A 576716-nucleotide genomic window follows, 5' to 3' on the forward strand; every position below is an offset into this window, starting at 1 on the left:
GGTGAGCCTGGAGGCTGGAGCTACAGAAGTTAACTTGTAACCTGGGGCCTCAGGGGACAGCTGAGAGGTTGGATCTTTTGAGGCTGGTCTGATGCCATGGAAGTTTGAGAACCTGGTTATTTCAGATCTAGCCTCAAGTCTGGGGCCTTGGAAGCTAGCTTAATGCTGGGGCATGATGGGAGCTTGGTTCCATGGGAACTAATCTGGAATCTAGGTCCGCAGGGGCCACCTTGGTACTGGAGTGCACCAGGTTCCCAGGGTTGCCTGGTACTGAGATAGGTCAAAAGATTGGGTCTGTGGTAGTCAGCTTGTTGCTGGACTCAGCTAGGAGCCTGGATTCAAGGGTTTCCACCTGGAGTCTACTGCCATAAGAGTACCTAATGGCCATGGGAGCCGACTGGAAATAGGTTGAACCAAAAACCTGGGTTCTTGAGAGCCTTCCTTGAGCCTGGTGCCATGGGAACTGTCCAGGGCTGTGAGAGCCAGCAAGCATCAGGGTGGGTCCAGAGCCAGGGGCTGTGGGAATCCGCTGAGAGACTGATCCCACAGGAGTTGCCTGGTGCCATGAGAGCCACCTGGAACTGTAGGAGATGTCTGGGACTGCCAGAGTCAGCAGGTACCAAACTAAGCTGAGAGGCTGCATTCATAGAGCCTACCAGGAGCATGGTGCTGCAGTAGCCAGGTAGGGCCATGGAACTGCTTAGAGCTGCTGAAGCCAGAGGGTGCTGAGGTGAGCTAGGAACCTTGTTTAACAGGAACCCACAGGGAGCTACCTAGGATTGCAGGAGTTAACCAAGTGTTGTGGCAGATGGGCTCTATCATCCATGGTGAAGCTGGGTGCTCACTTCCCTCTCCTCCCATAGAGAAGGTGTCTCTCTGCACTGGATTGCCTGGGCTTGGGGGAGGGGTTAAGGGGAACAGTGAATCTATATTTCTTACTCTCTTCTATGTATCTTTTATTTTCTTATTTCTGTGCCTCACCCAGGTACTGTAACCTGTCGAGTCTTTTAAAGGTATTGTTATGCATGGATAGTTGTTCAAATTGATGTTTCTTGGAAGGGGGCAAAAAGAGCTAGAAATTCCTATGTCGCCATTTTGCTCTAATGTGCAAGTTTAAAATATTAGCCAGGTTTTGCTAAAATGATGCTGCTATCCTGGTTGCCCCTCCCCAGGAGTATCCATTTTCTTATTATTTGAATGGGCTTCCTCAATAAGGAGGTAAATTCATGGAGCAAAATTAAGGCTTTTATACTACTGGTGAGCACTTCCTGTTGGGAACCAGTTAACCTTCCTCTACTAGTACTGGTGATAAATACACCACAGTACCAGCTAAGGCAAGGCACTAAAAGTGTACAGTCTGTCATAGGAGGCTTAGATAAAGAAGGAGTACTGATTCCCACCATCTCACCTTTCAATTCCCCTATATGGCCTGTGCTAAAAGTCACCAATAATAAGTGAAACCTAACTACAGACTATAGCGACTTCAGCAATGCTGTTCCCTTTGTTAGAGCACCTTTATCAGAGATTGTTGCCTTAATGGATGCCATTAAAAACAACAACAAATTTTTATTAAATCCAGGACATCTATGGCCTCTTGAATTTGGACTTATAAACTTAGCTAGCATGTGCTCTTCTGTAAAATGTGTAGATGGCTCAACCACACATTGTCTTCACCTTTGAGCATCAATAATACCCCTTTACCCATTTGCTTTTTAGATACTTCAATAGCCCTCCAATTGCACATGGGCTTTGTGGACAGACAAAGACAGCTGCCCTGCAATTTCACCAGAAACTAGGTTTTGGAATTATGTCAGTGACCTCCTCCTCATTAGACCTGACCAAGAATATTTCAAAGGCTATCACTAATGTGTTGGAGAGCCCTGAGATGGTATCTTAAGAATATGTAGATTATATAAAGCTGTTCAAAATGTTGATATAGGAAGATTTTGAACTCACTGTCTCCCATGTACATACCAAATCTATGGATACACATGGAACAATTTCTTGTGAGAAAGAGCTGAAAAGTAGCTGAGTGGCTCCTTCACATGAGCAAATGAGAAAAGGGCCACATTGAGATGGGTAGGGGAGGCTGGGTGTTTTCTTGCCATAAACCCCATCCCCAGTGTAGCAATCCCCAATTAGGAGGGCATTCACAAATCCTAAGGATCTCCGAAGAATGAAGGGTTTGTATCCCACAATAGACACCCCAAATGTTAAGACCTGCACCTGGAGGACAAGCACCCAAAACATTTGACTTTGAAAACCAATGAGGTTCCTGTCCATGAGACCCAGAGAGTTGTAGGGAACTGGAAAACAGCTCTTAAAAAACTTGCATGTAGACTAACTTACCCCAGGCCCCAAAACGGAAGCAACCTTTTGAAAAGATCCCTGACTTTATGTGAAGATATTTATTCGCTAGTATTAAATCATCACCTGGAAGGGCAGGGACCTTTAGGGATACTCTCTGAGGATGGAGGTGATGACAGACACAATTTTTGTGCCCTCCCTCTGCCTTCCAACACCTTTCTTTGACTCTAGATTTTTCCACCCTGGGTGGGTGAAATCTTCACACTCTCCTTCTGCCATGCTTCACGGTGCCAGTATCTCCCGGAGGAAAGGTTTTACACACATCTGCTGCTTTGGTTTTTAATGACTGGTGCTCTGGTTTTTGTGACTGCTACCCAAGGGACACCCCTTTAATGCCTGGCTCGATGGTCAGGGAGACTTGTGTTCCTGTGTCCCACAGTACTGTAAGAATTGAAGAGACAGTTCTTGTCAGGTTACCACCCCCAGGGTACTACACAGACAACAGACTGAAACACACCCCACAGTTTTTCTGTTACAGGGGCCTATTTGCTTGTCCTGATGTTTTGGCCTGAGGGGCAGGCTTCAGAATTAGCACAAATCTAGAGGCCTACAGGTATGCTCTTGGGGAATGTAAGTTAGAGGACACTATCTCTGCACTATACATATGCCTAGCTATAACTCATTGGTATCTCCCAGAAAGGAGCTTATACACTCATCTGCAGCCACAGATGACACGTCCCGATCACCTGGTCTGGTGGTCAGCAGGACTTGTGCTTGTGGTCCCAGAGGACTATATATATTTTCATACTTTAAAAGTTGCTTCATGAGAGTCTAGCTTCCATAAAGCCTGAAACTAAGTTCTGGCAGAAATCCCTCCCTTTGGGACTCTGACAGTCTTGGAACACCCTCAACAACTGAGATATATTAAAAACAAAATAGGCTACTTGGACAATCACCAAGGTTTGAAAGACAACAAATAGCTGGGCAAGGTTGAATGATATATGTTATATCCTATACAAGCCCACCCTTCCAAGACTGGGAGAGGTAGCTTTTTTATCTAACACATAGAAACAAACACAGAGAGTCAAGAAAAATGAGAAAACCTAGGGATATGTCCCCCCAAAAGAACATGATAAAACCTCAGAAAAAAACTTAATGCCATAGAGGAAAGTAATTATCTGATAAAGAGTTTAAAGTAATGGTCATAAAAATGTTAATCGAACTTGAGAGAAGAATGGATGAACACAGGGAGAACTTCAAGAACGAGAAAGAAAATAAAAGAAAGTACCAAATAGAAGTCACAGAGCTGGAGAATATAGTAACTGAACTGAAAAATATACAATACAGAGAAGACCGTCAAGATGGTGAAGAGTAAGAAGTGGGGATCACCTTCCTCCCCACAAATACATCAGAAATACATCTTCATGTGGAACAACTCCTACAGAACACCTACTGAACGCTGGCAGAAGACCTCAGACTTCCCAAAAGGCAAGAAACTCCCCACGTACCTGGGTAGGGCAAAAGAAAAAAGAAAAAACAGACAAAAGAATAGGGACAGGACCTGCACCAGTGAGAGGGAGCTGTGAAGGAGGAAAGATTTCCACACACTAGGAAGTCCCTTTGCAGTCGGATACTGTGGGTGGCGGAGGGGAGAAGCTTCAGTGTGGGTTGCGGGCTGAGGCTCGGGCTTCAGAGTTCAGACCCCAAGGAGAGGACCAGGGTTGGCTTCATGAACACAGCCTGAAGGGGGCTAGTGCACCACAGCTAGCTGGGAGGGAGTCCGGGAAAAAGTCTGGAACTGCCAAAGAAGCAAGAGAACATTGTTTCGGGGTGCGAGAGGAGACGTGATTCAGAGAAACGCCTAAAGGAGCTCCAGAGACGGTTGTGAGCCTCAGATATCAGTGCAGACACCAGAGGCGTCCATGAAACACTAAGGCTGCTGTTGCACACACCATGAAGCCTGTTTACAAGCAAAGGTCACTATCCACACCTCCACGTCTGGGACCCTGTGCAGCCCACCACTGCCAGGGTCCCGTGGTCCAGGGACACCTTCTGCAGGAGAACACAGGGCATGCCACAGGCTGGTGCAACGTCATGCCAGCCTCTGCTGCCACAGGCTCCCCCCGCATTCCGTACCCCACCCTCCCCCAGCGTGAGCGAGAAAGAGCCACCTATTCAGCTGCTACATTAACCTCGTCATGTCTGAGTGAAGAACAGATGCCCTCAGGCAAACTACATGCAGAGGAGTGACAAATCCAAAGCTGAACTCCAGGAACTGTGCGAACAAAGAAGAGAAAGGGAAATTTCTCCCAGCAGCCTCAGAAGCAGCAGATTATATCTCCACAATCAACTTGGTGTACCCTGCATCTGTGGAATACCTGAATAGGCAATGAATCATCCCAAAGTTGAGGTGGTGGACTTTGGGAGCAACCATATATTGTTTTTTTTCCTTTTTCTCTTTTTGTGAGTGTGTATGTGTACGTTCCTTTGTGTGATTTTGTCTGTAGAGCTTTGCTTTTACCATTTGTCCTAGGGTTCTTTCTGTCCTTTTTTTTTAGCATTTTTTTCTTTTTTTTTTTTTAACTATAGATATTGGCACCTGTTATCATTCCTGGATTTGTTTTTTGGTTTGGTTGCTCCCTTTTTCCTTTCTTTCTGTTTCATTTTTTTTCTTTTTTTATTACTTTTTAATTTTTTACTTTTTAATATTTTTTTATTTTAATAACTTTATTTTATTTAATTAATTAATTAATGTATTTATTTTCTCACTGTTCTTCTGAGCTGTGTGGCTGACAGTGTCTTGGTGCTCCAGCCAGTTTTCAGACCTGTGCTTCTGATGTGGGAGAACTGATATCATTATATTGGTCCACCAGAGACCTCCCAGCTCCACATAATATCAAACAGCAAAAGCTCTCCCAGAGATCTCCATCTCAACGCTAAGACCCAGCTCCACCCAATGATGAGCAAGTTACAGTGCTGGACACCCTATGCCAAACAACTAGCAAGACAGAAACACAATGGCACCCGTTAGCAGAGATGCTGCCTAAAATCATAAAAAGTTCACAGACACCCCAAAACACACCACCAGATGTGCTCTTGCCCAAAAGAAAGAAAAGATCCAGCCTCATCCACCAGAACAGAGACACCAGTCCCCTCCATCAGGAAACCTATACAACCCACTGAACTAATCTTATCTACTGGGGTCAGACAACAGAAACAACAGGAACTACGAACCTTCAGCCTGTGAAAAGGAGACCCCAAACACAGTAAGTTAAGCAAAAAGAGAAGATGGAGAAACGCACAGCACATGAAGAGCGAGATAAAAACCCACCAGGCCAAACAAATGAAGTGGAAATAGGCAGTCTACCTGAAAAAGAATTCAGAGTAATGATAGTAAAGACGATCCAAATCTTGGAAATAGAATAGAGAAAATACAAGAAACGTTTAACAAGGACCTAGAAGAACTAAAGTCAAACAAAGATTGATGAACAACACAAAAAATGAAATTACAAATTCTCTAGAAGGAATCAAAAGCAGAAAAACTGAGGCAGAAGAACGGATAAATGACCTGGAAGATAAAATAGTGGAAATAACTACTGCAGTGCAGAATAAAGAAAAAAGAATGAAAAGAACTGAGGACAGCCTCAGAGAGCTCTGGGACAATATTAAACACACCAACATTCGAATTATAGGGGTCCCAGAAGAAGAAGAGAAAAAGAAAGGGAATGAGAAAATATTTGAAGGGATTATAGTTGGAAACTTCCCTAATATGGGAAAGGAAATAGTTAATCAACTCCAGCAAGCACAGAGAGTCCAATACAAAATAAATCCAAGGAGAAAACGGCAAGACACATATTAATCAAACTATGAAAAATTAAATAAAAGAAAAATATTAAAAGCAGCAAGGGGAAAGCAACAAATAATATACAAGGGAATCCCCATAAGGTTAAGTGCTTATCTTTCAGCAGAAAATCTGCAAGCCAGAAGGAAGTGGCAGGACATATTTAAAGTGATGAAAGGGAAAAACCTACAACTAAGATTACTCTACCGAGCAAGGATCTCATTCAGATTCAATGGAGAAATTAAAATATTTACAGACAAGCAAAAGCTAAGAGAATTCAACACCACCAAAACAGCTTTACAACAAATGTTAAAGGGACTTCTTTAGGAAAGAAGCACAATGGAAGGAAAGACCTAAAATATCAAACCCAAAACAATTAAGAAAATGGTATTAGGAACATACACATCGATAATTACCTTAAATATAAATGGATTAAATGCTCCAACACAAAGACATAGACTGGCTGAATGGATACAAGAACAAGACCCATATATATGCTGTCTACAAGACCCACTTCATACCTAGTGACACATACAGTCTGAAAGTGAAGAGATGGAAAAAGATATTCCAGGCAAATGGAAATCAAAAGAAAGCTGGAGTAGCAAATCTAATATCAGAAAAAATATACTTCAAAATAAAGACTATTACAAGAGACAAAGAAGGACACTACATAATGATCAAGGGATCAATCCAAGAAGAAGATATAACAATTGAAAATATTTATGCACCCACCATAGGAGCACCTCAATACATAAGGCAAATGCTAACAACCATACAAGGGGAAATCGACCACAACACAAAAATAGTAGGGAATTTTAACACTCCAATTTCACCAATGGACAGATCATCCAAAATGAAAATAAATAAGGAAACACAAGTTTTAAATGATTCATTAAGCAAGATGGACTGACTTGATATTTATGGGACATTCCATCCCAAAACAACAGACTACACTTTCTTCTCACGTGCTCATGGAACATTCTCCAGGATAGATCATATCTTGGGTCACAAATCAAGCGTTGGTAAATTTAAGAAAATTGAAATCGTATCAAGTGTCTTTTCTGACCACAACGCTATCAGACTACATATCAATTACAGGAAAACATCTGTAAAAAATACAAACACATGAAGGCTAAACAATACACTAGTAAATAACAAAGAGGAAATCAAAAACTACCTAGAAACAAATGACAATGATAACATGATGACCCAAAACCCATGGGATGCAGCAATAGTAGTTATAAGGGGGAAGTTTATAGCAATACAATCCTACGTCAAGAAACAAGAAACATCTCAAATAAACAACCTAATCTTACACCTAAAGCAATTACAGAAAGAAAAACAAAAAAACCCCAAAGTTAGCAGAAGGAAAGAAATCATAAAGATCAGATCAGAAATAAATGAAAAAGATATGAAGGACACAATAGCAAAGATCAATAAAACTTGAAGCTGGTTCTTTGAGAAGATAAACAAAATAGATAAACCATTAGCCAGACTCATCAAGAAAAAAAGGGAGAGAAGACTCAAATCAATAGAATTAGAAATGAAAAAGAAGAACTAACAACTGACACTGCAAAAATACAAAGGATCATGAGAGATTACTGCAAGCAACTATATACCAATAAAATGGACAACCTCGAAGAAATGGACAAATTCTTAGAAAAGGAAACCTTCCAAGACTGAACCAGGAAGAAATAGAAAATATAAACAGAGCAATCACAGGCACTGACATTGAGACTGTGATTAAAAATTGTCCAACAAACAAAAGCCCAGGACCAGATGACTTCACAGGTGAATTCTATCAAGCATTTAGAGAAGAGATAACACCTATCTTTCTCAAGCTCTTCCAAAATATAGCAGAGGGAGGAGCACTCCCAAACTCATTCTACAAGGCCACCATCACCCTGATACCAAAACCAAACAAAAATGTCACAAAGAAAGAAAACTACAGGCCAATACCACTGATGAACATAGATGTAAAAAATCCTCAAAAAATACTAGCAAACAGAATCCAACAGCACATTAAAAGGATCATACACCATGATCAAGTGAGGTTTATCCCATGAATGCAAGGACTCTTCGATATACACAAATCAATCAATGTGATACACCATATTAACAAATTGAAGAATAAAAGCAATATGATCATCTCAATAGATGCAGAAAAACTTTCAACAAAATTCAACACCCATTTACAATAAACACCATCCAGAAAGTAGGTGTAGAGAGAACTTACCTAAAAATAATAAAGGCCATATATGACAAACCCACAGCCAGCATCGTTCTCAATGGTGAAAAACTGAAACCATTTCCACTAATACCAGGAACAAGACAAGGTTGCCCACTCTCACCACTATTATTCAACATAGTTTTGGAAGTTTTGCCACAACAAACAGAGAAGAAAAAGAAATAAAAGGAATCCAGATCAGAAAAGAAGAAGTAAAGCTGTCACTGTTTGCAGATGACATGATACTATACATAGAGAATCCCAAAGACTCTACCAGATAACTACTAGAGCTAATCAATGAATTTGGTAAAGTAGCAGGATACAAAATTAATGCACAGAAATCTCTTGCATTCCTATACACTAATGATGAAAAATCTGGAAGAGAAATTAAGGCACAACTCCCATTTACCATTGCAACAAAAAGAATAAAATACCTAGGAATAAACCCACCTAAAGAGACAAAAGACTTGTATGCAGAAAACTACAAGACACTGATGAAAGAAATTGAAGATGATACAAACAGATGGAGAGATATACTCTATTCTTAGATAGGAAGAATGAACATTGTGAAAAATGATTTTACTACCGAAAGCAATCTACAGGTTCAATGCAATCCTTATCAAACTACCAATGACATTTTTCAGAGAACTAGAACAAAAAAGTTCACAATTTGTATGGAAACACAAAATACCCTAAATAGACAAAGCAATCTTGAGAAAGAAAAACGGAGCTGCAGGAATCAGACTCCCTGACTTCAAACTATACTACAAAGCTACAGTAATCAAGAGAGTATGGTACTGGCACACAAACAGAAATATAGATGGAAGAGGATAGAAAGCCCAGAGATAAACCCATGCACAAATGGTCAACTTATTTTTGATAAAGGAGGCAAGAATATACAACGGAGAAAAGACAGCCTGTTCACTAAGTGGGCTGGGAAAACTGGACAGCTACATGGAAAAGAATGAAATTATAACACTCTCTAACAGCATACACAAAAACAAACTCAAAATGGATTAAAGACCTCAATGTAAGGCCAGGCAATATAAAACTCTTAGAGGAAAACATAGGCAGAACACTCTATGACATAAATCACAGCAAGATCTTTTTTGACTCACCTCCTAGAGAACTTGAAATAAAGACAAAAAAAAAACCCTAAAACAAATGGGATGTAATGAAACTTAAAAGCTTTTGCACAGCAAAGGAAACCATAAAAAATATGAAATGACAGTACTCAGAATGGGAGAAAATATTTGCAAATGAAGCAACTGACAAAAGATTAATCTCCAAAATTTACAAGCAGCTCTTGCAGGTCAATATCAAAAAAACAAACAACCCAATCCAAAAATGGGCAGAAGAGCTATATAGACATTTCTCCAAAGAAGATATGCAGATTGCCAACAAACACATGATAGGATGCTCAACATCACTAATCATTAGGGAAATTCAAATCAAAACTACAATGAGGTATCACCTCACACCAGTCAGAATGGCCAGCATCAAAAAATCTAGAAACAATGCATGCTGGAGAGGGTGTGGAGAAAAGGGAACTCTCATACACTGTTGGTGGTAATGTAAATTGATACAGCAACTATAGAGAACAGTATGGAGGTTTCTTCAAAAACTAAAAATAGAACTACCATACGACCCAGCAATCCCACTCCTGTTCATATACCCTGAGAAAACCATAATTCTAAAAGAGTCAGGTACCACAAAGTTCATTGCAGCTCTATTTACAATAGCCAGGACATGGGAGTGATCTAAGTGTCCATCAAAAGATGAATGGATAAAGAAGATGTAGCACATATATACAATGGAATACTATTCAGCCATAAAAAGAAATGAAATTGAGTTATTTGTAGTGAGGTGGATGGTCCTAGAGTCTGTCATACAGAGTGAAGTAAGTCATAAAGAGAAGAAAAAAATACCATATGGTAACACATATATATGGAATATATATCTGAAGAACCTAGGGGGCAGAACAGGAATAAAGACTCAGACGTAGATAATGGACTTGAGGACACAGGGATGGGAAGGGTAGCTGGGGTGAATTGAGAGAGTGGCATGGACATATATATACTACCAAATGTAAAGTAGATAGCTAATGGGAAGCAGCTGCATCGCACAGGGAGATTAGCTTGGTGCTTTGTGACCACCTAGAGGGGTGGGATTAGGAAGATGGGAAGGAGATGCAAGAAGGAGGATATATGTATATGTATAGCTGATTCACTTTGTTATAAAGCAGAAAGTAACACACCATTGTAAAGCAACTGTACTGCAATAAAGATGTTAAAAAAATGCAAGATGCATTCAACAGGAGACTAGATAAAGCAACCAAATGATCAGTGAGCTCAAAGACAAAGCATTGGATGCACCAAATTAGAGAAGAAAAATATTTAAAAAAGAATTAAAAAAATGAATACAGTTTAAGGGACTTATGGGGCAACATCAAGTGGATAAGCATTTACGTTATTGGAGTCACAGAAAAAGAAGAGATAAAGAAAGGGGCAAAAACTTATTTGAATAAATGATGGCTGAAAATGGCCTTAACTTGGGGAAAAAAAGCAGATCAAGATATAGGAAGCTCAGATTCCTCCATGCCTTCTTAGTGGTGTGCTGTTTCCTTTTGCTGTGACTCAAGGCTAAGGCCAGCTGTTCCGTTCTCTGTCCCCAGCCCAAACAAAGAGGTTGCCACCTCTTCCACAACTGCAATCTTCGCCTCCTTCTCCTTTCTTTGAATGAATCACACTTTTTGCTAAAGTGTGATGTGTGAAAATGTAGGAGGAAATGAGCTTGAGAAACTCAGAATCTTCAGTTCAGACTCAGCTACTGAAGATGGCAGAGTAGAAGACCTTGAGCTCATGTCCTCCCATGAGAACACCAAAATCAAAAGTAACTGCTGAACAACCATCAATAAAAAAAAAGACAGGAAACTGACAAAAAAAAGATATTCTACAATCAAAACAAAATGGTAAGAGGGGTACACTTGTGATATAATCAAATCCCATACCCCCTGGGTGGGCAATCAACAAACTGGAAAATAAATATATTACAGAGATTCTCCCACAGGAATGAAAGTTCTGAGCCCCACATCAGTCTCCCCAGCCTGGGGGTCTGGCATCGAGGGGAGGAGCCCCCAAGAATTTGGCTTTCAAGGGCAGCAGGGCAGCAGCTCCCATAGAAACCTGAGACAGACCTACCTCCTGGTCTTGTAGAGTCTCCTGGGGAGGCGGGAGTGTGCCTATGGCTCTCCCTGGGGATGTGGAGACTGGAGGTGGATATTTTGAGGAGTTTTCAGCTATTTGAACTCTCGAGGAGGCAGACATCTTGCTTGGGTCACCAGCATGAAGACCTGGCCCCACCCAGCAGCCTGTAGGCTCCAGTACTGGGACAGTTCAGGACAAACAACAAACAGGGTGGGAAAATAAACCAGCTCATCAGCAGAAAGGTTGCCTAAAGTGTTGCTGAGCAAACAGCCACATCTAGACACACCGCTTGACACTGTCCTGCCCACCAGAGAGCCAAGACACAGCTCCACCCACCAGTGGGCCAACACTGACCCCTCCCACCAGGAAGCTTGCACAAGCTGCTAGAGCAACCTCACCCACTAGTGGATAGAAAACAGAAGCAAGAGGAACTACAATTCTGCAGCCTGCACAACCACAAAGACAGAAAGTTACACAAAATGAGAAAGAAGAGGAATATGTTCAGGATGAAGGGACAAAATAAAACCCTAGAAGAAAAAATAAGTGAAGTAGAGATAGGCAATCTATCAGAGAAAGACTTCAGATTAAAGATCATAAAGATGATCCAAGGTCTTGGAAAAAGAACGGATGCACAGAGAGAGAAGTTAAAAGAAATGTTTAACAAAGAGTTAGAAAATATAAAGGACAACAAAACAGAGTTGAAGAATATAATAACTGAAATGAAAAGTACACTAGAAGGAATCAATAGCAGAATAAATGAGGCAGAAGAATGGATAAGTGAACTGGAAGACAGAATGGGGGAAACCATTGCCATGGTAAAGAATGAAGAAAAAAGAATGAAAAGAAATGAGAACAATTTAAGAGACCTCTGGAACAATGTCAAACTCTCCAAAATTCACATTATAAAGCTCCCAGGAGAAGAGAGAGACAAAGTGCCTGAGAAAATATTTGAAGAGATAATAGCTGAAAACTTCCTTAACATGGGAAAGGAAACAGTCACCCAAGTTCAGAAAGCTAAGAGAGTCCCAGGCAAGATTAACCCAAGGAGTAAAATGCCAAGACACGTAGTAATCAAACTGACAAAAATTAAAGACAAAGAGAAAATATTAAAAGCAGCAAGGAAAAAGCAATAAATAATATACAATGGAATCCTCATAAGGTTATCAGCTGATTTTTCAGCAGTAACTCTGCAGGCCAGAAGGGACTGGCACAATATATTTAAAGTGATAAAAGAAAAAAAACTACAACCAAGAATTCTCTACCCAGCAAGGCTCTAAATCTGATTTGACAGAGATATCAAGGACTTTACAGACAAGCAAAAGCTAAAAGAGTTCAGCACCACCAAATCAGTTTTGCAACAAATGTTAAAGGAACTTCTCTAAGCAGAAAAGAAAAGGCCACAATTAGAAATAAGAAAAGAAGTTTATGAAATGGGAAATCTCACTGATAAAGGCAAACATACAGTCAAGGGAGGAAATCATGCACACAAAAATATGACATCAAAACCAGTAATATAACAGGAGGAGAGCACACATGCAGGATATTTGAAATGCATTTCAAATTAAGAGATCAGCAACTTAAAACAATCATGTATTTATATAGACTGCTATATCAAAACCTCATGGTAACTTCACACCAAAGATCTATAATAGATATCCATCCAAAAAAGAAAAAGGAACTAAACCCCACACTAAAACTACTTATCAAATCAGAAGAGAATAGAACAAAAGAGAAAGGGACAAAAGACCTACAAAAACAAATCCAAAACAATTAACAAAATGGCAATAAGAACACACACATATTGATAATTACCTTAAATGAAAATGGATTAAATGTTCCAACCAAAAGATGTAGACTAACAGAATGGATACAAAAACAAGACCCATTTATATGCTGTTTACAAGAGACCAACGTCAGATCTACAGACACATGCAAAATGAAAATGATGGGATGGAAAAGAGGTATTTCATGCAAATGGAAATCAAAAGAAGGCTGGAGTGGCAACACTCATATCAGACAAAACAGACTTTAAAATAGAGACTGTTACAAGAGACAACAAAGGACACTACCTAATGATCAAAGGATCAATCCAAGAAGAAGACATAGCAATTATAAATATATATGGATTCAACACAGGAGTACCTCAATATATAAGGCAAATGTTAACATATAAAGGAGAAATTGACAGAAACAAAATAATAGTAGGGGAATTCAACACCTCACTTATATAAATGAACAGATAGAGCACCCAGAGAGAAAATTAAGAAAGATACAGGCCTTAAAAAACATGTTAGACCAGATGTACTTAATTAATACCTACAGAGTTTACATCAGAAAGCAGCAGAATACACATTCTATTAAAGTGCACATGGAACATTCTTCAGGGTAGATCACATGCTGAGCTGAAAAACAAGCCTCGGTAAATTTAAGAAAATTGAATCGTATCAAGCATCTTTTTTTGAGCAAAACAATATGCGATTAGAAATAAATTACAGTGAAAAAGAAAACTGTAAAAAACACAAACACATGGAGGCTAAACAATATGTTAATAAACAACACTGAAGAAATCAATGAGGAAATTAAAGATCAAGGTAAAACCACATAAGACCAAAAAGAAGAAGAAATAGGCATTTCCTTGAAAACGAATTCAGATTAATGATAGTAAAAATGATCCAAAAACTCAGAAATAGAATGGAGGTACGGATCGAGAAAATACAAGAAATGTTTAACACACATAGAAGAACTAGAGAACAAAGAAACAGTGATGAACAACACAATAACTGAAATTAAAAATACACTAGAAGGAATCAACAGCACAATAACTGAGGCAGAAGAACGGATAAGTGAGCTAGAAGACAGAATGGTGGAAACAACTGCTGCAGAGTAGAATAAAGACAGAAAAGGAAAAGAAATAAGGACAATCTCAGACACATCTGGGAAAACATTAAACGCAACAACATTCGAATTATAGGGGTCCCAGAAGAAGAAGAGCAAAAGAAAGAGACTGAGAATATATTTGAATAGATTATAGTTGAAAAGTTCCTAACATAGGAAAGGATACAAGAAAGGTAGAAAATCATCCACACACAAAGCTAAAGGAGGTTAAAAACAAAAGTAGTAAAATCATTTGTATCCACAATAAGCAGTTAAGGGATACACAAAACAATTATATGTAAAATATAATATCAAAAACAGTAATCATGAAGGGAGGAGAGTACAAAAGCGGGGTATCTCAAATGCATTTCATATTAAGAGATCAGGAACTTAAAACAAGCACATATAAGTATAGTCGGCTATACAAAAATATCATGGTAACTACAAAACAAAAATCTATAATAGATATATACACAAAAAAGAAAAAAAAATCCAAACATACTACTAAAGATAGTCATCACATCACAAGAGAAGAGAATGAAAGAAGAAAGAGAAAAAAAGACCTACAAAAACAAATTCAGAACAATTTTTTAAATGGCAATAAGAACATAGATATTGATAATTACCTTAAATGTAAATGGAAGAAAATGCTCCAACCAAAAGACACAAAGTGGCTGAATGGATAAAGAAACAGGACCCATACATATACTGCCTACAAGAGATTCATTTCAGACCTAGAGACAAATACAGACTGAAAATGAGGGGATAGAAAAAGGTGTTCCATGCAAATGGAAATTAAAAGAAAGCCAGTGTTGCAGTACTTATATTAGACCGAATTGACTTTAAAATAAAGACTGTCACAAGAGACAAAGTAAGACACTATGTAATGATCAAAGGAGTGATCCAAGAAGATATAAAAATTATAAATATATATGCACCCAACATAGGAACACCTCAATACATAAGGCAATGTTTACAGACAAAAGGAGGAATTCATAGTAACATAATAATACTGGGGGACTTTAACACCATGCTTACATCAATGGACAGATCACCCAGGCAGAAAATCAATAAGGAAACACAGGCCTCAAATGACACATTAGACTACATGTACTCAATTGATATTGGTAGAGCATCTGAAAGCAGCAGAATACACATTCTTTTCAAGTGCACATGGAACATTCTCCAGGATAGATCACATGCTGGGCCAAAAAGCAAGCCTCGGAAAATTTAAGAAAATTGAAATTATACCAAGCATCTCTTCTGACCACAACATTATGACATTAGAAATCAACCACAAGAAAAACGACTGCAAAAACCACAAACACATGGAGGCTGAACAACCTAAACAAAACAGTAGCAAACTGACTCCAACAATACACTAAAAGAATCATACACCATGATCAAGTTTGATTTATCCCAGGGATACAAAGATTTTTCAATATCCACAAATCAATCAATGTGATACACCACATTAAAAATTGAACAATAAAAGCCATATGATTATCTCAATGGATGCAGAAAAAGATTTTGATGAAATTCAACATCCATAATAAAGGCCATATATGATAAATCCACAGATTACATCATACTCAATGGTAAAAAGCTGAAAGCATTTCCGTAGAAATCAGGAACAAGATAAGGATGCCCACTTTCACCACTTTTATTCAACATAGTTTTGGAAGACCAAGACAAAGAAATCAGAGAAATAAAAGGAATCCAAATTGGAAAAGAAGAAGTACAACTGTTCACCGTTCATGTATGATATGATGCTACACATAGAAAATCCTATAAGGCACTAGCAGAAAACTACTAGAGCTAATCAATGAATTTGGTAAGATTGCTGGATACAAAATTAATACACAGAAATCTGTTGCATTCCTATATACTAACAACAAAGTAGCAGAAAGAGAAATTGAGGAAACAATCTCATTTACCATCACATCAAAAAGAATAAAATATCTAAGAATAAACCAACCTAAGGAGAAAAAACTTGTACTACACAAGCCATAAGATGCTGATGAAAGAAACTGAAGACAAAACAAACAAATGGGGTCTTCTGTGTTTCCATACAAATTGTAAAATGTTTTGTTCTAATTCTGTGAAAAATACAATTGGTAATTTGATAGGGATTGCACTGAATCTGTAGATTGCCTTGGGTAGGAACCACACTACCTGGCTTCAGACTATAATACAAAGCTACAGTCATTAAAACAGTATGGTACTGGAACAAAAACAGAGATATAGATCAATGGAACAGGATAGAAAGCCCAGAAATAAACCGACACACTTATGGTCAATTAATCTATGACAAAGGAGGTAAGAATATACAATGGAGAAAAGAGAGTCTCTTCAATGAGTGATGCTGGGAAAACTAGACAGCTACATGTAACATAATGAAATTAGAACATCTTCAATACCGTACACAAAAATAAACTCAAAATGGATCAAAGACATAAATATAAGCCTGCATACTATAAAACTCCTAGAGGAAAACATAGGCAGAACACTCTTTTACATAAATTGAAGCAATTTTATTTTTATGGCTGTGTTGGGTCTTCATTTCTGTGCGAGGGTTTTCTCTAGTTGCGGCAAGTGGGGCCCACTCTTCATCACGGTGTGCAGGCCTCTCATTATCACGGCCTCTCTTGTTGTGGAGCACAGGCTCCAGAGGCGCAGACTCAGTAATTGTGGCTCACGGGCCTAGTTGCTCCGTGACATGTGGGATCTTCCCAGACCAGGGCTCGAATCCGTGTCCCCTGCATTGGCAGGCAGATTCTCAACCACTGCACCACCAGGGAAGCCCTCAAAGCAATTTTTAAATGTATCTTTTTTTTGATCCATCTGGTAACAGAAATAAAACAAAAATAAACAAATGGAACCTAACTAAACTTAAAAGGTTTTGCACAGCAAAGGAAACCATCAACAAAACGAAAAGATGGACTGGGAAAAAATATTTGCAAAAGATGCTACAGACAAGGGATTAATTTCAAAAATATACAAACAGCTCATACAGCTTAATATCAAATAAGCAAACAACTCATTCCAGAAAATGGGTAGAAGAACTAAATAGACGTTTCTCCAAAGAAGACATACAGATGGCAAAAAAGCACATAAAGAAATGCTCAACATCACTATAAGTTTCTTTTTTGTTGTGTTTTTGTCTGCTTTTGGTATCAGGGTAATTTTGGCCTCATAGAATAAATTTAGTAGTGTTCTGTCTTCTGCAATTTTTTGGAATAATTTGAGAAGGATAGGTATTAGCTCTTCTTTGTATGTTTGGTAAAATTCCCCTGTGAAAGCATCCAGTCCTGGACTTTTGTTTGCTGGGTATTTTTCTTTTTTACTACAAATTCAATTTCACTACTAGGGATCGCTCTTTTCAGATTGTCTGTTTCTACCTGATTTAGTCTTGGATGGTTGTATGTTTCTAGAAATTTGTCTATTTCTTCTAGGTTTTCCAAATTATTGACATGAAACTTTGTAGTATTCTCTTAAGATTTCTTGTATTTTGTGATATCAGTAGATTTTTCCCCTCTGTCATTTTTTAAATTGAGGTTCTCTCTCTTTTCTCTTGATGATCCTGTATAAAGTTTTATCAATTTTGTTTATCTTTCAAAAAACCCAGCTCTTGGTAATATTGATGTTTTTCTTTTTAACTATTTATTTGCTCTATATTTTACTTATTTCCTCTCTGATCTTTATTATTAACTTCTTTATGCTGACTTTGGGCTTTGCTTGTTCTTCTTTTCCTAATTCCATTAGATGGTAGATTAGGTTGGTTATTTGAAATTTTTCTTGTTTGTTGAGGAAGGCCTATATCTCTATAAACATCCCTCTTAGAACTGCTTTTGCTGCATTGCATAGAATTTGTAAGACTGTGTTTTCATTGCTGTTTGTCTCGAGGTATTTTTTGATTTCTTCATTGACTCATTTTGTTTTTTAGTAGCTTGTTGTTTATTTTTTAATTTTTAATTAAACAACACTATAATGCTGAGAAATGCTAAACTTCATCTGAACCTTCATCAAGGCATAATCTTTTTGCTGGTAGAGGGTCTTGCCTCCATACTGATGGCTGCTAACTGATCAGGGTGGTGGTTGCTGAAGTCTGGCATGGCTTTGGTAATCTCTTAAAATAAGACAACAATGAAGTTTGCCTCATTGATTGACTCTTTCTTTCATGAATGATTTCTCTGTACTATGCAATGCTGTTTGATAGGAGTTTATCCACAGAAGAACTTCCAAAATTGTAGTCAATCCTCTCAAACCCTGCCAATGTCTTATCAACTAAGTTAATGTCATATTCTAAATCTTTTATTGTCATTTCAACAATCGTCACAGCATCTTCACCAAAAGTAGATTTCATCTCAAGAAACCACGTTCCTTGATCATTCGTTAGAAACAACTCCTCATCTGTTCAAGTTTTATGATGACATTGCAGCAATTCAGTCACATCTTCTGGCTCCACTTCTAATGCTAGTCCTCTTTGTATTTACACCACATCTGCGGTCACTTCCTCCCCTGAAGTCCTGAATCCCTCAAAGTCATCCATGAGGGTTGGAATCAACTCCTTCTAAACTACTGTTAATGTTGATATTTTGACCCTTTCTCCTGAATCACAAATATTCTTAATGGCATCTAGAATGATAAATCCTTTCCAAAAGTTTTCAGTTTACTTTGCCCAGGTCCATCAGAGTAATCATTATCCATGGCAGCTATAACCTTACAAAATGTATTCCTTAATGAATAAGACTTGAAAGTCTAAAGTACTTCTTGACCCATGGGCTGAAGAATGGATGTTGTGTTAGTAGCCATAAGAACAACATGGAGACTTCCCTGGTGGTCCAGTGCTTAAGAATATGCCTTCTAATGCAGGGGATGTGGGTTTGAGCCCTGGTCGGGGGACTAAGATCCCACATGCCACAGGGTAACTAAGCCCACGCACTGCAAATACAAAGCCTGTGTACCACAACTAGAGAACCCATATGCCGCAACTACAGAGCCCACATGCTCTGGAGCCTGCGTGCCATAACTAGAGAGAAGCCCATGCACACCAATGCAGAGCCTGCACACCAGAAAGAAAGATCCCACGTGTGACAACTAAGACCCAATGCAGTCAAAAACAAACAAATAAATATATAAATAAAATTTAAAAACCAATATGAATTCCATTGTACATCTCTATCAGACCTCTTGGGCAAGTAGGTGCATTGTCAATGAGCAGCAATATTTTATTTTATTTTTTTTAACATCTTTATTGGAGTATAATTGCTTTACAATGGTGTGTTAGTTTCTGCTTTATAACAAAGTGAATCAGTTATACATATACATATGTTCCCATATCTCTTCCCTCTTGCATCTCCCTCCCTCCAACCCTACCTATCCCACCCCTCTAGGTTGTCACAAAGCACCGAACTGATCTCCCTGTGCTATGCGGTTGCTTCCCACTGGATATCTATTTTACGTTTGATAGTGTATATATGTCCATGCCACTCTCTCACTTTGTCACATCTTACCATTCCCCCTCCCCATATCCTCAAGTCCATTCTCTAGTAGGACTGTGTCTTTATTCCTGACTTGCCACTAGGTTCTTCATGACTTTTTTCCCTTAGATTCCATATATATGTGTTAGCATACTGTATTTGTTTTTCTTTTTCTGACTTACTTCACTCTGTATGACAGACTCTAGGTCCATCCACCTCACTACAAATAACTCAATTTCGTTTCTTTTTATGGCTGAGTAATATGCCATTTCATATATGTGCCACATCTTCTTTATCCATTCATCTGATGATGGACACTTAGGTTGCTTCCAAGTCCTGGCTATTGTATATAGACCTGCATTGAACATTTTGGTACATGACACTTTTTGAATTATGATTTTCTCAGGGTATATGCCCAGGAGTGGGATTGCTGGGTCGTATGGTAGTTCTATGTTTAGTTTTTTAAGGAACCTCCATACTGTTCTCCATAGTGGCTGTATCAATTTACATTCCCACCAACAGTGCAAGAGGGTTCCCTGTTCTCCACACCCTCTCCAGCATTTACTGTTTCTAGATTTTTTGATGATGGCCATTCTGACCGGTGTGAGATGATATCTCATTGTAGTTTTGATTTGCATTTCTCTAATGATTAATGATGTTGAGCATTCTTTCATGTGTTTGTTGGCAATCTGTATAACTTCTTGGGAGAAATGTCTATTTAGGTCTTCTGCCCATTTTTGGATTGGGTTTTTTTTTTTTTTTTTTTTGTTATTGAGCTACTTGAGCTGCTTGTAAATTTTGGAGATTAATCCTTCGTCAGTTGCTTCACTTGCAAAATATTTTCTCCCATTCTGAGGGTTGTCTTATGGTCTTGTTTATGGTTTCCTTTGCTGTGCAAAAGATTTTAAGTTTCATTAGGTCCCATTTGTTTACTTTTGTTTTTATTTCCATTTCTCTAGGAGCTGGGTCAAAAGGATCTTGCTGTAATTTATGTCATAGAGTGTTCTGCCTATGTTTTCCTCTAAGAGTTTGATAGTGTCTGGCCTTACACTTAGGTCTTTAATCCATTTTGAGTTTATTTTTGTGTATGGTGTTAGGGAGTGTTCTAATTTCATACTTTTACATGTACCTGTCCATTTCTCCCAGCACCACTTATTGAAGAGGCTGTCTTTTCTCCACTGTAGATGCTTGCCTCCTTTATCAAAGATAAGGTGACCATATGTGCGTGGGATTATCTCTGGGCTTTCTATCCTGTTCCATTGAGCTATATTTCTGTTTTTGTGCCATTACCATGCTGTCTTGATTACTGTAGCTTTGTAATATAGTCTGAAGTCAGGGAGCCTGGTTCCTCCAGCTCCATTTTTCGTCCCCAAGATTGCTTTGGCTATTCGGGGTCTTTTGTGTTTCCATACAAATTGTGAAATTTTTTGTTCTAATTCTGTGAAAAATGCCAGTGGGAGTTTGATAGGGATTGCATTGAATCTGTAGATTGCTTTGCGTAGTAGAGTCATTTTGACAATGTTGATTCTTCCAATTCAAGAACATGGTATATCTCTCCATCTATTTCTATCATCTTTAATTTCTTTCATCAGTGTCTTATAATTTTCTGCATAAAGGTCTTTTGTCTCCTTAGGTAGGTTTATTCCTAGATATTTTATTCTTTTTGTTGCAATGGTAAATGGGAGTGTTTTCTTAATTTCACTTTCAGATTTTTCAGGATTAGTTTATAGGAATGCAAGAGATTTCTGTGTATTAATTTTGTATCCTGCTACTTTACCAAATTCATTGATGAGCTCTAGTTGTTTCCTGGTAGCATCTTTAGGATTCTCTATGTATAGTATCATGTCATCTGCAAACAGTGACAGATTTACTTCTTCTTTTCTGATTTATATTCCATTTATTTCTTTTTCTTTTCTGACTTTTGTGGCTAACACTTCCAAAACTATGTTGAATAATAGTGGTGAGAGTGGGCAACCTTGTCTTGCTCCTGATCTTAGTGGAAGTGGTTTCAGTTTTACACCATTGAGGACAATGTTGGCTCTGGGGTTGTCATATATGGCCTTTATTATGTTGAGGAAAGTTCCCTCTATGCCTACTTTCTGCAGGGCTTTTATCATAAATCGGTCTTGAATTTTGTTGAAAGCTTTCTCTGCATCTATTGAGATAATCGTATGGTTTTTCTACATCTATTTGTTAATATGGTGTATCACGTTGATTGATTTGCGTATATTGAAGAATCCTTGCATTCCTGGAATAAACCCCACTTGATCATGGTGTATGATCCTTTTAATGTGCTGTTGGATTCTGTTTGCTAGTGTTTTGTTGAGGATGTTTGCACCTATGTTCATCAAAGGTATTGGCTTGTAGTTTTCTTTCTTTGTGACATCTTTTTCTGGTTTTGGTATCAGGGTGATGGTGGCCTCATAGAATGATTTGGGTAGTGTTCCTCCATCCGCAATATTTTGGAAGAGTTTGAGAAGGATGGGTTTTAGCTCTTCTCTAAATGTTTGATAGAATTCGCCTGTGAAGCTATCTGGTGCTGGGCTTTTGTTTGTTGGAAGATTTTTAATCACAGTTTCAATTTCAGTGCTTGTGATTGGTTTGTTCATATTTTCTATTTCTTCCTGGTTCAGTCTCGACAGGTTGTGCATTTCTAAGATTTGTCCATTTATTCCAGGTTGTCCATTTTATTGGTATAGTTTTGCTTGTAGTAATCTCTCATGATCATTTGTATTTCTGCAGTGTCAGTTGTTACCTCTCCTTTTTCATTTCTAGTTCTATTGATGGGAGTCTTCTCCCTTTTTTTCTTCATCAGTCTGTCTAATGGTTTATCAATCTTGTTTTCTTCTCAAAGAACCAGCTTTTAGTTTTATTGACCTTTGCTATTGTTTCCTTCATTTCTTTTTCATTTATATCTGATCTGACCTTTATGAATTCTTTCCTTCAGCTAACTTTGGGTTTTTTTTGTTCTTCTGTCTCTAATTGCATTAGGTGCCAGTTTAGGTTGTTTATTTGAGATGTTTCCTCTTTCTTGAGGTAGGCTTGTATTTCTATAATCTTCCCTTTTAGAACTGCTATTGCTGTATCCCATAGGTTTTAGGGTCATTGTGTCTCCATTGTCATTTGTTTCTAGGTATTTTTTGATTTCCCCTTTGATTTCTTCAGTGATCACTTGGTTATTAAGTAGTGTATTGTTTAGCATCCGTGTTTTTGCATTTTTCACAGATCTTTTCCTGTAATTGATATCTAGTCTCATAGTGTCGTGGTCAGAAAAGATACTTGATATGATTTCAATTTTCTTAAATTTACCAAGGCTTGATTTGTGACCCAAGATATGATCTATCCTGGAGAATGTTCCATGAGTACTTGAGAAAAATATGTATTCTGTTCTTTTTGTGTGGAATGTCCTATAAATATCAATTAAGTACATCTTGTTTAATGTATCGTTTAGAGCTTGTGTTTCCTTACTTATTTTCGTTTTGCATGATCTGTCCATTGGTGAAAGTAGGGTGCTAAAGTCCCCTACTATGATTGTGTTACTGTCAATTTCCCCTTTTATGGCTGTTAGTGTTTGCCTTATGTATTGAGGTGCTCTTATGTTGGGTGCATAAATATTTACAATTGTTATATCGTCTTGGACCGATCCCTTGATCATTATATAGTGTCTTTCTTTGTCTCTTGTATTAGTCATTATTTTAAACTCTATTTTGTTTGATATGAGAATTGCTACTCCTGCTTTCTTTTGATTTCCATTTGCATAGAATATCTTTTTCCTTCCCCTCACTTTCAGTCTGTATGTGTCCCTATGTCTGGAGTAAGTCTCTTGTAGACAGCATATATATTGGTCTTGTTTTTTTATCCATTCGTCCAGTCTGTGTCTTTTATTGGGAGCATTTAATCCATTTACATTTAAGGTAATTATCGATATGTATGTTCCTATTCCCATTTTCTTAAATGTTTTGTGTTCATTATTGCTGGTGGTTTCCTTCTCTTGTGTTTCTTGCCTAGAGAAATTCCTTTAGGATTTGTTGTAAAGCTGGTTTGGTGGTGCTCAACTCTCTCAGCTTTTGCTTGTCTGTAAAGGTTTTAATTTCTCCATCAAATCTGAATGAGATCCTTGCTAGGTAGAGTAATCTTGCTTCTAGGTTTTTCTCCTTCATCACTTTAAATATGTCCTGCCACTCCCTTCTGGCTTGCAGACTTTCTGCTGAAAGATCAGCTGTTAACCTTATGGGGATTCCCTTGTGTGTTATTTATTGTTTTTCCCTTGCTGCTTTTAATATGTTTTCTTTATATTTAATTTTTGATAGTTTGATTAATATGGGTCTTGATGTGTTTCTCCTTGGATTTATCCTGTATGGGACTCTCTGTGCATGGACTTGATTAACTATTTTCTTTCCCATATTAGGGAAGTTTTCAACTATAATCTCTTCAAATATTTTCTCAGTCTCTTTCTTTTTCTCTTCTTCTTCTGGAATCTCCATAATTCGAATGTTGGTGCGTTTAATGTTGTACAAGAGGTCTCTGAGACTGTCCTCAGTTCCTTTCATTCTTTTTTCTTCATTCTGCTATGCAGTAGTTATTTCCACTATTTTATCTTCCAGGTCACTTATCCATTTTTCTGCCTCAGTTATTCTGCTATTGATCCCTTCTAGAGTATTTATAATTTCATTTATTGTGTTTTTCATCATTGCTTGGTTCCTCTTTAGTTCTTGTACATCCTTGTTAAATGTTTCTTGCATTTTTTCTCTTCTATTTCCAAGATTTTGGATCATCTTTACTATCATTATTCTGAATTCTTTTTCCAGTAGACTGCCTATTTCCTCTTCATTTGTTAGGTCTGGTGTGTTTTTACCTTGCTCCTTTATCTGCTGTGTGTTTTTCTGTCTTCTCATTTTGCTTATCTTACTCTGTTTAGGTCTCCTTTTTGCAGGCTGCAGGTTCGTAGTTCCCGTTGTTTTTGGTGTCTGTCCCCAGTGGCTAAGGTTTGTTCAGTGGGTTGGCTAGGCTTCCTGGTGGAGGGAACTAGTGCCTGTGTTCTGGTGGATGAGGCTGGATCTTGTTTTTCTGGTGGGCACGTCTACATCTGGTAGTGTGTTTTGGGGTGTCTGTGGCCTTATTATGATTTTAGGCAGCCTCTCTGCTAATGGATGGGGCTGTGTTCCTGTCTTGCTTGTTGTTTGGCATAGGGTGTCCAGCCCTGTAACTTGCTGGTAGTTGAGTGAAGCTGGGTCTTGGTGTTGAGATGGAGATCTCTGGGAGATTTTCTCCGTTTGGTATTATGTGGAACTGGGAGGTGTCTTGTGGACCTGTGTCCTGAAGTTGGCTCTCCCACCTCAGAGGCACAGTCATGATGAGTGGCTGGAGCACCAAGAGCCTTTCATCCACACGGCTCAGATTAAAAGGGAGAAAAAATAGAAAGAAAGAACGAAAGAAAGAAAGAAAGAAAGGAAGTAGATAAAATAAAATAAAATAAAATAACGATAAAATAATGTAAAGTTATTAAAATAAAAAAATAATTATTAAGGAAAAATATTTTTAAGTAAAAAAAAAAAACAAAAAACCCCAAAAAACGAACGTACAGAACCGTAGGAGAAATGGTGAAAGCAAAGCTATACAGACAAAATCTCACACAGAAGCATACACATACACACTCACAAAAAGAGGAAAAGGGGAAAAATAATATATCTTGTTCCCATAGTCCACCTCCTCAATTTGGGATGATTCGTTGTCTATTCAGGTATCCCACAGATGCAGGTATATCAAGTTGTTTGTGTAACTTTAATCCACTGCTTCTGAGGCTGCTGGGAGAAATTTCCCTTTCTCTTCTTTGTTCGCACAGCTTCCGGGGTTCAGCTTTGTATTTGGATCCGCCTCTGTGTGTAGGTCGCCTGAGGGCGTCTGTTCTTCGCTCTCACAGGATGGGGTTAAAGGAGCAGCTTCTTCGGGGGCTCTGGCTCACTCAGTCCGGAGGGAGGGAGGGGTACGGATGCGGGGCGAGCCTGCGGCAGCAGAGGCTGGCATTATGTTTCACCAGCCCGAGACGTGCCGTGCTTTCTCCAGGGGAAGTTGTCCCTGGATCATAGGACTCTGGCAGTGGCAGGCTGCACAGGTTCCCAGGAGGAGCAGTGTGTATAGTGACCTGTGCTTGCACACAGGCTTCTTGGTGGTGGCAGCAGCAGCCTTAGCATCTCATACCCGTCTCTGGGGTCTGCGTTGATAACCGCGGCTCACACCCATCTCTGGAGCTCGTTTAGGTCACGCTCTGAATCCCCTCTCCTCGTGCACCAGGAAACAAAGAGGCAAGAAAAAGTCTCTTGCCTGTTCAGCAGCTCCAGGCCTTTTCCCAGACTCCCTCCCGGCTAGCTGTGGTGCACTAACCCCTTCAGGCTGTGTTCACGCTGCCAACCCCAGTCCTCTCCCTGAAATCCACCGAAGCCCGAGCCTCAGCTCCCAGCCCCCGCCTACCCCGGTGGGTGAGCAGCCAAGCGTCTCGGGCTGGTGAGTTCTGGTCAGCACCGATCCTCTGTGTGGGAATCTCTCCACTTTGTCCTCCACACCACTGTTGCTGCACTCTCCTCCATGGCTCCGAAGTTTCCCCCCTCTACCACCCACAGTCTCTGCCCACGAAGGGGCTTCCTAGTGTAGCAGCAATATTTTAAAAGGAATCTTTTCGTCTGAGCAGTAGGTCTCAACAGTAGGCTTAAAATATTCAGGAAACCATGTTGTAAACAGATCTGCTATCATTCAGGCTTTGTTGTTCAATTTACAGAGCACAGGCAGAGTAAATTTGGCATAATTCTTAATGGTTCTGGCATTTTCAGAATGGTAAATGAACATAGTCTTCAACTTCAAGTCACCAGTTTCCTTAGCCCCTAACAAAAGAGTCAGACTGCTTTTGAAGATTTGAAGCCAAGCATGGACTGGATCCTCTCTAGCTATAAAAATCCTAGATGGCATCTTCTTCCAATATAAAGCTGTCTTTTCAGTATACTGAAAATCTGTTGTTTAGTGTAACCATTTTCATTCATTATCTTATCTAGCTCTTCTGGATTACTTGCTGTAGCTTCTACATCAGCCCTTGCTGCTTAACATTGCACTTTAATGTTACTGAGATGGCTTCTTGCCCTTTTTTTAATGTTTCTTTTTGAAATTTTTTTAATTTTATATTGGAGTATAGTTGATTTACCATATTGTGTTAGTTTCAGGTGTACAGCAAAGTGATTCACTTATACGTATATCCATTCTTTTTCAGATTTTTTTCCATATAGGTTATTACAGGCTATTGAGTAGAGTTCTCCGTGCTATACAGTACATCCTTGTTGATTATCTATTATATATATAGTAGTGTGTATATGTTAATCCCAACCTCTTAACTTATCCCTCCCCCATTTTTTGACTTTGGTAACCATAAGCTTGTTTTCTAAGTCCGTTTATGTTTTGTAAATAAGTTCATTTGTATCATTTTCTTAGATTCCACAGATAAGCAATATCATATATTTGTCTTTCTCTGTCTGATTTATTTTACTTAGTATGATAATCTCTACATCCATCCATGTTGCTGCAAATGGCATTATTTCATTGTTTTTTATGGCTAATATTCCATTGTGTATATGTAGCACATCTTCATTATCCATTCATCTGGCAATTGACATTTAGGTTGCTTCCATATCTTGGCTATTGTAAATAGAGCTGCCATGAATACTGTAGTGCATCTGTCTTTTCGAAATATGTTTTCCTCCAGATATATGCCTAGGAGTGGGATTGCTGGAACATACGGTAGTTCTACTTTTAGTTTTTTAAGGAACCTCCCTACTGTTCTCCATAGTGGTTGCACATTGTGACTGTACATTCCCACCAACAGTGTGGGAGGGTTCCCTTTTCTCCACACCCTCTTCAGAATTTATTGTTTGTAAACTTTTTGATGATGGCCATTCTGACCGGTGTGAGGTGATACCTCACTGTAGTTTTGATTTGCATTTCTCTAATAATTAGTGAAGTTGAGTACCTTTTCATGTTCTTTTTCACCATCTGCATGTCTTCTTTAGAAAAAGTCTATTTAGAACTTTCACCCATTTTTTGATTGGGTTGATTGCTTCTATGATACTGAGCTGCATGAGATGTTTGTACATTTTGGAGATTAATCCATTGTTAGTCACTTCGTTTGCAAATATTTTCTCCCATTCTGTGTGTTGCCTTTTCGTTTTGTTTATGGTTTCTTTGCTGTGCAAAAGCTTTTGAGTTTCATTAGGTCTCGTTTGTTTATCTTTGTTTTATTCAGTGAGTTCAAAAAGATATTGCTGGGATTTATGTCAAAGAGTGTTCTGCGTATATTCTCCTCTAAGAGTTTTAAATTATGTGGTGCGACATTTAGGTTTTTAATCCATTTTGAGCTTATTTTTGTGTATGTTGTTAAAGAATGTTCTAATTTCATTCTTTTACATGTAGCTATCCAGTTATCCCAGCACCATTTATTGAAGAGACTGTCTTTTCTCCAGTGTATATTCTTGCCTCCTTTGTTGTGCATTAGTTGACCATAGTTACATGGGTTTACTTCTGGGCTTTCTATCCTGTTCCATTGATCTATAAGTCTGTCATTGTGCCAGAGCCATACTGTTTTGATGACTGTAGCTTTGTAGTATAGTCTGAAGTCAGGGAGCCTGATTTCTCCAGCTCCATTTTTCTACCTCAAGTTTGCTTTGGCTATTCAGGGTCATGTGTGTTTCCATACAAATTTTAAGATTGTTTTGTTCTAGTTCTGTGAAAAATGCCATAGGTAATTTGTTAGAAATTTCATTGTATCTGTAGATTGACTTGTGTAGTATAGTCATTTTGATAATATTGATTCTTCCAATCCAAGATCATGTTGTATCTTTCCATCTGTTTGTGTCATCTTCGATTTCTTTCATCAGCATCTTATCATTTACAGAGTACAGGTCTTTTGTCTCCTTAGGTAGGTTTATTCCTAGGTATTTTATTCTTTTGGATGTGATGGTAATAGAGATTGTTTCCTTAATTTCTCTTTCCGATCTTTCATGTTAGTGTATAGAAATGCAACAGTTTTCAGTATATTAATTTTGTATCCAGCAACTTTACTAAATTTATTGATGAGCTCTCATAGTTTTCTGGTGGCTTATCTCGGATTTTCTATGTATAGCATCATGGCAGTGACAGTTTTACTTCTTATCCAATTTGGATTCTTTTATTTCTTTTCCTTCTCTTATTGCTATGGATAGGACTTCCAAAACTATGTTGAATAAAAGTGGTGATAGTGGAGATCGTCATCTGCTCCTGATCTTAGAGGAAATGCTTTCAGCTCTTCACTGTTGAGTATGATATTAGCTGTGGGTTTGTCATATATTGTCTTTATTATGTGGTGGTGAGTTCCCTCTATACCCACTTTCTGGAAAGTTTTTAACACAAATTGGTGTTGAATTTTGTCAAAAGTTTTTCTGCATCTATTTAGATGATAATATGGTTTTAATTCTTCAATTTGATAGTGTGGTGTATCACACAGACTGACTTGCAGATATGGAAAAAAATCCGTGTATCCTGGGATAAATCCCACTTCATCATGTTGTATGATACTTTTAATGTATTGTTGGACTTGTTTGCTAATATTTTGTTGAGGATTTTTGCATATATGTTCATCAGTAATATTGGCCTGTGATTTTCTTTTTTTGTGGTATCTTTGCCTGGCTTTTGTATCAGGATGATGGTGGCCTCATAAAATAAGTTTTGGAGTGTTCCTTCCTCTGCAATTTTTTGAAATAGTTTCAGAAAGTTAGGTATTAACTCTTCTGTAAATGTTTGATAGAATGCTCCTGTGGAGACATCTGGTCCTGGGCTTTTGTTTGTTGGGAGTTTTTTAATCACAGTTTCAATTTCAGTACTTGTGATTTTTCTGTTCATATTTTCTATTTCTTCCTGATTAAATTGTGGATGATTGTATCTTTTTAAGGATTTGTCCATTTCTTAATTTTATTGGCATATAAGTTGCCTGTAGTAGTCTCTCATGGTCCTTTAAATTTCTGTGGTGTTAGTTATAACTTCTCCTTGTTCATTTCTAATTTTATCGATTTGAGTCCTCTCCCTATTTTTCTTAATGACTCTGCCTAAAGGTTTATCAGTTTTGTTTATCTTTGCAAAGAACCAACTTTTAGTTTCATTGATCTTTTTTATTGTTTTCATCTCTATTTCATTTATTTCTGCTCTGATCTTTATGATTTCTTTACTTCTACCAACTTTGGGTTTTGTTTGTTCTTTCTCTAGTTGCTTTAGGTGAAAAGTTATGTTGTTTATTTGAGATTTTTCTTGTTTCCTGAGCTAAGCTTGTATGACTATAAACCTCCCTCTTAGAACTGCTTTATGCTGCATCCCATAGGTTTTGGATCTTAGTGTTTATTTTCATTTGTCTCTAAGTATTTTTTGATTTCCTCTTTAATTTCTTCAGTGTACCCTTGGTTGTTTAGTAGCATATTGTTTAGCCCCACGTGTTTGTGTTTTTTACAATTTTTTTCTTGTAGTTGATTTCTAATCTCATAGCATTCTGGTTAGAAAAGATGCTTTATATGATTTCAATTTTCTTAAATTTACTGAGGCTCACTTTGTGGTCCAGCACGTGATCTATCTTGGAGAATATTCCATATGCATTTTAAAAGAATGTGTTTTCTGCTGCTTTTGCATAAAAAGCTCTATAAATATCAATTAAGTCCATCTGGTATAATGTGTCATTTAAGGCCTGTTTTTCCTTGTTGAATTTCTCTCTGCGTGATTTGTCCATTGATGTAAGTGGGATGATAAAGTCCCCTGCTGAGGTACTGCTGTGTTGTGTGCACATATATTTACAGTTCTTATATCTTCTTCTTGGATTGATCCCTCAACCATTATGTAGTGTCCTTCTTTTTTCTCTTTTTCAGCTGTCTTTAAAGTCTATTTTGTCTGATATGTGTATTGCTACTCCAGCTTCCCTTTGGTTTTTATTTGCATGGAATAATGTTTTCCATCCTCTCACTTTCAGTCTGTATGTGTCTCTAGATCTGAAGTTTATCTCTTGTAGATAACATATATATGGCTCTTGTTTTTGTATCCATTCAGCCAGCCTATGTCTTTTGGTCAGAGCATTTAATCCTTTTACATTTAAGGCAATTATCGATATGTTTGTTCTTATTGCCATTTTCTTAATTGTTTTGGATTTGTTTTTGTAGGTCTTTTTTCTTCCTTTCCTTTTTTTGTTCTCTTCTCCTGTGACTTGATGACTATCTTTAGTGTTGTGTTTGGATTCCTTTTTCTCTTTTGTGTGTATATCTGTTATAGAATTTTCATTTACAGTTACCATGAGGTTTTAGTATAGCAGTCCATATGTATACATGATTGTTTTACATTGCTGACCGCTTAATTTCAAATGCGTTTCAAATATCCTGCATTTGTACGCTCTTCCTCTCACGATTACTGGTTTTGCTATTATATATGTGTATGGATGAGTTCCTACCTTTACTGTATGTTTACCTTTACTGGTGAGCTTTCTCATTTCGTAATTTCAAAAACCAGAAGAGCTAAATAGACATTTCTCCATAAAAAGACATACAGATGGCCAAAGTACACATGAAAAAATCCTCAACATCACTAATTATTAGAGAAATACAAATCAAAACTGCAATGAGGTATCATCTCATGCTGGTCAGTATGGCCATCATCAAAAAGTCTACAAATAATAAATGCTGGAGAGGGTGTGGAGAAAAAGGAACCCTCCTACACTGTTGGTGGCAATGTAAATTGGTACAGCCTCTATGGAGAACAGGATGGAGGTTCCTTTATAAAGCTAAAAGTAGAGGTATCATATGATCTTACATTTCCACTCTTGGGCATATATCTGAAGAAAACCATAATTTGAAAAGATACCTAAACCTCAATGTTCATGGCAGCACTATTTACAATAGCCAAGACATGGAAACAAGTTAAATGTCCATCGACAGATGAATGGATTATGAAGACGTGGTACATATATATAATAGAATATTAGCTATAAAAAAATGAAATAATGCCATTTGCAGCTACATGGATGAACCTGGAGATTATCATACTAAGTGAAGTAAGCCAGTCAGAAAAAGTTAAATATCATATGATATTGCTCATATGTGGAATCTAAAAACAATAAAAAATAAAAAGATACAAATGAACTTATTTCCAAACATAAAGAGACTAAAAGACATAGAAAACAAACTCATGGTTACCAGAGGGGAAGGGGGAGTGGGAGGATAAATTAGGGATTTGGATTTGGGATTAACATATACACACTACTATATATAAAATAGATAACAGGCAAGGACCTAATGTATAGCACAGGGAACTTTACTCATTGTTTTTTAATAACCTATAAGGGGAAAGAATCTTAAAAAGGAATATATATACACACACACGTATATATGTATGTATAACTGAATCACTGTGCTATACACCTGAAACTAATACGGTATTTTAAATCAACTATTCTTCAACTGAAAAAAAAGAAAAAAAGGAAAAATCTCTCCTAAAGATTTTAAAACATTGTCAAAAGCAACAAAGAAGTCATTATATAATGATAAAGGGGTCAATTCATCAGGAAGATAGAACAATTGTGAGTACTTATGCACCAAACATCAGAGCACATAAATACATAACAACAAAAAATACTAACAGAACTAAAATGATAAATCAACAGAAAAAAAAAAGAGTTGGTGACTTTAATAGCCCATTCCTAACAGAGAATCAAAACTGAAATAGGAGATTTGGACAACACTCTATTCACCAAATGAACCTAACAGAAATATACGAACATTCCATCCAAGAACAGTAGAATACACATTCTTCTCAAGTATACATGGAACATTTACTACAATAACGCATAAGTTAAGAAAGAAAACAAGTCAGAAAATTCAAGAAGATTGAAATCAAAACATAGTTTAGAAAAAATTTGTTATATCTCTATATACTAGCAATAAATAATTGGAAAATAAAATTTTAATAACCACTTATAATAGTATAAAAAGAAAGATGACTGGAAATAAAGCTAGTGAAAATTGTTTTTGACCTGTGCACCACACAGATAAATGAAAGACCCAAATAAAGGAAAAGATACACTAAATTCATTATTATTAAGATGTCCATTCTCCCCAAATTCATATATAGACACATTATCTAAATATTGTTTTATCTATTCTCCACATATTAATCTATAGATACAACACTATCTATATCAAAATTGCATTATCGGAGGAGAGGAAAAGATGGCGGAAGAGTAAGACACGGAGATCACCTTCCTCCCCACAGATACATCAGAAATACATCTACACGTGCAACTGCTCCTATAGAACACCCACTGAACGCTGGCAGAAGACGTCAGACCTCCCAAAAGGCAAGAAACTCCCCACGTACCTGTGTAGGGCAAAAGAAAAAAGAAACAATAGAGACAAAAGAATAGGGATGGGACCTGCACCAGTGGGAGGGAGCTGTGAAGGAGGAAAGGTTTCCACACACTAGGAAGCCCCTCCGGGGGCAGAGACTGCAGGTGGCGGAGAGGGGAAGCTTCAGAGCCGTGGAGGAGAGCACAGCAACAGGGGTGCGGAGGGCAAATCAGAGAGATTCCTGCACAGAAGAGCAGTGCTGGCCAGCACTCACCAGCCCGAGAGGCTTGTCTGCTCACCCACCGGAGCGGGCAGGGGCTGGGAGCTGAGGCTCGGGCTTCCGAGGTCGTATCCAAGGGAGAGGACTGGGGTTGGCAGCATGAACACAGCCTGAAGGGGTTAGCGCACCACAGCTAGCCGGGAGGGAGTCCGGGAAAACGTTTGGAGCTGCAAAACAGGCAAGAGACATTTTTGTGCTGTTTCCTGGTGCGCTAGGAGAGGGGATTCAGAGCACCGCCTAAAGAAGCTCCAGAGACGGGTGCAAGCCACGGTTATTACTGTGGACCCCAGAGACGGGCATGAAACACTGAGGCTGCTGTGGCCACCACCAAGAAGCCTGTGTGCAAGCACAGGTCACTATCCATACCACCCCTCCAGGGAGCCTGTGGAGCCAACCACTGCCAGGGTGCAGTGATCCAGAGACAATTTTCCCGGGAGGATGCACAGCGTGCCTCAGGTTGGTGCAACGTCACACCAGGCTCTGCTGCAGGCTCTCCCAGCATCCGTACCCCTCCATCCCCCCGGCCTGAGTGAGCCAGAGCCCCCAAAGCAGCTGCTCCTTTAACCCCGTCTTGTGTGAGCGAAGAACAGACACCCTCAGGTGACCTACACGCAGAGGCGGGTCCAAATCCAAAGCTGAACCCCGGGAGCTGTGTGAACAAAGAAGAGAAAGGGAAATTTCTCCCAGCAGCCTCAGAAGCAGTGGATTAAAGGTCCACAAACAACTTGATGTACCTGCATCTGTGGAATAACTGAATAGACAATGAATCATCCCAAATTGAGGAGGTGGACTTTGGGAGCAAAATATACTATTTTTTTCCCTTTTCCTCTTTTTGTGAGTGTGTATGTGTATGCTTCTGTGTGAGATTATGCCTGTATAGCTTTGCTTACAACATTTGTCCTAGTGTTGTGCCTGTCCGTTTTTCTTTGTTTTCTTTTTTTTACTTAAAATTTTTTTTCTTTTTTCTTAATAATTATTTTTATTTTAATAACTTCATTTTATTTTATCTTACTTTATTTTTTTTATCCTCTTTCTTTTTTTCTTTCTATTTTTTCTCCCTTTTATTCTGAGCCATGTGGATGAAAGACTCTTGGCGCTCCATCAAGGCATCACGGCTGTGCCTCTGAGGTGCGAGAGCCAACTTCAGGACACAGGTCCACAAGAGACCTCCCAGCTCCACATAATATCAAAGGACGAAAATCTCCCAGAGATCTCCATCTCAACACCAAGGCCCAGCTTCACTCAACGACCAGCAAGCTATAGTGCTGGACACCGTATGCCAAACAACTAGCGAGACAGGAACACAGACCCATCCATTAGCAGAGAGGCTGCTTAAAATCATAATAAGGCCACAAACACGACAAAACACACCACCAGTAGTGGACCTGCCCACCAGAAAAACAAGATCCAGCCTCATCCACCAGAACACAGGCACTAGTTTCCTCCACCAGGAAGCCTACACAACCCACTGAACAAACCTTAGCCACTGGGGACAGATACCAAAAACAACAGGAATTACGAACCAATACCCTGCAAAAAGGAGACCCCAAACACGGTAAGATAAGCAAAATGAGAAGACAGAAAAACACACAGCAGATGAAGGAGAAAGGTAAAAACACACCAGATCTAACAAATGAAGAGGAAATAGGCAGTCTACCTGAAAAAGAGCTCAGAATAATGATAGTAAAGATGATCCAAAATCTTGAAAATAGAATAGACAAAATGCAAGAAACATTTAACAAGGACCTAGAAGAACTAAAGAGGAACCAAGCAACAATGAAAAACACAATAAATGAAATTAAAAATACTCTAGATGGGATCAATAGCAGAAAAACTGAGGCAGAAGAACGGAGAAGTGACCTGGAAGATAAAATACTGGAAATAACTACTGCAGAGCAGAATAAAGAAAAAAGAATGAAAAGAACTGAGGACAGTCCCAGAGACCTCTGGGACAACATTAGATGCACCAACATTCGAATTATAGGGGTCCCAGAAGAAGAAGAGAAAAAGAAAGAGACTGAGAAAACATTTGAAAAGATTATAGTTGAAAACTTCCCTAATATGGGAAAGGAAATAGTTAATCAAGTCCTGGAAGCACAGAGAGTCTCATACAGGATAAATCCAAGGAGAAATACGCCAAGACATATATTAATCAAACTATCAAAAATTAAATATAAAGAAAACACACTAAAAGCAGCAAGGGAAAAACAACAAATAACACACAAGGGAATCCCTATAAGGTTAACAGCTGATCTTTCAGCAGAAACTCTGCAAGCCAGAAGGGAGTGGCAGGACATATTTAAAGTGATGAAGGAGAAAAACCTACAACCAAAATTACTCTACCCAGCAAGGATCTCATTCAGATTTGATGGAGAAATTAAAACCTTTACAGACAAGCAAAAACTGAGAGAGTTCAGCATCACCAAACCAGCTTTACAACAAATGCTAAAGGAACTTCTCTAGGCAAGAAACACAAGAGAAGGAAAACACTTTACAATAACAAACCCAAAACATTTAAGAAAATGGGAATAGGAACATACATATCGATAATTACCTTAAATATAAATGGATTAAATGCTCCCACCAAAAGACACAGACTGGCTGAATGGATACAAAAACAAGACCCATATATATGCTGTCTACAAGAGACCCACTTCAGACCTAGGGACACATACAGACTGAAAATGAGGGGATGGAAAAAGATATTCCATGCAAATGGAAATCAAAGGAAAGCTGGAGTAACAATTCTCACATCAGACAAAATGGACGTTAAAATAAAGACTTTTACAAGAGACACAGAAGGACACTATATAATGATCAAGGGATTGATTAATGAAGAATATATAACAATTGTAAATATTTATGCATCCAACATAGGAGCACCTCAGTACATAAGGCAAATACTAACAGCCATAAAAGGGGAAGTCGACACTAACACAATCATAGTAGGGGACTTTAACACCCCACTTTCACCAATGGACAGATCATCAAAAATGAAAATAAATAAGGAAACGCAAGCTTTAAATGATACATTAAACAAGATGGACTTAATTGATATTTATAGGACATTCCACCCAAACACAACAGAATACACATTTTTCTCAAGTGCTCCTGGAACATTCTCCAGGATAGATCGTATCTTGGGTCACAAATCAAACCTTGGTTAATTTAAGAAAATTGAAATCGTATCAAGTACCTTTTCCGATCACAATGCTATGAGACTAGATATCAATTAGAGGAAAAGATCTGTAAAAAATAAAAACACATGGAGACTACACAATACACTACTTAATAATGAAGTGATCACTGAAGAAATCAAAGGGGAAATCAAAAAATACCTAGAAACAAATACCAATGCAGACACAATGACCCAAAACCTATGTGATGCAGCAAAAGCACTTATAAGAGGGAAGTTTATAGCAATACAAGCGTACCTCAAGAAACAGGAAACGTCTCGAATAAACAACCTAACCTTGCACATAAAGCAATTGAATAAAGAAGAACAAAAATGCCCAAAGTTAGCAGAAGGAAAGAAATCATAAAGGTCACATCTGTAATAAATGAAAAAGAAATGAAGGAGACAATAGCAAATATCAATAAAACTAAAATGTTGTTCTTTGAGAAGATAAACAAAATTCATAAACCATTAGCCAGACTCATCAAGAAAAAAAGGGAGAAGACACAAATCAGTAGAATTAGAAATGAAAAAGGAGAAGTAACACCTGACACTGCAGAAATACAATCGATCATGAAGATTACTACAAACAACTCTATGCCAATAAAATGGACAACCTGGAAGAAATGGACAAATTCTTAGAAATGCACAACATGCCGAGACTGAACCAGGAAGAAATAGAAAATATGAACAGACCAATCACAAGCACTGAAATTGAAACTGTGATTAAAAACCTTCCAATAAACAAAATCCCTGGACCAGATGGCTTCACAGGCTAATTCCATCAATCATTTAGAGAAGAGCTATCACCTATCCTTATCAAACTCTTACAAAATACTGCAGAGAGAGGAACACTCCCCAACTCATTCTATGAGGCCACCATCACCCTGATACCAAAACCAGACAAAGATGTCACAAAGAAAGGAAACTACAGGCCAATATCACTGATGAACATAGATGCAAAAATCCTCAACAAAATAGTAGCAAACAGAATCCAACAGCACATTAAAATGATCATACACCATGATCAAGTGAGGTTTATTCCAGGAATGCAAGGATTCTTCAATATACACAAACCAATCAACGTGATACACCATATTAAGAAATTGAAGGAGAAAAACCGTATGATCATCGCAATAGATGCAGAGAAAGTTTTTGACAAAATTCAACACCCATTTATGATAAAAGCTCTGCAGAAAGTAGGCATAGAGGGAACTTTCCTCAATATAATAAAGGCCATATATGACAAACCCACAGCCGACATCGTTCTCCATGGTGAAAAACTGAATCCATTTCCACTAATATCAGGAACAAGACAAGGTTGCCCACTCTTACCAATATTATTCAACATAGTTTTGGAAGTTTTAGCCACAGCAATCAGAGAAGAAAAAGAAATAAAAGAAATTCAAAATGGAAAAGAAGAGGTAAAGCTGTCACTGTTTGCAGATGACATGATACTATACATAGAGAATCCTAAAGATGCTACCAGAAAACTACTAGAGCTAATCAATGAATTTGGTAAAGTAGCAGGATACAAAATTAATGCACAGAAATCTCTTGCATTTCTATACACTAATAATGAAAAATCTGAAAGTGAAATTAAGAAAACACTCCCATTTACCCTTGCAACAAAAAGAATAAAATATCTACGAATAAACCTACCTAAGGAGAAAAATGACCTGTATGCAGAAAATTATAAGACACTGATGAAAGAAAATAAAGATGATACAAATAGATGGAGAGATATACCATGTTCTTGGATTGGAAGAATCAACATTGTGAAAATGACTCTACTACCCAAAGCAATCTACAGATTCAATGCAATCCCTATCAAACTACCACTGGCCTGTTTCACAGAACTAGAACAAAAAATTTCACAATTTGTATGGAAACACAAAAGGCCCCGAATAGCCAAAGCAATCTTGAGATCGAAAGATGGAGCTGGAGGGATCAGGCTCCCTAACTTCAGACTATACTACAAAGCTACAGCAATCAAGACAGTATGGTACTGGCACAAAAACAGAAACATAGATCAATGGAACAGGGTAGAAAGCCCAGAGGTAAACCCACACACATATGGTCACCTTATCTTTGATAAAGGAGGCAAGCATCTACAGTGGAGAAAAGACAGCCTCTTCAATAAGTGGTGCTGGGAAAACTGGACAGGTACATGTAAAAGTATGAAATTAGAACACTCCCTGACACCATACACAAAAATAAACTCAAAATGGATTAAAGACCTAAATGTAAGGCCAGACACTATCAAACTCTTAGAGGAAAACATTGGCAGAACACTGTATGACATAAATCACAGCAAGATATTTTTTGAGCCAGCTCCTAGAGAAATGGAAATATAAACAAAAATAAACAAATGGGACCTAATGAAACTTAAAAGCTTTTGCACAGCAGAGGAAACCATAAACAAGACCAAAAGACAACCCTCAGAATGGGAGAAAATATTTGCAAATGAAGCAAGTGACATAGGATTAATCTCCAAGATTTACAAGCAGCTCATGCAGCTCAATAACAAAAAAACGAACAACCCAATCCAAAAATGGACAGAAGACCTATATAGACATTTCTCCAAAGAAGACATACAGATTGCCAACAAACACATGAAAGAATGCTCGACATCATTAATCATTAGAGAAATGCAAATCAAAACTATAATGAGATATCATCTCACACCGTTCAGAATGGCCATCATGAAAAGATGTACAAACAATAAATGCTGGAGAGGGTGTGGAGAAAAGGGAACACTCCTGCACTGTTGGTGGGAATGTAAATTGATACAGCCATTATGGAGAACAGTATGGAGGTTCCTTAAAAAACTAAACATAGAACTACCATACGACCCAGCAATCCCACTCCTGGGGATATACCCTGAGAAAATCATAATTCAAAAAGAGTCATGTACCAAAATGTTCATTGCAGCTCTATTTACAATAGCCAGGACATGGAAGCAACCTAAATGTCCATCATCGGATGAATGGATAAAGAAGATGGGGCACATATATACAATGGAATATTACTCAGCCATAAAAAGTAACGAAATGGAATTATTTGTAGTGAGTTGGATGGCGTTAGAGTTTGTCATACGGAGTGAAATAAGTAAGAAAGAGAAAAACAGATACAGTATGCTAACACATATATATGGAATCTAAGGGGAAAAAAAAGGTCATGAAGAACCTAGTGGCAAGACGGGAATAGAGACACAGACCTACTAGAGAATGGACTTGAGGATATGGGGAGGGGGAAGGGTAAGATGTGACGAAGCGAGAGAGTGGCATGGACATATATACACTACCAAACGTAAAATAGATAGCTAGTTGGAAGCAACCTCATAGCACAGGGAGATCAGCTCTCTGCTCTGTGACCACCTAGAAGGTTGGGATATTGAGGGTGGGAGGGAGGGAGATGCAAGAGGGAAGAGATATGGGAACATATGTATATGTATAACTGATTCACTTTGTTATAAAGCAGAAACTAACACACCATTGTAAAGCAATTATTCCCCAATAAAGATGTTTTTTAAAAAATTGCATTATCCTCTTTTGAAGAAATTCATAAGAATTTATTTGAACATGTTAACTATACTGAATAAAAATAATCTTGAGGAAGATAGTTGGAATGTTTACACTACCTGATTTCATGACTTACTATAAAGTTACAGTAATCAAGGTGGTTAGGTGATGACCTAAAAATAGAAATAAATTAACAGGAAGAGAAAAATATTCAAAAATTGACCTGTACATTAATGGTCAATTGATATTTGACCAAGGCTTCATGTGAATTCATTAATGATTAGGAAAGCCTAACAAATATTGATCAAATTATAGAACATTTATATTAAAAATAAACCTTAACCCCAACCTCTCACCATAAATAAAAAGTAACTCAAAATGGATCATATAATTTTACATAACATGTAAAATTATAAAATGTCTAGAAAAAAACATAATTATTTTTGACTGTGAGATATGTAAAGATATCTTCAGTAAGGCATAAAAACACTAACCACGAAAGAAAAAAAAATATTAAATTGCACTTCACTAAAATTTAAAATTTGTAAAAGCTATCACTTAAAAAATGAATCAGGAAGCCACTGACTGGGAAAATATATAAGATACATAAAGGATTCCTACCAATAAATGATAAAAAGATAACCCAATAAAAAGGGCTAAAACAGATACTTCACAAAAGAATATATATAGATGACCAGTAAGCCCATAAAAAGTTACTCAATATCTTTACTTGTCAGGAAAATACAAATTAAAACCACAATACGACATAATTTCACCCATACTAGAATGTTCACAAAGGAAATCAGATAACATTAAATGTTAGACAAGGATTTGGAGCAATTTGAAATCTCATAAATTACTGTTTGATTGTACAATGGTACAACTATTTTGGAAAACTGACAGTTTTTTAAAAATAAATATACATTACAGCCCAATAAATCCACTCATGTGTTTATCCAAGAGAGATAAAACTACATGTCCACAAAAAAGAGGTATACAGCACCCTTATTTGCAATAGCCCAAATCAAAAACAACCCAAATATTCAGCAATAAGTGTATAAATAAAGTGTGGTGTATTTCTACAATGGAATACTAATGAGCAATAAAAAGCTACACATTGATTTTACATGTAACCACATGGATGAACCTCAAAGCATTTCTCTCTGTCTCTCCTCTTCCCTCCCTCTACCTCTCTTTCTCTCCCTCCATACCTTGTTCATTATGTTTCTCTAGAGAACTCTAATAGACATTTTGGTACTGAAAGTGTTTCTAGATGAACAGAATCTTAAGGATTTCAGGAACTAGTTCTGGGATTTCTGGAATAGGCTCTCTAATATAACTGTATTTAAAGATGTTAATGACTCTACTTCTAGTAGTAAAGAGAGTACTGATAGTCCATGGCATGATATGACAATGGAGATACACAAAATATCACATTAGATACTCCTAATCACATATTAATAAAAGGCAATGTTCTTGGTGACCATGTATATATGACACCTTCAAATACTTTTGTCAAAATAATGCATATGATAGGATTGGCTGGTTGCTAGTAATTGCACCTTACAAAGTGGGGAAAGTAAAGGATGACCTCCGAGATATGAATTCCCAGCTCAAGCACCATACAAATTATATGAAAATTTCTATTTGTGCACTAAATCAAAGCCCTTATCTCCTGTAATGATAGAGCTGAGTTTGCTGCAAACCAAACCTGGAATCTCCTCCTGCAAGTGCCTGAATTACAAAACAAATTGAATTCCCACCCTCTCAGCCTGTCTGCTATTAAAGGGAGGGTATTGATTTGGTATGAATCGTATCCTGAAAATCGAAGTGGAGATATATGGGAAGATCCTGGTAAAGCTGGGGACACTGAACCCCTAAATTCTGATGAGGCTTGTTTGTCAGTAGAAGCAGCTGCTCCACTCCCATCTGAGGAGATTAACTCTGCTTTGCCTGAGAAAAATGTAGTGGCTTTTCTTAAGCAATGCAAAACATTGTTGATTATCCTAAGGACCCACTCATCCATACTTTTGCTTCTAGTCTTATACCTAGACTCAAGTCCAAGCAGGCCATTAAGAAAGAGTGACCCATGTAGAGGTACACTACACTCCAAAAGAGCTACATGATTTTTCCAAATTGTATAGAAATAAACCCAGAGAATATGCATGGGAATGGCTATGAAGGCTGTGGGAAAAAGCTGGAAGGAACATAAAGTTGGATCAGATCGAATTTATGATATGAACACACTAAACAGAAATTCTCTCTGTCGATTCGTTTGCAAATATTTTCTCCTATTCTGAGGGCTGTCTTTTCGCCTTGTTTACAGTTTCCTTTGCTGTGCAAAAGCGTTTACATTTCATTAGGTCCCATTTGTTTATTTTTGTTTTTATTTCCATTACTCTAGGAGGTGGGTCAAAAAAGATCTTGCTGTGATTTATGTCAAAGAGTGTTCTTCCTATGTTTTCCTCTGAGTTTTATAGTGTCTGGCTTTATATTTAGGTCTTTATTCCATTTTGAGTTTATTTTTGTGTATGGTATTAGGGAGTGCTCTAATTTCATTCTTTTACATGTAGCTGTCCAGTTTTCCCAGCACCACTTATTGAAGAGGCTGTTTTTTCTCCATTGTATATGCTTACCTCCTTTATCAAAAATAAGGTGACCATATGTGCGTAGGTTTATCTCTGGACTTTCTATCCTGTTCCATTGATCTATATTTCTGTTTTTGTGCCCATACCATACTGTCTTGATTACTGTAGCTTTGTAGTATAGTCTGAAGTCAGGGAGTCCGATTCCTCCAGCTGTGTTTTTTTTTTTCCCCCAGATTGCTATGAGGACCTGCAGTATAGCACAGGGAAATCTACTTAACTTCACTATACAGTAGAAACTAACACAACATTGTAAAACAACTATACCCCAATAATAAAAAAAGAAATTCTGGATTTAATATTGCCACTCTGGGGGTCAAAAGGGCTCTAAGAGATTGTTTGGCTATTTGGCTGAAACATGGACCAAAAGATGGCCTACACTAAATGAAGTTGAAATGCCATCTCTCCCTTGATATACCATAGAGGAAAAGATCCAAAGACTTAGTGAGATTTACCACTTAAGACCTGGTAAACCATACGAGGAGATTTCAGAGAACAACCTTTCACCACAATTGTGAAAAATAAATTTGGGAGGGGAACTCCAGCATCCTTGAAGAGCTGTGTGATCACCTTTCTCTGTAGATCAGAATTTACATGAAGAACTGCTGCCATTGAACTGGGAAACATAAATGTGGACCCATAACCTAGTGAATGAAAGGGAGGTCAGGTACCCTGGAGGAAGGATCCCGCTACACTGCCAAAATTTTATACTGCTAGTCTTTCTCACAGCTTTCCCCAAAGGGGCCCATAGTCTTTTACTGGGTTGTAAATTAGGGGAAAATTAAATAATGATAATTTGGGGGATTACTAGACACAAGGTCTGAACTGACACTAATTCCAGGAGACCCAAAATATCACTATGGTCCGTCAGAGTAGGGTCTTCTGGGGGTCAGGTAATCAGTGGAATTTTAGCTCAATTTAATCTCAGTGTGTTGAGTGGGTCTCTAAAACCATCATATTATTATTTCCCCAGTTCTGGAATGCTTAATTGCAAAAGAGCTACTCAAAAACTGGTAGAATCTGCACATTGATTCTCTGACCTGTGGAGAGAGGGCTGTTATGGCAGGTAAGTCAAGTGGAAGCCATGAGAAGTGCCTCTATCTAGGAAAATAGTAATACAAAAGCAATACCACATTCCTGGAGAGATTTCAGAGATTGATTTCACCAACAAGGACTTGAAGGATTCCCACCTCACACCCATTCAACTCATCTATCTGTTTTCTGCAGAAAATAGATGGATTTTGGAGAATGACAGAACATTATCATCAACTTAAGCAGGTGATGACTCCAAACACAGCTGCTATACCACATGTGATTTCATTTTTTAAGCAAATTAACATATTCCCTGGTTCTTGATAGGCAGCTATTGATCTGATAAATACTTTTTCTCCATATCTATTAGTAAAGGCCACCAGAAGCAGCTTGCTTTCAGCTGGCAAGGCCAGCAATACATCTTCACTATCCTGCCTCATGCAAAGTCAATTCTCTAGCCCTTTGTCATAATTTAGTTTTCAGGGAATTTGATTGCCTTTCCCTTCCACAAGACATCACACTAGTCCATTATTATAATGACCTAATGCTCATTGGATTTAGTGAGCAGTAAGTAGCAACTACTCCAGACTTACTGGAAAGACATTTACACATCAGATGGTGAGAAATAAATGTAAGTTCAAGAGTCTCCATTTCATTGAAATTTATAGCTGTTATTGTCATGATATCTCTCATAAGGTGAAGGATAAGTTGTTTCATCTGTCCCTCCTAAACCAAAGAGGTACAATGTCTAGTGGGCCTTTTTGGATGTGGGGGTAACATATTTCTCATATGGGTGTAATATTTCACCGCATTTACCAAGTGACTTAGCTTTCAGTGGGGCCCAGAACAAAAAAAGATTCTGCAGAAGTTCCAGGCTGCTCTTCAAGCTGCGTTGCTACTTGGGCCATATGATCCAGCAGATTCAATTTTGCTTGAAGTGACAGTGGCAGAAAAGGAAGCTGTTTGGAGCCTTTGGCTGGCCCCTATAGGTGAATCATAATTTACGACCTTAGGACTTGGGAGCAAAGAGCCGCCATCCTCTTGATATAACTACTCTCCTTTCGAGAAACAGCTTTTGCCTTGTTACTGGTCCTTAGTAGAGACTGAATGCTTAAACATGGGCCACCAAATTACCATGATACCTGAGCTGACCATGATGAACTGGGTGTTGTCTGGTCCATCAATCCATAAAGTTGGGAGTGCACAGCAGCACTCTGTCATCAAATGGAATTGCTATATACAGATTGTGTTGGAGCAGTCCCCAAGGCACAAATAAGTTACATCAAGAAGTTGCCTAAATGCTTATAGTGCCCATTCCTGTTACACCACCTTCTCAATCCAAGCCAGCATATACAGCCTCCTGGAGAGTTCCTTGCAACCAGTTGATAAAGGAAGACAAAAATTGGACCTGGCTTACAGATTGTTCTGTGCGATATGTAGGCATCACCCAAAAGTGTACAGCTGTAGCACTGCAGCCCTTTTCTGGGACATGCCTGAAGGACAGTGGTTAAGGGTGATCTTCCCCATGGGCAGAAGTTTGAATAGGACCCCTGAATGTTCATTTTGCTTGGAAGGAAAAGTGACCATATGTAAAATCACATATGAATTCATGTGTTGTTGCCAATGGGTTGTTGCCTGGGGCTTGGACAGGAAACAATTGGGAAATTAATGTTAAAGAGGTAAGGGAAGAGATTTGTGGATATATTTCCCTGAATAGGTAAAAAAACATAAAGGTATTTGTGTCTCATGTGAATGCTCACCAAAGGATGACCTAGGCAGAAGAAGATTTTAATAAGTGGATAGAATTTGTTTTGTAAATATTAGTCAGCCTCTTTCCACAGCTACACCTGTCATTGCTCAATGGGCTCAATGGCCATGGTGGCAGGGATGGCATGGGTTCAGTAATATGTACTTCCACTTACCAAGGTTGACCTCATTATAGTCACTGCTGAGTTTCCAATCTGTTAGCAGTAGAGAACAACACTGAATCCCAGATATAGCAACATTTTCTAGGGTGATCAGCCAAGTACTGATGGCAGGTTGACTACATTGGAGCACTTCAATCATGGAAGGGGAAAACTGTTTTTCTTAATGGAATAGACACTTAATCTTGATATACATTTGCCTTCCCTGCACAGAATTTGTCTGCCAAAACCACCATCCATGGACTAACTTACAGAATGACTTATCACCATCATGTTATTGTACATAGGATTTCTTCTGATCAAGAAACTCATTTCACAGCAAATGAAGTGCAGCTATGGCCCATGTTTATGGAAATCACTGGTCTTACCATGTTCCCAAATGCAGTGAACTGAATTGTGTGCCCTCAAAATTCATATGTTGAATCTCTAATGCCCAATGTGGCTGTATCTGGAGATACGGTCCTTAGGAGGTAGTTTAGGTTAATGAGGTCATAAGAGTAGGGCAGTGATCCAATAGGATTGTGGCCTTATAAGAAATGTGTGTGTGTGTGTGTGTGAGAGAGAGAGAGAGAGAGAGAGAGATCTGCCATGTGAGAACAAAGTGAGAAAACAGCTGTCTATAAGCCAGAAAGAGAGACATCAGCAGAACTTAACCATGCTGGCACTGAGATTTGCAGCCTCCATAACTGAAGAAATATATTTCTATTGTTCAAGCCACCCAATCTTTGGTATTTTGTTATGCAAGCCCAAGCTGACAAATACGCCCACCATCCTGATACAGCTGGCTTGATAAAATGGTGAAATTGCATTTTGATGACTCAGTTACAGTGCAAGCCAGGGAACAAAACATTGTAAGGCTAGGGTAGGGTTTCCAGGAGTCTGTATATGCTCTGTGTCAGTGTCCAGTATATGATGCTGTTTCTCCCATAGTCAGAATTCATCAGTCTAGTAATCAAAGGGTGGAAAAGGGAGTGACACCACTCATTAACACCCTTAGTGATCTACCAGCACAATTTTTGTTTCCTGTTCCCCAACCTTGTTCTCTGCTGGCTTAAAGGTCTTAATTTCAAAGGTCACCTCACCAGGTAAAGAACCACAATCAGCTGCAGTGCTAGCTGAAGGCAAAGGGAATACAGAATGAGTAGTGGAAGAAGGTAATTATAAATACCAGCTATGCAATCAGAGAAGAAAAAGAAATAAAAGGAACCCAAATCGGAAAAGAAGAAGCAAAGCTGACACTGTTTGCAGATGACATGATACTATACATAGAGAATCCTAAAGACTCTACCAGGAAACGACCAGAACTAATCAACGAATTTGGTAAAGTAGGAGGATACAAAATAAATGCACAGAAATCTCTTGCATTCCTATACACTAATGATGAAAAACATGAAAGAGAAAATAAAGAAACACACCCATTTACCATTGCAAAATAAAATAAAATAAAATAAAATACCTAGGAATAAACCTACCCAGGAGACAAAAGACCTGTATGCAGAAAACTATAAGACACTGATGGAAGAAATTAAAGATGATACAAACAGATGGAGAGATATACCATGTTCTTGGATTGGAAGAATCAATATTGTGAAAATGACTCTACTACCCAAAGCAATCTACAGATTCAATGCAATCCCTATCAAACTACCACTGGCATGTTTCACAGAACTAGAACAAAAAATTTCACAATTTGTATGGAAACACGAAAGACCCCGAACAGACAAGACAACCTTGAGAAAGAAAAATGAAGCTACAGGAGTGAAGCTACCTTACTTCCGACTATACTACAAAGCTACTGTAATCAAGACAGTATGGTACTGGCACAAAAACAGAAATATAGATCAATGGAACAGGATAGAAAGCCCATAGTAAACCCACGCACATATGGTCACCTTTATTTTGATAAAGGAGGCAAGAATATACAATGGAGAAAAGACATCTTCTTCAATAAGTGGTGCTGGGAAAACTGGACAGCTACATGTAAAAGAATGAAATTAGAACACTCCCTAACACCATACACAAAAATAAAATCAAAATGGATTAAAGACCTAAACATAAGGCCAAACACTATAAAACTCTTAGAGGAAAACATAGGCAGAACACTCTATGACATAAATCACAGCAAGATCCATTTGACCCACCTGCTAGAGAAATGGAAATAAAAACAAAAATAAACAAATGGGACCTAATGAAACGTAAAAGCTTTTGCACAGCAAAGGAAACCATAAACAAGATGAAAAGACAACCCACAGAATGGGAGAAAATATTTGCAAATGAAGCAACTGACAAAGGATTAATCTCCAAAATTTACAACATCTCATGAAGCTCAATATCAAACAAACAAACAACCCAATACAAAAATGGTCAGAAGACCTAAACAGACATTTCTCCAAGGAAGATATACAGATTGGCAACAAACACATGAAAGAATGCTCAACATCACTAATCATTTGAGAAATACAAATCAAAAGTACAGTGAGGTATCACCTCACACCGGTCAGAATAGCCATCATCAAAAAATCTATAAACCATAAATGCTGGAGAGGGTGTGGAGAAAAGGGAACCCTCTTGCAATGTGGGTGGGAATGTAAATTGATACAGCCACTATGGAGAACAGTCTGGAGGTTCCTTAAAAAACTAAAATTGGAACTACCATATGACCCAGCAATCCCACTACTGGGCATATTCCCTGAGAAAACCATAATTCAAAAAGAGTCATGTACCACAATGTTCATTGCAGCTCTATTTACAATAGCTAGGACATGGAAGCAACCTAAGTGTCCATCTACAGATGAATGGATAAAGAAGATGTACATACTTACAATGGAATATTACTCAGCCATAAAAAGAAACAAAATTGAGTTATTTGTAGTGAGGTGGATGAACCTAGAGTTTGTCATACATTGTGAGGTAAGTCAGAAAGAGAAAAACAAATACCATATGCTAACACATATATACGGAATCTAAAAAAAGGAAAAAAGTTATGAAGAACCTAGGGGCAGGACAGGAATAAAGATGCAGATATCTTGAGGACATGGGGAGGGAGAAGGGTAAGATGGGATGAAGTGAGAGAGTGGCATGGACTTATATACTACCAAATGTAAAATAGATTGCTAGTGGGAAGCAGCCGCATAGCACAGGGAGATCAGCTTATTGTTCTTTGACCACCTAGGGGGGTGGGATAGGGAGGTTTGGAGGGAGATGCAAGGGGGAGGAGATATGGGGATATATGTATATGTATAACTGATTCACTTTGTTATAAAGCAGAAACTAACACACCATTGTAAAGCAATTATACTCCAATAAAGATGTTAAAAATATATATAAATATAAATACCAGCTATGACTATGTCACCTGTTACAAAAATGAGGACCGTAATAAACATGAAGATTTCTTCCTTTCTTTTTATAAATATGCATGTATGTGTAATTAAGCAAATATCTAGTTTTTCTTCTCTTTCTTATCCCTTATTATGTAACATAAGATGTATTGAATTTACATCATAGTATTTAAGTACTGTTAATTTTTCATCATACTATTCAACTTTGAAGATATCCAAGAGATGAGTGAATATCACCCATGGACTTTACATCCTCTTCTGGTGAATTAGTTAGTATGTTTTCAGTTGTATATATTATGTTACGTGAAAGCATGACCTTGAGATTGTCTTTATTTGAAGATTAAGTATGATTTAAGGAGACGTATATGAGTGCCAAGTTGTCAAGAGTTTGACTTGTAATGGTTAAGCTAAGTGAAATAAGCAGGACACAGAAAGACAAATACTGCATGATCTCACTTATATCTGGAATCTAAAATAGTCCAACTCATAAAAGCAGAGTAAAATGGTGGTTGTCAGGGGCTGAAGAGTAGGGGAACTGGAGAAATGTTGGTCAGAGGGTTAAAATATTCAGTAATGCAGGATGAATAAGTTCTGGAGATCTAATTTGTAGCATAGTGACTATAGTTAATAATACAGTATAGTATTTTGTTAAAAGGGTTGACTTTAAGTGTTCTCACCACACAAAAAAATGGTAAAAAATGTGAGGTGATAGATATGTTACTTAGCTTGATTGTGGTAGTCATTTCACAATGTATGCATATATCAAAACATAATGCTATGTACCTTAAATATATATAATTTTTATTTGTCAATTTTTACCCCAATAAAGCCAGAAAAACTGTTAGGTAGAATTCACCATGGGAAAAAAAAACTAATAAGTTTTAATTTTATATGTCAGCTTGGCTAGACCATATATTTAGACAAGCACCATGTTTTGCTGAAAGCCTGCTTTTGGTTTTAAGGTTCGTTGGATTCGCTGGCAAAATAACCACACACAAATAAACAACTTCAATCAAATCTTTAACAGAAGGTGATTTAACTGAATTTCAATATACAATCATTAAAAGGAAAGGAATAAGAATATTAACAGAGTACATAAATTTCAGTATACAATCATTAAAGGGAAAGGAATAAGAATATTAACAGAGTATATAACAGAGCATACATCACCGAATTGGGCCAACACCTATTTCCAGATCCAAGCATCAGCTGGGAAGTCCCTTGAACATCAATCTGGAGTCCCAATTGGGAAGGCCCCGGGCGGAGCGTCCACCCCACGGGTGAGACTTCAGAGTGCCGCCCAAAGGAGTCCTGCTTTTAATGCCAAGTCACAAGCTGATAGTCATCAGCTTGCAAGCAAATATGCAGCTCTGACTATTATCGCAAATTCTCTGATACTTTTTAGTTGTCTCAGAATGTTCGCTGATCCCCGGGAACTGACCAGATTACCAAGGCCCAGGAAGCTTCGTGACTTACTCCCTTCTTTATCTGTTGGTTCCCAAGACTTGCTAGCACCGTTTCTGCTGACCTGCACGTAGTCTAGCAGTTCAGCATGTTAAGCAAGTTCAGCAGTTCAGGGTCTTTGTTTAGTCAAAGGCCTATTGTTGCCTCTGAAGCTTTAACAAGACTATTTTACTAGCTTCCCCAACACACCTGTCTAAATGTCGCTCTAAAGGTATATTTTAGATAATATTAACATTTAAATGTATTAACATACGTTCGAGTAAAGTATAGTATCCTCCATAATGCAGACTGGATTCATCTAATCAGCTGAAAGCCCCAAGTGAAAAACAAGACTGAGAGTCCCCAAGGAAGAGAAAATTCTGCCTCCTGATTGCTTCAAACTCTCGCTGCAACATCAGCCCTTCCCTGAGTCTCCAGCCTGCTTGTGTGTTCTGCAAATTTCAGATCTGGCAGCCCCCACAACTGCAATGGGCAAGCCAGTTCCTTAAAATAAATATAAAATACGTTTCTCTGGAGAACACTGGAGGAGCCACTTTGGAAGACTGCTTTGCAGTCAGCAGTTTCTAACAAAGCTAAGCATATTGTGCTCCTTAGTTGTTACCCGACTGAATAGAAAATTTATGTCCACACAAAAAACTACAAAAGAAAGCTTTGTTCACATATGCCAATAACTGAAAGCAACCAAGATGCCCTTCACTAGGTGAATGGATAAACAAATGGAGCGTATCTCGACAATACAATATTATTCAGCAATCAAAAAATAAAAACCTGAGCTATCAAGGCATGAAAAGACATGGAGGAATCTTAAATGCATATTTCTAAGTGGAATAAGTCAGTCTGAAAAGGGTACATTCTGCATGGTTCTAACTACGTCACATTCTTAAAAAGGCAAAACTATAATGACAACAAAAACTCAGTGGTTTCCACAGGAAGTGTAAAGAGGGTAGGAAAGAATAGGTGAAGGGCAGAGGATTTTTAGAGTTGTGAAACTATTCTGTATGATACTGTAATGGTGGATACATAACAAATGCACCACTCATGCAAGATATTACTAATAGAGGAATCTGTGTGCAGGGAAAACAGGGTAAATGTGAACACCCTGTACTATCTGCTCAATTTTATGTAAATCTATAACTTTTCTACAAATAAGACTATTAATAAAAAAATTTGCCAACAAATTTTTGACAAATTTTTTCCTATAAAATGGGTAAAAATAATACCTGCCTCTTGGTGTCGCTATGAAATAAAGAAATTATTCAAGAACTGAGACATAAAATATCCTCAACAAAGTTAGATGCCCTAATGTCTTCCTTTTCCTACTGAATGTAGGAAGAGTTAAATACCAACATGTTAGCAGCTATTGAGTATCTGCCTATAAAATCAAAACAGTTCTGTTTTTTTATTGAACCTGGAAGTGGCTAAACTTCAAATTGCTTCATAAGGTTATGAACCTTAGGGAAATATTTAAGTATACTATGACACTTCAAAACTCTAGACGACTATACCCTTGTTTACTCTGGCAGAAGATTAATATCATTTTTTCAACTTCCATAAGAAAAATTACCAATTTGATTTTAGTTGATATGAAATATGGCCACCCCATCCCCAAACATGATCTTTTCTGGCAAAATCTTGGGAAAGCTGAAGGTGACACACATCCTTATTGCCATCACCCTTAACCAAGTGTAATAATGTCTTTCTCCATTGACCTCCTCCCTACTCAGATACACACAACATTCACTCTCACCTTCCTCAATATGTCAAAAAAAGATACATGGAAAAGGAATAAACTAATGCATCAAATGAAGGTTTACTTCATAAGACAACATGCCTGTTAGTGTTTCAGAAACCTCTTTGTGACTGTGATGTAGATTTCTGATGTGCCTGGGGACATTAAAAAATAGGATAGTGGGCTTCCCTGGTGGCGCAGTGGTTAAGAATCAGCCTGCCAATGCAGGGGACACGGGTTCGAGCCCTGGTTTGGGAAGATCCCACATGCCGCGGAGCAGCTGGGCCCGTGGACCACAATTACTGAGCCTGCGCGTCTGGAGTCTGTGCTCCGCAACAAGAGAGGCCGCGATAGTGAGAGGCCCGCGCACCGCGATGAAGAGTGGCCCCCACTTGCCGCAACTAGAGAAAGCCCTCGCACAGAAATGAAGACCCAACACAGCCATAAATAAATAATTTTAAATATGGAATAGTAATTGTAATCCCAGTAACACCATGATTATACAGGTTTATGGGGCACAATTACCAACAAGTCCAAGCTATAAATCTAGGTTTCTCCTTTATTCAAAGCTCATTTTAGAACTCTTAGTAAGGTTTTGTAATTTTTCTCAGGTAGGTCTTATATCTTTAGAGTCCCTAGTTATTTTGTGGATTTTTCTGTTTCTTTTAGGCTTTGTTTCCCACATTATACTTTCTAACTGGTTATTATTGATATATATGTCAGCTATGATTTTCCTCACATTCATCTTAAAATTTACTTTTGTTGAACTCATTTATGCTAAAACATTTTTAATAATAACTCTCAAGTATGCCAAGAATAAACTCGTATCTTAATTTACAAATAATTGTAAGTTTGTCTTTTCTTTCACAGAGTTATGCCTTTTATTTCTACTTTCTCTTTCAGGTACACTTTATAAATAAAGTATACATGCTTATACTAGTCTTAATTTTACTGAGAATTCCACTAGATTTTATGTACAATTAAAAAAACCACATTATGACAACCATAGTTTTTAAGATTCTTTTTTCTTTAATCAAGGACAGATATTTGAGTTTTATAAAATGTCTTTTGGGTAAATATTGAGGTTATAAATCTCTCTTATTGGCCAAATGATAAGATATGTCACAATATTATAGATCCTTGTCTTCCCTACACCCATCTTTACAAGTGCCCATTCTAAATTTTGCACATATGAACTGAAACTCTTGAATGGCTTTACATTTTTTTTTTTAAATTTAATATCATTATTGGAGTATAATTGCTTTACAATGTTGTGTTAGCTTCTGTTGTATAACAAAGTGACTCAACTATATGTATACATATATCCTCATATCCCCACCCTCTTGTGTCTCCCTCCCACCCTCCCTTTCCCACCCCCATAGGTGGTCAGAAAGCACCGAGCTGATCTCCCTGTGTTATGTGGCTGCTTCATATTAGCTATCTATTTTACATTTAATAGTGTATAAACTTCAATGCTACACTCTCACTTCGTCCCAGCTACACTTACCCCTCCCCGTGTCCTCAAGTCCATTCACTACGTCTGCGTCTTTATTCCTGTCCGTCACTAGGATCATCAAAAACTTTTTTTTTTTAGATTACATATATATGTGTTAGCATATGGTATTTGTTTTTCTCTTTCTGACTTACCTCACTCTGTATGACAGACTCTAGGTCAATCCACCTCACTGCAAATAACTCAATTTCGTTTCTTTATGGCTGAGAACTATTCCATGGTATATATCAACCACATCGTCCTTAACCATTCGTCTCCCAATGGACACATAGGTTGCTTCCATGTCCTGGCTATTGTAAATAGAGCTGCAATGAATATTGTGGTACATGACTCTTTTTGAATTATATTTTTCTCAGGGCATATGCCCAGTAGTGGGATTGCTGGGTCATACAGCAGTTCTATTTTTAGTTTTTTAAGGAACCTCCATACTGTTCTCCATAGTGGCTGTATCAATTTACATTCCCACCAACAGTGCAAGAGGGTTACCTTTTCTCCACACCCTCTCCAGCATTTACAGTTTGTAGATTTTTTGATGGCCATTCTCACCGGTGTGAGGTGATACCTCACTGTAGTTTTGATTTCCATTCCTCTAATTGTTAGTGATGTTGAGCATCCTTTCATTTGTTTGTTGGCAATCTGTATATCTTCTTTGGAGAAATGTCTATTTAGGTTTTCTGCCCATTTTTCGATTGCGTTGTTTGTTTTTTTGATATTGAGATGCATGAGCTGCTTGTAAATTTTGGAGATTAATCCTTTGTCAGTTGCTTCATTTGCAAATATTTTCTCCCATTCTGAGGGTTGTCTTTTCATCTTGTTTATGGTTTCCTTTGCTGTGCAAAAGCTTTGAAGTTTCATTGGGCCCCATTTGTTTATTTTTGTTTTTATTTCCATTTCTCTAGGATGTGGGACAAAAAGGATCTTACTGTGATTTAAGTCAAGAGTGTTCTGCCTATGTTTTCCTCTAAGAGTTTTATAGTGTCTGGCATTACGTTTAGGTCTTTAATTCATTTTGAGTTTATTTTGTGTATGGTGATAGGAAGTGATCTAATTTCATGCTTTTACATGTAGCTGTCCAGTTATCCCAGCACCACTAATTGAAGAGGCTGTCATTTCTCCATTCTCCATTCTTGAATCCTTTATCAAAGATAAGGTGACCATAAGTGCGTGGGTTTATCTCTGGGCTTTCTATACTACTCCATTGATCTATATTTCTCTTTTTGTGCCAGTACCATACTCTCTTGATTACTGTAGCTTTGTAGTATAGTCTCAAGTCAGAGAACCTGATTCCTCCAGCTCCGTTTTTCTTTCTCAAGATTGCTTTGGCTATTCGGGGTCTTTTGTGTTTCCATACAAATTGTGAAATTTTTTTTCTAGTTTTGTGAAAAATGCCAGTGGTAGTTTGATAGGGATTGCATTGAATCTGTAGATTGCTTTGGGTAGTAGAGTCGTTTTCACAATGATGCTTCTTCCAATCCAAGAACATTGTATATATCTCCATCTGCATGTATCAGGTTTAATTTCTTTCATCAGTGTCATAGTTTTCTGCATACAGGTCTTTTGTCTCCTTAGGTAGGTTTATTCCCAGGTATTTTATTCTTTTGTTGCAATGGTAAATGGGAGTGTTTCCTTAAGTTCTCTTTCAGCTTTTTCATTTTTAGTGTATAGGAATGCAAGAGATTTCTGCAGATTAATTTTGTATCCTCCTACTTTACCAAATTCGTTGATTAGCTCTAGCAGTTTTCTGGTGGCATCTTTAGGATTCTCTATGTATAGCATCATGTCATCTGTGAAAAGTGACCGTTTTACTTCTTTTCTGATTTTGATACTTTTATTTCTTTTTCTCCTCTGATTCCTGTGGCTAAAACTTCCAAAACTACGTTGAATAATAGTCGTGAGAGTGGGCAACCTTGTCATGCTCTTGATCTTAGAGAAAATGGTTTCAGTTTTTCACCATTGAGAACGATGTTGGCTATGGATTAGTCATATATGGCCTTTATTATGTGGAGGTAAGTTCCCTCTATGTGTACGTTCTGGAGAGTTCTTATCAACAATGGGTGTTGAATTTTGTCGAAACCTTTTTCTGCATCTATTGAGATTATTATATGGTTTTTATCCTTCAGTTTTTTGATATGGTGTATCACATTGATTGATTTGTGTATATTGATAATCCTTGCATTCCTGGAATAAACCCCACTTGATCATGGTGTATGATCCGTTTAATGTGCTGTTGGATTCTGTTTGCTAGTATTTTGCTGAGGATTTTTGCATCTATGTTCATCAGTCATATTGGCTGGTAGTTTTCTTTTTTTGTGACATCTTTGCCTGATTTTAGTATCAGGGTGATGGTGGCCTCGTACAGTGAGTTTGGGAGTGCTCCTCCCTGTGCTATACTTTGGAAGAGTTTGAGAAGGATAGGTGTTAGCTCTTCTCTAAATGTTTGATAGCATTCGCCTGGGAAGCCATCTGGTCCTGGGCTTTTGTTTGTTGGAAGATTTTTAATCACATTTTAAATTTCAGTGCTTGTGATTGGTCGGATTATATTTTCTATTTCTTCCTGGTTTAATCTCAGAATGTTGTGTTTTCCTAAGAATTTGTCCATTTATTCCAGGTTGTCCATTTTATTGGCATATAATTGCCTGCAGTAATCTCTCATGATCCTTTGTATTTCTGAGTGTCAGTTATTACTTCTTCTTTTTCATTTCTAATTATATTGATTTGAGTCTTCTCCCTTTTTTTCTTGATGAGTTTGGCTAATGGTTTATCAATTTTGTTTATCTTCTCAAAAAACCAGCTTTTAGTTTTATGGATATTTGCTATCGTTTCCTTCATTTTTTTTCATTTATTTCTTATATGAACTTTATGATTTCTTTCCTTCTGCTAATTTTGGGATTTTTTGTTCTTCTTTCTCTAACTGCTTTAGGTGTAAGTTTAGGTTGTTTGTTTGAGATGCTTCTTGTTTCCTGAGGTAGGATTGTATTGCTATGAACTTCCCTGTAAAAACTGCTTTTGCTGCATCCCATAGGTTTTGGGTCGTCGTTTTTTCATGTCCCTTGTTTCTAAGCATTTTTTGATTTCCCTTTGATTTATTCTGTGATCTCTTGGTTATTTAGTAGCGTGGTGTTTAGTCTCAATGTGTTTGCATCTTTTACAGTTTTTTTTTCCTTTAACAGATATCTAGTCTCATAGTGCTGTGGTTGGAAAAGATACTTGATACAATTTCAGTTTTCTTAAATTTACCAAGGCTTGATTTGCGACCCAAGATATGATCTATCCTGGAGAATGTTCCATGAGCACATGAGAAGAAAGTGTATTCTGTTGCTTTTGGATGGAATGCCCCATAAATATCAATTAAGTCCATTGGCTTTAATATGTCATTTAAAGCTTGTGTTTCCTTATTTATTTTCATCTTTGATTATCAGTCCATTGATGAGATTGGGGTTTTATACTCCCCTACTATCATTGTGTTACTGTCGATTTCCCCATTTATGGCTATTAGCATTTGCCTTATGTATTGAAGTGTTATTATGTTGGGTGCATAAATATTTATAATTGTTATATCTTCTTCTTGGATTGATCCCTTGATCATTATGCACTGTCCTTCTCTGTCTCTTCTAATAGTGCTTATTTTAAGGTCCATTTTTTAAAACATCTTTATTAGAGTATAATTGCTTTACAATGGTGTGTTAGTTTCTGCTTTATAACAAAGTGAATCAGTCATACATATATATATGTCCCCATAGCTCTCCTCTCTTCCATCTCCCTCCCTCCCACCCTCCTTATCCCAGCCCTCTAGGTGGTCTCAAAGCACCGAGCTGATCTCCCTGTGCTATGCGGCTGCTTCCCACTAGCTATCTATTTTATGTTTGGTAGTGTATATATGTCCATGCCACTCTCTCATTTTGTCCCATCTTACCCTTCCCCCTCCCCGTATCCTCAAGTCCATTCTCTAGTAGGTCTGCGTCTTTATTCCTGTCTTGCCCCAAGGTTCTTCTTACCATTTTTTTTTTCTTTTTTCTGTTTTTTTAGTTTCCATATATATGTGTTAGCATACGGTATTTTTTTTTTCTCTTTCTGACTTACTTCACTCTGTATGACAGTCTTTAGGGATATCATCTCACACGGGTCAGAATGGCCATCATCAAAAAATCTACAAGCAATAAATGCTGGAGAGGGTGTGGAGGAAAGGGAACCCTCTTGCACTGTTAGTGGGAATGTAAATTGATACAACCACTATGGAGAACAGTCTGGAGGTTCCTTAAAAAACTAAAAATAGAACTACCTTATGACCCAGCAATCCCATTAATGAGCATACACCCTGAGAAAACCATAATTCAAAAAGAGTCATGTACGAAAATGTTCTTTGCAGCTCTATTTACAATAGCCAGGACATGGAAGCAACCAAAGTGTCCATCAACAGATGAATGGATAAAGAAGATGTGGCACATATATACACTGGAATATTACTCAGCCATTTTATGCTCATATGAAAATTGTTACTCCTGATTTCTTTAGATTTCTATTTGCATGGAATATCTTTTTCCATCCCCTCACTTTCAGTCTGTATGTGCCCCTAGGTCTGAAGTGCATCTCCTTCAGACAACATATATATGGGTCTTCTTTTTGTATCCATTCATCCAGTCTCTGCCTTTTGGTTTTAGTATTTAATCCATTTTCATTTAAGGTAATTGCCAATATGCATGTTCCTATTACCATTTTCTTAATCACTTTGAGTTTGTTATTGTAGGTTTTTTCCTTCTCTTAAGTTTCCTGCCTAGAGAAGTTCCTTTAGCATGTGTTGTAAAGCTGGTTTGGTGGTGCTGAATTCTTTTAACTTCTGCTTGTCTGTAAAGATTTTAATTTCTCCATCAAATCTGAATGAGATCCTGCTGGGTAGAGTAGTCTTGGTTGTAGTTTTTTCCCTTTCATCACTTTAAATATGTCCTGCAAATCCCTTCTCCTTGCAGAGTTTCTGCTGAAAGATCAGCTCTTAACCTTATGGGGATTCCCATGTATGTTATTTGTTGCTTTTCCCTTGCTGCTTTTAATATTTTTCTTTGTATTTAATTTTTGATAGTTTGATTAATATGTGTCTTGGCATGTTTCTCCTTGGATTTATCCTGTATAGGACTCTCTGCACTTTCTGGACTTGATTGACTATTTCCTTTCCCATGTAAGCGAAGTTTTCAAGTATAATGACTTTAAATATTTTCTCAGTCCTTTTCTTTTTCTCTTCTTCTTCTGTGACCCTTATCATTCGAATATTGGTGAGTTTAATGTTGTCCCAGATGTCTCTGAAACTGTCCTCAATTCTTTTCATTCTTTTTTCTTTATTCTGCTCTGCAGCCTTTATTTCCATTACTTTATCTCTAGGTCACTTATCCATTCTTCTGCCTCAGTTATTCTGCTATTGATTCCTTCTAGGAATTTTTCATTTCATTTATTGTGTTGTTCGTCACTGTTTGTTTGCTCTTTACTTCTTCTAGATCCTTGTTAAACGTTTCTTGTATTTTCTCCGTTCTATCCAAGATTTTGGATCATCTTTACTATCATTACTCTGTATTTTTCTTCAGGTAGACTACCTATTTCCTCTTCATTTGTTTGGTCTGGTGAGTTTTTATCTTTCTCCTTCGTCTACTCTATATTTCTCTGTGTTCTCATTTTGCATTACATACTTTTTTGGGGATCTCTTTTTCACTGGCTGCAGGCTTGTAGTTCCCATCGTTTTTGATGTCTTCCCCCAGTGGGTAAGGTTGGTTCAGTCAGTTGTGTAGGCTTCCTAGTGGAGGGGATTGGTGCCTGTGTTCTTGTGGGTGGGGTCTGTATCTTGTGTTTCTGGTGGGCAGCATTGCATCCGGTGTTGTGATTTTGGGTGTCCGTGAACTTAGTATGATTTTAGGCAGCCTCTCTGCTAATGGGTGTGGTTGTGTTCCTGTCTTGTTAGTTGTTTGGCATGAGGCCTCTAGCACTGAGCTTGCTGGCCGTTTGGTGGAGCTGGGTCTTAGTGTTGAGACGGAGATCTCTGGGAGAGCTCTCACTGATTGATATTACATGAGGCCGGGAGATCTCTGGTGGTCCAATGTCATGAACTCGGCTCTCCCACATCAGAGGCTCAGGCCTGACACCAGACCGTGGCACCAAGACCCTGTCAGCCACAAGGCTCAGAAGAAAAGGGAGAAGAAAGAAAGAAAAATAAAGAATAATAAAGAAATTAATAAATAAGTAAAATTATTAAAATAAAAAATTTTAAATAAGAAAATTAAAAACTAATAATAATAAAAAAAGAAAAGAGCAACCAAACCAATAAACAAATCCACCAATGATAACAAGCACTAAAAACTATACTAAGATAAACGTAAAAATCAGAAACAAGTCAGTCGCAGACAGAAAACCCCACATCTGCAGTTGCTCCCAAAGTCCACTGCCTCAATTTTGGGATGATTCACTCTCTATTCAGGTATTCCACAGTTGCAGAGTACATCAAGTTGATTGTGGGGATTTAATCTGCTGCTTCTGAGTCTGCATGGAGAAATTTCCATTTCTCTTCTTTGTTCACACAGCTCCTGGGGTTCAGCTTTGGTTTTGCCCCCACCTCTGCATGTAGGTCACCCTCAGGCATCTTTTCTCCACCCGTACAGAAGGGGATTAAAGCAGCGGTTGTTTAGGGGGCTCTGGCTCACTCATGCTGGGGGGAGGGAAGGGTATGGTAGTTATAATTGGAATGTGGGGTGAGCCTGAGGTGGCAGAGTTCAGCATGTTGTTACAACAGCCTGAGGCACACCATGTGTTCTCCCGGGGAAGTTGTCCCTGGATCATGGGACCCTGGCAGTGATGGGTTGCACAGGCTTCCAGGAAGGGGCTTTGGATAGTGACCTGTGTTTGCACACAGGATTCTTGGTGGCTGCAGCAGCAGCGTTAGTGTTTCATGCCTGTCTCTGGTGTCCAAGCTGATAGCCGCAGCTCGCACTGTCTCTGGAACTCGTTTATTCAATGCTCTGCCTTCTGTGGGCAGACAGGGAAGGAATCCCTTCTCCTCGTGCACCCTGAAACAATGGTCTCTTGCCTCTTAGGCCAGTCCACACATTTTCCCGGACTCTCTCCTGACTAGCTGTGGTGCACTAGCCCCTTCAGGCTGTTTCACACAGCCAACCCCAGTCCTCTCCCTGGGTTCTGACCTCTGAAGCCTGAGCCTCAACTCTCTGTCCACAACTGACCCGCTGGGTGAGCAGACAAGCCTCTCAGGCTGGTGAGCACTGTTTGGTACTGATCCCCTGTTTGGGAATCTCTCCACTTTGCCCTCTGCACCCCTGTTGCTGAGCTCTCCTCTGTGGCTCTGAAGCTTCTCCCACCCCCTCACCCCTTCTCTCCTCCAGTGAAGGGGCTTCCGAGTGTGTGGCAACTTTTCCTCCTTCACAGCTGCCTACCAGAGGTGCAGGTCCCGTCCCTATTCTTTTGTCTCTGTCTTTTGTTGTACCCAAGGTATGTGGGGATTTTCTTGCCTTTTGGGAAGTCTGAGGTCTTCTGCCAGCATTCAGTATGTGTTCTGTAGGAGTTGCTCCACGTGTAGATATATTTTTGATGTTTTTGTGGTGAGGAAGGTGATCTTCACGTCTTACTCCTCTGCCATCTTGAAGTTCTCCTGGGGTTTTACATTTTATTCAGTCTGTCTCTTATAAAGTATATGACTACTTTCAATTGTTATTTAAACTGTTTCATGGTGACTGTGCCTGCTAGCTAATGCTGACCAGCCATTAGTTCTTAATTATTTTCACACCTGACACTCCAGGGAAAGTCCCAGTAATTCAAAGTGAGACTCTTGATTAGTATCAACAGTGGAAAAATCACTTAAGACAATGGACCACTCATACAGTACATACAAATTTCAGGCCAGCAAAGACTGTTTTGATATGGTCAAAGGAAGGATTCTGCCTACTAAGTAGGCTGGAGAATTCAGTAAAGAAGATAAAGAAGCTATATAGTAAGTTATTAAACTGTTTGCTTAATTTACTGAAAGGTGGTAGGAGGTGTCATTCTGCAGTGAGAGAATGGGGCTGACACAGGAGTCAATGTGATTAATTACTTCCACGCACGCACTTCTTCTCCTTTCTCCTGCTCCTGGCTTCATGACTTTACAACGATCTCCCCTGAATCATGCTCCCTCCAAAATTAACCAGTTTGCTTTGTTACTGGCATTATATGACTATTCGAGTCTTTTCAATCCAAGTAATCACTGAATATTAGCTTTTTGATAGCTTTTTTCTTTCATTACTTGTAATGTTTAACATTTTTCATGTTGTCATTATTCATGTATATATCTTCTTTCATATTTTACTGTTCTCCTTTTCTTATGACACTTTTGATGTTTCTCTTGTCATAAGTTATAGCCTATAAAAATGATAAAGGTTTAATAACCCTTTATCATTTTTATGGCCAATATTTCCGGTAATTTCTTCCATTACAATAGTATTAATGGAAAATTGTGAAGCTATCTTAATACATATAAAAAGGTAATATATAAAAAGTTTATTTATGGGTTTATAACTTATCATGCAGATCTTATTTTTCTTTTATTTTTCCACAAGAAACTATAAAAAAAAAGAAATTTAAAAAATCCCTTGATTCAACTGGAGAGAAGCTTCAAGGTGATGGAAGAGTAAGACGCAGACATCAACTTCCTCGCCACAAATACATCAGAAATACATCTACATGAGGAACAGCACCTACAGAACACCTACTGAACGCTGGCAGAAGACCTCAGACCTCCCAAAAGGCAAGAAACTCCCCACATACCTGAGTAGGGCAAAAGAAAAAAGAAAAAAACAGAGACAAAAGAATAAGGATGGGACCTGCACCACTGGGAGAGGGCTGTGAAGGAGGAAAGGTTTCCACACACTAGGAAGCCCCTTCATGGGCAGAGACAGAGGGTGGTAGATGGGGGAAGCATCAGAGCCACAGAGGAGAGCGCAGCAACAGGGGTGTGGAGGGCAAAGTGGAGAGATTCCCGCACAGAGGATCGGTGCTGACCAACACTCACCAGCCCCAGAGGCTTGTCTGCTCACCCACTGGGACGGGTGGGGGCTGGGAGCTGAGGGTCGGGCTTCATTCGGATCCCAGGGAAAGGACTGGGGTTGGCTGCGTGAACACAGCCTGAAAGGGGCTAGTGTGCCACAGCTAGATGGGAGGGAGTCCGGGAAAAGGTCTGGAGCTGCTGAAGAGGTAAGAGACTTTTCTTGGCTCTTTGTTTCCTGGTGCGTGAGGAGGGGGGATTAAGAGTGCCACTTAAAGGAGCTCCAGAGATGGGCGCGAGCTGCGGCTATCAGTGCGGATCCCAGAGACGGACATGGGATGCTAAGGCTGCTGCTGCCGCCACCAAGAAGCCTGTGTGCAAGCACAGGTCAGTATCCACACCTTCCCTCCCAGGAGCCTGTGCAGGCTGCCACTGCCAGGGTCCTGTGATCCAGGAACAACTTCCCAGGGAGAACACACAGAGCACCTCAGGCTGTGGCAACGTCACGTTGGCCACTGCTGCCGCAGGCATGCCCCGTATCCATACCCCTCCCTCCCCGTGGCCTGAGTGAGCCAGAGCCCGCAAATCAGCTGCTCCTTTAACCTGTCCTCTCTGAGCAAAGAAAAGACGCCCTCAGGCGACCTACACCCAGAGGAGGGTCCAAATCCAAAGCTGAACCCCGGGAGATGTGCGATCAAAGAAGAGAAAGGGAAATTTCTCCCAGCAGCCTCAGGAGCAGCGGATAAAATCTCCACAATCAACTTGATGTACCCTGCATCTGTGGAATGCCTGAATAGACAATGAATCATCCAAAATTGAGGAGGTGGACTTTGGTAACAATGATATATATATATATTTTTTTCCCTCTTTCTCTTTTTGTGAGTGTGTATGTTTATGCTTCTTTGTGTGATTTTGTCTGTATGACTTTGCTTTTACCATTTGTCTTAGGGTTCCGTCTGTACGTTTTTGTTTTTTGTTTTCTTAACTTAAAAATTGTTTTTTCTTAATAATTATTTTTTATTTTAATAATTTTTTTATTTTATTTCACTTTACATTATTTTATCTTCTTCTTTCTTTCTTTCTGTTTTTTCTCCTTTTCATTCTGAGCCATGTGGAGGACAGGCTCTTGGTGCTCCACCAAGGCATCAGGGCTGTGCCACTGAGGTGGGAGAGCCAAGTTCAGGGCACTGGTCCACAGGAAACCTCCCAGCTCCACATAATGTCAAATGGCAAAAATCTCCCAGACATCTCCATCTCAACGCCAAGACCCAGCTTCACTCAACGGTCAGCAAGCTACAGTGCTGGACACCGTATGCCAAAGAACTAGCAAGACAGGAACACAACTCCATCCATTAGCAGAGAGGCTCCCTAAAATCATAATAAGGCCACAGACACCCCAAGACGCACTGCCAGACGTGGATTTGCCCACCAGAAAGACAAGATCCAACCTCCTCCCGCAGAAAACAGATGCTAGTCCGCTCCACCAGGAAGCCTACACAACCCACTGAACCAAACTTAGCCACTGGGGACAGACACCAAAAACAACAGGAACTACAAACCTGCAGCCTGCGAAAAGGAGACCCCAAACACAGTAAAGCAAAATGAGAAGACAAAGAAACACGCCACAGATGAAGGAGCAAGGCGAAAACCCACCAGACCTAAAAAATCAACAGGAAATAGGCAGTCTACCTGAAAAAGAATTCAGAATAATGATAGTAAAGATGATCTAAAACCTTGGAAATAGAATAGAGAAAATACAAGAAACGTTTAACAAGGACCTGGAAGAACTAACGAGCAAACCAACAGAGATGAAGAACACAATAACTGAAATTAAAAATTCTCTAGAAGGGATCAATAGCAGAATAACTGAGGCAGAAAAATGGATAAGTGACCTGGAAGATAAAATAGTGGAAATAACTACTGCATAGCAGAATAAAGGAAAAAGAATAACAAGAACTGAAGACAGTCTCAGAGACCTCTGGGAAGACATTAAATGCATCAACATTCGAAGTATAGGGGTCCCAGAAGAAGAAGAGAAAAAGAAAGGGACTGAGAAAATATTTGAAGACATTATAGTTGAAAACTTCCCTAATATGGGAAAGGAAATAGTTAATCAAGTCCAGGAAGCACAGAGAGTCCCATACAGGATAAATCCAAGGAGAAACACGCCAAGACATATATTAATCAAACTATCAAAAATTAAATACAAAGAAAACATATTAAAAGCAGCAAAGGAAAAACAACAAATAACACACAAGGGAATCCCCATAAGGTTAACAGCTGATCTTACAGCAGAAAGTCTGCAAGCCAGAAAGGACTGGCAGGACATATTTAAAGTGATGAAGGAGAAAAACCTACAACCAAGATTACTCTACCCAGCAAGGATCTCATTCAGATCCGATGTAAAAATTAAAACATTTACAGACAAGCAAAAGCTAAGAGAATTCAGCACCACCAAACCAGCTTTACAACAAATGCTAAAGGAACTTCTCTAGGCAGGAAACACAAGAGATGGAAAAGCCCTACAATAACAAACCCAAAACAATTAAGAAAATGGTAATAGGAACATACATATCGATAATTACCTTCAATGTAAATGGATTAAATGCTCCGACCAAAAGACATAGAGTGGCTGAATGGATACAAAAACAAGACCCGTATATATGCTGTCTACAAGTGACCCACTTCAGACCTAAGGACACATACAGACTGAAAGTGAAGGGATGGAAAATGGCATTCCATACAAATGGAAATCAAAAGAAAGCTGCAATAGCAATACTCATATCAGACAAAATATACACTAAAATAAAGACTACTACAAGAGACAAGAAAGACACTACATAATGATCAAGGGATCAATCCAAGAAGAAGATATAACAATTGTAAATATTTATGCACCCAACATAAGAGCACCTCAATACATAAGGCAAATACTAACAGCCATAAAAGGGGAAATCGACAGTAACACAATCATAGTAGGGGACTTTAACACCCCACTTTCACCAATGTACAGATCATCCAAAATGAAAATAAATAAGGAAACCCAAGCTTTAAATGATACAATAAACAAGATGGACTTAATTGATAATTATAGGACATTCCATCCAAAAACAAGAGAATACACATTCTTCTCAAGTGCTCATGGAACATTCTCCAGGATAGATCATATCTTGGGTCACAAATCAAGCCTTGATAAATTTAAGAAAATTGAAATTGTACCAAGTACCTTTTCTGACCACAATGCTATGAGACTAGATAACAATTACAGGAAAAAAATCTGTAAAAAATACAAACACATGGAGGCTAAGCAATACACTACTTAATAACCAAGAGATCACTGAAGAAATCAAAGAGGAAATCAAAAAATAACTAGAAACAAATGACAATAAAAACACGATGACCCCAAACCCACGGAATGCAGCAAAAGCAGTTCTAAGAGGGAAGTTTATATCAATACAATCCTACCTTAAGAAACAAGAAACATCTCAAATAAACAACCTAACCTTAAACCTAAAGCAATTAGAGAGAGAAAAACAAAAAAATCCAAAGTTAGCAGAAGGAAAGAAATCATAGAGATCAGATCAGAAATAAATGCAAAAGAAATGAAGGAAACAATAGCAAAGATCAATAAAACTGAAAGCTGGTTCTTTGAGACGATAAACAAAACTGATAAACCATTAGCCAGACTCATCAAAAAAAAAAGGGAGAAAACTCAAATCAATAGAATTAGAAATGAAAAAGGAGAAGTTACAACTGACACTGCAGAAATACAAAGGATCATGAGAGATTACTACAAGCAACTCTATGCCAATAAAGTATGAATTTAAAACACTCCCTAACACCATACACAAAAATAAACTCAAAATGGATTAAAGACCTAAATGAAAGGCCAGACACTATCAAACTCTTAGAGGAAAACATAGACAGAACACTCTATGACATAAATCACAGTAAGATCCTTTTTGACCCACCTCCTACAGAAATGGAAATAAAAACAAAAATAAACAAATGGGACCTAATGAAACTTAAAAGCTTTTGCACAGCAAAGGAAACCATAAACAAGACCAAAAGACAACCCTCAGAATGGGAGAAAATATTTGCAAATGAAGCAACTGACAAAGGATTAATATCCAAAATTTACCAGCAGCTTATGCAGCTCAATATCAAAAGAACAAACAGCTCAATCCAAAAATGGGCTGAAGACCTAAATAGACATTTCCCCAAAGAAGATATACAGATTGCCAACAAACACATGAAACAATGCTCAACATCATTAATCATTGGGGAAATTCAAATCAAAACTACAATGAGATATCATCTCACACCGGTCAGAATGGCCATCATCAAAAATCTACAAACAATAAATGCTGGAGAGGGTGCGGAGAAAACGGAACCCTCTTTCACTGTTGGTGGGAATGTATATTGATACAGCCCCTATGGAGAACAGTATGGAGGTTCCTTGAAAAACTAAAAATAGAACTACCATACGACCCAGCAATCCTACTACTGGCCATGTACCCTGAGAAAAACATAATTCAAAAAGAGTCATGTACCGAAATATTCATTGCAGCTCTATTTACAATAGTCAGGACATGGAAACAACCTAAGTGTCCATCAACAGATGAATGGATAGAGAAGATGTGGCACATACATACAATGGGATATTATTCAGCCATAAAAAGAAATGAAATGGAGTTATTTGTAGTGAGGTGGATGGATGTAGAGTCTGTCATACAGAGTGAAGTAAGTCAGAAAGAGAAAATCAAATACTCTATGCTATCACATATATATGGAATCTAAGGGGAAAAAAGTGATGAAGAACCTAGGGGCAAGAGGGGAATAAAGAGACAGACCTACTAGAGAATGGACTTGAGGCTATGGGGAGGGGGAAGTTTAAGCTGGGACAAAGTGAGAGAGTGGCCTTGACATATACACACTACCAAACGTAAAATAGATAGCTAGTGAGAAGCAGCCGCATAGCATGGGGAGACCAGCTCGGTGCTTTGTGACCACCTACAGTAGTGGGATAGGGAGAGTGGGAGGGAGGGAGATGCAAGAGGGAAGAGATTTGGGAACATATGTATATGTATAACTGATTCACTTTGTGAATCAGAGCAGAAACTAACACACCATTGTAAGGCAACTATACTCCAATAAAGGTTAAAAAAAACCTACAAAAAGATCCTTTGAGTCTTTATTTGAATTACATTTTAATCTGCAGATTTAAAATAAGGTATACATTTATAACATGGTCCTCAAATCCCATAACACAGTGACATCTTCACATAGTAAAGCCATCTTTTATTGTACTCAAGTTTGTAACTGTCTCCATCTAAGTTTCTCATGTATGTTTCAGCTAATTCATAGGTATTTTAAAATCATTTTTTACTAGTCGTTTCTGGTATATTGAGATGATTCTAAATTAGGGATTATAGGACTTTCCTTAAGACATTTTGTCAATTCTTACTGTCAGAGCTTTTACATGAATTCTCATGTGGTCTGAGTAATACAATTATATTTTTTTCCAAATAATAATCTGTGTTATTTTTAAATGGTGCCACGTGCTGTTTTACTGTAGTTTTTTTAAAGGTATTTTTAGAATTTGACAGAACTCTTCCTCTTATTACTCTTCTTTCTCAAATGAGCTTTTCCTTTTAAAAGGCAATTTTTAAAATTTATTTCATCTGATTACAAAAGCACTTAAAAATAAAAAGCAGATTAGAATTATTATATGCATAATATGATCTCCATCATGTAAAATTTACATCTACACATATGGATAGAAGAATGACTGGACAGAAATATGCCAAAATATTAGTAGCAGTTATCTCTGAGCAATTTCATTCTTTGCTTTATCTTACTTTACTTTCAAAAATCTTCCTTTTTATTATTAAAAAACAATTAAAATATCTAACATGACTACGAAAAATCACACCAAAAATTACTTAGTACAACTACTCTGATCACCTAAATTCTGTATGTTCACACATAAATATCTGGCAAGCAATGAAGGAATGGGGTTAGAATGGTATCTCTTTGACTAAAAATGAATTGCATTAAAGATATTCTTTTTATAATTACCTTCTTCTGAGCCAGAATGAGATATTGGTCCACTTTTGACATTAAATATGAGCCTCCATTATGTTCCATCTAGTAAAATTTCAAATCCCTTAAATGTACCTTTCCATTGAGTTTTAACCTGTGGAGGATTAAAAAGAAAATAATGTCGACAAATTATATAAGCTTATTGGTTCAGTCTTAACAACTGAGTTTCAGATCTAATGGAATTTTGGTTTTCCCTAGAACCGTGTTCCAGAAACAGTGCTAACCTTTAGAATTCAGATTTGCATTTAAGAATATTATTCTGGCTACAAGAGAGACAACAGTTTTAAATGGGTCAAGATTGGAAATGAAGCGACGAGTCAGAAGGTTGTGGTAGTAGTCCAGGTGAGAAATTATTATAGCCTGAACTAGAATTGTAACCATAGTGATAAAGATAAATAAAAATATATGAGAAATATCTAGGAGGTAGTCTTCATTGGACTTGGTGGTTGTTTAGATGTAAGGAGTAATAGAGAAGGGAAATCAGGCTTTAGTGATTGGATTGATCATAGTCCAGTCACTGAAATTGGGGAAGAATAGAGATATCAAATCAGGTTACTTGGGCTAGGAAAAAGAATGAAATCAGTTTTAGACATACTGAGTTCCAGGTCCCTGAGATGCCCAGTATGCCAGTGAATATAGCTTAGGTGAGAAAAGTAAGCTGGAGATACAGATTTGTGTATCCTCTGTGTATGAGAGGCAATTTATATAGCAGGTGTAAATGGAGTCATCCTGGGAGGGTGGGTAGAGAGAAAAGAGGAAAGAATGCAGAACCCTCTAAAGTACCAATATTTAAGGGATAAGCAGGAAGAGAAAAGCCACCCAGGGAGATGAAAAGGGACAGCTATAGTTACAGGAGTTATATCAAAAGAGTGTAAATCACAAAAACCAAGGGTACATATTGTTTCAAGAAGGAGGGAGTAGTCAAGTGTCACCAGTTACAAAGAGGTCATATAAGATAAGTATTGAAATGTAGTAATTAATTTTGGCAAAAAAGAGAGAAAGTTCAGAGACCTTGGCAAGAATAATTTCAGTGATGGAAACCGGTATGTAGTGGGTTGAGAAATGAGAAGGTGGTGTGAACATTTAAATTCATGATCATAAATAACTGATATTTGGCAATGAGCACAAAAAGAGACACAGTGTAGTAGCTGTAGGTGAATATGGAATGTGTATTTGAGAAAAGAAAAACTGTATCTTTTTAAGATGGGACACACTTAGGCATGTTCAATAACAAATGGGGAGCACTGTATAAATATGTGTGTGTGTATATATAGATATACTGAGTGTGTGTGTAAGTGTGTATATACATATGTATATGAGAGAAGAGGTTTGTGTATAGTGTATGTGTGACTTATAGGCATAGGTAAATTTATATACCAAAGCAAAAAAGGAAAGACATTTTCTCCACTCTAAGAGGCTAAAAAGAGGAATTGATGGCTGGGGACTTAGAAAACTTTGATAGTAAGAAACTGCTGTTCCACACAGATTGCATTTTCTTGGTGAGTTAGAACATGGCGTCATTTTCTGAGGGAAAACGGGAAATGAAGAGATCACAGGTGTGATGGAAATGGAAACACTTTGATATCATTGCTGTGGATAATGTGATAAAGAGCTATCTAAGGAAACAGATTTCCAAGCAGCGTCATTGGCCTAGGTGAGATTAGGAAACATGTTGGTGGTGACAGATAGATGGCAGAAGAACAAGAAAGGCTCAATTTAAAGTGAGCTAAGTTTTATACTCAAATTGCCAAATGAACAACAACAAAAAATCCACTGTTTTCATCCCAAAGTAAAGACTCTCTTTGCATAATATTTTTACACAGTAAAATATTATTACAAACTATCTTTCTAATTTGTGAAACATGATAATCACATATGCAAAAGCTATCTCATAAAATATCTAATAATTCTTTGGTTGTTGACTGCAAGTTTACCACTATGTCTCTGATAAACAAAGGGAAAAATGAAGGTCTGGACAGGAGAGAGAGGAAATAAAGAGGCAAACATACTTTTTCATCCCAGGTCATGCCATAACCCTCAGCATAGCGGCACATTGGGCCAGTGAACATAAACATCTCCTGGGCTCCCCTGGCCATGGGAAACTGACCCTTGTTGGAGACCACACCTGAAAGTTTAAACACATAGGTCAGCTGTCCAAAATAAGACATGATCCCTGAATGTTGTTTTTCATCATGTTTAATCTGTCTTAAGCCTGGAGGCTAGAAGCTCCAGTACAATATTGAATAGAAGCAGCAAAGGCAAACACCTTTTCTTTGTTCCTGATCTTAGGAGAAAAGTTTGCAGTTTTCACCAATAAGCATGATTCTATCTGTATGTGTTTCATACATGTCCTCATTATTTAATATAAAAAATATTTAATAGTGTTTACTATGTGTCAGATAGTCTTCTAGGAGCTTTACAAACATTAACTCATTTAATTCTCATAACAACCTTATGAAATAGGTAGTCTTAGTTATACCTATTTTTGATGAGACAACAGAGGCAGAGAGACATTAAGTATCTTGCCTAAGATCAAATAACTACAAAGTGGCAGACTAGCTCTCCAGACTATGCTCTTAATCACTAAACCAGTGACTCAAATTTTTTGGCTTCAGGATCATTTTATGCTCTTCAGAATTATTCAAGACTCCAAAGAACCTTTGTTTATGCAAGTTAAATATATAGATATTTCACATATTAGAAATTGAAACTAAGACGCTAAAATATTTATACTAAATTATTTATAATGTGTTTAAAAATACTAGTAAGTCCACTATATGTTAACACAATAACATATTTAAATAAAAATAACTATATTTTCAGGGCTTCCCTTGTGGAACAGTGGTTAAGAATCCACCTGCCAATGCAGGGGACGTGGGTTCGAGCCCTGGTCCAGGAAGATCCCACATGCCGCGGAGCAACTAAGCCCGTGAGCCACAACTACTGAGCCTGCACTCTACAGCCTGTGCTCCACAACAAAAGAAGCCACCGTGATGAGAAGCCCGCAGACCCCAAAGAAGAGTAGCACCCGCTTGCTGCAACTAGAGAAAGCCCGCACGCACCAACAAAAACCCAACACAGCCAAACATGAATAAGTAAATAAATATTTTTTTTAAAGTTTCTCTTTAAAAAAACCCTATATTTTCTAAAACAAAAATGCATTATATTTAGTGAGGAGAAGCTCATTCTTTTACATTTTTGCAATTCTCTTTAGTATTTGGTTTAAGAGAAAAACAAATGGACTCTTATATCTGCTTCTGCATTCTGCATTGCAATATGTAATTTTGTGTGAAATATACAAAAAAAATCAACTTCAAACAGATAATTAGTTGAAAAAAGCAGAAATATTTTAAGAACATTTATAGATAATTTTTCATATTCTTTGTTGATCAAATCAAGACAAATGCTGGCTTCTGATAGGATATTTACAATGGTGAATCTAAAATTTTTATCACTGAATTTCCATACTCTGTTACACTACAATTCATTGATCTGTCTCCTATTCTGAGTCAATCTTTTTCCCATTCATGATTTTGTAACACCATGCATTGGTCATCTGAAAAACATTGGTTCACTAAAATATATATTATGCACTATAAATATTCATTGTACATTACAAAACTTCATTTATATCACTATTGATCTCTAAGTAAAGTCCTTAAGTACTGTGAGGCTACCAAGCTCATTGTGGTAGATGTAAGTTTTCAAAATTCTAATTTTTGCTTGTATGAGACAAATTCATAGTAAGAGATAGGCAAGTTAATTTATTATATATCTGAGATTTTAAACTATTTAGGAAAATGTCTTATTATTAAGGAAAATGAAATGATGAAAAGGGTCATGAATATGTTAAATAATAAATGCAGACTAAATTGATTGGAGATGCAAATTATAGCCTACTTCACACATTTTATCTTGCTTTTTCTTACTTATCCTTGGGGTGACATTAATTTTTGGTGTCCACAGAGTTGGTGTTAAAACTAGAAAAGATTAAGAAATATCACATAGAACATCAGCAACAGGGTGTCATAAGTCATTTTTCTTCTCTCTCCCTTTTTAAAACAACTAATTGGACATCCATAACCAAAAAATTACTTCTACATATTACACCAGGGGACACAGAAGGTTTGTAGCCACCTGTGCATATGACAATAAACAAATGAGACCTCAGTAAGAACTGTGGCTCAAAGAGAATCAAAGAACCCATACCACACTCCATTCGTCATGATGAGGGAAAAAATATGGACAATGCAAAGTTGAGTAGTAGCAACAGGAAAGACAGAATTTGGACAAGTCCGGTCTGGCTGAGGGTAGATTCCAGCATGTAATCAACACAAGATAGACACAAAGTTGGAGACAGAGAAGAGGGAGGAAATCACCAGGCAATCCCCCTCCCAAGCCAACACTGCAAGGGATTGGGCTTTTGGTTGCAGCATCAATGACCTCTCTAGCAGAGGAAGTAAAATGAAGCAACCTCTCCTGCAAAGGAGGTTAAAAGCAAGTGGTGAGTGACTGCCCAGCTCTCACAATTATGCAGGTTGCAATTGGAGAAACCTATTTCTCTCCAGTAGCATCTAGATTTCTGAGGAAGAAGCTCCATGACTGGGGGGATGAAGGGGAAAAAGAAGGAAGCAGATAAGAATATTAAAAGACATTAAAGAAGCATGGTTCTTAAAGGAGTGGCCAAGATGGCAGAATAGGAAGACTGAACTCAGCTCCTCCCATTAACACACCAAAATTACAACTATTTAAAGAGAAACTATTGATAAAAACATCTGAACACTAGCAGAAAACATCTTCTACAACTAAAAATATAAAGAAAGAACCATAATAAGAGGGGTAGGAGGGGCAGAGACACAGTATAGTCAAGACACATGTTCCCAGTTAGGCGACCCACAAAGGGGAGGATAATCACAATTATAGAGGTTCTCCCCAATGAGCAAGGGGTCTGAGAGCCACATTGTGATTCCCAGCCTAGGGGGGCTGCACTGTGAAGGCTAGCCCTCTAGAATGTTTTCCTTTGAGGCCATTGGGGATTACTCTCAGGAGAGCCAGAGGGCTGTAGGAAATAAAAGCTCCATTCTTAAAAAGTGCACACAGAATCTCACAGACTCTGAACTCAAGACAGAAACAATAATTTGAAAGGAACTTGGGTAAGACTTGGTGCTGGCAAGAGCCATTTTGGAATCCTCCCTCAAGCTTATTAGCACCAGGACACACCCCTGACCATGAGCCAATCTGCCCCAGTCCTGGGACACCCCTGACTAAGCAGCTAACCAGGGGTGCCAGCCATGAGCAAGCCAGCTGCCATAGGACCCCTTGGGGTCTCCAGTCACCCCTGGACCCAGATATGTCCACCAGAGGGCCCAGGACATAGCCAAACATCAGTGGGTCAGCATTATCCCTGGGACAACTGGGGACCCACAGTCAGTCACTGGGACCCAGCCCTGCACATAATTGGGCTGACATCAGATCCAGGAAACCTAAGCGCCACAGCCAGAGTCCCCTGAATCCAGCTCCACCCACCAATGGGGAGGCAACAGCACCAGTACCCTGGATAAAGGCCCACACAGCAGCAGGCCAACACTAGTTCTGGGACACCATAGACTCAACAGTCAGTCATGTCAAGAACTGGGCCCATAGATCAGCAGACAGAAACAAGCCCCAGGACAATTTGTGCCATGGCCCTACCCACCAGCAAGTCGACATATGTTCAGGAAGCCCAGCCCCACCACCAGCCTCCCTGGAACATGGCTCTGTCCCCCAGTGGACCAGTACTAGTCATGGGACACAACAGGGGTTTGCAGCCAGCCACCTTGTGACTTTTCTTCATCCACCAGTGGGCTGGCATTAGGAATAGGATACCACAGACCATGCAGCCAGCTGTGTCAGGACCTGGCCCAGCACACCAGCAGACTCAGCACTTGGCAGGACCTGGCAACCAACCAGACCAAAAGCCAGCCATGTCTACCAGCATGCAATAGAAGTCAGCCTATCACAACAGAAGAGACCATGTAGCCCACATATAGGGCACTCCTAGAGCATATAACTCTAGTCACCAGAGGGGAGTGCACTTCTGGGCTCCATAGGATATCTCCTACATAAAGACACTTCTCCAAGATCAGGAAATATGACCAACCTAACAAATATATGGAAATAAAAACAGAGAATTAGGCAAAATGAGGGAACAGAGGAATATGCTCCAAAAGAAGAAACAACATAAAACCCCAGGAGAGGTAAACTAAGTGAAGTGGAGATAAGCAACCTACCCCAACAAATACTTCAAGGTAACAATAATAAAGATGTTCAAAGAACTCAGAAGAATGGATAAACAGAGTAAGAAAATAGAAGGTGCTAAAAAGCAAGTAGAAAATATAAAGAAGAACCAAATAGATCTGAAGAATACAATAAATGAAAAATTTTAAAAAACACTAGAAGGGATGCAGCTACCAACAGGTAGAGCACTCTCAGACCCAGGAGCACACACCGTGAGGTAAGTTGGTACTATCCCGGATCCCCATGCTCCTTGTTAGTTCACTGGGGCAACAGCAGCGTTTCTAGAAAAATGGGTGATGAACTGAAGAGCAGCCCCAGGTATGGGCGCACGGTCCTAGGACACTCGCTTCCTGAACACCAAGAGGGATGCAACCAAAGGATGTTGAACAGGGTGCCACCCATGCATCAGGGAGGTGATGTGAGATGGCAACCTGGAGCACAGCAGCAAGATCTGAACAGTGATGGCACTTATTTCAGTTACAAGTTACTCAGTAGACAGTAGGTTGACTGAATTGTACCCATTCCCATCATGATGTACACCACTAAGGCTCCACACTAGAGTGTGGCTTGACTGCAGTTCTCTCTGAGAAGCGCTTGCAGTTAAGAGTTTACCAGGCAGGAGATTGGTGACAAGATCACAGAGTAGGACTTGAGCACAACTCCTCTCATGAAAACATCAAAATCACTACCAACTGCCGAACAACTATTAATCAAAAAAGATGTGGTGCCTACCAAAAAAGATATTTTACATCCAAAGACAAAGAAGAAACTACAATGAGATGGTAGGAGGGGTGCTTTCTCAATATAATCAAATCCCATATCCAGGGGTGGGAGACCCATAAACTGGAAAATAATTATATCACAGAGGTTTTCCCACAGGTGTGAGAGGCCTGAGCTCCATGTCAGGCTCCCCAGCCTGAGGGTCTGGCATTGGGAGAAGGAGCCTCAGAGCATTAGGCTTTGAAGACCAATGGGGTTTGAGTGTAGGAGCATAACAGGACTGGGGGAAACAGAGACTACAATCTTAGAGGGCATGCACAAGGTTTCATGTGCACTGAGACCCACCACAGAGCAGTGACTCCATAGGACCCTGTGCAAGACCTATCTGTGGGTCTTAAAGGGTTTCCCAGGGAAGCAGGGATTGGCTGTGGCTCACTACAGAGGCAAGACACTGGTGGTGGAGCCCCTAAGGCAGTGGTCCCCAACCATTTTGGCACCAGGGACTGGTTTCGTGGAAAACAATTTTTCCACGGACAGGGAGGGGGTGATGTGAGTGATGGCGGGGGATGCTTCAGGTGGTAATGTAAGCAATGGGGGAGGATGGTTCAGGCAATAATGAGAGTGATGGAGAGTAGCAGATGAAGCTTTGCTCACTCGCCCACCACTCACCACCTGCTGTGCAGTCCAGTTCCTAGCAAGCCATGGAACACTACCAGTCCATGGCCCAGAGATTGGGGACCCCTGCCCTAGGGAATATTCCTCAGTGTGAGTTCTCCCAGAGGTCTTCATTTTGGCACCAAGGCCTGGCTCCAACCAACGGCCTGCAGGCTCTACTGCTGGGAAATCTCACGCCAAAAAACCAAGAGGGTAGGTACACAGCCCAACCCATCAAAAGATGGGCTGCCTAAAGGCATCCAGAGCACACAGCTACCTCTAGACATGCCACTAGACAAGGCCCTGCCCACCAGAGGGACAAAATCCAGCTCCACATAACAGTGGGCAAGCACCTGTCCCTCCCACCAGGGAACCTGCACAAGCCCCTGGACCAACCTCACCCACCAGGGGGCAGACACCAGAAGCAAGAGGAATTATAATCCTTCAACCTGCAGAATGGGGCACAAAAACACAGAAAATTACACAAAATGAAACAGCAGAGAAATATATTCCATAGAAAGGAACAAGATAAAACCCCAGAAGAACAACTAAGTGAAGTTGAGATAGGCAATCTGCCTGAAAAAGATTTCAGAATAATGACAGAAAAGATGATCCAAGATATCAGAAAAAGCATGGAGACACAGAAAAGGAAAATAAAAGAAATGTTTAACAAAGAGCTAGAAAATTTAAAGAACAAAAAAACAGAGATGAATAATACAACTGAAATGAAAAACACACTAGAAGGAACCAAGAGAAGAATAAATGAGGCAGAAGAACTAATAACTGAGCTGAAAGACAGACTGGTAAAAATCACTGCTACAGAACAAAACAAAGAAAAAAAATGAAACGAAATGAGGACAGCCTCAGAGACATCTGGGACAATATTAAACACAGCAACATTTGCATTACAGGTGTCCAGAAGGAGAAGAGAGAGAGGAAGGGCCTGAGAAAATATTTGAAGGTATAATAACTGAAAACTTCCATAACATGTGGAAGGAAACACTCACTCAAGTCCAGGAAGCCCAGAGAGTCATATACAGGGTAAACCCAAGGAGGAACACGCTGAGACAAATAGCAATCAAATTGACAAAAATTAAAGACAAAAAGAAAATATTAAAAGAAACAAGAGGAAAGCAACAAATAATATAAAAGGGAATCCTGATAAGGTCATCAGCTGATTTTTCAGCAGAAACACTGCAGGCCAGAAGGGAGTGGCATGATATATAAAAAGTGATGAAAGGGGAAAACCTACAACCAAGAATACCCAACAAGGTGTTAGATTCGATGGAGCAATAAAAAGCTTTACAGGGGGCTTCCCTGGTGGCGCAGTGGTTGAGAATCTGCCTGCCAATGCAGGGGACACGGGTTCGAGCCCTGGTCTGGGAAGATCCCACATGCCACGGAGCAACTGGGCCCGTGAGCCACAATTACTGAGCCTGCGCGTCTGGAGCCTGTGCTCCGCAACAAGAGAGGCCATAATGGTGAGAGGCTCGCGCACCGCGATGAAGAGTGGTCCCCACTTGCCGCAACTGGAGAAAGCCCTCGCACAGAAACGAAGACTCAACACAGTCATAAATAAATAAATAAATAAATAAAAGAACGTGAATTTCTTTAATAAATAAATAAATAAATACGGGAACAAGAAAAAAAAAAAAAAAAAAAAAAAGCTTTACAGACAAGCAAAAGATAAGAGAGTTCAGCACCACCAAACCAGCTTTACAACAAATGCTAAAGGAACTTTTCTAGGTAGAAAAGCAAAGGCCACAACTAGAAACAAGAAAATTAAGACTGAGAAAGCCCACCAGTAAAGGCAAACATACAGTAAAGGTAGAAAAATCATCCACACATGTATGATATCCAAACAAGAACCTGTGAGAAGAGGAGAGTTCAAATACAGGTCATTGGAAATTCATTAGGAATGAAGAGACCAGCAACTTAAAACAATCTTGTATACATATATAGACAGCTATATCAAAACCTCATGGGAAATGCAAACCAAAAAACTACAATAGATATACACACAAAAAAGAAAAAGCATTCCAAACACAAAAGTAAAGATAGATATCAAACCAAAAAAGAATAGAACCAAATAGGAGAAGTAAAACGACATACAAACCCCCAAAATTAACAAAATGGCAATAAGGACATACATATCGATAATTACCTTAAATGTAAATGGATTAAATGCTACAACCAAAAGCAAAGACTGGCTGAATGGATATAAAACCAGAATATATGCTGTCTACCGGAGACGCACTTCAGATCCAGGGAAACATACAGAGTGAAAGTGAGGGGATGGAAAAAGATATTCCATACAAATGGAAATCAAAAGAAAGCTGAAGTAACAATACTCATATCAGACAAAACAGACTTTAAAATAAAGACTGTTAAAAGATACAAAGACGGACACAACATAATGGTCAAGGGATTGCTCCAAGAAGAAGATATAACAATTGTAAATATATATGCACCCAACATAGGAGCACCTCAATATATAAGGCAAAGGCTAACAGCCAAAAAAAAGAGAAATCAACAAACACAACAATAGTGGGTGATTTTAACACCCCACTTATATCAATGGACAAATCATCTCAACAGGAAATCAATAAGGAAACACAGGCCTTTAAAGATACTTTAGATCAGAGGGAGTTAATTAATATCTATAGGACATTCCATCCGAAATTAGCAGAATACACATTCTTCTCAAGTGTAAATGGACTATTCTCCAGGATAGATCACACACTGGTCCACAAAGCAAGCTTTGGTAAATTGAAGAAAATTGAAATCATATCACACATCTTTTCCAACCAGAAAGTTATGAAATGAGAAATCTACTAAAAGAAAAAAACTGTAAAAAACACAGACACGTGGAGGCTAAACAATATGCTACTAAACAACCAATGGATCACTGAAGAAATCAAAGAGGAAATCAAAAAACCTAGAGACAAATGACAATGAAAGCATGATGATCCAAAACATATGGGATGCAGCAAAAGCAGTTTTCAGTGGGAAATTTATAGCAATACAATCTTACCTCAGGAACCAAGAAAAATAAAAAATCCACAAACTAACCTTACACGTAAGGCAACTAAAGAAGAACAACAACAAAGACAACAACAACAACAAAAAACCAAAGTTAGTAGAAGGAAAGAAATCATAAAGATCAGAGCAGAAATAAATGAAATTGTGATGAAGAAATCAATAGAAAAGATTAATGAAACTAAAAACTGGTTGTTTGAGAAGATAAATAAAATTGATAATCCGTTTGCCAAACTCATCAGCAAAAGAAGGGAGAGGGCTGGAGTCAATAAAATTAAAAATGAAAAAGGAGAAGTTACAACTGACACAACAGGAATACCAACCATCATAAGAGACTACTACAAGCCACTATATGCCAAGAAAATGGACAGCCTGGAAGAAATGGACAAATTCTTAGAAAAGTACAATAAAACAAGACTGAAACAGGAAGAAATAGAAAATATGAACATACCAATCACAAATAATGAAATTGAAACTGTGATTGCAAATCTTCCAACAAACAAAAGTCCAGGACCAGATGGCTACACAGGTGAATCCTATCAAACATTTAGAGAAGAGCTATCCTTCTTAAACATTTCTGAAAAATTGCAGAGGGAGGAACACTCCCAACCTCATTCTATGAGGCCACAATTACTCTGATACCAAAACAAAGATAACACACACACACACACAATTACAGGCCAATATCACTGATGAACACAGACACAAAAATCCTCAACAAAATAATAGCAAACAGAATCCAACAGCACATTACAAGGATCATACACCATGATCAAGTGGGATTTATCCCAGGGATGCAAGGATACTTCAATATATGCAAAACAATCAATGTGATACACCATATTAACAAATTAAGGAATATAAACCATATGATCATCTCAATAGATGCAGAATAAGCTTCTGACAAAATTCAACACCATTTATGATAAAAAAGAAAAACTCCAGAAATGGGCATGGAGGGAACCTATGTCAACATAACAAATGCCATATACTATAAACCCACAGCAAACATCATTCTCAATTGTGAAAAACTGAAAGCATTTCCTCTAAGATCAAGAACAAGACAAGGATGTCCACTCTCACCACTATTATTCAACATAGTATTGAAAGTCCTAGCCATGGCAATCAGAGAAGAAAAAGAAATAAAAGGAATACAGATTGGAAAAGAAGAACTGAAACTGATTGCAGATGACATGATACTATGCATAGAAAATCCTAATGGTGCCACCAGAAAACTACCAGAATTAATCAATGAATTTGGTAAGGTTGCAGGATACAAAATTAATGCATAGAAATCTCTTGCATTTCTATGCACTAACAAAAAAAGATCAGAAAGAGAAATTAAGGAAACAGTTCCATTTACCATCACAACAAAATGAATAAAATACCTAAGAATGAACATACCTAAGAAGGCAAAAAACCTGTACTCAGACAACTATAAAACACTGATGAAAGAAATCAAAGATGACACAAACAGATGGAGAGATATACCATGCTCCTTGACTGGAAGAATCAATATTGTGAAAATGACTATACTACCCAAAGCAATCTACAGGTTAACTGCAATCACTTTCAAATTACTGGTGGCCTTTTTCACAGAATTAGAACAAAAAATTTTACAATTTATGTAGACACAAAAGACACCGAATAGCCAAAACAATCTTGTGAAAAAAAAATGGACCTGGAGGAATCAGGCTCCCCAACTACAGACTATACTACAAAACTACAGTAATCAAGACACTATGGTACTGGCAAAAAACAGAAATATAGATCAATGGTACAGGGTAGAAAGCCCAGAGATAAACTTACGCACCTATGGCCACCTAATCTATGACAAATGATGCAAGAATATACAATGGAGAAAACACAGTTTCTTCGATAAATGGTGCTGGGAAAAATGGACAGCTACATGTAAAAGAATGAAACTAGAACACTTCCTAACACCATACACAAAAATAACCTCAAAATGGATTAAAGACCTAACTGTAAGACTGGACACTATAAAACTCATAGAGGAAAACATAGGAAGAACACTCTTTGACATAAATCACAGCAAGATTTTTTATGACCCACCTCCTGGAGTAATGAAAATAAAAACAAAAATAAGCAAATGAGACCTAATTAAACTTAAAAGCTTTTGCACTGCAAAGGAAACCATAAGCAAGACGAAAAGACAACCCTCAGAATGGGAGAAAATATTTGCAAATGAACCAACGGACAAAGTATTACTTTCCAAAATATACAAACAGCTCCTGCAGCTCAATATCAAAAAAAGAAGAAAAAATCCAAAAATGGGCAAAAGACCCAAATAGACATTTCTCCAAAGAAGACACACAGATGGTCAACAAACACATGAAAAGATGATCAACATTGCTAATCATTAGAGAAACGCAAATCAAAACCACAATGAGAGGAGGAGAAGATGGCGGAAGAGTAAGATGCGGAGATCACCTTCCTTCCCACAGATACATTACAAATACATCTACACGTGGAACTGCTCCTACAGAACACCCACTGAACACTGGCAGAAAACGTCAGACCTCCCAAAAGCAAGAAACTCCCCACGTACTTTGGTAGGGCAAAAGAAAAAAGAAATAACAGAGACAAAAGAATAGGGATGGGACCTGCACCAGTGGGAGGGAGCTGTGAAGGAGGAAAGGTTTCCACACACTAGGAAGCCCCTTCATGTGCAGAGACAGAGGGTGGTAGATGGGGGAAGCTTCGGAGCCACGGAGGAGAACACAGCCACAGGGGTGCGGAGGGCAAAGCAGAGAGGCTCCCGCAAAGAGGCTCGGCCGAGCAGCACTCACCAGCCCGAGAGGCTTGCCTGCTCACCCGCCGGGGTGGGCGGGGGCTGGGAGCTGAGGCTCAGGCTTCAGTCGGCTCGCAGGGAGAGGACTGGGGTTGGCGGCATGAACACAGCCTGAAGGGGTTAGCACACCACAGCTAGCCGGGAGGGAGTCTGGGGAAAACTCTGCAGCTGCCAAAGAGGCAAGAGACTTTTTCTTCCCTCTTTGTTTCCTGGTGCGCGAGGAGAGGGGATTCAGAGCGCCGCCTAAACGAGCTCCAGAGACGGGCGCAAGCCGCGGCTATCAGCGCGGACACCACAGCAACAGGGGCGCAGAGGGAAAAGAAGAGAGATTCCAGCACAGAGGATTGGCGCCGAGCAGCACTCAACAGCATGAGAGGCTTGTCTGCTCACCCGCCGGGGTGGGCGGGGGCTGGGAGCTGACGCTCAGGCTTCAGTCAGATCGCAGGGAGAGGACTGGGGTTGGCAGCATGAACACAGCCTGAAGGGGTTAGCGCACCACAGCTGGCTGGGAGGGAGTCCGGGAAAAAGTTTGCAGCTACCTAAGAGGCAAGAGACTTTTTTTTGCCTCTTTGTTTCGTGGCGCGCAAGGAGAGGGGATTCAGAGCGCCGCCAAAACGAACTACAGAGACGGGCGCAAGCCACGGCAATCAGCGCGGGCCCCAGAGACGGGCATGAGATGCTAAGGCTGCTGCTGCCGCCACCAAAAAGCCTGTGTGCGAGCACAGGTCACTCTCCACACCGCCCCTCCCGGGAGCCGGTGTAGCCTGCCATGGCCAGGCTCCTGTGATCCGGGGACAACTTCCCCGGGAGAACGCACGGTGCGCCTCAGGCTGCTGCAACATCACGCCGGCCTCTGCCACCGCAGGCTGGCCCCGCATCTGTACCTCTCCCTCCCCCCGGCCTCAGTGAGCCAGAGCCCCCGAAGCAGCTGCTCCTTTAACCCTGTTCTGTCTGGGCAGGGAACAACGGCTCTCAGGCGACCTAAATGCAGAGGCGGGTCCAAATCCAAAGCTGAACCCCGGGAGCTGTGCGAACAAAGAAGAGAAAGGGAAATCTCTCCCAGCAGCCTCAGAAGCAGTGGATTAAAACTCCACAAACAACTTGATGCGCCTGCATCTGTTGAATACCTGAATAGACAACGAATCATCCCAAATTCAGGAGGTGGACTTTGGGAGCAGGATATATTAATTTTTCCCCTTTGCCTTTTTTTGTGAGTGTATATGTATATGCTTCTGGGTGAGATTTTGTCAGTATAGCTTTGCTTTATAATAGCTTTATTTTACTTCACTATATTTTATCCTCTTTTTTTCTTTCTTTCTATCTATTTTTTTCTCCCTTTTACTCTGAGCTGTGTGGATGAAAGGCTCTTGGTGCTCCAGCCAGGCATCAGGGCTGTGCCTCTGAGGTGGAAGAGCCAACTTCAGGACACTGGTCCACAAGAGACCTCCCAGCTCCACATAATACCAAACGGCGAAAATCTCTCAGAGATCTACATCTCAACATCAAGACCCAGCTTCACTCAATGACCAGAAAGCTACCGTGCTGGACACCCTATGCCAAACAACTAGCAAGACAGGAACACAGCCCCATCCATTAGCAGAGAGGCTGCCTAAAACCATAATAAAGCCAAAGACACCACAAAGTACAACCCCAGACGTGGACCTGCCCACCAGCAAAACAAGATCCAGCCTCATCCACCAGAACACAGGCACTAGTCCCCTCCACCAGGAAGCCTACACAACCCACTGAACCAACCTTAGCCACTGGGAACAGATACCAAAAACAACAGGAACTAAGAACCTGCAGCCTGCAAAAAGGAGACCCCAAACACAGTAAGGTAAGCAAAATGAGAAGACAGAAAAACACACAGCAGATGAAGGAGCAGGGTCAAAACACACCAGACCTAACAAATGAAGAGGAAATAGGTAGTCTACATGAAAAAGAGTTCAGAATAATGATAGTAAGGATGATCCAAAATCTTGGAAATAGAATAGACAAAATGCAAGAAACATTTAACAAGGACATAGAAGAACTAAAGAAAAATCAAGCAACGATGAAAAACACAAAAAATGAAATTAAAAATACTCTAGATGGGATCAATAGCAGAATAACTGAGGCAGAAGAACGGATAAGTGACCTGGAAAATAAAATGGTGGAAATAACTACTGCAGAGCAAGGTAAAGAAAAAAGAATGAAAAGAACTGAGGACAGTCTCAGAGACCTCTGGGACAACATTAAACACACCAACATTCGAATTATAGGGGTCCCAGAAGAAGAAGAGAAAAAGAAAGGGACTGAGAAAATATTTGAAGAGATTATAGTTGAAAACTTCCCTAATATGGGAAAGGAAATAGTTAATCAAATCCTGGAAGCACAGAGAGTCCCATACAGGATAAATCCAAGGAGAAACACGCCAAGACACATATTAATCAAACTGTCAAAAATTAAATATAAAGAAAACATATTAAAAGCAGAAAGGGAAAAACAACAAATAACACACAAGGGAATCCCCATAAGGTTAACATCTGATCTTTCAGCAGAAACTCTGCAAGCCAGAAGGGAGTGGCAGGATATACTTAAAGTGATGAAGGAGAAAAACCTACAACCAAGATTAATCTACCCAGCAAGGATCTCATTCAGATTTGATGGAGAAATTAAAACCTTTACAGACAAGCAAAAGCTGAGAGAGTTCAGCACCACCAAACCAGCTTTACAACAAATGCTAAAGGAACTTCTCTAGGCAAAAACACAAGAGAAGGAAAACACCTACAATGACAAACCGAAAACATTTAAGAAAATGGGAATAGGAACATACATATCGATAATTACCTTCAATGTAAATGGATTAAATGCTCCCACCGAAAGACACAAGCTGGCTGAATGGATACAAAAACAAGACCCATATATATGCTGTCTACAAGAGACCCACTTCAGACCTCGAGAGACATACAGACTGAAAGTGATGTGATGGAAAAAGATATTCCATGTAAATGGAAATCAAAAGAAAGCTGGAGTAGCAATTCTCATATCAGACAAAATAGACTGTAAAATAAAGACTATTACAAGAGACAAAGAAGGACACTATATAATGATCAAGGGATCGATCCAAGAGGAAGGTATAACAATTGTAAATATTTATGCACCCAACATAGGAGCACCTCAATACATAAGGCAAATACTAACAGCCATAAAAGGGGAAATCGACAGCAACACAATCATAGTAGGGGACTTTAACACCCCACTTTCACCAATGGACATATCATCCAAAATGAAAATAAAAAAGGAAACACAAGCGTTAAAAGATACATTAAACAAGATGAACTTAATTGATATTTATAGGACATTCCACCCAAACACAACAGAATACACATTTTTCTCAAGTGCTCATGGAACATTCTCCAGGATAGATCATATCTTGGGTCACAAGTCAAACCTTGGTTAATTTAAGAAAATTGAAATCGTATCAAGTATCTTTTCCGACCACAACACTATGAGACTAGATATCAATTACAGGAAAAGATCTGTAAAAAATACAAACACATGGAGGCTACACAATACACTGTTTAATAAGGAAGTGATCACTGAAGAAATCAAAGGGGAAATCAAAAAATACCTAGAAACAAATGGCAATGGAGACACGACGACCCAAAACCTATGGGACGCAGCAAAAGCAGTGCTAAGAGGGAAGTTTATAGCAATACAAGCCTACCTCAAGAAACAGGAAACATCTCGTATAAACAACCTAACGTTCCACCTGAAGCAATTAGAGAAAGAAGAACAAAAAAACCCCAAAGCTAGCATAAGGAAAGAAATCATAAAGATCAGATCAGAAATAAATGAAAAAGAAATGAAGGAAACAATAGCAAAGATCAATGAAACTAAAAGCTGGTTCTTTGAGAAGATAAACAAAATTGATAAACCATTAGCCAGACTCATCAATAGAAAAAGGGAGAAGACTCAAATCAATAGAATTAGAAATGAAAAAGGAGAAGTAACCACTGACACTGCAGAAATACAAACAATCATGAGAGATTACTACTAGAAACTCTATGCTAATAAAATGGACAACCTGGAAGAAATGGACAGATTCTTAGAAATGCACAAACTGCCGAGACTGAACCAGGAAGAAATAGAAAATATGAACAGACCAATCACAAGCACTGAAATTGAAACTGTGATTAAAAACCTTCCAACAAACAAAAGCCCAGGACCAGATGGCTTCACAGGTGAATTCTATCAAACATTTAGAGAAGAGCTAACACCTATCCTTCTCAAACTCTTCCAAAATATTGCAGAGAGAGGAACACTCCCAAACTCATTCTAGAAGGCCACCATCACCCTGATACCAAAACCAGACAAAGATGTCACAAAGAAAGAAAACTACAGGCCAATATCACTGATGAACATAGATGCAAAAATCCTCAACAAAATACTAGCAAACAGAATCCAACAGCACATTAAAAGGATCATACACGATGATCAAGTGGGGTTTATCCCAGGAATGCAAGGATTCTTCGATATGCGCAAAACAATCAACGTGATACACCATATTAACAAACTGAAGGAGAAAAACTATATGATCATCTCAATAGATGCAGAGAAAGCTTTCGACAAAATTCAACACCTATTTATGATAAAAACCCTGCAGAAAGTACACATAGTGGGAACTTTCCTCAACATAGTAAAGGCCATATATTTCAAACCCACAGCCAACATTTTCCTCAATGGTGAAAAACTGAAACCATTTCCCCTAAGATCAGGAACAAGACAAGGTTGCCCACTCTCACCACTATTATTCAACATAGTTTTGGTAGTGTTAGCCACAGCAATCAGAGAAGAAAAAGAAATAAAAGGAATCCAAATCGGAAAAGAAGAAGTAAAGCTGTCACTGTTTGCAGATGACATGATATTATACATAGAGAATCCTAAAGATGCTACCAGAAAACTACTAGAGCTAATCAATGAATTTGGTAAAGTAGCAGGATACAAAATTAATGCACAGAAATCTCTTGCATTTCTATACACTGATGACGAAAAATCTGAAAGTGAAATTAAGAAAACACTCCCGTTTACCATTTCAACAAAAAGAATAAAGTATCTAGGAATAAACCTACCTAAGGAGACAAAAGACCTGTATGCAGAAAATTATAAGACACTGATGAAAGAAATTAAAGATGATACAAATAGATGGAGAGATATACCATGTTCTTGGATTGGAAGAATCAACATTGTGAAAATGACTCTACTACCCATAGCAATCTACAGATTCAATGCAATCCCTACCAAACTACCACTGGCATTTTTCACAGAACTAGAACAAAAAAATTCACAATTTGTATGGAAACACAAAAGACCCCGAATAGCCAAAGCAATCTTGAGAATGAAAAATGGAGCTGGAGGAATCAGGCTCCCTGACTTCAGACTATATTACAAAGCTACAGTAATCAACACAGTTTGGTACTGGCACAAAAACTGAAATATAGATCAAAGGAACAGGATAGAAAGCCCAGAGATAAACCCACGCATATATGTTCACCTTATCTTTGATAAAGGAGGCAAGCATATACAGTGGAGAAAAGACAGCCTCTTCAATAAATGGTGCTTGGAAAATTGGACAGCTACATGTAAAAGTATGAAATTAGAACACTCCCTGACACCATGCACAAAAATAAACTCAAAATGGATTAAAGACCTAAGTGTAAGGCCAGACACTATCAAACTCTTAGAGGAAAACATAGGCAGAACACTCTATGACTTAAATCACAGCAAGATTCTTTTTGACCCAGCTCCTAGAGAAATGGAAATAAGAACACAAATAAACAAATGGGACCTAATGAAACTTAAAAGCTTTTGCACAGCAAAGGAAACCATAAACAAGACCAAAAGACAACCCTCAGAATGGGAGAAAATATTTGCAAATGAAGCAACTGACAAAGGATTAATCTCCAAGATTTACAAGCAGCTCATGCAGCTCAATAACAAAAAAACGAACAACCCAATCCAAAAATGGGCAGAAGACCTAAATAGACATTTCTCCAAAGAAGGTATACAGATTGCCAACAGACACATGAAAGAATGCTCAACATCATTAATCATTTGAGAAATGCAAATCAAAACTACAATGAGATATCATCTCACACCGGTCAGAATGGCCATCATCAAAAAATCTGGAAACAATAAATGCTGGAGAGGGTGTGGAGGAAAGGGAACCCTCTTGCACTGCTGGTGGGAATGTAAATTGATACAGCCACTATGGAGAACAGTATGGAGGTTCCTTAAAAAACTACAAATAGAACTACCATATGACCCAACAATCCCACTACTTGGCATATACCCTGAGAAAACCATAGTTCAAAAAGAGTCATGTACCAAAATGTTCATTGCATCTCTATTTACAATAGCCAGGACATGGAAGCAACCTACGTGTCCATCATCGGATGAATGGATAACGAAGAGGTGGCACATATATACAATGGAATATTACTCAGCCATAAAAAGAAATGAAATGGAGGTATTTGTAATGAGGTGGATGGAGTTAGAGTCTGTCATACAGAGTGAAGTAAGTCAGAAAGAGAAAAACAAATACAGTATGCTAACACATATATATGGAATCTAAGGGGAAAAAGAAGGCCATGAAGAACCTAGTGGCAAGACAGGAATAAAGACACAGACCTACTAGAGAATGGACTTGAGGATATGGGGAGGGGGAGGGGTGAGATGTGACAGGGTGAGAGAGTGTCATGGGAATATATACACTACCAAATGTAAAATAGATAGCTAGTGGGAAGCAGCCGCATAGCACAGGGAGATCAACTTGGTGCTTTGTGACCACCTAGAGGGGTGGGGTGGGGAGGGTGGGAGGGAGGGTGATGCAAGAGGGAAGAGAAATGGGAACATATGTATATGTATAACTGATTCACTTTTTTGTAAAGCAGAAACTAACACACCATTGTAAAGCAATTATACTTCAATAAAGATGTTTAAAAAAAAATAAAGAAACATCACAGAGAGCAGGGGCGGGGCTGGGTCTCAAGGGACAACCTCCTTCGGGTCAGAATCTTGGTAGACAGACCGCCATCTTCCCCTAGGATGGATCCAGAACCTTGGGACCCAAACACTCTGAGTGCTTCAGGAGAAGAAGGCCCTCCCGGGGGCAGGGCACACGGACGCCTCTCGACTACCCCGCGGGGCCCACACACAGCCAGCTCCTCGCACGTGAATGGCAGGAAGGTCACGTCCCCGTTCAGGTTCTTGTTGAAGTCGATGCACAGGAGACTCAGCTTCTTTTTTTTTATTTTTTAAAAATTTTTTAAAAATTAAAAAATTAATTTATTAATTAAAAAAAAAACCCACAATGAGGTATCACCTCCCACTGGTCAAAGTGGCCATCATCAAAAAACCTACAAAACAATAAATGCTGGAGAGGGTTTGGAGAAACGGGTACCCTCTTGCACTGTTGATGGCAATGTAAATTGATAGAGCCACTGTGGAGAACAGTATGGAGGTTCCTTATAAACCTAAAAATAGAACTACCATATGACCCAGCAATCCCACTCCTGGGCATATACCCTGAGAAAACCATAATTTAAAAAGACACATGTACCCCAATGTTCATTGCAGCACTATTTACGAAAGCCTGGACATGGAAACCACATAAATGTTCTTTGACACATGAATGGGTAAAGAAGGTGTGGTACCTATATATAATGGAATATTACTCAGCCATGAAAAGAAATGTAATTGGGTCATTTGTAGAGATGTGGATGGACCTAGAGTCTGTCATACAGAGTGAAGTATGTCAGAAGGAGAAAACAAATATCCTATATTAATGCATATATGTGGAATCTAGCAAAATGGTACAGATGAACATATTTACAGGGTAGGGATAGAAATGCAGATGTAGAGAATGAATGTGTGGACATGAGGTGGGAAGGGAGAGTGGGATGAAGTGGGAGATTAGGTTTGACATAAATATACTACCATGTGTAATATAGATAACTATTGGGAACCTGCTGCACAGCACAGGGAACTCAGCTTGCTGCTCTGTGATGACTTAGATGGGTGGGATGAGGGTGTGGGGGCGGTCCAAGAGGAGGGGGACATATGTATACTTATATCTGATGCACTTCACTGTACAGCAGAAACTAACACAACATTGTAAAGCAATTATACTCCAAAAAAATAAAATAAAAATAGAAATACAACATATCAAATCCTAGGATATGTTGCCAAAGCAGTTCTGAGAGGAATGTTTATAGCAATCAAAGCATATATTACAAATAAAGAATGATCTCAAATAATCAACTTAACTTTAAACCTCAAGGGAAAAAAAAGAAATTAACTCAAAGTTAGCAGAGAGAAGGAAATATTAAATATAAAAGCATAAATAAATGAAATAGAGACCATAAAAACAACAGAATTAATCAACAAAGTTAAGAGCTGGTTTTGAAAGGGATAAACAAAGGACAAAAATTTAGGTAGACTAAGAAAAAGAGAATTCAAATAAAATTTAAATGAAAGAATAGAGTTTAAAACTGATACCACAGAACCATATAGCATCATACAAGACTACTATTAACAATTATATGCCAGCAGATTAGATAGAAGAAATGGGATAAATTCCTGGAGACACACAACCTACCAAGACTCAATCAGGATAAGATAAGAAATCTATGCAGATGAATAATGAGTAGAGACTGAATTCATAATGAAAATCCCCCCAACACAGAAAAGCCATAGGACAACACAGCTTCATTGGCTAATTCTACAAAACATGTAATGTAGAATTAATGCAAATCCTTCTCAAACTCTTGCAAAAAATTGAAGAGGAGGAAATACTTCTAAACTCTTTGTACGAGGTCAGCATTACCTTGTCACCAAAGCCAAATAAGGATACTACAAAAAAAGAAAACTAGTGACCAATATTCCTTGTGAATATAGATGCAAAATAAGCAAACCAAATTCAAGTATTATGTTGAAATTGAAAGTATTATACACAATGACCAAGTGGAATTTATCCCTTGGATACAGGGATAATTCAACATAAACAAATCAATAAATGTAATACATGCCATTAATAAAATGAAAGATAAAAATCACATGACCATTGAAACAGATGCAGAAAAATCATTTGACAAAGAACATCAATTCGTGATTAAAAAAAAAAGTCAACAGATTGGATAGAAGGAACATCCCTCAACCTAATAAAGGACAAATATGACAAACATAGTTAACATTATACTTAATGGTGAAAAAGTTGAAGCTTTTCCTCTAGGATAAGGTCAAAACAAGGATGCTCACTCTCACCACTCTTATTCAATGTAGTAGTGGAAGTGATAGCTAAAGCAATTAATTACAGAAGGCAAAAAATAAAAGGCTTCAAAATCAAAAAAGAAGAAACAAGATTGTCACTACTTGCAGATGATAGGATTTTATATATAGAAAATCCCAAAGATTAAATGAAAAAATCTGTTAGAACTTCTCAACACTTTCAGTAAAATTGCAGGATATAAAATCAACATACAAAAACCTGTTGCATTTCTCTGCATGAATAATGAACTTTCTGAAAGGAACAATAAAATACTTTCCCATTCACAATAGCATCAAGCAATAAAATACCTCAGAACAAATTTAACCATGGAAGTAAAAGATCTGCCCAACAAAAACTAAGATTTTGTTGAAAGAAATAGATGACAATCAAACGGAAAGACATCCCATGTGCATGGATTGAAAGAATAAATACTGTTAAAATGTTCATACAAAGCCAAGCCATCTATAAATTCAGTACAATTCATATGCAAATTCCCTTAGCATTCTTGACAGAAATAGAAAAAACAATAGTAATATTTGTATGGGACCTCAAAAGGACCTGAATAGACAACATAATCCTGAGAAGAAATAACAAAGCAAAAGACATCACAATTCCTGATTTCAAACTACACTGTAAAGTTGTAATAATAAAAACAGTATGGTACTGGCATAAAGAGAGACATATAGACCAATGATGGAATTGACAACCCATAATTAAACCCCTGCATATATGGTCAACAAATATTTGACAAAGGCCCAAGAACACCCAATAGGGAAAGGATAGTCTCTTCAACAAATGGTATTGGGAAAACTGTTTAAAAACATCAGAAAAGTGAAATTGGAAACTTCTCTTACACCAACAACATAAGTTAACTTGCAGTGAATCAAAGACTTAAACATAAGACAAATATCATAAAATTCCTAGAAGAAAAAGTGGGGAAGAAGCTCCTTGACGTTGGTTTTGCAATGATTTTTGGACTATGACACCAAAAGCACAAAAAACAAAAGCAAAAATCAATAACCAGGACTATATCAAACGTAACAGTTTCTGCACTGGAAAATAAAGAATTACTAAAAGGAAAGGGACCCTACAGATGGGAGAAATTTTTGTAAACCATATATTGGATAAGGGGCTAATATCCAAAATATATAAAGAACTCATACAACTCAGTAACAAAAACCAAACAATTTAAAATGGGCAGAAGAACTAAATCAACATTTTTTCCAAAGAAGATATCCAAATGGCCAACAGGTCTATTAAAACATGCTCAACATCACTAATCATCAGGAAAATGCAAATCAAAGCCACAATATAATATCACCTCACACCTGTTAGGATGGCTGTCATCAGGAAGATGGGAGATAACAATTGTTGGCCAGGGTGTGGAAATAGGTGAACCCTTGTTCACTGTTGGTGGGAGTATAAATTGTCTCAGATACATGGAAAAGAGTATGGAGTTTCCTCAAAAAATTAAAAATAGTTCTACCTATGATCCAGCAATTCCATTTCTGGATATATAACCCTAAGGAAATAGAAACAGGTTATCAAATAGATATATTCACTCTCATGTTTACTGTAGCATTATTCACAATAGCCAAAATATGGAAACTAGAACCCATCAATGATGAATGGATAAAGAAGATATGATGATATAGCTATAGATATAGCTATAGTTATAGATACACACACTCGGATATTATTCAGCCGTGAGAAAGAAAGACACCCTGTCATTTGCAACAATACGTTCAGACCTTGAGGACATTATGCTAAGTGAGATAAATCAGAGAAAAACAAATACTATATGGCATCACTCATATGTAGAATCAATCTCAAAAAGCCAGACTCATAGAAATAGAGAATAAATTGGTGGTTACCAGGGGATTGGGTGGGTGATAGGACAGATGTTGCTTAATGGTACAAACTTACAAGTAGTAAGTCCTAGATATCTGATAGAAAGTGTAGTGAATATAGACAACAATATTGTGTTATAATCATCAAATTTGCTAAGAGACTTAGAACTTAATTATTCCAACATCTAAAAAGAAACGGTAACTTGTAATGTGATAGAGGTGCTAATTCTTGCTACAATGGCAATCATATCATAGTATATAAATGTGTCAAATTATCATGTTGTACACCTTAAATTTACGCAATGTTATATATCAAATATATTTCAATTAAAAAAAGAAATGATTCCTCTCACCTGCAAAATTTCAACAAAATGCATGAACTTAATCTAATCATAAAGAAAATCTAGACAAATCCAAACTAGGAACATTCTACAAAAGAAATGGCTGGTATTCTTCAAAAATGTTAATATCATGAAAGACAGAGAAGGAATGAGAAACTGCCTCAAATTAAAGAACACAAAAGAGATTTAGAATTATTTCAATATGTGATCATAGATAGGATCATTGATGAGGAAAAAGATATCTATGAAGGATATTATTGCAACAATTAATGAAATTAGAATATTGACTGTCAATTAGATAATAGTATCATTTTAATGTTAAATTTACAGAATTTTACAACTATAATGTGCTTATGTAAAAATGAGTTCTTGTTCTTAAGAAACAGACTGCTGAATTATTTAGGAGTAAACAAGAGAGAGTGAGAGAGAAGGAAGGAGGGAGAAAAAGGCAAAGAGAGAGAGAGAAAGAGTGGAAGAGAGGGGATAGGGGAGGAAAATGCAAGGCCATGAAAAGGGAACAGAGAAATTAAACAAATGTGGAAAAATATCAACAATTGATTAATCTAGATAATGGATATATTAGAATTATTGGTGTTATTCTTTCAATTTTTGTATTAGTTTGAAATTATTTCCACATTAAGAAGATTTTTCACCTTTTCTGAAGTATACTTCACAAGTAAAATTGTATATATTTAAATCATCCAACATAATGATTCAATATATGAATATATTGTGAAATATTTACTACATCAAGATAATTAGTGTATACATTGCCTTTTTTGTAAGAATTCTTATGATCTACTCTCTAAGCAAATTTCAAGTAAACAATATATTATTATTAACTAAAGTCACCATAATGTAAGTTACATTCTCAGTACTTATTCAACTTGTAGACTTTGACAATTTTCCCCCACCCCCACCTCCTGGCAACCAACATTCCACTCTCTGTTTCTAGGAGTTTGGCTTTCTCTGTCTGGTTTACTTAACTTAGCCTAATGCCCTCAAGGTTCATCTATGTTGTCACGAATGGCAAGACTGCCTTCTTTTTAATGTATGAACAATATTCCATTATGTCTGTGTGTGTATATATCATACATTATTTATCCATTAAACTATCCACAGACATTTAGGTTATTTCCTATCTTGGCTATTGTGAATAATGCTGCAATGAACATGGGAATGCAGATATCTCTTCAAGATACTGATTTTGTTTCATTCAGATATACCCAGATGTGGAAATACTGGATCATATCATAGTTCTACCTTTAAATTTTAAGGAAGCACCATACTATTTTCCATAATGGTTGTACCAATTTGCATTCCCTCCAATACTGTACAAGGGTTCCATTTTCTCCAAATCCTTCCCAACACTTCTTATCACTCTGTTATCAATAATAGCCATCCTAACACGTGTGAGGTGATTTCTCATTATGGCATTAATTTTCATTTCCCTGATGATTAGTGATGTTGAAAACTTTTTCATGAACCTGTTGGTCATTTATATGTCTTCTTTGGAAAAATGTCTATTCAGGTCATTTGACCATTTAAAAAATTGGATTATTTGTTTTTTGCTATTAAGTTGTATGAATTCCTTATATATTTTAGATATTAACCCTTTATCAGGTATACAGTTTACAAATATTTCCAGCCATCCTCTAGATTGATCCTTATTATTTTTTTTTATTTTTTTCCTTTGCTGTGCAGCAGCTTTTTAGTTTGAAGTAGTCCCACTTTATTTTTGCTCTTATTGCCTGTGTTTTGGTATTGTATTTATAAAATAATTGCCAAGACCAATGTGAAGGAGCTTTTGGTCTTTAATCCACTTCAAGTTAAATTTTATGAGTTGTGTCAGACAGGGATCCCGTTTCACTCTTTTACTTGTGGATATACAGTTTTCCCAACACAATTTAATGAAAAAAACTAACCTTTCCCTATTGTGTGTTTTTGACACCCTTCTCAGAGATTAGTTGCATGGGTTCATTTCTGGGCTTTTGATTCTGTTCCATTGGTCCATGAACCTGTTTTATACCAGTATCATACTGTTTTGATTACAATAGTTTGTAATATAGTTTGAAGTCAGGAAGTGTCATGTCTCAGCTTTTTTTTTTAGTCTCAAAAGTACTTTAGCTATACAGTGCCTTTTCTGGTTTCATACAAAATTTAGGATTGTTTCTTCTATTTCTGTGAAAAGATGTCATTGGAATCTAGACAGTGATTCCATTGAATCTGTAGGTCACTTTGGGTAGTATGATCATTATAACAATATTAATTCTTCTAATCCAAGTACATGAGATAAACTCTCATTAATTTGTGTCTTTTTTAGTTTGGTTCAATGTCACAGTTTTCAGTTTACATCTCATTCACCTCCCTGGTTACATTTAATCCTAATTATTTTATTATTTTTGATGCAATTGAAAATGTGATTGCTTTCTCAAGCTCTCTTTCAGATAGTTTGTTGATAATATACAGAAACACAACTGATTTTTTTAATACTGATGTTGTACCTGTAACTTAATTGAATTTATTTATTAGTTCTTACAGCAATTTTGTTGAATTTTTATCATCTTCTACATATAAGACCATGATATCTGCAAACTAAGACAATTTTACCTCTTCTCTTCTGATTTGGATGCTATTTACTTCTTTGTCATGTCTAATTGCTCTACATAGGTTTTCAGTACTATATTGAGTAGAAGTCTTGAGATTAGGCATCATTTTCTTGGTGCTGATCTAAGAGGAAAGCCTTTAGCTTTAACCAGTTAAATATAATATTATGATACATGGCCTTTAGTCTGTTGAGGAACATTTCTTCTACATTTAGTTTCTTGAGAGTTTTTTATCATACAAGGATGTGGAATTTTCTCAATTTTTTCTGCATTTATTAAAATGATAATATGATTTTTATTTTCATTCTGTTAATGTGGTATATCCTGTTTATTGTTTTGCATAAAACAATGTTACATTGAACAATCCTTGTATCCCAGGGATAAATCCCTTTTTATCATGGTGCATGATCCACTTAAAGTACTATTGAGTTGTATTTGATAGTATTTTGTTGAGGATTTTTGTATCTATATTCGTAAGAGATATTGGTCTGTAATTTTATTTTCTTGTATTTTCTTTGTCTGGCTTTTTTTAAAAATCAGGTTAACACTGTCCTCATAAAATGTGTTTATTAAGTGTTCCCTCCTCTTCAATTTTTTGGAAGAATTTGAGAAATATTGGTGTTATTTGTCTTTAAATATTGGATAGAAATAACCAGGGAAGTTATCTATCCCTCAACACTTCTGTGTTGGGGAATTTTATGATTATTGATTGAATTTCTCTACTAGTTCTAGGTCTATTCACATTTTCTATTTCTTCATGATTCAAGATTGTATGTTTATAGGAATTTTTCATTTCTTCTCGGTTATGCAATTCGTTGGCATATAATTGTTCATACTAGTCTCTTATGACCCTTTGCATTTCTGTGTTATCAGTTATAATGTCTTCTCATTCATTTCTGAATTTATTTGATTTTCTCTTTTCTTTTAGTCTAGCTAAGGATTTTTATTTTTTAAAACACCTAGGGGGCTTCCCTGGTGGCGCAGTGGTTGAGAATCTGCCTGCCAGTGCAGGGGACACGGGTTCAAACCCTGGTCTGGGAAGATCCCACATACCGCGGAGCAACTAGGCCCGTGAGCCACAATTACTGAGCCTGTGCATCTGGAGCCTGTGCTCTGCAACAACAGACACCGCAATAATGAGAGGCCCACGCACCACGATGAAGAGTGGCCCCCACTTGCCACAACTAGAGAAAGCCCTCGCACAAAAACGAAGACCCAACACAGCCATAAATAAATAAATAAATAAGTAAATAAACCCAAAGTTTAAAAAAAAACCTAGAAATCTTTTTTAATGTGTTATCTTTATAAAAAAAACCTGACTTTTGCTATCCTTGATCTTATCTGTTATTTTTGAGTCTTTATTTCATTTATTGATGCTCTGATATTTGCTATTTTCTTCCTTTTGCTAACTTTGGGCTTAGTTTATTGTTCTTGTTCTACTTCCATGAGGCTTAAAGTTAGGTTGTTCATTTGAGATCCTTCTTTTTTCTTAGCAGGCATTTATTACTATAAACTTGCCTCAACAATGACTTTTTGTGTTTCCCATAAGTTTTGATATGTTCCAATTTCATTTGTCACAATATATTTTTTCTGGTTTTCCTTTTGATTATTTAAAGACTCATTGGTTGCTTAGGAGTGTATTGTTTAATATTCACATATTTGTAAATTCTCCAGCTTTCCTCCACTATTGGTTTCTAGTTTCATACCATTATTAGTAAAAGGTACTTTATATTATTTCAATATCTTTAAGTTTCCCAAGACTTGTTTTGTGACCTAACAATTTATCTCTCCTGGAGAATGTTCACTGTGCAGTTGAGAAAAATGTGTATTCTGCTATTGCTTGCTTGTTCTGTATATGTCTGTTAGGTACACTTGGTGTAGCATTAGTTCAATCCTTTATTAATTTTCTGATTGGATGACCTACCCATTTGTGAAATTGTGGTATTAAAGCCCCTACTATTAGTGCTTGCTGACTATTTCATCTTTCAGATCGGTTAATATTTGATTCATATATTTAAGTGATGTGATGGTGGGGCATGTATTTTAATAACTATTATATCCTCTTAATAAAATGACTTCTTTATCGTTATAAAATGACCTTCTTTGTCTTTTGTTACACTTGTTGAAATAAAGTATTTTTGTCTAAGTATAAATAATCCTGCACTTTTGGTTTTTATTTACACAGAACATTTTTTCCATCCCTTCACTTACAATCTTTTTGCCTCCTTAAGGCTGAAGTGAGTTTCTTGTAGGCAACATATGGTTGAGTTTTGTATTTTTATTCATTCAGCCACTCTGTATATTTTTTCCACTCTGTATATATTTTCCAGAAATGTTCTTAAACACTTCTTTATATACATTACAGAATTTTCATCACATCTACCCCCTGAAAATAACTCTTTTCTTAACATAGAAAGCAAGGCATTTTTACAAGCATATTTTTACATGTGTTGTTAAACAGTGCTCTACATGTGTTACACTCTATGTCTGTTGATTGGAGAATTTAATCCATTTACATTTAAAGTAATTATTGATAGGTAAAGACTTACTATTTCTAATCTGTTAATTGTTTTCTAGCTGTTTTTTACTTTCCTTTTTCTTTTTCTTCTCTCTTCCTTTGTGAGTTAGTGATCTGCCACAGTGGTAAGCTTAGATTTCTTTCTTTTACCGACCTACAATTGGCTTTCGCTTTGTGGTTACCATAAGGCTTACATAAAACATCTTATAAGTCTATTTTAATCTGATAACAATTAACTTTGATGGCATTAAAAAACTCTATCCTTTCCCCTCCCAACATTTTACATTTTTGATGTCATGATTTATATATTTTTATATGTGTATCCATTGTACAATAAAATATCCAAATTATTGTAGCTATAATTATGTTTAAAATATTTGTCTTTTAACCTTTGTACTACAGGTAAGTGATTTAAACACCACATTACTGTATTAAAGAATTCTGATTTTAATTACGCTTACATTTACCAGTGAGTTTTATATTTTCATGTTACCAATCAGGATCCTTTCATTTGAGCTTCAAGAACTCTCTTTAGCATTCTTGTAAGGCAGGTCTAGTGGTCCTGACTTCCCTCCGTTTTTGTCTGGAAAAGACTTTATCTCTCCTTCATTTCTGAAGGACAGTTTTTCAGGGTAAAGTAGTTGGCAAGAGATTGACAGTTTTTTTTATTCTTTCAGCACTTTGTATTTATCATTCCACTTTCTCATGACCTGTAAAGTTTCTGCTGAAAAATCTGATGATAACCCCATGGAAGTTCCCCTGTTGAGATGAGGTTTGTTTTTGTTTGTTTGTTTGTTCTCTTGCTGCTTTCAAAATTCTCTCTTTGTTTGTTTTCTACTTTTGACAATTTTTAAGTAAAGTGTCTCAGTAGAAGTCCTCTTTGGGTTGTATCTCTGTAGAAAACTATGAGCTTCATGTACCTGGATGTCCATATCTCTCCCCAGATTTGTGAATTTTTCAACCATTACATCTTTAAATAATCTTTCTGTCCCTTTCTCTCACATTCTTTTCCTTGCAGTACTTCTATAATAAGAATATTGTTTACTTAATGGAGTCTCATAATTCATGCAGGCTTTCTTCATTCTTCTTTTTTTCCTCTGACTGTATAATTTCAAATGACACATCTGCAAGTTCACTCCTTCTTTCTTTTGTTTGATTGAGTCTGCTGTTGATGTCATCTATTGCATTTTTCATTTCATTCAATGTATCTTTCAGATCTAGAATTTCGTTTTGGTTTTTCTGTATGATTTCCATCTCTCTGTTGCAACTCTTATTTTGTTCACGTACTGTTTCCCCAATTTTGTTAAATTGCCTACATGTGTTCCCTTGTAGTACAATTATTTTGAATTATTTGTCAGGCAATCCATAGAACTTCATTTCTTTGGGGTCTATTTACTGAAAAATTATTTGTTCTTTGATGGTGTCATATTTCCTTGAATTTTCATGTTCCTTGAAGTCTTATGGTACTGTCTTTGCATTTTCAAAAGCAATCACCTCCTCCACTCCTTACTGACTAGCTTCAAGAGATAGATACCTTCACCTGCCAGTCTAGCTTGGGATTCTGAGACTTTCTCAGACGTTTTCTACAATGTGCCAACTGTACACATCTTATTTCTTCTTGGGGGGAATTCTTAAAACTATATGTTTTCTCTCAATCCCACAAAGCCAGGCTGGGTGTTGACAACCTCCCATTTGTCTTCTTTAGTGCAGCACCCTGAAATGTTCAAGTTTATGAGACTTTTTCCAATCCTGCAGTCAGGCCTGCTTTCAGCATTTGCTTGCTAACCATTTCCAATGTCTCACGATCACTTTATGTAGAAGTGTGCACTGAGAGCTGGCCATATGGGTGTGGGAGGAGCATGGATGAAGTGTGAAGAACGTTGGGTGTTCCCATGGGCCAGTTGGGAGAGAACTGCATGTGAGGCATCCTCAGTAGCTTAAGGTCAGGCTTCCTGATGGATTCTGTGTATGGTTTGGTAGAAAGAACTTAGAAGCAGTTAATAGCAATCCTTTGATGTTCCAAGCCCTGGTTACTATGTTCCCAGTCTCATCCAGTCCTTCCACCTTGCTGATTACGTTGATAATCTGGGTGAGGCAAGAAAGAAAGAATCTGGGTGGGCCTTTTACTTTTTTATTTTTTGCCCCAGGCTGATGACTTTATTTATTTATTTATTTTTGCTGTGTTGGGTATTCGTTTCTGTGTGAGGGCTTTCTCTAGTTGCAGTGAGTGGGGGCCACTCTTCATCACAGTGCACGGGCCTCTCACTGTTGTGGCCTCTCTTGTTGTGGAGCACAGGCTCCAGACGCACAGGCTCAGTAGGTGTGGTGCATGGGTTTAGTTGCTCCACGGCATGTGGGATCTTCCCAGACCAGGGCTCGAATTCGTGTCCCCTGCATTGGCAGGCAGATTCTCAACCACTGCGCCACCAGGGAAGCCCCTGGGTGGGCCTTTTAGACAGCAACCCACATGACTGAAGAAGTCATGCACTGCTTCACATGCTCTCAATTCCTCGTTGGAGAAATCACAGGCTGCAGGAACCTATCTTGTCATTGACCCTTGCTGTGTTAGAGGAAGGGTGATGGGGGCAAAGTGAAACTGTTCATCTTACCTCTTTAATGTGTCCAAGAATATTTTGCTCCAAAGGTGCATTGGAACTTATCTGCTGGACTCCCTGACTCCCACAAAGGTACTCTCATGTCTCTGTGACTGCCAAAATTGAAGTCCTATGGGAAGATGAGAGTAGAAAACTCCTACTTTGCCATCTTGATGATGTCACTCTCACATACGAAGTTCAAATTTATTTAAAAAGTGGATTCAAGGTCACACAGACAAGAAAATGGAGAGCCAGAATTAAATTATAAGTCCATGTGACTCCAAGTCTTTTTTCTTTAAATTCTACTATGCTCCCTCTCACTTATCAGAGAAGAAAAGATTACAGGTTTAGGATAATCCTCCAACTTCCTTATTTACTCTACTTTTAAAATCAACTTTAATGTGTTTGTACTTTGTGACCATGTTGAACTGGTCGAATAATTCTAGCATTTTCACTGTTACAAAACAAACTTTACATTCCTTTGATAAATTCCACTAGGTCAAAATATATAATCCTATTTAGATATTCCTGGCTTCATTTAAAAAAATATTTTGTTGAAGATTTTTACACCTACATTCATGAGGGATATTGGTTTACAGATTTCTTTTTTTGTTCCCTCCTTCTTAATTTTCTAGAAGAGTTTTTAAAAAAATTTGTATTATGTCATCATTAAAAATGTGATAGAATTTGCTAGTGAAGTCATCTAGGCCTGGGTTTTTCTTTGTGGGGGGATTTTTAAGTACTGATTCAATCTTTTTACTTGCTATATGTCTATTCACTTTTTCCTTTTTTCTTGAGTCACTTTTGTCTTTTTCTGTCTCTCTAGGAATCTTTCCACTTCACTTACATTATATAATTTGTTTACATGAACTTCCTCATATTATTAATTTATAATCTCTTTAATATGATTAAAAACTGTACTTGTGCCACATTTTCCATTCTTGATTTTATTGATTTTTGTTTTATGTAGATAAAAATTTGAAAATTTCATTAATATTTTCAAACAAACTTTTGGTTTCATTGATTTTATCTATTGTTTTAGTGTTTTCTATTTCACTGATTTCCACTTTAATCTTTATTGTCTCCTTGCCTTCTACTTGGTTTAAGTTTAGTTTGCCCACATTTTCCAAGTTTGCTAAGGTGTAAACTTAGATTATTGATTCTAAATCTTTTCTTCAATTATACTCATCTGAAGATATAAATTTCCTTCTAAGTACTTCTTTAGCTGCATCCCATAAGTTTTGTTATATTGTTCTTTTGTTTCCCTTCACTTCAAAAGTTCCCTTTTGAATTTTTTTCATTGACTCATCAGTTATTTAGAAGTATGTTGTTTAATTTCCAAACATTTTGGATTTTCATTTACTTTTGAGGTTAACCAGAAGTTATTAAATAAGAATTGCATTATAGAGAGAACACAGGTTTTTATCAGAGTTACAGCTTGGCTTTTGTCTAGCTACATTGGGTTCATGAGTCTCAATTTATTTATGTGAAAAATGAGATAAGACTATTCTTACAGTTCTTATAGTCTGCTTTGAGGATTAACGGACACTGAGCATAGCCCCTCATATGCTATACAGATGATGGTCGTTATTATCTCTCATTCCAATGGAATTTGCAGAACAATTTCCCTCATTTCAAAACTGATGAAGAAGTTTAGTTTTCCACTTTGATGGAAATCAAATCTCCTTTTCAGTTTATAAGTCCAGAAAATATATGGCATTTGTGAGTCCAAACCATGTGTCTAAGGAAAGAAAATAAAAAGAACAATACCTTTTAGCTGCAAAGTTTCCTTGACTGTCAAAGGAACCCCAAGGAAAGGCCATTTCTTTTCCAGGATGGCTTCATCTTCCTGCTTCTCTTCAAGCTTTTTATCTACAGCATGACCTCCTTCTTAGCTGCCTCAAACCTAGAAAGAAATGAAACAGAGTTACATAAAGCACAAAAAGTAGCCATCTACTCAACTTTACTAAAATAAAATGGATTGACATGTTGAAATTAATGTCAAGAACTTTATAAAGCTGACCCTTTGAGCCAGTGATTCTCCTTTTAGGAATGCATCAAAAGTACAATAATCCAACATACTAAAAAAAATACACACAGAAAGATAGTCAGTACATCATTATTTATACTGGAAAAAGTGTGAAAGCAACCTGACTGCTGCCAAATAAATTATTATAGATATCTATTATGGATAACTGTGTAGTCAATAATAATGGTGTTCCTTAAAAGTTTGTACTGCCCTTTGGAAATTCTTAGGATATAAAATGATTTAATTTAAATGAAAACAGAAGGTTACAATGTTATATTTCTAGTTTAATTCCAACCTGAAAAATTCACATTTCATGCATTACACATGACATTGTACATGCACTGTAAACAAAACAAATGTTAACAGTGAATAACCAAGTCTTATGGTGCTAAGATTATGGGTAAATTTTTTTGTCTTTTGCAAATATCCTATGACAAGCATAAATTACAGCAATTCTCAGAAACATACAATTAAATCAAAACACCTAAAATAACAGTTTGAGTGTATGTGGTAATACAATCACTAAATTATGTGATGCCAATGGAATTTCTCAGTATCTCAAGCATTAATTCTTCAAAAGAGGAATTTTAAATCCTGTAAATAAGCAGTCATGTAAGTTAAAAAGTAACTTTGTTAAAGAACCTTTGGGCTGGAGAGAAGAGAAGATGGCGGAAGAGTAAGACTCAGAGATCACCTTCCTCCCCACAGATACAACAGAAATACATCTACACGTGGAAATGCTCCTATAGAACACCCACTGAATGCTGGCAGAAGACGTCAGACTTCCCAAAAGGCAAGAAGCTACCTACGTACCTGGGTAGGGCAAAAGAAAAATGAAACAACAGAGACAAAAGAATAGGGACGGGACCTGCACCAGTGGGAGGGAGCTGTGAAGGAGGAAAGGTTTCCACACACTAGGAAGCCCCTTCGTGGGCAGAGACTGCGAGTGGCAGAGGGGGGAAGCTTCGAAGCCAAGGAGGAGAGCACAGCAACAGGGGTGCGGAGGGCAAAGCGGAGAGATTCCCGCACAGAGGATCGGTGCTCACCAGAACTCACCAGCCCGAGAGGCTTGTCTGCTCACCTGTCAGAGAGGGCAGGGGCTGGGAGCTGAGGCTCCTGCTTCAGTCGGATTGCAGGGAGAGGACTGGGGTTGGTGGCATGAACACAGCCTGAAGGGGTTAGTGCACCACAGCTAGACAGGAGGGAGTTCGGGAAAAGGTCTGGAGCTGCTGAAAAGGCAAGAGACTGTTTCTTGCCTCTTAGTTTCCTGGTGCGTGAGGAGAGGGAATTCAGAGCGCCGCCTAAACGAGCCCCAGAAATGGGCGTGAGCCGCGGCTATCAGCGTGGACCCGAGAGAAGGGAATGAAACGCTAAGGCTGCTGCTGCCACCACCAAGAAGCCTGTGTTGCGAGCACAGGTCACTATCCACACTGCCCTTCCTAGGAGCCTGTGCATCCTGCCACTGCCAGGGTCCCGTCATCCAGAGACAACTTCCCCGGGAGAACGCATGGTGCGCCTCAGGCTGCTGCAACGGCATGCCGGCCTCTGCCACCGCAGGCTCGCCCTGCATCTGTAACCCTCCCTCTCCCCGGGCTGAGTGAGCCAGAACCCCTGAAGCAGTTGCTCCTTTAAGCCCGACTTGTCTGAGTGAAGAACAGACACCCTCAGGTGACCTACACACAGAGGCGGGTCCAAATCCAAAGCTGAAACCCGGGAGCTGTGCGAAAAAAGAAGGGAAAGGGAAGTCTCTCCCAGCAGCTTCAGAAGCAGCGGAGTAAAGCTACACAAACAACTTGATGTACCTGCATCTGTGGGATACCTGAATAGACAAAGAATCATCCCAAATTGAGGAGGTGGACTTTCGGAGAAAGATATATTATTTTTCCCCTTTTCCTCGTATTGTGAGTGTGTATGTGTATGCTTCTGTGTGAAATTTTGTCTGTATAGCTGTGCTTTCACCATTTGTCCTAGGGTTCTGTCCGTCTGGTTTTTTGGGGGTTTGTTTGTTATACTTTAAAAATTTTCTTTATTTTTTCTTAATAATTATTTTTTTGATTTTAATAACGTTATTTTATTTTATCTTACTTTATTTTATTATATCCTCTTTCTTTTTTTTTTTCTTCTATTTTTTCTACCTTTTATTATGAGCCGTGTGGATGAAAGGCTCTTGGTGCTCCATCCAGGCATCATGGCTGTGCCACTGAGGTGGGTGAGCCAACTTCAGGACACTGGTCCACAAAAGACTTCCCAGGTCCACGTAATACCAAAAGACGAAAATCTCCCAGAGATCTCCAACTCAACACCAAGATCCAGCTTCACTCAACGACCAACAAGCTATAGTGCTGGACACTCTATGCCAAACAACTAGCAAGACAGGAACACAGCCCCATCCATTAACAGAGTGGCTGCTTAAAATTACAGTAAGGCCACAGACACCCCAGAACACACCACCAGACGTGGATCAGCCCACCAGAAAGACAAGGTCCAACCTCATGCACCAGAACATAGGCACTAGTCCCCTCCACCAGAAAACCTACACAACCCACTGAACCAACCTTAGTCACTGGGGACAGATACCAAAAACAACAGGAACTATGAACCTGCAGCCTGCAAAAAGGAGACCCCAAACACAGTAAGATAAGCAAAATGAGAAGACAGAAAAACACACAGCAGATGAAGGAGAAAGGTAAAAACGTAACAGACCTAACAAATGACGAGGAAATAGGCAGTCTACCTGAAAAAGAATTCAGAATAATGATAGTAAAGATGATCCAAAATCTTACAAACAGAATAGACGAAATGCAAGAAACATTTAACAAGGACTTAGAAGAACTAAAGAGGAACCAAGCAATAATGAAAAACAGAATAAATGAAATTAAAAATACTCTAGAAGGGATCAATAGCAGAATAACTGAGGCAGAAGAACGGATAAGTGACCTGGAAGATAAAATAGTGGAAAAAAATACTGCAGAGCAGAATAAAGAAAAAAGAATGAAAAGAACTGAGAACAGTCTCAGAGACCTCTCAGACAACATTAAACTCACCAACATTCGAATTATAGGGTCCCAGAAGAAGAAGAGAAAAAAAAAGGGGCTGAGAAAATATTTGAAGAGATTATAGTTGAAAACTTCCTTAATATGGGAAAGGAAATAGTTAATTAAGTCCTGGTAGCACAGAGAGTCCCATACGGGATAAATCCAAGGAGAAACACGCCAAGACACATATTAATCAAACTGTCAAAAATTAAATATAAAGAAAACATAATAAAAGCAGAAAGGGAAAAACAACAAATAACACACAAGGGAATCCCCATAAGGTTAACAGCTGATCTTTCAGCAGAAACTCTGCAAGCCAGAAGGGAGTGGCAGGATATACTTAAAGTGATGAAGGAGAAAAACCTACAAAAAAGATTACTCTACCCAGCAAGGATCTCATTCAGATTTCATGGAGAAATTAAAACCTTTACAGACAAGCAAAACCTGAGAGAGTTCAGCACCACCAAACCAGCTTTACAACAAATGCTAAAGGAACTTCTCTAGGCAAGAAACACAAGAGAAGGAAAACACTTTACAATAACAAACCCAAAATATTTAAGAAAATGGGAATAGGAACATACATATCAATAATTATCTTAAAAGTAAATGGATTAAATGCTCGCACCAAAAGACACAGGCTGGCTGAATGGATACAAAAACAAGCCCCATATATATGCTGTCTACAAGAGACCTACTTCAGACCTAGGGACACATACAGACTGAAAGTGAGGGGATGGAAAAAGATATTCCATGCAAATGGACATCAGAGGAAAGCTGGAGTAGCAATTCTCATACCAGACAAAATAGACTTTAAAATGAAGACTATTATAAGAGACAAAGAGGACACTATATAAAGATCAAAGGATCGATTCAAGAAGATATAACATTTGTAAATATTTATGCACCCAACATAAGAGCACCTCAATACATAAGGCAAATACTAACAGCCATAAAAGGGGGAAATCGACAGTAACACAATCATAATAGGGGAATTTAACACCCCACTTTCACCAATAGACAGATAATCCAAAAGTAAAATAAATAAGGAAACACAAGCTTTAAATGATACATTAAACAAAATGGACTTAATTGATATTTATAGGACATTCCACCCAAACACAACAGAATACACATTTTTCTCAAGTACTCAATGAATATTCTCCAGGATCGATCATATCTTGGGTCACAAATCAAGCCTTGGTAAATTTAAGAAAATCGAAATCGTATCAAGTATCTTTTCCAACCACAACACTATGAGACTAGTTATCAATTACAGGAAAAGATCTGTAAAAAATACTAACATATGGAGGCTACACAATACACTACTTAATAACGAAGTGATCACTGAAGAAATCAAAGGGGAAATCAAAAAATAGCTGGAAACAAATGGCAATGGAGACACGATGACCCAAAACCTATGGGCTGTAGCAAAAGCAGTTCTAAGAGGAAAGTTTATAGCAATACAAGCCTACCTCAAGAAACAGGAAACATCTAGAATAAACAACCTAATTTGGCACCAATATCAATTAGAGAAAGAAGAACAAAAAACCCCAAAGTTAGCAGAAGGAAAGAAATCATAAAGATCAGATCAGAAATAAATGAAAAAGAAATGAAGGAAACAATAGCAAAGATCAACAAAACTAAAAGCTGGTTCTTTGAGAAAATAAACAAAATTGAAAAACCATTAGCCAGTATCATCAAGAAAAAAAGGGAGAAGATTCAAATCAATAGAATTAGAAGTGAAAAAGGAGAAGTGACCACTGACACTGCAGAAATACAAACGATCATGAGAGATTACTACAAGCAACATTATGCCAATAAAATGGACAACCTGGAAGAAATGGACAAATTCTTAGAAATGCACAACCTGCCGAGACTGAACCAGAAAGAAAAAGAAAATATGAACAGACCAATCACAAACACTGAAATTGAAACTGTGATTAAAAATCTTCCAACAAACAAAAGAACCAGGACTAGATGGCTTCACAGGCGAATTCTATCAATCATTTAGGGAAGAGCTATCCCCAATCCTTCTCAATCTATTACAAAATATAACAGAGTGGGAAAACTCCCCAACCCATTCTATGAGGCCACCATCACCGTGATACCAAAACCAGATAAAGATGACACAAAGAAAGAAAACTACAGGCCAATATCTCTGATGAACATAGATGCAAAAATCCTCAACAAAATACTAGCAAACAGAATCCAACAGCACATTAAAAGGATCATACACCATGATCAAGTGGGGTTTATTCCAGGAATGCAAGGATTCTCCAATATATACAAATCAATCAACGTGATACACCATATTAACAAATTGAAGGAGAAAAACTATATGATCATCTCAATAGATGCAGAGAAAGCTTTCAATAAAGTTCAACACCGATTTATGATAAAAACCCTGCAGAAAGTATGCATAGAGGGAAATTTCCTCAACATAATAAAGGTTATATATGACAAACCCACAGCCAACATCGTCCTCAATTGTGAAAAACTGAACCCATTTCCACTAAGACCAGGAGCAAGACAAGGTTGCCCACTCTCACTACTATTATTGAACATAGTTTTGGAAGTTTTAGCCACAGCGATCAGAGAAGAAAAAGAAATAAAAGTAATCCAAATCGGAAAAAAAGAAGTAAAGCTGTCACTGTTTGCAGATGACATGATACTATACATAGAGAATCCTAAGGATGCTACCAGGAAACTACTAGAGCTAATCAATGAATTTGGTAAAGTAGTAGGATATAAAATTAATGCACAGAAATCTCTAGCATTCCTATACCCTAATGATGAATATCTGAAAGTGAAATTAAGAAAACACTCCCATTTATCATTGCAACAAAAAGAAAAAAATATCTAGGAATAAACCTACCTAAGGAGAAAAAAGACCTGTATGCAGAAAATTATAAGACACTGATGAAAGAAATTAAAGATGATACAAATAGATGGAGTGATATACCATGTTATTAGATTGGAAGAATCAACATTGTGAAAATGACTCTACTACCCAAAGCAATCTACAGATTCAATGCAATCCCTATCAAACTACCTCTGGCATTTTTCACAGAACTAGAACAAAAAATTTCACAATTTGTATGGAAACACAAAAGACCCCGAATAGCCAAAGCAATCTTGAGAAAGAAAAATGGAGCTGGAAGAATCAGGCTCCCTGACTTCAGACTATACTACAAAGCTACAGTAATCAAGACAGTATGGTACTGGCACAAAACAGAAACATAGATGAATGGAACAGGATAGAAAGTCCAGAGTTAAACCCACGCCCATATGGTCAACTTCTCTTTGATAAAGGTGGCAAGCATATACAGTGGAGAAAAGACAGCCTCTTCAATAAGTGGTGCTGGGAAAACTGGACAGGTACTTGTAAAAGTATGAAATTAGAACACTCCCTGACACCATGCACAAAAATAAACTCAAAATGGATTAAAGACGTAAATGCAAGGCCAGACACTATCAAACTCTTAGAGGAAAACATAGGCAGAACACTCTATGACATAAATCACAACAAGATCCTTTTTGACCCACCTCCTAGAGAAATGGAAATAAAAACAAAAATAAACAAATGGGACCTAATGAAACTTAAAAACTTTTGCACAGCAAAGGAAACCATAAACAAGACCAAAAGACAACCCTCAGAAGGGGAGAAATATTTGCAAATGAAGCAACTGACAAAGGATTAATCACCAAGATTTACAAGCAGCTCATGCAGCTCAATAAGAAAAAAACAAACAACCCAATCCAAAAATGGGCAGAAGACCTAAAAAGACATTTCTCCAGAGAAGATATACAGATTGCCAACAAACACATGAAAGAATACTCAACATCAATAATCATTAGAGAAATGCAAATCAAAACTACAATGAGATATCATCTCACACTGGTCAGAATGGCCATCATCAAGAAATCTATAAATAATAAATGCTGGAGAGGGTGTGGAGAAAAGGGAACCCTCTTGCACTGTTGGTGGGAATGTAAATTGATACAGCCACTATGGAGAACAGTATGGAGGTTTCTTAAAAAACTACAAATAGAACTACCATACGACCCAGCAATCCCACTACTGGGCATATACCGTATGAAAACGATAAATTAAAAAAAGTCATGTACCAAAATGTTCATTGCAGCTCTATTTACAATAGACAAGACATGGAAGCAACCTAAATGTCCATCATCGGATGAATGGATAAAGATGATGTGGCACATATATACAACGGAATATTACTCAGCCATAAAAAGTAACGACATGGAGTTATTTGTATTGAGGTGGATGGAGTTAGGGTCTGTCATACAGAGTGAAGTAAGTCAGAAAGAGAAAAACAAAAAGAGTATGCTAACACATATATCTGGAATCTACGGGAAAAAAAAGGTCATGAAGAACCTAGTGGCAAGACGGGAATAGAGACACAGACCTACTAGCGAATGGACTTGAAGATATGGGGAGGGGGAATGGTAAGATGTGACAAAGTAAGAGAGTGGCATGGACATATATACACTACCAAACGTAAAATAGATAGCTAGTGGGAATCAACCCCATAGCACAGGGAGATCAGCTCTGTGCTTTGTAACCACCTAGAGGGGTGGGATAGGGAGGGTGGGAGGAAGGGAGATGCAAGAAGGAAGAAATGTGGGAACATTATAAGTATAACTGATTCACTTTGTTATAAAGCAGAAACTCACACACCATTGTAAAGCAATTTTACTCCAATAAAGATGTTAAAATAGGGGCTTCCCTGGTGGCGCAGTGGTTGAGGGTCTGCCTGCCAATGCAGGGGACATGGCTTCGAGGCCTGGTCTGGGAGGATCCCACATGCCGCGGAGCACTAGGCCCATGAGCCACAATTACTGAGCCTGTGCGTCTGGAGTCTGTGCTCCGCAACAAGAGAGGCCATGATAATGAGAGGCCCGTGCACTGTGATGATGAGTGGCCCCCACTTGCCACAACTAGAGAAAGCCCTCGCACAGAAACAAAGACCCAACACAGCCATAAATAAATAAATAAATAAATAAAAATTAAAAAGGAAAAAAAAAGATGTTAAAAAAAAAGTACCTTTGGGATGAATGGAAGTATTAATGTTGTTTATTAATTACTTCAAAAAATATTCAAAGTATTCAAACAATAATAAGTCTATGCCTTCAAGTCGAAGAAAAATTCTAGAGCTCTTATTTAGTACTTCTGTGATCTATGCAAGTTCTTTCATCTCACTGAGTTTCCATTCCCTAAATTGAAAAATTGGGATATCTAATTAGCAGTGTGGTTATGAGGATGCAGGGAGAAAATTGGTGCAAAGTACTGTTAGGAGTCCCTAAAGAAGATTTATCAGTGCCAGATGTGTTAGACAATATGCCAGAATAGGAAGAAACATAAATTCTAGAGTGTGCTAGGATAATAAATGATAATGATGATTTTGATGATGATAGTTAACAATCATTGATATGTGCCCAGCAGTACTCTAAACACTGTATAATCACTCAATCTTAGCAATCATGTGAAATAGGTATCATTATTATGCAGAATTTACACATGAGAAAGCAGGCTCTAAGACATTCAGAATTGTGCTCAAGATCACACAGATAATAAATGACAGAACCATGACTTTGTACTAATTTTATTTGGTTCTGAAGCCTAAGAACACAGACTCTAGAGTTAAGCTGTCCAACATAGTAGATGTAAGCCATACATTTCTACTGAACATTTGAAAAGTGACTAGTAAAATATGTTGAAATTAGGGCTTCCCTGGTGGTGCAGTGGTTGGGAGTCTGCCTGCCAATGCAGGGGACGCGGGTTCGAGCCCTGGTCTGGGAGGATCCCACATGCTGCGGAGCAACTGGGCCCGTGAGCAACAACTGCTGAGCCTGCGCGTCTGGAGCCTGTGCTCCACAACGAGAGAGGCCGCGATAGTGAGAGGCCCGCACACCGCGATGAAGAGTGGCCCCCGCTCGCCGCAACTGGAGGAAGCCCTCGCACAGAGACGAAGACCCAACGCAGCCAAAAATAAAATAAAATAAATAAATATGTTGAAATTATAATATTTTTAACACAGTTAAATAATATATACTATTAAAATTAATTTTACCCATTCCTTTTTATTTTTTAAATGTGGCTATTAGAATATTCAAAATTACATGTGTGGCTCACATTTATTTATATTATACAGTGCTAATCTACAGATAGAATACATAGATTTGTATCCTAGCTCCACTATTTACTGTGTCTCTTTAGTCATGTTACCTAAACTTTCTGTATTTCAGTTTCCTTATATGAATAACAAAACTAATAATATTTACCTCACAAGATTGTTTATATGAGTTAAACACTAATAGCAGTATCTGGAACATGGCAAGCATTGAAATGTTAACTATTACAGGTATTATTAATGTTTCTTATTAGAGAGAAAAAGAACCCCAAACAGAAGGTATAAAAAGATGATACAATGAGGAGAAAAGGCCCATTTTAGTGAAATTCTATTGAGATATTTGTCTAGCTTTTGTTTACTGAGAATTACTAACTCACCAACATGGGTAAGAAGACAGCTAGGAACAAAGGAGGACAGATTTTATCTGCATCAACCATGCAGGAGATGCCAAGGTGGTCCCCAATGGCCTGCTTTCTGGAATACTCCAGCAGTCTTTTCCACTGAGGACCTCAACAACCCCCACAATAGCCATGGACTCCATGAAGGTTTCACAAAGGAAACCCTGTAGTGTTTGTCACCACAGACCCCAACAGACTGCTCAGCAGGGGACACCAGGAGCTTTTGCCACTGAGGTAACTGACACTCATCACCATCCTGAACCCACCAGAGAGGGAAGCACTTCTGTATCTTCTGCAAAAGACAGCTGTTGTTGTACTGCTCTGGAATCAGGACTGCTAATTCTCCAACCCCACACATCTCAGACCGCATAGCAATGGCTGCTCCATATACACTCACACTTCAGACACCAACTCTACAACCACCCCATACACATCTGTGATCCAGACTTCAGCTCTGTCGCCACTCTTCATGTGCCTGCCTTCCAAATCGCAGTTCCACAGCTTGATCTATGAGCACCTATGTCTCAGGCATAGGAGCCACCACTCCACTGCTCCAGGCTAGCCAGAGACTTGGACCACAGAGACACTGTCTATCCACATGTGCCCACACTCTTAGGTTTCATGACTGGTCTGCATGCGTCCATGTGTCAGGCACCAAAGTTACTGCCACTGTGTGGTGCCATTGCCACAGAACCCTGAGTCACTATCCCTCCATGAGCACCCATGCTTGAGTACCTGACACTGTGGTGGCTCCATGTGTGCTCATACATCAGATACAGAGCCACTATGACTGCAGACAAGCCAGTGTCCAAGACACTATAGCTGCTGTCACTCTGAAAGCACCCACAATTCAGCCAATGGCTTCATGGCTGCTCCACAAGCACTTGTACATCAGACACCAGTGGCACCACCACTGGGAGAAAGCCTGAGAGCCAGAACCATTTCTAAGACATATCCCTCAGCTAGAACAAAAAGAGAAAAAGAAATCAAGATGTCCACAGCAGCCCTCACCACCACTGCAGACACTTACTGCCTTGGCCACTGAGGATCCCTGCAATCTTCACTGACAATAACCTCAGCTAAGCAGAGCCACACAAAGACTATGCTACTGGGAATTCCCAAGAGCCAAAAACACCTCACTGCACACAGCTGGATCTCTCAAACTCACCCACAGGTGAAGGTCTTAACCCACCAAAAGCAGTCCATAAAGTCGGGAACAGGTGACCACACTATCAAATGTGCACATATCAATACAAGGAACACTAAAAATCAAAGAAACATAACACCTCCAAATGAACACAATAATTTTCCAGAAGCTGATGACATAGAAATGAAGACCTAAGAATTGCCTGAAAAATAAATTGAATAAATATTTTAAGGAAGGTCAGTGAGCTAAAAGACAACACAAACAGTAAAGTCAGGAAAACAGTATATGCACAAAATGAGAGATTCAAAGAGAGATAAAAATCATAAAAAGAACCAAACAGAAATTGTTAATATAAAGAATACAATAAATGAAATGAAAAATGAAATGAAATAGAGAGCATCAACAGGACACTCAATCATCAGATGAAAGAATTTGTGAACTTGAAGATGGGTCATTTGAAATTATATAGTTAATGAAGAAAAATAATGAAAAAGAGTGAAGAAAACTTACATGAATTAAGGGACACCATCAAATAAAATAATATTCCTATTATAAGATTCTCAAAAGGAGAAGAGAGAGAGAAAAAAGCAGAAAATTATTTAAAGAATAATGGCTGAAAACTTCCCAAATCAGGGAAGAGATATGGATATCAAGGTACATGAAACTCATAGATTCCCTTACAAATTGAATGCAAAGACAACTTCATAGATACACATTATAATAAAACTGAAAAATCAAAGACAATTAAAAATTTTGGAGGCAGCTGAAGAAAAAAATCTCATCTCATACACCAGAACTCCCATAAGGCTCTCAGTGCCTTTTCAGCAAAAACCTTAAAGGTCAAGAAAGAGTGGGATGATAAATACAGAGTCCTAAAATTAAAAAAAGAAACAAAAACACTGCCAAGGAAGAATACTTTACCCAAAAGAAAAGCTGTCCATCAAAAATGGAGAGTTAGGGCCGGGAAAAAGATGGCAGAAGAGTAAGACGGGGAGATTACCTTCCTCCCCACAGATACATCAGAAATACATCTACACGTGCAACTGCTCCTATAGCATACCTACTGAACGCTGGCAGAAGACCTCAGACCTCCAAAAGGCAAGAAACTCCCCATGTACCTGGGTAGGGCAAAAGAAAAAAGAAAAAACACAGACGAAAGAATAGGGATGGGACCTGCACCAGTGGGAGGGAGCTGTGAAGGAGGAAAGGTTTACACACATTAGGAAGCCCCTTAGCGGGCAGAGATTGTGGGTGGTGGAGGGGGGAGCTTTAGAGCCGTGGAGGAGAGTGCAGCCACAGGGGTGCGGAGGGCAAATTGGAGAGATTCCCGTACAGAGGATCAGTGCCGACCAGCACTCACCAGCCTGAGACGCTTGTCTGCTCACCCGCCGGGGTGGGTGGGGGCTGGGAGCTGAGGCTCAGGCTTCAGTCGGATTGAAGGGAGAGGACTGGGTTTGGCTGCGTGAACAAAACCTGAAGGGGTCTAGTATGCCAAAGCTAGCTGGGAGGAGTCCGGGAAAAAGTCTGGACCTGCCGAAGAGGCAAGAGACTTTTTCTTCCCTCTTTGTTTCCTGGTGCATGAGGAGAGGGGATTAAGAGCACTGCTTAAAGGAGCTCAAGAGACGGGCGCGAGCCAGGGCTATCAGCGCGGACCCCAGAGACGGGCATGAGTTGCTAAGGCTGCTGCTGTAGCCAACAAGAAGCCTGTGTGCGAGCACAGGTCACTCTCCACACCTCCCTTCCAGGGAGCCAGTGCAGCCCGCCACTGCCAGAGTCCCGTGATCCAGGGACAACTTCCCCTGGAGAACGCACGGAACGCCTCAGGCTGGTGCATCATCACACTGGCCTCTGCCGCCGCAGGCTCACCCCGCATCCGTACCCCTCCCTCCCCATGGCCTGAGTGAGCCAGAGCGCCCAAAGCAGCTGCTCCTTTAAACCCGTCCTGTCTGGGCGAAGAACAGACGCCCTCAGGCAACCTACACGCAGAGGCAGGGCCAAATCCCAACCTGAACCCTGGGAGCTGTGCGAACAAAGAAGAGAAAGGGAAATCTCTCCCAGCAGCATCAGAAGCAGCGAAATAAAGCTCCACAATCAATTTGATGTACCCTGCATCTGTGGAATACCTGAATAGACAACGAATCATCCCAAATTGAGGAGGTGAACATTGGGAGCAAGAAATATTATTTTTTTTCCCCTTTTCCTCTTTTTCTGAGTGTGTATGTGTATGCTTCTGTGTGAGATTTTGTCTGAATAGCTTTAATTTCACCATTTGTCCTAGGATTCTATCCGTCCATTCTTTTTTTCTTTTCTCTTATTTTTTCTTTAACTTTTCAAAATTCTTTTCATAAATTTTTTTTATTTTAATAACTTTATTTTATTGTATCTTAATATTATTTTATTTATTTTATCCTCTTTCTTTCCTTCTTTCTATTTTTTCTCCCTTTTATTCTGAGCCATGTGGATGAAAGGCTCGTGGTGCTACAGACAACAGTCAGTGCTGTGCCTCTGAGGTGGGAGAGCCAACTTCAGGACACTGGTCCACAAGAGACCTCCCAGCTCCACGTAATATCAAATGGCGAAAATCTCACAGAGATCTCCATCTCAACACCAAGGCCCACCTTCACTCAACCACCAGCAAGCTACATTGCTGGGCACCCTATGCCAAACAACTAGCAAGACAGGAACACAGCCCCATCCATTAGCAGAGAGGCTGCATAAAATCATAATAAGTTCACAGACACCTCAAAACACACCACCAGATGTGGACCAGCCCTCCAGAAAGACAAGATCCAGCCTCATCCACCAGAACACAGGCACTAGTCCCCTCCACAAGGAAGCCTACACAACCCACTGAACCAACCTTAGCCACTGGGGACAGACACCAAAAATAACGGGAATTACGAACCTGCAGCCTGTGAAAAGGAGACCCAAACAGAGTAAGATAAGCAAAATGAGAAGACAGAAAAACACACAGCAGATGAAGGAGAAAGGTAAAAACACACCAGACCTAACAAATGAAGAGGAAGTAGGCAGTCTACCTGAAAAAGAATTCAGAATAATGATAGTAAAGATGATCCAAAATCTTGCAAATAGAATAGAGAAAATGCAAAAAACATTTAACCAGTACTTAGAAAAACTAAAGAGGAAACAAGCAATGATGAACAGCACAATAAATGAAATTAAACATACTCTAGACGGGATCAATAGCAGAATAAATGAGGCAGAAGAACGGATAAGTGACCTGGAAGATAAAATAATGGAAATAACTACTGCAGAGCAGAATAAAGAAAAAAGAATGAAAAGAATTGAGGACAGTCTCAGAGACCTCTCACACAACATTAAACGCACCAACATTTGAATTATAGGGGTTCCAGAAGAAGAAGAGAAAAAGAAAGGGACTGAGAAAATATTTGAAGAGATTATAGTTGAAAACTTCCCTAATGTGGGAAAGGAAATAGTTAATCAAGTCCTGGAAACACAGAGAGTCCCATACAGGATAAATCCAAGGAGAAACATGCCAAGACATATATTAATCAAACTATCAAAAATTAAATACAAAGACAGCATATTAAATGCAGCAAGGGAAAAACAACAAATAACACACAAAGGAATCCCAATAAGGTTAACAGCTGACCTTTCAGCAGAAATTCTGCAAGCCCGAAGGGAGTAGCAGGATATACTTAAAGTGATGAAGGAGAAAAACCTACAACCAAGATTAATCTACCCAGCAAGGATCTCATTCCGATCTGATGGAGAAATTAAAACTTTGACAAGCAAAAGCTGAGAGAGTTCAGCACCACCAAACCAGCTTTACAACAAATGCTAAAAGAACTTCTATAGGCAAGAAACACAAGAGAAGGAAAAGACCTACAATAACAAACCAAAACAATTAAGAAAATGGAAATCAGAACATACATTTTGATAATTACCTTAAAAATAAATGGATTAAATCCTCCCAACAAAAGACACAGACTGTATGAATGGATACAAAAACAAGAGCAGTATATATGCTGTCTACAAGAGAACGACTTCAGACCTAGGGACACATACAGACTGAAAGTGAGGGGATGGAAAAAGATATTCCATGCAAATGGAAATCAAAAGAAAGCTGGAGCAGCAATTCTCCTATCAAACAAAATAGACTTTAAAATAAAGATTCTTACAAGAGACAAAGAAGGACACTACATATGATCAAGGGATCAAAACAAGAAGATATAATAATTGTAAATATTTGTGCACCCAACATAGGAGCACCTCAATACATAAGGCAAATACTAACAGCCATAAAAGGGGAAATCGACAGTAACACAATCATAATAGGGAATTTTAACACCCCACTTTCACAAATGGACAGATCATCCAAACTGAAAATAAATAAGGAAACACAAGTTTTAAATGATACATTAAACAAGATGGACTTAATTGATATTTATGGCACATTCCATGCAAAAACAGCAGAATACACTTTTTTCTCAAGTGCTCCTGGCACATTCTCCAGGATAGATCATATCTTGGGTCACAAATCAAACCTTGGTAAATTTAAGAAAATTGAAATCGTATCAAGTATCTTTTCTGGCCACAACGCTATGAGACTAGATATAAATTATAGGAAAAGGTCTGTAAAACATACAAACACATGGAGGCTAAACAACGCACTACTTAATAACCAAGAGATCACTTAAGAAATCAAAGAGGAAATCAACAAATACCTAGAAACAAAAGACAATGAAAACACGACAACCCAAAACCTATGGGATGCAGCAAAAGCAGTTCTAAGAGGGAAATTTATAGCAATACAAGCCTACCTCAAGAAAGAGGAAACATCTCAAATAAACAACCTAAATTGGAACCTAATGCAATTAGAGAATGAAGAACAGAAAAACCCCAAAGTTAGCAGAAGAAAGGAAATCATAAAAATCAGATCAGAAATAAATGAAAAAGAAATGAAGGAAACGATAGCAAAGATCAATAAAACTAAAAGCAGGTTCTTTGAGAAGATAAAGAAAATTTATAAACCATTAGCCTGAGTCATCAAGAAAAAAAGGGAGAAGACTCAAATCAGTAGAATTAGAAATGAAAAAGGAGTAGTAACAACTGACACTGCAGAAATACAAAGGATCATGAGAGATTACTACAAGCAACTCCATGCCAATAAAATGGACAACCTGGAAGAAATGGACAAATTCTTAGAAATGCACAACCTGCCAAGAATGAACCAGGAAGAAATAGAAAATATGAACAGACCAATCACAAACACTGAAATTGAAACTGTGATTAAAAATCCTCCATCAAACAAAAGCCCAGGATCAGGTGGCTTCACAGGCGAATTGTATCAAACATTTAGAAAAGAGCTAACACCTATCCTTATCAAACTCTTCCAAAATATAGCAGAGTGAGGAACACTCCCAAACTCATTCTATGAGTACTCCATCACCCTGATACCAAAACCAGACAAAGACATCACAATGAAAGAAAACTACAGGCCAATATCACTGATGAACATAGATGCAAAAATCCTCAACAAAATACTAGGAAACAGAATCCAACAGCACATTAAAAGGATCATACAGCATGATCAAGTGGGGTTTATCCCAGGAATGCAAGGATTCTTCAATATACAAAAATCAATCAATGTGATACACCATATTAACAAATTGAAGGAGAAAAACCCTATCATTATCTCAATAGATGCAGGGAAGGCTTCCAACAAAATTAAACACCCATTTATGATAAAGACCCTGCAGAAAGTAGGCATAGAGGGAACTTCCCCCAAAATAATAAAGGCCGTAAATGACAAACACAAAGCCTACATCATCCTCAATGGTGAAAAACTGACACAATTTCCACTAAGATCAGGAACAAGACAAGGTTGCCCACTCTCACCACTATTATTCAACATAGTTTTGGAAGTGTTAGCCACAGCAATCAGAGAAGAAAAAGAAATAAAAGGAATCCAAATCAGAAAAGAAGAAGTAAAGCTGTCACTGTTTGCAGATGACATAATAGTATACATAGAGGATTCTAAAGATGCTACCAAAAAACTACTAGAGCTAATCAATGAATTTGATAAAGTAGCAGGGTACAAAATTAATGCACAGAAATCTCTTGCATTTCTATACACTAATGATGAAAAATCTGAAAGTGAAATTAAGAAAGCACTCCCATTTACCACTGCAACAAAAAGAATAAAATATCTAGGAATAAACCTACCTAAGGAGACAAAAGACCTGTATGCAGAAAATTATAAGACACTGATGAAAGAAATTAAAGATGATACAAATAGATGGAGAGATATACCATGTTCTTAGATTGGAAGAATCAACATTGTGAAAATGACTCTACCACCCAAAGCAATCTACAGACTCAATGCAATCCCTATCAAACTACCACTGGCATTTTTCACAGAACTAGAACAAAAAATTTCACAATTTGTATGGAAACACAAAACACCCCGAATAGCCAAAGCAATCTAGAGAACGAAGTATGGAGTTGGAAGAATTATTCTCCCTGACTTCAGACTATACTACAAAGCTACTGTAATCAAGACAGTATGGTACTGGAACAAAAACAGAAATATAGATCAATGGAACAGGATCAAAAGCCCAGAGATAAACCCACGCCCATATGGTCATCTTCTCTTTGATAAAGGAGGCAAGAATATACAGTGGAGAAAATAGAGCCTCTTCAATAAGTGGTGCTGGGAAAACTGGACAGGTACTTGTAAAAGTATGAAATTAGAACACTCCCTAACACTGTACGCAAAAATAAAATCAAAATGGATTAAAGACCTAAATGTAAGGCCAGACAGTATCAAACTCTTAGAGGAAATCATAGGCAGAACACTCTATGACATAAATCACAGCAAGATCCTTTTTGACCCGGCTCCTAGAGAAATGGAAATAAAAACACAAATAAACAAATGGGACCTAATGAAACTTAAAAGCTTTTGCACAGCAAAGGAAACCATAAACAAGACCAAAAGACAACCCTCAGAATGGGAGAAAATATTTGCAAATGAAGCAACTGACAAAGGATTAATCTCCAAAATTTACAAGCAGCTCATGCAGCTCAATAAGAAAAAAACAAACAACCCAATCCAAAAATGGGCAGAAAACCTAAATAGACATGTCTGCAAAGAAGATAAACAGAGTGCTAACAAACACATTAAAGAATGCTCAATATCATTAATCATTAGAGAAATGCAAATCAACACTACAATGAGATATTATCTCACACCGGTCAGAATGGCCATCGTCAAAAAATCTACAAACAATAAAAGCTGTATTGGGTGTGGAGAAAAGAGAACCCTCTTGCTCTTTTGGTGGGAATGTAAAGTGATACAGCCATTATGGAGAACAGTATGGAGGTTCCTTAAAAAACTAAAAATAGAACTACCATACGACCCAGCCATCCCACTACTGGGCATATACCCTGAGAAAACCATAAGTCAAAAAGAGTCATGTACCAAAATGTTCATTGCAGCTCTATTTGCAATAGCCAGGACATGGAAGCAACCTAAGTGTCCTTCTACAGATGAATGGATAAAGAAGATGTGGCACATATATACAATGGAATATTACTCAGTCATCAAAAGATACGAAATGGAGTTATTTGTAGTGAGGTGGATGGACCTAGATTCTGTCATACAGAGTGAAGTAAGTCAGAAAGAGAAAAACTGAATACTGAATGCTAACACATATATATGGAATCAAAAAACAAAAAAGGTCATGAAGAACCTAGGGGTAAGATGGGAATAAAGACACAGACCTACTAGAGAATGGACTTGAGGATATGGGGAGGCAGAAGGTTAAGCTGTGACAAAGTGAGAGAGTGGCATGGACATATATACACTACCAAACGTAAAATAGATGGCTAGTGGGAAGCAGCCGCATAGCACAGGGAGATCAGCTCGGTGGTTTGTGACCACCTAGAGGGGTAGGATAGGGAGGGTGGGAGGGAGGGAGACGCAAGAGGGAAGAGATATGGGAACATATGTATATTTATAACTGATTCACTTTGTTATAAAGCAGAAACTAACACACCATTGTGAAGCAATTATACTCCAATAAAGATGTTAAAAAAATAGCTAACATTGAGTGATTGATTTAAGGTTGTATGCTAGGTGCTTTATGTATATTTTTTCATTTTATTTCCAATATTCTTAATTTCAAGTACAATAGAAACATTATAATTAGCAATTTGCGGGTGTTTTAAGAGAGGCAGGACAAAACAATGATGTTACACCTAGCATGAATAAACTTCATAAAATTATTTCTGAACGTCTCTCCTAGAGCCATACTTGTCTTATCTCTCTCCAAATCTTCAATTTTTATAAAATTAATTTTTACTGGAGTATAGTTGCTTTACAATGTTGTGTTAGTTTCTACTGTACAGCAAAATGAATCAGCTATACATATACATATATCCCCTCTTTTTTGGATTTCCTTCTCATTTAGGTCACTACAGTGCATTAAGTAGAGTTCCCTGTGCGATAGAGTATGTTCTCATTTGCTGTCTATTAATATGTAGTATCAATATTGTATATGGGTCAATCCCAATATCCGAATTCCTCCCACACCCCCTTTCCCCCTTGGTATCCATACATTTGTTCTCTGTGTCTGTGTCTCTATTTCTGCTTTCCAGATAGGATCACCTATACCATTTTTCTAGATTCAATATATATGTTAATATACGATGTTTGTTTTTCTCTTTCCGACTTCCTTCACTCTGTATGACACTCTGTAGCTCCATCCATGTCTCTACAAAGGACCCAATTTCATTCCTTTTAATGTCTGAGTAATATTCCATTGTATATATGTACCACATCTTCTTTGTCCATTCATCTTTCGATGGGCATTTAGGTTGCTTCCATTTCCTGGCTATTGTAAATAGTGCTGCAATGAACATTGGGGTGCGTGTGACTATTTCAATTATGGTTTTCTCAGGGTATATGCCCAGTAATGGGATTGCTGGGTCATATGGTAGTTCTATTTTTAGGTTTTTAAGGAACCTCCATACTTTTCTCCATAGTGGCTGTATCAATTTATATTCCCACTAACAGTGTTGGAGGGTTCCCTTTTCTCCACACCCTCTCCAGCATTTATTGTTTGTAGATTTTCTGATGATGACCAGTCTGACAGCTGTGAGGTGATACCTCATTGTAGTTTTGATTTTCATTTCTCTAATAATTAGTGATATTGAGCATCTTTTCATGTGTTTGTTGTCCATCTGTATATCTTCTTTGGAGAAATGTCTATTTAGGTTTTCTGTCCATTTTTTGATTGGGTTTGTTTCTTTGATATTGTGCTGATTGAGCTGCTTGTATATTTTGGAGATTAATCCTTGGTCTGTTGCTTCTTTTGCAAATATTTTCTCCCATTTTGAGGGTTGTCTTTTTGTCTTGTTTATGGTTCCCTTTGCTGTGCAAAGGCTTTTAAGTTTCATTAGGTCCCATTTGTTTATTTTTGTTTTTATTTTCATTACTCTAAGAGGTGGGTCAAAAAAGATTTTCCTACAATTTATGTCAAAGGGTACTCTGCCTATGTTTTCCACTAAGAGTTTTACAGTGTCTGAGCTTACATTTAGGTCTTTAATCCATTTTGATTTTATTTTTGCGTACAGTGTTAGGGAGTGTTCTAAATTCATTCTTTTACATGTAGCTGTCCAGTTTTCCCAGCACCACTTATTGAAGAGGCTGTCTTTTTTGCACTGTATATTTTAGCCTACTTTGTCATAGATTAGGTGATCATTGGTGGGTGGGTTTATCTCTGGGTTTTCTATCCTGTTCCATTGATGTATATTTCTGTTTTTGTGGCAGTATTATACTGTCTTTATTACTGTAGATTTGTAGTATAGTCTGAAATAGGGAGCTTGATTCCTCAAGTTCCGTTTTTCTTTCTTAAGATTGCTTTGGCATTTCAGGGTCTTTTATGTTTTCATACAAATTGTAAATTCTTTTGTTCTAGATCTGTGAAAAATGCTATTGGTAATTTGATAGGTATTTCACCGAACCTGTAGATTGTTTTCAGTAGTACAGTGATTTTGACAATATTGATTCTTCCAATCCAAGAACATAACATATCTCTCCATCTGTTTGTGTCGTCTTTGACTTCTTTCATCAGTATCTTCCAGTTTTGTGCTTACAGGTCTTTAGCCTCCGTAGGTAGGTATACTCCTAAGTATTTTCGTTTTTTTTGTTGCAGTGGTGAATGTGATTTTATCCTTAATTTCTCTTTCTGATATTTCATTGATAGTGTATAGGAATACAAGTGATTTCTGTGCACTAATTTTGTATCCTGAAACTTTCCCAGATTCATTGATGAGCTCTAGTAGCTTTCTGGTGGGCTCTTTAGGATTTTCTCTGTATAGTATCATGTCGTCTTCCAAAAGTGACAGTTTTGCTTCTTCTTTTCCAATTTGTATTCCTTTTATTTCTTTTTCTTCTCTGATTGCTGTGGTTAGGACTTCCAAAACTATGCTGAATAAAAGTGGTGAGAGTGGACACCTTTGTCTTCTTCCTGATCTTAGAGGAAATGCTTTCAGTTTTTCACCACTGAGAATAAATTTTGCTGTTGGTGTGTCATATATGGCCTTTATTATGTTGAGGTAGTTTCCCTCTATGTCCACTTTATGGAGAGGTTTTTTTAAGAAATCATAAATTGGTGTTCAATTTTGTCAAAAGCTTTCTCTGCATCTATTGAGATGATCAAATGGTTTTAATTCCTTAATTGGTTAATATGGTGTATCACATTGATTGGTTTGCATATAGTGAAGAATCCTTGCATTCCTGGGGTAAACCACACTTGATCATGGTGTATGATCCTTTTTATATGCTGTTGGATTCTGTTTGCTAGTATTTTGTTCAGGAGTTTTGCATCTATGTTCATTAGTGATATTGGCCTGTAGTTTTCTTGCTTTGTGACATCTTTGTCTGGTTTTGGTATCAGGGTGATGGTGGCCTCAGAGAATGAATTTGGGAGTGTTCCTCCCTCTGCAATTTTTTGGAAGAGTTTGAGAAGGATAGGTTTAGCTGTTCTCCAAATATTTGAGAGCATTTACCTGTGAAGCCATCTGGTCCCGGACTTCTGTTTGTTGGAAGATTTTTAATCACAGTTTCAATTTCAGTGCTTGTGATTGGTCTGTTCATATTTTCTATTTATTCCTGGTTCAGTCTTGGAAGAAGTAGAAAATAGTTTTCTAATAATTTGTCTATTTCTTCCAGGTTGTCCATTTTATTGGCACATAGTTGCTAGTAGTAGTCTCTTATGATCCTTTTTATTTCTTCGGTGTCTGTTGTAACTTCTCCTTTTTCATTTCTAATTTTATTGCTTTGTGTCCTCTCCCTTTTTTTCTTGATGTGTCTGGCTAAAGTTTTATCAATTTTGTTTATCTTCTCAAAGAACCAGCTTTTTAAAACATCTTTTTTGGAGTATAATTACTTTACAATTGTGTGTTAGTTTCTGCTGTGTAACAAAGTGAATCGGCTATAGATACACATGTATCTCCATATAGTTTTATTGATTTTGCTATTGTTTACTTTGTTTCTATTTTGTTCATTTCTGCTCGATCTTTATGAGTTCTTTCCTTCTACTAAATTTGGGTTTTGTTTGTCTTCTTTCTCTAGTTGCTTTAGGTGTAAGGTGAGGTTGTTGATTTGAGATTTTTCTTGTTTCTTGAGGTAGGATCATATTGCTATAAAGTTCCCTATTAGAACTGCTTTTCCTGCATTCCATAGGTTTTGGGTCATTGTGTTTTCATTGTCATTTGTTTCTAGATATTTTTTTATTTCCTCTTTTATTTCTTCAGTGATCTCTTGCTTATTTAGCAGCATATTTTTTAAGCTCCATGTGTTTGTACTTTTTACAGTTTTTGTGTTCTGTATTTGATTTCTAACCTCAGAGGGTTATGTTTGGACTTGAGGATATGCGGAGGGGGAAGGGTAAGATGTGACAAAGTGAGAGAGTGGCATGGACATATATACACTACCAAACGTAAAATAGATAGCTAGTTGGAAGCAAACACATAGCACAGGGAGATCAGCTCTGTGCTTTGTGACCACCTAGTCGGGTGGGATAGGGAGGGTGGGAGGGAGGGAGATGCAAGATGGAAGAGATATGGGAACATATGTATATGTATAACTGATTCACTTTGTTATAAAGCAAAAACTAACACACCATTGTAAAGCAATTATACTCTAATAAAGATGTTAATAAAAAAGAAAGAAATGGACATACCCAAAGGATAGAGTGAAATTCTTCAGCAAAAATTAATTGGAGAAAATGACAAAAAAAAAAAAAGGAAAAGGTGTTTGATTTGATTTCAATTTTCTTAAATTTCCCGAGGTTTGATTTGTGACCCAAGATGTGATCTATCTTGGAAAATATTCCGTGTGCACTTGAGAAGAAAGTGTATTGTCACTTTCTGATGGAATGTCCTATAAATATCAATTAAGGCTCTTTGGTCTATTTTGTCATTTAAAGCTTGTGCTTCCTTATTTATTTTCTGTCTGGATGATCTGTCCATTGGTGTAAGTGGGGTGTTAATGTCCCCCTCATTTATTGTGTTAATGTCTATTTCCCCTTTTATGACCGTTAACATTGTCCTTATGTATTGAGGTGCTTTTATGTTGGGTGCATAAATATTTACAATTGTTATATCTTCTTCTTGGATAATTCCCTTAATCATTATGTAGTGTCCTTCCTTGTCTCTTGTAATAGTCTTTATTTTAAAGTCTATCTTTTCTGATATTAGTATTGATACTCCAGCTTTCTTTTGATCCCCATTTGCATGGAATATCTTTTTCCATCCCCTCAGTTTCAGTCTGTATGTGGCCCTAGGTCTGAAGTGGGTCTCTTGTAGACAGCATATATATGGGTCTCATATTTGCATCCATTCAGCCAGTCTGTGTCTTTTGGTTAGAGCATTTCATCCATTTACTTTTAAGGTAATTATTGATATGTATGTTCCTATCACCACCTTCTTAATTGTTTTAGGTTTATTTATGTAAGTCTTTTTCTTCTCTTGTGTTTCCCACTTAGAGAAATTCCTTTAGCATTTGTTTTAAAGCTGGTTTTGTGGTGATGAATTCTCTTAGTTTTGCTTGTCTGTAAATCTTTTGATTTCTCCATCAAATCTGAATGAGATTCTCGCTGGGTAAAGTAATCTTCATTGTAGCTTTTTCCCTTCTGTCACTTTAAACATATCCTGCCACTCTTTTCTGGCCTGAAGAGCTTCTGGTGAAAAATCAACTGATAACCTTATGGAGATTCCCTTGTATGTTATTATTTGATTTACCCTTGCTGCTTTTAATATTTTTTCTTTGTATTTAATTTTTGATAGTCTGATTAATATATGTCTCAGCATGTATTTTTTGAGTTTATCCTGTGTGAGACTCTCTGTGCTTCCTGTACTTTATTGTCTATTTCCCTTCCCATATTAGGGAAGTTTTCAACTACAATTTCTTCAAATATTTTCTCAGGCCCTACCCCTGTCTCTTCTTCTTCTGGGACCACTATAATTCAAATGTTGGTGTGTTTGATGTTGTCCCAATTGTCTCTGAGACTATCCTTATTCCTTTTCATTGTTTTTTCTTTACTCTGGTCCTTGGCAGTTATTTCCCCCATTCTATCCTCCAGCTCACTTATCCGTTCTTTTGCCTCAGTTATTCTGCTATTGATTCCTTCTAGTGTATTTTTCGCTTAGTTATTGTTTTTCATCACTGATTGTTTTTTAGTTCTTCTAGGTCCTTGTTAAATATTTCTTGTATCTTCTCGATATGTGCCTCCATTCTATTTGAAAGATCTTGGATCATCTTTACTATCATTACTCTGAATTCTTTATCAGGTAGATTGCCTATTTCCTCTTCATTTATTTGATCTTTTTGGATTTTACGATGCTCTTTTTTTTTCTTTTTTTTTTTTAAAGATTTATTTATTTTATTGATTGACTGATTGCTATGTTGGGTCCTCGTTTCTGTGCTAGGGCTTTCTCTAGTTGCAGCAAGCGGGGGCCACTCTTCATCGCGGTGCACGGGCCTCTCACTATCGCGGCCTCTCTTGTTGCGGAGCACAGGCTCCAGACGCGCAGGCTCAGTAGCTGCGGCTCACGGGCCTAGTTGCTCCGCGGCATGTGGGATCTTCCCAGACCAGGGCTCGAACCCGTGTCCCCTGCATTAGCAGGCAGACTCTCAACCACTGTGCCACCAGGGAAGCCCATACGATGCTCTTTTGTCTGCAACATATTTCTCTGTCATTTCATTTTGTCTAACCTACTGTGTGTATTGTCTCCTTTCTACAGGCTGCAAGGTCGTAGTTCCTCTTGCTTCTGTTGTCTGCCCCCTAGTGAGTTAGGTTGGTCCTAGGGCTTGTGTATGCTACCTCGTGGGAAGGACTGGTGCCTGCGACCTGGTGGGTAGAACTGAGTCTTTTTCCTCTGAAGGGCAAGGCTGCATCATGTGTTCCGTTTTAGGGTGTGTTTGAGCTTAGTACGACTTTAGGCAGCCTGTCTGCTGATGAGTGGGGCTGTGTTCCTGTCTTGCTGGTTGTTTGGCATGAGGTTTCCAGCACTGGAGCCTACAGGCAGCTTTGTGGGGCTGGGTCTTTGTGTTGATATAGATACCTCCAAGAGCATGCACACATACCAATTAGTATTCCCTAGGCCCAGAAATTCTCTGGCAGTCCATCATCCTGGACTCAGTGCTCCCACCCCAGAGGCCCAGGCCTGACTCCTGACCAGGGAACCAAGAGCCCACAAGCTGCACAATTCGGCCAGAGAAAAAAGAAAGGAAAGAAAAGAAAACAAACAAAACCCAAGGCAAATAGCAAAAACAACAGCAAACAAACAGCAGCAACAACAACACAACACACACACACATAGAAAAAAGAAAAAAAGAGAAAACAAGACAAAACAAAACAAGAGAACAAACAAACAAAATAATTCAAAAATGAGAACAGCCAATAGGGACTAAACTAACAAAAACAAAAATGAAAAATAAAACAAAAACAGAAAACAAACAAACAACAGAAAGTGAACAAAGCATAAAATATGCACATAAAAACAATCAAAAAAGAAAAATAAATAAATAAAATAAACAAGAACAAAAAACAAGAAAAAAAACACAAAACAACAAAAAATAAAGTAAAAATAAAAATATATATATATATATAAAGGAAAAGTAAATGAGAAAAAGTAATAAAAGCAACAACATCAACAACTGAACAAAATGAAACAAACCAAAAAAGAATAATAGTAATAAATATTTTTCTGGGGCCTCCTCTGTCAGTGTCCTTGCCCACACAGTGAGCCAGAGTCAATCCGCCCCTCCCCAGGAGGCCTTCCAATACCTCTAGGTAAGTCTCTGGACCTGCTGCAGGCACTGTAAGACCAGCTCAGGCACTGACCTGGCCCAACTCCCACATGTACTTACACCCAAAGTCCACTGCTGCAAAGGCTAGACTGCTCTCAATTGTGGGAACACTCATTGTCTATTCAGGTATTCCAGAGATGCAGGATTTACCAAGCAAATCTCAGGGATTTTATCCATGGCTTGGGCAGCTGCATGGAAAGATTTCCATTCCTCTTCCTTAGTCGCACCACCTGTGGTGCTCAGCTTTGGTTTTGACCCCACCACTGTGTGTGCACCACCCCCTCAGGCTTCTGTTCCTTGTCTAGGTGAGAGTGAGGGAAAGCAGCAACTGCATGGGGCATGCTTACTCACTCAAGCTAGGAGAAGTACGGAGGCCACAATTGGGGTGTGTGTAAGTTGCCTGTGGTGGTGGAACCAGCAGGCACTTGTAACAGACTGTGGTGCACTTGCTTTGGTGGGAATGCCTCCCAGTGCCTGTGGAGGCAGGAGCTGTCATGGGGGGTCAGGTGGCAGCCCTGCCTCCACCATGTACCTCTCAACAATGGGGCCTCATTTCTAGGCAGACCACACTTCCTCTAGGAATATTCCTTGCTGGACATGCCCTCACTCCCTTCCCCTCTGCTGTATCCGTGCAGTCAACAGCACTCCTCTCCCCAGATACATTCTCCCAACCCCATGCTTTAGCACTCAGCCCCTGCCACCATCAGTGGACTCTCGTCGCAGGTAGGGGTGCCCAGTGCTGATACCCAAGGAGGCTTTGGGATGAGTGGCACACAGGACCCCGGAACCCATGGAAAGAGGAGACCCCCGCCTGAGGGGTGGGCAGGCCTGCTCAAATGAGAGCCCCTCCCAGTGCCCACAGAGGTCCAAGAAGGCAGTGGGCAGGGAAAGGGGCTGTAATGGCAGCTCCACCTTTTGTGCACCACTCAACAATGACACCTTGCTTCTATGGTGTCCCAAGCTTTCTCTGCAGACTTTCCTGGTTGTGGAGCTCCTTATTCCTTTCCCTTCAGGCTGTCTTTTCACAGCCAACAGCTGTCCCCTCCATAGGTCCATGCTCTAAGCCCCACTTTCCAGCACCCAGTCCCTTCCACGACAGTAGACTCACGACTCAGGATGGAATGCACAGAGCTGTGGTGTAGAGCATGTGTGCAGTCCTGCCTTCCACAGACCATCTGCTGAATTCTCCTTAGATCCCTGAAAGGTCCTTTGCTGTCCCAGCTGATTTCCCCACCATGAGAGAGTTTTTCAGAGTGTGGGGACCTCCCCTCACCTTCAGCTTCCCGCCAGGGTTGCTGGTCCCTTTTTTGATTCCTCTTTTCTTTTTCTCTCCTTTCTTTCATCCTACCCAGTTGTGTGGGGATTTTTCTTGTCCTTTTAGGTGTCTGAAGTCTTCCACTAATGTCCAGCAGTTGTTCTATGAGAATTGTTCCATTTGTAGATGTATTCTTGATGTACTTTTTAAGAGTGATGAATTCCACCTCCTCCTCCTATTTTGCCATCTTCCTTTGCCCCCCAAATCTTCAATTTCTGATGGCCCAATCCCTCCTATCTACCCACCAGCAACCTCTCCACTCTATTTGTAAGTCCAAACCATCATTTTCAACAAAGGACAATAATTTAATTCTGTCAAAACTTTATTAATATCCTCACACACATAAACAAGCCCTGCAACAAAACACCTCCCTCCTTATGACTCATACTACTTAAATGGTAATAGAGAAATAAAAATAATGGAATTTCCCTCTATTTCTCAAATGTTTAAAGACATATTCTGTCAACAACTTAACCCTAAACTACAGTTCAAATAAAAAACCCAGTGCAAAATCTGGGGAAATATCTCTGGTATGAGGAGCTGCTGAAAGTGTTGGAAGATGGGACCAGTGGAATGCTGGTCCATAGAAAAAGGAAAGGGACAAGGGAGAATTCCTGGAACATAAGGACTTTATGTACTTCGGTTTTGGGCATTGGATGTCTGTATATTTGGATCATGGCTCTGTCACATACCAGCTGTGTGACCGGAGGAAAATAATTTAATTTCTCTGGGTCACACTATTCACATCTATAACACTGGAATCATTAATTTTTGTAAAAGCAGTTGAAATGATTAAATAAGAAAACATGTATAAAATAACTAGTAGGATAAAAATTCATTTGATGTGCTGCTTGCATTTCATAAATGTGTTTTAAATGTTTATAATTTCACAATACTGGCTATTTTTCATTTTATTTATATATATAAATTAATAAACAGAAACATCAATCAAATAGAGTAGGAAGACTACAATGAGGAGCTGTCATGCCCTGCAACTATAGCAGAGCCCATCAGGGAGAAGAAAGACTCCTCTTCTTCCTGGTAAAGACTCAGCCAAAGAAAAGCCATGAACTCTTTGTTCACTATAGCCTTCCCAAATTCCTTTTCCTCTCTTTAAAAGCCTTGTCCTGTGAGGGGCTTGCACTTGGCTCACCATGGTTGCAGACCTTGAATTGCAAATCTCTCCTGGTCCCAAATAAATCCATCTTTGCTGGAGAAATATCTGGCTGTCTGGTTTTATTTTAGGTCAATATAGAGCAACCATGTATGTCAAGTGATTACAGTTTTCAATTTTTTGTAGCAATATAAATTTTCATTCAAAAATGATTAAGTTAATACAAGTGATTCAATTGTATTAAGTATGTTATTCAACAACAACAGAGTTCCTGTGCAAACAAGACAAAAATCCTAAAGATGGTATATGAATGACTGAGACCCAGAAAACGCCACACTATGTCATGATATGATAGGAACTGTTCTAGTCACTGTGTAGGATGTCATAGAAAATAAATCCACGTTTTGTGCCTTTAATACCTCATAGCTCTCAAAAAGGGTTGACTTGGCAACTAAGATGTAAAAGTCACATATATAATACCTTTTCAAAATACCATCTACTATACTAAATACACATTGGAAAGTGTAGGGTGAAGGGAGGGTTCTCTTATTAGATTCACTATCAAAGACTCATTAATTCAGTAAGCTATCAATGATGAAGGCTTTTTCTGGATGTTAGATATGTAAAATCCAATGAAATTTATTCTTTGCCATCAAACATGTTACAGTCAATAGGAGACTGGAGGAAGCAGACATATAAATAGAAAAGCTCAACAAAGGGTAGGAAGTGCTGAATCATCTCACACTGGTCAGAATGGCCATCGTCAAAAAATCTACAAACAATAAATGCTGCAGAGGATGTGGAGAAAAGGGAACACTCTTGCACTGTTGGTGGGAATGTAAATTGATACAGCCACTATGGAGAACAGTATGGAGGATCCTTAAAAAACTAAAAATAGAACTACCATATGACCCAGCAATCCCACTACTGGGAATATACACTGAGAAAACCATAATTCAAAAAGAGTCATGTACCAAAATGTTCATTGCCGCTCTATTTACAATAGCCAGGACATGGAAGCAACCTAAGTGTCCATCATCAGATGAATGCATAAAGAAGATGTGGCACATATATACAATGGAATATTACTCAGCCATAAAAAGAAACGAAATTGAGTTATTTGTAGTGAGGTGGATGGAGTTAAAGTCTGTCATACAGAGTGAAGTAAGTCAGAAAGAGAAAAACAAATAGAGTATGCTAACACCTATATATGGAATCTAAGGGGGAAAAAAAAGGTCATGAAGAACCTAGTGGCAAGACGGGAATAAAGACACAGACCTACTAGAGAATGGACTTGAAGATATGGGGAGGAGGAAGGGTAAGCTGTGACAAAGTGAGAGAGTGGCATAGACATATATACACTACCAAATGTAAAATAAATAGCTAGTGGGAAGCAGCTGCATAGCACAGGGAGATCAGCTCGGTGCTTTGTGACCACCTAGAGGGGTGGGATAGGGAGGGTGTGAGGGAGGGAGATGCAAGAGGGAAGAGATATGGGTACATATGTATATGTATAACTGATTCACTTTGTTATAAAGCAGAAACTAACACACCATTGTAAAGCAATTATACTCCAATAAAGATGTTAAAAAAAAAAAGAAGTCAGGGCAGGTCCCAGTGGGAAATCAAAGGAAGGAATCGGAAGAAAATGAGTCCCGGAAATACACCAAGATGGCATGGCAATAGCAATAAATGAAAACCATGAGAGAGTAAAAATGTTCACCTGTACTTGATAATTCCATTGATCATTGGGTTCTCATCCTTGATTCTGTTGATAAAAATCTGAACAACATCTATGCATTTCACCTGAAAAATACAATAATTTAGTTAGTGGGCGTTTATTTACTGAACAATTCATCCATTCAACAAGTATTTAATGAAAGTCTGGTATGTGCATCAATCACTTTGCATTTGGGACATCTTCAGTGAATTAGCCAGTGCAGTCCACTGTGAGGGGGTAAAAGATGTCTACTTTGAAGCTAAGAAATCAGAAGTACACCAGTACTAGAAGGCTCTGAATAATGAGTAGAGATAAAAAGCATAAACTCCCCTCTATGTTGATGACATATTTAAGATCATTTAAAAATCAAAACGGAGTAACTATGTTTCCAGCAGCCAAAATGGAGCAAGATAGGCATTGTAGATGTCATTTCAGACATTCCTGCATCACTGAGAACTTGAGCTTTCTGAACTGTATCAAACTCAAGGACACCACCAGCCACCAGCCATTTTCAAAACAGCATCAGCTAGCAGCTGCTAGCTGCAATCATGTAGTTTCAAAATTCCCACCCCCGTTTCACAACTATGTAATCATTATTGTTTCAAAAGCTCAACCAACACTTGCTTAACAAGCACCCTTACTTCTTGTGAGTTCCAACTGTCGTTCTTGACAAACAATTTATATAATTAAATGTGACCTTGCAGTTTTTGACTTTATAAGCTTCCTCCATTTTGTAGTATGGCAGAACACTATTCAAGTGCTTTCTTGGATTTGTGCTTCCCCAGCTGCAGTCTTAACAAAGCCCAAATAAAAGCGCTTTGTTTTTGCTTCAGCCAGGTCTCCAGTCTAGGAATTCTTGGTTAACAAAGTAAATAGAAATTGGAGTTCATAGATATTATATATATATATATATATATATATATATATATATATATATATATACACTCAACTAGTGAGTATTTTTTCTATTAAATAAACAGTAATAGACATCATGCTATAGTAATACCCTGAACCTCAACATTATATATCACCCTTGCAAACCCAGGAGTTGAGTAGCAGAAACATAAAAGCACATTAAAACACAATTTCTAGATGAAATAAAGGATGCTAAGTTAAATTTGAATTTCAGATAACTAGTGAATAATTTTTAGTATAAGTATGCCCTAAATATGGCATGGGGATAATTATACTAAAAATCATGTGTTGCTTTCCTGAAACTGAAAGTTAACTGTGTGTCCTATATTTTTAATTGCTAAATCTGACAAACCTAAGCCAAGGGTTAAGAATGTGAGTAGGGGAGAGATTGGTTCAAGATGGTGGAGTAGAAGGATGTGCACTCACACCCTCTTGTGAGAGCACCAGAATCACAACTAACTGCTGAACAATCATGGACAGGAAGACACTGGAAATCAACCAAAAAGATACCCCACATCCAAAGACAAAGGAGAAGCCAAAATGAGATGGTAGGAGGGGCGCAATCACAATAACATCAATTCCCATAACTGCGGGGTGGGTGACTCACAAACTGGAGAACACTTATACCACAGAAGTCCACCCACAGGAGTGAAGGTTCTGAGCCCCACGTCAGGCTTCCCAACCTGGGGGTCCGGAAATGGGAGGAGGAATTCCTAGAGAATCAGACTTTGAAACCTAGTGGGATTTTATTGCAGACTTCAACAGGACAGGGGGAAAGAGAGACTCCACTCTTGGAGGGCACACACAAAGTAATGTGCACATCAGGACCCAGGGAAAGGGGCAGTGACCCCATAGGAGACTGAACCAGACCTACCTGTTAGTGTTGGAGGGTCTCCTGCAGAGGCGAGGGGTGGCTGTGGCTCACCGTGAGTACAAGAACACTGGCAGCAGAAGTTCTGGGAAGTACTCCTTGGCGTGAGGCCTCCCAGAGTCCACCATTAGCCCCACCAAAGAGCCAAGTAAGCTGCAGTGTTGGGTCACCTCAGGCCAAACAATCAACAGGGAGGGAATCCAGCACCACCCATCAGCAGACAAGTGGATTAAAGTTTTACTGAGCTCTGCCCACCACAGAAAACCCCAGCTCTACCCACCACCAGTCCCTCCAATCAGGAAACTTGCAGAAGCCTCTCAGATAGCCTCATCCACCAGAGGGCAGACAGCAAAAGCAAGAAGAACTACAATCCTGCAGCCTGTAGAACAAAAACCACATTCACAGAAAGATAGAGAAGATGAAAAGGCACATGGCTATGTACCAGATGATGGAAGAAGATAAAACCCCAGAAAAACAACTAAATGAAGTGGAGATAGGGAACTGTCTGGAAAAAAAAATTCAGAATAATGATAGTGAAGATGATCTAGGACCTCGGAAAAAGAATGGAGGCAAAGATCAAGAAGATGCAAGAGGGGCTTCCCTGGTGGCGCAGTGGTTGAGAATCTGCCTGCTAATGCAGGGGACGCGGGTTTGAGCCCTGGTCTGGGAAGATCCCACATGCCGCGGAGCAACTAGGCCCGTGAGCCACAATTACTGAGCCTGCGTGTCTGGAGCCTGTGCTCTGCAACAAGAGAGGCCGCGACGGTGAGAGGCCCGCGCACCGCGATGAAGAGTGGCCCCCGCTTGCCACAACTAGAGAAAGCCCTTGCACAGAGACGAAGACCCAACACAGCCAAAAATAAATAAATAAATAAAAGATTATTTAAAAACAAAAAAAAAGAAGATGCAAGAAATGTTTAACAAAGACCTAGAAGAATTAAAGAACAAACACCTAGAAGAATTAAAGAACAAACAGGGATGAACATTACAATAACTGAAATAAAAAATACACTAGAAGGGGGACTTCCCTGGTGGCACAGTGGTTAAGAATCCATCGGGCAATGCAGGGAACATGGGTTCGAGCCCTGGTCCGGGAAGATCCCACATGCTGTGGAGCAACTAAGCCCGTGACCCACAACTACTGAGCCTGCGCTCTAGAGCACGTGAGCCACAACTACTTAGCCTGAGTGCCACAACTACTGAAGCACATGTGCTTAGAGCCCATGCTCTGCAACAAGAGAAGCGAACAGAGTGAGAAGACATGCACCACAACAAAGAGTAGCCCACACTCGATGCAACCAGAGAAAACCCACAAGCAGCAACGAAGACACAACACAGCCAAAAATTTAAAAAGTAATTAATTAATTTAAAAAAATACACTAGAAGGAATCCATAGCAGAAAACCTGAGGCAGAAGAACGGATAAGTGACCTGGAAGACAGAATGGTGGAATTCACTGTTGCAGAAAAGAATAAAGAAAAAAAGAATGAAAAGAAGTGAAGACTGCTTAAGGAACTTCTGGGACAACATTAAAGGCAACAACATTTGCATTATAGCGGTCCCAGAAGGAGAAGAGAAAGAGAAAGGACCCGAGAAAATATTTGAAGAGATTATAGTCGAAAACTTCCCTAACATGGGAAAGGAAATAGCCACCCAAGTCCAGCAGGTGCAGAGAGTCCCAGGCAAGATAAACCCAAGGAGAAACACGCTGAGACACATAGTAATCAAATTGAAAAAAATTAAAGACAAAGAAAAATTATTGAAAGCAACAAGAGAAAAATGACAAATAACATACAAGAGAACTCCCATAAGGTTAACAGCTGATTTCTCAGCAGAAACTCTGCAAGCCAGAAGGGAATGACATGATATACTTAAAGTGATGAAAGGGAAGAACCTACAACCAAGATTACTCTACCAACAAGGATCTCATTCAAATTCGACAGAGAAATCAAAAGCTTTACAGACAAGCAAAAGCTAAGAGAATTCAGCACCACCAAACCAGCTCTACAAAACAAATGCTAAAGGAATATCTCTAAGTGGGAAACACAAGAGAAGAAAAGAACCTACAAAAACAAACCTATAACAATTCAGAAAATGGTAATAGGAACATAGAAATTGCTAATTACCTTAAACGTGCATGGATTAAATGCTCCAACCAAAAGACACAGGCTCACTGAATGGAAACAAAAAACAGACCCATATATATGCTGTCTACAAGAGACCCACTTCAGACCTAGTGACACATACAGACTGAAAGTAAGGACATGGAAAAAGATATTACATGCAAATGGAAATCAAAAGAGGGCTGGAGTAGCAATACTCATATCAGATAAAATAGAATTTAAAATAAAGAATATTACAAGAGACAAGGAAGGACACTACATAATGATCAAGGGATCAATCCAAGAAGAAGGTATAACAATTATAAATATATATGCACCCAACACAGGGGCACCTCAAAACATAAGGCAACGTCTAACACTTAAAAAACAGGAAATCGACAGTAACACAATAATAGTGGTGGACTTTAACACCTCACTTACACCAAAGGACAGATCATCCAAAAAGAAAATAAATAAGGAAACACAAGCTTTAAATGACACAATAGACCACATAGATTTAATTGATATTTAGAGGACATTCCATCCAAAAACAGCAGATTACACTTTCTTCTCAAGTGCATATGGAATATTCTCCAGGATAGATCCCATCTTGGGTCACAAATCAAGCCTCAGTAAATTTAACAAAACTGAAATCATATCAAGCAACTTTTCTGACCACAACACTATGAGATTAGAAATCAATTACAGGGGGAAAAACGTAAAAAACACAAACACATGGAAGCTAAACAATAGGTTAGTAAATAACCAAGAGATCGTTGAAGAAATCAAAGAGGAAATCAAAAAATACCCAGAGACAAATTACAGCAAAAACACGACGATCGAAAACTTATGGAATACAGCAAAAGCAGTTCTAAGAGGGAAGTTTATAGCAATACAAGCCCAACTCAAGTAACAAGAAAAATCTCAATTAATCAATCTAACCTTACACCTATAGGAACTAGAGAAAGAAGAACAAAAACCCCCAAAATTTGTAGAAGGAAAAAAAAATCGTAAAGATCAGAGCAGCAGTAAATGAAATAGAAACAAAATAATAGCAAAGATCAATAAAATTAAAAGCTGGTTCTTTGAGAAGATAAACTAACTTGTTAATCCATTAGCCAGACTCATCAAGAAAAAGACAGAGAGGATTCAAATCAGTAAAATTAGAAATAAAAAAGTAGAAGTTAAAACAGACACACAGAAATACAAAGGATTCTAAGAGACTTCTACAAGCAACTCATGCCAATAAAATGGACAAATTCTTCGAAAAGCAAAACCTTCTGAAACTGAACCAGGAAGAAATACAAAATATAAACAGACAAACAACAAGCACTGAAATTGAGACTGTGATTAAAAATCTTCCAACAAACAGAAGTCCAGAAACAGATGGCTCCACAAGTGAATTCTATCAAACATTTGGAGAAGAGCTAACACCTATCCTCATCAAACTCTCCAAAATATAGAAGAGAGAGGAACACTCCCAAACGCATTCTATGAGGCCACAATCACCCTGACACCAAAACCAGAAAAAGATGTCACAAAGAAAGAAAACTATAGGCCAATATCACTGATGAACATCGATGCAAAAATCCTCAACAAAATACTAGCAAACAGAATCCAACAGCACATTAAAAGGATCATACACCATGATCAAGTGGGGTTTATCCCAGGAATGCAAGGATTCTTCAATATATGAAAATCAATCAATGTGATACACCATATTAACAAACTGAAGGAGAAAAACCATACTATCATCTCAATAGATGCAGAAAAATCTTTCAACCAAATTCAACACCCATTTATGATAAAAACCCTGCAGAAAGTAGGCACAGAGGGAACTTACCTCAACATAATACAGGCCATATATGAAAAACCCAGAGACAACATCGTTCTCAATGGTGAAAAACTGAAACCATTTCCTCTATGATCAGGAACAGGACAAGTTTGTCCACTCTCACCACTATTATTCAACATAGTTTTGGAAGATTTAGCCACAGCACTCAGAGAAGAAAAAGAAATCCAAATCGGAAAAGAAGTAGTAAAAGTGTCACTCTTTGCAGATGACATGATACTATACATAGAGAATCCTAAAGATGCTACCAGAAAACTACTAGAGATAATCAATGAATTTGGCAAAGTAGCAGGATTCAAAATTAATGCACAGAAATCTCTTGCATTCCTATACATTAATGATGAAAAATCTGAAAGAGAAATTGAGGAAACACTCCCATTTACCACTGCAACAAGAAGAATAAAATACCTAGGAATAAACCTACCTAAGGAGACAAAAGACCCGTATGTAGAAAACTATAGGATGCTAATGAAAGAAACTAAAGATGATACAAACAGATGGAGAGATGTACCATGTTCTTGGATTGGAAAAATCAACATTGGGAAAATGGCTATACTACCCAAAGCAATCTACAGATTCAATGCAATCCCTATCAAACTACCAATGGCATTTTTCACAGAACTAGAACAAAAAATTGCACAATTTGTATGGAAACACAAAAGACCCCGAAGAGCCAAAGCAATCTTGAGAAAAATAATGGAGCTGGAGTAATCAGGCTCCCTGACTTCAGACGATACTACAAAGCTACAGTAATCAAGACAGTATGGTACTGGCACTGAAACAGAAATATAGATCAATGGAACAGGATAGAAAGCCCAGAGATAAACCCACGAACATATAGTCACCTTATCTTTGATAAAGGAGGCAACAATATACAATGGAGAAAAGACAGCCTCTCCAGTTAGTGGTGCTGGGAAAACTAGACAGGTACATGTGAAAGAATGAAATTAGGTCACTCCCTAACGACATACACCAAAATAAACTAAAAATGGATTAAAGACCTAAATGTAAAGCCAGAGAGTATAAAACTCTTAGAGGAAAACATAGGCAGAATAGTGCATGACGTTAATCACATTAAGATCCTTTTCGACCCACCTCCCAGAGAAATGGAAATAAAAACAAAAATAAACAAATGGGACCTAATGAGACAAAAGCTTTTGCACAGCAAAGGAAACAATAAACAAGATGAAAAGACAACCCTCAGAATGGGAGAAAATATTTGCAAACAAAGCAACTAACAAAGGATTTATCTCCAAATATACAAGCAGCTCATGGAGCTCAATATCAAAAAAACAAATAACCCAAACCAAAAATGGGTAGAAGACCTAAATAGCCATTTCTCCAAAGAAGATATACAGATTGCCAACAAACACATGAAAGGATGCTCAACGTCGCTAATTATTAGAGAAATGAAAATGAAAACTACAATGAGGTATCAGCTCACACCAGTCAGAATGGCCATCATCAAAAAATCTACAAACACTAAATGCTGGAGAGAGTGTGGATGAAAGGGAATCCTCTTGCACTGCTGGTGGGAATGTAAATTGATACAGCCACTATGGAGAACAGTATGGAAGTTCCTCAGAAAACTAAAACTAAAACAACCATATGACCCAGCAATCCCACAACTGGGCATATACCCTGAGAAAACCATAATTCAAAAAGAGTCATGTACCAAAATGTTCATTGCAGCTCTATTTACAATAGCCAGGACATGGAAGCAACCTAAATGTCCATTGACAGATGAATGGATAAAGAAGATGTGGCACATATATACAATGGAATATTACTCAGCCATAAAAAGAAATGAAATTGAGTTATTTTTGGTGAGTTGGATGGACCTAGAGTCTATCATACAGAGTGAAGTAATTCAGAAAGAGACAAACAAATACCATATGCTAATACTTATATATGGAATCTAAAATAAAAATGGTTCTGAAGAACCTAGGGGCAGGACAGGAATAAAGTTTCAGACGTAGATAATGGGATTGAGAATATGCGGAGGGGGAAGTGTAAGCTGGGACGAAGTGAGTGAGTGGCATGGACATATATGCACTACCAAATGTAAAATAGCTAGTGAGAAGCAGTTAGATAGCACAGGGAGATCAGCTCTGTGCTTTGTGTCCACCCAGAGGGGTGGGTAGGGAGTGTGGGAGGGAGATGCAAGAGGGAGGAAATATGGGAATATATGTATATCATATATACATATCTGCTGTTATGCAGCAGAAGCTAACACAACATTGTAAAGCAATTATACTCCAACAAAGATGTTTAAAAAAATACATTAAAAAATGTTATGGGGCTTCCCTGGTGGTGCAGTGGTTGAGAATCTGCCTGCGAATGCAGGGGACACGGTTTCAAGCCCTGGTCTGGGAAGATCCCACATGCTGCGGAGCAACTAGGCCCCTGAGCCACAACTACTGAGCCTGCGCGTCTGGAACCTGTGCTCCGCAACAAGGGAGGCCACGATAGTGAGAGGCCCACGCACCGCGAGGAAGAGTGGCCTCCGCTTGCTGCAACTAGAGAAAGCCCTTGCACAGAAACGAAGACCCAACACAGCCAAATATAAATAAATAAATAAATAAAAATAAAGGAATTCCTTTAAAAAAATGTTATGGAATGTTTCCGAGATTGCATAGCTACATAGCAGGAGAGCCAGAATTTCCAAACTCACGCAGTATGGTTCTGGACTCCATCCTAGTCACTATGCTACACAGTCTACTCTGTGCCAGGTGCTTGATACGGCATAATCTGTAATTTTCATGGCAACCCTTTTCCATGTTCACATAGCTATAGAGAGGTAGACCAAAATTTGAAGCCTACTGTCTTCTACTATATCTCACTGTCTCACCAACTGTTAGCAAAAGCAGGCATGGAGGATAGAGGGTTGGAATGGGATATAGGAACACACCACGACACGTCACTGAAAGTTTACCAGGGGTGTGAATAAACATTCTAGATTTTCGTAATAAAGCAATGAGTTAAAGCAATTGAGAGAACCAAGGGATAAGACAAGAGGGTAATCAAGAAAGAATACTAGACTATAGTCCAGTACCTCTAGGGAACTAGCTATTCATATGATACAGAAATGGATACTCCTGCCTAAACAAGTGTAGAGAAAACAACTGTTTGAGATGCTTAAATCTTTGGATTAAGAATTTCCACCTGTTTCTGTGTATGTGTGCAAATCCTTTTACCTGTTTCCTCATGTGTAAAATGAGGATATTACCTAGATAACTGCATCAGTGAGACAGAATATGTTTAAGTACCCAACACCATATTTGACATGTACTATGATCTGCCATGCTATTATTATCCTAATGCAGGTAGTACATTTTTTTAATTAAAAAGTTCCTTAGAAAAGAAGCATCAGGTAGACCTAGGACTGAAAGAAATTGATAAAGAGAGAGAGGGTGAGAGGGAGATTCCATGACTAAAAATCAGTTTGTAAACCGCACCTGATTTAGTCCCACACAATTATTACTCACAGACAGGACAAATGGACAGGAAGGACTACGAAGGGTGCCAAAATAGTCCAACTGATGCCCACAGCAAATGCTCTGGGTAAACGCATACTACAACTCCCAGAAGTCTCTTTTTTCCTCAGTGAATGCCTTTCCTAGGTCTCCCTAGTAGAGGGTAGAAAGGAAATTGATTTCCACCAAGCCCAAACTCATTACCACAACAACAACCACCACTAAACTTCCTGGAGTTGTCCATTAAAAGACTTGTCCCTCCACCCTCTTTTGAATCAGCCAGCGTTGCACTCTCACCTTCCTTTGTTGGATCAGCTTGGCCATCTGCATCCCCAAAAGCAGGAGTAATGGATCAGTCACAGGCCTTGGGGTGCTTGAGTGAAACTTGGGGCTGCCAAAGGCTCGAGCTTCTTGGCCTACAAGGCCAAGAAGAAAGCCGACCACCTGCAGGAGCAGCAACTGGATTCTGACTGTGAACAGTGGTGCTATAGCAGCCTAGATTTCACAAGGTCCTAGTGCTTGAGGGATGCATGCACCCCAGGCAAAAGGCGAAGAAAATACTAAGCAAGGAAGTGTTTAGAAATCGTTTCATTTACAAGTTCAGTATCTACCCACGATTCCACAGGATCATGTATGTCATCACCAGCTGGTCTCTGGGCCAGAGATGGAGGCAGAGTTGTCTTCCCAGCAACTGCTTATGTGCAATGCAATCCTTTGTTAGTGCTGGTGTAACCTAATGTAGAAAATGAGATATAACACTGACTTTGAAGTTCCCAACCCTGCCACTAGATGGCCGTGGCCAGTTTACACTTTTTCCCGTACTCAGCTTGCTCATATGAAAAATTGGAGTAACTACTCCTACAAGAGATTTGGGTTTTCTTTATTCTTCTTTCTCCAGTTGTTTTAAGTGTAGGGTTAGATTGTTTATTTGAGATTTTTCTTGTTTCTTGAGGTGAGATTGAATTGCTATAAACTTTCCTCTTAGAACTGCTTTTGCTGTGTCCCATAGGTTTTGGGTCATCATGTTTTCATTGTCATGTGTTTCTATTTTTTTTTATTTCTTCCTTGATTTCTTCAGTGATGTCTTGGTTACTTAGTAGCACACTGTTTAGCCTCCATGTATTTGTGCTTTTTATAGTTTTTTTTTTCCTGTAATTGATTTCCAATCTCATAACGTTGTGGTCAGAAAAGATGCTAGATATGATTTCAATTTTCTTACATTTTCCTAGGCTTGATTTCTGACCCAAGATGTGATCTATCCTGGAGAATGTTCCATGTGCACTTGAGAAGAAAGTGTATTCTTCCACTTTCAGGTGGAATGTTCTATAAATATCAATTAAATCTATCTGGTCTATAGTGTCATTTAAAGCTTATGTTTCCTTATTTATTTTCTGTTTGGATGATCTGACCATTGGTGTAAGTGGGGTGTTAAAGTCCCCTACTATTACTATGTTACTGTCAATTTATCCTTTCATGGTTGTTAGCATTTGCCTTATGTATTTAGGTGCTCCTCTGTTGGGTGCATAAACATTTATAATTGTTGTATCTTCTTCTTGGATTGATCCCTTGATCATTATGTAGTGTCCCTCCTTATCTCTTGTAAAAAACAAAAAAGAAAAAAGAAAGAAACATTGGAGTAACTACTCCTACATCAAAAAGTTACGGTAAACACTAGATAATCACACACTTAGCACAATTCATGGCAAATAGTGTATTATAAGTGATAGTTGTTATAATTTATTTCAATGGTACCTGTGAAAATAGTGTTGTAAATATACCTTTGTGTGTACTCAGTATGTTCAACAAACAACTAAATAACAAGCATATATCAATACATATTATCTATATCCATATGATTTAACCCTTATAAGATCACAAACAGATAGTATTGATGAATGTCAAATCTTTAGCCCAGATCTCTCTCCTAAACTCCAAATACTTGAATCCATTGCCTATTTGACATCTCTATGTGAATGTTTCAGTTTCCTTCAAAGTCCAAAACTCATCTTCCCAAACCTGCTGCTCCTCCAGGTTCATGAATGACATTTTCATCCACCCAGTCAGTCATGCCAAAAATATGGAGATCATCCCAGATTCTTCCTTCTCTGTCATCCTCATGAATAGTCACCAAATCCAGTAAATACCTTTCCCTTCAGACACATCCTTAGCTCAGGTCTCACTGACATTTTCATGAACTCCTACAAATAACTAACTGATCACCCTGCCTTCCTTTAGAGTTTTCTTTCTAATATACAAATCTGACCATATTACTTCCCTGCCAGTGACTCTGCTGCGAATTCTCATTTTCTTCAGGTTCAAGCCCCATCTACTTTGTCTGGTATTCAACGATCTAATAATGGGGATCTGAAAATCTCTGTACGTCATCCCTAGCCCACTGCATCACTTACATGTTATACTCCTACCAAACTCAACTATTGGAAGAGTCTCTCTCCCCTCCATACCTTTGCATATGTTTTCACAACTCCCTTTCCATCTGGCTCAGGACAAGTACCACCTCCTTCAGGAAGTCTTCCCTGAACTCCCAAATATGTTTGGTGCTGCTCTTTTGTAATCCCACACTCCACAGATTAACAATATCAGAGCATTTATATCACTCTCTTTACATGTTAGGTTTTTATGTCTCTTCCCTATCTAGATGTGAACTCCGTGAAGAACAGGGTCATTCTAATTCATCTTTGTATTGTCAGAGCCCAACACAGGGCTTGGCATGCAGTCAGTACCATTTTGTAGGCTGAAGGTGTGAGTTTATGAAGAATGATTGCTGAAGATAGAATTTTAGCTTGGCATTTAAGACTTGGGGTAGGTGAAATGTAAAAGTCATTCCAGGCACTTTTTCACCTACATAACTCAGGTGGATTCTGAAGGTGTCATCATAGCACTTCTAGCCTAGTTGAAAGTACCCAGTGGAATGCAGGTTAATCATGATAGGCATATCTTATGGGTCCAGTGAACTCAGCTAATAGAGTAGATCATCATAATCTAGGCTCCTTTACAGTTTTGAGCAAAATCTGTAGCTGAGTGAACCTTATTTATCAGAGACAGTCTTTGCCAAAGTATTTCGTTTTCTCACCTTTAATATGTTATCTAGATTGTAAATGACCATTACGTGAGTCTGTGGTATAGAGAATGCTCACTGATGGAGAACAGATCATGCATATCTGGATTCAAAGCCTAGACCTACCACTCATTATGTTTGTGACATTTTACAAATCACTTAATGTCTTTGAGTGTGTTTTGCCATCTGTGAAGTAAGATTAACAGCTACCTTATGGTGTAATGAAGATTAAATCAGATATGAATGTAAAGCTTCTGAATAGTGCCTTCCCAGTGCATTATAGCTTTTTATATTTGTTTGTACTAGGCAAAGAAACAAACACAGTCTAAGTTTAAGGGAAAGAGATGGGATAAGTTAACTTTTGTTCCAGAGGTGAAAAATGAGAAATACTGTGTGTATGCTGGAGGAGAGGGTAATTTCCCTATTAAAATCAGGGGAGATTGCAGGGGGTTGGAGTCAAGATAGAGGGGTGGGAGGATGCAGAGTTCGTGTCTCCCCACAACTAGGGTGCCTACCAGACACTGGTGGGGGACATCGACACCCAAGGAGTTGGGATGAGCCCCTGAGTGAGTGGGTAGGACGTGAGAGGGAGCAAGGGGCTGGGAGGAGAAGTGGAGGCTGGACAGGCTTGGCGCCCCTGAGGGGTGGCTGGGAGAAGGGAGGTATCCCCATGCCTGGAGGGACCCTTGGGGGCTTGGAGGATCAGGGGAAGTGCGGCTAACATTTCCCCTGCCCAATCGGGCCTCAGGAAGCCCGCTGGGGACCCAGGCCAGGTCCTCCGCCTTCCAGGGTCCCCTCTGGTCACATTGGTCCTAGAAGCATAGGAGGGTGGTGGGAGAAAAAAGAGAAAAGGTGGACTTGGGGTGGGGGCTCTCAGGATCAGAGGATCGGGGGAAGGGACCTAGAATTTCCCCCACCCACTCAGGCCCTGGGAAGCCTGCTGGGGTTCTGGACCTTGTCCTCTGCTCTCTGAGACCAGAGGCACTTCTGGGTCCCTCAAGCTGTGCTGAGCCTAAGCCCTGCCCCCACCCCCAAGGGAATTTTCTGCCTTTTTCCCCCTCTTTTTTGCTATTGTGGCTGTGTTTTACCATCTGGTTGTTGTTTCATCAATATTTTTATTTTTTCTAACATATCTGCTAGTTTTCTAACCTTATTTAGTTTTTTGCTCCTTGTTATTGTTCTGCTCCAGTTTTTTTCTTTTTCTTTTTTCCTTTTTTTTTTTTTTGCTGCTCTGTGCTGCTTGTGGGATCTTGGTTCATGAGCCAGGGCTTGGGCCTCAGCTCCTGTGGTGAGAGCTCTGAGTCCAAACCACTGGACTAACAGAGAAGCTCAGTCCCCAGGGAATATTCATTGGAGTGAGGTCTCCCAGAGGTCCTCATCTCAGCACCAAGACCCAGCTCACCCCAATAGCCTACAAACTCCAGGGTTGGACGCCTCAGGCTAAACAATCAGTAAGACAGGAACACAATCCCACCCATCAAAAAAAATGAGATGACAAAAAAATATGTTACAAATGAAGGATCAAGGTAAAAACCTACAAGACCAAATAAATGAAGACAAAATAGGCAGCCTACCTGGAAAAGAACTCAGAGTAATGATAGTAAAGATGATCCAGAATCTTGGAAATAGAATAGAGGCATGGATCAAGAAAATGCAATAAATGTTTAACAAAGATCTAGAACGCTTAAAGAACAAACAAACAGAGATGAACAACACAATAATGAAATGAACAATACACTAGAAGGAATCAATAACAGAATAAATGAGGCAGAAGAACGAATAAGTGAGCTGGAAGACAGAATTATTATAAATATTTGTGCACCCAACATAGGAGCACCTCAATACATAAGGCAAGTGTTAACAACAATAACAGGGGAAATCATCAGTAACACAATAATAGTAGGGGACTTTAAAGCCCCACATACACCAAAGGACAGATCATCCAAACAGAAAATAAATAAGGAAACACAAGGTTTAAATGACACAATAGGTCAGATAGCTTTAATGATATTTATAGGACATTCCACGAGAAACTGGCAGAACACACTTTCTTCTCAAGGGCACACAGAACATTCTCCAGGATAGATCACATCTTAGGTCAAAAATCAAACCTCAGTAAATTTTAAAAAATTGAAATCATATCAAGCATCATTTCTAACCACAATGCTATGAGATTAGAAAGAAATTACAGGAAAAAAACTGTAAAAAAAGCAAATACAAGGGCGCTAAACAGTGTGCTACTAAATAACCAAGAGGTCACTGAAGAAATAAAAGAGAAAATTAAAAAATACATAGAAACACATGACAACAAAAATATGATGACCCAAAACCTATGGAAAACAAAAAAATTAGTTCTAAGAGGGAAGTTTATAGCAATTCAGGCTCACCTTAAGAAACAAGAAAAATCTCAAATAAACAATCTAAATTTACACCTAAAGCAGCTAGAGAAAGAAGAACAAAGAAAACCCAAAGTCAGTAGGAGGAAATAAATCATAAAGATCAGAGCAGAAATAAATGAAATACAAATGAAGAAAACAAGAGCAAAGATCAATAAAACTAAACGTTGGTTCTTTGAGAAGATAAACAAAATTGGTAAGCCTTTAGCCAGGCTCATCTAGAAAAAAATGGAGAGGATGTAAATCAATAAAATTATAAACGAAATAGGAGAAATCACAACTGACACTGCAGAAATACAAGGGATTATAAGAGACTACTACAAACAACTATATGCCAATAAAATGGAAAACCTTGAAGAAATGGAGAAATTCTTGGAAACATAAATTTCCAAGACTGAACCAGGAAGAATTAGAAAATATAGAGACTTGTCACAAGTAATGACATTGAAACTGTAATTAAAAATCTTCCAACAAGCACAGGTCCAGGACCAGATAGCTTCACAGGAGAATTCTATAAAACATTTAGAGCAGAGCTAACACCCATCCTTCTCAAACTCTTCCAAAAAATTGCAGATGGAGAAACACTCCCAAATTCGTGCTATGAGGCCACCATCACTCAGATACCAAAACCAGATAAAGATATCACAAAAAAAGAAAATTACACACCAATATCACTGATGAACATAGATGCAAAAATCTTCAACAAAATACTAGCAAACAGAATCCAACAACACATTGAAAGGATTATGACCATGATCAATTGGGAGTTATCCCAGGAATGCAAGGATTCTTCAATATATGCAAATCAAACAATATAATACACCGTATTAACAAATTAAGGAATAAAAACCACATGATCATCTCAGTAGATGCAGAAAAAGCTTTTGACAAAATTCAACACCTATTTTCGGCAAAAACTCTACAAAAACTGGGCACAGAGGGAACCTACCTCAACATAATAAAGGTCATATATGACAAACCCACAGCAAAAATCATTCTCAATGGTGAAAATCTGAAAGCATTTCCACTAAGATCAGGAACAAGATGATGTCCACTCTAGCCACTATTATTCAACATAGTTTTGGAAGTCCTAGCCATGGCAATAAGAGAAGAAAAATACAAGGAATACGAATTGGAAAAGAAGAAGTAAAAATGTCACTGTGTGCAGATGGCATGATACTATATGTAGAAAATTCTAACGATACTACCAGAAAAATACTAGAGCTCATCAATGAATTTGGAAAAGTTGCAGGATACAAAATTAATACACAGAAATCTCTACATTCTTATAAACTAACAACAAAAGATCAAAGAGAAATTTAGGAAACAATCCCATTTACCATCACAACAAAAAGAATAAAATACCTAGGAATAAATCTACCTAAGGAGGCAAAAGACCTAAACTCGGAAAAATATAGAACACTGATGAAAGAAATCAAAGATGACAAAAACAGATCGAGAAGTATACCATGTTCTTCAATTGGAAGAATCAATATTTTGAAAATGACTATACTACCCAAAGCAATCTACAGATTCAGTGCAATCCCTATCAAACTACCAATGGCATTCTTCACTGTATTAGAACAAAAAATTTTACAATTTGTATGGAAACACAAAAGACCCCGAATAGCTGAAGCAATTCTGAGAAAGAAAAATGGAGCTGGATGAATGAGGCTCCCTGACTTCAAAGTATACTACAAAGCTACAGTAATCAAGACAGTATGGTAATGGCACCAAAACAGAAATATAAATCAATGGTACAGGATAGAAAGCCCAGAGATAAACCTACACACATCTGGTCACCTAATTTATGACAAAGGAGGCAAGAACATATCATGGAGAAAAGACAGCCTCTTCAATAAGTGGTGCTGGGAAAACTGGACAGCTACATGCAACGGAATGAAATTAGAACACTCCCTAACACAATACACAAAAGTAAACTCGAAATAGATTAATGACCTAAACATAAGACCATACACTATAAAACTCTTAGAGGAAAACATAGGAAAAACCCTCTTTGACATAAACCACAGCAAGATCTTTTTAACCCACCCCCTAGAGTAATGAAAATGAAAACAAAAAGAAACAAATGGGACCTAATGAAACGTAGAAGCAAGGGGGATACTTGGCAAGATGGCGGCAGAGTAAGATGCAGAGATCAACTTCCTTCCCACAGATACAGTAGAAATACATCTACACGTGGAACTGCTCCTACAGAACACCCACTGAACGCTGGCAGAAGACCTCAGACCTCCCAAAAGGCAAGAAACTCCCCACGTACTTGGGTAGGGCAAAAGAAAAAAGAAATAACAGAGACAAAAGAATAGGGACGGGACCTGCACCAGTGGGAGGGAGCTGAGAAGGAGGAAAGGTTTCCACACACTAGAAGCCCCTTCGTGGGTGGAGACTGCAGGTGGCAAAGGGGGGAAGCTTCAGAGCCACGGAGGAGGGCTCAGCCACAGGGGTGTGGAGGGCAAAGCGGAGAGATTCCCACACGGAGGATCGGCGTCGAGCAGGAGTCACCAGCTCGAGAGGCTTGTCTGCTCACCCACTGGGGCAGGCGGGGGCTGGGAGCTGAGGCTCGGGCTATGGTCGGATCGCAGGGAGAGGACTGGGGTTGGCTGCGTGAACACAGCCTGAAGGGGTTATCCCACCACAGCTAGCCAGGAGGGAGTCCGGGAAAAAGTCTGCAGTTGCCGAAGAGGCAAGAGACTTTTTCTTGACTCTTTGTTTCGCGGTGCACAAGGAGAAGGGATTCAGAGCAGAGCTTAAAGGAGCTCCAGAGACAGGCGTGAGCTGCGGCTATCAGTGCGAACCCCAGAGACGGGCATGAGACGCTAAGGATGCTGCTGCTGCCACCAAGAAGCCTGTGTGCGAGCACAGGTCACTATCCACACCACCTCTCCCGGGAGCCTGTGCAGCCTGCCACTGCCAGGGTCCCATGATCCAGGGACAACTTCCCCGGGAGAACACACGGTGCGCCTCAGGCTGCTGCAACGCCACGCCAGCCTCTGCCGCCGCAGGCTTGCCCCACATCCGTACCCCTCTCTCCCTCCCGCCTGAGTGAGCCAGAGCCCCAGAAGCAGCTGCTCCTTTAACCCCGTCCTGTGTGAGCGAAGAACAGGACCCTCAGGCGACCTACACGCAGAGGCGGGTCCAAATCCAAAGCTGAACCCCGGGAGCTGTACGAACAAAGAAGAGAAAGGGAAATTTCTCCCAGCAGCTTCAGAATCAGCAGATGAAAGTTCCACAAACAACATGATGTACCTGCATCTGTTGAATACCTGAATAGACAACGAATCATCCCAAATTCAGGAAGTAGAGTTTGGGAGCAGGATATATTAATTTTACCCCTTTTCCTTTTTTTGTGAGTGTATATATGTATACTTCTAGGTGAGATTTTGACTGTATAGCTTTGCTTTCACCTTTTGTCCTAGGGTTCGGTCCATCCGTTTTTTTTTTACTTAAAATTTTTTTTATTTAATAAATGTTTTCTTAATAATTTTTCCCTTATTTTCTATTTTTAAAAATTTAAAAAAATTTTCTTAATAAGTTTTTTCTATTTTTTATTTTAAAAAATAAAAAAAAACTTTTCTTAATATTTTTTTCTTATTTTTATTATAAAAATTAATAAATTTATTTTAAAAAATTAAAAAAAATTTTCTTATTAAATTTTTTCTTAATTTTTTTAAATTTTTTATTATAATAGCTTTATTTTAATTTATCCTCTTTATTTCTTTCTTTCTATTTTTTTCTCCCTTTTATTCTGAGCCATGTGGATGAAAGGCTCTTGGTGCTCCAGCCAGGCATCAGGGCTGTGCCTCTGAGGTGGGAGAACCAACTTCAGGACACTGGTCCACAAGAGACCTCCCAGCTCCATGTAATACCAAACGACGAAAATCTCTCGAGATCTCCATCTCAACATCAAGACCCAGTTTCACTCAACGACCAGCAAGCTACAGTGTTGGACACCCTATGCCAAACAACTAGCAAGACAGGAACACAGCCTCATCCATTAGCAGACAGCCTGCCTAAAATCATAATAAGGCCACAGACACCACAAAACACACCACCAGATGTGGACGTGCCCACCAGAAAGACAAGATCCAGCCTCATCCACCAGAACACAGGCACAAGTCCCCTCCACCAGGAAGCCTACACAACCCACTGAACCAACCTTAGCCACTGGGGACAGATACCAAAAACAACGGGAACTACGAACCTGCAGCCTGTGAAAAGGAGACCCCAAACACAGTAAGATAAGCAAAATGAGAAGACAGAAAATCACACAGCAGATGAAGGAGCAGGGTCAAAACACACCAGACCTAACAAATGAAGAGGAAATAGGCAGTCTACCTGAAAAAGAATTCAGAATAATGATAGTAAAGATGATCCAAAATCTTGGAAATAGAATAGACAAAATGCAAGAAACATTTAACAAGGATGTAGAAGAACTAAAGCGGAAACAAGCAATGATGAACAACACAATAAATGAAATTAAACATACTCTAGAAGGGATCAATAGCAGAATAACTGAGGCAGAAGAACGGATAAGTGACCTGGAAGATAAAATAGTGGAAATAACTGCTGCAGAGCAGAATAAAGCAAAAAGAATGAAAAGAACTGAGGACAGTCTCAGAGAACTCTGGGACAACATTAAACACACCAACATTCGAATTATAGGGGTCCTAGAAGAAGAAGAGAAAAAGAAAGGGACTGAGAAAATATTTGAAGAGACTATAGTTGAAAACTTCCCTAATATGGGAAAGGAAATAGTTAATCAAGTACTGGAAGCACAGAGAGTCCCATACAGGATAAATCCAAGGAGAAATACGCCAAGACACATATTAATCAAACTATCAACTATTAAATATAAAGAAAACAGATTAAAAGCAGCAACGGAAGAACAACAAATAACACACAAGGGAATTCCCATAAGGTTAACAGCTGATCTTTCAGCAGAAACTCTGCAAGCCAGAAGGGAGTGGCAGGATATACTTAAAGTGATGAAGGAGAAAAACCTACAAAAAAGATTACTCTACCCAGCAAGGATCTCATTCAGATTTCATGGAGAAATTAAAACCTTTACAGACAATCAAAAGCTGAGAGAGTTCAGCACCACCAAACCAGCTTTACAACAAATGCTAAAAGAACTTCTCTAGGCAAAAACACAAGAGAAGAAAAACACCTACAATGACAAACCCAAAACATTTAAGAAAATGGGAATAGGAACATACATATCGATAATTACCTTAAATGTAAATGGATTAAATGCTTCCACCAAAAGACACAGACTGGCTGAATGGATACAAAAACAAGACCCATATATATTTTGTCTACAAGAGACCCACTTCAGACCTAGAGACACATACAGACTGAAAGTGAGGGGATGGAAAAAGATATTCCATGTAAATGGAAATCAAAAGAAACCTGGAGTAGCAATTCTCATATCAGAGAAAACAGACTTTAAAATAACGACTATTACAAGAGACAAAGAAGGACACTATATAATGATCAAGGGATCTATCCAAGAAGAAGGTTTAACAATTGTAAATATTTATGCACCCAACGTAGGAGCACCTCAATACATAAGGCAAATACTAACAGCCATAAAAGGGGAAATTGACAGTAACAAAAATATAGTAGGGGACTTTAACACCCCACTTTCACCAAAGGACCGATCATCCAAAATGAAAATAATTAAGGAAACACAAGCTTTAAATGATACATTAAACAAGATGGACTTAATTGATATGTATAGGACAGTGCACCCAAAAACAACAGATTACACATTTTTCTCAAGTGCTCATGGAACATTCTCCAGGATAGATCATATCTTGGGTTACAAATGAAGCCTTGGTAAATTTAAGAAAATTGAAATCGTGTCAAGTATCTTTTCCGACCACAATGCTATGAGACTAGATATCAATTATAGGAAAAGATCCTTAAAAAATACAAACACATGGAGGCTACACAATACACTACTTAATAACGAAGTGATCACTGAAGAAATCAAAGAGGAAATCAAAAATACCTAGAAACAAATGACAATGGAGACACGATGACCTAAAACCTATGGGATGCAGCAAAAGCAATTCTAAGTGGGAAGTTTATAACAATACAAGCCTACCTGAAGAAACAGGAAACATCTCGAATAAACAAACTAACCTTGCACCTAAAGCAATTAGAGAAAGAAAAACAAAAAAAACCCCAAAGCTAGCAGAAGGAAAGAAATCATAAAGATCAGATCAGACATAAATGAAAAAGAAATAAAGGAGAGAGTAGCAAAGAGCAATAAAACTAAAAGCTGGTTCTTTGAGAAGATAAACAAAATTGATAAACCATTAGCCAGTATCATCAAGAGAAAAAGGGAGAAGACTCAAATCAATAGAATTAGAAATGAAAAAGGAGAAGTAACCACTGACACTGCAGAAAGACAAACGATCATGAGAGATTACTACAAGCAACACTATGCCAATAAAATGGACAACCTGGAAGTAATAGACAGATTCTTAGAAATGCACAACCTGCCGAGACTGAACCAGGAAGAAATAGAAAATATGAACAGGCCAATCACAAGCACGGAAATTGAAACTGTGATTAAAAATCTTCCAACAAACAAAAGCCCAGGATCAGATGGCTTCACAGGCGAATTCTATCAAACATTTAGAGAAGAGCTAACACTTATCCTTCTCAAACTCTTCCATAATATTGCAGAGGGAGGAACACTCCCCAACTCATTCTACGAAGCCACCATCACCCTGATACCAAAACTAGACAAAGATGTCACAAATAAAGAAATCTACAGGCCAATATCACTGATGAACATAGATGCAAAAATCCTCAACAAAATACTAGCAAACAGACTCCAACAGCACATTAAAAGGATCAAACAGCATGATCAAGTGGGGTTTATCCCAGGAATGCAAAGATTCTTCAGTATACGTAAATCAATCAACGTGATACACAATATTAACAAATTGAAGGAGAACAACCATATGATCAGCTCAATACATGCAGAGAAAGTTTTCAAAAAAATTCAACACCCATTTATGATAAAAGCCCTGCAGAAAGTACGCATAGAGGGAACTTTCCTCAACATAATAAAGGTCATATATGACAAACCCAAAGCCAACATCATCCTCAATGGTGAAAATCTGAAACCATTTCCACTAAGATCAGGAACAAGACAAGGTTGCCCACTATCACCATTATTATTCAACAAAGTTTTGGAAGTGTTAGCCACAGCAATCAGAGAAGAAAAAGAAATAAAAGGAATCCAAATCGGAAAAGAAGAAGTAAAGCTGTCACTGTTTGCACATGACATAATACTATACATAGAGTATCCTAAGGATGCTACCAGAAAACTAGTAGAGCTAATCAATGAATTTGGTAAAGTAGCAGGATACAAAATTAATGCACAGAAATCTCTTGCATTTCTATACACTAATGATGAAAAATCTGAAAGTGAAATTAAGAAAACACTCCTGTTTACCATAGCAACAAAAAGAATGAAATATCTAGGAATAAACCTACGTAAGGAGATGACCTGTATGTAGATAATTATAAGACACTGTTGAAAGAAATTAAAGATGATACAAATAGATGGAGAGATACACCATGTTCTTGGATTGGAAAAATCAACATTGTGAAAATGACAATACTACGCAAAGCCATCTATAGATTCAAAGTAATTCCTATCAAACTACCACTGGCATTTATCAGAAAACTAGAACAAAAATTTTCACATTTTGTATGGAAACACCAAAGACCCCGAATAGCCAAAGCAAACTTGAGAAATAAATATGGTGCTGGGGGAATCAGGCTCAATGACTTCAGACTATACTACAAAGCTATGGTAATCAAGACAATATTATACTGGCACAAAAACAGAAATATAGATCAATGGAACAGGATAGAAAGCCCAGAGATAAACCCACGCACATATGGTCACCTTATCTTTGATAGAGGAGGCAAGAATATATAGTGGTTAAAAGACAGCTTCTTCAATAAGTGGTGCTGGGAAAACTGGACAGATACATGTAAAAGCATGAAATCAGAACACTCCCTAACACCATGAACAGAAAAAAACTCAAAATGGATTAAAGATGTAAATGTAAGGCCAGACATAAATCACAGCAAGGTCCTTTTTGTCTCACCTCCTAGTGAAATGGAAATAAAAACAAAAATAAATAAATGGGACCTAATGAAACTTAAAAGCTTTTGCCCAGCAAAGGAAACCATAAACAAGACCAAAAGACAACCCTCAGAATGGGAGAAAATATTTGAAAATGAAGCAACTGAAAAAGGATTAATCTCCAAAATTTACAAGCAGCTCATGCAGCTCAATAATAAAAAAACAAAAAACCCAATCCAAAAATGGGCAGAAGACCTAAATAGACATTTCTCCAAATAAGGTATACAGATTGCCAACAAACACATGAAAGAATGCTCAACATCATTAATCATTAGAGAAATGCAAATCAAAACTACAATGAGATATCATCTCACACCGGTCAGAATGGCCATCATCAAAAAATCTACAAACAATAAATGCTGGAGAGGGTGTGGAGAAAAGGGAACACTCTTGCCCTGTTGGTGGCAATGTAAATTGATATATCCACAATGGAGAACAGTATGGAGGTTCCTTAAAAAACTACAAATAGAACTACCATACGACCCAGCAATCCCAGTACTGGGCATATACCCTGAGAAAACCATAAATCAAAAAGAGTTATGTACCAAAATATTCATTGCAGCTCTATTTACAATAGCCAGGACATGGAAGCAACCTAAGTGTCCACCATCAGATGGATGGATAAAGAAGATGTGGCGCAGATATACAATGGAATATTACTCAGCCATAAAAGGAAAGGAAATGGAGTTATTTCTAGTGAGGTGGATGGAGTTAGAGTCTGTCATACAGAGTGAAGTAAGTCAGAAAGAGAAAAACAGACACAGTATGCTAACACATTTATATGGAATCTAAGGGGGAAAAAGAGATCATGAAGAACCTAGTGGCAAGACGGGAATAAAGACACAGACCTACTAGAGAATGGACTTGAGGTTATGGGGAGGGGCAAGTGTAAGCTGGGACAAGGTTAGAGAGTGGCATGGACATATATACACTACCAAACATAAAATAGATAGCTAGTGGGAAGCAACTGCATAGCACAGGGAGATCAGCTCGGTGCTTTGTGACCACCTGAGGCGTGAAATGGGGAGGGTGGGAAGGAGGGAGATGCAGGAGGGAAGAGATATGGGATCATATGAATATGTATAACTGATTCACTTTATTAAGCAGAAACTAACACACCATTGTAAAGCAATTATACTCCAATAAAGATGTTAAAAAAATAAAATAAAATGAAACTAAAAAAAAGATATTTCACATATATACAATGGCATATTACTCAGCCATAAAATGAAACGAAATTGAGTTATTTGTAGTGTGGTGGATGGACCTAGAGTCTGTCATACAGAGTGAAGTAAGTCTGAAAAACACATACCGTATGATAACACATATATATGGAATCTGAGAAGAAGAAAAAAATGGTCATGAGGAAACTAGGGGCTAGACGGGAATAAAGCCACAAACCTACTAGAGCATGGACTTGAGGATATGGGGAGGGGGAAAGGTAAGCTGTGACAATGTGAGAGAGTGGCATGGACATATATACACTACCAAACTTTAAATAAATAACTAGTGGGAAGCAGCCACATAGCACAGGGAGATCAGCTCGGTGCTTTGTGACCACCTAGAGGGGTGGTATAGGGAGTGTGGGAGGGAGGGAGATGCAAGAGGGAAGAGATATGGGAACATATATATATGTATAACTGATTCACTTTGCTATAAAGCAGAAACTAACACACCATTGTAAAGCAATTATACTCTAATAAAGATGTTAAAATATATATATAAGACTTACCTATATGCTGCCTACAAGAGACTCACTTCAGATGTATGGACACATACACAGACTGAAAGTGAAGTGTTGGAAAAATATATTCCATGCAAATGGTAACAAAAAGAAAGATGCGAAGCCATACTTACATCACTCAAAGTACACTTTAATATAAAGACTGGAAGAAGAGACAATGAAGGTCATTATATAATGATATAGGGGTCAATCCAGCGAGAGGATAACCTTTGTGAATATTTATGTACACAATATAGAAGTACCTAAATACATAGTGCAAATATTAAAGAAAGAGATATAGACAGCAATAAAGTAATAGTAGAGGACTTTAATACCCCATGTACATCAGCATATAGATCATCGAGACAGAAAATCAATAAGGAAATATTGGCCTTGAACAACATGTTAAATCATGAAACTTTAACAGGTATATACAGAACATCCCATCTAAAATCAATAGAATACACACACTTCTCATGTGCACAAGAAGCATTTTTCAGGATAAATCATATGTTAGGACACAAAACAAATCTGTTTACAATTTTTCAAATTAATTTTTATTGACGTATCATTGATTTGTAATATTATATGTTTCATATGTACAATATTATATTTCCATCTCTATATTTCATACGGCATACTCACCACCAAAAATTTAGTTTCCATCAGTCACCATACATTTTTTTTAACCAATTTCCCCCTCCCCTTTCTTTATGTGTTTGTTTTTCTTTGGTTTGGTTTGTTCATTTATTTTGCTTTTTGCTTGTTTGTTTGATTTTTATGTCCCACATTTCAGTGAAGTCATACTTTATTTGTTTTTCTCCATCTGACTTATTTCACTTACTATAATACCTTCAAGGTCAATCCATGTTGTTTTATATCTCAATATTTCATCATTTTATGGCAGTATTCAATATGTATGACCTCTTTGTCCATTCATCATTGATGGACATGTGTGGGTTTTATATCTTGGTTATTCTAAGTAATGTTGCAATAAACATAGGGGTGAAATATATCTCTTCAAATAAGTGTTTCTGTATTCTTTGGATAAATATCAAGAATTGGGATAGCTGGATCATATGGTAGTTCTAGTCTTAATTTTTTGAGGAATCTCTGTACTGTCTTCCATAGTCCTGGACCAATTTACATTCCCATCAACAGTGTATGAGGGTTCATTTTTTTCCACATATGCACCAACACTTGTTATTCCTTTCCTTTTGGATAATAGCCATTCTAAGAGGCATGAGGTGATATCTCATTGTGGCTTTGATTTATATTTCCCTAATACTTAGTGATGTTGAAAATCTTTTCATGTGCTTGTTGGCCATCTGTATGTCTTCTTTGGAAAAATGTCTATTCAGCTCCTCTGCCCTTTTTTTAAAATTGAAGTATAGTTGCTGTGCAGTATCATATAATTTTCAAGTATACAGTACAGTAATTCAACAATTTTAAAGGTTATATTACATTTATAGTTGTTTTAAAAATTGGCTATATTCACTGTTGTACAATATATCCTTGTGGCTTATTTTATACCTAATAATTTGTACTTCTTAATCCCCTCCACTTATATTGCCTTCCCCCCTTCCCTCTCCCTACTGATAACCACTAGTTTGTTATCTATATCTATGAGTCTGCTTCTTTTTTGTTTTATTCACTAGTTTGTTATATTTTTTAGATTCCACATATAAGTGATATACACTATTTGTCCTTCTCTGTGTAACTTATTTCACTAAGCATAATACCCTCCAAGTCCATTCATGTTGCTACAACTGGCAAAATTTTATTCTTTTTATGTCTGAGCAGTGTTCTACTGTATATGTATACAATATCTTCTTTATCCCTTCATTTGTTAATGGACAAAGCTACTACCAGATTATCTTGATCTCTTGGCTCAGCTGCTGCAGCCAGAATCCCAGGTTTCCAGGCACACTGCCTTTGCTATTCCCCTGGCTCCACCTCCTCTTTGTGTTCCAGCACACCCACCTTTAGACGTACAGATGTGTGGAATTATCCAGTGTCCTGGTGTGTTGGACTGCATTGTGGAGGTTTTACTGTTTGAATTGGGGGAGAGATAAAGGTAACATTACATTTGCCATGTTGCTAACATCACTCCACAAACAAGTCTTAACGAGTATAAGAAGACTGAAATCATATCAAGCATCATTCTGACCATGATGGTATAAAACTAGAAATTAATTACAAGAAGCAAACTAAAATTTCACAAACATAGATATAAAACAGCATGCTGTGAAGAAACAATGGGTCAAAGAAAAAATCAAAAGAGAAATTTTAAAATATCCTGAGATATGGGGAAATGGAAATACAACATGCCAAAATTAATGGGATGCATTAGGAGCAGGGAAGAGGGAAATTGTTAATGATAAATACCAATGTTAATATGTTTTCATAAGAAGACCCTGAATTCCTCTCCTCCCACAGACTCACCAAATCTATAGCTATATATGTAATAGTTTTCCCTAAAAAAGAATAAGTGATGAATCAACCCATTCACAATGGGCAAATGAGAGGGAAACTACATTGAAGTGAGCAGGAAAGACTGAGTCATGATTTCTTCATAAACCCCACCCACAGTGGCCCACAAAACCCAAACTTCTCCCAGAAAAGAGAAAGATTGTACCTCACATTGACTATTAAGACTAGCACCTGAGAGAAGAGCCCACATGATATCTGGCTTTCAAAACAAATGGGCCTTGTGCTCATGAAAACAAGAGGGCTGTGGTGAAATGAGAAACAGCTCCTAAAGTGCTTGCATGCAGTCTTGCCCCAGGGCCTAGTGCAGATGCAGACCTTTGAAGAGCACCCAGACATTTTTTGGAAAAGACTCATTTGTTAATTTTAAAACTTTTGTCTGTGGGTCAAGGGTTTCTGGGACAGAGGCTGGTGGGCACCCTTTTCCTGCTCTCCCTCAGTCTTGCTAAAGCAAGTGAACACAATCTTCTTTCCTTATTTTTCATTTCTAGAGGGTACTATATTTATGTTCCAGCTGAAAAACACCATCTTCTCTGCTTTCCCTATGCCCTGCTAAAGTTGGCAGGCACCATTTAAATTTTTTTCTTTCTTTCTTTTTTCTTTTCATTTTTACTTTTAAAAACTTCTGTCCTTTTACTCTTTTTACTTTGTTTATTTCTTTTTCTTTTTTCTTTTCAGTGGGTACCATTTTGCACTCCCCCTCTGCCTCAAGCCAGCCAGTGGGTACCATCTTTATGCTCTCTTTGCTATGCTCCAGAATGCCAATAACCCCCAGGGCAGAATTTTAACACATGTCGGGTGACCTGGTTTTTGTGGCAGCCACCCACATGATGCTCCTTGATCAACTAGATCTGGAGCCAACACAGGTTGGCTTATATTTTGGGTCCCATGGTACTGTAACAAGTTAAAAGATAGTTCTTGTCAGACTACCACTCCCAGGGCACTATACAGGTAACAGAATGTAACACACTGCCAGACTTTCTGAGAAAGAGGTTTATTTAATTGTCCAGGATCTTTGGCTTCTGGGGCAGGCTTCTGGTCTGACTCACTTATAGGGGACTACAGTGGTGCTCTCAGGAAATAGAGGTCAATGGATGCAATCTTTGTTCTCTTCTTCTAACTAGCTCCAGTTCACATTATCTTCCAGAAAAGAGCTTATACACTTGCCTGGTGCCATGATTTTTGAGGCTACTGCCAGGGGATACCTCCAGATTGCCTGGTTCTTGTAGCCAGATGGTCTTCCATTCACAGGTCTCTCTAAATTATAACCAATGTAAACAGAGTTCTTAAAGAGCTACAACTCCCAGGGGAGAGCAAGAAGCAACAGACACAGGAGTTCTGTCATCCTGTGAAACAGACTTATTACATTATCATCATAGCTGCAACCAGACAGGCAGGCTTCTCATTAAACACACATCTAGGGGCTAACTGTAAAACTTTTCTGAGACCTCAGTGGGTAGGCACTATCTTTGTGCTCTTCATCTGTCAAAATCAAGAGCACAAGTATATACCTGAGGAGAGCTCTTGTACACGTCTGGTACCCTGGTTTTTAGGTGATAACCCTTGATCAACTTGCTCTGGTGGACAGGGGGCTTGTTTTCCTATGTCCCATGGGACTGGAACAATCTGAGAGACAGTCTAGGCAGGCTACCACCTTCAGAACTTTACACAGGTAGAAGTCTACAACACACCACCAGCCTTTCCATGAACAAGGCCTATTTGCTTATCCTGGAGCTCTAACCTAGGGCCAAGCTTCAGTTTTGGCACATATCTAGAGGCTATGAAGGTTTCTTCAGGGAATGGAGGCTGGGGGATATTTTATTTGTTTCCTCCCTCTGATTCATGACAGCTCATTGCTATATAACATGAAGGGGCTTATACACTCATTTGGAGCCCCAATCATTGTGAATGCTGCCCAAGGGAAATTTTCAGATCACCTTGCTCTGGAGGCCAATGGCACATACACTTGCAGTCCAAGAAGAATGCATATATTTGTAATCTTTAATATATGCTGTCTGAGGGTCTGGCTTAAAATCAACCTGGTCCTAGGAGCTGATTGAGATCCTTTGGGACACTGACTAATCCTTAAACACCCTCAACCACTGGGCATTATGAAAAATAAAATAGGCTGCTTGGACAGTCACAAAGGTTTGACAAAAAACATGAGCCAGGGCAGGTTTGAACAATAAGTTTCATCTGCACAAGGTCAACCCTTCAAGACTGGGAGAGGTGGCTGTTTCATCTAATGCATATAAATCAAATCAGAGTGTCAAGCAAAATAAAGAAGCAAAGCTATATGTTCCAAATGGAAGAACAACATAAGATCTCAGAAAAAATCTTAATTTAATGAAGATAAATAGTTTACCTGTTAAAGAGCTCAAAGTAATGATCATGAAAATGCTTATTGATTTTGGGAGAAGAATGGATGAACACAGCATGAACTTCAACAATCAGATGGAAAATGTAAGAAAGTACCTGAAGAAGTCATAGAAGATTAATATAATAACTTAACTGAAAAATACACTAGAGAGGTCCAATAACAGACTAGATAAAGCAGAAGAATCAACAGTAAGGTTGAAGACAAGGCAAGGAAACCGACACAAAGAAGAAAAAAATAATAAAGTAGATAGCTTAAGGAAATTATGGGACAACATTAAGTAGACTAACATTAGCATTATAATAGTCTCAGAAGGAGAAAATAAATAAAAAAGCTCAAAAAATATATTTTAGGAAATAATGACTGAAAAATTCCCTAACATGGGGAAGGAAACAAATATTCAGATCCTGGAAGCCTAGAGATTTCCAAATAAGGTCGCCCTGAAGAGAACCACTCCAAGATTTATTATAATTAAAATTTCAAAATTGAAGACAAGAAGACAATATTAAAAGCAGCAAGATAAAAACAACTTTTTATATACAAGGGAACTCCCATAAGATGATAAGCATATCTTTCAGCAGAAACATTGCAGACCAAAGGGAGTGGAATGATATATTTAAAGTGTTAAAAGGAAAAAAAACTATAACCAAGGATACTCTACACTACAAAGTCATTATACAGAAATGAAAGAGAAATAAAATATTTCCCAGATAAACAAAGCCTAAAAGATTACATCACTAGTAAATGAGCCTTACAAGAAAAGTTAAAGGGTTTTCATTAGGCATAAAAAGTGCAGTGGAAAGTAAAAAAATAAAGAGGTGTTAGAATGTGTTCAAACTGAAATGATTATCAGTTTAAAATAAATAGATAGATGGATAGATAGATGATTGATAAATAGATAGATAGATAGATAGATAGATAGATAGATAGATAGAGGCAGATTGCAAGACGGATATATATGAATCTCAGCATAACAATAAAACAAAAGCCTATAATAGATACACAACAAACAATAAGAAATTAATCCAAACATAACACTAAGAAAATTCTTCAAACAGCAAAGGAAGAAGCTAAAAGAAGAAGAAAAAGTAGAGAATAACAACAAAAACAACCAGAATACAGATAACAAAAAGAAAATAAGTACACATTTATCAGTAATCACAAAAAATGTAAATGGATTCATGTCCCAATCAAAAGACAAGGGGGGGCTGAATGGATAGAAAAAAAAGACCATTTATATGCTGTCTACAAAGACTCATTTTAGAACTAAAGACACACACAGACTGAAAGTGAAGGGTTGAGAAAAAGGAGTTCGATGCAAATGCAAATGAAAATAATGCCGGTGTAGGAATACACTTATCAGACAAAACCGACCTTATTTTTTTATTTTTTTTCCACACCTTTATTTGAGTATAATTGCTTTACAATGGTGTGTTAGTTCCTGCTTTATAACAAAGTGAATCAGTTATACATATACATATGTTCCCATATCTCTTCCCTCTTGCATGTCTCTCCCGCCCACCCTCCCTATCCCACCCCTCTAGGTGGTCACAAAGCACAGAGCTGATCTCCCTGTGCTATGTGGCTGCTTCCCACCAGTTATCTATTTTACGTTTGGTAGTGTATATATGTCCATGCCACTCTCTCACTTTGTCACAGCTTAACCTTCCCCCTCCCCATATCCTCAAGTCCATTCTCTAGTAGGTCTGTGTCTTTACTCCCATCTTGCCACTAGGTCCTTCAAAAATTTTTTTTCCTGAGATTCCATATATATGTGTTAGCATACTGTATTTGTTTTTCTCTTTCTGACTTACTTCACTCTGTATGACAGACTCTAACTCCATCCACCTCACTACAAATAACTCCATTTCGTTTCCTTTTATGACTGAGTAATATTCCATTGTATATATGTGCCACATCTTCTTTACCCATTCAGCCGATGATGGACACTTAGGTTGCTTCCATGTCCTGTCTATTGTAAATAGAGCTGCAATGAACATTTTGGTACATGACTCTTTTTGAATTATGGTTTTCTCAAGGTATATGCCCAGTAATGGGATTGCTGGGTCGTATGGTAGTTCTATTTTTAGATTTTAAGGAACCTCCATACTGTTCTCCATAGTGGCTGTATCAATTTACATTCCCACCAACAGTGCAAGGTTGTTCCCTTTTCTCCACACCACCTCCAGAATTTATTGTTTCTAGATTTTTTGATGATGGCCATTCTGACTGGTATGAGATGATATCTCATTGTAGTTTTGATTTGCATTTCTCTAATGATTAATGATGTTGAGCATTCTTTCATGTGTTTGTTGGCAATCTGTATATCTTCTTTGGAGAAATGTCTATTTAGGTCTTCTGCCCATTTTTGGATTGGGTTGTTTGTTTTTCTGTTATTGATCTGCATGAGCTGCATGTAAATTTTGGAGATTAATCCTTTGTCCGTTGCTTCATTTTCAAATATTTTCTCCCATTCTGAGGGCTGTCTTTTGGTCTTGTTTATGGTTTCCTTTGCTGTGCAAAAGCTTTTAAGTTTCATTAGGTCCCATTTGTTTATTTTTGTTTATATTTCCATTTCTCTAGGAGCTGGGTCAAAGAGGATCTTGCTGTGATTTATGTCATACAGTGTTCTACCTATGCTTTCCTCTAAGAGTTTGATAGTGTCTGGCCTTACATTTAGGTCTTTAATCCATTTTGAGCTTAATTTTATGTATGGTGCTAGGGAGTGTTCTAGTTTCATACTATCACATATACCTGTCCAGTTTTCCCAGTACCACTTATTGAAGAGGCTGTCTTTGCTCCACTTATAGGCTTGCCTCCTTTATCAAAGATAAGGTGACCATATGTGCGTGGGTTTATCTCTGGGCTTTCTATCCTATTCCATTGATCTATGTTTCTGTTTTTGTCCCAGTACCATACTGTCTTGGTCACTGTACCTTTGTAGTATAGTCTGAAGTCAGGGAGCCTGATTGCTCTAGCTCCATTTTTTGTTCTCAAGATTGCTTTGGCTATTCTGAGTCTTTTGTGTTTCCATACAAATTGTGAAATTTTTTGTTCTAGTTCTGTGAAAAATGCCAGTGGTAGTTTGATAAGGATTGCATTGAATCTGTAAATTGCTTTGGGTAGTAGAGTCATTTTCACAATGTTGATTCTTCCAATCCAAGTGCACGGTATATCTCTCCATCTCTTTGTATCATCTTCAGTTTCATTCATCAGTGTCTTATAGTTTTCCGCATACAAGCCTTTTGTCTCCTTAGGTAGGTTTATTCCTAGATATTTTATTCTTTTTGTTGCAGTGGTAAATGGGAGTGTTTCTTAATTTCACTTTCAGATTTTTCATCATTAGTGTATAGGAATGCAAGAGATTTCTGTGCATTAATTTTGTATCCTGCTACTTTACCAGATTCATTGATTAGCCCTAGTAGTTTTCCGGTAGCATCCTTAGGATACTCTATGTATAGTATCATGTCAGCTGCAAACAGTGACAGCTTTATTTCTTCTTTTCCGATTTGGATTCCTTTTATTTCTTTTTCTTCTCTGATTGCTGTGGCTAACAGTTCCAAAACTATGTTGAATAATAGTGGTGAGAGTGGGCAACCTTGTCTTCTTCCTGATCTTAGTGTAAATGGTTTCAGTTTTTCACCACTGAGGACGATGTTGGCTGTGGTTTGGTCATATATGGCGTTTATTATGTTGAGGAAAGTTCCCTCTATGCATACTTTCTGCAGGGCTTTTATCATAAATGGGTGTTGAATTTTTTCGAAAGCTTTCTCTGCATCTATTGAGATGATCATATGGTTTTTCTCCTTCAATTTGATAATATGGTGTATCACGTTGTTTGATTTGCGTATATTGAAGAATCCTTGCACTGTGGAATAAACCCCACTTGATCATGGTGTATGATCCTTTTAATGTGCTTCTGGAGTCTGTTTGCTAGTATTTTCTTGAGGATTTTTTCATCTATGTTCATCAGTGATATTGGCCTGTAGTTTTCTTTCTTGTGACATCTTTGTCTGGTTTTGGTATGAGGGTGATGGTGGCCTCGTAGAATGAGTTTGGGAGTGCTCCACCCTCTGCTATATTTTGGAAGAGTTTGAGAAAGATAGGTGTTAGCTCTTCTCTAAATGTTTGATAGAATTCGCCTGTGAAGCCATCTGGTCCTTGGCTTTTGTTTGTTGGAAGATTTTTAATCACAGTTTCAATTTCCGTGCTTGTGATTGGTCTGTTCATATTTTCTATTTCTTCCTGGTTCAGTCTCGGCAGGTTGTGCATTTCTAAGAATTTGTCCGTTTCTTCCAGGTTGTCCATTTTATTGGCACAGAGCTGCTTGTAGTAATCTCTCATGATCGTTTGTATTACTGCAGTGTCAGTTGTTACTTCTCCTTTTTCATTTCTAATTGTATTGATTCGAGTCTTCTCCCTTTTTTATTGATGAGTCTGGCTAATGGTTTATCAATTTTGTTTATCTTCTCAAAGAACCAGCTTTTAGTTTTCTTGATCTTTGCTATCATTTCCTTCATTTCTTTTTCATTTATTTCTGATCTGATCTTTATGATTTCTTTCCTTTTGCTAAGTTCAGAGTTTTTTTGTTCTTGTTTCTCTTATTGCTTTAGGTGAAAGGTTAGGCTGTTTATTTGAGATATTTCCTGTTTCTTAATTTAGGATTGTATTGCTATAAACTTCCCTCTTAGAACTGCTTTTGCTGCATCCAATAGGTTTTGGGTCATCGTGTCTCCATTGTCATTTGTTTCTAGGTATTTTTTGATTTCCCTTTTGATTTCTTCAGTGATCACTTCGTTATTAAGTAGTGTACTGTGTAGCCTCCATGTGTTTGTATTTTTTACAGAACTTTTCTTGTAATTGATATCTAGTCTCATAGTGTTGTGGTCCGAAAACATACTTGAAACGATTTCAATTTTCTTAAATTTACCAAGGCTTGATTTGTTACCCAAGATATGATTTATCCTGGAGAATGTTCCATGAGCACTTGAGAAAAATGTGTATTCTGTTGTTTTTGGGTGGAATGTCTTATACATATCAATTAAGTCCATCTTGTTTAATGTATCATTTAAAGCTTGTGTTTCCTTATTTATTTTCATTTTGGATGATCTGTCCATTGGTGAACGTAGGGTGTTAAAGTCCCCTACTATGATTGTGTTATTGTCAATGTCCCCTTTTATGGCTGTTAGTATTTGCCTTATGTGTTGAGGTGCTACTATGTTGGTTGCATAAATACTTACATTTGTTATAACTTCTTCTTGGATCAATCCCTTGATCATTATGTAGTGTCCTTCTTTGTCTCTTGTAATAGTCTTTTTTTTTTTTTTAATCTATTTTGTCTGATATGAGAATTGCTACTCCAGGTTTCTTTTGATTTCCATTTGCATGGAATATCTTTTTCTATCCCGTCACTTTCAGTCTGTATGTGTCCCTAGGTCTGAAGTGGGTCTCTTTTAGACAGCATATATACGGGTCTTGTTTCTGTATACATTCAGCCAGTCTGTGTCTTTTGGTGGGAGCATTTAATCTATTTACATTTAAGGTAATTATCAATATGTATGTTCCTATTCCCATTTTCTTAAATGTTTTGGGTTTGTTTTTGTAGGTGTTTTCCATCTCTTGTGTTTCTTGCCTAGAGAAGTTCCTTTAGAATTTGCTGTAAAGCTGGTTTGGTGGTGCTGAACTCTCTCAGCTTTTGCTTGTCTGTAAAGATGTTAATTTCTCCATCAAATCTGAATGAGATCCTTGCTGGGTAGAGTAATCTTGGTTTTAGGTTTTTCTCCTTCATCACTTTAAATATGTCTTGCCACTCCCTTCTGGCTTGCAGAGTTTCTGCTGAAAGATCAGCTGTTAACCTTATGGGGATTCACTTGAATGTTATTTGTTGTTTTTCCCGTGCTTCTTTTAATATTTTTCTTTGTATTTAATTTTTGATAGTTTGATTAATATGGGTCTTGGCATGTTTCTCCTTGCATTTACCCTGTATGGGACTCTCTGTGCCTATAGGACTTGATTAACTATTTCGTTTCCCATATTAGGGAAGTTTTCAACTATAATCTCTTCAAAATATTTTCGCAGTCCTGCTCTTCTTCTCTTCTTCTTCTGGGACCTGTATAATTCGAATATTGGTGTGTTTAATTTTGTCCCAGAGGTCTCTGAGACTGTCCTCAGTTCTTTTCATTCTTTTTTCTTTATTGTGCTCTGCAGTAGTTATTTCCACTATTTTATATTCCAGGTCACTTATCCGTTCTTCTGCCTCAGTTATTCTGCTATTGATCCCTTCTGGAGTATTTTAAATTTCACTTATTGTGTTTTTCATCGTTGCTTGGTTCCTCTTTAGTTCTTCTTGTTCCTTGTTAAACGTTTCTGGCATTTCGTCTACTTTATTTCCAAGGTTTTGGATCATCTTTACTATTATTATTGTGAATTCTTTTTTAGGTAGACTGCCTATTTCCTCTTCATTTGTTAGGTCCGGTGTGCTTTTACTTTGCTCCTTCATCTGCTGTGTGTTTTCTGTCTTTTCAGTTTGCTTATCTTACTGTGTTTGGGGTCTACTTTTCTCAAGCTGCAGGTTCGTAGTTCCTGTTGCTTTTGTTGTCTGGCCCCAGTGGCTATGGTTGGTTCAGTGGGTTGCGTAGGCTTCCTGGTGGAGGGGACTAGTGCCTGTGTTCTGGTGGATGAGGCCTGATCTTTTCTTTCTCGTGGGCAGGTCCACATCTGGTCGTGTGTTTTGTGGTGTCTGTGGCCTTATTATTATTTTAGGCAGCCTCTCTGCTAATGGATCGGGCTGTGTCCCTGTCTTGCTATTTGTTTGGCATAGGGTGCCCAGCACTGTAACCTGCTGGTCGTTGAGTGAAGCTGGGTTTTGGTGTTGAGATGGAAATCTGTCGGTGATTTTCGTCGTTTGGTATTACATGGAGCTGGGAGGTCTCTTGTGTACCAGTGTCCTGAAGTTGGCTCTCCCACATCAGAGGACCAGTCCTGATGCCTGGCTGGAGCACCAAGAGCCTTTCATCCACACAGCTCAGAGTAAAAGCGAGAAAAAATAGAAAGAAAAAAGAAAGAGGATAAAATAAAATAAAATAAAATAAGTTAAAATAAAATAAATTTATTAAAATAAATAATAATTATTAAGAAAAAAATTTTTTCAAAGTAGGAAAAAAACAATGGACGGACAGAATCCTAGGACAAATGGTGAAAGCAAAGCTATACAGACAAAATCTCACACAGAAGCATACACATACACATTCCCCAAAAGGAGAAAAGGGGAAAAAATAATATATCTTGCTCCCAAAGTCCACCTCCTCAATTTGGGATGATTCGTTGTCTATTCAGGTATTCCACAGATGCAGGGTACATCAAGTTGATTGTGGAACTTTAATCAGCTGCTTCTGAGGCTGCTTGAAGAAATTTCCCTTTTTCTTCTTTGTTCGCACAGCTCCAGGGCTCAGCTTTGGATTTGGACCGGCCTCTGCGTGTAGGCCGCCTGAGGGCATCTGTTCTTTGCTCATACAGGATGGGGTTAAAGGAGCAGCTGATTTGGGAGCTCTGGCTCACTCAGGCCAGGGGGAGGGAGGGGTACGGTTGCAGGGCGAGCCTGCAGAGGCAGAGACTAGCGTGACATTGCAGCAGCCTGGGGTGCACCATGCGTTCTTCCCGGGAAGTTGTCCCTGGATCACGGGACCCTGGCAGTGTTGGGCTGCACAGGCTCCCGGGACGGGCGGTGTGGATAGTGACTTGTGCTTACACACAGGCTTCTTGGTGGCAGCAGCAGCAACCTTAGCGTCTCATGCCCCTCTCTGGGGTCCACGCTGATAGCCGCAACTTTCGCCCGTCTCTGGAGCTCGTTTAGGCAGCGCTCTCAATCCCCTCTCCTTGTGTACCAGGAAACAAAGGGGCAAGAAAAAGTCTCTTGCCTGTTCTTCAGCTCCAGACCTTTTCCCGGACTCCCTCCCACTATCTGTGGTGCACTAACCCCTTCAGGCTGTATTCTTGTTGCCAACCCCAGTCCTCTCCCTGCGATCCAACAGAAGCCCCCGCCTCAGCTCCCAGCCACTGCCCACCCCAGCGGGTGAGCAGACAAGCCTCTGGGGCTGGTGAGTGCAGGTCGGCAGCAATCCTCTGTGCGGGAATCTCTCTGTTTTGCCCTCTGCACCCCTGTTGCTGCTCTCTCCTCTGTGGCTCTGAAGCTCCCCCACTCCGCCCCACACAGTCTCCGTCTGTGAAGGGCCTTCCTAGTGTGTGGAAACCTTTCTTCCTTCACAGCTCCCTTCCACTGGTGCAGGTCCCGTCCCTATTCTTTTGTCTCTGTTTTTTCTTTTTTCGTTTGCCCTACCCAGGTACGTGGGGAGTTTCTTGCCTTTTGGGAGGTCTGAGGTCTTCTGCCAGAGTTCAGTGGGTGTTCTATAGTAGCAGTTCCACGTGTAGATGTATTTCTGATGTATCTGTGGGGAGAAAGGTGATCTCCGTTTCTTAGTCTTCCACCATCTTCTCGTCTCTCCCAAAACAGACTTTAAAACAATGTTTGTAACAAAAGACAGAGAAGTGCATTACATAACAATAAAGGGGTCAATATAAAAAGAAATCATATTCATTAACATATATGCACTTAACCTAGGAGTACCTATATATATAAAGCAAATATTAACAGACATAAAGGGAGAAATTCACAGTAATAAAATACTAGTAGGGGACTTTAATACTCTACATATGTCAATCAATATATCATCCAGACAGAAAATCAGTAACCAAAGAACACATTAGTTCATATGGAGTTAATAGATATCTACAGAATAGTTCTATTCAAAAACCAGCAAAATACACATTCTTTAAGTGTACATGGAACATTCTCCAGGATAGATCGCATACTAGGACGTCAAACAATTCTCAATAAATAGGAAAATTGAAATCATATCAAACATCTTTTCTGACCACAACAGTATGAAACGAGAAATCAACTACAAGAAAAAAAACAAGAAAAATATAAAAACCACATGGATAGTAAAGAACTAATGGATCAATGAAATATGATAGAAGGAATAAAAAAATACCCTGAAACAAATGCAAATGGATATGCAGCTTTCCAAAATCTGTGGGATGTGGCAAATGCAGATCTAAGAGAGAAGTTCATAGAGATGCAGGCCTACCTCAGGAAAGATGAAAAATCTCAAATAAACAATCTAATCTTACACCTAAAGGAAGTAAAAAAAAGAGAACAAATATAGTCCAACGTTAGTAGAAGTAGGGTAATAATAAAAATCAAAGCAGAAATAAACAAAATAGAGGAAAACAAACAAAATAGCAATAGAAAAGATCAATGAAATTAAGTGTCATTTCTTTTAAAAGATAGACAAAATTGACAAATATTTAGCCAGACTCATCAAGGAAAAAAAGAGAGAAATCTCATATAAATAAACTCAGAATGAAAGAGGAAAAATTACAGTTGACACCACAGAACTAGAAAGGATCATAAGAGAATTCAATAAAAAATTATATGCCAACAAATTAGACAACCTAGGATAAATGGATAAATTCCTAGAAATATACAATATTTCAAGAACTAATCGGAAGGAAATAGAAAATCAGAACATACAAATTGCTAGAAATGAAATGAAACCAGTAACCAAAAACCTTCTAACAAACAAAAATCCAGGACCAGATTGCTTTACTGGTAAGTTCTACCATACATCAAAGAAGAATTAATACCTATCTTTGTCAAACTCATTAAAAATTTAGAAGAGGGAAATTTTATAAACATATTTTTTAAGGCAAGCATTATCCTGATACCAAAACCAGAAGACAATGACATGAAAAACAGAAAATTACAGTCCAATATCCCTGATGAACAAAAATGCAAAAATCCTTACCAAAATATTAGGAAACTAAATAAAACAATATATTAAAAAATCTGACACCACGATCAGGGTAGATTTATTCCAAGGGTGCAAGTAAGGTCAACATCTCCATATCCGTCAGTGTGATACATCATATTAACAAAATGAAGGACAAAATTATATGATTCTCTCAATAGATGCAGAAAAAGCATTTGACAAAATTCGATAAAATTTTGTTGGCAGAGCCAACAACCTAGTCAATGGGAAAAAGCTAAAAACTTTTCTTCTAAGATCAGGAACAAGACAAAGATGTCAACTTCATTATTTTTATTCAACAACATTTTGAAAGTCATTACCAGAATAATTAGGCAAAAAGAAAGAAAATTAATCTAAATTGGAAAGGAAGTAGTAAAACTATTACTATTTGCAGAACATGATATTATATATAAAAAACCCTAAAGACTCCATCAAAAAATTAAAACTAATGGATAAATTCAGTAAAGTTCAAGGTAAAAATCTGTACTCAAAAATATCTGGTGGTTCTTTACATTAACAATGAGCAATCACAAAAAGAAATTAAGGAATAAAACCCATTTAAGATTGATTTAAGAGAATAAAATATCTAAGAAAGAATTTAACCAAGGAGGTGACAGACATATATACTAAAAAACTACAAAACGTTAAGGAAAGTAAATAAAAAGACACAAATAAATGGAAAAGGATTTCATTGTTCATGAATTGGAAAATTAATGTTTTTAAAATATCCATACTATGCAAAGCAATATACAGATACAATGCAATACCTGCAAAACTTCCAATGGCATTTTTCACAAAAATAGAACAATTTATTTTAACATCTTTATTGGAGTATAATTGCTTTACAATGGTATGTTAGTTTCTGCTGTATAACAAAGTGAATCAGCTGTACATAAACATATATCCCCATACCTCCTCCCTCCTGCGTCTCCCTCCCACCCTCGCTATCCCACCACTCTAGGTGGACACAAGGCACTGAGTTGATCTCCCTGTGCTATGTGGCTGCTTCCCACTAGCTATCTATTTTATATTTGGTAGTGTATATATGTTCATGACACTCTCGCACGTCGTCCCAGCTTACCCTTCCCCCTTGCCGTGTCCTCAAGAACATTCTCTATGTCTGCGTCTTTATTCCTGTCCTGCCCCTAGGTTTTTAAGAATATTTATTTGTTTTTGGATACCAAATATATGTCTTAGCATACGGTATTTTTTTTCTCTTTCTGACTTACTTCACTCTGCATGACAGTCACTAGGTCCATCCACCTCACTACAAATAACTCAATTGCGTTTCTTTTTATGGCTGAGTAATATTCCATTTTATATATGTGCCACATCTTCTTTATCCATTGATGTGTTAATGGACACTTAAGTGACTTCCATTCCCTGACTATTGTAAATAGAGCTGAAATGAACATTGGGGTACATGACTCTTTATGAATTATGGTTTTCTCAGGGTATATGCCCAGTTGTGAGATTGCTGGGTGGTATAGTAGTTCTATTTTTAGCTTTTGAGGAACCTCTATACTGTTCTCTATAGTGGCTGCATCAATTTACATTCCAACCAACAGTTGAAGAGGGTTAGCTTTTCTCCACACCCTTTCCAGCATTTATTGTTTCTAGATTTTTTGATGATGGCCATTCTGACTGGTGTGAGGTGATACCACATTGTAGTTATGATTTGCATGGCTCTAATGGTAAGTGAGGTTGAGCATCCTTTCTTGTGTTTGTTGGCAATCAGTATATATTCTTTGGAGAAATGTCTATTTAGGTCTTCTGCCCATTTTTGGTTAGTCTCTTATAATTTTCTGCATACAGGTCTTTTATCTCCTTAGGTAGGTTTATTCCTAGGTATTCTATTCATTTTTTGCAATGGTAAATGGGAGTGTTTCCTTAATTTCTATTTCAGATTTTTAATCATTAGTGTATAAATGCAAGAGATTTCTGTGCATTACTTTTATATCCTGCTACTTTACAAAAGTCATTGATTAACTGTACCAGTTTTATGGTAACATCTTTGGGATTCCCTATGTATAGTATCATGTCATCTGTGAACAGTGGATTCCTTTTATTTATTTTTCTTCTCTGATTGCTGTGGCTAAAACTTCCAATACTATGTTGAATAATAGTGGTGATAGTGGGAAACCTTATATTGTTCCTGTCCTTAGAGGATATGGTTTCAGTTTTTCACCATTTATAACAATGTTGGCTGTAGGTTTGTCATATATGGCCTTTATTATATTGGGGTAAGGTCCCTCTATACCTACTTTCTGGTGGGTTTTTATCATAAATGCGTGCTGAATTTTGTCAAAAGACTTTTTTACGTCTATTGAGCTGATCATATGATTTTTCTCCTTCAATTTGTTAATATGGTTTATCACATTCATTGCTTTGCGTATATTGAAGAATCCTTTCATTTCTGGGATAAACCCCAATTGATCATGTTGTATCATCCTTTTAATGTGCTGTTGGATTCTGTTTCTTAGTATTTTGTTGAGGATATTTGCATCTATGCTCATCAGTGATATTGGTGTGTAGTTTTCTTTTTTGTGACTTCTTTGTTTTTGGTATCAGGGTGATGGTGGGCTCGTAGAATGAGTTTGGGAGTGTTCCTCTCACTGCTATATTTTGGAAGAGTTTGAGAAGTACAGGTGGTAGCTCTTTTCTAAATGTTTCATAGAATTTGCCTGTGAAGCTATCTGGTCCAGGGTTCTTCAGAACCATTTTTATTTCTTAGATACCAAGTATATGTGTTAGCATATGATATTTGTTTTTCTCTTTCTGACTTACTTCAGTCTGTATGACATTCTCTAGGTCCATCCACCTCACTACAAATAACTCAATTTCGTTTCTTTTCATGGCTGAGTAATATTCCATTGTATATATGTGTCACATCTTCTTTATCCATTCATCTGTCGATGCACACTTGGGTTGCTTCCATGTGCTGGCCCTTTTAAATAGAGCTGCAATGAAAATTGTTGTATGTGACACTTTTTGAATTATGGTTTCTCAGGGCAAATGCCCAGTAGTGGGATTGTGGGGTTGTATGGTAGTTATATTTTTAGTTTTTTAAGGAACCTCCATACTGTTCTCCATAGTGGCTGTGTCAATTTGCATTCCCACCAACGGTGAAAGAGGGTTACCTTTTCTCCACACAGTCTCCAGCATTTATTCTTTGTAGATTTTTTGATGATGGCCATTCTGACTAGTGTGAGGTGATACCTCATTGTAATCTTGATTTGCATTTCTCTACTGATTAGTGATGTTGAGCATCCTTTCTTGTGTTTGTTGGCAATCTGTATATCTTCTTGGAGAAATGTCTATTTAGTTCTTCAGCCCATTTTTGGTTTCGGTTGTTTGTTTTTTTGATATCGAGCTGCATGAGCTGCCTGTATATTTTACAGATTAACCATTTTCAGTTGCTTCATTTGAAAATATTTTCTCCTATTCTCAGGTTTGTATTTTTGTCTTGTTTATGCTTTCCTTTCCTCTGCAAAAGCTTTTAAGTTTCATTCAGTCCCATTTGTTTATTTTTGTTTTTATTTCCATTTCTCCAGAAGATGGGTCAAAAAGGATCTTTCTGTGATTTATGTCATAGAGTGTTCTGCCTATGTTTTCCTCTAAGACTTTTATTGTGCCTGGACTTACATTATGTCTTTAATACATTTTGAGTTAATTTTTGTGTATGGTGTTAGGGAGTGCTCTAATTTCATTCTTTTACATGTAGCTGTCCACTTTTCCCAGGACCACATATTGAAGAGGCTGTCTTTTCTCCACTGTATATTCGTGCCTCCTTTATCAATTATAAGGTGACTGTATGTGCGTGGGTTTATCTCTGGGCTTTCTATCCTGTTCCATTGATCTATATTTCTGTTTTTCTGTCAATACAATACTGTCTTGATTACTGTAGCTTTGTAGTATAGTCTGAAGTCAGGGAGCCTGATTCCTCCAGCTCCGTTTTTCTTTCTCAAGAGTGCTTTGGCTATTCGGGGTCTTTTGTGTTTCCATACAAATTATGAACTTGTTCTAATTGTTCTAATTCTGTGAAAAATGCCAGTGGTAGTTTGATAGGAATTGCATTGAATCTGTAGATTGCTTTGGGTGGTATAGTCATTTTCACAATGTTGAGTCTTCCAATCCAAGAACATGGTATATCTCTCCATCTCTTTGTATCATCTTTAGTTTCTTTCATGAGTAACTTATAATTTTCTGCCTACAAGTCTTTTGCCTCCTTAGGTAGTTTTATTCCTAGGTATTTATTCTTCTTTTTGCTGTGGGAAATGGGAGTTTTTTCCTTAATTTCGCTTTCAGATTTTTCATCATTATTGTATAGGAATGCAAGAGATTTCTGTGCATTAATTTCGTGTCCTGCTACTTTACAAAATCCATTGATTACCTCTAGTAGTTTTCTGGTAGCATCTTTAGTATTCTCTATGTATAGTATCATGTCATCTCCAAACAGTTACTGTTTTACTTCTTCTTTTCCAATTTGGTTTGCTTTTATTTCTTTTACTTCTCTGATTGCTGTGGCTAAAACTTCCAAAACTGTGTTGAATAATAGTGGTGAGAGTGGACAACCTTGTCTTCTTCATGATCTTAGAGGAAATGGTTTCACTTTTTCACCATTGATGATGATGTTGGCTGTGGGTTTGTCATATATGGCCTTTATTATTTTTGAGTTAAGTTCCCTCTATGCATACTTTCTGGAGGTTTTTTTTATCATAAATAAGTGTTGAATTTTGTTGAAAGGTTTTTTTGCATCTATTGAAATGATCAAATGGGTTTTCTCCTTCAACTTTTTGATATGGTTTATCATATTGTTTGATTTGCTTATATTGAAGAATCCTTGCAATACTGGAATAAACTCCACTTGATCATTGTGTTTGGTCCTTTTAATATGCTGTTGGATTCTTTTTGCAAGTATTTTGTTGAGGATTTTTACATCTATGTTCATTAGTGATATTGGCCTGCAGTTTCCTTTTCTTGGGATATGTTTGTTTGGTTTTGGTATCAGGGTGATTGTGTCCTTCTGGAATGAGTTTTGGAGGGTTCCTCCCTCTGAAATATTTTGGAAGAGTTTGAGAAGGAGAAATGTTAGCTCTTCTCTACATGTTTGATAGAATTCACTTGTGAAGCCTTCTGGTCCTGGGCTTCGTTTGTTGGAAGATTTTTAATCACAGTTGCAATGTCAGTGTTTGTGACTGTTATGTTTAAATTTTTGATTTCTTCCTGGTTGAGTCTTGTCAGGTTGTGCTTTTCTAAGGATTTGTCCTTTTCTTCCAGGTTGTCCATTTTATTGCATATAGATGCTTGTAGTAACCTCTCACGATCCTTTGTAATTTTTGCAGTGTCAGTTGTTACTTTTCCTTTTTCATTTCTAATTCCATTGATTTTCGTCTTCTTTTCTTTCTTGATGAGTCTGTCTAATGGTTTATCAATTTTTTTTATATTCTCAAAGAACCAGCTTTTAGTTGTATTGATCTTATCTATTGTTTCCTTCATTTCTTTTTCATTTATTTCTCATCTGATCTTTATGATTTCTTTCCTTCTGCTAAATTTCGGGATTTTTGTTATTCTTTCTCTAATCCTGCAGGTGTAAGTTTAGGTTGTTTATTTGAGATGTTTCTTGTTTCTTAAGGTAGGATTGTATTGCTATAAACTTCCCTCTTAGAACTGCTTTTGCTGCATCCCATAGGTTTTGTGTCATCGTGTTTTCATTGTCATTTGTTTCTAGGTATTTTTTTGATTTCCTCTTTGATTTCTTCAGTGATCTCTTGGTTATTAAGTAGTGTGTTGTTTAGCCTGCATGTGTTTGTATTTTTTACAGATTTTTCCCTGTAATTGATATGTAGTCTCATAGTTTTGTGGTTGGAAAAGATACTTGATATGATTTCAATTTTCTTGAATATACCAAGGCTTGATTTGTGACCCAAGATATGATCTATCTTGGAGAATGTTCCATGAGCACTTGAGAAGAGAGTGTATTCTGTTGTTTTTGGATGGAATGTCCTATAAACATCAATTAAGTCCATCTTTTTTAATGTATCATTTAAAGCTTGTGTTTCCTTATTTACTTTCATTTTGGATGGTCTTTTAATTGGTGAAAGTGGTGTGTTAAGGTCCCCTACTATGATTGTGCTACTGCTGATTTCCTCTTTGATGGCTGTTAGCATTTGCCTTAAGTGTTGTGGTGCTCTTATGTTGTGTGCATCAATATTTACAATTGTTATATCTTCTTCTTGGATTGATCCCTTGATCATTATGTAATGCCCTTCTTTTTCTCTTGTAACAGTGTTTCTTTTAAAGTCTATTTTTTCTGATATGAGAATTGCTACTCCAGCTTTCTTTTTATTTCCATTTACATGGAATATCTTTTTCCATTCCCTCACTTTCTGTCTGTTTGTGTCCCTACATCTGAAGTGGGTCTGTTGTAGACAGCATATATATGGGTCTTGTTTTTGTATCCATTCAGCCAGTCTATGTCTTTTGGTTGGAGCATTTAATCCTTTTACATTAATTTCGTTATCAATATGTGTGTTCCTGTTACCATTTTCTTAAATGTTTAGGGTTTGGTCTTTTAGATGTTTTCTTTCTCTTGTGTTTCCTGCCTAGAGAAGTTCCTTTAAGATTTGTTGTAAAGCTGTTTTGGGGGTGCTGAATTCTCTTAGCTTCTGCTTGTCTGTAAAGATGTTAATTTCTCCCTTGAATCTGAATGAGATCCTTGCTGGAGTAAGTAATCTTGGTCGTAGAGTTTTCTCTTTCACGTCTTTATATATGTCCTGCCACTCCCTCTGGCTTGAAGAGTTTCTGCTGAAAGATCAGCTGTTAACCTTATGGGGATTCCCTTGTATGTTATTTGTTGCTTTTCCGTTGCTTCTTTTAATATTTTTTCTTTGTATTTAATTTTTAATAGTTTGATTAATATGTTTCTTGGCATGTTTCTCTTGTATTTATCCTGTACGTGATTGCTTGTGCTTACTGGACTTGATTGACTATTTCCTGTCCCATATTAAGGAAGTTTTCAACTATAGTCTCTTCAAATATTTTCTCAGTCCCTTTATTTTTCTCTTCTTCTTCTGCAACCCCTATAATTCGAATGTTGGTGCATTTAATGTTTTCCCAGATGTCTCTTAGACAGTCCTCAATTGTTTTCATTCTTTTTTTTTAATTCTACTCTGCAGTAGTTATTTCCAATATTTTATCTCCTAGGTCACTTATCCGTTCTTCTGCCTTAGTTATTCTCCCATTGATTCCTTCTAGACAATTTTTAATTTCATTTGTTGTGTTGTTCATCATTTTCTGTTTGCTCTTTACTTCTTCTATGTCTTTGTTAAACGTTTATTGTATTTCCTGCATTCTATTTCCAAGATTTTGGATCATCTTTGCTATCATTACTCTGAATTCTTTTTCAGGTAAACTGTCTATTTCCTGTTCATTTGTTTGGTCTGGTGGGTTTTTACCTTGCTCTTTCATCTGCTGTTTATTTCTGTGTCTTCTCATTTTGCTTAACTTCCTGTGTTTGTGGTCACCTTTCTGCACCCTGCAGGTTCGTAGTTCCTTTTGTTTTTGTTGTCTGCCCCCAGTGGGCAAGGTTGGTTCATTGGATTGTGTAGGCTTCCTGGTGAGGAGACTTGTGTCTGTGTTCTGGTGGATGGGGTTGGATCTTGTCTTTCTGTTTTGCGGGACCATGTCTGGTGATGTGTCTTTGGGTGTCTGTGAACTTATTTTAATTTTAGGCAGCCTCTCTGCTTATGGGTCGGCTCGTGTTCCTGTCTTGCCAGTCGTTTGGCATAGGATGCCCAGCACTGTAGCTTGCTGGTCGTTGAGTGGAGCTGGGTCTTAGTGTTGAGATGGAGATCTTTTAGAGAGATATTGCCTTTTGATATTACATGTTTCTGGGAGGTCCCTGGTCCACCAGTGTCCTATACTCACCTCTCCCACCTCAGAGGCTCAGTTCTGACACTCGGCTGGAGCACCAAGACTTTGTCAGTCACTGGCTTGTTTTCCTAAGCCCAGGCCATCTGCAGCAGCCTGAACAATGAAATATTCTTGTTGGAAATATTGCCTTAGCTCTGAGTGCTAGAGGCGATCTCCATCACTCCATACCAGAAATAAAAAAGGATGGACAGCTCCCTTATATGTTCTAAGGACTTCTGGCAAAGGCAAAAAATCAATTCAATGGGGGAAGGAAAGTCTTTTCAACAAATAGTGGAAAAATAATTGAATATTCATATGGAGAATCTTGATCTTTACCTCTAAGCTAGGGTTTTTATGAATCTGAAGTGGCTCCTCCACTGTTTCTTTCCCTTTCTGCCAACTGAAACAGAAGCCTCTGAGGCTTTAAAACAAGGCAGTACTCCTCAACATTTACGAGGTCATCAAAAATGTGGAAAGTATGAGAAATTGTCACAGCCAAGAGGAGTCTATTGAGACCTGAAGACTAAATGTAATGCTCTATCATTGGCTTTCATGGCCGCCTGTGCCTGCATCCCTGGCAAGAATTGTCTCCTGGGGCCGATGTTTCCAGGTACCCAGAAAGAGAACAAAGAATTCTAATGTTTGTATGAAACCACAAACGAACCCAAATAGCCAATGCAATCTTGAGAAAGCATGCCAGAGCTGGAGGCATTTTTCTCCCTGATTTCAAAGTATATGACAAAATTAAAACAGTATAGATTTGGCAGAAAAACAGAGACATACATAAATAAAACAGAATAGAGATCCCAGAAATAAACCCACAGATATATGGTCATTTAGTTTATGACAAAAGAGCTAAGAATATACAATAGGGAAAGAAATGTCACTTTAATAAGTGGTGTCAGAAAAACTGGACGGCCACGTGCAAAGTAAGAAACTTGGACCACTATCTTCCACTATACACAAAATTCAACTCAAATGGATTAAATATTTGAATGTAATACCTGAAACCAAAAGATTCCTTGAAGAAAATATAGATGGTCTTAGTGATGCCTTTTGAATATGACATCAAAAGCAAATGCAACAAAGCAAATATAAACAAGTGGGAGTATATCAAACTCAAAAGGCTTCTGCTCAGCCAAGGAAAGCATCAACCAAATAAACAGGCAATCTACAGAATGGGAGAAAACAATAGCAAATAATATATATGATAGGGGATTAATTTCAAAAATTTATAATTAGCTCATACAACTCAATAGCAAAAAACAAACAATTTGATTTAAAAATGAGCAGAAGGTCAGAACAGTCCTGTATTTTCCTAAGAAGACACACAAACTACCAACAGGTATATGAAGAGATGTTCAACAATACTAATCCCCAGGAAAATGCAAATCAAAATGAGAATGAGGAGGACTTTCAAGATGGTGGAGGAATAAGATGTGAAGATCACCTTTCTCCCCACAAATACATCAAAAATACATCTACATGTGGAACAACTCCTACAAACACCTACTGAACACAGGCAGAAAACCTCAGACTTCCCAAAAGGCAAGAAACTCCCCATGTACCTGGGTAGGGCAAAAGAAAAAAGAAATAAATAGAGACAAACAATAAGGACGGGACCTGCACCTCTGGGAGGGAGCTGTGAAGGAGGAAATGTTTCCACACACTAGGAAGTCCCTTCATTGGTGGAAATGGGGGATGGGTGGGGGGGAAGTTTTGGAGCCACGGAGGAGAGAGCAGCAACAGGGGTGCAGAGGCCAAAGCAGAGAGATTACTGCGCAGAGTATCAGTGCCAACCAGCACTCACCAGCCTGAGAGGTCTGTCTGCTCACATGCCAGGGCAGGTGGGGGCTGTGAGCTGAGACTCCAGCTTTGGAGTTCAGATCCCAGGGAGAGGACTGGGGTTGGCTGCGTGAACACAGTCTGAAGGGGGCTAGTGTATCACAGCTAACAGGGAGGGAGTCTGAGAAAAGTCTGGAACTGCCCAAGAGTCAAGAGACCATTGTTTTGGAGTGCACTAGGAGAGGAGATTCAGAACACTGCCTAAACAAGCTTCAGAGATGGGCGCGAGCCTCAGCTCTCAACGTGGACACCAGAGACGGGCATGAAATGCTAAGGCTGCTGCTGCAGGCACCAAGAAGCCTGTGTGCAAGCACAGGTCACAATCTGTGACCCACCACTGCCAGGGTCCTGTGATCCCGGGACAACTTCCCTGGGAGAACACACGGCATGCCTCAGGCTGTTGCAGTGCCAGGCTGGCCTCTGCTGCCACAGACTCACCCCACATTCCATACCCCTCCCTCTCCTCCAGCCTCAGTGAGCCATAGCCCATGAATCAGCTGCTCCTTTAACCCGTCCTGTCTGAGAGTAGAAGAGAGGCCCTCAGGCGACCTACACACAGAGGCAGGGCCAAATCCAAAGTTGAATGCCAGGAGCTGTGCAAAAAAGGAATAGAAACGGAAATTTCTCCCTGCAGCCTCAGGAGTGGCTGATTAAATCTCCACAATCAACTTGATGTACCCTGCATCTGTGGAATACCTGAATAGACAATGAATCATCCCAAAAAGAGGCAGTGCACTTTGGGAGCAACTCTAGACTTGGTGTTTGCTGTATGTGACTGACTAGTTTCTGATTTTTATGTGTATCTTAGTATAGTTTTTAGCATTTGTTATCATTGGTGGATATGTTTATTGGTTTGATTGCTCTCTTCTTTTCTTTTATTACATTTTTTATTTTTTAAATTTTAATGTTTGTTTTAATAACTTTTTAATTTAATTTTATTTATTTTCTTTTTCTTTTTTTTTCTCCCTTTTCTTCTGAACCATGTGGTTGACAGGGTCTTAGTGCTCTGGTGGTGTGTCAGGCCTGAGCCTCTGAAGTGGGAGAGCCGAGTTCAGGACATTGGACCACCAGAGACCTCCCAGCCCCATGTAATATCAATTGGAAAGAGCTCTCCCAGAGATCTCCATTTCAATGCTAAGACCCAGCTCCACTCAACGACCAGCAAACTACAGTGCTGGACACCCCATGCCAAACAACTAGCAACACAGGAACACAACCTCACCCATTAGCAGAGAAGCTGCCTAAAATCATAATAAGTTCACAGACACCCCAAAACACACCACCGGATGTGGTCCTGCTCACCAGAAAGACGAGATCCAGCATCATCCACCAGAACACAGACACCAGTCCCCTCCACCAGCAAGCCTACACAACCCACTGAAACAACCTTACCCACTGGGTGCAGATGCCAAAAACAATTGGAACTACAAACCTGCAGCCTGTGAAAAGGACACCCCAAACACAGTAAGTTAAGCAAAATGAGAAGACAGAGAAACACACAGCAGATGAAGGAGCAAAGTAAAAACCCACCAGACCAAACAAATGAAGAGGAAATACACAGTCTACCTGAAAAATAATTCAGAGTAATGATAGTAAAGATAATCCAAAATCTTGGAAATAGAATGGAGAAAATACAAGAAATGTTTAACAAGGACCTAGAAGAACTAAAGAGTAAACAGACAATGATGAGCCACACAATAAATGAAATTAAAAATTCTCTAGAAGGAATCAATAGCAGAATAACTGAGGCAGAAGAACGGATAAGTGACCTGGAAGATAAAATAGTGGAAATAACTACCACAGAGCAGAAGAAAGAAGAAAGAATGAAAAGAGTTGAGGACAGCCTCAGAGACCTCTGGGACAACATTAAACACACCAACATTCGAATTATAGGGGTCCCAGAAGAAGAAGAGAAAAAGAAAGGGTCTGAGAAAATATTTGAAGAAATTATACTCCAATAAATATGTTACAAAAAATGAGAATGAGATGTTATCTCACACCTGTTAGAATGGCTATTATCAAAAAACAAGAAATAACAGGGGTTGGTGAGGATGTGGGGAATATGGAACCCTTGTGCACTGTTAGTGGGAATGTAAAATGGTGCAGCCCCTATGGAAAACAGAATGTAGGTTCCTCAAAAAATTGAAAATAGAACTACCATTTGATTGATCAATTCCACTTCTGGGTATTTATCTGAAGAAAATGAAAACACTACCTCAAAAATGTATATGCATGCCCATATCCTTGCAGCATTATTTTCAATAGCCAAGAAATGGAAACAACCTAAATATCCATTGATGGATGCATAGATATGGAAAATGGGGACTATTATTAGGCCATAATAAAGAATAAAATTGCACTATTTGTGTCAACATGAATGGAACTTGAAAGCATTATGCTAAGTGAGATTAGTCAGACAGACAAAGACAAATACTGTTTGATCTCACTTATATGTAGGACCTAAAAACATTAAACTCATCAGAACAGAGAGTAGAATGTGGGTTGATAGTGGTTGAGGGGTCGGAGAGATGGGGAGATATTGGTTGATGGGTACAACTTTCACTTTTAAGATGAATAAGTTTCATGTACTAGATGTACAGTACAGTGACTACAGGTTACAATACCGTATTACAGGTTACAATACAGTTGAAAGTTGTTATGAGCATAAAACTTTAATATTCTCATCATAGCAACAACAAAAACATAATGGTAATTATGTGAGGTAAAATATATGTTAGCTAACCTCATTTTCACAATATGCATGTATATCAAAAATCATCACACTGTACACCTTAAACTTACACAACGTTATATGTCAATTATATCTCAATAAATCTGGGGGTGGGGAGAAGTAATGACAAAAAAATTTTCAAATCTTGGGGAGAAAATGGGCATCCAAATCCAAGTAACCCCAAAATCACCATTGAGGATCAACCCATGAAGTTGATCCTCATTATAATCAAATTGTCAAAAATTAAAGACATTGAGAGTATTTTTATAGTGACAAGGGTAATGTACCTTAGGTACAAGAGATTCTCCCATAAGACTGTTAATTTCTCAGCAGAAACCCTTGGAGGCCAGATGGAGTGAGATGGTAGGCTAAATGTGCTTAAAGAAAAATCTTCCAAGCAATATTACTATATTTGGCATCACCACTCTTCAAAAACCAAAGGAAATAAATACTTTTGCAGATAAAACATGAGGGATTCCATCAACACTAGACCTGCTGAACAAGAAATACTAGAGAATCCTTCAATTTGAAATAAAGAGATGTTAAACAGCACCATAAAGGCATGTGAAACTGTAGGGTTTGTTGGTAAATGTAAATATATAGACAAATACTAGATGCTGTAATAAAATGCAATGGTGGTACATAAATCAATTTTAATTCAGGTATAGGAATTAAAAGACAGAAGTATAAAAAAATAACTTTAACTATAAAACTATGTTAACAGATAAAATATAAAAAGCATTAATTTGTGACATCAAAAACAAAGTGTGGGAATGGCAATGTAATCATGTAGAGTGTTTATGAAATTAAAATTAAATTTTTATCAATTTAAAATAGATTGTACTACTATAAGATGTTTTATGTAAGCCCCATGGTAACCACAAAGAAAACACCTATGGAATATACACAAAAGAAATGAAAAAGGAATCAAAACATGTCACTAAAAAAATAAATCAATGACACAGAAATAAATACAGCAAGAGAAGAAAAAGGGATGAAAGAGTGACAAGACAAACAGAAAACAACAAAATAGCAATAGTAGGTAGTTTCTTATCAGTAATCAATTTAAATGGAAATGGGTTAAACATTCCAATTATAAGACAAAGATTGTACCATTGAGTTTTTTTTTTTAAAAAGGTCAAAATATATGCTGTCTACAAAAAGACTCACTTTTGATCTAAAGGCACACATTATTAAAAGTAAAGAAATGGAAAAACTATTCCAAGCAATGGGAACCAAAGGAGAATAAGGGTGGCTATATTTATTTTAGACAAAATGATATTAAGGAAAAAATTGTCACAAGAGACAAAGAAGGATATTACATACATGATAAAAGTACCAATTAACTAGGAAGATATAAAACTTATAAATATGTATGCATACAACATCAGAGCACCTAAATATATTAAGCACAATTTGTGAAATGGAAGGAAGAAATAGGCAACTCTACAATGTCACTTTTAATAATGGGTAGAACACCCAGACCAATGATAAACAAAGAAAGAAGAGTTGAAAAAAACTATATTCCAAATGGCCCCAAAAGACATATACAGAAAATTCTTCCACACAGCAACAGAATGCACACTTTTTTCAAGCACACACAGAATTTTGCCCAGAATAGATCACGTTAGGTCACAAAACAAGTCTCAACAAATTTAAGAGGATTAAAATCATACCAAGTATCTTTTCTGACCACAATTGAATAAAACTAGAAATCATACTAGTAGGAAAAATGGATAATTCACAAAATGTGGAAATCACAAAACACAATCTTGCACAAACAATGAGTTAAAAAAGAAATGAAAAGGAAAATTAGAAAGCTTCTTGAAATAAAAATGAAAATACAACATACTAAAACTTAAGGGATGCAGTAAAAGGAAGAGGAGGAGGAAAGATTATAAATGCCTATATTAAAAAAAGAAAGATCTTAAATAAAGAACCTTAATTACACGTGAAGAAACTGGAAAAGAAAACCAAAGCAAGCCCAAAGTTAGCAGAAAGAAGGAAGTACTAAATATTAGAGCAGAAATAAATGAAACATAGAAAAGAAAAACTATAGAAAAGATCAATATGACTATTAGTTGGTGTTTTGAAGTGGTAAAGAAAATTACAAACTATTAGCTAGACTAACTGAAAAAAAGAGAGAGAGAGAAAAAACTCAAATAATATGAGAAATAAAAGAGGATACCACAGTATTATAAAGGATCATAAGAGACCACTATGAACAATTATACAAAAACAAGTTGGATAACTTAGAAGAAATAAATGTCTCTAGAAACAACCTACCAAGGCTGAATCATGAAGACATTGAAAATGTGGACAGACCTATAACTAGTGAGGAAATTGAATCAGTAATTTTAAATCTCTCAGTAAAGAAAAGCCCAAGACCAGATGGTTTCACTGGTGAATTCTTCCAAACGTTTAAGGAAGGATTAATGGCACTTAATCTCAAACTCTTGTCAAAATATAAAAAATAAAAGCACTTCCTGACTTATTCTATGAGGCCACTAATACCTTTATACCAAGGTCAGAGAAAAGAACAGACCAATATCACTTACAAATATTAACCCAAGATGGTCAACAAAATACTAACAAATGTCATTAAACAGCACATTAAAATGATCATACACCATGACCAAGAGAGATTTATCCTTGGAATAAAAAGATGGTGCAACATATGAAAATCCATGAATGTTATATACCACACAAAAGAAGCAAAAGATAAAAATCACATGCTCACCTCAATAGATGCAGAAAAACCCTTTGGAAAAATCTGACACACTTTTATGATAAAAATAGTCAACAAACTGGTAACTCAACATAATAAAGGCCATATATCAAAAGCTCAATTGTGAAAACCTGAAAATTTTCCCTCTAAGATCAGGAACAAGACAATGATGCCCATTCTTGCTATTTCTAATCAATATAATACTGGATTTCCTAGCCAGTACAATTAAGGAAGAAAAAGAAATTTTAAATATCCAAACATGAAGGAAGAAGTAAAATAATTTCTGACTACAGAGGACAAGATCTTATATGTAGAAGACCCTAAAGACACAACTAAAAAAACTGTTAGAAATAATGGATTCAGTTAAGTTGCAAGATATAAAAGCAACATCCATTTTGTTCTAATACACCAACAAAGAACAATCTCAAAAGGAAATGAAGAAATTATTCCACTTTGTGGCAAAAAAGAATAAAATACTTAGGAATAAACTTAGCCAAAGAGGTAAAATACTTGTACATTGAAAACTACAAATCATTGATGAAGGAAATCAAAGAAGACACAAATTAATGAAAATACACTCCACGTTCATGAATTGAAAGACTTAATATTGTTGAAATGTCCACACTACCTAAAGAAATCTTACACATTCAGTGCAATCCCTGTCAAGTTCTTATTGGCAATTTTTACAGAAATAGAAACATCAGTCCTGAAGTTTATATTAAAGTATTAATGAACCCAAATAGCCAAAACAATCTTGAGAAAGAACAGAGCTGGAGCCTTCATATATCCTGATCTCAAATCATATTACAAAGCTACAGTAATCAAAACAGTATGATAGTGGCATTAAGATCGAAGTATATACCAATGGAACAGAATAGAGAAGCCAGAAATAAACTCACGCATATATGATGAATTGACATTTGACATGTTGCCATAAATACACAATGGGGAAAGAGTAGCCTCTTCAAAAAAAATGGTGTTTGGAGAATTGGATAACCACTTGCAAAACACGAAGTACAATCTCTATGTTACATTACACACAAAAATAAACTGAAATAGATTAAAGACTTTAAATGTAAAAACTGAAACTGTAAGATTCCTAGAAAACATACAGGAAAATCTTTATGACGTTAGTCTTATCAATAATTTCCTAGATATGACACCAAAGCCACAGAGCAAAAACAGACAAGTGGGACTGCTTCAAACTAAAACATTTTTGCACAGTAAAGAAAACAATCAACAGAGTGAAAAGGCAACAGAGTGAAAAATATTTTCAAACCATTATTTGATAAGAGGTTAATATCCAAAATATATACGGAACTCTTTCAATTCATTAGCAAAAAGAAAAAAAACCAAATAACTCAATTAAAAATGGACAAAATATTTAAATAAACATCTCTTCAAAGAAGACATACAGATGGCCAAAAGGTATACGAAAAGATGTTCAAAATCACTAATTATTGGTGAAATGCAAGTCAAAACCACAATGAAACATCACCTCACATGTGTTAGAATTGCCATTATAAAAAAATACAGAAAGAAAAATTGTTAGTGAGGATGTGGAGAAATTGAAACCCTTGTGCATTGTTGGTGGGAATGTAAAATGATGCAGCCATTATGGCTAATAGTATGGAGGTTCCTCAAAAAATTAAAAATAAAACCACCATATGATTCAGGATTCCCCACTTCTCTGTATTTATCCAAAAGAATTAAAATCAAGATTTGCACTCCCATGATCACAGCAGTGTTATTGGCCATAAAAAGAAACCACCAAAATGCCAATCAGTGGATGAATGAATATAGAAAATGTGGTATACGCATTCAATGGACTATTGTTCAGCCATGAAAGAAAGGAAATCCTGTTATATACTACAACATGGATGAATCTTGAGGACATTATGCTGTGACATCAAGCAGTGACCAGTGGACAAACACTGCATAATTTCACTTACATGAGGCATATAAGATAATCAAACACATAAAAGCAGAGAGTAGAATGTAGGTTGCCAAATGTTGGGGGGAGGGAGAAATAAGGAGTTGTTTTTCAATGAGTGTAATGTTTCTGTCATACAAGATAAAAAAAAAATTTCTAAAGATCTTCAGTACAACATTGTGCTTATAGTTTACAATACACTATTGTACACTGAAAAACTTGTTAAGAGGGTTGATCTCATGTGTTTTATTTTACCTATTTAAAAACAACTGTAATTCATTTGTAACCTTCGTATGGACAAGTAGAGTTTAAGCTTTCCATTATTTTTAATTAAATTTCCTTTAAAAATAATTCCTTTTTAAAATTATACAATTAACACACATTCATAAAAATCAGTGAAACAATACAAAGATACATTAAAAGCTTTAAACTATTTCTCTGTCAATTCTCATTCTTCTTCTGGTTCATCAAATTACCATTGCTAGCAGCCTGGTGTGTACACTTCCATAGCTTTCCCCACATTTATTCAAATATATATGAAAATATAGAGAAATATGTGGGATTTTATACTAACTACTTCACTTTCTCCATAAGAATTGGCTTAACCTATAATTGATATGCCCTTTAAATTAAAATTTCAAATTTCCTGTAACTAAATCTTTTCATGAAATGAAGATTTAGGAACTCACTTTACCTATCTAAACTATAGCTCCTCTATGAAAAATGTGAATAATAGAATAATACTTTCTACCTTATAGGATTGTTGTGAGGATTAAATGAGGTAACATATATAAAGCAATCCTTGAGGGTCTGGTCCATGCATGTCTGTTATGTTTAGACTAATATTCTCAGCACCTCACCAGTATATGGCACATACTCTGTGTTAGATAAAACTTTGTTGAATATATAAATGGACAACACACATGACATCTGTTAATTATATTATTTCTTTTATTATCTTCAAAATCAACATATAATAAAACATATGATCAAAAACAAGGGGCTTTATAATAACACAATTTATCAATGTAGAATTTCTTAACAACTTCTGACCACATAAGAAGGAAGGGAACAAGTTTCTGAGAGTGGGGTAAACTAGATCCAAAAAAATGAAATAAATGTAAGACTCAACCAGGAAGATTCATCTCCAGTGCATAATTAAGTACCATAAAAATGATGAAATGTTCTTTTGCTCCATTATTCACCTAATCCTCCCTCATCTTTCAAAACTCAGCCTATTGATAGCTCCTCTAAAAAGGCTTCCCTAACCCCCAGGCTAGATAAGGTGTCCCTCTTCTGTGCTCCTCTAGCATCCTGTCATTATCTCTCTTATTCTACTTACTACACTATATACAGCTGACTGTTCAGCTGACAGAACAACATGGATTTGAACTGTGTGGGTCCACTCATGCACAGATTGTTTTTCAATAAATACAGTACTATAAAATCTGCAGTTGTTTGAATCCATGGTTGTGGAACCACGGAAACAGAGGGTTAATTATGGGACTTGAGCATAATAGATTTTGGTATCCACCAGTGAGTCCTGGAAATCACCCATGCATACTGAGGGATAATTGGAATCATTTTGTTTTTAACTTGGCTGTTTCTCAAACTAGACTATAAGATCCATGAGAGTAGAGAAATGGAAGTGATTTGTTTCTATGTTATTCTTACCCAGCATAATACTTGTCATAAACTCACTTTTAGAATAAACAAATTGGTAGTTAATCAGTTTTAGGCAACTTGTAAATACTAGCTGGGTGTTGGTTTAATTATTCTAGATTTCTCAATGGTCAATCTATGCTATACTTTTCCCGGAAAATAATTACTTTAAAACAATCCTTGATATAGCTATAGTATTAAATAACTGGACTATATATATATATATATATATATATATATATATATATATATATATATATATATATCACAATACATCCCAGATGATCACAAAACATTTCCAGAAGGAAGTAGTATAGTGACTAAAAGGAAGGCATTGAAATTAATTGATCTTTATTTAGGACAGTTTATCTGTGTTGGGCACGAAATTATTAATTTTGGATTTATCCTTATTGCCTTCCTTTTCCTTATACTTCTGCCCTCTTCCTCAATCAAACTGATCATATTTTACACAACTGATATTTTATAATGGGGTTCTTTAACTACTGATATACTTGGCCCTATCTACTGTGTTTCATGAAGGCAAAGCATCATGTATATTAATTCAGTCCATAATAATTTTAAGTACTTAGTGTATGACTGGCACTTTGCTGAGTGCTAAAGACACGAGAGTGAGCAAGATTAATAAAAGTTTAAGTCTCATAGATGAAAGAATATTTTTTTAAAAAACTAGCATGAGTCTATGAAGAAGAAAAATGACTGAAATATAGAACAGAGGGGTGAGAGAGGTAGAGAGGAGAAGAGCTACTTTAAGTGAATCATCAGAGATGATAGGCCTCCTTGACAAGGTGACATTTAGGCAGAGCAGAGGGATCAGAATTTCCAGGAACGCTATGATGAGAAAGAACTTGGCATGGACAAGTAGCCGAATGAAGACTACTGTGTCTGAACCATATTAATCTAGGGAGACAGTGGTAGGAACTAAGGCAGGAAGAGACTAAATCATACAGGTCCTTTGCATAAATTATAATGCATTTTATTTCAAGTGACAGAAAACTTTATTCCAAAAGGCTTAAACAATGAGAGAAACTAATTGGCTTGAAATTCCTGTGATAGCTTATCCAGTACCAATTATGCCTTCCAAGGTGTTTAATTCATTCTAATGTTGATATACTTTATGATCCCAAGATGACTGCAATCAGTTCATAGAGCTATATGTTTTAGTCAATATGTTCCACAGGAAAGAATGAGTCTTTTTTACCTCACCCACAAGAGAATTTCTAAGAGTCACTCCAGTTGGGTGAGCTTAAGTGACATAAATTAAGTGACTTGAAATAATCACCATGGGCCAGAAAAGAAATATATTTATAGGTTAAGCCTAGTTCAATTCTCTATTCCTGGGAAAAAGAACGGGGTAGAAGGAGTTAAATAAAAGATGCTGCCTAACCAGAAAATGTCACTGAAGACATGCTCACTTGTTATCATTGATCTAAAAAATAGTTATTTTATTCAGTGAAAATTCAGTGTTATTTCTCCTTCTGAGGAGGCTTCTGAAATAAAGGAAAAGGAAAATAAGATAAATGTGTATACTAGTTACAATGTTCAGAGGAGATTGGACATGAGCTGAAATAAATGAATACAACAAAAGTTTCCTGAGTAAATAAGGGAGTGGGAGAGGGAGGACAGGAGGATACACTATGGACGTATCTTGTGAGGAAAGACATAGTTTGAGAGAATAATACACGAGCAAATAAATACTGGCCGTGCTACTTAATATCCATATAATTTGGTGAGGTCACATATGTTCTCTCTTGTTAGTTTCCTTATCTGTAAAATAGGGATGATAGCAGTAACTACAACATAGGTTGGCTCTATGGATTAAATGATGATATTCAGAAAAATATCTCATATGTAATAGGCATCAGTAAACAATAGATTTGTCTCATTTTTCTTTTCCTCAAAATACAGTCCCTATTTTAGCCCCTATAAGATCAGTACCTACATTTCCCAGTTTTTCTGGAAAACATAGATTAGAATCTTTGATGTGAGATTATTGACTTATTTAGTGTGAAGTCTCATAATCACAGTTCTTGTTAAAACACAAATATGAGGAGATAATCTTTTTTATTTTGTTTTTTAAACATCTTTATTGGAGTATAATTGCTTTACAATGGTGTGTCAGTTTCTGCATTATAACAAAGTGAATCAATTATACATATACATATGTCCCCATATCTCTTCCCTCTTGCATCTCCCTCCCTCCAACCCTCCTATCCTACCCCTCTAGGTGGTCAAAGAGCACCGAGCTGATCTCCTGGTGCTATGCAGCTGCTTCCCAATAGCTATCTATTACGTTTGGAAGTGTATATATGCCCATGCCACTCTCTCACTTTGTCCCACCTTACCCTTCCCCCTACCCGTATACTCAAGTCCATTCTCTAGTAGGTCTGCATCTTTATTCCTGTCTTAACCCTATGTTCTTCTGACCATTTTCTTTCTTTTTTTTTTTTTAGATTCCATATATATGTGTTGGCATATGGTATTTGTTTTTCTCTTTCTGACTTACTTCACTCTGTATGACAGTCTCTAAGTCCATCCACCTCACTACAAATAACTCACTTTCGTTCCTTTTAATGGCTGAGTAATATTCCATTGTATATATGTGCCACATCTTCTTTATCGATTCATCTGTTGATGGACACTTAAGTTGCTTCCATGTCCTGGCTATTGTAAATAGAGCTGCAATGAACATTTTGGTAGATGACTCTTTTTGAATTATGGTTTTCTCAGGGTATATGCCCAGTAGTGGGATTGCTGGGTCATATGGTAGCTCTACTTTTAGTTTTTTAAGGAACCTCTATACTGTTCTCCATAGTGGCTGTATCAATTTACATTCCTACCAACAGTGCAAGACGGTTCCCTTTTCTCCACATCCTCTACAGCTTTTACTGTTTGTAGATTTTTTGACGATGGCCATTCTGACTGGTGTGAGATGATATCTCATTGTAGTTTTGATTTACATTTCTCTAATGATTAATGATGTTGGGCATTCTTTCATGTGTTTGTTGGCAATCTGTATATCTTCTTTGGAGAAAAGTCTGTTTAGGTCTTCTGCCCATTTTTGAATTGCGTTGTTTGGTTTTTTGATATTGAGCCACATGAGTTGCTTGTATGTTTTGGAGATTAATCCTTCGTCAGTTGCTTCACTTGCAAATATTTTTTCCCATTCCTAGCGTTGTCTTTTCGTCTTGTTTATGGTTTCCTTTGCTGTGCAAAAGCTTTTAAGTTTCATTAGGTCCCATTTGTTTACTTTGTTTTTATTTCCATTTCTCTAGGACGTGGGTCAAAAAGGATCTTGCTGTGATTTATGTCATAGAGTGTTCTGCCTATGTTTTCCTCCAAGAGTTTGATAGTGTCTGTCCTTATATTTAGGTCTTTATTCCATTTGAGTTTATTTTTGTGTATAGTGTTAGGGAGTGTTCTAATTTCATTCTTTTGTATGTAGCTGTCCAGTTTTCCCAGCACCACTTATTGAAGAGGATGTCTTTTCTGTATATTCTTGCCTCCTTTATCAAACATAAGGTGACCATATGTGCGTGGGTTTATCTCTGTGCTTTCTATCCTGTTCCATTGATCTATATTTTTGTTTCTGTGCCAGTACCATACTGTCTTGATTACTGTAGCTTTGTAGTATAGTCTGAAGTCAGGGAGCCTGATTCCTCCAGCTCCGTTTTTCTTTCTCAAGAGTGCTTTGGCTATTCGGGGTCTTTTGTGTTTCCATACAAATTGTGAAATATTTTGTTCTAGTTCTGTGAAAAATGCCAGTGGTAGTTTGATAGGGGTTGCATTGAATCTGTAGATTGCTATGGGTAGTAGAGTCATTTTCAAAATGTTGATTCTTCCAATCCAAGAACATGGTATATCTCTCCATCTACTTGTATCATCTTTAATTTCTTTCATCAGTGTCTTATAATTTTGTGCATACAGGTCTTTTGTCTCCTTAGGTAGGTTTATTCCTAGATATTTTATTCTTTTTGTTGCAATGGTAAATGGGAGTGCTATCTTAATTTCACTTTCAGATTTTTCAGGATTAGTTTATAGGAATGCAAGAGATTTCTGTGCATAATTTTGTATCCTGCTACTTTACCAAATTCATTGATTAGCTCTAGTAGTTTTCTGGTAGCAGCTTTAGGATTCTCTGTATATAGTATCATGTCGTCTGCAAACAGTGACAGATTTACTTCCTATTTTCGGATTTGGATTCCTTTTATTTCTATTTCTTCTCTGATTGCTGTGGCTATAACTTCCAAAACTATGTTGAATAATAGTGGTGAGAGTGGGCAACATTGTCTTGTTCCTGATCTTAGTGGAAATGGTTTCAGTTTTTCACCATTGGGGACAATGTTGGCTGTGGGTTTATCATATATGGCCATTATTATGTTGAGGTAAGTTCTCTCTATGGCTACTTTCTGGAGGGTTTTTATCATAAATGGGTGTTGAATTTTGTCGAAAGTTTTCTCTTCATCTATTGAGATGATCATATGGTTTTTCTCCATCAACTTGTTAATATGGTGTATCATATTGACTGATTTGCACATATTGAAGAATCCTTGCATTCCTGGGATAAACCCCGCTTAATCATGCTGTATGATCCTTTTAATGTGCTGTTGGATTCTGTTTGCTAGTATTTTGTTGAGGATTTTTGCATCTATGTTCATCAGTGATATTGGTCTGTAGTTTTCTTTCTTTGTGACACCTTTCTCTGGTTTTGGTATTAGGGTAATGGTGGCTTCGTAGAATGAGTTTGGGAGCGTTCCTCCCTCTGCTATATTTTGGAAGAGTTTTAGAAGTATAGGTGTAAACTCTTCTCTACATTTTTTATAGAATTCGCTTGGAAAGCCATCTGGTCTTGGGCTTTTGTTTGTTGGAAGATTTTTAATCACAGTTTTAATTTCAGTGCTTGTGTTTGGTCTGTTCACATTTTCTATTTCTTCCTGGTTCAATCTCGGAAGGTTGTGCAGTTCTAAGAATTTGTTCATTTCTTCCATGTTTTCCATTTTATTGTCATAGAGTTGCTTGTAGTAATCTCTCATGATCCTTTCTATTTCTGCAGTGTCAGTTGTTACTTCTCCTTTTTCATTTCTAATTCTATTGATTTGAGTCTTCTCCCCTTTTTTCATGATGAGTCTGGCTAATGGTTTATCCATTTGTTTTATCTTCTCAAAGAACCAGCTTTTAGGTTTATTGATCTTTGCTATCATTTCTTTCCTTTCTTTTTCATTTATTTCTGATCTGATCACTATGATTTCTTTCCTTCTGCTAACTTTGGGTTTTTTTTTGTTCTTCTTTCTCTTATTGCTTTAGGTGCAAGGTTAGGTTGTTTATTTGAGATATTCCTTGTTTTTTAAGGTAGGATTGTATTGCTATAAACTTCCCTCTTAGAACTGTTTTTGCTGCATCCCATAGGTTTTGGGTCTTCGTGTCTTCATTGTCATTTGTTTCTAGGTGTTTTTTGATTTCCTCTTTGATTTCTTCCATGATCTGTTGGTTATTAAGTAGCGTGTTGTTTAGCCGCCATGTGTTTGTATTTTTCACAGGTCTTTTCCTGTAATTGATATCTAGTCTCATAGTGTTGTGGTCGGAAAAGATACTTGATACGATCTCAATTTTCTTAAATTTACCAAGGGTTGATTTGTGACCCAAGATATGATCTACCCTGGAGAATGTTCCAGGAGCACTTGAGAAAAATGTGTATTCTGTTGTTTTTGGGTGGAATGTCCTATAAATATCAATTAAGTCCATCTTGTTTAATGTATCATTTAAAGCTTGTGTTTCCTTATTTATTTTCATTTTGGATGATCTGTCCATTGGTGAAAGTGGGGTGTTAAAGTCCCCTACTATGATTGTGTTGCTGTCAATTTCCCCTTTTATGGCTGTTAGTATTTGCCTTATGTGTTGAGGTGCTCCTATGTTGGGTGTATAAATATTTTCAATTGTAATACCTTCCCCTTGGATCGATCCCTTGATCATTATATAGTGTCCTTCTTTGTCTCTTGTAATAGTCTTTATTTTAAAGTCTGTTTTCTCTGATATGAGAATTGCTACTCCAGCTTTCTTTTGATTTCCATTTGCGTGGAATATCTTTTTCCATCCCCTCACTTTCAGTCTGTATGTGTCCCTAGGTCTGAAGTGCCTCTCTTGTAGACAGCATATATACTGGTCTTCTTTTTGTATCCATTCAACCTGTCTATGTCTTTTGGTTGGAGCATTTAATCCGTTTACATTTAAGGTAAGTATCGATATGTATGTTCCTATTACCATTTTCTTAATTGTTTTGGGTTTGTTACTGTAGGTCTTTTCCTTCTCTTGTGTTTCCTGCCTAGAGAATTTCCGTTAGCATTTGTTGTTAAGTTGGTTTGTTGGCGCTGAATTCTCTTTGCTTTTGCTGGTCTCTAAAGCTTTTAATTTCACTGTCAAATCTGAATGAGATCCTTGCTGGGTAGAGTAATATTGGTTGTAGGTTTTTCTCCTTCATCACTTTAAATATGTCCTGCCACTCCCTCCTGGCTTGCAGAGTTTCTGCTGAAAGGTCAGCTATTAACCTTATGGGGATTCCCTTGTGTGTTATTTGTTGTTTTTCCCCCACTGCTTTTAATATTTTTTCTTTGTATTTAATTTTTGATAGTTTGATTAATATGTGTCTTGGCGTGTTTCTCCTTGGATTTGTCCTGTATGGGACTCTCTGTGCTTCCTGGACTTGATTAGCTCTTTCCTTTCCCGTGTTAGGGAAGTTTTTAACTATAATCTCTTCAAATATTTTCTCAGTCCCTTTTGTTCTCTCTTCTTCTTCTGGGACCCCTATAATTCGAATGTTGGTGCATTTAATGTTGTCTTAGAGGTCTCTGAGACTGTACTCAATTCTTTTCATTCTTTTTCTTTATTCTGCTCTGTAGTAGTTATTTCCACCACTTTATCTTCCAGGTCACTTATCCGTTCTTCTGCCTCAGTTATTCTGCTATTGATACCTTCTAGAAAATTTTTAATTTCATTTATTGTGTTGTTCGTCACTGTTTGTTTGCTCTTCAGTTCTTGTAGGTCCTTGTTAAACGTGTCTTGTATTTTCTCCATTCTACTTTCCAGATTTTGGATCATCCTTACTATCATTATTCTGAAATCTTTTACAGGTAGACTGCCTATTTACTCTTCTTTTGTTATGTCTGGTGGGTTTTTGCCTTGCTCCTTCATCTGCTGTGTGTTTCTCTGTCTTCTCATTTTGCTTAACTTAATGTGTTTGGTGTCTCCTTTTTGTGGGCTGCAGGTTTGTAGTTCCCATTGTTTTTGGTGTCTGTCCCCAGTGGCTAAGGTTGGTTCAGTGGGTTGTGTAGGCTTCCTTGTGGTGGGGAGTAGTGCCTGTGTTCTGATGGAGGAGGCTGGATCTTTTCTTTCTGGTGGACCCATCCACGTCTGGTGGTGAGTTTTTGGGTGTCTGTGGCCTTATCATGATTTTAGGCAGCCTCTCTGCTAATGTATGGTGTTGTGTTCCTGTCTTGCTAGTTGTTTGGCATAGGGTGTACAGCACTGTAAGTTGCTGGTTGTTGAGTGGAGCTGGGTGTTGACGTTGAGATGGATATCCCTGGGAGATTTTCGCCATTTGATATTACATGGTTCCAGGAGGTCTCTTGTGGACCAATATCCTGAACTCCGGTCTCCCACCTCAGAAGTACAGACCTGACACCTGGTCAGAGCTACAAGACCCTTCCAGCCACATGGACCAGAAGAAAAGGGAGAAAAGAAGAAAGAATGAAAGAAAAATTCAAATAAAATAAAGTTATTAAAATAAAAATTATTTTAAAAATAATAAAAAATAATTTAAAAAGAAAAAGAAAGAAAGAAAGAAGAGAGAAACCAAACCAAAAGACAAATCCATCAATCATACCAAGAGATAAAAACTATACTACAAAAAAGAAAACAAAAATTACGGACATACAGCATCCCAGGACAAATGGTAAAAGCAACGTTAAACAGGTAAAATCACACAGAAAAGCATGCACATACACACTAACAAAAAGTGAGTAAGGTAAAATTATATATATATCATTGCTCCCAAAATTCCACTGCCTCAATTTTGGGATGAATCTTTGTGTATTCAGGTATTCCACAGATGCAGGGTACATGAAGCAGATTGTGGAGATTTAATCCACTGCTCCTGAGTCTGCTGAGATAAATTTCCCTTTCTCTTCTTTGTTTCTACAGCTCCTGGGGTTCAGCTTTGGATTTGGTCCTGTCTCTGCATGTAGGTCTCCTGATGGCATCTCTTTCCCACCCAGACAGAACGGGGTTAAAGGAGCAGCTTATTCAGGGGCTCTGGCTCACTCAGGCCGGGGGAATGGAGTTGGAGAGAATGCAGGGCGAGCCTGTGGCAGCAGACGCTCTCCTTGTGTTTCAACAGCCTGAGGCGCGCCTTGTGTTCTCCTGGGGAAGTTGTCCCTGGATCATGAGACCCTGGCAGTGGCAGGCTGCACAGGCTCCCAGGAGGGAAGGTGTGGTTAGTGACCTGTGCTTGCACACAGGATTCTTGTTGGCTGCAGCAGTAACCTTAGCATTTATGTCTATCTCTCGTGTCCACACTGATAGCCACAGCTCGCACTCGTATATGGAGCTCATTTAGTTGGTGCTCTGAATTCCCTCTCCTCACGAACCCTCAAACAATGGCCTCTTGCCCCTTAGGCAGGTCCAGACTTTTTCTCGGAATTCCTCCAGGCTAGCTGTGGCACACTAGCCTCCTCCAGGCTGTGTTAGTGCAGCCAACCCAAGTGCTGTCCCTGGGATCTGACCTCCAAAGTCTGAGCCTCAGCTCCCAGCCCCCACCCGTCCTGGCCGACCAGTGAACAGATAAGCCTTTCAGATTGGTTTGTGCTGGTCAGCACTGATCCTCTGTGTGCAAATCTCTAAACTTTGCCCTCTGCACCCCTGTTGCTGCACTCTCCTCCGTGGCTCTGAAGCTTCCCCCCACCCCGCCAAACCCCGTCTCCACCAGTGATGGGGTTTCCTAGTGTGTGGAAACTTTTCCTCCTTCACAGCTCCCTCCCAGTCATGCAGGTCCTGTCCCTATTCTTTTGTCTCTGTTTTTTCTTTTTTCTTTTGCCCTATCCAGGTACGTGGGGACTTTCTTGCCTTTTGCTAAATCTGAGGTCTTCTGACAACGATCAGAAGGTGTTCTGTAGGAGTTGTTCCACATGTAGATCTATTTCTGATGTATTTGTGGGGAGGAAGTTGATCTCCACGTCATAGCCTTCCACTATCTTGAAGGTCTCCCCCTAGCTGTAAATTTTAATTGAACAGAATATAGTTCAATCTAACAAAAGTAAAATAGGAGAAAAACTGAAAAGGAGGTTTAGTAAATAAAGAATATAATATGAGATGGCAGAAATAAATTCTAATACAAAAAAAACTATACAAATCTGAATGGATCAAACACCGAGGTTAAAATCCGGAAATTCACAGGATGGATAAAAATTAAATCCAGTAATATATCTCTAAAAGAGATACATTTAAAACAAAAATTATATAAATGATTGAGAATAAATGGATGGAAATGTATGCCAGGTTAAAGTAAAATGAAAGAAAATGGAAACCCAATTATAATATGTGAGAAAATATAGTTTAAGGCAAAAATCATAGTAGATAAAGGGGGATACCATAAACTGGCAAGTAATAATCAATCAAGAAAATATAATTACCATAGACATAATATGCATGATATGCACCTGTCAATATTGATTCATGATGGATAAAGAAACAACTGAAAAATCTATGAATAGAAATAGGAAAAGCAACATTTGTAATTTAAAAAAATTAACGTATATTTTTCTCAGGGACTAATAAATCAAATGGACAAAAATAAGAAAACCTATGAACAACTAAATAACGTGAATAATAAACACAAACATGCATAGATATATGCATGATAGATAGATAGATGATAGTTTTAGTTTTCTGTTGTTGTTGTAACAAATTAACACAAATTTAGTGACATAATTATACAAATGTATCTTACAGTTCTGTAGGTCAGAAGTCTGACATAGGTCTCACTAAACTAAGATCAAGATGTCTGCTGGCCTGCATTCCTCCTGGATACTATAGAGAATAATCTGTTTCATTGCCTTATCCAGTTTCTAGAGGCTTCCAACTTTCCTTGACACATAGCCTCCCTCATATATCTTCAAATCCAGCAACATTGTGCTGAATCATTCTCAAACCACCATCTCTCTGATTTTCTGACCAAGATTACTAGTTTTTCTGTTTCCGAAAATTCATATGATTAAACAAGGTTCACTTAGGTAATACAGGTTATCCAGATAACATGCCCATGTCAGATTTTTAAACTCTATCATACCTGGAAATTCCTTTCTGTCATGTAAGGTAACACATATTTGCAACTTCCAGGGATTAACAAATGGACATCTTCAAGAGAACATTATACTGTCTACCACAGATGGATGATAGATAGATAGAGATAGATAAATTGATAGATAGATATAATTAGCAGAGGTTTACATCTATTCAAATGTGAATACAGAATCTTTTCAAGTAAACAGGAAACAGTCACAGTAATTGACCATATATTCTGTCCCAAAAGAATCTCAGTAAATCGAAAGAAGCATCATTATACAAGCAATGTTCTCTGATGTAATACAATCAAATTAGAAATCAAAGGATTAGGTAAAATGTTCAATTATATGAAAAAACTAAAATATTGATAATTAACACTTTTGTTAAAGAGGAAATCATGAGGAAAAGTACATATGACTTAGAACTATGTCACAATAAAAACACTAAAAAGATAATTATAAAAATTGTGGGGCATAACAAAAGCAGAAATGGAAACAAAAATTACAGGGAGACCTTCAAGATGGCGGAGGATTAAGAAGTTGAGATCACCTTCCTCCCCAAAAATACATCAGAAATACATCTACTTGTGGAACAACTCCTGCAGAACACCTACTGAATGCAGAAAACCTCAGAATTCCCAAAAGGCAAGAAACTCCCCACGTACCTGGGTACGGCAAAAGAAAAAAGAAAAATAACAGAGACAAAAGAATAGGGATGGGACCTGCACCTCTGGGAGGGAGCTATGAAGGAAGAAAGTTTCCAAACACTAAGAAGCCACTTAACTGGCAAAGACTGGGGTGGTGGTGGGGGGGGAGAAGATTCAGAGCCACGAAGGAAAACGCAACAACAGGGGTGCAGAGGACAAAGTGGAGAGATTTCCACACAAGTGATCACTGCCAACCAGCACTCACCAGCCTGAGAAGCTTGTCTGCTCACCCGCCAGGACAGGTGGGGGCTGGAAGCTGAGGTTTCGGCTTCAGAGGTCAGATCCCAGGGAGAGGACTGGAGTTGGCTGTGTGAACACAGCCTGAAGGGGTCTAGTGCACCACAGCTGGCTGGGAGGGAGTCTGGGAAAAAGTCTGGAACTGCCTAAGAGGCAAGAGACCAATATTTTGGGGTTCAGGAGGAGAGGGTATTCAGAGCACCACCTAAACGAGCTCCACAGATGGGAGCGAGCCTCTGCTTTCACCGTGGACACCAGAGACAAGCATGAATCACTAAGGCTAATGCTGCAGCCACCATGCATCCTGTGTGCAAGCAAAGGTCACTATCCACACTTCCCCTCCCGGGAGCCTGTGCAGCTCGCCACTGCCAGGGTCCCGTGATCCAGGGACAACATCCCCAGGAGAACACATGGCGCACCTCAGGCTGTTGCAATGTCACACTGGCCTCTGCCACCCCAGGCTCACCACACATTCTGTACCCTGGCCTCCTCTGGTCTGAGTGAGCCAGAGCCCCCTAACCAGCTGTTCCTTTAACCCCGTCCTGTCTGGGCGGAACAGACGACCTCAGGCATCCTACAGACAGAGGCAGGGCCAATCCAAAGCTGAACACCAGGACCTGTGGGAACAAAGAAGAGAAAGGGAAATTTCTCTCAGCAGCCTCAGGAACAGCAGATTAAATATCCACATAAACTTAATGTACCCTGCATCTTTGGAATACCTGAATAGACAATTAATCATCCCAATATTGAGACGGTGGAATTTGGGAGCAAATGTAGACTTTGGGTTTGCTGTATGAGACTGAATGGTTTCTGGTTTTATGTTTATCTTGGTTTAGTATTTAGAGTTTATTATCATTGGTAGATTTGTTTATTGATTTTGTTGCTCTCTTCCGTTTTTTTTTTCTATATATAGATATATATTTTTCTTTCCATTTACTATTTTTGTGTGTTTTTGTATGCTTCTTTGTGTGATTTTGTCTGAATAGTTTTGCTTTTACCTTTTATCCTACGGTTCTGTCTCCTTGTTTATTTTTTTAAATAGTTTTTAGTGTTTGTTATCTTTGGTAGATTTGTTTTTTCTTTGGTTGCTCTCTTCCTTCTTTCTCTCTTTTTTTATTACTTTTTAATTTTTTTTACTTTTAATATTTTTTTTTACTCTAATACCATTACTTCTTTTTATTTTATTATTTTCTTTGTCTCTTTATTTTTTTCTCCCTTTTCCTCTGAGCCGTGTGGCTGACAGGTTCTTGGTGCTCTGGACAGGTGTCAGGCCTGTGTCTCTGAGGAGGGGGAGCTGAGTTCAGGACATTGGTCCACCAGAGACCTCCCAGCTCCTCATAATATGAAACAGTGAAAGCTCTCCCACAGATCTCCACCTCAACAAAAAGACCCTGATCCACTCAACAACCAGCATGCTACAGTGCTGAACACCCTATGCTAAACAACTAGCAAACACAGGGACACAATGCCACCCATTAGCAGAGAGGCTGCTAAAATCATAATAAGTTCATAGACATCCCAAAACACACCACCGGACACAGTCCTGCCAATCAGAAAGACAAGATCCAGCCTCATTCACCAAAACACAGGCACTAGTCCCTTCAAACAGGAAGCCTACACAACCCACTGAAAGAACTTATGCCACTGGGGGCAGGCAGCAAAAACAAAGGGAATTACGAACCTGCAGCCTACAAAAAGGAGACCCCAAACATAATAAGTTAGGCAAAATGAGAAGACAGAGAAACACACAGAAGATGAAGGAGCAAAGTAAAAACCCACCAGACCAAAGAAATGAAGAGAAAATTGGGAGTCCACCTGAAAAAGAATTCAGAATAATGATAGTAAAGATGATCCAAAATCATGGAAATAGAATGGAGAAAATACAAGAAATGTTTAACAAGGACCTAGAAGAACTAAAGAGCAAACAAACAATGATGAACAACACAATAAATGAAATTTAAAATTCTCTAGAAGGAATCAACAGCAGAATAACTGAGGCAGAAGAACGGATAAGTGACCTGAAAGATAAAATAATGGAAATAATTACTGCATAGCAGAATAAAGAAAAAGAAAATGAAAAGAACTGGGAACAGTTTTAGAGACCTCTGTACAACATGAAACATAGCAACATTCGAATTATAGGGATCTCAGAAGAAGAATAGAAAAAGAAAGGGCCTGAGAAAATATTTGAAGAGATTATAGTTGAAAAATGCCCTAATATGGGAAAGGAAATATTGCATCAAGTCCAGGAAGCACAGAGAGTCCCATACAAGATAAATCAAAGGAGAAACATGACAGGACACATATTAATCAAACTATCAAAAAATAAAATACAAAGAAAGAATATTAAAAGCAGCAAAGGAAAACAACAAATAACATACAAAGAAATCCCCATAAAGTTAACAGCTGAACGTTCAGCAGAAACTCTGCAAGCCAAAAGGGAGTGGCAAGACATATGTAAAGTGATGAAAGGGGAAAACCTATAACCAAGATTACTCTACCCAGCAAGGAGCTCATTCAGATTCGACAGAGAAATTAAAACCTTACAGAAAAGCAAACTCAAAGAGAATACAGCATCACCAAACCAGCTTTACAAAAAATGGTAAAGGAACTTCCCTAGGCAGGAAAAACAAGTGAAGCAAAGACCCACAATAACAAACCCCAAACAATAGAGAAAATAGTAATAGGAACATGCATATTGATAATTACCTTAAATATAAATGGATTAAATGCTCCCACCAAAAGACATAAACTGGTTGAATAGATACAAAAACAAGACCAATATATATGTTGTCTACAAGAGACCCACTTCAGACCTAGGGACACATACAGACTGAAAGTGAGAGGAAGGAAAAAGATACACCATGTAAATGGAAATCAAAACAAAGCTGGAGTAGCAATTCTCATATCAGACAAAATAGACTGTAAAATAAAGACTATTACAAGAGACAATGAAGGATACTACATAATAATCAAGGGATCAATCCATGAAGAAGATATAACAATTGTAAATATTTATGCATCCAACATAGGAGCACCTCAATACATAAGGAAAATGCTAACAACAGCCATAAATGGGGAAATCCACAGTAACACAATCATAATAGGGGACTTTAACACCACAGTTGCAGCAATGGACAGATCATCCAAAATGGAAATAAATAAGGAAACACAAGCATTAAATGATACATTAAACAAGATGGACTTAATTGATATTTATAGGACATTCCATCCAAAAATAACAAAATACCCTCTCTCCTCAAGTGCCCTTCGAATATTCTCCAGGATAGATCATATCTTGGATCACAAATCAAGCCTAGGTAAATTTAAGAAAATGGAAATCATATCAAGTATCTTTTCCTAACACAACGCTATGAGAGGAGACATCAATTACAGGAGGAAATCTGTAAAAAATACAAACATACTGAGGCTACACAATGCACTACTTAATAACCAAGAGATGCCTGACAAAATCAAAGAGTGAATCAAAAAATACCTAGAAACAAATGACAATGAAAACACAACCACTCAAAACCTATGAGATGCAGCAAAAGCAGTTCTAATAGGAAGTTCAGAGCAATAAAATCCTACCTCAAGAAACAAGAAACATATCAAATAAACAACCTAAATTTACACCTAAAGCAATTAGAGAAAGAAGAACAAAAAGCCCCCAAAGTTAGCAGAAGAAAATAAATCATAAAGACCAGATAAGAAATGAATGAAAAAGAAATGAAAGATACAATTGCAAAGCTCATTAAACTAAAAGCTGGCTCTTTGAGAAGATAAACATAATTGATAAACCATTAGCCAGACTCATCAAGAAAAAAAGGGAGAAGACTCAAATCAATAGCATTAGAAATGAAAAGAAATAACTACTGACACTGCAGAAATACAAAGGATCATGAGAGATTACTACAAGCAACTATATGCCAATAAAATGGGCAACCTGGAAGAAATGGATAAATTCTTAGAAAAGCACAACCTTCCATGATTAAACCAGGAAGAAATAGAAAATATAAAAGACAAATCACAAGCACTGAAACTGAGACAGTGATTAAAAATCTTCCAACAAAACCCAGGACCAGATGGCTTCACATGTGAATTCTATCAAACATTTAGAGACGAACTAACCCCTATCCTTCTCAAGCTCTTCCAAAATATAACAGAAGAAGGCACACACCCAAACTCATTATACAAGGTCACGATCACCCTGATACCAAAACCACCCAAAAAATACCACAATGAAAGAGAACTACAGGCCAATATCACTGATGAACATAGATGCAAAATCCTCAACAAAATACTAGCAAACAGAATCCAACAGCACATTAAAAGGATCATACAGCATGATTAAGCGGGGTTTATCCCAGGAATGCAAGGTTTCTTCAATATAATCAATTCTTTAATTCTGCATATCAATCAATGTGATAAAACAGAATAACAAATTGAAGGAGAACAAACAATATGATCATCTCATTAGATGCAGAAAGACTTTTGACAAAATTCCACAGCAATTTATGATAAAAACCCTCCTGAAAGGAGACAGAGAGGGAACTTACCTCAACATAATAAAGCCCATATATGACAAACCCACAGCCTACATCTTTCTCAATGGAGAAAAACTCAAACCACTTCTGCTAAGATCAGGGACAAGACAAGGTTGTCCATTCTCACCACTGTTATTCAACATAGTTTTGGAAGTTTTAGCCACAGCAATCAGAGTAGAAAAAGAAATAAAAGGAATCCAAATCAGAAAAGAAGTAAAGCTGTCACTGTTTGCAGAGGATATGATATTTTACATAGAGTATCCTAAATATGCTACCAGAAAACTACTACAGCTAATCAATGAATTTGGTAAGGTAGCAGGATACAAAATTAATGCACAAAAATCTCTTGCATTCCTATACACTAATGATGAAAATTCTGAAAGAGAAATTAAGGAAATACTCCCATTTATCATTGCAAAAATAAGAGTGAAATACTTAGGAATAAACCTACCTAAGGAGACAAAAGACCTGTATGCAGAAAACTATAAGACACTGATGAATGAAATTGAAGATGATACAAACAGATGGAGAGATATACCATGTTCTTGGATTGGAGGAATCAACACTGTGAAAATGACTATACTACCCAAAGCAATCTACAGATTCAGTGAAAACCCTATCAAAATACCACTGGCATTTTTCACAGAACTAGAACAAAAATTTTCAGAATTTGTATGGAAACACAAAAGACCCCGAATAGCCAAAGCAATCTTGAGAACGAAAAATGGAACTGGAGGAACCAGGCTCCCAGACTTCATACTATACCTCAAAGCTACAGTAATTAAGACAGTATGGTACTGGCACAAAAACAGAAATATAGATCAATGGAACAGGATAGAAAGCCCAGAGATAAACCCACTCACATATGGTCACCTCATATTTGATAAAGGAGGCAAGAATATACAATGGAGAAGAGACAGCCTCTTCAATAAGTGGTGCTGGGAAAACTGGACAGCTACATGTAAAAGAATGAAATTAGAACACTCCCTAACGGCATACACCAAAATAAACTCAAAATGGATTAAAGACTTAAATATAAGGCAAGACACTATAAAACTCTTAGAGGAAAACATAGGCAGAATACTGTATGACATAAAACACCGCAAGATCCTTTTTGACCCACCTCTTAGAGAAATGGAAATAAAAACAAAAATAAACAAATGGGACCTAACGAAACTTAAAAGCTTTTGCAGAGCAAAGGAAAACATAAACAATACCAAAAGACAGCCCTCAGTATGGGAGAAAATATTTGCAAATGAAGCAACTGGCAAAGGATTAATCTCCAATACATACAAGCAACACATGCAGCTCAGTATCAAAAAAACAAACAATCCAATCCAACAATGGGCAGAAGACCTAAATAGACATTTCTCCAAAGAAGATATACAGATTGCCAACAAACACATGACAGAATGCTCAACATCACTTATTATTAGAGAAATGAAAATCAAAACTACAATGAGGTATCACCTCACACCAGTCAGAATGGCCATCATCAAAACATCTACCAGCAATAAATGCTGAAGAGGGTGTGGAGAAAAGCTAACCCTCTTCAACTGTCGGTGGGAATGTAAGTTGATACAGCCACTATGGAGAACTGTATGGAGCTTCCTTAAAAGTCTAAAAATAAAACCACCATACGACCCAGCAATCCCACTACTGTGCATATACTCTGAGAAATCCATCATTCGAAAAGTGTCATGTGCCTCAATGTTCATTGCAGCTTATTTACAGTAGCTAGGACATGGAAGCAACCTAATTGTCCATTGACAGATGAATGGATAAAGAAGATGTGGCACATGTATACAATGGAATATTTCTCAGCCATAAAAGAAACGACATTGAGTTATTTGTAGCGAGGTGGGTGGACTCAGAGACTGTCATACAGAGTGAAGTATGTCAGAAAATGAAAAATAAATACCGTATGCTAACACGTATATATGTAGTCAACAAAACAAAACAAACAAACAAACAAAAAACAATGGTTCTGAAGACCCTAAGGGCAGGACAGGAATAAAGATGCAGACGTAATGAATGGACTTGAGGACATGGGGAGGGGGCAGTTTAAGCTGGTACGAAGTGAGAGAGTGGCATGGAATTATATATACTTCCAAATGTAAAATAGATTGCTAGTGGGAAGCAGTGGCATAGCACAAGGAGATCAGCTCGGTGCTTTGTGACCACCTAGAGAGGTGGGATAAAGAGGGTGGGAGGGAGACAGAAGTGGGAGGAGATATGGGGATATATATATGTATACCTGATTCACTTTGTTATAAAGCAGAAAGTAACACACCATTGTAAAACAATTATACTCCAATAAATACGTTAAAATGTATTACAGGAACACTATATATATATCATAAAATAAGAAAGGCTAAAAAAGTGTTGTTGTGTTTCCAGCAGTATGGTTGTCACAATTTCGTGAAAAACATATTATCATAAGACACCTAGATATCCTGTGTAAAGTAAAAATAACCTTTTAATGTAAATTAACCTCATACTAAAATAAAGATAATTCCGAAGATTCTCTAAATAATGGGTAGTTGAGGCCAAAGTCATGGGTATACTGAGGACTCTTGATGAGTTGTATAACAAAAAGATTGAAGTTTAATTGATACAAAGGTATTAAAATTATGGGTTTGACCCTTTTCAAGGTGGGAACTTTAGATTGAGACACCTGTCTAAAATTAAGACCCTTGAAAGTGTACAGGCTCAGTAAAAATGTGTTCTAGAAAAAATAAACAGTCAGCAGCAAAAAAGGTTACAAAAAAGTATTCTGTTGTATACTGGGTTCTGGGTGGAAATGTATAATCCCATGGCAATCCATAACCACAATCCCATCTTCACATGATTTTTGAGTTCTAGAAAGACAAAGATTGAGTAATTAGCATAAAATAACCCCAATTTTATAGTACTTCTGTGTACCTAGCAGAAATTAGTCTAATTTCTTTCTAGATGCCACATGCTTAACACAGTTATATTAGTTTACTAGAGCTGCCATAACAGAATACCAAAAACTGGTTGGCTTATAAAATGGAAATGTAGTAAATGTAGTTTCTCACAGTTCTGGATGCTGGCAGTCCACAGTCAAGGTTTTTTTCAGGTTTGGTTTCTCCAGAGAACACTCTCCTGGCTTACAGATATCATCTTCTCACTGTGCACTCACATGGCCTCTCTGAACACACACATCCCTGAGGCTTCTTACTATTCTTATAAAAACATTAGGCATATTGTATTATGGCCCACCCATGACCTCATTTAACCTTAATTACCTCTTTAAAAGCCCTGTGCCAAATAGTCATATTTCTAAGATTATGGGGGTTAGGATTTTACATGAACATGGGATAAAACACAAATAAGTTCACAACACGAGGTCACACTACAAATGATACTCATAGATATAACTCCACCAAATGTGAGTTCATAATACAAAATTACAAACAAAAAATGACAGAAGCCACCATCATTTACAGAAGACAGAACAAACAGCAAAAGTAAATTTTCATGACTTCAGATTATACTACAAAGCTACAGTAATCAAGGCAGTATGGTACTGGCACAAAAACAGAAATATAGATCAATGGAACAGGATAAAAAGCCCAGAGATAAACCCACGCACATATGGCCACCTTATCTTTCATAAAGGAGGCAAGAATATACACTGGAGAAAAGACAGCCTCTTCAATAAGTGGTGCTGGGAAAACTGGACAGCTACATGTAAAAGAATGAAATTAGTACACTCCCTAATGGCATACACCAAAATAAGCTCAAAATGGATTAAAGACCTAAATATAAGACCAGATACCATCAAACTCTTAGAGGAAACCATAAGCAGAACACTCTATGACATAAATCACAGCAAGATCCTTTTTGACCCACCTCCTAGAGAAATGGAAATAAAAACAAAAAAAAATGGAACATAATGAAACTTAAAATCTTCTGCACAGCAAAGGAAACCATAAGCAAGACCTAAAGACAGCCCTATTTGCAATATTTGCAAATTAAGCAACTGACAAAGGATTAATCTCCAATACATACAAGCCACTCATGCAGCTCAATATCAAAAAAACAAACAACCCAATCCAAAAATGGGCAGAAGACCTAAATAGACATTTCTCCAAAGAAGATATACAGATTGCCAACAAACACGTGAAAGAATGCTCAACATCATTAATCATTAGAGAAATGCAAATCAAAACTACAATGAGATATCATCTCACACTGGTCAGAATGGCCATCATCAAGAAATCTATAAATAATAAAAGCTGGAGAGGGTGTGGAGAAAACGGAACACTCTTGCACTGTTGGTGGGAATGTAAATTGATACAGCCACTATGGAGAACAGTATGGAGGTTCCTTAAAAAACTAAAAATAGAACTACCATACGACTCAGCAATCCCACTACTGGGCATATACCCTGAGAAAAAAATAATTCATAAAGAGTCATCTATCAAAATGTTCATTGCAGCTCTATTTACAATAGCCAGGACATGGAAGCAACCTAAGTGTCCAATTAATTTTTGAATAAAGGAGCAAAGATAATTCAATGGAGGAGGGTTAGCTTTCTCAACAAATTCTGCTGAAGAAACTGAATATGCACTTCAGCATAACCAGCACAACTTATACAAAAATTACCCAAAATGGATCACAAGTTTACTGTAAAACTGTAAAACTTCTATAAAAAAAACCTAGGAGATATTTAAATCTAGGGCTGGGAAAAGAGTCCTTAGACTTGACACCAAAAGCAAGACCCATTAAAGGAAAAGATGACAAATTGGTTCCCATCAAAATCAAGAAACTGTCCTTTGTGAAAAACAATGTTAAGAAGCTGAAAGACAACAGACTGGGAATATTTTTTTTCTAATTACATATCTAAGAAAGGAATTGTAGCTGGGATATATGAATGCTATGGACTGAATTGTGTGCCCCCACATTCATAGATTGAAGCCCTAATCCCCAATGTGATGGTAGTTGGAGATAGAGTGAATTGTTTATATTTTAAATTTTCTTTATATTACCATGTCTTGAAATTCCAAAAAACATTTTTAGTTAGGGGAAGACTGCTTCTCACGGGGCTAGCCAATTCGTAGACATGGTAAAACACCCAGCCTTTGGTATGCAAACTAATCAACTCCCGAATCATTCCTCCTCTACCAGGCCAGTACAACTTAGGAGGCAATATTTCTTTGCCTTACTCATCACACAGCCTTTGGGTTATGATTATAAAATATAAAGCAGCAATTGTTATAGGGAGAAACTCGCAAAAGTTCATATAATCTTTATACATTATAACCCCAAACTGGAAAGTACCAAAATAAACTTAAATATGTGAATGAATAAACAAACTGGGTAACATCCACGCCATTGAATGCTATTCAGCAATAAAAAGGAAAAAAGTATTCATGCATCCAACAGATTGAATTAATTAATTTGTATTTCTGTGGTATCCATTGTCACTTCTTTTTCATTTCTAATTTTATGATTTGAGTCTTCTCCCTCTTTTTCTTGATGAGTCTGGCTAAAGGTTTGTCAATTTTATTTATCTTCTCAAAGAACCAGCTTTTAGTTTTATTGATCTTTGCTATTGTTTTCTTTGTTTCTATTTCATTTATTTCTGCTCTGATCTTTATGATTTCTTTCCTTCTACTAACTTTGGGTTTTGTTTGTTCTTCTTTCTCTAGTTCCTTTGGGTGTAAGGTTAGATTGTTTATTTGAGATTTTTCTTATTTCTTGAGGTAGGATTGTACTGCTCTAAAATTCCCTCTTAGAACTGCTTTTGTGGCATCCCATAGGTTTTGGATCGTCGTGTTTTCATTGTCATTTGTCTCTAGGTATTTTTTGATTTCCTCTTTGATTTCTTCAGTGATCTCTTGGTTATTAGTAACGTATTGTTTAGTCTCCATGTGTTTGTGTTTTTTACATTTTTTTCCCTGTAATTCATTTCTAATCTCATAGTGTTGTGGTCAGAAAAGATGCTTGGTATGATTTAAATTTTCTTAAATTTACTGAGGCTTCATTTCTGACTCAAGATGTGATCTATCCTGGAGAATGTTCCTTGCGAACTTGAGAAGAAAGTGTAATCTGCTGTTTTTGGATGGAAGGTCCTATAAATATCAATTAAATCTATCTGGTCTATTGTGTCATTTAAAGCTTGTATTTCCTTATTAATTTTGTGTTTGGATGATCTGTCCATTGGTGTAAGTGAGGTGTTAATGTCCCCCACTATTACTGTGTTACTCTTGATTTCCTCTTTTATAGATGTTAGCATTTGCCTTATGTATTGAGGTGCTCCTATTTTGTGTTCATTTATATTTATAATTATTATATCTTCTTCTTGGATTGATCCCTTGATCATTATGTAGTGTCCTTCCTGGTCTCTTCTTACATCCTTTATTTTAAACTCTCTTTTGTCTGATATAAGTACTGCTACTCCAACTTTCTTTTGATTTCCATTTACATGGAATATCTTTTTCCATCCCCTCACTTTCTGTCTGTTTGTGCCCCTAGGTCTGAATTGGCTCTCTTGTAGACAGCTTATATGTGGGTTTTGTTTTTGTATCCATTCAGCCAGTCTGTTTCTTTTGGTTGGAGCATTTAATCCATTTACATTTAAGGTAATTATCAATATGTACTTTCCTATTGCCATTTTTAAAATTATTTTCAGTTTGCTTTTGTACGTCTTTTTCTTCTCTCATGTTTCCCACCTAGAGAAGTTCATTTAGCATTTGTTGTAATGCTGTTTTGGTCGTGATGAATTCTCTCAGCTTTTTCTTGTCTGTAAAGCTTTTTATTTCTCTGTCGAATCTGGATGAGATCCTAACCAGGTAGAGTAATCTTGGTTGTCGGTTCTTCTCTTTCGTCACTTTAAATATATCATGCCTCTCCCTTCTGTCTTGTAGTTTTTCTACTGAGAAATCAGCATTAACCTTATGGGGATTCCCTTGTATGTTGTCATTTTTCCCTTGTTGCTTTTAATAATTTTTCTTTGTCTTTAATTATTATCAGTTTGATAACTATGTGTCTTGGTGTGTTTCTACTTGGCTTTATCCTGCCTGGGTCTCTCTCCACTTTCTGGACTTGAGTGACTATTTCCTTTACCATGTTAGGGAAGTTTTCAACTATAATCTCTTCAAATATTTTTTCGGGTCCTTTCTCTGTCTCTTCTCCTTCTGGGACCTCTATAATGAGAATGTTGGTGTGTTTAATGTTGTCCCAGAGACCTCTTAGGCTGTCTTCATTTCTTTTCATTCTTTTTTCTTTATTCTGTTCTGTGGTAGTGAATTCAATCATTGTCTTCCAGGTCACTTGTCCGTTCTTCTGCCTCAGTTATTCTGATATTGATTTCTTCTAGTGTATTTTTCATTTCAGTTATTGTATTGCTCATCTCTGTTTGTTTGTTCTTTAATTCTTCCTGGTGTTTGTTCTTTCATTCTTCTAGGTCTTTGTTAAACATTTCTTGCATCTTCTCAATCTTTGCCTCCATTCTTTTTCCAAGGTCCTTGATCATCTTCACTATCATTCTGAAAATCTTTCTCTGGAAGGTTGCTTATCTCCACTTCATTTAATTGTTTTTCTGGGGTTTTATCTTGTTCCTTTTTCTGGTACATAGTTCCCTGCCTTTTCATTTTGTCTACCTTTCTGTGAATGTGGTTTTTGTTCCACAGGCTGCAGAACTGTAGTTCTTCCTGCTTCTACTGTCTGCCTTCTGGTGGATGAGGCTATCTAAGAGACTTGTGCAAGCTTCCTGATGAGAGGGACTGGTGTTGGGTAGAACTGGGTGTTCCCGTGGCAGGAAGAGATCAGTAAAATTTTAATCCACTTGTCTGCTGATGGGTGGGGCTGAGTTCCCTTCCTTTTGGTTGTTTGGCCTGAAGCTGTCCAGCACCAGAGCCCACAGGCTCCTTGGTGGGTCTAATGGAGGACTCTGGGAGGGTTCATGTCAAGGAGTACTTCCCAGAACTTCCGCTGGCAGTGTCCTTGTCCCTGCCGTGAGCCTCAGCTGCCCTCCACCTCTGCAGGACACCTTCCAACACTTGCAGGTAGGTTTGGTTCAGTCTCCTATGGGGTCACTGCTCCTTCCTCCTGGGTCCTGATGTGCACACTACTTTGTCTGTGGCCTCCAAGAGTGGAGTCCTTGTTTCCTCCAATCCTGTAAAATTCCTGCAATCAAATCCTGCTAGCCTTCAAAGTCTGATTCTCTGGGAATTCCTCTTTCCATTGCTGGACTCCCAGGTTCAGAAGCCTGACGTTTGGCTCAGAACCTTCAGTCCCGTGGGTGGACTTCTGTGGTATAATTGTTCTCCAGTTTGTGAGTCACCCACCCAGTAGTTATGGGATTTGATTTTATTGTGATTGTGCCCATCCTACCATCTCATTTTGGCTTCTCTTTTGTCTTTGGATGTGCGGTATCATTTTTCTTGAGTTCCAGTTTCTTTTGGTCGATAATTGTTCAGCAGTTAGTTGTGATTCCGGTGCTCTCATAAGAGGGAGTGAGTGCACATCCTTCTACTCTGCCATCTTGAACCAATCTCCCAAAACAGACTTTAAAATAAAGACTGTTATAAGAGATAATAAGGACATTCCCTAATGATAAAGGGATCAATCCAAGAAGATATGACAATTGTAAATATATATGAACCCAACATCAGAGCACCTCAATATATAAGGCAAATACTAACAGCCATAAAATGAGAAACCATCAGTAACACAATAAAGTGGGGAAATTTAACACCCCACGTTCATCAATGGATGGATCATCCAGACAGAAAATCAATGAGGAAACAAAGGACTTAAATGACACATTAGACCAGATGGACTTAATTAATATTTATAGACCATGTCATCCAAAAGCAGCAGAGTGCACATTCTTCTCAGGTGCACATGGAACATTTTCCAGGATTGATCACATGCTGGGCCACAATGTGAGCCTGGGTAAATGTAAGAAAATTGAAATCATATCAAGCATCTTTTCAGACCAAAACCCTGTGAGATTAGAAATTAACTGCAAGAAAAAAATTGTAAAGGACAAAAACACGTGGAGGCTAAGCAATATGCTACTAAACAACCAGTGGATCACTGAAGAAATCAAAGAGGAAATAAAAATATACATACAGACAAATGAAAATGAAAGAACAACAATCCAGAACCTATGGGACATAGCAAAACAAGTTCTAAGAGGAAGTTGATAGCCATATAATCTTACCTCAGAAAAGAAGAAAAATCAAAAATAAACAATCTAATCTTACACCAAAATCAATTAGAGAAAGAAGAACAAACAAAACGCTAAGTTAGTAGAAGGAAAAAAATCATCAAGATCAGAGCAAAAATAAATGAAAAGAGATGAAGAAAATAGGAAAGATCAGTGAAACTAAAAGTTGGCTCTTTGAAAACATAAAAAAAAATTGATAAAACTTTAACCAGACTCATCAAGAAAAAGGAGAGGGCTCAAATCAATAAAATTAGAAATGAAAAAGAAGTTACAATGGACACAACAGAAATACAAAGGATCATAAGAGACAGTTGTAAGCAACTATATGCCAATAAATTGGAGAACCTGGAAAAAATGGATAAATTCTGACAAAATACTGGATTAAAAAAAATGGATAAATTCTTAGAAAGGTACAATCTCCCAAGACTGAACCAGGATGAAATAGAAAATATAAACGGGCCAATCACGAGTACTGAAATTGAAACTGTGATTTAATAAATCCCAGCGAACAAAAGTCCAGGACCAGATGGCATCACAGGCGAATTCTATGAAATATTTAGAGAAGAGTTAACACCTATCCTTCAGAAACAATTTCAAAAAATTGCAGAGGAAGGAACACTCCCAAACTAATTCCATAAAACCTCCATCACTGTGATACCAAAACCAGACAAAGATACCACAAGAAAAGAAAATTACAGGCAAATTTTACTGATGAAAATGGATGCAAAAATACGTGACAAAATATGACCAAACCGAATTTAACATTACATTAAAAGGATCATACACCATTATCAAGTTAGATTTCTCTCAGGAATGTAAGGATTTTTCAATATCCACAAATCAATCCGTGTGATACACCACATTAACAAATTGAAGAACAAAACAGTATGATCATCTCAATAGATGCAGAAAAATCTTTTGACAAAATTCAACACTCAATTATGATAAAAAACTCTCCAGAAAGTGAGCAAAGAGGGAACATACCTTAACATAATAAACGCTGTATATGACAAACTAACAACTAACATCATTCTCAATGGGGAAAAGCTGAAAGCATTTTCTCTAAGATCAGGAACAAGACAAGGATGTCCACTCTTGCCACTTTTACTCAAAGCACTTTTGGAAGTCCTAGCCATAGCAATCAGAAAAGAAAAAGAACTAAAAGTAATCCAAATTTGAAAAGAAGAAGACTACTAGAGCTCATTAATGAATTTGGTAAAGTTACAGGATACAAAATTAATACATGGAAATATCTTGCATACCTATACACTAACAACAAAAGATCGGAAAGTGAAATTAATTAAACCATCCCATTTACCATGCATCAAAAAGAGTAAAATACTTAGCAATAAACCTAGGTAAGGAGGCAAAAGACCTGTACTCAGAAAACTATAAGATGCTAATGAAAGAAATCAAATATGACACCAACTGATAAGAGAGATAAACCATGTTCTTGGATTGGGCAAATCAACATTGTAAACATGACTATACTACTCAAGGCAATCTACAGATTCAATGCAATCTCTATCAAACTACCAATGGCATTTTTCACAGAATTAGAACTAATATTTTACAATTTGTATGGAAACATAAAAGACCCTGAATATCCAAAGCAATCTTGTGAAAGAAAAACAGAGCTGGAGGAATCAGACTCCCCGAATTCAGACTATACTACAAAGCTACAGTAAATAAAACAATATGGTACTGGCACAAAAACAGAAATATAGATAATTGGAACAGAATAGAATCTCCAGAGATAAAGCCACACACCTATGGTCAACTAATCTATGACAAAGGAGCCAAGAATATACAGTGGAGAAAGACAGTCACTTCAATAATTGGTGCTGGGAAAACTGGACAGCTACAGGTAAAAGAATTAAATTAGAACACTCTCTAACACCATACACAAATATAAACTAAAAATGGATTAAAGACCTAAATGCAAAGCTGGGTATTATAAAATCCTTAGAGGAAAACATAGACAGAACACTCTCTGATATAAATCGAAGCAAGATCTTTTTTTATACCTCCTAGAGTAATGATAATAAAAACAAAAATAAACAAATGGGACCTATTTCCACTTAAAAGCTTTTGCACAGGAAAGGAAACCATAAACACAACGAAAAGACAACACAGATAATGGGAGAAAATATTTGCAAATGAAGTGACTGACAAAGGATTAATCTCTAAAATGTACAAACTGCTCATTCAGCTCAATATCAAAATCAAAGGAACAAACAAACAACACAGTCATAAATTAGGAAGAATAACTAAATAGACATTTATCTAAAGAAGATATCCATTTGGCCAAAAAGCACATGAAAAGATGTTAAAAATCACTAATTATTAGAGAAATGCAAATTAAAATAACAATGAGGAATCACTTCACACTGGTCAGAATGGCCATCATCAAAATATCAACAAAAAATAAATGCTGGAGAAGATGTGGAGGAAAGGAAACCATCCGACACTGTTGGTGGGAATGTACATTGGTACAACCATTATGGAGAACAGTATGGAGGTTCCTTAAAAAACTTAATATATAATTGCCATATGATCCAGCAATCTTACTCCTGGGCATATATCTGGAGAAAACCATAATTTGTAAAGATACATGCACCCAAATATCCATTGCAGCACTATTTACAATAGCCAAGACATAGAATCAACCTAAATGTTCATCGACAGAGGAGTGTATAAAGAAGATGTGGTACATGTGTATAATGGAATATTACTCAGCCATAAAAAAGAATAAAATAAAAATAATGTAATTTGCAGCTACGTGGATGGAGCTAGAGATGGTCATACTAAGTGAAGTAAGTCTACAGAGAAACACAACTAACATATGATATCACTTATATATGGAATCTAAAAAATGGTACAAATGAACTTATTTACACAACAGAAATTGAGTCACAGATGTAGAAAACTAACTTATGGTTACTGTAGGGTAAAGGGCAGGGAGGCATTAATTGGGAGATTGGGATTGACATATACACACTACTATATATAAAATAGATAACTAGGGAGGAGCTTCAAAAGGGTGGAAGAGTAAGAGGTGGACATCACCTTCCTCCCAACAATTACATCAGATATACATCTACATGTGGAACAACTCCTACAGAACAGCTACAGAACGTTGGCTGAAGAAGTCAGACCTCCCAAAAGGCAAGAAACTCCCCACATACCTGGGTAGGGCAAAAGAAAAAAGAAAAAACAGAGACAAAATAATAGGGATGGGACCTGCACCAATGAGGTATCACCTCACACCAGGCAGAATGGCCATCATCAAAACATCTATAAACAATAAATGCTGGAGAGGGTGTGGAGAAGAGGGAACCCTCTTGCACTGTTGGTGGGAATGTAAATTGATACAGCCATTATGTAGAACAGTATGGAGGTTCCTTAAAAAATTAAAAATAGAACTACCATATGACCCAGCAATCCCACTACTGGGCATATACCCTGAGAAAACCATAGGTCAAAAAGAGTCATGTACCAAAATGTTCATTGCAGCTCTATTTACAATAGCCAGGACATGGAAGCAACCTAAATGTCCATCGACAGATGAATGGATAAAGAAGATGTGGCACATATATACAATGGAATATTACTCAGCCATAAAAAGAAATGAAATGGAGGTATTTGTAATGAGGTGGATGGAGTTAGAGTCTGTCATACAGAGTGAAGTAAGTCAGAAAGAGAAAAACAAATACAGTATGCTAACACATATATACGGAATCTAAGGGAAAAAAAAGCCATGAAGAACCTAGTGGCAAGACGGGAATAAAGACACAGACCTACTAGAGAATGGACTTGAGGATATGGGGAGGGGGTGGGGTGAGATGTGACAGGGTAAGAGAGTGTCATGGACATATATACACTACCAAATGTAAAATAGATAGCTAGTGGGAAGCAGCCACATAGCACAGGGAGATCAGCTCGGTGCTTTGTGACCACCTAGAGGGGTGGGATGGGGAGGGTGGGAGGGAGGGAGATGCAAGAGGGAAGAGATATGGGAACATATTGTATGTGTATAACTGATTCACTTTGTTATAAAGCAGAAGCTAACACACCATTGTAAGGCAATTATACTTCAATAAAGATGTTTAAAAAAAAAAAAGGGTCATGTACCACAATGTTCATTGCAGCACTATTTACAATAGCCAGGACATGGAAGCAACCTAAGTGTCCGTCGACAGGTGAATGGATAAGGAAGATGTGGCACATATATACAATGGAATATTACTCAGCCATAAAAAGAAACAAAACTGAGTTATTTGTAGTGAGGTGGATGGACCTAGAGTCTGTCATACAGAGTGAAGTAAGTCAGAAAGAGAAAAACAAATACCATATGCATATATACGGAATCTTTAAAAAAAATGGTTATGAAGAACGTAGGGGCAGGTCCGGTATAAAGATGCAGACATAGAGAATGGACTTGAAAACACGGGGAGGTGGAAGGGTAAGCTGAGACAATGTGAGAGAGTGTCATGGACATATATACACTACCAAATGTAAAATAGATAGCTAGTGGGAAGCAGCCGCATAGCATAGGGAGATCAGCTCTGTGGTTTGTGACCACCTAGAGGGGTGGGAGAGGGAGGGAGGGAGGGAGACACAAGAGGGAAGAGATATGGGGATATAAGTATATGTACAACTGATTCACTTTGTTATAAAGCAGAAACTATCATACCTTTGTAAAGCAATTATATTCCAATAAGGATGTTAAAAAAAGATAACTAATAAAGACATACTGTATTGCACTGGGAACTCTACTCAATACTCTGTAATGATCTATATGGGAAAAGAATCTAAAAAAGAGTGTATATATGTATATGTATAACTGATTCACTTTGCTGTACCCCTGAAACTAACAATTTTCAATCATCTATGCTCCAATAAAATTTTTTTTAAAAATGATTGCTTTGTTGTGTTTTTGTCTTTGTGATTCCATATGAATAATAGAATTATTTATTCCAGTTCTGGGGAAAATGTCCTTCATATTTTGATAGAGATTGCATTAAATCTTTAGATTGCTTTGTGTAGTTTGGCTATTTTAACAATATTAAATCTTCCAATCTAAGAACGAGGGATATCTTTACATTTCTTTTTATCATATTCATTTTTTTTTCATCAGTGTTATATAGTTTTAAGAGTATGGGCCTTCCAAATTCTTGGTTACATTTATTCTTAGTTATTTTATTCTCTTTGATGTAATTTTAAAGAAGTCTTTAAAATTTTCTCTTTTTTATAGTTCATTAGTGTATAGAAAAGCAACAGATTTCTATATGTTAATCATGCATTATGTAACCTTGCTGAATTAATTTATTAGTTCTAATAGTTTTGGTGTGGAGAATTTAGGGTTTTTTGCATAAAGTATCATGTGATCTGCAAATAGTGACAGTTTTACCTCTTCCTTTCCAATTTGGACACATTTTATTTCTTTTTCTTGTCTGTTGTGGTTAGGACTTCCAATACTATGTTAAATAGAAGTGGTGAGAGTGGGCATTCTTTTCTGGTTCCTGAATTTAGCAGGAACGCTTTGAGCATTTACCAGTGAGTATGATGTTGGCTGTGTGTTTTTCATAAATGGACTTTATCCTGGTGAGATACGTTTCCTCTGTACCCACTTCAATGACTTTTTTTTAAATAAATGGATGTGAATTTTGTCAAATGCTTTTTCCGAACCTATTGAGATGATCATGTAATTTTTACTCTTTGGTTAATGTGATGTATCACATTGATTGATTTGAGAATGTTGTTTCTATTTTCTTTTTTCTGGAGGTATTTCCTGATTTCCTCTTTGATTTCATCATTGACCCACTGGTTTTTAATACCATGTTGTTTAGTCTCCACTTGTTTGTTCTTTTCCCGTTTTTGCTTATTTTGACATTTTAATTATGATATATCTTGGTATGAGTCTCTTTGGGTTCATCTTCTTTGGGACTCTCTGTGTTTCTTGTACCTGCATATCAGTTTCCTTTTTTAGGTTTGGGAAGTTTTCAGCCACAAACTCTTCAAATACATACTTTTCTCTCTTCTACTTCTGGAACCCCTGTATCCTATTGTTGGCATGTGATGTTACCCCAGAGATCACATATGTTGCACTCATTTTTTTTTTCATTTGTCTTTCTGTCTGCTGTTCTGATAGGTGATTTTCTTATTCTATCTTCCAGATCATTTATGAGTTCCTTTGTGTCATCTAGTCTGCTATTCATAACTTCTAGTGTTTTTAATCTCAGGCATTAAATTATATATTTTTGATTGGGTCTTCTTTATATTTTCTAGTTCCTTGTTAAATTGATCTGTGTTTAGATCAATTATCTTCCATAATTCAGTTAGCATTTTAATTACCAATATTTTGACTTCTGTATCTGGTAGATTGCTTATTTCTATTTCACTATTTTTTATGGGTTTTCTCTTGTTATTTCAATTGACAGTCTTTCCTCTGCTTTTTAATTTACTTAACTTTCCCTGTCTCTATGAATTTAAGTAAAAGATATACCTGTTGTGGTCTTGAAGTGGTGTTCTTATGTGGGAGCTTCCCTATAAAATCTGCATGTGCCAAATGCTTTTGATGAGAGAACTTGATTTGATTTGGATGCCAGTTATGTCTTTCCTCAAGGTGTGCTGGCAGCCCTCACCTTGGTAATGGGTGTGACATTTGTTAGAGGATCTAGAGCCTACATGTGTTGTGAGGTGGGACTTTCTCTCTGCTCAGTGGCTGACACCGTGCTGTCAGGGGTGGAGTCTGATCCCAAGTTGCTAAAGTTTGCTTTTTTGCCTTTACATTTGTGTTTTTCCATCTCCATACACTGAGAACTTTGCCCCAAAGGAAGGGAGTACTGCAGCAATTTGGGCTCGTGTGCTTACAGATTTCTGTTGCTCTTCCTCTATAGACGTCTGCTTCTCATATGCAGCCCACTGTTGCATCTCTTCCCCTTTTGTAGCCACTTCAGATCTAGTGATAGGCTCTGGCATAAAGGGTGCTGGGCTGGAGTGTTCACAGGCCTTTGGCTGGGGCATGCAGTGAGGTGGTCACTGAAATCTGGCACCCATGCTGCCATCAAAAGTCTGGGCTCCTTCTGGGGCACCTCTTGAGTGATCACCAACAATGTCTGCTGCCACCCCACCTGGGCTAGGCCTTAGGCTCCTGAGTTGCCTCTGAGTCCTTTGACTGAGACTTGACTGTCCTAGATCCAGTGCCAAAGTGTGGCATGGAGTGAGCAGGGCCGGGACATTCACTCAGCTTAGACTGGTGAATGCTGTGAGGTGGCAGCCACTAGAGGAGACCCCTCTTCTACCTGCCTGGGGGGGCAATTCAACGCTCGTGCACTCCTCATGAGTCAAGTCAAGGCTTTTTCAGGCTTTCTATCTCTGCTAGCAGTTCTCCAACCAGCCACAGGGGCTTGTCTCCTATGCATAGGATCCCAGGACTCTGTCTACATATGTGATCTCCTTTTTCCTCTGAGTCTACCCCCAGGGGTTCAAGTCCTGACCTGATGCTTTTCTTCCCTTTCTACCCAATTATATGTGTATATTTCTTACAGCCTTGGTTGTACAGGAGTTCTTCTGACAGTTTCCATTTAGTTTCCTGTGACAATAGTTCCATGTGTAGATTCCATTTTTGATGTGTTCATGGGGGGACATGATCTCCACATCCTCTTATTCTGCAATCTTGATCTCCCTCTCCATTTGCTTTAAAGAGAGCCCAAATAAGCAGACTTTAACCATTTAGAATCCGCCTGTTTTGCATAACCCACAAACTGCACCCAACATCTGTTAGCCATTGATATATAAACTTTGGAGCTATAGAGACCTCAAGATACTGCTGTCCTCTGACCCAGAGACTCCTCACTGGGATGTTGAGAAATATCACTTAGACATGTAAGCTCCTTTTTGGTTTCCCTGTCCCCCAGGAGTTCCCATTTTTATGGCCTCCACAATCCCAATCTCCTTTCCATACCTCTAGGCACACTTGCCAAAGGATCACCTAAATAGAGTTTGTTGAATGCTGCTGCCACCTCATGGTTATATATTTTTCTTTGATCAGCATCTAAATCCCTTGAAGTCAGTAAAGGAAGGCAGTGAGTGTGATTCATCACAAGGGTTAAAAGAGGGAGTATTGTTGAGATGGTACAGTTAAATACTTTGATATAATGGTGGTAAACAAAGCTACGTATGTAATGAAATTATAGAGTTACAAACACACAAAAATGTATGTATGTATATAATTGATAAATTTTGATTAAATTTGATGGATTTATCAATGCGAATTTCATAGTTACAAATATATATTGTGCCATACATATTCAATATTTTTTCTCAGTTTCATTGAGATAAAATTGACATTTATACATATTATATAATACATAATATATAAATTATAATATGTATATATATATAATATATTACCATGTATATAATATATGATATATATTATGTAAAATATGATATATAAAAATACATATTTTACATCTATTTAATTGACACCATTTGTTGAAGAGTCTGTCTTTTCTCCATTGAGTATTCCTGAGTCCCTTGTCAAATATTAGTTGACTATATATGCAATGGTCTTATTTCTGGGCTCTTGATTTTGTTTTATGGGTCTATGTGTCTATTTTTATGCCAGCACCACACTGTTTTTTTTAATATAGCTTCATAATATAGCTTGAAATCAAGAAGTGTGATGTCTCTTGGTTTGTTTTTCTTCTCAGGATTGCTTTGCCATTTGGAGTCTTTTAGTCTCCATATAAATTTCAGGAATTTTTCTACTTCTGCAAAATATGCCATTGGATTCTTGATTGGAATTTTATTGAATCTATAGATTGCTTTGGAGAGTATGGACATTTTTACAATATCAACTCTTCCAAAGCATAAATAACAATACCTTCCCAAATATTTATATCTTCTTTGATTTCTTTAAGCTCTTGTGTTTTGCAGTGTAGACATTTTTCAGCTCCTTGTTTACATTTATTCCTAAATATTTTATCGTTTTTGATGCTATTATAAATGGGATCTTTTTCTTTATTTCTTTTTCAGATAATTTCTGTTAGAGTATAAAAACATTACTAATGTTTGCATGTTTATTTTGTATCCTACAACATTACTGAACTCACTGATTAGATCTAATCATTTCTTGGTGGAATCTAAGCATTTGTATCCATAAAATCATGTTACCTGCAAATAAGAACAATTGTATTTCTTCATTGTCCATTCTGATGCTTTATATTTCTTCGTGCCTGATTGCTCTGGCTAGGGTTCTGAATATTACGTTCAATAGGAGTGGGGAAGGTGGGCACTCTTGTCTTATTCCTGATACTACAGGAAAAATTTTAAACAATTCACAGTTGCATTTGATGTTAGCTGTAAGTGTGTCAAATGTAACTTAGATTCCTTCTATACATAATTTAAATTTTTATAATGAAGGGGTGTTGAATTATCTCAAATGCTTTTTCTGCATCTATTGAGAGGATTATATGATTTTTTCTTTCATTCTATTAACATAATATATAACATTGTTTGATTTGGATATGCTGAAGCTTCCTTGCATCACAGAGATAAATACCACATGGTGAAGGTAAATAATCTTTTTACTGTGCTACTGCATTCAGTTTACTAGTATTTTACTGAGAATTTTTGCATGTATTCATCAAGATTTTTGGCCTATAGTACTGGCTTTTGTATCAGGGTAATATTGGCATTCTAGATTGAGTTTGGAAGTATTCCTTTCTTCAATATTTTGTAACAGGTTGAGAAGGATGAGCATTAATTCTAATTTTTTAATTTTATTTTTTTAACATCTTTATTGGAGCATAATTGCTTTACAATGGTGTGTTAGTTTCAGCTTTATAACAAAGTGAATCAGTTATACATATACATATGTCCCCACATCTCTTCCCTCTAGCATCTCCTTCCCTCCCACCCTCCCTATACCACCCCTCTGGGTGATCACAAAGCACCGAGCTGATCTCCCTGTGCTATGAGACTGCTTCCCACTAGCTATCAATTTGACGTCCGGTAGTGTAAATATGTCCATGCCACTCTCTCACTTTGTCCCAGATTACAATTCCCCTCCCCATATCCTCAAGTCGATTCTCTAGTAAGTCTGCATCTTTATTCCCATCTTGCCCATAGGTTCTTCTAACCATTTTCTCTCTCTCTTTTTTTTTTTTTGAGATTCCATATATATGTGTTAGCATATGGTATTCGTTTCTCTCTTTCTGGCTTACTTCACTCTGTATGACAGTCTCTAGGTCCATCCACCTCACTACAAATTACTCAGTTTCGTTCATTTTCATGGCTGAGTAATAATTCGTTGTATATATGTACCACATCTTCTTTATCCATTCATCTGTTGATGGACACTTCAGCTGCTTCCACGTCCTGGCTATTGTAAATTGAGCTGCAATGAACATTTTGCTACATCACTCTTTTTGAACTATGGTTTTCTCAGGGTATATGCCCAGTAGTGGGATTGCTGGGTCATATGGTAGTTCTATTTGTAGTTTTTTAAGGAACCTCCATACTGTTCTCCAGAGTGGCTGTATCAATTTACATTCCCACCAACAATGCAAGAGGGTTCCCTTTCCTCCACACTCTCTCCAAAACTTGTTGTTTGTAGATTTTTTGATGATGGCCATTCTGACCAGTGTGAGGTGATATCTCAATGTAGTTTTGATTTGCATTTCTGTAATGATTAATGATGCTGAGCATTCTCTCATGTGTCTGTAGACAATCAGTATATCTTCTTTGGAGAAATGTCTATTTAGGTTTTCTGCCCATTTCTGGATTGGGTTTTTTGTTTTTTAGATATTGAGCTGCATGAGCTGCTTGTAAATTTTGGAGATTAATCCTTTGTCAGTTGCTTCATTTGCAAATATTTTTTTACCATTCTGAGGGCTGTCTTTTCGTTTTGTTTATGGTTTCCTTTATTGTGGAAAAGCTTTTAAGTTTCATTAGGTCCCCTTTGTTTATTTTTGTTTTTATTTCCATTTCTCTAGGAGCTGGGTCAAAAAGGATCTTGCTGTGATTTATGTCATACAGTGTTCTGCCTATGTTTTCCTCTAAGAGTTTGATAGTGCCTGGCCTTACATTTAGGTCTTTAATCCATTTTGAGTTTATTTTTGTGTATGGTGTTAGGGAGTTTTCTTATTTCGTTCTTTTACATGTAGCTGTCCAGTTATCCCAGCACCATTTATTGAAGAGGCTGTCTTTTCTCCACTGTATATGCTTGCCTCCTTTATCAAAGATACGGTGACCATATGTGCGTGGATTTATCTCTGGGCTTTCTATCCTGTTCCATTGATCTATATTTCTGTTTCTGTGCCAGTACCATACTGTCTTGATTACAGTAGCTTTGTACTATTGTCTGAAGTGACGAGCCTGATTCCTCCTGCTACATTTTTCTTTCTCAAGATTGCTTTGGCTATTCGGGGTCTTTTGTGTTTCCATACAAATTGTGAAATTTTTTGTTCTAGCTCTGTGAAACATGCCAGTGGTAGTTTGATAGGAATTGCATTGAATCTGTAGATTGCTTTGGGTAGTAGAGTCATTTTCACAATGTTGACTCTTCCAATCCAAGTACATGGTACATCTCTCCAACTGTTTCTATCATCTTTAATTTCTTTCATCAGTGTTTTATAATTTTCTGCATACAGGTCATTTTTCTCCTCAGGTAGGTTTCTTCCTAGATATTTTATTCTTTTTGTTGCAATGGTAAACGGGAGTGTTTTCCTAATTTCACTTTCAGATTTTTCATCATTAGTGTATAAGAATGCAAGAGATTTCTGTGCATTAAATTTGTATCCTGCTACTTTACCAAATTCATTGATTAGTTCTAGTAGGATTCTGGTAATATCTTTAGGATTCTCTATGTATAGTATCATGTAACGTGCAAACAGTGACAGCTTTAATTCTTCTTTTCCAATTTGAATTCCTTTTATTTCTTTTTCTTCTCTGATTGCTGTGGCTAAAACTTCCAAAACTATGTTGAATTATAGTGGTGAGAGTGGGCAAACTTGTTTTGTTTCTGATCTTAGTGGAAATGGTTTCAGGTTTTCACCATTGAGGATGACGTTGGTTGTGGGTTTGTCATATATGGCCTTTAACATGTTGAGGGAAGTTCCCTCTATGCCTACTTTCTGCACGGTTTTTATCATAAATGGGTGTTGAACTTTGTCAAAAGCTTTCTCTGCATCGATTGAGATGATCATATGGTTTTTCTCCTTCAACTTGCTAATATGGTTTATCACGTTGATTGATTTGCGTATATTGAACAATCCTTGCATTCCTAGGATAAACCCCACTTGATCATAGTGTATGACCCTTTTAATGTGCTGTTGGATTCTGTTTGCTAGTATTTTGTTGAGGATTTTTGCACCTATGTTCATCAGTGATATTCGTCTGTAGTTTCCTTTCTTTGTGACATCTTTGTGTGGTTTTGGTATCAGAGTGATTGTGGCCTCGTAGAATGAGTCTGGGCGTTTTCCTCCGTCTGCTATATTTTGGAAGAGTTTGAGAAGGATAGATGTTAACTCTTTCTAAATGTTTGATAGAATTCGCCTGTGAAGCCAAATGGTCCTGGGCTTTTGTTTCTTGGAAGATTTTTAATCACAGTTTCAATTTCAGTGCTTGTGATTGGTCTGTTCATATTTTCTATTTCTTCCTGCTTCAGTCTCTGGACGTTGTGCATTTCTAAGAATTTGTCCGTTTCTTCCAGGTTGTCCATTTTATTGGCATAGAGTTGCTTGTAGTAATCTCTCATGATCCTTTGTCTTTCTGCAGTGTCAGTTGTTACTTCTCCTTTTTCATTTCTAATTCTATTGATTTGAGTCTTCTCCCTTTTTTTCTTGATGAGTCTGGCTAATGGTTTATCAATTTTGTGTATCTTCTCAAAGAACCAGCTTTTAGTTTTATTGATCTTTGCTATAATTTCCTTCATTTATTTCTGATCTAATCTTTATGATTTTTTTCCTTCCGCTAACTCTGGGGGTTTTTTGTTCTACTTCCTCTAATTGCTTTAGGTGTACAGTTAGGTTGTTTATTTGAGATGTTTCTTGTTTCTTAAGGTAGGATTGTATTGCTATAAACTTCCCTCTAAGAACTGCTTTTGCTGCATCCCATAGGTTTTGTGTCATCGTGTTTTCATTGTCATTTGTTTCTAGGTATTTTTTTATTTCCTCTTTGATTTCTTCAGTGCTCTCTTGGTTATTAAGTAGTGTGTTGTTTAGCCTGCATGTGTTTGTATTTCTTACAGATTTTTTCCTGTAATTGATATCTAGTCTCATAGTGTTGTTGTTGGAAAAGATACTTCATATGATTTCAATTTTCTTAAATTTACCAAGGCTTGTTTTGTGACCCAAGATATGGTCTATCCTGGAGAATGTTCCATGAGCACTTGAGAAGAAAGTGTATTCTGTTGTTTTTCGATGGAATGTCCTATAAATATCAATTAAGTCCATCTTGTTTTATGTATCATTTAAAGCTTGTGCTTCCTTAGTTATTTACATTTTGGATGGTATGTCCATTAGTGAAAGTGGGGTGTTAAAGACCCCTACTCTGGTTGTGTTACTGTCGATTTCCCCTTTTATGGCTGTTAGTATTTGCCTTATGTATTCAGGTGCTCCTATGTTTGGTGCATATATATTTACAATTGTTATATCTTCTTCTTGGATTGATCCCTTGATCATTATGTAGTGTCATTCTTTGTCTCTTGTAATAGTCTTTATTTTAAAGTCTATTTTGTCTGATATGAGAATTGCTACTGCAGCTTTCTTTTGTTTTCCATTTGCATGGAATATCTTTTCCTATCCCCTCACTTTCAGTCAGTATTGTCCCAGGTCTGAAGTGGGTCCCTTGTAGACAGTATATATAAGGGTCTTGTTTTTGTATCCATTCAGCCAAACTATGTCTTTTGTTTGGAGCATTAATCCATTTACATTTAAGGTAATTATCGATATGTAAGTTCCTATTACCATTTTCTTAATTGTTTTGCGTTTATTATTGTAGGTCTTTACCTTTTCTTGTGTTTCCTGCCTAGAGAAGTTCCTTTAGCATTTGTTGCAAAGCTGTTTGGTGGTGCTGAATTCTCTTACCTTTTGCTTGTCTGTTAAAGGTTTGAATTTCTCCGTCAAATCTGAATGAGATCGTTGCTGGGTAGAGTATCGTGGTAGTAGGTTTTTCTCCTTCATCACTTCAAATATGTCCTTCCACTCCATTCTGGCTTGCAGATTTTCTGCTGAAAGATGAGCTGTTAACCTTATGGGGGTTCCCTTATGTGTTATTTTTTGTTTTCCCTTCCTGCTTTTAATATTTGTTCTTTGTATTTAATTTTTGATTGTTTGATTAATATGTCTCTTGGCGTGTTTCTCCTTGGATGTATCCTATATGGGATGCTCTGTGCTTCCTGGACTTGATTAACCATTTCCTTTCCCATATAAGGGAAGTTTTCAACTATAATCTCTTCAAATATTTTCTCAGCCCCTTTCTTTTTCTCTTCTTCTTCTGGGACCCCTATAATTCGAATGTTGGTGAGTTTATGTTGTCTCAGAGGTCTTTGAGACTGTCCTCAATTCTTATCATTCTTTTTTCTTTAGTCTACTCTGCATTAGTTATTTCCACTATTTTATCTTCCAGGTCACTTATTCATTCTTCTGCCTCAGTCATTCCACTCTTGATCCCTTCTGGAGAATTTTTAATTTAATTTATTGTGTTGTTCATCACTGTTTGTTTGCTCTTTAGTTCTTCTAGGTCCTTGTTAAACGTTTCTTGTGTTTTCTCCATTCTATTTCCAAGATTTTGGATCAGCTTTATTATCATTATTCTGAATTATTTTTCAGGTAGACTGCCTATTTCCTCTTCACTTGTTAGGTCTGGCGGGTTTTTGCCTTGCTCCTTCATCTGCTGTGTGTTTCTCTGTCTTCTCATTTTGCTTAACTTACTGTGTTTGTGTTCTCCTTTTTGCAGGGTGCAGGTTCATAGTTCCTGTTGTTTTTGATGTCTGTCCCCAGTGGCTAAGGTTGGTTCAGTGGGTTGTGTAGGCTTCCTGGTGGAGGGGACTAGTGCCTGTCTTCTGGTGGATGAGGCTGGATCTTGTCTTTCTGGTGGGTCTGTCCACATCTGGTGGTGTGTTTTGCATTGTCTGTTGCCTTATTATGATTTCAGGCAGCCTCTCTGCTAATGGATGGGGTTGTGTTCCTGTCTTGCTAGTTGTTTGGCATAGGGTGTCCAGGACTGTATCTTGCTGGTCGTTGAATGGAGCTGGTTCTTGGCATTGAGATGGAGATCTCCGGGAGATTTTCGCCTTTTGATATTACGTGGAGCTGGGACATCTCTTGTGGACCAGTGTCCTGGACTTGGCTCTCCCACCTCAGTGTCACAGCCCTGACGCCTGGCTGGAGCACCAAAAGCCTGTCCTCCACACGGCTCAGAATAAAAGGGAGGAAATAAAGAAAGAAGAAGATAAAATAAAGTGGAATAAAATAAAATAAATGTATTAAAATAAAAAATAATTATTAAGAAAAAAGAATTTTTAAGTAAAAAAAAAAACGGACAGATGGCACCCTAGGACAAGTGGTAAAAGCAAAGTTATACAGATAAAATCAAACACAGAAGCATACACATACACACTCACAAAAAGAGAAAAATGGAAAAAAATATATATATATATCATTGCTCCTGAAGTCCGCCTCCTCAATTTGGGATGATTCGTTGTCTATTCAGGTATTCCACAGATGCAGGGTACATCAAGTTGATTGTGTAGATTTAATCTGGTGCTCCTGAGGCTGCTGGGAGAGATTTCCCTTTCTCTTCTGTGTTCGCACACCTCCCGGGGTTCAGCTTTGGAGTGGGACCCGCCTCTGCATGTAGGTCGCCTGAGGGCGTCTGTTCTTCGCTCAGCCAGGACAGGGTTAAAGTAGCAGGTGATTCGTGGGCTCTGGCTCGCTCAGGCCAGGCAGAGGTAGGGTTATGGATGCGGGCAGAGCCTGTGGTGCCAGAGGCCAGCATGACGTTGCACCAGCCTGAGGCGTGCCATGCATTCTCCCAGGGAAGTTTTCCCTGGATCACAGGACCCTGGCAGTGGCAGGCTGCACAGGCTCCTGGCAGGGGATGTGTCGATAGTGACCTGTGCTTGCACTCAGGTTTCTTGGTGGCTGCAGCAGCAGCCTTAGCGTTTCATGCTCGTCTCTGGTGTCCGTGCTGCTAGCCACGGCTCATGCCTGTCTCTGGAGCTCCTTTAAGCGGTGCTCTGAATCCCCTCTCCTCGCGTACCAGGAAACAAAGAGGCAAGAAAAAGTCTCTTGCCTGTTTGGCAGCTCCAGTCTTTTTCCCGGACTCCCTCCCAGCTTGCTGTGGTGCACTAGCCACCTTCAGGCTGTGTTCATGCAGCCAACCCCATTCCTCTCCCTGGGATCCAACCGAAGCCCAAGCCTCAACTCCCAGCCCCCACCCGTTCCAGTGGGTGAGCAAACAAGCTTCTCGGGCTGTTGCGTGCAGGTCGGCATGGATCCTCTGTGCGGGAATCTCTCCACTTTGCCCTCTGCACCCTTGTTGCTGTGCTCTCCTCCTTGGCTCTGAAGCTTCCCCCCTCCACCACCCACAGTCTCTGCCTGCGACGGGGCTTCCTAGTGTGTGGAAACCTTTCCTCCTTCACAGCTCCCTCCTACTGGTGCAGGTCCCATCCCTATTTTTTTTCTCTCTTTTTTTTCTTTTGCCCTACCCAGTTATGTGGGGAATTTCTTGCCTTTTGGGAGGTCTGAGGTCTTCTGCCAGCGTTCAGTAGGTGTTCTGTAGGAGTTGTTCCACATGTAATTATATTTCTGATATATTTGTGGGGAGGAAGGTGATCTCCGCATTTTACTCTTCCGCCGTGTTGAAGCTCTCCCTAATTCTTCTTAAAATGTTTGGTAAAATTCAAAAGTGAAGCTATCTGGTCCTGGGCTTCTCTTCGTGGAAGGATATTTGATTACTGATTAAACTTCCTAACTAGTAATTGGTCTGTTTAGATTTCCTATTTCTTCGTGATTAAGCCTTAATAGGTTGTATACTTCTAAGAATTTTTCCATTTTTTTCTAGGTTGTACAATATGTTGATGTATAGTCGTTTATAGTTGCCTGTTATGATCTTTTGTATTTCTGTGGTGTCAGTTGTAATGTCTCCTTTTCCATTTATAATTTTGTTGATTTCGATTCTCTTTTTTTCCTTGGTTAGTCTAACTAAAATTTGTCGAATTTGTTTATCTTTTCAACGAACCAACTCTTAGTGTTGTTAATTTTTTCTATTGTTTTTCTGTTCTCTATTTCATTTATTTCTCTACTGATCTTTACTATATCCTACCTCTTATTAACTTTGGGCTTTGTTTGTTTGTATTTTCTAGCTCTTTGTGGCATGGAGTTGGATTATTTGACATTCGTTTGTTTGTTTCTTTCTTCCTGTAGATGTTTTTTGCTATGAACATTCCACCTCAAACTGCTTTTGTTGCATACGTATTAGCATGTTGTGTTTCCATTTTTTTATTGCTTCAGCACAACTTTTAAGTTTCCCCTTTAATTTCTTCTTTAATCCAATAGTTTTTCAGGAGAGTGTTATTTAATTCCCGTGTATTTGTGAGTTTTCCAGTTTTCCTCTTGTTATTGATTTCTACTTTCATACAATTGTGATCAGAGAAGAGATTTGTTTATTTGTTTATTGTTTATTTCTCCCTTTAGCTGTGTTAGATTTTCTTTATATATTTAGGTTCTCCAATATTGGATGTATAAATACCTACAGTTGTTATATATTATTGATGGATTGATCTCTTTATCATTATATAATTACCCTCTGTCTTTTTTGACCATTTTTAATTTAAAGTCTAACTTGCATGGTATATGTGTAACTACCCCTGCTTTTATGGTTACACTTTCCTTGAAATATCTTTTTCCAACTCTTCCTCCTCAGTTCATGTATGTTTTTAAGACCCAAATAAATCTCTTGTAGGCAGTGTATTATAAAATATTGGTTTTTAAATAAAATCTCTTTAGCCATAATATGTCTTTTGATTGTAGAATTTAATCCGTTTACATTTAAAGTAATTTTTGATAGGTAAGGACTTATTGTTGTCATTTTGTTTACTATTTTGTGACTGTCTTGTAGGTCCATGTTTTCTTGCCTCTTATCCTGCTCTTTCCTGTGTGTCCTTTGATGTCTTTTGTTACCAGTATGCTTTCATTTATTTACCATGTTCTTTTGTGTAACTACTATAGGTTTTCCCCTTGTCGTTACCATGAGGCTTACATAATGTACTTTCAAATTATAACAGCCAATTTTAAACTGATAAAAACTTAACTTTGATTACATTCCAGAACTTTATACCCTTACTTCTCCTCCCTCTCACATTTTAGGATATTGCATATTTTATATTGTGTATTCAATAACAGATTGTTGCAGCTTTGGTCATTTTAATATGTTTGCTTTTTAGCTTTTATACTAGAGTTGTATTGAATTTTGCACCACCATTATGATATTGCAGAATGTAACTTTGACTATGTTTTTATCATTACCACTGAGTTTTATGCCACCTTCATGTATTTTTATAATTTTAATTAGCATCCTTTTGGTTCCACTCCACACATTCCATTTAGCATTTTTTGAGGTAGGTCTAGTGGTGGTGAACTCCTTCAGATTTTGTTTGTTTGTGAAAGTCTTTATTTATCCATTTCTGCAGGACTTTTACTTAGTATAGAATTATGGGTTAACAGTCTTTTCTTTCAATATTTTGAATATATCAATGCATTTTCCCCTGGCTAGAAAAGTTTATTTGAGAAATTTGTCCATATTCTTATGGGAGTTCCCTTGTAATTTATCTCTTTTCTCTTGCTTCATTAAAAATTCTATCTTTGTCTTTTACTTTTGACAATTTAGTTGTAATGTGTCTTGGTGTAGCACTATTTAGGTTCAACCTATTTGGGGTCCTTAGGGCCTCATGTATCTGGATGTCCATGTCTCTCCCCAGGTTTTGAAAGTTTTCAACCATTATTGTTTTTAATATGCTTTCTTTCCCTTTTTCTTTCTCTTTTCCTTCTGGAATTCCCATAATGTTTTTATTGCTTCTTTTATTTGTGTCCTATAGGCTTTTTTTTAACTCTTTTTTTCTTTCTGCTTCTCTGAAAGGGTCATTTCAAATGGCCTGTCTTCTAAGTCATTGATTCTTTCTCCTGCATGGTAGAGTTTGGTTTTGAAGCTATCTATTGAATTCTTCAGTTCAGTCACTCTTTTTTCAGCTTAGGATTTCTTGATTTTTTATGGTTTCTATTATTTGTTGAACTTATTTTATTCATGCATTGTTTTTCTAATTACACTTAATTGTCTCTCTGTGTGTTATTGTAGTTCACTAAAATTCATTAAGAGGGTTATTCTGAAGTTTTTGACAGTTCATAGATCTCCATTTCTTTAGGGTCAGTTATTGGCGTTTTATTAGTTTCATTTGATGGTGTCATCTGTATTTGATTTTTCATGATCCTTGATTATGTCTGTTGGTATCTGCATATTTGGGTAAGTGGTCTCCTCTTCCATATATTACAGGTTTGATTTGGCACAGACAGTTCTTCAACAGTAATATTTGTTTGGGTTTCTGGATATGTCTGTTGGTAAGATCATTCAGTTGCTAACAGGGTCTATTTTTTTGTTGAAGGGACTACCCATGCTCTGTGATTGGGGATGATGTCACTGGCTGAGAACCGTTGGATAGGACTGCTGGCTTGGTTCCTTGGACACATGAGGCTGTCAGATGGGCTCTGTGGTTGCCTACATTCTCTGGCTAGGCTTCCTAGATAGTCAGGACTGGATAATACTCCCAGCAGTAGTTGGGGATTTGAATTAGTTTCCCTGCCCTGGTGAAGCAGCAGAACATGTCCCAAGAAGATCCCATGAAGATGGCTCATTTGCAGGTGGGGCTGAATTAGGCAAGGTTGGGTATTGAATTACCAGGCCAGTCAGGTCCACAGATTTTGCTTTGCAGATGAGGAAAGCCACAGGTCGTGCTCTCTGTTCAAGTGCCATCATAAGCAGAGCTTGAAGATAGACTATACAGCTTCCTGTGTGTTCTGGTTGGGTTGCCTATTTGGGCTTCATGAGGGCTGTACTCAGCAATGGGAATGGATATGTATTAGATTTCCAGCCTGGCAGAGAAGAACTTGCTCTGAGCTCAGAAAGGGTCTTTTTTTTATGGTGTTAACTCAAGTTGACTCATGCCCTAAGTTCTCTGGTTGAAAGGAGTTACAAGCTTTGCTATGTAAGATAAACATCTCTGTATACCAGACTCTTGGCTCAAAAATTGCTGGGCTATGCAGCTTTTCTGTATTCCAGCCAGGCTTCCTCGTGAGGTAGGGCCAGGAGCTACACTCAGCAGTGCATGGGGCTTTGAATTATCTCCCCTGCCTGGGTGGAACTGGAGGGTCAGCTCCAAGCAGCTTCTCAGGTGTTTCCAGTCAGTTTTTTTTTTTTTTTTTTTTTTTTTTTTGGTTGGGAGAAATGTGGGACGACACTCAGCATTGATTGGGGCATTGATTCAGCTACTTTGCCTGGGCAAAGAGGAGGAAACCACACCCCAGGTCTAGCAAATTTCTTTGAGGACCTGAATCAAATCACACGTGCATCCCTATGAGTTCTCTGATCAGACTGCACCACGAACTTGGCTCTGCAGATGAGAAAAGCTGCTGGTTGTAATTACTACTTGGGTGTTTCAGGTAGGAGCTGGGTCTGCCAAGATCTGGGTACTTGTAAGCCCCTCCCCCTTCTCCATGACAATCAGATTCCTAGTGGTCAAGACCTGTGATTACCCCATGATCCTCATGAAGAGAAATTTGAGTGGGGGCTCCCAAGAAGTGACCCACAATGCTGGATTAGCTGGATGTCTACCATGGGCTCAGGAGAGGCCTCTCAGTGTGACATTGTACTGGCCTAGGAGAGGGTAATGCCATCAACAGGTGGCCACTCCTCTTACCCTCTAATGTGGTCTGTCTTGGTCTCTGTGATGCAAGTAGGAGCTTCAGTTTCACCCTTAGTGTATTCTGTGAAATCTTGTCCTTGAATAGTTGTTAGTTGTCCTTCTTGTGAAGGGGATAAAAGTTGAGAATAACCTGTGTTGCCACTTTGGGGACACCTCTCTCTCAAAATGTTAACATTAGGGGAGGCTGAGTGAAGAATGAATGTGACACTTTCGTACAGTTCTTTGCAACTTCCAGGGAATCTATAATTATTCCAAAATTTTAAAAGTGAACTTTTAAATTTGTTTATTTTTATTTTATTTTTATTTTTTATTGAAGTACAGTTTATTTCCAATATATTAGTTTCAGATGCACAGCATCGTGATTCAGTATTTTTACTAATAGTTTATACTCCATTAAAACTTGTTACAATTTTTCACAATTTGTATGGAAACACAAAAGACCCCGAATGGCCAAAGCAATCTTGAGAACGAAAAATGGAGCTGGAGGAATCAGGCTCCCTGACTTCAGACTATACTACAAAGCTACAGTAATCAAGACAGTATGGTACTGGCACAAAAACAGAAATATAGATCAATGGAACAGAATAGAAAACCCAGAGATAAATGCACGCACATATGGTCACCGTATCTTTCATAAAGGAGGCAAGCATACACAGTGGAGAAAAGACAGCCTCTTCAATAAGTGGGGCTGGGAAAACAGGACAGCTACATGTAAAAGAATGAAATTAGAACACTCCCTGTCACCATACACAAAAATAAACTCAAAATGGATTAAAGACCTAAATGTAAGGCCAGACACCATCAAACTCTTAGAGGAAAACATAGGTAGAAGACTCTATGACATAAATCACAGCAAGATCCTTTTTGACCCAGCTCCTAGAGAAATGGAAATAAAAACCAAAATCAACAAATGGGACCTAATGAAACTTAAAAGCTTTTGCACAACAAAGGAAACCATAAATAAGACCAAAAGACAACCCTCAGAATGGGAGAAAATATTTACAAATGAAGCAACTGACAAAGGATTAATCTCCAAAATTTACAGGCAGCCCATGTAGCTCAATAACAAAAAAGCAAACAACCCAATGCAAAAATGGGCAGAAAACCTAAATAGACATTTCTCCAAAGAAGATATACAGATTGCCAAGAAACACATGAAAGACTGCTCAACATCATTAATAATTAGAGAAATGCAAATCAAAGCTACAATGACATATCATCTCACACCAGTCAGAATGGCCATCATCAAAAAATCTAGAAACAATAAATGCTGGAGAGGGTGTGGAGAAAGGGAACACTCTTGCACTGTTGGTGGGAATGTAAATTGAAACAGCCACTATGGAGAACAGTATGGAGGTTCCTTAAAAAACTACAATTAGCTCTACCATATGACCCAGCAATCCCAGTACTGGGCATATACCCTGAGAAAACTAAAATTCAAAAAGAGTCATGTACCAAAATGTTCATTGCAGCTCTATTTACAATAGCCAGGACATGGAAGCAACCTAAGTGTCCCTCATCGGATGAATGGATAAAGAAGATGTGGCACATATATACAATGGAATATTACTCAGCCATAAAAAGAAACGAAATGGAGGTATTTGTAATGAGGTGGATGGAGTTAGAGTCTGTCATACAGAGTGAAATAAGTCAGAAAGAGAAAAACAAATACAGTATGCTAACACATATATATGGAATCTAAGGGGAAAAAAAAAGGTCATGAAGAACCTAGTGGCAAAACGGGAAGAAAGACACAGACCTACTAGAGAATGGACTTGAGGATATTGGGAGGGGAAGGGGTGAGATGAGACAGGGTGAGAGAGTGTCATGGGCATATATACATTACCAAATGTAAAATAGATAGCTAGTGGGAAGCAGCCACATAGCACAGGGAGATCAGCTCGGTGCTTTGTGACCACCTAGAGGGGTGGGATAGGGAGGGTGGGAGGGAGGGAGATGCAAGAGGGAAGAGATATGGGAACATATGTATATGTATAACTGATTCACTTTGTTATAAAGCAGAAACTAACACACCATTGTAAAGCAATTATACTCCAATAAAGATGTTTTTTAAAAAAATCTAGAAACAATAAATGCTGGAGAGGGTGTGGAGAAAAGGGAACACTTTTGCACTGTTGGTCAGAATGTAAATTGATACAGCCACTATGGAGAACAGTATGGAGGTTCCTTAAAAAACTAAAAATAGAACTACCATACGACCCAGCAATCCCACTACTGGGCATATACCCTGAGAAAACCATAATTCAAAAATAGTCATGTACCAAAATATTCATTGCAGCTCTATTTACAATAGCCAGGACATGGAAGCAACCTAAGTGTCCATCAACGGATGAATGGATAAAGAAGCTGTGGCACATATATACAATGGAATATTACTCAGCCATAAAAAGAAACAAAATTGAGTTATTTGTAGTGAGGTGACTGGACCTAGAGACTGTCATACAGAGTGAAGTAAGTCAGAAAGAGAAAAACAAATACCGTATGCTAACACATATATATGGAATCTAAAGAAAAATGGTTCTGACAAACCTAGGGGCAGGACAGGAATAAAGACGCAGACATAGAGAATGGACTTGAGGACAAGGGGAGGGAGAAGTGTAAGCTGGGACGAAGTAAGATAGTAGCATTGACATGTATACACTACCAAATACCAAATATAAAATAGATAGCTAGTGGGAAGCAGCTGCATCACACAGGGAGATCAGCTCGGTGTTTGTGACTACTTAGAGGGTTAGGATAGGGAGTGTGGGAGGGAGACGTAAGAGGGAGGAGATATGGGGATATATGTATACATATAGCTAATTCACTTTGTTGTACAGAAGAAACTAACACAGCATTATAAAGCAATTATACTCCAAAAAAGATGTTTAAAAAAAATGAACAAGGTAAAAAAAAAGAAAAAAAGAGAAATAGACACAGAGTCTGAATAATCATTTTACCAACAATGATATACAGATGGTCAACAAGTACAAGGATAGATGCTCAACATTACTAATTATCAGGGAAATGCAATTCGAAACCACAGTGAGATATCACCTCAAACCTGTCAGAATGGCTATTATCAAGAAGACAAAAAATAACAAGTGTTGGTGAGGATGTAGAGAAAAGGGAACCCTTCTGCACTGTTAGAGGGAATGTAAATTGGTGCAGCCACATGGAAAGCAGTATGGAAGTTTTATAAAAAAAAAAAAAAACAACTAAAAATAGAACCACCATATAACCCAGCAATTCCACTTCTGAGAAGAAAGCAAAAACACAATCTCAGAAAGATATAAGCATTCCCATGTTCGTTGCAGCATTGTTTACAATAGCCAATATATGAAAGCAATCTGTGTCTACTGACAAATTAATGGATAAAAGATGTGATATATATCATATATATACAATAAGATGATGGATGTTAACTAGAGTTATTATGGAAAGTAATCATTTTACCATTACAATGTATATAAATATCAAATCATCATGCTGTATACCTGAAACTAATATAATGTTGTGTCAATTATACCTCAATAAAAAATTAATTAATAATTAAAATTGTTGTCAAATAATATAGTGGAATAATTAGCAGACGATTTTAAAGTAAATTTTACCAGAGACAATATGTGAATGGCCAGTGAGCCTTGGAAATAGTATTCAACATCTTTAGCCATTAGGAAAATGCAAATTAAAATCACAATGAGTACCAAATTGACATTTCCTAAAAACGTCAATCATTGATCTACCATATGACTCAACATTTCCAAACCTAGGCACGTACTCAACAGAAATGGATATATTTCCATACAAATATTTGTATATGTTTTACTCATAATAGCCAAAAAGTGAAAACAGCACAAATATTCAACTCAATTGGTAAATGGATAAATGAAGTGTGGTATATCTGTACAATGAACTGCCATTCTGTTATAAAAAAGAGTTATGTAATGATAGATGCTACAACATATATAAACTTCAAAAATAATCTGCTAAGTAAAAGCCAGATGAAAAGTGCCAAAAATTATTTTATTCCACTTAGATGAAATGTTCAGAAAATGAAATTTTATAGAGGCAGAAATGTTAGTAATTGCCTGGGGCTTGGACTGGGAAAGGGACATGACTGCAAATGTACATGAGGGATCTTTTTGTGGTGATAGAAATGCTCTAAAATTATATTTCTTTGGTGCCTGAAAACATCTGTAAATTTATTAAAAATTATTGAATTTAACAACTAACTTGAATTTTATTATGTGTAAATTACACTGTGGACTCTGACAATGCACAAGGAACTTGCCCGAACATTGTGCTAAGGGATTTGACCAAACTTTAGCTTAGCTTCCACCTGCACTAGTCTATGTTGCTAAAGGTGATATCAGTCCCCATGCTGAGCCTTTGCTCAAGAAAATGGAATGTTGGCAAGCCACAAAATGTACATTTTTCAAATTCACCTTGCCAAATCATTTTCAGTAATTCTCCACCTACCCCTTTTGTAATTTTCCATTTTACTATTGCCCAATATTCTCTTTCTCGTTTTCCTGCTTTACTTCCCTATAATCTCTGTTTGTTCCCTAATGGTACTCCCTTAAAAATTAAAAGCTTAGTTATCTTTGTCTTAGTGGGATTTGAATTCAGTTCATACCGTAGTCTCTCTCTCTTACTGAAGTTGTCTGAATAAAATATGTCTTGCCACCTTTAACGAGTGTATAGCTCTGTTTTTCTTGACAATACCTTAATAAAACCTGAAAAAATACTGTCAAATTAAGAGCAAGTTTAATAAATGTGTAATAGATTGGGGAAAAATCCCTAAAAATTTATTCTACTTTCAGATTTTAACAAGCCCAAATAAGAAATAATGGAGGATGTAGTATTGGTGTTGTTAATTCAAGAAAGGTTTGCAGAACAAAAAAAGCTTTTTTGGGAGTGATGTCAGCAAGTTAAAGGACTTGTAGGTCCTGATATTTGTCTCTCTCTCAAAATAAAAATAACAATAAATAAACAACTACAAACTGAAGAACAGAGCTCAGGGAAATATCTCCACTACAAATAAGAAGTAAAAACTCAGGGAGCTCAATAATTGAGGATGGCCTCATAGAAAAGTTAAGAGAGCATATTACTTGTGTCACCTATCCCTCATTCAAAAGCAACTTGGCACAAGGAAGGATTCCCTCAGAGAAACTTTACTCCATGGGGAAAAGGAAAGCACAAGAACCCCAGCAAGCCTCACCACCTGTTGATGTTTGCGGCCTTTGATGCAGAAGTCTCCCATAGTCTTCATCAATGCTAATGCCAACTGATGGAGATGCCCAGGAGTTCCCCCCACTGCATTTACTCCCCAAAGTTGTCAGTGCAGAAAGATCTGCCCTCATGGCCTCCAGTAACTGCTGTGTCACACACTTTAAGATTGAGATGCCATATCACCTCATCATAAATAGGACCAGGACTGCCCCTACTCTGCACCCCACTCCCAGCCCCAGATCAGCACTTTGTCCCACCATTATCAGAGCCATGTTACCACTGCCCTGAGCCCCACTTCCTGGTTCCCAAGTTGAAACTCTGAACCATAATTTCTGGGGGTAGTGCCACTTTCATAAAATTCATGATCCAGGTCCCAAGTTGCAGGTCTAAGCTGCCATTGCCCAGGAATGCTACCACAAACCTGAGCCCAGGTCCCTGGGTCCTGACTCAGCTTTAATTGATCCCCATCAGTGTCATGCTGCTGCTGTCCTGTGACTGGCCCCTCGGGCCATAATTGAGACTGATGCCTATCCCCAGGCTGTGCTGCTATTGCATTCTGCCCCCTGGGTTGAAGCCACCATTGCTTCTTATTAACCAAGGGCCCATACACTCCACCTCCAATGTCCAACCCCCCCTTATCTGGAGTCACTGTGGTGAGCCTCTGAGACCCATGTCCCTGTTCAATGGGAGATCTACACAAACCCACAAATTAGACACAAGCCCCACAGCAGCATCAAGTTCACTGGTGTCCCAGGACAATTCTTTATGTGCCTGATACCAGGACACTGGCTCTGCTACTGCTCTGAGTGCCACCATGCCAGACTACAGGAGCCAAGATATAGGTCTTGGCTAGAAATTTCCCCCTCAGGCAAAAAAAAAAAAAAAAAGGAAAGAAAAAAGAAAAAACAAGAAAACCTAAACAGCATTCTCTTCAGAGGATCCCAATAGCCTTATATGCAAATGCTACCCACATTACTTATGCAGTCTTGGCCACTGAACACTGAAGACCCATGCTGACCTCCACCTCAGCTGACAAGCTGTGTGTACACTACACCACAGTGCCTTCCAAGAAACCAAAGACAGTGCATCCTACTCACCTGGTACCCTATCAACTGCCTCCATGTGAAAATCTTTCCCCACCAAAGCTGTTACAAAAAGGATGGAAGACTTGACAGCATCTTCAAATGTGCAGACATCAATACAGAGCCATGAATAGTCAAGGAAACATGACACCACCAAAGGAACACATAGTTATCCAGTAATGACTCCAAAGAAACAGAGATTTGTAAGTTATTGAAAATAATTAAGTAAGCTAAGTGAGATTTCAAGAGAACAAAGATAAAAAACTCAATGAACTTAGGAAAACAATATATGAACAGAAGTTACACTGGAAACTAACACAATATTATAAATCAACTATATGTCAATAAAAAGAAATAGAAACCATAAAAAAGAACTAAAGAGAAATTCTAGAGATGAAAAATACAATAAATGAAAAAAAAATGCAGTAGGGTTTCAACAGTTAGCTCAATCCAGCAGAAGAAAAAAATCTGTGAACTTGAAGACAAATTTCTTCATATTGTCTAGTCATAGGAGAATAAAGAAATTAGAATAGAGAGGGGAGAGATCAAGGTGGTGGAGTAAGATGATGAGGAGAAAACCTCCTCCAGTGAACACATCAAAAATACATCTACCTGTGGAACAATTTTCACTGAAAAGTAACTAAAAACTGGCAGAAGAACTTCTTTACAATGAAATCTGAGAGAAAGATACACTTATAATCCAGTAGGACAGGGAACAAAGTGATTGAGTCAGGCCCTGGGGCCCTGGGTGAGGACTCAGAGGAAAAAGGAGATTGCACAGGCAGACACCTGCCTTAGGGAATGAGCAAGTTGGGCCACAGATAGGGTGTCCCAGTCCTGAGGTCCCACATGGAGGAGATAAGCACCCTTGGCTGGTTGGAGAACCACTGGCACAGATACAAAGGCTGGAGAAGCATGGACTCTGTTCATAAGGAGTGCATGCATGCTGTCTTACCCCAGGCAGGACAGAGAAAGGTTGTCCCCAGTAACTTCCAGGTTTCCCATGACCACCTCATCACACACCCTTACCTAAACTTAATAAACCACTCAGCCACACTCCACAGCACTAGGTCTGAGATGGCCAAGACCAGGGTAAGACATGACCATGGGCTGCATTTGAGCAGAGCCAAAGATGCCTACCTAGGCAGAGCATCAAACCTCTGTAGGTTTAAGAGCCCCACTTTCTTCAAAAATCTGAGGCAAAGATCAGAGTGTGGGGAGGTGGAAAAATACATACTTAAAGGGAAGAGAGCCAGCTCAAGCCTGAACCTCAGGACTTCTGCTCCAGCAACGTGGGATCAGACCCCACCACTGACAGTGTGGTGATGACCACTGAGGAGAAAGAAGTCCTGCTTCACAACCTGTACAGGCTCTAGCCCCTCCATCTCCAGCCCCATCCCCTACAAATGTGACAGCAGGCAGCGCACCCTGAGGAAAGACGTGACTGGCATCCACATGTAATCCAGCCTTCCCACCAAAAGCATTGGGCACATGTAATCTGTATAGGGACACAATCACATAAGAACACCAATTCAAGACCACAATAGGTAAGAGTTTCACCTAAAATTGTAAAGGCAGGGAAAGTTATTTAAAATGAAAAGGCAAAGGAACTACTCTCAAATGAAAGAACAGGAGAAAACCCATGGAAAAAAAATAATGAGACAGAAGTAAACAATTTATCAGCTACAGAATTCAAAGCATTGGTAATAAAGATGTTAACTGAACTAGGGAAAGGAATTAATCTAAACACTGAACATTTTAACAAGGTCTTGAAAATATAAAAAAGACACAAGTAAAAATGAATAATTTAATATCTGAAACAAACAAAAAACACTAAAATGAATAAATAGCTAAGTGATAGAGAAAAGCACATAAGTGATCTGGAAGATCGAATAATAGAAATCATCCCATCAGAATAGCAGAAAATAAAAGAAAAATGAAAAAAAAATTAAATCAATCTAAGAGATCTCTGGGATAGCATCAAGTGTTCCAACATTTGCATATGGGTTCCAGAAAGAGAAGAGAGAAGGTGATCGAAAATGTATTTGAAGAAATTATGGCTGAAAAATTCCCAAACATGAAGAAGGAAACAAATATCTAGATACAGGAAGCACAGAGAGTCCAAAAAAAGATAAACCCAAATGGATCCACACCAAGACATATCATAATCAAAATGGCAAAAGTTAAATATAAAAAGAGAATTCTAAAGGTAGTAAGATATTAACAAAGAGTCTTATACAGGGAAATTCACAAAAGGCTATCAGGGATTTCTCTTCAGAATATTTGAGGGTCAGAAGGAAGTGGCATGTTATATTCATAGTGCTCAAAGGGAAAAACTTGCAACCCAGGATATTCTACCCAGCAAGATTATCATTTACCATAGAAGCAGAGATAATGAACTTCTCAGACAAGCAAAATCTAAAAGAATTCATCAATACTAGATAGACATACTCTAAAAGAAATTTTGAAGACTGTTCTCTAAATGCAAAAGAAGTAAGGATCAATAGAAAATGGGAAATCCTACTAAGATATATATATCTTTTACAACTCATATATATATATACATAAATTGAAGAGTATTCAAATAAGCCAGTACATAGATTAAAACACAAAAAATTGTAAAAGCAACTATTTCTACTATAAACAGTGAAGTGAAAAGCATGAAGATATAAAATATGATATCAAAAACACAAAATATGGGACAGTGGCCAAGATGGCAGAATAGAAGGATGCTAAGCTCACCTCATCTCACAAGCACACCAAAATCACAACCATCTGCAGAACAAGCATCATTGAAAGACTCTGAAACCTACCAGAAAAGATCCTCTACAGCTAGAGAAGTAAAGACAGAATCACAATGAGACTGGCAGGAGGGGTGGACTCACAATATATTCAAATTGCACATTGCCCGGGTGGGCAACTCACAAACTGAAGAATAATTATATTACAAAGGTTCACAGCCAGGAGTGAGAGTTCTGAGCTCCAGGTCAGTTTCCTCAGTTTGGGGATCCAGTGCCAAGAAGAGGAAGTCCCAGAGTATTTGGCTGTGAAGGCCAGCAGAACGTGATTGCAGGAGCTCCACAGGACTGGGAGAAATAGAGACTTCACTCTTAAAGGGTGCACACAAAATCTCATGTGCACCAGGACCAAGGGCAAAAGCAGTGATTTGAAAGGAGCCTGAGCCAGACCTACCATATGGTCTTGGGGTGTCTTTTGGGGAGAAAGAGGTGACTGTGGCTCACTATGAGGACAAGGACACTGGTAGAAGATATATCAGGGAGAATTCATCTTCATGAACTCTCCTGGAGGTTGACATTGTGGCACCAAGACCTGGCCACACCTAACAGACTGGGATGCCTCAGGCCAAATAACAAGCTGGGTGGGGACATAGCCCCGCCCAAAAGTGGACAGGTGGCCTAAAGACTTCCTGAATTCACAGCCACCACTAGACACACCCCTAGACAAAGTCCTGCCCAACAGAGGACCAATGCCCAGCTCCACCCACCAGGGGGACAGACAATGGCACCTCCCACCAGGAAGCCTGCACAATTTTCTAGACCAGCCTCACCCACCAGGAGGCAGACAAAATAGGCAAGAAAACTGCAGTCCCACAGCCTACAGACCAAATCCAAAAGTGCAGGCTAGACACTACCCTGGGATGAGCTGGCCCTGGGGACTTGGGTGATGAGAGGGGACTGCAGTACTGGAACACATAGAATGTCTCCTACAGAGGGCTGATTCTACAACTTTGAGAAACAACCAACCTACCACATACATAAAAATACAAATAGCAATTCAGACAAAATGAGGTGACAGAGGAATATGTTTCATAGGAAGGAACAAGAAAAAGGCCAGAAGAAGAACTAAGTGACATGAAGATAGTCAACCTACTCAAGAAAGAGGTCAGAGTAATGGGCTTAGAGATGATCAAAAAACTCAGGAGGAGAATGGAGTCACAGAGCAAGAAGTTACAAGAAGTTTTTTTTAAAAAGAATTAGAAAATATAAACAACAACCACACAGAGTTGAATAATACAATAACTGAAATGAAAAATACACTAGAAGGAATCACTAGCAGAATAAATGAAGCAGAAGAATGGATCAGTGAGCTGAAAGACACAGTGATGGAAATCACTGGTGTGGAACAGAATAAACAAAAAAGAATGAAAAGAAATGTGGACAGTTTAAGAGACCTCCGGGACAGCATCAAATTGACCAACATTTGCTTCATAGGGGTAGCAGAAGGAGAAGAAGAGAAAGGGCCTGAGACAATATTTGAAGAGATAATAGCTGAAAACTTCCCCACCTGGGGAAGGAAACAGTATATCAAGTCTAGGAAGTGTGGAGAGTCCCACATGGGGCAAACCCACAGAGAAATATGCCACAAAACATTGTAATCAAAATGACAAAACTTAAAGGTAAAAAGAGAATATTACAATCAACAAAGGAAAAGCAACAAATAACATACAACGGAACTTGCATAAGGCTATCAGCTGGCTTTTCAGTAGAAATTCTGCAGGCCAGAAGGGAGTGCCATGATATACTTAAAGTGATTAAAGGGAAAAGCCAACAGCCAAGAATAATCTGCCCAGCAAGGCTCTTGTTCAGATATGTTAGAGAAATCAAGAGTTACAGACAAGCAAAACCAAAAAGCTCTGCACTACCAAACCAGCTCAAAAACAAATGTTAAAGGAACTTCTCTAGGTGAAAAAGAAAAGGCCACAACTAGAAGCAAGAAAATTTAAAAATGAAAAAGCTCACTGGTAAAAGCAAACATACAGTAAAGGTAGGAAATCATCTACACACAAAGCAAGTAGGGAGGTTAAAAGACAACAGTAGTAAAATCAACTGTATCCACAATAAGCAGTTATGGGATACACAAAGCAATTAGACATAAAATATGATATCAAAATCAGTAATCATGGGGGGACAAAAGTACAAATGAAGGGTTTATTAAATGCATTTGAAATTAAGAGATCAGCAACATAAAATAATCATATATATATATACAGACTGTTACACAAAAACATCATGGCAACTGCAATAAAATTCTATAATAGATACACACTCAAAAAAATAAAAGGAATCCAAATGTAACACTAAAGATAGGCATAAAATTACAAGAGAAGAGAACAAAAGAAGAAAGGGGGAAAAAGACCTACAAAAACAAATCCAAAACAATTAACAAAATGGCAGTAAGAACATACATATCGACTATTACCTTAATTGTAAACAGACTAAAATCTCCAACCAAAAGACATAAAGTGGCTGAACGGGTAAAAAACACAACACCTGTATATATTCTGTCTACAAGAGACTCACTTCAAATCTAGAGACACACACAGACTGAAAGGGATGGGATGGAAAATGGTAATCCCCACAAATGTAAATCAAAATAAAGATGGACTGCCAATACTCATATCAGACAAAACAGGCTTTAAAATAAAGACTGTTACAAGAGACAAAGAAGGGCACTACATAATGGCCAAGGTATCAACCCAAGAAGAAGATATAACAATTTTAAGTATGTATGCAACCAACGTAGGAGCACCTCAGTACAAAGAGACACATATTAACAGACATGAAAGAAGGAAATGACAGAAACAACTCTAACACACCACTTACATCAATGGAGACATCATCTAGACAGAAAACCAATAAGAAAACACAGACCTTAAATGGCACATTAGACCAAATGGACATAATTCATATACACAGAGAGCATTCCATCAGAAAGCATCAGAATACCCATTCTTTTCAAGTGTACATGGAACATTCTCCAAGACAAATCCCATGTTGGGCTGCAAAATAAGCCTGGGTAAATTTAAGAAAATTGAAATCATATCAAGCATCTTTTCCATGCCCAAACCTATGAGACTAGAAATCAACTGCAAGAAAAAAAAAAACTGCAGAAAACACAAACAGGTGGAAGCTAAACAATATGCTACTAAACAACCAACGTATCACTGAAGAAATCAAAGAAGAGATAAAAATAAATACCTAGAGACAAATGAAAATGAAAACATGGCGATCCAAAACCTATATAATGAAGCAAAAGCACTTCAAAAGGGAAGTTTATAGCACTACAAGCTTACCTCAGGAAACAAGAAAAATCTCAAATAAACAACATAACCTTCCACGTGAAGGAACTAGAGAAAGAATAAACAAAACACATAATTAGTAGAAGGAAAGGAATCATAATGATCAGAGATAAAATAAATGAAATGAGACTAAAAATACAATACAAAAGAACAATAGATGCAAAAGAATCTATGACACTAAGAGCTACTTCCTCAAAAAGATAAACAAAATTGACCAACATTTAGCCAGACTCATCAAGAAAAAAAGAGAGTGGACGTAAATGAATAAAATCAGAAATGAAAAAGGAGAAGTTACAACTGACACCACAGAAATACAAAGGATCATAAGAGACTACTACAAACAACTATATGCCAATAAAATGGACAACCTAGAAGAAATGGAGAAATTCCTAGAAATGTACAGTCTCCAAAGTTGAACCAGGATGAAATAGAAAATATGAACAGACCAATGCCAGTAATGAACTTGAATCACTAATTAAAAAAAAAAAACAAACAACAACTCCAACAACCAAAAGTGCAAGCCCAAATTCTTCACAGGTAAATTCTACGAAACAGAGAAGAGTTAACACCTATACTTCTGAAACTATTCCAAAAAATTGCAGAAGAAGGAACACTTCCGAACTCATTATATGAGGCCACCATCACCCTGATACAAAAACCAGACAAAGATATCACCAAATAAGAAAAGTGCAGGCCAATAACACTGATAAACATAGATGCAAAAATCCACAACAAAATACTAACAAGTTGACTCCAACAGTACATTAAAAGGATCATACACCATGATCAAGTGGGATTTATCCCAGGAATGCAAAGGATTATGAATATCCACAAATCTGTCATTGTGATACACCACATTAACAAATTCAAGAATAAAAATCATCTGACCATCTCAATAGATGCAAAAAAACTTTTCATAAAATTCAGCATCCATTTATGATTAAAAAATAACTTCTCAGAAAGTGGGCATAAGTGGAAGGAAAACTCCCAAACACATTCAGTGAGGCCACCATCGCCCTGATACCAAAACCAGACAAAGATACCACAGAAAAAAGAAAACTACAGGCCAATATCACTGATAAACATAGACGTAAGAAACATCAACAAAATACTAGCAATCCGAATCCAACAATACATTAAAAGGATCATACACCATGATCAAGTGGGATTTATCCCACGGATGCAAGGATTTTTCAACATCCACAAATCAATGTGATACACCACATCAACAAACTGAAGGATAAAAACCATATGATCATCTCAATAGATGCAGAAAAACTTTTGAAAAACTTCAGTACCCATTTATGATAAAAACTCTCCAGAAACTGGGCATAGAGGGAACATACCTCTGCATAACAAAGGCCATATACGACCAACCTACAGCTAACCTCATACTCAAAGGTGAAAAAGTGAAAACATTTCCTCTAAGATCAGGAACAAGATAAAGATGTCCACTCTGGCCAGTTTTATCAACATAGTTTTGGAAGTCCTACTAAGGCATTGAGAGAAGCAAAATAAAAGGAATCCAAAATGGAAAAAAAGAAGTTAAACTGTCACTGTTCGTAGATGACATGATACCATACATAGAAGATCCTAAAGATGCAACCAGAAAAATACTAGAGCTCATCAATGAATTTGGTAAAGTTGCAGGTTACAAAATTAATACACAGAAATCTGTTGCATTGCTATACACTAAAAACAAAAGATCAGAAAGAGAAATTCAAGAAACAATCTCATTTATCATTACATCAAAAAGAATAAAATACCTAGGAATACACCTACCTAAGGAGACAAAATACCTGTACTCTGAAAAATATAAGATGCTGATGAAAGAAATCAAAGAAGACAATAACAGATGGAAAGATATACCATGTTCGTGCAATAGAAGAACCAATATTGCCAAAATGACTATACTTCCCAAGGCAATCTACAGATTCAATGCAATCCCTATCAAATTACCAATGGCATTTTCCACAGAACTAGAACAAAAAATCTTAAAATTTGTATGCAGACACAGAAGACCCAGAATAGCCAAAGCAATCTTGAGAAAGAAAAACGGAGCTGGAAGAATCAGGCTCCCTGACTTCTGACAATACTACAAAATTATATTCATCAAAACAGGATGGTACTGGCACAAAAATAGAAATATAGATTAATGGAACAGGATAGAAAGCTCAAAAATAATCCCATGCACCTATGGTCAATTAATCTATGACAAAGGAGGAAAATCTACATAATGGTGGAAAGACAGTCCCTTCAATAAGTGATGGTGGGAAAGCTGGACAGGTATGTGTTTAAAAAAATGAAATTAGATCATTCTTTAACACCATACACAAAAAAGAGCTAAAAGTGGATTAAAGACCTAAATGTGACACTTGACACTGTAAAACACCTAGAGGAAAACATAGGCAGAACACTCTCCGACATAAATTGCAGCAATATCTTTTTCAATTGGTCTCCCAGAGTAATAGAAATAGTAACAAAAATAAACAAACGGGACTTAATTAAACTCAAAAGGCTTTGCACATTAAAGGAAACCATAAACAAAACAAAAAGGCAACCCACAGATTGGGAGAAAATATTTGTAAATGATGTGACTGACAACGGATTACTCTCCAAAATTTACAAACAACTCATGAGGCTTAATATCATCAAAAAAGAACCAAAACAAACAAACAATCAAAAAATGGGCAGAAGACCTAAATAGACACTTCTCCAAAGAAGACATATATATGGCCAATAGGCAAATGAAAAGATGTTCAACATCGCTAATTATTCGAGAAATGCAAATCAAAACTACAATGAAATATCACCTCACACCAGTCAAAATGGCTATCATCAAAAAATCCACAAACAGTAAATGCTGGAGAGGGTGTGGAGAAAAGGGCACCCTCCTACACTGTTGGTGAAAAGGTAAATTGGTACAACCACTATGGAGAACAGCACAGAAGTTCCTTAAAAAACTAAAAATAGAGCTACAGTAATGACCCTGAAATCCCACTCCTGGGCTTATATCCAGAGAAAAACATGGTCCAAAAGGATACATGCACCCCGATATTCACTGCAGCACTGTATACAATACCCAAGACATAGAAGCAACCTAAATGTCCATTGACAGAGGAATGGATAAAGTAGATGTGGTATATGCATACAATGGAATATTATTCAGCCATTAAAATGAATAAAATAATGACATTTGCAGCAACATGGATGGATCTAGAGATGGTCATACGGAGTGAAGTAAATCAGAGAAAGAAATATCGTATAACTCTTATACGAGGAATCTAAAAAGAACTGAAACAAATGAACTTATTTACAAAACAGAAAGAGACTCAGAGACTTAGAGAACAAACTTACGGTTACCCAGGGGGAAGGATGGGGGGAAGGGATAGTCAAGGAGTTTGGAATCGACATGTGCACACTGCTATGTTTAAAATGGATAACCAAGTGGACCCTCAAGATGATGGAGGAGTAAGATATGGAGATTGCCTTCCTCCCCACAAATACATCAAAAATACATCTACATGCAGAACAACTTCTACAGAACACCTACTGAACACTGGCAGAAGACCTCAGACTTCCCAAAAGGCAAGAAACTCCCAAACGTACCTGGGTAGGGCAAAAGAAAAAAAAAAACAGAGAAAAAGGAAGAGGGACAGGATCTGCATCTCTGAGAGGGAGCTGGGAAAGAGGAAAATATTCCACATACTAGGAAGCCCCTTCACTGGCAGAGACGGTGGGTGGGAGGTCGGGGAGCTTCAGAGCCATGGAGGAGAGCTCAGCAACAAGGGTGCAGAGAGCAAAGCAGATAAATTCCTGCACAGAGGATTGGTGCTGACCAGCACTCACCAGCCTGAGAGGCTTGTCTGCTCATCTGCTGGGGCGGGTGGGGGCTGGGAGCTGAGGCTCGGGCTTCATAGGTCAGATCCCTGGGAGAGGACTGTGGTTGGCTGCATGAACACAGGCTGAAGGGGACAAGCGTGCCACAGTTAACAGGGAGTCTAGGAAAAAGTCTGGAACTGCCTAAGAGTCAAGAGACCATTGTTTTGGGGTGTGCAAGGAGAGGGGATTCCTTCCCTGACTGCCCACAGAAGGCAGAGCACTGCCTAAATGAGCTCCAGAGATGGGCGAAAGCCATGGCTATAAGCTTGGACCCCGGAGACGGACATGAAATGCTAAAACTGCTGCTGCAGCCACCAAGAATCCTGTGTGCAAGCACAGGTCACTATCCACACTTCCCCCCGAGGAGCCTGTGCAGCCTGCCACTGCCAGGGTCCCGTGATCTAGGAACAACTTCCAGAGGAAAAACATGCATGCCTCAGGCTGTTGCAACATCTTGTCGGCCTCTGCCGCTGTAGGCTCAACCGCATTCCAGTTATAACTACCATACCCCTCCCTCCCCCTGTCATGACTGAGCCAGAGCCCCCTAATCAGCTGTTGCTTTAACCCTGTCCTGTCTGGGTGGGAACAGAAGCCTGAGGGCAACCTACATGCAGAGGTGGGACCAAAACCAAAGCTGAACTTGCGGAGCTGTGCAAGCAAAGAACAGAAAAGTAGATTTCTCCGTGCAGACTCAGGAGCAGTAGATTAAATCCTGACAATCAACTTGAGGTACCCTGCATCTGTGGAATACCTGAATAGACAATGAATCAAACCAAAATTGAGGCAGTGAACTTTGGGAGGAACTGTAGACTTGGGGTTTGCTGTCTGCAACTGACTTGTTTCTGAGTTTTATGTTTACCTCAGTATAGTTTTTAGTGCTTGTTATCATTGGTGGATTTGTTTATTGGGTTTGATGCTTTCTTCTTTTTTTATTACTTTTTATTTTTTTATTTTAATATTTTTTTATTTTTTATTTTAATTACATTATTTTATTATTTTCGTTCTTTTCTCTCACTTTCCTTCTGAGCTGTGTGGCTGACAGTGTCTTGGTGCTCCAGCCTAGTGTCAGGCCTGAGCCTCTGAGGAGGGAGAGCTGAGTTCAGGACATTGGACCACCAAAGACCTCACAGCCCCATGTAATATCAATTAGTGAGAGCTCTCCCAGAGATCTCTGTCTCAACATTAAGACCCACCTCCACCCAATGGCCAGCAAGTTCCAGTGCTGGCCGCCCCATGCCAAATACCTAGCAAGACAGGATCAAAACCCCACCGGTTAGCAGAGAGGCTGCCTAAAATTATGCTAAGTACACAGACACCACAAAACACACCACTGGATGTGGCCAGCCTCACCACCAGAACACAGGCACCAGGCCCCTCCAACAGGAAGCCTACACAAGCCAGTAAACCAACCTTAAACACTGGAAGCAGACCCTAAAATCAACGGGAACTATGAACCTGCAGCCTGATAAAAGGAAAACCCAAACATAGTAAGTTAAGAAAAATAGGAAGACAGAGATATATGCAGCAGATGAAGGAGCAAGGTAAAAAACCCCACCAGACGAAACAAATGAAGAGGAAATAAGCAGTCTACCAGAAAAAGAATTTAAAGTAATGATAGTAAAGATGACCCAAAATCTTGGAAACAGAATGGAGAAAACACAAGAAATGTTTAACAAGGACATAGAAGACCTAAAGAGCAAACAAACAATGATGAACGACACAAAAAATGAAATTAAAAATGCTGTAGAAGAAATCTATAGCAGAATAACTGAGGCAAAACAATGGAAAAGTGACCTAGAAGATAAAATAGTGGAAATTACTACCACAGAGCAGAATAAAGAAAAAAAGAATGGAAAGAATTGAGGACAGTCTCAGGGACCTATGGGACAACACTAAATGCACCAACAATACAATTATAGGGGTCCCAGAAGACAAGAGAAAAAAAAAAGTGTTTGAGAAAAGATTTGAAGAGATTATAGTTGAATACTTCCCCAACATTGGAAAGGAAATAGTCAGTCAAGTCCAGGAACTGCAGAGAGTCCCATACAAGATAAATACAAGGAGAAACACGTCAAGACACATAGTTATCAAAGTATCAAAAATTAAATACAAAGAAAAAATATTAAAAGAAGCAAGGGAAAAGCAACAAATAACATACAAGGGAATCCCCATAAGGTTAACAGCTGATCTTTCACCGAAACGCTGCAAGGATAAGGGAGTGGCAGGACACATTTAAAATGATGAAAGGGAAAAAACTACAACCAAGATCACCCTGCTCAGCAAGGATCTCATTCAGACATTCAGATGCGACAGAGAAATTAAAACCTTTACAGACAAGCAAAATTTAAGAGAATTCAGCACCACCAAACCAGCACTACAACCAATGGTAAAGGTACTTCTCTAAGCAGGAAAAAAAAGAAAAGGAAAAGAACTACAAAAACAAACCAACAATAATTAAGAAAATGGTAATGAGAACATACATATGAATAATTACCTTAAATGAAAATGGAATAAATGCTTCAACCAAAAGACATAGAGTGGCTGAATGGATACAGAAACAAGACCCCTATATATGCTGTCTACAGGAGACCCACTTCAGACTTAGGGATACATACAGACTGAAAGTGAGGGGATGGAAAAAGATATTCCATGCAAATGGAAATCAAAAAAAAGCTGGAGTAGCAAATCTCATATCAAACAAAATAGACTTTGAAACAAAAACTACTACAAGAGACAGAGAAAGACACTACATAATGATCAAGGGATCAATCCAAGAAGAAGATAAATCAATTGTAAATATTTATGCACCCAACACAGGGGCACCTCAATACATAAGGCAAATGTTAACAGCCATAAAAGGGGAAATCAACAGTAACTCAATTATAGTAGGGAACTATAACACCCCACTTTCACCAATGGACAGATCATTCAAGAGAAAATAAATAAGGAACGACAAGCTTTAAATGACACATTAAACAAAATGTATTTAATTGATACTTACAGTACATTCCATCCAAAACAACAGAATACATTCTCTTCTCAAGTGTTTATGGGACATCCTCTAGGAGAGATCATATCTTGGGTCACAAATCAAGTCTTGGTAAACTTAAGAAAATTGAAATCATATCAAGTATCTTTTCTGACCACAACGCTGTGAGACTAGATATCAATTACAGGAAAAAATGTGTAAAAAATACAAACACATGGAGGTTAAACAATATGCTATTAAATAACCAAGACATAATGAAAAAAAGAAAGAGGAAATCAAAAAATACCTAGAAACAAATGACAATGAAAACGTGATGACCGAAAACATATGGGATGTAGCAAAAGCCTTTCTAAAAGGGAAGTTTATAGCAATACAATCCTAAATCAAGAAACAAGAAGAAAATCAAATAACCAACCTAACATTAAACCTAAAGCAATTAGAGAAAGAAGAAAAAAAGTTAGCAGAAAGAAATAAATCATAAAGATCAGATCAGACATAAATGAAAAAGAAATAAAGGAAACAATAGCAAAGATCAATACAACTAAAAGCTGGTTCTTTGAGAAGATAAAAATAAAAACAAAAACCATTAGCCAAACTCATTAAAAGAATTGGAAAAGACTCAAATCAATAGAATTAGAAATGCAAAAAGAGAAGTAACAACTGACACTTCAGAAATACAGAGGATCATGAGAGATTACTATAAGCAACACTATGCCAATAAAATGGAAAACCCGGAAGAAATGAACAAATTATTAGAAAAGCACAACCTTCCAAGACTAAACATGGAAGAAAGAGAAAATGTGAACACACCAGTCACAAGCACTGAAATTGAAACTGTGATTAAAAATCTTCCAACAAACAGAATCCCAGGACTAGATTGTTTCACAGGCTAACTCTATCAAACATTTAGAGAAGAGCTAACACCTATCCTTCTCATATTTTTCCAAAATATAGCAGAGGGAGGGTCAGTTCCAAACTCATTCTATGAGGCCACCATCACACTGATACCAAAATGAGACAAAGATGTCACAGAAAAAGAAAAGTACAGATCAATATCACTGATGAACATAAATGCAAAAATCCTCAACAGAATACTAGCAAACAGAATCCAACAGCACGTTAAATGATGATACAATATAAGGAAGTGGGGTTTATCCCAGGAATGCAAGTATTTTTCAATATGTGCAAAACAGTCATTGTGATAAACCATATTAACAAAATGAATGATAAAAACCATATGATAATCTCAATAGATGCAGGAAAAGCTTTTGATAAAATTCAACACCAATTTATGATAAAAAGTCTCCAGAAGTAGGCATAGAGGGAACTTACCTCAACATAATAAAGGACATATATGACAAACCCACAGCCAACATCATTCCCAATGATGAAAAATGGAAAATATATCCTCTAAAATCAGGAACAGGACAAGTATGCCCACTCTCACCACTATTATTCAACACCGTTTGGTAAGTTTTGGCACAACAATCAGAGAAGAAAAATAAATAAAAGGAATCCAAATTGGAAAAGAAGAAGTAAAGCTGTTACTGTTTGCAGATGACATGATACTCTACATAGAGAATCGTAAAGATACTACCAGAAAAATACTAGAGCTAATCAATGAATTTGGTAAATTAACATGATACAAAATTAATGAACAGAAATCACTTGCATTCCTATACACTAATGATGAAAAATCTGAAAGGGAAATTAAGGAAACAATCCCATTTACCATTGCAACAAAAAGAATTAAATACCTAGGAATAAACCTACCCAAGGAGACAAAAGACCTGTATGCAGAAAACTATAAGACACTGATGAAAGAAATTAAAGATGATACAAACAGATGGAGAGATATACCTTGTTCTTGGATTGGAAGAATCAACATTGTGAAAACGACTATACCACCCAAAGCAATCTACAGATTCAATGCAATCCCTAAATACCAGTGGCATTTTTCACAGAACTAGAACAAAAAATTTCACAATTTGTATGGAAACACAAAAGACCCCGAATAGCCAAAGCAATCTTGAAAAAGAAAAACGGAGCTGGAGGAATCAGGCTCCCAGACTTCAGACTATACTACAAAACTGCAGTAATCAAGAGAGTATAGTACTGGCAAAAAACCCAGAAATACACATCAATGGAACAGGATAGAAAGCACAGAGATAAACGCACGCACATATGGTCACCTTATTTTTGATAAAGGAGGCAAGAATATACAATGGTGAAAAGGCAGCCTCTTCAATAAGTGGTGCTGGGAAAACTGGACAGCTACATGTAAAAGAATGACACTAGAACACTCCCTAACACAATACACAAAAATACACTCAAAATGGATTAAAGACCTAAATTTAATGCCAGACACCATAAAACTCTTAGAGGAAAACATAGGCAGAACACTCTATGACATAAATCACAGCAAGATCCTTTTTGGCCCACCTCCTAGAGAAATGGAAATAAAAAAAAAAATAAACAAATGGAACCTAATGAAACTTAAAAGCTTTTGTACAGCAAAGGAAACCGTAAACAAGAGGAAAAGACAACCCTCAGAATGGGAGAAAATATTTGCGAATGAAGCAACTGACAAAGGATTAATCTCCAAGGTTTTACAAGCAGCTCGTGCAGCTTAATATCAAAAAAACAAACAACCCATTCCAAAAATGGGCAGAAGACCTAAACAGACATTTCTCCAAAGAAGATATACAGATTGCCAACAAACACATGAAAGGATGCTCAACATCACTAATCATTAGAGAAATGCAAGTCAGAACTACAATGAGTTATCACCTCATACCAGTCAGAATGGCCATCATCAAAAAATCTACAATCAGTGCTGGAGAGGGTGTGGAGAAAAGGGGACCCTCTTTCACTGTTGGTGGGAATGTAAATTCATGCAGCCACTCTGGAGAACAGTATGGAGGTTCCTTAAAAAACTACAAATAGAACTACCATACTACCCAGCAATCCCACTACTGGACATATACCCTGAGAAAACCATAGTTCAAAAAGAGTCATGTAACACAATGTTCATTGCAGCTCTATTTACAATAGCCAGGAAATGGAAGCAATGTAAGTGTTCATCGAAAGATGAATTGATAAAGAAGATGTGGCACATATATACAATGGAATATTTCTCAGCCATAAAAGGAAATGAAATTGAGGTATTTTTAGTGAGGTAGATGAACCTAGAGACTGTCATACAGAGTGAAGTAAGTCCGAAAGAGAAAAATAAATACTGTATGCTAACACATATATATGGAATCTAAACAACAGCAACAAATAAAATGGTTCTGAAGAACCTAGGGGCAGGACAGGAATAAAGACACAGAGGTAGAGAATGGACTTGAGGACATGGGGAGGGGGAACGGTTAGCTGGGACGAAGTGAGAGAGGGGCATGGACTTATATATATTAACAAATGTAAAATAGATAGCTAGTGGGAAGCAGCCGCATAGCACAGGGAGATCAGCTCGGTCTTTGTGACCCCTTAGAGGGGTGGGATAGGGAGGGTGGGAAGGAGACTCAAGAGGAAGGAGATATGGGGATATGTGTATATGTATAATTGATACACATTGTTATAAAGAAGAAACTAACACACCATTGTAAAGCAATTATACTCCACTGAAGATGTTAAAAATAAATAAATAAAATAAAATAGAAATTCTAAAAAAAAAAAAAATTCTTGATGGCCAAAACTAGAACTCTTAGAGCAATAAAATAATTAAAATAGCGTACTTTATAACCCAAAGTATAAACTAAATATCGATTAATCTACACTAAAATAAATAAATAAATAAATAAATTTTCCATTCAGAAGATCTCAAACAATTATGTAGCTTAATAATCCAAAAAATGTATATAGATCAAGGAGGTGGAGCATAAGTTCCATTCCTTAAGTGTGGGCTGTCGATAGTGACTTCCTTCTAAAGGTTAAGGAGAGAAAATGTCTAACTTCACAGTTGAGAATTCGGACAAACACTAGTTCAGTCAGGTAATCACGGTTAACATCAGCAGTGATATCTCTTGTTGATAGTTTCTGCCTGTGATATGATGTAATGAGAATAGAAATTTGCCTTAAGTTCTTGCTACCAAAAACCCATAACCCCAAACTAATTATGAGAAAAAAACTCGACAAACCACTATTGTGAGACATTCTACAATACAGTTGACTAGTACTCTTCAAAACTTTCAAGGTCATACAAGGAAAGAAAGCCTAAGAAACTGTCACACCTAAGAGGAGTCTAAGGCAAGTAAATGTATTGTGGCATCCTGGATGGAATTTTGAAACAGAGAAAGGACATTAAGTAAAAACTGAGAAAATTTGAATAAAGTATAGATTTGGTAAGTAATAATGTATCAATATTAGTTTGTTAATTGTGACAAATGTGATATACTGATATAAGATGCTAACTATAGGGGAAGTTGGGTATGCGGTGCATGGAAGCTCTCTGTATGATCTTTAGAATTTTCTTTAAATCTAAAACTATTCTAAAATAAAAGAGGTTATTTTTAAAAATACTTTATTTGTTGAGACTGTGACTGACTCTAATGAGTGTATAACAAATACTTTTGCAAGTCAGGTGGTTTACAATTAACTGCTTTCAACCACATCAAAGGAAGCCCTTAAGTTGTCCCACTGACATATTGTTTAAAAAGTAATTTTTGGGCTTCCCTGGTGGCGCAGTGGTTGAGAATCTGCCTGCCAATGCAGGGGACACGGGTTCGAGCCCTGGTCTGGGAAGATCCCACATGCCACGGAGCAACTGGGCCCGTGAGCCACAATTACTGAGCCTGCGCGTCTGGAGCCTGTGCTCCGCAACAAGAGAGGCCGCGATGGTGAGAGGCCCGCGCACCGCGATGAAAAGTGGTCCCCACTTGCCACAACTAGAGAAAGCCCTCGCACAGAAACGAAGACCCAACACAGTCATAAATAAATAAATAAAAGAACGTGAATTTCTTTAAAAAAAAAAGTAATTTTTATGAATGGTTATTGTGTTTTTTGTCGTGTAGCTTAGAATTTAGAGAATTGAGTGATATTGTTATATCAAAATTCCTTTTGGTCCCATCTATGTGTTTATGTAAAGAAGTATTCCCTGCACTTAGATTTATACAAATGAGAAATAGACCTGGTATTGGTTCTGAATTTTGTCTCATTCTAGAAATAAATAATATTCATTAATGAGCATATAACCTAATTGCGTGGGGAAAAATAAGCACAGACTGTATTGGAGATGCTTTTCCACTAAATGTTTACCTTTTTGTTTAATGATGTATATTTATGCTATTGTAAGCATTTGTATACTAATAATAATTTTAATAATTTAATCTAGCAGAAAAATTTAATTCCGTCTCTTTTGATCACTGGGGAATTTTAAAAACTTTTAACTTCAACATGTATATATGTTTCTGTTGCAAAGCAATACCAGAGTGTAAAAATGTTTATGCATGAAAATATATGATATTAGGATAGAATTTTGTGATGAATGTAGGATATATACATATAAATTTATAAATATAATTTTATATGTAAAATATAAAATTTCTGTTCAAGTTCAAAAAATTATTTTAAATTTCCAATATTAAAAAAATGTGCATTTTTTTTAAAATGGATGATGGCAGATGTCAAATAGGTATGGTATTTTATTTCATTGGATCTACTTAAAAGAGCAATTTAACCATCTCATTTAAAAATTTCAGCAGTTACAGTACAAAGGAAGTTACATCCTTTGCAATTACATACATTTGTAATGAAAACATTTTGATATCACCCTAAAAGTTGTGAGTGGGTACATTAGTATTTCAGAATACTCCTTGTGGACACATGAGACAAAATTTTTGAAGCAATATATTCAAGCTTAATGAATTTCATTTGTAGATATCTACCACACCTACAACTTATGTCCTCAAATAATATGTCAAGATTTATAAAATAAAGCATATTAGTATCTTAGTACAGTAGTTAGAGAAACACAGGTAATAAGTTATTCTAGTTTTTTATAGTTCCCAGAACTAAGTCTTCTTTTCATATTGAGAAAAGAAAAGCCTCATTAACTGAGGCTCCTTAGGAGGCATTCTACCCCAGTTTTGTTTGGCCAAGAAGTTACTTAATGGAAATTTTACCCCTTGCTTCTCAAAGTGTAGTCCGTGTACCAGCAGCATGGGCATCACCTGGGAACTTGTTAGAAATGCAGAATCTCAGGCCCTACTTCAGACCTACTTAATCAGAATCTTCATTTAAATAATATCCCTAGACCATTCATAGGCACCTTAAAGTTTGAGTTCTAGGAAGGCTTAGGCTGTACAATCTGGAGTCTAGGATAGGGCATTAACTATTATCACTTAGGGAAAGATTCCATAGTGCAGCTCCAAGGGGAGCCAATCACTTATAAATATTTTGAATGTACTTCAAAAAGCAATTTAAACTACTTTAGGCAATTATTTCTTACTTTATGATTATTTTTACAGTTATTTTAACAAGGATCCCAATGTAGGCAATTATTGTATAAGAACATATTTTAATTAGAAATCCCAATATAAGCAGTTATTATCACATTAGCTCAATGAAATCTTTTCTAATAACCATTTAAACTCATTACCCTTGAATACTTGTCAATTCACAATTTAACTTATCATTTTAAACAATTTGCTTTGTAATTAACAGATCAAATAAAATGACCTCTTAGAATATAAGCACTGGAGGAAATTACAAAGATCTTATCTAGGGCCAAAGTAACCCTTAAAGGGATTTTCCAATGGCTTTAGAATACCAAGGAAGAATAAGAAACCTTTCTATTTCTTTGAAATTCTATCTGTATAGACCACAATCCCTTTCACATACTTGCTGCTAATAATACTTGTAGGAAGACTAGAGTCAGTGGCACCCCTAACAGTTGAGTTGATATGCTACTATCATTTTCCTGTAGAGTCTCTGACATCACAGACAAAACCTGTTGAAATGGACCTATGGGTCCAAGGCCTGTGGGGATCCTCCTCTGGCTGAGACTGTGATGCTGTCTATTGATCTTAAATCTCCCCAGGAACACTTCAGAGTCTACGGGTACAAATACAGGAGGTCCACTCTGACCTGTTGCCAAATACTTCTGAGTTTGTTTCTTGAGAAATTGATTTCACTGGGCCAAAGCTCCCAAAGTAGGTGAATGCCCCTACCTCTATACAATACCCCGCAGAAATGCCTTTTTTTCCTACTACAGAATCCAGAAGTCCTGAAACCCTGAATTCAGCTGAAGTGTCCCAAGAATTGGGGTGTGGTTACACAAAGCTCACCATCCCAACTCTTGCACACGGTACACTGAATTATTTATACTCATTAGGATGAACTGTAATGCTTAGGTTCTGTTTGTGCTAAAGCTCTTATCTGCTCAGAAGACAGAAATCAATGACAATTGTGTTGTTGCCATAGAAATCAAGGAATAGCGTACAATTGAGGGGAAAAAGTGTTTTAATACACTGAGACCCCCATCCCCAGTACTTCCAACAGTGGGAGTTAAGTACAACTGTGAGTTTGACAAGGAGTTATAACAGTTAGTGCAGGATTTAAATAAATTTGTTGTTTGAAAGAGAGTAAGATCCAGGGCAGATGTACATGCGTAGTAAAGGAGTAGGTGTTGACCTGGAGGGAAAATTGCTCAAGGCTCATTGCCAAGGTCACAACAGGTATTAGTCTGCTTGGGCTGCTGTAACAAAATACCATAGACTGGGTGGCTTAAACAACAAAAATTTACTTCTCACAATTTTAGAGACTGGAAATCCAAGATCAAGGTGCTTGCAGAAGACCACCTTCTTGCTGTGTCCTTACATGGTATAGACAGAGCATTAGTGTCTCTTCCTCTTCTTATAAGTTTGCTAATCCTATCATTAAGGCCCCACCCACGTAAACTTATCTAACCCATATCATCTCCTAGAGGCCCCATCTCCAAATATCATCACATCAGGAGTTAGGGCCTCAACGTATAATTTTGGGGGGGGGGGACACAATTCAGTCCATAGCACAACCCATTTCCCAAGCCACACTGGGATGGGTCAATGTGAGTTAGGATCTAAGAAGAGGTAATATATATACATCTAGAATAATGAAGTCAATCAGCCCTGTTTTTTTTCATGCATCAGAGTTAAAGAATTATCATAAAAAACACTCAACCTTTTCTTCACAGCTTAAAACTAGAGATATATGTAAAGAATAGCTCTAGAATGTCCCCCTCTCTATGGCTCTGTGACTTCTAGCCATTGAGTCATTCACCCCCAAAAAAAGCTGGAGTATTAGAAGTCTATGTAGTGTCTGCCACATGTATAAATAAAAAGAACGTTGATGCTGTCTTGGATAGTACTTTCCTATCATAGCTTCATCGTGAAAAGTAGCTTTGTAAGAAACTGAACCATGATGAGAAAGTCCACAAACTCACATAAAGTGGCTACACATTTTTTCAATGGGACTTCTGAATGGACTGCTCAATTATCACAGCCAGGCCAGTAATCCCAGGTCAAGTCAGTCTTTAGATGGACAACTCTACTGCATGTCAGTCATAGTGAGAAGTTGCCATTATTCCCCAGTGCAGCAAACCAAGGAAAGTGAGGAACTCAATATGATATGATGAGGAAATGGAAGTTGGGGGCATCAATAACTTTCCCCCTTTCTTAAAGATCACTGTAACTGTGTTGCCTAAAAACTTGTGTTTTAAAAGTAGAGTGCTAGGCCAGTGACCAAAAACCTTAGATGTGGAATGGTCCTTGCTTTCTTCGAGATTGAGTTTGTACCACAGCTCCATGCAATGCCATTATACATGTTCAGCTCAAGGAATTTAACCGGAATTTGTTAGTAGATGTATGGTCAAGTTAATACATGGAAAATGAAGAAAGTGCAGTCAGTTTTGAGATTTTCTGGGTGAATCTGGGGTGTAATAACTATTTTAAAGGAGGACAAGAAACCTGAAAGTTGTGGGCAATGGGATCTCAAAGGCAACTGGCAAGATGTGGGAGTCAGTTTGAGAAATGAATAAATAAGGCCAAGACGAAAGAGAAGATAGCATATAAGAAATATATTTGGCCTTAAAATCTTTGTAGTTTGGATAAAGCACAAGGTGGGATAAGTGAAAACAGTTGGGAAATGTAATACCTCAGTGGTATTTAAGGGACCATTCGTGCACACTGCATAGTTTCTAGCTCCTAGTGGCACTGGAAAAACACTTTCTAGGACAACACCAAAGTCCCTTCTGTAGATACTCAATGGGACTATTACCAAATTCTTCCTGCATCAACTTTAATTCCCAAGAAGGTACGTCGGTTAGGACTTGTTAGTTATTCAAGATTCCCTTGAAGATGGTGACCCTCAACAAAAGGAGGTCAGAAAGCTGTGTTTTCAGGAGAGGATATTTGTGTTGGTTTCTAAGTACAGAGTGAACTTTGATGCCTTGGAACATTTAAGATACTAGTCTTACCCTACTGGTTACCCTTATGGGGTCAGATAATTCAAAACCATGAATATGAAAGGATAACTGTAAAAGAGGCTGGTTTGATTCTCTGTGAAAGATTTTCATAAACAAAACTCAACAACAGGGGATGATGTAAATATACCAACAAGTTGCAAAAATTTAGGAATAAAAATTTTGAAAGGGGATAAATTATTACTACCTCATCAAAGAAATATGAACAAATCTGCAATTAATTGGCAGTCACATAGATTTAAGAGTAGTATCAGAGAAACACAAATTTTAGAAGAATAAAAACTTTTAGACTGTCTTTCAAAGTAATAACGTGGAATTGCTGGGGACATTATTGATTATTCTACCAGTATCCATTTCAATCCTCCTTCATTGTATAGGACCTATACAATTTTTGTGGGATTGACCCCAACCCCAACTTCGGGAGTGGCACTTGATTAGCATGAGCCAATTATTCAAACAGATTCACTTTGTTAATGTGATTTTTTCTGAAATAAGTATATAAACTGAAACTAAAATAAGTGGACACAGCATTGTCTTTGGCCATAGTACAAGGACAGGCAAATGATCTATGAAGTTCCCAATCAAAGTAAAGCAAAATTTTGATCAAAAGTTGCTCTAAAAAGCTTTTCTCTGTCACTGGATATGAATAAGGGAGCATATAATTCCCAAAGTTGCTGACAGCCATATTGTAACATAAGCTTCAGAATGAAACTGACAACACAGAGAAAATAGAAGATGGAACAAAAGTAGGTTTTTGGTGACAGCACTGAATATATATATTTATTAGGGCTGTCATAAAAATGTACCACAGATTCAGTGGCTTAAACAACACAAATTTATTTTCTCCCAGTTCTGCAGGCTATGAGTCCAAGATCAAGGTGTCGGCAGGGTTGATTCTTTTCTGAGGCCACTTTCCTTGGCGTTCCAGATAGCCATCTTCTCTATCTTCACATGGTTGTTCTTCCAGGTATGTCTGCATTCTGATCAACTCTTCTTATAAGGACACAAGTTATATTACATTAAAGCCTACCCATGGAACCCCATTTCACTATAAATACCACTTTAAAGACACTACTCCCAAATACATTCACATTCTGAGGTACTGGGGGCTAAGACTTCTACATACGAATTTGCAGGGGAAACGATTCAGCCCATAACACTGAGCACTTAGATTAAGCCCAATCTGACACCTATTAGATTATTCAAATAATTACCCAATAAATTACTGTTATTTTAAATCAGTTTGAGATTGCTTTCTTACTGATATGACACCATAATAGTGATATTTTAAAGAATTATGCGATATGGTGGAAAAAACTATAAGTAAAAAAAAGGATACAAACAAGATACAAAATAAATGTCACTTTATGCAAAACTGGATAAGATTTGTTACAAATTGGAGTCACACAAAAAAATAACTCTTTAAGCTTAAAATAAGTCACTATTTTTCCAAGCTAAGTCTCCAAATCTAAAAGAGCCTACACATGCGTTGGAGAAATTCTCATTATATGTATTTCTGTGTAGTTGTATACCAAAAAAGATGCCTGTGCGTTATGTGATTGGGAAAAGGTGTGTATTTAGGATTATATATCTGTGAATATGAATATCAGAAATATACAGAAAAATATGTATGCACATAAATATATTTGTGTATGAATATAAAGGATTTCTGTATCCATATATGTTTTGTGTGAACTTGTGTGGGCAAAAAACGTGAAGAACGTGTGAAAAATTAAGAGGCACCCTAGCAGGGCAGCTGAGGGGTGGAGCTAGAGAGCCTGAGAGGGTGGAGGTGGGAAGTACCTGCAGAGGAAAAGACCACCTAGAGTTTCCAGAGATCTAAATTTTGGAAAGGAGAGGAGCAGCCTAGGAGTGGCTCCAGGGCAATGGAGGCTGGCAGCATAGGGTTTAGCAGGAAGGGGAGGCCTCTTCACTAACAGGAAACTAAGAGCCTAGTCCTATGCAGAAAGAGGGAGGAGACTACTGCACCAGTAGCGGCTGGTGGGAGCCCCATGTGGCAGAGGGGCTGCCACCACCAAGGGGGAGGCGGAGGGCCCGAGAGCAGAGTGCTGAAGACACCGCCGCCATCCTCCTCGCCTGCTCCGGCGCCCTCCTAAACACGCTCCTCGCCTAAGGATCCTCCCCTTCCAGCTCTTGCAAACACCCGGCTCCTCGCCTGAGGATCCTTCTTGGACGCAGGCTCACCGCAAAGGAAGCTGCGAGGTGTCCGATTTGCACACGTGAAGCCCGAGATCCGGGGCGGTGGACGCCAGGCAAGGCAAGGCCATTGGTGGGCGCTGGGATGGAAAAGGGGGATGGGATGGACTCCTGCAGGAGATAAGGGGTGGAGGCGGGCGCCGGGGTGGGAGGGGGAGTGCAATGTGCAGTAGGAAAGGGGAATAGCGTAAGGAATCAAGCAAGACATTGAAGGTGAGCACGGGGAGGCGAGGGCGCTGGGGGCCACGAAAGAGAGTGGGGGTGGACGGGGGCGTGTGGGTAGCAGACTAGGGTGTTCAGAGCAGGAGGACAGTGAGCGAGTGCATGCGGGTCAGGGCGGTGGAGGGATAGGGGTTTTGCAGGGGATTGAGAGTGGGCGCCAGTGGCGGGTGACGGAGGCTGGGGTCTCTGAACAAGGAGGTAGCCCGCCCCCTCCTGCAGGGTTCCTAACCCCAGGCAGCACCACTGCCGCTGCCGCCTTCTCCCGCAGCCTCAAGGAACCTAGAAGGGAGAGCACTTTCAGGCACACAGCCAGGATTTCCAGCATTGCTGCCAGGCTCATGGGGAAATTTTAGGCGCTGGCGCAGGGTACCTGCAGACGACGCTGTCGGGAGAACTTCACCTTATGGCATATTGAATGTTCCTCTCTTATCTTCTCTCCTCCTCCTGCAGACATGAAAACCCCCAACTCGCAGGAGGCCGAAGGGCAACAAACCAGGGCAGTCGCAGGACGGGCCACTGGGTCTGCAAACATGACGAAGAGAAAAGCCTCCCAAAAGAAGCAGAGAGGCAGACCTTCGTCCCAGCCCCGCAGGAACATCGTGGGCTGCAGGATTTCACACGGATGGAAGGAAGGCGATGAGCCCATCACCCAGTGGAAAGGAACCGTTCTGGATCAGGTGCCTATAAATCCTTCTCTTTATCTGGTGAAATATGATGGAATTGACTGTGTCTATGGACTGGAACTTCACAGAGATGAAAGAGTTTTGTCTCTTAAAATTCTTTCCGACAGGGTGGCATCATCTCAAGTCAGTGATGCAAACCTTGCAAATACCATAATTGGTAAAGCTGTGGAACATATGTTTGAGGGTGAGCATGGTTCTAAGGATGAATGGAGAGGAATGGTCTTGGCCCAAGCACCTATCATGAAAGCCTGGTTTTATATTACCTATGAGAAAGATCCTGTCTTGTACATGTACCAGCTTCTAGATGATTATAAAGAAGGAGACCTCCGTATCATGCCAGAGTCCAGTGAGTCTCCTCCAGCAGAGAGGGAGCCAGGAGGAGTTGTAGATGGCCTGATAGGTAAACATGTGGAATATACCAAAGAAGATGGCTCCAAACGGATCGGCATGGTCATTCACCAAGTGGAAGCCAAACCCTCTGTGTATTTCATCAAGTTTGATGATGATTTCCATATCTATGTCTATGATTTGGTGAAAAAGTCCTAACTGTTAGGGTAAACTTTGCCACATTTGTGAAAACAAATGTGTACTTTGTAGACATGCAAAATAATGTTACTTTTCAGTGTATTGAAAGCTTTAGGGTCCCTGTTAATCCAACATCTTTGCCAGCATAACTGTTGTTTTGTCCTGAAAAATACAAATTTATGTGGCCATGACACGCTGTGTGTAAGGAATTTGTCATGTTGAAACGATTGGGTGTGTTTGGTGGATGGGGCATGAAAGGAAGGAACAGCTGTAAATTCAGGCTGTGAATAAAGTTCAGCTAGTATCATAATCAGTCATCTAAAAATGGAATAGGACTTAGCTGGTCTGGTCTAGGGAGGGGGGAGGAGAAGGAAGTAGAGATGGGCTGTGGGGGAAGGGAGAAGGGGAGGTGGCTGCTTAGGAGGAGGTGGGGAGGGGTCAGAAATGGAGAGGCTCCCTAGCAGGAGGGATGACCTAAGAGGGGGAGGCACCCAACTGGGAGGGGGTGAAGAATAACAGAGGGAGAGTGAGATCTTGAGGCTTAGAGGAAAACAGACAGAATAAATTGAGTAGAGAGGGACACAAAGACGTTTAGAAGAGATCCAGAGCAAGGGAGAGAAAGATGAAGTTGGCAGAGATCTGGGGAGAGGCTAAAAGGATACTTAAATGGAGGTCTATGCATGAGTGAGGGGCCAGAGGAGAGGGACACGGAGGAAGGAGGAATTCTAAGACGAAAGACTGACAGAGGGAGTGAGAATACAGAAAACAAGATATGGGGAGTGGGGTCCATGAGAGATGGGAAGACCCAAGGAAAAATAGGACTTCTGGCAATTTCCAAATTGCCCTCCCTAGCTCTGTGCACAAAGGAGGTGGCAACAGTCAAAGAAACCAGATGGACTGGAGCTTCCCTAGAAGGACATTTTGACAGGAATGTCTCAAGAGTTAAGCAGGAGCCAAGTTTATACCTAAAAGGCTTTTATAATATCAGGGAGTTCATGCCACACCTGCTGAGCAGAACCCCAACCCTCAGCCTAAACACACTAACATGGCACTCCATAAACAGGCGCCTGTGGGCAGCCACCTCGTATTTTCCAGAGGACCCAAGAGCAGTAAATCTCAGACCTGAAGGCCTTGGTTCCCTTCCCCTACACTAAATAAACGATTCTTGTGGGGAACGGGTCAGTGGGGTGCTCAGAACTTAAGAGATGTGCCACCTTGCATTTGGATAGCATTTTATCCAGAAAAATGGAAACTTGCTAAACCCAGGTACAGCACTCTCCTCACTGTTCTTCCTCCTCCTGGACTATACCTGGCCTCCTTATAGAGGAGGGGCATCAGAGGATTGAGCTTAATGTTTCTCTGCCGGGCATGGGGAATACTTGACTGTCCATGCTTCTCTCAGCAGTTGCCTGAAACCACAGGTGGCTCCACCCAGTGCTTCACCAGATGGAGGTCTGCTGCCTCCAGAAGCCCCATTCTGGCTATATCCCGACAAAGCCAGTGGCTACTGACCTTTCATAGGTACCTCCTGACCAGTCTTGCCCACTTCACGCACACGGGGAGCTGTGATGGAAATTTTCGCAGCTCTATTTCCAGGTGAGATAGATGGCATGCGCAGTTGGGCGGGGAGTTGTGACTTTGTATAACTAAGTCCTTCGACTGTATGGTGCCATATAGGTGGTTGGTGGGGAGAGGGTGTGGTAACCCCCAATAAATTCCCTCAGAGATACAATGTCCCAACACATGGGTCTTTGTCCTTCTTTCCTTTCCCCGGTCCAGCTGTGGAAGTTTCCTTCAAAACCCTCTATCTTGTTTTCCCGCTCCACACTTCACTGAAATATACCCCTACCCTCAAAGAAACAGTTCTGGTGACTCCCCACTGCCCAGGCTTCCTTAACTCCAGGCATAGCAGGGAGAGGGGGAGGCAGGGAGCTTCCAGGAGTTGAAAGAAGTTGGTAATTCCAGTTCATTCTCTCCACCCAACACGGCCTGAAGCTGTTTGCCTCAAGAATTACACAAGGCAAGCCCACCTCACCAGAACAGGGATACGTTTTCTTTCATACATCACATAATTCAGGCTAGCAAACACCTGCAGGCCACTCATGGGCCAATTTCAGCCCGCTGTCATATTTTGCTTGATCATCATGTTTTTATCATTCTCCATTTTAAAATTAGCTACTTAGACATTTGGGGGATTTCACATTTCAAAAATCCACATTTCTGGCTTACCTGAAAAAATAAAAACAAAAACAATAGACCAAGGATTAGGGCCCACATTCCAACAAGGATACAAGCAGCTGGCTCTGAGGAAGGGCTCAGCCATTTTAGACTCAGAATGCTCTCTCAAGGGGGCCACGCCCCCAGTTGGCCTGCTTCACTCTAATAAAATGCCCAGTTGTCTCCTGGAGGCACTTGCATTGGTAGTTTTGGGGCTAAGCCCAGGGAAAATTGCCTAGCCCCCCTTTGGCTTACTTTAACTCCATTTGCTTTTTAATTTATTTGCTCTATCTATCTTCGTCTCACCAATACTTACTTCAGGTGGTCTCTCTGCCAGGCAGTCTTCTAGACACAGGTCCTTATGATATGGTTATAAACAAAAGAAACAAATAAATAATCTTATCTTCATGGAACATTCATATTAGTGTGGGAGACGGACAGTAGCCAAGAGACCATGAGTAAAATATAAAGTATTTTCAAAGTGATAAGTGTTAAGAAGGAAAAAATAAAGCAAAGAACAGGGGGACTGAAATTCCAGGGAGGAGGCTGAAGAGTGGGCCTCACTGAGAGCCTGGTTTTTGAGTAAAGACCTGAAGGCAATGAGAGAACTGGCCCTGTGGCTGTCTGGGGAAGGAGCATTCCAGGTAGCGGGACAGCAAGTGCTGAGGTCCCAAGGCAGGAGTAAGCCTGGCATGTTCAAGGAACACTGAGGATACCAGCATGGCTGGAGCTGAGCGAGCAAGGTAGAGAATATCAGGAAGTGAGTTCAGAGAGGTGATGGGGATCTGGGAGAAACAGATAGCTTGGAGCTGAGTGAGCAAGGTAGAGAATTTCAGGAAGTGAGTTCAGAGAGGTGATGGGGATCTGGGAGAAGCAGATAGCTTGGAGCCTCGGAGGGCCTAGAATGGAATTTGACTTTTACACTGTGTGTGATGGGGAACCATTCGAGTATTTTCAGCAGAAGCATAACATGATTTGTCTCATATTTTAACAGGATCACTGGAGACTCTGGAGTATAGTCTGTAATGGGGTACAAAGATGGAAAACAGGAGATCAATTCGGGACTATTCCAATAATCCAGGTAACAGATATGATGGTTTAAACCAGTCTGGCAGCAGTGAGTGCAATGTGAAATTGGTGTAGTTCTGGCTATATTTTGCAGTGTGTCTTGCCTGATTTGTCTTTAGACAAGATATTTGGTGGAAGAGAGGTGTCGGTGACAATGCTAGGTTTGCTAATATCCTTGAGACACACAATTTCCCAAATGAAAAAACAGATGAAGAATTTGGGCTCTTCCTTCCTTAGACTGAGTGTATAATTCTGATGAAGTGAGAATGAGAAACTGACCAAGAAAACCTGTATACATTCCTACTGTTGCTTCACCTCCTTGGAATGTTCCCTTCTCCTTCTATTGGAACCAGGTAAGAACTAAATGTTGCTATCATGATAACAGCAGAAGGTACCCCAGAGTTTATCATGGTTTTAAATCAGTTAGTAAAGACTTTAACATAATTAGCTATTTAAAAGGAGGCTGGTTTTGGGCAGGTCTTAAACTTTCTTATTTGTATAGATGCATATACTAATGTAGAAGTGTTTTAAGTGCATTGCCTAGATCACATTCCATCCCCCTTCCCCAAGCCCAAGTGATATTGTCCTTTCTGAGTTAAAATGGAGGTAGGTATGATATTAGTGATTAATTATCAGTTATGGGATCACACAATCAGTCTTGGTTTGGTCATGCATTACATTTAAAGGAATATTGTCAGATTCTCCCAACCCTTTCCCCCAGGAAACAACTACAAAGTGCTGCTTTGGAATGGCAAAAGTTTCCTTTCATGTCTTAGAGATGACAGTACATCCCCTAATGACCCAGGTCCTGTATTTATCTTGAAGAAGTAAGGCCAGGTCATGGCATACCTATAATGGTTGTTCCTTCCCTTCCAGATTGAAATTGTGCCACAGCTCATCATTATGTTTTGGTTGAGGTCCCCAAAGACCAATAATTAAAGCCTTTTTTCTCCGTGCAAGTTTGTAACCACTTGAGAGACAGGCAAAATAATGACACAAATGGAGGTCAAAATATCTCCTTTATAATTGACAAAAGATGGCTTGGAGGACATACTTAGCTCTCAGGACACAAGTACTTCCTCATATTTCACCCAGTCACAGGCAAAGTTGGATATAACTACAGGTGCCACTGGCCCACAGAGTTTTCTCTATGTTTTAAATAAATTAGATTGTGCCTAAAAGAGATAAATACAAAAAAGAACTCAAAAGTTTTCTGACATGTCCAACCTCTTAATCTCACCAATTAAAGAAGTCACTGGGAGATATGAAGCCAGGGGAATGAGGGTCCTAGTTGACAACCACTATACATAGTACTTGGTAGAAGAAACAAAATGAAACCTCTTTTTTAAAAATAATTTTTATTTTTATTTTATTTTCAAAAAATATTTCATTTTATTGAAGCATATAATTGGCATATAACTTACTTAGTTTCAAGTGTGCAATATAATGATTTGATTTTGTATATATTACAAGATGATTACAGTAGTCTAGTTAATATCCATCACCATTCATAGTTACTATTTTTTTCTTGTGATGAGAATCTTTTTTTTAATTCTATTTATTTATTTATTTATTTTCGCTGTGTTGGGTCTTCGTTTCTGTGCGAGGGCTTTCTCTAGTTGCAGCGAGCGGGGGCCACTCTTCATCACGGTGCGTGGGCCTCTCACTATCGCGACCTCTCTTGTTGCGGAGCACGGGCTTCAGACGCTCAGACTCAGTAGTTGTGGCTCACGGGCCCAGTTGCTCCACGGCATGTGGGATCTTCCCAGACCAGGGCTCGAACCCGTGTCCCCTGCATTGGCAGGCAGACTCCCAACCACCGCGCCACCAGGGAAGCCCGTGATGAGAATTTTTAAGCTCTACTCTCTTAGCAGCTTTCAATATGCAACACAGTATTATTAATTATAGTCACCTTGCTGTACATTATGTCTATATGACATTTATTTTATAACTGGAAGTTTGTACCTTTTGACCCCTTTCACCCATTTCACCCACCGTTTCTTACGTTGTGCAGTTAATATGTTGTACAACATACCTGGGCACAATTTGCAATGGGTTATAGTTTAAAGGATTAATATTTTCAGTGTGGTTTTATTGTCATCTTTTTTTTTTGACATCTTTATTGGAATATAATTGCTTTACAATGGTGTGTTAGTTTCTGCTGTATCACAAAGTGAATAAGCTATATGTATACATATATCCCCATGTCCCCTCAAAATCAATTTGAGAGGATTCTGAAATAAGCCATGAACTGCCTAGTTCACTCATTAAAGAAAAAACAGTAGATATTGAAGGAGGGCCCTCATGAAGTGTGGGCATGACTCCTCTGACTCCCCTATAATCTTCTTGTATCCATCATGAAGGAAGAGAAGTACACCACTAGTTGACCAAAAGAGTGGCTAATAAACTCACTGGCTTAAAAAAAGAGTAAAATGTAGGTAGAGGGAAACTCTTTTACTAAATCACTTTAAAATGTTGGATAAAATATGACAGATTGGGCTTCCCTGGTGGTGCAGTGCTTAAGAATCCACCTGCCAATGCACAGGACACGGGTTCGAGCCCTGATCCGGGAAGGTCGCACATGCCGCGGAGCAACTAAGCCCGTGCACCACAACTACTGAGCCTGTGCTCTAGAGCCCTCGAGCCACAACTACTGAAGCCCGTGTGCCTAGAGCCCATGCTCTGCAACAAGAGAAGCCACCGCAATGAGAAGCCTGCGCACCGCAACGAAGAGTAGCCCCCGCTCACTGCAGCTAGAGAAAGCCCGTGCACAGCAACGAAGACCCAACACAGCCAAAAATAAATAAATAAAATAAATAAATTTATTAAAAAAAATATGACAGGTCTCCTTTTAAATATATAGCTGAACTTTAAAGGTTGTGAGAAAAATCCCAAGGGGCCAACGATGAAGAAATAACTGAAAACAAAAGCAGTAAGCACATGACCTGATGCTTTGGCAGCTAGGGAGAGAAATGTGTTATCTCAGTGACTAAAGGATTTAGAATAGAAGATAAGGCCTTAAGTTTATTAAATTGGGTGTTGGGAATGAAGATTTCCTTGCTTTCCTTTCAAATCTCCACATAATAGCTGGAGTGATCTTTTAAAAATATAAATGAGATTATATCACCTTCTTGCTTAAAACTCTCCAAAGGCTTCCTATTGCAGTTGATATACAACCCGATCTTCTTGCTTTACCCTGCAAGCCCTAGATCATGCATTCTCAACCAGGAAGACATTGCCCCCAAAGGGGAGAAAATTGATCCTTGGTATGGGAGGTGAAAAAAATCTTAGCTATTAGAATGGTTTGTGGTCTTCCAAAGCTCAAAATCTTATTCCTTAGAATTTAATTACTCTCACTGGGTTTTCTTAGACATAGCATGAGCAACATTGACATTGAGTACATAGAAATATACAAAATATATGCAAGATCAGTATTACAAAATCCTAGCAAAAATAATGGCTGTGATTGGAGGGCTTTCAATTCATTGTTCATTCCTGAAGTCATATCTTGAGAAGTGACCTATGTGTGCCTATTGGCTGCCATTGAAGGCCTTTATATTTTGTCCTCTATGTCCTTGTATATGACTTGGGCTTTGAGAATTAAATAAAAATAGTATTTATTTAATTCTACAAAAGTTATTTAGCACATCATTTATTATGTCAAATGATGAAAAGAAAAAAACGTCAGTGATATATGAATGAATATCTAGCAGCTAGTTAAAACTTATTTTCTCATATCAAGCAAAAGTTAAAAGTTGAATTCACTGAAAATAACTTTTAAGAAATTAAAAATTTCAGTTGTTTTGCTTTGGCTAGAAAAATAGGTTTTGAATTATTTAAAATATTTTGATTATACTGATATGTATATAAATTGCTAATTTGCAATTCATAGATTTTATACATTATAATTTATATAAGTAAATAAATTCTATTAAAAGTCACTCAACAAATACAGTTGTTACATGTTAATAGTTTGTGAATTTTAAATTTAACTTCTATCTTCAAATTTCATTTATTCTTAACCCTACATAAGGCTTGCTATTTTTTATGTATGTGGGTATTTTTATGTATAAAGCACAGATGCACATACATTTATTAAACAGACTCTTTGCCGTTTCAGATACCTTCCATTTCAAGTATTAGAAAACCCAGACTCAAATTGCTGTACCTATAAAGAAGTTTCTTATCTCATCACTTGGAGTCAGAACTAGGACTCCAGGAATGGTATGATCAGCAGCTAAATGAAATGATCAAAGGGCTCAGAGTATTCTCATTTCCTCCTCTGCCATATTCAATGTGTTGGTTTTGCCCTCAGGCTGGTTACACAGATTCCAAGGGTCATATACAGAAATAGCATCACCCTAAAGAAGAAAAGGAAACATCATTTTCTGTTTCCCTTAACAAATTTCTTTCAGAAGTACCCCAACGTATATCATCATGTTTAATTGGCCAAGATTAGATCATATGCCAAATGCTATGCCAATCACTTGCAGGGGGAATAACATTATCACAATTAGCTTAGAGTAACCTTTTAGAGTGGGATGAATATTGAGAAGTCAGTGGCCATGACCACCTACAGGTACGGAATGTGTCACTAGGACAGCAGTCTCCCTCTTTTGCTTAGCTTGGCTGTGATTTCTTCTCTGTGCTGCTTTGTCCTCTGTCTCCAGATGATGATAAGGTGAACAGAGCAGCTTGATCTTCTTATCCTCTCAGCTTAACTCATGTCCAGTGGACAAGATCACTTACTTCATACCCAGGAGTTTGTGCAAAATATCATTGTGCCTCATTGGCTCTGACTAGGTGGGGTGCCTAGTCTTAAAACAATCACTCTGACAGTATTTCAGTTCTCTGAAAGGGCAGACTTAAGTTGTTCCCAAGAGGAAAATGGGCACACTATTACCAGAAGAGGTGTGATTGAATGCTAGGCTGCAATACCAAGTGATGGTTCAATTCAATATATTTTGCTGCCCATCAACCATATGAACCATTCTTGCCATTTATACATGTTCAAAAATGTCTCCATTGTGTTCTCTCATCAATTACCGATGAAATGTGAATTGCCACTATCTATTTGGAAAATATATTTGCAAGAATAACTGCTTTAAAAATTTTTAAGGCCATAGACTATTTACAATTTTTGAAATTTGAATAAATTGGAAAGAAAATGTGTGGCCTTTTGTTGTCTTCTTTTTTTCAACATATTTGTGAGATTCATTCAAGTTGTTGCATGTAGTTGTAGTTTGCTCATTCTCAATCCTGTATGATATTCCATTGTATGAATGAATATACTACAACATATGCAGTCCACTGTTGATGGAAATTTGGGTGATTTCCAGTTTGGAGCTATTACAAATAGTTGAACACATATTTTTCAAAAAATATAGAGTTTTGGATTTTAGTGATAGGAGACTAAGCAGTTCAAAAATCTTTCTCATTAATTAAACAATCAAAGCTGGATGAAATAGTAAAACAATAAACTCAAAGGTATCTGAAAACTAAGAAGATAGGAAATAATTACCCAGCCAAGATATAGGGGAGAACATGTCCAAGAGACAGTGAATTTGGTGGATGTTTTTCCCTTGAGGAAATGTAACCACTTTAGAGGGAACTGCTGAAAGGCTTAGAACAGGAGCGGTTATGACTTCTTGTTGAAGCTAAGGATACAGAAATTGGAGTCCAGAGCCCCGGTAAAACTCCTTCACTTTTGCTTGGGACTCCAAGGGTAAAATCCTAGGAATAAAAGTTTGCCAGAACTAAATAAACTCTCCCATGAACTAAAGCATACCTGTAATTTGCTATCCATAAAAAATTGTATGAACTTTTATTTGCATCAGCTCTAGATGTGAAATTCTTTTTTCACACTCGATATTAACATTTGTATACTTTGATCGTTGAATCAAAATTTTTTATTGATCTTCTCTCCCTTTTAGTAATTATTTTATTGTTTTTAAGCTTAGCTGCTCTGTTAACATCTAACCCATCATCTGATTCAGATATTATGCGTAACTATTAAACATTCAGGTTGTTCACTGGGTTTTGGTTTGTTCAGTTGCTTTTTCTTCTGTATTATTTTGCTGCATTTTGCATTTTAATAGATCTGTTGATATTAGAATAAATTCAGTGTAAAATTTTCCTCAAATTTTTAAAGAGTCATTCTTAAAGAATACTTCTGCAACGAATTATAAAACCATCATTTTACCTAATTGTTTCTTATAAACTTATTTTTTTCTGAGGCTATCTTTTCTGACAAATAGATCAAATTATCAGTTATTGTGGAAACATAATCCCAATGTTCAATAATGGCAGAAAAGTTAAATTGTGGTCCCTGTAAAACTGAGTTTTATGGATCAAAGGCCATATATGCAGTAGGTACTCAATAAATATTTGATGAACGAATAAGAGAAATAATAGTTTTCAAAATATTTAATATTCTTAGAAGATGCATACTCTATATGGAAAAAATCAGGGCATTAACTTGCCTATGCAAAATGATCCCAGTTTCGTAAGAGCCTAGAAAAATGGCAAGACAAATAACGAGTATTAATATTTTGCTGGGAGCCCAAGGGAATGGGAGCTAGAATTGCAGTTGATTGTTTTCTTCCTATCAATTTTCTGAAATTTACACAGTGTTAACATTGTGGAAGGAATTCATTTGCAATAGAGTAAAAGTAAAAGAAAAAGAAAAGGGAGGAAATCCTTAAGAAGTAAATTCCAGTAATGACCAGTAAGGAAAGATTACACAGAGATTGGGTCAAGATGGCAGACTGAGCACATTTCTCCCTCCCTACCACAAATTCCTGTAAATGACAGGAAAGGCATATTTATGTATAAAGAATAAATACATAAGGGCACTGAGAAAAAGAAAAAACAAATTCTTGGGAGGTGGAAAGCAGATGGAGCAGGGGCACTGACAGGGTGGAGGTGGAGGTGAGCACAGGAGCCAAAGGGCCCTGAAAGGGAGGGGGGGAGAGAGGAGGGGGCAATAGGGTGGAGGATTGTAGGCCCAGCTGCTCCAGATTTGGGAAAAGGGAGGGATCGGGAGACGAGGAGCACCACCCACGCTCAAAGCACTGGTGGGCTTGAGAGTTGCAGTGGGGCAGGCAGTGTTTGGCAGGAAGGGGAGGCCTCTCTCCTGGCAGGAAGCTGCGCTACGGAAAGAGGGAGGAGACTACTGCACCAGTAGCGGCTGGTGGGAGCCCCATGTGGCAGAGGGGCTGCCACCACCAAGGGGGAGGCGGAGGGCCCGAGAGCAGAGTGCTGAAGACACCGCCGCCATCCTCCTCGCCTGCTCCGGCGCCCTCCTAAACACGCTCCTCGCCTAAGGATCCTCCCCTTCCAGCTCTTGCAAACACCCGGCTCCTCGCCTGAGGATCCTTCTTGGACGCAGGCTCACCGCAAAGGAAGCTGCGAGGTGTCCGATTTGCACACGTGAAGCCCGAGATCCGGGGCGGTGGACGCCAGGCAAGGCAAGGCCATTGGTGGGCGCTGGGATGGAAAAGGGGGATGGGATGGACTCCTGCAGGAGATAAGGGGTGGAGGCGGGCGCCGGGGTGGGAGGGGGAGTGCAATGTGCAGTAGGAAAGGGGAATAGCGTAAGGAATCAAGCAAGACATTGAAGGTGAGCACGGGGAGGCGAGGGCGCTGGGGGCCACGAAAGAGAGTGGGGGTGGACGGGGGCGTGTGGGTAGCAGACTAGGGTGTTCAGAGCAGGAGGACAGTGAGCGAGTGCATGCGGGTCAGGGCGGTGGAGGGATAGGGGTTTTGCAGGGGATTGAGAGTGGGCGCCAGTGGCGGGTGACGGAGGCTGGGGTCTCTGAACAAGGAGGTAGCCCGCCCCCTCCTGCAGGGTTCCTAACCCCAGGCAGCACCACTGCCGCTGCCGCCTTCTCCCGCAGCCTCAAGGAACCTAGAAGGGAGAGCACTTTCAGGCACACAGCCAGGATTTCCAGCATTGCTGCCAGGCTCATGGGGAAATTTTAGGCGCTGGCGCAGGGTACCTGCAGACGACGCTGTCGGGAGAACTTCACCTTATGGCATATTGAATGTTCCTCTCTTATCTTCTCTCCTCCTCCTGCAGACATGAAAACCCCCAACTCGCAGGAGGCCGAAGGGCAACAAACCAGGGCAGTCGCAGGACGGGCCACTGGGTCTGCAAACATGACGAAGAGAAAAGCCTCCCAAAAGAAGCAGAGAGGCAGACCTTCGTCCCAGCCCCGCAGGAACATCGTGGGCTGCAGGATTTCACACGGATGGAAGGAAGGCGATGAGCCCATCACCCAGTGGAAAGGAACCGTTCTGGATCAGGTGCCTATAAATCCTTCTCTTTATCTGGTGAAATATGATGGAATTGACTGTGTCTATGGACTGGAACTTCACAGAGATGAAAGAGTTTTGTCTCTTAAAATTCTTTCCGACAGGGTGGCATCATCTCAAGTCAGTGATGCAAACCTTGCAAATACCATAATTGGTAAAGCTGTGGAACATATGTTTGAGGGTGAGCATGGTTCTAAGGATGAATGGAGAGGAATGGTCTTGGCCCAAGCACCTATCATGAAAGCCTGGTTTTATATTACCTATGAGAAAGATCCTGTCTTGTACATGTACCAGCTTCTAGATGATTATAAAGAAGGAGACCTCCGTATCATGCCAGAGTCCAGTGAGTCTCCTCCAGCAGAGAGGGAGCCAGGAGGAGTTGTAGATGGCCTGATAGGTAAACATGTGGAATATACCAAAGAAGATGGCTCCAAACGGATCGGCATGGTCATTCACCAAGTGGAAGCCAAACCCTCTGTGTATTTCATCAAGTTTGATGATGATTTCCATATCTATGTCTATGATTTGGTGAAAAAGTCCTAACTGTTAGGGTAAACTTTGCCACATTTGTGAAAACAAATGTGTACTTTGTAGACATGCAAAATAATGTTACTTTTCAGTGTATTGAAAGCTTTAGGGTCCCTGTTAATCCAACATCTTTGCCAGCATAACTGTTGTTTTGTCCTGAAAAATACAAATTTATGTGGCCATGACACGCTGTGTGTAAGGAATTTGTCATGTTGAAACGATTGGGTGTGTTTGGTGGATGGGGCATGAAAGGAAGGAACAGCTGTAAATTCAGGCTGTGAATAAAGTTCAGCTAGTATCATAATCAGTCATCTAAAAATGGAATAGGACTTAGCTGGTCTGGTCTAGGGAGGGGGGAGGAGAAGGAAGTAGAGATGGGCTGTGGGGGAAGGGAGAAGGGGAGGTGGCTGCTTAGGAGGAGGTGGGGAGGGGTCAGAAATGGAGAGGCTCCCTAGCAGGAGGGATGACCTAAGAGGGGGAGGCACCCAACTGGGAGGGGGTGAAGAATAACAGAGGGAGAGTGAGATCTTGAGGCTTAGAGGAAAACAGACAGAATAAATTGAGTAGAGAGGGACACAAAGACGTTTAGAAGAGATCCAGAGCAAGGGAGAGAAAGATGAAGTTGGCAGAGATCTGGGGAGAGGCTAAAAGGATACTTAAATGGAGGTCTATGCATGAGTGAGGGGCCAGAGGAGAGGGACACGGAGGAAGGAGGAATTCTAAGACGAAAGACTGACAGAGGGAGTGAGAATACAGAAAACAAGATATGGGGAGTGGGGTCCATGAGAGATGGGAAGACCCAAGGAAAAATAGGACTTCTGGCAATTTCCAAATTGCCCTCCCTAGCTCTGTGCACAAAGGAGGTGGCAACAGTCAAAGAAACCAGATGGACTGGAGCTTCCCTAGAAGGACATTTTGACAGGAATGTCTCAAGAGTTAAGCAGGAGCCAAGTTTATACCTAAAAGGCTTTTATAATATCAGGGAGTTCATGCCACACCTGCTGAGCAGAACCCCAACCCTCAGCCTAAACACACTAACATGGCACTCCATAAACAGGCGCCTGTGGGCAGCCACCTCGTATTTTCCAGAGGACCCAAGAGCAGTAAATCTCAGACCTGAAGGCCTTGGTTCCCTTCCCCTACACTAAATAAACGATTCTTGTGGGGAACGGGTCAGTGGGGTGCTCAGAACTTAAGAGATGTGCCACCTTGCATTTGGATAGCATTTTATCCAGAAAAATGGAAACTTGCTAAACCCAGGTACAGCACTCTCCTCACTGTTCTTCCTCCTCCTGGACTATACCTGGCCTCCTTATAGAGGAGGGGCATCAGAGGATTGAGCTTAATGTTTCTCTGCCGGGCATGGGGAATACTTGACTGTCCATGCTTCTCTCAGCAGTTGCCTGAAACCACAGGTGGCTCCACCCAGTGCTTCACCAGATGGAGGTCTGCTGCCTCCAGAAGCCCCATTCTGGCTATATCCCGACAAAGCCAGTGGCTACTGACCTTTCATAGGTACCTCCTGACCAGTCTTGCCCACTTCACGCACACGGGGAGCTGTGATGGAAATTTTCGCAGCTCTATTTCCAGGTGAGATAGATGGCATGCGCAGTTGGGCGGGGAGTTGTGACTTTGTATAACTAAGTCCTTCGACTGTATGGTGCCATATAGGTGGTTGGTGGGGAGAGGGTGTGGTAACCCCCAATAAATTCCCTCAGAGATACAATGTCCCAACACATGGGTCTTTGTCCTTCTTTCCTTTCCCCGGTCCAGCTGTGGAAGTTTCCTTCAAAACCCTCTATCTTGTTTTCCCGCTCCACACTTCACTGAAATATACCCCTACCCTCAAAGAAACAGTTCTGGTGACTCCCCACTGCCCAGGCTTCCTTAACTCCAGGCATAGCAGGGAGAGGGGGAGGCAGGGAGCTTCCAGGAGTTGAAAGAAGTTGGTAATTCCAGTTCATTCTCTCCACCCAACACGGCCTGAAGCTGTTTGCCTCAAGAATTACACAAGGCAAGCCCACCTCACCAGAACAGGGATACGTTTTCTTTCATACATCACATAATTCAGGCTAGCAAACACCTGCAGGCCACTCATGGGCCAATTTCAGCCCGCTGTCATATTTTGCTTGATCATCATGTTTTTATCATTCTCCATTTTAAAATTAGCTACTTAGACATTTGGGGGATTTCACATTTCAAAAATCCACATTTCTGGCTTACCTGAAAAAATAAAAACAAAAACAATAGACCAAGGATTAGGGCCCACATTCCAACAAGGATACAAGCAGCTGGCTCTGAGGAAGGGCTCAGCCATTTTAGACTCAGAATGCTCTCTCAAGGGGGCCACGCCCCCAGTTGGCCTGCTTCACTCTAATAAAATGCCCAGTTGTCTCCTGGAGGCACTTGCATTGGTAGTTTTGGGGCTAAGCCCAGGGAAAATTGCCTAGCCCCCCTTTGGCTTACTTTAACTCCATTTGCTTTTTAATTTATTTGCTCTATCTATCTTCGTCTCACCAATACTTACTTCAGGTGGTCTCTCTGCCAGGCAGTCTTCTAGACACAGGTCCTTATGATATGGTTATAAACAAAAGAAACAAATAAATAATCTTATCTTCATGGAACATTCATATTAGTGTGGGAGACGGACAGTAGCCAAGAGACCATGAGTAAAATATAAAGTATTTTCAAAGTGATAAGTGTTAAGAAGGAAAAAATAAAGCAAAGAACAGGGGGACTGAAATTCCAGGGAGGAGGCTGAAGAGTGGGCCTCACTGAGAGCCTGGTTTTTGAGTAAAGACCTGAAGGCAATGAGAGAACTGGCCCTGTGGCTGTCTGGGGAAGGAGCATTCCAGGTAGCGGGACAGCAAGTGCTGAGGTCCCAAGGCAGGAGTAAGCCTGGCATGTTCAAGGAACACTGAGGATACCAGCATGGCTGGAGCTGAGCGAGCAAGGTAGAGAATATCAGGAAGTGAGTTCAGAGAGGTGATGGGGATCTGGGAGAAACAGATAGCTTGGAGCTGAGTGAGCAAGGTAGAGAATTTCAGGAAGTGAGTTCAGAGAGGTGATGGGGATCTGGGAGAAGCAGATAGCTTGGAGCCTCGGAGGGCCTAGAATGGAATTTGACTTTTACACTGTGTGTGATGGGGAACCATTCGAGTATTTTCAGCAGAAGCATAACATGATTTGTCTCATATTTTAACAGGATCACTGGAGTCTCTGGAGTATAATCTGTAATGGGGTACAAGGAGGGAGAAAGGAACATCAAATATTTCAGTGAAACAGAGGAGAGACCTAGAAAGATATTTGAATATAAGAAACTGAAATCATAATAGAGGTGACATTTCAGATGAATGAGAAAAGACATTTTATTCAATAAACTGTGCAGTATTAATCTATTTTCCATATGCTAGGAAATACACTCCAATCCCTTCATCATACCTTGCATACAAAATGAATTCCAAATGGTTAAAAAGTTAATATTCAATTTAGGAAGTAACATTTATAAAATTTTAAAATAAAATGGAAGAGAGTGTTTATATTTTTTCCCATGGAATTGGTGAAAATTTCTTTTAAAGCTAAAAAATTGACAGATTTTGATGGAAATTTTGATAAATGTTATTATATTAAAATATGAATCCTCTAATTTGAAAAAATCATGCTATACAAATTGGGACAAAATAAGATTAGGCTACTAACTTTGATAGTGAAAATACAAGAAATAAATAAAAATATTTCAATAAGAATAAAACAAACAGCCCATAGAGAACTTAGCAAATAATATGAACAGAGATTTCCAAAATAGAAGATCATATGGTCAGTAAACCTGCATTTTCTTAATCTGCTCCCCATTACCTTAGTCTATCCTTTCCATCCACATATCTTCTAACATGCTATGTAGTTTAGTTAATAACTTTATTTTTTTCTCCTTGACAGACTATAAGGTCCATAAGTATTTGATTTTCCTTCCTTATTTTTTTTACTGAGGTATCACAGATACTTAAAATAGTATCTAGCATGTGGTAGTTGCTTAGGAAATATGTCTTGGCTTTATGTCTCACTAGGAATCAGAAAAATGGAAATTGAAATCACATACGCTTTTATATGCATAAGATGAGCAGCATGTTGAAGTTCAAAAATATTTGTTGTCATCCAGATAAAAAAGTGGGAGATCCCATCCACTGTTAGTGGGAGTTCAGTTGGAGATAAGTTTGCCATTACCTAGTGAGTTTGAAGATGGCATATTTCCAATAATTTTACTGTTATACATTGTTGGAGGACAATATTGTATGGATCTCTGTACATTTTGCAAGCAAGGGAATGAATGGTTTTGGTTTACCACATTCCTTTGAAGGATGTTTGAATAACAAACACCTTTGCGAGATGGGATAGTGGTTCCCTCTGTAGCAATGAGCAGGAATGCTTACTGCAATATAATAAATATAATGTCTCCTTCCAGAACAAGAGGAAGGCATGTTCACTGCCCATTATAAAAGATTAAGTTAATTAAACTAGTTTCCTTTCCTCTAATGCAATCTACTCTGTGTACATGTGTCTCATGCCCACTTCCTATCACCCTGTGTTAAGTGGGACTCAGGGATTCAGGGTAAAACTGCCTATCAGTCTGACTATGGCTGTTGCTGTGAATAATAAACTGTTAACAAGGAGGAATTGAGGAAATGGTTGCAGGATGAGTACCAGGAAGTAGGTTCAAAGACAGGCTGGAATCATGCATTATTTCTTGATAATTCAACTCCTGGTGAGACAACTTGCTCCTCAGTCTGGTCATTAACCTCAGGCCCACTACATTGTAACAAATAGTACTAAGATTGATCCTAGGTAAGCAGAAGTTTTTGTATCCTTTCAGATAATAGTGACAGAGACACACACACAATGACCCAGAGTTAAGGAAGGAAATCACAAGCACCCCAGGCACAAACTGGAGAATCCTTAGAACTTTTGGTAACTGGCTTGGGAGATGAGAGTGGTGGACAGGTAATGATTGTAAATGAAGAAGGTAAACAGCTGGCCTACTCAACCACAGCTGCTATAAGTAGAAAAATAATTAGAGATGACAATGAGTACTCTCTGTCCCCAATGGAGATCAGATGCCATACGCATTCAACTGAGTAGGTTGGAGAATTTTGGTGAGGAGAGAGAATCAAACTTTTATGGCTCTGTTAGATATGGATGCCCAAGTCACTATTCTACAGGACCCGTGGAGGGGAACAGCATCCAGATTTGGGACATAGGTTTTGGCCAGCTTTAGAATAGGAAAAACCTGAATATGACCTTGTGAATGAAACACTTTGGACCAATATTTTGCAATCTCGGTGTTACCTCCACATCTAAACATATAGTAGGAAAAGATGTTTGTATTTTCCTGTCCCATAAGTGCTAGATGAAACTCAGCCACATGTAGAGAAGAATTAAGTGGGAAACATGAATTGCTCTGCCACCAGCCTCTCTGGATCATCCTGGGTGGTTTCACACAAAGAGTATAGAATCCCAGGAGGAATAAAGAAATTTACAGCCCTGATTAAATACTTAAAGGAAGCAGGGGAAGAAAGAAATGCAGGATCTCTATAGAACAGCCATGTATGCCCAGTGTAAAAGTTTAAGAAGAGCTGAAGGCTTATAGTGGATTATTGTCAAATAAATTCAGTTGTTTCTTCTATAGTCTCAGCAATTGCATACAATGTGACTCTAACTGAATCAATTACACACACTATTTTGAACATTGGCAGCACCTTCTTTCCCATACTACTGGCTACCTGAGGATCAAGATCTGTTCACATTTGTGTGACAGGGCATGTCATATATGTTTTGTAGTATTCCTCTGGGTTACCTAAACTTCATTGCCATTTGTGAAAATCAGATAGGTCAGAATTTAGTGTAAGTGCTTATAGACTCTGATTTGTAAAGTTTTCACCTATGTACATGGTGTCCTGATGGCTGACCTTCAGAAGCTTCAGTTTTGTGTTGGTTGTGGTATTATCATAAATTTCCTAGGAAGAGTGGCTGAAAATCTTCAACAAAATTCAGTCGGCTGCTTGCTTAGTAATGTTTCTTGGGACTTTGCAGACAGATTCATGATACTGAGTCCTTAGGCAGTCAAGGAAAATTTGTTGTCTATTCAGCCCCCCACCACTAAAAAGGAGGTCTGTCACCAAGCTGGATCTCTCGGATACTGGAAACAGTTTGTGATTGTTTGGGCATTCTGCTTTGTCCTTTATATTAGCTAACCCATAAATTAGCATCTTTTGAGTGGGGCCCAAAACAACATTCTGCTATGGAAACTGTCCAGCAAGCTGTGTCATGCTTTATATCTTTAGGGCCCTATATTCATACTGACCAATTTGAGATTTAAGGCTCTGTAACTGATGATTTTCCAATTGGAGTCTCTGGCAAAGGGGAACATTCTCTGCCTGAAGGTGTGCCTTGGGATTTTGGACTCAGCTTCTCCTTGATATGTATGTTAGATATGTATGTTAGGTATATCCCTATTGAAAAGCATCTATTTTCAAAACTGAACAACTAAACCATGGAGGTCTTGTGTCTCTCTAGCCTGTTGTTCCCTTTACCTGGCCACACCCTGATGGCATATGGACTTTACGTGAAAAAGTGGGTATTACACCTTCAGGGAAACTCTATTAACCACTCTGCCACATGAAGTAAAACTGCTGGCTGAGGCCTTTATTCATTTAGAGGTTCAACTAAATCCCTAGGCCTGGTTCACTGATGGTTTGGATAAGCTGAAATCTGTTGGGTGTCCACTGTGCTGCTACATATGTTCAATCTCACTACCAGCTAAGCAGAATTGAAAACAGATGGTGGTCACACTCCTCAGTGTCCAGACTCAAGGGCATTTTCACAGGTCTTTGTAATACTCCCCTAGATGAAGTTTGTCCTATTTTTAATGACTCAACATTTTGACAATAGCCTAGTTGTTTGGTCTCCCACATGGAAAGATACAGACTTGCAGACTAAATACATCCCTCTATGAAGCTTCAAACCATGGATGAAGAGGAGTGATATTACCAAGATGGTGACCGATTGTCCTAACTTCATTCCCACTCACAAGAAGAACAACTAGTCATGGACAAAACACCACTGAGAAAATAATAGAACATGGGATGAGACTGAAGAACCCCTCCTGCACCACAGAGACCAAAACAGTCCACACTAGAAGATTAAGGGTGGCTACATGCTGACTGCATTGCCAGTCCCCCAGGCTGGCACTGCACCACACTGAGAGATCTCCCCAAGACTACAGTTCCTCCGGTGAGAAAGAGAGCCCAGGTTAGGCATCCAAGTCCCAGCATTATGGGTTGCTTCTTGGTTGTCCCCACTCTGGTCTTGCCCCACAGGGATTGTGGAGAAATGTGTGTGGCTTGCCCACTGAGAATCTAGTTGTGATGGAGAAGGAGGGGGCTTGCAACAACCAGCACATGGGTCTTGGCAGACTGAGTTCCTCCCGTAGCACCCATGTAATCGTCCCGACAAGCAGCTTTTCTCATCTGCAGAAAACAGACTGTAGTGCAGTCTGACCAGGGAACTTGGCTGGGTGCAGGACTGCCTGATTCAAGCTCTCAAACAAAGAGCCTTGCAGGATCTGGAGCTCTGCCCACCGTCTACCCAGGTAGGGAGATAGTCATAGCCCAGCCCATGATTGAGTGTAGCTCCTGGCCATTCGCTGACCAGGAAGAATAAGTGGGAGCACCTGGGAGGCTTCTTGGAGCCAGCTTCCCTGTACCATATGGCAGAGGAGCTAATTCATAGCCCCACATGCTGCTGAATGTAACTCCCAGCCCCACCCAACAAGAAAGCCTAGCCAGAACACCTGGAGAGCTGGGTAGCCCAGCAACCCTTGAGCAGAGAACACAGCAGGCAGAGCTGATCATCCACAGAGAACAGTCAGTGTCTCAGTTCAGCCAGAGAATTGGGACATGGGTCAGCTTCAGTCAAGACCACAAGCAAAGAGTCTTGCTGGCTTTGCAGCTAGTTCTCCCACTCTGCCCAGGCAGGAAAACAAATTCATAGCCCCACCCACTGCTGAATAGAGCATTCAGTCTTCCCAGCAAGGGAACATAACAGAGCACACAGGAAGCTCTCTAGCCCATCCAACAGCCCTGCTTTTGGTTGCAGTTGAACAGAGACCACAGCCTGTGATTTTCCCCAACTTCAGAGCAAAACTGGTGGCCATGTCTGGCCTGGGAGTTCAGTGCACAGTCTTGCCTAATTCAGGTTCCCAAACAATGAGCCATGCAGAACCTAGAGCCTGTTCAGCTGCCACAGCAGGCAGGGAGACTACTTCATAGCCCCACCTACTACTGAGTATAGTACTCAGTCCTGTTGATCTAGGAAGCCTGAGCAGAGAACCCAGGCAACTGCAGAGCCCAGCCTACAGCCTTGCTTAGACAGGGAATCAAGCCAGAGTTCATATACAACTTTTCTTAATCAGCATCACCCTCTCTTGACCTCAGAGCTTTGCAGTGGCCTCACCCAAAAACAGATCTTGGTAGCAAGCCCCACCTGCCCAAGGACATTACCGCAGATATGTACAGAAACCCAAACTGAACTGACTGGAGGACTGTCTCTTTCAAAGAGAACCTATAAAGTCTAAAAGAGGAGACTGCTAACTCAAACACACAGATACCAACAAAAGGAATCAAGGATCAGAAACAATCAGAAAAACATGACAACACCAAAGAAAACTAATAAATTTCCAATTACTGACTTAAAGAAATGGAGACTTTTAAAAAACATCTTTATTGGAGTATAATTGCTTTACAGTGTTGTCTTAGTTTCTGCTGTATAACAAAGTGAATCAGCTATACTCATACATATATCTCCATATCCCCTCCCTCTTACATCTCCCTCCCACCCTCCCTATCCCACCCCTCTAGGTGGTCACAAAGCACCAAGCTGATCTCCCTGTGCTATGCAGCTGCTTCCCACTAGTCATCCATTTTACATCTAGTAGTAAATACTACCAAATGTATGCTACTATTCTACATACTAAATGTATTTCAATGCTACTCTCTCACTTCATCCCAGCTTACACTTCCCCCTCCCTGTGTCCTTAAGTCCATTCTCTACATCTGTGTCTTTATTCCTGTCCTGTCCCTAGGTTCTTCATAACTTTTTTTTTCTTTTTAGATTCCATATATATGTGTTAGCATACGGTATTTGTTTTTCTCTTTCTGACTTACCTCACTCTGTGTGACAGACTCTAGGTCCATCTACCTAACTGCAAATAACTCAATTTCGTTTCTTTTAATGGGTGACTAATATTCCATTGTATATATGTGTCACATCTTCTTTATCCATTCATCTGTCGTTGGAACGTAGGTTGCTTCCATGTCCTGGCTATTGTAAGTAGTGCTGCAATGAGCAATTGTGGTACATGACTCTTTTTGAATTATGGTTTTCTCAGGGTATATGCTCAGTAGTGGGATTGCTGGGTCATATGGTAGTTCTATTTTTAGTATTTTAAGGAACTTCCATACTGTTCTCCATAGTAGCTGTATCAATTTACATTCCCACCAACAGTGCAAGAGTGTACCCTTTTCTCCACACCCTCTCCAGCATTTACTGTTCATAGATTTTTTGATGATGGCCATTCTGACTGGTGTGAGGTGATACCTCACTGTAGTTTTGATTTGCATTTCTCTAATGATTAATGATGTTGAGCATTCTTTCATGTGTTTCTTGGCAATCTGTATATCTTCTTTGGAGAAATGTCTATTTAGATCTTCTGTGCATTTTTGATTGGGTTGTTTGTTTTTTTGATGCTGAGCTGCATGAGCTGCTTGTACATTTTGGAGATTAATCCTTTGTCAGTTGCTTCATGTGCAAATATTTTCTCCCATTCTGAGGGTTGTCTTTTCGTCTTGTTTATGGTTTCCTTTGCTGTGCAAAAGCTTTTAAGTTTCATTAGGTCCCATTTGTATATTTTTGTTTTTATTTCCAAGAAATGGAGATTTATGAACTATCAAGTAAAAAAAATTCAGAATAAATCTCATAGAGAAGTTTAATGAACTACAAAAATACACAAACAATTAAATTAAATTAAGAAAACAATGTTTGAACAAAATAAGAAGTTCAACAAAGAAATAGACACTACTAAAAAAACAGAAAACCTAGAGCTCAAAAATAAAATGACAGATGTGAGGAATTCAATAGAGAGCTTCAAAAGCAGACTTGAACATGCAAAAGAAAGAATCAGTGACCTAAAAGGCAGAACTTTTGAAATTATTCAGTCAGAAGAGCAAAAAGAAAAAAGAATATAAAAGTGAAGAATCTGGTGTGATTTATGGTACACAGACAAAAGAAACAATATCCACATTATGGGAATTCCACAAGGAAAAGAGAAAAATAAAGGGACAAAAAGTATATTAATAACAATAATGGCTAAAGTTTTCTAAACCTGGGGAGAGAAATGGACATCCAGATTTATGAGGCCGAAAAGGCTCCAAATAGGTTGAACTTGAATAGAGCTACACTGAGACATATGATAAGTAAATTGTTAAATCTGAAGACAAAGAAATTTTTTGGAAGAAGAGAAAAGAGATAAGTTATACATAAGGGAACCCCCCCAATGACTGTGGGTGGATTTCTTAGCAGAAACTTTTAAGGTCAGGAGAGAATGGGATGACATATTCAAAGATTGAAAGAAAAACTTTCAACAGAGAATTCTATACCAGGCAAGAAGTTCTTCAGAAATGAATGCGAGATAATGACTTTCCCAAACAAACAAAAGCTGAGGGATTTCATCACCACAAGACCTGCCTTACAATAAATGCTAAAGGGATTCCTTTGAGTGTAAGTAAAAGGGCATTTATTAACATCACACAGACATGATAAGGTAGTGAAAAAATTAATGGTAATCGTAAATATAGAGTAAAAGTTAGATTATCTAATATGGTAATGGTGGTGCATACTTCATTTACAACTCTAGTTTGAAAGATAAAAACAAACAGTATCTCTTAGAGGAAAACATAGGCAGAACACTCTATGACATAAATCACAGCAAGATCCTATTTGACACACCTCCTAGAGAAATGGAAATAAAAACAAAAATAAACAAATTGTACCTAATGAAACTTAAAAGCTTTTGCACAGCAAAGGAAACCATAAACAAGATGGAACGACAACCCTCAGAATGGGAGAAAATATTTGCAAACGAAGAAACTGACAAAGGATTAATCTCCAAAATATACAAGCAGCTCATGCAGCTCAATATCAAAAAAAACAAACAACCCAATCAAAAAATGGGCAGAAGATCTAAACAGACATTTCTGCAAAGAAGATATATAGATTGCCAAGAAACACATGAAAGGATGCTCAACATCACTAATCATCAGAGAAATGTAAATCAAACCTACAATGAGGTATCATGTAACACCAGTCAGAATGGCCATCATCCAAAAATCTACAAACAGTAAATGCTGGAGAGGGTGTGGAGAAAAGGGAACCTTCTTGCACTGTTGGTGGGAATGTAATTTGATACAGCCACTATGGAGAACAGTATGGAGGTTCCTTAAAATACTAAAAATAGAACTACCATATGACCCAGCAATCCCACTACTGGACATATACCCTGAGAAAACCATAATTCAAAAAGAGTCATGTACCACAATGCTCATTGCAGCACTATTTACAATAGCCAGGACATGGAAGCAACCTAAGGTCCAATGACAGATGAATAGATAAAGAAGATATGACACATATATACAATGGAATATTATCCAGCCATAAAAAGAAACAAAATTGAGTTATTTGTAGTGAGGTGGATGGACCTAGAGACTGTCATACAGAGTGAAGTAAGTCAGAAAGAGAAAAACAAATACTGTATGCTAACACATATATATGGAATCTAAAAAAAAAAAAAAAGGTTCTGAAGAACCTGGGGCGAAGACAGGAATAAAGACGCAGACATAGAGAATGGACTTGAAGACATGGTGGGGGGAAGGGTAAGCTGGGACGAATTGAGAGAGTGGCACTGACATATATACACTACCAAATGTAAAATAGATAGCTAGTGGGAAGGAGCCACATAACACAGGGAGGTCAGCTCAGTGCTTTGTGACCACCTAGAGGGGTGGGATAAGGAGGGTGGGAGGGAGAAGTAAGAGGGAGGGGATATGGGGATATATGTATACGTATAGCTGATTCACTTTATTATCCAGCAGAAACTAACACAACAATGTAATTTAACTACAATAAAGATGTTTAAAAAAAAACAGTAAAAATAACCATAACTATAATAATCTGTTGTTGGACACACAATATAAAAATATGTAAACTGTAGCATCAATAACCTAAAATGTGAAAGGAAGAGAATTAAAATGTAAAGTTTAGGAATACTATTAAAGTTAAGCTATTATCCATTTTAAAAAGTGTTATATTTTAATATATTTTATGTAAGCCATATGGTAACCACAAGAGAAAAAACTGTAGAAATTACACAAAGAACATCATAAAATAGTCATAGCATATTGATACCAAAAGTCTTCAAATCACAGAAAGACAGCAAGATAAGAAGCAAGAAACTATGAATCTAAAAAACAGCCAGAAAACAATTGTAAAAATGCAATAGTTAGTCCTTACCTATCAATAAGCACCCTAAAAGTAAATAGATTAAATTGCAATTAATAGAATGGCTGAATAGATTTTTTTTAATCCATTAGGCTGCCTAAAGGAGACTCACTGTAGCCTTAAAGACACACATATACTGAGAGTGAAGGGATGGACAAGAAATTTCAAGCAAATGGTATCCTATAAAAAGTAGGATTAGCTGTCCTTTTATCAGACAAAATAGGCTTTAAAATAGGCTTTACGCCAAAAATGAAAAACAAAAACAAAAAAAAGAAAACAGAGGAGGCCATCATACAATGATTGTTGGTTCACAAACTTGGAAGTTCCTTGGGTGAAATTCTAAGCTGGTCCCCATGCATGTGAGGGCAAGGTGAGGCTGAAGAAAGAAATAGATCCCTCCATATAAGTAGGTGACAGGTTTAATAAGCAAGGAAACTCACATACAAGGCTTGTCTCCAGAGCCTCAAGATGAGTAGATCTCACCCACTTGCCAAAATTTTAAAAGTTTAGATAGAGACCTCAATAGGGTTCAATCACATATATGGTCCAGGTAGTCTCAACAATACATTACTCTCTCAAGGCTATGTCCTTGAAATGTCTCCTAGTGCATGAACAGTGGGCAGAATGTACATTCCAAAGACAGGGAGTGGGTAAGGACCCTCTGATTGTCCAGGTCCAGTTTTCAGGTGAACTGGATGTCTATGTCCTCCCAAAGACCTCCTCCAATATTCTACCACTTGTGACCGGCTCTTACCATCTTACATGCCCCTTCTTCCACAATGTGCCCTGAGTGGTCATCAACATCAAGGGGTTTCATTAGCATGGAGGTGGCTTTGTTGGCACCTATCTGGCTGCACTGGAGGCAGATGCCACAGCAATAATATAGGCATATGCAAAAGAAAACACAGATTAAGATAATGATTCCCAAAATAATAACAATTTTTTTCCACCAAGAGCCCCATAATCCAAACCACTGATTTATTAAATCCCCTAAATTGGGTTTCAGATCACTCAGGGCATTCAATTTTTCATCATGTGATTTTTTAGGCTACCTAATAAATAACTGACACATTAGCAGACTCATGAGGTATAAACACACGACATTCTGTTAGCACAAATGCCTCCTTTCAAGGCAGTAATAATGTCTAAGGCCATCCTATTTTGCATTTGTTTCTTTTTTAAATTTTTATTAGAGTATAGTTGATTTACAATATTGCATTAGTTTAAAAGAACGAAATGCCATTTGCAGCAACATGGATGAACCTAGAGATTGTCATACTGAGTGAAGGCCATCCTATTTTGGAGAATAGTTTTTCTCATTAGAGATATTTCAGTGTTCATAAGGACAAGCTTTGTCAGCTATCATTTAAGGCTTGCTGGATGAATTTAGTAAAGACTTCTATGTGTGCTACAACATCCCCCAAGTCAATGAAGGGAACAAAGACAGCGGCCAAATAATCATACCAGTGGAAATCAGAATGTGCCCATCTGACCTTGAGGAGAGGGAGGTTTGCCACTTTTGTTATTGTGGGGCAGATTCTTCCCCCTGGGGAAAACTCTGGATGCAGTGGCCCAACCACCCAGCTGGGAGCCATGGCCAAAGATTTGTGCAACACAGTAACTGGGTCCCATGCAGGGCTACCTAATAAATAACTGATGGTAATACCAGTCAGTGTCAAGACAGTTACTATCCTTTAATGTGACAGAATGATTACACAGTTCCAGTGATATCCGTCCCTTATCCCTGGTACAATTGGTTGGGTTCTGTTTAGAGTGATTTTTTTGTTTCCAACATAGAGGTGTCAAATGTTGTAACAAATATAGAGGTGATCAAATGTTTGTAATCTAGGGTAGACCACATGAACCCATTCCAAATCTGAGTGTAGCTACCCATGGCTCTGATGATGTTATTTTCAGGACCCATCCAGTCAGCAGTCTGCTGGGCTGCCTGTGTAGTTTGTTTGACAGAAAAAGAATACCCATACCCAGTGTTATTGACAGTGTGTGCTACAGGCCAGATTTCTGGATTAGTATTGGCAATATCAGATGAATTAAGAGTACTAGTCTTAGAACAGTATGGAGGTTCCTTAAAAAACTAAAAATAGAACTACCATATGACACAGCAATCCCACCACTGGGCATATACCCTGAGAAAACCATAATTCAAAAAGAGTCACGTACCACAATGTTCATTGCAGCACTATTTACAATAGCCAGGACATGCAAGCAACCTAAGTGCCCATCGACAGATGAATGGATAAAGAATATATGGCACATATATACAATGGAATATTACTCAGCCATGAAAAGAAACGAAATTGAGTTACTTGTAGTGAGGTGGATGGACCTAGAGTCTGTCATACAGAGTGAAGTAAGTCAGAAAGAGAAAAACAAATACCGTATGCTAACACATATATGGAATCTAAAAAAAAAAAAAAAGTTTCTGATGAACCTAGGGGCAGGACAGGAATAAAGATGCAGATGTAGAGAATGGACTTGAGGACATGGGGAGGGGAAGGGTAAGCTTGGACGAAGTGAGAGAGTAGCATTTACATATACACACTACCAAATGTAAAATAGATAGCTAGTGGGAAGCAGCTGCATAGCACAGGCAGATCAGCTCAGTGCTTTGTGACCACCTAGAGGGGTGGGATAAGGAGAGTGGGAGGGAGATGAAAGAGGGAGGGGATATGGAGATATATGTATGCATATAGCTGATTCAGTTTGTTATACAGCAGAAACTAACACAACATTGTAAAGCAATTATACTCCCATAAAGATGTTAAAAAAAAAAGAGAGTACAAGTCCTAGCTTGTTCTTTCTTAATGCACTCCTTTAGTACCTTCCAATTCCTTCCCTGGAATGCTGATACCCCACATGGCTATCCTGATGAGTTAGAGAGGGGTGGCTCCCCACATACACAATAGTGGATCAATTCCTTTGCTGAGCATATGAGTGGGCCCACTGTAGGAAGGTATTTTCTCTTCATGTGTCCATCCTGTGACTGGAAACCACAGGAGCAGCAGAACTGTAAGGTTGAAAACGCATATATTGTATGGAAAGTTCTTCCCCTTCTGTTAAAAATTATAGTCAGCCCTCCATATTCATGGGTTCTACATCCTCAAATGCAAAGGGCTGACTTACTACAACATTTTATATAAGGTGCTTGAGCATTTGTGGAGTTAGGTATTCCCTGGGGTCCTGGAACAAATTCCCCTGCAGATACCAAGGAAAGACTATGTATTTGTAGCCTAATCCTTGATGTTAATGTGGCTGAAGCTTTAGGAACTTGGCCTGGTTATGCATACCATGCATGTTGGCCAAGGGAGCCAGCACTGTGAGGTGTGAAGACATGGACTGGGGCATGGGATATGCCAGACTGGGATTCTCACCTTCTCCCCTCTTTCAATGGTTCATGTTCTATTCTAGGCATAGTGCATTTCAACAGGTCCAGCTTTCAGCAGGACAAAGAGATCCCAGTGCAGATTGAGTAGTTTCCTCTCACGCGGGGGTCAAATAAATTTACTCACCCCGATGGAACATCCTATTGTGAATTCCAGTAGATAACAACTTTCCCAGGCATGATGGGGCTTGGTGTTCTTAGCAGCATAGCACATTTGACACACGGTAAGTGTTAGGGCAATGGCTATCTCCTGTGATTTCAATACCTTTACAGTATTGGGCAACTGAGCAGGGGTTCCCAGTCTGGCATATGGGGCAATAGGCCCTACTCTTTGATCATTCTAATGTGTTAAAGTTTGGGATAGTACTTTAATCTACCCAGCCAAGGTTGTATTTCCTGTTAGTAATTTAATCTGCTACTTTAATTTCATTCTTCCTTTCTACCAACCCTGCTGCTTGCAGGTTATAGGGGATATGAAACCTCCATTCAATGTCATGCTCTTTTGCCCAGTCTTGCACATCATGACCTTTGAAATGTGACCCCTGAGGGTCAGTGAGGGTATCTTTACGTGGTACTCAGCTTCTCTAATTCTTTAATGATGTCAGCCTGGTTTGCATGGTGAGAGGGGAAAACTTGGGTTAGGTCAGACACAGTGTTCACAAAAACCAAGACATATTTGCTGTTCCTTTATGAGAGGTTGTACCTGGAGGAGTGCTACATACACTGCTAGGAGCTGTTGCTATATATGCATATATCAAGTTTCTTCCCCCTTTGAGAGCTGGGGCCAAAATCTTAGGGGTACTCTCTCCTTCTGTTGTCTCTGCTGCAGTGACTAACCTGTGACTTCCAGAGTCACAGATACAGCTAATTCAAACACTAACCCTACTTGGGAGATGCCCAGAGCTTTAATCTGCTTCACTAGTATTTGTGCCTTCTCAAAGGTGGCTTGCTGTTCTGATCCCCAGTCCCACACATGCTCTACACATACTCTTTCTTTACCAGGAGGTATAAAAGACAGAGGCAGTGTGCCAGGTGAGGAATAAAAGTCCTCCAAAACCCCTAAATCCCTACAAAAGCTTGCACCTCATTCACATTCTTAGGGGTTGGAAAAGTTTTCAACTTGTCGATCACAGCTTCTCAGATAATACGTATCTTATCTGACCATACAGATCCCTGAAACTTTATGGTGGAGTCTGGGCCTTAAATTTTCTGCAGGTTCACTGTCTATCTTCTTGCTTGCAGATGTTCCAGCCAAGTCTGCAGAGTGTCCTGCAGCAGACTCAATTCTTCACATGTTAATGTTATATTATCAATGTAATAAGCCCATTTTACAGATGTGGGGAAGGAGAACAGGGAAAAATCTAGGGCTACCATCTCTTGAAAGGTCCATTGTTGTCTCTCCCATGCAAAGACAAATTGATCTTGTGACTCAGCAGCCAGGGGTATACTGAATAAAAGCATTCACGAAGTCCAGTAGAGCATGATACACTCATAGAACCATAGCCAATGTATCTAAAATAGTGGCAATGTTGGGCACAGCCACCTTGTTCATTTCTCAGTAGTCCATGGTCATCTTCCATGAGCAATCTGGCTTTTTTTTTTTTTTTTTAACAAATATACCTGGGTGTTGAAAGCACTATGGACAGGGTGTACAATACTCACTCAATGCAGTCCTTGGATAATCTCTTCTATTTCTTTATGCCCCCCGGGCAATTTATATTGTTTGACAGTTACCACTCTTCTCTGGTTCCCAGTTGATGTTTCCCCCTCAGCACTGGTTTGATTACTGTTAATTGGAGGTGGAATTCACTGATAAAGATTTACAGAGTTTGACCATGTAGGATATCAATGTCCAGTATGTTCTCTGGTATAAGAAAGATAAAAACCTTATATTCTCATACGGGAGAATGCTCAGTTCTCAGTATCAAAGGTACCTTCCTGACTACAACCATTTGCCCTCCTTAATACTCAGTGGTGCTGAGGGGGCCAGAAAACTTCTGAGGATTACCACATATTAGAGTATATTTGTCCCCAGTATCACCCAAAGCTGTCACCTTGTGTTTATTTTTTGGGGGCCCAGTGAATAGTGGGCTCAACATGGGGCCTCCAGTTGCCCCCAACAGCCCTCACTTGGAGGCAGTACTGGCCTGCATCCTATACCCAGCGTGTGGGAGGCACCTACCACAAATAAGACTGTATTCCTGAGGCCTCTGCTGGAGCAGGTGGGATAATAGGGATGGTAGGGGCAGGTAGGGCAGGTCTGAACTGTTGTTCAGGTTTTAATGCTTCCCAGGCTGAGCAATACAGTGTTGGGTTGCCAACCTATCTTTTCCGGTGGGATCCTAATTGCAATTATGTCAAACCACATTTGCTTCCAGGTTACTCTTACCAGATCCTTAACAGCTAATTTGTATGTTGCTATATCAGCTTAATGAGTTCCATTTCTGTCTCAGATCTCTCCCACAGGCCCTACCATTCCTGGGATTTTTCATTGTCCCTCAGATCAACAGTGGACTGCCCCAAATCATAAATGTTTTGTCCTATGACTGGGCTCAGCCTGGATATCAGTATGCCATACCAGGTACTGGAGGAGGACTGGAGTATCTTGGCTTGCATTTCTGCAATGAATATGGCCCGATAAGGACCTTCAAAGACAGGGGCATAGATGGCCTATCTGATTTCCAACTCTCTAAGAATTTGTTTTAACTCCTCTATAGACTTTCAGGATCCCACATGCCCAAAAGATTCCCATCATTGGGCCAAGCTTCCCTGCAGGCTACAATAATCCAACCTATAAGGGAATGAGTCCCTTGAACTCCCTGAGTGCCATACAGGTGCTGCTGGTGGGCAGGGTGGGTGGTAATGTTGTTCATTTTCTCTACCTCCTGCCTAGTCAGAGGAATGTCATCACCTGCCATAACCTATACTTCACTAACCATGCTTGGATATTATCCCTGGCCTTTTTTTTGGAAATTAGCAGCTATATCAATAAGCTCAGTGTACATATATGCTCTTATCATGAATGTTTCTTGAATTGGGGGCTGCATTACTGGTTGGAGTTGTGCTTTTGCTTTCCTCTGTATTAGGGATCTGATGGCATGAGGCATTTCATCCGTTTCACCGTTAATCACCACAGCATCTTGCTCTTTGCTCCCATCACTTTCCCAGGGTACTCTGACTCCTAGTGTCACAATCAGGCTTTCTCACGAGCACTCAGACCTTAAGCCACAGCAGATTGCACCCTCCTAGCTTTGCAAAACAGCATGCTAAGGTCTCCAATTTAATTTGCTGCTATCCCACCTTGTCAGCTCACCCTGAATCTGGCAGAATAGTGAACAACCACACCTCCTTCTCTATCCTCAACTCTTCTTCCAACTTTCTAACTGGAGCCTCAGCATCTAGTTGGGCATTAGTGGCCAGCCAAACTGTCCACAGTGGAGACCAGTCCACTACAGCAGCCATTCATTTTCCTACTTTGCCACAGTGTGTGATACACAGTTCCATAATGCATTAAATAAACTGGCATTTGGGGGCATACCCATATTCACAAACATCGAAAATGCAGGTCATTCATCCCCACATAGGGGTTGATAGCCAACCTGGTATTTCCACCACAGATGCCTCTTTCCCAAAACCCATATTTTCAGTTTCCTGACTCGTTCACCAATTGTTGGTTCACATCCTCAGAAATTACCCAGGTGAAATTCAAAACTGGCCCCTATACAGAGAGGGCAAAGAGAGACTGAAGAAAAAGGAAGACCACTCCAGATTGGTAGGTAGCAGATTTAATAACAAGTGAACTTATATATGAGGCTTGTCCTGCATGGTTGCAAGATTAGTAGATCTCCATACCTGTGCACCAAAATCTTAAAAGTTTATATAGAGATCATAATAGGGTTCAGTCATATATACAATCCAGATGTCCTCAACAAAACATTACTCTCTCAAGGCTGCATCTTTGAAATGTCTCCTAGTATGAGAACAGTGGGTGGAATATACATTCCAAATGACAGAGATGAGGTAAGGAGCCTCTGATGTCTGAGTCTACCTTGTGGGTCAATCAATGCTCATGTCCTCTTAATGATCTTCTCCAAGAATAAGGGTGTCAATCTTTCAAGAAGATATAGTAATTGTTAACATTTATGAACCAAACATTGGAGCACATAAATATATAAAACAAAAGCTAACAGGGCTAAAAGGAGAAACAAAAAGCTATACAATTATAGTTGGGGAATTTAATACCTCCTCTCAACAATGGATAAATCATCCAGACTGAAAATCAAAAAGGAAACAATGGATATGAAGAAAACCATAGATCAACTGGAGGTATTAGCCATATATAGAACATTCGTTCCAACAACAGCAGAATAGACATTTTTCTCAAGCACACATGGAACATTATCTAGGGTAAATCACATATTAGACCACAAGACAAGTCTAGCAAGTTCAACAAGATTGAAATTATACCAAGTATTTCCTCTGATCACAACATTATGAAACTAGAAATCACTAACATGAGGAAAACTAAAAAACTCAAAAATATATACAAATTAAACAACAATCTCCTGAACAACCACTGAATCAAAGAATAAATTAAAGGGGAAATTTAAAAATATCTAGAGACAAAGGAAAATTAAAACACACATACTCAAAATTATGAGATACAGCAAAAGCAGCTGAAGAGGGAAGTTCACAGCAATAAATGCCTACATTAAGAAACAAGAAAGATCTCATATAAACAACATAAATCTATGCCACAAGGAACTAGAAAAAGAGCAAACTAAGCCCATAGTTAGCAGAAGGAAGAAAATAAGAACTATTACAGCAGAAATACATAAAAGAGAGAAAAAGAAAACAGTAGAAAATATAAACAAAATATAGAAGTTGATTCTTTGAAAAGCTAAACAAAATTGACAAAACTTTAGATAGACTGACAAACGAAAAAATATAGAGGACACTAGACAACAAAATAAAAACAGAAAGAGGAGACATTACAACTAATAGCAAGAAATAAAAGATTTGAAAGAAGCTACTATGAACAACTACAACAACAAATTGAACAAACTAGAAGAAATGGAAAAATTCTTGCAAACACGCAATCTAACAAGACACAATCAGGAAGAAATAAAAATCTGAATAAAACAATTATTATTAAGGAAATTGAATCAATAATCAAAAGTCTTCCAATGGGAGTAGCTTCAAGATGGCGGAAGAGTAAGACGTGGAGATCACCTTCCTCTCCACAAATACATCAGAAATACATCTACATGTGGAACAGCTCCTATAGAACACCTACTGAACGCTGGCAGAAGAACTCAGACCTCCCAAAAGGCAAGAAACTCCCCACGTACCTGGGTAGGGCAAAAGAAAAAAGAAACAACAGAGACAAAAGAATAAGGACAGTACCTGCACCACTGGGAGGGAGCTGTGAAGGAGGAAAGTTTTCCACACACTAGGAGGCCCCTTAACAGGTAGAGACTGTGGGTGGCGGAGGGGGGGAGCTTCGGAGCCATGAAGGAGAGCGCAGCAACAGGGGTGCGGAGGGCAAAGTGGAGAGATTCCTGCAAGGAGGAATGGTGCCGACCAGCACTCACCAGCATGCGAAGCTTGTCTGCTCACCCGCCAGGACGGGCGGGGGTGGGGACCTGAGGCTCGGGCTTTGGAGGTCGGATCCCAGGGAGAGGACTGGGATTGGCTGCGTGAACACAGCCTGAAGGGACTAGTGCACCACAGCTAGCCAGAAGGGAGTCCGGGAAAATGTCTGGACCTGCCAAAGAGGCAAGAGACTTTTTCTTGCCTCTTTGTTTCCTGGTGCGCGAGGAGAGGGGATACAGAGCACTGCTTCAAGGAGCTCCAGAGACCGGTGCGAGCCGCGGAGTTCAGCGCGGACACCAGAGATGGACATAGAATGCTAAGGATGCTGCTGTCGCCACCAAGAAGCCTGTATGCAAGCACAGGTCACTTTCCACACCTCCCTCCTGGGAGCCTGTGCAGCCCACCTCTACCAGGGTCCCGTGTTCCAGGGAAAACTGCCCCGGGAGAATGCATGGTGCACCTTAGGCTGGTGCAAAGTCATGCTGGCCTCTGCCACCACAGGCTCACGCTGCATCCATACCCCTCCCTCCCCCCAGTCTGAGTGAGCCAGAGCCCCCGAATCAGCTGCTCCTTTAACCCCATCCTGTCTGAGCGAAGAACAGATGGCCTCAGGTGACTTACACGCAAGAGCGGGTCCAAATCCAAAGCTGAACCACGGGAGTTGTGCGAACAAAGAAGAGAAATTTCTCCCAGCAGCCTCAGGAGCAGCGGATTAAATCTCCACAATCAACTTGATATACCGTGCATCTGTGGAACACCTGAATAGGCAACGAATCATCCCAAATTGAGGAGGTGGACTGTGGGAGCAAAGATATATATATTTTTTTCCCTTTTCCTCTTTTTGTGAGTGTGTATGTTTATGCTTCTGTGTGTGATTTTGTCTGTATAGCATTGCTTTTACCATTTTTCCTAGGGTTCTGTCCACCCATTTTATTGTTGTTTGTTTGTTTTTGTTCTTCTTTTTCTTTTAAATTTTTTTCTTAATTATTATTTTTTTAATTTTTATTTTAATAATTTATTATATTTTATTTTATCTTATCTTTTCTTTCTTTCTATTTTTTCACCCTTTTATTCTGAGCCATGTGGATGAAAGGATCTTGGTGCTGCAGCCTGGCACCAGGGCTCTGCCTTTGACAGGGGAGAAACAACTTCAGGGCACTGGTCCACAAGAGACCTCCCAGCTCAAGGTAATATCAAATGCCAAAAATCTCCCAGAGATCTCCATCTCAAAGCCAAGACACAGCTTCAGTCAACGAACAGAAAGATACAGTGCTGGACACCTTATGCCAAAAAACAAGCAAGACAGGAACACAACTCCATCCATTAGCAGAGAGGCTGCCTAAAATCATAATAAGGCCACAGACACGCCCAAACACACCACCAGTTGTGGAGCTGCCCACCAGGAAGACAAGATCCAGACTCATCCACCAGAACACAGCACTAGTCCCACCCACCAGGAAGCCTACACAACCCACTGAATGAAGCTGAGTCCCTAGGGACAGACACCAAAAACAACGGGAAATATGAACCTGCAGCCTGTGAAAAGGAGACCCCGAACACAGTAAGTTAAGCAAAATGAGAAGACAGAGAAACACACAGCAGATGAAGGAGCAAGGCAAAAACCCACCAGACCTAAAAAATGAAGAGCTAATAGACAGTCTACATTAATAACAATTCAGAATAATGATAGTAAAGATGATCCAAAATCTTGGAAATAGAATAGAGAAAATACAACAAACGTTTAACAAGGACCTAGAAGAACTACAGGGCAAACAAACAATGATGAAAAACACAATAAATGAAATTAAAAATTCTCTAGAAAGGATCAGTAGCAGAATAACTGAGGCAGAGAAACAGAAAAGTGACCTGGAAGAGAAAATAGTGGAAATTACTATGGCAGAGCAGAATAAAGGAAAAAGAATGAAAAGAACTGAGGACAGTCTCAGAGACCTCTGGGACAATATCAAATGCAACAACATTCGAAATATAGGGGTCCCAGAAGAAGAAGAGAAAAAGAAAGGGACTGAGAAAATATTTGAAGAGATTACAGTTGGAAACTTCGTTAATATTGGAAAGGAAATAGTTAATCAAGTCAAGGAAGCACAGAGAGTCCCATACAGGATAAATCCAAGGAGAAACATGACAAGAAAGATATTAATGAAACTATCAAAAATTCAGTAAAAAAAAAATATTAAAAGCAGCAAGGGAAAAACAACAAATAACACACAAGGGAATCCCTATTAGGATAACAGCTGATTTTTCAGCAGAAACTCTGCAAGCCAGAAAGGAGTGGTAGGACATATTTACAGTGATGAAGGAGAAAAACTTACAACCAAGATTACTCTATTCAGCAAGGATCTCATTCAGATTTGATGGAGGAATTAAAACCTTTGCAGACAAGCAAAATCTAAGAGAATTCAGCACCACCAAACAAACTTTACAACAAATGCTAAAGGAACTTCTCTAGGCAGGAAGCACAAGAGAAGGAAAACACCTACAATAACAAACCCAAAATAATTAAGAAAATGGAAATAGGAACATACATACTGATAATTCTCTTAAATGTAAATGGATTAAATGCTCCAACCAAACTACATAGACTGGCTGAATGGATGCAAAAAGAAGGCCCGTGCATATGCTGTCTACAAGAGACCCACTTCAGACCTAGGGATACATACACACTGAAAGTGACGGGATGGGAAAAGATATTCCATGCAAATGGAAATCAAACGAAAGCTGGAGTAGCAATTCTCATATCAGACAAAATAGACTTTAAAATAAAGACTAGTACAAGAGACAAAGAAGGACACTACATAATGATCAAGGGATCAATCCAAGAAGAAGATATAACAATTGTAAATATTTATGCACCCAACATAGGAGCACCCCAATGCATAAGGCAAATGCTAACAGCCATAAAAGGGGAAATCGACAGTAACACAATCATAGTAGGGGACTTTAGCACCCCACTTTCACCAATGGACAGATCATCCAAAATGAAAATAAATAAGGAAACACACGCTTTAAATGATACATTAAACAAGATGGACTTAATTGATATTTATAGAACATTCCATCCAAAAACAACAGAATACACATTTTTCTCAAGTGCTGATGGAACATTTTCCAGAATAGATCATATCTTGGGTCATAAATCAAGCCTTGGTAAATTTAAGAAAATTGAAATCATATCAAGTATCTTTTCCCACCACGACGCTATGAGACTAGATGTCAATTACAGGAAAAAATCTGTAAAAAATACAAGCACATGGAGGCTAAACAATACGCTACTTAATAACTGAAAAAATCAAAGAGGAAATCAAAAAATACCGAGAAACTAATGACAATGAAAACACGACGACCCAAATCCTATGCGATGCAGCAAAACCAGTTCGAAGAGGGAAGTTCATAGCAATACAAGCCTACCATAAGAAACAACATACATCTCAAATAAACAACCTAACCTTACACCTAAAGCCATTACAGAAAGAAGAACAAAAAAACCCAAAGTTAGCAGAAGGAAGGAAATCATAAATATCAGATCAGAAATAAATGAAAAAGAAATGAAGGAAACGATAGCAACAATCAATAAAACTAAAAGCTGGTTCTTGGAGAAGATAAACAAAATTGATAAATCATTAGCCAGACTCAACAAGAAAAAGAGGGAGAAGACTCAAATCAATAGCATTAGCAATGAAAAAGGAGAAGTAACAACTGACCCTGCAGAAATACAATGGATCATGAGAGATTACTACAAGCAACTCTAGGCCAATAAAATGGACAAATTCTTAGAAATGCACAACCTTCCGAGACTGAACCAGGAAGAAATAGAATATATGAACACAACAATAACAAGTACTGAAATTGAAACTGTGATTAACAATCTTCCAACACACAAAAGCCCAGGACCTGATGGTGTCACAGGTCAATTCTATCAAACATTTAGAGAAGTGCTAACACCTATCCTTCTCAAACTCTTCCAAAATATAGCAGAATGAGGAACACTCCCAAAGTTTTTCTACGAGGCCATCATCACCCTGATACCAAAACCAGGCAAAGATGTCACAAAGAAAGAAAACTACAGGCCAATATCACTGATGAACATAGATGCAAAAATCCTCAACAAAATACTAGCAAAGAGAATCCAACAGTTCATTAGAAGGATCATACACCATGATCAAGTGGGGTTTATGCCAGGAATGCAAGGATTCTTCAATAAACGCAAATCAATCAATGTGATACACCATATTAACAAATTGAAGGAAAAAAACCATATGGTCATATCAATCGATGAAGAGAAAGCTTTTGACAAAATTCAGCACCATTTATGATAAAAACCCTGCAGAAAGTAGGCATAGAGGGAACTTTCCTCAACATAATAAGGGCCATATATGACAAACCCACAGCCAACATCGTCCTCAATGGTGAAAAACTGAATCCATTTCCACTAAGCTCAGGAGCAAGACAAGGTTGCCCACTCTCAGCACAATTATTCAACATAGTTTTGGAAGTTTTAGCCACAGCAATCAGAGAAGAAAAAGAAATAAAAGGAATCCAAATCGGAAAAGAAGAAGTAAAACTGTCACTGTTTGCAGATGACATGATAGTATACATAGAGAATCCTAAAGATGCTACCAGAAAACTACTACAGCTAATCAATGAATTTGGTAAGTAGCAGGATACAAAATTAATGCATAGAAATCTCTTGCATTCCTATACACTAATGATGAAAAATCTGAAAGTGTAATTAAGAAAACACTCCCGTTCACCATTGCAACCAAAAGAATAAAATATCTAGGAATAAACCTACCTAAGGAGACAAAAGACCTGTATACAGAAAATTATAAGAAACTGTTAAAAGAAATTAAAATGATAAAAATAGATGGAGAGATATGCCATGTTCTTGGATTGGAAGAATCACCATAGTGAAATGACTCTACTACCCAAAGCAATCTACAGATTCAATGCAATCCCTATCAAACTACCACTGACATTATTCACAGAAATAGAACAAAAAAATCCGCAATTTGTATGGAAACACAAAAGACCGAATAGCCAAAGCAATGTTGAGAAAGAAAAACGGAGCTGGAGGAATCAGGCTCCGTGACTTCAGACTATACTACAAAGCTCGAGTAACCAAGACAGTATGGTACTGGCCCAAAAACAGAAATATAGATCAATGAAACAGGACAGAAAGCCCAGAGATAAACCCACGCATATACGGTCACCTTATCTTTCATAAAGGAGACAAGAATATACAGTGGAGGAAAGACAGCTTCTTCAATAAGTGATGCTGGGAAAACAGCACAGGTACATGTAAAAGTATGAAATTAGAACACTCCCTAACACCATACACAAAAAAAACTCAAAATGGATTAAAGACCTAAATGTAAGGCCAGAAACTATCAAACTCTTAGAGGAAAACATAGGGAGAACACTGTATGACATAAATCACAGCAAGATCCTTTTTTGACCCACCTCCTAGAGAAATGGAAATAAAAACAAAAATAAACAAATGGGACCTAATGAAACTTAAAAGCTTTTGCACAGCAAAGGAAACCATAAAGAAGACCATAAGACAACCCTCAGAATGGGAGAAAATATTTGCAAATAAAGCACCTGACAAAGGATTAATCTCCAAAATTTACAAGCAGCTCATGCAGCTCAATAACAAAAAAGACAAACAACCCAATCCAAAAATGGGCAGAAAAATTAAATAGACATTTCTCCAAAGAAGATATACAGATTGCCAACAAACACATGAAAGAATGTTCAACATCATTAATCAATAGAGAAATGCAAATCAAAACTACAATGAGATATCATCTCACACCGTTCAGAATGGCCATCATCAAAAAATCTACCAAAAATAAATGCTGGAGAGGGTGTGGGGAAACGGGAACACTCTTGCACTGTTGGTGGGAAGGTAAATGGATACAGCCACTATGGAGAACAGTATGGAGGTTCCTTAAAAAACTACAAATAGAACTATCATACGACCCAGCAATCCCACTACTGGGCATATACCCTGAGAAAACCATAGGTAAAAAAGAGTCATGTACCAAAATGTTCATTGCAGCTCTATTTACAATAGTCAGGAAATGGAAGCAACCTAAGTGTCCATCAACAGATGAATGGATAAAGAAGATGTGGCACATATATACAATGGATTATTACTCAGCCATAAAAAGAAACGAAGTTGAGTTATTGGTAGTGAGGTGGATGAACCTAGAGTCTGTCATACAGAGTGAAGTATGTCAGAAAGAGAAAAACAAATACAGTATGCTAACACATATATATGGAATCTAAGAAAAAAAAAAGAAGGTCATGAAGAACCTAGGGATAAGACGGGAATAAAGACACAGATCTACTAGAGAATGGACTTGAGCATATGGGGAGGGGGAAGGGTAAGATGTAACAAAGTGAGAGAGTGGCATGGACATATATACACTACCAAACGTAAAATAGATAGCTAGTGGGAAGCAACTGCATAGCACAGGGAGATCAGCTCGGTGCTTTGTGACCACCTAGAGGGGTGGGATAGGGAGTGTGGGAGGGAGAGAGATGCAAGAGGGAAGAGATATGGGAACATATGTATATGTATAACTGATTCACTTTGCTATAAAGCAGAAACTAACACACCATTGTAAAGCAATTATACTCTAATAAAGATGTTTTAAAAAAAAAAGACACAAAGGGAAGAAGGCCAGGTGACTATAGAGGCAGAGATTAGAGGGGTGCAGCTACAAGCTACAGAACATCATGAATTGCTGGCAGTCACAAAAAGCTAGGAGAAAGGTATGGAACAGATTCTCCTTCAGCACCTCTAGAAGCAACCAGCCTTACCCACACCTTCATTTTGGACTTTGGGCCTTCTGAACTATGAGAGACTACATGTTGGTTGTTTTAAGCTACCAGTTTGTGATAATTTGTTATGCCAGAACTAGGAAATAATACGGAAGGTAAAAGAATTGATTTGAGAATAAAATTGAGGTGGTCAAATAGTAAAAAAAAAAAAAAAAAAAAAAAAAAAAACAGTTTGGTACTGGCACAAAAACCGAAATATAGATCAATAGAACAGGATAGACAGCCCAGAGATAAACCCACGCACATATGGTCACCTTATCTTTGATAAAGAGGCAAGAATATACAGTGGAGAAAAGACAGCCTCTTCAATAAGTGGTATTGGGAAAACTGGACAGATACATGTAAAAGTATGAAATTAGAACACTCCCTAACACCATACACAAAAATAAACTCAAAATGGATTAAAGACCTAAATGTAAGGCCAGACACTATCAAACTCTTAGAGGAAAACATAGGCAGAACACTGTATGACATAAATCACAGCAAGATCCTTTTTGACCCACCTCTTAGAGAAATGGAAATAAAAACAAAAATAAACAAATGGGACCTAATGAAACTTGAAAGCTTTTGCACAGCAAAGGAAACCGTTAACAAGACCAAAAGACAACACTGAGAATGGGAGAAAGTATTTACAAATAAAGCAACTGACAAAGGATTAATCTCCAAGATTTACAAGCAGCACATGCAGCTGAATAACAAAAAAACAAACAACCCAATCCAAAAATGGGCAGAAGACCTAAATAGACATTTCTCCAAAGAAGATATACAGATTGCCAACAAACACATGAAAGAATGCTCAACATCATTAATCATTAGAGAAATGCAAATCAAAACTACAATGAGATATCATCTCACACCAGTCCGAATGGCCATCATCAAAAAATCTACCAAAAATAAATGCTGGAGAGGGTGTGGAGAAAAGGGAACCTTCTTGCACTGTTGGTGGGAATATAAATTGATACAGCCACTATCGAGACAGGTATGGAGGTTCCTTAAAAAATGAAAAATAGAACTGCCATACGACCCAGCAATCCCACTACTGGACATATACCCTGATAAAACCATAATTCAAAAAGAGTCATGTACCAAAATGTTCATTGCGGCTCTATTTACAATAGCCAGGACATGGAAGCAACCTAAGTGTCCATCAATAGATGAATGGATAAAGAATATGTGGCATATATATACAATGGAATATTACTCAGCCATAAAAAGGAATGAAACTGAGTTATTTGTAGTGAGATGGATGGTCCTAGAGACTTTCATGCAGAGTGAAGTATGTCAGAAAGAGCAAAGCAAATACCGTATGCTAACTCATATATGTGGAATCTAAAAAGGAAAAAAAATGGTCAGAAGAACCTAGGGGCAAGACGGGCAGAAAGATGCAGACCTACTAGAGAATGGATTTGAGGATATGGGGAGGGGGAATGGTAAGCTGGGATAAAGTGAGAAAGTGGCATGGACATATATACACAACCAAACGTAAAATACATAGCTAGTGGGAAGCAGCCGCATAGCACAGGGAGATCAGCTCGGTGTTTTGTGACCACCTAGAGGAGTAGGATAGGGAGGGTGCGAGGGAGGGAGACGCAAGAGGGAAGAAATATGGGAACATATATATATGTATGCCTGATTCACTTTGTTATAAAGCAGAAACTAACACATCATTGTAAAGCAATTATACTCCAATAAAGATGTTAAAATAAAATTCTTCCAATGAAAAGAAGTCCAGGACAAGATGACTAAACTAGTGAATTTTACCAAACATTTAAAGATATTGCCAATACTTCTCAAAATCTTCCAAAAAATCCAAGAGAGGGAACACTCCCAAAATCCATTTCATGAGGCCAGAATTACCCTCATATCAAAGCAGAAAAGGATATTACAAGAAAAGAAAACTACAGGCCAATATTCCTGAAGAATATAGACACAAAACTTTAAATAAATTATGAGCAAATTGAATTTAGCAGTATATTAAAGGAACTATTCACCATGATCAACTGGGATTTATTCTCAGGATGCAATGACATTTTTTAAAACAACTTTATTGGAGTATAATTGCTTTACAATGTTGTCTTAGTTGCTACTGTATAACAAAGTGAATCAGCTATGTGTATACATATATCCCCATATCCTCTCCCTCTTGTGTCTCCCTCCACCAGCCCTATGCCACCTCTCTAGGTGGTCACAAAACACCGAGCTGATCTCCCTATGCTACATAGCTTCTTCCCACTAGCTATCTATTTTACATTTGATAGTGTATATATGTCTATGCCACTCTCTCACTTCGTCCCAGCTTACACTTCCCCAACCCTGTGTCCTCAAGTCCATTCTCTACGTCTGTGTCTTTATTCCTGTCCTTGCCCAAGATTCCTTAGAACCATCATTTTTTTTAAGATTCCATATATATATGTGAGCATACAGTATTTTATTTTTCTCTTTCTGACTAAATCACTCTATATGACAGACCCTAGGGACATCCAAATCACTACAAATAACTCAATTTTGTTTCTTTTTATGGCTGACTAATATTCCCTTGTATATATGTGCAACATCTTCTTGATCCACTCATCTGTCGATGGACACTTAGGTTGCTTTCATGTCCTGGGTACTGAAAATAGTGATAAAATGTACATTGTGGTACATGTCTCTATTTGAATTATGGTTTTCTCAGGGTACATGGCCAGAAGTGGCAATGCTTGGTGATATGGTATTTCTATTTTTAGTTTTCTAAGGAACATCCATGCTGTTCTCCATAGTGGCTGTATCAATTTAAATTCCCACCAACAGTGCAAGAGGGTTCCATTTTCTCCACACCCTCTCCAGCATTTATTGTTTGCAGAATTTTTGATGATGGCCATTCTGACTGGTGTTAGGTGATACCTCACTGTAGTATTGATTTCCATTTCTCTAATGATTAGTGATGTTGAGCATCCTTTCATGTGTTTGTTGGCAATCTGTATATCTTCTTGAAGAAATGTCTGTTTAGGTCTTCTGCCCAGTTTTTGATTGGGTTATTTGTTTTTTTGACATTGAGCTGCATGAGCAGCTTGTATATTTTGGAGATTAATCCTCTATCAGTTCCTTCATTTGCAAATATTTTCTCCCATTCTGAGGGTTGTCTTTTCGTGTTGTTTATGGTTTCCTTTGCTGTGCAAAAGATTTTAGTTTCACTAGGTGCCATTTGTTTATTTTTGTTTTTATTTCCATTTATCTAGGAGTTGGGTCAAAAAGGATCTTGCTGTGATTTATGTCATAGAGTGTTCTGCCTATTTTTTCATCTAAGAGTTTAATAGTGTCTGGCCTTACATTTAGATCTTTAATCCATTTTGAATTTATTTTTGTGTATGGTGTAAGGAAGTGTTCTAATTTCATTCTTTTAAATGTAGTTGTCCAGTTTTCCCAACAACGCTTATTGAAGATAGTGTTATTTCTCCAATGTGTATCCTTGTCTACTTTCTCAGAGATTAGTTGACCATATGTGCATGGGTTTATCTCTGGGTTTTCTATCCTGTTCCATTGATCTATATTTCTTTTTTTTTGTGCCAGTACCATACTGTCTTGATTATTGTAACTTTGTGGTATACTATGAAGTCAGGAAGCCTGATTCCTCCAACTCCGTTTTCCTTCATATAGATTGCTTTGGCTATTCAGGGTCTTTTGTGTTTCCGTACAAATTGTGTAATTTTTCGTTCTAGTTCTGTGAAAATTGCCATTGGTAGTTTGATAGGGATTCCACTGAAGGTGTAGATTGCTTTGGATTCTAAAGTTAATTTCTAAAATGTTGATTCTTCCACCCCTAAAACGTGGTACATCACTCCATCTATTTGTATCATCCTTAATTTCTTTCATCAGTGTCTTATAGTTTTCTGCATACAGGTCTTTTGACTCCTTAGGCATGTCTATTCCTAGGTATTTCATTCTTTTTGTTGCAGTGGTAAATCAGAGTGTTCCCTTATTTTCTCTTTCACATTTGTCAACATTACTGTAAAAGAATGCAAGAGATTTCTGTGCATTAATTTTGTATCCTACTCCCTTACCAAATTAATTGATGAGCTCTACTAGTTTTGTGCTAGCATACTTAGGATGCTCTATGTATAGTATCATGTCATCTGCCAACAGTGACAGTTTTATACTTCTTTTGCAATGTGGAGTCTTCTTATTTCATTTTATTTTCTGATTGCTGTGGCAAAAAATTCCAAAACTATGTTGAGTATTAGTGATGAGAGTGGGCAACCTTCTCTTCTTCCTGATATTCATGCAAATAATTTCAGTTTTTCACCATTGAGAGTGCTGTTGGCTGTGAATTTGTCATATATGGCCTTTATTTTGTTGAGGTAAATTCCCTTTATGCCTAGATCTGGAGGGTTTTTATCAAAAATGGGTGCTGAATTTTGTCAACATTTTTTTCTGCATCTATTGAGATGATCATATGGTTTTTTCTAACATCTTTATTGGAGTATAATTACTTTACAACGGTGTGTTAGTTTCTGATTTATAACAAAGTGAATCAGTTATACATATACATATGTTCCCATATCTCTTCCCTCTTGCATCTCCCTCCCCCCCACACTCCCTATCCCACCCCCCTAGGTGGTCACAAAGCACAGAGCTGATCTCCCTGTGCTATGCAGTTGCTTCCCACTAGCTATCTATTTTACGTTTGGTAGTGTATATATGTCCATGCCACTCTCTCACTTTGTCACATTTTACGCTTCCCCCTCCCCATATCCTCAAGTCCATTCTCTAGTAGATCTGTGTCTTTATTCCCGTCTTGCAACTAGTTCTTCATTACCTTTTTTTCCCCTTAGATTCCATATATATGTGTTAGCATACAGTATTTGTTTTTCTCTTTCTGACTTACTTCACTCTGTATGACAGACTCTAACTCCATCCACCTCACTACAAATAACTCAATTTCATTTCTTTTTATGGCTGAGTAATATTCCATTGTAGATATGTGCCACATCTTCTTTATTCCTTCATCTGATGATGGATACTTAGGTTGCTTCCATATCCTGGTTATCATAAATAGAGCTGCAATGAATATTTTGGTACATGACTCTTTTTGAATTATGGTTTTCTCGGGGTATATGCCCAGTAGTGGGATTCCTGGGTCGTATAGTAGTTCTATTTTTAGTTTTTTAAGGAACCTCCATACTGTTCTCCATAGTGGCTGTATCAATTTACATTCCTAATAACAGTGCAAGAGTATTCCCTTTTCTCCACATCCTCTCCAGCATTTATTGTTTCTAGATTTTTTGATGATGGCCATTCTGACCGGTGTGAGATGATATCTCATTGTAGTTTTGATTTGCATTTCTCTAATGATTAATGATGTTGAGCATTCTTTCATGTGTTTGTTGGCAATCAGTATATCTTTTTTGGAGAAATGTCTATTTAGGTCTTCTGCCCATTTTTGGATTGGGTTGTATGTTCTTTTGTTATTGAGCTGCATGTGCTGCTTGTAAATCTTGGAGATTAATCCTTTGTCAGTTGTTTTATTTGTAAATATTTTCTCCCATTCTGATGGTTGTCTTTTGGTCTTATTTACGGTTTCCTTTGCTCTGCAAAACCTTTCAAGTTTCATTAGGTCTCATTTGTTTATTTTTGTTTTTATTTCCATTTCTCTAGGAGGTGGGTCAAAAAGGATCTTGCTGTGATTTATGTCATACAGTGTTCTGCCTATGTTTTCCTCTAAGACTTTGATAGTGTCTGGCCTTACATTTAGGTCTTTAATCCATTTTGAGTTTATTTTTGTGTATGGTGTTAGGGAGTGTTCTAATTTCATACTTTTACATGTACCTGTCCATTTCTCCCAGCACCACTTATTGAAGAGGCTGTCTTTTCTCCACTGTATATGCTTGCCTCCTTTATCAAAGATAAGGTGACCATACGTGCGTGGGTTTATCTCTGGGCTTTCTATCCTGTTCCATTGATCTCTGTTTCTGTTTTTGTGCCAGTACCATACTGTCTTGATTACTGGAGCTTTGTAATATAGTCTGAAGTCAGGGAGCCTGACGCCTCCAGCTCCATTTTTCGTTCTCAAGATTGCTTTGACTATTCGGGGTCTTCTGTGTTTCCATACAAATTGTGAAATTTTTTTTTCAAGTTCTGTGAAAAATGTCAGTGGTAGTTTGATAGGGATTGCATTGAATCTGTAGATTGCTTTGGGTAGTAGAGTCATTTTCACAATGTTGATTCTTCCAATCCAAGAACATGGTATATCTCTCCATCTATTTGTATCACCTTTAATTTCTTTCATCAGTGTCTTATAATTTTCTGCATACAGGTCTTTTGTCTCCTTAGGTAGGTTTATTCCTAGATATTTTATTCTTTTTGTTGCAATGGTAAATGGGAGTGTTTTCTTAATTTCACTTTCAGATTTTTCAGCATTAATGTATGGGAATGCAAGAGATTTCTGTGCATTAATTTTGTATCCTGCTACTTTACCAAATTCATTGATTAGCTCTAGTAGTTTTTTGGTAGCATCTTTAGGATTCTCTATGTATAATATCATGTAATCTGCAAACAGTGACAGCTTTACTTCTTCTTTTCCGATTTGGATTCCTTTTATTCCTTTTTCTTCTCTGATTGCTGTGGCTAAACCTTCCAAAACTATGTTGAATAATTGTGCTGAGAGTGGGCAACCTTGTCTTGTTCCTGAGCTTAGTGGAAATGGATTCAGTTTTTCACCATTGAGGACGATGTTGGCTGCGGGTTTGTCATATATGGCCTTTATTATGTTGAGGAAAGTTCCCTCTATGCCTACTTTCTGCAGGGTTTTTATCATAAATGGGTGTTGAATTTTGTCAAAAGCTTTCTCTGCATCTATTGAGATGATCATATTGTTTTTATTCTTCACTTTGTTAATATGGTGTATCACATTGATTGATTTGCATATATTGAAGAATCCTTGCATTCCTGGGATAAACCCCACTTGATCATGGTGTATGATACTTTTTATGTGCTGTTGGATTCTGTTTGCTAGTATTGTGTTGAGGATTATTGCATCTATGTTGATCACTGATACTGGCCTGTAATTTTCTTTTTTTATGACATCTTTGTCTGGTTTTGGTATCAGGGTGATGGTGGCCTCGTAGAATGACTTTGGGAGTGTTCCTCCCTCTGCATTATTTTTGAAGAGTTTGAGAAGGATAAGTGTTAGCTCTTCTCTAAATATTTGATAGAATTCGCCTGTGAAGCGGTCTGGTCGTGAGCTTTTGTTTGTTTGAAGATTTTTAAATCACAGTTTCAATTTCAGTGCTTGTGATTGGTCTGTTTATATTTTCTATTTCTTTCTGGTTCCTTCTTGGAAGGTTGTGCTTTTCTATGCACTTGTCCATTACTTTCAGGTTGTCCATTTCATTGGCATAGATTTCCTTGAAAAATTTCTGATGATGCATTGTATTTCTGCAGTGTCAGTTGTTACTTCTCTTTTATCATTTCTAATTCTGTTGATTTGAGTCTTTTTCCTACTATTCTTGATGACTCTGGCTAAAGATTTATCAGTTTTGGTTGTTGTCTCAAAGAACCAACTTTTAGTTTTATTGATCTTTGCTATAATTTTCTTCATTTCTTTTTCATTTATTTCTGATATGATATTTATGATTTCTTTCCTCCTGTTAACTTTGGGGGGGGGGGTTTTGCCCTTCTTTCTCTAATTGCTTTAGGTGTAAGTGTGGGTTGTTTATTTGAGATGTTTCCTGTATCTTCAGGTAGTATTCTATTGCTATAAACTTCCCTCTTATAACTGATTTGTTGCATTTCATAGGATTTGGGTCACCGTTATTTCGTTACCAATTGATTCTAGATATTTGATTTTGCTGTTGATTTCTTCAGTGATCTCTTGGTTATTTAGTAGCATATTGTTTAGCCTCCATGTGTTTGTATTTATTATAGTTCTTTTCCCTCTAATTGGTATCTAGTCTCATAGCATTGGGGTCAGAAAAGATATTTGATATGATTTCAATTTTCTTAAATTGACCAAGGCCTGATTTGTGACCCAAGATATGATTTATCCTGGAGAATATTGCATGAGCACTTGAGAGTAAGTGTATTCTCTTGTTTTTGGATGGAATGTCCGATAAATAGCAATTATCTCTCTGCTCCAATGTGTCTTTCAAAACTTGTGTTTCCTTACTTATTTTCATCTTCAATGATCTGTCCATTGGTGAAAGTGGGGTGTGAAAGCCCCCTGCTATGATTGTGTTACTGTCAATTTCCCCTTTTATGGCTGTTAGCATTTGCCTTATGTATTGAGGTGCTCCTATGTTGGGTGCATAAATATTTACAATTGTTATATCTTCTTCTTGGATTGATCCCTTGATCATTATGTAGTGTCCTTCTTTGTCTCTTGTAATAGTCTTTATTTTAAAGTCTGTTTTGTACCCTCCAGAAGGTAGGCAAAGACTGAACTTACCTCAACGCAATAAAGGCCATATATGACAAACCCATAGGCAACATGATCCTCAATGTGAAAAACTGAAACCATTTCCACTAAGACAAGGAACAAGACAAGGTTGCCCACTGTCACCACTATTATTCAACATTGTTTTGGAGGTTTTAGCCACAGCAATCAGAGAAGAAAAATAAATAAAGGAATCCAAATCGGAAAAGAAGAAGTAAAGCTGTCACTGTTTGCAGATGACATGATACTATACATAGAGAATCCTAAAGATGGTACCAAAAAACTACTAGAGCTAATCAATGAATTTGGTAAAGTAGCAGGACACAAAATTAATGCACAGAAATCACTTGCATTTCTATACACTAATGATGAAAAATCTGAAATTGAAATTAAGGAAACACTGCCACTTACCATTGCAACAAAAAGAATAAAGTACCTAGGAATAAACATACCTAAGGAGACAAAAGACCTGTATGCAGAAAAGTATTAGACACTGATGAAAGAAATTAAAGATGATACAAGCAGATGGAGAGGTACACCTTGTTTTTGGATTGGAAGAATTAATACTGTGAAAATGACTATACTAACCAAAGCAATCTACAGATTCAATGCAATCCCTATCAAAATACCAATGGCACTTTTCACAGAACTAGAACAAAAAATTTCACAAGTTGTATGGAAACACAAAAGCCCCCCAAATAGCCGAAGCAATCCTGAGAAAGTAAAACGGAGCTAGAGGAATCAGTCTCACTGACTTCAGAAAATAGTACAAATGTACAGTAATCAAGACAGTATGGTACTGGCCAAAACAGAAATATAGATTAATGGAACAGGATAGAAAGCCCAGAGATAAACCCACACACGTAATGTCACCTTAGTTTTGATAAAGGAGGCAAGAATATACAATGGAGAAAAGACAGCCTTTCAATAAGTGGTGCTCGGTAAACTGGACAGCTACATGTAAAAGAATGAAATTAGAACACTCCATAACACCATACACAAAAATAAACTCAAAATGGATTAAAGACCTAAATGTAATGGCAGACACTATAAAACTCTTGGGGGGGAAACATAGGCAGAACACTCTATGACATATATCACAGCAAGATCCTTTTTGACCCACCTCCAGAAAAATGGAAACAAAAACCACAATCAACAAATGGGACCTAATGAAACTTAAAAGCTTCTGCACAGCAAAGGAAACCATAAACGAGACGAAAAGACAACACTCAGAATGGGAGAAAATATTTGCCAATGAAGCAACTAACAAATGATTAATCTCTAAAATTTACAAGCAGCTCATGCAGCTCAATATCAAAAAAGAAACAACCCAAACCAATAATTGGCAGAAGACCTAAATAGACATTTCTCCAAGAAGGTATACAGATTGCCAACAAATACTTGAAAGGATGCTCAACATCACTAATCATTAGAGAAATGCAAATCAAAACTACATTGAGGTATCAGCTCACACTAGTCAGAATGGTCATCATCAAAAAATCTACCAATAATAAATGCTGGAGAGGGTGTGGTGAAAAGGGAACCTTCTTGCACTCTTGGTGGGAATGTAAATTGATACAGCCTCTATGGAGAACAGTATGGAGGTTCCTTGAAAACTAAAAATAGAACTACCATGCGACCCAGCAATCCCACTACTGGGCATATACTTTGAGATAAACATAATTCAAAAAGAGTCATGTACCACAATGTTCATTGCTGCTCTATTTACTGTAGCCAGGACATGGAAGCAAACTAAGAGTCCATTGACAGATGAATGGGTAATGAATATGTGCCACATATATACAATGATATATTACTCATCCATGAAAAGGAACAAAATTGAGTTATTTTTAGTGAGGTTGATGGACTTAGAGACTGTCATACAGAGTGAATTAAGTCAGAAAGAGAAAAATAAATACCATGTGCTAACACATATATATGGAATCTAAAAAAAAATAATGTTTCTGAAGAACCTAGGAGCAGGACAGGAATAAAGACGCAGACGTAGAGAATAGACTTGAGGACACGGGGAGGGGGATGGGTAAGCTGACACAAAGTGAGAGAGTGGCATGGACTTATTTATACTACCAAATATAAAATAGGTAGCTAGTGGGAAGCAGCCACATAGCACCAGGTGATCAACTCGGTGCTTTGTAACCACCTAGAGGGGTGGGATAGGGAGAGTGGGATGGAGATGCAAGAGGGAGGAGATATGGGGATATGTGTATATGTATAGCTGATTCACTTTTTTATAAAGCAGAAAATAACACACCACTGTAAATAATTATACTCCAATAAAGATGTTAAAAAAAAGATACATGTACCACAATGTACATTGCAGGACTCTTTACAATACCCAAGATATGAAAGCAACCTAAGTGTCCAGCGACAGATGAATGGATAAAGGAGATGTGGCACATATATATAATGGAATATTATTCAGCCTTAAAAAGAAACGAAATTGAGTTATTTGTAGTGAGGTAGATGGACCTAGAGTCTGTCATACAGAGTGAAGTAAGTCAGAAAGAGAAAAACAAATACCATATGCTAACACATATATATGGAATCTCCAAAAAAATGGTTCTGATGATCCTAGGGGTAGGACCGGAATAAAGCTGCAGATGTAGAGAATGGACTTGAGGTCACGGGGAGGGGGAAAGGTAAGCTGGGACGAAGTGAGAGAATAGCATTGACACATACACATTACCAAATGTAAAATAGTTAGGTAGTGGGAAGCAGCCGCAAAGCACAGGGAGATCAGTTTGATGCTTTGTCACCACCTGGAGGCGTGGGATAGTGAGCGTGGGAGGGAGGCGCAAGAAGGAGGGGATATGGGGATATATGTATACGTATAGCTGATTCACTTTGTTATACAGCAGAAACTAACACAATATTTTAAAGCACTTATACTCCAATAAAGCTGTTAAAAAAATTAAAATAGTACTGTCATATGATTTAGCAGTTCCACTTTTGGTTATACATACATTAAAAAAGAGAGAACTATGTTGAAGTGATATCTGCACTCCAATGTTTGTAACAGCATTATGTCTAATAGTCAAGACATGAAAAGAACCTAAGTGTCTATTGACAGATAAATAAAAAAGTTCTAGTATATATACACAATGGAGTATTATTCAGCCATTAAAAGAAAGAAATCCTTCTATTTGTGACAACATGGATGGAACTTGAGAGAATTATGCTAAGTGAAATAAGATAGATGAAGACATACTATACAATCTCACTTATTTGTGAAATCTAAAACACACAGAAACCAACTCATAAACAGAGATCAGATTTGTGACTACCAAATGTGGGAGGTGAGGAGTAGGGTTATAATATGAGAGCGAATGGTCAATAGGTACAAACTCCAGTTATAAGATGAATAAGTACTGGGAATGTAATGTATAACATGAGTACATTAGTTAACACTGCTATTTGGTATATTTGAAAGTTCTAAGAGTTGTCATCACAGGAAAAATTTTTTATCTTGTTTTTAAATTAATATGATGTCATGGATGTTACTAAATTTATTGTGGTAATCATTTCACAGTGTATGTAATTTGACTCATTATGCTGTACACCTTAAACTTACAGAGTTCTGTATATCAGTTTAATCTCAAAAAGAAGGTTTTGAGAAACAAATTTTGGAAACAAATTGCTGCTGCTGTTTAAGCCCTCTGAGTCACTCATATATAGATGACCACACTAAGAGACCATTTTCTTATGAGATCTAAGTCAAACTGTTGACTGAGCATGCACCACACAGGTTGCTGTGATTGCTGACTGGATTGAATCAACTGTATTGGACATGGCAACACATTTTTAGGACTCTTTCTGAAGCAGAGGATACCACTGCATGCCTGACATGTGACTTTCCAAACCTGATTTCACAGTGAAAGTGGCCACATCCCATGAAACTTTGCCCTACCCATAGCTAGAACATTGGCACAACAGATTTCTTCCTCCTACAGGGGTAATTAGCTGTGCCTCACCGCTGCTGACAATTCTTCAGATTAATGGTGTTGCTGTTCAAATCCAATCATCAACCAACTCTGGACACAACATTATGGTCCTTGAAGCTAATGTGTTATATTTTTACCTTTATGGACCACTTGTATTGGCCATGGTGCACCTTGCATCATGAAAGCCACTCAGCAATGGCCTGATAGTAAACATATAGTTAACCCTGAGCAACACGGGTTTGAACTGCATGGATCCACTTATAGGCAAATTTTTTTCAATAGTAAATATTACAGTACTACAAGATCTGCAGTTGGTTGAATGCACGGATATGGAACAGTGAATATGGAGGAACTGGGTATATGGAGGGTCGATTATGAGTTGTATGCTTATTTTTGAAAGTGTGGAAGATCAGCACCCCTAATCCCAGTGCTGTTAAACCATCAACTGTATTTGTGGACTATCCATGCTCCTTACCATACATAAGCACCTATTATTTTTTAAACAGTTTTATTGAGGTATAATTTACATACCATAAAATGCACCAATTTAATGTATATAATGCAAACCTTTTTAGTATATACAGAGATATGTGCAACCATAATCACAGTCAATTTGGAACATATTTGTTTCCTCATAAAGAAACCTGTACCCTTTATCTATCAACCCTCCAATTCTCCAAAATTCCCAGCCTTAAGAAACTACTAATCTGCTTTCTGTTCCTATAGATTTATCAATCTTGAACATTTCGTATAAATTGAATCATATAGTACATGGTCTTTTGTAACTGGACTTTTTCAATTAGCATAATGTTTTCCAGATTCATCCATATCGTACCCTGTATCATTTCTTCATTCATTTTTTATTGAAATATAGTTGACGTACAACATTATGTAAGTCACAGGAGTACAATTAGTGATTCACAATTTTTAAAGGTTATACTCCACTTATAGTTACTATAAAATGTTGCCTATATTCCCTGTGTTGTACCATATATCCTAGTAGCTTACTTTATATATATATATAATAGTTTCTACCTCTTAATACCCTATGCCTGTATTGCCCCTCCAACCTTCCCTCTCCCCACTGGTAACCAATAGATTTTTTTTCTCTATATCTGTGTCACTGTTTCCATTTTTATCTTCACTAATTTGTTATATTTTTTAGATTCCACATATAAATGATATCATACAGTATTTGTCTTTCTCTATCTCACTTACTTCACTTAGCATTATCCTCCCCAAGTCCATCGATGTTGCGAATGGAAAGATTTCATTCTTTCTTATGCCTGAGTAGTATTCCATTGTATATATATACACCACATTTTCCTTATCCATTGGTCTGTTAATGGACACTGAGATTGCTTTCATATCTTGGCAATTGTAAATACTGCTGCTATGAACATTGGGGTGCATGTATCTTTCAGAATTAGTGTTTTCATTTTTATCCAACATATACCCAGAAGTGGAATTGCTGGGTCAAATGGTAGTTCTATTTTTAGTATTTGAGAAACCACCATAGTGTTTTCCACAATGGCTACACCAACTTACATTCCCACCAACAGTGTGTGAGAGTTCCCTTTCTCCACATTATCTCCAACTGCTATTTGTAGACATTTTGATGATAGCTATTTTGACAGGTGTGAGATGATGTCTCACTGTGGTTTTGACTTACATTTCCTTGACGATTAGTAATGTTGCACATCTTTTCCTGTGCCTGTTGGCCATTTGCATGTCCTCTTTGTAAAAATGTCTATTCAAGTCTTCTACCTATTATAATTTAGGTTTGTTTTTTTTTTGATGTTGGTTTGTATGAGCTATTTACATATTTTTGGCATTAACCCCAGATTGGTCATATCATTGGTAAATATTTTCTCACATTCAGTAGGTTGTCTTTTCATTGTGTTGATGGTTTTCTTTGCTGTGGAAAAGCTTTTAAGAATAATTAGGTCCAATTTGTTTATTTTTGCTTTTATTTCCTTTGCTTAAGGAGACAGATCCAAAAAATATTGCTATGATTTATGTCAAAGAGTGCTCTGCCTATGTTTTTTCCTAGGAGCTTTTTGGTTTCTGGTCTTACATTTAGGTCTTTAATGTATTTTGAGTTTATTTTTGTATATGATGTTATAGAATGTTCTAATTTCATTGTTTTAAATGTAGCTGTCCAGTTTTCCCAGCACCAATTCCCCAGCACCAATGTCTTTTTACCATTATATTATCTTGCTTCCTTTGTCATAGATTAATTTATCATAAGTATGTGAATTTATTTCTGGTCTCTCTAATCTGTTCTATTGATTTGTATGTCTGATTTTGTGCCAATAACACACTGCATTGATTACAGTAGCTTTGTAGTATAGCTTGAAAGCAGGAAGCATGATTCCTCCAGCTCTGTTCTTCTTTCTCAAGATTCTTTTGGCTACTCAAGGTCTTTTGTGTTTCCATACAATTTCAAAATTGTTTGATCTAGTTCTGTGAAAAATGCCATTGATATTTTGATAGGGATTGCATTGAACCTGTTGATTGCTTTCAGTATTATGGTCATTTCAACAATATTAATTCTTCCAGTCCAAAGACACAGTATATCTTTCCATCTGTTACAACTCTTTTACCTCCTTAGGAAGGTTTATTCCTAAGTATTTTATTCTTTTTGATGTGATGGTAAATGGGATTGTTTCCTTAATTTCTCTTTCTGATACTACATTAATAGTGTATAGAAATGCAATAGAGTTTTGAATATTAATTTTGTATCCTACAACTTTACCAAATTCACTGATGAGCTCTAGTAGTTTTCTGGTGGTGTCTTTAGGATTTTCTATGTATAGTATCATGATATATACAAATAGTGATAGTTTTAATTTTTCCTTTTCAATTTGGATTGCTTTTATTTCTTTTTCTTGTCTGATTGTTGTTTCTAGGACTTCCAATACCACGTTGAATGAAAGTGGCCAGAGTGAGCATGCTTGTCTTGTTCCTGATCTTAGAGGAAATGCTTTCAGCTTTTCACCATTGAGTATGATGTTAGCTGTGGGCTTGTCATATATGGCCTTTATTATGTTGAGATATGTTCCCTTTATGCCCACTTTGTTGAGAGTTTGTATCAAAAAACGATGTTGAATTTTGTCAAAAGCTTTCTCTTCATCTATTGAGATGGTCATGTGGTTTTTATTCTTCAATTTGTTAATGTGGTGTATCACATTGATTGATTTGTGGATATTAAAAAATTCTTGCATCCCTGAAATAAATCCTATTAGATCATGAGGTATTATCCTTTTAATGTATTGTTGGATTCAGCTTGCTAATATTTTGTTGATAAATTTTGCATCTATGTTCATCAGAAATATTGGCCTATAATTTTCTTTTCTGTGAACTCTGTCTGGTTTTCCTATCAGAATGATGCTGGCATTGTAGAATGAGTTCAGAAGTGTTCTTTCCTTTGCAATTTTTTGGAATAGTTTCAGAAGAATAGGTGTTAACTCTTCTCTAAATGCTTGGTAGAATTCACCAGTGAAGTCATCTTGTCCTGAACTTCTGTTTGTTGGGAGTTTTTAAATTACTGGTTTAATTTCCTTACTGGTAATAGATCTGTTCATATTTTCTAATTCTTTCTGATTCAGTTTTGGGAGACTGTACATTTCTAAGAATGTGTCAATTTCTTCAAGGTTGTCCATTTTATTGGCATATAGTTGTTCATAGTAGTCTTTTATGATCTTTTGTATTTCTGTGGTGTTGGTTGTAACTTCTCCTTTTTCATTTTTTTATTTTATTGATTTGGGCCCTCTCCCTTTTTTCCCTGAGGAATCTGGCTAAAGGTTAATCAATTTCATTTATCTGTTCAAAGAACCAGCTTTTAGTTTCATTGATCTTTTCTATTATTTTAGTCTCTATTTCATCTATTTCTTCTCTGACTTTTATGATTTCTTTCCTCCTAATAACTTTGGGTTTTCTTTGTTCTTTCTCTGGTTCCTTTAGGTCCAAATTTAGGTTGTTTATTTGAGATTTTTCTTGTTTCCTGAGGTAAGCTTGTAGCGCTATAAACTTCCCTCTTAGAAGTGCTTTTTTGTGCCTCCTATAGATTTGGATTGCTGTTTTTTCATTTTCATTTGTCTCCAGGTATTTATTGTTTACTCTTCAATTTCTTCAATAATCCATTGATTGTTTAGCCACCACTTGTTTGTGTTTTTTGCAGTCTTTTTCTTGTGGTTTATTTCTAGTCTTATGTTGTTGTTGTTGTCAAAAAAGATGCTTGATTTGATTTCAATTTTCTTGAATTTACCAAGGCTTGTTTTGTGGCCTACCATGTGATCTATCCTGGAGAATGTCCATGTGCCCTTGAAAAGAATGTGTATTCTGCTGCTTTCAGATGGAATGTTCTATATGTATCAGTTAAGTCTACCTGGTCTAATGTATCATTTAAGGTCAGTTTTTCCTTATTGATTTTCTATCTGGATGATCTATCTATTGATGTAAGTTAGGGGTTAAAGTCCCCTAGTATTATTGCATTACTAATTATTTCTACCTTTATTTCTGTTAATACTTGCTTTATTTATTTAGGTGCTCCTATGTTGAGTGCATATATATTTGCAAATTTTATATCTTCTTCTTGAATTGATCCCTTGATCATTATGTGGTGACTTTCTTTGTCTGTTGTAACAGTTTTTATTTTAAAGTCTATTTTGGCTGATATAAGTATTGCTACTCTGTCTTTATTTCAGTTTCCATTTGCATGGAATACTTTTCTCCATCCCCTTACTCTCAATCTGTGTGTCTTTGGATCTGAAGTGAGTCTCTTGTAGGCAGAATATATATGGGCCTTGTTTTTGTATCCTTTCAGCCATTTATATATACGCTAATTTTTACTATGTATGTTTTATTGTCATTTTATTCATTGCTTTGTTGTTGTTTTTGTAAGTCTTTTTTAAACATTTTTTTCCCTCTGTGATTTGATGACTATTTTTAGTGTTATGCTTGGATTCCGTTTTTCATTGTTTGTGTGTGTGTCTGTGTGTGTGTGTGTTTTAGATTTTTGGCCTGTGGTTACTGTGCGTTTTTATATAGCAATCTATATACATACATACATATAATTGTTTTAAGTTGCTAATCTCCTAATTTCAACTGCATTTTAACAACCCTGCATTTATACTCTCCTCTCCTCACAATTATTATTTTTGATATCATGTTTTACATCTAGTTGTGTTGTATATCCCTTAACTGCTTATTGTGACTATAGACAATTTTACTTCCTGCTAGATTTCCATATGGAAGATTTCTTACCTTTACTGTATGTTTGTCTTTACCAATGAGCTTTTTATTTTGTAATTTTCATGTTTCTAGTTGTGGCATTTTGTTTCTTGCTTAGAGAAATTCCTTTATCATTTCTTGTAAATCTGGTTTGGTGGTGCTGAACTCTTTTAGCTTTTGCTTTTCTGTAAAGCTTTTGATATCTCCATCAAATCTGAAGAAAAGCCTTGCTGGGCAGATTATTCTTGGTTGCATGTTTTCCCCTTTCATCACTTTGAATATATCATGCCACTCCCTTCTGGCCTGCAGAATTTCTGATGAAAAGTCAGCTGATAGCCTTATGGGAGCTCCCTTGTATGTTATTTGTTGCTTTTCTCTTGCTGCTTTTCATATTCTCTCTTTATCTTCAATTTTTTCATTTTAATTACAATGTGTCTTGGTGTGTTCCTCTTTGGGTTAATCCTATTTGGCACCCTGTGCTTCCTGGACTTGGATGTCTCTTGCCTTTCCCAGTTTAGGGAAGTTTTCAGCTTTTATGTCTTAAAATATGTTTTCAGCCCCTTTCTGTCTTCTCTTTCTGGGACTCCTATAATTCAAATATTAGTGCCCTTGATATTGCCCCAGAGATCTCTTAAACTGTCCTCATGTCTTTTTTTTTTTTCTTTTTTCAGTTTAGCATCAGTGATTTCCACTACTCTGTCTTCCAGTTCACTGATCCATTCCTCTGTATGATTTAATCTACGTTTATTCCTTTCGTTGTATTTTTTCAGTTCGGTTATTGTATTCTTCATCTCTGTTTCGTTGTTCTTTGTATTTTCCAACTCTTTGTTTAAAATTTCTAAAGTCTCACTCTGTGCATCCATTCTTCTCCCGAGTTCTTTGACCATCTTTCTGGTAACTACCCTGAACTCTTTCTTGGATAGATTGCTTATCTCCATTTCACCTAGTTCTTCTTCTGGGATTTTATCTTGTTCCTTCATCTGGATCATGTTCCTCTATAGCTTAATTTTGCTTAAATTGATGTTTGTATTTTTATGTATCTAGAAGCTTAGTTACATTTCCCAACCTTGGAGAATTTTCCTTTTGTGGGAGACATCCTATGGGTCCCAGCAGCACACTCCACTTTTGGCACCCAAGCTGTATACGCTAGTAGTTCCCCCTATAAGGGCTGCATGGGTCCCTCTGTTGTGGTGAGCTGACTCTGTGGGCAGTCTCACAGGTTTGGTTAGCCCCTGGTCCAGTTGGTTTCCAGGCCCTGCCTTGTGCAGAGACCACTGGCTGCTGGTTAGCAGGGTTGGATCATGAGGCAGCTGATTGTAGAATCCCATGTGGCCCTGGGGCTAGTACTGATTGATTGGTGGATGCAGTCAGTGTCCAGAAGGTTCTGGGGCTGTTGTCCACCACTGTTGGTTGAAGCCAGGTCCTGGATTAGTGCCAGACTACTGGAAGACAGAGCTAGATCCTTGAGTCTTGTTGCAGCATCCAAGGGTCTCAGAGCTGGTGTCAATTTCCTGGGAGTGTAAGGCAGTTCTTGACTCAGACTGATATGGGTTCCAGGGTACCCCAAATCTTGTTTTGGCCTTCTAGTGGACAGAGCTAGGGCCCAGCTGGTGCCAGGGCAAGTCTGGCATACTGGTGGGCAGGCTGCAGGATATAGTTTTCTTGTGCCTAATGTCTACACCCTGGTCATTGATCCTGGTCCAGAGGCTAGAACAGCCTTGCTGGAGGGCATGGCCATGGCCCAGGGAGTTCTGTGGTTGATACCTGCCCACTGGTTGGTGGAAAGCTGGGTCCTGAGCTCTCTATTGGGCAAGGCCTTGTCCAGAGACAACTGTTGGCTTAGGGGGTCTTAAAGCAGCCTGTCTACTGATGGGTGAACCATGTCCCCACCCAGTTAGTTGCTTGGCCTGAGACCCTGCAGCACTGATGCCTACAGACTGTTATCCCAGGCCAGGGCTGTGTCCTGGGACTAATAAACTAGAGGGTGTATTCCACAATGGTGCCTGCTCTCACCAGCATTCATGCAGTAGAAGGAGCTCCCAAGAATTTCTGCTGCCAACGTCCATGTCCCCAGGGTGAGCTGCTGCCATCCCTTGCCTCGCTAGGAGACTCTCCAAGACCAGCAGGTAGGTCTGGCCCAGGTTCAAATTATTGCTTTTGCTCTGCAGCTTGGTGTATGTGATGTTTTGTGTGTGCCCTTTAAGAATGAAGTCAGGGGGACTTCTCTGGTGGTCCAGTGACTAAGACTCCATGCTCCCAATGCAGGGGACCCTGTTTCGATCTCTGGTCAAGGACCTAGATCCCACATGCTACAACTAAGAGTTTGCATGCTGCTACTAAATATCCCACATGCCTCAACTAAAGATCCTGCACACGGCAACGAAGATCCCACATGCCAAAACTAAGACCCAAAGCAGCGAAATAAATAATTTTTTTTTAAAAAAAGAATGACGTTAGTATTTCCCATAGTCCTGTGGGACTCCCAAAGTTAAGCTCTGCTGGCTTTCAGAACTGAATTCTCTGGGAACTCATCTTCCCAGTGCAGGAATCCCTGGCTGCAGATCCCAATGTGGAGCTCAGAATTCTCACTGCTGTGGGAGAACCACTGCAATATAATTATTCTCCAGCTGGTGGGTCACCCAACTGGGGGATATGGGACTTGACTATATCGGGAGTCTGCCCCTCCTACCCATCTCACTGTGGTTCCTTCTTTATGTCTTTTTTTTTGTAGATCTTTTTTGATAGGTTCTGGTCTTTTTCATCAATGATTGTTCTGCAAATAGTTGTGATTTTGGTGTGCTCATGAGAGGAAGTGAGCCCAAGGTCTTTCTACACTGCCATCTTGCCCAAACCGCCCACTCATTTTGATGGTGAACAATAATTAACTGCACGAATATACCACATTTTGCTTATTCATTCATTCGTTAATGGATATTTAGGTTTCTTTCACCTTTCAGCTATTATGAATAATGCTGCTGTAAACATTTGTGTACATGTTTTTGTGTGGACGTATGTTTTCATGTCTCGGGATAGTAATTGCTGGGTCAGATTGTAATTGCTGAGTCAGATTGTAATTCTATGTTTAACTGTTTGAATTATTGTTAGAGTATTTTTCAAAGTAGTTACAGCATTTTACATTCCCACCAGCAGTATATGAATGTCCTAATTTTTCCACATTTCTCAGTAATTATCTTACTTTTTAATTCTAGCTATTCCAGGGTGTGTTATGTGATATCTCATTGTGTATTGATTTGCATTTCTCTGATGACTAATGATGTCAAGCACCTTTTCGTGAGCTTGCCTATTCACCAGTTATATTTCTTCCTTAGAGAAATGCCTATTTAAATTCTTTGCTCGGACTTAAGGATATAGAGACGGGGAAGGGTAAGCTGGGACAAAGTGAGACAGTGGCATGGACATATATATACACTAGCAAACGTAAAATAGATAGCTAGTGGGAAGCAGTCGCATAACACAGGGAGATCAGCTCGGTGCTTTGTGACCACCTAGAGGGGTGGGATAGGGAGGGTGGGAGGGAGGGAGATGCAAGAGGGAAGAGATATGGGGACATATGTATATGTATACCTGATTCACTTTGTTATAAAGCAGAAACTAACACACCATTGTAAAGCAATTATACTCTAATAAAGATGTTAAAAAATAAAAATAAATTCTTTGCTCATTTTAATTGGGTTATTTGTCTTTTAATGTTGAGTTTTAAGAGGTCTTTATATATTTTAGTAAGTCCTGTATCAGATATAAAATGAGCAGCTTCCTCCCATTCCGTGTGTTGTCCTTTCACTTTATTGATAATGTCTTTTGAAGCCTAAAATTTTTAAATTTTTATTAAATCCAGCTATTCTATTTTTTCCTTTTTGCCCATGCTTTTGATATCATAAGAAAATGCAGTTCATGGAGATATAGCCCGAAGTTTTATTTATTTTTTATTTTTTTCTTCCAACTTTATTGAGATATAATTGACTTACAGTGCTATGGAAGTTTAAGGTGTACAGACTAATGATTTGACTTACAGACATCATGAAATGATTACTACAATAAGTTCAGTGAACATCCATCATCTCATAGAGATGCAACATTAAATAAATAGAAAAAAAATTTCCTTATGATGAGAATTCTTAGGTTTTTCTCTCTTAACAACTTTCATATATAGCGTTAATTATATTTATCATATTGTGAATTACACCTATAGTATTTATTTATCTTATAACTTATAACTTGACTACCTTCATCCAATTCCTTCTCCCTTCACCTCCCACCTCTGGAAACCAGAAATCTAATCTCTTTCTCTATGAGTTTGTTTTTTGTTTGTTTGTTTGTTTGTTTAACATTTTATTGGAGTATAATTGCTTTACAATAGTGTGTTTGTTTCTGCTTTATAACAAAGTGAATCAGTTATACATATACATATATCCCCATATCTCTTCCCTCTTGCGTCTCCCTCCCTCCCACTCTCCCTATCCCACCCTTCTAGCTGGTCACAAAGCACCAAGCTGATCTCCCTGTGCTATGCGACTGCTTCCTACTAACTATCGATTTTACATTTGGTAGTGTATATATGTCCATATATACACTACTACTCTCTCACTTTGGCCCAGCTTACCCTTCCCCCTCCCCGTGTCCTCAAGCCCATTCTCTAGTAGGTCAGCGTCTTTATTCCCATCTTGCCCCTAGGTTTTTCATGACCTTTTTTTTTTTTTTAAGATTCCATATATATGTGTTAGCATACTGTATTTGTTTTTCTCTTTCTGACTTACTTCACTCTATGAGAGTCTCTATGTCCATCCACCTCACTACAAATAACTCAATTTCGTTTCTTTTTATGGCTGAGTAATATTCCATTGTATATATGTGCCACATCTTCTTTATCCATTCATCTGTCAATGGACACTTAGGTTGCTTCCATGTCCTGGCTATTGTAAATAGAGCTGCAATGAACATTGTGGTACTATGAGTTTGTTTTTGAAGCTTAGTTGATCTACAACACTATGTTAGTTCCTGGTACACGACATAGTGATTCAATATTTTTATACATTTCAAAATGAACACCATGATAAGTCTAGTCATCATCTCTCATGACACAAATATATCACATAATTATTGACTATATTATCCACACTGTACATTTCATATCTGACCCATTTATTTTGTAACTGAAAGTTTGTACCTCTTAATCTCCCTCACCTATTTCTCTCCTCTCCCTTGCTCCCACCCTTCTGGTAACTACGTTTGTTCTCTGTATCTATGATTCCTAAATTTTATTTTAAGGTTTTTTTTAGCTTTTACATATAGATCTTTGATCAATTTCGTGTTAATATTTGCATATTAGGTGAGGTACGCGTCCAACCTCATTGCTTTACGTGTAATATCTGGTTGTCCCAGCACCAATAGTTGAAAAGACTTCTTTCCCTTTGAATGGTCTGAACTCCCTTGTTAAAAATCAATTGAACATAGGCACATGGTTTTATTTCTACACTTATACTTCTGTTATATTAAAAAATATATATATATATATCCATATGCCAGTTACCACACTGTCTTTATTACTGTCCCCATATAGCAAATTTTGAGGTCAGGAAGTGTGATTCTTCCTACTTTGCTCCTCTTTTTCAAGATTGCAAATTTCTACAAGGAAGTCAGCTAGGATTCTGATAGAGATTGTACTGAATATGTAGATCAGTTTGGAGATAATTTCCATCTTAAAGGTATTAAATCTTCTTATCCATAAACATGGGATATTTTCCATTTACTTATGTTTTCTTTAATTGACAGAACATACTCTTTTACTTCCTTTGATAATATTACTTTTAAGAATTTTATTCTTTTTGATGGTGTTGTAAATGGAATTTTTTCTTAATTACATTTCAAGTCACTCATTGCAAGTATATAAATATACAGTTGATTTTTTCATATTGATCTTGTATCCTTCAACATTGCTGAATATATTTATTAGTTCTAATAATTTTTCAAAGGATTCCTTGCAATTTTCTTTATATAAAATTTTGTCATCTCTAAATAGAGATAGTATTACTTCTTCCTTTCAAATCTGGATGCTTTATTTCCTTCCCTTTCTCTAATTCTCCTGACTAAAACTTCTAGTACAATGTTGAATAGAAGTGGAAAGAGCTTCCTGATCATAGGGGAAAGCATCCAGTTTTTTCACCATTAACTATAATGATATTGTATTTTATCATAGATATCCTTGATGAGGTTGAGAAAGTTCCCTTATACTAATTTGTTGAGTAATTTTGTCATAAAATGGTATTAGAATGTGTCAAATGCTCTTTCTCCATCAATTGACATACAATGTTTTTTGTTTGTGTTTTGTTGTATGTATATGTCATATTACATTCATTGGCTTTCAACGTTAAAACACCTTGCATTTCTGGGATAAATACCATTTGTTCATGTTGTGTAATTCTTTGTATATGTTGCTACATTTGGTTTGATACCATTTTGTTGAGGAATTTTATGTTCATATTCATAGGAGATATTGGTCTGTAGTGTCCATTTCTTGTAATATTTTTATCTAGTTTTGTTACAAAGGCAATACTGGCCTTACAGAAGGAATTAGGGAGTGTTACTTCTGGGGGTTTTTTTGGGGGGGAGTTTATAAAAACGTTGTATTACTTCTTCATTAAATGTTTGATAGAATTCAATGGTGAAGCCATCTGGGCCTGGGCTTTTCTTCTTGGGTGACTTTTGATTTAATCTCTTCACTCATAATATATGAACTCATATTGTCTATTTCTTCTTGAGTCAATTTTGATCATTGGATCTTTCTGAAATTTGACGAGTTCATATAAGTTTTCAAATTTTAGGCATACCACTGTGTACATTATTTCTTTATAATCCTTTTTATTTCTGTATAATCAGTAGTACTGTCCCCTATTTCATTTCTGATTCTAATAATGTTAGTCTTCTCTCATTTATTCTTGCTCAATCTAGCTAAAAGTTTGTCAATTTTATTAATCTCGTCAACAAACTTGCTTTTGGTTGCATTGAATTTCTCTATTGTTTTCTCTATGTCATTAATTTTCATTATAATTTTTATTATATCTTTTCTTCTGCTTGTTTTAGGTTCAGCTTGCTTTTCTTTTTCCAGTGCTTAATGGTGGAAGGTTAAGATATTAATTTTAAATCTCTCTTCTTTAATACAAGCATTCACAGCCCCATAAATTACTTTCTCAAAACTACTTTACCTGAATTCTATAAGTTTTACTTCTCTGTGTGTTTTTTCATTCAGTTGGAAATGGCACATAAAGCTTTTTTATTTAAATTAATTTTTATTGGAGTATAGTTGCTTTATAATGTTGTGTTAGTTTCTATGGTACAACAAAATGAATCAGCCATACATATACATATAACCCCTCCCATTTGGACTTCCTTCCCATTCAGGTCACTACAATGCATTAAGAAGAGTTCCCTGTGCTATAGAGTATGTTCTCATTAGTCATCTATTTTACACATAGTATCAATAGTGTATATGTGTCAATCCCAATCTCCCAAGTCCTCCCACCGCCCCTTCCCCCTTGGTATCCATACATTTGTTCTCTACGTCTGTGTCTCTATTTCTGCTTTGCAAATAGGGTGATCTATACCATTTTTCTAGATTCCACATATATGCGTTAAAATGCGATATTTGTTTTTTGCTTTCTGACTTCTGTATGACAGTCTTGAGGTCCATCCACATCTCTACAAATGACCCAATTTCGTTCCTTTTTATGGCTAATACTCCATTGTATATGTGTACCACATCTTCTTTATCCAGTCCTCTGTTGATGGACATTTAGGTTGCTTCCATGTCCTGGCTATTGTAAATAGTGCTGCTATGAACATTGGGGTGCATGTATCTTTTTGAATTATGGTTTTCTCTGGGTATATGCCCAGTAGTGGGATTGCTGGGTCATATGGTAGTTTTATTTTTAGTTTTTTAAGTAACCTCCATAGTGGCTGTATCAATTTACACTCCCAACAGTGCAAGAGGGTCCCCTTTTCTCCACACCCTCTCCAGCATTTGTTGTTTGTAGATTTTTTGATGATGGCCATTCTGACCGGTGTGAGGTGATACCTCATTGTAGTTTTGATTTTCATTTCTCTGATGATTAGTGGATTGAGCATTTTTTCATGTGTTTGTTGGCCATGTATATGTCTTCTTTGGAAAAATGTCTATTTAGGTCTTCTGTCCATTTTTTGATTGGGTTGCTTGTTTTTGCGATATTGAGCTGCATGAGCTGCTTGTATATTTTGGAGATTAAACCCTTGTCAGTTGCTTCATTTGCAAATATTTTCTCCCATTCCGTGCGTTGTCTTTTCATCTTGTTTATGGTTTCCTTTGTTGTGCAAAAGCTTTTAAATTTCATTAGGTCTCATTTGTTTATTTTTGTTTTTATATTCATTACTCTAGGAGGTGGGTCAAAAAAGATCTTGCTGCATTTTATGTCAAAGCTTTGACAAGTTAAAACTGGTTTTGCTTCCTTAAAACAAATTGTTGATCAACCAAATCTGGAGTTATTTTACAGACAGCACTGCACATGTGCAAGACAAGAATCCATGTCTCCAGGATGATGCTGAAACCAGTTATCTTCAGTCTACAAAACTCAAAGCATAGAAACGTTACCACTTGAACACTTTATGAAGTGAGAAGTCCTTCAATAAGGAAAATACTGCATCCAGCAGCCCGAATATCTTAATTACCATATATAGACTGATTTGAGTCTAGCCAATCAGCTTCTATTCCTCACCCCTTAAGTTTCACCTTGAACATTTCCACCTTCAATAAAGCTCTTTCTTTTCTGAATAGCCAGTGCCACAGTATTGATTTTTATGTACATCGGACAGTGAGCCCTTGTTCAATACCAAGTTCAGAGTATTTTCTAATTTTCCTCTTGATTTCTTATTGACCTATTGTTTATTTAGGAGCATATTTAATTTCCACATATTTGTGAGTTTCCTAAATGCCTTTATGTTATTTATATCTAATTTCTTTCCACTGTTGTTGGAAAACATACTTTATATTATTTCTATCTTTTAAAATTTATACAGGTTTATGTTCCATGTTGCAGAATGTTTCATATGTACTTGAGAAGAATGCATATTCTGCTATTGTTAGGTGAAATATTCTGTAGGTGTCTGTTAGGCCTAATTGGTTTATATGGTGTTGTTCAAATCTTATATTTCCTTCTTGATCTTCTGCCTCATTGTTCTATCTGTTATTAAAAGTCAGGTATTAAAATTTCCAACTATTATAGTTTACTTGTTTATTTCTCTCCCTAATTGTCAGTTTTTGCTTCATGTATTTTGGTGCTCTGTTATTAGGTGCATATGTGTTGATCTTTCTTATATCTTTCCGATGAATTGAGCTTTTATCATATAGTGTTATTCTTTAACTCCGGTAATGCTTTTAATGTCTATTTCATCTGATATTAGTATAGCCACTCCAGTTTTACTATTATTGTGAATTTCATGATGTATCTTTTTCAATACTTTCAATCTCTTTGTATTTTTGAATCTTAACTGTCTGTCTTGTAAATCACAAATATTTGGATTTTTTAAAAAAAATCAAGCTTGACAATCTCTGCCTCTTAATAGGATTGTTTAACCCATTCACATTTTATATTAATATTGATTCAATTGCACTTAAGTTGCCAATTTACTCTTTGTTTTCTACATTCAAATTTCTTTTTTTCCCTTTATTTCTCCATTAATGCTTTTTTTTTTGCATTAAGTGATTTTTCCTAATGAAGCACTTACATTTCTTTAATGTTTCTTTTCACAATAGTTTTTTTTTTTTAGTTATTTACTTAGTTGTCAATCTAGCATTTCAAGAGCTGACACAGGAGTAACGTTAGCAAAATGGCAGAATTGAAGTTGTCAGCCCTCATTTCCCCAAGAGAAACACCAATTTTGACAACCATCCATGGATGAGAGTACCTTTGTCAGCGCCTAGGAGTTCAGTGCAGAGGTTGTAGCACACCATTGAGCAAAAAATCTGAGAATAGGTTCATTGAAGATTATAGGGAAAACCACTTCACTTTATCTACATCACCCCTACCTTAAGGTGGCACAGCTCAGTTCTAAGAGAAACACACTCAGCTCAGAACATGAGGGAAATTGAAAGTGTAGTGAACACCTGGCTTCCCAGCTATGCAGGACAGTGCCCAAGAGACACACATCTTTCTCGCTCCACTTGGAACACTGAGGGAACCAAGCTAGTTAAATAGTCAGTTGGCAGCTAAGAGTAAGAAAAAGGGCCAGGGGCTCAGAGCAAACAGGTCACAGAACTCAGCAAAGGGTAACAGTTTCTACTAACCACTTCACAGACTACACCAAGAGGCCTTCTCATGAACCTTGTAGAAAGCATTGCCTGAAGAACTGCTCAACTAGACCAAGTGCACCACTAGCACTCCACACTATCCTCCCCCCATAGCCAGTGTCCTACATATGTCCCTGCAGACAGCACATGAGCCCCTGCATTTCATACATGATCACATGCAGACAACTAACTCAACTCTGCTGGATTGAGAGAAGGTGCATAACTTTGAACACTTCAGAGCACTGCCATAGGGAAAATAAACAATAGGCTCTCAATCACTGACCTGGCATTGCAGGATCAATAAAAGGCAAAAAAATCTTACACTATCTTGTTCAAAGGGTAATAACAGGAGTGGAGTGTGTGCATCCATAAAAAAGGTCTAGGAGAACCCCAGAATTGCTATTCAACCTGACTGATGAAAGTCTTTCTCACCTAAAGCAAGTCAGTAAAGTCTTAAGGAGGAAACACTTTTTAAATGTGAAGACAGCAACAAAAGGCTTTAAGGAGCATGAAAAATCAAGAAAATATGACACCACCAAAGGAAAATAATAATTTTTTATTAACTGACCCTGAAGAAATGGATATTTATGAATTGCTTGACAAAGAATTCAAAATAATTGTTTTATGGAAGATCAACAAGCTACAAGAGAACATAGACAACTCAACAAAATCAGGAAAACAATACATGAACAAAAAAGAAGTTTAACAAAGAAATAGAAATAATAAAAAAAGAGCCAAACAAATTCTTCAGATGAATATTACAATGAATGAAATGAAAAATACAATAGAAAGTTTCAATTGAGTACTCAATCCAGAATAAGAAAGAACCTGTGAACTCGAAGACATGTCATTGACATCATCCAGTCAGAAGAGAATAGAAAATAAACCACAACGAAGAAAGACTATGGGATTTATGGGATATGATAAAGAAAACTAATGTATACACTATGATAGTCCCAGAAGGAGAAGAGAGAGAGAAAGGGACAGAAAGCTAAATTAAAAAAATAATGTTGATTGGTGAAGTTTCTGCCTCCACTCTTAAGAAGCTTGGAAGGCACCACTCTGTCCTACCAACATCTAAAAAGCTGAAGAGAGTGAAAAATCAAGAACTCTTTTTAGATCCATAAGATAGGGAAGACACAAGGTAAACCATTGCCTCCCAAATTGGAGAGACAGGCAAGTGAATACAGGGAGTCACAGACTACTGTAGAAGAGACTAATGAGTGAAAACTGCTAAGGAAGCCATTGCTGAGGTATGAAAGCCTAAACTGTCATTTAAGTACGTCTGGAGGATCAATGTGGACAGCATCAAGAGTTAAGAAATCCAGGAGGTCACAGTCATAGGGGAATCTCCATAATTTTTTGAGAGTTATTTCCAGGAGCCCAGCCACATTCTCAGAGTAAATATTGGAAAATAGTCTGTTTATGCTTCTGGCAGGGTGAGGAGAAAAGAAAACATTTAAAAATATGCCAGAGGGAATTCCCTGGTGGTCCAATGGTTAAGACTCCGTGATTTCACTGCTGAGAGCACAGGTTCGATTTCTGGTTGGGAAACTAAGATCCCACAAGCTGCGTGGTGTGGCTAAAAAAAAAGAAATGCCAGAGCATTCTGTTCTTAACAAAGCTTGCCCTCAAAAGAAACTAGATAACCAGAGCCTAAGCTGCTGTGTTATTATCAGAAACTAATAGACCAGGAGAAAGAAAATACTCAACTCCAGCCCACTCTAGACACCCTACTCTATGTAAGGGGGTGTACTGAGATATCTCTGTGAAGTTCACAGTCCAGAGATATAAGCTTATTAAAACTTAGAAGTAATCATAGAACTATAGAATGCTTCACCTCCTCCCATACCTCACAAACACATTACTAACGACCTATTTATAATAGTTCCCTTTATCTGGTACATCATCTCTGACTATCAAGAAAAAATTACAAGGCATACCAAAAGGCAAAAAACACAATTTGAAGAGACAGCAAGCATCAGAACCAGACATGGCAGGAGTGTTAGAATTAACAAACTGATAATTTTAAAAATTTATGATTAATATGCCAAGGGCCCTAAAGGATAAACTAGACATCATGCAAAAAGAGATGGGCAATGTAAGCAAAGAGATCAAAATGCTAAGAATCAGAAGTAAATGCTAAATATCAAAAACAATTTAATAGAAATGAAAAATGAACTTGGTCATATTATTAATAGATTCAACACAGTTGAGGAAGAATCTCTGACATTAGGAATGTATCAATAGAATCCTAAAAATACAGAAAAGCAGGATGTCATCATCATGGTGAAGTGAGATGTTCACTTTGTCTCTCCCCTTAATCTACAACACGTAAAACATCCAAAATTCAACAAAGGTGCCTCTACTCAATACACCAAGTTTCCAGGGAATTCTACACATCTATACATCTAAAGATGGGTGGACTGGAACACACAGAAAAGGTGGAACCAGAAGAATAGCAAAGGGAGTGCCTGCAATCCTGGACCCCCTGACCAAGGCAGCTGAGCTCACAGCCTGAAAGAATCTGGTAGTAGCAAGGGAGATGGTGCAAACAATTCCAGCATCCCAACCATAACTGCACCCACAGTCATAGGTAAGTGAGCTGTAGTGGCAGTGGGGCCTGAGATCTTGTTCCTCCAGATACTGAGGCACCAAAAACTCTAGTGCTCCACCCCACTCCCAATAGTGGAAGAGCCCTGGAACATTACAACACCAGACATGCCAGAAGCACTCTGGTAACGCCACCTCTCCACACACCTTCCCCTTCCCGTATGGTAGCATATCCTGCAACTGAGGACATCCCAGACACAGCAAAACACCCACCATTTCAGTGCCTCAGGCATGGATGACAGCAACAATGGCAGCAAGAAGGCACAAGTGACCCCTAAGGCACAAACAGCAAACAGCAGCAATGACAGCACTGGGCTACAATTCTGACAGAGTCAGTGGGGGGTGGTAAGAGCCAATTCTCAAATATAAACAGAGACAGAACAGAAAAGAGAAAATAAAACTTTGTGCTATCGTGCCACCTACTGGAAAACAAACACACAAACATAAAGCCTCTAATTTTTAACCTGGTGAATCATTAGAATAAAGTTTTTAAAAAGCACTTTACCTAAATAGAGGTGTTCTCTACATCAAATGTGCCAGCAGAGGAAGAACACATTAAGCATTATGAAAACCACAAGTAACATGGTATCACAAAAAGAACAACTCTCATGAAACTAAACTTAAAGTCATGGAATATTGTCATCTAACCAATATAGAATTCAAAATAGCTGTAATAAAGAAATGAAGAAAACTCACAAAGGCAATTCAATGATCTCAGGAATAAAATGAATAAAGAAAAGGAATGTTTTGCCAAGTAAATTGAAACTCTCAAAAGAAACAAGCAGAAAACCAAGAACTGAAAAACTCAATAAACAACATGAATAATACATTAGAAAGCATTAGAAATAGAGCAGGCCATATGGAAGAGAGAATAAGTGAGTAGAAGATAGAATCTAGAAATGATATAGGTAGAAGAGGAAAGAGAATTAAGGTCTTTAAAAAATGAGGATATTCTATGAGAATTATTTGACTTTTTTGGAAGGGCAACATTAGCATAATGAGTATCACACAAGGAGAAGAGAGGGAGAAGGGAGCAGTAAGTTTTTTTAAGGAAATAATAGCTAAGAAATTCCCAAACCTGTGGAAGGAACTGGATGTACAAATCTGTGAAGCTAATAGGTCACCTCAATGCAAAAAGACCTTCTCCAAGAAACCTTATATCAAAAAACAATGACAAGTAAAGAATTTAAAAGGAGCTGGGGAAAAAAGTATGATAAACTGGAAAGAAACCCCAATTAAATGTCAACATATTTCTCAACAGAAACTCTACAGGACAGGAGAGAATGGAATGATGTATTGAAAAGATAAAAACTGTCAACTAAGAAGATAAGGGTACAAGATGGCAGAATAGAAGGACCTTGAGCTCACCTCCTCCCACCAGAACACCAAAATCACAACTAACTGCTGAACAACCATCAATAAAAAAGACTGGAACCTACCAAAAAAAGATATTCTACATCCAAAGGCAAAAAAGAAACCACAACGATATGGGAGAAAGGGCACATTCATGATATAATCAAATCCCATAACCCAAGGGTGGACGACCCATAAACTGGAGAATAGTTATATTGCAGAAGTTCTCACATGGGAGTGAGAGTTCTGAGCCCCACGTCAGGCTCCACAGCCTGGGGATCTGGCTTCCCCAGGAAGGAAACACCAGAACATTTGGCTTTGAAGGCCAGTGGGAATTGATTGTGCTAGCTCCACAGAACTGGGGGAAACAGAGACTCCACTCTTGGAGGACGCACACAAAGTCTTGTGCACACTGGGACCCAGGGCAAAAGCAGTGACTTTATAAGAGCCTGGGCCAGACCTAACTGCTGGTCTTGGAGGATCTCCTGGGGAGGCAGGAGAAGCTGTGGCTCTATCTGGGGACATAAAAAAATGGTGGTGAACATATCCAGGAGTACTCATGTGAAGGCTGACATCTCGCAGGGGTCATTAGCACCAAGAACTGGCCTCACCCAGCAGCCTGTAGGCTCCAGTGTTGGAATGCCTCAGGCCAATCAATGAACAGGGCAGGAATACAGCCCCATCCAGAAACACACAGGATGCCTAAACATCTCCTGAGTGTACAGTCACCTCTAGACACAGCCCTTGACATGGCACTGCCTATCAGAGAGCCAAGACCCAACTCCACACACAAGTCCCTCCCACTAGGAAGCCTGTACAAACCTCTAGACCAGCCTCACCCAACAGGGGGCAGACAGCAGAAGCAAGAAAAATAAATCCCACAGTCTGTGGAACTGAGTTCACAACACAGGTCAGAACCTACCCTGTGACTAGCTGGTAACAGGCCCTTGGTTCACAGAAGGGGAGTGTACTGCTTGGACACATATAACATCCCCCACTGAAAGCTAATTGTGCGAGATAAAGAAACATAACTAACCTTCCTAATAGATAAAAAAACAAGTAGAAATTTAGACAAAATGATATGGCAGAGGAATATGTTGCAGATGAAGGAACAAGAGAAAACCCCAGAAGGACAATTAAGTAACATAGAGATACGTCATCTACCCAAGAAAGAGTCGAGAGTAATGGTCATGAAGATCATCCAAGAACTTGAGAAAAGAAAAGATGCACAGAGCAAAAAGGTACAAGCATTTTTAACAAAGAGCTAGAAAATGTAAAGAACAACCAAACACAGCTGAAGAATAAAACAACTGAAATGAAAAATACACTAAAAGGAATGAATACCAGAATAAATGAGGCAGAAGAATGGATAAGTGAGCTGGAAGATAGAGAGGTAGAAATCACTGCCATGGAACAGAATAAAGAAAAAAAGAATTAAAAAATAAAAGAAGAGGACAGTTTAAGAGACCAATGAGACAACATCAAATGCAACAACATTTGCATTATAGAGGTCCCAGAAGGGGAAGAGAGAAGGGCCTGAGAAAATATTTGAAGATATAATAGCTAAAAACTTCCCTAACATGGGAAAGGAAGCAGTCACTCAAGTCCAGAAAGGACAGAGAGTTCCATACAGGATCACACCAAGGAGGAACATGCCAAGACACATAGTAATCAAATTGACAAAAATTAAAAATAAAGAGAAAATATTAAAGTAAATGAGCAAAAAGCAATGAATAACAAAGAAGGGAACCCCATATAATTACCAGCTGATTTTTCAGCAGAAACTCTGCAAGCCAGAAGGAAGTGGCATGATATATTTAAAGTGATGAAAAGGAAGAACCTACAACCAAGAATACTCTATTCAACAAGGATCACATTTAGATTTGGCAGAGAAATCAAAAGCCTCACAGACAAGTAAGAACTAAAAGAATTCAGCACCACCAAACCACCTTTACAACAAATGTTAAAGGAACTTCTCTAACAGAAATAAAGGTCATAATTAGTAAGAAAATAACGAAATAGAAAAGCTCACCAGTAAGGTAAACATATAGTAAAGGTAGGAAATCCTCCATACACTAATATGATATCTAAACTATTAATCATGAGAGGAAGAGAGTACAAATGCAGTATATTTGGAATGCATTTGAAATAAGGGATCAGTGACATTAAACAATCATATATACATATAGACTGCTATGCCAAAACCTCATGGGAAAGGCAAACCAAAAATCTACAATAGATACACATACACAAAAGAATAAGCAATCCAAACATAACACTAAAGTCAGTCATCAAATAAAAGGAGAAGAGAACAAAAGAGTAAGGGAAGAAAAAGACCTATGAAAACAAATCCAAAACAATTAACAAACTGGCAATAAGAACATACATATAGATAATTACCTTAAATGTAAATGAATTAAATGCTCCAACAAAGAGACATAGACTGGTTGAAAAGATACAAAAAACAAGACAAGTATATGTGATATCTACAAGAGACCCACTTCAGATCTAGAGACAAATACAGACTGAAAGTGAGGGAATGGAAACGGGTATTTCATGCAAATGGAAATCAATGGAGAGCTGGAATAGCAATACTCATATCAGACAAAATAGACATTAAAATAAAGACTGTTACAAGAGACAAAGAAGGACACTACATAATGATTAAGGGATCAATCCAAGAAGAAGATATAACAATTGTAAATGTATATGCACTCAACATAGGAGCACCTCAATATATAAGGCAAATACTAACAGCCATGAAAGGAGAAATTGACAGTAACACAATAATAATGGGGAACTTTAACATCTGACTTACATCAAAGGACAGATCATCCAGAAGGAAAATCAACATGGAAACACAGGCCTCAAATGGCACATTAGAGCTGATGGACTTAATTGATATTATAGAACATTCCATTCAAAAGCAGAAGAATAAACATTCTTCTCAGGTGCACATGGAATATTCTCCAGAATTAATCACATGCTGGGCCCCAAAGCGAGCCTTGGTATATTTAAGAAAATTGAAATTGTATGAAGCAACATGTCCAACCACAACGAAACTACAAGAAAAAAAAAACTGTAAAAAATACAAACACATGGAAGCTAAACAATATGCTACTAAACAACAAATGGAACACTGAAGAAATCAAAGAGAAAAACAAAAAATACTTAGAGACAAAAGAATATGAAAGTACAATGATCCAAACCTATGGGACACAGCAAAAGCAGTTCTAAGAGGGTAGTTTATAGCAATACAATCTCACCTCAGGAAACAAGAAAAAGCTCATATAAACAACCTAAACTTACACCTAAAGCAACTAGAGAAAGAAGAACAAAAAAACCCAAAGTTAGTAGAAGGAAAGAAAGCTGATTCTTTGAAAAGATAAATAAAATTGATAAAACTTTAGGCAGACTCACCCAAAAAAAAAAAAGTGGAGAGGCCCCAAATCAAAAAAATTAGAAATAAAAACTAAGAAGTTACAAAAGACACCACAGAAATACAAAGGATCATAAGAAACTACTACAAGCAAATATATGCCAATAAAATGGACAACCTAAAAGAAATGGACAAATTCTTAGAAAGGTACAATCTCCCAAGACTGAATCAGGAAAAAATAGAAAATATGAACAGACCAGACACAGTACTGAAATTAAAAGTGTTATTTAAAAACTCCCAACAAACAAAAGTCCAGGACCAGTTGGATTCACAGGCAAATTCTTTCAAACATTTAGAGAAGAGTTAACACCTATCCTTCTGAAATTCGTCCAAAAATTTTCAGAGAAAGCAACACCCCCAATCTCATTCTATGATTCCACCATCACCCTGATACCAAAAACCAGACAAAGATATCATGAAAAAAGAAAATTACAGGCTAATATCACTGAACATAGATGCAAAACTCCTCAACAAAATACTAGCAAAGCGAATCCAACAATACATTAAAAGGATCAAACTCCATGACGAAGAGGGATTTATCCGAGGGATGCAAGGATTTTTCAATATCTGAAAATCAATCAGTGTGATACATCACATTAACAAACTGAAGAATAATAACCATATGACCATCTCAATAGATGTAGAAAAAGCTTTTGGAAAAAATTCAACACCGTTTATGATAAAAACTCTCCAGAATGTGGGCACACAGGGAACATAACTCAACATAATAAAGGTCATATATGACAAACCTACAGCTAACATCATACTCATGCTCAATGGTGAAAATGTGAAAGCATTTCCTCTAAGATCAGGAACAAGAGAAGCATGTCCACTCTCCCCATGTTTTTCGTTTTTTTTTTTTTTTTTGGAAGCACTAAGTGGCTTGTGGAATCTTAGTTCCCTGACCAGGGATTGAACCTGGATCCATGGCAGTGAAGGCTCTGAGTTCTAACCACTGGACAGCCAGGGAATTCCCACTTTTGCCACTTTTATTCAACATAGTTTTGGAAGTCCTAGCCATGGCAATCAGAAAAGAAAAAGAAATAAAAAATCCAAATTGGAAAAAAAGAAGTAAAATTGTCACTGTTTGCAGATGACATGATACTGTACATAGAATATCCTAAAGATGCTACTAGAAAACTACTAGAGCTCTTCAATGAATTTGATAAAGTTGCAGGATACAAAATTAACACACAGAAATCTGTTGCATTTCTATACTCTAGCAATGAAAGATCAGAAAGACAAATTCAAGAACAATCACATTTACCATTGCATCAAAAAGAACAAAATATCTATAAGTAAACCTATGCAACAAGACAAAAAGCCTGTACTCCGTAAACTATAAGATGCTGATGAAAGAAGTTGAAGATGACAGAAACATATGGAAAGATATACCGTGTTCTTGGATTGGAATAATCAATATTGTCAACATGACTACACTACCCAAGGCAATCGAGATATTCAATGCAATTCCTATCAATTACAAGTGGCATTTTTGCAGATCTAGAACAAAAAGTTTTTTTAACTTGTATGGAAACACAAAAGACCCTGAATAGTCAATGCAATCTTGAGAAAGAAAAATGTAGCTGGAGGAATCAGGCTCCCTGATTTCAGAATATACTACAAAGCTACAGTAATCAAAACAGTATGATACCTGCAAAAAAAAAGACACGTATGTCAATGGAACAGCATAGAAAGCCCAGAAATAAACCCATACACATGTGGTCAATTAATCTATGATAGAGGAGGTAAGAATATATGTTGGAGAAAAGACAGTCTCTTCAATAGGTGGTGCTCAGAAAACTGGACAGCTACATGTAAAAAATTTAAATTAGAATATTCTTTAACACCATACACAAAAATAAACTCATAATGGATTAAAGATCTAAGTGTAAAACTGGAAACTATAAAAATACTAGAGGAAAACATAGGCAGAACACTGACATAAATAACAGCAATACCTTTTTGGATCTGTCTCCTAGAGTAATGGAAATAAAAACAAAAATAAGGAAATGGGACCTAATTAAACCTAAGACCTTTTGCATAGCAAAGGAAACCATAAACAAAACAAAACAAAAACCTACTATTGGGAGAAACTATTTGCAAATGACGTGACTGACAAGGGATTAATCTCCAAATTATACAAACATCTTATACTGCTCAATATCAAAAAAACTAACAACTCAATCAAAAAATGGGCAGAAGATCTAAAAAGATATTTCTCCAAAGAAGACATACAGATGGCAAAAGCACATGAAAAGATGCTCAACATGGCTCATTATTAGAGAAATACAAATCAAAACTACAATGAGCTATCACCTCACACTGGTCAAAATGGCCAGTATCAAAAAGTCTATGAATAATAAATGCTGGAGAGGGTGTGGAGAATAGGGAACCTTCCTACATTGTTTGTGGGAATGTAAATTGGTACAGCCATTATGGAGAACAGTATGGAGGTTTCTTAAGAAACTAAGAATAGAGCTACCATATGATCTATCAATCCCACTCTTGGGCATACATCTGGAGAAAAACATGGTTTGAAAGGATACATGCACCCCAATGTTCATTGCAGTGCTGTTTACAATAGCCAAGACATGGAAGCAACCTAAATGTCCATCAACAGAGGAATGGATAAAGAAGAATATATACAATGGAATATACTCGGCCATTAAAAAGAATGAAATAATGCCATTTGCAGCAACATGGATGGAGCTGGAGATTACTGTATTAAGTGAATTAAATCAGACAGACAAAGACAAATATCATATGATATTGGTTATACATGGAACCTTAAAAAATGATACAAGTGAACTTATTTACAAAACACACTACTATATATAAAGTAGTCAACAAGGACCTACTGTATAGCACAGGGAACTATACACAATATCTTATAATAACCTATAATGGAGGAGAATGTAATAAAAGAATATATATTTATATATATATATCCGTATAATTTCATCACTTTGCTGTACATCTGTAGCTATCAGAACATTGTAAATCAACCATATTTAAATAAAAATTTAAAAAATTTTAAAACTTTCAGCTAAGAATACTCTATCCAACAAAGTTTTCCTTCAGATATGAAAGAGAAATAAAGGCTTTTCCAGACAAACAAATGCTGAGGAAATACATCACCACTAAACTGCTTTACAAGAAATGTTGAAGGAGCTCATTTACCAGAAATAAAAAAGTCAAGTGTAGACAAACTTTGAGTAAGGTGATATATGGACAGAATCAGACAATTGCAACTTTATATCAGAATAAGGTTTTAAACAGTTTATAATAGCATAAACATTAAAGAGAAAAAAGCAGTAAAAATAATTATAGCTACTTTAATTTGGTAACAAACTCACAACATAAAAAGGGATAACTTGTGACAAAAAAATAAAAGTGGAAGAGGAAGAGGACAAAACCTGTATTGGCAAATGAGGGTAAGATACTATCAGCATGCTTATTTACAAGACATTTTATATAAACCTCATGGTAACCATAAAACATAAATCTAGAACAAAGTCACAGAACATTAAGAAAAGAAGAAAGTAAGAAAAACTTCATAGAAAAACAGAAAACCAAAATGGGGGACAGAAACACAAGAAAGAACAACAATGGAGATATAGAGCAACCAGAAAAAAAAAAAGGCAGTAGTAAGTCATCATCTGTCAACAATCACCCAAAATATAAATGAATTGAATTAATCAATCAAAAGACAGAGTGATGGGATGGATTTCAAACCAACACTCAACTGTGTTCTATCTCCAGGAGACCCATCTCAGCTCTAAAGACAAATTTAGGCTCAAAGAGAAGGCATGGATGGTAATACTCCAAGCACATGGCAGCCAAAAGGAAGCAGGTGTAGCCATACTCATATCATAAAAAAATTGACTTCAAGCCAAAAAAGTTTTCAAGAGACAAAATAGGCATTATATAATGATAAAGGGGACAATTTTTAAGAAGACATAATAGAAAGCCCAAAAGAGACGGGATATATGTATATGTGTAGCTGACTCATTTTGTTGTACAGTAGAAACTAACACAACATTGTAAAGCAACTATACTCCAATGAAAATTAATTTTAAAAAAGAAGACATAATAGTTATTAATACATATGCACCTAACATAGGAGCACCAAAATTTATAAAACAATTATTAAGAGATGTAAATGGAGAAATTGACAGCAACATAATAATAGTAAGAAATTTTAACACCCTGCTTACATAAGTGGATAGAACACTTACATAGAAAGTCAACAAGGAAACAGTAACCTTAAATGAAATATTAGACCAGATGTATTTGCTAGATTTGTACAGAACATTTTATTCAATGCAACAGAACACATTCTTCAAGTACACATGGAACATTTTCAAGGATAAACCACATGTTGGAACACAAAACAAGTCTTAATACATTTAAGAAGATTAATATCATATCAACACCTTTTGTGATCACAATGGCATGAAAATAGAAATCAACTACAAGAAGAAATGTGGGAAAATTACAAACATGTGGAGACTGAACAACATTCTACTAAACAACTATTGAGTCAACTAAGAAATCAATGGAAAAACAAAAAATAGTTACAAATGAAAATGAAAATACAGCAAAATCTGTTGGATGCAGCAAAAGTGGTACTAAGAAGGATGTTTATAGCAATATTGGCCTACCACAAGAGACAAGAAGAATATCAAATAAACAATATAAACTTACACGTAAATGAACTAGAAAAAGAAGACAAACAAAGCCAAAGTCAGTAGAAGGAAGAAATAGTAAAAATCAGAGTAGAAATAAATGAAATAGAGAGTATGAAGAAAATAGAAAAGATAGGTGAAATTGCAAGCTGGTTCTTTTAAGAGATAAACAAAATTAACAAAACTTTAGCCAGATTACTAAGAAAAAAAAAAAAGAGAAGACTCAAATAAACATAATCTGAAATGAAAGAAGAGAAGTTATAATGGATACCACAGAAATACAAAGGATTATAAGATACTAATATGAATTACTATATGCCAACAAATTAGACTTTCTAGAAATAAAATGAATAATTCTTAAAATCATACAACCTTCCAAGACTGAATTATAAAGTAATAGAAAATCTAGATAGATCAATCACTAGTAAGGAGATTGAAACAGTAATAAAAAACTTCCTTGAAAACAAAAGTCCAGGACCAGATGGTTTCAAGGTACTTTCCAGTAAACATTCAAAGAAGATTTAATACATATACTTCTCAAACTCTTCCAAAAAGTTGATGACAGAAGGCTTCTGACTCATTTTACAAGGCCAACATTACCTTGATATGAAAATCATATAAGGAAGCACACACAAAAACGAAAATTACAGTCCAATATCTGTGATAAACATAAATGCAAAAATCCTCAACAAAATATTAACAAACCAAAGACAATAATACATTTAAAGTATTATACATCATGATCAAGTGGGATTTTTACCAGAGATATAAGAATGGTTCAACACCCACAAATCAAATGTGATATACCACATTAACAAAATGAAGGATAAAAATCATATGACTATCTCAATGGATTCAGGAAAAGCATTAGACAAGATTCAACAAATATTTATAATAAAAACCCTCAATAAAGTGGGTATAGAAGAAATGTACCTCAAGATAATAAAGGTCATATATGACAAATCTACAGCTAACACAATACTAAATGATGAAGAGCTGAAAGCTTTCTTTTTAAGGTCTGTTACAATACAATGATGCCCACTATCACCATATTTATTCAACATACTACTAGAAGTCATAGATACAGCAATCAGACAGGGAAAAAAGAGATAAAAGACATGAAAATTGGAAAGATAGAGTAAAACTGTAACTATTTGCAGATGACATGGTACTATATATAGAAAACTCCAATGATTCCACCAAGAACCTATTAGAACTAATAAATTAATTCAGTAATGTTTCAGGCTACAAAATCAAGATATACATAAATTTCTTGTGTTTCTATACACTAATAACAGATTGTTAGAAAACGAAATTAAGAAAACAATTCCATTTACAATTGCATCAAAAAGAATAAAATAACTAAGAATAAATTTAATCAAGGAGGTGAAAGACCTATACTCTGAAAATTACAAGACACTGTGAAATAAATTGAAAACAATACAAACAAATGGAAAGGTATACCATGCTCATGTGTTGGAAGAATTAATATTGTCAAAATGACCATACTACCCAAAGCAATCTGCAGATTCAATGCAATCCCTATCAAAATACCAATAGCATTTTTCACAGAACTTAAATAATTTAAAAATTTGCGTGATACCAAAAAATGAAGAGGTGTTTAACATCACTAATTATTAGAGAAATTCAAATCAAAATCACAATGAGGTATCACCTCACACTAATCAAAGTGGCAATCATTGAAAAGTCTACAAATAATAAATGCTGACAGCGTTGTGGAGAAAAGAGAACCTTTCTGCACTGTTGTTAGGAATGTAAATTTATGCAGCCACCATGGGAAACAATACGGAGGTTCCTTAAAAAACTAAAAATAGAGCTACCCAGCAATCCCACTCCAGAGTATATGTCCAGAAAAAATGCCCACCAACCAATGATTGGTTTAAGAAGATGTGGTATATATATACAATGGAATATTACTCAGCCATAAAAAAGAATAAAATATTGCTAGTTGCAGAAATACGAATGGACCTAGAGAATATCATACTAAGTGAATTAAATCAGAAAGAGAAAGGCAAATATTATATCACTTCTATGTGGAATCTAAAAAATAATACAAATGAATCTATATTCAAAACAGAAACAGAGTCTTAGACAGAAAAAAAAATAAAACAAAAAAAAAACCCTTTTGGTCACCAAAGGAGAAAAGAAGGGTGGGTAGGGATAAAATAGGAGTATGGTATTACGAGATAGAAGCTATTATACATAAAATATGTAAACAACAGAGATTAACTGTGTAACATGGGGAATAATATTAAATATCTTCTAATAACCTATAATGGAATGTAATCTGAAAAAATATATGAATAGCCTTATGATATACCAGAAACTAACACATTATTGTAAACTAAATATACTTCAGTAAAAAAAACATTGAACTACCATATGGTCCAGAGATTTCAATTTTTGTATATATATCCAAAGAAAATTAAATCACTGTCTCAAAGAGATAACTGCATTCTATATTTATCATGGCATTATTCTCAGTGGCTAAGTATGAAAACATCCTAAGTATCTGTCAATGGATATTAAAGAAAATGTGATTTATATATACAATGGAATTTTCTTCAGACATAAGAGAAGAAAATGTTGCCATTTGTAACAACTTTAAAAAACTGTGACCACTTATCCTGAAAAAAATAAGCAAGACACAGAAAGACAAATATTGTATGATCTCTTTTAATGTGAAATCTAGGATAGTCAAACTTAAGAATTCAAGAGTAGAATGGTGGTTGCCAGGTGCTGGGGGAGGTGAGAAAAACGAGCACATATTGGTCAAAGCATAAATACTTTCAACTACAAAATGAATAAATTATGGAGACTAATTAACAATATGATGACTAGAGATAATAATTCTGAATTGTATACTCATAATTTGCTAAGAGTAGATCTTATGTTTTCTCTCAAAAAAATGAATAAATAAATGAATGAATAGATAAACAATGGTAAGTATGTGAGGCAATGGATGTGTTGATTTTCTTGTGTGTGGTAATCAGCTCATAATGTGTATTAAATAATCAGGTTGTACATCTTAAATATATACAATTTATGTATCAATTTTACTTCAATAAATCTTTGGGAAAAAGAAAGAAAGGTGGATTTGCTATATGAATTTCAAGCAAAGCTAACCTCAGAAATAGAAAAAAATGTTAGGGATAAAGAGCTATTACATATGATAAAGACATCAATTATTTTTTAACATCTTTATTGGAGTATAATTGCTTTACAATGGTGTGTTAGTTTCTGCTTTATAACTAAGTGAATCAGTTACACATATACATATATCCCCATATCTCTTCCCTCTTGTGTCTCCCTCCCTCCCACCCTCCCTATCCCACCCCTCTAGGTGGTCACAAAGCACAGAGCTGATCTCCCTGTGCAATGTGGCTGCCTCCCACTAGCTATCTATTTTACATTTGGTAGTGTATATAAGGACATCAATTATTGAATCCTATATGTGTATACACCTAGCGAAAGAGATGAAAAAGGCATGAGGCAAAAACGGATAATTTCAAGAAGAAATGCATGAACTCGATATAATAGTTTGAGACTTGAACACCTTATATCAATAATTGACAGATCCAGCATGCAGAAAATCAGCAAGGATATAGTTGAAATGAACAGCACATTTTCTCAGTTGGATGCAGTTGACATTTGTTTAAAAAATATCGAACAACAAGAGAACACACTTTTTTCCAAACCTCATGTGAAATATTCACAATAATAAGATACACTCTGATCCATAATATGACTTAACAAATTTAAAAGAATAAACATCATACAAAATATGCTCTCCCCTCTAAAAAATGCCATTGGTAGTTTGATAGGGATTCAACTCAATCTGTAGATTTCTTGGGGTAGTAGAGTCATTTTCACAATGTTGATTCTTGCAATCCAAGAACATGGTAAATCTCTCCATCTATTTGTATCATCTTTAATTTCTTTCATCAGTTTCTTACAATTTTCTGCATACAGTTCTTTTGTTCCTTAAGTAGGTTTATTCCTAGATATTTTATTCTTTTTGTTGCAATGGTAAATAGGAGTGTTTTCCTAATTTCACTTTCAGATTTTTCATCACTAGTGTATAGGAATGCAAGAGATTTCTGTGCATTAATTTTGTATCCTGCTACTTTACCAAATTCATTGATTAGCTCTAGCAGTTTTATGGTACCATCTTTAGGATTCTCTATGTATAGTATCATGTCATCTGCAAACAGTGACAGATTTAATACTTCTTTTCTGATTCTGATTCCTTTTATTTCTTTTTCTTCTCTGATTGCTGTGGCTAAAACTTCCAAAACTATGTTGAATAACAGCGGTGACAGTGGGCAACCTTGGCTTTTTCCTGATCTTAGTGGAAATGGTTTCAGTTTTTTCACCATTGAGAACGATGTTAGCTGTAGGTTTGTCATATATGGCCTTCATAATGTTGAGGAAAATTCCCTCTATGCCTACTTTCTGGAGGGTTTTTATCTTAATGGGTGTTAAATTTTGTTGAAAGATTTCTCTGCATCTATTGAGATGATCATATGGTTTTTCTCCTTCAGTTTCTTACTATGGTGTATTACGTTGATTGATTTGTGTATACTGAAGAATCCTTGCATTCCTGGGATAAACCCCACTTGATCATAATGTATGATGCTTTTAATGTGCTGTTGGATTCTGTTTGCTAGTATTTTGTTGAGGATTTTTGCATCTATGTTCATCAGTGATATTGGCCTGTAGTTTTCTTTCCTTGTGACATCTTTGTGTGGTTTTGGTATCAGAGTGATGGTGGCCTCATAGAATGAGTTTGGGAGTGTTCCTCCCTCTGCTATATTTTGGAAGAGTTTGAGAAGGATAGGTGTAAGCTCTTCTCTAAATGTTTGTTAGAATTCGCCTGTGAAGGCTTCTGGTCCTGGGCTTTAGTTTGTTGGAAGATTTTTAATCACAGTTTCAATTTCAGTGCTTGTGATTGGTCTGTTCATATTTTCTATTTCTTCCTGGTTCAATCTCGGAACGTTGTGCATTTCTAAGAATTTGGCCATTTCTACCAGGTTGTCCATTTTATTGGCATATAGTTGCTTGTAGTGATCTCTCATGATCCTTTGTATTTCTGCAGTGTCAGTTGTTACTTCTCCTTTTTCATTTCTAATTCTATGATTGAGTCTTCTCCCTTTCTTTCTTGATAAGTCTCGCTAATGGTTTATCAATTTTGTTTATCTTCTCAAAGAACCAGCTTTTAGTTTTATTGATCTTTGCTATCGTTTCCTCCATTTCTTTTTCATTTATTTCTCATCTGATATTTATGACTTCTTTCCTTCTGCTAACTTTGGAGTTTTTTGTTCTTCTTTCTCTAATTGCTTTAGGTGTAAGGTTAGGTTGTTTATTTGAGATGTTTCTTGTTTCTTAAGTTAGGATTGTGTAGCTATAAACTTCCCTCTAAGAACTGGTTTTGCTGCATCCCATAGGATTTGAGTGGTTGTGTTTTCATTGTCATTTGTTTCTAGGTATTTTTTGATTTCCTCTTTGATGTCTTTAGTGATCTCCTGGCTATTAAGTAGTGTATTGTTTAGCCTCCATGTGTTTCTATTTCTTACAGATTTTTTCCTGTAATTGATATCTAGTGTCATAGCGTTGTTGTCATAAAAGATACTTGATAAGATTTCAATTTTCTTAAATTTACCAAGGCTTGATTTGTGACCCAAGATATGATCTATCCTGGAGAATGTTCCATGAGCACTTGAGAAGAATGTGTATTCTGTTGCTTTGGGATGGAATGTCCTATAAATATCAATTAAGTACATCTTGTTTAATGTATCATGTAAAGCTTGTGTTTCCTTATTTATTTTCATTTTGGATGATCTGTCCACTGGTGAAAGTTGTGTGTTAAACTCCCCTACTATGGTTGTGTTACTGTCGATTTCCACTTTTATGGCTGTTAGTATTTGCCTAATGTATTGAAGTGCTCCTATGTTGGGTGCATAAATATTTACAATGGTTATATCTTCTTCATGGCTGGATCCCTTGATCATTAAGTAGTGTCCTTCCTTGTCTCTTGTAATAGTCTTTATTTTAAAGTCTATTTTGCCTGATATGAGAATTCCTAGTTAAGCTTTCTTTTGATTTCCACTTGCATGGAATATCTTTTTCCATCCCCTCACTTTCAGTCTGTATGTGTCCCTAGGTCTGAAGTGGGTCTCTTGTAGACAGCATATATATGGGTCTTGTTTTTTTATCCATTCAGCCAGTCTATCTCTTTTGGTTGGAGCATTTAATCCAGTTACATTTAAGGTAATTATTGATATGTATGTTCCTATTAACATTTTCTTAATTGCTTTGGGTTTATTATTGTAGGTACTTTCCTTCTCTTGTGTTTCCTGCCTGGAGAAGTTCCTTTAGTATTTGTTGTAATGCTCGTTTGGTGGTGCTGAATTCTCTCAGCTTTTGTTGTCTGTAAAGCTTTTAATTTCTCCATCAAATCTGAATGAGATCCTTGCTTGGTACAGTAATCTTGGTTGCAGGTTTTTCTCTTTCGTCACTTTAAATATGTCCTGCCACTCCCTTCTGGCTTGCAGAGATTCTGCTGAAAGATCAGCTGTTAACCTTATGGGGATTCCCTTATGTGTTACTTGTTGTTTTTCCCTTGCTGCTTTTAATATTTGTTCTTTGTATTTAATTTTTGATAGTTTGATTAATATGTGTCTTTTCATGCTTCTCCTTGGATCTATCCTGTATGGGACTCTCTGTGCTTCCTGGAATTGATTAACTATTGCCTTTCCCATATTAGGGAAGTTTTCAACTATAATCTCTTCAAATATTTTCTCAGTCTCTTCTTTTTCTCTTTTTCTTCTGGGACCCCTATAATTCGAATGTTGGTGCATTTAATGGTGTCCCAGAGGTCTCTGAGACTATCCTCAGTTCTTTTCATTCTTTTTTCTTTATTCTGCTCTGCAGTAGTTATTTCCACTATTTTATCTTCCAGGTCACTTATCCGTTCTTCTGCCTCAGTTATTCTGCTATTGATCCCTTCTAGAGAATTTTTAATTTCATTTATTTTGTTCTTCATCTCTGTTTGCTCGTTAGTTCTTCCAGGTCCTTGTTAAACGTTTCTTGTATTTTCTCCATTCTATTTCCAAGATTTTGGATCATCTTTACTATCATTATTTTGAATTCTTTTTCAGGTAGACTTCCGATTTCTTTTTCATTTGTTAGGTCTGGTGGGTTTTTGCCTGCGCCTTCATCTGCTGTGTGTTTCTCTGTCTTCTCATTTTGCTTAACTTACTGTGTTTGGGGTCTCCTTTTCACAGGCTGCATGTTCCTAGTTTCCGTTGATTTTAGTGTCTGTCCCCAGTGGCTAAGTTTGGCTCAGTGGGTTGTGTAGGCTTCCTGGTGGAGGAGAGTAGTGCCTGTGTTCTGGTGGATGAGGCTGGATCTTGTCTTTCTGGTGAGCAGGTCCACGTCTGGTGGTGTGTTTTGGGGTGTCTGTGGCCTCATTATAATTTTAGGCAGCCTCTGTGCTAATGGATGGGGTTGTGTTTCTGTCTTGCTAGCTATTTGGCACAGGGTGTCCTGCACTGTAGCTTGCTGGTCATTGAGTGGAGCTTGGTCTTGGCGTTGAGATGGAGATCTCTGGGAGATTTTCACCATTTGATATTACGTGGAGCTGGGACGTCTCTTGTGGACCAGTTTCCTGAACTTAGCTCTCCCACCTCAGTGGCACACCCCTGATGCCTGGCTGGAGCACCAAGAGCCTGTCCTCCACATGGCTCAGAATAAAAGGGAGAAAAAAAAGAAAGAAAGAAAGAAAGAAGAAGATAAAATAATATAAAATAAAGTTATTAAAATAAAAAAATAATTATTATGAAAAATAATTTTTAAATAATAAAAACAAACAAACAAACAAGCAAAAATGGGCAGACAGAACCCTAGGACAAATGGTAAAAGCAAAGCTATACAGTGAAAATCACACACAGAAGCATACACATACACACTCACAAAAAGAGAAAAAGGGGAAAAAATATATATATTGTTGCTCCCAAAGTCCATCCCCTCAACTTGGGATGATTCGTTGTCTATTCAGGTATTTCACAGATACAGGGTACATTAAGTTGATTGTGGAGATTTAATGTGCTCCTCCTGAGAATGCTGGGAGAAATTTCCCTTTCTCTTCTTTGTTCACAGAGCTCATGGGGTCCAGCTTTGGATTTGGACCCACCTCTGCGTGTAGGTCACCAGAGTTTAAGGAGCAGCTGATTCGGGGGATCTGGCTCACTGAGACTGGGGGAGGGAGGGGTACGGATGCAGGACGAGCCTGTGGCGGCAGAGCCCCGGCATGATGTTGCAACAGCCTGAGGTGCACCGTGCATTCTCCCGGGGCAGTTGTCCCTGGATCACGGGAACCTGGCAGTGGCGGGCTGCACAGGTTCCCAGGACGGGAGGTTTGGAGAGTGACCTGTGCTTGCACACTGGCTTCTTGGTGGTGGCAGCAGCAGCCTTAGCATCCCAGGCCTGTCTCTGTGGTCCGCACTGATAGCTGCGGCTCCGCCCGTCTCTGGAGCTCATTTAAGCGGCGCTCTTAATCCCCTCTCCTCGCGCACAACGAAACAAAGACGCAAAAAAAGTCTCCTGTCTCTTTGGCAGCTCCAGACTTTTTCCCAGACTCCCTCCTGGCTAGCTGTGGTGCACTAGCCCTTTCAGGCTGTGTTCACGCAGCCAACCCCAGTCCTCTTCCTGGGATCCGACCTCTGAAGCCCAAGTCTCAGCTCCCAGTCCCCACCCCTACTGGTGGGTGAGCAGACAAGCCTCTCAGCTGGTGAGTGCTGGTCTGCACCAATCCTCTGTGCGGGAATCTCTCCACTTTGCCTTCTGCATCCCTCTTGCTGCACTCTCCTCCGTGGCTCCGAAGCTCCATCCTCTGCCACCTGCAGTCTCCCCCCGTGAAGGGGCTCCTAGTGTATGGAAATCTTTCCTCCTTCTCAGCTCCCTCCCACTGGTGCAGGTCCCGTCCCTATTCTTTGTCTCTGTTTTTTCTTTTTTCTTTTACCCTACCCAGGTACATGGGAAGTTTCTTGCCTTTTGGGAAGTCTGGGGTGTTCTGCCAGCATTCAGTAGGTGTTCTTTAGGAATTCTTCCACATGTAGATGTATTTCTTATGTATTTGTGGGGAGGAAGGTGGTCTCCGCATCTTACTCTTCTGCCATCTTGAAGCTCCTCCCTCCCTTTCATCATTCTTAGTCAACATTGTACGGGAAGTCTTATCTAATGAAATAAGCAAAGCAGAGCAAAATAAAGATGCACAATTTGCATATAAATATAACCATCTTTGTTTTCAGGTGACATAACTCTCAATGTAGAAAATGTCTAAGAATAATAATAATAAATAACATTCTTGAACTAATGAACTATTATAGTAGATTGCAGGATACAGGGATTTAATATACAAAAAAAGTTTGGTTTCTTACATAGCATCAAAGAATAATTGGAATTAGAAACTAAAAGAATAAAACACCATAACATTAGTACCAAGAAAATATTGTCATAAATCTATCAAATTATGTGCAAGATCTATATGAGGAAAATGTTCATGGAAAAGAAGATTCAATATTGTTAAGATGTCAGTTCTTCCCACCTTGATCTATAGATTCACAATGCCAATCAAATCCCAGCAAATTACTTTGTGGATATATTTTTAAAAGGATTCTAACGTTTAGAAAGACAAAAACCCATATTAGCCAATGAAAAATTGAAGAAAAATTTAAAAGTTTTAGAACTGACCCTTCCTGACAACAAGATAAAGTTATAAAAAGATAGTGTAATATTGGTGAAAGAATAGACAAATTGATCAATGGAGCAGAATAGAAAACTCAGAAATACACACACAAAACTATAGTCAACTGATGTTTGACAAACGATCAAAGGCAATACACTGGAGAAAGAATAGTTTTTAAACAAATAGAGCTGGAACAACTGGGCATTCACCTGTTAAAAAATGAATATGGACAATGACCTTATGCTTTCCCCAAAAATTAACTCAAAATGGGTCTCAGACCTAAGTGTAAAATGCAAAATTCTGAAATAAAACATAGGTGAAAATCTAGATAGCCTTGGGATTGAAAGAAAGTTTTCTGATACAACATCAAAGGCAAGATCCATAAAAGAAAAATAGATAAGCTGGACTTCCTTAAAATTACAAACTTTTGCTGTGCCAATTACACTCTTAAAAGAATGAGAAGATAAGCCACAGACTGGGAGAAAATATTTGGAAAGACATATCTGATAAATAATTTGTGTCAAAAATATGCAAAAAACTATTAAAACTAAACAAGAAGAAGACAACACAGATGAAAAATGGGTGAAACATCTGAACAGAGTCCTCACTAAAGAAGATATAGAGATGGCAAATAAGCATATGAAATGACATTCCACATCATGTGTCACTAGAAAAATGTAAATTTAAACAACAGTAAGATACTACTACACATCTATTAGAATAGAGAAAATCCAAAAGACTGACAACACCAAATGTTGTTGAGAATGTGGAACAAGAGGCACAATCATTTATTACTGGTGGGAATACAAAAGAGTACAACCACTTTGGAAGACAGTTTAACAGTTTCTTACAAAACTAAACATACTCTTATAATACAATCCAGCAATTGCACTTCTGGGTAGTTACCTAAATGAGTTTAAAACTTCCGAACACACAAAAACCTACATAGCAGCTTTATTCATAATAGCCCCAAATTTAAAATAACCAAGATCTCCTTCAGAAGGTGAATGATTTCTTAAAGAAAGCGAAAACTATGGGGAAATCCCTGGCAGTCCAGTGGTTAGAACCCCACGCTTTCACTGCTGAGAGTTTGGGTTCAATCCCTGGTTGAGGAACTAAGATCCTGCAAGCCATGCACAGCATGATCAAAAAACAAATCAAAACAAAACAAAAACTATGGTATTCTTTAAATGAAATATTACTAATAACTACAAAGAAATGAGATTTTAAACCAAAGTAGTGCATGGAGAACACATAAATAACTGTTACTAAGTAAAAGAAGTCAAGTTAAAGGCTACATACTGTATGATTCCAAATATAAATTCTGGAAAATGAAAAACTACAGACGGCTAAAAGATCAGTGTTTCATGAAAGAATGCTCAATATCATTAATCATTAGAGAAATGCAAATCAAAACTACAATGAGATATCATCTCACACCAGTCAGAATGGCCGTTATCAAAAAATCTACAAACAATAAATGCTGGAGAGGGTGTGGAGAAAAGGGAACCCTCTTGCACTGTTGGTGGGAATGTAAATTGATATAGCCAGTATGGAGAACAGTATGGAGGTTCCTTAAAAAACTAAAATTAGAACTACCATACGACCCAGCAATCCCACTACTGGGAATATACCCTGAGAAAACCATAATTCAAAAAGAGTCATGTACCAAAATATTCATTGCAGCTCTATTTACAATACCAGAACATGGAATCAACCTAACTGTCCCTCAACAGATGAACGGATAAAGAAGATATGGCACATATATACAATGGGGTATTACTCAGCCATACAAAGAAATGAAATTGAGTTGTTTGTAGTGAGGTGGATGGACCTAGAGTCTGTCATACAGAGTGAAGTAAGTCAGAAAGAGAAAAACAAATACCGTATGCTAACACATATATACGGAATCCAAAAAAAAAATGGTCATGAAAACCTAGGGGCAAGACAGGAAGAAAGACATCGACCTACTAGAGATTGGACTTGAGGCTATGGGTAGGGGAAGGGTAAGCTGTGATGAAGTGAGAGAGTGGCATGGACATATATACACTACCAAATGTAAAATGGATAGCTAGTGGAAGCAGCCGCATAGCACAGGGAGATCAGCTTTGTACTTTGTGACCACCTACAGGGGTGGGATAAGGAGGGTGGGAGGGAGGGAGACACAAGAGGGAAGAGATATGGGAACATATGAATATGTATAACTGATTCACTTTGTTGTAAAGCAGAAACTAACACACCATTGTAAAGCAATTATACTCCAATAAAGATGTTTAAAAAAAAAAAGATCAGTGTTTGCTTTAAGACCCTTGCAGCAAGACCCTTTTTAAGATCCTTTTTGACCCACCTCCTAGAGAAACGGAAATAAAAACAAAAATAAACAAATGAGACCTAATGAAACTTAAAAACTTTTGCACAGCAAAGGAAACCATAAAGAAGACAAAAAGACAACCCTCTTTTTGGGAATGGGAAAAAATATTTGCAAATGAAGCAACTGACAAAGGATTAATCTCCAAAATTTACAAGCAGCTCATGCAGCTCAATATCCCAAAAACAAAAAACTTAATCCAAAAATACACAGAAGACCTAAATAGACATTTCTCCAAAGAAAATATACAGATTGCCAACAAATACATGAAAGGATGCTGAACATCAGTAATCATTAGAGAAATGCAAATCAAAACTACAATGAGGTATCACCTCACACCAGTCAGAATGGCCATCATCAAAAAGCCTACAAACAATAAATGCTGGAGAGGGTGTGGAGAAAAGGGAACCCTTTTGCATTGTTGGTGGGAATGTAAATTGATACAGCCACTATGGAGAACAGTATGGAGGTTCCTTAAAAAACTAAAAATAGAGCTACCATACCATCCAGCAATTCCACTATTGGGCATATACCCTGAGAAATCCATAATTCATAAAGAGTCATGTAACACAATGTCTATTGCTCTACTTACAATAGAGAAAACAAATACTGTATGCTAACACATATATATGGAATCTTTAAAAATAGACGTAGAGAACGGACTTGAGGACACAGGGAGGGGGAAGGGTAAGCTGGGACGAAGTGAGAGAATAGCATGGACATATATACACTACCAAATGTAAAATAGATAGCTAGTGGGAAGCAGCCGCATAGCACTGGGAGATCAGCTCGGTGCTTTGTGACCACCTAGAGGGGTGGGATAGGGAGGATGGGAGGGAGACGCAAGAGGGAGGAGATATGGGAATATATGTATATGTATAGCTGATTCACTTTGTTATAAAGCAGAAACTAAAACACCATTGTAAAGCAATAAAATTTCAATAAATATGTTAAAAAAAAAAAGAAGAAACAAGAGTTGTGATACCATGGGAGAAAAGAAAAATGAGTCGTGTACCACAATGTTCATTGCAGCTCTATTTACAATAGCTAGGAAATGGAAGCAACCTAAGTGTCCATTGACAGATGAATGGATAAAGAATATGTGGCACATATATACAGTGGAATATTACTCAGCCATAAAAAGAAACAAAATTGAGTTATTTGCAGTGAGGTGGATGGACATAGAGACTCTCATACAGAGTGAAGTAAGTCGGAAAGAGAAAAACAAATACCATATGCCAACACATTTATATGGAATCTAAAATAAAAATAGTCTGAAGAACCTAGGGGCAGAACAGGAATAAAGATGCAGACATAGAAAATGGACTTGAGGACAAGGGGAGGGCGAAGGGTAAGCTGTGACGAAGTGAGAGAGTGGCATTGACATATATACACTACCAAATGTAAAATAGATAGCTAGTAGGAAGCAACCACATAGCACAGGGAGATCAGCTTGATGCTTTTTGTTCACCTAGAGGGGTGCGATAAGGAGTGTGAGAAGGAGATGCAAGAGAGACGAGATATGGGGATTTATGTATATGTACTGCTGATTCACTTTGTTATAAAGCAGAAAGTAACACATCATAGTAAAGCAATTATACTCCAATAAAGATGTTAACAAAAAAATTAAACAGAACAATAGAAATTTTCTGATACATGAAGTGTGGTAATATAATAGAAACAATTTTTCTTAGACTCTGAATTATTTTGTTAATACTTAATTGTACACATAATGAAGGATCCTTACATATCATAGAAGGGACAATGGTAGGGAATCACACAACCTATGATAATATAGACATTTTCTCTCCTAATTTCCTTATAGTGTCAACCCTCTTCTAATGGAACAAATGAATTAATCAAACATAGCTCATTAAGAAAGCATTTGACCATTAAAAAAAGAAAGAAAATATACATGCACCCTCATGTTCATTGCAGCACTATTTACAGTAGCCAAGACATGGAAGCAACCGAAATATCCATTGACAGAGGAGTGAGGAGTGGATAAAGAAGATGTGGTATATATATACAATACTCACTCATAAAAAAGAATGAAATAATCCCATTTGCAGCAAATGGATTGACCTAGAAATTGTCATACTGAGTGAAGTAAGTCAGACAGAGAAAGACAAATATCATATAATAATGCTTATATGTGGAATCTAAAAAGAAAAGTACAAATGAACTTATTTACAAAACAGTAATAGAATCACAGATGTAGAAAACAAATCTATTGTTACCAGGGATGAAAGAGTTGTAGGGATAAATTGGGATATTTGGATTGACATATACACACTATTATATATAAAATAGATAACTAATAAAGACCCACACTATTATATTTAAAATAGATAACTAATAAGGTCCCACTGTATAGCACAAGGATGTCTACTCTGTAAAGACCTATATGGGAAAAGAATCTAAAAAGAGTGGATATATATAACTGATTCACTTTGCTCTACACTTGAAACTAACACAACACTGTAAATCAACTATATTTCAATGAAAAGTTTAGGAGGATTGAAGAAACAACTTAAGTGTCCATCAACATATGAATGGATAAAGAAAATGTGATATATATATATATATATATATCTCCACACACACACACACACACACACACACAGTGGAATAGTACTCTGCCATAAAAAAAGAGTGAAATTTTGCCATTTGCAGCAACACGCATGGACTTGGAGGGCATTATGCTTAGTGAAATAAGTCAGACAGGGAAAGACAAATACTGTATTCCACACTTATATGTGGAATCTAAAAAATACAACAAACTAGTTTTTATAACAAAAAAGAAGCAGAGTCACATATATAGAGAACAAACTAATGGCTACCAGTTGGGGGAGGGGCAATATGGCGGTGAGGGAGTGGGAGGCACAAACTATGGGATGCAAGATAGCCTCAAGGATGTATTGTACAGCACAGGGAAGATGGCCAATATTTTGTAATAACTAAATGAAAAGTAACCTTTAAAATTGTGTAAAAAATTTAAAAATAACTGAAATAAAAAGCTTAGGAAGATTGGAACGTTAGAGTGAATTTGTCTCTTAAAAATTCTCACCCATGCTGAGAAAGTCCAGAAGACATACCTTTCACCACGACTGTCAGAAATAAATTTGTGAAGAGAGCCCTGGCATTCTTGAAGAGGTCTCTGGGAACTGCAGTCACTAAATTGAGAAACATAAATGCAATGGGAGTAACTAGATACCTGGATGGCAGGGCAAAGTAGCAGCACTCAACTGCCAAAAGCAAGGTGGGTGTCGTTACCATAGTAAACAGCAGAGTCAAAACAGCAATCAGAATTGTCTGACTCACAAAAATCTGTGGCATTGGTTAGTTGATCATAATGTTCCTAGAGGTGAAATAGATAGAAGTCTACTAAATTCTTACTTGATCTGTATAAGCAGAAGACTTCGAGGTTAAAGAAAAGGAAAATCTAACTTGAATCATGAGTCAAAACCCCTTAACTGTTCCCAGATTTGAGCCAGTTTACAGAGCCAAACCCCTTGAGTGAAAGGGAGGCCAGAACCCCTTGTGGAAGGACTTTGGTCAAAAATTTATGCTGTTAATCTTTCTCCCAGTCTTCCATAATGTGACTTATGATCTTTTACCAGGGAAATTGTGCATTGGGGGAAAGAAAATAATTGGATCTTTTGAAGACTATGAGACACTGACACTGAACTGGCACTGATTCCAGGAGACCTAAAATGTCACTCGTCCACTAGATTAAGTAGGGACTTTTAGAGGTCAGGTGATCAATGGAGCTTTAGCACAGATCTATCTCACAGTGGGGCCATGGGGGCCTCAAACCCATCCTCTAGTTATTTCTCCAATTCTGAAATGTATATTTGGAATAGACATAGTCAGTAGCTGGGGGGAATCCCTATGTTGGTTCCCTGACCTGTACAATGAGGACTATTATGGTGGTAAAGGCCAAATGCAGGATTTGTATGCAAAAAAATACAAAACACTGATGAAAGCAATCAAAGACCTGCACATATTTTACTAGATTTATTTCTAAGTACTGCACTTTTGGGTGATAGTATAAATGTAATTGTTTTACAATATCATATTTCAAATGTTTGTCGTTCGTATATAGAAATACCATTCACTTTTTTATATTGACTCTATATCCTGCAAACTTGCTAAACTCATATATTAGTTCCAGGAGCTCTTTTGCAGATACTTTGGGATTTTCTACATGGACAATCGTTGTCAATGAACAGAGAGTTTTCTGAAGTAAAAGTCAGAAAGAGAAAAACAAATATCATATATTAATGCATATATGTAGAATCTTAAAAGCTGGTACAGATGAACCTACTTGTAGGGCAGGAATAGAGATGCAGATGTAGAGAATGGACATGTGGATATGGGGGGGAAGGGGAGGGTGGGATGAATTGGGGGATTAGGATCGACATATATACACTACCATGTGTAAAATTGTGGGAACCGGCTGTATAGCACACAGGAGCTCAGCTCAGTGCTCTGTGATGACCTAGATGGGTGGGATGGGGGGGTGGGGGTGGTCCAAGAGGGAGGGGATATATGTATACATATAGCTGATTCACTTCGGTATACAGCCGAAACTAACACAGCATTGTAAAGCAATTATACTCTAATTTAAAAAAGGAAATCAAAGACCTAAGTAAATGTAGAGATACATCTTGATCATGGATTTGAATACTAATAGTGTTAGGATATTCAATTCTTCATAGTTTAATCTACAGATTGAGCAAAATCCATCAAGATTTTTGTAGATATCAACAAGTCTGTTATAAAATTTGCATAGAAAGACAAAGTAACTAAAATAGTCAAACAAGTGTGTAAAAAGAAAAAAATAATAATAACATTTAAGGAGTCACACTGATTTCTAAACTTATTCTAAAGCTCTATAATCAAAAGACTGGGTTTTTACAAAAAAGTTGGAACTATGTGAGGTGATGGATGTGCTAATTGACATGAATGTAGTTAATCGCTTCATAATGTATGTGACTATTAGAACATTACATTGGACACCTTTAAAAAATCACGTTGCACATGTACCATGCTTTAGTCAATCATATTTTAATAAGGCTGGGAAAATGAGTTGGTTGCTAGTGAAAAGTTAGAAAACTTGTTCAATGGAACAATATAGAAATGGCCAAAATAGATGCACACAAATATAATCAATTGATTTTTGAAAAAGGGCCAAAGCAATTCAATGAAGAATGGAGAGTCTTTTTAACAAATGGCGGTGAAAAACTAGACAACCATATGCAAAAAAAGAACCTCATCACATGCCTTATACCTTAAACAAAAGTTAACTCAAAATGGGTCATAGACCTAAATATAAAATGTAAAATTCTAAAACTTATAGAAGAAAACATTGGAGAAAATCTACCTTGGTTTGACAAAGAGTTTTAGATATAAAACCAAAAACACAATCCATAAGAGAAAAAAATTATTTGGACTTCATTATAATTAAAAACTTTTGCTCTTTGAAGAACACTTAAAAGAGACAGAAAGGACAAGCCACAAACAGGGAGAAAAATATTTACAAATCACATAGATAAAAACTCTCAAAACTACAATGAGAAAACACAAACCTAGTATTTAAAAAGGGAAATATTCAGACAAGACACTTTACGAAAGAAAATATAACAATGACAAATAAACTTATGAAAAGATATTCACCATTATTAATCATTAGGGAAATACAAAAATTAAGACCACAATGCACCTGGTCACTGCACACCTATGAATGTGGTTAAAATAAGAAATTCTGACAATACCAAATGCTGATGAGGATGCAGACGAAATGAAACTCTTGTACTTTGCTGGTAGGGATGCAAAATGATAAAGCTACTTTGGAAAACTTCATAAGCTGTTTTTTATGCAGTTAAATACACACTTACCATACAACACATCAACCCCACTCCTATCTATTTACCCAAGTAAAAAAAACAAAAACAAAAACTAATATCCACAAAAAAATCCCTGCACTCAAATGTTTATAACAGATTTATACCTAAATGCCAACAACTGGAAATAACTCAAATGCCCATCAAAATGTAAATGAATAAACAAACTGTGATATATCCATATGATGGAATACTACTCAGAAATAAAAGGAATGAACTACTGATTCACATATATCGTGAATCAAACTTAAGTATATTTTGCTAAGTGAAAGAAGCCAGACCCCAAATGCTACATAATGTATGGTTCTGTTTACAACGACATTCTGGAAAAGGCAAAGAATATAGGGACGAGTGGTTGCCAGTGATTGGAAGTGAGAAAAGGTGTTGATTACAAAGAGACAATATGAAGAAAATTTTAAACGTGGTGGAACTGTTCTGTGTGGTACTATGATAATGGACATATTTCATGCATTTGTCAAACTCTTAAAACTGTACAACAAGAAGAAAAAAATTTACTGTATGGAAACTGAAATAAAACAACAACTAGAATATCACGAGAACCAAAGACACAGACAGAGACAAATGAATCCAACTATATTACAAATGAATGCCATAAGCACACTGAAAGGGATGGGGAAGAAAAGTGACTTTGTAATTAAGTGACTTTTTGGAAAATAATCTTATCTGATAGTGAGGCTAGAGAGAAAGAGAACTGTACAATAACACCAACATTGTATTTAAATTGGGAAGTTGGGAGGGGAGAGGAGTAGATGGCGGAAGAGTAAGACACAGAGATCACCTTCCTCCCCACAGATACATCAGAAATACATCTACACTTGGAACTGCTCCTATAGAACACCCACTGAAAGCTGACAGAACACTTCAGACCACCCAAAAGGCAAGAAACTCCCCACGTACCTGGGTAGGGCAAAAGAAAAAAGAAAAAACAGAGACAAAAGAATAGGGACAGAGCCTGCACCAGTGGGAGGGAGCTGTGAAAGAGGAAAGGTCTCCACACACTAGGAAGCCCCTTTGCAGGCAGAGACCACGGGTGGCGGAGGGAGGAAGCTTTGGAGCCACGGAGGAGAGAGCAGCAACAGGGGTGCGGAGGGCAGAGTGGACAGGTTCCCGCACAGAGGATCGGTGCCGACCTGCACTCACCAGCCGGAGAGGCTTGTCTGCTCACCCGTCGGGACGGGCGGTGGTCAGGAGCTGAGGCTTGGGCTTCCCTCGGATACCAGGGAGAGGACTGGGGTTGGTGGCGTGAACAGAGCCTGAAGGGGTTAGTGCACCACAGCTAGCCAGGAGGGAGACCTGGAAAAAGTCTGGAGCTGCCAAAGAGGCAAGAGACTTTTTCTTGCCTCTTAGTTTCCTGGTGCGCAAGGAGAGGGGATTCAGAGCGCCACCTAAATGAACTCCAGAGATGGGCGCGAGCCACGGCTATCAGCACGGACCCCAGAGACGAACATGAAACGCTAAGGCTGCTGCTGCCGCCAGAAGAAACCTGTGTGTGAGCACAGGTCACTATCCACACTGCCCTTCCTGGGAGCCTGTGGAGCCCGCCATTGCCAGTGTCCCGTGATCCAGGGACAACTTCCCCGGGAGAAGGCACAGCGTGCCTCAGGCTGCTGCAACGTCATGCAAGCCTGTGCCACTGCAGGCTCGCCCCACATCTGTACCCTTCCCTCCCACCGGCCTGAGTGAGCCAGAGCCCCCGAAGCAGCTGTTCCATTAACCCCGTCCTGTCCGAGCGAAGAACAGACACCCTCAGGCGACCTACACGCAGAAGTGGATCCAAATCCAAAGCTGAAACCCCGGAGCTGTGCGAACAAAGAAGAGAAAAGAGAAATTTCTCCCAGCAGCCTCAGAAGCAACGGATTAAAGCTCCACAAACAACTTGATGTACCTGCATCTGTGGAATACCTGAATAGACAAGGAATCATCCCAAATTGAGGAGGTGGACTTTGGGAGCAAGATATATTATTTTTTCCCCTTTTCCTCTTTCTGGGAGTGTGTATGTGTACGCTTCTGTGTGAGATTTTGTCTGTATAGATTTGCTTTCACCATTTGTCTTAGGGTTCTGTCCGTCCATTTTTTTTATTTCTCTGGGTTTTTTTTACTTTAAAATTTTTTTCTCTTTTTTTAATATTTTTTATTTTTTTATTTTAATAACTTTATTTTTTATCTAACTTTATTTTATTTTATCCTCTTTCTTTTTTTTTCTATTTTTTCTCCCTTTTATTCTGAGCCATGTGGATGAAAGGCTCTTGGTGCTCCAGCGAGGCTTCAGGGCTCTGCCTGTGAGGTGGGAGAGCCAACTTCAGGACACTGGTCCACAAGAGACCTCCCAGCTCGATGTAATAAAAAAAGGACAAAAATCTCCCAGAGATCTCCAACTCAACACCAAGACGCAGTTTCACTCAACCACCAACAAGCTATAGTGTGGGACACACTATGCCAGACAACTAGCAAGACAGCAACACAGCCCCAACCATTAGCAGAGAGGCTGCCTAATATCATAGTACGGCCACAGACACCCCAAAACACACCACAAGACGTGGACATGCCCACCAGAAAGACAAGATGCAGCCTCATCCACCAGAACACAGGCACTAGTCCCCTCCACCAGGAAGCCTACACAACCCACTGAACCAACCTTAGCCACTGAGGACAGATACCAAAAACAACAGGAACTAAGAACCAGCAGCCTGCAAAAAGGAGGCCCCAAACACAGTAAGATAAGCAAAATGAGAAGACAGAGAAACACACAGCAGATGAAGGAGAAAGGTAAAAACACACCAGACCTAACAAATGAAGAGGAAATAGGCAGTCTACCTGAAAAAGAATTCAGAATAATGATAGTAAAGATGATCCAAAATCTTGCAAATAGAATAGACGAAATGCAAGAAACATTTAACAAGGATCTAGAAGAACTAAAGCGGAACCAAGCAATGATGAACAACACAATAAATGAAATTAAAAATACTCTACATGGGATCAATAGCAGAATAACTGAGGCAGAAGAACGGATAAGTGATCTGGAAGATAAAATAGTGGAAATAACTATTGCAGAGCAGAATAAAGATAAAAGAATGAAAAGAACTGAGGACAGGCTCAGAGACCTTTGGGACAACATTAAACGTACCAACATTCGAATTATAGTGCTCCCAGAAGAAAAAGAGAAAAAGAAAGGGATTGAGAAAATATTTGAAGAGATTATAGTTGAAAACTTCCCTAATAGGGGAAAGGAAATAGTTAAGTCCTGGAAGCACAGAGAATCCCATACAGGATAAATCTAAGGAGAAACACGCCAAGACACATATTAATCAAACTATCAAAAATTAAATATTAAGAAAACATATTAAAAGCAGCAAGGGAAAAACAACAAATAACACATAGGGGAACCTCCATAATGTTAACAGCTGATCTTTCAGCAGAAACTCTGCAAGCCAGAAGGGAGTGATAGGACATATTTAAAATGATGAAGGAGAAAAACCTACAACCAATATTACTCTACCCAGCAAGTATCTCATTCAGATTTCATGGAGAAATTAAAACCTTTACAGACAAGCAAAAGCTGAGAGAGTTCAGCACCACCAAACCAGTTTTACAACAAATGTTAAAGGAATTTCTCTAGGCAAGAAACACAAGAGAAGGAAAACACCTACAATAACAAACCCAAAACATTTAAGAAAATAGGAAGAGGAACATACATATGGATAAATACCTTAAATGTAAATGGATTAAATGCTCACACCAAAAGACATAAACTGGCTGAATGGATACAAAACAAGACCCGTATATATGCTGTCTACAAGAGACACACTTCAGACTAGGGACACATACAGACTCAAAGTGAGGGGATGGAAAAATAAATTCCATGCAAATGGAAATCAAAGAAAGCTGGAGTAGCAATTCTCATATCAGACAAAATAGACTTTAAAATAAAGACTATTACAAGAGACAAAGAAGGACACTATATAATGATGAAGGGATCGATTCAAGAAGAAGATATAACAATTGTAAATATTTGTGCAACCAACATAGGAGCACCTCAATACATAAAGCAAATACTAACAGCCATAAAAGGGGAAATCGACAGTAACACAATCATAGTAGGGGACTTTAACACCCCACTTTCACCAATGGACAGATCATCCAAAATGAAAATAAATAAGGAAACACAAGCTTTAAATGATACATTAAACAAGATGGACATAATTGATATTTATAGGACTTTCCACCCCAAAACAACAGAACACACATTTTTCTCAAGTGCTCATGGAACACTCTCCAGGATAGATCATATCTTGGGTCACAAATCAAGCCTGGTATATTTAAGAAAATTGAAATTGTATCAAGTATCTTTTCGGACCACAACGCTATGAGACTAGATATCAATTACAGGAAAAGATCTGTAAAAAATACAAACACATGGAGGCTACACTACTTAATAACGAAGTGATCACTGAAGAAATCAGATGGGAAAGCAAAAATTACCTAGAAACAAATGACAATGGTGACAAGATGACCCAAAACCTATTGGATGCAGCAAAAGCAGTTCTAAGAGGGAAGTTTATAACAATACAAGCCTACCTCAAGAAACAGGAAACATCTCGAATAAACAACCTAACCTTGCACCTAAAGCAATTAGACAAAGCAGAACAAAACAACCCCAAAGTGAGCAGAAGGAAAGAAATCATAAAGATCAGATCAGAAATAGATGAAAAAGAAATGAAGGAAACAATAGCAAAGATGAAAAAAATTAAAAGCTGATTCTTTGAGAAGATAAACAAAATTGATAAACCATTAGCCAGACTCATCAAGAAAAAAAGGGAGAAGACTCAAATCAATAGAATTAGAAAAGAAATAGGAGAAGTAACAACTGACACTGCAGAAATAAAAACGATCATGAGAGATTACTACAAGCAACTCTATGCCAATAAATTGGACAAACTGGAAGAAATGGACAAATTCCTAGAAATGCACAACCTGCCGAGACTGAACCAGGAAGAAATAGAAAATATGAACAGACCAATCACAAGCACTGAAATTGAAACTGTGATTAAAAATCTTCCAACAAACAAAAGCCCAGGACCAGATGGCTTCACAGGCGATTTCTAACAAACATTTAGAGAAGAGCTAACATCTCTCCTTCTTAAACTCTTCCAAAATATTGCAGAGGGAGAAACACTCCTCAGCTGATTCTACGAGGCCACCATCACCCTGATACCAAAACCTGACAAAGATGTCACAAAGAAAAAAAATACAGACCAATATCACTGATGAACATAGATGAAAAAATTCTCAACAAAAAACTAGCAAACAGAATCCAACAGCACATTAAAAGGATCATACACCATGATCAAGTGGGGTTTATCCCACGAATGCAAGGATTCTTCAATATATGCAAATCAATCAACATGATACACCATATTAACAAATTGAAGAAGAAAAACCATATGATCATCTCAATAGATGCAGAGAAAGCTTTCAACAATATTCAACACCCATTTATGATAAAAGCCCTGCAGAAAGCAACCATAGAGGGAACTTTCCTCAACATAATAAAGACTATATATGATAGACCCACAGCCAACCTCGTACTCAAGGTTGAAAAACTGAAACCATTTCCACTAAGATCAGGAACAAGACAAGGTTGCCCACTCTCACCACTATTATTCAACATAGTTTTGGAAGTTTTAGCTGCAGCAATCAGAGAAGAAAAAGAAATAAAAGGAATCCAAATTGGAAAAGAAGAAGTAAAGCTGTCACTGTTTGCAGATGACATGATACTGTACATAGAGAATCCTAAAGATGCTACCAGAAAACTACTAGAGCTAATCAATGAATTTGGTAAAGTAGCAGGATACAAAATTAATGCACAGAAATCTCTTGCATTTCTATACACTAATGATGAAAAATCTGAAAGTGAAATTAAGAAAACACTCCCGTTTACCATTGCAACAAAAAGAATAAAATATCTAGGAATAAACCTACCTAAGGAGACAAAAGACCTGTATGCAGAAAATTATAAGACACTGATGAAAGAAATTAAAGATGATACAATTAGATGGAGAGATATACCATGTTCCTGCATTGGAAGAATCAACATTGCGAAAATGACTCTACTACCCAAAGCAATGTACAGATTCAATGCAATCCCTATCAAACTACCACTGGCATTTTTCACAGAACTAGAACAAAAAATTTCACAATTTGTATGGAAACACAAAAGACCCCGAATAGCCAAAGCAATCTTGAGAACGAAAAATGGAGCTGGGGGAATCAGGCTCCCTGACTTCAGACTATATTACAAAGCTACAGTAATCAAGACAGTTTGGTACAGACACACAAACAGAAATATAGATCAATGGAACAGGATAGAAAGCCCAGAGCTAAACCCACTCACATATGGTCACCTTATCTTTGATAAAGGAGGCAAGCATATACAGTGGAGAAAAGACAGCCTCTTCAATAAGTGGTGCTGGGAAAATTGGACAGCTACATGTAAAAGTATGAAATTAGAACACTCCCTGACACCATGCACAAAAATAAACTCAAAATGGATTAAAGACCTAAGTGTAAGGCCAGACACTATCAAACTCTTAGAGGAAAACATAGGCAGAACACTCTATGACATACATCACAGCAAGATTCTTTTTGACCCAGCTCCCAGAGAAAAGGAAATAAGAACACAAATAAACAAATGGGACCTAATGAAACTTAAAAGCTTTTGCACAGCAAAGGAAACCATAAACAAGACCAAAAGACAACCATCAGAATGGAAGAAAATATTTGCAAATGAAGCAACTGACAAAGGATTAATCTCCAAGATTTACAAGCAGCTCATGCAGCTCAATAACAAAAAAACGAACAACCCAATCCAAAAATGGGCAGAAGACCTAAATAGACATTTCTCCAAAGAAGATATACAGATTGCCAACAGACACATGAAAGAATGCTCAACATCATTAATCATTAGAGAAATGCAAATCAAAACTACAATGAGGGCTTCCCTGGTGGCACAGTGGTTGAGAGTCTGCCTGCCAATGCAGGGGACACGGGTTCGAGCCCTGGTCTGGGAAGATCCCACATGCCGCGGGGTAACTGGGCCTGTGAGCCACAACTGCTGAGCCTGCACGTCTGGGGCCTGTGCTCCGCAACAAGAGAGGCTGCGACAGTGAGAGGCCCGCGCACCGCGATGAAGAGTGGCCCCCGATCGCCGCAACTAGAGAAAGCCCTCGCACAGAAACGAAGACCCAACACAGCCAAAAATAAATAAATTATAAATAAATAAATAAATAAATTTATTAAAAAAAAAAAAAAACTACAATGAGATATCATCTCACACCGGTCAGAATGGCCATCATCAAAAAATCTAGAAACAATAAATGCTGGAGAGGGTGTGGAGGAAAGGGAACCCTCTTGCACTGCTGGTGGGAATGTAAATTGATACAGCCACTATGGGGAACAGTATGGAGGTTCCTTAAAAAACTACAAATAGAACTACCATACGACCCAGCAATCCCACTACTGGGCATATACCCTGAGAAAACCATAGTTCAAAAAGAGTCATTTACCAAAATGTTCATTGCAGCTCTATTTACAATAGCCAGGACATGGAAGCAACCTAAGTGTCCATCATCGGATGAATGGATAAAGAAGATGTGGCACATATATACAATGGAATATTACTCAGCCATAAAAAGAAATGAAATGGAGGTATTTGTAATGAGGTGGATGGAGTTAGAGTCTGTCATACAGAGTGAAGTAAGTCAGAAAGAGAAAAACAAATACAGTATGCTAACACATATATATGGAATCTAAGGAAAAAAAAAAAAAAGGCCATGAAGAACCTAGTGGCAAGATGGGAATAAAGACACAGACCTACTAGAGAATGGACTTGAGGATATGGGGAGGGGGTGGGGTGAGATGTGACAGGGTGAGAGAGTGTCATGGACATATATACACTACCAAATGTAAAATAGATAGCTAGTGGGAAGCAGCCGCATAGCACAGGGAGATCAGCTCAGTGCTTTGTGACCACCTAGAGGGGTGGGATGGGGAGGGTGGGAGGGAGGGAGATGCAAGAGGGAAGAGATATGGGAACGTATTGTATATGTATAACTGTTTCACTTTGTTATAAAGCAGAAGCTAACACACCATTGTAAGGCAATTATTCTTCAATAAAGATGTTTAAAAAAAAAAAAGATGTTAAAAAAAAAAGTCATGTACCAAAATGTTCATTGCAGCTCTATTTACAATAGCCAGGACATTGAAGCAACCTAAGTGTCCATCAACAGATGAATGGATAAAGAAGATGTGGCACATATATATAATGGAATATTACTCAGCCATAAAAAGGAATGAAACTGAGTTACTTGTAGTGAGGTGGATGGACCTAGAGACTCTCATATAGAGTGAAGCAAGTCAGAAAGAGAAAAACAAATACTGTATGCTAACACATATATATGGAATCTTAAAAAAAAAAGAAAAAAAAAGGGAAAAAATGTTCAGAAGAACATAGGAGCAAGACAGGAGTAAAGATGCAGACCTGCTAGAGAATGGACTTGAGGATACGGGGAGGGGGAAGGTTAAGCTGGGACAAAGTGAGAGAGTGGCATAGACATATATACACTACCAAACGTAAAATAGATCACTAGTGCAAAGCGGCCACATAGCATAGGGAGATCAGCTCGGTGCTTTGTGACCACCTAGACGGGTGGACAGGGAGAGTGGGAGGGAGGGAGATGCCAGAGGGAAGAGATATGGGGACATATGTATATGTGTAACTGACTCACTTTTTTATAAAGCAGAAACTAACACACCCTTGTAAAGCAATTATACTCCAATAAAATGTTAAGAAAATAAAAGATGTGGCACTTATATACAATGGAATAGTACTCAGCCATAAAAAGAAACGAAATTGAATTATTTGTAGTGAGTTGTATGGACCTAGAGTCTTTTGTACAGAGTGAAGTAAGTCAGAAAGAGAAAAACAAATACCGTATGCTAACACATATATATGGAATCTAAAAAAAAAAAAAAATAAGTTGTCATGAAGAACCTAGGGGCAAGAAGGAAATGAAGACGCAGACTTACTAGGGAATGGACTTGAGGACACGGAGAGGGGGAAGTGTAAGCTGGGAGAAAGTGAGAGTGGCATGTGCATATATACACTACCAAATGTAACATAGATAGCTACTGGGAAGCAGCCGCATCGCACAGGTAGCTCAGCTTGGTGCTTTGTGAGCACATAGAGGGCTGGGATAGGGAGGGTGGGAGGGAAGGAGATGCAAGAGGGAAGAGATATTGGGATATATGTATATGTATAACTGATTCACTTTGTTATAAAGCAGAAACTAACACACCATTGTAAAGCAATTATACTCCAATAAAGATGTTTTTAAAAATACATATATGACTCACCCTTTTTTCTGGCTTTGTTGAGATGTAATTGACATATAAGATTGTATAAGTTAAGGTGTACAATGTAGTGAATTCATATATGTACATATTGCAATATAATTACCACAATAAAGTTTGTTAACACATTCATAACCTCACATAGTTACAACATTTTTATGTGTGTGGTGAAAACTTTTCAAATCTACTTCAGCAACTTTCAGATATGCATACAATATTTTTAACTCTAGTTACCATGCTGTACATTAAATCCCCAGAACTTATTTATTTTTTAACTGGAAGTTTGTACACTTTGACCACCTTCACCCATTTCCCCCACTCCTCATCTCCCACCTCTCACTCCTGGCAACTGCCAATCTGTTCTCTGTTTCTTTGATTTTGTCTTTCTTAGATTCCATATATTAGTGGAATCACACAGTATTTGTCTTTTTTTAAGTTATTTCACTTAGTATAATGTCCTCAAGGTCCATCCATTTTGTTGTAAATGCCAGGATTTCCTCTTTTCGTAGCTGAATAGTATTCTATTGTATATCTTCATTACACATTCATCTGTTGATGGACACTTAGACTGTTTTCATTACTTGGCTATTTTGAATAATGTTACAATAAACACAGGAATGATATATCTCTCTGAAAACTTGTTTTGTTCCCTTTAAATATATACCCAGAAGTGTAATAGCTAGAGTGTATGATAGTTCTATTTTTAATTTTTTGAGGAACCTCCATTGTCCATAGTGGTTATACCAATTTACATTCCCATCAACGCTATACAAATATTCCCCTTTCTCCACATCCTTGCCAGCACTTGTTATCTCTTGTGTTTTTGATAATAAGTATTCTAACAGGTATGAGGTGATACCTCATTTTGGTTTTGATTTGCATTTCCCTGATTAATGATGTTGAGCAGTTTTTCATGTACCTATCGGCCATTTGAAGATCTTCTTTGAAAAATGTCTGTTCAACTCCTTTGCCCACTTTTTAAATTGGATTGTGGTGTTTGTTTGTTTGTTATTGAGTTGTATGAGTTCCTTATATATTTTGGAGATTAACCCTTTATCAGATATGTGGTTTGCAAATATTTATTCCCATTCTGTAGGTTGCCTTTTCATTTTGTTGTCTGTTACTTTTATTGTGCAAATTTTTAGTTTGATGTAGTCCCACTCGATTTTTGTTTTTGCTGCTTGTGCTTTGGGTGTCATATCCAAAAAAATCATTGCCAAGACCGATGTCAAGGAAGTTTCTCCCTGTGTTTTCTTCTAGAAATTTTATGGCTTCAGGTCTCTCATTTAAGTCATTAATCCATTTTGAGTTAATTTTTATTAATAGTGTAAGATAGGGGTTCATTTTCATTCTTTCGTATGTGAATATCCAGTTTTCCAAGCACCATTTATTGAAGAGACAATCTTTTCTCCATTGAGTATTCTTGGCTCCCTTGCACATTTGACTTATCTTAATATTTCTATTAGACAGCACCACTCTAGAAAACTCTTTCTCTTTCTTTGTTTGATGGCCAGCTGGATAGAGAGGATCTGGCTGAGGATCATGAAGTCATAGAATATGGTTAGGTTTGATGAGATCAAGGTGCTTTCTTCTCTGAATTACCAATTCTAGGAAAGCTGCCCACTGACCAGAAATGCCAGCGTTGTACTGTTTCACGTGTAAGAAATTATTTTTTTATATTGCACTTCTAAGGTTTGGATAGTATTTGTAGAAGAAGTAAGCATATATTAATTAGTACAAATAGTGTGAGAAAGAGTCGAGCAAAATAAAAAAGATTCGGAGCATTGAGACAAGAATTTTAAATGAAGTCCTCAATGTGGCTCTCATTGTGACTATGACTTTGACTTGACTTTGACTATGACTATGACTTTGTTAGCCCCATGGAGAGGTCAAGTAGGTAACTGGATTTACAAATCTGGAGTACAAAGAGAGGTCAGCCAAGATATAGTAATTTGAGACTTTTCAACTTCTAGATGACATTTAAAGCCATGATCCTGGATGAGATCACCAAAAGGGAGAGTGTAGATAGAGAAGGTATCTTCCTGACTGAGCCCTGGGACGCAACAACATTAAGAGATGGGAGTGATAAGGAAGAACACATTTTAAAAGACTAAGAGGTAGCCAGTGAGTCACCAGAAAAACCTGGAGAGTGTGGGATCCTTAGTGTCAGAAATAGAAGTTTTTCAAGGAAGATGGGATGATCAAAGGCCATCTATAGATAAAGTATGATAGGGATTAATAAATGAAAATTGGTGGTCATTGATGACCTAACAAAAACAGTTTCCATGGAGTCATGGGGGAATGGACAGGGGAGCCAGACTAGAGTCGGAGTAGGTTTGAGAGACAATGGGAGGAAAATATTGAAGACAATGGATAGGAAATTCTTTCAAGGAGTTTTGTTGCAAAAGGGAGTAGAAATATGAGGTGGTAGCTGAAAGGATAAATGAAATCAGAAGGGTATTTTTGAGATGGAAAAACTAACAACATGTTCTAATGGTAATATAACCCCAAAACATACTGCTTAATGCAAAAGTAAGTTGTAGAAAATATGGTATAATTTATGCTTAAAAATTCACCAATAATGCCATATTTCATCTAATTTAAGACCAAGTTTTCCCACATATTTTTAGAGAAAAAAGTAGCATCCTACTCTTTCCATTTACTTTCCTTATATTTTTCCTTTTTATTAGTTTTTCACATTTTAACATCTCTAAATGTGGCATATGTCTTTTAATTCATGGTTTATCACAGTTTAATTGGTGGTTATTTTCTTTTTTATTGGTACACAAAATAAAAGTGTCTCAAAATTAACAGTATGTTGCATTAAATAATATGCAAAATACATTTTCTATGGGTACATAAGTAGAGAAGGTAAATCAGCAAGTTCATAACAGAGAACAATCTGGGGCATAAAGCAACAGCGATTGTGAATGTTGTAAATATTAATTTGCAATATTCTAATAATTTAAAAGGGGAATGGATACCAATATTTCATGTGTAAATAAAAAATACATATAAAATATGGGGAACTGGCTAACTTTAGAATCAAAAATATAAAAAAAAAATTAAAAAGATAAACAACTTAAAAGAAAGATATGAAGAGAAACACACAATAGGACTGAAGGACTGAATGGCAAAAAAAACACAGGAAAATAAGTTGAAACTCACTAATAATCAGAAAAATGTAAAATAAAACAATGGGCTACCACTCCTCACTCACTAGTTTGGCACACTCTAAAAATATGAAAATATCAAGAGTTGACTAGAATGCGGAGAAGATGGAATACCTACCATGCTGATTATACCATAATTTGGTACAAAGAATTAATGTAGGAATTTGGCAACATTTAGGAATTTTGAATTGCTTATACCTACAACTCAGTATTTCTTTTTCCAGTGTACACACTGAAGAAACTCTGGACCAAGTCCAGGAAGCTATTCATTTTATCATTATTTGTAATAATGAAATGTTGAAATGAACCAAATGACCATCGAGAGAATGGAGGTTGAATATATTGTTAAATGAATCACAAAAATGTCATATATGTATACTCTGCAATAGAGTTTGAGGGTAACAAGGAATGTTAGAGATATAATACAGAGAAATTTAAAAACAAAATATTAAGTAACAAAAGCAAGATGCAGAAAAATAACATACACATGATTAAACTTATGTTCAGAATAAAGCTCAGCCAAGTTAGATTACAAGACTTATCAGAGTTCTAATTCAGGCTTGCTTAAAACGTCTTTTTAAGAAAAAAAAAAACATTTTCTTGAATATCTGTGAGTGGACATATACATACACTGTTAAAAGGAAGTGTTAAATAAGGTTGTTTAAGTACATGATTGGTTAGTTTTACAAAGTGTAGAGATGTCATATTCTTATCAGTTGCACAGTACATACATATACCTGGGTCATAAGGACCCAGAGCCATCTTCCAGAAATATCAGGTGTGGTCCATTGAAAGAGAATGATTCTCTTTCCCTCACAGTATGGAGTAATTAATTATCCTTCATAATGAACTTTTAAAAAATACATATGAAAAACAAAATGAATAATATCCATTTGTAAATAATATATGTATGAATATAAATATAAAGAGGGTTAGGATATGCAAAATTTGAATGATGATTGCTAGCATTAGAGAGGAGGAAGGGAATAGGATCAGGGTTAGAGAATAAAGGAGGATTACATTTTATTGATAATATTTTATTTTATTTTAAAATGCTTCAATAAAAACAAGTAAAAATTTTAATGGAGAGTATTTAGTACTTGTAATATTGCTGTATACACTATATTTTCAAAATACCATAAAAATGATGTTACAAAGAATTATTAAGAACTGAGTTTGCAAAATGATCCCAGATTTCTAAGAGATTTTAGAAAAAAAGGTTAGGGAAATAATGAGTGTTCATATTTTGCTTGAAGCCCTAGGGAATGAGATTTACAGTGGATTTAGGGTGGATTATTTTCTTCAAGTGAATTTTCTGAATTTTACACAGTGTCCACATTGTGCATGCAATTCTTTTGCAATCTGTGAAAAAGAAAAAAGAAGAAAAGGAAAAAAAATCCTCAAGAAGTAAAGTCTGGAAATGACCAGACAATAAAAATTACCTAGATTGTGTCAAGATGGCAGACGAAGCACAAGCGCATTTCTTCTGTCCTACCTCAAATCCCTTTAAATGGCAGGAAAGGCAGGTTTCCGTATACAGAGAATAACATCCGAAGGGCACAGGGGGAAAAGAAAAGGGGAATTCTTGGAAGATGGAAAGCATATGGGGCAGGGGCACTGAGATGGGGGTGGGGTAGGGGTGGGGGAAACGGGGGTCCTGAACTTGAGAGTGGGGGCAAAGCAGTCGGGGTGGGGAGTTGTGGGCAAGGCAAGGCGGCTCCAGATTTTGGAAAGGGGATAGGGGCGGGAGATGGAAACACCTCCCAGACCCAGGGCAGAGGTGAGCTTGAGAGTGGCGGGGGCGGGGAGGGTGGCAGTGTTTGGCAGGAAGGGGAGGCCTCTCTCCTGGCAGGAAGCTGCGCGACGGTAAGAGGGAGGAGACTGCGGCTGCGGCAGCGGCTTCTGGGATCCCGATGTGGCGGAGGGGCCGTCACCGCCAACAAGTAGGTGGAGGGCCCGCGAGCCCGGTGTTGGAGACACTGCCGCCATCCTTTTCTCCTGGCCTGCTGTCCTCCTAGACACGCTCGTCGCCTAAGGATCCCCCCCTCCCAGCTCTTGCAAACTCCGAACTCGTCGCCTGCTGATTCTCTTTCACCACAGGTTCACAGCGGAGGCAGCAGTGAGGTGTCCGATTTGGACACGTGAGGCCTGCGATCCCCGGAATTGGGGAGGTGGGCGCTGGACTAGAGAATCGGAGGATGCGGGTTGGTGTGTGCCAGGAGGGAAGATTGGGGTGTGTGCTGGGACAGGAGATGAGGGAGACTGACAAGGGTGATTTGGGGACGGGAGGGTGGGGGAAGGGGGAGCCGAAGAGCACCTGGATGGTATACAAAGGTGGCCCCAGAAAGAGAAATAGATTTGTTCTGGGCACCCAGCGGCAAAATGGGGATGACCAGGAAGAGACATGAAGGAGAGGTGAACAACAGGCAGAAGCCATGGGAATGGGAGGCAAAACAAATGAAGAGCAGACAGCAATGAGCAGGGGAAAAGGGGACTATGTAAGTGCAAATGGAGAGACAGGGTGGGAGCTAATAAATGGTGAATATCTGTTAGGTGTGGGGACCGCAGTATGGTAACAGGATAAGGCATTAGCCAAAGGAACCTGCTCCCTCTTGCTGGGGTCTCAACCACCAAAACCATCACCTCTCCAACCCTCCAGCACAGCCAAATAAGTTTGAAGGGAGGACACTGTAGACAAGCATCCAATAGTATTTTGATAGCCAGCATCCCTGCTGGACACGTGAATAACATGGGTGGTAGTACATATACCTGGTGCCCAGGGAATTTGCAATGCAGAGAAAAAAATCTCACACTATAGAACACTACATGTTTCTCCCTAGCCTCTTCCTCCCCCTGCAGGTATGAAGACCCCTCACAAAAAGGCAGCTGCAGGGCAGCAAACCAGGGAAATTGTCGATGGCCACAACGGGTCTGCAAGTATGAGGAAGAAAAAGACTTCTCAAAAGAAGCAGAGAGGCAGACCTTTCTCCCAGCCCCGCAGGAACATCGTGGGCTGCAGAATTTCACACGGATGGAAGGAAGGCGATGAGCCCATCACCCAGTGGAAAGGAACCGTTCTGGATCAGGTGCCTATAAATCCTTCTCTTTATCTGGTGAAATATGATGGAATTGACTGTGTCTATGGACTGGAACTTCACAGAGATGAAAGGATTTTAAAGCTTAAAATCCTTCCTGATAAGGTGCCATTTTCTCGAGTCAGAGATGTGCACCTTGCAAACACCATAATTGGTAAAGCTGTGGAACATATGTTTGAGGGTGAACATGGTTCCAAGGATGGATGGAGGGGGATGGTCTTAGCCCAAGCACCCATCATGAAAGCCTGGTTTTATATTACCTATGAGAAAGATCCTGTCTTGTACATGTACCAGCTTTTAGATGATTATAAAGAAGGTGACCTCCATATCATGCCAGAGTCCAGTGAGTCTTCAAAAGACAGGGAGCCAGAAGGAGTTATAGATGGCCTCATAGGTAAACATGTAGAATATACCAAAGAAGATGGCTCCAAAAGGACAGGCAAAGTCATTCACCAAGTTAAAGCCAAGCCTTCTGTTTATTTCATCAAGTTTGATGATGATTTCCATATCTATGTCTATGATTTAGTGAAAAAGTCTTAACTGTTAGGGTAAACTTTATCACATGTGTGAAGACAAATGTATGATTTGGAGACACACAGAAAATGTTGCTTTTCACTGTAATGAAAGCATAGGGATCCCTAATAACCCATCATATTTGCCAGCATAACTGTTGTTTTGTCCTGAAAAATACAAATTTATGTGGCCATGACACGCTGTGTGTAAGGAATTTGTCATGTTGAAATGATTGGGTGTGTTTGGTGGATGGGGCATGAAAGGAAGGAACAGCTGTAAATTCAGGCTGTGAATAAAGTTCAGCTAGTATCATAATCAGTCATCTAAAAATGGAATAGGACTTAGCTGGTCTGGTCTAGGGAGGGGGGAGGAGAAGGAAGTAGAGATGGGCTGTGGGGGAAGGGAGAAGGGGAGGTGGCTGCTTAGGAGGAGGTGGGGAGGGGTCAGAAATGGAGAGGCTCCCTAGCAGGAGGGATGACCTAAGAGGGGGAGGCACCCAACTGGGAGGGGGTGAAGAATAACAGAGGGAGAGTGAGATCTTGAGGCTTAGAGGAAAACAGACAGAATAAATTGAGTAGAGAGGGACACAAAGACGTTTAGAAGAGATCCAGAGCAAGGGAGAAAAAGATGAAGTTGGCAGAGATCTGGGGAGAGGCTAAAATGATACTTAAATGGAGGTCTATGCATGAGTGAGGGGCCAGAGGAGAGGGACACGGAGGAAGGAGGAATTCTAAGACGAAAGACTGACAGAGGGAGTGAGAATACAGAAAACAAGATATGGGGAGTGGGGTCCATGAGAGATGGGAAGACCCAAGGAAAAATAGGACTTCTGGCAGTATCCAAATTGCCCTCCCTAGCTCTGTGCACAAAGGAGGTGGCAACAGTCAAAGAAACCAGATGGATTGGAGCTTCCCTAGAAGGACATTTTGACAGGAATGTCTCAAGAGTTAAGCAGGAGCCAAGTTTATACCTAAAAAGCTTTTATAATATCAGGGAGTTCATGCCACACCTGCTGAACAGAACCCCAACCCTCAGCCTAAACACCCTAACATGGCACTCCATAACAGGGGCCTGTGGGCAGCCACCTCGTATTTTCCAGAGGACCCAAGAGCAGTAAATCTCAGACCTGAAGGCCTTGGTTCCCTTCCCCTACAATGAATAAACGATTCTTGTGGGGAACGGGTCAGTGGGGTGCTCAGAACTTAAGCGATGTGCCACCTTGCATTTGGATAGCATTTTATGCAGAAAAATGGAAACTTGCTAAACCCAGGTACAGCACTCTCCTCACTGTTCTTCCTCCTCCTGGACTATACCTGGCCTCCTTACAGAGGAGGGGCATCAGAGGATTGAGCTTAATGTTTCTCTGCCGGGCATGGGGAATACTTGACTGTCCATGCTTCTCTCAGCAGTTGCCTGAAACCATAGGTGGCTCCACCCAGTGCCTCACCAGATGGAGGTCTGCTGCCTCCAGAAGCCCCATTCTGGCTATATCCCGACAAAGCCAGTGGCTACTGACCTTTCACAGGTACCTCCTGACCAGTCTTGCCCACTTCACGCACACGGGGAGCTGTGATGGAAATTTGTGCAGCTCTATTTCCAGGTGGATAGATGGCATGCACAGTTCGGCGGGGAGTTGTAACTTTGTATAACTAAGTCCTTTGACTGTATGGTGCCACATAGGTGTGTGGTAACCCCCAATAAATTCCCTCAGAGATACAATGTCCCAACACATTGGTCTTTGTCCTTCTCTCCTTCTTTCCTTTCCCTGGTCCAGCTGTAGAAGTTTCCTTCAAAACCCTCTCTCTGGTTTTCCCGCTCCACACTTCACTGAAATATACCCCTACCCTCAAAGAAACAGTTCTGGTGACTCCCCACTGCCCAGGCTTCCTTAACTCCAGGCATAGCAGGGAGAGGGGGAGGCAGGGGGCTTCCAGGAGTTGAAAGAAGTTGGTAATTCCAGTTCATTCTCTCCACCCAACACGGCCTGAAGCTGTTTGCCTCAAGAATTACACAAGGCAAGCCCACCTCACCAGAACAGGGATAAGTTTTCTTTCATACATCACATAATTCAGGCTAGCAAACACCTGCAGGCCACTCATGGGCCAATTTCAGCCCGCTGTCATATTTTGCTTGATCGTCATGTTTTTATCATTCTCCATTTTAAAATTAGCTACTTAGACATTTGGGGGATTTCACATTTCAAAAATCCACATTTCTGGCTTACCTGAAAAAATAAAAACAAAAACAATAGACCAAGGATTAGGGCCCACATTCCAACAAGGATACAAGCAGCTGGCTCTGAGGAAGGCCTCAGCCATTTTAGACTCAGAATGCTCTCTCAAGGGGGCCACACCCCCAGTTGGCCTGCTTTGCTCTAATAAAATGCCCAGTTGTCTCCTGGAGGCACTTGCATTGGTAGTTTTGGGGCTAGACCCAGGAATAACTGCCTAGCCCCCCTTTGGCTTACTTTAACTCCATTTGCTATTTAACTTATTTGCTCTATCTTCATCTCACCAATACTTACTTCAGGTGGTTTCTCTTCCAGGCAGTCTTCTAGACACAGGTCCTTATTATATGGTTATAAACAAAAGAAACAAATAAATAATCTTATCTTCATGGAACTTTCATATTAGTGTGGGATATAGACAGTAGCCAAGAGACAATAAGTAAAATATAAAGTATTTTCAAAGTGATAAGTGTTAAGAAGAAAAAAATAAAGCAAAGAACAGGGGGACTGAAATTCCAGGGAGGAGGCTGAAGAGAGGGCCTCACTGAGAGCTTTGTTTTTGAGTAAAGATCTGAAGGCAATGAGAGAACTGGTCCTGTGGCTGTCTGGGGAAGGAGCATTCCAGGTAGCGGGACAGCAAGTGTTGAGGTCCCAAGGCAGGAGTAGGCCTGGCATGTTCAAGGAACACTGAGGATACCAGCATGGCTGGAGCTGAGTAAGCAAGGTAGAGAATATCAGGAAGTGAGTTCAGACAGATGATGGAGATCTGGGAGAAGTAGATAGCTTGGAGCCTTGGAGGGTCTAGAATGGAATTTGACTTTTACAGTGTGTGTGGTGGGGAGTCATTCGAGTATTTCCAGCAGAGGCTGGGTATGATTTGTTTTATATTTTTCACAGGATAATTCTGGAAAGTCTGGAGTGTAATCTGTTTGTGGTCAAGGTTGGGAAAAGGGAGATAAAATATACCAATTAAACAGAGTAGAGACCTAAAAATAGATTTACGTATAGGAAACATCATAATAGAGGTGATATTTCAGATGAATGATGAAAAGACATTTTATTCAATAAATGGTGCTCCATTAATCTGTTTCCCATATGGCAAAAAAATAAGTGTAAGTCCCTTCATTACATCCTACACACAAAAGAAATTCCTCATGGAAAAATGTTAATGATTAAATTTAGAAGGTAATATTTATAAAAATTTTAGTATAAGATGGAAGTGAGTGGGGTTTTTTCCCCTATGGAAATGGGAAAGATTTATTTTACAGGCAAAAAATGTGCAAGTAATGAAGGGAAAGTTTGATATGTTTATTTTAAAATATGCAAGCCCCAAATATCAAAAATCATCATATACCAAGTGGAGTCAATGAGATAAGGTTCCAAACTGTGATAGTTAAAATGAATTAAATAAAAATATATTCAGTGAGAAAATAATAGAGTCCATAGAACACTTGGTAAAATATATGAATAGGGAATTCACAAATAGATCACAGTCAAAAAATATACATTACCTTGATCTGCTGCCCATTACCTTATTGTATCTTGTCCATAATATGTCATCTTCTAACATACTACATAGTGTACTTAGTTAATATGTTTATTCTTTCCCTACCAGAATGTAAACCCTGAAAGTGCATGAATTTTCTTCCTTAGAAGAGTATCTGGCATACTGAAAGTGTGTAATAAACATTTGTTAATTATATGAATCTCATCAGTAACTAAGAAAATGAAAATTAAAGTAACATGATCTCACACACGTTAGATCAGCTACACATGTGAAGTTTGAAAATACATATTGAGCAGTTAAACAAGTGGGAGATCCTATACACTCTAGGTGAGAGTTTGTCGGAGAGAAATTTGCCATTATCTAGTGATAGCCTAGATAGAAGATGGCATATTTCCAGCAATTTCATTCTTATATATTGTTGGAAGGCAATTCTGCATGTGTCACACATGTTACTGTACATCTGGCAAACAAAACACTGAGAATTCTTTCTTTTGAGATGTCTTTTGAAAGATGTTTGAGTGGTAAACAGCTTTGGAAGATAGAGACAGTATCTCTCTCTGAAGTAAAAAGCAGGATTGTTTAGAGTCTTTGGAAGATAGTGATTCCCTCTGTAACAAAGGGCAGGAATGCTTACTCCAATATAATAAAGATAATGTCTCTTTCAAGAGCAAAGGAAAGGAATGCTTACTGCTCAATATAAAAGTTTGAGGTTCCCAAACTTATGTTTCCTCCTTTGTAATGCAACTTACTTTATATGTATGTGTCACGTAACCATTCTTCATCACCCTGTAGGAAGTGGGACTCAGGCTTATAGGGTAAAAACACTGATTCAGGCTATTTTTATCACTGTGAATAATAAACTATCCTTTGTCTCTGACCAAAAGTCTCATATATTCTACTGGCACCCAAGAAACTGTGGCTGGTAACTTGTTAGCTCACAAATATGGTAAAATTTCATAATCTTCACTCTTCTTGATACTTGTAGCAATGAGGATAAAATGCTGACAGAGACATGGCTTTCTGTAAGAGGAAGAATGAGGACCTCACGTACCAGTTAATGGAATTTGAGGGTAATTTATGAGAATTGATGGCGAATGTACAGATCAACTATGCATAAATAGTCCTTCATCTTTTAATGAGGTGGAATTGGGGAAGTAGTTGCAGGATGAGAGCTGAGGGCTCCCTGTCCCCAACGGGGTCAAAGGTCATATGCACCTGTCTGAGTATGATGGGAAATATTGGCAAAGGGAAGTAGTGTCAAACTTCTGTGGGCCTGTTAGATATGGATGCTCAAGTCACTATTTTACCTAGACCTCTGGAAAAAAATGGCATCAAAAATGAGCTAATGGGGATTGGGCTGGGTTTAAGGTGGGAAAAGGAAGCGAGTATGACCTTCTGAGTGAAACCTTTTGGGCCAATTCTGTGCACTCTAGTTGTTACCTCTAATCTGAGTATATAGTGGGAACAGATACTTGTATTTCTCTGCCCCATAAGTGCCAGAGGAAATTCAGCCACATGTAGAGGAGTATTAGTGAGGTGCATAAATCATTCTCCCACCAACCTCCCTGTCCCCTTCTGGGTGCAGAGAATCCCAAGAGGAAAAAAAAAATCACAGCCCAGATTTAAAGAAGTGAAGGAAACATAGGTGGTAAGAAGTTCAAGGACAGCCATGTGCAAAAAGTTGCAGCCTTAGAGAGGGTTATTGTCAAATTCACTTGTTTCTCCTATACTCTCAGCTGTTGCAGACAATGTGACTCTAGTTGAATCCATTACACAGGCTAATGGTACATGGTACACTTTTAAATGTTGACAACACCTTCTTTCCCATATTACTGACATCTGAAGATCAAGATCTTTTAGCATTCAGGTGAAAAGGTCTCCAATATATGTTTCTTGTACTTCTTCAGGGTTACTTAAACTCCACTGGCGTTTGCCAAACTTGGATAGGTCAGAATTTAGAACAAGTGCTTCTACACTCTGATTTCCAAAATTTTCACTATATACTTGATATCCTGATGGTTGATAGTCAGAAGCCTTAGTCTCAGCTGCCCAGGCTAGAAAGAGTGGCTGAAAGTCCCCAACAAAATTCAAGAGTCTGCTTACTAAGTAATGTTTCTCAGTAGTATGTGGGCAGATTTATAATATTCAGTCCTTCAAGCAGTCAAAGAAAAATTGTCTTTTTAAACCCCCTCCCCACCAAAAAGGAGGCCCAGCAGCTAACTGCATCCTCTGGATATTGAAAACTGTGATTGCTTGGACATCGTATTTGGTTCTTTATATCAGGTACTCACAAATAAGCATCTTTAATTGTGGCCCAAAACAACATTCTGCTGTGGATATTGTCCAACAAACTGTCATACTCTCTACCTTTGGGGCCCCACAACTATAATGACCGCTTTGAGATATAAGTCTCTGGGATTGATGACTATCCAATTGGAATCACTAACAAAGGGAAGCAACATCTGTCTGTTTTCAGATAGACAACATTAATAAAATTTTTAAAACATTCACGACAATGCTGTCTTTTGTGTAGATATAACCATATACTAAAAGCATAATAACATATGAATGAAAAAGAATCCAACCATGCTGAGTTCCATGCTCAGTTTCTTGGACTTCCAGCCTACAGAACTGTAAGAAATAAGTTTCTGTTGCTTATATGACACACACTTTATGGTATTTTGTTATAGCAACCTAAATTGACTAAGATATATAATATATACTTACAATGGAATATTACACAGTAAGAAAAGGGAATAAAGTTCTAATAGATGCTGCAATGATAATGAACCATAAAAAAGCTGTGCTAAGTGAGAAAAGCCAGACAGAAAAGGACAAATACTATATGACTTCATTTGTAAGGATTATCTGAATAGGCAAATTCAGAGAGACAGTAAGTTAACAATGATTAAAAGGCAAATTTTATGTTCTATAAATTTTATCACAATAAGAAGAGGTTAATAGTAAAGGCATCCATGAAATGGCAAAGTAAACACCTCCAAAAGTTTGCCTGTACATAAAGGCAATATCAGCAAAAGTTATCAGAATCAACATTTTGAGAGCTCTGGAAATTAATCAAAGGCTTGCAGCAACCCAGGGAATATTTTGTTAAGAAAAATAAATGAATCTCAGTAAGAACAGTGAGCTTCATGGTATTATAAATTATCCCAATCTAACCTCTCAGTCTCCAGTCCTCAGTACCTTGAACAATAACAGGCCACATTCTGAGTATAGGAAAGAGCAGAATGAGGCTGGATCTTCCCCCAAAAAGACATAATTTGACTTGTTTGGTGGTTCCATTGAAGATGTCAATCAAAAGACTTGTTTTTATTCTACCTCACTAAAACTTATCCAATACTAATAGCTTCTGGGGAGGCGGGGAGAACATTTGTTCAATGTTTTAAGAGCACAGCTGCCTGAGTCAATGGATAACAGTTTGAGGCAAAAGATAGACTAAATAAAATAAAATAAATGAGGAATGAAGTGTCCTTAGGGGCTTTGAAAATCTCTGACATATTCCTGGGGATATGGAAAGCCACCTTCATGTGTAGGGCTTTGTGCATGATCAGGAAAGAAATTATTCCCCTAAACTCTCATTTATGGTGGACCTTTAGGCTCTCTGAAAGCAGTAAGTGAAGGCTAAGGCAGAGTGGTAAACTACCTGGTTCTATATATGCCAACATACACAAAGAGACTGGGAGACTTATTGGTAACAAGTGATTAAGGTTTAATCAGATTATTTGTTGACAGATTACTTGTTGACTGCTAAGCTCATTGAATTTGAGACTTCAATAGACATACATGAAAAAGTACAAATATTACAGAATTAGTTCAGAAAAGTCATGAAACAAACAACAACTATTATAACGAACAGCAATAAAACAAACCTTGGGGATGGGGGAGAAACATAATTCTAACATTGCCATATTATGTTATTTTAAATATCCAGTTCTCAAACAAAAATACAAAACATGTAAGAAATAAGAAGGTATATACCATATACAAGAAAAAGAGCAATCGGTATAAACTGTCCCTGAGGAAGGGAAAAGATTGGACTTAAAGACATAAATCAGCTATTTTAAAAATATTCAGAGGAGGAGACTGGCCAAGATGGTAGAGTAGAAAGACCCTGAGTTCACCTCCTCTCACAAGCCCACCAAAATCACAAATATTTGCAGAACAACCATGAATGAAAAAGACTGGAACCTACCAGAAAAGATATTCTACAAGTAAAAACATAAAGAAGGAAGCAAAAGGAGACAGGTAGGAGGGGTGGACTTGCAATATAATCAAGTCCACACCCCTGGGTGGGTGACCTACAAAATGAAGAATAATTATATTACAGAGGTTCTCCCACAGGATGAGAGTTATAAGCCTCATGGCAGGCTCCCCAGCACAGGGGGTCCTGCACCAGGAAGACAAGGCCACAGAGCAGGCCAGTGGGGCTTAATTTCAGGAGTCTCACAGGAATAGGGGAAATAGAGACTTTACTCTTAAAGGGTACACACAAATCTCAAATGCACCAAGACTCAGGGCAAAAGCAGTAATTTGATAAGAGCCTGGGCCAGACCTACCTGCTGGTATTGGAGAATCTCCTGGAGAGGCAGAAGGAGAGGGTAGCTGTGGCATACCCTGGGGACATAGACACTGGTGCAGCCAAATTGGGGAACATTCTACCACATGAACACTGCTGCTAGATGCTGCCACTTTGGGATCCTGCCTCTAGCTCATTAGCACCAAGACCTGGCCCCACCCAACAGCCTATAAGTGCCAGTGCTGGGACACCTCAGGCCAGCCAACTAAAAGGGCAGGAACACAGTCCAAACCATCAGCAGACAGGTTTCCTAAAGAATTCCTGGGCCCACAGCTGCCTCTAGACACATCTCTAGACATAGCCATGCCCACCAGAGGATCAAGACCCAGCTCCACTCACCAGTGGGCAGACAACATCCCTGCCCTCCAGGAACCCTGCATGAGCCCCTAGAACAGCCTCACTGAGCAGGGGACAGATATCAGATGCAAGAAAACCATGATACGGCAGTCTGCAAACCTAGGCCACCCACAGAGGCCAGACCTACCCTGGGACCAGATGGACCCTGGCCCTGACACTAGCAGTCCAACACAAGCTTTGGGACACCCCAGACAACATACCTAACCATGTTAGGAACCACCCCCAAAACCAACTATCTGAAAGAAGCTCTGGGATTCCTAGGTCCCTAGGTCCTGCAGCCAGACTCCAGGATCAGCTCTGTGTGCCAGTAGTCCAGCACTAACCCAAGGACCTGACTTTACCTGCCAGTGGGCAGGCAACAACCCTGGAGTCTTCAGAACACAGAATCCACAAACCAAGGAGCCAGCACTAGCACAAGGACCCCCTAGAGTTCTGCAGAAAGCCTCCTCAAGACCAGGCTCTGAAACAGCAGCTAGCAGCAACAACATAAGGCAAGCCCTGGCAACAACTAGGTTAGGGGCCAACCAAGCCTTCTGGACTGTGCAGACAGTAAGCCTGCCACAACAGAGGGACCTATGCAGCCCTCTTACAGGGGACACTTTGAGCATATAGGTGAGTGACAAGAGGGGAAGTAAGCTGCTGGGGTGCATAAGACGTCTCCTAAACAGGCAAATTCTCCAAAGTCAAAAAACATAACTAACACACCACATACATAAAAATACAAATAGTAACTTAGACAAAAAGAAGTGTAGAGTACTATGTTCCACATGAAGGAATAAGAAAAAAAATAACCCAGAAGAAAAACTAACTGAAGTGCAGATAGACAATCTACCTGGGAAAGAGTTCAGGGTAGTTATCAGAAAGATGATCAAAGAACTCAGGAGAAGGCTGGATGCACAGAGCAAGAAGTTAGAAGTTTTTAACAAGAGAAAATATAAACAACAACCAAACAGAGATGAAGAATACAGTAACCAAATGAAAAATACACTAGAAGGGGGGCTTCCCTGGTGGCACAGTGGTTGAGAATCTGCCTGCCAATGCAGGGGACACGGGTTCGAGCCCTGGTCTGGGAAGATCCCACACGCCATGGAACAACTGGGCCCGTGAGCTACGATTACTGAGCCTGTGCGTCTGGAGCCTGTGCTCTGCAACAAGAGAGGCCGCGATAGTGAGAGGCCCGCGCACCACGATGAAGAGTGGCCCCTGCTTGCCACAACTAGAGAAAGCCCTCGCACAGAAACGAAGACCCAACACAGCCAAAAATAAATAAATAAATAAATTTAAAAAATAATCTGTTTGTACTTAAAAAAAAAAATACACTAGAAGGAATCAGAAAAAAAGAAGAAAAGAATGAAAAGAAATTACGGGCACGTTGAGAGACTTCTGGAAAAACATCAAGTGCGCTAATATTTTCATTATAGGGGTCCCAGAAAGAAAAGAGAGAGAAAGGGCCTGAGAAAATATTTGAAGACATACTAGCTGGAAACCTCCCTAACCTGGGAAAGGAAACAGTAACTCAAATCCAGGAAGTTCAGAGAGTCCCAGACAGGTTTGAACTAAGAGGAAAAAACCAAGACACATTATAATTGAAATGACAAAAGTGAAAGTCAAAGAGAGAATATTAAAAACATCAAGGATAAAGCAACAAATAATATACAAGGGAGACAAGAAGCCTCAGATCAATTCTGATGTTGCAAATGGACCTGCTTCCCTGCTAGCAACATTTCCAAAAGGCTCAACAGTTCATCAGTCCTCTGATTTTAAAGGAAAGGCAGAAGGGAGCAAAAACAATAGGGCTGTGTGAGGCTGGGAAATAGCAAATGATGTATAAAAGATGCTCAACCAGCGACGGCTGTGTTTCCAATGTGCAGAGCCACAGACTGAAAACCCCATGACATGCTTAATGTTGAGAGTGAAAATGGCACCCTCTTACACACAGTCTTGAATCCAGACCATGTTACAGTAAGTGACAACCTAGTGAGTTCTTGGAACTCTGAAATAGCCGTGTTGCTGATGGGGTCTTGGTGCTCCGGCCTGGTGTCAGGCCTGAGCCTCTGAGGTGGGAGAGCCAAGTTCAGGACATTGGACCACCAGAGACCTCCCGGCCCCACGTAATGACAATCGGTGAGAGCTCTCCCAGAGATCTCCATGTCAAACAAGACACAGATCCACCCAGCAGCCAGAAAGGTCCAGCGATGGACGCCCCATGCCAAACAACTAACAAGACAGGAACACAACCCCAACCATTAGCAGAGAGGTTGCCTACTATCTACATACTATGCTGCAATACTATGTTCGCAGACACCCCAAGACATGAAACTGCCCACTAGAAAGACAATATCCAGTCCCACCCACCAGAACAAAGACACCAGTCCCCTCCACCAGGAAGCCTATACCACAAACCACTGAACCAACCTTACCCACTGGGGGCAGACACCAAAAACAACGGAAACTACGAACCTGCAGATTTTGAAAAGGAGACCACAAACACAGTAAGTTAAACAAAATGAGAAGACAGAGAAATATGCAGCAGATGAAGGAGCAAGGTAAAAACCCACCACACCAAACAAATGAAGAGAAAATAGGCATTTTACCTGAATAAGAATTCAGAGTACTGATAATAAAGATGATCCAAAATCATGGAAATAAAATGGAGGAAACACAAGAAACGTTTAACAAGGAACTAGAAGAACTAAAGAGCAAACAAACAATGATGAACAACACAATAAATGAAATTTAAAATGATCTAGAAGGAATCAATAGCAGAATAACTGAGGCAGAAGAATGGATAAGTGACTTGGAAGATAAAATAGTGGAAATAACTACTGCAGAGCAGAATAAAGAAAAAAGAATGAAAAGAATTGAGGACAGTCTCAGAGAGCACTGGGATAACATTAAATGCACCAACATTCGAATTATAGGGGTCCCAGAAGAAGAAGAGGAAAAGAAAGGGAATGAGAAAATATTTGAAGAGATTATAGTTGAAAACTCCCCTAATATGGGAAAGGAAATAGTCAGTCAAGTCAGGAAGCACAGAGAGACATATACAGGATATATCCAAGGAAAAACACGCCAAACCACATATTAATCAAGCTATCAAAAATTAAATAAAAAGAAAAAATATTAAAATCAGCAAGGGAAAAGCAACAAATAACATACAAGGGAACCCCCATAAGGTTAACAGCTGAACATTCAGCAGAAACTCTGCAAGTCAGAAGGGAGTGGCAGGACATATTTAAAGTGATGAAAGGGAAAAACCTACAACCAAGATTACCCTACCCAGCAAAGATCTCATTCAGATTCAATGCAGAAATTAAAATTTTACAAATAAGCAAATGTCAAGAGAATTCAGCACCACAAAACAGCTTTACAAAAAAATGCTAAAGGGACTGCTGTAGGCAGGAAACACAAGAGAAGGAGAAGACCTACAATAACAAACACAAAACTATTAACAGAATCATAATACGAACACACATATCGATAACTACCTTAAATGTAAATGGATTAAATGCTCCAACCAACAGACATAGACTGGCTGAATGGATACAAAAAAAAAAAACACCCGTATATATGTTGTCTACAAGAGACCCACTTCAATCCTAGGGACAGATGCAAACTGAAAGTGATGGGATGGGAAAAGATATTCCATGCAAATGGAAATCAAAAGAAACCTGGAGTAGCAATTCTCATATCAGACAAAATAGACTTTAAAATAAAGACTATTACAAGACACAAAGAAAGACACTACATAATGATCAAGGGATCATCCAAGAAGAAGATATAACAAATGTAAATGTATATGCACTCAACATAGGAGCACCTCAATACATAAGGCAAATGCTAACAGCCATAAAGGGGGAAATCAACAGTAAAACAAAAATAGTATGGAACTTTAACACCCCACTTTCACCAATGGACAGATCATCCCAACTGAAAATAAATAAGGAAACAAACTTTAAACAACACAATAAACAAGATGGACTTAATTGATTTTTATAGTACATTCCATTCGAAAATAACAGAATACACTTTCTTCTCCAGTGCTCATGGAACATTCTCCAGCATAGATCATATCACGGGTAACAAATCAAGACTCCATAAATTTAAGAAAATTGAAATTGTATCAAGTATATTTTCTGACCACAATGCTTTGAAACTAGATATAAATTAGAGACAAAAAAAAACACTGTAAAAAATACACACACGGAGAGCAAACAATACACTAATAAATAAGCAAGAGATCGCTGAAGAAATCTCAGATGAAATAAAAAAATACCTAGAATCAAACGACAATGAAAACAGGATGGCCCAAAACCTATGGGATGCAGCAAAAGCAGCTTTTTTTTTTTTAAAACATCTTTACTGGACTATAATTGCTTTACAATGGTGTGTTAGTTTCTGCTATATGACACAGTGAATCAGTTATACATATACATATACCCCATATCTTTTCCCTCTTGCGTCTCCCTCCCTCCCACCATCCCTATCCCACCTCTCTAGGTGGTCACAAAGAACAGAGCTGATCTACCTGTGCTATGCGGCTGCTTCCCACTAGCAATCTATTTTATATTTGGTACTGTATATATGCCCATGCCACTCTCTCACTTTGTCCCAGCTTACCCTTCCCCCTAACCATGTCCTCAAGACCATTCTCTAGTAGGTCTGCGTCTTGATTTCCGTCTTGCCCCTAGGTCCTTCATGACAATTTTTATTTTTTTTATTTTCTTATTTTTTTAGATTCCATATATATGTGTTAGCATACGGTATTTGTTTTTCACTTTCTGACTTACTTCACTCTGTATGCTAGACACTAGGTCCATCCACCTCACTACAAATAACTCAGTTTCGCTTCTTTTTATGGCTGAGTAATATTCCATTCTTTATATGTGCCACATATTCTTTATTCATTCATCTGTCAATGGACAGTTAGGCTGCTTTCATGTCCTGGTTATTGTAAATAGAGCTGCAATGAACATTATGGTACATGACTCTTTTTGAATAATGGTTTTCTCAGGGTATATGCCCAGTAGTGGGATTGCTGGGCAATATGGTAGTTCTATATTTAGATTTTTAAGGAACCTCCATACTGTTCTCAATAGTGGCTGTATCAAATTATATTCCCACCACAGGTGCAAGACAGTTCCCTTTTCTCCACACCGTCTCCAGCATTTATTGTTTGTAGATATTTTGATGATGGCGATCCTGACCGGTGTGAGATGATATCTCATTGTAGTTGTGAGTTACATTTCTCTAATGATTAATGATGTTAATCATTCTTTCATGAGTTTGTTGGCAATCTGTATATCTTCTAAGGAGAAATGTTTATTTACGTGTTCTGCTCATTTTTGGATTGGGTTGTTTGTTCTTTTGATATTGAGCTGCATGAGCTGCTTGTAAATTTTGGAGATTAACCTTTTGTCAGTTGCTTCATTTGCTAATATTTTCTCCCATTCTTAGGGTTGTCTATTCCTTTGTTAATGTTTTCCTTTGCTGTGCAAAAGCTTTCAACTTTCATTAGGTCCCATTTGTTTACTTTGCTTTTATTTCCATTTCTCTAGGAGGTGGGTCTAAAAGGATCTTAATGTGATTTATGTCATAGAGTGTTCTGCCTATGTTTTCCTCTAAGAGTTCTATAGTAGCTGGCCTTACATTTAGGTCTTTAATCCATTTTGAGTTTATTTTTGTGTATGGTGTTAGGGAGTGTTCTAATTTCATTCTTCTACATGTAGCTGTCCAGTTTTACCAGCAAAACTTATTGAAAACGCTGTCTTTTCTCCACTGTATATTACTGCCCCCTTTATCAATGATAAGGTGACCATATGTGTGTGGGTTAATCTCTGGGCTTTGTATCCTGGTCCATTGATTTATATTTCTGTTTTTGTGCCAGTATCATACTGTCTTGATTACTGTAGCTTTGTAGTATAGTCTGAAGTCAGGGAGCCTTATTCCTCCAGCTCCGTTTTTCTTTCTCAACATTGCTCTGGCTATTTGGGGTCTTTTGTATTTCCATACAAATTGTGAAATGTTTTGTTCTAGTTCTGTGAAAAATGCCATTGGTAGTTTGATAAGGATTGCACTGAATCTGTTGATTGCTTTGGGTAGTATAGTCACTTTCACAATGTTGATTCTTCCAATCCAAGAACATGGTATATCTCTCCATCTATTTGTATCATCTTTAATTACTTTCATCACTGTCTTATAGTTTTCTGCATACAGGTCTTTTCTCCCTTTAGGGAGGTTTATTCCGAGGCATTTTTTTCTTTTCGTTGCAATGGTAAATGGGAGTGTTTTTTAATTTCACTTTCAGATTTTTCATCATTAGTGTATACAAAGGCAAGAGATTTCTGTGCATTAATTTTGTATCCTGCTACTTTACCAAATTCATTGATTAGCTCTAGTAGTTTTCTGGTAGCACCTTTAGGATTCTCTATGTATACTATCATGTCATCTGCAAACAGTGACCGCTTTACTTCTTCTTTTCCAAAATAGTTTCCTTTTATTTCTTTTTCTTCTCTGATTGCTTTGGCTGTAACTTCCAGAACTATCTTGAATAATAGTGGTGACAATGGGCAACGTTGTCTCTTCATGATCTTACTGGAAATGGTTTCATTTTTTCAACATTGAGGATGATGTTGGCTGTGGGTTTGTCATATATGGCCTTTATTTTGTTGAGGTAAGTTCCCTCTATGCCTACTTTCTGGAGGGTTTTTATCATAACTGGGTGCTGAATTTTTTCGAAAGCTTTCTCTGAATCTACTGAGATGCTCATATGTTTTTTCTCCTTCAATTTGTTGATATGGTATATCACATTGATTGATTTCCGTATATTGAAGAATGCTTGCATTCATCAGACAAACCCCTCTTGATCATGGTGTATGATCCTTTTAATGTGCTGTTGGATTCTGTTTGCTAGTATTTTGTTGAGGATTTTTGCATCTATGTTCATCAGTGATATTGGCCTGTAATTTTCTTTCTTTGCGACATCTTTGTCTGGTTTTGGTATCAGGGTGATGGTGGCCTCGTAGAATGAGTTGGGGAGTGTTCCTCCCTCTGCAGTATTTTGGAAGAGTTTGAGAAGGATAGGTTTTAGCTCTTCTCCGAATGTTTGATAGAATTCACCTGTGAAGCCATCTGGTCCTGGGCTTTTGTTTGTTGGAAGATTGTTAATCACAGTTTCAATTTCAGTGCTTGTGATTGGTCTGTTCATATTTTCTATTTCTTCCTGGTTCAGTCTCAGCAGGTTGTGCATTTCTAAGAATTTGTCCATTTCTTCCAGGTTGTCCATTTTATTGGCATAGAGTTGCTTGTAGTAATCTCTCATGATCCTTTGTATTTCTGCAGTGTCAGTTACTTCTCCTTTTTCATTTCTAATTCTATTGATGTGAGTCTTCTCCCTTTTTTTCTTGATGAGTCTGGCTAATGGTTTGTCAATTTTGTTTATCCTCTCAAAGAAGCAGCTTTTAGTTTTATTGATCTTTGCTATCATTTGCTTTATTTCTTTTTCATTTATTTCTGATCTTATCTTTATGAATTCTTTCCTTCTGCTAACTTTGGGGTTTTTTTTTCTTCTTCCTCTAACTGCTTTAGGTGAAAGGTTAAGTTCTTTATTTGAGATGTTTCTTATTTGTTAAGGTAGGATTGTATTGCTGTAAACTTCCCTCTTAGAACTGCTTTTGCTGCATCCCACAGGTTTTGGGACATCGTGTTTTTTTTTTTTTTTCTGGAAACATAGCATAATATTTTATTAATTAGCCACCATGATCTGGTTCTATAATAATTTTTTCTATACATTTTTTGCTGTATATTCTTTGACCATATACTCATAAGACAATGATTTTGTTGTTTTTTTATAAAAATATGAAGATGATAATTTAGTGTTTACAAGATTGATTAACTTTTTTGTTGGATAGTTTAAACTATTTTCTTTAAGTTGTAAAGCTTAATGCCATGTAAATACTTAGGATTATTGTCAAATCTGAGAAAACCTCTAAATTTCTTTCATACATGAGCTATAAGTCTCTTTATATAGTGACTAAGCTTAAATACTTTTTGGGTTGACAGCACATTAACTAGTTTTATTGTCAGCATCACCATGTGGTGGCATAATATGAATTCTTCATTATCTTCATCCATATCAGTATTTCATGTCAAATAAGTGAGATATTTGAATCTTTCCCCAAATGTATTTATATAATTCACTCCTTTTTTTTTAAACATCTTTATTGAAGTATAATTGCCTTACAATGGTGTGTTAGCTTCTGCTTTATAACAAAGTGAATCAGTTATACAGATACAATATGTTCCCATTTCTCTTCCCTCTTGCATCTCCCTCCCTCCCACCCTCCCCATCCCACCCCTCTAGGTGGTCACAAAGCACCGAGCTGATCTCCCTGTGCTATGCGGCTGCTTCCCACTAGCTATCTATTTTACATTTGGTAGTGTATATATGTCCATGAAACTCTCTTACCCTGTCACATCTCAACCCACCCCCTCCCCATATCCTCAAGTCCATTCTCTAGTAGGTCTGTGTCTTTATTCCCATCTTGCCACTAGGTTCTTCATGGCCTTTTTTTTTTTTTTCCTTAGATTCCGTATATATGTGTTAGCATACTGTATTTGTTTTTCTCTTTCTGACTTACTTCACTCTGTATGACAGAGTCTAACTCCATCCACCTCATTACAAATACCTCCATTTCATTTCTTTTTATGGCTGAGTAATATTCCAGTGTATATATGTGCCACATCTTCTTTATCCATTCATCTGTCGATGGACATTTAGGTTGCTTCCATGTCCTGGCTATTGTAAATAGAGCTGCAATGAACATTTTGGTACATGACTCTTTTTGACCTATGGTTTTCTCACGGTATATGCCCAGTAGTGGGATTGCTGGGTCGTATGGTAGTTCTATTTGTAGTTTTTTAAGGAACCCCCATACTGTTCTCCATAGTGGCTGTACCAATTTACATTCTCACCAACAGTGCAAGAGTATTCTCTTTCCTCCACACCCTCTCCAGCATTTATTGTTTCTAGATTTTTTGATGATGGCCATTCTGACCGGTGTGAGATGATATCTCATTGTAGTTTTGATTTGCATTTCTCTAATGATTAATGATGTTGAGCATTCTTTCATGTATCTGTAGGCCATCTGTATATCTTCTTTGGAGAAATGTCTATTTAGGTCTTCTGCCCATTTTTGGATTGGGTTGTTCGTTTTTTTCTTATTGAGCTGCATGAGCTGCTTGTAAATCTTGGAGATTAATCCTTTGTCAGTTGCTTCATTTGCAAATATTTTCTCCCATTCTGATGGTTGTCTTTTGGTCTTGTTTATGGTTTCCTTTGCTGTGCAAAAGCTTTTAAGTTTCATTTGGTCCCATTTGTTTATTTGTGTTCTTATTTCCATTTCCCTGGGAGCTGGGTCAAAAAGAATCTTGCTGTGATGTATGTCATAGAGTGTTCTGCCTATGTTTTCCTCTAAGAGTTTGATAGTGTCTGGCCTTACACTTAGGTCTTTAATCCATTTTGAGTTTATTTTTGTGCATGGTGTCAGGGAGTGTTCTAATTTCATACTTTTACATGTATCTGTCCAATTTTCCCAGTACCACTTATTGAAGAGGCTGTCTTTTCTCCACTGTATATGCTTGCCTCCTTTATCAAAGATAAGGTGACCATATGTGTGTGGGTTTATCTCTGGGCTTTCTTTCCTGTTCCATTGATCTATATTTCTGTTTTTGTGCCAGTACCAAACTCTCTTGATTTCTGAAGCTTTGTAATATAGTCTGAAGTCAGGGAGCCTGATTCCCCAAGCTCCATTTTTTGTTCTCAAGATTGCTTTGGCTATTCGGGGTCTTTTGTGTTTCCATACAAATTGTGAAATTTTTTGTTCTAGTTCTGTGAAAAATGCCAGTGGTAGTTTGGTAGGGATTGCATTGAATCTGTAGATTGCTTTGGGTAGTAGAGTCATTTTCACAATGTTGATTCTTCCAATCCAGGAGCATGGTATATCTCTCCATCTATTTGTATCATCTTTAATTTCTTTCATCAGTGTCGTATAATTTTCTGCATACAGGTCTTTTGTCTCCTTAGGTAGGTTTATTCCTAGATATTTTATTCTTTTTGTTGCAATGGTAAACGGGAGTGTTTTCTTAATTTCACTTTCAGATTTTTCGTCATTAGTGTATAGAAATGCAAGAGATTTCTGTGCATTAATTTTGTATCCCGCTACTTTACCAAATTCATTGATTAGCTCTAGTAGTTTTCTGGTAGTATCTTTAGGATTCTCTATGTATAGTATCATGTCATCTGCAAACAGTGACAGCTTTACTTCTTCTTTTCCAATTTGGATTCCTTTTATTTCTTTGTCTTCTCTGATTGCTGTGGCTAACACTTCCAAAACTATGTTGAATAATAGTGGTGAGAGTGGGCAACCTTGTCTTGTTCCTGATCTTAGTGGAAATGGTTTCAGTTTTTCACCATTGAGGACAATGTTGGCTGTGGGTTTGTCATATATGGCCTCTATTATGTTGAGGAAAGTTCCCTCTATGCCTACTTTCTGCAGGGCTTTTATCATAAATGGGTGTTGAATTTTGTCGAAAGCTTTCTCTGCATCTATTGAGATGATCATATGGTTTTTCTCCTTCAATTTGTTAATATGGTGTATCACATTGATTGATTTGCGTATGTTGAAGAATCCTTGCATTCCTGGGATAAACCTCACTTGATCATGGTGTATGATCCTTTTAATGTGCTGTTGGGTTCTGTTTGCTAGTATTTTGTTGAGGATTTTTGCATCTATGTTCATCAGTGATATTGGCCTGTAGTTTTCTTTCTTTGTGACATCTTTGTCTGGTTTTGGTATCAGGGTGATGGTGGTCTTGTAGATTGAGTTTGGGAGTGTTCTTCCCTCTGCAATATTTTGGAAGAATTTGAGAAGGATAGGTGTTAGCTCTTATCTAAATGTTTGATAGAATTTGCCTGAGAAGCCATCTGGTCCTGAGGTTTTGTTTGTTAGAAGATTTTAAATCATAGTTTCCATTTCAGTGCTTGTGATTGGTCTGTGTATATTTTCTATTTCTTCCTGATTCAGACTCGGAAGGTTGTGCATTTCTAAGAATTTTTCCATTTCTTCCAGGTTGTCCTTTTTATTTGCACATAGTTGCTTTTAGCAATCTCTCATGATCCTTTGTATTTTTGCAGTGTCAGTTGTTACTTCTCCTTTTCCTTTCTAATTCTATTGATTTGAGTCTTCTCTTTTTTTTTCTTGATGCGTCTGTCTAATGGTTTATCAATTTTGTTTATCCTCTCAAAGAAGCAGCTTTTAGTTTTATTGATCTTTGCTATCATTTGCTTTATTTCTTTTTCATTTATTTCTGATCTTATCTTTATGAATTCTTTCCTCTGCTAACTTTGGGGGTTTTTTTCTTCTTCCTCTAACTGCTTTAGGTGTAAGGTTAAGTTCTTTATTTGAGATGTTTCTTATTTGTTAAGGTAGGATTGTATTGCTGTAAACTTCCCTCTTAGAACTGCTTTTGCTGCATCCCACAGTTTTTGGGACATCGTGTTTTCATTCTCATTTGTTTCTGGGTATTTTTTGATTTCCTTTTAAATTTCTTCAATGATCTCTTGGTTATTAAGTAGTGTATAATTTAGCCTCTATGTGTTTGTATTTTTTTACAGATTTTCCTGTAATTCATATCTAGTCTCATAGTGTTGTGGTCAGAAAAGATACTTGATGTGATTTCAGATTTTGTAAATTTACCAGGGCTTGATTTTTGACCCAAGATATGATCTATCCTGGAGAATGTTCCATGAGCACTTGAAAAGAAAGTGTATTCTGTTGTTTTTGGATGGAATGTCCTATAAATATCAGTTAAGTCCATCTTGTTTAATGTGTCATTTAAAGCTTGTGTTTCCTTATTTATTCTCATTTTGGATGATATGTCCATTGGTGAAAGTGGGGTGTTAAAGTCCCCTTCTATGATTGTGTTACTGTCGATTTTACCTTTATTGGCTGTTAGGATTTGCCTTATATATTGAGGTGCTCCTATTTTGGGTACATAAATATTTACAATTATTATATCTTCACCTTGGATTAATCCCTTGATCATTATGTAGTGTCCTTCTTTGTCTCTTGTAGTAGTCTTTGTTTTAAAGTCTATTTTGTCTGATATGAGAATTGTATTCCAGCTTTCTTTTGATTTCCATTTGCATGGAATATATTTTTCCATCCCCTCACTTTCAGTCTGTATGTGTCCCTACATCTGAAGAGAGTCTCTTGTAGACAGCATATATACAGGTCTTGTTTTTGTGTCCATTCAGCCAGTCTATGTCTTTTGGTTGGAGCATTTAATCCATTTACATTTAAGGTAGTTATCGATATGTGTGTTCGTATTATTATTTTGTTAATTGTTTTGTGTTTGTTATTGTAGGTCTTCTCCTACTCTTGTGTTTCTTGCCTAGAGAATTTCCTTTAGCATTTGCTGTGAACCTGGCTGTACGGCACTGAATTCTCTTAGCTTTTGCTTCTCTGTAAATGTTTTAATTCCTTCATCAAATCTGAATTAGATCTCTGCTGGGTAGAGTAATCTTGGTTGTAGGCTTTTCCCTTTCATCACTTTAAATATGTCCTGCCACTCCCTTCTGGAGTTCAGAGTTTCTGCTGAAAGATCAGCTGTTAACCTTATGGGGATTCCCTTGTATATTATTTGTTGTTTTTCCCTTGCTGCTTTTGATATTTTTTCTTTGTATTTAATTTTTGATACTTTGATTAATATGTGCCTTGGCGTGTTTTTCCTTGATTTACCCTGTATGGGACTCTCTGTGATTTATCGACTTGATTAACTATTTCCTTTCCCATATTAGAGAAGTTTTCAACTATAATCTCTTCAAATATTTTCTCTGTTTCATTTTGTCTTCTTCTTCTGGGACCCCTATAATTGGAATGTTGGTGCATTTAATGTTGTCCTAGAAGTATCTGAGACTGTCCTCAATTCTTTTCATTCCTTTTTCTTTATTCTACTCTACAGTAGTTATTTCCATTATTTTATCTTCCAAGTCACTTGTCCAATCTTCTGCCTAGTTATTCTGCTATTGATCCTTCTAGAGACTTTTTAATTTCATTAATTGTGTTGTTCATCACTGTTTGCTTGCACTTTAGTTCTTCTAGGTCCTTATTAAACGTTTCTTTTATTTTCTCCATTCTATAGCCAAGATTTTGGATCACCTTTCCTATCATTATTCTGAATTCTTATTCAGGTAAAATGCCTATTTCCTCTTCATTTGTTTGGTCTCGTGCGTTTTTGCCTTGCTCCTTCATCTGCTGTGTGTTTCTCTGTCTTCTCATTTTGCTTGACTTACTGTGTTTTGGATCTCCTTTTCGCATGCTGCAGGTGTGTAGTTCCCATTGTTTTTGGTGTTTGTCCCCAATGGCGAAGGTTGGCTCCATGGGCTTTGTAGGCTTCCTGGTGGAGGGGAACTGTACCTGTGTTCTGGTGGATGAGTCTGGATCTTGTCTTTCTGTCGGGTAGATCCCCGTTTGGTGGTGTGTTTTGGGGTGTCTGTGACCTTATAATGATTTACGGCAGCCTCTCTGCTAATGGGTGAGGTTGTGTTGATCTCTTGCTAGTTGTTTGGCATAGGGTGTCTAGCACTGTAGGATGCTGTTCATTGAGTGAAACTGGATCTTGGCACTGAGATGGAGATCTCTGTGAGATTTTCGCCATTTGATATTACATGGAGCTGGGAGGCCTCTTGTGGACCAATGTCCTGAACTTGGCTCTCCCACCTCAGAGGCACAGCCCTGATGCCTGGCTGGAGCACCAAGAGCCTGTCATCCACATGGCTCAGAATAAAAGGGAGAGGGGAGGAGCTTCATGACGGCAGGAGAGTAAGATGCGGAGATCACCTTCATCCCCACAAAGACATCAGAAATACATCTACATGTTGAACAATTCCTACAGAACATCTACTGAACGCTGGCAGAAGACCTCAGACCACCCAAAAGGCAAGAAACTCCACACGTACCTGGGTAGGATAAACGAAAAAAGAAAAAAACAGAGACAAAGAATAGGGACAGGACCTGCACCAGTGGGAGGGAGCTGTGAAGGAGGAAAGGTTTCCACACACTTGGAAGCCCCTTTGCAGGGGGTGACTGCAGGTGGTGGAGAGGGGTGCTTCAGAGCCATGGAGGAGAGCACAGTATCAGGGGTGTGGAGGCAAAGCAGAGAGATTCCCTCACAGAGCATTGGTGCTGAGAAGCACTCACTAGCCCGAGAGGCTTATCTGCTCACCCGCCTGGATGGATGCGGGCTGGGAGCTGAGGCATAGGCTTCGGAGTTTGGATCCCAGGGAGTGGACTGTGGTTGGCTGCGGGAACACAGCCTTAAGGGGGCTAGTGCGCCACAGCTAGCTGGGAGGGAGTCCAGGAAAAAGCCTGGAGCTGCTGAAGACACAAGAGACATTTTCTTGCCTCTTTGTTTAGTGGTGCACAAGGAGAGGGGATTAAGAGCGCCACTTAAAAGAGCTACAGAGACGGGGGCGAGGTGCGTCTATCAGCATGGACCCCAGAGACGGGCATGAGAGGCTAAGGCTGCTGCAGCAGCCACCCAGAAGCCTGTGTACAAGCTCAAGTCACTGTCCGCACCTCCCCTCCTGGGAGCCTGTTCAGCCCCCCACTGCCAGGGTCCCATGAACCAGGGACAACTTCCCCGGGAGAGTGCATGGCCCACGTCTGGCTGGTGCAACATCACGCCAGGCTCTGGCACCACAGGCTCCCCCCACATCCGTACCCCTCCTCCCCCCGGCCTGAGTGAGCCAGAGTCCCCGAATCAGCTTCTCCTTTAACGCCGTCCTGTATGAGTGAAGAAGAGATGGCCTCAGACGACCTACACGCAGAGGCAGTGTCAAATCCAAACCTGAATCCAGGAGCTGTGTGAAAAAAGAAGAGAAAGAGAAATTTCTCCCAGAACCCTCAAGAGCAGCAGATTAAATCTCCACAATCAAATTGATGTACCCTGCATCTGTGGAATACCTGAATAGACAGCAGCTCATAACAATTTGAGGAGGTGGACTTTGGGAGCAACGATATATATATATTTTCCCCTTTTTCTCTTTTTGTGAGTGTGTATGTGTATGATTCTGTGTGTGATTTTGTCTGTATACCTTTGCTTTAACAATTATTCCTAGGGTTCGGTCTGTCCATTTTGTTTTGTTTTTTTACTACTTAAAACATTTATTTTTCTTAATGATTGTTTTTTCTTTTTATCTTAATGACTTTATTTTATTTTATTTTACTTTATATTATTTTCTCTTCTTCTTTCTTTCTTTTCTCCCTTTTATTCTGAGCCATGTGGAGGACAGGATCTTGGTGCTCCAGCCAGGCGTCAGGGCTGTGCCACTGAGGTGGGAGAGCCAAGTTCAGGACACTGGTCCACAAGAGACCTCCCAGCTCCAGGTAATATCAAATGGCAAAAATCTCCCAGATATCTGCATCTCAAAGTCAAGACCCAGCTCAACTCAACGACCAGCAAGCTACACTTCTGGACTCCTTAGTCCAAAAATCAAGCAAGACCTGCTATTAACACAGAGGCTGCCAAAAATCATGATAGGGCCACTGACACCCCAAAACACACCACCAGACATGGACGTGCCCACCAGAAAGACAAGATTCACCTCATCCATCAGAACACAGGCACAGGTCCCCTCCACCAGGAAGCCTACACAACCCACTCAACCAAACTTAGCCACAGGGGACAGACCCCAAAAAGAAGAGAAACAATGAACCTGCAGCCTGCGATAAGGAGACCCCAAACACAGTAAGTTAAGCAAAATGAGAAGACAGAGAAACACACAGCAGATGAATGAGCAAGGCAAAAACCCACCTGACCTAACAAATGAAGAGGAAATAGGCAGTCTGCTTGAAAAACAACTCAGCATAATGATAGTAAAGATGATACAAACTGCTAGAAATACAATGGAGAAAATACAAGAAACGTTTAACAAGGACCTAGAAGAACTAAAGGGCAAAGAAACAGAGGTGAACAACACAATAAATGAAATTTAAAATTCTCTAGAAGAGAAAAAGAGCAAAATAACTGAGGCAGAGGAACGGAGAAGTGACCTGGAAGATAATATAGTGGAAATAAATACTGCAGGGTAGAATAAAGAAAAAAGAATGAAAAGAAGAGAGGACAGTCTCTGAGACCTCTGGGACAACATTAAACACCAAAATTCGAGTTATAGGGGTTTCAGTAGAAGAAGAGAAAAAGAAAGGGACTGAGAAAACATTTGAAGAGATTATAGTTGAAAACGTCCCTAATATGGGAAAGGAAATAGTTAATCAAGTCCAGGAAGCACAGAGGGTCCCATACAGGATAAATCCAAGGAGAAACATGCAAAGACACATATTAATCAAACTATCAAAAATTAAATACAAAGAAAACATATTAAAAGCAGCAAGGGAAAAACAACAAGTAAGACATAAGGGAATCCCCATAAGGTTAACAGCTGATCTTTCAGCAGAAACTCTGCAAGCCAGAAGGGAGTGGCAGGACATATTTAAAGTGATGAAAGAGAAAAACCTACAATCAAGATCACTCTACACAGCAATGATCTCATTAAGATTTGATGGAGAAATTAAAAGCTTTACAGACAAGCAAAAGCTAAGAGAATTCACCACCATGAAACCAGCTTTACAACAAATGCTAAAGAAACTTCTCCAGGCAGGAAACACAAGAGAAGGAAAAGACCTACAATAATAAACCCTAAACAATTAAGAAAATGGGAATAGGAACATACATATGGATAATTACCTTAAATGTAAATGGATTAAATGCTCCAACTAAAAGACATAGACTGGCTGAATGGATACAAAAACAATATCCATATATGTGCTGTCTACAAGAGACCACTTCAGACCTAGGGACACATACAGACTGAAAGTGAGGGGTTGGAAAAAGATATTCCATGCAAATGGAAATCAAAAGTAAGCTGGACTAGAAATTCTCATATCAGAAAACATATACTTTAAAACAAAGACTATCACAAGAGACAAAGTAGGACACTACATAATGATTAAGGGATTGATCCAAGAAGAAGATATAACAATTGTAAATATTTCTGCTCCCAACATAGGAACATCACAATACATAAGGCAAATAATAACAGCCATAAAAGGGGATATCGAGAGTAACACAGTCATACTATGGGACTTTAACACCCAACTTTCACTAATGGGCAGATTATCAAATTGAAAATAAATAAGGAAACACAAGCTTTAAATGACAGATTAAACAAGATGGACTTAATTGATATTTATAGGACATTCCATCCAAAAACAACAAAAGACACATTCTTCTCAAGTGCTCATAGAACATTCTCCAGGATAGATCACACCTTGGGTCACAAATGAAGACTTGGTAATTTTAAGAATATTGAAATCATATCAAGTATCTTTTGTGACCACAAAGCTATGAGACTAGACATCAATTACAGGAAAAGTTCTGTAAAAAATACAATCACATGGAGGCTAAACTATACAGTAATTAGTAACGAAGAGATCACTGAAAAAATCAAAGAGGAATTCAAAAAAAACCTAGAAACAAATGACAATGAAAACACAATGACCCAAAACCTATGGGATGCAGCAAAAGCAGTTCTAAGAGGGAAGTTTATAGCAATACAAGCCTACCTCAAGAAACAGGAAACATCTCGAATGAACAACCTAACCTTGCACCTGAAGCAATTAGAGAAAGAAGAACAAAAAAACCCCAAAGCTAGCAGAAGGAAAGAAATCATAAAGATCAGATCAGAAATAAATGAAAAAGAAATGAAGGAAACAATAGCAAAAATCAATGAAAGTAAAAGCTGGTTCTTTGAGAAGATAAACAAAATTGATAAACCATTAGCCAGACTCATCAAGAGAAAAAGCGAGAAAACTCAAATCAATACAATTAGAAATGAAAAAGGAGAAGTAACCACTGACACTGCAGAAAGACAAACGATCATGAGAGATTACTACAAGCAGCTCTATGTCAATGAAAAGGACAACCTGGAAGAAATGGACAGATTCTTAGAAATCCACAACATACCGAGACTGAACCAGGAAGAAATAGAAAATATGAACAGACCAATCACAAGCACTGAAATTGAAATTGTGATTAAAAATCTTCCAACAAACTAAAGCCCAGGACCAGAAGCCTTCACAGGCGAATTCTAACAAACATTTAGAGAAGAGCTAACACCTATCCTTCTCAAACTCTTCCAAAATATTGCAGAGGGAGGAACACTCCCAAACTCATTCTACGAGACCAAGATCACCCTGATACCAAAATCAGACAAAGATGTCACAAAGAAAGAAAACTACAGGCCAATATCAGTGATGAACATAGAAGCAAAAATCCTCAACAAAATACTAGCAAACAGAATCCAATAGCACATTAAAAGGATCATACACCATGATCAATTGGGGTTTATCCCACGAATGCAAGGATTCTTCAATATACGCAAATCAATATACGTGATACACCATATTAACAAATTGAAGGAGAAAAACCATATGATCATCTCAATAGATGCAGAGAAATCTTTCGACAAAGTTCAACACCTAATTATGATAAAAGCCCTGCAGAAAGTAGGCATAGAGGAACCTTTCCTCAACATAATAAAGGCTATATATGACAAACCCACAGCCAACATCGTCCTCAATGGTGAAAAACTGAAACCGTTTCCACTAAGATCAGAAACAAGACAAGGTTGCCCACTCTCACCACTATTATTCAACATAGTTTTGGAAGTGTTAGCCACAGCAATCAGAGAAGACAAAGAAATAAAAGGAATCCAAATCGGAAAAGAAGAAGGAAAGCTGTCACTGTTTGCAGATGACATGATACGATACATAGAGAATCCTAAAGGTGCTACCAGAAAACTACTAGAGCTAATCAATGAATTTGGTAAAGTAGCATGATACAAAATTAATGCACAGAAATCTCTTGCATTTCTATACACTAATGATGAAAAATCTGAAAATGAAATTAAGAAAACACTCCCGTTTACCATTTCAACAAAAAGAATAAAATATCTAGGAATAAACCTACCTAAGGAGACAAAAGACCTGTATGCAGAAAATTATAAGACACTGATGAATGAAATTAAAGATGATACAAATAGATGGCGAGATATACCATGTTCTTGGATTGGGAGAATCATCATTGTGAAAAAGACTCTACTACCCAAAGCAATCTACAGATTCAATGCAATCCCTATCAAACTACCACTGGCATTTTTCACAGAACTAGAACAAAAATTTCATAATTTGTATGGAAACAGAAAAGACCCCGAATAGCCAAAGCAATCTTGAGAACGAAAAATGGAGCAGGAGGAATCAGGCTCCCTGACTTCAGACTATATTACAAAGCTACAGTAATCAAGACAGTTTGGTACTGGCACAAAAACAGAAATATAGATCAATGGAACAGGATAGAAAGCCCAGAGATAAATCCACGCACATATGGTCACCTTATCTTTGATAAAGGAGGAAAGCATATACAGTGGAGAAAAGACAGCCTCTTCAATAAGTGGTGCTGGGAAAATTGGACAGATACATGTAAAAGTATGAAATTAGAACACTCCCTGACACCATACACCAAAATAAACTCAAAATGGATTAAAGACCTAAGTGTAAGGCCAGACACTATCAAACTCTTAAGGAAAACATAGGCAGAACACTGTATGACATAAATCAAAGCAAGATTCTTTTTAACCCAGCTCTTAGAGAAATGGAAATAAAAACACAAATAAACAAATGGGACCTAATGAAACTTAAAAGCATTTGCACAGCAAAGGAAACCATAAACAAGACCAAAAGACAACCCTCAGAATGGGAGAAAATATTTGCAAATGAAGCAACTGACAAAGGACTGATCTCCAAAATTTACAAGCAGCTCAAGCAGCTCAATAACAGAAAAACGAAGAACCTAATCCAAAAATAGGCAGAAGACCTAAATAGACATTTCTCCAAAGAAGATATACAGATTGCCAACAGACACATGAAAGAATGCTCAACATCTTTAATCATTAGAGAAATGCAAATCAAAACTACAATGAGATATCATCTCACACTGGTCAGAATGGCCATCATCAAAAAATCTAGAAACAATAAATGCTGGAGAGGGTGTGGGGGAAAGGGAACACTCTTGCACTGTTGGTGGGAATGTAAGTTGATACAGCCACTATGGAGAACAGTATGGAGGTTCCTTAAAATACTACAAATAGAACTACCATACGACCCAGCAATCCCACTACTGGGCATATACCTGAGAAAACCATAGTTCAAAAAGAGTTATGTACCAAAATGTTCATTGCAGCTCTATTTACAATAGCCAGGACATGGAAGCAACCTAAGTGTCCATCATCGGGTGAATGGATAAAGAAGATGTGATACATATATACAATGGAATATTACTCAGCCATAAAAAGAAAAGAAATGGAGTTATTTGTAATGAGTTGGATGGACTTAGAGTGTGTCATTCAGAGTGAAGTAAGTCAGAAAGAGAAAAACAAATACAGTATGCTAACACATATACATGGAATCTAAGGGGAACAAAAAGGCCATGAAGAACCTAGTGGCAAGACGGGAATAAAGACACAGATCTACTAGAGAATGGACTTGAGGATATGGGGAGGGGGAGGGGTGAGATGTGACAGGGTGAGAGAGTGTCATGGACATATATACACTACCAAATCTAAAATAGATAGCTAGTGGGAAGCAGCCGCATAGCACTGGGAGATTAGCTCAGTGCCTTGTGACCACTTGGAGGGGTGGGATGGGGAGGGTGAGAGGGAGGGAGATTCAAGAGGGAAGAGATATGGGAACATATGTATATGTATAACTGCTTCACTTTGTTATAAAGCAGAAACTAACACACCATTGTAAAGCAATTATACTTCAATAAAGATGTTTAAAAAAAAATACCTAGAAACAAATGACAAAGAAAACACGATGACCCAAAACTGATGGGATGCTGCAAAAGCAGTTCTAAGAGGGAAGTTTATAGCAATCCAATCCTACCTTAAGAAACAGGAAACATCTCAAATAAACAACCTAAACTTTCACCTAAGTAATAAGAGAAACAAGAACAAAAATACCCCAAAGTTAGCAGAAGGAAAGAAATCATAAAGATCAGACCAGAAATAAATAAAAAAGAAATGAAGAAAACGATAGCAAAGATCAATAAAACTGAAAGCTTCTTCTTTGAGAAGATAAACAAAATTGTTTAACCATTAGCCAGACTCAAGAAAAGAAAAAGACTCAAATCAATAGAATTAGAAATGAAAAAGAAGTAACAAATGACATGGCAGAAATACAAAGGATCATGAGAGATTACTACAAGCAACACTACGTCAATAAAATGGACAACCTGGAAGAAATGGACAAATTCTTAGAAATGCACCACCTGCCGAGACAGAACCTGGAAGAAATAGAAGATATGAACAGAAAAATCACAAGCACTGAAATTGAAACTGTGATTAAAAATCTTCCAACAAATAAAAGCCCAGGACCAGAAGACTTCACAGGCAAATTCTATCAAAACATTTAGAGAAGAGTTAACACCTATCTTTCTCAAACTCTTCTAAAATATAGTAGAGGGAAGAACACTCCCAAAATCATTCTACAAGGTCACCATCACTCTGATACACAAACGAGACAAATATGACAAAAAGAAAGTAAACTACAGGCCAATATCACTGATGAACAAAGATGCAAAAATCCTCAACAAAATACAAGCAAACAGAATCCAACAGCACATTCAAAGGATCATACACGATGATCAAGTGGGGTTTATTCCAGGAATACAAGGATTCTTCAATATACGCAAATCAAAAAATGTGATACACCATATTAACAAATTGAAGGAGAAAAACCATATGATCATCTCAATCGATGCAGAGAAAGCTTTCCACAAAATTCAACACGCATTTATGATAAAAACCCTGCAGAAAGCAACCATAGATGGAACTTTCCTCAACATAATAAAGGTCATATATGACAAACCCACAGCCAACATCGTCCTCAATGGTGAAAAACTGAAACCATTTCCACTAAGATCAGGAACAAGACAAGTTTGCCCACTTTCACCACTATTATTCAACATAGTTTTGAAAATTTTAGCCACAGCAAACATAGAAGAAAAAGAAATAAAAGGAATCCAAATCAGAAAAGAAGAAGTAAAGCTGTCACTGTTTGCAGATAACATGATACTATAAATAGAGAATCCTAAAGATGTTACCAGAAAACTACAAGAGCTAATCAATGAACTTGGTAAAGTAGCAGGATACAAAATTATTGCACAGAAAACTCTGGCATTCCTATACACTAATGATGAAAAATCTGAAAGTGAAATTAAGAAAATACTCCCATTTACCATTGCAACCAAAAGAATAAAGTATCTAGGAATAAACCTACCTAAGGAGAAAAAAGACCTGTATGCAGAAAATTATAAAACACTGATGGAAGAAATTAAAGATGATATAAATAGATGGAGAGATATACCATGTTTTTGGATTGGAAGAATCAACATTGTGAAAATGAATCTACTACACAAAGCAATCTACAGATTCAATGTAATACCTATCAAACTACCACTGGCATTTTTCACAGAACTAGAACAAGAAATTTCATGATTTGTATGGAAACACAAACGACCCTGAATAGCCAAAGCAATCTTGAGAACGAAAAATGGAGCTGGAGGAATCAGGCTCCCTGACTTCAGACTATACTACAAGGCTACAGTAATCAAGACAGTATGGTACTGGCACAAAAACAGAAATATAGATCTACAGAACAAGATAGAAAGCCCAGAGAAAAACCCATGCACATATGGTCACCTTATCTTTGATAAAGGAGGCAAGCATATACCGTGGAGAAAAGACAGTCTCTTCAAAAAGTGGTGATGGGAAAACTGGACAGGTACATGTAAAAGTATGAAATTAGAACACTCCCTAACACCATACACAAAAATAAATTCAAAATGGATAAAAGACCTAAATGAAAGGCAGATACTATCAAACTCTTAGAGGAAAACATAGGCAGAACACTCTATGACATAAATCAAAGCAAGATCATTTATGAAACACCTCCTAGAAAAATGGAAATAAAAACAAAAATAAATAAATGGGACCTCATGAAACTTAAAAGCTTTTGCACAGCAAAGGAAACCATAAACAAGACCAGAAGACAACCCTCAAAATGGGAGAAAATATTTGCAAATGAAGTAACTCACAAACGATTAATCTCCAAAATTTACAAGCAGCTCATGCAGCTGAATAACAAAAAAAAAAAAAAAACCCAATCCAAAAATGGGCAGAAGACGTAAATAGACATTTCTCCAAAGAAGATATACAGATTGCCAACAAACACATGAAAGAATGCTCAACATCATTAATCATTAGAGAAATTCAAATCAAATCTACAATGAGATATGATCTCATACCAGTCAGAATGACCATCATCAAAAAATGTATAAACAATAAATGCTAGAGAAGGTGTGGAGAAAAGGGAACCCTCTTGCACTGTTGGTGGGAATGCAAATTGATACAGCCACTTTGGAGAACAGTATGGAGGTTCCTTAAAAAACTAAAAATAGAATTACCATATGACCCAGCAATCCCACTACTGGGCATATATCCTGAGAAAACCATAATTCAAAAAGAGTCATGTACCAAAATATTCATTGCAGCTCTATTTACAATAACCAGGACATCGAAGCAACCAACGTGCCCATCAACAGATGAATGGATAAAGAAGATGTGGCACATATATACAATGGAATATTACTCAGCCATAAAAAGAAACGAAATTGAGTTATTTGTAGTGAGGTGGATGGACATACAGACTCTCATAGAGTGAAGTAAATCAGAAAGAGAAAAACAAATACCGTATGCTAACACATATATAAGGAATCTAAGAAAAAAAAGGTCATGAAGAAACTAGTGGTAAGAAGTGAATAAAGACACAGACCTACCAGAGAATGGATTTGAGGATATGGGGAGGGAGAAGGGTAAGCTATGACAAAGTGAGAGAGTGGCATGGACATATATACACTACCATACGTAAAATAGATAGCTAGTGGGAAGCAGCCACATAGCACAGGCAGATCAGCTGGATGGTTTGTGACCACCTAGAGTGGTGGGGTAGGGAGGCTTGGAGGGAGGGAGATGCAAGAGGGAAGAGATATGGGAACATATGTATATGTATAACTGATTCACTCTGTTATAAAGCAGAAACTAACACACCATCGTAAAGCAATTATACTCCAATATAGATGTTAAAAAAAAAAGACTACTGAAAAAGGAAAAGAAAATATTCAAGAGATCACTGAAGAAATCAAAGAGGAAATCAAAACATACCTAGAAACAAATGACAATGAAAACACAACAATACAAAACTTATGGCATGCAGCAAAAATAGTTCTAAGAGGGAAGTTTATAGCTATACAAGCCTACCTTAAGAAACAAGAAACATCTCAAATAAACAACCTTAACTTACAATGAAAGCAATTAGAGAAAGAAGAACAAAAAACCCCACAGTTAGCAGAAGGAAAGAAATCATAAAGATCAGGTCAGAAATAAATGAAAAACAAATGAAGGAAACGATAGCAAAGATCAGTAAAACTAAAAGCTGGTTCTTTGAGAAGATACACAAAATTGATAAACCATTAGGCAGAGTTACCAAGAAAAAAAGGGAGAAAACTCAAATCTATAGAATTAGAATTGAAAAAAGCGAAGTAACAACTGACACTGCAGAAATACAATATATCATGAGAGATTACTACAAGCAACTATATGCCAATAAAATGGACAACCTGGAAGAAATGGACAAATTCTTAGAAATGCACAACCTTCCGATACTGAAACAGGAAGAAATAGAAAATATGAACACACCAATCACAAGCACTGAAATGGAAACTGTGATTCAAAATGTTGCAACAAACAAAAGCCCAGGACCAGATGGCTTCACTGGCGAATTCTATCAAACATTTAGATAAGAGCTAACTCGTTTCCTTCTCAAACTCTTCCAAAATATAAGAGAGGGAGGAACACTTCCAAACTCATTCTACGAGGCCACCATCACCCTGATACCAAAACCAGAAAAAAGATGTCACAAACAAAGAAAACTATAGGCAAATATCACTGATGAATATAGTTGCAAAAATCCTCAACAAAATTCTAGCAAACAGAATCCAACAGCACATTAAAAGGATCATACAACATGATCAAGTGGGGTTTATCCCAGGAATGCAAGGATACTTCAATATATGCAAATCAATAAATGTGATACACCATATTAACAAATTGAAGGAGAAAAACCATATGATCATCTCAATCGATGCGGAGAAAACTGTCAACAAAATTCAACACCCATTTATCATAAAAACCCTCCAGAAAGTAGGAATAGAGCGAACTTTCCTCAAAATAATAAAGGCCATATATGACAAACCCACAGCCAACATCATCCTCACTAGTGAAAAAGTGAAACCATTTCCACTGAGATCAGGAACAAGACAAGGTTGCCCACTCTCACCACTATTATTCAACATAGTGTTGGAAGTTTTAGCCAGAGCAATCAGAGAAGAAAAAAAATAAAAGATATCCAAATTGGAAAAGAAGAAGTAAAGTTGTCACTATGTGCAGGTGACATGATACTATACATAGAGAATCCTAAAAATGCTACCAGAAAACTACTAGAGCTAATCAATGAATTTGGTAAAGTAACAGGATACAAAATTAATGCTCAGAAACCTCTTTCATTCCTATACACTAATGATGAAAAATCTGAAACTGATATTAAGAAAACTCTCTGATTTACCATTGCAACAAAAAGAATAAAATAACTAGGAAAAAACCTACCTAAGGACACAAAAGACTTGTATCCAGAAAATTGTAAGACACTGATGAAAAAATTAAAGATGATACAAATAGATGGAGAGACATACCATGTTCTTGGATTGGGAGAGTCAACATTGTGAAAATGACTATACTACACAAAGCAACCTACAGATTCAATGCAATCCCTATCAAACTACCAATGGCACTTTTCACAGAACTACAAAAAAATTTTCACAATTCGTACGGAAACACAAAAGACCCCGAATAGCCAAAGCAATCTTGAGAACGAGATATGAAGCTGGAGGAATCAGGCTCCCTGACATCAGACTATACTACAAAGCTACAGTAATCAAGACAGTATGGTACTGGCACAAAAATAGAAATATAGATCAATGGAACAGGATAGAAAGCCCAGAGATAAACCCACACACATATGGTCACCTTATCTTTGATAAAGGAGGCAAGAATATACAGTGGCGAAAAGACAGCCTCTTCAATAAGTGGTGCTGCGAAAACTGGACAGCTACATGTAAAAGAATGAAATTAGCATAATTCCTAACACCATATACAAAAATGAACTGAAAATAGATTAAAGACGTATATGTAAGGCCAGACACTACAAAACTCTTAGAGGAAAACATAGGAAGAACACTCTTTTACATAAATCACAGCAAGATCCTTTTCGACCTACCTCCTAGAGAAATGGAAATTAAAACAAAAATAAGTTAATGGGACATAATGACACTTAAAAGCTTTTGCACAGCAAAGGAAACCGTAAACAAGACGAAAAGACAACCCTCAGAATGGGAGAAAATATTTGCAAATGAAGCAACTGAAAAAGCATTAGTCTCAGAAATATACAAGCATCTCATGAAGCTCAGTATCAAAAAAACAAACAAAAAAAAAAAAATCCAAAAATGGGCAGAAGACCTAAATAGACATTTCTCCAAAAAGATATACAGATTGTCAACAAACACATGAAAGGATGCTCAACATCATTAATCATTAGAGAAATGCAAATCCAAACTACAATGAGATATCATCTCACACCTTTCAGAATGGACATCATCAAAAATCTACAAACAATAAACGCTGGAGAAGGTGTGGGGAAAAGGGAACCCTCTTGCACTGTTAGTGGGAATGTTAATTGATACAGCCCCTATGGACAATAGTATGGAGGTTCCTTAAAAAACTAAAAATAGAACGACCATACGACCCAGCAATCTCACTACTGGGCATATACCCTGAGAAAACCATAATTCAAAAAGAGTCATGTACCAAAATATTCATTGCAGCTCTATTTACAATAGCCAGGATGGAAGCAACCTAAGTGTCCATCAACAGATGAATGGATAAAGAAGATGTGGCACATATATACAATGGAATATTACTCAGCCATAAAAAGAAACGAAATTGAGTTATATGTAGTGAGGTGGATGGATCTAGCGTCTGTCATACATAGTGAAGTAAGTCAGAAAGATAACAACAAATACCATATTCTAACACATATATTTGGAATTAAAAAATATGGTTCTGGGGCTTCCCTAGTGGTGCAGTGATTAAGAATCTACCTGCCAGTGCAGGGGACACGGGTTCAAGTACTGGTCCAGAAAGTCCCCACATGCCGCAGAGCAACTAAGCTTTTGTGCCACAAGTACTGAGCCTGCGCTTTAGAGCCCACGAGTCACAACTACTGAGTCTGTGCACCACAGCTACTGAAGCCTGCATGCCTAGAGCCTGTGCTTCACAACAGGAGAAGCCACCGCAATGAGAAGCCCACTCACCGCAACAAAGAGTAGCCCCCGCTCGCTGCAAGTAGAGAAAGCCTGTGCGCAGCAACGAAGACCCAACACAGCCAAAAATAAATAAAATAAATTTAAAAATATATATATCGTTCTGATGAAATTAGGGGTGGACAGAAATAAAGACGCAGGTGTAGAGAATGGACTTGACACGGGGAGGCGGAAGGGTAAGCTGGGATGAAGTGAGAGTGTAGCATTGACATATATACAAATGCTACTGACATATACACTACCAAATGTAAAATAGATAGCTAATGGGTATCAGGTGCATAGAACATGGAGTTCAGCTCGGTGCTTTGTGACCCCCTAGAGGTGTGGGATAGAGAGGGTGGGAGGGAGACGCAAGAGGGAGGGGACATGGGGATATATGTATACGTATATCTGATTCACTTTGTTATACAGCAGAAACTAACACAACACTTTAAAGCAATTATACTCCAATAAATAAGTTAAAAAAATACTAAAAATTAAAAACAATCTTATTTTTGAAAGAGCAGAGGACTTGAAAAGACATTTTTCCAAAGAAGACATACATTTGCCCAAAACATACACATGAAAAAGTGCTCAGTATCACTAGCCATCAGGGAAATGCAAAATAAAACCACAATGAGATAACACCTCACACCTGTCACATGGCTATTATAAGAAACAAGGAGTGCTAGCAAGGATGTGGAGAAAAAGAACTGTCATGCAGTGTTGAAGCGAATGTAAATTGGTGTGGCCATTATGGAAAACGGTATGGAGGTTCCTTCAAAAACTAAAAATAGAACTATCATTCAATCTAGCAATTCCACTTCTGGTAGTTTTCTGAAGAAAATGAGTACACTATTTCCAAAATATATGTACCCTCATGTTCATTGCAGTATAATAACCAAGATATGGTACATGAATGGATAAAGAAGTGATGGTATACATATATATAATAAAATATCACTCAGCAATAAAAATGTATAATCTTGCCATTTGTGACAACATGGATGAATCTGGAGGATATTATGCTAAATGAAATAAGTAAGAGAAAAGCAAATGCTGGATGATTTCACTTATATGTGCCATCTAAAAGAGAAAACAAATGAACAAACAAAACAGAAAAGACACAAATATAGAGAAAAAAACTAGTGGTTGCCAGAAGAGAGGAGAGTGAAGAGATGGATGACATAGGTGAAGGGGATTAAGAGTTAGAAACCTCCAGATTTAAAATAAAGTCATGGAGATGTAAGGTACACATGTTGAATATAACCAATAATATTGCAACAACTTTGTATGGTAACCGAGTCTAATTGTATTTATTGTGGTGGTCATTTCATATTGTATAAAAATATCAATTCATATTTGTACACCTAAAACTAATATATTTTATGTTAATTATAACTCAATAAAATATTTTTTTTAAAAAAAGAAAAATGCCTCCAAAAATTCATATGGCATTGAAGGACCCTGAATGGTCAAAAAAATCTTGAAAAAGAACAAAGCTAGTGATGTTACAATTCCTGATAAAACTACAGTAATCAAATCACTGTGGTATTGGAATAAAGACAGAATGGAATATGATAGAATAGAAAAGTTAGAAATAAACTCCCCCAAATATGGTCAAGTGATTTTCAACAAGGGTGCCAAGGCCATTCAATGGGAAAAAAATATTCTTAAATGGTGGGGAAACCATGTCTCATAGGGTTAACAGAAACTGGGGACTAACAGAAATTCTTTAGCTTGTCTTACAGCTTGCTAGCCTGCCTTCACTGAGCAAACTTGCCTTAATTATTTTGTGTCAAATTACATACCCTCTGAGCTTCACGTAGCCTAAATAGTGTTTGCCTGAGATTTTTCCCAGAAACTTGAAGTCACCTGTGTCTAGCTTGAGCCTGCTAAGACTGGTTGGGACCACTGAACCTAAAACTGGGCCTGTGCTGGTTTTCGAAATGACCTTTTGACATCAGAGGGCCAAAAACTCTACCCTCAGATCACGCTAAGCAACCGCCAGTTTTGAACTTACATCCCAAGAAGAAGAATGTAACTCAGATACGCCTGCACAGAACATTGATTACCTGAACTTTTCCCTACCTCCAATCACATTTCCCCACACCTAAGACCACTCTGCTTCTTTATCCCATAAATACCTCAAGTTCCTCACCTTTGGGGAGGCTGATCTGAGACTGCTTCTCCCATCTCCTTAGTTGGCTGTCTTGTGAATAAACACTTTCATTGCTGCAAACCTTGGCGTTTCAGCCTTTTGGATTGCTGCAAGTTGGGCAAACAAGCCTGGTTTGGTAACAAATTTCGCAAGCCAGATGTACCTTTTGCCTGAGGTTTGTCGACCCCTTACCTGTATTGAGAGACTATGGACTAGTCCAAACAGCTGCCTGGTCTGTTTGTTTCAGGGACAATCCCCCCGATTTACCTAGCAAGATGGCATTGAACTTTGGAGCTTAGTTTTGTTTTGCAGTGAAGAAAACCTGTTAAATAAATGCACCTGTGCTTAACTTGTATCATATCCCCATCCAGATCATGGGATGGAGGCCACCTGAGGAGATTTTTGCAGACAATATAAAAGGTTACACCAGTTGAGGTAATATAAACCTGGGATAGAGTCCTAGGTTCTGGTTTCTGGTCTGGTTTATGTTTTGACCTTCTTTTTATTCTCTGTCTGTGTCTGATTGACTTGCAAGGAATTGGCTACTTGGGAAGCTATTGGGGAGAAATTGCAAATATTTGTACTTTATAGTAAAGTGAAACTAAAAGGAAATGGGAAACTGTACTTCTTAAGGTACCAGCTCCCAGACAGGCAGCCACTGACTGGAATTACATAGCTGGTTTTGTGTACAATTGGTATGAAGCTAATATTTGCAAGTGCTTATTTAATTGGCTACTGATGAAACTTTCACCCTAAAAATACCAACATGAATTTTTTTGACATTCCAAAAACTGGTACTTTTTTTCATATGTAGTTAGAGAAAACTGGCTTGAAAAAAAATACCTTCTCAAAATTTTGACTGTGAGAAAATAAAATTATTCCTAGGAAAAAGCTTGAAGTTATAATTTTTTTAAAGCCATCTTTATTTTATTTTATTTTTTTGAACATATTTATTGGAGTATAATTGCTTTACAATGGTGTGTTAGTTTCTGCTTTATAACAAACTGAATCAGTTATACATATACATATGTCACCATATCTCTTCCCTCTTGCATCTCCCTCCCTCCCACCCTCCCTATCCCACCCATCTAGGTGGTCACAAACCATCGAGCTGATCTCCCTGTGCTATGCGGCTGCTTCCCACTAGCTATCTATTTTACGTTTGGTAGTGTTTATATATCCATGCCACTCTCTCACTTTATCCCAGCTTACCATTCCCCTCCCCATATCCTCAAGTCCATTCTCTAGTAGGTCTGCATCTTTATGCCCGTCTTGCCCCTAGGTTCTTCTGACCATTGTTTTTTTTTTTCCTTTTTAGATTCCACATATATGAGTTAGCATACGGTATTTGCTTTGCTCTTTCTGACATACTTCACTCTGTATGACAGTCTCTAGGTCCATCCACCTCACTACAAAAAACTCAGTTTCATTCCTTTTTATGGCTGAGTAATATTCCATTGTATATGTGTGCCACATCTTCTTTATCCATTCATCTGTTGATGGACACTTAGGTTGCTTCCATGTCCTGGCTATTGTAAATAGAGCTGCAATGAACATTTTGGTACATGACTCTTTTTGAGTTACGGTTTTCTCAGGGTATATGCCCAGTAGTGGGACTGCTGGGTCATATGGTCGTTCTATTTTTAGTTTTTTAAGGAACCTCCATACTGTTCTCCATGGTGGCTGTATCAATTTACATTCCAACCAACAGTGCAAGAGGGTTCCCTTTTCTCAACACCCTCTAAAGGGGTTATTGTTTGTAGATTTTTTGATTATGGCCATTCTGACCAGTGTGAGATGATATCTCATTGTAGTTTTCATTTGCATTTCTCTAATGAATAATGATGTTGAGCATTCTTTCATCTGATTGTTGGCAATCTGTGTATCTTCGTTGGAGAAATGTCTATTTAGGTCTTCTGCCCATTTTTGGATTGGGTTTTTTTTTTGGATATTAAGCTTCATGAGTTGCTTGTATGTTTTGGAGATTAATCCGTCGTCAGTTGCTTCATTTGCAAATATTTTCTCCCATTCTGAGGGTTGTCTTTTGGTCTTGTTTATGGTTTCCTTTGCTTTGCAAAAGCTTTTAAGTTTCATAAGGTCCCATTTGTTTATTTTTGTTTTTATTTCCATTTCTCTAGGAGGTGGGTCAAAAGGATTTGAGTCTTCTCAATTTTTTTCTTCATAGAGTGATGCCTATGTTTTCCTGTAAGAGTTTGATGGTATCTGACCTTACATTTAGGTCTTTAATCCATTTTGAGTTTATTTTTCTGTATGGTGTTAAGGAGTGTTCTAATTTCATTCTTTTACATGTAGCTGTCCAATTTCCCAGCATCACCTATTGAAGAAGCAGTCTTTTCTCCACTGTATATTCCTGCCTCCTTTATCAAAGATAAGGTGACCATATGTGCATGGGTTTATCTCTGGGCTTTCTATCCTGTTCCATTGATCTATATTTCTGTTTTTGTGCCAGTATCATACTGTCTTGATTACTGTAGCTTTGCAGTATAGTCTAAAGTCAGGGAGCCTGATTCCTCTACCTCTGTTTTTCGTTTTGAAGATTGTTTTAGCTATTCGGGGTCTTTTGTGTTTCCATACAAATTGTGAAATTTTTGGTTTTAGTTCTGAGAAAAATGCCAGTGGTAGTTTGATAGGGATTGCATTGAATCTGTAGATTGCTATGGATAGTATAGCCATTTTCACAATGTTGATTCTTCCAATCCAAGAACATGGTATATATCTCCATCTGTTTGTATCATCTTTAATTTCTTTCATCAGTGTCATAATTTTCTGCATACAGGTCTTTGTCTCCTTAGGTAGGTTATGCATAGATATATTATTCTTTTTGTTGCAATGGTAAATGGGAGTGTTTTCTTAATTTCACTTTCAGATTTTTCATCATTAGTGTATAGGAATGCAAGAGATTTCTGTGCATTAATTCTCTATCCTGCTCCTTTACCAAATTCATTGATTAGCTCTAGTAATTTTCTGGTAGCATCTTTAGGATTCTCTATGTATAGTATCATGTCATCTGCAAACAGTGACAGCTTTACTTCTTCTTTTCCAATTTGGATTCCTTTTATTTCTTTTTCTTCTCTGATTGCTGTGGCTAAAAATTCCAAAACTATGTTGAATAATAGTGGTGAGAGTGGGCAACTTTGTCTTCTTCCTGATCTTAGTGGAAATGGTTTCAGTTTTTCACCATTGAGGACGATGTTGGCTGTGGGTTTGTCATATATGGCCTTTATTATGTTGAGGAAAATTCCTTCTATGCCTACTTTCTGGAGGGTTCTTATCATAAATGTGTGTTGAATTTTTTGAAAAGCTTTATCTGAATCTATTGAGATGGTCATATGCTTTTTCTCCATCAATTTGTTAATATGCTGTGTCATGTTGATTGATTTGCATATATTGAAGAAGCCTTGCATTCCTGGGATAAACCCCACGTGATCATAATGTATGACCCTTTTAATGTGCTGTTGGATTCTGTTTACTAGTATATTGTTGAGGATTTTTGCATCTATGTTCATCAGTGATATTGGCCTGTAGTGTTCTTTCTTTGTGACATCTTTGTCTGGTCTGGGTATCAGAGTGATGGTTGCCTCGTAGAATGTGTTTGGGAATGTTCCTCCCTCTGCTATATTTTGGAAGAATTTTAGAAGGATAGGTGTTAGCTCTTCTCTAAATGTTTGATAGAATTCCCCTGTGAAGCTATCTGGTCCTGGGCTTTTGATTGTTGGAAGATTTTTAATCACAGTTTCAATTTCAGTGCCTGTAATTGGTCTTTTCGTATTTTCTATTTGTTCCCTGTTCAGTCTTGGAAGGTTGTACATTTGGAAGAACTTGTGCATTTCTTCCACATTGTCCATTTTATTGACATATAGTTGCTTGTAATAATCTCTGATGATCCTTTTTATGTCTGCAGTGTCAGTTGTTACTTCTCCTTTTTCATTTCTAATTCTATTGATTTCAGTCTTCTCCCTTTTTTTCTTGATAGGTCTGGCTAATGGTTTATCAATTTTGTTTATCTTCTCAAAGAAGCAGCTTTTAGTTTTATTGGTCTTTGCTTTCGTTTCCTTCACTTCTTTTTCATTTTTTTCTGATCTCATCTTCATGATTTCTTTCCTTCTGCTAATTTTGGGGTTATTTTGTTCTTTTTTCTCTAATTGCTTTAGGTGTAAGGTAAGGTTTTTTATTTGGGATGTTTCTTCTTTCTTAAGGTAGGATTGTATTGCTATAAACTTCTCTGTTAGAACTAGTTTTGCTGCATCCCATAGGTTTGGAGTCGTTGTGTTATCATTGCCATTTGTTTCTAGGTATTTTTTGATTTCTTCAGTGATCTCTTGGTTATTAAGTGGTGTGTTGTTTAGCCTCCATGAGTTTGTAGTTTTTACAAATCTTTTCCTGTAATTGATATCTAGTCTCATAACGTTGTGGTCAGAAAAGAAAGATACTTGATGCAATTTCAATTTTCTAAAATTTACCAAGGCTTGATTTGTGACCCAGGATATGATCTATCCTGGAGAATGTTCCAGGAGAACTTGAGAAGAATGTGTGTTCTGTTGTTTTTGGATGGAATGTCCTATAAATATCAATTAAGTACATCTTGTTCAATGTATCATTTAAAGCTTGTGTTTCCATATTTATTTTCATTTTGGATGATATGTGCATTGGTAAATGTAGGATGTTGAACTCCCCTACTATGATTGTGTTACTGTCGATTGTGTTACTCTTCTTCTTCTGGGACCCCTCTAATTCGAATGTTGGTGCATTTAATGTTGCCCCAGAGATCTCTGAGCCTGTCCTCAATTCTTTTCATTCTTTTTTCTTTATTCTGCTCTGCAGTAGTTATTTCCACTATTTTATCTTCCAGGTAACTTACCCGTTTTTCTGCCTCAGTTATTCTGCTAGTGATCCCTTCTAGAGTATCTTTAATTTCAATTATTGTGTTTTTCATCGTTGCTTGATTCCTCTTTAGTTCTTCTATGTCCTTGTTAAATGTTTCTTGCGTTTTGTCTATTCTATTTCCACGATTTTGGATGATCTTTCCTATCATTATTCTGAATTCTTTTTCAGGTAGACTGCCTATTTCCTCTTCATTTGTTAGGTCTGGTGTGTTTTTACCTTGCTGCTTCATCTGCTGTGTGTTTTTCTGTCTTCTCATTTTGCTTATTTTACTGTGTTTGATGTCTCCTTTTCACAGGCTGCAGGTTCGTAGTTTCCCTTTTTTTTGATGTCTTTCGTCAATGGCTAAGGTTGTTTCAGTGAGTTGTGTAGGTTTCCTGGTGGAGGGGACTAGTGCCTGTGTTCTGTTGGATGAGGCTGGATCTTGTCTTTCTGGTGGAAACGTCCACATCTGGTGGTGTGTTTTGGGGTGTCTGTGGCTTTATTATGATTTTAGGCAGCCTCTCTGCTAATGGATGGGGCTGTGTTCCTGTCTTGCTAGTTGTTTGGCATAGGGTGTCCAGCAATGTAGCTTGCTGGTCGTTGAGTAAAGAAGCTGTGTCTTGGTGTTGAGATGCAGATCTCTGAGAGATTTTCTCCATTTGGTATTACATGGAGCTGGGAGGTCTCTTGCGGACCAGTGTCCTGACGTTGGCTCTCCCACCTCAAAGGCACAGCCCTGATGCCTGGCTGGAGCACCAAGAGCCTTTCGTCCACATGGCTCATAATAGAAGGGAGAAAAAATAGAAAGAAAGTGGATAAAATAAATTAAAATAAAATAAAGTAAGATAAAATAAAATAAAGCTATTATAATAAAAATAAGAAAAAAAATTAAGAAAAATTTATCAAGAAAAAAAATATTTAATTTTTTAAAATAATTTTTTTAATTTTTTAAAATAAAAAATAAGATAAAATTATTAAGAAAAAATTTATTAAGAAAAAAAATTTTTTACGTAAAAAAAAAAGGGCAGACCAAACCCTAAGACAAATGGTGAAAGCAAAGCTATACAGACAAAATCTCACACAGTAGCATACACATATACACTCACAAAAAGGGGGGAAAATAATATATCTTTCTCCCAAAGTCCTCCTACTCAATTTGGGATGATTCGTTGTCTATTCAGGTATTCAACAGATGCAGGTACATCAAGTTGTTTGTGGAGTTTTAATCCACTGCTTCTGAGGCTGCTGGGAGAAATTTCCCTTTCTCTTCTTTGTTCCTACAGCTTTGGATTTGGACCCACCTCTGCGTGTAGGTCGCCTGAGGGCGTCTGTTCTTCGCTCAGACAGGATGGTGTTAAAGGAGCAGCTGATATGGGGGCTCCAGCTCACTCAGGCCGGGGGGAGGGAGGGGTACGGATGTAGGGTGAGCCTGCAGTGGCAGGGGCCGACGTAACATTGCAGCAGCCTGAGGCAAGCTGTGCATTCTCCTGGGGAAGTTGTCCCTGGATCACGGGACCCTGGCAGTGGCGGGCTGCACAGGGTCCTGGGAGGCAAAAAGTGGATAGTGACCTGTGCTCGCACACAGGCTTCTTGGTGGTGCAGCAGCAGCCTTAGCGTCTCATGCCTGTCTCTGGGGTCCACGCTGATAGCCGCGGCTCACGCCCTTCTCTGGAGCTCGTATAGGCGGCGCTCTGAATCCCCTCTCCTCGTGCACCAGGAAACAAAGAGGCAAGAAAAAGTCTTTTGCCTGTTCGGCAGCTCCAGACCTTCTCCCTGACTCCCTCCCGGCTAGCTGTGGTGTGCTAACCCCTTCAGGCTGTTGTTCATGCTGCCAAGCCCAGTCCTCTCCCTGGGATCCAACTGAAGCCCGAGCCTCAGCACCCAGCCCCCACCCAGTCCAGCAGGGGAGCAGACAAACCTCTCGGGCTGGTGAGTGCTGGTCAGCACCTCTCCTCTGTGGGGGAATCTCTCCACTTTGCCCTCTGCAACCCTGTGGCTGCGCTCTCCTCCGTGGCTCCAAAGCTTACCCCCTCTGCCACCCGCAGTCTCTGCCCACAAAGGGGCTTCCTAGTGTGTGGAAACCTTTCCTCCTTCAGAGCTCCCTCCCACTGGTGCAGGTCCCATCCCTATTACTTTGTCTCTGTTGTTTCTTTTTTCTTTTACCCTAAAGAGGTACCTGGGGAGTTTCTTGCCTTTTGGGAGGTCTGACGTCTTTTGCCAGCATTCAGTGGGTGTTCTATAGGAGCAGTTCCACGTGTAGATGTATTTCTAATCTATCTGTGGGGAGGAAGGTGATCTCCGTGTCTTACTCCTCCGCCATCTTGCCAGTAGATCCTGTATTTGCTTTTAATTTCTCTTCTCACACTCAGTTTGCTTTGACCACCAGGTGACATAACGCTTCAGAGCAGCCCCGTCCCTATTCTTTTGTCTGTTTTTTCTTTTTTCTTTTATCTTACCCAAGTACATGGGGAGTTTCTTGCCTTTTGTGAGGTCTGAGGTCTGAGGTCTTCTGCCAGTGTTCAGTGGGTGTTCTATAGGAGCAGTTCCACGTGTAGATGTATTTCTGATGTATCTGTGGAGAGAAAGGTGATCACTGCATCTTACTCTTCTGCCAGCTTCTCAAATCCTCTTTCTTTTTTTTCTCCCTTTTGTTCTGAGCTATATGGAGGACAGGTTCTTGGTGCTCCAGCCAGGCGTCAGGGCTGTCCCACTCTGTTTGGAGAGCCAAGTTCAGGACACTGGTCCACAAGAGACGTCCCAGCTCCAAGTAATATCAAATGGTGAAAATCACCCAGAGATCTCCATCCCAACGGCAAGACCCAGCTCAACTCAACGACCAGTAAGCTACACTGCAGGACACCCTATTCCAAACAACTAGCAGGACAGGAACACAACCCCATCCATCAGCACAGAGCCTGCCTAAAGTCATGATAAAGCCACAGACACCACAAAACACACCACCAGACTTGGACCTGCCCACCAGACAGACAAGATAAAGCCTCATCCACCAGAAGACAGGCACTAGTCCCCTCTATCAGGAGGCCTACACAACCCACTGAAACAACCTTAGCCAATGGGGAGACACACCAAAAACAACAGAAAATGTGGACTTGCAGCCTGCGAAAATGAGACCACAAGCACAGTAAGTTAAGCAAAATGAGAAGACAGAGAAAAACACAGCAGATGAAGGAGCAAGGCAAAAACCGACCAGACCTAACAAATGAAGAGGAAATAGGCAGTCTCCCTGAAAAAGAACTCAGAATAAGGATAGTAAAGCTGATGCAAATTCTTGGAAATAGAATGGAGAAAATAAAAGAAATGTTTAACAAGGAACTAGAAGAACGAAAGAGCAAACAAAGAGTGATGAACAACACAATAAATGAAATTAAAATTTCTCTAGAATGGATCAATAGCAGAATAACTGAGGCAGAAGAACGGATAAGTAACCTGGAAGATAAAATAGTGGAAATAACTACTGCAGAGCAGAATTAAAAAAAAAAGAATGAAAAGAATTGAGGACGGTCTCAGAGATCTCTGGGACAACATTAAATGCACCAACATTCGAATTATAGGGATTCCAGAAGAAGAAGAGTAAAAGAAAGGGACTGAGAAAATATTTGAAGAGATTATAGCTGAAAACTTCCTTAACATGGGAAATGAAATTGTTAATCAAATCCAGTAAGCACAGAGAGTCCCATACAGGATAAATCCAAGGAGAAACACGCCAAGACACATATTAATCATACTATCAAAAATAAAATACAAAGAACAAATATTAAATGCAGGAAGGGAAAATAACAAATAACACATAAGGGAATCCCCATAAAGTTAAGAGCTGATCTTTCAGCAGAAACTCTGCAAGCCGGAAGGGAGTGGCAGGACATATTTAAAGTGATGAAGGAGAAAAAGCTACAACCAAGATTACTCTACCCAGCAAGGATCTCATTCAGTTTTGATGGAGAAATTAGAAGCTTTACAGACAAGCAAAAGTTAAGAGAATTCAGCACCACCAAACCACCTTTACAACAAATGCTAAAGTAACTTCTCTATGCAGGAAACAAAAGAGAAGGAAAACACGTACAATAATAAACCCCAAAAAAAATTAAAAAATGGTAATAGGAAAATACATATCGAAAATTACGTTGAATATAAATGGATTGAATGCTCCAACCAAAAGACATAGACTGGCTGAATGGATACATATACAAGACCCGTATATATGCTGTCTACAAGAGACCCACTTCAGACGTAGGGACACATATAGACTGAAAGTGAGGGGATGGAAAAAGATATTCCATGCAAATGGAAATCAAAAGAAAGCTGCAGTAGCAAATCTCATATCAGACAAAAGAGACTTTGAAACAAAGACTAGTACAACAGACAAAGAAAGACAGTACATAATAATCAAGGGATCAATCCAAGAAGATATAACAATTGTAAATATGTATGCACCCAACATAGGAGCACCGCAAAACATAAGGCAAATACTAACGGCCATAAAAGGGGAAAACGACAGTAACACAATCATAGTAGGGGAGTTCAACACTCCACTTTCACCAATGGACATATCATCCAAAATGAAAATAAATAAGGAAACACAAGCTTTAAATGATACATTGAACAAGACGTGCTTAATTGATATTTATAGGACATTACATCCAAAGACAGCAGAACACACATTCTTCTCCAGTGCTCTTGGAACATTCACCAGGATAGATCATATCTTGGCTCACAAATTAAGCCTCGGTAAATTTACAAAAATTGAAATCGTATCAAGTATCTTTTCTGACCACAATGCTATGAGACTAGATATCAATTACAGGAAAAACTCTGTAAGAAATACAAACACATGGAGGATTAACAACACACTACTTAACAACAACGAAGAGATCACTGAAGAAATCAAAGAGGAAATCAAAAAATACCTAGAAACAAATGACAATGAAAACACAATGACCCAAAACCTATGGTATGCAGCAAAAGCAGTTCTAAGAGGGAAGTTTATAGCAATACAATCCTACCTTAAGGAACAAGAAACATCCCAAATAAGCAAACTTACTTTACACCCAAAGCAATTAGAGAACGAAGAGCAAAATAACCCCAAAGTTAGCAGAAGGAAAGAAATCATAAAGATCTGATCAGAAATAAATGAAAGAGAAATGAAGGGAACGATAGCAAGGATCAATAAAACTAAAAGCTGGTTCTTTGAGAAGATAAACAAAATTGATAAACAATTAGCCAGACCTATCAAGAAAAAAAGGGAGAAAACTCAATACAATAGAATTAGTAATGAAATAGGAGAAGTAACACCTAACACTGCAGACATAAAAAGGATCATGAGAGATTACTAGAAGCAACTCTATGCCAATAAATTGGACAATTTGGAAGAAATGGACAAAATCTTGGAAATGGACAACCTGCCGAGACTGAACCAGGAAGAAATAGAAAATATGAACAGACCAATCACAAGCACTGAAATTGAAACTGTGATTAGAAACCTTCCAACAAACAAACGCCCAGGACCAGATGTCTTCACAGGCGAATTCCAGTCAAACATTTAGAGAAGAGCTAACACCTATCCTTCTCAAACTCTTCCAAAATATAGCAGAGAGTGGAACACTCCCAAACTCATTCTATGAAGCCACCATCACACTGATACCAAAACCAGACAAAGATGTCACAAAGAAAGAAAACTACAGGCCAATATCACTAATGAACATAGATGCAAAAATCCTCAACAAAATACTAGCAATAAGAATCCAACAGCACATTAAAAGGATCATACACCATGATCAACTGGGGTTTATTCTAGGAATGCAAGGATTCATCAATATACACAAATCAATCAACGTGATACACCATTTTAACAAATTGAAGGAGAAAAACCATATGATCATCTCAATAGATGCAGAGAAAGCTTTCGACAAAATTCAACACCCATTTATGATAAAAACCCTGTGGAAAGTAGGCATAGAGGGAACTTTCCTCTACATAATAAACGCCATATATGACAGACTCACAGCCAACATCGTCCTCAATGCTGAAAAACTGAAACCATTTCCACTAAGATCAGGAACAAGAAAAGGTTGCCCACTCTCACCACTATTATTCAACATAGTTTTGGAAGTTTTTGCCACAGCAATCAGAGAAGACAAAGAAATAAAAGGAATACAAATCGGAAAAGAAGAAGTAAAGCTTTCACTGTTTGCAAATAACATGATACTATACATAGAGAATCCTAAAGATGCTACCAGAAAACTACTAGAGCTAATCAATGAATTCGGTAAAGTAGCATGATACAAAATTAATGCTCAGAAACCTCTTTCATTCCTATACACTAATGATGAAAAATCTGAAAGTGAAATTAAGAAAGCACTCCCATTTACCATTGCAACAAAAAGAATAAAATATCTAGGAATAAACCTACCTAAGGAGACAAAAGACCTGTATGCAGAAAATTATAAGACACTGATTAAAGAAATTAAAGATGATACAAATAGATGGAGAGATATACCATGTTCTTGGATTGGAAGAATCAACATTGTGAAAGTGACTCTACTACCCAAAGCAATGTACAGATTCAATGCAATCCCTTTCAAACTACCACTGGCATTTTTCACAGAACTAGAACAAAATATGTCTTAATTTGTATGGAAACACAAAAGACCCCGAATAGCCAAAGTAATCTTGAGAACGAAAAATGGAGCTGGAGGAATCAGGCTCCCTGACTTCAGACTATACTACAAAGCTACAGTAATCAAGACAGTATGATACTGGCACAAAAACAGAAATATAGATCAATGGAACAGGATAGAAAGCCCAGAGATAAACCCACGCACATATGGTCACCTTATCTTTGGTAAAGGAGAAAAGCATATACAGTGGAGAAAAGACAGCTTCTTCAATAAGTGGTGCTGGGAAAACTGGACAGGTACATGTAAACGTATGAAATTAGAACACTCCCTAACACCATACACAAAAATAAACTCAAAATGGATTAAAGACCTACATGTAAGGCCAGACAGTATCAAACTCTTAGAGTAAAACATAGGCAGAACACTCTATGACATAAATCACAGCAAGATCCTTTTTGACCCTCCTCCTAGAGAAATGGAAATAAAAACAAAAATAAACAAATGGGACCTAATGAAACTTAAAAGCTTTTGCACAGCAAAGGAAACCATAGACAAGAGCAAAGGACAGCACTAAGAATGGGAGAAAATATTAGCAAATGAAGCAACTGACAAAGGATTAATCTCCAAAGTTTACAAGCAGCTCATGCAGCTCAGTAACAAAAAAACAAACAACCCAATCCAAAAATGGGCAGAAGACCTAAATAGACATTTCCCCAAAGAAGGTATACAGATTGCCAACAAACACATGAAAGTATGCTGAACATCCTTAATCATTAGAGAAATGCAAATTATAACTACAATGAGATATCATCTCACACCAGTCAGAATGGCATCATCAAAAAATCTAGAAACAATAAATGCTGGAGAGGGTGTGGAGAAAAGGTAACACTCTTGCAGTCTTGGTGGGAATGTAAATTGATACAGCCAGTATGGAGAACAGTATGGAGGTTCCTTAAAAAACTAAAAATAGAGCTACCATACGACCAGCAATCCCACTACTGGGCATATACCCTGAGAAAACCAGAATTCAAAAAGTTTCATGTACCAAAATGTTCATTACAGCTCTATTTACAATATCCAGGACATGGAAGCAACCTAAGTGTCCATCAACAGTTGAATGGATAAAGAAGATATGGCACATATATAGAATGGAATATTACTCAGCCATAAAAAGAAAGGAAATTGAGTTATTTGTAGTGAGGTGGATGGACCAGAGTCTGTCATACAGAGTCAAGTAAGTCAGAAAGAGAAAAAATATACCATATGCTAACACATATATATGGAGTCTAAGAAAAGAAAAAAAAAGTTTATGAAGAACCTAGGGGTATGACGGAAATAAAGACACAGACCTACTAGAGAATAGACTTGAGGATTTGGGGAGGGAGAAGGGTAAGATGTGACAAAGTGGCAGAGTGGCATGGACATATATACACTACCAAACGTAAAATAGATAGCTAATGGGAAGCAGCCACATAGCACAGGGAGATCAGCTCGTTGGTTTGTGACCACCTAGAAGGGTGGGATAGGGAGGGTGGGAGGGAGGGAGATGCAAGAGGGAAGAGATATGGGAACATATGGATATGTATGACTGATGCACTTTGTTATAAAGCAAAATTAACACACCACTGTAAAGCAATTACACGCCAATAAAGATATTAAAAAATATGCTTCATTTTCAAGAAGATTCATAGAAAGGACTTTTTGACAAGTACGGGTTTCTGATAGCTTTCAGATCATGCCACTTAGCTCCATAAGAAATTGAAGAATTCTAATGGAAACCCTGATGGTTTCATAAACTGTTAACACAGGATTAATTATATAGCACTGAGTGAATGAATGAATATGGTTATAATTTTATGTTTTTTGTCTAAAATATTACTAGCTTTTAATATTTGTTTTCCAGATATAAGGAAGCATTTCACATTAGGCTAATTATGATGTATAGCAACTTTGTAAATTATACCATTTTAAGTAGATTTGAAGCATTTATCTTTTCTCTCTGCCTGACCCCTGCAGAATTTGGAAACTTTTAGTGAGTATTCTTATTTTTATGGCAATATAGTTATTTGCATGTGTTTAATAAGAATCTATTCTCCTTATAAGAGGACACAGTTGAAAATATTGGTTATGTTACCATGGCTTTGACTGAAATGTAATATATTGAAAATACATAAAATCAAGTGTGAGCAGACAATTTCAAAGAGCTAAGGTGGACTTTATGGAGTCACGAAGCCCCTTTGAAAAACAACAAGGTCCTTTGCTGACAGGGTTCCCAGCAGCCTTTCCAAGTACGTAAGGAAGTGCACTTTCTAATAGGTGCAGGGACCTCAAGATATTTTGGATGCCTACAAGAAAGGAATTTGCCTAAATCTGTAGATATCACAAACACAGTCTGATGACACATCCTTGGCGTGGCTTTCCTGGACTTGATACAATTTTTAAAAGTTCAATTTGAGATTCTTTATGAAAATTTCCACACAGCCAATTCAAAAGAGCCTGTAGGATCAATTATCCAGACTTATTTTGCACAAAAATTTGTCTTAATTTGCTAGATTTGGTTAAAATTAGGATAATCTAGAGAGGAAAAATTATGTTTCAATAATATTCCTTTGTGGATACTGAGGTTTTGTATATACTGAAGTTTTGTATTTATTATCTACATCCAAGATGTCTTCTTGTTGCTATGTTACATTATTGTAAGTTTAACTGAATTATTAAAAGGATATCCTGAACTTGTTTCTGAAGTTGATCACAGTCTATCTTTGGATGATGATCAGATGCCTCATGACGTACAACAAGGGGATTATGCATACTGGAAAAGGCATCATTTAAAGAACTATCCCTCTAACCTAGATGAAAGAACCATTATCAGGTATTCTTCATAAGCTCCTTCACAGTGAAACTGAAGGAAATTGACTCTTGAATTCATATTTTCATTTAAGACAGCCTTTTAAATTGGACTGGTATATAGAAAGGACTGCTGACTTCAAATAAAACCCACATCAGGTTGATAAGAAAATGACAACAGTAGAAAGCTGACCCAAGAATCTGGGCCAGGCCTGTAAGACTCATCCTATTAATTCAATGTGAACTGTTTTCCAAATGTTTATCTCCTTATCAAAAGTAAAAGTTATTGTATTACTTCTAGCTATACTTCTGCTTCAATGTTCAGGAGAAAAAGAAAATTCTCTAGTGAAGTTATCACAGAGTATAACTACTCATAACATGTAACACTTCTTGCTTTAAGTCCACTGCTAAAAGCACATGTACAATGTTTGTGTGACAATTCAGTATAACTAATAAAATGTATAGCCTATAAAATGTTTCCCCATCAGCATGCCTCTGTGTTAGTTTACTATGTCTGATTAGTTTTCCCCAACGTGGATAACTATATATATGTATATCCTAGGAGGGGGGATCAATATGGCAGAGTAAGAAGATGTGAAGCTCACCTCCCCAAACAAACATCAAAAATACTTCTACATGTGGAGCAATTCACACAAAAAACTATCTGGAAACTGGCAGAAGAACTCCTATACAACCAAGGCTGCAAAAAGAGTCCCATGTAACTGGGTAGAACTGGGAAAAAAAGCATAAGGTCAGGATCTGTGCCCCTGAGAAGAGTCTAAAAGGAAAAGAAAGACTGCATGGGCAGACTCTCACCCTGGGGAGTGAACCACAGTCCCAGGGTCTTATGTGGAGGAGACAAGCCCCCTTTGCTGCTGGGAGAACCACTGGGACAGACAGAAGGACTGAGAAACCTAGATTCCACTCATGAGGAGTGCTTATGTACTGGCTTGCCAACAGACAGGGCTGATGGAGAGAGTTCTGCACTGGCAACTGCTGCCTCACCACGCTCCCCAATCTGAGCTGACAAACACCCCGACTCTGTTCACTCAACACCACAGTTTGACATGGGATGTAGGGAAGTGAGGTCCTGACAAAAACCTTGATCTAGTGACACAAAGATACCCAGGGTGCCTGGGGAGTAGTCTGGATGAAGCAGCAGCAGCCATTTCTGGTGAATACTCAAACAGCACCACAGAGGTTGCCCTGACCTGTGAAGGCAACACAGCCACTTTAGCCCCCATGACCAACAAGCTGTGATCCCTACTCTCAGCCTAGTGAATTATCTGGGTCTACCCACTCCACATCACAGCCTGGCACTGGATCTGGGGCAGAAAGTTCCTTTGGGGCGGCAGATCTGAGACTGGTTCTCCAAACTCCTCACCTGGCTTCCTTGTGAATAAACCCTTTCTTTGCTCCAAACCTGAGCATCCCAGCATTTTGTCTTGCTATGTGTCAGGCAAAAAAACTTGATTTGATAACTTTGGTGGGAAAAGTGAATATTCACATGCGAAGAACGAAGTAGGTTCCTTATCTTACACCATATACAAAAATGAACACCCTGGTGGTGCAGTGGTTAGGAATACGCCTGCCAGTGCACAAGACACGGGTTCAAGCCCTGGTCCAGGAAGATCCCACATGCCACGGAGCAACTAAGGCCATGCACCACAACTACTTAGCCTGTGCTCTAGAGCCCGTGAGCCACAAATACTGAGCCCACACACAGCAACTGCTGAAGCCCGTGCGCCTAGAGCCCGTGCTCCACAACAAGAGAAGCCACTGCAATGAGAAGCCTGTGCACTGCAACAAAGAGTAGTCCCTGCTCTCTGCAGCTAGAGAAAGCCCGTGCCCAGGAATGAAGATCCAACACAGCCAAAAATAAATAAATAAGTAAATATATACATTTTTTTTTAAAAATTAAGAACTAAAACTATGAAACTCTTAGAAGAAAATAAAGGGTAAACAATTCATGATATTTGATTTGGAAATGATTTCTTTTTTACTGAAGTATAGTTGCATAATATTATATAAGTTATAAGTGTACAAAATTGTGATTCAGAAATTTTAAAGGCTATACTCCATTTATAGTTATTATAAAATATTTGCTATATTCTCTGTGTTGTAAGATATATCCTTGTAGCTTTTTTTTTTACCTAATAGATTGCACCACTTAAACCCCTACCCTTATATTTATCAATGATTTCTTGAATATGACACCAAATTTGAAGGCTACAAAAGTAAAGATAGATAAATTTGAACACATCAAAATTTTAAAAAAATCTGTATCAAATGACCCAATCAAGAGTTGGAAAAGGTAACCGATAGAATGGAAGAGAATATTTTCAAATTATATACTGATAGTTAATATTCACACTGAATAAAGAACTTCTACAACTCAACAACAACAACAAACCCAATTAAATATTTTTAAAAAATGGGCAAAGGACTTGCATAGATATTACTTCAAAGATGTAAAAAATGGCCAATAGGTATATAGAAAGATGATCAACTTCACTAATCATCAGCAAAACACAAATTATAATCGCAATAAGATATCACCACATTCCCACTGGGATGGCGTGTATAAAACAAACAAACCAAAAAATAACAAGTGTTGCTGAGAATGTGGAGAAATAAGAACCATTGTGCATTATTGGTGAGAATTGTAGGAGGATGGAGCCTCTATTGAAAATGATATGGCAATTTCTCAAAAATTAAAAAACACAATTTGCATATGATTCACTAATTCCATTTCTGGGTATATAGTCAAAACAATGAATGCAGGAAGTTGAAGCAATATTTACACACCCATATTCATAGCAGGATTATTCATGATAGCCGAAAGGTGAAAGTAACACACATGTCCATTGGTGGATTAATGGATAAACAATATCTGGTATATATATACTATAATGCAATATTACCATATGTGTGTGGGTTTATCTCTGGGCTTTCTGTCCTGTTCCATTGATCTATGTTTCTGTTTTTGTGCCAGTACCAAACTGTCTTGATTACTGTAGCTTTGTAGTATAGTCTGAAGGCGGGGAGCCTGATTCCTCCAGCTCCATTTTTCGTTCTCAAGATTGCTTTGGCTATTCGGGGTCTTTTGTGTTTCCATACAAATTGTGAAATTTTTTGTTCTAGTTCTGTGAAAAATGCCAGTGGTAGTTTGATAGGGATTGCATTGAATCTGTACATTGCTTTGGGTAGTAGAGTCATTTTCACAATGTTGATTCTTCCAATCGAAGAACATGGTATATCTCTCCATCTATTTGTATCATCTTTAATTTCTATCATCAGTGTGTTATAATTTTCTGCATACAGGTCTTTTGTCTCCTTAGGTAGGTTTATTCCTAGATATTTTATTCTTTTTGTTGCAATGGTAAACGGGAGTGTTTTCTTAATTTCACTTTCAGATTTTTCATCATTAGTGTATAGGAATGCAAGAGATTTCTGTGCATTAATTTTGTATCCTGCTACTTTACCAACTTCACTGATTAGCTCTAGTAGTTTTCTGGTAGCATCTTTAGGATTCTCTATGTATCGTATCATGTCATCTGCAAACAGTGACAGCTTTATTTCTTCTTTTCTGATTTGGATTCCTTTTATATCTTTGTCTTCTCTGATTGCTGTGGCAAAAACTTCCAAAATCATGTTGAATAATAGTAGTGAGAGTGGGCAACCGTGACTTGTTCCTGATCTTAGTGGAAATTGTTACAATTTTTCACCATTAAGGATGATGTTGGCTGTGGGTTTGTCATATATGGCCTTTATTATGTAGAGGAAAGTTCCCTCTATGCCTACATTCGGCAGGGTTTTTATCATAACTGGGTGTTGAACTTTGTCCAAACCTTTCTCTGCATCTATTGAGATGATCATATGGTTTTTCTCCTTCAGTTTATTAATATGGTGTATCACGATGACTGATTTGCATATATTGAAGAATCCTTGCATTCCTGGAATAAACCCCACTTGATAATGGTGTATGATCCTTTTAATGTGCTGTTGGATTCTGTTTGCTAGTATTTTCTTGAGGATTTTTGCATCTAGGTTCATCAGTGATACTGGCCTGTAGTGTTCTTTCTTTGTGACATCTTTGTCTGGTTTTGGTATCAGGGTCATGGTGGCCTCGTAGAATGTGTTGGGGAGTGTTCCTCCCTCTGCAATATTTTGGAAGAGTTTGAGAAGGATAGGTGTTAGCTCTTCTCTAAATGTTTGATAGAATTGGCCTGTGACACCATCAGGTCCTGGGCTTTTGTGTGTTGGAAGATTTTTAATCACAGTTTCAATTTCAGTGCTTGTGATTGGTCTGTTCATATTTTCTATTTCTTCCTGGTTCAGTCATGGCAGGTTGTGCATTTTTAAGAATTTGTCCATTTTCTCCAGGTTATCCATTTTATTGCCGTAGAGTTGCTTTTAATCTCTCATGATCGTTTGTATTTCTGCAGTGTCAGTGGTTACTTCTCCTTTTTCATTTCTAATTCTATTGATTTGAGTCTTCTCCCTTTTTCTCTTGATGAGTCTGGCTAATGGTTTATCATTTTTGTTTATCTTCTCAAAGAACCCGCTTTTACTTTTATTGACATTTGCTATTGTTTCCTTCATTTCTTTTTCATTTATTTCTGATTTGATCTTTATGATTTCTTTCCTTCTGCTGGCTTTGGGGGTTTTTTGTTCTTCTTTCTCTAATTGCTTTAGGTGCAAGGTTAGGTTGTTTATTCGAGATGTTTCCTGTTTCTTGAGGTAGGCTTGTATTGCCATAAACTTCCCTCTTAGAACTGCTTTTGCTGCATCCCATAGGTTTTGGGTCGTCGTGTCTCCATTTTCATTTGTTTCTAGGTATTTTATGATTTCCCCTTTGATTTCTTCAGTGATCACTTCGTTATTAAGTAGTGTATTGTGTAGCCTCCATGTGTTTGTATTTTTTACAGATCTTTTCCTGTAATTGATATCTAGTCTCATAGCATTGTGGTTGGAAAAGATACTTGATATGATTTCAATTTTCTTAAATTTACCAAGGCTTCATTTGTGATCCATGATATGATCTATCCTGGAGAATGTTCCATGAGCACTTGAGAAAAATGTGTATTCTGTTGTTTTTGGGTGGAATGTCCTATAAATATGAATTAAGTCCATCTTGTTTAATGTAACATGTAAAGCTTGTGTGTCCTTATTTATTTTCATTTTGGATGATCTGTCCATTGGTGAAAGTGGGGTGTTAAAGTGCCCTACTATGATTGTGTTGCTGTCGATTTCCCCTTTTATGGCTGCTAGTATTTGCCTTATGTATTGAGGTGCTCCTATTTTGGGTGCATAAATATTTACAATTGTTATACCTTCCTCTTGGATCAATCCCTTGATCATTATATAGTATCCCTCTTTGTCTCTTGTAATAGTCTTTATTTTAAAGTCTATTTTGTTTGATATGAGAATTGCTACTGCAGCTTTCTTTTGATTTCCATTTGCATGGAGTATCTTTTTCCATCCCCTCACTTTCAGTCTGTATGTGTCCCTAGGTCTGAAGTGGGTCTCTTGTAGACAGCGTATATATGGGTCTTCTTTTTGTATCCATTCAGCTAGTCTGTGTCTTTTGTTGGGAGCATTTAATCCATTTACACTTAAGGTAAATATCAATATGTATGTTCCTATTCCCATTTTCTTAAATGTTTTGGGTTTGTTATTGTAGGTGTTTTCCTTCTCTTGTACTTCTTGCCTAGAGAAGTTCCTTTAGCATTTCTTGTAAAGCTTGTTTGGTGGTGCTGAACGCTCTCAGGTTTTGCTTGTCTGTAAAGGTTTTAATTTCTCCATAAAATCTGAATGAGATCCTTGCTGGGTAATCTTGGTTGTAGGTTTTTCTCCTTCATCACTTTAAATATGTCCTGCCACTCCCCTCTGGCTTGCAGAGTTTCTGCTGAAAGATCAGCTGTTAACCTTATGGGGATTCCCTTGTGTGATATCTGTTGTTTTTCCCTTGCTGCTTTTAATATGTGTTCTTTATATTTAATTTTTGATACTTTGATTAATATGTGTCTTGGCGTTTTTCTCCTTGGATTTATCCTGTATGGGACTCTCTGTGCTTCCTGGACTTGATTAACTATTTCCTTTCCCATATTGGGGAAGTTTTCAACTATAATTTCTTCAAATATTTTCTCAGTCTTTTTCTTTTTCTCTTTTTCTTCTGCAACCCCTATAATTCGAATGTTGGTGCGTTTAATATTGTCTCAGATGTCCCTGCGACTGTCCTCAGTTCTTTTCATTTTTTTTTCTTTACTCTGCTCTGCAGTAGTTATTTCCACTCTTTTATTTTCAGGTCACTTATCCTTTCTTCTGCCTCAGTTATTCTGCTATTGATCCCTTCTAGAGTATTTTTAATTTCATTTATTGTGTCTTTCATCATTGCTTGGTTCCTCTTTAGTTCTTCTAGGTCCTTGTTAAATGTGTCTTGCATTTTCTCTATTCTATTTCCAAGATTTTGGATCATCTTTTCTATCATTATTCTGAATTCTTTTTCAGGTAGACTACCTATTTCCTGTTCATTTGTTAGTTCTGGTGTGTTTTTCCCTTGCTCCTTCATCTGCTGTGTGTTTTTCTCTCTTCTCATTTTGCTTATCTTACCGTGTTTGGGGTCTCCTTTTTGCAGGCCGCAGGTTCGTAGTTTCCCTTTTTTTTTTGGTGTCTGTCCCCAATGGCTAAGTTTGTTTCAGTGAGTTGTGTAGGCTTCCTGCTGGAGGGGACTAGTGCCTGTGTTCTGGTGGATGAGGCTGTATCTTGTCTTTCTGGAGGGCAGGTCCACGCCTGGTGGTGTGTTTTGGGGTTTCTGTGGCCTCATTATGATTTTAAGCAGCCTCTCGGCTAATGGATGGGGTGGTGTTCCTATCTTGCTAGTTGTTTGGCATAGGGTGTCCAGCAATGTAGCTTGCTGGTCATTGAGTGAAGCTGCGTCTTGGTGTTGCGATGGAGATCTCTGGGAGATTTTCACCATTTGGTATTACTTGGAGCTGGGAGGTCTCTTGTGGACCAGTGTCCTGAAGTTGGCTCTCCCACCACAGAGGCACAGCCCTGATGCCTGGCTGCATCACCAAGAGCCTTTCATCCACACGGCTCAGTATAAAAGGGAGAAAAAATAGAAAGAAAGAGGAGGTGGGAGAAGATGGCGGAAGAGTAAGACGCGGAGATCACCTTCCTTCCCACAGATACAGTAGAAATACATCTACACGTGGAACTGCTCCTACAGAACACCCACTGAACACTGGCAGAAAACGTCAGACCTCCCAAAAGGCAAGAAACTCCCCCCGTACTTGGGTAGGGCAAAAGAAAAAAGAAATAACAGAGACAAAAGAATAGGGATGGCACCTGCACCAGTGGGAGGGAGCTGTGAAGGAGGAAAGATTTCCATGCACTACGAAGGACTTTCGCGGGCAGAGACTGCGGGTGGCAGAAGGGGGAAGCTTCGGAGCCATGGAGGAGAGCGCAGCAACAGGGGTGCGGAGGGCAAAGCGGAGAGATTCCCGCACGGAGGCTCGGCGCCGAGCAGCACTCACCAGCCTGAGAGGTTCATCTGCTCACCCGCCGGGGCGGGCGGGGCTGGGAGCTGAGGCTCGGGCTTCAGTCGGATCCCAGGGAGAGGGCTGGGGTTGGCGGTGTGAACACAGCCTGAAGGGGTTAGTGCACCACAGCTAGCCGGGAGGGAGTCCGGGAAAAAGTCTGCAGCTGCCGAAGAGGCAAGAGACTTTTTCTTCCCTCTTTGTTTCCTGGTGCGCGAGGAGAGGGGATTCAGAATGCCGCCTAAACGAACTTCAGAGACGGGCGCGAGCCGCGGCTATCAGCGGGGACCCCAGAGCAACAGGGGCGCAGAGGAAAAAGCAGAGAGACTGCCACACAGAGGATCGGCGCCGAGCAGCACTCACCAGCCCGAGAGTCTTGTCTGCTCAGCCGCCGGGGTGGGCGGGGCTGGGAGCTGAGGCTCGGGCTTTGGTCGGATCGCAGGGAGAGGACTGGGGTTGGCGGCGTGAACACAGCCTGAAGGGGTTAGCGCACCACAGCTGGCTGGGAGGGAGACCGGGAAAAAGTCTGCAGCTGCCGAAGAGGCAAGAGACTTTTTCTTGCTTCTTTGTTTCGCGGCGCGCAAGGAGAGGGGATTCAGAGCGCCGCCTAAACGAACTCCAGAGACTGGCGCAAGCCGCGGCTATCAGTGCGGACCCCAGAGGCAGGCATGAGCCACGGCTAACAGCGCAGTATCCAGAGACAGGCGCGAGCCGCGGTTATCAGCGCGGACCCCAGAGATGGGCGTGGAACGCTGGGGCTGCTGCTGCCGCCTCCAAAAATCCTGTGTACGAGCATAGGTCACTCTCCACACCGCCCCTCCCGGGAGCCTGTGCAGCCCACCACTGCCAGGGTCCCTTGATCCAGGGACAACTTCCCCGGAAGAACGCACTGCGAGCCTCAGGCTGGTGCAACGTCACGCCGGCCTCTGACGCCGCAGGCTCGCCCCGCCTCCTCCGTACCCCTCCCTCCCCGCGGCCTGGGTGAGCCAGAGCCCCTGAAGCAGCTGCTCCTTTAACCCCGTCCTGTCTGGGGGGGAACAGACACCCTCAGGCGACCTACATGCAGAGGCGGGTCCAAATCCAAAGCTGAACCCCGGGAGCTGTGCGAACAGAGAAGAGAAGGGGAAATCTCTCCCAGTAGCATCAGAAGCAGTGGATTAAAACTCCACAAACAACTTGATGTGCCTGCATCTGTTGAATACCTGAATAGACAACGAATCATCCCAAATTCAGGAGGTGGACTTTGGGAGCAGGATATATAAATTTTTCCCCTTTTCCTTTTTTTTGTGAGTGTATATGTATATGCTTCTGGGTGAGATATTGTCTGTATAGCTTTGCTTTATAATAGCTTTATTTTACTTCACTATATTATAGCCTCTTTCTTTCTTTCTTTCTATTTTTTCTCCCTTTTACTCTGAGCTGTGTGGACGAAAGGCTCTTGGTGCTCCAGCAAGGCATCAGGACCGTACCTCTGAGGTGGGAGACCCAACTACAGGACACTGGTCCACAAGAGACCTCCCAGCTCCACGTAATACCAAACGGCAAAAATCTCTCAGATATCTCCATCTCAACATCAAGACCCAGCATCACTCAATGACCAGCAAGCTACAGTGCTGAACACCCTATGGCAAACAACTAGCAAGACAGGAACACAGCCCCATCCATTAGCAGAGAGGCTGCCTAAAATCATAATAAGGCCACAGACACCCCAAAATACACCACCAGACGTGGACGTGCCCACCAGAAAGACAAGATCCAGCCTCATCCACCAGAGCTCAGGCACTAGTTCCCTCCACCAGGAAGCCTACACAACCCACTGAACCAACCTTAGCCACTGGGGACAGATACCAAAAACAACGGGAACTACGAACCTGCAGCCTGTGAAAAGGAGACCCCAAACACAGTAAGATAAGCAAAATGAGAAGACAGAAAAACACACAGCAGATGAAGGAACATGGTCAAAACACACCAGACTTAACAAATGAAGAGGAAATAGGTAGTCTACCTGAAAAAGAATTCAGAATAATGATAGTAAGGATGATCCAAAATCTGGGAAATAGAATAGACAAAATGCAAGAAACATTTAACAAGGACGTAGAAGAACTAAAGAGGAAACAAGCAACGATGAAAAACACAATAAATGAAATTAAAAATAATCTAGATGGGATCAATAGCAGAATAACTGAGGCAGAAGAAAGGATAAGTGACCTGGAAGATAAAATGGTGGAAATAACTACTGCAGAGCATGATAAAGAAAAAAGAATGAAAAGAACTGAGGACAATCTCAGAGACCTCTGGGACAACATTAAATGCACCAACATTCGAATTATAGGGGTCCCAGAAGAAGAAGAGAAAAAGAAAGGGACTGAGAAAATATTTGAAGCGATTATAGTTGAAAACTTCCTTAATATGGGAAAGGAAATAGTTAATCAAGTCCTGGTAGCACAGAGAGTCCCATACAGGATAAACCCAAGGAGAAACATGCCAAGACACATATTAATCAAAGTGTCAAAAATTAAATATAAGGAAAACATATTAAAAGCAGCAAGGGAAAAAAAAACAAATAACACACAAGGGAATCCCCATAAGGTTAACATCTGAACTTTCAGCAGAAACTCTGCAAGCCAGAAGGGAGTGGCAGGATATACTTAAAGTGATGAAGGAGAAAAACCTACAACCAAGATTGCTCTACCCAGCAAGGATCTCATTCAGATTTGATGGAGAAATTAAAACCTTTACAGACAAGCAAAAGCTGAGAGAGTTCAGCACCACCAAACCAGCTTTACAACAAATGCTAAAGGAACTTCTCTAGGCAAGAAACACAAGAGAAGGAAAACACCTACAATAACAAACCCAAAACATTTAAGAAAATGGGAATAGGAACATACATATCGATAATTACCTTTAATGTAAATGGATTAAATGCTCCCACCAAAAGACACAGGCTGGCTGAATGGATACAAAAACAACACCCATATATATGCTGTCTACAAGAGACCCACTTCAGACCTAGAGACACATACAGACTGAAAGTGAGGGGATGGAAAAAGATATTCCATGGAAATGGAAATCAAAAGAAAGCTGGAGTAGCAATTCTCATATCAGACAAAATAGACTTTAAAATAAAGACTATTACAAGAGACAAAGAAGGACACTATATAATGATCAAGGGATCGATCCAAGAAGAAGGTATAACAATTGTAAATATTTATGCACCCAACATAGGAGCACCTCAATACATAAGGCAAATACTAACAGCCATAAAAGGGGAAATCGACAGCAACAAAATCATAGTAGGGGTCTTTAACACCCCAGTTTCACCAATGGACAGATCATCCAAAATGAAACTAAATAAGGAAACACAAGCTTTAAATGAGACATTAAACAAGGTGGACTAAATTGATATTTTTAGGACATTCCACCCAAAAAGAACAGAATACACATTTTTCTCAAGTGCTCATGGAACATTCTCCAGGATAGATCATATCTTGGGTCACAAATCAAGCCTTGGTAAATTTAAGAATATTGAAATCGTATCAAGTATGTTTTCTGACCACAACGCTATAAGACTAGATATCAATTACAGGAAAAGATCTGTAAAAAATACAAACACATGGAGGCTACACAATAAACTACTTAATAACGAAGTGATCACTGAAGAAATCAAAGGGGAAATCAAAAAATACCCAGAAACAAATGGCAATGGAGATACGACGATCCAAAACCTATGGGACGCAGCAAAAGCAGTGCTAAGAGGGAAGTTTATGGCAATACAAGCCTACCTCAAGAAACAGGAAACATCTCGAATAAACAACCTAACCTTGCACCTAAAGCAATTATAGAAAGAAGAACAAAAAACCCCCAAAGCCAGCAGAAGGAAAGAAATCATACAGATTAGGTCAGAAATAAATGAAAAAGAAATGAAGGAAACAATAGCAAAAATCAATGAAACTAAAAGCTGGTTCTTTGAGAAGATAAACAAAATTGATAAACCATTAGCCAGACTCATCAAGAGAAAAAGGGAGAAGACTCAAATCAATAGAATTAGAAATGAAAAAGGAGAAGTAACCACTGACACTGCAGAAATACAAACGATCATGAGAGATTACTACAAGCAACTCTATGCCAATAAAATGGACAACCTGGAAGAAATGGACAGATTCTTAGAAATGCACAAACTGCCGAGACTGAACCAGGAAGAAATAGAAAATATGAACAGACCAATCACAAGCACTGAAATTGAAACTGTGATTAAAAACCTTCCAACAAACAAAAGCCCAGGACCAGATGGCTTCACAGGCGAATTCTATCAAACATTTAGAGAAGAGCTAACACCTATCCTTCTCAAACTCTTCCAGAATATTGCACAGGGAGGAACACTCCCAAACTCATTCTACGAGGCCACCATCACCCTGATACCAAAACCAGACAAAGATGTCACAAAGAAAGAAAACTACAGGACAATATCACTGATGAACACAGAAGCAAAAATCCTCAAGAAAATACTAGCAAACAGAATACAACAGCACATTAAAAGGATCATACACCATGATCAAGTGGGGTTTATCCCAGGAATGCAAGGATTTTTCAACATACGCAAATCAATCAATGTGATACACCATATTAACAAATTGAAGGAGAAAAACCATATGATCATCTCAATAGATGCAGAGAAAGCTTTCGACAAAATTCAACACCCATTTATGATAAAAGCCCTGCAGAAAGTAGGCATAGAGGGAACTTTCCTCTACATAATAAAGGCCATATATGACAAACCCACAGCCAACATTGTCCTCAATGGTGAAAAACTGAAACCATTTCCACTAAGATCAGGAACAAGACAAGGTTGCCCACTCTCACCACTATTATTCAACATAGTTTTGGAAGTTTTAGCCACAGCAATCAGAGAAGACAACGACATAAAAGGAATCCAAATCGGAAAAGAAGAAGTAAAGCTGTCACTGTTTGCAGATGACATGATACTATACATAGAGAATCCTAAAGATGCTACCAGAAAACTCCTAGAGCTAATCAATGAATTTGGTAATGTAGCATGATACAAAATTAATGCAGAGAAATCTCTTGCATTTCTATACACTAATGACGAAAAATCTGAAAGTGAAATTAAGAAAACACTCCCGTTTACCATTGCAACAAAAAGAATAAAATATCTAGGAATAAACCTACCTAAGGAGAAAAAACACCTGTATGCAGAAAATTATAAGACACTGATGAAAGAAATTAAAGATGATACAAATAGATGGAGAGATATACCATGTTCCTGGATTGGAAGAATCAACATTGTGAAAATGACTCTACTACCCAAAGCAATCTACAGATTCAATGCAATCCCTACCAAACTACCACTGGCATTTTTCACAGAACTAGAACAAAAAATTTCACAATTTGTATGGAAACACAAAAGACCCCGAATAGCCAAAGCAATCTTGAGAACGAAAAATGGAGCTGGGGGAATCAGGCTCCCTGACTTCAGACTATATTACAAAGCTACAGTAATCAAGACAGTTTGGTACTGGCACAAAAACAGAAATATAGATCAATGGAACAGGAAAGAAAGCCCAGAGATAAACCCACACACATATGGTCACCTTATCTTTGATAAAGGAGGCAAGCATATACAGTGGAGAAAAGACAGCCTCTTCAATAAGTGGTGCTGGGAAAATTGGACAGCTACATGTAAAAGTATGAAATTAGAACACTCCCTGACACCATGCACAAAAATAAACTCAAAATGGATTAAAGACCTAAGTGTAAGGGCAGACACTATCAAACTCTTACAGGAAAACATAGGCAGAACACTCTATGACATACATCACAGCAAGATTCTTTTTGACCCAGCTCCCAGAGAAAAGGAAATAAGAACACAAATAAACAAATGGGACCTAATGAAACTTAAAAGCTTTTGCACAGCAAAGGAAACCATAAACAAGACCAAAAGACAACCCTCAGAATGGGAGAAAATATTTGCAAATGAAGCAACTGACAAAGGATTAATCTCCAAGATTTACAAGCAGCTCATGCAGCTCAATAACAAAAAAACAAACAACCCAATCCAAAAATGGGCAGAAGACCTAAATAGACATTTCTCCAAAGAAGATATACAGATGGCCTACAGACACATGAAAGAATGCTCAACATCATTAATCATTAGAGAAATGCAAATCAAAACTACAATGAGATATCATCTCACACCGGTCAGAATGGCCATCATCAAAAAATCTAGAAACAATAAATGCTGGAGAGGGTGTGGAGGAAAGGGAACACTCTTGCACTGTTGGTGGGAATGTAAATTGATACAGCCACTATGGAGAACAGTATGGAGGTTCCTTAAAAACTACAAATAGAACTACCATACGACCCAGCAATCCCACTACTGGGCATATACCCTGAGAAAACCATAGGTCAAAAAGAGTCATGTACCAAAATGTTCATTGCAGCTCTATTTACAATAGCCAGGACATGGAAGCAACCTAAATGTCCATTGACAGATGAATGGATAAAGAAGATGTGGCACATATATACAATGGAATATTACTCAGCTATAAAAAGAAATGAAATGGAGGTATTTGTAATGAGGTGGATGGAGTTAGAGTCTGTCATACAGAGTGAAGTAAGTCAGAAAGAGAAAAACAAATACAGTATGCTAACACATATATACGGAATCTAAGGGGAAAAAAAGGCCATGAAGAACCTAGTGGCAAGACGGGAATAAAGACACAGACCTACCAGAGAATGGACTTGAGGATATGGGGAGGGGGTGGGATGAGATGTGACAGGGTAAGAGAGTGTCATGGACATATATACACTACCAAATGTAAAATAGATAGCTAGTGGGAAACAGCCGCATAGCACAGGGAGATCAGCTTGGTGCTTTGTGACCACCTAGAGGGGTGGGATGGGGAGGGTGGGAGGGAGGGAGATGCAAGAGGGAAGAGAAATGGGAACATATTGTATATATATAACTGATTCACTTTGTTATAAAGCAGAAGCTCACACACCATTGTAAGGCAATTATACTTCAATAAAGATGTTTAAAAAAAATAAAAATAAAAAAAAATAAACAAACAAAAAAAAAGAAAGAAAGAAAGAAAGAAAAAAAGAGGATACAATAAAATAAAATAAAGTAAGGTAAAATAAAGTTATTAAAATGAAAAATAAAAAATAATTATTAAGAAAAAAATTTTAAGTAAAAAAAAACAAAAATACGGACAGACAGAACCCTAGGACAAATTGTGAAAGCAAACTATACAGACAAAATCTCGCACAGAAGCACACACATACACACTCACAAAAAGAGGAAAAGGGGAAAAAATAATATATCTTGCTCCCAAAGTCCACCTCCTCAATTTGGGATGATTTGTTGTCTATTTAATTATTCCTCAGATGCAGGTATATCAAGTTGATTGTGGAGCTTTAATCTGCTGCTTCTGAGGCTGCTGGGAGAAATTTCCCTTTCTCTTCTGTGTTCACCCACCTCCCGGGATTCAGCTTTGGATTTGGCCCCGTCTCTGCATGTAGGTCGCCTGTGGGCATCTGTTCTTTACTCAGACAGGACGGAGTTAAAGGAACAGCTGCTTCAGGGGCTCTGGCTTACTCAGGCCGGGGGGAGGGAGGGGTACGGATGCAGGGTGAGCTTGCAGTGGCAGAGGCCAGTGTGACGTTGCACCAGCCTGACGCGCGATGTACGTTCTCCCTGGTAAGTTGTCCCTGGATCACGGGATCCTGGCAGTCGCGGGCTGCTCAGGCTCCCGGGAGGGGTGGTTTGGATAGTGACCTGTGCTTGCACACAGGCTTTTTGGTGGCAGCAGCAGCAGCCTTAGCGTCTCATGCCCATCTCTGCGGTCCATGCTAATAGCCACAGCTTGTGCCCATCTCTGGAGCTCCTTTAAGCAGGGCTCTGAATCCCCTCTCCTTGCCAGCAGGAAACAAAGAGGGAAGAAAAAGTCCCTTGCCCCTTCGGCATCTCCAGATTTTTCCGGGACTCCCTCCGGGCTAGCTGTGGCGCACTAACCCCTTCAGGCTGTGTTCACGCCGCCAACCCCAGTCCTCTCCCTGCAATCTGACTGAAGCCCGAGCCTCAGCTCCCAGATTCCACCCGCTCTGGCGAGTGAGCAGTCAAGCCTCTCAGGCTGGTGAGTGCCGGTCGGCACCTCTCCTCTGTGCGGGAATCTCTCCGCTTTGCCCTCCGGACCCCTGTTGCTGCGCTCTCCTCTGTGGCTCCAAAGCTTCCCCCCTCCGCCACCCGCAGTGTCTGCCCGTGAAGGGGCTTCCTAGTGTGTGGAATCCTTTCCTCCTTCACAGCTCCCTCCCACTGGTGCAGGTCCTGTCCCTATTATTTTGTCTCTGTTTTTTCTTTTTTCTTTTGCCCTACCCAGGTACGTGGGGGAGTTTCTTACCTTTTTGGAGGTCTGAGGTCTTCTGCCAGTGTTCAGTAGGTTTTCTATAGGAGCAGTTCCACGTGTACATGTAATTCTGATGTATCTGTAGGAAGGAAGGTGATCTCCGAGTCTTTCTCTTTCGCCATCTTCTCCTCTCTCTGGTTATCTATTTTAAATATAGCAGTGTATATATGTCAATCTCAAACTCCCCATCTATGTCTCCTCCCACCCTTCCTCCCAGTAACCATAAATTCATTCTCTAAGTCTGTGAGTGTGTTTCTGTTTTGTAAATAAGTTCATTGCAGAAATAAATTTACCTAAGGAGGCAAAAGACTTGAACTCTGAAAACTATATGATGCTGATGAAAGAAATCGAAAATGACACAAATGGAAATATACACCATGTTCTTGGATTGGAAGAATCAATATTTTCAACACGACCATACTACCCAAGGCAATCTACAGATGCAATGCAATTCCTATCTAATTAGCAATGGTATTTTTCACAGAACAAGAACAAAAATTTTTTAAACTTTTATGAAGATGCAAAAGACTTTGAATAACAAAAGCAATCCTGACAAAGAAAAACGGAGCTGAAGAAACCAGGCTCCCTGACTTCAGACTATACTACAAAGCTACAGTCATCAAAACAGTATGGTACTGACACAAAAACAGAAATATAGATCAATGAAACAGGATAGAAAACCCAGAAATAAACCCACACACCTACGGTCAATTAATCTTCGACAAAGGAGGCAAGAATGTACAATGGAGAAAAGACAGTCTCTTCAATAAATGGTGGTGGGAAAACTGGAGAGCTACATGTAAAAGAATGAAATTAGAACATTCTTTAACACCAGACAAAAAAATAAACGCAAAATGGATTAAAGACCTAAATGGTAAGACTGGAAACTATAAAACTCTGAGAGGAAAACATAAGCAGAACACTCTTTGACATAAATCACCGCAATATCTTTTTCAATCCATCTCTTAGAGTAATGGAAATAAAAACAAAAATAAACAAATAGGACCTAATTAAACTCAAAACTTTTTGCATAACAAAGGAAACCATGAGCATAACGAAAAGACAAACCTCAGAATGGGAGAAAATATTTGCAAATGAAGTGACCAATAGGGATTAATATACAATATTTACAAACAGCTCAGTATCAAAAAAACAAACAACACAATCAGAAAATGGACAGAAGACCTAAGTAGTCATTTCTCTGAAGAAGCCACACAAATGGCCAAGAGGAACATGAAAAGATGCTCAACATCACTAATTATTAGAGAAATGCAAATCAAAACTACAATGAGATATCACTTCACACCAGTCAGAATGGCCATCATCAAAAAGTCTACAAGCAATAAATGCTGGAGAGGGTGTGGAGAAAAGGGAACACTCTTGCACTGTTGGTGGGAATGTAAATTGATACAGCCACTATGGAGAACAGTATGGAGGTTCCTTAAAAAACTAAAAATAGAGCTACCATATGATCCAGCAATCCCACCCCTGGGAATATATCCATAGAAAAACATGGTTCGAAAATATACATGCAACCCAATGTTCATTGCAGCACTGTTAACAATAGCCAAAACATGGAAGCAACCTAAATGTTCATGGACAGATGAATGGATAACGAAGATGTTGTACATATATACAATGGAACATTACTCAGCCATTAAAATGAATGAAATAATGCCATTTGCAGCAACATGGATGGATCTGGAGATTATCATACTAAGTGAAGTAAGTCAGACAGAGAAAGACAAACATCATGTGATATTGCTTACTTGTGAAATCTAAAAAAAAAGGTACCAATAAAGTTTTAATTGATACTTCTGTGTTCCTAAAGAAAGTATTTGTAAAATTGCTCTATCAAATCAGAATTGATACATTTGTGGACTGAAAAAAAATGTACAACCTAAAAGTTGAGAATTATGTTTAATTTGGTGGACTTTCTGAGGATTTCAAGCCCAGAGGCAGCCTCTCAGATAGTTCTGAGGGACTGCTCTGAAGGGGGAGAGGAGGAGCCAGGATATATAGGAGTTTTGCAACAAAGACCAGGTAGTCAGAACATCAAAAGATTATTGTTAATTATGGAAAACGAGATATTTCAAGTTAAGGAATTTAGTGCTTTTCTATGTATGGAAAGATGTAAGGGTCTGTGTGAATTGAAATCATTCCTTTGATACGCACCTTGCTATCCAGGGCCAGTATCCTGTTCTTTTCCATCCTGAGTTCACTCACGGCTCAACGATGGGGTTGACCGTAGTGGCTTGATGGCTGCAACATCGTTTGTTTACAGATATGGCAGGCAACATTTTTCATTCATACATTCCACTTCTTCCACATGCATAATGGGGGAAAAGTCAATGAATCTACTAGATTTCTTATCTTTAACAAATCTATAGTATTATTTTATTTAAATATTGAATCCAAGAAAGCTTTTTATGCTTAGGATAACATGCTCTGTTTTGGGAGTATGATGGGTTGAAAGGAGACACAGGAGATGAAATTGGAAAAGTAGGTCGAGGCTTAATTATGAAAGGCTTTGAATGCTAAAGAGTGAGAAAGTAGCTTTATACATGTAATCTCATTTTTAATTTACTCTCTTTGAATAAAATATTATAAAGTTTTTCCATTTCCAGTGTTTATTTACTTGGAAACATGGAGAACTGAGAGATCCTTAGAAACTCTGTTCTACTAGTTGTTAAATGACATAATAACAAGGTCATTGAAAACTCAAGGCTCTCTGTCCTGGTTTCATATCCTCCCAAAGAAATCCCATCTATTTCCCATAATGAAAGGATTATACTAAACCAATCAATGGAATGTGAAGAAAAAGAATAAAAGACTATAACTTTCCAGTAGGAAGTGTGGTATTCTCCAAAACATCTGTTTTCCTATTCCCCTTTGGGGAGCAGCCACATTCCACATTCTTTGGATGGGTTTGTTATCAAATTGGGTCCTGCTGCTTGCCACTTACAAAATCAATACTCACAAATGTTGGTAGAAAGGAAAGATGCCTTTAATCAGAATGCTGGCAATCTGGGGAGATGGTGGACTCAACGTCCCCAAAAAACCACCTCCCAGGATTCTGCTTAGCCATGAAAGCTTTTAAAGGGAAACAGGGAAGTAATATCAGTTAATCATTGAAACAGGGGGTCAGAGTTGTCGCCATTCCCCACTGCGTGCAGGCTGTGTGCAGGCTTGTTGACTCCTTGTGATCTTTCTTTAGATGCTATCTTGTTCACAAGTTTGTTCATGAGATTACTGAAGGGGAAGCTAGGGAAGAGATCTGGCCTTCTGTTAATTACTTATTCTTCATTTCTACTTCTTTGATATATGGAAAGAACCAACAAGTTAGACAAAATAATGTGTGATCAAAAGATTTGAAAGGTGTGCTAGGGCCAGAGATGAGTAGAGCATGGGGGTGTCTGGTTTAAGGTTAGTGTCAAGACAAAGGGGTGCCTCCTGCAGAGAGCTCTTTCCTGCAAAGAGTTTTTACTGCCAAAAATACCTGCTTACAAATCCCCACTTGTCAGAACATCATTCAATTTCTATGGAATCATGGGCGAAGTTCTATCTTCTGTAACTTCTTCATGCTGACGTAGGGAGGAAGATGTCGACATGGGTCTGTAGCATCTCTTTGCTGACAGTTGTAATTGCCCATTTACATATATGGGCAGAGGAAGCTACAATTTTTTGATGCCCACAAAGATATAGGTTATCATGAGTAATATTGTTAATCCCATTCTCGTAAGGCCAGTTTTTAGAACTGTGCTAGCTATGGACTCAGTATTGTTCAAGATGGAGTAGTATATAATGGCTGTAGTCTGATCATCATGCAGTTAGCTTTTTCCCTCTGGTGGCAGTTACAGTATCTGTAAATACAACTCAGGAATGTCCATAAGACACAGATTTTGACTCTATTTTCCTAATCTTTATCTCCTTGAGACTGCTTTTTTGTGACTCAGGGAGGCCTGGGAGACTTCAGCTTTTCTATAAACAAGAGACAGGAGACATGGAGGGGCTTTTGTACTTGGTGGGGGGGGGGGTGGCCACAGGGTTCTGCATAGTTCCAGCTTCTGATTACTATAAGATACTCATGTTAATCTTATCCTCTTTATCAACGTGAATTGATACAGTAATCCAGCTCTAATTTCAAATATACATCTAGAATCATCAAATAACAATACTCTAGTAAAGTGGTTGTGAAAAGAATTCTTCTTTCTTCCCCCAATAAGAGAAGATGTAACCTAGTTTGTCATTGTTATGACAGAAATCAGACTGAAGATCAAGTCAATATGTAGAGGAGGGAAGAGTTAAGAGAAGATCAGAGAAAAAGCAAAAGTGCCTTGATAAAACCATGTCCTGACCAAACCTAGGATATTCCATTAAATGAGAAAATAAATTAATTTACTATATAACCCATTTTGATTTGGGTTTCTGCTGTTTGCCTCCAAAACAATTTTAATGGATATACTCACCTTGCTGAATAGTAGGGAAATCTTGCTGAAACTTTATACTAGGCAAAGATTCAATAAATACCCCTTTTATAGTTCTCACTTTTTTTTTTCTTTTTGCCATGGCCATTTACTACTTTTATTTTCATTAATTTATTTATTTATTTATTTTCAGCAGCGTTGGGTCTTCATTGTTGTGCCCGGGCTTTCTTTAGTTGTGGTGAGCAGGGGCTACTCTTTGTTGCGGTGCATGGGCTTCTAATTGTGGTGACTTCTCTTGTTGCAGATCAAGGGCTCTAGACATGCAGGCTTCAGTAATTGTGGCACACAGGCTCAGTAGTTGTGGTCGTGGGCTCTAGAGTGCAGGCTTAGTAGTTGTGGTGCATGGACTCAGCTGCTCCGCAGCATGTGGAATCTTCCTGGACCAGAGCTCGAACCCATGTCCCCTGTATTGGCAGGTGGATTCTTAACAACTGTACCACCAGGGAAGCCCCCATTGACTACTTTTATATTAAAACCCCTGAACCAAACATATATACACATATATATTAAACACAGAGACATAAATACATATTCAATATTTTTACAGCATTGGTGTTATAGGTGAAAATGCATTATGTGCTACTCTTTCTATTTTCTGTTACAAATTCTTTGTACTACTGTATAACGTACCATATTTTAAGCATTGCCTATGTCATACAATGAGCTTTGAAGCATTACATATGTAATGGAACATAGTAATATGATATATGCCATAATGTAAACATAAGCATATCACTGGGAATTTCTTTCTAGTTAATTGATATACATCTTTTAAAAATAAATGCCATGAGGAGACCCTCAACATGGTGGAAGAGTAAGACGTGGAGATAAACTTTCTCCCCACAAATACATAAGATATACATCTACATGTGGAACAATTCCTACAGAACACCTACTGAATGCTAGCAGAAGACCTCAGACCTCCAAAAAGGAAGAAACTGCCCACGTACCTGGATAGGGCAAAAGAGAGAAGAAAAAACAGAGACAAATGAATAGGGACAGGACCTGCACCAGTGGGAGGGAGCTGTGAAGGGGGAAAAGTTTCCATACACTAGGAAGCACCTTCACTGGCAGAGACAGGGGTGGGGGGTAAGCTTCGGAGCCACAGAGGAGAGTGCAGCAACAGGGTTGCTGAGGGCAAAGCAGGGAGACTCCCACAGAGAGGATCGGTGCCGACCAGCACTCACAGACTGAGAGGCTTCTCTGCTTCCTGGTGGGGCGGGTGGGGGCTGGGAGCTGAGGCTCCAGCTTTGGACCCCAGGGACAGGACTGGGGTTGGCCACATGAACACAGCCTGAAGGGGGCTAGTGCAGCACAGCTAACGGGGAGGGAGTCCGGGAAAAAGTCTGGAACTGCCTAAGAGGCAAGAGACTTTTTCTTGCCTCTTTGTTTCACAGTGCGTGAGGAGAGGGGATACAGAGCACCCCCAAAACGAGCTTCAGAGATGGCCACCAGCCGTGGATATCAGCATGGACCCCAGAGATGGGCATGAGACGCTAAGGCTGCTGCTGCAACCAGCAAGAGGCCTGTGTGCAAGTCCAGGTCAGTATCCACACCTCCCCTCCCAGGAGCCTGTGCAGCCTGCCACTGCCAGGGTCCCGTGATCCAGGGACACTTTCCTGGGAGAGCAAACGAAGTGCCACAGGTTGATGCAATGTCACGCTGGCCTCTGCCATTGCAGGCTTGCCCTGCATTCCATACCCCTCCCTCCACCCGGCCTCAGTGAGCCAGAGCCCCCAGTCAGCTGCTACTTTAACCCCATCATGTCTGAGTGAAGAACAGACGCCCTCAGGTGACCTACATGCAGAGGCAGGGCCAAATGCAAAGTTGAAGCCCAGGAGCTGTGCGAACAAGGAAGAGAAAGGGAAATCTCTCCCAGCAGCCTCAAGAGCAGCGGATTAAACCTCAACAGTCAACTTGATGTAACCTGAATCTGTGGAATAACTGAATAGACAACAAATGAACCCAAATTGAGGCAGTGGACTTTGGGAGCAACAATATATATATTTTTCTTTTTCTATTTTTGAGAATGTGTATGTGTATACTACTGTGTGTGATTTTGTCTGTATAGGTTTGCTTTTACCATTTGTCCTAGGGCTGTGTCTGTCCGTTTTTTTGTTGTTGTTTGTTATTTAGTATAGTTTTAGCACTTGTTATCATTGGTGGATTTGTGTTTTGGTTTGGTTGCTCTCTTCTTTCTTTCCTTTTTTAAATTATTTTTTAATTTTTTTAATTTTCAATAATTTTTATTTTTTATTTTAATAACTTTATTTTATTTTTAATTTTCTTCTTTCTTTATTTCTTCCCTTTTTCTCCCTTTTATTCTGAGCTGTGAGGATGACAGTTTCTTCATGTTCCAGCCGGGAGTCAGGCCTCTGCCTCTGAGGTGGGAGAGCCGAGTTCAGGACATTGGTCCACTAGAGACCTCCCAGCTCCATGTAATACCAAACGGTGAAAATCTCCCAGATATCTCCATCTCAAAGCCAACACGCAGCTCCACTCAACGACCAGCAAGCTACAGTGCTGGACACCCTATGGCAAACAACTAGCAAGACAGGAACACAACCCAATTCACTAACAGAAAGGCTGCCTAAAACCATAATAAGGTCACAAACACCACAATACACACCATAGGACACGGAACAGACCACCAGAAAGACAAGAACCAGCCTCATCCAACAGAACACAGGCACCAGTCCCCTTCACCAGGAAACCTACACAACCCACTGAACCAACCTTAGCAACTGGGGGCCGACACCAAAAACAATGCGAACTACAAACCTGCAGCCTGTGAAAAGGAGAACCTGAAGACAGTAAGTTAAGCAAAATGAGATGAGAGGGAAAGACACGGCAGATAAATGAACAAGGAAAAAACCCACCACACCAAACAAATGAAGAGGAAAGAGGCAGTCTACCTGAAAAAAATTTAGATAATGATAGAAAAGATATCCAATATCATGGAAATAGAATTGAGAAAATACATGACACGTTTAACAAGGACCTAGAAGAACTAAAGAGCAAACAAACAATGATGAGCAACACAACAAACGGAATTAAAAATGCTCTAGAAGGAATCACTAGCAGAAAAACTGAGTCAGAAGACGGGAGAAGTGACCTGGAAGATAAAATAGTGGAAATAACTATGGCAGAGCAGAATAAACAAAAAAGAAGGAAAAGAATTGAGGACAGGCTCAGAAACATCTGGGACAACATTAAACGCACCAACATTCGAGTAATAGGGGTCACAGAAGAAGAAGAGAAAAAGAAAGGGACTGAAAAAATATTTGAAGAGATTATAGTTGAAAACAATCCTAATATGGGAAAGGAAATAGTTAATCAAGTCCAGGAAGCACAGAGAGTCCCATACAGGATAAATCCAAGGAGAAAAATGCCAAGACACATATTAATCAAACTATCAAAAATTAAATACAAAGAAAAATTATTAAAATCAGCAAGGGAAAAATAACAAATAACATACAAGGGAATCCCCATAAGGTTAACAGCTGATATTTCAGCAGAAACTCTGCAAGCCAGAAGGGAATGGCAGGACATATTTAAAGTGATGGAAGGGAGAAAACTACAACCAAGATTACTCCACCCAGCAAGGATCTCATTCAGATTCGACAGAGAAATTAAAAACTTAAGAGACAAGCAAACCCTAAGAGAATTCAGCACAACCAAAACACCTTTACAACAAATGGTAAAGGAACTTCTCTAGGCGGGAAACACAAGAGAAAGAAAGCACCTACAATAAGAAACCCAAAACAATTAAGAAAATGGTAATAGGAACATACATATCGATAATTACCTTAAATATAAATGGATTAAATGCTCCAACAAAAAGACATACACTGGATGAATGGATACAAAAACAAGACCCGTATAAATTCTGTCTATAAAACACCCACTTCAGACCTAGGGACACATGCAGACTGAAAGTGAGGGGATGGGAAAAGATATTCCATGCAAAAGGAAATCAAAACAAAGCTGGAGTAGGAAATCTCATATCAGACAAAATAGACTTTAAAATAAAGACTATTACAAGAGACAAAGAAGGACACTACATAATGATTAAGGGATCGATCCAAGAAGAAGATATAACAATTGTAAATATTTATGCACCCAACATAGGAGCACAACAATACATAAGGCAAATCCTTACAGCCATAAAAGGGGAAATCAACAGTAACACAACCATAGTAGGGGACTTTAACACCCCACTTTCACCAATGGACAGATCATCCAAAATGAAAATAAATGAGGAAACACAAGCTTTAAATGATATATTAAACAAGATGGACTCAACTGATATTTATAGGACATTCCATCCAAAAACAACAGAATAAACTTTCTTCTCAAGTGCTCATGGAACATTCTCCAGGATAGATCATATCTTGAGTCACATATCAAGCCTTGGGAAATTTAAGAAAAGTGAAATCGCACAAAGTATATTTTCCTACCACAACACTATGAGACTAGATATCAATTATAGAAAAAACACTGTAAAATATATAAACACATGGAGGCTAAGCAATACACTACTAAACAACCAAGAGATCACTGTACAAATCAAAGAGGAAATCAAAAAATACCTAGAAACAAATGACAATGAAAATACGATACAAAACTAAGGGATGAAGCAAAAGCAGTTCTAAGAAGGAAGTTTATGGCAGTACAACCCTACTTTGAGAAACAAGGAACATCTCAATTAAACAACCTAGCCTAAAACGTAAAGAAATTAAAGAAACAAAAACAAAAACAAAAAACCCCAAAGATAGCAAAAGGCAAGAAATCATAAAAATCAGACCAGAGATAAATGAAATTGAAATGAAGAAAACAATAGCAAAGATCAGTAAAACTAAAACCTGGTTCTTTGAGAAGATAAACAAAATTGATAAACCATTAGCCAGACTCATCTAGAAAAAAAGGAAGAACACTCAAATCAATAGAATTAGAAATGAAAAAGGAGAATTCACAACTAAGAATGAAGAAATACAAAGGATCATGACAGATTACTACAAGCAACTCTATGGCAAAAAAATGGACAACCAGGAAGAAATGGAAAAATACTTAGGAAAGCAAAACCTTCTGTGACTGAACCAGGAGAAATAGAAAATATATACAGACCAACCACAAGCACTGAAATTGAAACTGTGATTAAAAATCTTCCAACAAACAAGAGCCCAGGACCAGATGGATTCACAGGCGAATTCCTTCAAACATTTAGAGAAGAGGTAACACCAATCCTTCTCAAACTCTTCCAAAATATAGCAGAGGGAAGAAAACTCCCAAACTCATTCTATGAAGGCACCATCACCCTGATACCAAAACCAGACAATGATGTAACAAAGAAAGAATACTACAGGCCAATATCACTGATGAACATAGATGCAAAATTACTCAACAAAATGCTAGCAAACAGAATCCAACAGCACATTATAAAGATCATACACTATGAAAAAGTGGGGTTTATCACAGGAATGCAAAGATTCTTCCATAAATGCAAATCAATCAATGTGATAAAACATATTAATAAATTGAAGTAAAAAAATATGATCATCTCAATAGATGCAGAAAAAACTTTCGACAAAATTCAACACCCATTTATGATAAAAACGCTCAAGAAATTAGGCATAGAGGGAACTTACCTCATCATAATAAAGGCCATATGTGATAAACGCACAACCAACATCATTCTCAGGGGTTGAAAAACTGAAACCATTCCCTCTAAGATCAGGAACAAGAAAATGTTGTCCACTCTCACCACCATTATTCAACATAGTTTTGGAAGTTTTGCCACAGCAATAAGAGAAGATAAAGAAATAAAAGGAATCCAAATTGGAAAAGAAGAAGTAAAGCTGTCACTCTTTGCAGGTGATGTGATATTATACATTAATAAACCCTAAAGATGGTACCAAAAAACTACTGGAGCTAATCAATGAATTTTGTAAAGTAGCAGGATAAAAAATTAATGCACAGAAATCTCTTGCATTCCTATACACTGATGATGAAAATCTGAAAAAGAAATTAAGGAAACACTGCCATTTACCACTGTAACAAAAAGAATAATTTGCTTAGGAATATAGCTACCTAAGAAGACAAAAGACCTCTATGCAAAAAAACTATAAGACACTGAAGAAAGAAATTAAAGATGATACAAACACATGGAGAGATATACCATCTTCTTGGATTGCAAGAATCAACATTGGGAAAATGACTATACAAACCAAAGAAATCTACAAATTCAGGGCAATTGTTATCAAACCAGCAATGGCATTTTTTACAGGACAAGAACAAAAAATTTCTCAAGTTGCGTGGAAACACAAAAGACCCCGAATAGCCAAGGCAATCTTGAGAAAGAAAAACGGAGCTAGAGGAATCAGGCTCCAAGACTTCAGACTATACTACAAAGCTACAGTAATCGAGACAGTATGGTCCCTGCACAAAAAGAGAAATATACATCAATGGAACAGTATAAAAGCCCAGAGAAAAACCCACCCACATATGGTCGCCTTATTTTTGATAATAGAGGCAAGGATATACAATGGAGAAAAGAAAGCCTCTTGAATAAGTGGTGCTGGAAAAAATGGAGAGCTACATGTCAAAGAATGAAATTAGAACACTCCCTAACATCATTAAAAAAATAAAATCAAAATGGATTAAAAACCAAAATGTAAGGCCAGACATTATAAACGTTAGAAGAAAACGTAGGAAGAACAATCTATGACATAAATCACAGCAAGATCCTTTTTGACCCACCTCCTAGAGAAATGGAAATAAAAACAAACAAAAAAAACCAAATAGAACCTAACAAAACTTAAAAGCTTTTGCACAGCAAAGGAGAACATAAACAAGAAAAAAGACAAACCTCAGGATGGGAAAAAATAGCTGTAAATGAGGGAACTGAGAACAGATTAATCTCCAAAATTCAGAAGCACCACATGCAGCTCGATATCAAAAAAACAAACAACCCAATGCGAAAATGTGGAGAAGATCTAAATAAACATTTCTCCAAAGAAGATATACAGATTGCCAACAAACACATGAAAGGATGCTCCACATCACTTATCATTAGAGAAATGTAAATCAAAACTACAATGAGGTATCACATCACACCAGTCAGAATGGCCATCATCAAAAAATCTACAAACAATAAATGCTGGAGAGGGTGTGGAGAAAAGGGAACACTCCTGCACTGTTGGTGGGAATGTAAATTGATACAGCCATTATGGAGAACAGTATGGAGGTTCCTTAAAAAACTAAACATAGAACTACCATACGACCCAGCAATCCCTCTACTGGGCATATACCCTGGGAAAGCCATAATTCAGAAGGAGTCATGTACCACAATGTTCATTGCAGCTCTATTTACAATAGCCAGGACATGGAAGCAACCTAAGTGTCCATTGACAGATGAAAGAGTAAAGAAATGTGGCACATAAATACAATGGAATGTTACTCAGCCATAAAAAGAAACGAAATTGAGTTATTTGTAGTGAGGTGGATGGATTTAGAATCTGTCATACAGAGTGAAGTAAGTCAGAAAGATAAAAACAAATACTGTACGCTAACACATATATATGGAATCTAAAAAAAGAAATTGGTCATGAAGAACTTAGGAGCAAGACGGGAATAAAGATGCAGACCTACTAGAGAGAATGGACTTGAGGACATGGGGAGGGGGAAGCGTAAGCTGGGACAAAGTGCGAGAGTGACATGGACATATATACACTAGCAAATATAAAATAGATAGCTGGTAGGAAGCAGTGCAGAGCACAGGGAGATCAGGTCGATGATTTGTGACCACCTAGAGAGGTGGGATAGGGAGGGTGGGAGGGAGAGAGACGCAAAAGGGAAGAGATATGGGGACATATGTATATGTATAACTGATTCACTTTGTTATAAAGCAGAAACTAACACACCATTGTAAAGCAATTGTACTCCAATAAAGATGTTAAAAAAAAAAAAAGAACTGTAACACAACCCAGCAATTCCACTACTGAACATATACCCTGAGAGAACCATAACTCGAAAAGGGTCATGTACCACAATGTTCATTGTGGCTCTATTTACAATAGCCAGGACGTGGAAGTAGCCTAAGTGTCCATCGACAGATGAATGGATAAAGAAGATGTGGCACGTATATACAATGGAATACTACTCAGCCATAAAAAGAAAGGTAACTGAGTTATTTGTAGTGAGTTGGATGGACTTAGAGTCTGTCATACACAGTGAAGTAAGCAAGAAAGAGAAAAACAAATACTGTATGTTAACACATATATATGGAATCTAAAAAAAGAAAAATGGTTTTGAAGAACCTAAGAGGCAGGACAGTAATAAAGATGTAGACGTAGAGAATGGATTTGAGGTCATGGGGAGTGGAAAGTGTTAGCTGGGACGAAGTGAGAGAGTGGCGTGGACATATATACACTACCAAATGTAAAACAGATAACTAGTTGGAAGCAGCTGCAAAGCACAGGGAGATCAGCTCAGTGCTTTGTGACCACCTATAGGGATGGGATAGGGAGGGTAGGAGGGAGATGCAAGTGAGAGGAGACATGGGGATACATATATATGTATAGCTGATTCACCTTTTTATAAAGCAGAAACTAACACATCATTGTAAAGCAATTATACTCCAATAAAGATGTTAAAAAAATAAAGTAAAGACTATTACAATAGACAAACCAGAACACTATATAATGATCAGGGAATCAATCGAAGAAGAAGATATAACAATTGTAAACATTTATTCACTGAGCATAGGAGCACCTCATTACATAAGGCAAATGCTAACAGCCATAAAAGGGGAAACTGCCAGTAAAACAATAATAGTAGGGGATTTTAACACAGCACTTTCATCAATGGACAGATAATCAGAAATGAAAATAATAAAGGAATCACAAGCTTTAAATGATACATTAAACAAGATGGACTTAACTGATATTATAGGACATTCCATTCAAAAACAAAACATACTTTCTTCTCAAGTGCTCATGGAACATTCTCCAGCATAAATCATATCTTGTGTCACAAACTAAGCCTTAGTAAATTTAAAAAATTGAAACCTTATCAAGTACCTTTTCTGACCACAAAGCTATGAGGCTTTTTCTTATCAATTACAGGTAAAAAAAACCTGTAAATAATACAAAAAACGGAGGCTTCACAACCTGCCACTACATAACCAACAGATCATTAAGGATATCAAAAAGGAAATGTAAAAATACCTAGAAACAAATGACAATGAAAACACGTTGACCCGAAACCTATGGGATGCAGCAAAAGCAGTTCTAAGAGGGAAGTTTATAGTAATACAATCCTACCTCAAGAAACAAGAAAAATCTCTAATAAACAACCTAACCTTAGACATAAAGCAATTAGAGAAAGAAAAAAACAACAACAAAAAAAATCAAAGTTTGCAGAAGGAAAGAAATCATTAAGATCAGATGAGAAATAAATGAAAAAGAAATGAAGGAAATGATAGCAATGATCAGTAAAACCAGAAGTTGATTCTTTGAGAAGATAAACAAAATTGATAAACCATTATCCAGACTCATCAAGAAATACAGGGAGAAGATACAAATCAATACAATTAGAAATGAAAAAGGAGAAGTAACAAATGACAGTGCAAAAATACAAAGGATCGTAAGAGATTACTACAAGCAGCTACATGCCAATAAAATGGATAACCTGGAAAAAATGCACAAATTCTTATGAAAGCACAATCTTCCGAGACTGATATAGGAAGAACTAGAAAATTTAACAAACCAATCAGAAGCACTGAAATTGAAAGTGTGATTTAAAATCTTCCAACAAACAACAGCCCAGGGCCAGACGGATTCACAGGCAAATTCTCTCAAACATTTAGAGAAGAGATAACACTTATCCTTCTCAAACTCTTCCAAAATATAGCAGAGGGGGGAACACTCCCAAACTCATTCTACAAGGCCATTATCTCCCTGATACCAAAACCAGACAATGATGTCACAAAGAAAGAAATCTACAGGCCAATACCACTGATGAACATACATGCAAATATCCTCAACAAAATACTAGCAAACAGAATCCAACAGCACATTAATAATATCATACACCATGATAAAGTTGGGTTTATACCAGGAATGCAATGATTCTTCAATATATTCAAATCAATCCTTGTAAAATGCCATATTAACAAATTGAAGGATAAAAACCATATGATAATCTCAATAGATGCAGAAAAACTTTTTGACAAAATTCAACACCCATTTATGATAAAAACCCTCCAGAAAGTAGGCATAGAGGGAACCTACGTCAACATGACAAAGGCCATGTATGACAAACCCACAGCCAACATCATTCTCAGTGATTGAAAAATTGAAACCATTTCCTTTACGATCCAGAACAAGACAAGGTTGCCCACTCTAACCACTATTATTCAACATAATTCTGGAAGTTTTAGCCACAGCAATCAGAGAAGTAAAAGAAATAAAAGGAATCCATATTGGAAAGAAGAAGTAAAGCTGTCACTGTTTGCAGATGACAAGATACTATAAATAGAGAATCCTAAAGATGCTACCAGAAAACTACAAGAGCTTATCAATGAATTTGGTAAAGTAGCAGGATACAAAATTAATGCACAGAAATCCCTTGCATTCCTATACAGTAATGATGAAAAATCTGAAAGAGAAATTAAGGAAACACTCCCATTTACCACTGCAACAAAAAGAATAAATTGCCTAGAAATATAGCTACCTAAGAAGACAAAAGACCTCTATGCAGAAAACTAGAAGACACTGATGAAGGAAATTAAAGATGATACAAACAGATGGAGAGATATACCATGTTCTCAGATTGGAAGAATCAACACTGTGAAAATGACCATACTACCCAAGGCAGTCTACACATTCAATGCAATCCTTATCAAACTACCAATGGCATTTTTCATAGAACTAGGACAAAAAATTTTACAATGTGTATAGAAACTCAAAAACCCCTATTAACCAAGCAGTCTTGAGAAAGAAAAACGGAGCTGGTGGTAACAGGTTCCCGGACTTCTGACTACACTACAAAGTTACAGTAAACAAGACAGTATGGTACTGGCACAAAAACAGAAATATAGATCAATGGAACAGGATAGAAAGCCCAGAGATGAACCCACGCACATATGGTCACCTTATCTTTGATAAAGGAGGCAAGAGTGTACAATGTAGAAAAGACAGACTGTTCAATAAGTGGTGCTGGGAAAACTCGACAGCTACATGTAAAATAATGAAATTAAAGCGCTCTCTAACACCATACACAAAAATAAATTCAAAATGGATTAAAGACCTAACTGTAAGGCCAGACACTATAAAACTCTTAGAGGAAAATATAGGCAGAATACTCTATGACATAAATCACAGCAAGATCCTTTTTGACCCATCTCCTAGAGAAATGGAAATAAAAACAAAAATAAACAAATAGGACCTAATGAAACTCAAAACTTTTGCACAGCAAAGTAAACCATAAACAAGACCAAAAGACAGCCCTCAGAATCGGAGAAAATATTTGCAAATGAAGCAACTGACAAAGGATTAATCTCAAAAACTTACAAGCAGCTCATGCAGCTCAACACCAAAAATCAAACAACCCAATCCAAAAATGGGCAGAGACCTAAATAGACATTTCTGCAAAGAAGATATACAGATTGCCAACAAACACATGAAAGGATGCTCAGCATCACTAATCATTAGAGAAATGCAAATCCAAACTACCAAGAGATATCATCTCACACCAGTCACAATGGCCACCATCAAAAAATCTACACAGAATAAACACTGGAGAGGGTGTGGAGAAAGGGAACCCTCTTGCACTGTTGGTGAGAATGCAAATTGATACAGCCACTATGGAGAACAGTATGGAGGTTCCTTAAATAACTGAGATTAGAGCTACCATATGACCCAGCAATCTCACTACTGGGCATATACCCTGTGAAAGCCATAATTCAAAAAGATTCAGGGACCACAATGTTCATTGCCGCTCTAGTTACAATAGCCAGGACATGGAAGCAACCTAAATGTCCATCAACAGATGAATGGATAAAGAAGATGTGGCACATATATATAATTGGTAATTACTCATCATTGAAAAGAAACAGAATTGACTTATTTCTAGTGAGGTGGGTGGACCTGGAGTCTGTCATGCAGAGTGAAGAAATTCAGAAAGAGAAAAACAAATACCATATGCTAACACATATATATGGAATCAAAAAAAAAAAACAGGTTCTGTAGAACCTAGGGGCAGGACAGGAATAAAGACGCAGACATAGAGAATGGGCTTGAGGACATGGGGAGGGGTAATATTAAGCTTGGACTAAGTGAGAGAGTGGCATAACATATATACATTACCAAATATAAAATAGATAGCTATTGGGAAGCAGCTGCATAGCACAGGGAGATCAGCTTTGTGCTTTGTGTCCACCTAGTGGGATGAGATAGGGAGGGTTGGAGGGAGATGCCAGGAGGAGGGGATAGGGGGATATATGTATACATACAGCTGATTCACTTTGTTGTACAGCAGAAACTAACACAACATAGTAAAGCAATTTTTCTCCAGTAAAGGTGTTACAAAAAAATGAGAGATAGAAACTACTATGTATAAAATAGATAAGCAGCAAGGATATATTGCATAGCCCATGGAATTATAGACATTATTGTGTAATAACTTTTAATGGAGTATAACCTGTAGAAATACTGAATCACTAAGCTGTACACCTGAAACTAATATAATAAACGAAATATGCTTCAATGGAAAAATTTAATAAAAAATGAAGAACTGCATAGGACTTGAATCTCAAAACATTTTCCTGAGGGAAGGAACATTATGTAAAAGAGAACACACTATATGGTTCAATTTATATGAAACTCTAGAAAGGGACATCTAATCTATGATGTAAAACAAACAAACAAACAACAGAAAAATCAGTGGTTGCTTCCAGTATGGTGTGGAAATAGGTAGAGCGATTGAGAGACTTGAGAGAACATTTTGGGGTCCCAGTGATATTGCATATCTCATAAGGGTATTGCATTACACAGTCATATACATTAAGCAAAATCATCAGTGGTATACATAATATTTGTACATGTTATTATGTGTTTAAAAGAAAAATATAAACAAATATTGAACTCTAAATAATAATGAAAATGCTGAAATATTAAGGAGGAAAAAAAGAACTGCCCCTCTTGGAACTGTCATGTTCAATGGATGCTTAAGTGGCCAACACAATTCCTGGGTTGTAGCTAGTGCTTTTTAGCTGATCACATGTCTGGAGACATTGTGGAATGTACTGGGTGTCCTGGAAAACAGGTAAGAATCACACTCTATTGATTTGAAAGAGCTGACGGCAAAGGTGACTTCTGGAGTATAGCCAAGAAGTGCAAGTGTGGTTCCCTGTGGTCATCAGAGAAAATATCAACTAATTCTAGTTGGATTGATTAATGTCAATGCATTCTGAAATTTAAATAAACCGTGTTTTTACTTCTTTACTTTATTTAGTATTAGTTGTTTTGTAAATTTAAAACAACCAAACAAGTCGAAGTTACTGAAGTTATGCTGTTTCTCTAAGATACATAGTCTAGACCTCAAGGTCTGGGTCGGAATGAGAAGAGTAAGGCAGGGTCCTGAAAGTGCAGCACTGGATCCTGCCTTTACTTAAAATGTTGATATGTTCCTCATGGTGAAATTTAACATTAATTTTGATTCTTAAAAATACTGCATGACTTTGCTGTACACCTGAAAATAACACAACATTGTAAATCAACTACACTGCAATAAAAATTTTTAGAAATAATAAAAAATTTTAAAAAGGAAACATGGAAAATCTCCAATAAACAACATAAACTACCACTTAATAGAATTAAAAAAAAACAAGAAGGGAGGAGCTTCAAGAGGGCGGAAGAGTAAGATGGGGAGATCACCTTCCTCCCCACAAATAGATCAGAAATACATCTACATGTGGAACAACTCCTACAGAACACCTACTGAACGCTGGCAGAAGACTTCAGACCTCCCAAAAGGCAAGAAACTCCCCACGTACCTGGGTAAGGCAAAACAAAAAAGAAAAAACAGAGACAAACGAACAGGGAAGGGACCTGAACCAGTGTGAAGGAGGTGTGAAGGAGGAAAGGTTTCCACACACTAGGAAGCCCCTTCGAGGGCAGAGACAGGGGGTGGTGGAGGTGGGAAGCTTCTGAGCCACTGATGAGAGTGCAGCAACAGGGGTGCGGAGGGCAAAGTGGAGAGATTCCCGCACAGAGGATCAGTGCTGACCAGCACTCACCAGGCCGAGAGGCTTGTCTGTTCACCCTACCGGGATGGGTGGGGGCTGGGAGCATAGGCTCTGGCTTCGGAGGTCAGATCCCAGGGAGAGGACTGGGGATGGTTGCGTGAACAGAGCCTGAAGGGAGCTAGTGCACCACAGCTAGCCCAGAGGCAGTCCTGGAAAAATCTGGAGATGCCAAAGAGGCAAGGGACTTTTTCTTGCCTCTTTGTTTCCTGGTGTACGAGGAGAGGGGATTAAGAGCACCGCTTAAAGGAGCTCCAGAGACGGGCGTGCACTGCGGCTATCAGCGTGGACCCCAGAGACGAGCATGAGACACTAAGGCTGATACTGCAGCCACCAAGAAGCCTGTGTGCAAGAACAAGTCACTCTCCACACCTCCCCACCCGGGAGCCTGTGCAGCCCGCCACTGCCAGGGTCCCATGATCCAGGAAAAACTTCCCCAGAAGAACACATGGCACGCATCACACTGGTGCAACATTACACCAGCCTCTGCTGCCGCAGGCTCACCCCGCAATCTATAACCCTCCCTCCCCCCACCCTGAGTGAGCCACAGTCCCTGAATCAGCTGCTCCTTGAACCCCGTCCTATCTGAGCATAGAAGAGAGGCCCTCAGGCGACCTACACACAGAGGCAGGGCCAAATCCAAAGCTAAACCCCAGGAGCTGTGCGAACAAAGAAGACAAAGGGAAATCTCTTCCAGCAGTCTCAGGAGCAGTGGACTAAATCTCCACAATCAACTTGATGTACCCTGCAGCTGTGGAATACCTGAATGGACAACGAATCATCCCAAATTGAGGAGGTAGACTTTGGGAACAATGATATATTTATATTTTTTCCCTTTTTCTCTTTTTGTGAGTGTGTATGTGTATGCTTCTCTGTGTCATTTTGTCTGCAGAGCTTTGCTTTACCATTTGTCTTAAGGCTCTGTCTGTCCGTTTTTGTTTGTTTGTTTGTTTGTTTTTTAAGTATAGCTTTTAGCACTTGTTATGATTGGTGGATTTGTTTTTTTGGTTTGGTTGCTCTCTTTTTTGTTTCTCTTTTTTATTACTTAAAATAATTTTTAATAATTATGTTTTATTTTAATAGCATTATCTTATTTTATTTTCTTCTTGCTTTCTTTCTTTTTTTCTCCCTTTTATTCTGAACCGTGTGGATGACAGGCTATTGGTGCTCAAGCCAGGCGTCAGGGCTGTGCCTCTGAGGTGGGAGAGCCAAGTTAAGGACATTGGTCCAGAAGAGACATCCCAGCTCCACGTAATATCAAACGGCAAAAATCTCCCAGAGATCTCCATCTTAACGCCAAGACTCAACTCCACTCAATGACTGGACACGCTATGCCAAGCAACTAGCAAGACAGGAACACAACCCCACCCATTAGCAGAGAGGCTGCCTAAAATGATAATGAGGCCACAGACACCCAAAAACACACCACCAGACATTGACCTGCAAAACAGAAAGAAAAGATCCAGCCTCATCCACCAGAACACAGGCACTAGTCCCCTCCACTAGGAAGCCTACACAATTCACTGAATCAACCTTAACCACTGGAGGCAGACAACAAAAACAACGGGAAATACGAACCACCAGCCTGCAAAAAGGAGACACCAAACACAGTATGTTAACAAAATGAGAAGACAGAGAAACACACAGCAGATGAAGGAGCAAGGCAAAAACCCAGCAGACCTAACAAATGAGGAGAAAATAGGAAGTGTACCTGAAAAAGAATTCAGAATAATGATAGTAAAGATGGTCCAAAATCTTGGAAATAAAATGGAGAAAATACAAGAAACATTTAACAAGGACCTACAAGAACTAAAGGGCAAACAAACAGTGATGAACAACACAATAAATGAAATTAAAAATTCTCTAGAAGGGACCAATAGCAGAATCTTTGAGGCAGAAGAACGGATAAGTGACCTGGAAGATAAAATAGTGGAAATAAGTACTGCAGAGCACAATAAAGAAAAAAATAAGAAAACAATTAAGGACAGTCTCAGAGACCTCTGGGACAACATTAAACACACCAACATTCGCATTATAGGTCCCAGAAGAAGAGAAAAGGAAAGCAACTGAGAAAATATTTGAAGAGATTATAGTTGAAACCTTCCCTAATATGGTAAAGGAAATAGGTAATCAAGTCCAGGAAGCACAGAGAGTACCATACAGGAAAACAAAACAAAAACAAAAATAAAGAAATGGGACCTAATGAAACTTAAAAGCTTTTGCAAAGCAAAGGAAACCATAAACAAGACCAAAAGACAACCCTCAGAATGGGAGAAAACATTTGCAAATGAAGCAACTGACAAAGGATTAATCTCCAAAATTTACAAGCAGCACATGCAGCTCAATAACATAAAAACAAACAATCCAATCCAAAAATGGGCAGAACACCTAAATAGACATTTCTCCAAAGAAGATATACAGATTGCCAAAAAACACATGAAAGAATGCTCAACATCATTAATCATTAGAGAAATGCAAATCAAAACTACAATGAGATATCATCTCACACCGGTCAGAATGGCCATCATCAAAAAATCTATGAACAGTAAATGCTGGAGAGGGTGTGGAGAAAAGGGAACACTCTTGCACTGTTGGTGGGAATGTAATTTGATACAGCCACTAGGGAGAACAGTATGGAGGTTCCTTAAAAAACTAAAAATAGAATTACCATATGACCCAGCAAACCCACTACTGAGCATATACCCTGAGAAAACCATAATTCAAAAAGAATCATGTACCAAAATGTTCATTGCAGCTCTATTTATAATAGCCAGGACATGGAAGCAACCTAAGTGTCCATCCACAGATGAAAGGATAAAGAAGATGTGGTACATATATACAATGGAATATTACTCAGCCATTAAAAAAGAATGAAATAATGCCATTTGCAGCAACATGGATAGACCTAGAGATTGTCATACTGAGTGAAATAAGTCAGACAGGGAAAGACAAATATCATATGATATCGCTTATATGTGGAATCTAAAAAAAGGGTACAAATGAACGTATTTACAAAACAAAAATGGAGTCACAGATGTAGAAAACAAACTTATAGTTACCGGGTGGAAAGCAGGGGGGAGGGGAGGGATAAAATGGAAGATTGGGACTGACATATAAACTACTATATATAAAATAGACAACTAATAAGGACCTACTGTATAGCACAGGGAACTCTTCTCAAGACTCTGTAATGACCTATATGGGAAAAGAATCTTAAAAAGAGTGGATATATGTATACGTATATTGATTCATTTGCTGTATAGCAGAAACGAACACAATATTGTAAATCAACTATACTCCAATAAAAAAAAATTAAAAATAAAAAAAAAGATGTGGCACATATATACAATGGATTATTACTCAGCCATAAAAAGAAAAGAAATGGAGTTCTTTATAGTGAGGTGGATAGACCTAGAGTCTGTCATGCAGAGTGAAGTAAGTCAGAAAGAGAAAAACAAATAGAGTATGCTAACACATATATATGGAATCTAAGGAAAAAAAAAAGGTCATGAAGAACCTAGGGGTAAGAAGGGAATAAAGACACAGACCTACTAGAGCACGGACTTGAGGATATGGGGAGGGTGAAGGGTAAGCTGTGACAAAGTGAGAGAGTGGCATGGACGTATATACACTACCAAACGTAAAAGAGATAGCTATTGGGAAGTAGCCGCATAGCACAGGGAGATCAGCTCGGTGGTTTCTGACCACATAGAGGGGTGGGATAGGGAGGGTAGGAGGGAGATAGACACAAGAGGGAAGAAATATGGGAACATATGTATATGTATAACTGATTCACTTTGTTATAAAGCAGAAACTAGCACATCATTGTAAAGAAATTATACTCCAATAAAGATGTTTAAAAAAATAATAAAAAAATTTAAAAAAGAAGCCCAGATTTAAACCCATGCACATATGGTCACCTTATCTTTGAAAAAGGTGGTAAGAATATACAGTGGAGAAAAGACAGCCTCTTCAATAGGTGGTGCTGGGAAAACTGGACAGGTACATGTAAAAGTATGAAATTAGAACACTCCCTAACACCATATACAAAAATAAACTCAAAATGGCTTAAAGACCTAAATATAAGGCCAGACACAATTAAACTCTTAGCAGAAAATATAGGCAGAACACTCCATGACATAAATCACCGCAAGATCCTTTTTGACTCACCTCCTAAAGAAATGGAAATAAAACAAAAATTTACAAATGGGACCTTATGAGACTTAAAAGCTTTTGCACAAAGGAAAGGAAACCATAAGGAAGACGAAAAGACAACCCTCAGAATTGGAGAGAATATTTGCAAATGAAGCAACTGACAAAGGATTAATCTCAAAAACTTACTAGCAGCTCATGTAGCTCAATATCAAAAAACCAAACAACCCAATCCAAAAATGGGCAGAAGACCTAAACAGACATTTCTCCAATGAAGATATACAGATTGCCAACAGACACATGAAACAATGCTCAACATCATTAATCATTAGAGAAAAGCAAATCAAAAATACAATGAGATATCATCTCACACCATTCAGAATGGCCATCATCAAAAAATCTACAAACAATAAATGCTGGATAGGGTGTGGAGAAAAGGTAACCCTCTTGCACTGTGGGTAAGAATGTAAATTGATACAGCCACTATAGAGAATAGTATGGAAGTTCCTTTAAAAACTAAAAATAGAACTACAATACGACCCAGCAATCCCGCTACTGGGCATATACCGTGAGAAAACCATAATTCAGAAAGAGTCATGTATCAAAATGTTCATTGTAGCACAATTTACAATAGCCAGGACAAGCACACAACCTAAGTGTTCATCAACAGATGAATGGATAAAGAAGATGTGGTACGTATATACAATGGAATATTACTCAGCCATAAAAGAAATGAAATTGAGTTATTTGTAGTGAGGTGGATGGAGGTAGAGTTTGTCATAGAGAGTGAAGTAAGTCAGAAAGAGAAAACAAATTCCGTATGCTAATACATATATATGGAATCTGAAAAAAAAAAAAGTCATGAAGATCCTAGGAGCAAGACAGGAATACAGATACAGACCTACTGGAGAATTGAGTTGAGGATACGGGAAGGGGGAAGGGTAAGCTTGGACAAAGTGAGAGAGTGGCATGGACATATATACACTACCAAACGTAAAATAGATAGCTAGTGGGAAGCAGCCGCATAGCACAGGGAGATCAACTCTGTGGTATGTGACCACATAGAGGGGTTGGATAGGGAGGATGTGAGGGAGGGAGATGCAAGAGGGAAGAGATATGGGGTTATATGTGTATGTATAACTGATTCACTTTGTTATAAAGCTGAAACTAACACACCATTGTAAAGCAATTATACTCCAATAAAGATGTTTTTTAAAAAAGAAGAAAAAACAAAGCCCAAAGTCAGCAGAAGAAAGGAAATAATAAAAATCAGAGAAGATGGGCACTGGCTTGAGAAGCAGTGATGAGAGCATCAAGACTAGGGTGGTGCGAAAGCCGTGTGGAGGACAGGTTCTTAGTGCTCCAGCCAGGCATCAGGGCTGTGCCACTGAGGTGGGAGAGCCACCTTCAGGACACTTGTCCACAAGAGACCTCCCAGCTCCACATAATGTCAATCGCTGAAAATCTCCCAGAGATCTCCATCTAAACGTCCAGACCAGCTCCACTCAATGACCAGCAAGCTACAGTGCAGGACACCCTATGCCAAACAACTAGCAAGACAGGAACACAACCATATCCATGAGCACAGAGGCTGCCTAAAATAATAATGAGGCCAGAGACACCCCAAAACACACCACCAGATGTGGTCCTGCCCACAAGAAAGACAAGATGCAGCCTTATCCACCAGAACACAGGCACTAGTTCCCTCCACCCGGAAGCCTACACATCCCACTGAACCAAACATAGCCACTGGGAACAGACACCAAAAACAACCAAAACTACGAACCTGCAGCCTGTGAAAAAGAGACCCCAAACACAGTAGAGTTAAGGAAAATAAGAAGACAGAGAAACACACAGCAGATGAAGGAGCAAGGCAAAAACCCACCAGACCTAACAAATGAAGAGGAAATAGGCAGTCTACCTGAAAAAGAATTCAGAATAATGATAGTAAAGATGATCCAAAATCTTGGAAATAGAATGGAGAAAATAAAAGAAACGTTTAACAAGGACCTAGAAGACGTAAGAGCAAACAAACAGAGATGAACAACACAATAAATGAAATTAAAAATTCTCTAGTGAAGAGAGAGGAACCAAGATGGTGGAGTAGAAGGACATGCTGTCACTCCCTCTTGCGAGTACACCAGAATCACAACTAACTGCTGGACAATCATTGACAGGAAGACACTGGAACTTACCAAAAAACATGCCCCACATTCAAAGACAAAGGAGAAGCTACAATGAGATGCTACAAGGGGCACAATCAAAGTAAAATCAAATCCCATAACTGCTGAGTGGGTGACTCACAGACTGGAGAACACTTATACCACAGAAGTCTCCCCACTGGAGTGAAGGTTCTGAGCCTCATGTCAGGCTTCCCAACCTGGGGGCCCAGCAATGGGAGGAGGAATTCCTAGAGAATCAGACTTTGAAGCCTAGTGGGAATTGATTGCAGGACTTTGACAGGACTGGGGGAAACAGAGACTCCACTCTTGGAGGGCACACAGAAAGTAGTGTGTGCATTGGGACCCAGGGGAAGGAGCAGTGATCCCAGGGAAGCCTGAACCAGACCTACCTGCTAGTGTTGGAGGGTCTCCTGCAGAGGCAGGGAGGGCCTGTGGCTCACCATGGGGACAAGGACACTGGCAGCAGAAGTTCTGGGAAGTACTCCTGGGCGTGAGCTCTCCCAGAATCTGTCATTAGCCCCAACAAAGAGCCTAGGTGGGCTCCAGTGTTGTGTTGCCTCAGGCCAAACAACCAACAGGGACAGAACCCAACCCCACCCATCAACAGTCAAGTGGATTAAAGTTTTACTGAGCTCTGCCCACCAGAGCAACAGTCAGCTCTACAAACCACCAGTCCCTCCCATCAAGCCTCTTAGATAGCATCATCCACCAGAGGGCAGACAGCAGACGGAAGAAGAACTACAATCCCGCAGCCTGTGGAACAAAAATCACATTCACAGAAAGATAGACAAGACGAAAATGCAGAGGGCTATGTACCAGATGAAGGAACAAGATAAAACCCCAGAAAAACAACTAAATGAAGTGGAGATAGGCAACCTTCCAGAAAGAGAATTCAGAATAATGATAGTGAAGATGATCCAGGACCTCGGAAAATGAATGGAGGCAAAGATGAAGAAGATGCAAAAAATGTTTAACAAAGACCTAGAAGAATTAAAGAACAAGCAAACAGAGATGAACAATACAATAAATGAAATGAAAACTACACTAGAAGGAATCAATAGCAGAATAACTGAGCAGAAGAAAGGAGAAGTGACCTGGAAGACAGAATGGAGGAATTCACTGCTGCAGAACAGAATAAAGATAAAAGAATGTAAAGAAATGAAGACAGCCTAAGAGACCTCTGGGACAACATTAAACGCAACAACATTTGCATTATGGGGGTCCCAGAAGGAGAAAAGAGAGAAAAAGTACCTGAGAAAATATTTGAAGAGATTATAGTTGAAAACTTCCCTAACCTGGGAAAGGAAATAGCCACCCAAGTCCAGGAAGCGCAGCGAGTCTCATACAGGATAAACCCAAGGAGAAACACGCCGAGACACAAAGTAATCAAATAGGCAAAAATTAAAGACAAAGAAAAATTATTGAAAGCAGCAAGGGAAAAATGACAAATAACATACAAGGGAACTCCCATAAGGTTAACAGCTGATTTCTCAGCAGAAACTGTACAAGCCAGAAGGGAGTGGCATAATATACTTAAAGTGATGAAAGGGAAGAACCTACAACGAAGATTACGCTACCCGGCAAGGATCTCATTCAGATTCGATGGGGAAATCAAAAGCTTTACAGACAAGAAAAAGCTAAGAGACTTCAGCACCACCAAACCAGCTCTACAACAAATGATAAAGGAACTTCTATAAGTGGGAAACACAAAAGAAGTAAAGGACCTACAAACACAAACCCAAAACAATTAAGAAAATGGTCACAGGAACATACATATCAATAATTACCTTAAACGTGAATGGATTAAGTGCTCCAATCAAAAGGCACCAGCTTGCTGAATGGATACAAAAACAAGACCCTTACATATGCTGTCCAAAAGAGACCCACTTCAGACCTAGGGACACATACAGACTGAAAGTGAGGGGATGGAAAAAGATATTTCATGCAAACGGAAATCAAAAGAAAGCAGGAGTAGCTATACTCATTTCAGATAATATAGAATTTAACATAAAGAATGTTACAAGAGACAAGGAAGGACACTACATAATGATCAAGGGATCAATCCAAGGAGAAGGTATAACAATTATAAATATATATGCACCCTACATAGGAGCACCACAATACATAAGGCAACTGCTAACAGCTATAAAAGAGGAAATCGACAGTAACACAACAATAGTGGAGGACTTTAACACCTCACTTACACCAATGGACAGATCATCCAAAATGAAAATAAATAAGGAAACAGAAGCTTTAAATGACACAATAGACCAGATAGATTTAATTGATATATATAGGACATTCCATGCAAAAACAGCAGATTACACTTTCTTCTCAAGTGCGCACAGAACATTCTTCAGGATAGATCACATCTTGGGTCACAAATTAAGCCTCAGTAAAGGTAAGAAAATTGAAATGATATCAAGCATCTTTTCTGACCACAACGCTATGAGATTAGAAATGAATTATAGGGGAAAAAAATGTAAACACATGGAGGCTAAACAATACGTTAATAAATAACCAAGAGATAACTGAAGAAATCAAAGAGGAAATAAAAAAATAACTTGAGACAAATGACAATGAAAACACGATGATCTAAAACCTATGGAATGCAGCAAAAGCAGTGCTAAGAGGGAAGTTTATAGCTATACAAGCCTACCTCAAGAAACAAGAAAAATCTCAAATAAACAATCTAACCTTACACCTAAAGGAACTAGAGAAAGAACAGCAAACAAAACCCAAAGTTAGCAGAAGGAAAGAAATCATAAATATCAGAGCAGAAATAAATGAAATAGAAACAAAGAAAACGATAGCAAAGATCAATAAAACTAAAAGCTGGTTCTTTGAGAAGATAAACAGAACTGATAAACCATTAGCCAGACTCACCAAGAAAAAGAGGGAGAGGACGCAAATCAATAAAATTAGAAATGAAAAAGGAGAAGTTACAACAGACACTGAAGAAATACAATGTATCCTAAGATACTACTACAAACAACTCTATGCCTGTAAAATGGACAACCTGGAAGAAATGGACAAATTCTCAGAAAGGTATAACCTTCCAAGACTGAACCAGGAAGAAACAGAAAATATGAACAGACCAATCACAAGTAATGAAATTGAAACTGTGATTAAAACTCTTCCAACGAGCAAAAGTCCAGGACCAGATGGCTTCACAGGTGAATTCTATCAAACATTTAGAGAAGAGCTAACACCCATCCTTCTCAAACTCTTCCAAAAAATTGCAGAGGAAGGAACACTCCAAAACTCATTCTATGAGGCCACCATCACCCTGATACCAAAACCAGACAAAGATACTACAAGATAAGAAAATTACAGACCAATATCACTGATGAATATAGATGCAAATATCCTCAACAAAATACTAGCAAACAGAATCCAACAACACATTAAAAGGATCATACACCATAATCAAGTGGGATTTATCCCACGGAAGCAAGGATTATTCAATATACGCAAATCAATCAATGTGATACACCATATTAACAAATTGAAGAAGAAAAAGCATAAGATCATCTCAATAGATGCAGAAAAAGCTTTTGACAAAATTCAACACTCATTTATGATAAAAAAAAAAAAAAAACTCTCCAGAAAGTGGACATAGAGGGAACCTACCTCAACATAATAAAGGCAATATACGACAAACCCACAGCAAACATCATTCTCAATGGTGAAAAACTGAAACCATTTCCTCTAAGATTAGGAATGACACAAGGATGTCCACTCTCACCACTATTATTCAACATAGTTTTGGAAGTCCTAGCCACGGCAAACAGAGAAAAAAAAGAAATAAAAGGAATACAAATTAGAAAAGAGGCAGTAAAAGTGTCTCTGTTTGCAGATGACATGATTCTATACATAGAGAATCCTAAAAATGCCACCAGAAAACTACTAGAGGTAATCAATGATTTTGGTAGAGTTGCAGGATACAAAATTAATGCAAAGAATTCTGTTGCATTCCTATACACTAATGATGAAAAATCTGAAGGTGAAATTATGGAAACACTCCCATTTACCATTGCAACAAAAAGAATAAAATACCTAGGAATAAACCTACCTAGGGAGACAAAAGACCTGTATGCAGAAAACTATATGACACTGATGAAAGAAATTAAAGATAATACCAACAGATAGAGAGATATAGCATGTTCTTGGATTGGAAGAATCAATATTTTGAAAATGATTATACTACCCAAAGCAATCTACAGATTCAATGCAATCCCTATCAAATTACCAATGGCATTTTCTACGGAACTAGAACAAATCATCTTAAAATTTGTATGGAGACAAAAAAGACCCCGAATAGCCAAAGCAGTCTTGAAGGAAAAAAACGGAGCTGGAGGAATCAGACTCCCTGATTTCAAACTAAACTACAAAGCTACAGTAATCAAGAAAATATGGTACTGGCACAAAAACAGAAACATAGATCAATGGAACAAGATAGAAAGCCCAGAGATAAACTGACGCACCTATGGTCAACTAATCTATGACAAAGGAGGCAAAGATATTCAATGGAGAAAAGACAGTCTGTTCAATAAGTGGTGCTGAGAAAACTGGAGAGCTACATGTAAAAGAATGAAATTAGAACACTCCCTAACACCATACACAAAAATAAACTCAAAATGGATTCGAGACCTAAATGTAAGACCGGACACTATAAAACTCTTCGAGGAAAACATAGGAAAAGCACTCTTTGACATAAATCACAGCAAGATCTTTTTTGATCCACCTCCTAGAGTAATGGAAATAAAAACAAAAATAAACAAATGGGACCTAATGAAACTTCAAAGCTTTTGTACCACAAAGGAAACCATAAACAAGACGAAAAGACAACCCACAGAATGGGAGAAAGTATTTGCAAACGAATCAATGGACAAAGGATTAATCGCCAAAATATATAACCAGCTCATGCAGCTCAATATTAAAGAAACAAACAACCCAATCCAAAACTGGGCAGAAGACCTAAATAGACATTTCTCCCAAGAAGACATACAGATCGGCAAGAAGCACATGAAAAGCTGCTGAACATCACTAATTATTAGAGAAATGCAAATCAAAGCTACAATGAGGTATCACCTCACACCAGTTAGAATGGGCATCATCAGAAAATCTACAAACAACAGATGCTGGAGAGGGTGTGGAGAAGAGGGAACCCTCTTGCACTGTTGGTGGGAATGTAAATTGATGCATCCACTATTGAGAACAGTATGGAGGTTCCTTAAAAAGCTAAAAATAGAACTACAATACGACCTGGCAATCCCACTACTGGGCATATACCCAGAGAAAACCATAATTCAAAAAGACACATTCACCCCAATGTTCACTGCAGCACTATTCACCATAGGCAGGTTATGGAAGCAACCTAAATGCCCACCAACAGACGAATTGATAAAGAAGTTTTGGTACATATATACAATGGAATATTACTCAGCCATAAAAAGGAACGAAATTGAGTCATTTGTTGAGATGTGGGTGGATCTAAATACTGTCATACAGAGTGAAGTAAGTCAGAAAGAGAAAAACAAATATCGTATATTAATGTGTGTATGTGGAACCTATAAAAATGGTACAGATGAACCGTTTTGCAGGGCATAAATTGAGATACAGATGTAGAGAACAAACGAGTGGACACCAAGGGGGGAAACCGCGTTGGGGTGGGGATGGTGGTGTGCTGAATTGGGTGACTGGGATTGACATGTATACACTGATGTGTATGAAATTGATGACAAATAAGATCCTGCAGTATAAACAAACAAACGAACAAACAAAAAACAACTAATACTAAACTTTTTGGGTTATTTGTAGGGAAATATGTTAATATAAATATCTCAGACATTACATGAAATTTCTAAAAATCTTATATGTTCTGCTATAATGTTATAAGTCATAATTCTAATTATTACTTTAAAATGTATATCTCAGAAATAACTAAATTTCCTTGTCAATTGCATTTTTGCAAACTTTCATCAAATCTTTAACCATAGTCATTTTTAAGCCTTTTGTCATTTACAGACAGTTCTGGGTGTACTCTGATACTTTTGCAAAAATGTTCCTCTAAAAGGGTTTCATCTTCATGGAATTCATGGAAAAGACTCTGACAAGTACAGGCTTCTGGTACCTGACTATACTGCTGAACTGCATGAATAAGCATTTGTAGCACTCTAATGGAAAACTGATGAATTCATAAAAGTGCTAACAAAGATCAAGATAAAAAAATTAATTACATGGGACTGAGTGAACTGATGAGGATAATTATAATTATTGTAACTTTCTGTTTAAATAAAAAAAAGAAATCCCACAAGGACTCAGAGGCAAAAAGTGTACAAATCAATTTTCACTGCAATGTAAAGGAGCTTAACAGCTTAACAGTGGAGGATTACTGGACTGAATGTCAATATTATGACATAGTATGAGTCTGTTTCATGTTTGGTAATGGCAATCATTGTTGCTTTTGTTGTGGTCAACCATTTCCAATGCTTGGTGTCAGTTTATTTATCTCTTATAAAAATAAAATACAGTGTGTGTGTAAATAAAAGAAAAAAAATGTTAATAAAACAAGAACACTGGGATTTAAAAAAAAATCTTTAGAAGGGATCAGTAGCAGTTAACTGAGGCAGAAGAACTGATAAGTGACCTGGAAGATAAAATAGTGGAAATAACTACTGCAGAGCAGAATAAAGAAAACAAATGAAAAGAATTGAGGACAGGCTCAGAGACTTCTGGAACAACATTAAACGCACCAACATTCGAAGTATAGGGGTCCCAGAAGAAGAAAAGAAAAAGAAAGGCATTGAAAAAATGTTTGAAGAGATTGTAGTTGAAAATTTCCCTAATATGTGAAAGGAAACAGTTAATTAAGTCCAAGAAGCACAGACAGTCGCATACAGGATAAATCCAAAGAGAAACACGCCAAGACACATATTAATCAAACTATCAAAAATTAAATACAAAGAAAATATATTAAAAGCAGCAAGGGAAAAACAACAAATAACACACAATGAATCCCCATAAGGTTAACGGCTAATCTTTCAGCAGAAACTATGCAAGACAGAAGGGAGTGGCGAGACATATTTACAGTGAAGAAAGATAAAAATCTACAACCAACATTACTCTACCCAGCAAGGATTTCATTCAGATTTGACGGAGAAACTAAAAGCTTTACAGGAAAGCAAAAGATAATTCAGCACCACCAAACCAGCTTTACAGCAAATACTAAAGGAACTTCTCTAGGCAAGAAACACAAGAGAAGAGAAAGGCCTACAATAATAAACCCAAAATAATTAAGAAAATGGTAATATGAACATACATATCGATAATTACCTAAAATGTAAATGGATTAAATGCTCCAACCAAAAGACATAGATTGGCTGAATGGATACAAAAACAAGACTGGTATATATGCTGCCTACAAGAGACCCACTTCAGACATAGGGACACATACAGACTGAAAGTGACAGGTTGGAAAAAGATATTGAATGCAAGTGGAAATCAAAACAAAGCTGGAGTAGCAATTCGAATATCAGACAAAACAGACTGTAAAACAAAGACTATTACAAGAGACAAAGAAGGACACTACCTAATGATCAAGGCATCAATCCAAGAAGAAGACACAACAATTGTAAATATTTATGCACCCAACATAGGAGCACCTCAATACATAAGGCAAATACTATCAGCCATAATAGGGGAAATGGAGAGTAACTCAATCATAGTAGGGGACTTTAACACCCCACTTTCACCAATGGACAGATCATCCAAAGTGAAAATAAATAAGGAAACACAAGCTTTAAATGATACATTAAACAAGATCGACTTAATTGATATTTATAGAACATTCCACTCAAAAATTACAGAATAGATATTTTCCTCAAGTGCTCATGCAACCTTCTCCAGGATACATCACATCTTGGGTCACAAAAGAAGCCTTGGTAAATTTCAGAGCATTGAAATCGTATCAAGTATCTTTTCCAACCACAACGGTATGAGACTAGATATCAATTACAGGAAAACACTGGTAAAAAATACAAACACATGGAGGCTAAAGAACACACTACTTAATAACCAAGTGATCACAGAAGAAATCAAAGGGGAAATCAAAAAATACCTAGAAACAAATGACAATGGAGACACGACGACCCAAAACCTATGGGATGCAGCAAAAGCAGTTCTAAGAGGGAAGTTTAAAGCAATAGAATCCCACCTTAAGAAACAGGAAACGTCTCAAATAAACAACCAAACCTGGCACCTAAAGCAATTAGAGAAATAAGAACAAAAAAACCCCAAAGTTAGCAGAAGGAAAGAAATCATAAAGATCAGATCAGAAATAAATGAAAATGAAATGAATGAAACGAAACCAAAGATCAATAAAACTAAAAGCTGGTTCTTTGAGAAGATAAACAAAATTGATAAATCATTAGCCAAACTTATCAAGAAAAAAAGGGAGAAGACTCAAATCAATAGAATTAGAAATGAAAAAGGAGAAGTAACCACTGACACTGCAGAAATACAAACGACCATGAGAGATTACTACAAGCAACTCTATGCCAATAAAATGGACAACCTGGAAGAAATGGACAAATTCTTAAAAATGCACAACCTACCAAGAATGAACCAAGAAGAAATAGAAAATATGAATAGACCAATCACAAGCACTGAAATTGAAACTGTGATTAAAAATCTTCCAAAAAACAAAAGCCTAGGACCAGATGGCTTCACAGGCGAATCCTCTCCAACACTTAGAAAAGAGCTAGCACCTATACTTCTCAAACTCTTCCAAAATATTGGAGAGGTAGGAACACTCCCCAACTCATTCTACGACGCCACCATCGCCCTGATACCAAAACCAGACAAAGATGTCACAAAGAAAGAAAACTACAGGCCAATATCAATGATGAACATATATGCAAAACTCCTCAACAAAATACTAGCAAACAAAATCCAACAGCACATTACAAGGATCATACACCATAATCAAGTGGGGTTTATTCCAGGAATGCAAGGATTCTTCAATATATGCAAATCAATCAACATGATACACCATTTTAACAAATTGAAGGAGAAAAATCACATGATAATCTCAGTAGATGCAGACAAAGTTTTCAACAAAATTCAACACCCATTTGTGATAAAAACCCTGCAGAATGTAGGCATAGAGGAAAGTTTCATCAACATAATAAAGGCCATATATGACAAACCCTAAGCCAACATCGTCCTCAATGGTGAAAAACTGAAACCATTTCCACTAACATCAAGAACAAGACAAGGTTGCCCACTCTCATCACTATTATTCAGCATAGATTTGTTAGTTTTACCCACAGCAATTACAGAAGAAAAAGAAATAAAAGGAATCCATATCGGAAAAGAAAAAATATAGCTGTCACTGTTTGGAGTGACATGATACTATATATAGAGAATCCTAAAGATGCTACCAGAAAACTACTAGAGCTAATCAATGAATTTGGTAAAGTAGCAGGTTACAAAATTAATGCACAAAAATCTCTTGCATTCCTATACACTAATGATGAAAAATCTGAAAGTGAAATTAAGAAAACACTCCCATTTACCATTGCAACAAAAAGAATAAAACATGTAGGAATAAACCTACCTAAGGAGACAAAAGACCTGTATGCAGAAAATTATAATACACTGATGAAAGAAATTAAAGCTGATACACAAAGATGGACAGATATACCGTGTTCTTGGATTGGAAGAATCAACATTGTGAAAATGACTCTACTACCCAAAGCAATCTACAGATTCAATGCAATCCCTATCAAACTACCACTGGCATGTTTCACAGAACTAGAACAAAAAATTTCACAATTTCTATGGAAACAAAAAAGACCCCGAATAGCCTAAGCAATCTTGAGAAAGAAAAACAGAGCTGGATGAATCAGGCTCTGTGACTTCAGACTATACTACAAAGCTACAGTAATCAAGATAGTATGGTACTGGTACAAAAACAGAAATATAGATCAATGGAACAAGATAGAAGGCCCAGAGATAAACCCACGCACATATGGTCACCTTATCTTTGATAAAGGAGGCAAGAATATACAGTGGAGAAAAGACAGCTTCTTCAATAAGTGGTGCTGGGAAAACTGGACAGGTACATGCAAAAGCATGAAATTAGAACACTCTTTAACACCATACACAGAAATAAACATAAAATGGATTAAAAACCTAAATGTAAGGCCAGATACTCTCAAATTCTTAGAGGAAAACATAGGCAGAACACTATATGACATAAATCACAGGAAGATCCTTTTTGACCCTCCTCCTAGAGAAATGGAAATAAAAACAATAATAAACAAATGAGACCTAATGAAACTTAAAAGCTCTTGCACAGCAAACGAAACCATAAACAAGACCAAAAGACAACCTGCAGAATGGGAGATAATATTTGCAAAGACAGGAACTGACAAAGGATTAATCTCCAAAATTTACATGCAGCACATACAGCTCAAAAACAAAAAAACAAACAACCCAATCCAAAAATGGGCAGAAGACCTAAATAGACATTTCTCCAAAGAAGATATACAGATTGCGAACAAACACATGAAAGTATGCCCAACATCATTAATCATTAGAGAAATGCAAATCAAAACTACAACGAGGTATCATCTCACACTGTTCATAATGGCCATCATCAAAAAATCTAGAAACAATAAATGCTGGAGAGGGTGTGGAGGAAGGGAACCCTCTTGCACTGTTGGTCAGAATGTAAATTGATACAGCCACTATGGAGAACAGTATGGAGGTTCCTTAAAATCTAAAAATAGAACTACCATACGACCCAGCAATCCGACTACTGGGCAAATAACCTGAGAAAACTATAATTCAAAAAGAGTCATGTACCAAAATGTTCATTGCAGCTCTATTTACAATAGCCAGGACATGGAAGCAACCTAAGTGTCCATCATTGGATGAATGGATAAAGAAGATGTGGCACATATATACCATGGAATATTACTCAGCCATAAAAGGAAACGAAATGGAGGTATTTGCAGTGAGGTGGATGGAGTTAGAGTCTGTCATACAGAGTGAAGTAAGTTAGAAAGAGAAAAACAAATAGAGTATGCTAACACATATATATGGAATCTAAGGGGAAAAAAAGGTCATGAAGAAACTACTGGAAAGAAGGGAATAAAGAAACAGACCTACTAGAGAATGGACTTCAGGATATGGGGAGGGGAAAGGGTAAACTGTGACAAAGGGAGAGAGTGGCATGGACATATATACACTACCAAACGTAAAATAGATAGCTAGTGGGAAGCAACCACATAGCACAGGGAGATAAGCTTGGTGTTTTGTGACCGCCTAGAGGGGTGGGATATGGAGGGTGGGAAGGACGGAGATGCAAGAGTGTAGGCATATAGGAACATATGTACACGTATAACTGATTTACTTTTTTTATAAAGCAGAAACTAACACACCATTGTAAAGCAATTATACTCCAATTAAGACGTTAAAAAAAAAAGAAAATTGAAATTGTATCAAGTAACTGTTCCTAGCACAATGCTATGAGACAAGATATTAATTACAGGAAAAAGTCTGTAAGAAACACAAAAACACGGAGGCTAAACAACACACTACTTAACAACCAAGAGATCACTAAAGAAATCAAAGAGGAAATCAAAGAATACCTAGACACAAATGACAATGAAAACACAGCGACCCAAAACCTATGGGATGCAGCAGAAGCAGTTCTAAGAGGGAAGATTAAAACTATACAAGCCTAGCTTAAGAAACAAGAAACATCTCAAATAAAAAACCTAACCTTGAGGCTTCCCTTGTGGCGCAGTGGTTGAGAAACTGCCTGCCAATGCAGGGGGCACGGGTTCGAGCCGTGGTCTGGGAAGATCCCAAATGCCATGGAGCGACTAGGCCCAGGAGCCACAATTGCTGAGCCTGCGCGTCTGGAGCTTGTGCTCCACAACAAGAGAGGCCGCGATAGTGAGAGGCCCATGCACCACGATGAAGAGTGGCCCCCACTTGCCACAACTAGAGAAAGCCCTCACAAAGAAATGAAGACCCCACACAGCCAAAAATAAATAAGTAAATAAATAAGTAAATAAATAAAAATTTTTTAAAAATCAAAAGAGAGTTTTAAAGAAAAAAAAAACTAACCTTACAACCACAACTATTAGAGGAAGAAGAACAAAAGTACCCCCAAGTTAATAGAATGAAGAAATCATACATATCAGATGAGAAATAAATGAAAAAGAAATGAAGGAAGTGATACCAAACATCAATAAAACTAAAAGCTGGTTCTTTGAGAACATAGACAAAATTGATAAACCATTAGCCACACTTAGCAAGAAAGAAAGAGAGAAGACTCAAATCTATAAAATTAGAAATGAAAAAGGAGAAGTAACAACTGACACTGCATAAATACAAACGATCATGAGAGATTACTACAAGCAACTATATGCCAATAAAATGGACAACTTGGAAAAAATGGACAAATTCTTAAAAATGCACAACCTTCTGAGACTGATACAGGAAGAAATAGAAAATATGAACAGGCCAATCAAAAGCATTGAAATTGAAACTGTGATTAAAAATCTTCCAACAAACAAAAGCCCAGGACCATATGGCTTCACAGGCGAATTTTCTCCAACATCTAGAGAAGAGCTAGCACCTATCCTTCTCAAACTCTTCCAAAATATTGGAGAGGTAGGAACACTCCCCAACTAATTCTACAAGGCCATCATCACCCTGATACCAAAACCAGACAAAGATGTCACAAAGAAAGAAAACTACAGGCCAATATCACTGATGAACATACATGCAAGACTCCTCAAAAAATACTAGCAAACAGAATCCAACAGCATATTACAAGGATCATACACCATGAACAAGTGGGGTTTATCCCAGGAATGCAAGGATTCTTCAATAAACGCAAATCAATCAACGTGATACACCATTTTAACCAATTGAAGGAGAAAAACCACATGATCATCTCAGTAGATGCAGAGAAAGCTTTCAACAAAATTCAACACCCATTTATGATAAAACCCTCCAGAAAGTAAGCATAGAGGGAACTTTCCTCAACATACTAAAGGCCATATATGACAAACCCACAGCCAACATCGTCCTCAATGGTGTAAAACTGAAACCATTTCCACTAAGATCAGGAACAAGACAAGGTTGCCCACTCTCACCACTATTATTCAACATAGTTTTGGAAGTTTTAGCCACAGCAAACAGAGAAGAAAAAGAAATAAAAGTAATCCGTATTGGAAAAGAAGAAATAAAGCTGTCACTGTTTGGAGTGACATGATACAATACATAGAGAATCCTAAAGATGCTACCAGAAAACTACCAGAGCTAATCAATGAATTTGGTAAAGTAGCAGGATACAAAATTAATGCACAGAAATCTCTTGCATTCCTATACACTGATGATGAAAAATCTGAAAGTGAAATTAAGAAAAAGCTCCCATTTACCATTGCAACAAAAAGAATAAAATATCTAGGAATAAACCTACCTAAGGAGACAAAAGACCTGTATGCAGAAAATTATAAGACACTGATGAAAGAAATTAAACCTGATACAAATAGACGGACAGATATACCGAGTTCTTGGAATGGAAGAATCAATATTGTGAAAATGAATCTACTACACAAAGCAGTCTACAGATTCAATGCAATCCCTATCAAACTACCACTGGCATGTTTCACAGAACTAGAACAAAAAATTTCACAATTTGTATGGAAACAGAAAAGACCCCGAATAGCTAAAGCAATCTTGAGAAAGAAAAACGGAGCTGGATGAATCAGGCTCCGTGACTTCAGACTATACTACAAAGCTACAGTAATCAAGACAGTATGGTACTGGCACAAAAACAGAAATATAGATCAATGGAACAGGATAGAAAGCCCAGAGATAAACCCATGCACATATGGTCACCTTCTCTTTAATAAAGGAGGCAAGAATATACAGTGGAGAAAAGACAGCTTCTTCAATAAGTGGTGCTGGGAAAACTGGACAGGTACATGTAAAAGTATGAAATTAGAACACTCCTTAACACCATACACAAAAATAAACATAAAATGGATTAAAAACCTAAATGTAAGGCAAGATACTCTCAAATTCTTAGAGGAAAACATAGGCAGAACACTATATGACATAAATCAGAGCAAAATCCTTTTTGACCCACCTCCTAGAGAAATGGAAATAAAAACAATAATAAACAAATGGGACCTAATGAAACTTAAAAGCTCTTGCACAGCAAACGAAACCATAAACAAGACCAAAAGACAACCTGCAGAATGGGAGATAATATTTGCAAAGACAGGAACTGACAAAGGATTAATCTCCAAAATTTACAAGCAGCACATGCAGCTCAAAAACAAAAAACCAAACAACACAATCCAAAAATGGGCAGAAGACCTAAATAGACATTTCTCGAAAGAAGATATACAGATTGCCAACAAACACATGAAAGTATGCTCAACATCATTAATCATTAGAGAAATGCAAATCAAAACTACAATGAGGTATCATCACACACCGGTCAGAATGGCCATCATCAAAAAATCTAGAAACAATAAATGCTGGAAAGGGTGTGGAGAAAAGGGAATACTCTTGCACTGTTGGTGGGAATGTAATTTGAGACAGCCACTATGGAGAACAGTATGGAGGTTCCTTAAAAAACTAAACATAGAACTACTATACGACCCAGCAATGCCACTACTCGGCATATACCCTGAGAAAACCATAATTCAAAAAGAGTCATATACCAAAATGTTTATTGCAGATCCATTTACAATAGCCAGGACATAGAAGCAACCTAAGTGTCCATCATTGGATGAATGGATAAAGAAGATGTGGCACATATATACAATGGAATATTACTCAGCCATAAAAGGAAACAAAATGGAGTTATTTGTAGTGAGGTGGATGGAGTTAGAGTCTGTCATACAGAGTGAAGTAAGTCAGAAAGAGAAAAACAAATACAGTATGCTAACACATATATATGGATTCTAAAGAAAAAAAAGGTCATGAAGTACTTAGTGGCAAGATGGGAATAAAGACACAGACCTACTAGAGAATGGACTTGAGAATATGTGGAGGGTGAGGGGTAAGATGTGACAGGGTGAGAGAGTGGCATGGACATATATACATATACACTACCAAATGTAAAATAGATAGCTAGTGGGAAGCAGCCGCATAGCACAGGGAGATCAGCTCGGTGCTTTTTGAACACCTACAGGGGTGGGATAGGGAGGGTGGGATGGAGGGAGACGCAAGAGCGAAGAGATATGGGAACATATGTATATGTATAACTGATTCACTTTGTTATAAAGCAGAAACTAACACACCATTGTAAAGGAATTATACCCCAATAAGGATGTTAAAAAAACTATAGAAACAATAAATGCTGGAGAGGGTGTGGAGTAACGGGAACCCTCTTGCACTTTTGGTCAGAATGTAAATTGATACAGCCACTATGGAGAACAGTATGGAGGTTCCTTTAAACACTAAAAGTAGAACTACCATACGACCCAGCAATCTCACTACTGGGCATATACCCTGAGAAAACCGTAATTCAAAAAGAGTCATGTACCAAAATGTTCATTGCAGCTCTGTTTACAATAGCCAGGACATGGAAGCAACCTAAGTGTCCATCATTGGATGAATGGATAAAGAAGATGTGGCACATATATACCATGGAATATTACTCAGCCATAAAAGGAAACAAAATGGAGTTATTTGTAGTGAGGTGGATGGAGTTAGAGTCTGTCATACAGAGTGAAGTAAGTCAGAAAGAGAAAAACAAATAGAGTATGCTAACACATATATATGGAATCTAAGGGGAAAAAAAGGTCATGAAGAAACTAGTGGTAAGAAGGGAATAAAGACACAGACCTACTAGAGAATGGACTTGAGGATATGGGGAGGGGAACGGGTAAGCTGTGACAAAGTGAGAGAGTGGCATGGACATATATACACTACCAAACATAAAATAGATAGCTGGCAGGAAGCAACCGCATAGCACAGGGAGATCAGCTCGGTGCTTTGTGACTGCCTAGAGGGGTGGGATAGGGAGGGTGGGAGGGAGGGAGATGCAAGAGTGTAGACATATAGGAACATATGTACACGTATAACTGATTTACTTGTTTTATAAAGCAGAAACTAACACACCATTGTAAAGCAACTATACTCCAATTAAATGTTAAAAAAAATTGAAATTGTATCAAGTAACTTTTCTGAGCACAACGCTATGAGATAAGATTTTAATTACAGGGAAAATGTCTGTAAGAAACACAAAAACATGTAGGCTAAACAACACACTACTTAATAACCAAGAGATCACTGAAGAAATCAAAGAGGAAATCAAAGAATACCTAGACACAAATGACAATGAAAACACAGTGACCCAAAACCTATGGGATGCAGCAGAAGCAGTTCTAAGAGGGAAGATTAAAACTATACAAGCCTAGCTTAAGAAACAAGAAACATCTCAAATAAAAAATCTAACCTTGGGGCTTCCCTGGTGGCGCAGTGGTTGAGAAACTGCCTGCCAATGCAGGGGACACGGGTTCGAGCCGTGGTCTGGGATGATCCCAAATGCCGTGGAGCGACTAGGCCCGTGGGCCACAATTGCTGAGCCTGCGCATCTGCAGCTTGTACTCCACAACAAGAAAGGCCGCGATAGTGAGAGGCCCGCGCACCACAATGAAGAGTGGCCCCCACTTACCGCAACTAGAGAAAGCCCTCGCAAAGAAATGAAGACCCAACACAGCCCTCACAAAGAAATGAAGACCCAACACAATAAATAAGTAAATAAATAAATAAAATTTTTAAAAAAATCAAAAGTGGGTTAAAAAAATAAAAACCTAACGTTACACCCACCTAAAGCAATTAGAGAAAGAAGAACAAAAGAGCCCCAAAGTTAGTAGAAGGAAAGAAATCATAAATATCAGATGAGAAATAAATGAAAAAGAAATGAAGGAAATGATACCAAACATCAATAAAACTAAAAGCTGGTTCTTTGAGAAGATGAACAAATTGATAAACCATTAGCCAGTCTTATCAAGAAAGAAAGGGAGAAGACTCAAATCTATAAAATTAGAAATGAAAAAGGAGAAGTAAAAATTGACACTGCAGAAATACAAACGGTCATGAGAGATTACTACAAGCAACTATATGCCAATAAAATGGACAACTTGGAAGAAATGGACAAATTCTTAAAAATGCACAGCCTTCTGAGACTGATACAGGAAGAAATAGAAAATATGAACAGGCTAATCACAAGCACTGAAACTGAAACTGTGATTAAAAATCTTCCAACAAACAAAAGCCCAGGACCAGATGGCTTTACAGCCGAATTCTATGAAACATTAAGAGAAGAGCTAACACTTACCCTTCTCAGACTCTTCCAAACTATAGCAGAGGGAGGAACACTCCCAAACTCATTCTACGATGCCACCATCACTCTGATACCAAAACCAGACAAAGATGTCACAAAGAAAGAAAACTACAGGGCAATATCACTGATGAACATAAATGCAAAAATCCTCAACAAAATACTAGGAAACGGAATCCAACACCCCATTAAAAGGATTATACACTATGATCAAGTGGGGTTTATCTCAGGTATGCAAGGATTCTTCAATATACACAAATCAATCAACGTGATACTCCATATTAACCAATTGAAGGAGAAAATCCACATGATCATCTCAGTAGATGCAGAGAAAGCTTTCAACAAAATTCAACACCCATTTATGACAAAAACCCTCTGGAAAGTAGGCATAGAGGGAAGTTTCCTCAACATAATAATGGCCATATATGACAAACCCACAGCCAATATTGTCCTCAATGGTGAAAAACTGAAACCATTTCCACTAAGATCAGGAACAAGACAAGGTTGCCCTCTCTCATCACTATTATTCAACATAGTTTTGTTAGTTTTAGCCACACCAATCAGAGAAGAAAAAGAAATAAAAAGAATCCATATCGGAAAAGAAGAAATATAGCTGTCACTGTTTGTCGTGACATGACACTCTACATAGAGAATCTTAAAGATGCTACCAGAAAACTACTAGAGCTAATCAATGAATTTGGTAAAGTAGCAGGATACAAAATTAATGCACAGAAATCTCTTGCTTTCCTATACACTAATGACGAAAAATCTGAAAGTGAAATTGAGAAAACACTCCCGTTTACCACTGCAACAAAAAGAATAAAATATCTAGTAATTAACCTACCTGAGGAGACAAAAACCTGTATGCAGAAAATTATAAGACACTGATGAAAGAAATTGAAGATGATACAAATAGATGGACAGATATACTGTGTCCTTGGATTGGAAGAATCAACATTGTGAAAATGACTCTACTACCCAAAGCAATCTACAGGTTCAACACAATCCCTATGAAACTACCACTGGCATTTTTCACAGAAGTAGAACAATAAATTTCACAATTTGTATGGAAACACAAAAGACTCCGAATAGCAAATGCAATTTTGTGAAAAAAAACCGGAGCTGGATGAATCAGGGTCCCTGACTTCAGACTATACTTCAAAGATACAGTAATCAAGACAGTATGGTACTGGCACAAAAACAGAAATATAGATCAATGGAACAGGATAGAAAGCCCAGACATATACCCATGCACATATGGTCACCTTATCTTTGATAAAGGAAGCAAGAATATACAGTGGAGAAAAGACAGCTTCTTCAATAAGTGGTGCTGGTAAAACTGGACAGGTACATGTAAAAGTATGAAGTTAGAACACACCCTAACACCGTACGCAAAAACAAACTCAAAATCGATTAAAAACCTCAATGTAAGACCAGACACTATAAAACTCTTAGAGTAAAACATAGGCAGAACACTATATGACATAAATCACAGCAAGATACTTTTTGACCCACCTCCTAGAGAAATGGAAGTAAAAACAATAATAAACAAATGGGACTGAATGAAACTTAAAAGCTCTTGCACAGCAAACGAAACCATAAACAAGACCAAAAGACAACCTGCAGAATGGGAGATAATATTTGCAAAGACAGGAACTGACAAAGGATTAATCTCCAAAATTTACAAGCAGCTCACGCAGCTCAATAAAAAAAAACAAACAACCCTCTCCAAAAATGGGCAGAAGACCTAAATAGACATTTCTCGAAAGAAGATATACAGATTGCCAACAAACACATGAAAGAATGCTCAACATCATTAATCATTAGAGAAATGCAAATCAAAACTACAATCAGATCTCATTTCACACCGGTCAGAATGGCCATCATCAAAAAATCTAGAAACAATAAATGCTGGAGAGGGTGTGGAGTAACGGGAACCCTCTTGCACTGTTGGTGGGAATGTAAATTGATACAGCCACTATGGAGAACAGTACGGAGTTTCCTTTAAAAACTAAAAATAGAACTAGCATACGACCCAGCAATCCCACTACCGGGCATATAACCTGAGAAAGCCATAATTCAAAAAGAGTCAGGTACCAAAATGTTCATTGCAGCTCTATTTACAATAGCCAGGACATGGAAGCAACCTAAGTGTCCATCATCGGATGAATGGATAAAGAAGATGTGGCACATATATACAGTGGAATATTACTCAGCCATAAAAAGAATCGAAATAGAATTATTTGTCATGAGATGGATGTAGTTAGAGTCTACCATACAGAGTGAAGTAAGTCAGGAAGAGAAAAACAAATACAGTACGCTAACACATATATATGGAATCTAAGGAAAAAAAAATGTCATGTAGGACCTAGTGGTAAGACAGGAATAAATACATAGACCTACTAGAGAATGGACTTGAGGATATGGAGAGGGGAAAGAGTAAACTGGGACAAAGTTAGAGAGTGGCATGGACATATATACACTACCAAACGTAAAATAGATAGCTAGTGGGAAGCAACCTCATAGCACATGGAGATCAGTTCGGTGGTTTTTGATCGCCTAGAGGGGTGGGATAGGGAGGGTGAGAGGGAGGGAGATGCAAGAGGGAAGAGATATGGGAACATATGTATATGTATAACTGATTCAGTTTGTTATAAAGCAGAAACTAACAAACCATTGTAAAGCAATTATACTCCAATAAAGATGTTTTTAAAAATGTTAAAAAATAATAATAAAAAAATTAAAAAAATAAAAGTAGTTATATGTAGGTAGTATGGTTATGGCCCATTTGATTTAAAATATTGCATATTTTTACATTAATTCGCATGATGAACAGATTCCTATGTAAATAAAATTATAAATAGGTATAAAAAAATCAGAGAGGAAATAAACAATATAGATATCAAAAAACAATAGAAAAATCAGTGAAATGAAGAGTTTTTTTTAATTGGAGTATAGCTGATTTACAATATTGTTTAATGGTGTAAAGCAAAATGATTCTGTTATGTATATATATTCTTTTGAGAGTCTTTTCCCTTAAAGGTTGTTACAAAACATGAAATAGTTACCTGTGCTGTAGAGTACGTCCTTGTTGGTTATATATTTTATATATAGTAGTGTGTAATCACAAACTCCTAATTTATCCCTCCCCCCTTTCCCTTTGGTAACCATAAGTTTGTTTTGTATGTCTCTGTGTCTATTTCTGCTTTATATGTTTGTATCAATTTTTTTAGATTCCACATATAAGTGATATGATTATGATATTTGTCTTTCTCTGTCTGGCTTACTTCACTTAAGTATGGTAATCTCTAGGCCCATCCATGTTACTGAAAATGGCATTATTTCAATTTTTTTGTGGCTGAGTAACATCCATAGTATATTTATATATACCACACCTTCTTTATCCATTCATCTGTTGATGGACATTTATGTTGTTTCCATGCCTTGGCTATTGTAAATAGTGTTGCAATGAATATTGGGATGCCTGTATTTTTTTAGTTATTAGCCAAGCTCTTTAGGAAAAAAAAGAGAGAGCCTAAATAAACAGAATAGAAATAAAAGAGGAGAAGTAAGAACTGATATCACAGAGATATAAAAAATCATAGGAGAATAGTACAGTTATGTACCAACAGACAGGACCATCTAGAAGAAATGGATAAATGCCTAGAAAGATACAACCTTCTAAGACTGAATCAGGAAGAAATAGATAATCTAAAGAGACAAATAACTAGTAGTGAAATTGAATTTGTAATTTTTAAAAACTCCCAACAAACAAAACCCAGGACCAGTCCATTTCACAGGGAAGGTCTAGCAAATATATACAGAAAACCTAATATGTATCCTTCTCAAAATATTCCAAAAAGTTGAAGAGGATTGAACACTCCCAACTTCATTCTATGAGGCCAACATTACCCTCATACCAAAACCGGAAAGAAAGGTACTACAAAAAAAGAAACTTACAGTGCAATATCTCTGATGGATATAGATGCAAAACTCCTTGACGAAATATTAGCAAACCGAATTCAACAATATAGAAAACGGGTCATACACCATGATCAAGTGGGATTTAGTCCAGGAATGTAAAGATGGTTCAATAGCCACAAATCAATCAGTGAGAAACAACACATTAAAAAAAGAAGGACAAAAATAACATGATCAACTCAATCAATGCAAAAAAGGCATTTGACAAAATTGAACATCTATTCATCATAAAAATGCTCATGAAGTTTGGTGTACAGGGAACATTCCTCAACATAATAAAGACCATTTATGACTAACCCACAGCTAACATCATACTCAAGAGTGAAGAGATGGAAGACTGTCCTATAAAATCAGCAATAAGAGAAGGATGCCCTCTCTCACCATTTACATTTAACATTACAGTGGAAGGCCTAGCCACAGCAATCAAAGAAGTAAAAGGAAGAAAAGCATCCAAATTGTAAGGGAAAAAGTAAAACTCACTATTTGCACATCACATGATACTATATATGGAAAAAGTCTCCACATACAAACAGAACTAATAAATGAATTCCCTAAAGTGGAAAGATACAGGATTAATATACATATATCTGTTGCTTTTCTATACACTAATAATGAACTATCACAAAGAGAAAGAAAGCAAGAAAAAAGTCCCTTTTAAAATAACATTGATAAACTTAGGATTAAGCACACCCAAGAGGGTGAAAGACTTATACTGTGAAAACTTTAAAACATTGATGAAGGAAATTGAAGCTGACACAAAGAAATGGAGAGATATCCCTTAGTCATGGATATGAGGAAATGATATTGTTAAGATATCCGTAATACATAAGGTAATCTGCAGACTTAATGCAATCCCTTTCAAAATACTTATGTCACTTTTTAGAGAAGTAGAACAAATAATCCTAAAATTTATATGGAATCACAATAGACCCTGAATTATCAAAGCAATCTTGAGAAAAAAGAACAAAGCTAGAAATATTCACCCTTGCTGACTTCAGACTATACTACAAAGCTACAATAATCAAAATAACATGAGATCACTGGTAAAGACATGATGGCAGAGTAGAAGGACATGGGCTCAACCCTTCTTAAAGAAACACCACAATCACAACTAACTACTGAACTACCACCTACAGAAAAATGCTAGACCCTACCAAAAAAGATACCCTACATCCAAAATCTCAAATGAACAACCTAACCTTACACCTAAAGCAACTAGAGAAAGAACAACAACAACAACAAAAAACCCACAAAGTTAGTAGAAGGAAAGAAATCATAAAGATCACAGCAGAAATAAACAAAATAGAGATGAAGAAAACAATAGCAAAGATCAATGAAACTAAAAGATGGTTCTTTGAAAAGATAAATAAAACTGACAAAGCTTTAGTCAGATTCATCAAGAAAAAAAGGGAGAGGGCTCAAATCAATAAAATTAGAAATGAAAAAGGAGAACTTACAAGGGACACCACAAAAATACAAAGGATTGTAAGAGACTGCTACAAGCAAATATAGGCCAATAAAATGGACAACCTAGATAAACAGACAAATTCTTAGAAAGGTACAATCTCCCAAGACTAAACCAGGAAAAAAATAAAAAATAAAAACAGACCAATCACAAGCACTAAAATTGAAACTGGGATTTCAAGCTTCCAAAAGAGTGATTGCCTCGCCGCTCCTCACTCGCAGCCCCGTGCTTCGCTCCTCTCCGAACATGGCAAAAATATCCAGCCCTACAGAGACTGAACGGTGCATCGAGTCTCTGATTGCTGTTTTCCAAAAGCATGCTGGAAGGGACGGTAACAACAGCAAACTCTCCAAGGCCGAGTTCCTTATCTTCATGAATACAGAGCTGGGTGCCTTCACAAAGAACCAGAAGGACCCTGGTGTCCTTGACCGCATGATGAAGAAGCTGGACCTCGACTCTGATGGACAGCTAGATTTCCAAGAATTTCTTAATCCTATTGGCGGCCTGGCCCTAGCTTGCCATGACTCCTTTATTAAGTCTACCTCTTCCCAGAAGTAAATCAGAGGAGCCTTTGGGCCTGGCCTCCAGCCCCACTCCCTTTCCTTCAGCTTCCCAATTATCATCTACCCCTCACAGCCCACACATACCCTGAGCCCAGTGCACCCACCACCCCATGCAGGCCACTCCTGCTGGTAGTAATAAAACAATATTGTTTTCTAAAGCACACACTGGAGAGTCAGTAAATTTGTGCAAGGGAGGGAGATGACTGGGAGGAATATAAATTAGATTGATGGAAACAGTTACCAGAAGTTGCAAAGTAAATAGTAAAAATGCATCGTGGGTGTATACATAATCATGACTAATGATACCAACATAATCATCTAAATTACTCAGACTGATGGAGAGACGTCACTTATTTTTCACTCATTAAACGTCTATACACCCCTACTATAGGCACTGTCATAGGCTTTGAAAATACAGTCAGCAAGACAGACAAAGTCCTGCCTTCACTGATGTTACCTTCTAGTGGGGGGGGGACAATAAATGAATAAACAAACAAATAAAGGACTATGAGTGCAATAAATACATAAATAAATAAATAAATAAAAATTTAAAAAAAATTAAAACTTCCAAAAAACAAAAGCCCAGGACCTGATGGCTTCACAGGTGAATTCTATCAAACATTGAGAGATGAGTTAACAACTATCCTTCTGAAACTAGTCCAAACATATTGCAGAGGAAGGAACACATCTTATTCTATGAGGCCACAATTACCCTGATACCAAAACCAGAAAAAGATACCACAAAAAAAGAAAATTACATGCCAATATAACAGGTGACCATACATGCAGGATCTTCAACAGAATACTAGCAAATCGAATCTATCATTACAATCAAAGGATCATACACCATGATCAAGTGGGATTTATCCCACTGATACAAGGATTTTTCAATATCTGCAACTCAATCCGTGTGATACACCGCATCAACAAATTGAAGAATAAAAACCATATGATCATCTCAATAGATGCAGAAAAAAGCTTTTGACAGATTTCAACAACCCATTTATGATAACAACTCTCCAGAAAGTGGGCATAGAGGGAACATAACTCAACAGAATAAAGGTCATATATGACAAGCCAACAGCTAGCATCATACTCAATAGTGAAAAGCTGGAAGCATTTCCTCTAAGATCAGGAAAAAGACAAGGATGTCCACTCTCGCCAGTTTTATTCAACATAGTTTTGGAAACCCTAGCCACAGGAATCAGAGAAGAAAAAGGAATAAAGGCAATCCAAATTGGAAAAGAAGTAAAGCTCTCACTGTTTGCAGATGACATGATACTATACATAGAAAATCCTAAAGATGCTACCAGAAAAATACTAGAGCTCATCAATGAATTTGGTAAAGTTGCAGGATACAAAATTAATATACAGAAACCTATGCATTTCTATACACTAACAACAAAAGATCAGAAAGAGAAATTAAAGAAACCCTCCCGTTTACCACTGGATCAAAAAGAATAAAATACCTAGAAATAAACCTACCTAAGGAGGCAAAAGACCTGTTCTCCAAAAACTATAAGATACTGATGAAAGAAATTGAAGACGACACAAAGAGATGGAAAGATATACCATGTTCTTGGATTGGAAGAATCAATATTGTCAAAATGACAATACTACCCAAGGCAATCTACAGATTCAATGCAAATCCTATCAAATTATCAATGGCAGTTTTCACAGAAAACAGAAATCTTAAAATTTGTATGGAGATACAAGACACCCCAAATAGCCAAAGCAATCTTAAGAAAGAAAAATGGAGCTGGAGGAATCAGACTATTCTACAAAGCTACATTAATCAAGACAATATGGTACTGGCACAAAAACAGAAATATAGATCAATGGAACAGAATAGAAAGCCCAGAGATAAAGGCACACACCTATGGTCACACCTATGGTCACCTTATCTTTGACAAAGGAGGCAAGTATATGCAATGCAGAAAAGACAGTCTCTTCAATAAGTGGTGCTGGAAAAACTTTACAGCTACATGTAAAAAAAGTGAAATTAAAACATTATTTAACACCATACACAAAACTAACTCAAATGGATTAAAGACCTAAATGTAAGGCCAGATGTTATAAAACTCTTAGAGGAAAATATAGGCAGAACACTCTTTGACATAAACCACAGCAATATCTTTTTTGATCCATCTCCTAGAGTAATGGAAATAAAAACAAAATAAACAAATGGGACCTAATTAACCTTAAAAGCTTTTGCACAGCAAAGAAAACCATAAACAAAATGAAAAGACAATCCACAGAATGGGAGAAAATATTTGAAAATGATGCGACCCACAAGAGATTAATCTCCAAAATTTACAAACAGCTCATGCAGCTTAATATCCAAAAACCAAATACCCCAATCAAAAAATGGGCAGAAGACCTAAATGGGCATTTCTCCAAAGAAGACATACAGATGGCCAAGAGGCACATGAAAAGATGCTCTACGTCGCTAATTATTAGACAAATGCAAATTAAAACTACAATGATATATCACCTTACACCAATCAGAATGGCCATCATGAAAAAGTCTACAAATGATAACTGTTGGAGAGGGTGTGGAGAAAAGGGAACCCTTCTGCACCATTGGTTGGAATGTAAATTGGTACAGCCTCTATGGAGAACAGTAGGAGTTTCCTTAAGAAACTAAAAATAGAGCTAACATATGATCCAGCAATCCTACTCCTGGGCATATATACAGAGAAAAACATGGTTCGAAAAGACACATGCACCCCAATATTCATTGCAGCACTGTTTCCAATAGTCAAGACATGGAAGCAACCTAATGTCCACTGACAGATGAATGAGTAAAGAAGATGTGGTACATATATACAATAGAATATTACTCAGCCATTAAAAAAATGAAATAATGCCATTTGCAGCAACATGCATGGACCTAGAGATTATCACACTAAGTAAAGTAAACCAGACAAAGATAGCATATGATATCACTTATATGTGGAATCTAAAATAATTATGCAAATGAACTTATTTGCAAAACAGAAATAGACCCACAGACATGGAAAACGAACTTATGGTTACCAAGGGGGAGGGGGAAGGGATAAATTAGGAGTCTGGGATTAAAATATATGCAATACTGTATATAAAACAGATAAACAACAAGGACCTACTGTATAGCACAGGGAACTATACTCAATGTCTTATGGTAACCTGTAATGGAGGAAAATGTGAAAAAAGAGTATACATATTTATTCATGTGTGTGTGTGACTGGGTCACCTTGCTGTGAACTTGAAACTAGCACAGTATTGTGAATTAACTGTATTTCAATAAAAAATTGTTAAAAATAAAAATTAAAAGTAACCACATCTAACCATAAAAAAAGATGTGGAAATTAAAACCGCAATGAGATACTACTTCACACCCACTACGATGGCTGTAATGAAAACAAAACTGAATCTCTTCTAAAATAAGTCTTTCTCCATAGATTTATGATCTCGCAGTGTTGAAATACTAAATTCTTATAATTGTAATAATTGTTTTGATTATAAGTTTACATCTAAATTATTCTGTTCAAAAGAACAGATTAATCATTCGTATGCAAGCATCATTTTATAAGTATTTTTTTTTTAAACTAAACATGTGAAGGTGGGAGGGAATGGTTAAACTGTGAAAATATCCTTATGCTGATTTTAGTGAAGCCACTACAAAACATGTTTCAGACAATATCTAATAACCTGATTAAACACTTATTCTATATGGAAAAGGGCATGCCATGAAAATGCATATGCAAAATTATCCCAGCTTTGTAAGAGCGTATTAATAAGGCAATGGAAAGTGTTAATATTTGGCTATGAGCCCTGCAGAATGGGAGGTGGGTTTATAGTTGATTATTTTCTTCTTCATGTCAATTTGCTAAACTTTACACCGTGCACACATTGCTCATACAATTCCTCTGCAATCAGTGAAAAAGAAAAAAAAAATTATCCTCAACAAGTCCGGGAGTACAAGTCAGTAAAAATTACCGAGAGATTGGGTCAAGATGGCAGACTGAGCACTAGTGCATTTCTCTCCTACCTCAAATTCCCTTAAATGACAGAAAAGGCAGGTTTCTGTATATAAAGAATAACTCCAGAATGACAGGGGGAAAGGAAAGGGCAAATTCCTGGAGGATGAAAAGCAGATGGGTCAAGGGTACTGAGGTAAGGATAAGGGTGGGGGTGGGGAGACTGGGGGCCCAGAACTGAAGAGGGGGCGCAAGGCGGTTGGGGAGGGGATTTGTTGGCCAGGCGGCTCCAGATTTTGGGAAAGGGGCGGGGCAAGGAACCAAAGAGCGTCTCCCAGGCCCAGGGCAGGGGCGGACAAGAGAGTTGGCGGGCGAGGTGCGGGGGGTGCTTTTCTGGGCAGGAAGGGGAGGCCTCTCTCCTGGCCGGAAGCTGTGCTCTACGGAAAAGAGGGAGGAGACTGCGGCGACTGCAGCGGCTGGTGGGAACCTGATGTGGCAGAGGGGCCGCTGCTGCCAACAGGGAGCGGAGGGCCCGCGAGCCGAGTGCTGGAGACACTGCCGCCATCCTGTTTGCCTGTCCTGCAGCCCACTTGACACGCTCCTCTCCTAAGGATCCTCCCTCCCAGCTCTAGCAAGCACCTGGCTCGTCGTCTGCTGGTCCTCCTTTGACACAGGCTCACCGCGGAGGCAGCAGCGAGGTGCCCGATTTGGGCACGCGAGGCCCGCTATCCCCGGCCTGGGGGAGTCTGTGCCCCCTGGCCTGGACAGTGTTGGACGCAGGGCGGGAGGAATAGGAGGGTGCACCCTATTTCTTTGACTGCAACCGCAACTCCTTCGCGCTAGCATAGCCTGAACTAGCTGGGGAGAAAGGTTACTGCAGGCACGCAGCCAGAATGCCTTGATTTCCAGCCTTTCTGCATAGCTTTCGGGAAAAACTTAGGCGTGGGTGCATAGAATGCACTAATTAGGAGAAAAAGTTCACCGTGTCATGCATTGAATTTATTTTTTCTTGATTTCATTTCTTGGTCCTCCTTGCTACTGTACTCCGCGCAGGCATGAAGACCCCGCTCGGAAAAGCAGCTGCAGGGCAGCGGTCCAGGACAGGCGCAGGACATGCCAGTGTGTCTGTGACCGTGATGAAGAGAAAGACTGCACACAAGAAGCATAGGAGCAGACCCACCTCCCAGCATCGGAGGAACATCGTAGGCTGCAGAATTCGGCACGGATGGAAAGACGGAGATGAACCTCTAACACAGTGGAAGGGAACCGTTCTGGATCAGGTACCTGTAAATCCCTCTCTGTATCTTATCAAATATGATGGATTTGACTGTGTTTATGGATTGGAACTTCACAGAGATGAAAGAGTGTCATCACTTGAAATCCTTCCTAATAGAGTTGCATCATCTAGAATCAGTGATACACACTTAACAGAAATTATGATTGGCAAAGCAGTGGAACATATTTTTGAGACAGAGGAAGGTTCCAAAAATGAATGGAGGGGGATGGTCTTAGCTCAGGCACCTGTCATGAACACATGGTTTTACATTACCTATGAGAAAGATCCTGTATTATATATGTACCAGCTCTTAGATGATTATAAAGACGGTGACCTACACATCCTTCCAGATTCCAATGATTCTCCTCTCGCAGAGAGGGAGCCAGGAGAAGTCATAGACAGCCTAGTAGGCAAACAGGTGGAATATGCCAAGGAGGATGGCTCCAAGAGAACTGGCATGGTCATTCATCAGGTGGAAGCAAAACCCTCTGTGTACTTCATCAAATTTGATGATGATTTCCATATCTATGTCTATGATTTGGTAAAAACATCTTAGAGGTCATTTTGAAATTTGCCAAATATGTGAGACTGTTTGTAAAATCTGAACACACAAAAAGTCTTGATTGCTTTACAGTTTGTAAGAACCATCTTCTCCCAATTTTTCACACTTTTGCCTGGCAAAAAATTGGAACTTCCACCCTCTCAGACATTTTTTGAAGAAACCTTTTGCCTTTATCTCCAACCTTTTTACTGGTTCCTCCCCACAGAAGAATGATTGACTTATCTAATTAGTGAGAAGGGTAAAGTCTGACATCCATTGCCCCATATTTTTATCTTGGGTGGTGTTAATAGGCTAAAGGTAGCTGAACACCTCTTGCTTCATTCTTTTGGGCATTTGGACAATCTGCACTCACTGAAGTGTGAAGCTTCCTGAGATATTCAATATGGCTGTCTGGGTAAATTTCTTTGCAATTCAACCCTCCCCTTAGGGCTGGCTGGGTAAGTGTCTTTGCAATTCAACCCCTCCTCTTCAAAAGTCTAATATGGGGAGGAATGGGAAGCTTATTTTGGTCTTCTGTCTAAGTTGCATTTTAACTTCTAACTGTACTGAAAGTAAGGTTAATATTTTGTTCCCTCTCTGATTCTTGTACCTATTACTAAACTTGGTTCGGAAATCAAGAGGGTAATTATTTTACATTTTAGTACATAAGCATAGGCTGAGAAACCTTACAAAATTGTTAAGAGGGCAAGCATTTGGGAACCAAACCGCAAGTGGAGAAATCATGGTTGGTCATAAATGGCATTAGGATTTCTGTTGTCTACAATAGCTCTGGCTGGTACCTGCAGACAAGGAGTGGGTTTTTACAGACACAGGCTGTGCAGGCAGACTTTAGCACAATTGGGCTTTGCCAGCCCAATAGAGCATTAGGCCGGGCTCTAGCCCTAGTCCTCAGTCACAGGGTAAAGGCTAGGTTTGGCAAGGGTTGGCAGATCTGTCTAGGACCTCAATATAAAGGAGCAAGAATCTGGAATCAGGCTGAGATACAGATTTCTTTCCTATACCAAGAAGGACACTTCGAAAAATTTTAAATTAGGTTTTCATTTGATTCTTAGAAGACTTCTGAGTCCCAGCATATGAAGTGGGCAATGCACTTGCTAGAACTAAGAAAAGCTGAAAATAGGCTTTGCTTCCTTGTAGGAACTGGTGAGTTCATTTATTCTGGTGTCCTCACAGGACTGAGGAACACAGAGATTAGAATCAGTGCTAGATGATCAATACACAATGATGTTCTAAGTGCTTAATGATGTTTTAAATGCTGGCATTGGTAGATAGAAATCTAATAGATATCTGTTAGTGTTTTGTTTTTCAACTTTATCCTGTTTCTTGGCTGGACCTAAGAAACTCATGTGCAGATAAGGGTGAGCCCTACTTCAGCAGAAAAATAAGTAATGAAGTGGGCCTTGTACCTTCCATTATTGAAGGCATTAGTGAAGGTTAACCTTGGAATGTTAACTAGGAAAGAAAAGGTTGAAAAATAAGCAGGGTTTTGGAGAGAAGCACCCGGCCAAAGCCAATGCATTCTCATTGGGTTTCTGATAGAAGCTCCATTAGCAGTAACACACAGGCCATGGACTTCTGCAAATTTGAGGCTGGGACTCATGACGGTACAATCAACCACTTGGGAAATATCTTCCAAATTAGTTTAAGTTCACAGGTCATGGAGTCCAGACTACTGGCACAGACAGACTGGCATCCTGCTGAGGATGAAAGCAAGAAAGTATTCTCTTCTTCCATGTTTTCTCTGTCTGTGTTTCTTCCTTTTGATGCCACTAAGTCTCTGCTCAGATATTTGACTGATGACAGCAATGTGGGTCTGTATTACCCTATTTACTACGTCCTGGGGACATAAATTTGCTTGAGATATCTGTTTTAGAGGCTGAGGATTAGTGTGCTTGCTAATTTTTTGGATGTGAGGCTGGCACTGTGATAATCTTATGTCCTGTTGACCCTGTGGACTCTTAATGTATGACATATATGTATGACATGCAATTGTGGGGTTAGATTAATTCAACTCCTGAAGTTCTGAAGGAACTACACCAAATCAAGAGGAAGACAGCCCAGGCTACAGCTGCTGAAGGAACCCCATATCTGTCCAGACATCTTTGTGAGATCTGTATGGCTGACATCAGAAAAACCAAGAATTTGGGGAAGGCAGAATTTTGGACTTTAATTCCTTTGGACTTTAAAATAGAAATTTAATTGGAGGTATTCATTTTTCCCTTGGAGTTTAATAGTTGGTGTGATTTTCATACAGTTCAAATTAAGGCATTTTCATTATGTTGTTGATATTGTATTATTTGTAGTATTTTAATGCTATCTTTAGGGCTTATTGTATAATCTTTGTAAGCTATGTCAGATAATGTGGCTGGACATAATTATAAATTGGGGATAAAATAGTGAGTGAATTTTCAACCTGGGGTGTAACGTAGCCTTAGAGTTAATTTAATTACTGTTTTAGTTTGACTTATTTCAGAGCCTTCTGGGGCAAAAGCAGAACTGCTCACCAGTCTTACACAAGTGGCAGCAGGACATTCCTAAGATACTGCTGGTCTTCCCCAAAGGGGACAGCCAAACCTTGTTTGTCTTGGGTGTTGGCAATCTGGACAGAAATGTCCAAAAGTATGATAGGATCTATCCTCTGCCTCTCTCCATGTTCCTGGCCAAGAAACTAAAGGACTTGTGCCTCTCAAAAATATTTGGAAGAAAATTTCTACCCGTCTCCCAAATGAGAGGAGAAATAACTTGGTGAACTTGAGAAAAGGGTTATTATGGATATGCAACTTAGGGCCCTCTTGGCTCTTGAGCTCATTTCTCACAGAAAGATATGGAAAAGACTACAGTCCTTCACTACATGGCTGGGTAAACATCTAATCTGTAGGCCTCTCTCATCCTCTGGGGTGGGGGATCCATTGTCTTTACACTTGGGGTAAAAGTTCATTTCAGGCTTAGGTCCAAAACATGTTCTCCAGTCCAGACCTGTCAGCAATAAAGCTGGTATCTATTTTTATTCTTTAAAAATTTTTAACATATAAATCATTTTTGGACAAAAACACACACCTCTGGTAAAAATCAAACAGTACAGAAGGATATACAGTATAAAGTAAGTCTCCTTCCTTTTCTCCCACCCCTGACCTCAGTCCCAATTTCCAAAGATAACCACTCTTACCAGTTACTATGTATTTTTCCGGAGATAATCCATGTATTTACAAGCATATTATATATGTGTATATCAGATTTTTATACAATTGTGGCATACTATACATGCTATTATGAATTTTGCTTTTTCATTTAACAATATATTAAAGCTGGTATTTTAATCCCTCTTTGATTCCTGTGTATATTTTTTAGTTGGTTCAGAATCTGGAAGGGAAGGAGGTATGATTAATTCAGACTTCCATACCCCAACCTAGTTTAATGAAAACTTACATGTCCCTGCAAACCAACAATTTCTGCCAGGTAAATTTTTCTGACTAGTAGAATGTGAAATGTATGTAAACATGATCGATTTTGTGGAAGGAACTCCTTGAGGCCAGTATATTTTTATTGAGGGAAGTTAAAGGGGAAATCAACTATAAATTGAAGCTGTGGAAAAAGTTAAGGTACTATAATCAGTTATTCAAAATTGAAATGAACAATCATTTTTTTTATTCCAACTTACACTGACATCTACTGTCATATGCAAATTTGTTTGCCTTTTATGACAGAATGCTTTTCTGCATATAACAAGAAGCCCCTGTTAAACATGTTTAAACAGTTACCAAGCATTATTGATTCATGTAACTAAAATAATCCAGAAGTTAGATGGGCTTCAGGCACAGTTTGATTGGGGCTCAGGCTCAGTGTCTGTGATTCATTACGAGTTTCCCTCTTCAGTATGTCAGTTCCATTCTCAGGCTGCCTTTCCTCATGGTAGCAAAATTAGACCAGCAGTTCCAGGCCACAGCAGTTCCAGTCTAGAGAAAGTTAAATAACCTATGTCCTGTGCTGCATTCTGAACTGGCTTAGGTCACATAACTAGAGCACTGAAGTCCCATGGATGAAATGCACTGATTGGCTTAGCCAGGGCATGTGTTCCATCCCTAAACCCTAAAATATATCTCCCTAGAACCAAATGGATTCCTAGTGAAATCAAGGGCATGAGGAGTGAATGCCATGAACCAATCACAAATGTCTAGTATAGCTTCTTCCTTTGGGTAGTGAGCATCCATGAACACCTTTCTTCCCACATATCCACTTTCAGAAATGTTCACACCTACATGTAGTAAATTTATGTCTTCAAAGGGGAAAAACCTAAAGTCTTATCCAGTTACTACATTTAACATTAGGATCTCTAGTTGATATGCAGACATCTTCAGATCCATCATCCTAGCAGTCTTGTCACCTGTAGTTAAATTACAAACTAACCTACACTCCAACATACCCCATATACAATTGTGAAGAAATAACCAGAGAAGTATAATAAAAACTACCATTTGAAAGAAGGGAGGAAACAGGAAGCAATACACGGTAGTTTCTGGTTCAAAGCATATTTCATAATCTGTTAGACAAGGTCTCTGCCCTGGTAGTAGAATGAGTCCTCTGGTCAGCCAGCCTCTTTTTTGTTCTCTAAGAGGGTCTCCCTTGGAGACATATCTTGGGTGGATGCACTTTCTTGGGGATGAACAGCTTTAACTGTCTGCTTCATCTTATGCCATTTCTTGTGTCTAGGAGTTGTTCTGGGTTTAAATAATGAGTTTTTGCCATTGCTGGCCAGGATTGGAGTCCCTTTAATATAGTAGTTCTCAAACTTTAGCACATGTTAGAATCACCTGAAGAGATTGTTAAACTACAGATTGCTGGGGCCCACCAACAGAAATTCTGATTCAGTAAGTCTAGTGTGGGGTCCAAGGATTTATGTATTCTAACAAGTTCACACAGGAGACTGATACTTCTGGTCCTGGGATCCCATATTAAGAATCACTGACTTGTAGGTGTCAAACGAGTGAGGCCAGAATCGTTATTTCCTTAAATTACCTGATAATAAATTTACATAAGCTGCTTGCTAAAATATAAGTTCCTGAACCTCACCTTAGTTTTAATAAATCAAAATCTCTTGGCAGGGGAGTAGGGGGACCTGGAAAACCTCGACCAGACATTCCAAGTGATTCTTATCATCATCATCAATACTGATTGGGAAACACTGGTCTAGGAAATTAGGCTTTTCTTGACCCCAATCTTATTTCCTGGTAAGTCTATCTCCTTGCCCTTGCTCTCACAAAGCTTAGTTTGAGGTAAGGTATTTGGCTTTTCTGATCCTACAAGCTTCCAAATTCTCAGATCTCTTTCAACTAGGATTTCAGACAACCAATAACTAAGCTAAGAAAGCTCCATTTTCTTTCCTCGCTGTTTTCAGATAGGCCAGTTTCCACTATGGATATAGTACGCTTGAACTTTGCCTAAGAAGCCTAGATCTGAGGGATCCAAAAGAGTATAGAGTAGGAGAAACAATGAGATCAATAGAATGGGCATAATTCCAGGCTCCACTAGCTCTGTGATTCGGCTCTAGTGACTTAATCTTTTTAAGCCTACTATTGCAGGTAATAATCCTTACCTTACTCGGTTCTATTGAGAACTAAATGAGAAGCTATATCCTTAGCATATAATAGTGCAGTGCAGGTACTTAATAAAAATGAATTCCATCTAGTTTCCAAGAGGCTACAGCCCACATTCTTTTAGTAAACATTTATATTTAACAATGTCCAGTGACATTTAACTAGTGAATATAGTCCAGAAATTCTATTACTGAAATGTGACTTTAAATAATTCTTTAGATGTGTATAGCTCCTTCCTTTCCTACTAAGAACTTTCCCATAGAGCTGATAAATCTTCATAGCATTCCTGGATGGTTAGGAAGGCAGGGAGTTATTCTATTTTGTAGATTCAATCACTCATTTATTCAAATGCTTTTTGTTGGATTTGGCTAATAGTGAAGAAGGAGATAGATAAGGTCCATACTTTTAGGGAACTTAGATTCTCATAGTGGGAGAAAGACAACAAAGATGTAGACAGATAACCTATATAATTTCTGGGAGTGATAAGTTGTATGACGATAATAAAGCAAAACAATGGGATAGAAAGTAACTGAAATAAGGGAGTTATTTCAGCTAGGGCTTGTCAGAAAAAGGCCTGAGTGGATATTTGAACAGATAACTGAATGATGAGAAGCTAGCCCATGCAACAGTTTGAAGGAGGAGTGATCTAGAGAGAGAAACAAGTTGAAAGGCTAGGATAGCTGAAATCATTTATTCATGGTTATTAATGCAGTCATGTGTTTAATACTGAGACCTATGGCTCATGATTTTTCTCTACTGTTCTATACAGCTGACTAACTATGTTACTGTTGTTTTCTGGTATTTTTGTCTCTCTGTGGAGGTCAAAGAACATTACAGACAGCATGTCTGTGTATTATTTCAATTGTTACCCTGATCCTGGAGATGAAGTAAAGGGGCAAAAAAGTCAATGAATAAATGGAAACGGGGCGGATTTCTTCCCCAACCCCAAATTTATGATGCAGATCCACAGCACAGAGTTAAAGTTGAAGCCCATACATAATGTAGTGAATGTGTACATCTATTTTTTTGTGTGTGTGTGTGTACATCTATTTTTGTGGTTACAGTTTCAAATACACACTACATTTCAGCCACTTAGTTTATATCATTCATCTTTGGAGGGTGGTGGAATGGCAAAAAACATTTATTGAACACCTAGTATGTGCCAGGCATATCTTAATCTTCACAGCATACTGGGAACTAAGTGTTACTATTTCCATTTGACAGATTAGGAAATCAAGCTTAGAGAGAAAAAAGATACAAGGGTCATAGATGTAAACTAGATAGCTAGTGGGAAGCAGCTGCATAGCACAGGGAGATCAGGTCGCTGCTTTGTGACCACCTAGAGGGTTGGGATAGGGAGGGTGAGAGGGAGGCATGAGAGGGAGGTGTTATGGGGATATATGTATACATATAGCTGATTCACTTTGTTATACAGCAAAAACTAACACAATATTGTAAAGCAATTATACTACAATAAAGATGTTAAAATAAATAAATAAATAAATAAATAATAAGTAAGTAAATAAATAAATACAGATGCAAGGGTCACACAGCTAGTAACAATACTGGACATGAACCTAGGTCTCCTGATTCCAAGTGCTGTTCTATCAATAATTATTATTTTTGCTAACATTTGCCTAAAGAAATGGGAAAAAAGCAAGAGCACCAAGGGAGAAATCAAAGTTATTTACAACTGTGGTCTTCCTATTCTTTCATCTCTATCACCTTCTCTCAACACATACTTTGTTCCTACTCTTAAATCTACTTCATTCATTCAACAAAATTATTTAGTATCTATTTTTTTCCAGGCACTGTAACTAGGAAGTTGGAATATTTCAGTAAATAAAACAGTCAATGATCTCTGTTCTCATGGAGCTTACATGCAAACAAGAGGAAGCTGGCAATAAACAATAAAAATAATAAGTAAATAAATTATATGGGATGTCAGAAAGTGGCATTGTGAACAATTTGTTCTGTTTGAACAAAAAGAAAATTAGAAAAGGGTAAGAGGTGAGAGGAGTGGTGGGATGCAATTTTAAATAGGGAGATTAGGATAGATTTCATGGGGAAGGTGATACTTGAGCAAAGTAATGATGTGAAGGAGTTAGCCAAGCATGTAGCTAGAGAGAGTATTCATGGTAAAAGGAACTGTTAGAGGAAAGGCCCTAAGGTAGGTGTGTTATTGGCGTGTTCAGAGACCAAGGAGGCTACTTTGTCTATAGCTACAAAAGTGAGGGTGAGCGACATAGGTGAAGTCAGAGAGGTAATAAGGGACTAAATCATATAAGGCCCTGTAATGCATTGTAGGAACTCTGTATGAAGTGAGGAGCCTGTCACAGGTTGAGTTCCCCAGGAAGCAGATGTAAAACAAAGTTAATACTTCAGAAAATTTATTAAGCAATGCCTTTGGGATCAATATCTATGGAGGAAATGAGGAAGAAGCAGAAGCAACAAGGGAGAAGTCAAGCTCTGTTACTCAATGACAGTGTCAGCCACAAACACATACGCTGATCAATCACTGAATATAGGCTACCCTGGGAAAGGACATGACCTTGGACAAGGCTGCTCTCTGCAGCTAATGCAATCCTTAAACAGGGATCACAGCTGAAGCTGGGGTAATAACTGTGTCAATGAAAAGGAACCTGGGTGTTGCATGTTCATGTCCACAGAGCCATTGCAGATTTTGAGCAGATAGTTGACCTGACATGCATTTTTAAAGTATCTCTCTGATTTTTTGAGCGCAGACTATAGAGGGAAAAGTGTGGAATCAGCGAAACTAGTTAGGGTATTGTGGGAACCCAGATGTGAGCTGACAATATCTGAAAGGTAATGGAGGTGGTAAGAATTTGAATCTTGGATATATTTTGAAGGAAAAGCCCCAGGATTTTCTCACTAATTGGAAGTGGAATGTGAGAGAAATAGAGGAGTCATGGATGGCTCCAATATTCTTGGACTAAGCAACTGGAAGAATGGAGTAGCCATCAACAGAGATGAAGAAGGCTATGGTTTGGATGGCTGTAGAGGGAAGATTAGAAATTCAGTTTTGGAAAAATTGAGTTTGAGGTGTTTTTAGGACATCTAAATGGGGATGTTGAGCAGTTATTGAATATATGTCTGCAGTTCAGAGGAGAGGTCTCACTGAGCTGAATACATAAATTTGGGAGGTTCTGGGTATAAATGGTATTTAAAGACATGGGAGTATACAAGATCATCGTAGGGAATGAGTGTACATAGAGAAGAGCATATGATCATGGGCAGAGCCCTGGGCTACAAAGAGGTTTGGGAGATGAGGAGACACAAGTTAAAGGGACTACGAGGTAGGAGTTAAATGAAAAGTGTGGTATCATGGAAGTCCTTCCTTCTTAGCCACCTACCTACACACTAAATCTCTTTCTGACAAATTATTCACATTCCATCTCAAATGTCATCTCCAAGATGATTTTTTTTTTTTTTGCTTCTCAGCTCCTTTGAATAAAACTGCACACCACCATGACATTCTTTTCATTGTATCAAAGTAATGTGTCTACCAGTTTGAGCATCCTCAACTCCTTCCTTTCTAAGATACCTCCAAAGCTAGAAAGGTTTTGAGGGACAATGTGGTTTCCTGACACCCACACCAATGTTATGAATGAGACCAGCAGACTAACAGCAAACAACTAGAAGGAGAAAGGTTTATTTTTAAAATCTCTTTTTATCCTACAGTACAGCAGAAAACAAATGGAGTAGATGGGGTAAGTGTCACAGAAGAGAGTGCTTTAGTCAAAGGGAGATAAAGGAGGTAGGCAGCCAAAGCCTAGCTCAAAGCTCAGTTAACTAAGCACAAAGAAGGAAGTTAGGGCCACTGAAAGAGAGCCCTTGTTCATCTGAGACTATATTATGCTACATACACACAGCCAAACCCAGACGCTATAATTCAGCGATTTGGGTGTTTCTACCAGTATTTAGTATGGGACACAGAGTATTTCTGATGGACATGGGCTCAGCAGGGTTCTCAGTAGTCACGCCCCTCACTGGCATAGTAATGCCCTTGCAGAGCCCTCACCCATCCCACCCACCCAGGTCTACTCAAGCTACTGATTTCCATGGATATTTGTTGATTCTCTTGGATATATTCCTTGGCTATAAGATCTCCCTTGCTTAAACACTGAAGAAGACAAATCATTGTGCACACACTGTCAGACTCAATCATTCATATAATAATTCATATTATTCTTGGCCCACTCCTTTCTAAAACCTCATATACTTGGGATTGCATCAGTTCCCCTGAGTGAGATTGTGACTACTTCTGATGAGATTTCATTCTACATATGAAGAGAAGGAGGAATTGAAGGATTGCAGGATAGCTGAAGGAAGAATTGAGAGCCTCACAATCTTCCAATCCTCATATCTCTTTTCTCTTGCCCTCCTTCTTCTCTTTATTCACTAAAATGTGAATGTGCTGCACACATGAGTACCATCAGCTGTGGGGTGGGAAAAGAACAGGTATCCCAAGGTTGACTATTTTGAAAATTATCACCCTGGACAAGGAAAGGCAGGTATTGGAATGAATTTTACTGGATCAGTATTTCATCTGAAATTGATAATGCCTCAATGTAAATGGCTTCACAGAATGAAAGAAATGCAATTTATAATTTTCATGACAAATGGGGCCACTGAATTGCATGACAATATTACATAATTCACCTGGAATGAAGAATTTCAGCTTTGCATCCAAGTCCCTTCATGACCTGACTCCTTTATCCCTTTCCAACTTGACTATTTACTACTCCTGCATTATTGAATACTATTTCCTGCTCCTTATGCTGCAGACCATTTCCCTCAACGTTCCAAGTTGTTTCAAGTCTCTTGACTTGACTTGCTGTTCCTCCTGCCTGGAATGCACCTCCTCTGCTGGGTGAAAATATGCTCAATTATTCAGGACTTACTTAAACACCTAAAGTCTTTCCTTAATGCCCCAGCATAGTACGTTACTCCCTCTTTTATACTCAAATAACCTCCATCCTTCTGTTACAGTATTTACCACAACCTCTTGTCACCCCAGAATGATATCTTCTCTGTGAGCTTTTCAGGAGCAATAACTCTGTGGTCTGATTCCTCTTCATATCGTAGATATTGACCAGCACAGCCAAAGTTCCTTCTGGAACATCAGGACATGTTTTTGGACTAACTGGTTAGCTAAGGGAGGTGGTACTGGCTCTGAGTATTTTCCTCTGAAAACAAGAAGAAAGAAAATTGCCCTGATGGTCTACAGAAGCACTGGAGAGGGAGAGAGCTGAGGGGACAATAATGATCTTATGACCATTGTTTCAGATGATACTGCCGGCACCTCTGTGAAACCAGAAGTTTGCCTCCCTTTTTCTACGAGAATAAAATTAGAAGGGAAGTGGCAAGGCTCCTAGATCCCATAGCCAGTCAGCTGTGGAGTTGGAACTCAGACTCTGGGCTCTTGACGTCCCCCTAAACCTCTTGCTCCAGTCTCCCTAAAGGTTTATCAGTTTTGCTTATCTTTTTGAAAAACCAGCTTAGTTTCTTTGATCTTTTACCTTGTTTTTCTGGTCTCTATTTCATTTATATCTTCCCTGATCTTCATTAATTTCCTTCCTTCTGCTAACTTTGGTCATAGCTTGTTCTTCTTTTCCTAGTTCCTTATTATTTAAAGTTGTTTATTCGAGATTTATTTCCTTAATATATGAATTTATCACTATAAACCTTCCTCTAAAACCTGCTTTTTCAGCATTTCTTACAACTGGTGTTTTGTGTTTTCATTTTATTTGTATCAAGATTCTTTTAAAATTTAACTGTTGATTTTCTCATTGACCCATTCGTTGCTCAACGAGTTGCTTAATTTCCACATATTCGTATATTTTCCAGCTTTTCTCTTGTGTTGATTTCTAGTTTCACATCACTGTGGTCAGAAAAGATAGTTGGTATGACTTCATCTTATTAAATTTGCTAAGACTTGTTTTGTATCCAATCAAATAGCCTATCCTGGAAAATGTTCCATGTGCACTAGAGAATGTGTATTCTTGGATAAAATGTTCTATAAATGTCTTTCAGGTCCATTTGGTCTAATGTATGATTCAAGTAAATTGTTTCCTTGTTGGTTTTCAATCTGGATCATCTAGCCATTGATGAAAGTAGGGTATTGAAGTCCCTTACTATTATTATGTTGATGTCTATTTCTCCCTTCACATTAAATTAGTATCTGCTTAATATATTCAAGTGCTCTAAAGTTGTGTGTATATATATTGATGATTTTTATATCTTCTTAATAAATGAACCCTTTTTCATTATATAATAACATGCTTTGTCTCTTGTTACCATTTTTGGCTTAAACACTATTTTGTCTGATATAAGTATAGCTATTTCTGCTTTCTTTTGGTTTCCACTTACATGGTAATAACTTTTTTTTAACATTTTTATTGGACTATAATTGCATAACAATGTTGTGTTAGTTTCTGCTGTATAACAAAGTGAATCAGCTATATGTATACATATATCCCCATATACCTTCTCTCTTGCGCCTCCCTCCCACCCTCCCTATCCCACCCCTCAAAGTGGTCACAAAGCACCGGCTGATCTCCCTGTGCTTTGCAGCTGATTCCCACTAGCTTTCTATTTTACATTTGGTAGTGTAGATATGTCAATTCTACTCTTTCACTTCGTCCCAGCTTTCCCTTCTCCCTCCCTGTGTCCTCCAGTCATTTTCTACCTCTGCGTCTTTATTCCTATCCTGCACCAAGCTTCATCAAAACCATTTTTTTAAAGATTCCGTATGATTTTGTTAGCGTACAATATTTGTTTCTTCTTTTTTTTTTAACATCTTTATTGGAGGATAATTGTTTTACAATGTTGTGTTAGTTTCTGCTGTATAAGAAAGTGAATCAGCTATATATATACATATATCCCCATATACCCTCTCTCTTGCGCCTCCCTCCCACCCGCCCTATCCCACCTCTCTAGGTGGTCACAAAGCACCGAGCTGATTTCCCTGTGCTATGCGGCTGCTTCTAACTAGCTATCTATTTTACATTTGGCAGTATATATGAGTACATGCCACTCTCACACTTCGTCCCAGCTTACACTTCCCCCTTCCGGTGTCCTCAAGTCCATTCTCCACGTCAAAATATTTATTCCTGTCCTGCCCCTAGGTTATTCAGAACCATTTTTTTTTTTTAGATTCCATATATATGTGTTAGCATACGGTATTTGTTTTTCCCTTTCTGACTTACTTCACTCTGTATGACAGACTCTAAGTCCAGCCACCTCACTACAAATAACTCAATTTCATTTATTTTTATGGTGGAGCAATATTCCATTGTATATATGTTCCACATCTTCTTTATCCATTGATCTGTCAGTGGGCACTTACGTTGCTTTGATGTCTTGGCTATTGGAAATAGAGCTGCAATGAACATTGTGGTACATGACTCTTTTTGAATTATGGGTTTTTCGGGGAATATGCCCACTAGTGGGATTACTGGGTCGTACGGTAGTTTTATTTTTAGCTTTTTAAGGAACCTCCATACTGTTCTCTATAGTGGCTGTATCAATTTACATTCCCACCAACAGTGCAAGAGGGATCCATTTTCTCCACACCCTCTCGAGCATTTATTGTTTGTAGGCTTTTTGATGATGGCCATTCTGCCTGCTGTGAGGTGATACCTAATTGGAGTTTTGATTTGCATTTCTGTAATTAGTGATGTGGAGCACCCTTACATGTGTTTGTTGGCAATCTGTATATCTTCTTTACAGAAATGTCTATTTAGGTCTTCTGCCCATTATTAGATTGGGTTGTTTGGGTTTTTTTGATATTGAGCTGCATGAGCTACTTGTATATTTTGGAGATTAATCCTTTATCAGTTGCTTTGTTTGCAAATATATTCTCCCATTCTGAGAGTTGTCTTTTCCTCTTGCTTATGGTTTCTTTTCCTGTGCAAAAGCTTTTAAATTTCATTAGGTCCCATTTGGTAATTTTTGTTTTTATTTCCACTTCTATAGGAGGTGGATCAAAAAGGATCTTGCTGTGATTTATGTCATAGAGTGTTCTTCCTATGTTTTCCTCTAAAAGTTTGATAGGGTCTGGACTTACATTAACTCTTTAAACAATTTTGAGTTTACTTTTCTGTATCGTGTTAGGAAGTGTTCTACTTTCATTCTTTCACATGTAGCTGTCCAGATTTCCCACCACCATTTATTGAAGAGGCTGTCTTTTCTGCATTGTATATTCTTGGCTCCTTTATCAAAGATAAGATGACCAGGAGCTTCTGGGTTGGTGAACATGTGAAGACTTGGGGAGAGTCATGCGCTTGGAGTGAGAGGGCATGGAAGCTCGGAGGCCCTTTCCCATACCCTGCCCTATGCACCTCTTCCATCTGGCTGTTATCTAATAAATACCCAGAAGTGGAACTGCTGGATAATAAGCTGTGTGGATGAAAGGCTCTTGGTGCTCCAGCCAGGCATCAGGGCTGTGCCTCTGAGGTGGGAGAGCCAACTTCAGGACACTGGTCCACAAGAGACCTACCACCTCCACGTAATACCAAACTGCAAAAATCTCTCAGAGATCTCCATCTCAACATCAAGACCCAGCTTCACTCAACGACCAGCAAGCTACAGTGCTGGACACCCTATGCCAAACAACTAGCAAGACAGGAACACAGCCCCATCCATTAGCAGGGAGGATGCCTAAAATCATAAGGCCACAGACACCCCAAAACACACCACCAGACGTGGACGTGCCCACCAGAAAGACAAGATTCAACCTCATCCACCAGAACACAGGCAATAGTCCCCTCCACCAGGAAGCCTACACAACCCACTGAACCAAACTTAGCCACTGGGGACAGATACCAAAAACAACGGGAACTACGAACCTGCAGCCTGTGAAAAGGAGACCCCAAACACAGTAAGATAAGCAAAATGAGACAACAGAAAAACACACAGCAGATGAAGGAGCAGGGTCAAAACACACCAGACCTAACAAATGAAGAGGAAATAGGTAGTCTACCTGAAAAAGAATTCAGAATAATGATAGTAAGGATGATCCAAAATCTTGGAAATAAAATAGACAAAATGCAAGAAACACTTAACAAGGACGTAGAAGAACTAAAGAGGAACCAAGCAACGATGAAAAACACAATAAATGAAATTTAAAATACTCTAGATGGGATCAATAGCAGAATAACTGAGGCAGAAGAAAGGATAAGTAACATGGAAGATAAAATGGTGGAAATAAATACTGCAAACCAGGATAAAGAAAAAAGAATGAAAAGAACTGAGGACAGTCTCAGAGACCTCTGGGACAACATTAAACGCACCAACATTCGAATTATAGGGGTCCCAGAAGAAGAAGAGAAAAAGAAAGGGACTGAGAAAATATTTGAAGAGATTATAGTTGAAAACTTCCCTAATATGGGAAAGGAAATAGTTAATCAAGTCCAGGAAGCACAGAGAGTCCCATACAGGAAAAACCCAAGGAGAAACACGCCAAGACACATATTAATCAAACTGTCAAAAATAAAATATATAGAAAACATATTAAAAGCAGCAAGGGAAAAACAACAAATAACACACAAGAGAATCCCCATAAGGTTAACATCTGATCTTTCAGCAGAAACTCTGCAAGCCAGAAGGGAGTGGCAGGATATACTTAAAGTGATGAAGGAGAAAAACCTACAACCAAGATTACTCTGCCCAGCAAGGATTTCATTCACATTTGACGGAGAAATTAAAACCTTTACAGACAAGCAAAAGCTGAGAGAGTTCAGCACTACCAAACCAGCTTTACAACAAATGCTAAAGGAAATTCTCTAGGCAGGAAACACAAGAGAAGGAAAACACCTACAATAACAAACCCAAAACATTTAAGAAAATGGGAATAGGAACATACATATCGATAATTACCTTGAATGTAAATGGATTAAATGCTCCCACCAAAAGACACAGGCTGGCTGAATGGATACAAAAACAAGACCCATATATATGCTGTCTACAAGAGACCCACTTCAGACCTAGAGACACATACAGACTGAAAGTGAGGGGATGGAAAAAGATATTCCATGCAAATGGAAATCAAAAGAAAGCTGGAGTAGCAATTCTCATATCAGACAAAATAGACTTTAAAATAAAGACTATTACAAGAGACACAGAAGGACACTATATAATGATCAAGGGATCGATCCAAGAGGAAGGTATAACAATTGTAAATATTTATGCACCCAACATAGGAGCACCTCAATACATAAGGCAAATCCTAACAGCCATAAAAGGGGAAATCGACAGCAACACAATCATAGTAGGGGACTTTAACACCCCACTTTCACCAATGGACAGATCATCCAAAATGAAAATAAATAAGGAAACACAAGCTTTAAATGACACATTAAACAAGATGGACTAAATTGATATTTATAGGACATTCCACCCAAAAACAACAGAATACACATTTTTCTCAAGTGCGCAGGCAACATTCTCCAGGACAGATCATATCTTGGGTCACAAATCAAGCCTTGGTAAATTTAAGAAAATTGAAATCGTATCAAGTATCTTTTCCGACCACAACACTATGAGACTAGATATCAATTACAGGAAAAGATCTGTAAAAAATACAAACACATGGAGGCTACACAATACACTACTTAATAACGAAGTGATCACTGAAGAAATCAAAGGGAAAATCAAAAAATACCCAGAAACAAATGACAATGGAGATACGACGACCCAAAACCTATGGGATGCAGCAAAAGCAGTGCTAAGAGGGCAGATTATAGCAATACAAGCCTACCTCAAGAAACAGGAAACATCTCGAATGAACAACCTAACCTTGCACCTGAAGCAATTAGAGAAAGAAGAACAAAAAAACCCCAAAGCTAGCAGAAGGAAAGAAATCATAAAGATCAGGTCAGAAATAAATGAAAAAGAAATGAAGGAAACAATAGCAAAAATCAATAAAACTAAAAGCTGGTTCTTTGAGAAGATAAACAAAATTGATAAACCATTAGCCAGACTCATCAAGAGAAAAAGGGAGAAGACTCAAATCAATAGAATTAGAAATGAAAAAGGAGAAGTAACCACTGACACTGCAGAAATACAAAAGATCATGAGAGATTACTACAAGCAACTCTACGCCAATAAAATGGACAACCTGGAAGAAATGGACAGATTTTTAGAAATGCACAAACTGCTGAGACTGAACCAGGAAGAAATAGAAAATATGAACAGACCAATCACAAGCACTGAAATTGAAACTGTGATTAAAAACCTTCCAACAAACAAAAGCCCAGGACCAGATGGCTTCACAGGTGAATTCTATCAAACATTTAGAGAAGAGCTAACACCTATCCTTCTCAAACTCTTCCAAAATATTGCAGAGGGAGGAACACTCCCAAACTCATTCTACGAGGCCACCATCACCCTGATACCAAAACCAGACAAAGATGTCACAAAGAAAGAAAACTACAGGCCAATATCACTGATGAACATAGATGCAAAAATCCTCAACAAAATACTAGCAAACAGAATCCAACAGCACATTAAAAGGATCATACACCATGATCAAGTGTGGTCTATCCCAGGAATGCAAGAATTCTTCAATATACGTAAATCAATCAATGTGATACACCATATTAACAAATTGAAGGAGAAAAACCATATGATCATCTCAATAGATGCAGAGAAAGCTTTCAACAAAATTCAACACCCATTTATGATAAAAACCCTCCAGAAAGTAGGCATAGAGGGAACTTTCCTCAACATAATAAAGGCCATATATGACAAACCCACAGCCAACATTGTCCTCAATGGTGAAAAACTGAAACCATTTCCACTAAGATCAGGAACAAGACAAGGTTGCCCACTCTCACCACTATTATTCAACATAGTTTTGGAAGTGTTAGCCACAGCAATCAGAGAAGACAAAGAAATAAAAGGAATCCAAATCGGAAAAGAAGAAGTAAAGCTGTCACTGTTTGCAGATGACATGATACTATACATAGAGAATCCTAAAGATGCTACCAGAAAACTACTAGAGCTAATCAATGAATTTGGGAAAGTAGCAGGATACAAAATTAATGCACTGAAATCTCTTGCATTTCTATACACTAATGACGAAAAATCTGAAAGTGAAATTAAGAAAACACTCCCGTTTACCATTGCAACAAAAAGAATAAAATATCTAGGAATAAACCTACCTAAGGAGACAAAAGACCTCTATGCAGAAAATTATAAGACACTGATGAAAGAAATTAAAGATGATACAAATAGATGGAGAGATATACCATGTTCCTGGATTGGAAGAATCAACATTGTGAAAATGACTCTACTACCCAAAGCAATCTACAGATTCAATGCAATCCCTACCAAACTACCACTGGCATTTTTCACAGAACTAGAACAAAAAATTTCACAATTTGTATGGAAACACAAAAGACCCTGAATAGCCAAAGCAATCTTGAGAACGAAAAATGGAGCTGGGGGAATCAGGCTCCCTGACTTCAGACTATATTACAAAGCTACAGTAATCAAGACAGTTTGGTACTGGCACAAAAACAGAAATATAGATCAATGGAACAGGAAACAAAGCCCAGAGATAAACCCACACACATATGGTCACCTTATCTTTGATAAAGGAGGCAAGCATATACAGTGGAGAAAAGACAGCCTCTTCAATAAGTGGCGCTGGGAAAATTGGACAGCTACATGTAAAAGTATGAAATTAGAACACTCCCTGACACCATGCACAAAAATAAACTCAAAATGGATTAAAGACCTAAGTGTAAGACCAGACACTATCAAACTCTTAGAGGAAAACATAGGCAGAACACTCTATGACATACATCACAGCAAGATTCTTTTTGACCCAGCTCCCAGAGAAATGGAAATAAGAACACAAATAAACAAATGGGACCTAATGAAACTTAAAAGCTTTTGCACAGCAAAGGAAACCATAAACAAGACCAAAAGACAACCATCAGAATGGGAGAAAATATTTGCAAATGAAGCAACTGACAAAGGATTAATCTCCAAGATTTACAAGCAGCTCATGCAGCTCAATAACAAAAAAACGAACAACCCAATCCAAAAATGGGCAGAAGACCTAAATAGACATTTCTCCAAAGAAGATATACAGATGGCCTACAGACACATGAAAGAATGCTCAACATCATTAATCATTAGAGAAATGCAAATCAAAACTACAATGAGATATCATCTCACACCGGTCAGAATGGCCATCATCAAAAAATCTAGAAACAATAAATGCTGGAGAGGGTGTGGAGGAAAGGGAACTCTCTTGCACTGTTGGTGGGAATGTAAATTGATACAGCCACTATGGAGAACAGTTTGGAGGTTCCTTAAAAAACTACAAATAGAACTACCATACGACCCAGCATTCCCACTACTGGGCATATACCCTGAGAAAACCATAGTTCAAAAAGAGTCATTTACCAAAATGTTCATTGCAGCTCTATTTACAATAGCCAGGACATGGAAGCAACCTAAATGTCCATCGACAGATGAATGGATAAAGATGATGTGGCACGAGAGGAGAGAAAATGGCGGAAGAGTAAGACGCGGAGATCACCTTCCTTCCCACAGATACAGTAGAAATACATCTACACGTGGAACTGCTCCTACAGAACACCCACTGAACGCTGGCAGAAAACGTCAGACCTCCCAAAAGGCAAGAAACTCCCCCCGTACTTGGGTAGGGCAAAAGAAAAAAGAAATAACAGAGACAAAAGAATAGGGATGGCACCTGCACCAGTGGGAGGGAGCTGTGAAGGAGGAAAGATTTCCACGCACTAGGAGCCCCTTTGCGGGCAGAGACTGCGGGTGGCAGAGGGGGGAAGCTTCGGAGCCACGGAGGAGAGCGCAGCCACAGGGGTGCGGAGGGCAAAGCGGAGAGATTCCCGCACTCCCCGCACGGAGGCTCGGCGCTGACCAGCACTCACCAGCCCGAGAGGCTTGTCTGCTCAGCCGCCGGGGTGGGCGGGGCTGGGAGCTGAGGCTCGGGCTTTGGTCGGATCGCAGGGAGAGGACTGGGGTTGGCGGCGTGAACACAGCCTGAAGGGGTTAGCGCACCACAGCTAGCCGGGAGGGAGTCCGGGAAAAAGTCTGCAGCTGCCGAAGAGGCAAGAGACTTTTTCTTCCCTGTTTCCTGGTGCGCGAGGAGAGGGGATACAGAGCGCCGCCTAAACGAACTTCAGAGACGGGCGCGAGCCGCAGCTAACAGTGCAGATCCCATAGCAACAGGGGCGCAGAGGGAAAAACGGAGAGACTCCCGCACAGAGGCTCGGCGCCAAGCAGCGCTCACCAGCCCGAGAGGCTTGTCTGCTCCCCCGCCGGGGCGGGCGGGGCTGGGAACGGAGGCTCGGGCTTCAGTCGGATCGCAGGGAGAGGACTGGGGTTGGCGGCGTGAACACAGCCTGAAGGGGTTAGCGCACCACAGCTGGCTGGGAGGGAGACCGGGAAAAAGTCTGCAGCTGCCGAAGAGGCAAGAGACTTTTTCTTGCCTCTTTGTTTCGCGGCGCGCAAGGAGAGGGGATTCAGAGCGCCGCCTAAACGAACTCCAGAAACTGGCGCGAGCCGCGGCTATCAGTGCGGACCCCAGAGACGGGCGTGAGACGCTGGGGCTGCTGCTGCCGCCTCCAAGAAGCCTGTGTGCGAGCACAGGTCACTCTCCACACCGCCCCTCCCGGGAGCCCGTGCAGCCCGCCACTGCCAGGGTCCCGTGATCCAGGGACAACATCCCCTGGGAGAACGCACTGCGCCCTCAGGCTGCTGCAACGTCACGACGCCTCTGACGCCGCAGGCTCGCCCCGCCTCCTCTGTACCCCTCCCTCCCCGCGGCCTGGGTGAGCCAGAGTCCCCGAAGCAGCTGCTCCTTTAACCCCGTCCTGTCTGGGCGGGGAACAGACGCCCTCAGGCGACCTACACGCAGAGGCGGGTCCAAATCCAAAGCTGATCCCCAGGAGCTGTGCGAACAGAGAAGAGGAGGGGAAATCTGTCCCAGCAGCCTCAGAAGAAGCGAATTAAAACTCCACAAACAACTTGATGTGCCTGCATCTGTTGAATACCTGAATAGACAACGAATCATCCCAAATTCAGGAGGTGGACTTTGGGAGCAGGATATATTAATTTTTCCCCTTTTCCTTTTTTTTTTTTTGTGAGTGTATATGTATATGCTTCTGGGGGAGATTTTGTCTGTATAGCTTTGCTTTACAATAGCTTTATTTTACTTCACTATATTATAGCTTCTTTCTTTCTTTTCTTTCTTTCTTTCTTTCTTTCCTTCTTTCTTTCTTTCTTTCTTTCCTTCCTTCCTTCCTTCCTTTCTTTCTTCCTTTCTTTCTTTCTTTCTTTCTTTCTTTCTTTCTTTCTTTCTTTCTTTCTTTCTTTCTTTCTTTCTATTTTTTCTCCCTTTTACTCTGAGCCGTGTGGACGAAAGGCTCTTGGTGCTTCAGCCAGGCATCAGGGCCGTACCTCGGAGGTGGGAGAGCCAACTTCAGGACACTGATCCACAAGAGACCTCCCAGCTCCACGTAATACCAAACGGCAAAAATCTCTCAGAGATCTCCATCTCAACATCAAGACCCAGCATCACTCAATGACCAGCAAGCTACAGGGCTGAACAACCTATGCCACACAACTAGCAAGACAGGAACACAGCCTCATCCATTAGCAGAGAGGCTGCCTAAAATCATAATAAGGCCACAGACACCCCAAAATACACCACCATACGTGGACGTGCCCACCAGAAAGACAAGATCCAGCCTCATCCACCAGAGCTCAGGCACTAGTTCCCTCCACCAGGAAGCCTACACAACCCACTGAACCAACCTTAGCCACTGGGGACAGATACCAAAAACAACGGGAACTACGAACCTGCAACCTGTGATAAGGAGACCCCAAACACAGTAAGATAAGCAAAATGAGACGACAGAAAAACACACAGCAGATGAAGGAGCAGGGTCAAAACACACTAGACTTAACAAATGAAGAGGAAATAGGTAGTCTACCTGAAAAAGAATTCAGAATAATGATAGTAAGGATGATCCAAAATCTTGGAAATAGAATAGACAAAATGCAAGAAGCATTTAACAAGGACGTAGAAGAACTAAAGAGGAATCAAGCAATGATGAAAAACACAATAAATGAAATTAAAAATACTCTAGATGGGATCAATAGCAGAATAACTGAGGCAGAAGAAAGGATAAGTGACCTGGAAGATAAAATGGTGGACATAACTACTGCAGAGCAGGATAAAGAAAAAAGAATGAAAAGAACTGAGGACAGTCTCAGAGACCTCTGGGACAGCATTAAACGCACCAACATTCAAATTATAGGGGTCCCAGAAGAAGAAGAGAAAAAGGAAGGGACTGAGAAAATATTTGAAGAGATTATAGTTGAAAACTTCCCTAATATGGGAAAGGAAATAGTTAATCAAGTCCTGGAAGCACAGAGAGTCCCATACAGGATAAACCCAAGGAGAAACACGCCAAGACACATATTAATCAAACTGTCAAAAATTAAATATAAGGAAAACATATTAAAGGCAGCAAGGGAAAAAAAACAAATAACACACAAGGGAATCCCCATAAGGTTAACATCTGATCTTTCAGCAGAAACTCTGCAAGCCAGAAGGGAGTGGCAGGATATACTTAAAGTGATGAAGGAGAAGAACCTACAACCAAGATTACTCTACCCAGCAAGGATCTCATTCAAATGTGATGGAGAAATTAAAACCTTTACAGACAAGCAAAAGCTGAGAGAGTTCAGCACTACCAAACCAGCTTTACAACAAATGCTAAAGGAACTTCTCTAGGCAAGAAACACAAGAGAAGGAAAACACCTACAATAACAAACCCAAAACATTTAAGAAAATGGGAATAGGAACATACATATCGATAATTACCTTGAATGTAAATGGATTAAATGCTCCCACCAAAAGGCACAGGCTGGCTGAATGGATACAAAAACAAGACCCATATATATGCTGTGTACAAGAGACCCACTTCAGACCTAGAGACACATACAGACTAAAAGTGAGGGGATGGAAAAAGATATTCCATGCAAATGGAAATCAAAAGAAAGCTGGAGTAGCAATTCTCATATCAGACAAAATAGACTTTAAAATAAAGACTATTACAAGAGACAAAGAAGGACACTATATAATGATCAAGGGATCGATCCAAGAGGAAGGTATAACAATTGTAAATATTTATGCACCCAACATAGGAGCACCTCAATACATAAGGCAAGTACTAACAGCCATAAAAGGGGAAATCGACAGCAACACAATCATAGTAGGGGACTTTAACACCCCACTTTCACCAATGGACAGATCATCCAAAATGAAAATAAATAAGGAAACACAAGCTTTAAATGATACATTAAACAAGATGGACTTAATTGATATTTATAGGACATTCCACCCAAAAACAACAGAATACACATTTTTCTCAAGTGCTCATGGAACATTCTCCAGGATAGATCATATCTTGGGTCACAAATCAAACCTTGGTAAATTTAAGAAAATTGAAATCGTATCAAGTATCTTTTCCGACCACAACGCTATGAGACTAGATATCAATTACAGGAAAAGATCTGTAAAAAATACAAACACATGGAGGCTACACAATACATTACTTAATAATGAAGTGATTACTGAAGAAATCAAAGGGGAAATCAAAAAATACCTAGAAATAAATGACAATGGAGATACGACGACCCAAAACTTATGGGACGCAGCAAAAGCAGTGCTAAGAGGGAAGTTTATAGCAATACAAGCCTACCTCAAGAAACAGGAAACATCTCGAATAAACAACCTAACCTTGCACCTAAAGCAATTAGAGAAAGAAGAACAAAAAAACCCCAAAGCCAGCAGAAGGAAAGAAATTATAAAGATCAGGTCAGAAATAAATGAAAAAGAAATGAAGGAAACAATAGCAAAAATCAATGAAACTAAAAGCTGGTTCTTTGAGAAGATAAACAAAATTGATAAACCATTAGCCAGACTCATCAAGAGAAAAAGGGAGAAGACTCAGATCAATACAATTAGAAATGAAAAAGGAGAAATAACCACTGACACAGCAGAAATACAAAAGATCATGAGAGATTACTACAAGCAACTCTATGCCAATAAAATGGACAACCTGGAAGAAATGGACAGATTCTTAGAAATGCACAAACTGCCGAGACTGAACCAGGAAGAAATAGAAAATATGAACAGACCAATCACAAGCACTGAAATTGAAACTGTGATTAAAAACCTTCCAACAAACAAAAGCCCAGGACCAGATGGCTTCACAGGTGAATTCTATCAAACATTTAGAGAAGAGCTAACACCTATCCTTCTCAAACTCTTCCAAAATATTGCAGAGAGAGGAACACTCCCAAACTCATTCTACGAGGCCACCATCACCCTGATACCAAAACCAGACAAAGATGTCACAAAGAAAGAAAACTACAGGCCAATATCACTGATGAACATAGATGCAAAAATCCTCAACAAAATACTAGCAAACAGAATCCAACAGCACATTAAAAGGATCATACACCATGATCAAGTGGGGTTTATCCCAGGAATGCAAGGATTCTTCAATATACGCAAATCAATCAATGTGATACACCATATTAACAAATTGAAGGAGAAAAACCATATGATCATCTCAATAGATGCAGAGAAAGCTTTCGACAAAATTCAACACCCATTTATGATAAAAGCCCTGCAGAAAGTAGGCATAGAGGGAACTTTCCTCAACATAATAAAGGCCATCTATGACAAACCCACAGCCAACATTGTCCTCAATGGTGAAAAACTGAAACCATTTCCACTAAGATCAGGAACAAGACAAGGTTGCCCACTCTCACCACTATTATTCAACATAGTTTTGGAAGTGTTAGCCACAGCAATCAGAGAAGAAAAAGAAATAAAAGGAATCCAAATCGGAAAAGAAGAAGTAAAGCTGTCACTATTTGCAGATGACATGATACTATACATACAGAATCCTAAAGAGGCTACCAGAAAACTCCTAGAGCTAATCAATGAATTTGGTAAAGTAGCAGGATACAAAATTAATGCACAGAAATCGCTTGCATTTCTATACACTAATGACGAAAAATCTGAAAGTGAAATTAAGAAAACACTCCCGTTTACCATTGCAACAAAAAGAATAAGATATCTAGGGATAAACCTACCTAAGTAGACAAAAGACCTGTATGCAGAAAATTATAAGACACTGATGAAAGAAATTAAAGATGATACAAATAGATGGAGAGATATACCATGTTCCTGGATTGGAAGAATCAACATTGTGAAAATGACTCTACTACCCAAAGCAATCTACAGATTCAATGCAATCCCTATCAAACTACCACTGGCATTTTTCACAGAACTAGAACAAAAAATTTCACAATTTGTATGGAAACACAAAAGACCCCGAATAGCCAAAGCAATCTTGAGAACGAAAAATGGAGCTGGGGGAATCAGGCTCCCTGACTTCAGACTATACTACAAAGCTTCAGTAATCAAGACAGTTTGGTACTGGCACAAAAACAGAAATATTGATCAATGGAACAGGATAGAAAGCCCAGAGATAAACCCACACACATATGGTCACCTTATCTTTGATAAAGGAGGCAAGCATATACAGTGGAGAAAAGACAGCCTCTTCAATAAGTGGTGCTGGGAAAATTGGACAGGTACATGTAAAAGTATGAAATTAGAACACTCCCTAACACCATGCACAAAAATAAACTCCAAATGGATTAAAGACCTAAGTGTAAGGCCAGACACTATCAAACTCTTAGAGGAAAACATAGGCAGAACACTCTATGATATACATCACAGCAAGATTCTTTTTGACCCAGCTCCCAGAGAAATGGAAATAAGAACACAAATAAACAAATGGGACCTAATGAAACTTAAAAGCTTTTGCACAGCAAAGGAAACCATAAACAAGACCAAAAGACAACCCTTAGAATGGGAGAAAATATTTGCAAATGAAGCAACTGACAAAGGATTAATCTCCAAGATTTACAAGCAGCTCATGCAGCTCAATAACAAAAAAACGAACAACCCAATCCAAAAATGGGCAGAAGACCTAAATAGACATTTCTCCAAAGAAGATATACAGATGGCCTACAGACACATGAAAGAATGCTCAACATCATTAATCATTAGAGAAATGCAAATCAAAACTACAATGAGATATCATCTCACACCAGTCAGAATGGCCATCATCAAAAAATCTACAAACAATAAATGCTGGAGAGGATGTGGAGGAAAGGGAACACTCTTGCACTGTTGGTGGGAATGTAAATTGATACAGCCACTATGGAGAACAGTATGGAGGTTCCTTAAAAAACTACAAATAGAACTACCATACGACCCAGCAATCCCACTACTGGGCATATACCCTGAGAAAACCATAGGTCAAAAAGTGTCATGTACCACAATGTTCATTGCAGCTCTATTTACAATAGCCAGGACCTGGAAGCAACCTAAATGTCCATCGACAGATGAATGGGTAAAGAAGATGTGGCACATATATACAATGGAATATTACTCAGCCATAAAAAGAAATGAAATGGAGGTATTTGTAATGAGGTGGATGGTGTTAGAGTCTGTCATACAGAGTGAAGTAAGTCAGAAAGAGAAAAACAAATACAGTATGCTAACACATATATACGGAATCTAAGGAAAAAAAAAAAAAAAGGCCATGAAGAACCTAGTGGCAAGATGGGAATAAAGACACAGACCTACTAGAGAATGGACTTGAGGATATGGGGAGGGGGTGGGGTGAGATGTGACAGGGTAAGAGATTGTCATGGACATATATACACTACCAAATGTAAAATAGATAGCTAGTGGGAAGCAGCCGCATAGCACAGGGAGATCAGCTCGGTGCTTTGTGACCACCTAGAGGGGTGGGATGGGGAGGGTGGGAGGGAGGGAGATGCAAGAGGGAAGAGAAATGGGAACATATTGTATATGTATAACTGATTCACTTTGTTATAAAGCAGAAGCTAACACACTATTGTAAGGCAATTATACTTCAATAAAGATGTTAAAAAAAAAATAAGATGACCAAATGTGCTTGGGTTTATATCTGGGCTTTCTATCCTGTTCCATTGATCTATATTTTTATTTCTGTGCCAGTACCATACTGTGTTCATTACTGTAGCTTGGTAGTACAGTCTAAAGTCCAGGAACCTGATTCCTCCTAGCTCTGTTTTTCTTTCTCAAGATTGCTTTGTCTATTCGGGATCTTTTGTGTTTCCATACAAATTGTGAAATGTTTTTTTCTAGTTCTGTGAAAAACGCAATTGGTAGTTTCATAGAGATTGCATTCAATTTGTAGATTGCTTTGGGTAGTATAGTCATTTTCAGAATGTTGATTCTTCCAGTCCTAAAAAAAACATGGTATATCTTTCCATCTGTTTGTATCATTATTAATTTCTTTCATCAGTGTCTTATAGTTATCTGCATAGTTGTCTTTTGTCTCCTTAGGTAGGTTTATTCCTAGATATTTTATTCTTTTTGTTGCAATGGTAAATGGGAGTGTTTTCTTAATTTCACTTTCAGATTTTTCACCATTAGTGTATAGGAATGCCAGAGATTTCTGTGCATTAATTTTGTATCCTGCTACTTTACCAAATTCATTGATTAGCTCTAGTAGTTTTCTGGTAGCATCTTTAGGCTTCTCTATGTATAGTATCATGTCATCTGCAAACAGTGACAGATTTACTTCTTCTTTCCCGATTTGGGTTCCTTTTATTTCTTTTTCTTCTCTGATTGCTGTGGCTAAAACTTCCAAAACTATGTTGAGTAATAGTGGTGAGAGTGCGCAACCTTATCTTGTTCCTGATCTTAGTGGAAACGGTTTCAGTTTTTCACCATTGAGGACGATGTTGGCTGTGAGTTTGTCATTTATGGCCTTTAGTATGTTGAGGAAAGTTCCCTCTATGCCTACTTTCTGCAGGGTTTTTATCATAAATGCGTGTTGAATTTTGTCGAAAGCTTTCTCTGCATCGATTGAGATGATCATATGGTTTTTCTCCTTCAATTTGTTAATATGGTGTATCACAATGATTGATTTGCATATATTGAAGGATCCTTGCATTCCTGGGATAGACCACACTTGATCATGGTGTATGATCCTTTTAATGTGCTGTTGGATTCTGTTTGCGAGTATTTTGTTGAGGATTTTTGCATCTATGTTCATCAGTGATATTGGCCTGTAGTTTTCTTTCTTTGTGACATCTCTGTCTGGTTTTGGTATCAGGGTGATGGTGGCCTCGTAGAATGAGTTTGGGAGTGTTCCTCCCTCTGCTATATTTTGGAAGAGTTTGAGAAGGATAGGTGTTAGCTCTTCTCTAAATGTTTAATAGAATTCGCCTGTGTAGCCATCTGGTCCTGGGTTTTCGTTTGTTGGAAGATTTTTAATCACAGTTTCAATTTCAGTGCTTGTGATTGGTCTGTTCATATTTTCTATTTCTTCCTGGTCAGTCTCGGAAGGTTGTGCATTTCTAAGAATCTGTCCATTTCTTCAAGGTTGTCCATTTTACTGGGATATAGTTGCTTGTAGTAACCACTCATGATCCTTTGTATTTCCGTCGTGTCAGTTGTTATTTCTCCTTTTTCATTGTTAATTCTGCGGATTTGCGTCTTCTCCGTTTTTTTCTTTATGAGTCTGTCTAATGGTTTATGATTTTTTTTATCTTCTCAAAAAACCAGCTTTTAGTTTTATTGATCTTTCCTATCCTTTCCTTCATTTCTTTTACATTTATTTCTGATCTGATCTTTATGATTTCTTTCCTTATGCTAATTTTGGGGGTTTTTTGTTCTTCTTCTTGTAATTGCTATTGGTGTAACATTAGGTTGTTTATTTCAGATTTTTCTTGTTTCTTGAGGTAGGATTGTATTGCTATAAACGTCCCTCTTAGAACTGCTTTTGCTGCATTGCATAGGTTTTGGATCATCGTGTTTTCATTGTCATTTTTCTCTAGGTATTTTTTGATTTCCTCTTTGATTTCTTCAATGATGTCTTGGTTACTTAGTAGAGTATTGTTTAGCCTCCATGTGTCTGTATTTTTTACAGATTTTTTTCCTTTAACTGGTATCTTGTCTCATAGCATTGTGGTCAGAAAGATACTTTATATGATTTCAATTTTCTTAAATTTACCAAAGGTTGATTTGTGACCCAAAATATAATCTATCATCGAGTATGTTCCATGAGCATTTGAGAAGAAAGTGTATTCTGTTATTTTGCATGGAATATCCTATAAATATAAATTAAGTCCATCTTGTTTAATGTGTCATTTAAAGCTTGTGTTTCCTTATTTATTTTCATTTCGGTTGGTCTGTCCATTGTTGAAAGTGGGGTGTTAAAGTCCCCTACTATGATTGTGTTACTTTCGATTTCCCCTTTTGTGGCTGTTAGTGTTTGCCTTATGTATTGCGGTGCTCCTATGTTGGGTGCATAAAGATTTACAATTGTTATATGTTCTTCGTGGTCGGATCCCTTGATCATTATGTAGTGTCCTTCTTTGTCTCTTGTAATAGTCTTTGTTCTAAAGCCTATTGTGTCTGATATGAGAATAGCTGCTCCAGCTTTCCTTTGATTTCCATTTGCATAGAATATCTTTTTACATCCCCTCACTTTCAGTCCTCATGTGTCCCTTAGTTTGAAGTGGGTGTCTTGTAGATAGCATATATATGAGTCTTGTTTATGTATCCATTCAATCAGTCTTTATCTGTTGGGTGGAACATTTAATCCATTTACATTTAAGGTAGTTATCAATATTTATGTTCCTATTACCATTTTTTAAATTGTTTTGGGTTTGTTACTGTAGGTCTTTTCCTTCTGTTGTGTTTCCTGCCTAGAGAATTCCCTTTAGCATTTCTTGTAAAACTGGTTTGGTGGTGCTGAATTCTCTTAACTTTTGCTTCTCTGTAAACATTTTAATTTCTCCGTCAAATCTGAATGAGATCCTTCTTGGGTAGAATAATCTTTGTTGTATTCGTTTCCCTTTCATCAGTTTAAATATGTCCTGCTACTCCCTTCTGGCTTGCAGAGTTTCTGCTGAAAGATCAGCTGTTAACCTTATGGGGTTTCCCTTGTGTGTTATTTGTTGTGCTTCCCTTGGTGCTTTAATATTTTTTCTTTGATTTTAATTTTTGATAGTTTGATTAATATGTGTCTTGGCATGTTTCTCCTTGTATTTATCCTGCGTGGGACTCTCTTCGCTTCCTGGACTTGATTGACTATATCCTTTCCCATGTTAGGGAAATTTTCAACTATAATCTCTTCAAATATTTTCTCTGTTTCATTTTGTCTTCTTCTTCTGGGACCCCTATAATTTGAATGATGGTGCATTTAATGTTGTCCCAGAAGTCTCTGAAACTGACCTCAATTCTTTTCATTCTTTTTTCTTTATTCAGCTCTGTGATAGTTATTTCCAATACTGTATCTTCCAGGTCACTTATCCGTTCTTCTGCCCCAGTTATTCTGCTATTGATTCCTTCTAGAGTTTTTTTAATTTCATTTATTGTGTTGTTCATCATTGTTTGTTTGCTTTTTAGTTATTCTAGGTCCTTTTTATACGTTTCTTGTATTTTCTCCATTCTATTTCTGAGATTTTAGAGCATCTTTACTATCATTACTCTGAATTCTTTTTTGGTAGATTGCCGATTTCCTCTTTCTTTGTTTGGTCTGGTGGGTTTTTACCTTGCTCCTTCATGGGCTGCATATTTCTCTCTTTTCTCATTTTGATTAACTTACTGTGTTTGGGTTCTCCCTTTTGCAGGCTGCAGGTTCACAGTTCCTCTTATTTTTGTGTCTGCCCCCAGTGGGTGTGGTTGGTTCAGTGGCTTGTGTAGGCTTCCTGGTGGAGGGGACTGGTGCTTGTGTTCTGGTGGGTGTGGCTGTATCTTGTCCTTCTGGTGGGCAGGGCTACATCCGGTGGTTAGTTTTCGAGTGTCTGTGAACTTAGTATGACTTTAGGCTCCCTCTCTGCTAATGTGTGGAGTTATGTTCCTGTTTTGCTAGTTTCTTGGCATGGGGCATGCAGCACTGGTACTTGCTGGCTGTTGGGTGGATCTGGGTTTAGTGTTGAGACATAGATCTCTGGGAGAGCTCTTGCTGATGGATATTACATGGGACTGGGAGGGTTCTGGTGATCTAATATCCTGGAGTTGGCCCTCCCACCTTGGGGGCTTAGGCCCAACACCTGGCTGGAACACCAAGACCTTGTCTGCTACAACACTCAGAAGAAAAGAAAGAGAGAAACAAAAACAAGAACAAAATAACGGACAGACAGAACTGTATGACAAATGGTAAAATAAACCTATACAAAATCACACAAAGAAGCATACATGTACACACTCACAAAAAGAGAAAAAGATAAATGTATATATATATATTTTTTTTTAAAAAAGAAGAGAGCAACCAAACCAATAAACAAATATACCAGTGATAATAAGCACTAAATACTATACTAAGATAATCATAAAACCAGAAACAAATTAGACGCAGAAGGCAAACCCCAAGTCTACAGATGCTCCCAAAGTCCACTGCCTCAATTTTGGGAATATTCGTTGTCCATTCTGGTATTCTTCAGATGCAGAGTTTATCAAGATGATTGTGTGGATTTAATCTGGTGCTCCTGAGGCTGCACGGAGAAATTTCCCTTTCTCTTATTTTTTCGCACAGCTCCTGGTGTTCAACTTTGGTTTTGGTCCCACTTCTGCATGTAGGCTGCCCTCAGGAGTCTCTTCCCCACCCAGACAGGAGGGGGTTAAACAGTGGCTGATTAAGTCTCTCTTGCTCACTCAGGCCAGGGATAGGGAGAGGTACAGTAGTCATAATTGGAATGCGGTGCAAGCCTGAGGTGGCAGAGGCTGGCATGATGTTGGAACAGCCTGAGGCACACCATGTGTTCTTCCAGGGAAATTGCCCCTGGATCTCAGGACCCAGGAAGTGGTGTGTTGCACAGCTCCCAGGGTGGTGTAGGTAGTGACCTGCACTTGCACATAGGATTTTTGGTGGCAGCGGCAGCAGCCTTAGTATTTCATGCCTGTCTCTGGGGTCCAAGCTAATAGCCTTGGCTCTCGCCCATCTCTGGATCTCGTTCAGACAGTGGTCTGCCTTCTGTGGGCACACTGGGAAGTAATCTCTCTCCTCATGCACCCTGAAACAAAGGTATCTTTCCTCTCTGGCAGGTCCAGACTTTTTCCCGGACTCCCTCCCAGCTAGCTGTGGAACACTAGCTCCTTTCAGGCTTTGTTCAGGCAGCCAATCCCAGTCCTCTCCCTGGTATCTGACCTCCAAAGCCTAAGCCTCACCTCCCAGCCCCCACCCGCCTCAGTGGGTGAGCAGACAAGCCTCTCAGGCTGGTGAGTGCTGATCAGCACCAATCCTTTGTGCAAGAATCTCTCTGCTTTGCCCTCTGCACCCCTGTTGCTGTGTTCTCCTTTGTGGTTCTGAAGCTTCCCCCTTGTCCACTCCCTGTCCACACCAGTGAGGGGGCTCCCTGGTATGTGGAAACTTTTCCTCCTTCACAGCTCCCTCCCAGAATTATGGGTCCCATCCCTATTCTTTTGTCTCTGTTTTTTCTTTTTTCTTTTGCCCTACCCAGGTACGTGGGGATTTTCTTGCCTTTTGGGAAGTCTGCAATCTTCTGCCAGCTTTCAGTAGGTGTTCTGTAGGAGTTGTTCCACATGTAGATGTAGTTTTGATGTATTTATGGGGAGGAAGGTGATCTCCACTTCTTACTCTTCTGCCATGTTTAAGGTCTCTCCTGGGGAATGTCTTCTTACATCCCTCCGTTTAAGCCTATGTATGTCTTTAAAGTTGGATGAAGTCAACGATGGGCAGCATGTAGTTGAGTCTTGTTTTATAAACCATAAAGACTTTTAATTGATGAATTCAAGCCATTTACATTCAGAGTTATTATTGAAATGTGATACTAATGCTATATTATTAATTTTTTTCTATTTCTATTGTTTCATTTTTCTTTGTAAATTGGTGATTTTCTGTGGTAGTAGGCTCTGCTTTCCCTTTCTTTATCTATTGTGCAAATGTTCTAGGTTTTTATTGTCATTGCCATAAGACTTGCATAAGACATCTCATAGATAAAACAGTCCATTTTAAGCTGATAGTAACTTAATGTCAATTACTATTAAAAGTTTCACCATTTTAGTATATATCTGAAAAAAAAAGAAAACACTAATTCAAAAAGATACATGCATCACAATTTTCATAGCAGCATTACTTACAAGAGCCAAGATATGGATATATATATATATATATATATATATATACGTATATATATATATATATACACACACATACACCCAGAATGAAAAAGAATGAAACTTTGCTATTTGCAACAACAGTGATCGATTTTGAGGGTATTACGCTAAGTGAAATAAGTTAGACAGAGAAAAACAATTATTGTATGATATCATTTATATGTGGAATCTAAAAAATATAACAAACTAGTGAAAATAACAAAAATGAAAACAGAGTCACAGATATAGAGAACAATCCCATGGTTACCAGTGGAGAGAGGGAAGGAAGAGGGGCAAGATAGGGCTAGCAGATTAAGAAGTACAAACTATTATGTATAAAATAAATAGGCTACAAGGATATATTGTGCAACATAGGGAATATAGCTAATATTTTATAATTTGTATAAATGGAGTAAAACCTTTAAAAATTGTTGATCATTATGTTGTACACCTGTAACAGGTAATATTGTACATCAACTGTATCTCAATTTAAAATATTTCACCCTATTATTCCCCCCATTTTATATTTTTGATGTCATTTTCAACTCTTTTTATATTGTGTATTTGTGTTAATACCTATAATTAATTTTTTCTTTAAATTAATAAACTTTATTTTTTAGAACAGTTGTAGACTTGCAGAAAAACTGAGCAGATGGTTACAGAGATTGCTCATACAACCCAAACCCCAACAGTTTCCCCGATTATAGTAACTATAATAATTTGAATACACTTTTCCTTTGACCTTTATACTATAGTTAGCACATCATCCTATTACAGATTTAGAGTTTTCTAACCTTGTTTTATACTTTCACCTGTTTTCATTGTGCTGATCAACACCTTTTCATTTCAGCTTGAAGAATTACTTTCAGCATTTCTTACAAGGCAGGTTTACTGGTAATGGACAACAAACTTTTGTTTGTCTGTGGAAGTCTATCTTTCTCCTCCATATATGAAGGAAAACTTTTCCAAATAGAGTATTTTTGGATGGCAAAGTTTTTCTTTTAAAACTTTGAATATGTCATTCTACTCTGTCCTGACTTCAGAGTTTCTGCTGAGAAATTTATTAATAGCCTAATGGGGATTTCTTTGTCAGTTACCATCTTTTTTCCCTAACTGCTTTTAGAAATCTGCCTTTATCCTTTATTTTTGAAAGGATCATTATATGTCTTGGAGAAGGTCATTTTTTATTGAGATAATAGGGTGACCTATAAGCTGTGTGAACTTGGTCATCTTCAGTGATTCATTGCTTTTTGTAGTAGCATATTGCTTAGCCTCCATGTGTTTGTGTTTTTTTCAGTTTCCTCCTTATATTTGATTTCTAATCTCATAGCGTTGTGGTCGGAAAAGATGCTTGGTGTGATTTCTTAAATTTATCAATGCTTGTTTTGTGGCCTAGCATGTGATATAACTTGGAAAATATTCCATGTGCAATTGTAAAGAATGTGTATCCTGCTGCTTCTGCACAGAATGTTCAATATATATCTGTTATATCCATCTGGCCTAATGTGTCATTTAAGGCCAATGTTTCCTTATTGATTTTCTATCTGGATGATCTATCCATTGAGGTAAGTGAGGTGTTAAAGTCCCCTATTATTTTTGTGTTAAGGTCAATTTGTCCCTTTATATCTGTTAATATTTGCTTTATATATTTAGGTGCTCCTATATTGAGAGCATATGTATTTACAATTGTTATATCTTCTTCTTGGATTGATCCCTTGATCCTTATGTAATGTCCTTCTTTGTCTCTTGTAACAGTCTTTGTCTTAAAGTCTATTATGTCTTATATAAGTATTGCTGCCCCAGCTTTCTTTTGATTTCAGTTTTATGGAATACCATTTTCCATCCCCTCAACGTCAGTCAGTGTGTGTCTTTGGATCTAAAGTGATACTCTTGTAGGCAGTGTATATACTGGTCTTGTTTTTGTATACATTCAGTGACTCTATCTTTTTGGATTGGAGCATTTAGTCCATTTCATTGAAAGTAATTACTGTTATGTAAGTTCTCATTACCATTTTCTTATAGTTTCCAGCTTGATTTCCTCAGGAGTATTTTATTCCTTTCTTCTTCTTTTGTTCCCTTCTCTTGTGATTTGATGACTATCTTGTTGTTATGTTTGGATTTCTGTTTCATTTTTTAATTTTTATTTTATATTGGAGTATACTTGATTAACGATGTTGTGTTAGCTTCAGGTGCACAGCAAAGTGATACAATTATACATATACAAGTATCTGTTCTTTTTCAATTCTTTTCACATTTAGGTTATAAAACAATATTGAGCAGACTTCCCTGTGCTATACAGAGGGTATTGTTGGTTATCAATTTTAAATATAGCAGCGTGTACATCTCAATCCCAAACTCCCAATCTATCCCTCCTCTCCAACCTTCCGACCTGGTAACCATAAGTTTATTCTCTAAATCTGTGGGTCTCTTTCTGTTTTGTAAATAAGTTTGTTTCTGTCATTTTTTTAGATTCCTCATATACCTGATATCATACAGTATTTGTCTTTCTCTGTCTGACATTTCACTTGGTATGATAATCTTGAGGTCCATCCATGTTGCTGCAAATGGCATTATTTCATTCTTTTTAATGGCTGAAATAGTATTCCACTGTATATATGTACCACATCTCCTTTACCCATTCATATGTTGATGGACATTTAGGTTGCTTCCATGTTTTGGCTATTGTAACAGTGCTGCAATAAACATTGGGGGTGCATGAATCCTTTTGAACCATGTATTTCTCCAGAGATATGCCCAGGAGTGGGAATGCTGGATCATATGGTAGCTCTATTTTTAGTTTCTTAAGGAACTTCCATATTGTTCTCCATAGTGACTGTACCAATTTACAATCCCACAAGCAGTGTAGGAGGGTTCCCTTTTCTCCACACCCTCTCCAGCATTTATTGTTTGTAGAATTTTTGATGATGGCCATCCTGACTGATGTGAGGTGATATTTCATTGTAGTTTTCATTTGCATTTATCTAATAATTAGCAACTTTGAGCATCTTTTCATGTGCCTCCTGGCCATCTGTATGTCTTCTTTGGAGAAATGTCCCTTTAGCTTTTCTACCTATTTTTTGATTGAGTTATTTGTTTTTTGGATATTGAGCCACATGAGCTGTTTGTAAATTTTGGAGATTAATACCCTGTCAGTCGCATCATTTGCAAATATTTTCTCCCATTCTGTGGGTTGTCTTTTTGTTTTGTTTATGGTTACCTTCACTGTGCAAAAACTTTTGAGTTTAAATAGATAGCATTTGTTTATTTTTGTTTTTGTTTCCAGTACTCTAGGAGGTAGACTGAAAAAGAACTTACTGTGTTTTATGTCAAAGAGTGTTCTGCCTATGTTTTCCTCTTAATGTTTTATAGTAACTGTTCTTACATTTAGGTCATTAATCCATTTTGAGTTTATTTTTGTGTGCAGTACTAAAGAATGTTCTAATTTCATTTTTTTTCCTGTGGCAGTCCAGTTTTCCAAGTACCATTTATTGAAGAAGCTATCTTTTCTCAATTGTATAGTCTTAGCTCCTTTGTCATAGATTACTTGACCATTGGTGTGTGGGTTTATTTCTGGGCTTTCTATCCTGTTCCATTGACCTATATTACTGTTTTTGTGCCAGTACCATACTCTTTTGATGACTGTAGCTTTGTAGTATAGTCTGAATTCAGGGAGACTGATTCCTCCAGATCCGTTTTTCTTTCTCATGTATGTTTTGGATATTCGGGGGCGTTGGTGTCTCCATACAAATTTTAAGGTTTTTTGTTCTAGTTCTGTGGAAAATGCTATTTGTAATTTGATAGGGATTACATTGAATCTGTAGATTGCCTTGGGTATAGTCATTTTCACAATATTGAGTCTTCCAATCCAAGAACATGGTATATCTTTCCATCTGCTTGTGGCATTTTCGATTTCTTTCATCAATGTCTTATAGTTTTTGGTGTACAAGAGTTTTGCCTTCTTAGGTAGGATAATTTGTAGGTAATGTATTCATTTCCATGCAATGGTAAATGGGATTGTTTAATTTCTCTTTCTGATCTTTCCTTCTTATAGTATAGGAATGCAACAGGTTTCTGTGTATTAATTTTGTATCCTGCAACTTTACCAAAATCATTGATGAGCTCAGTAGTTTTCAGTTAACATTTATAGAATTTTCTATGTATAGTATAAAGTCATCTGCAAACAGTGACAGTTTTACTTCTTCTTTTCCAATTTGGATTCCTTTTATTTCTTTTTCTTCTCTGATTGCCACGACTAGGACTTCCAAAACTATGTGGAATAAAATTGTCAAGAGTGGACATCCTGGTCTTCTTCCTGATCTTAGTGGAAAAGGTTTCAGTTTTTCACCATTGAGAACGATGTTGTCTGTGGGTTTGTCATATATGTCCTTTATTATGTTGAGGTTTGTTCTCTCCATACACACTTTCTGGAGAGTTTTTATCATAAATAGGTGTTGAATTTTGTCGAAAGCTTTTTCTGCATCTATTGAGATGATCATATGGTTTTTATTATTCAATTTGTTGATGTGCTGTATCACACTGATTGAATTGTGGATATCGAAAAATGCTTGCATTTCTGGGATAAATCCTACTTGATCATGGTGTATGATCCTTTTAATGTATTGTTGGATTCGGATTGTTAATATTTTGTTGAGGATTTTTGCGGGTAGGTTCATCGGTTATATTGGACTGGAGTTTTCTTTTTTTTTTTTGATATCTTTGTGTGGTTTTGGTATCAGGATGATGGTGGCCTCATAGAATGAAATTGGGAGTGTTCCTTCCTCTACAATTTTTTGGAATAGTTTCAGAAGGATGGGCGTTAACTGTTCTTTAAATATTTGATAGAATTCTCCTGTCAAGCCATCTGATCCTAGACTTTTGCTTCTTGGGTGATTTTTAGTCCCAGTTTCAATTTTAGTACTTGTGATTTGTTTGTCCCTATTATCTCTTTCTTCTTGGTTCAGCCTTGGAAGGTTGTACCTTTCTAAGAATTTGTCCATTTCTTCTATGTTGTCCATTTTGTTGGCATATAGTTGATTGCAGTAGTCTCTTATGATCTTTTGTATTTCTGTGCTGTCCATTGTAACTTCTCCTTTTCATTTCTAATTTTATTGATTTGAGCCCTCTCTCTTTTTTTCTTGATGTGTCTGGCTAAGGTTTATCAATTTTGTTTATCTTTTCAAACAACCAGCTTTTAGTTTCATCGATCTTTTATATTGTTTTTTTCATCTGTATTTCATTTACTTTGCTCTCATGTGTATGATTTGTTCTACTAACTTTGGGTTTTGTTTGTTCTTCTTTATGGTTGCTTTGTATGTAAGGGTAGGTTGTTTATTTGAGACTTTTTTTGTTTGCTAGGGTAAGATTGTATTGCTATCATCTTCCATCTTAGAACTGCTTTTGCTATGTGCCATAAGTTTTGGATCTTTGTGCTTTCGTTTTTAGTTCTCAGTAAGTATTTTTGATTTCCTCTTTGATTTCTTCAGTGATCCATTGGTTGTTTCGTAGTATATTGTTTAGCCTCCACATGCTTCTGTTTTTAATAGTTTTTTTCCTTGTTGTTGATTTCTAAGCTCACAGTGTTTTGGTCAGAAATGATACTTGATATGATTTCAATTTTCTGAAATTGACCAACACTCACTTTGTGGCTCAGCATGTGATTAATCCTGGAGAATGTTCCATATGCACTTGAAAAGAATGTGTATTCTGCTGCTTTTGGATGGAATGCTCTATAGATATCAATTAAGTCCATCTGGTCTAATGTGTCATTTAAGGCCTGTGTTTCCTTATTGATTTTCTGTCTGGATGGTCTGTCCATTGATAAAAGTGGAGTGTTGAAGTCCCCCACTGTTATTTTGTTACTGTCAATTTCTCCTTTTATGGCTCTTAGCATTTGCCTTATACATTGAGGTGCTCCTATGTTGGGTGCATATATATTTACAATTGTTATATCTTCTTCTTGGATTGATACCTTGATCATTATGTAGCATCCTTCTTCGTCTACTGTAACAGCCTTTATTTTAAAGTCTATTTTGTCTGATATGAGTATTGCTACTCCCACTTTTTTGGTTTCCATTTGCATAGAATACCTTTTTCCATTCCCTCACTTTCAGTCTCTGTGTGTCCCTAGGTCTGAAGTCAGTCTCTTGTAGACAGCATATATATGGGTCTTGTTCCTGTATCCATTCAACCAGTCTATGTCTTTTGGCTGGAGCATTTAATCCGTTTATATTTAAGGTAATTATCTATATGCATTTTCTTAATGACATTTTGTTAATTGTTTTGGATTTGTTTTGGTAGGTCTTTTTTCTTCCATTCCTCTTTTGTTCTCTTCTTATTTGATGGCTGACCTTAGTGTTGTCTTTGGAATCATTTTGTGTGTGTGTGTTTGTGTGTGCGTGTGTGTGTGTGTCTATTGTAGATTTTTGGTTGACATTTACCATGAGGTTTTGATATAGTAGTTTATATATAAACAAGATTGTTTTCAGTTGCTGGTCTTTTAATTTCAAATGCCTTTCCAATATCCTGTACTTGTGCTCTCCTCTTCTCACAGTTGCCGGTTTTGATATCATATTTGTGTGTGAATGATTTCCTACATTTACTTTATCTTTGCCTTTACCTGAGAACTTTTCCATTTGTAATCTTCATTTCTAGTTGTGGCCTTTTCTTTTCAGCCTAGAGAAGTTCCTTTAGCATTTGTTGCAAAGCTGGTCTGGGGGTGGTGAGTTCTCTTAGCTTTTGCTTGTCTGTAAATCTTTTGATTTCTCCATCAAATCTGAATGGATACCCTTGCTGGGTAGAGTATTCTTGGCTGTAGATTCTTCCCTTTCATCACTTTAAATATATCATGCCACTCCCTTCTGGCCTGCAGAATTTCTGCTGAAAAATCAGCTGATTACTTTATGGGAGTTTCATTGTACGTTTTTTGTCGCCTTTCCCTTGTTGCTTTTAATATTTTTTCTTCGTCTTTAATTTTTGTCAGTTTGATTACTATTCATCTCAGCATGTTCCACCTTGGATTTATCCTGTCTGGGACTCTGTACTTCCTGGTCTTGAGTAACTGTTTCCTTTCCCATGTTAAGGAAGTTTTCAGGTATTATATCTTCAAATATTTTCTCAGGTATTTTCTCTCTTTCGTCTCCCTCTGGGACCCCTATAATGAAAATGTTCATGCATTTAATGTTGTCCCAGAGGTCTCTTAGACTGTCCTCATTTCTTATCAATCTTTTTTCTTTATTCTGTTCCAAAGCAATGATTTCCACCATTCTGTCTTCCAGGTCACTAATACGTTCTTCTGCCTCTGTTATTCTGCCATTGATTCCTTCTAGTGTATTTTTCATTTCAGTTATTATATTGTTCACCTCGCTTTGTTTGTACTTTTGATTTTCTAGGTCTTTGTTAAACATTTCTTGTATCTTCTCAATCTGTGCCTCCATACTTTTTCTGATATCAAGGATCATCTTTACTATCATTACTCTGAATTCCATTTTGGGAAGGTTGCCTTTTTCCACTTCACTTAGCTGTTCTTCTGGGTTTTTATCTTGTTCCTTCATCTGGGACATATTCCTGTCATCTCATTTTGTCTTACTTTCTGTGATTGCATTTTCCATAGTGCAAGCTGCAGGGCTGTAATTTTCTTCTTTGTGTTGTCTGTCCCCTGGTGGATGAGACTGTCTAAGCAGCTTTTGCAGGCTTCCTGGTATGAGGGACTGGTTCCTGCCCACTGGTGGGTGGAGCTGCTTCTAGTCCCTCTGGTGGGCAGGGCCATTCCCAGAGACATGTCAAGAGGGCTGTGTGTTCAGGAAGTCTTTAAGCAGCCTGTCCACTGATGGGTTGTGCTGTGTTCCTGCCCTGTTGGTTGTTTGGCCTCAGGCATCCCAGTACTGGAGCCTGCAGGCTGTTGTGTGGTTCTAGGTCTTTGTAAGCGGATGCCAGCCTCCAGGAGGGCTCATGTCAATGAGTAATTTCCAGACCTGCCACTGCCAGTGTCTTTGTCCCCACAATGAAGCCACAGCTCCCCCGTCTCTGCAGAAGACCCTCCAATACTAGCATGTAGGTCTGGACCAGACTCTTATGAGGTCACTGCTTTTTTCCTTGGGTCCTTGTACATATGAGACATTGTGTGCACCCTCCGAGAGTGGACTTTCTGTTTCTCCCAGTCCTGTGGAATTCCTGCAATCAAACCCCACTGGCCTTCAAAGCCAGATTCTCTCGGGACTCCTCTTCCCATTGCCAGACCTCCAGGCTGGGAAGCCTGATGTGAGGCTCAGGACTTTCACTCCATCTTGTTGTGGCTTTTTCTTTGTCTTTGGATTTAGGGTAACTTTTTTGGTAAATTCCAGGGTTTTTTTTGTTGATGGTTGTTCAGCAGTTAGTTGTGGTTGTGGTGTTTTAGTAAGCAAGGGTGAGCACACATCATTCTACTCTGTCATCTTGTCTCTGTCCTCCTTCTTTTTCTTTTCGTATGTTTTCTATTATAGAATTCTGTTGTATGGTTACCATGAGGTTTATATATAACAATCTTTGTATATCATGATTGTTTTAAGTTGCTGCTCTCTTAATTTCAAGCACATTTTAACAACTCTGCATTTTACTCTCCTCTCCTTATAATTACTGGTTTTGACATCACATTTTACATGTCATGTTTTGTGTACCCCTTACCTGCTTATTGTGGATGTAGATGATCTTACTACTTGTATCTTTTAACATTCCTACCAGCTTTCTGTGATTGAAAATCTACCTTTACTGTATATTTGCCTTTACTGATGAGTATTTTTCCTTTCATAATTTTCTTGTTTCTAGTTGTGGCCTTTTCTTTCTTGCTTAAGGAAATTCCTTTATCACTTTTAAAAAAATGGTTTGGTGGTGCTGAACTCTTTTACCTTTTGCATGTCTGTAAAATTTTTGATCTTTTCATCAAAAATGAATGAGAGCCTTGCCAGGATTGAGTATTCTTGGTCTTAGGTTTTTCATTCTCATCACTTTAAAAATATGGTGCCACTCCCTTCTGGCCTGCAGAGTTTCTGCTGAAAACTCGGCTGATAGTCTTGTTCCTTTGTATGTAACTTGTTGCTTTTCCCTTGCTGCTTTTAATATTGTATTTTTATCTGTAATTTTTTTCCATTTTGATTACAATATGTCATTGTATGTTCCTCTTTGGGTTGATCCTATTTGAGACTCTCTATGCTTCCCAGATTTGTATGTCTGTTTCTTTTCCCAGGTTAGGGAAGTTTCCAGCTATTATGTCTTCAAATATGTTCTCTGTTTTTTTCTCTCTCTCTTCTCCTTCTAGGACTCCTATAATGCAAATGTTTGTTAGTACACCTGATGTTGTCCCAGAGGTCTCTTAAACTCTCCTTATTTCTTTTAATTCTTCTTTTATTTTCAGCTCAGTGCTTTCCACTACTCTGTCCTCCAGCTCACTGATCCTTTCTTCTGTATCATTTAATCTACTCTTAATACCTTCTTGTGTATTTTACATTTCAGTTACTGTATTCTTCATATCTGTTTATTCTTTATGTTTCCCAGCTCTCTGTTATAAACTTCTAACTTTTTGCTCTGTACATCCATTCTTCTCCCGAGTTCTTTGATCATCTTTAAGATCATTACCCTGAACTCTTTCTCAGGTAGATTGCCTATCTCCCCTTAACTTACTTCTTCTGGTATCTCATTCCTTCATTTGGAACATGTTCCTCTGTCGTCTCATTTTGCCTAAGTTGCTGTATTCATTTCTATGTATCTGGTATGTTGGGTACGTTTCCTGACCTTGAAGAAGTGCCCTTTTGTATGAGACAACCTATGCATTTCAGTAGCACTCTCCCCTCTCTTCACCAGAGCTATATGCTCTAGGGGTGCTCCCTATGTGGATCCTGCATGGGTCCTTCTGTTTATCGTGGGCTGACTATTGTGTGTGGTCTGGTAAGCTTAGTTGGGTCCTGGTCAGTTGGTTGCTAGGCCCTGCGTTTTTTATAGGTTGCCAGCCACTGGTTGTCAGGGCCATGACCCAATGAAGCTGGCTGTGGAAGCTGGGTGGTTCCAGGGCTAGTGCTCACTCACTGGTGGGTGGAGTCAGGTTCCAGGAGATTCCAGCGCTGGTGCCTGTCCACCAGTAGGTGAAGACAGGTCCTAGGGCTAGTCCTGACCCACTGGTGACAGACCAGTGTCCTGGTGTCTGGCTGTAGGGCTCAAAGTTTCAGAGATTCTATCGGACTGCAGGTGGGTTGGGCCGAATCCTGACATAGCTGGCTGCAATGTCCAGGATGCCCTGAAACTTGTGTTGGCCTACTGGAGGGTGGGTCCATGGCCTGTCCAGTTCCAGGACTTGTGCTTGCCTGCTGGTGGGTGGTTTGATCTGCAGGCTGCATGGTTGTGGCTGTTCTCTGGCTGGTGTCTGTCTGCTTGTGGGTGGATCTGGTCTCAAGGCTAGAGCACACTCACTAGTGTGTGGGGCCAGGAATTCTGAGACTGGTGCCTGCCCACTGTTTGATGGAGCTGTGTCCCAGAGTCTCTGGCTGCAGGTCCCCAGGAATCCCAAGTACAGAGCTTATGTACTGGTGTGTGGGACTGAGTCTTGGTCCTCTGATGGGCAGGGCCATGTCCAGGGGAGGTTGTGGGTTCAGGGGTTATCTCTGCTGGTGGATAAGGCTATGTCCCCACCAAACTAGTTGTTTGTCCTGAGGCATCCCAGTACTGGTGCCTACAGGGCGTTGGATGAGGGGGTGGGTCCTGAAGCTAATAAGCTAGAGAGAGGATTCCAATATGCCACTTGCCAGCAATGGTGTCCACAGCTTGCCAGAACAAGCTCCCACAAATGGCATCTGCCTTTGTCTGTGTGCCCAGGGTGTGCTCCAGTTGCCTCCTGCCTCTCCTAGAGGCTCTCCAAGATCAGCAGGTATGTCTAACCCAGGCTCCTTTCAAATTACTGCTTCTACCCTGGGTCCCAGAGCATGTATGATTTTGTGTGCACCCTTTAAAAGTGGAGTCTTTACTACACAATGGTGGAAAGACAGTCTCTTCAACAAACGGTGCTGAGAAAACTGGACAGCTACATGAAAAAAATTAAATTAGATCATTTGTTAACATGATACACAAAAATAAGCTCAAAGTGGATTAAAGACCTAAATGTGAGACTGGACACTATAAAACTCCTATAGGAAAACATAAGCAGAACACTCTCTGACATAAATCACAGCAATATCTTTTTTGATCCGTCTCCAACAGTAATGGAAATAAAAACAAAAATAAACAAATGGGACCTAATTAAACTCAAAGGCTTTTGCACAGCAAAGGAAACCATAAACAAAATGAAAAGACAGCACACAGATTGGGAGAAAGTATTTGCAAATGACGTGACCAACAGCGGATTAGTCTCCAAAATTTACAAACAGCTCATGAGGCTTAATATCATCAAAACAAACAACCCAATCAAAAAATAGGCAGAAGACATAAATAGACATTTCTCCAAAGAAGACATACAGATGGCCAATGGGCACATGAAAAGATGTTCAACATCGCTAGTTATTAGAGAAATGCAAATCAAAACTACAATGAGATATCACCTCACACCAGTCAAGATGGCTATCATCAAAAAATCCACAAACAATAAATGCTGGAGAGGATGTGGAGAGAAGGGAACCCTCCTACACTGTTGGTGAGAATGTAAACTGGTACAGCCACTATGGAGAACAGTATGGAAGTTCCTTAAAAAAACTAAAAATAAAACTACCATATGACCCAACAATCCCACTACTGGACATATACCCAGAAAAAAACATAATTCAAAAAAACACATGCACCCCAATGTTCATTGCAGCACCATTTACAATAGCCAAGACATGGAAGCAGCCTAAGTGTCCATCAACAGAGGAATGGATAAAGAAGATGTGGTATATATATGCAATGGAATATTACTCAGCCACTAAAAAGAATGAAATATTGCCATTTGCAGCAACATGGATGGACCTAGAGATTGTCATACTGAGTGAAATAAGTCAGAGAAAGAGAAATATCATATGATATCCCTTATATGTGGAATTTAAAAAGAAATGATACAAATGAACTTATTTACAAAACAGAATCAGACTCACAGACTTAAAGAACAAACTTATGGTTACCAGGGGGGAAGGATAGGGGGAAAGAATAGTCGGGTAGTTTGGGATCGACATGTATACACTGCTATATTTAAAATCAATAACCAACAAGGACCTAATGTATAACACAGGGAACTCTGCTCAATGTTATGTGGCAGCCTGGATGGGAGGGGAGCTTAGGGGAGAATGGATACACGTATATGTATGGCTGAATCCCTTTGCTGTGCACCTGAAACTATCACAACACTGTTAATCGGCTATACTCCAATACAAAATAAAAAGTTAAAACAAATAAAAGAGGAGTCTTTATTTCCCTCAGCCCCTTGGGAATCTTGAAAGTAAGCCATACTGGCCTTCAAACCAAACATTCTGAGGGCTCCTCTTCCAGGTGCAGGTCCCCTGCACTGGGGAACACAATGTTGGGCTCAGACCCCTCACTCCCTGGGAAAAACCTCTGCAGTTGTAATTATTCTTCTTTTTGTGGGTCACCCTTTCAGGTGTATGGGACTTCACTGTAACACAACTCTGCCCCTCCTACCCATTTCATTGTGGTTCCTTCTTTGTATCTTTGGTTGTGGAAGATCTTCTCTGGTAGGTTCTGGTCTGTTATCAATGCTTGTTCCGTAAATAATTGTAATTCTTGTGAGCCCCTGAGAGGAGGTGAGCTCAGGGTCTTTCTACTCTGCCAGCTTGGCTGATCTCTAGAATTCTTAGACCTTTATGTATTCTTTGGTTCTTACAATTCATGAAGCTGGGTATTGGAAACCTTTCTATTATTTTCCAGAAAGTGGTGCTATAGCTAATGTTTTGGCTTTTCCTTTCCTCAGAGACAGTGGCCTGTTTTCTGAGCACACTCTCTCTCTACAAGAGCTGTCTCTTGCCACCACACACAGAACTGTGCAAAAAAGAGCAGGCTGAAGAATGTGGGGCTGTGGGGGCTTAAAACGTGGGGCCTTGGGGCTGCCCATGGACACAGTAGGATATTTCCTACTGGTACTCCCAGAAGTTTGTGGGTGGGCTTCCTGATAAATTCAATCCCTTTAATGCCCTTTGAAATTCTTATCTGCCTCTTTACCAACCTCCCTCTTCTACAATCATAAAGTCCCCACCACTGTACTCTGGGTAATCCTGGAGAGAAATGGGTTTTTCCATCTGTGTCCTCCACAACTTGTGTAACCAAGCACTCACTCATGGCTTTCCTTTTCCTCAAGGGAACAATCACTCCTGCTGGATAGATTAGCCCCATGTAGTGTTTCCCTGTGGGAAAGGGGATGTTGTGACACTGGGATACTTTCTTTTACCACCTTCTCTTCTGCAACAAAACTCTTTTTTTCATTTTGTTTCAGTGGTGTGCTTGACTCCCTTTGGGAAGACTAGACTCCTACAAATTCTCTCTTATGTGTGGGTATCTGCCCAGGTCAGCACTCCCCAGGATTTTTTGTTGACCATGGTGAAAGGGGTCTGGGAATATCTGTTGGCTCCAGTGGTTCCACAGATCACACTGAGGTTTGTTAACAGATGCACAGTTGGGTGAGACTCCTCCCAGGTTTCTTGACATATGGTGCAAGAACCCAGAACACTCACAAAGGCACTCTTGTTAGTGGATGGATGTCTAATTTCTTGTTTAAAACGGGACATAAAATGTACGAACATCTTATGCCACCATGATGCTGACATCACTCACTGTATTTCCTTTTTTTATCTTTAATTCCCTGCCACAATCTGTACTAGTAGGTGAAATGCTAATTTGTTAATTAGATACATAGAGATTGGTAACTGGGTACAATGCTTTAAGTGTCAGGTGGAACCAATATCTGCCCTAGGTACCTCATAGAGTTTGGTGAGGATCCAGGCAGAACACGAGTGGGGAAAAACGTGTGAAGTTGTCAACAGTGAGGCGCCATGAATCATAAGGGGTAATATTGTCTGTGTGTTGACATCTCAATCTACACCAATTATAGGTAAGTTCTGGATAAATGATCAACTTGTCCTATATGTTAGTTCCTAGTAGTATCTACCTTAGAACACTTTCCTAGAGAATCAACAAAAATAATTATATTTAATTATATCTTAAAATGTTAGGGGAGACATTAACGGATCTAATAGAAATATATAGGAAAAAATCCTTTTCACTCTAGCTGAAAAGAGAAGCTTCTGGGAAGAAAACTAGGGTACACAAATTTAAAATGTGAGTTACCAACTTGACAAGTTGTACTATGGCTTTGAATGTTTTCACATAAAACTATCACAGTTCCTTTGTCTTTAAAAAATAAAGAAATTAGTAAGTGTACATGTTTAAAATTTGATCCATATTCAGTTATTATTGCAGCAGAAAGGGCCACTAACTGAATAAAAGAACAAAAAATAAATAAATTTTTCCTGGGGTACTAGTTGTTTCGTTTTTTTTACTGGCTGCTTTTCTGGTGCACTCCCCTTTTTGTTGTGCCTTGGCTTTAGGGTTAAGATGGTTCCTAAATGGTGATGCTTCATCCACTGTTACTTTCCTATTGAATGTTCCATGATGGACTGGGAAATCTCAATGACTGATTTTCCATACTCTGATAAAAAAAATTTCTACTAACTACCATATAAATAGGGCTTGACTAAGAAGCTCCTGATAACCAGAGCAGACCCAGATCTCTGAGAAAAAACAGCAGGATGAAGAATTGCCGTTGTGGCACAGGGTGATGTCAGCAACATGGTGGCATAAGACATTCCTCCTTTTTATTCCCCATTGTAATCAATGAATTAGATGTCCATACACGAACAAAAACACCTTGGTGGTGTTTTGGGGCCTAGCAATTACTCCAAGGGACCCTAGCAGATTCTTGCTCACCAGTACAGGAGTTAAAAGGCAAACAAACTTCTGTATGGGATATGGAACCAGCTGATCTCAGGCAAAAGCCAGATGAGTGCTGATCCAGGCAGACACTCACCCACCAGAGAGAACTTGCAGGAGTCCAGCCTTCCCAAAATGGAAGCTCCAGCACTCCTTTGGAGAAAAGAAAAGAAAAAGAAAAGGAAAATTAAGAGTTTGGTTGCAGTGGAGGTGGTAAGAGAAACTTTCTCAGTGCCACCACACCACTAAGGAAACACTGACTGGGGATGATTTATCTGGTGGAGGCAAAATCTCCTAGAGGGAAAAAAGGTGAGTGAGTGCCCAGCTATGTTAGCTGGACGAGTCACAGCTGCAGAAGCCCAGTTTTCTCCATCAGCATCCAGAATATTAAGGTGAGAGCATTACAGCTGGGAGAAAAGAGGATGTTGGGAAAGAGGCAGATAAGAATTTCAAATGGCATTAAAGAGTTTGCATTAAGCAAGAATATCACTCATGAGCCTCTGGAGTACCATACATGGGGTATCTTCCTACTGGGTCCACGGTCACCTCCAATGCACTGAGTGCTAAACCCCCACCTCCTCCCCCCACCAACTATTTGTGTACACTGCTGAGTACATTTGTGACAGCAAGCTCCAGTAGACAGGGAACTCACACAAAAAACAGGCCATGGTTGGTGGGCAAGGGAGGAACCACAAACTTGAGCTATAACACCACCTTCTGAAAACAGTAAGGTTTCCAGTATCCAGCCTGGTGAATTTTAAGAACCAGAGAAGAAATAAAAGCTTACAATTTTGGCTACAAGAGGGAGCAAGAAGAGTTGAGCAGGTATACCTTCACAAACACAGAGGAAAAACTCAGATAATAAAAACATCATAAGACCTCCTATGTTGAAGGCAATGAGCAAAGAGTTAAGGAGGTGTCTGCTACTTAAAATGCAAGCTCACCAATGCATAACTACGAGGAATATGAAAACATCAACAAAGTAAAGCAACACAAAGTGAAAATGATAATTCTGCAGCAACAGAGCTCAAAGGCATGGAATATTGTGATCTAAGTGGTAAAAAATTCAAAATACCTGTTATGAAGGAACTCAGTGAGTTACAACAAAACTCAGAAGCTCAATTCAGTGAACTCAGGAATAAAATTAATGAACAGAAGAAGCTCTTCACCAAAGAGATAGAAATTATAGAAAAGAACCAAACACAAATTCTGGAGCTGAAGGATTCAATGAATGAGATGAAGAATGCAACAGAGAACCTGCAACTTTAACAAATTCATTGATGAGCTCTAGTAGTTTTCTGGTAGCATCTTTAGGATTTTCTATGTATAGTATCATGTCATCTGCAAACAGTGACAATTTTACTTCTTCTTTTCCAATTTGGATTCCTTTTATTTCCTTTTCTTCTCTGATTGCTGTACCTCAGACTTCCAAAACTATGTTGAGTAAAAGTGGCGTGAGTGGACATCCTTGTCTTGTTCCTGATCTTAAAGGAAATGTTTTAGCTTTTCACCATTGAGTATGATGTTAGCTGTAGGTTTGTTGTATATGGCCTTTATTCTGTTGAGTTATGTTCCCTCTATGCCCACTTTTTGGAGAGTTTTTATCATAAATGAATGTTGAATTTTGTCAAATGCTTTTTCTGTGTCTATTGAGATGGTATGATATCACTTATATGGGGAATCTTTTAAAATGATACAAATGAACTTATTTACAAAACAGACTCACAGACTTAGAGAACAAACTTATGGATAACAGGGGGAAGGGTGAGGGGAGGGATAGCTGGGGAGCTTGGGATTGACATGTACACATTGCTGTATTTAAAATGGATAACCAACAAGGACCTACTGTATGACACAGGGAACTCTGCTCAATATTATGTAACAACATAATTGGGAAAATAATTTGAAAAAGAATAGATAAATGTATAACTGAATCACATTGTTGTACAACTGAAACCAGTTCAGCATTGTTAATCAATTGTACTGCAGTATAAAATAAAATGTTTTTTAAAAAAGAATGCAGTAGAGAGCATCTGCAGTAGGGCAGACCAGATGGAAGAAAGAATATGTGACTTAGAGGATAGGAATTTTAAAATAATATATTTAGAAGAGAAAGAACAAAGATTAAAATGAATGAAGAAAGCCTACCTGAGTTATGGAATTCCATCAAAAACACAAATATCAGAATAAGTAAGATTCCAGAAGGAAAAGAGACGGCGAAGAGGGCAGAGAGTTTATGCAAGAAAATAACAGCTCAGAACTTCCCAAATCTGGGGAAATACATGAACATTTAAGTTCATGAAGCTAATATATCATCTAAATGCAAAAAGACATTCTCCAGACACATTATAATGAAACTGTCAAAAATAAATGGTAACAGAATCTGAAGATAGCGGAAGAGTAAGACGCAGAGATCACCTTCCTTCCCACAGATACATTAGAAATACATCTACACGTGGAACTGCTCCTACAGAACACCCACTGAACGCTGGCAGAAGACGTCAGACCTCCCAAAAGGCAAGAAACTCCACACGTACTTGGGTAGGGCAAAAGAAAAAAGAAATAACAGAGACAAAAGAATAGGGACGGCACCTGCACCAGTGGGAGGGAGCTGTGAAGGAGGAAAGGTTTCCACACACTAGGAAGCCCCTTCGGAGGCGGAGACTGCGGGTGGCAGAGGGGGGAAGCTTTGGAGCCATGAAGGAGAGCGCAGCCACAGGGGTGCGGAGGGCAAAGTGGAGAGATTCCCGCATGGAGGATCGGTGCCGAGCAGCACTCACCAGCCCGTGAAGCTTGTCTGCTCCCCCGGCGGGGCGGGCGGGGGCTGGGAGCTGAGGCTCGGGCTTCGGTCGGATCCCAGAGAGAGGACTGGGGTTGACGGCGTGAACACAGCCTAAAGGGGTTAGCGCAACACAGCTAGCTGGGAGGGAGTCCAGGAAAAAGTATGCAGCTGCCGAAGAGGCAAGAGATTTTTGCTTGCCTCTTTGTTTCACGGCACGCAAGGAGAGGGGATTCAGAGCACCGCCTAAACGAACTCCAGAGACGGGCGCGAGCCGTGGCTATCAGCACGGACCCCAGAGATGGGCATGAGATGCTAAGGCTGCTGCTGCCGACACCAAGAAGCCTGTGTGCAAGCAGAGGTCACTCTCCACACCGCCCCTCCCGGGAGCTGGTGCAGCCTGCCATGGCCAGCCTCCCGTGATCCAGGGACAACTTCCCTGAGAGAACGCACAGCGTGCCTCGGGCTGGTGCAACGTCACACCGGCCTCTGCTGCTGCAGGCTCGCCCCGCATCTGTACCCTTCCCTCCCCCTTGCCTGAGTGAGCCAGAACACCTGAAGCAGCTGCTCCTTTAACCCCGTTCTGTCTGGGCGGGGAACAGACGCCCTCAGGCGACCTACACACAGAGGCAGGTCCAAATCCAAAGCTGAACCCCAGGAGCTGTACGAACAAAGAAGAGAAAGGGAAATCTCTCCCAGCAGCCTGAGAAGCAGCGGATTAAAGCTCCACAAACAACTTGATGTACCTGCATCTGTTGAATACCTGAATAGACAACGAATCATCCCAAAATCAGGAGGTGGACTTTGGGAGTAGGATATATTAATTTTTCCCCTTTTCCTTTTTTTGTGAGTGTATATGTGTATGCTTCTGGGTGAGATTTTCTCTGTATAATTTTGCTTTCACCATTTGTACTAGGGTTCGGCCCATCAGTTTTTTTTTTTTTTTTTAATTAAAAAAAATTTTTTCTTAATAAACGTTTTCTTAATAATTTTTTCCTTATTTTCTCTTTTTTAAAATTAAAAAAAATTCTTAATAAGTTTTTTCTTAATAATTTTTTCTTATTTTTTATTATAATAGCTTAATTTTATTTTATTTTATCCTCTTTCTTTCTTTGTTTCTTTCTATCTTTTCTCCCTTTTATTCTGAACTGTGTGGATGAAAGGCTCTTGGTGCTCCAGCCAGGCATCAGGGCTGTGCCTCTCAGGTGGGAGAGCCAACTTCAGGACACTGGTCCACAAGAGACCGCGCAGTTCCACGTAATACCAAATGGCGAAAATATCTCAGAGATCTCCATCTCAACATCAAGACCCACCTTCACTCAACGACCAGCAAGCTACCGTGCTGGACACCCTATGCCAAACAACTAGAAAGACAGGAACACAGCCCCATCCATTAGCAGAGAGGCTGCCTAAAATCATAATAAGGCCACAGACACCCCAAAACACACCACCAGACGTGGACCTGCCCAACAGAAAGACAAGATCCAGACTCATCCACCAGAACACAAGCACTAGTCCCCTCCGCCAGGAAGCCTACACAACCCACTGAACCAACCTTAGCAACTGGGGACAGATACCAAAAGCAACAGGAACTAAGAACCTGCAGCCTGCAAAAAGGAGACCCCAAACACAGTAAGATAAGCAAAATGAGAAGACGAAAAACACACAGCAGATGAAGGAGCAGGGTCAAAACACACCAGACCTAACAAATGAACAGGAAATAGGCAGTCTACCTGAAAAAGAACTCAGAATAATGATAGGAAAGATGATCCAAAATCTTGGAAATAGAATAGACAAAATGCAAGAAACATTTAACAAGGACGTAGAAGACCTAAAGAGGAACCAATCAAAGATGAAAAACACAATAAATGAAATTAAAAACACTCTAGATGGGATCAATAGCAGAATAACTGAGGCAGAAAAACGGGTAGGTGACCTGAAAGATAAAATAGTGGAAATAACTACTGCAGAGCAGAATAAAGAAAAAAGAATGAAAAGAACTGAGGACAGTCTCAGAGAGCTCTGGGACAACATTAAACGCACCAACATTCGAATTATAGGGGTCCCAGAAGAAGAAGAGAAAAAGAAAGGGAGTGAGAAAATATTTGAAGACATTATAGTTGAAAACTTCCCTAATATGGGAAAGGAAATACTTAATCAAGTCCTGGAAGCACAGAGAGTCCCATACAGGATAAATCCAAGGAGAAATACACCAAGGCACATATTAATCAAACTATCAAAAATTAAATATAAAGAAAACATAGTAAAAGCAGCAACAGAAAAACAACAAATAACACACAAGAGAATCCCCATAAGGTTAACAGCTGATCTTTCAGCAGAAACTCTGCAAGCCAGAAGAGAGTGGCAGAATATACTTAAAGTGATGAAGGAGAAAAACCTACAACCAAGATTACTCTACCCAGCAAGGATCTCATTCAGATTTGATGGAGAAATTAAAATCTTTACAGACAAGCAATAGCTGAGAGAGTTCAGCACAAACAAACCAGCTTTACAACAAATGCTAAAGGAACTTCTCTAGGCAAGAAACACAAGAGAAGGAAAACACCTACAATAACAAACCCAAATCATTTAAGAAACTGGGAATAGGAACATACATATCGAAAATTACCTTAAATGTAAATGGATTAAATGCTCCCACCAAAAGATACAGACTGGCTGAATGGATACAAAAACAAGACCCATATATATGCTGACTACAAGAGACCCACTTCAGACCTAGAGACACATACAGACTAAAAGTGAGGGGATGGAAAAAGATATTCCATGCAAATGGAAATCAAAAGAAAGCTGGAGTAGCAATTCTCATATCAGAGAAAACAGACTTTAAAATAAAGACTATTACAACAGAAAAAGAAGGACACTATATAATGATCAAGGGATCAATCCAAGAGTAAGGTATAACAATTGTAAATATTTATGCACCCAACATAGGAGCACCTCAATACATAAGGCAAATACTAACAGCCATAAAAGGGGAAATCAACAGCAACACAATCGTAGTAGGGAACTTTAACACCCCACTTTCACCAATGGACAGATCATCCAAAATGAAAATAAATAAGGAAACACAAGCTTTAAATGATACATTAAACAAGATGGACTTAATTGATATTTATAGGACATTCCACCCAAAAACAACAGAATACACATTTTTCTCAAGTGCTCATGGAACATTCTCCAGGATAGATCATATCTTGGGTCACAAATCAAGCCTTGGTAAATTTAAGAAAATTGAAATCGTATCAAGTATCTTTTCCGACCACAACGCTATGAGACTAGATATCAATTACAGGAAAAGATCTGTAAAAAATACAAACAAACACATGGAGGCTACACAATACACTACTTAATAACGAAGTGATCACTGAAAAAATCAAAGGGGAAATCAAAAAATACCTAGAAACAAATGACAATGGAGATACGACGACCCAAAACCTATGGGACGCAGCAAAAGCAGTGCTAAGAGGGAAGTTTATAGCAATACAAGCCTACCTCAAGAAACAGAAAACATCTCGAATAAACAACTAAACCTTGCACTTGAAGCAATTAGAGAAAGAAGAACAAAAAAACCCCAAAGCTAGCAGAAGGAAAGAAATCATAAAGATCAGATCAGAAATAAATGAAAAAGAACCAAAGGAGACAATAGCGAAGATCAATAAAACTAAAAGCTGGTTCTTTGAGAAGATAAACAATATTGGTAAACCATTAGCCAGACTCATCAAGAGAAAAAGGAGAAGACTCACATCAATAGAATTAGAAATGAGAAAGGAGAAGTAACCACTGACACTGCAGAAATACAAACGGTCATGAGAGATTACTACAAGCAACTCTATGCCAATAAAATGGACAACCTGGAAGAAATGGACATATTCCTAGAAATGCACAACCTGCCGAGACTGAACCAAGGAAGAAATAGAAAATATGAACAGACCAATCACAAGCACTGAAATTGAAACTGTGATTAAACATCTTCCAACAAACAAAAGCCCAGGACCACATGGCTTCAGGCGAATTCTATCAAACATTTAGAGAAGAGCTAACCCCTATCCTTCTCAAACTCTTCCAAAATATTGCAGAGGGAGGAACACTCCCAAACTCATTCTACGAGGCCACCATCACCCTGATACCAAAACCAGACAAAGATGTCACAAAGAAAGAAAACTACAGGCCAATATCACTGATGAACATAGATGCAAAAATCCTCAACAAAATACTGGCAAACAGAATCCAACAGCATATTAAAAGGATCATACACCATGATCAAGTAGGGTTTATCCCAGGAATGCAAGGATTCTTCAATATACGCAAATCAATGAACGTGATACACCATATTAACAAATTGAAGGAGAAAACCATATGATCATCTCCATAGATGCAGAGAAAGATTGTCCTCAATGATGAAAAACAGAAACCATTTCCACTAAGATCAGGAACAAGACAAGGTTGCCCACTCTCACCACTATTATTCAACATAGTTTTGGAAGTGTTAGCCACAGCAATCAGAGGAGAAAAAGAAATAAAAGGAATCCAAATCGGAAAAGAAGAAGTAAAGCTGTCACTATTTGCAGATGACATGATACTATACATAGAGAATCCTAAAGATGCTACCAGAAAACTACTAGAGCTAATCAATGAATTTGGGAAAGTAGCAGGATACAAAATTAATGCACAGAAATCTCTTGCATTCCTATATACTAATGACGAAAAATCTGAAAGTGAAATTAAGAAAACACTCCCGTTTACCATTGCAACAAAAAGAATAAAATATCTAGGAATAAACCTACCTAAGGAGACAAAAGACCTGTATGCAGAAAATTATAAGACACTGATGAAAGAAATTAAAGATGATACAAATAGATGGAGAGATATACCATGTTCTTGGATTGGAAGAATCAACATTGTGAAAATGAATCTACTACCCAAAGCAATCTACAGATTCAATGCAAGCCCTATCAAACTACCACTGGCATGTTTCGCAGAACTAGAACAAAAAATTTCACAATTTGTATGGAAACACCAAAGACCCCGAATAGCCAAAGCAATCTTGAGAACGAAAAATGGAGCTGGAGGAATCAGGCTCCCTGACTTCAGACTATATTACAAAGCTACAGTAATCAAGACAGTGTGGTACTGGCACAAAAACAGAAATATAGATCAATGGAGCAGGATTGAAAGCCCAGAGATAAACCCACGCACATATGGTCACCTTATCTTTGATAAAGGAGGCAAACATATACAGTGGAGAAAAGACAGCCTCTTCAATAAGTGGTGCTGGGAAAACTGGACAGGTACATGTAAAAGTATGAAATTAGAACACTCCCTGACAGCATACACAAAAATAAACTCAAAATGGATTAAAAGCCTAACTGTAAGGCCAGACACTATCAAACTCTTAGACGAAAACATAGGCAGAACACTCTATGACATACATCACAGCAAGATTCTTTTTGACCCAGCTCCTAGAGAAATGGAAATAAAAACACAAATAAACAAATGGGACCTAATGAAACTTAAAAGCATTTGCACAGCAAAGGAAACCATAAACAAGACCAAAAGACAACCCTCAGAATGGGAGAAAATATTTGCAAATGAAGCAACTGACAAAGGATTAATCTCCAAAATTTACAAGCAGCTCTTGCAGCTCAATAACAGAAAAACCAACAACCCAATCCAAAAATGAGCAGGAGACCTAAATAGACATTTCTCCAAAGAAGGTATACAGATTGCCAACAAACACATGAAAGAATGCTCAACATCATTAATTATTAGAGAAATGCAAATCAGGACTACAATGAGATATCATCTCACACCGGTCAGAATGGCCATCATCAAAAAATCTAGAAACAATAAATGCTGGAAAGGGTGTGGAGAAAAGGGAACACTCTTGCACTGTTGGTGAGAATGTAAACTGATAGAGCCACTATGGAGAACAGTATGGAGGTTCCTTAAAAAACTAAACATAGAACTACCATACGACCCAGCCATCCCACTACTGGGCATATACCCTGAGAAAACCATAGTTCAAAAAGAGTTATGTACGAAAATGTTCATTGCAGCTTTTTACAATAGCCAGGACATGGAAGCAACCTAAGTGTCCATCATCGGATGAAAGGATAAAGAAGATGTGGCACATATATACAATGGAATATTACTCAGCCATAAAAAGAAACGAAATGGAGGTATTTGTAGTGAGGTGGATGAAGTTAGAGTCTGTCATACAGAGTGAAGTAAGTCAGAAAGAGAAAAACAAATACAGTATGCTAACACATATATATGGAATCTAAGGGAAAAAAATAAGGTCATGAAGAACTTAGTGGCAAGACGGGAATAAAGACACAGACCTACTAGAGAATGGACTTGAGGATATGAGGAGGGGGAGGGGTAAATTGTGATTGGGTGAGAGAGTGGCATGGATATATATACACTACCGAATGTAAAATAGATAGCTAGTGGGAAGCAGCTGCATAGCACAGGGAGATCGGCTCGGTGCTTTGTGACCACCTAGAGGGGTGGGATAGGGAGGGTGGGAGGGAGGGAGTTGCTAGAGGGAAGATATATGGGAACATATGTATATGTATAACTGATTCACTTTGTTATAAAGCAGAAACTAACACACAAAAAAAAATAAAATAAAAATAAATAAAAATAAATGATAAAGAAATAATCTGAAAGAGAGTCATTGGGAAAAAAACAAAGAACGAAACCTACAAAGGAACCTCCATTATGCAATCACCAAGCTTCTCAGCAGAAACTCTACAGTCCAAGAATGAGTGGAATGACATATTCAAAGTATTGAAAGATAAAAATTTCCATCCAATGATACTTTATCTGGCAAAGTTATCCTTCCCCTGTGAAGGACAAATAAAGTCTTTCCTAAATGAACAAAAGATGAGCGAGTTCACCACCACTAGACTTGTCTTAAGAAATGCTGAAAGGAGTTTTTCAAGCTGAAATGAAAAGACTTAATTAGCAACATGAAAACATACAAAAGTACACAATACAGTGGTAAAGGTGAAAAATGCATAGTAAAATTTTAAAAGCTGTAACTCTATACTAGAACAGTGTGTTAAAAACTCAACTATATATAAAGATCAAAGGTAAAAATAACTATGCTTATAATATAAATTGTTAAAGAATACATAATATAAAGAGGGAAATTGTGGCATCAATAATGTAAAAGGGAGGACTAAAATACTTGCTATCAGCTTAAAATGGACTATTTTATCTACAAGGTGTTTTATGTTCACCCCCAATGAATTTTTTTAAAAAAAGTAAACAATTAATAAGATGGAATTAGTAAATTCTTACAAATGAATAATAACTGTAAATGTAAATGGGCTGAACTCACCAATCAGAAGGTACAGAGTGGATGGATGGTTTAAAAAGCAAGATCGAACTCCATGCTAGCAACCAATGACTTACTCCAAATTTAAAGACACACATAGACTCAAAATGAAGGGATGGAAAAAGGTAGTCCATGCACATGGAAACCAAAAGAAAGCAGGGATAGCAGTACTTATATCAGACAGAATAGACTTTAAGCCGAAAATGGCAGCTAGAGACAAAGAAGATCATTATTAGTGATAAAGTGATCAAGAAAATATAACAATTTTAAACGTATGCACCCAACATCAGCACACCCAAACATCTTAAGTAAATGCTACCAGATACGAAGGGAGAAATAAATAACAATGCAATAATAATAGGGGACTTTTATATCCCAGTTTATTTTTTCCTGGCTTTTAATTATATATTATTTATTTATTTATTTTAATTTTCATTGGAGTACAGTTGCTTTACAATGTTGTGTTAGTTTCTACTGTACAGCAAAGTAAATTGGCTATATGTATACATATATCCCTTATTTTTTGGATTTCCTTTGATTTAGGTCACCACAGAGCATTGAGTAGAGTTCCCTGTGCTATACAGTAGGTTCTCATTAGTTATCTATTTTATACATAGTATCAGTAGTGTATATATGTCAATATCAATCTCCCAATTAATCCCACCCCCCCTTTCCCTCTTGGTATCCATACGTTTGTTCTCTACATCTGTATCTCTATTTTCGCTTTGTAAATAAGATTGTCTATACCAATTTTTTCAGATTCCATAGATATGCTTTAACATACGATATTCATTTTTCTCTTTCTGACTTACTTCACTCTGTATGACAGTCTCTAGGTCCATCTACATCTCTACAAATGACCCAATTTCATTCCTTTTTATGGCTGAGTAATATTCCATTGTATATATGTACCACACCTTCTTTATCCATTCCTCTGTTGATGGACATTAGGGTTGTTTCCATGTTCTGGCTATTGTAAATAGTGCTACAATGAACATTGGGGTGCATGTACCTTTTCAAACTATGGTTTTCTCTGGGTGTGTGCCCAATCTGATATCCCAGTTTAAATGATGGATAGATGACCCAGACAAAGAATCAATAAGGAAACAATGGACTTGAACTACACACTAGACCAAATGGGCCTAACAAACATCTATAGGACATTACATCCAATGCTACAGAATACATATTCTTCTCATTTGCACAGGAAACATTATCAAGGTTACATCTTATGATAGGACACAAAACAAGTCTTAGCAAATTTAAGAAGATTGAAATCATACCAAGAATCTTTTCTGACCACAAAATCAACAACATGAGGAAATCTGAAAAATCTACAAATATGTAGAAATTAAACAACACACTCCTGACAACAAATGGGTCCAAAAAGAAATCAAAAGGAAAATAAAAGAATAGCACAAATAAAAATGCAAAAAAAACCTACAACATGCCAAAGCCTATGGGACACTACAAAAGCACAAAGATTATAGCAATAAATCCACTAAGAAATTAGAAAAGTTTCAAACAAACAACTTTACTTTACACTTCACGGAAATAGAAAAAGAAGAATAAGTTAAGCCCAGAGTGAGCAGAAGTAAGGAAATAGTAAAGATCAGACCAAAATAAATGAAATAAAGACCAGAAAACAATAAAAAAGTCAAAAAAATTAAGAATTGACTTTTTAAACAATAAATAAAGTTGACATACCCTTAGCAATATTAAGAGACAACTAAGAACAAAAGGTAGAAGATTCAAATAAATAAACTCAGAAATGAAGAGGAGAAATTACAGCTGACACTAGACAAATAGATAGGATTATAAGAAACTACTATGAACAATTCAGGCTAACAAATTAGATAACCCAGAAGAAATGGATAATTTCATAGAATCATATAACCTACCAAGACTGAACCAGGAAGAAATAGAAATTCTGAACAGACCAATAACGAGTAAGGAGATTGAATCAGTAACCAAAAATCTCCCAACAGAGAAAACCCCAGGACCAGATGGCTTCATTGGTGGATATCTACCAAACTTTTAAAGAATAACTAACACCAATCATTCCCAAACTCTTCCAAAAATTGAAGAGGCGGGAACACTTCAAAACTCATTCTAGGGGCTTCCCTGGTGGCACAGTGGTTGAGAATCTGCCTGCCAATGCAGGGGACACGGGTTTGTGCCCTGGTCTGGGAAGATCCCACATGCCGCGGAGCAACTGGGCCTGTGAGCCGCAATTACTGAGCCTGCGCGTCTGGAGCCTGTGCTCCACAACAAGAGAGGCCGCGATAGTGAGAGGCCCGCGCACCACAATGAAGAGTGGCCCCCGCTTGCCACAACTAGAGAAAGCCCTCGCACAGAAACGAAGACCCAACACAGCCATAAGTTAAAAAAAAAAAAAAAAAAAAACTCATTCTATGAGGCCAGCATTACCCTGATACCAAAGCCAAAAAAGGAAACTACAAGAAAAGAAAACTATAGACCAATATCTCTTATGAACATAGATGCAAAAATTCTCAACAAAATATTAGCAAACAGGATTCACTAAAAGGGTTATAAACAATAACAAAGTGGGATTTATCCTTGGGATGCAAGGGTGGTTCAACATATGCAAATAAATAAATGTGATACACCACATTAATAGAATGAATGATAAAAGTCATATTATCATCAAAAAAGATGCACAGAATGCATCTGGAAAAATACAACATTCCTTGGGGCTTCCCTGGTGGTGCAGTGGTTAAGAATCCACCTGCCAATGCAGGGGACAGGGGTTTGAGCCCTAGTCCAGGAAGATTCCACATGCTGCAGAGCAACTAAGCCCATGTGCCACAACTACTGAGCCTGTGCTCTAGAGCCCACAAGCCACAACTACTGAGCCAATGATCCTAAAGCCCATGCTCCACAACAAGAGAAGCCACTGCAATGAGAAGCCCATGCACCACAATGAAGAGTAGCCCCCACTCACTGCAACAAGAGAAAGCCCACACGCAGCAACAAAGACTCAACACAGACAAAAATAAATTAATTAATTAAAAAAAATACAACATTCCTTCAAGATAAAAAATCTTAAAACTTAGGTAAAAAAAGAAGCATACCTCCACACAATAAAGGTCATATATGATACACCCACAATTGCCATTACACACAATGGAGAAAAATTGATATTCAACACAATCCCTATTCCAGTGGCATATTTCACAAAATAGGAAAACACTTAAAATTTGTGTAGAACCACAGAGGGCCACAAATAGGCAAATAAATCATGAAAAAGAAGAAGAAAACTGAAGGCATCACATTTCCTGATTTCAAACTATTTTACAAAGCTATACTTATACAAACTGTATTTTAGTGAAGTAAAAGTAGACAAGTGGAACAGAATAGGGAGCCCAAAATTCAACCCCTGCATATAGAGTCAACTATTATTTTATAAGGGAGCCAAGAACATCTCATGGGGAAAGGAGAGTCTCTTCAACAAACGGTGTTGAGAAAACTGGATAACCACACAAAGAACAATGAAATAGGACCCTTATCATACACAAATCACAAAAATTAACTCGAAATGGATCACAGACGTAAACATAAGACCTGATACAGTAAAACTCCTGAAAGACAGCATTGGTCTTGGCAATTATTTTTTGGTTATGACACCAAAAGCACAAGCAACATAAGAAAAATTCAAGTGGGACAACATCAAACTTAAAAGAATTTGCATAGTAAAAGAACGAATTAAAATGAAAAGACAATATATGGAACAGGAGAAAATATCTGCAAACCATGTATCAAATAAAGGGTTAATATCCAAAAGTTATAAAGATCTCATATAACACAATAACAACAAAAAACCAATCTGATTAAAAAACGAGTAGAGGAACTAGGCATTTTTTCAAACAACACATCCAAATGTCCAACAGGTACATGAGGTTATATATACATATGATATATATGTATATATAATATATATATAAATTATATAACATATACAATATATATTCAACAGAATATTATTTAGCCATGAGGAAAAAAAGGAAATCCTACCATTTGCGACAAAATGGATGGACCTTGAGGACATTATGTTAAGTGAGATAAGTCAGACAGAGAAAGACTAATACTATATGGTATCCCTTATTTGTGGAATCTGAAAAAAAACAAACAAACTCAAAAAAACAGAGTAGATCGTAGTTACCAGGGGCTGGCTGGTAAGGGAAGGAGAGATGTTGTTTAAGGGTACATACCTGCAACTAGTATATAAATTGGTCCTGGAGATCTAATGTACAATACAGTGATTATAGACAACAAAACTATATTTTAAACATTAAACTTGCTAAGAGACTGGATCTTAATCGTTCCCACCACTAGAAGAAATGATAATTATGTGACACGACTGAGGTGCTAATTGTCACTACAATGGCAATCATATTGCAATATAAATGTATCAAATCTATATGTTGTACACTGCAAATTTATAAGTCAATTATATCTAAAAAAAAAAAAAAGACAGCAGGACCAAATTGGAAAAAAAGCCACAGTTATAGTTGTTTGCAAAAGTACACCATTAAGTTTTACAGAATTGCAAAGACTTCCATATACGTGAAGGTAAGGGAAAGAGATGTGTAGGTTGTTGATGTTGGAAACAGATGTTTGGCCTACAATGGCCTTTCAACAAAGATTTAAGGAGCTTGGAATCTATTCTACAGAGAGAAGGGAAATTATTGATCATATTGAGCAGAGTGGCAATAGGATCAGATGTGTATTTCAAAAGGTCCAGGGGCATTATGAAGGATTGATTAGAGCTGGCATGATTAGAGGCTGGGAGACAAACCTATGACAAAACTCCACATGAAATTATATGAACCCCAACAAACTTTGTCATAAATCGCAGCAAGATATTTTTTGATCCACCTCCTAGAGTAATGAAAATATAAACAAAAATAAACAAATGGGACCTAATGAAACTTAAAAGCTTTTGCACAGCGAAGGAAACCAGAAACAAAACAAAAAGACAGCCCTCAGAATGGGAGAAAATATTTGCAAATGAAGCAACTGACAAAGGATTAATCTCCAAAATAAACAAACAAAACATGCAGCTCAATATCAAAAAAACAAACAACTCAATCAAAAAATGGGCAGAAGATCTAAATAGACATTTCTCCAAAGAAGACATACAGATGGCTAAAAAGCACATGAAAAGATGCTCAACATCACTAATTATTAAAGAAATGCAAATCAACACTACAATGAGGTATCACCTCACACCGGTCAGAATGGCCATCATCAAAAAATCTACAAACAACAAATGCTGGAGAGGGTGTGGAGAAAAGGGAACCCTCTTGCACTGTTGGTGAGAATGTAAACTGATACAGCCCAGCCACTATGGAGGACAGTATGGAGGTTCCTCAAAAAACTAAAAATAGAACTACCATACGACCCAGCAATCCCTCTACTGGGCATATACCCTGAGAAAAACATAATTCAAAGAGAGTCATAAACCACAATGTTCATTGCAGCTCTATTTACAATAGTCAGGACATGGAAGCAACCTAAGTGTCCATCAACAGATGAATGGATAAAGAAGATATGGCACATATATACAATGGAATATTACTCAGCCATAAAAAGAAATGAAATTGAGTTATTTGTAGTGAGGTGGATGGGCCTAGAGACTGTCATAGAGAGTAAAGTAAGTCAGAAAGAGAAAAACAAATACCGTATGCTAACACATATATATGGGATCTAAAAAAAAAAAGAAAAAGAGAATGGTTCTGAAGAACCTAGGGGCATAACAGGAATAAAGACGTGGACATATAGAATGGACTTGAGGAAATGGTTATGGGGAGGGGGAAGGTTAAGCTGGGACAAAGTGAGAGAGTGGCATGGACATATATACACTACCAAAGGTAAAATAAGTAGCTAGTGGGAAGCAGTTGCATAGCACAGGGAAATCAGCTTGGTGCTTTGTGTCCACCTAGAGGGGTGGGATAGGGAGGGTGGGAGGGAGATGCAAGAGGGAGGAGATATGGGGATATATGTATATGTATAGCTGATTCACTTTGTTATACAGCAGAAGCTAACACACCACTGTAAAGCAATTATACTCCAATAAAGATTTAAAAAAAAAAAAAAAAGGAAGGACTACCATAAGACCCAGCAATTCCACTCCTGGGCATATATTTGGAAAAAAAATATTTCAAAAAGATACATGCACCCCAAAGTTCACTGTAGTGCTATTTGCAATAACCAGGACATGGAAGCAGCCTAAATGTCCATCAACAGAGGAATGGATAAAGAAGATGTTGTACCTATAAACAATGGAATATTACTCAGCCATAAAAAAAAGAATGAAATAATTCCTTTTGCAGCAACATGGATGGACCTAGAGATTGTCATACTGAGTGAAGTGAGACAGAGAAAGACAAATATCATATGATATTGCTTATATGTGGAATTTTAAAAAATGGTACAAATGAACTTATTTACAAAACAGAAGTAGAGTCACAGATGTAGAAAAGAAACTTATGGTTACCAAGGGGTAACCAAGGGGGAGGGATAAGTTAGGAGTTGGGATTCACATATACACACTACTATATATAAAATAGAAAACTATAAGAACCTACTGTATAGCACAGGGAACTCTACTCAGTACTCTGTAATGACCTATATGGGAAAAGAATCTAAAAAAGAGTGGCTATATGTATATGTATAACTGATTCACTTTTCTGTACAGCAGAAACTAACACAACTTTGCAAATCAGCTATACTCCAATAAAAATTAATTTAAAAATTATAAGAACCCCACTGAGTACTGTCCTTGGGTAAATAACAATAACTAAATGGTTTCACTTTTTTAAAATTTATTTTATTGAAGTACAGTTAATTTACAGTGTTGTGTTAATTTCTACTGTACAGCAAAGTGATTCAGTTATACATAAATATATATATATATACTTTTTCATATTACTTTCCATTATGGTTTATCTCAGGATAGTGACTATAATTCCCTGTGTGATACAGTAGGACCTTGTCGTTTATCCATTCTATATATAATAGTTTGCATCTGCTAATCCCAAACTCCCAATCCATCCCTCCCCTACCCCCCTCTCCCCCTTGGCAACCACAAGTCTGTTCTCTATGTCTGTGAGTCTGTTTCAGTTTTGTAGATAAGTTCATTTGTGTCATATTTTAGATTCCACATATAACTGATACCATATAGTATTTGTCTTTCTCTCTCTGACTTACTTCACTCAGTATGATGATCTCTAGGTCCATCCATGTTGCTGCAAATGGCATTATTTCATTCTTTTATGGCTGAGTAGTATTCCATTGTGTGTATGTACCACAACTTCTTTACCCATTCATCTGTGGATGGACATTTAGGTTGCATCCAGTAAAATTCATCAGATGGCCACTGTTAACTCAAGTTCACTATCTAAATATGCTTCAAGTCTAAAAATCTTGTCTGGCTGTCCTCTGGACTAAAAAAATGGGTATCTAACTGTTAATCTTTGTTTTTCTTTTATTTTCATAGAAACTCCCTACAGTAAATGTTTGATTCTAGCACCATCCAGCAAATATCCTCTACTACCAAGTCCCAACAGAAGATCCAGCTGGTTCTTAATGTACAAAAAGACCTGAACAAGAAAATGGGCTTATATTGTTCAGAAAAAATAAGAATGTATCTTCTTTCCTTGAACAAGAGGGGGCACTGGCAAATATTTTTTTCCTTGACCAAATTTTAATTAGCCTCCTGAAACTTCTCCTGGGCCCATCTGTGCACTTTCTAGTTTTAGCAAGAACCTTGCAAAATCAGTTTAACCAGAACCCTCACCCTCAATATGTGATCATTCTCAATTTCTGATTATGTTCCACATCCTCCACCATCCCCCAGGTTATGTCTGATTGTCCCTTACCCCTGATGTTTCCTCACAGTAGTTTTCTATCCACTGACTTCTTCTTGACTATAAATACCCACTTGTCTACCCTGTGTTTGGAATTGAACTAAATCTCTGTTCCCCATTGCAAAATCCCATTGTAGTTGTTATTATACCTATCTCAATGGTCCTGAATAAAGTCTGCCTTACTATCTTTAACAAGTGTCACTGAACATTATTTTCTTTAATAGTTATCAAGACACCTTGCTTGGTATTTTTAAACTGACCTGGGATTGCCTTCCTCCCTCCTTTATTGTTGTAACTCTTTTACAGGGCTAGTCAGTAATAACTTTCATTTCCTTTTGTCTTAGATCCATTGTCCTGTCTGCTTTTGTGATGAGGATACAATGAAGTAGTTAGAATGCATTCCTTCACATTTGTCCAATTGGATATACTGAACTTATATAAAATCAATATTTGGTATGCACATTAAAAACCCACACTTATATTCCTTTAGTTTTATTGTAGAGTTTGAGGAAAGTATTACACTTTTTCTTTAAAATGTAACTTTTAAAAACATGAGTGACTATCATGTCTGTCTTCTGAAAAAATATATTTATTTTATAATGCTATCTCACTATCACTTTTATGCTCCTCTTAATTATTTTTCACCACCTCTCCTGCCTTATCAAACACACATCATATATTGTCTTCTTCCTTTAGGAAACATTTATAGACAGGTAGCAGGAAACTAAGACCAGGAAATGAAATCCAGCCTGCCATCTGTTTTCATAAATAAAGGTTTATTGGAACACAGCCACATACCTTCATTTATATGTTGTCTACAACTACTTTTGCTACAAAGACAGCTGAGTAGTTGTGACTGAGACCATATAGACTGCAAACCTTAAAATACCTACTATTTGCTTATTTTTAAAAGCTTTCCAAACCTATTATAGAATATTGAGATATTTTGAAATCTTCTTTATCTCTATCCAAGAATATCTTTGTAAATGATTTTTACATTGCATTATTTTATTGAGCTGCTTCTTTTCCTTTTTAAAATTTAACAGAACATCACTATGTAAGAACAACACTAGAAAGATTAAACTTTAAGAATTATGATAATGCCTACCTAGGGCTGCTTTAAGAATTAAAGATAAACAAATGTGAAATCTCTAGAGCATAAAGGTTAGATTATCATGAACCTAGAGATAAAATAAGGTCTTCCACTGGAGAGGAATTTATACTGTAAATGGGAGAGTAAAGCACCCTTGTGGGATCTTTAAGGATTATTCCAAATTGGTCATGAAAATTACACTCAGAAAAGAATATAAAAGTAAAGGATTTATTATACTCACAGGTCCAGGAAGAGAGAGGTGTGGCATATCACACAAGATATGAGGGGTGTGCCAAAGGATTGGGCTCAACCAAGCAGACAGGGAGCTGAGAGAGAGTAAATACTACTGGGCAAGTGCCTTTATTAAGGGACGGGGTGGAGTATACAAGCAAAAGGCATGAGGGGATTTCATTGGTGCATTTGTATGCCCCTAGATCACAGGCAGGGCAGGGCAAAAAGGGGAACTTGTAGCTAGAACCAGCCTTGGGGCACCTGGACATCTAGGAGAAGTGCTTATAGTCTGATGTTGAGGAATCAAGATAATACGAAGTTCTAAAAATTTACAAAATCAAAAACAAATGGTACCTAATGAAACTTAAAAGCTTTTGCACAGCAAAGGAAACCATAAACAAGACCAAAAGACAACCATCAGAATGGGAGAAAATATTTGCAAATGAAGCAACTGACAAAGGATTAATCTCCAAGATTTACAAGCAGCTCATGCAGCTCAATAACAAAAAAACGAACAACCCAATCCAAAAATGGGCAGAAGACCTAAATAGACATTTCTCCAAAGAAGATATACAGATGGCCTACAGACAAATGAAAGAATGCTCAACATCATTAATCATTAGAGAAATGCAAATCAAAACTACAATGAGATATCACCTCACACCGGTCAGAATGGCCATCATCAAAAAATCTACAAACAATAAATGTTGGAGAGGGTGTGGAGAAAAGGGAACGCTTTTGGACTGTTGGTGGGAATGTAAATTGATACAGCCACTATGGAGAGCAGTATGGAGGTTCCTTAAAAAACTAAAAATAAAACTACCATACGACCCAGCAATCCCTCTACTGGGC

At 38.2% G+C, this 576716-nt stretch overlaps 6 protein-coding genes across 19 annotated transcripts; 5 read left to right on the forward strand and 1 right to left on the reverse strand.

Moving 5' to 3' along the window:
• Positions 1-64886: 64886 nt before the first annotated feature.
• On the reverse strand, positions 64887-269774 carry FAAH2 (fatty acid amide hydrolase 2; the record flags this gene model as incomplete). Its single annotated transcript, XM_082377790.1, is given in 10 exon segments — positions 64887-69102; positions 69106-69151; positions 70951-71276; positions 103543-103655; positions 103658-103683; positions 134058-134140; positions 143567-143764; positions 243760-244174; positions 269201-269499; positions 269664-269774. Coding segments are annotated over 10 exon segments (1785 nt in total). The 3' UTR covers positions 64887-68934.
• On the forward strand, positions 257483-270952 carry LOC309620393 (spindlin-2B). Of its 2 annotated transcripts, none has more exons than XM_082376731.1 (2): positions 257483-269273; positions 269885-270952. In XM_082376731.1, exon 2 carries the CDS (start codon positions 269887-269889, stop codon positions 270661-270663), a length of 777 nt encoding a protein of 258 aa, XP_082232857.1. In that variant the 5' UTR covers positions 257483-269273; positions 269885-269886; the 3' UTR covers positions 270664-270952. The 2 variants fall into 2 exon arrangements, with proteins under 2 accessions (XP_082232857.1, XP_082232858.1); XM_082376732.1 differs by lacking the exon at positions 257483-269273 and adding an exon at positions 269377-269425.
• Positions 270953-273968: 3016 nt separating this feature from the next.
• On the forward strand, positions 273969-283075 carry LOC309620392 (spindlin-2B). 3 transcript variants are annotated; one of them, XM_082376729.1, is made up of 3 exons: positions 273969-274280; positions 278048-281396; positions 282008-283075. In XM_082376729.1, the coding sequence occupies exon 3, from the start codon at positions 282010-282012 to the stop codon at positions 282784-282786; it is 777 nt and encodes a 258-aa protein (XP_082232855.1). In that variant the 5' UTR covers positions 273969-274280; positions 278048-281396; positions 282008-282009; the 3' UTR covers positions 282787-283075. The 3 variants fall into 3 exon arrangements, with proteins under 3 accessions (XP_082232855.1, XP_082232854.1, XP_082232856.1); XM_082376728.1 differs by having other exon boundaries at positions 273969-281396; XM_082376730.1 differs by lacking the exons at positions 273969-274280; positions 278048-281396 and adding an exon at positions 281500-281548.
• A 100502-nt stretch (positions 283076-383577) lies between these two features.
• On the forward strand, positions 383578-386919 carry LOC309620391 (spindlin-2). Of its 11 annotated transcripts, none has more exons than XM_082376720.1 (2): positions 383578-383866; positions 384764-386919. In XM_082376720.1, the coding sequence occupies exons 1-2, from the start codon at positions 383837-383839 to the stop codon at positions 385556-385558; spliced, it is 825 nt and encodes a 274-aa protein (XP_082232846.1). In that variant the 5' UTR covers positions 383578-383836; the 3' UTR covers positions 385559-386919. The 11 variants fall into 11 exon arrangements, with proteins under 11 accessions (XP_082232846.1, XP_082232848.1, XP_082232847.1 ...); XM_082376722.1 differs by having other exon boundaries at positions 383579-384131; positions 384783-386919; XM_082376721.1 differs by having other exon boundaries at positions 383579-384127.
• Positions 386920-501554: 114635 nt separating this feature from the next.
• LOC309620414 (protein S100-A11) lies at positions 501555-503055 on the forward strand. Its single transcript, XM_082376756.1, has one exon. The coding sequence runs from the start codon at positions 502576-502578 to the stop codon at positions 502885-502887; it is 312 nt and encodes a 103-aa protein (XP_082232882.1). The 5' UTR covers positions 501555-502575; the 3' UTR covers positions 502888-503055.
• Positions 503056-507309: 4254 nt separating this feature from the next.
• On the forward strand, positions 507310-508811 carry SPIN3 (spindlin family member 3). The gene is made up of 2 exons (XM_082376733.1): positions 507310-507552; positions 507908-508811. The coding sequence occupies exon 2, from the start codon at positions 507910-507912 to the stop codon at positions 508684-508686; it is 777 nt and encodes a 258-aa protein (XP_082232859.1). The 5' UTR covers positions 507310-507552; positions 507908-507909; the 3' UTR covers positions 508687-508811.
• The last annotated feature ends 67905 nt before the right edge of the window (positions 508812-576716 follow it).

This window comes from Balaenoptera borealis (genome assembly GCF_965194805.1).
Source record: "Balaenoptera borealis genome assembly, chromosome: X".
Taxonomy (NCBI): Eukaryota; Metazoa; Chordata; class Mammalia; order Artiodactyla; family Balaenopteridae; genus Balaenoptera; species Balaenoptera borealis.

Excerpts from the sequence above, each read along its gene's own strand:
- LOC309620414 (XM_082376756.1), top strand. The coding sequence starts at position 502,576 with ATGGCAAAAATATCCAGCCCTACAGAGACTGAACGGTGCATCGAGTCT.
- LOC309620392 (XM_082376728.1), top strand. The coding sequence starts at position 282,010 with ATGAAAACCCCCAACTCGCAGGAGGCCGAAGGGCAACAAACCAGGGCA.
- LOC309620391 (XM_082376717.1), top strand. The coding sequence starts at position 384,359 with ATGGGAATGGGAGGCAAAACAAATGAAGAGCAGACAGCAATGAGCAGG. Across the intron at positions 384,422-384,763 it reads GCAGGGGAAAAGGGGACTAT|CCTCTTCCTCCCCCTGCAGG; the intron begins GTAAGTGCAAAT and ends GTTTCTCCCTAG.
- LOC309620393 (XM_082376731.1), top strand. The coding sequence starts at position 269,887 with ATGAAAACCCCCAACTCGCAGGAGGCCGAAGGGCAACAAACCAGGGCA.
- SPIN3 (XM_082376733.1), top strand. The coding sequence starts at position 507,910 with ATGAAGACCCCGCTCGGAAAAGCAGCTGCAGGGCAGCGGTCCAGGACA.